The 488,479-nt window shown below is 49.3% G+C and overlaps 2 protein-coding genes, 1 long non-coding RNA gene and 1 pseudogene across 19 annotated transcripts; 2 read left to right on the top strand and 2 right to left on the bottom strand.

The window, feature by feature from the left end:
- Positions 1 to 5,771: 5,771 nt before the first annotated feature.
- Positions 5,772 to 329,059, bottom strand: CSGALNACT1 (chondroitin sulfate N-acetylgalactosaminyltransferase 1). Of its 13 annotated transcripts, XM_089302848.1 has the most exons (11): positions 328,988 to 329,034; positions 179,080 to 179,147; positions 98,300 to 98,429; positions 96,201 to 96,393; positions 90,831 to 91,657; positions 49,218 to 49,434; positions 39,062 to 39,163; positions 21,041 to 21,219; positions 20,153 to 20,247; positions 10,608 to 10,689; positions 5,772 to 7,309 (listed from the first exon to the last, which is right to left on the bottom strand). In XM_089302848.1, the coding sequence occupies exons 5-11, from the start codon at positions 91,393 to 91,395 to the stop codon at positions 7,020 to 7,022; spliced, it is 1,530 nt and encodes a 509-aa protein (XP_089158974.1). In that variant the 5' UTR covers positions 91,396 to 91,657; positions 96,201 to 96,393; positions 98,300 to 98,429; positions 179,080 to 179,147; positions 328,988 to 329,034; the 3' UTR covers positions 5,772 to 7,019. The 13 variants fall into 13 exon arrangements, with proteins under 13 accessions (XP_089158974.1, XP_089158973.1, XP_089158975.1 ...); XM_089302847.1 differs by lacking the exon at positions 96,201 to 96,393; XM_089302849.1 differs by lacking the exons at positions 96,201 to 96,393; positions 328,988 to 329,034 and adding an exon at positions 328,728 to 328,873.
- A 41,191-nt stretch (positions 329,060 to 370,250) lies between these two features.
- Positions 370,251 to 373,170, top strand: LOC149124961 (uncharacterized). 2 transcript variants are annotated; one of them, XR_016212257.1, is made up of 3 exons: positions 370,251 to 370,375; positions 370,598 to 370,743; positions 372,941 to 373,170. It is a non-coding gene; the product is annotated as an uncharacterized LOC149124961 (long non-coding RNA). The 2 variants fall into 2 exon arrangements; XR_016212258.1 differs by lacking the exon at positions 372,941 to 373,170 and adding an exon at positions 370,964 to 371,170.
- Positions 373,171 to 377,750: 4,580 nt separating this feature from the next.
- LOC138843466 (uncharacterized) lies at positions 377,751 to 381,186 on the bottom strand (annotated as a pseudogene).
- Positions 381,187 to 381,355: 169 nt separating this feature from the next.
- Positions 381,356 to 415,857, top strand: INTS10 (integrator complex subunit 10). 4 transcript variants are annotated; one of them, XM_008267262.5, is made up of 18 exons: positions 381,356 to 381,527; positions 381,750 to 381,817; positions 383,535 to 383,638; positions 384,282 to 384,421; positions 389,121 to 389,202; positions 390,025 to 390,165; positions 391,538 to 391,709; positions 392,452 to 392,621; positions 394,567 to 394,700; positions 398,868 to 399,021; positions 400,394 to 400,476; positions 401,027 to 401,179; positions 402,782 to 402,890; positions 406,390 to 406,469; positions 407,453 to 407,615; positions 410,473 to 410,566; positions 413,298 to 413,375; positions 415,487 to 415,857. In XM_008267262.5, the coding sequence occupies exons 1-18, from the start codon at positions 381,399 to 381,401 to the stop codon at positions 415,641 to 415,643; spliced, it is 2,211 nt and encodes a 736-aa protein (XP_008265484.2). In that variant the 5' UTR covers positions 381,356 to 381,398; the 3' UTR covers positions 415,644 to 415,857. The 4 variants fall into 4 exon arrangements, with proteins under 4 accessions (XP_008265484.2, XP_008265483.2, XP_002716908.3 ...); XM_008267261.5 differs by having other exon boundaries at positions 398,865 to 399,021; XM_002716862.6 differs by lacking the exon at positions 413,298 to 413,375.
- The last annotated feature ends 72,622 nt before the right edge of the window (positions 415,858 to 488,479 follow it).

Below are 488,479 nucleotides of genomic sequence, written 5' to 3'. Positions count from 1 at the left end.
GGAACCAGGGACTTCTTCCCGGTCTCCCACGTGGGTGCAGGGGCCCAAGCACGTGGGCCATCTTCTACTGTTTCCCAGGCCACAGCAGAGAGCTGGATTGGAAGAGGAGCAGCTGGGACTAGAACCAACGCCCATATGGGATGCCAGCGCCACAGGCGGAAGATTAACCTCCTGCGTCACAGCGCCAGCCCCAGTGGGAAAGCTTTTTTTTTTTTTTTTTTTTTTGACAGGCAGAGTGGACAGTGAGAGAGAGAGACAGACAGAAAGGTCTTCCTTTGCCATTGGTTCACCCTCCAATGGCCGCCGTGGCCGGCGCACTGCAGCTGGCGCACCGCGCTGATGCGAAGGCAGGAGCCAGATACTTATCCTGGTCTCCCATGGGGTGCAGGGCCCAAGCACTTGGGCCATCCTCCACTGCCTTCCCGGGCCACAGCAGAGAGCTGGCCTGGAAGAGGGGCAACCGGGACAGAATCCGGCGCCCCGACCAGGACTAGAACCCGGTGTGCGGGCGCCGCAGGCGGAGGATTAGCCTAGTGAGCCGCGGCGGCAGCCCCAGTGGGAAAGCTTTATACACCATTCCTTGAAATGTTCCGTGTGGTTTGTGGTGTTCCACTCTGCAGTCCTTACTTCGTCTGTGATTCTTCAGAAACTTTAGTTCCTGTCTCTTCCCTCTACTCGGGCAGTCCCCTTTAGCTCTCGGCCTTTGTTTTCACTCTAAAAAGAAGGTCATCTACTGGGGTGATCGGTATTCTTTTCACACAGCTGTGGAATCTGCTGGTTCTCTTACTGGCCCGGACAGAACATCAGCTGACGGTGCCAGCCTCGCCTTCGCCTGGTGACACCAGAGATGAGCACAGCCATGTCCAGACCCAACAACGCCAGGTGGCACCTGCTGGACAGGAAATGACCCAGCTAAATCAGCCTGCTGTGACAAGGGGAGCAGGGAGCAAACCTGAGTCCTGCCTGGTTTTGTCGGGTTGGGTCAGCTGCCGGTGTCGGAGGATGCCACGGCCAGGAGTGGTGCCGGACTTCTTAGGGAGGGCACCGTCGCCAGAACTGAGAAACTGATCGGGACCACGTGGGGCGGAAGAAGCCAGCTCTCCTGAAGTCTCCATCCTGCCTGCTGCCCTTAGAGGCCGAGGTGAGGGTGCCCTAACCCGCCCTGGGCCCTGTCCCACCTGCCCCAGGGGTCCTGGTCTGGGGTGCTGCCCCAAGCCACTGTCCAGGTTTCCAGTGCGAGAGATTCCGGCCTGCAGACTCTGCCCAGATGCCCCCCCCCCTGCCCGTGACTCCTGTCTCTCCCGCAGTCACCTCAGATGGTCTGGCTGCACCCAGCATTGCCAGACCCCCAGCCACCCTGCAGTCCCATCAGGGCACCCATGAGGCCCCTGGTTCTGGTACCCCGCCCCACTCCTGTGGGGTACAAGAAAGCGTTTGTCCTCCGTGTCACGGGCTGAGCACTGCCCGTGTCAGTTGGTGCAGACTGTATGCTAGGCGGGGAGAAAGCCCAGGGACAGTTCAGCAAAAAGGGTGAGGGAGCAAAGGTGGAGACGACGCACGGGCAGGTCGCCAGAAAGCCCGGGCGTTGGTGCCCACGCCGCCTGAGCCAGCGCCGTGCAGCTGACCCACTTTTCGTGTGACACACGTGCCAGCGCAGCACCAGCCCTGCCTTCAGGTGGAAGAAGGAGAAAACTCGCTTGAAGTTCTGCCGCTGTCACCTTCTACCAAGGTGGCTCTTCATATGCATGGATGTCACATTTCTTTTTTTTCTTTTTTTGTATGCGACTTTCCGTTGCACTTCCTCCTCCCTCTATGTGGATCCGAGGCTGAGCTGCTGCCTGTGATATCAGCATTCCACAGGAACACTGGGTTCAAGTCCCGGCGGCTCCACTTCCAATCCAGCTCCCTGCTAATGCACCTGGGAAAGCCGTGGAAGATGGCCCGAGTAGTTGGACCGCCGCCACCTATGTGGGAGACCCGGAAGAAGCTCTTGGCTCCTGGCTTTGGCCTGGCCATTGAGGTCATCTGGGGAGTGAACCAGCAGATGGAAGATTGTCTGTCTGTCTGTCTAACTCTGCCTTTCAAATAAGTAAATCTTCAACCAACCAACAATGAACTGGCGGCACGTTGGCCAGCTGCCCAGCACAGAAGTGGTCACTTAGTACAGACTCGAAGTGGGGTGTGTGTGTATGGGGGGGACTTTCTAATGTGTGATTTCAATGACCCCCAAGTTAGCATAACCAATTTTTACTCCCAAATCAGCCAATGACCCACTGCCTCAGTCACCCTGCGGTTCTCGCTTACAAGTCCCCAAGTCTCTGCTTCCAGTTTGGTCACGATGACAACGCCGGCTTCCTGCAGCATGGACCCTGCCTTCCAAGTGGGTCAGGCAGTGTCCAGGTGAAGCCAACCGTGGGGGAGGGGCAGCACCCCCACTCCCACCCCCAGCCCCGCTCAGGCTAAAGTCTTGGCTCTGGCTGACTGTGTTGCCACCACCCAAGTCACAGGCCTGGTGACCCCCAGAGCGCAGAGCCGCAGGGTTCCCGACACTGTGGGCTGTGCCCATTCAGCGAGCCCCTCCCCCCAAGTCCTCACACACACACTCTGCAGGTGCGATTTCTACACAGCTCTGACGCCCACAGCTGCAAGAGACCGGGGCCAGAAGCGCCGTACACTTGATCCTCAGCCTTTCTGGGAACATTTTGCTCTTTTTTCAGTTCTTGGGCTTTTCCAGTGGGACTGACACCCCCACAGGGCAGGTGGTGGGAATGCCGGAGCTGGGGAGTGGAGGGGACGTGGACTGGAGTTCAGCCCTTCTGAAGGAGAGGAAGGGGTGGGGGCGGGAGTGCCCTACGCTTTGCACGTGAATCCTCGCTCAGGAATTTGCAGGCAGCTGGGAGGCGCGAGGGCCGTGTCGTAAGGGGTGCAGCCCGGAGGCTTCTGCGCAGGACGCCAGCCTGCAAAGCCGGGGGGGCAGCTCCATGTTCCTTTCCCCGGGGCAGGCCACCGAAGCTCCGAGCCATAGAGACGCTGACCAGAGGCCCAGCAGGAAGACCTGTTCCAGAGCCCACACATCCGGGTCCCAGCCAGGGCCCGGCCCCAGTCCTGGGGCGAGTGCAGGGCCTGTGTTTGCGCCTCGGCTTCCCGATTTCCCTCTCTCTAGCTGCACCCGAGAAACCCCCTGGCAAGGGACGAGGACTGAACACAGGGCCTGTGATTGGTTACTCACTCACGCGGCCACCTGCAGCTCCGGGGGTCACGGCCAGCTGTGCCAGGGCGCCGGATCCAGCTCTCTCGCAGGAGTCTAAAGCATGCCACTCAGCGAGGGGGAGGGGGAGGGCAGGCGGGAATCCCGGCATGTAGAAAAGGACCTGGGGTTGTGTCTGAGGATCTGAGGATTGAGAATGACCTTGGGCGGTTCCCGGGGACCTGCAGTTCACATCAAACACCTGGCGGCTTCCTGCGATCTCTCTTCTGATTAGCTCCCTGTTTGAATTCAAAGCGGTTTCTCCTGCCAGGGCTCGGCCTTTGCTGTGCTTGCCAAAATCTGCGGGGCCTGCGCCAGCCCGCTGGGGCTGCGGGTGGGGTTTCTTCCAGCACGCAGAGCAAGTCCTTTCCTGTCCGCGGAGGTGCCTTTCAGAGGGTCTCCGTGTCCCCGTGCCTGGGAGCGCGGCCCCAGGAGTCCTCGCCCCGGGAAGGACACAGCCTGGGCAGGGGGCGCTTCTCCAGCGGGGAGAGGCTGGCTGTCCTCCCCCTACAGGGGTTCAGGGAGAGCCAGCCTCTGCCCAGGACCCCGCACGCAGCCCCCAGCCCGGCCTAGGCTGGACTCATCGACTGGAGAGCACCCACTGTGGCTCCAAGCGACAGCAGGTGGAGCTCAGCGGTTACTAGGGACGAGCTGGGCCAGCGAGGGAGGCAGGCGGCTCCGTTGCAGCAGTGTGTGTGCACGGCGGCTTTCCTCCTAGTCTCTAAGACAGGACCCGTGTGTGGCTTCCAGTTCCACCCAGAAAGCGCCGGGTACGCCGGAGGGTTTGACGGGCACCATCGTGAAACTCCTGCAAACTGGAATCCAGTGTTCGTGTTGAAACCCGTGTCCCCGTTGTTCCCAAACACACGTTTCGATGCACTGTTTGAAGATCCCTCAGACGCACGGATTTCAAAATGCTTGCACCGAACTTCCATTCTCCATGGACTTCAGGAAGCCAAATCGTACGGTTGTGAATGAGGCCTTGTGGGCTGAACACGAGTAACTGGATGAAAACCCTTGCTGTGCCCTTTTTTCTCAGTACTTCAGACACATGGACCCGCTTCATCTTAACAAGGACATCGCGACGTCGACTGCCTCACTGACGGACTGGGAAGAGGTGGCAGAGGATCTCTGATGCCTGCACAGAGGGAGCCCACAGCTCAGGAACGCAGGGGCTGCACTGTGGACAACTGGAAGGGAAGCTGAGCAGGGGCAGCCTGTGTGTCACCCGGAGGAGCGCCCCCTGGAGGCAGGGCGTGCTACAAAGTTACTGTTTGCCAATTGCCAGTGCCCCGTGCTGTAACTACTCCCAGCACGGCTGACTTCAAGCTACCAGGAGCTGCTCACGCCAGCGCCAGGCAGGGGGAGCCCCAGCCCAGGCAGGCGACAGGTGCAGCTCTGGACTTAGTCTGTGGACAGCGGGCACACAGAGCGGGTGCAGAGAGCCGGGGGGGGGCTTCAGATCACAGCTTCACCGCTGCTTCCCTTTATGTGCGAACCCCAGCCTCCTGATCCCAATGCTCCGTGAGGCTGCAGCTGCAGGCCGGGCAGCTCTGGGGCCGGATCCCCTCCGGCACGTGCTCTAAAGGGACCCGTGTCCTTTGCCAAAGAAATGGTTCAACCTGATGCCACACCCCCTCTTCTTCAGTGCCCTTGGGGACTTCAGACACTCTGTACTTATCCATCTTGCACATCGGCAATGAGCAACCGTGCACCCCAGGCAGCTGGTGAGCCGACAGAGCACAAGACACGGGCCCCATTCCAGAGCCCAAGTAGTTGATGGCCACTGGCAGCCGTCAGGGGAAGGCAGCCTCCAAGGCAGGGAGATGTCTCCACTGCCTATCCGAACAGTGTGGAGCCGGGCCAGACGCTCCAGGCTCGCCACAGTATGTGAAAAGACCAAGCGTGGAGTTAAAAGTGGCCTTGAACGTGATGTCTCCATTTTCCTAATTAAAAAAAATGCATAAATGGTTCAGGTGTTTTAGTATTTCTTTCCGTCTAGCCTAGTGGCTCTCAGCCAGGGCTGGGGACATCTGGCAGAGACAGGTGGCACTCTGGCATCAAGGCTGGGGTGGGGGAGGTGCCCCAGCATCGCATAGGCAGTGGCTGAATTAGTCCCCGGGGCACGGGACGACCCCCATCTCAGTGTAACACAGCCCCGAAGGTCGAGCAGTGCCACGGTGCAGTGAACCCTGGGTCATACACAAAACCCTGCTCCGAAGTCACACGCCACGGCATTCTTGCTGCAAGAAAGCAAATCCACAACTCATATTTTATTAGCTCTGCAATGCCACCTTGCACCCATGTCTTGGCTTTTAATGAAATCTTGTGAACTACCGGCACGAATCAATACAATGCCTTTCTCCCCCACCCATCCCCCACATCAACAGCTTGCATGTTCTCGAAGCTTTGAAACAGGGAGTTTTCTGTTAGCAAACAGAAGGCAAAGACGCGAGAGATAATTAGCTCATGCATCTGGTGCTGGCTAATAAATAAATAATTTTCACATGAATGTGGAAACCACTCAATGTTAACCGTATTTATTTTCAAAAATACTTTGAGACTGTAATAAAATGCAGTTATCTGAAGCGTCTTGGTGATTGAGTTGAAGGGCTTCATTTTTAAAAATAGGCAAAGTTACTTCCACCGAGCTCGGGGTGGGTGAACAGGTAGCGAAAACGCCCATCCGGCTGGCCTCTGGCAGGCGGATGGGTCTTCCACAAAATATATTTTTTCCTGCATTTCTTCTCGTGGAAGCCGGAAGCCAAGAAGAGCACCCTGCTTTGAAAAAAAGAGCTTGTTTGGTTCTCATAGTACACTTTGGTTTATTTAAGCAGTAAGAAACAGGTCCCCATCGCTCCTGGGGGAGAGCGTGTGTTTTCTGATTTCTCAAGATCAAAATGCGGCCGGGGTGAGGGCGTCTCCTTCTGTGTCTTCCACACCAGTGTCCCCGTGCGCCTCCTCTGAGATGCCCTTCTGATAAAGGGTCTGCCCCTCTCTCTCTCTCTCCCTCCCTCCCTACACCGAGCCTTCCACGCGCCCAGGGCTCTGACACCCAGGGGCACCTGTGGGGGCTCAGCTCCTGGCCCGTCCTTGGCTGTGGCGTCCATCTGATACTCCAAAACAGGAATCCTCGCACCGCACCCTCTTACGCGACATAGAACAGATGCTAACGGGTGCTCTCTTGGTTAGGGTCTGCAAATTGGCAATTAAATAAGCAGATATAACTCACAAGCGAAAAAGAAACAAAAAGTGCATTTTAAAATAAACGAAAGGAGGCGGTTAACAGCTGAGAAGAGGAGCTAGATGGCTTCGGGTTGGCTCATCTCGGCGTGGCAAGGACGCAATGCCCGTGGCCTCTTTCATGGTCCTCATGAGGACCGTGGCAAGGGCGTCTCCGTGGCTGCTTGTGACCTGGTAGGACCCCTGCAAACCCCGGCCCCGCTTGCCTTCTGTCCTCATGGGCCCTCTGCACAACTGGCCCTCCCCCCTGAGTATGCCAGCGACCACAGCAATCCGCTCTCTTGTCGCCAACGCCATCGCGACCCCCGCGTCATCCCGCAGTGTGCCTGGCAGGTGCCTGGCGGGTGGCATCTGGGCTCCTGGGGCCGGCAGGGCGGAGCTTCGGTTCCCTTCGCACGCAGCCCAGCAGGCACCGAGAAATCGGAGGCTCCCTCCTCCCAGCCTCTGTCGCCTCCGTGGAAGTCCCTTCCTGGCTGCAAGCCACGCCGGGAAGAATTCGCAGGAAGGAGAAAGCAGCAGGACACCTTGCTCATGTCTTCTTGCTGCCCGCCTTGTGTTTCTGCTTGCGCAGGTGGGCCTCGATCTCGTGCCTGAAGACCAGCATGCCCAGCTGCCCGTGGGACGCCTCGTTCATGGCCTTGGACTGCATGCACATCTTGTACTGCTCCGGGGTCAGCTCGTCCACGCAGCGCTTCTCGTGCCAGAGGTGGAAGAGCCCGCGCACGGGCGTCCGCACCACGATGAGGTTGCTGTGCAGGTACTTGCGGTACAGGTGCACGTCCTCGCCGCCCCAGCCCTTGATGTCCAGGTCGAAGCCACCTGTGGGGGAGACGGCACTGCTGAGGCGTTTGTGGGGTGGGGGGAGTGGGGGTGCCTCAGCGTCCCTCCAGGTCACCAGGGTGGGGCCAGAGGAGGCAGCACCAGCTCTTGGAGACCAAACACCTGCTATGGACTCCACACACCTGCCGGGCGCTCTTCACAGCGAAGGGACAGCCCTGGCTTCAGGACCGGAGCCACCACCTGGACACTTCTAAATGCAGATTCTTGGGTTTCTGTTTGGACATGGCTACTTTTTTTTTTTTTTTTTTTTTTTAAGATTTAGTTATTTATTTAACCTCTCTTGAATTTGAGCTTTTTTTTTTTAAAGACCTGCACATGAAGTAGGTGTCAGAACTGAAAGAGATAGTGATGTGAGGGGCTAGCACTGTGCCACAGTGGGCTAAGCTGCCGCCCGCAGTGCTGGCATCCCATATGGGCGCCGGTTTGAGTCCCAGCTCTCTCCTAGGGCCTGGGAAAGCAGTAGAAGATGGCCCAAGTGCTTGGGCCCCTGCATCCACGTGGGAGACCCTGAAGAAGCTCCTGGCTCCTGATCGGCGCAGCTCTAGCAGTTGTGGCCATTTGGAGAGTGAACCAGCGGATGGAAGACCTTTCTCTCTCTCTCTCTCTCTCATTCTCTCTCTGTGTAACTCTGACTTTCAAATACATAATTAAATGAAGTGATGCGAGGGGCAGTGCTCGGCTGGAAGTGGCCGGCTTGTTATCCTCGCCATCCTTGTAATTTACCGATTAAGCACAAGGTGCTCAAGTCAGACACTTGCAGATCAGGAAAAGATGGCAACAGATCGGGTCTAAATGGGACCCCCGGGCTCTCCCGGAGGCAGAACACCCTCTCCAGTCTGTAGGGCCCCCATATTTTGTTGTAGCTACACCCAAGGTCAGGAGACTCCCATGTAAATGCTATAAATCCAAATGGACACTTCTAAAATAAACACATCACAAAATAACCTTCCTCTGGGGAGGGTATTCAGCCTGGTGGTAAAGACACCTGTTAAAATGCCAGTGTCCCATGTTCAAAACCCAGCTCTGGCTCCCGACTCCAGTCTCCTGCTGATATGCGGGAGGCAGTAGTGATGGCTCAAGTCATTGGGTTCCTGTCACCCGCAGGGGGGACCTGGGTGCAGTTTCCAGCTCCTGGCTTTGGCCCGGCCTACTCCTGGCTGCTGTAACTGCTTGGGGAGAGAATTAGCAGACGGGAGCTCTCTGTCTCCCTTTCAAATGAAGAAATTAATAAAAATAAAACAATCTTTTTTGGGGCTGGTGTTGTGGCACAGCAAGTTAAGCTGCCCCTGTAACGCCGGGCCCCTGCACCCACATGAGCAACCATGGATAAAGCTCCTGGCTCTTGGCTTCAGCCTGGCCCAGCCCGATGAACCAGAGGATACAAGCTGACTCAACTTACACTCTCTCCCCTACTGTCTGTAACTCTTCCTTTCAAATACAATAAATTAGTTTTTTTGGGAAAAAAATTTAAAGATTTTCATTATTTATTTGAGGGGCAGAGTTACAGACAGAGAGAGGCAGAGACAGAGAGGCCTTCCATCTGCTGGTACTCTCCAAATAGCTGCAACGGCCAGAGCTGGGCCGAACCACAGCCAGGAGCCAAGAGCTTCTTCCAGGTCTCCCACCTGGGTGCAGGGGCCCAAGGACTTGGGCCATCTTCTACTGCTTTCCTAGGCCATAGCAGAGAGCTGGATCAGAAGTGGAGCAGCTGGGACTTGAACTGGTGCCCATATGGGATGCTGGCTCTGCAGGTAGAGGCTTAGCCCACTATGCCACAGCTTCGGCCCCTAAATAAATCTTTTTTAGAGAGCCTTTTCCTGAACAAAGAGCAAGGACACAGTTATTTTTCTGCATTGGAAATCTCTGACATTTCTGTTCTGGAAGTCTGACTGGCACTGCACTGTCTAGGAATGCTTCTCTTCACGGGTTGCTGGGTGTCTGCACAGCAGGCACCCCTCAGAGACTGGCCTGCAGGCCCTGACTTCAAGTGCTCGGTTTTTATTCTGAACCCAGTGACTTCTTGGAGGTCCTGTGGTGTCTGTGGTCTACCTCATCTCTGGACAAAAACAGCCTGCAGCTGCTCCCACTCCTGGTCTTACAGTAAGAAGCTCTGAGTGGGAATGACCATGTGGGGGCCCTCCCTGCTCCATTCTGGCTCTGGGTGCACTCTGACCCCTGAACCTGAGCTCAAGGTTCATTCTTACTCTAGTCGCGTGCAATCCAGAATTGCACTCTTCAGAGGTGCGTGAGGAAGGACCACCCCAGGGGATGGTGCAAGTCTCCCAAGGAGCTCGGAGCCCTCCGTTCTCCCCCCACTGCTGGGCCAGGGCCCTTTGCCTCTGGGAGCCTGGTATCTCCCCTGACACCTGAGAGCCTCCCTGCTCGGGCTCTGCAAACCCACTGGTGTGCACATGCAGGTGTACGTGGGTATGCATGATGGCGTGCATGGATAGATGACTGCATGTACACACATGTACATACACGTCTGTGCGCATGTACACACATGTGTGCACACCACGGCATGTGTGTGTGTGTGCACCTCTATGTGAATGTGCACATATCTGCATGCATGAGAGTGTGCATGCCTGCACGGCTCTGCATGTGCACATTTGTGAGTGTATGTGTCTGCGTGTGCATGTCTTACATGTATACTTGTACATGTGTACATGCACGCACACACATGTATGCATGACAGTGTGCGTGTGTATACATCACAGTGCATGTGCACATTTATGTGAGTGTGTGTCTCTGTGTGCATGTGTCTACCTGACAGCACATGAGCACATCTGTGTGCGTGTGCATGTGCACGCATGACAGCACACACGCACGTCTGTGTAAATAGGTGTGTGTATGTGTCCATCTGCATGTGCTGACAACTGCACGCTCCGGGCTTGAGGTGACAGCAGAGAGAAGCCTGGGTCTTGACTGGCGCCAGCTCCCTCGTGGCTGACCAGAGGCCCAGGACATCTGCAGCCTGGGCTTGCTGGAAGGAGGCGCCCCCGGACCCAGCAGAGAGCAGCCTTCTGGCCCTGGACCGTGTGCTCATCTGGGGTGGCAGAGCTGTTGGTGGGGATGGGGGCCAAGGCGCCGCCCCTCCCCCCTTCCCCCCACCCCTCTCAGTCCAGCCATGAGTCCATGTCACAGGAAGGACATTTATAGGGAGGCGGCACCTCCTCTGCCCTGGGGCTCCCAGGAGACCCCCAGGGATCCCCTCCACCCCTCCAGGCCGGGGCAGCCGTGGCCTCTGGGTGGCAGCAGAGGCGCAGGCCTGGCTTACCTATGTTGATGAAGTCTGAGCGGTACTGACAGGTCATCCCAAACCCGAAGTCTCTCCAAAATCCAGTCTCCTTTTTGATGACCTGCAAGGAAAGCACTGTCACTGGGGGGCGAGACGGGGTGGGCACACAGCGCACGGCACACGCCACGCGAGCATGGCTCATGGCGCAGCCTGTCCTAGGGCCGGCCAGCAGCCAGGCCCCGGGCGGGAGCACAGTACACTCACCAGTCCCCAGGCGGGGCCTTGTGATTCTTGGCTCCTGCAGCTGGAATGTTTCTAGGGTGTAGGCTTGCACACACACACGCGCACGTACACGCATGCATATGCACACGCACACACAATCAAAAGCAAACTGGGAGAGCAAGTTTCCCAGCAAAGCTATGGAAAAGCCACCTAGGTGTCTGGCCGGATCCTAGTGCCAGCGAGACGTCGAGGCCTGGGCCCCTCACCCAGGCCAAGGGAGCCAGCCAAGGGCTCACGAAGCGGAGAAAAGGAGAGGGAGCTACTCAGAATCCAGCGGCCCCGGCGTAGGCCACCGATGGGAGGCCCTGGGAAGGTTGCAGTGCGATTCCGGCTGCCCGGCTCCCGCTGGCCTGTGAACAGGGTAGGGCAGGGTTGGGAGAGCGCCTGGGCATCACCCTCGCACTGTGTGGAAACCAGGCTGCCCCTGCAGGCCTGCGCAGCTGTGCAGGGCTGCAAGAGGCCGTCCAAGCAGCCAGTGCCTCTGCAGGGGCAGGAGCCGGCCCAGTGCAGGCCCTCCCCATGCAGGTACGCGTTGGCACACACAGCGAGACGCTGCCAGAACTTCCTCTTTTTGGACCAAGGTAAACCTGGAAATGGTTTTAAGAATTTTTTTAAGGTTTAATTACTTATTTGAAAGGCAGAATGAGAGAGACAGAGAGGAGGAGACACAAATATTCCATCTGCCAGTTCACTCCCTAAATGGACACAACTGCTGGGCTGAGCCAAGCTCAAGGCAGGAGCCAGGAGCTCCATCTTGGGTCTCCCACGTGGGTGGCAGGGGCCCAAGCACTTGGGCTGTCCTTGGCTGCTTTCCCAGGCGCATTAGCAGGGAGCTGGATCAGAAGTGGAGCAGCCGGGGCTTCACCCAGCACTTTGGTTACAGGATGCCGGTATCACGAGTGATGGCTTCACCGGCTATGCGGCACTTCTGGCCTTGCTTTGGGGATCTTCGGGGCTATTCACGATTCGTTCTTGCCATTCACATGAGTGTGTAGATGAAGGGAAGTTGCCTGCCCAAGGGAAGGGACAGGTGTGTGGGGAAGTGGGGGGTGCAGCAGGTCCCATGTGCTTGGATGTCTGCATTTTCTGTCTGGGACACCTGGTTCTGCCCACCACTAATTAGAAACAGTACAGACCAGGAGTGCCCGAGGTCTGCCCCAAGCTGACCACGTGTGGCCTTTCTCCCCCTGGGCACTGCTTCCAGCTTCTCTCTCCTGTAAAATGAGGGGGCTGAGCTGAGTCACCCCTAGGTCTCTTGCAGCCCTAACATCCACATGTCTATCCCATCACCGTTACTGCACCCTCCCAAAGTCTCACCACAGCCTGTGTTCGATTTCACATAGCAGGAAGCTTCAGAAAATTCACCAAAAAAAAAAAAAAAGGAATTAAAAGATAAGTTTAGGTTGGTACAGAACCTCTTTTGAAATCCATGCACAAAATACTAGCTGATAGAATAAAAAAGGGAGAGAAGGATCCAACATGGGAAGCAGGATACACAGCAGACCCATAGAATGGCAGATGTCCTAAACAGCACTCTGGCCTCAGAATCAGCCCTTAAGGCACACGGATATGGCTGAAAAGCCCATGAGAGTATTACAGGCATGGAAAGCCAAAACACTCTGGCAAAAACAAACAAACAAACAAACAAAACCCTAAATGAAAGATCTCCGCAAGTGAGATCCCAGTGGAAAGAACAGGTCATCAAAGGAGGTACCTTTCTCTGAAGGGAGGAGAGAACTTCCACTCTGACTACGACCTACAACCTTGTCTAAATATGATCAGAATCAGTGAACTCAAAAGGCTTCCATAGCATTGGCAACTCATGACAAGAGCCTAGGGTGATTACTGATGCCATAAACAAGAGTGTCAAATTGTTAAGTCAACAACAGGAGTCACTGTGCACTTACTCCTCATGTAGGATCTCTGTCCTTAATGTGCTGTACATTGTGATTTAATGCTATAACTAGTACTCAAACAGTATTTTTCACTTTGTGTTTCTGTGTGGGAGCAAACTGTTGAAATCTTTACTTAATATATGCTAAACTGATCTTCTGTATATAAAAAGAATTGAAAATGAATCTTGATGTGAATGGAAGAGGGGAGGGAAAGGGAAAGGGGAGGGTTGCGGGTGGGAGGGAAGTTATGGGGGGGAAAGTCATTGTAATCCATAAACTGTACTTTGGAAATTTATATTCATTAAATAAAAGTTAAAAAAAAAAGAAATCCATGCACAGGTTTTCCCTAATGTGAATTTTCCATGAACTTTTTGAAGAATTCTCGTATGCATGGATTTCAACATTTTTTGCACCAACCTAAACTTACCTTGTAATTCCATTTTGCTCAAACAGCATGAACAGTCTACACAAGATTTGCAAAAGGGCTGACAAATCTTAAAATTCCTTTCTGCCGTAACCTGTGAGGCTATATTATTTTCATTCCGAACTCCACGGGGACGTCACCCACGTGGAGCTGTTGAGAGACAGAAAGCCCGCCCAAGGAAGACAAGGGCCCAGGTGCACAGGGTACATCCCCAGTATCTGCTTCCCGACACAGGGCTGTGGGACGGGAGCCCCAAAACGACGCTGCCATTCTGTTAGGGTCAACCAGCAGCCTCTGCAGCTACAAAAGCCAGAGAAATCTCCAGAGTCATTTTCCTAATTGGATTTTCCCACCCCCGCCTTACCAGGCCCACCAGTTCCGCTGCTGTTAATGGCACAGCGCCCCCTTGTGCTGGCCGGGACACACACCGGGCCTCTGGACAGGGACAGGGAGTCTAAGAGCAGGGGAGGATGCAAACTTGAGGTGCACGTGGCATGTGAGAGAGAAAGCTCCAGACGGGGAAGAGAACTCCTCAGGGCGTGGGAAGACAGACCAGGGGAATCGTAAGGCGAAGCCGTCCCAGGACGCTGAGCCGGGTGGAAGGGGGGCCTGATGAGGCTCAACACGGGGAAGCAGCCTCGCCCGGAAGTGGCCTGACCTGGGGAGCTGGTGACGGAAACGTTTACTGAAGTCTCATTTTGTTTGTTTTTAATTAATTAATTGAGAGCCAGATAGCGCCCATCCCATAATTTGCTCCCCAAATGCCCACAACAGTTAGGAGTAGGGCAGGCCAAAGCGTGGAGCTCGAAACTCAACCCAGCCTAGTGTCAGCAGGTGTGCACTAGCAGGAAGCTGGGACTGGGAGCCGAGCCAGAGCCGAGACAGGAGCCCAGGCACCGGCACTCCGACGGGGGATACAGTGTCTTAACTGCTAGGCTTGCCCCTAGGAAGGTGCTTCCAAAGTCGACAAGTCAGATCCAAAAGGCCACTCTGGGTTCTCTGCAGAAACGGATCGGGTGGCACAGCGCAGAACTGCGGGCCGGGGTGTGCTCGCCAGTGTGGGTTCTGCCCGCCCGGCGGTGCTGAGCCTAAGAAGGGATCCCACGTGAGCAGATGGCAAGTGAGCGCTCTCAGGCCTCCCTCCCATCAAGCATCGTTCCCACTGAAAACCCTGTCCCGGGGCCGGCGCTGTGGCGTAGCGGGTAAAGCCTCTGCCTATAGTGCCAGCATCCCACATGGGTGCCAGTTCGAGTTCCGGCTGCTCCACTTCTGATCCAGCTCTCTGCTATTGCCTGGGAAAGCAATGAAGGATGGCCCAAGTGCTTGGGCCCCTGCACCCGCATGGGAGACCCAGAAGAAGCTCCTGGCTCCTGGCTTTGGATCGGCGCAGCTCCGACCATTGCGGGCATCTGGGGAGCGAACCAGTGGATGGAAGACCTCTCTCTTTTTGCCTCTGCCTCTCTGTAACTCTTTCAAGTAAACAAATAAAATCATCAGAAAAAAAAAAAAAGGAGAAAAAGAAAATCCTGTCCCAGCCCCTGCCTCTCGTTCTCCCTGCAATTAACAACCCTGCTTCCTGCCCCCAAGTGCCCCTGGTTCCAGGCTGGGCTCCTGCGTTCCCTCCTGCCTGGCTCACCACCCAGCTCTGCTCCCACGTCCCCCTGCTCCCATGTGCCCCTGCCCCTCCCGATCGCCATGTGGCCTCGACATGGTCACCCTGGTTTCCATTCTCTGTGACACTCCTGATCTCTGAAATGACCTTGCTGGTGCACCTGCTGTTCTCGTTGCTGGCAGCCTCCACCCACCACCACCATCAGCTCAAGGCCTTGGATGCCTTCGCAGCTGTCACTCCCACACTCAGAACACTGCCCAGTATACAGAAGGTGCTCAGTAAGTGCTTCATTGATGCATGAGTGGGGAGCAGAGCGATTCCAGATCAGGGCTAAAAGCCCCACAGGTCCACTTCAGGGGGAGAACTTGTTCTTTGCAGCTGGCTCCCCATCTGAGCTCTCTGCAGAGCCCCACAGGGCACCTGCCGCTGTCAGGCCAGGCCAGCTCTCCTGCGGGATGTTTGCAGAGCCACGGCTCCGTGGGCCACGCACCTGACGGGGCAGGGGTGGGGTTGGTGGGTGTTTTTAGGACCAAAACACACTGCACAGACCGGCATCTCTCCCCAGAGATGAAGGCAGGCGGCTGCGTGCAGGTGCACGGGGAGCCGTGGAGGCGGCAGTGCCTGTCTGCTTTAATGGTGCCGACTTGGCCGGCTGCCCGAGAAGCAATCTGGAGTCTCCAATAAAATAACTAACAAATACTCCAGCAGAGTGCTTCCTCTACATCGAATGACGTCTCCCAGGACGGAGGCTGCATCCCACCCGCCTCGCCTTCTCCCAGAATGCCTGTGCCCCGGGGCCAGCTCAGGGGGCGCCACATTTAGAAGCCCCGTATGCTGCTGTTGCCACCCTGAAACCAACATGGCCTTGTGTCTTCATCTTGCACTGGGCCATGCAAATGCAGTAGCAGCTCCTGACACTCTGAGCCGCGGGGACCCCTGACCTGTGCTGCACCCACCCCTCTTAGCATGGGGGGGATGCTAAGGGCTTGGGAGCACACTGAAGGGCACCCCAGCAAGGTGGCATGTCCTATTCTGGGGGCCCCTTGCTACTGAGGGAGAATGACCTGCCCAAGACCGCCCCGCCAGTTGGAGGTGAGCCTAGCCCAACCTCAGCGGGGCTTCGACTGCTCCGTTCCCCCAGCAATGGATACTGGGGACAGAGCTGTCCAAGAATGTGCTAGGGCATGGGCTCAAACGCCATGTCCTCCCCGATCTGCATCAACTCACTTTGCAACAGGCTGACTCTCATCAAGATCTGCATAAAAAGAGTTGTGTCATAGGGCAGGCACCGTGGCATAGTGGGTGAAGCTGCCACCGCCTGTGGTGCCAGCATCCCATGTGGGCGCCAGTTCAAGTCCTGGCTGCTCTGCTGCCGATCCAGCTCCCTACTAGTGTGCCTGGGAAAGCAGCGGAAGATGGCCCAAGTGCTTGGGCCCCTGCACCAGCATGGGGGACCCAGAGGAAGCTCCTGGCTTCAGATTGGCCTCGTGCTGGGGAGTGAACCAGAGGATGGAAGACTCTGTGTCTGCCTCTGTCTCTCTGTAACTCTGCCTTTCAAATAAATAAATAAAATCTTCAAAGAGTTGTGTCTTCTGGGGCTGCCATACTGGACAAAGAAGCATCCGGGTTCTCTTGCCTCCAGAAACCTTGGATCCCAAACTTTGAAGCACCCTGGGCTGGGGGATGTGTCCCTGCCCGCACAGCCCTTGAGTTCCCGCCTCTGCTGCAGGGGGCTGAGCCAGCCACGCCCCTTCCTCACCTGTGGAGTGAGGACTACAGGAGGTGATGTGGGCACCATGCCAGGCTGGGGAAAGCCCCGTGAGTGGCCTCTGTGCATGTTAATTTTGGTTCCCAGTGCATTTGTGCTTCCTGAATCAATACACATGAACTTCAAGGAAACACAGGAAGTGATTTAAATGCATTTAAGCTGAAATGTGGGTCAGTGGTGTGGCACTTCCTCCAGGACGGCAGGGATGGAGGGGACAAAGCTGGCGTGCTCTGCCCACGTGCGCAGCGGGGCACAGCTGTCAGGGTGAAGACAGGCAGGGTCCCTGCACCCGATGCTGCCGGGGAACTGGGAGAAGGGGCCGATGCCCGCAGTGGGACCACAGCCCGGGAGACGCTCACCGCCAGCAAGGTGGGCAGGGGTGTGTGTGCAGCTGGTTTAGGGTTCACAGACATGCTCTTTAGAATCAATTTGTGGAGGAGGAGGAATCCCGAGAGAGAACCAGGGCTGGCAGCACTACATGTGAGTCAGCTGGGACCAGCTGCCGAGGCCCCATGCAACTCTCTTCCCCCGCCTGTGTTCTGTGACGTCACATGGTAGCCTACGCAGGCCCCCGTGGGAGGATCTAGACTGCAGAGACTGGCAAATACTACAGAGGGCTTTCTCCTTTCGGAGAGCCGCTGGCTTTGCGCCATGAGAGCCTTTTACCAGGTGGAAGTCACCTGTGTTTCAGAACCGCAGCTCTGGCTGGGGGAGAAGGGAAGGCTGCAGAGGGGTGGAGCCTAAAGACAGGTGGGAGGAGCCTCCTGCGGGGACTTGGCAAGGCCTGCGGGGGCTTGGGCCAGGTCCCCAGGATGGCTATTTGGTTTACAGTCATTCTTTTTTCTGTGAGCTGCGTCCACATTGAAGCAACGGCGACCATCATCTTGTGGCTTTCAACTTGAAAAAGTTAATCATCGGGATGAAACCTCTCACTTTCCCTCTTACTACTGGTCTGCAGCCAAAGGTGCAGAGACAAGCAGTCACAACAGACGCACCAAAGAACTCAGCTGGTTTCCTGCTCTCATCTGTAGGCCAATGTCGCCGGGTGATGGCGGCCATGGGCACCTGGGAAGTAGTAACTCGGACCCTGACTCACGAGGTCACATTTGCCCGGCTACTGAGAAAAGCTGCCTTTTGTTTGCATCGGTAACCTTTATTATGGCTGCATTGGGAGCTGTGTCCTCTCTTCACCTTAGCTACTGGCGTGTCCCAGGGAAGCCGGCCAAGGATTTATTTACATCTACATAACGTCTGAGCCAGACACAGCCTCCGTAGCACAGCTATCCTAATGTAGCCATCTCCAATCATCATTTGTATTTATTTATTTTTAATTCTTTACTTATGTGAGAGGCAGAGAGAGAGAGAGAGAGAGGTGGGGAGAAAGACTGTTCCCATTTGCTGGTTCACTCCTTAAATGCCTGCAATAGTGGGGACTCCAGGAACTCCATCCGGGTCTTTCTGATGGACAGCAGGGACTCAGCCACTGGAGCTGTCACTGCTTCCTCCCAGGGCCTGTGTTAGCAAGAAACTGGGGTCAGGAGCCGGAGGTGGGATTCGAACCTGGGGACTCCAGTGTGGAACACGGGCATCTTAACCACTGGGCTGACTGCTCGCATGTATTTTTACTTCACGTCTCAGCACCACACTTCCTGTCCCCATCATGTGATTTTCTGCAGTGCGATGGTCTGTCGGGAGCTTTGTCAGGCCATCTCTTTTATACGTCAGCTGTCACGCGCATCCTCAGCAAGTCTTTGCAATGTTCGAGAGGCAGGAAATCCTGGCTTGGGCCCCGGGGCGCTGGCACGAGCTGCCTGTGCTATGCGGGCGGAGTCGGGGTGTGTTGACAAACCAGGTCTGAGGAGCAGGTCTGAGGACACTGTGTCGGTGCTTCCGGCTCCTCCGTGAGCTCCTGGCCCGTGGCTCTGTCCGGTTAGCACACCTCCGAGGGACGGGGAACCCTCTGCCGTGTGCCCCAGACTGCATGAACCCAGCTCTCTCAAGCAGCTGACCGCGGGGCTCCAGGAGGAGTCCGGGGTGCAGAGGCCGCAGCCGTGGACTGGGGACTCTGACTGTGCCTTGACCTTGGTGGGCATCAGAATCCTGCTCCACTGCGTGTTCCCGGCCTTCCCTGGCACCTGCTTCTTGGCAGGAATAAGAACGAAAGGATCAAACTTCAGATCTGTGAAATGAAGAGGATTCCTTGCGAGCAAACCGGGTCTTGATGAGGCTGAAGCAGAGACATCCATCACGTTGGATGTCAGATGTAAAACAGGGCTGCATTTAAGCCACAGGGATTTCCTTCTGCCTAGCTGAAACACAGAGCCGGTATCCCATTTGCTTTTCAAATCCTATTAGCACATTCACAGCCTTAGGGAAAAGCAAACAAGGCGTTCTGTCCTGGTGGGTGGTGTGAGGGACAGTGCTCACAAGTGGATGAAAATCTCATCTGGTCGTTACCGTTACGTGCGATGCACAGACAGGCACCTGGTCCCTGCCTGCTGTAGTCTGTGCTACCGGGGCTGAGAGGCTCGCCAGGGCTGGGCAGGTGAAGGGACAGGGGAGGCGGCTGAAGGTTCTGTCACTTTTGGAAGCTTCAACACAGAAGCACCTCACAGAACGCGAGTTTTCTCCGAGGTGCAGCCTGCTCGCCCACTGCATAGACGCGTCCTCACCCAACCGATCTCCTTCCTCCAAGCCTGGGGGGCTTTGCCACCAATGATTCAGCCTGAGCTAGGACCCAGCTAACCTCCCTGCAGGGAAAGATCCCAGCTTAGGGGTCAGGGCCTCCCCGTCCATCCTGGCAACAATATCAGGAAATTGCATCTTGGGCCATGGTGCCAGGTAGACAGAGGGCCTCTTTCAGCTACACTCTAACTCTGCAGTGACACACGCAGCCTGGCCTGCAAGACCCTGGGGAGCTGTGTGCCTGCACCATCCATCCTCTATGCTATCAGAACCTGAGAAGGGTTTATTTATTTGAAAGTCAGAGTTACAGAGAGAGAGAGGGGAAGACACAGAGAAAGAGAGAGAGATCTTCCATCCACTGGTTCACTCCCCAGATGGCTAAAGCAGCCAGGAGCGTCTTGCTGCCCCCTACATGAGTGCAGGGGCCTAAGGCCTGAGCCATCTTCTGTTGCTGTCTCAGGAGCATTAGCAGGGAGCTGGATTGGAAGTGGAGCAGCCGGGACAGGAACCGGAGCCCAGATGGGATGCCAAGGTCACAGGTGGCGAATTAACCTACTACGCCACAGCGCCAGCCCCTCTGGTGAACCTTAGGACGTGCTCCCTCTGCAGGATTTTCCAATAATGGAGCAAATGTGCTTCCCTCATCAGTGCAGGAACACCAGCTTCCCCAAACCAGAGAAGAAAACCACGAAGGTGTCAAATTACCTTCCCGCAAGATCCTTTGCCCACTTATTTATTTCCTACTCTCAGTGAACAGGGCGCAGGGAGCGGAGGCCAGGAGGGCTGCCAGACTCCAGGACCAGGAAAACGCCCCAACAGAACCGACGCATGGATTTCCACTCCCCTCTGCTCACCATCAGGCGCCCCTGCAGGACAGACGGGAACAGCCGCCCGAAGGCAGCTGCGGGCACCACTCACCAGCTGCTGTTCCAAGGGAGGAACCGCGTCGTGATGGCCGTAGATGATGCCAGGGTTGTACTGGCTGAACAGGACCGGGTAAAACACCTTCTTGCCTGCAGACCAGAAGGCAGACACGCACTTAGAGCACCCAGTCCACTCTCAGACTTGCCCCCGAGCACGCACTGACACAGCCACGTCGCCTTGCTGCTCCTCCACACGGCTCGAGAAGAGACGGCACACGCCACGGGCAGACTCCCATGTCTCCGAGCGCCTGGTTGCAGGATCACTCAAAACACTCCCCACCAGAGGCCCGGCACTGGGCGTCACGTACTGGGAGTGGGTGTGAGAGCTCTGGGGCCTGGCCCTGGCCACATTAACCCTTCAGGCCCTGGTTCCTGGCAGTCTCGGGGTTTCCAGCGAGGCTGGGCTGGCTTGGGCAGCAGCAGTCCACTGAGAGCGCCCAGGGCGGCTGCTCTTAACCAATTTTACACTGAATTCCTGTGTTTTAGCACTGCCATGGCCCCGCCAGGATTGATCAGCTGGGGCCAGTACAGCCTGGGGCCAGGCTATGCCGATGACTTCTGGCTTGGGGTTGCTTCTGGCCACAGAGCCCGCTCCGCCTGCCTGCCTGTCCCTGCCCTGTCCCCTAGGGTTGTGTGTCCTGCCAGGGAGATTTCTCCTATAGATATTCACCAAAGCTGAACCTGGAACAGGAGCCAGGGACATGGACTCGGGAGAGGGGCCCTGGAAGCAAAGCAGAGCTAATGGGCTTTGGGGGAGGCAACAAAGAGGAAATCAAAGACACGATTTTTCTTTTCTCCGCTGTGGGGCTGAACTCAGGCCAGCTGCGACATGGGACATCGGAGTGAAGCCTGGCAGGTGGGGGCGGGGGGCAGGGCGCCGCACCTGGCTGCGTGTTCAGCCTGCACGTGTTGAGAAACTCCGACGTGAAGTAGATGTCGACGTCGCAGAAGAACAGCAGGACGTTGCTCCCCTTCCAGAAGCGGGCTCCCACGTCCAGGCCCTTGCCCCGGGAGAACTCCCCGTTCAGCTGGATGAAGGTGAAGTTCCTGAAGTTGGCAGCTCTAGGAAGAAAGACCAGGCAACCGTCACTTGTGGGTCCCCGCCTCCCAGGCCAGCAGGGTCCCGAGAAAGGCACTGCCAGGGCCCCCCGCCTCTGGCCGCATCTCTTCTCTGACCGGAGAGCACCCAGGCTGTTGCAGGAGAATCCACACTTGCGGCGAAAGGTCCCAGAAATGCATAGTGAAGTCCTGGCACCTGGCCATGTCCCCACGCTGCAGGCTGAGCTGTCTTCCAGCACTGGAGAAAGCCTGACCCGGCAAAGACCAGGAACACAATCCAGGAAGTCTCCAGGCTGCCTGAGCCAGAGACAGAAAATCACCCTGGAACGGGCCCACCCTTCAATCAAAACCAGGAGCCAGGCAAAACGCTCCTGAGGTCGACCTGTTGCCCAAGCAGACTGAGACTCGGATTCCCTGCCCACCCGCCAGGGAAGCAGTGAGCACAGCACAGCATAGCAGGAGAAGGCAAACGTGGCCTCACGGCTCTGGGACCTGGCCAAGTCCACTGGTGTCCATACACCTTCATCTGCAGAACAGAAAAGCACCCCCGCCCCCCCGCAGCTGTCTCACAGTCACTAGTGAACAGAGCACCGGCCAACGCGAGCAGGCCAGGATTCCCAGGGCAGCGTGGACAGCGCCGAGGGGTGAGTTCCGTGTGCTGTTCTGTCCCAGGAATCCCAGCATCCTGGGGGAGTGGGGCAGGTCTTGAGCCAAAGGTGGAAGAATTCACTCAGCACCCAGGGGACCGGGATGCTCTGCCACCAGCTGGGACCCCCTTTCCTGCCCATGCCGCCCCTCCTCTCCTCCCTCCACTCCCCAACTCCTGTTCCATCTTGACATCTCCCAGCGGGGCAGAAGCTTGTTTCCATGTTTAAAAGTCTGTACTGCAGGCGCTGTCTCGGGCAGAGGTCGACACAAACATAGCATCGTCAAGCCTCGAGCGCCAGGCTGTGTTCCTGTCTGGCAGCTTCGTCAGAGACACCAGCTCTGCTCCCCCAAGGTCACTGTCATCGCCCCACACTTGGCTTCTCACCCTGGGGATCTGCGGCCCCAACCCTGCCTGAGCCTGGTGCCAGGCTGGCCTCTCACAGTTGGATCAGGGTAGGCAGCCTCACTCCGGGGAGGGCACTGGGCTAGGAGCCTGCCTGTCCTGTCCCCACACAGGTGTTCAGCAGACATTGGAGGGCAAACATGTGAACCCACAGAGGACCAGGCCCCTTGCTCTGCCACTAGCCTATTCAGAATCAGTCACTTCCTTTAATTCAAATCCTTATAGAGTTCACTGCTCCCTTTTGGGCTACTGTTCAAATTTACTTCTTATATTTGAAATCTCAATGGTCCCTGGATTCGACTTTTCTGTGACTCTGCCTTGGCATCGACCCTACCTTCCACGAGGCAGAATTCTCTACCTCGTGCAGGACGTTGTCTGATCTTGTCTTTCAGGGTGTGGTGGCCCTGGTGTGGCATGGGGGGTGTGCTCCAGAACCTTCCAGCCCTACGTCTGCACCACTGCAGCACAGCGGCCCCTTCCTGGTCCCCGGGTTCCCAGGTGGTGCGAGGCCCGGCAGTCAGCTTCCTTAACCTCCCAGCCGCTGCGAGCCCGAGCAGCCCAGCTCTCCCCGCCCTGCTGGGCAGCTGCACCTGTGGGCGATGCCCGCGTTGTTACCTGCTCATCTCAGGTGTCTCCGGCAGGCCTCACAGGTGGCTTGCCTTGGGTTGAGAGCCAGAGGCTGGTCTCTCTTTTCAGTCATTGCAAAGCTTACCTTCTTTGGGGCCCTCTGTTCTCCCTCCCCACCCTGTCCCCCAGACTGCAGGGACAGCTGACTTCCCCAGGGACAGCTGACGACTGAGCCAGCTGATATCAGGCTCAAAATTCAGGAGCCTCTTCCAGGAGGATTTCCAGGATCTATCATCAGAGATTTTCAATATAAAAAAATCCGTCTGAACAGCAGCAAGCGTCCTTCTGCTAACAGAAGGGGGAATATAGTTCTGTAACCTGCGTGTTAAAGGAACCGCGACTCCAGGAATCCCCCCACCCCTACCCAAGAGCCCACAGTCCATCCGCTTAGATGTGCCAATCACTTATAGAAGTTAAGTCACGCCGTTATTGTTAAGTAAGAATGCCGGAAGGGTTAGAAACAGTGGAACGGTGTTCAGGACAGGACGAGTCTGTAGCTACGGTGGGAGCTGTGGGCAGAAGGTACCACATGTGAGAGGGCGCTGTGCACCCACTCAGCACCTAAGTGGAGCAGCCTGCTCTGCGCACAAAGCCCCTCCAAAGCTGGCCTGAGCTGCAGCGATTAAATTGCCAATCCTTGCCCTGCCCAGCTGAGGGCCTGCCTGTCACTCACCATCAACAGGGTGTGATGAGAACTGTGGGCACCTGTTGTCTCAGAGCGCCTTAATTCAGGGAACTTGAAAAACCCATTTCAAAATGCCCACCTCTACGCTGGGATGTGTTGCTCCCAAGAGAGACTTCAGGAGAACAGTCATGGGGGCCTCCCTGTGGCCCGAATGCAAGAGGCAGTTTGCTCCCCATCGTTTCTCCCGACCTGTCCATGAGGATGAGGCCACCCCCATTACATCTGTGGTGCGGCCCAATCCCACTTCAAGCCCACTCTAGTGTGTCTGCAGGCCATACAGGAAACGGCCCCAGCTCTGTCCAGACAACCATGTCCACAGGCGACCCCTGGGGCCTGTGCATGCCTGCCACCTGCAGCCTCTGCCTGCCCATCCCTCCCGAGCAACCCGAGTCAGTGGGGCCACACACGGTGACTGCTGGCCTGGCAGGCTGGACACACACCTGCTTCACTCTGATGCCCTGACAGCTCACCAGGCCCTGGACAGGGATCTGGGTGTGGGCGGTGTAGGGACAGCGACACCACTGCCTGGGCTGCACCTGTTCCAGTTCACAGTTTCCTTCATCATCCAACCACCCAGGGTGTGGCCGCCAGGTCCCTGTGCTCAGCTGTGAGTGCACCTGCTGATGGGCAAGGCACCACCTTCCCTGCTGATTCCTCAACTCCAGGCTCTCTGTGATCTGGGAGAACATCTCTTTCTCCACTCTTGCCACCAAGAAGGGCCCCTGACGCTGAACAAGCACTCCCTGCTGAGAAAGAGATACCAGCGTAGCATCCTTGCCTTCCCCCTTTTGCAAATGGGAGTAATCAGCACCGTCCAACCCTCTGCACTTGGCCATGGATGGCTCTCCGCCCACCCCCCAACTCAGCACCAGCCACATGGGCTCCAGGGCCCAGGACACAAAAGGATGCAGAGGGCCTGGCACCTGCGGGGCAGCAGGCCCCCACCCACCCGTGTATCGTCTTCATCTTCATCCTCACCCAATGTTCACTGCACACAGGTACTCAGGCCCCAGAGCACAGTGACCCCAACTCCACCGTGTAGGGGGCAGGGCCATGCCAAAGCGACAGACACAGTTCAGCACAAACGACTGACTCGCAACTCGTGAATTTCCCACTCAACCCCTTTCTTTTCTATCACTGACCGGGGGCACGGGGACTCCTCTGCCGTGCGTACTCGTTTTTCTGGGAGGGCACAGTGACCCAAGGAAGAGACTGTTCTACTGCAGATTCCATTTCCCTAACTGAGCTGCATTCCCAGAACTGCTGCATTAAAAAATGGTAAAAGACAGCGCTGTCCAATATGACTTACTCCAATACAGATGTTTTCAAACCATTGCAAGGAAATGGAATCCTTGTGTGATGCCTCCCACAATAGCCCTTTACTCAACACAATCTTGGAACACTTGCATAGAAACTAGCATTGTATCTAATGTATAATTTTTTTTATTTGACAGATAGAGTTAGACAGTGAGACAGACAGAGAGAAAGGTCTTCCTTTCATTGGTTCACTCCCCAAATGGCCACCACGGCTGGCAAGCTGCGCCAATCTGAAACCAGGAGCCAGGTGCTTTTCCTGGTCTCCCATGCGGGTGCAGGGCCCAAGCACTTGGGCCATCCTCCACTGCCCTCCCAGGCCACAGCAGAGAGCTGGACTGGAAGCAGAGCAACCGGGACAGAACCCGGCGCCCATATGGGATGCTGGCGCCACAGGTAGAGGATTAACCAAGTGAGCCATGGCGCCAGCCCTAATGTATAATTTTTTAAAATAAGGTTTATTTATTTTAAAGGCATAAAGACAGGGAGAGAGAGGGGTAGAGAAAGAGATCTTCCATCCACTGGCTCACTTCCCAAATGGCCGCAATGGTGCAGGCTGGGCCAGGCCAAAGCGAGGAACCCAGAACTCCATGTAGGCCTCCCATATGGGTGGCAGGGGCCTAAGTACTTGGGCCAACTTCTGTTGCCTTCCCAGGTACATTAGCAGGGAGCTGGATTGGAGGAGCTCATACAGGATGCCGGCTCTGCAAACAGTGGCTTAACCCACTGTGCAAACTCGGCCAGCCCCTTCAACGAACAATTTTCAGTTTTCATTATGTATCTAAATCATTTATGAACTGAAGACAGTGAGTAAACCCAGCAAGTTGCCATCCAGTATTCCATAGCAGGCACTTTAGAAGCTGAATTCTGAGTTTACAGAAGCCCACTTTAGCGAGTTTTTTAGGAACTCCCTTTGCTTCTCCAATGTTCCCTAACTTCACGTGGAAATCAGGTACCGGCCATCAAGAAAGCACACAGCACACAGTGGCTGCCGTGTGGACATCAGCTAAGGAGAGTTCACCAAGCTCCAGGCTCACCCAGGCTGCCTCTTCTTTTTCACTGCATGTGTGGACTTTTGTCTTGAATGAGCCCAAGCCAGCTTTGGCAGGAACCAAACAAACGTGCTGATGCACAGTTGCACAATGATGTCTGGCACGAGGCCTCCCCAGTGGAGTTTTTGCTGGAAAATGCATGGGTAAGGGGCGGGCGTTTGGCCTATCGTTTAAGATGCCAGTCAGAATGCCTGCATCCTAGATCCGAGTACCAGGGTTCGAGTCCCATCTCCTGCTCCTGACTCGTTCTCTGCTAGCGTGCATCCTAGGAAGCAGTAGTGATGGCTCCAGTAATTGATTCCTGCCACTCCCAAGGAGCACGTGGATTGAGCTCCCAGTGCCCAGCTTCACCCCTAGCCAGGGTGGGCCTCTGGGGAGTGGACCAGCAGTTGAGAGCTCTTTCTTTCCCACTCTGTCAAATATATAAATTTTTTTTTGACAGGCAGAGTGGACAGTGAGAGAGAGAGACAGAGAGAAAGGTCTTCCTTTGCCGTTGGTTCACCCTCCAATGGCCACCACGGCCAGCGCGCTGCAGCCGGCACACCGCGCTGATCTGAAGGCAGGAGCCAGGTACTTATCCTGGTCTCCCATGGGGTGCAGGACCCAAGCACTTGGGCCATCCTCCACTGCCTTCCCAGGCCACAGCAGAGAGCTGGCCTGGAAGAGGGCCAACCGGGACAGAATCCGGCGCCCTGACCGGGACTAGAACCCGGTGTGCCGGCGCCGCAAGGCGGAGGATTAGCCTAGTGAGCCGTGGCGCCGGCCTAACATATTTTTTTAAAAATGTAGGGTGCACTGCACGGGAGACCAGGAGGAAGCAGCTGGCTCCTGGTTTCGTATCGGTGCAGCGCGCCAGCCGTAGCGGCCATCTGGGAGGTGAACCGACAGAAAAGGAAGACCTTTCTCTCTGTCTCTCTCACTGTCTAACTCTGCCTGTCAAAAAAAAAAAATGTAGGGTGCAATGTGACCAGCCAGAAAGCCCCTCTGTGCCCGTGCTATGCAAGGTGCGGAGAGTGACTAAACAGGGCAACCCACGAAGGCGCTCCTCCACCCCTGCCCCACGCCAGCCTCACCCACCACAGGTGCAGGGCAGCAAACACAGAGCTGCGCGCCAGCCTCAGGCCACTGCCTCCAGAGGCCACAGTGCTTCACCTCTGCCTGCGGGTTCCCTTCAGCAGCTGCGGTCCCCAGGCTCAGCCCAGGCCCGTGCAGTGCCTCCTTGCCCTGCAGAGTCTGCACACGCAATTCCCAGCTCCTTTCTGGACTCCACCCTGAGGCACGCTTGCTTGTCCCTGCCCTTTCTTATCGTATACCAGCACTTGGGTCCTTCCTTCCAAGGGCTGCAGCGAGCCACCCGACACTGCTCCCGGCACACCGTGGGTGCTGGGCCCTTTCCTCTTGGTCCTCAATGAGCTACGACGCAGCCTTGCACTCATTCAGGTCCACAGTGTAAAAGCAAGCCCACCCTGGCGGGGTGCACAACGGCATACAAGACACTCCCTGGCTAGGGAAAAGTCCACCTAAAATAAGGCATCAGTGTGTGTGTTTGTACGCACATGTTTTTTGAGGTACAATTCACATAACATAAAAGTGACTATATTAAGTGTATAATTCAGTGGCTTTTACTGCATTTACAATGTCGTACATTCTGTTTCCAGAATGTTTCTGTCACTCCCCCTCTTCGTGGAGGAACGACACAGGACCCTGCGCTGTTCTTTTGTCTGCTCGGCCCTTCCCGGGTTTGCTGCTGGTTCTTCCCGGGTTGGCTACCGACCCTTCCACCTCCGTGGAAGGGCGGTTCCCCCTGGCCACTTTCCCCACTTCCGCGGGGGAGTGGCACACCGCCGGCCAGCTCTCTCGGGGGCTGCACAGGTGTTCCTTCAGATAGATGTTCCCGGTGCATGTTGTCTCCTCTATAGTCCTCTTCCACCAATCCCAACTCTGCTACCCACACGCCGAGTACGCTGCTCTCCTCCAATCAGGAGCAGGTCCTACAGTTTATTGGTTGAACTGGAGGCAGCTGTGTAGAAGCTGTTTCTCCCTTCTCAGCGCCATATTGTGGGAGAGCAGATGCATAGAATAAGTCTTAATTCCAGTAACAGTCTAGTCCGAGTTGCTCCCCACAGTTTCCATCACCCCCATAACTCAACAAGCAACTACTCCCCATTTCCCTATATGCCCAAACCCCACTGGCCACTGTGTTACTCTGTCACTATGCAATTGGCTCCTCTGATCTATAATGGAATCTAAATGGAATCATGTATCCCTGACCCTCTGTGTCCAACTTCATTCATTCAGCTTTAGCTGTTCATCCATATTATGGCACGTATCAGTACTTCACACTTTTGTTGTAGCTGAATAATATTTCATTGCATAGATACAGGAGCATTTTGTCAATCCATTTATGAGCTGATGGCCACGTGGGCTGTTTCTACCTTTAGGATACTGTGCAGACATGAACATTCAATGTTCAGTTATGTTCCAACAGCTGTTTTTACTTCTTTTGGGTACACACCCAGGAAAACAACGGCTAGCTAGGTCAGACAAAAAGTCTACGCTTAACCACTCGGGGAACTGCCAATGGGTTTACACACTGGCTGCACCATTTTCTGTTAACATCAGCAGTGGACAAGCGTTCCAATGTCTCCACATCTCATTGACGACTGACTGGCTGTGGACTGCAGCCATCCTGGTGCTGTGGGGTGCATTTGCATGCCCCCGAACACAGAAGATGTTGACCACCTTCTCTCGTGTTTATTGGCCGCTTGTATTTCATCCCTGGAGAGACATCCATTCAAATCTTCAGTCCTTTTATAAGTTGAGTGATGTGTCCTTCTACTTCTGAGTTACAAATGTTCCCTCTGTATTCTGCACACCGGGCTCTGACCAGGTTATCATTTGAAAATTCTGTCCCATCTTGTAGCTGTCTGCTCAGTGTCACTGTAGCATCAACGTTTGCAAGTCTGATGCAGTTCAATTTACCTACGTTTCTTCCGTTGCTTTGTGCTTTGAATGTCCTATAGAAGCAACCATTGTCTAACCCAAGGTTATAAAGATTCACATCTAAGAGTCTTATAGTCATAGCCCTCATGTTTAGGCCTTGAATTGAGTTCTATCCAAGCTTTGTATGTGGTGTCAAAAACACACCAAATTTAGAAGGCAACTTTTGCTTCTTTGGTGTGGATGTCCAGCCGCCCTATAACTTCCCTTGAACACATAATTCCTAGCCCCCACCCCCACCCCATGTAACTCACACTTGTTGGAAAAATCAATAAATGGATGAGTTTATTTCTGGCCTCTCAATTTTATCCCATTGATTTATATGTGGACTCTTGTGCCAGTGCCTTAGTTGTGATTACTGTAATTTTATACTAAGTTTTGAAATTGGGAACTAGGTCATCTCCAATTTCTGGACTGATTTGGCTATTTTGGGTCCCTTGCATTTCCATGTAAATCTGTCTATCATCCTATTCATTTCTATCAAAAAAGAAAAAAAACCCTAGTTTGGGTCGTTTACTTATTTATTTTTTATTTGAAAGCAGAAAGAGAGACAGAGACAGAGTTCTTCATCTACTGGTTCACTCTTTAAATGCTTGCAACAGCTGAAGCAGAAGCAGAAGACCTCAATCCAGGTCTCCCACATGGGTGGCCGGCACCCAGTGACTTGAGCCATCGCAGCTGCCTCTCGGGGTGCACACCAGCAGGAAACTGGAGTTGAAAGCAGAGCCAGGTGGGAACCCAGATACTCTCGGCTACAGGATGTGGGAGCCCAGGCGGTGTCTTAAACACTGCCTGGCCCTGGATTTTGGCAGGAATTGTGTTGAACTTTTCAATCAGTTGAATGAGCGTTACATCTAAACCATGAACCAGGTGCCTCCTTCATCTAGGCCTTCGTTAAATCCTTTCAATGATTTAAAGCATTACAGTTCTCAATGCAAAAGTCTTACACTCCTTTTGTTACATTTTTCCTACACATTTTATTCTTTTTGATGCTATTTCAATTAGAATGGTTTTCTTCATTTCATTTTCAGATTGTTCATTGCTAGCATATATAAACACAATTAATTAATGTTTTGTATATCAATCTTGTATCCCACAAGCTTGCTGGACTGTTAATTAGCCCTAATAGTGTTTTCTATTATTCCTTATAATTTTCTATATAGAAGACAATACTTCAGCCATGAACAGAGATGTTTTACTCCTGCCTTTTTTTTTTTTTTTTTTGACAGGCAGAGTGGACAGTGAGAGAGAGAGAGACAAAGGTCTTCCTTTGCCGTTGGTTCACCCTCCAATGGCCGCTGTGGCCGGCACACCGCGCTGATCCGATGGCAGGAGCCAGGTGCTTCTCCTGGTCTCCCATGGGGTGCAGGGCCCAAGCACTTGGGCCATCCTCCACTGCACTCCCTGGCCACAGCAGAGAGCTGGCCTGGAAGAGGGGCAACCGGGACAGAATCCGGCGCCCCGACCGGGACTAGAACCCGGTGTGCCGGCGCCACAAGGCGGAGGATTAGCCTAGTGAGCTGCGGCACCGGCCTACTTCTGCCTTTCTAATCTGGATGTCTTTTATTTCTTTTTCTCCCCCAACTTTCCTGGCTAGAACCTCCAGCTCAGTGTTGTATTCTTGACCTGAGCAAGTTGGGAAAATCAGCAATGAAGATGTTTGGGCCTGGCTTTTCTTTGCAGGAAGCATTTCTTTTCTTTTTAATTAAATCAGTTTACTTGATCTAAGTCTAGCCAGATTTTCTATTTTTTTTTCTCAAAGAAACATGTATTTTCACTTAATAAGAAAAATTGGTTCTGTTTTTTTCCCTCCTCCACGCTGTTATATTAAAAATTACATCTTTATGCATTGTGTCCATCAACACAGATTTATAGCTACTGTTTTATGCAATACATCATTTGAAAATTTTAAATAAACAGAAATAGAAGCACAAACAAAAAATATATTTATTGGGCCAGCATTGTGGCAAAGCAGATTAAGCTGCTGTCTGTGATAGTAGCACCCCATTTCAAAATGCCGATTTGAGTCCTGGCTGCTCCACTTCTGATCCAGCTCCCTGCTAATGTACCTGGGAGAGCAGTGGAAAATGGCCCAAGTACTGGGGACCCCTCCACCCACATGGGAGACCAGGATGGAGTTCCAGGCTCCTGGCTTCAGCCTGGCCCAGCCTAGGCTGTTCCAGCCTTTGGAGAGTGAACCAGCAGATGAAGACGTGTCTCTCTCTAACTTTGCCTTTCAAGTAAATAAAATAAATCTTAAGAAAACCAAAAACTACATTTGTATTGCCTTTTGTGTTACCTGTGTAGTTACTTTAATTTTTTTTTTAATTTAAAGACTTATTTTATTTTGAAAGTCAGAGTTACGGGGTGGGGGAGGAGAGAAAGGAGAGAAAGAGAGAGGGAAAGAGAAGAGGGGGAGAGAGAGGGAGAGAGAGGGAAAGGGGGAGAAAGAGAGAGGAGAGAGAGGGAAAGGGGGGGGAGAGAGAGAGAGAGAGGGAGGGGGTGGGTGAGAGAGAGAGGGAGAGAGAGAGAGTCTTCATCCATCGGTTTACTTCCTAGATGGCCGCAATGGCCAGGGCTGGGCCAGACCGAAGCCAGGAGCCAGGAGCTTCTTCCAGGTCATTTTAAATAATGTATTGTGCCAACCCCAGAAATCAGAATTGCCTTTCTCCCCTGGGTTTGCTCTTGTTCATTTGCTTGTTTAATGACTTTGCCAAACTAACCCTGTCAAGCCTGTACTCTGTTGGATGTGACCACTTAAGGGTCAGCTAATGACTGGACAGACATTTCCTTAAATGCCTGGAACCAGTAAGAATTTCTTTGCTAAGGGGCCCTGGGTGCATGTCAGGGCCAGCCTTCAGCACTCAGCCAGGCACTGGGAAACAGCTGTACCTTTAATCCCCCCCACCCCGTGCAGAGCCTCTGGGCAGCCACACCTGAGAGCTCAGGGCCCCCTCAGAGCTTTCCCAAGCAGCAGCACAGCCCTAGGCTGGTCGAGGCCTTCGGGTTCCCGGGGACACAGGAGCTTCTCACAGCTCGGTAGACATCGCCTTGCCTGGCTTCATCTTGCAGGCTTTCTCCTTAGTCTGTGTTTGTCCCAACTCGGCAGGCAGCCGCAGTGTTGAGCACCTGCTGTAATTACTGTTGACTGATGTCCTTGCCCCCAGAGGAAAGGAAAAGCTTCCTGCATTTGAAGAGCTGAATCAGGTCACGGAAAGGCCACCCCGGGGCAGAGCCTTCCAGGGAAACCCAGCCGGTTCGGAGAATGCCCATCCTCTGGTAGTGGCGCTCGGAAGGACTCCTGCTGGATAGATGTCTCCAGATTGGTGCAGCTTAATTTCCAGAATTCTGACCACTTTTACATCGGGGAATATTTGCCAAGGTCTTCACTCCCCTATTTTTTGCTTATTTCACCCTTCTTCTTTCTCCAAACTGCTGCATTCCACTGGATGAACTTAACATCACTTACATTTTGTCATAATAGTTCCACCCCCTCCTCAAATTTTTCCGTGGAGAAATTCTAAACCTTTGGCAAAGCTGTATGAATGGTGCAAGTATGCAATACACCCAGATTCATCAACTGCTATCATTTTGAGCTCTTTTCTCACACTCTCGTTCTGAACCACTGGACATCAGCCACAGGTGTCCTGACAATTTTAGCCTCAAAGAAATGTAACTCCCAGGCCCGGTGCTGGAGAGCAGTGGGTTAAGCTGCAGCTTTTGATGCCAGCATCCCATATGTGAGCACCAATCTGAATTCCTGGCTACTCCACTTTCTATCCAGCTTCCTGCTAATGTGCCTGGAGGGAGCAGGTGACGTCCCAAGTGCTCAGGTTTCTGCCAACCACGTGGCCGACCTGGATTAGAGCTCCTGGCTTCAGCCTGGCCCAGCCTGCATGGAATGAACCAGCGGGTGGAAGAACTTTCTCTCTCTCTCCCTGCCCTTTCTCTTTCCTTCCCTCCCCACCACCTCTGTCACTCTGCCTTTCAAATAAGTAAGTGTTGAAAAAAAAAAGAAACATAACTTTGAAGAAACAGAATGTGTTCCTTTACAGCATTATAAAAATACAACAGTCAAGGGGCCAGCGCTGTGGCTCAGTGGGTTAACGCCCTGGCCTGAAGCACTGGCATCCCCCATTCTAGTCTCGGCTGCTCCTCTTCTGATTCAGCTCTCTGATATGGCCTAGGAAAGCAGTAGAAGATGGCCCAAGTCCTTGGGCCTCTGCACCCAGAAGCTCCTGACTCCTGGCTTCGGATTGGCGCAACTCCGGCTGTTGTGGCCAATTAGGGAGTGAACCATTGGATGGAAGACCCCCTCTATCTCTCTGCCTCTCCTCTCTCTGTGTAACTCTGACTTTCAAATAAATAAATAAATCTTTAAAAAAAATACAATGGCTGATGCCATGGCTCACTTGGCTAATCCTCTGCCTGAGGTGCCGGCACCCCGGGTTCTAGTCCTGGTTGGGGTACCAGGTACTAGTCCCAGTTGCTCCTCTTCCAGTCCAGCTCTCTGCTGTGGCCTGGGAAGGCAGTGGAGGATGGCCCAAGTGCTTGGGTCCCTGCACTTGCATGGGAGAGCGGGAGGAAGTACCCGGCTCCTGGCTTCAGATTGGCACAGCACCGGCCGTAGCGGCCATTAGGGGAGTGAATCAACGGAAGGAAGACCTTTCTCTCTGTCTCTCTCTCTCTCTCTCACTGTGTAACTCTGCCTGGGAAACAAACAAACAAAAAAATACAACAGCAGTCACGCTATGGAGATCTAACAGGCACAGCCCTGTTCAAATCCCCCAAAGAACAATCCAGAATGCAGCTGGGACACCAGGCACAAGCAGGCTTGGCCCCATCTGTGGGCTGTGCTGGGTGACACGGCCACAGGCCTGGACTGCTTCACCTGGCCCTGCCTCAGGCTCCTGGAGTCTAAGACTCCTTATCTGCTGGGAGGGACTCCCTGGGCAGCTTATTCATTTTGGCGGATGAGATTCTTGTCAAAAATTTCCTTGAGAAAAAATAAAACAGAATATTGTCCAATTTCCAAGAAAAGAAAGAATGACCCAAACATTTAACAACCACCCACCCCTAATTTTCTTTTAGATAACCAGATGAACCGTTCCTGGGTGTGTCTATCAAACAAAATGCTGTCAACGAGGCACAACATGCTGACCAAGAGCTACGCAAGCTGGCCCCTGGGAACAGCAGCACCCCAGGCCCCTTCCCACCACACTCGGGGGTAGAGCAGTGTCTTGGTTCTAGAACCTCTTCTGAAAGGTGCCTCAGGGTCATCTTGACTTGAGGGTGAACTTGCCATGCAGTAGGTGCTAGCTCGTGCCAGTTCACCCGTCTTGGTCTTTTTGAAATGTCCCATGATGTAACCTGAAGCAAATATCTACTTGGCCAGTCTCTCCAAGTACAGTCCATGTACCACCCCATGGGTGTCTCACGGAGCCAAAGTGCTTTCTCCCAGGCCTCACCTCAGACCTGTGCACTCAGAACTTCTGGGGGTGGGTCCAAGGAATCTGCACTTTAAGAAGCATTCCAAATTATCCCAGAGTTGTGCTTCAACCTGAAATAAACTAATGCTTGGAAAAATACATATAACAGGAACAAGCTATTGAGAACTGATTTAGCGTGTGTTCTGCAAGATGTTACATGGCAAGACATGGCTTGCACACACATGAACACACACTGAAGTAAAATGTTCATGAGAGGCTATTCATCCTTACTGCATGTGACTCACTCTGACATTTTCGACTGGATTCTATTCCGATTTTTTTTTTGACAGGCAGAGTTAGACAGTGAGAGAGAGACAGAGTGAAAGGTCTTCATTCCATTGGTTCACCCCCCAAATGGCCACTACAGCCAGCGCTGTGCCGATCTGAAGCCAGGAGCCAGGTGCTTCTCCTGGTCTCCCATGGGGTGCAGGGCCCAAGCACTTGGGCCATCCTCCACTGCATTCCCAGGCCACAGCAGAGAGCTGGCCTGGAAGAGGAGCAACCGGGACAGAATCATGCACCCCAACCGGGACTAGAACCCGGTGTGCCGGTGCCGCAGCCGGAGGATTAGCCTATTGAGCCACGGTGCTGGCCTCTATTCCGATTTTTAAAACACTGGACACAACCCACTAAATGGATTTCACAACCCTCTAATGAATCACAAACTGGGGTTTCCAAAAATGCTGATCTATAGCAGTCGACCAAGATGGAAACATAGAACGGGAGCATCTAGAACACTGCTTGCTGGCCATGCAGCAAAATATTAAAATACTCCTACAACACATGTGCTCAGTTGGACTCAGAACAGTTAGTCATGGTACTGATCTCCAGGTGAGACTCATTCCATTGGGTTTGACTACAAATCTTACTACCAGGTGCCGGGTTTGAGTTCCAGCTGTTCCTCTTCCAATCCAGCTCTCTGCAATGGCCTGGGAAAGCAGAAGAGGATGGCTTGAGTGCTTGGGCCCCTGAACCCGCGTGGGAGACCTGAAGAAGCTCCTGGCTCCTGGCTCTGGATCAGCACAGCTCCAGCCGTTGTGGCCAATTGGGGAGTGAACCAGAGGATAGAAGACCTCTCTCTCTGTTTTTCTCTCTCTCTCCCTCTACCAGTCAAATAAATCAATCTTTAAAAAAAATCTTACTAGCAACACTGGGTTTTAAGAAGGGGCACACTGAGCTGTTAAGGTGGTCCTGGAACTTGAGAGATGAGGTTCAGTTTGTGGCTCTCCCATGCGCCAGGGATAAATCCATGCATTTTCCATGAACTATTTGAAGATCCCTTCACCTAAGTTCACATGCAGATTGCTATGTGTACGGGTCTGGCATCTGTTTTCTCTTGGTGAACAAACTTTGAACATTTCTGGTATAAAGTGCTGGGCTAACAGGTGAGTTACAAAGAGGCATGCAAGGCCGGCGCCGCGGCTCACTAGGCTAATCCTCTGCCTAGCGGCGCCAGCACACCGGGTTCTAGTCCCGGTCGGGGCGCCGGATTCTGTCCCGGTTGCCCCTCTTCCAGGCCAGCTCTCTGCTGTGGCCAGGGAGTGCAGTGGAGGATGGCCCAAGTGCTTGGGCCCTGCACCCCATGGGAGACCAGGAGGAAGCACCTGGCTCCTGGCTCCTGCCATCGGATCAGCTCAGTGCGCCGGCCGCGGCGGCCATTGGAGGGTGAACCAACGGCAAAGGAAGACCTTTCTCTCTGTCTCTCTCACTGTCCACTCTGCCTGTCAAAAAAAAAAAAAAAAAAAAAAGAGGCATGCAAGACAGTACCACCAACTGAGCAGGTTACAATCTAGGTGCAAAGCTAAGAGGGTGGAAAGAAGTGTAATTCACCAAACCGTGTGCCAACAGCCAAGTGTAAGAGGTTCTGCATGCGAGCACAGCTGGAGTTCAGACGGGAGAGGACTGGGAGTCGGCCAGGGAGCTCCAGACCAAGGGCCAGCTGTGCACCCAGTCTAGCTGGGGAGCTGGGACTTGTTGAGAAGAGCGAGCAGTCTGATCACCAGGCAAAGGCCTTGGTCATGCAGGAAGATCCAGCTGGAAGGTGGAGTGTGGACTGCAGGAGGGAGTCAATTCAGGTGGCCACAGAAGTCTGGGCATTCCCACGAGAGCTGTCCTGAGCCAGGCTGCATCACGGACACCGACACGGCAGATGGCAGCATCGGCAGCGTGAGGTCATGAGCAGTGACACCGACACGGCACTTATCACCGTCAGCAGAGAGAGGACACAGACACAGAGACACAGGTCAGACGACTTGTACAAAGCACCGCTAATTCAATCTCCAGCTCCAGGCTCTCCGCATGGGGTCGACTGACCTCTGGATGTTTCCACCGAAATGACTTTTATGTGTGTTCAGAATGTTTGCCCTATGGCTCACCAGCCAGCCTCCTGGGGGAGAAGTGTGCTTGCTGGGTGACCTGATATGCAGAAGAACGTGTGATAAAAGTGCTGAAATCCAGGGCTGGTGCTGTGGGACAGTGGGCTGGGCCTCCACCTGCGGTGCCGGCATCCCATGAGAGTGCCGGTTCTAGTCCCGGCTGCTCCCCTTCTGGCTCTCTGCCGGTAGGCTGAGAAAGCAGAAGACGGCCCAAGGGCTTGGGCCCCTGCACCCGTGTGGGAGACCCAGTGGAAACTCCTGGCTCCAGACTGGCCCTGCTCCAGCTGTTGCAGCCGTTTGAGGAGTGAACCAGCGGATGGAAGACTTTTCCTCTCTGCCTCTCCCTCTCTCTGTAACTCTACTTCTCAAATAAATAAAACTTTTAAAAATGTGCTTAATTTGTTACTGTCCCTAGAAACTTGCTTAAACTACCTTCTGCTTACCCATCACATTCGGTGACAGGTAACCATCAGCACACGTGGGTTCAGCCTGTGAGGTCCTGCACCGGTCCCAGGCCCCATAAAGCAGCACCTGTCAATCTCAGCTGTACCTTGGAATCACCTGGACAAGAATGAAAACACCCTAGAACCAGGGCAGAGGCTGCCGGGAAGGGAGCAGCCCCCGGGCAGACTGGCACCTCCTGGCACAGTGGCTCTCAATCCTGACTGAACATTGGGATCATTTGGAAACTCCGGAAGTTTCCTCCCAGGAATGGAGACCGGGCAGAGGTGTGAAAACATCTCCCCTGGACAGAGCACTTGAAGTCTAGTAACTCGAGCTCGCCATTCCTCAGCAGAGATGCATACTGCAACACTGAGGTTGAGGATATTCAATTATTTTATTCTACTCTTTGAGACACGGGTCACAGCTGTAAGGTAGCCCTAGTGTTCAGCTCCTAACTCATTATTGCTCAGGCAAACTTTTCCTGTAAAAGGCCTCGTAGCTAATCGTTCAGGCTCTAAAGCAGCCGTAAGTGCTACGTATACAAATGGGTGTGCCTGCACGGCAGTAAAACTTTTACAAAAATAGTAGCAGACATAATCTGTCCTCTGCTTTAGAATGTTTGGAAAATCACAGTTAGCATTCTGGCCTTGTGTCCATTAACACAAAAGCAGTCAGGACACATGAATGTACCTGCAGAATTGGCGGTGCACGGTTAGCTGAGCAGCGAAAGTGCCTGCACCTCACACCACGGTGCCCGGATTCGACCTGGCTCCGGCTCCTCACTCTGGCTTCCTGCTAATGCGCACTGCAGGAGGAAGTGGTGATGGTACAAGAGACTTGGGCCCTGCCACCCATGTGGGAGATCTGGATTGAGTTCCTGGCTCCCAGCTTTAGGTCCAGCCCTGCCCTGGGCGTTGTGGACATTTAGGGGACATGAAATAGAGGATGGGAGCTCTCTCTGTCTCTCGCTTTCTACCTCTCCAATAAATGTTAAAAATTAAAAAAAGTACAAAAGGTACACTCACTTTTGGACTCTCACCCTACAGCTCACTGTCACCCTATCATGATTTACTAGAAACTCAAAACAGCCCTGCTCATGTCTAAGACACATCAGCTAGCGAGACTACTTCTCCCCGAGAACAGCAGACCACTCCCAGGATGCGGCTTCTATGTAAAAGGCCCTCCTGACTTCTCCGCTGCTGCCCCAGGAGCCTCCATGGCAAACCACAGGGCGCATGGCCCCACCGCTCCGGCGGCCTCACTGGGAGAAGGCTGTTTATTTACTGTGATAGGAAAACAACCCGTCCATGCTGTTGGCATCCCTCAGCTGGGGATAAACATACAACACGGGTCTAAGGTTTTGCATTAAATAATTTGCATTATTATAGGTTTCCATTAAATAATTTCTGCTCAACTGAGTAAGTTCAATCCAGGATCCTGCCTCAGCCGTCACTTCTGGCTTCCCGTAACTCCTCAAAATGCCTAAGGGGTGGATGTCAACAGGGCAAGCCCCCCGGGAAGTGGCTGAGACCCAAGCCTGGATCTCACTCTCAGTTATTCAAGCTCTGGCTGACCCAGGGCACCCTCCCGGCACAGCCGTGGCCCCCTAACCCCCACTCTGCCACGTAAGGCCTCCACACCTGGGGAGCCAAGGGTTCACACGACACACAGCCAGCAGCCACTCAGGCTCCCGACCTGCCCACAGGGTTCAGGAAAATAAAGCCAGGCAGGAGTCCCCGCCCGAGTGGTGTTGTGAGCTCTGTGGCCGTGCCCATGGCTCCTCCTGACAGCTCCGAGGTTGCACTCACTTGGAAGTGTTCTCGAGTATTCCTTTGACTTCATCCATTTCCTCCTTCCCAAAGTAAACGACGGTGAGATGAATCCGCCCGTCCTGCTGAATGCACATCTCCCTGGAGAAGAAGACACACGGGGAGTCTGGTCAGCCAAGGTAGACACCACTTCCGGAACGCACCAGCGTGAACCGAGGCTGCTGGGGGCCCTTCACCACGGCTCATCGGGAAAACAAAGTTCCACGCGCAGCTCTGGAAGTCCAAAACTCAGACGCAAGGCCCCACAAGCCCCGGCTGCCCCAGGTCCGGCCCACCGAGGCCACACAGCCTGGAAAGAGCACTGGGTTCTCACCGCCATGAGAAGCTCATGGAACACAGAAGACACACATGCAGCTGCATATCAAGGTGGATGAAGGCTCAATTCTTCTACTGACTGAGTAGTGTGATCAGCGTTGAGACAAGACAGGCAAGCGTTTGGCGTAGGTAGAGGTTAAGCCCCTGCTTGGGGTGTCTGTGTGGCAGATCGGTGTGCCTGGGTTTGAGCCCCACCTCAGCTTCCTATAGGCTTCCTGCCAGTGTGCACCCCGAGAGGTATCAGGTGACGGCCCAAGTTCCCTAACACTCATGTGCAAAACCTGGACTGAGTTCCTGCTCATGGCTTGGGCCTGGCCCAACCCCAGCTGTTCCTGGCATTTGGGGAATGAACCGGGTCAGCAGAAGATTCTCCCTCCCTCCCTCCCTCCCTCCCTCCCTCCCTCCCTCCCTCCCTCTCTCTCTCTCTCTCTCTCCCTCCCTCCCTCCCTCCCTCCTTCCCTCTCTTCCTCTCTCTCTCAAATGTACTTTAACAAAGAAGAAATAAGAGTACATTCTGATTCTGGTTCAAGCAGCTGGGTTCTAGTTTCCAGACCACTCCATTTCTGAACAGAAAACAAGATCATTTTCCAGGGTGCTATTCTGACTCCTGGGGACTTGTTTCCATGTAACCTGTGACTCAACCGAAGGAAAAACCAACTTCTGCTAAACCTCAGCAGGGAACTTTTCTTCAAGTAGGGTGAATGACATGGACGACCATCTCTCAGAGGTACCAGCCAGGTGCAACGCTGCTGCCGGAATGGCGAAGTGGCCCAGGACAAGGCAGAGGGGCCTGGGGGAAAAGCGGGGAGGTCCTGACATACTCAACAGGTTGCTTTCCCTTTAGGGGCACAGAGACGACCAGGAATCTCTCTGTACCCAGCCCAGGCCTCAGTCACCTCTCCCAGCCTCATTGCAATATTCAAGGTTCATTTCAGTGACTCTATTCTCATTGCTTTAAAAATACTTTTTAAAAAAAAATGTGCAGGCGGCTGGCACTGCGGCGCAGTGGGTTAAAGCCCGAGCCTGCCACGTTGGCAACATTTATAGATGCCAATTCGAGTCCTGGCGGCTCTACTTCCGATCTAGCTCCCTGCTAATGCACCTAGGAAAGGTGAGTGACCCAGAAGAAGCTCCTGGCTCAGCTCCAGCCGCTGTAGCCATTGCGGGAGTGAACCAGCAGATGGAAGATCTCTCTCTCTGTCTCTACCTCTCTCTGTAACCTTGTGTTTCAAATAACTACAATGAATCTCTTTTAAAAAAGAAAAAAGTCCAGAATCCTCTTAATGGTTCTTGGGCAAAAAGGAATCAAAGAGAATCACTCAAGAAAACTCAAGTCTGAGATTCCCCAGATACTGTGTTAGCTGAGGCCAGAGTCAAAGGAGAAAGCAAGAGGATATTAAACCAAACAAGCAGGCACGTCCAAGGCAGGCCTAGCCGCTGGTTTTCGGTCCAGAGGCGAGCTGTCAAAATAAAAATCAAGCCAACTCGCAAGGAATTGAGAGAGTTTAGAAAAACCATGAAGAATATTTTCCATGAAAAATCCTCTAATCCTCCGCCCACCTCCCTCCGCCACTCCCCCTGCCCCAGGAGAGACCCAGAGATAAAGATTCAAAGCAAATTGATAGCTTTGTAATTGAGCGCCATCCAGCTCTCGCCAACACAGAACCATCAAAGAACAGATGCGCCTGAAAAGCGGGACCTTGGAAGCCACGAGAAAAGCAGCAGCCAGACACTGAATGTGAGGACAGTTTCCAAGGCAAAATGAGGGATGTGAAAGAAACACCCAGAAGACGAGCAGGCGGGTCTAAGCCAATACAGTGACGGACTGCAGAAGGTTCATGGAGAATGCAATGCACTTTATTCTGGTGCAAACAAAAACTGAAATCCATCCATACGAGGGTGTTCAACAAGTCCATGGAAGATGTGTGTTATGGAAAAAACTGTGTGGAATTCAAAAATTTTTATACCCAAATAAATGTATCTTTCAGTTCCATTTTCTGTGTAACTCTGAAGTCTCTGCTACACTGCTGGGTCAAAGGGCACCACCTACCAACCAGAACCAGGCTGGAGCATGGCCTTATGGGAGCTCCACCCCTTCCCAGCCACAGTGGAGTCCCCAGAGCACAAGAGAGGCCTATGGGACACTCAGGGGAGAGGAAATGTCATGTGAGCTCCCTGTGAGCTGGGACAGTGACAGCCAATGGTGCAGTGTGGTTTTTACCCTTCCTCAGGGAGACGACCATCAAACTCTAGCACCCCAATTCCTTGTAAATCCACGCATATCCACATCATTCATTTACTGTGCACTGCCTTCCAAAGCTCAAGCCAAATTGTGATTCCCAAGAGAACAGTGCTCTGCCCTCACACAGGGATTAACGTCACTCTCAGGGAACCAGGTTAACTCTCACGGGAGTGGGTGAAGTCTTGCCGTTGTGGGCTGGATCTGCTTTAGCCTGAGCAGGCTGTGACATAGCAAGGTCTCCCGTTTTGTCTTCTGTCTTTTGCAAGCTCCCATTTCGTGCTCTCCCACTTGTCTGTCACGTTGGGTGCACCATGGGGCCCTCCCAGGAGCTGTGCCGATGCCATCACCATGATCTTGAACTTCCCAGCCTGCAGAACCCCGGGGCCAAAGTCAGCTTTTCTTTATGAATCACCCAGTCTGTGCAACCTTGTTATGGCAACAGAGAACAGACCAAGACAGGGCCTTAGTGTCTAGAGTTAGGAAAAAGCTTGCTTTACCCAACAGCAAACAGGCTGCTTTCTCTAACATACTAACGGCTCAAGTGAGTTAACCATTGCTCTTCCCCAGTCTCCTTATCTACAGTGAAACTCAGAAGCCTAGCATTTCTGATGATTTTTCATCACTTCAGTTAGTTCCAGCTTCCAGGTACATCTGTCTAACTCTCCATATTGTCATTGAGTCCTTGTTCGTTGAGCTTTGCAAAAATGGATTTTCTGAATTTGCATTCTTCCATACACAAATGATTGTTGATATTTGCTGAGAAGACTACAAGGGTATGTCAAAAAGTTTGTGGAAAATGGAATTAAAAGATTATTTTGGTACAAGGCGTTTTGTCATGCACGCAAAGTTCTTTCATAACATGCATGTGCCATGAACTTGTTGAAGACTCCAGGTATGATAATAAACTGAGAAAAATAATAATGCTAACGAACACTCCAGTCCATGCTCTCCAGGCAGCCTGCAGTCACTTGTGTCCGCAGGGCCACCCAAGCCCAGTACTGGTGGACCACAAGTCGGTCTCTGTTGCTCCCAGCTGGCCCCCCCACCCGGCCATCACCGCAGTGAGCTGTTGGCAGCAGATGCTGCCTTCCCCAGGGCCACTGTCTGGTGCCCAGGTCTGCACTGTCTTGGGAACTCCCTGTTCAACGTCTATCCCTCCTGTCCTATGTCCTTGGGAACTCCCTGTGCAATGTCTATCCCTCTTGTCCTGTGTCCTAGTCATGGAGTCTTTTCTAGGTGAGTTCGTGACACACTGATGCTGGAGAGAAGGACCTATGACTCCCTGGACTCCCTGGAAAGTAGTCTTGCGTGGCATCTCAAGTTCCTGCAATACAGTCATTATAAAAACCTGAGTTTGGCCCCGACCACTCTCTCTGCTTCCTGGCTCGCTTCGTGATCCTCTGTACCCACTCAGTCTCACCCTGGGGCCTTCACTGGATCCTGCATCATACCACTGGGACTTTCTGTCTCCAAACTATATGCTAAATAAACCCCTCTTTCCTTCCTAAATAGCTTGTCTCTAGTATTCCATTGTAGTGACAAACAGCTGTTCGACATACAGAAACAGTGACAGCAGTACAAACAAGAGGCTAACAGGTGGAGAGGGCTGCCCGGGGGAGCCTTGGGAGGACCTCAGGATTCCTGTCTCTCATCCAGGATCGTGGTGCTGGCAGCAGACAGAGCTGCAGTGAGCATTCTGGTCTTTCCACATTGAAATCAAAGTGGGGGAGGAAGGCAGCTCTCTCCTAACTATGCTCTGAACTAAGCCCTGCAAAAAAAAGGAGATTTGATAGAAGCAAAGGAGAAAAAATCATCACATTTGGTAGAGATCCTTTGCCAGGAAAGGAAAAACAGAAGGGACGAGAAAATTGAGAGTAGGTGAAGTGTGTGTGCATGTGTGTGCATGCGTATGTAAAATCTATTTGAGAGGCAGAGAAACCAAGGGATACCGTCAGCTGGTTTATTCCATACATGCTGGCAACAAATGGGGGCAGGGTGTTGGGGCTGAAGCCAGGAGTTGCAACTCCATCCGGGTTTCCCACAAGGGCAGCAACAACCCAACCACTTGAGCCATCACTGGCTGCCTCCCAGGTGCACATTAGCAGGAAGTTAGAGTCAGGATCTGCGGCTGGGAGTTGAACCCAGGTACACCAATGTGGGAGCTGAGCGTTTTAACCGTTAGGCTGAATACCCACGTGGATAGAGTGGGCGTGGCATGGCTCAGTGCCACCCAGGACTCAGCAGAGCCACAGGAACCAAGGACTCCCAACAACGTGGCACAAAGCCCCTGCAGAGTTCTCTGCACCCCACCTCTCACCTCCCAGATCACAGGAACAGAATGTGTGCTGTCTTCACAATGCACCTAGGACCCCCCAACACTCCCCAATCAAGAGCCCAGGAAAATGCCCCCATAGGAGTGAGCTTGGGCAGCCCTCACCACACGGTGCAGAGAAAAGACGGGGAGAAGCAGCATGGCAACCATGCCCTGCAAAGGGCGGAGCCGAAGGAGCAGAGGGGCCAGCACGGCGGTGCAGCAGGTGTACCCTCAGCATCCCATATCAGGCCCCGTAACAGTCCCAGCTGCCCTGCTTCTGATCTAGCGTTTCTGCTAATGTGCCTGGGAAGGCAGCAGGTGACGGCCCAAGTGCCTGGGCCCCTGCCACCCATGTGGGAGACCCAGATGTTGTTCCTGTCTCCTGGCTTTGGCCAGATTGGGGTACACTAGCAGATGGAAGACCTCTCTCTCTCTCTCTCTTCTCCTCTTGCTCTCTCTTCTCCTCTCTCTCTGATGCCTTGCTTTCAAATCAATCATTCTTTTTTTTAGAAAACAGAGAGAAAAGGAAGAGAAAGGGAGATTCAAGCAAGTGGTGAAGTGACACCTGGACAGTAGGGGCTCCATTTTAGAGCACCTGAGACTCCATCGTGGAAAGCACCCTTGACCGTGAGGCTGAACTTCGACAACAGCGCGTTGCATCCCACTTGGCAGAACACAGAAACTCCCGAGCATGATCGCTCAAGCCTAGAACAGATAGGCTGCACCTGTAGTTGATACTGGCTTTGCATAGGCCTTAAGTCACCTTGACCCTAGCAACCACGTATTTCCCCTCCCCTCCTTGTGGGTTTTGCCTTTATAAACCCTGTTGCTTTGAGCTTTGGGGTCGAGAGTTCTTTAAGGCATGAGCCTGCTCTCCATCGCCGGCAGTAAAGGACCATCACATTTTATCAATGTGCGGAGCTCCTCTGTTTGCACTGGCTCAAGCAAAACAGTAGCAGCATTTGACACAAGTGAAAAACCCACTCTGGAATATATAACTCCAACAGAAGAATGTTCATGCAAATGTTTCACACTCCCTTAACAAAAACGTGGATTCAAAAACAATTTTTTTTTCCAAAGGGAAATGATAGAAACAACAGAATAAGATGAACAGGCACACTGTGTGCACAGGAACTAAACAGAAAGCCTAAACACACAGAGGTAGGGCACTGGAATTGGCAAGGCACAGGGTAGATGCGTTGGAAAAGAAATTACTGACAGAGGAATGGCTTAGGTGCGAGCAGATAGAAGACGAAGGTGTCAGAAGGCAGCATGCCCACGAAACACAGAACCCAACAGACGAAGCTGGGCCTGTGCTCCCACACAGACAGCACAGGAGCTCCCAGGAATGAAAGGACCCCACAGCACGAGAAAGGAAACCGTGTTCTAGGAAAATCAGATGGGGAGGAGCTCCGGGACAAGAGATGGGGACTCGGCAACTCCACCGTTAGTCAGCGAGGCAGGAAATCATCCCACCATTTCCTGGTCCCATCAGAGGCCAGAGCGCATCCCTAGAGCTGTCACTGAGCCACGCCACCCCTGCACACAGCAGGTGGAGACACCTGGCACTCATTCTAACCATGAAATACGGCCCAGGAAGAAGTCAGGGCTGGAGAGGCTATAGGGATAGGATGGCTGATGAACCTACTAGATCCCCGAAAGTATGTCTGTGTCTCCAGATCTGTAAGAACTGTAGGTACGAAGCAGAGTATGATGGATGCAAACCTCAACAAAGCAAACTTTACAGCTGACACAATGGGGAGGAGGGAGAAAGCTTATTGTGCCGGTTCTCTCTCTCTCTCTCAAGATTTATTTCTTTATTTGAAAGGCAGAGATACAGAGAGGTAACTGGTCGGAGGCATGCTGGTCAGAGTCCTCGCTGCTCCACTTCTGATCCAGCTCTCTATTAATGTGCCTAGGAAAGCAGTAGGAGATGGCCCAAGTACATCAGAGAGCCCAGTGAAGCTCCTGGTTCCTGGCTCCCAGCACCTGGCCCTGGCCTGGCCCAGTCCTGGCCCTTGTGGCCATTTGGGGAGTCAACCAGAGAATGGAAGACTTTTCTCTCTGCCTGTTCCTCCCTCCCTCTCTCTAACTCTGCCTTTCAAATAAATAACTCTTTAAAAGAAATAATGGTTAGTTATAGGAGGTGGGATATAGATTGAGTTTTATATAATTTATTCATATTGGTCCACAATGGTTGAACAGCTAATGACATTGTTTAAACAGCACAGTGTCACTTTTACAAACCACAAAGCGATGCTTAATTATGAAAGCCAAAAATAACCCAGCACTGAATTTTTAAACAAATGATGAATGTTTACAAAACAGAGATAGAGGAGGAAATAAAAAATCACGCATGATGTCAGCTTCAGCATCAAGTGTTCCAGCCTCATGCAAACCCTGCGATGGAAAAGACTTCATAAAGATAACATCAGGTACTTGATAAACAGCCCCTTCATTTTTTGCCCAGTAATTTTATGGTGGTATTAATTGCACTTAAACAGTTAATGGACTGAAGATAATTTGAGTTTGGGGTGTGAAATAAGAACTTGTTTGTCTTTTCTCTATTTTTTTTTTTTTTTGTCCTGCCATTTAATCATCAGCTCACAGCCAGAGCAAATGCCCTCACAGCCCATTCCTCCAGAAGCCGTGACGGCAGACTACACCACACCCACCCCTTCGGCCTCCCGAGCAGGGGCCGTCTGCTTGGCGCTGGGGTGGTGAGCGCGTGTGCGTGTCTGAGTGTCCCCTGGTTCCTGTCTGTGTCTTAGCCACAGCTTCTGGATCTGTGTTAGTGGACTGCACCATCACAAAGGTGAAGACAAAGTCTTTTTTTTTTTTTTTTTCATCTTATTTGAGAGAGGGAAAAAGGGAGAGGAAGAGAGGGAGAAAAATACAAGAGAGACTCAGACCAGATGGAGATGAGAGAGAGAGAGAGAGAGACTTCCATCTGCTTGTTTACTCCTAAAATGCCTACAACAGCTGGGGCTGGGCCAGGCTGAAGCCAGGAGCCAGAAGCTTCATCTGGGTCTCCCACATGGGTGGCAGGGACCCCAGCACTGGAGCCATTACCCACTGCCTCTCAGGGTGCATCCTGGCAGGAAGCTGGAGCCGGGAGCAGAGCGGGGACTGGAACGCAGACACTCTGCTATGGGATGTAGGCATCCTAACCACTGGAGCAGATGCCTGCCTCAGTTCTGTGTTGCTCCAGTTTGGGTGGAGTGTCTGGCACTCCACACCCACAACTGTCCCTGGAAACACCCCACCCGAGTGACACCATCCCTGCCCGCCCCCCACTGCCATGCAGCACAAACACCCGGCACTAACGGTGAAGGAAACGCCCTGAGTTTTTGGGATTTTTTTTAAGAAGAGATTTACCAGAAATACATTTCATTTCCGTATCTCCATTTGGGAGGCTGAAAAGCTACTAATTTAATTTTTGCAACAATTCCTCCCTTCTAGGTTTTTTTTTTTTTTTTTCCAGTTGTTACTACTGCTAAATGTTCATTTAACTTTAACGGGTTAACTACTTGCAGTCTTCATTCTATGGAAACACATGCATATATGCAGGGGACTCTAAAACATTTGCTGAAAAATGGATTTAAAAGATAAGTTTGAGGCTGGCACTGTGGCGTAGTGGGTAAAACCACCACCTGCAGTGCCGGCATCCCATATAGACACTGTTTCAAGTCCCGGCTGCTCCACTTCCGATCCAGCTCTCTGCTAATGTGCCTGGGAAGACGGGCCAAGTCTTTGGGCTCCTGCACCTGCATGAAAGACCCAGGGGAAGCTCCCGGCTCCTGGCTTCAGATTGGTGCAGCTCTGGGCATTGCAGTCATCTGGGGAGTGAACAAGCAGATGGAAGACCTCTCTCTTTTACAAATAAATATATCTTTAAGAAAATTTTTGAAAGATAAGTTTATTTTCATGCCTCAAATTTTTCAAATCCACCCAGTTTTTCCCTAATAGACATTTTCCATGAACTTTTTGAGGTTCCATGTATACCCAGGGAACCTGATAATCCAGGCCTCTGGGTCCCCCACCCAGGACACAGCCCTGCACCAAGCACCAAGCGTCAGCACCACCTTACCAAGCCCAGCCTGGCCAGGGGCTGGCCTACGTAGTGCAGCAAAGCACAGGGCCTCCACCCGGCCAGCTGCTGGCAGCTTCCCAGCCAGAGGCACAAGCGCCCATCTATGCCGAGACCCAGCACACCTGCTGCCCAGTGTCAGGGTGTGACCTGATGCCTAGTGCAAGCACAGAGTCAACAGTTCCCAGAGCAAGGCATCTCCCCGTCCAGTGGCGCTCTGTCATCCCAGAGAGAGCATGAAGACACAGCATAGCTAGGCTGGAGACACAAACAGTCGTATCTGTGCTGCAGCCACCAAGGAATGCAGGGACCGAGCACAAAGGGTATCGACAACCAGGCTGGGACAAACGCGGGGGCCTGCCCTACTTTGCACTGTACAAGGGGACTTCAAAAAGTTCATGGAAAAGAGAAGTAGGAGAGACAAGTCTGGGTGCAGCGAGTTAAGCAGCTGCCTATGATGCCAGCCAGCATCCCTTATGAGTGCCAGTTTGAATCCTGGCTGCTTTATTTCTGATCTAATTCCCTGCTAACGTGCCTGGTAAAGCAGCAGATGATGGCCTAAGTGCTTGGGCCCCTGCACCCATGTGGGGGTCCCGGATGGAGATCCAAGCTCCTGGCTTCAGCCTGGCCCAGCCCCAGGCATTGCGGCCATCTGGGGGATGAACCAGTGGATGCAAGGATGCAATCTCTCTTTCTTCTCTCTCTCTGTCTGTCTCGTTCTTTCTTTCACTCTTTCAAATGATGTTTTTTAAAAGAAAAACGTTTATTTTGGTGCAAGAAAAATCTGAAAATCACTCATGGTTTTTATCACTCATGTTTTTTTCATAACACAGACATTGCATTAACTTTGGGAAGACCCCCCATAGGCCTGGATTTCAAAAAGCTGTGCACCAAAATAAACTTACCTTCCCATTGCCTTTTCCCAGAAGTCCCCCCATATCACGACGTTAGCTTATGTGTTAGATCCTGACGAAAGCCCAAAGCTCCTAATTGCTACCTCTGGAGATGCATATGCTTATCCGGGTTTCCCGGTGGCTTGTAGGGAAAGGCAAACAGCAAGAGGAAACTCCACGTGGGACCAGCGCAGCTGCCCAGCAAGAAGCGACAGGAGCCTGCGTCCCTGGCGGGGAGGAGCAGAGGGGCACGCGGGGGCAGACGCACAGCCGACGCCCACCTGAAGTTCTGCATGAACTGCCGGAACTTGTCGGCCCTCCTCGCCAGCGGCACGATGACGTTGATGAGCGTGTGCGCCATGTCCAGTCTCTCCTTCTTCACCTTCAGGATGGGGCCGAAGGGGCGGAAGAGGACGAGGCGCCGGAACTCGTGCTGGTGGTGCCCTCTGAAGGTGAGCTCGTACAGCGTGCCTTTGTCCCGCTCTGTCCGGTAGATGCCTGCGGGCGAAGAACACGAGCAGGTGTGTCAAAACTCACCTTGCCTGCTGAGGGCTTTCCTACGAGGGGATCAGCGCCAAGGGCTTTTATTAAAAAGGTGAAGATGAAATCTCTGCACCCAACAACGATCAGAAAAGCCCAAGTGGTCCCCATTAATATCAAAAGTGGGGTTGGTGGGCTGGCACAGTCCTGCCAGCTCCCTGCTAATGTGCCAGGGTAGATGGTGGCCCAAGTACTTGGGGCGCTGCCACCCGCATGGGAGACCCAGATGGAGTTCCTGGGTCCTGGCTTTGGCCTGGCCCTGCCCTGGCTATTGTGGGGAGTGAACCAGCAGATCGAAGATCTGTGTGTGTGTGTGTGTGTTTGTGTGTGTGTGTGCGTGTGTGTGCAGGTGAGAAAGAGAGAGAGACTCTGCTTTTCAAATAAATAAAATCTTTTTTTAAAGATAAAATAGAAATAAAAATACCATTAATTTAAAAATCAGTCATGAAGGCTTCATCAAAACATGGGGAAAAATGGCTTATAAAGTTGGCTGCAAACTATTTCCCCTATTCACAGGTATCTGAACAAGGACTGTTAGGCAATATGCCAAAATAAAACTGGCAAAGGTGTGGAGTGGCATTTTGACTTTTTTCTGCTATTCTCCAAGGTTTCTTTAACATGATTAGAAAAATATTAAAATTATATTCATGACATGGGTGCTAAAGGGACAGGCTATAGCCATTTCAGATGAACTGGTCATAGTGACCTCTTCAGGGCCCCTGGGTGCAGCTCAGGCCAGTGGTCCTCTGGAGGTTTCTAGAAGCATCACGTGGTCGGCCTGGTGGCAGGCAAAGATCATACTGAGTCCACATTTCTTCCTGCTTGGAGTCCTGGCTCTCGGGCCAGATCACAGAGTTCTAATCCAGACTCTTAACGGTTAACTCTGGGACGTCCCCTGCCTCACCTTCCCAGCGGGTTGCTGCAAGATAGAAAAATGTACTTCAAGCATTTCCTGGCAAAATTGAATTAAAGGTAAGCTTACTTTGATGCAGGAAAAACTTAAACAACGGGCAGAGTTGCTTCATTACACACTTGTTCCATGAACTTTTTGAAGACTTATCATCACTTGGATTTCAAACAATTTGGGCAGCAAAATAAACTTCTCTTTCATTTTCCGTAAACGTTCTGAGGTGCCCTCATAGGCGTACAGAGATCAGAACGGTGCATACACACAGCAGGCCCTCGGTCAGTGTTGGCTAGCATCCCTGCCCCTTCTTCTGCCTCTACAGGGTAAGAGGAGTGAGGCAGACAGAGGATCCTGCTCCTGCACCCTACACACGGTGCTCCCTCACCAGGTGCAAAGGGTGAACTCAGCACTGGAGCTCAGCTCTCAGGAGGAGCCTCCTCTGTCTAAAGGGCAGATGACTTCCTGGGTTAATGGATGCATTGCCGACATTCAGGGGGAAAAAAATAGCAAAATTCAACTAATCACCAGATAAACAGCTTTCTTGTTCATCTGAGGGCAGAGAGAGAAAGAGAAGAATGTTATCTGTTAGTTCACTGCTCAAATGACTGCAACTGGTGGGGCTGAGCCAGGATAAAGTCAGGAGGCAAGAACTCCATCTGGGTCTCCTGGGTGGGTGGCAGGGACCCAGGAACGGCTGCCTCCCAGGGTGTGCATTAGCAGGAAGCTGTATAACAAGTGGAGCTGGTGTATGACAAGCGGAGCTGGGACCTGAGCCCAGGCATGCTAGTGTTCCAACTGATGGCCTAACTGCTATGACAAATGCCTACTCCTGTGAACTTCCGTCTTGCTTTATAACACATTTCTGTCTTCCTTTTAAAAAATTTATTTATTTATTGAAAGGCAGAGTTAGAGAAAGAGGCATATATTACATATGTGTGTGTGTGTGTGTGTGTGTGTGTGTGTATATATATATATAAAAAATATCTTTCATTCACGGGTTCACTCCCCAAATGGCTGCAATGGCCCACACTGGGCCAGGCCGAAGCCTGGAACCAGGAGCTTCCTCTGGGTCTCCCAAGTGGATACAGGGACTCTAGCACTTAGGCCATCCTCTGCTGCTTTCCCAGGTACCTTAGCAGGGAGTGTGATTGGAAGTGGAGCAGCTGGGATTTGAACTGGTACCCATATGGGATACCATATTGCAGGCAGCGGCTTAACCCACTGTACCACAGCACTGCCCCTTTTTAAAAAAGAGTTATTTATGTATTCATTTGAAAGGGAGAGTGACATGGAGAGAGAGAGAGAGAGACTGAATGAATGAATGAATGAATGAATATAAATGCTGGTTCACTCCCCAGATGTCTGCAACCAGGTAGGGCTGGGTCAGGCTGAAACTAGGAGCCAGGAGGTTCATCTGGGTCTAACACATGGGTGGCAGGGGCCCAAGTCCTTGGACCATTTTCTGCTGCCTTCCCAGATACGTTGCCAGGGCGCTGGATCTGGGACTTGAACTTGCACTGTGGCATGAGATTCTGGCATCCTAAGCTGGAGCTTAACTGGCTGGGTCCTAAATCACATTCTTTATCCCTACAGTGACTGACAGCATTACACGACGCCTCCCCAACCACGCCTCTTCTCTTCCTCATCTTTTCTTTTCCTCGGAGGGAATCACACAGCCTCCTCACAAACCCTGCCCCTCGCCTAACAGGAGTGCCCATCCTCCTGCCCGGTGACAGCCTCTTTGGTCTTGTTCTGGATCTGTGGTGGCCACAGGCGGAGTCTGGTGCCCTGTGCTTGCCACGCACTGTTCCCAGGTGCCCTCAGCCACCTGAAGATTCAGAATGCACAATCACCAGGGGCAGCGAGTATGGGTAAGCGGAGGACCTCTGCACAAAATGAGCAGGACTAGGTCCTCTTCTGCAGCCCTGGGGAAGCAAGAACACTGCCCGGACACCTCCAGGTCGGGGATGCAGGGAGAGCCGGGCTGAGCTCAGCTGCAGAAGACTCAGAATCCCAGCAGGGGCGGCCATGCAGGAAGGGAGACTTACCCCTGAAAAGCTCACAGGACTTCTTTTAATTCAAGACAGAGCCACAGAGAGCTTCCAGCCACCAGTTCCCTCCCCAGGTGCTGGAAGCTAGGAATCAATGTAGCTCTCCCACACCGGTGGCAGACAGGCACCCAAGCACTGGAGACATCACTGCTGCCTCCCAGGGTCTGCATTAGCAGGAAGCCAAGCTGGGACTCAAACCCAGACACTCCGATTTGAAGGCATCTTAACCTACAGGCCAAATGCTGGCCCCTTTAGGAAACTGTTTGAAAAAGTTCAATAGTTGCCCTCAAACTCTCCTAATTCTTTCAATTAGTCCTGCACTTGGAAAACAGGCTCTTTTCTTTTCCCTTTTTAAAAAATATTTATTTATTATTTGAGAGGCAGAGTGACAGAGAGGGAGAGATACAAAGAGATCTTCCATCCCCTGGTTCACTCCCTAAATGGCCACAATGACCGGAGGTGGGCCAGGCTTAAGCCAAGAGCTTCACCTGGGTCTCCCACGTGAGTGGCAGGAGTGCAAACACCTGGGTCACCCTCTGCTGCTTTTCCAGGTGCATTAGCAGGCAGCTGGGTCAGAAGTGGAGAAGCTGGGACTCCAACCTCTGCTCACATGGGATGCCAGCATTGCAGGCGGTGGCTTTATCTGCAGCACCACGATGCTGGCTCCAAAACAGACTCTTTTTATCCACAGCAGGTGGGTGACCCACAGAGTCCCAGGGTCTGATGGGGGCCGGCCTCAGGGATGCACCTGTGTTCAACCTGCAACAGGCAGCCCCGGGTGGGTGGCTGGATCTGCCATGCTCCCCATGCCTGACGCCTGGTGCTGGCAGCTGAACCTCTGTGCTCATGGCCGTGACGGCCGCTGGCAGGTTAACCTGAAGATAAAAATGTGCATGGATGGGGGGCCTGGTTTCAAATCAGTCATCTTTTTGCCCAGCACCATGATAAGCATCATGGACTTTCAAAAACCCAAATCCACCCAAATTTTCAAAAACGCAAACCCAAATCTGAAATGACAGAGTACAATACATGAGATGGATCTCTATTTATAAAGAACCTGGAAAATGCGGTGATTCTCCTTATTGGCAATACCTCTAACCATGGTGACACATGTACCCTCTGTGGTGCCCGTTGTCGTCAGCCCAACGCCACAGGGGTGCACACCACACAGGTGCGGTGGCGGGTGGCTCCCTGCACGAAGCTTAAACCATGGTTTAAGCAGTTTTCTCAAGGTCTTCCACATTCCATGCCTGGCTTAAACAGTCATTACATCAACATTCAGCAGGTTTCCCCACACTCTAATTATTTTAATTATGTCTTATAAATCTGATTTCTAGATCCCTTAATTTCACCTCTTATAAATTATTCAAAACTCTCTTGCAAGTGCATCCACACACACACACACACACACACACACACACACAGAGTCAAGTACCTTGGGGCTTTCTCCAACACAAAGGATAACACCTGAGGAATCCTCTCACCTTCTAGGAGCTTCAGTGGTGAAAACACAATAGAATGCAGAGAGGGGAGGGGCAGAAGCAGCTGAAACAGCAGGTGACTGCCATGTGAGGGGTAATCCAGCAGGTGGGTGCCTTCGTGGGAATACTTTTTATGATGGTACTGTTGTATGCACGACGCGCATTCAAGGTCAAGACAGGAACTTTGGAGCTGGCGGGGATCTGTTCAGACACCCAGCTCGCACCTCTTTTCCCCTCCTGGCCTCTACAGATGCTAACAGCTGGCTATGGTTTCGTTGTGTCAGCTCTCTGTGCAAGCATCCCAATCTAATGTGTCTCCCGACTCCAGGGGCCGGGCTCTAGGGCCCCTAACCCGTGTGGAGGGGGGCATCCGCAGGTATTCACAAACAGCTGTGTTGTCTGTGGCACAGTGTATTCCTTTGGTAGCCAATGGCTGGCCAAGAGCAGGTGCCTCTTCCCTCTCCACATCCTGTCCCCAGTGTCAGACCTGGGAAATCACGATTCTCCCATTCCCAATAGGTGGGCAACGCAGGAAGTGGCTCCTGTGCAGTGCTGACCCATGATGAAGCTCTCCTCAGACCCCCTCCCTGCAAGAAGCACTGTGTTCAATCTCGAGTCCCACTCATTCTCAGCTCTCCACATCATCCCTGTCTCTTTCAGCTTCCTGCACAAGCCCTGGTGCTGTCAATCATCTCCAATCCAGCCCCTGCCGCCACCCCAGTCCTGCTGGAAGTGCACCTCTCGTTCTGCTCTCCCCAGCACAGAAGTCCTGTGCTCCCGCATACCCGTGACCACTGTGAAGAAACTGGAGCCCTGTGTGCTGTTGCTGGGAATGCTGGGTGGCACAGCTAAAAACAACTTGGCAGTTCCTCAAAACGTGAACCATAAGGTTACCATACAACCCAGTCAATTCCACTCTCTACTTCTGGGCATGTGCCCGAGAGAATGGAATGGTGTCAACAGATACTTGTATCCTCAGGTTCACAGGATTGTTTACAACAGCCAAAAGAAGCAACAGCTATCTCCATCAACTGACACATGGACAAAGTATGGTGTATTATGGGGCCAGCACTGTGGGTTGTCACCACTAGCAACACTGGCATCCCACATGGGAGTGCTGGTTTAAGTCCGGGCAGCTCTGCTTCCAATCCGGCTCCTTGCTAGTGTGCCTGGGAAGAAAGCAGAAGATGGCCCAATCACTTGAGCTCCTGCCACCCATGTGGGAGCCTAGGGTGGACTTCCTCGAGTTTGGCCTGGCTCAGCCTTGGCTCTTGTGGCTGGCCATTTGGAGAGTTACCCAGTGGATGGAAGATTCTCTCCCTCTCTCTCTCTCTGAGTAGATGGAAGATCTCCCTACCCCATGTTACCCTGCCTTTCAAATTAACAAATCTTTTATATACATATAATGGACATTCTGACACGTGCAATGTGGAAGCACCTTGCAGACATTATATGAAGTAACATAAGTCAGAGAAAAATGTTGCAAATCTAAAATCTGAAATGCTTCGAAACCCAGAATTACCTCTGGAGCGTTCTAGATTTTGGGGTTAAGGGCACCCAAACAGTTAAAGTGGATGCAAATACTCCCAAATCTATAAAACCTGCAAGTCTTGAACACTTCTGGTCCCAAGCATTTTGGGTAAGTGACACGTAACGTGTACCACATGATTCTGCTTATATGAGGGACCCACCTCACATTCATAGAGACAGACGTGGAACACAGGTTACCAGGGCTTCTGGGAGCAGGGAGGGGGCATGCATGTCTACTGGGCTCAGGGTTTCTGTTTGGGGAGATAAACGTGTTTTGGAGACAGATGGTGGTGGTGACTGCACAGCATGTTGAATGTACCTGAGTCACTGAACCCAACTCTTAAAAATGGTTACGATGGTAAATTTGACGTTCTGTACGTTTTACCAGAATAACTGTTCTCTGAAAAAGTCTTGCATTTGCTCTTATTTATTTATTCACTTGTTGTTTATTTGAGAGGCACAGACAGACAAACAGAACTCCCTCCCTCCATTGACTCACTTCCCAAAGGCCCACAGATGCCAGGGCTGGGCCAAGTACAAGGCTGGGAGTCCAGAACTCAACCCAGATCTCCCAAAAAGGATCGGGAACCCGGTCACTGGAGACATCAAGGCTGCCTTCCAGGGTCTGCATTAGCAGGGAGCTGGTCAGAAGCCAGAGCCGGCTTTGCGCCCAGGAGCTGGAATGTGGAATGTGGAACTCGGGTCTTGGGCTCCCGGCCACACACGTCCACCCCACATCTTGCAGGGACATGCAGCCCCACCCATGTGTACCTTCCCCAATTCCCCACTTCCACCCTTGAATCTGACCCTGCTCCTCTGGGAACATTCCCACGATGTTCCACCCAGAGTGACTCCTTATACTCCCGACACAGCAGAGGCCCCTGAAGATCAGAGTCCCACCTTCTTTCCACACGAGCTCAGAAGCCAGGACCTGCACCACCTACCTCACCTTACAAGTGACTGACAGGGGCGGACCCCTGCTAAGGGCTCAGTGACTCCCTGGAGCCACTTTCCATAAGTGACTCTGAAAACTCAGCATGGAAGGAACCGGGCACAGGAGAAACAGAAGTCTCTGGAAGGACTCCAGAGAGCCCACTGAACTGCTGATTGGCCCACAGATGACCCACATTTACCCAGAGAGCACAGTTTTGACACTCCCATACCATTTTACCAGTTCTTAAATAAGTTACCCTAATACTTAATCTATAAACACAGAAAGTAGCAAACTTTGAAAGGCAGGATTTTAATGCAAAAAAAAGGCGATCTTTCCCCAAGGAAAAAGAACGATATTTGGGAAATGGAATTTTCTAACAGGCAGACACGCTGACAGGTACAGTGACAGGTGATCTCCTGACAGCAGGGGAGCGGGCAGAACTTTTTTATTTTTTAATTTTAAAAATTATAAACGCCACCTCGGATCCACTGCCTCTGAAAACCTCTGTGAGAGCCCCCGCCCGCTTCCTCTGTCCCAGTGTCAGGACGCCTGCTGCGGATTCTGCGCAGGAAGGGGAGCAGGTGAGCACCTAGAAGGCTTTCTTACCCAAGCACTCATCGCTTCACTATTTGGAACTCTGGCTTTCTAGAAACTTCTGCCTGGAGGGCGGCACTCACCCCCAGGCCTCGTGAGAGGAACAAGACGCGTGACAGTGCCGTGGCCAGCCCGCTCTGCTTTTGGAGGTCAAGTACTGCACGCATGGTGTCTGTGAAAGAGGTGCGGAAAGACTGCCGCGAGCCCCAGGTGCCTGGATGCAGGCAATGGCGCTTCCCAGAAAAGCGAATCAAATGCACACACTCGAAGGCGTTCCCTCTCCTGCTGGGCTCCCTAGTACGAGCGGTCAAATGTGTTTTCAGAGCCTTCTCCCACTCACAAACCTGCATTGTGCCCGTTACCTCTGGGTACCCAACAATGAGTGCAGGTGAAGGGAGAGGCCCCTGGCCAGGCGCCCTGGGCGTCACAAAAGTCACATTCAAATGACTCTTTCCTCCTTATTGGTTTGTCTCAGGGCTGCTCTGGACTAAAGCTGGTAGAAGAACTGTGCTTTGGAATCTAGAGGGGTGGGCAGGTGGATAAGCAAGACAGGAGTTCAGAACATGATGTGCCCCCAGCAGAGCCTGCCCACAGTGTGAACAGGAGGGCACCTCCGCCTGGCAGAGAAGCTGGGGCAGTCCGGAAGAACCGAGACAGAGACGAGGCCTGCCAGGACTAGAACATCAGGAAGGGCACAGTGAGTGAAGATCACAGCTCGAGCAAGGATGCTGGAAAATCAAATGAACACAGCTGTGTGTGTCCAACCTGAAGCAGTGTGTGGTGAGGCTGCAGTGCCCAGGGTGGGTGATGGAGCTGCAGAGGCAGGTAGGGCCACCCCACGGGGGCCCACGAGTTCCTCATTTCAGGTACACACTCTGGAGGAGCTGGGCTGGTCACAGGGGTGTGTTGGGCCAGTTAGGGCATCCATGTCCCATATCAGAGCACGGGGTTCAGCTCTGGCTCCACTTCGGACTCCAGCTTCCTGCTAACGCTGGCCACGGAGGCAGCACTGATGGCTCAGGTAGCTGGGGCCCTGCCACCCACATGGGCAGCCAGGATTGAGTTCTCAGCCCCCAGCTTCCCTCTGACCCATCCATGGCACTTGCCTGCATTTGGGCAGTGAAGCAGTGGAGGGAAGCTTGCTCCCTTGGTACACCTGTCTGTCTCTCTCACTCCCTGCCTCTCAAATTTAACAACAACAATAATGAAGAGTGGAGAGATGAGATTCTTTGGGGACTGTCACTCCACAGCACCATGGAGAGGATGAGATCACAGAACAACAAGAAGAAAGCACCATGGCTCAGCCAGAAGTGGGAAGGGTCAGAACCAGGGCACTGGCCGTGGAGATGATGGGAAGCAGAAAGATCTGGAAAGTCAGAGCGTGGGATGTGGTGAGGGGCGGGGCTCCCTGACCCCGGTTACTGGGGAGAAGGGGGTCACGGACTGTGATGCAGGTTTAGCTGCATGAGTAAATGCAATGTCCAGAAGACAGGACTTGTGTAGACAGGAATTCAGGCTTCCTCACCATGAGAGCTGAGGCTGGAGGTGTGGACAGGATGAGCTGGGAGGGTCTTAGGATCCGGAGAGGCAGCCAGTATGCCAGAGAGCTATGCACACCCCCAAGCTCACCGGGGCACTAGAACAGCGGTCTAGGCGTGGAAGCAACGTCGGTGTCCATCAGCAGATGAACGGGTAGAGACGTGGTGCACAGACACGTGTGACAGCACGGACAGAGCTGGAAGACGCTGTCTCAGGTGAACGCAGTCACGCACTGAAAGAAGAATCCTGCCAAGTCCCACTTCCAAGTGGGATCTAACACAGCAGGAGTCACAGAGCAGAGGACAGAAGGGTGGTTTCCGGGGCTGATGGGGAGAGGGAAGAAGCTGATCCAGTTCCAGTTAGGCAGGAAGAGTGACTGTGAGTGATCCACTGTGTCGCCCGCCTGGTGACCGGTCAAGAATAAAGCAACCTTATAACATTCCACTAGACCAAAGGGATTTTTAAATTGTTGAGGTGATGGATATATTAATTAACTTAATTGAATCTTTCTGTAATGTACTTTTGGATCAAGGCATCACATTATAACCTATAGATACAATGATTATTTGTCAGTTAAAATATAGAGATGGGGGCTGACTCTGTGGGGCAGGGGTTAAGCCACCACAACGTGATAGGAAGTCCTGCAGCTTTGGAGAACGCTGCCCTGGCAACGCTCCCCCTTCCCAGGTGCCTGCCTTGAAATCCCTGCTGTTCCCACCTCTGCCCTCACTGCCTGGCCCCAACACCACGCTGAGTGCAGGGAGGCGTCTTGACGGTGTCATTTCCCACCCCCAGTGTCTTACAGTAAGGTTTCGAAAACAGACAACTCTGCTGTTTCTCTATTTGGAAAAAAAAAAAAAAAAAGGCAACAGCAGAATTCTTGAAGGCGTGTGAGAGGTCTGTGCACTCCGGGTCCTGAGCACTTGGGGAGTGAACCAGCAATGGAAGACCTCTCTCTCCCTCTCTCTGCCTCTCTGCCTCTCTGCCTTTCAAATAAATAAATAAGTCTTTAGAAAAACTAAGCAGCTTTTCAAGGGATATCAGAAAAGTCAGTCTGGAGACTTACCTTTGAGAGTAAGATAATTTACTGATTGGTTCCCTGACATCAACTTCTTCAGGGTACAGATTAACATTAATACCCGTCTCCACATAGGGCTATTATGAAGATTAACTCAATTAACTCGTGTAGAACACTCACGCCTGGTGCACAGGAAGTACTTCATGATGTTAGGAATAATAATCACTATCATTACCATTATGATGATGTCACTACACTTTGCTCCATTAATCACTGAGTGTATTACTGCTCTTGGGCAAGCCGGTCAGGACTCCACGGTGAGCACTTGCATTTGCTGTACTGGCATTAATTAAACATGCTTAAAAACACAACCCAATGACTAATTTTCTGAAATTGCCGCTGTGGGCCCAGATGTCTGTAATGCTAGAAGTCAGGGTAATGCTTTTTAGCAATATTGGAATAAGATTTACTTTTTTAGATGCTACTTGAGAAATCCATTTCCAATGACCAACATCCACTGAAAACTTCAAATCCTTTGTCACAGCCCATGCCCTTCCATCTGGCTGTACTCCTCCCTCCTTGAACCACCCATTCTCATTAGTGAGACCGCACCACGTTGTACCCAAACCGCCACCGGCACTCACAACACAACAGAACTGAGCTCCTCAGACAGGCTTCTGGGGTTGGCCAACATCCACACCAGAGGCTCCTGGTCTAACCCTGGCTTCAGCCCTAACTGGGCAGCACCTTGAAGAAGGCTGTTCATGACTCCGGGTCCCTGTGTCCTGGTCATAAAAATGGGGTCACAGTGTATTTTCAAAGCATCTGGGAGCCTGACTGCTTTGTGTTTCAAGAGAAGTCATTAAGCTGCATCTCTAATAAACACTGATTTTCTTCGATGGGCGCATCTCATTAGTCAATGGTAGAAAGTCAACTTAGCTTGAGAGACAGGCTTTAAGATCGAATGAACTGGGTATCCGGGGGAAGACATATGTGTATTCCTGTGTAATTTATAAACTACAAGATAGACCACAGCAAGATGAAGGTGAAGGAAAGACTCATAAGCCCAGAAATGGCTCCCAGGAGGCTACCATAGTAGATATTACTTGGCCTAACTCCTCTGTGCCAATGGAAACTAAGGAAAATGGCTGCCCCTGGTAGCAGGTAGCTGCTCCACTCTGACCCAGCTCTCTGCTAATCCAGTGCCTGGAGAAGCAGCAGAAGGGGGTCCAAAGGTGTGGGCCCCTGCCACCTCACAGGAGACCCACGCGGAGTCCCTGGCTCCTGGCGTCAGCCTGGCCCAGCCCCAGCTGCTGTAGCCATTTGGGGAGCGAACCAGCACAGGGAAGAGCTCATCCTGTCTCTCCCCCTCTCTGTCTCTGTCACTCTGCTTTTCAAATAAATTAAATGAATCTTTAAAAAAAATACAGCACCTTGTGCCCCAACCAGACTTACTGAATTGGTGTCTGAAGATGAGCTTTTGGGAACTGCTGGCTGCCCACACTGATGCACAGAGAATCTTCAGTAAGTGTTGGTAAAGTGAAGACCCAGTTTGTGATGAATAATCATAACCATCCAGGCCAACAGAATTTCTGATGCAGGCTGAGTTGTGACCAAACACCCACAGCAGGGCCTACAACAAAGGCTACATCTGATATCTCTGTTGGTCCCACAGTGGGAGAGGTACAGATGACCCCACTGCTGTAGCAAATCAATTTGAGAAGCACACCGGGAGACTGCTTCCAACAGACCAGTCTAAAGAGATGGCAGTATTTTCAGTAACATCTGAGCGCCATACCACTTCTTGAAAATGTTCTAGGGCCACATAGGCAGCAGGTAAAGACACCTGACAGTGAGGGAAGGGTCTTCTGAGTCACTGTGGGCTTCAGTTCCTCTCCTTTTTCGTGGACACCATGGGACCTGAGCTTAGCTTGCATCAGAGATCCCACTGACTTGGATGGGTATGAGTATCTATTGTCAGGTCTGGGTCTTCATTCTGACTAACACTTACTGAACTCTTCTATCAGTGCACCGATGCAGGAAGTTCATCAGCCACTCCTCAATAACCCGTCCCACTTTAGGTAACGGGCCAGAATACGCAAAGATGGATAAACCACAGACCCACCCCAGAGAGCATGCACACATCTGCAGCACAGACACAGAAGGGGTGGCTGTATCCCTGTGATCTGGCAGACAGACTCCGAGCTCCGTCTGCTGGGTGCTGTGTAGGTGGGGATCCACCTACACCGGGGGTCATCTGAGTGGAGGAGGAGGGACTGTGCAGCAGACAGACTTAATATGGGATGGAAAGGAGGACTTTCCAGGCTGCCTGACCACAGTAAACAACAGTCCGGAGGGAAGAGAGAACATTCTGGAAGCCACAGAAGTTCAGCACAGCTCGGAGAGGCAGCAAGGGCACAACATGCTACGACATGAAGCGGAGGGCTTGGCAGCCCCGCACCATGGAAGGCCTGGAGGGGAGGGCTCCTGCTGATGGGGTCTCAGAGTCTGCCACCCGATGGGCTACTGTTTTGTTTGGATCTGGTCTGGGGTATTCTTTTCTTTTTGGACAATGCCACAGCTAAATCGCAGCCTGTAAGGATCTGCATTGTGAGCTGTAATATCAGTATGTTCTAATGACCATAAAGTTTTGAAGGGAGAACCCCAGAGATGAGCTTTCAATGAGAAGAATGAGTCTTGGACCACATTCTTGCACATCCCTAGAAACATGTCATGGACCAGACGCCTGGATACAAACCCCAGCTGAGTACCACGGGAAAATGTGGTGTGCACCGGAAAGTAAAAGGGGGATTCTTGTGGGGTAAAGGAAAACCCTAAATTCTGAACATGGGCAGCCTGCCAAGCCAGCAGAACCAATCAATAGACTCACCGGCTCAGGGTGCCGGCCTATGTCTGCATTTCTCCAAACCCCCGTGATGGAGAGCAAGTCATAAAGTGACACTGTAGACAACAGAGCTGGGGGTGCCCCCCAGAGCCAGCCTGGCACAGGAGCAACAAGACCTGCAATTTACTTCCGCTCCAGCATGAGGCTGCTTGTATGACCTTGGGCAAAGTCAGTCCCCAAAGCATCACACACAAGCCACCATGTACACGACAGCAATAAACCAAAGAAAGATCACCGCAATTTCAGGCTCGTGACAGGCAGTGCCCACACTGAAGGCCTACGGTAACTCAGGACCACTGAAGAATGAAGGCAGTTTGTATGATGTCATTGCAGCATGGCCTATTAAATGAGTTTAACAAAGGAGAAAAGTTTTTGAAACATACCAAGGGAAGGAAGCTACACCCCCACCCCTTGAGTCTGAGTGAGCGTGATGCAGCCTCCCCCTCGTCTGCCGGCACATTTTCTCCCGAACCCCAGAAGTGCAAGGAGGCGGTGAGGGTGCCAGGAGGCAGTTCCAATGCCAGGTTTGAGGGTGAGCAAGTCTGCAGATGATTCTGCCCCCACAGGCACCCCCAGCCTCCGAGCCTTCCCAAATGAGGGGCCGGACACACAGGAGCAGGGACAAGCCCTCAGAGCTGTGTCCTTTCTGACTTCTGGACCCACAGAATCTGTTCGCATAGGAAAGTGGTAGGATGAAGCCATCACATTCGGGGAAATTTGCAAGGCCGTGATAATAACTGGACTGTGAGTATCTGACGGTTGCTGGGGGGCAGAGGTTTTTATATTAGGTTCTCTGTCAAGTTCATGGCATGTAAATACACCAAGCGGCTCACCAAGAGAAGGAGCAAACAGCATTGTGCCCTTGGCTTGATTTCCTCTGATGACACACTCCACCTGTGCCAGGACACAAATCTACTCAGCTTCTACCCGGGGCTGGGGGACAAACGTTTCCAGGGTAGAGCTCAGATTTTCCTTGGAAACAAAAGTTCTGGGTTCACTACACACAAGGCCAGTGTGTGGATGAGGCCCCCCAAATCCTACACAATGGAGCATGGCTGCAATAAATTAAGCCTAGAAAAATTTTCAAGTGCATGCTACTAAACTCCTACGTCAGCCATTAAATCAAGCACATTAATGAAGATCTCTTGGTCAACTGCCCATTGATAGTTATTTTTAACTTACTCTCTTGGTGATGTCTACAGTAAGAACGTACTTTAGTTACATGATTACTCACCATGGGAGACAGAAACTCTAACATACCAATAATTATCTTAAGTCTAAGTGATTTTTTTTTTTTTTTGACAGGCAGAGTTAGAGAGAGAGAGAAAGATCTTCCTTTTCCATTGGTTCACCCCCCCAAAATGGCCACTACGGCTGGTGTGCTGCGGCCGGCGCATTGCACCAATTCAAAGCCAGGAGCCAGGTGCTTCCTCCTGGTCTCCCATGCGGGTGCCCGGCCCAAGCACTTGGGCCATCCTCCACTGCACTCCCTGGCCACAGCAGAGAGCTGGACTGGAAGACGAGCAATCGGGACTAGAACCGGCACCCCAACCAGGACTAGAACCCGGAGTACAGGCGCCGCAGGCAGAGGATTAGCCTAGTGAGCTGTGGCACCGGCCAAGTATAAGTGATCTAAATATACCAATTAAGGAAGAGAGGGGCAGAGTGGATCAAAAAATAAAAAACACTGTTTACAAGAAACTCAAGTTCAACAACATGGCCAGGTTGAAAGGGAAGGAGGAAAGATATATCTGTAACCATTAATTTTAAAAAGGAGTGGCTATATCATTACCAGGTGAAGTAGATTTTAGAAGAAAGAAAATTATGAGAGACAAACAGGGACATTATGAAATGATAAAAGTCAGTGACCCTGAATGCGAACATACCAAACAACAGGGCATCAAAATACAAAAAGCAAAAACTGAGAGCTCAAAGAGGAAACAGAGGATCTGAAGTCCCTCTCAGCAACAGACAGAGCCACTAGACGCAAGATAGAGAAGACCTGGGAGACCTGACAACACAACCAACAGGACAGGATCCGATCGACACACAGAGAAAGGCTCCACCCAAACAGCCACGTCTTTCAAGCAACCATGGAACAAAGTATGTTTGCCATAAAACAAACCAGCAATTTCAAAAGAACTGAGATTCCACAGAATTTGTCCTCTGACCATAGCAGAATCAGATCAGAAACCTGTAATAAAAAGTCAATGAGAAAAATATCTTGGCTGGCGCCGTAGCTCAATAGGCTAATCCTCCACCTTGCGGCGCCGGCACACCGGGTTCTAGTCCCGGTCGGGGCGCCGGATTCTGTCCCGGTTGCCCCTCTTCCAGGCCAGCTCTCTGCTATGGCCAGGGAGTGCAGTGGAGGATGGCCCAGGTGCTTGGGCCCTGCACCCCATGGGAGACCAGGAAAAGCACTTGGATCCTGGCTCCTGCCATCGGATCAGCACGGTGCGCCGGCTGCAGCGGCGGCCATTGGAGGGTGAACCAACGGCAAAGGAAGACCTTTCTCTCTCTGTCTCTCTCACTGTCCACTCTGCCTGTCAAAAAAAAAAAAAAAATATCTTAACCCTTACAAACTAACATACTGCTAGATTACCCACAGGTTAAAGGGAGTCTTAAAGAACACTTAGGGGCTGGTGCTGAGCCACAGTAGGCTAAGCCTGTGCACCAGCATCCCATATGGGCACCAGCTCGAGTCCCAGCTGCTCCTCTTCTGATCCAGCTCTCTGCTGTGGCCAGGGAAAGCAGGAGAAGATGGCCCAAGAGTTTGGGCCCCTACACCTGCATGGGAGACCTGGAAGAAGCTCCTGGCTTCAGATAGGCCCAGCTCCAACCGTGGCAGCCATTTGGGGAGTGAACCAGCAGATGGAAGACCTCTCTGTCTCTCCCTCTCTCTCTGTAACTCTACCTCTCAAATAAATAAATAAAATCTTAAAAAAAAAAGAAAGAAAATTTAAAGATACATACTGGCTCACAGCTATCTGGCAATACAGGGTTGTTCCATACAGATGAGCTGGTACTATGGACATTTACCAAACATAATGATTTTGAGACAATTTTAAATCACTTTTGAATGCTTTTTTGGGTATTTGCTTTTTAAAAAAGAATCCATTTGGGAGGCAGAGAGAGAGAGAGAAAGAGCGCTCCTATTTGCTGGATCATTCCCTAACTGCTCACAACGCCCCCATTTGGGGGCCAATGCGAGGGACTGAGAGCTCAATCCAGGTCTCCTGAACAGGGGTAGGAAATCAGCTACTCGGGCCATCATCACCTGATGCCTCCCAGGCTGTGCAACAGAAGGAAGCTGGAATAAGAAGTGGAGGCAGGGGGCCGGCGCCGTGGCGCAGCGGGCTAAAGTGCCAGCCTGCGGCGCCGGCATCCCATATGGGCATCGGTTCTAGTCCTGGCTGTTCCTCTTCTGATCCAGCTCTCTGCTATGGTCTGGTAAAGCAGTAGAAGGTGGACCAAGTGCTTGGGACCCTGCACCCATGTGGGAGATCTGAAAGAAGCTCCTGGTTCCTGACTTTGGATTGGCTCAGCTCTGGCCATTACCATTTGGGGAGTGAACCAGTAGATGGAAGACCTTTCTCTCCGTCTCTACCTCTCTCTGTAACTCTGTCTTTCAAATAAATAAAAATAAACCTTTAAGGAAAAAAAAAAAAAAAAGAAGTGGAGGCAGGGGGCCAGCGCTGTGGCGCAGCAGGTTAAGCTGGAACTTGCAATACTACATCCCATATTGGAGTGTTGGTTTGAGTCCGGACTCCTCCTATTCCTATCTAGCTCCCTGCTAATGCACCTGGGAAAGCAGCGGAGTATGGCCCAAGTGCTTGGGTCCCTGCTACCCATGTGGGAATTCAGTTGAAGTTCCAGGCTCCTGGCTTTGGCCTGGTTCAGACTTCGCTGTAGTGGCCATTTGGGGAGTGAACCAGTGGACAGAAGATCTCTGTGTCTGTGTGTGTGTGTCCCTGTCTGTCACTCTGCCTTTCAAATAAACAAATAAATCTTTTTTAAAAAAAGAATTAGAAGTGGATCCAGGACTTGAACTCAGGGACTCAGATGTAAGACACGGGTATGCCAAGCTGAGTCTTCAGTCTCAGGCCAGACATCTGCCCCCAACTCATTTTTCTGACAACAGTTACACAAGCCTGCTACCTGCTAAGCCACCTGTCACTCCTAACAACAAAAGCACGAGAGCACCTCCCAGCACCTTATAGATGCTCTGCAATTACCTGCTGACTTTCTCTTTGTGTGCACAAGGGAGGCAGGAGACAGGCACCACGGCCAGGCACTCGGTCCAAGTCCCAGCTGTGTAACCTTGGGCAAGGTACTTAACCCTTCTTTGCCTCTGTGTCCTTACTCCCAGAGTAAGAACGATTCTAATAAAACCGCGACCTCACAGAGGACGGTAGTATGTATGCAGCACCTAGAACAATATACAAAATACTTCCAGCACTTGGTAAGTGACAGCTGTCAGGCCACCTGGAGGACATGGAAGGAAGGCTTCCATTCTCCCCTAAATGGTCCGAGGTCAGGTACTAGGTAAAGAGAGAAGGTCAGGTATATTCCATGGCATCCCATGGAGAGAATCCCAGCTTCCTGAGCAGGGGGCTACTCCAGCTTACTCCTCAGAGTGGTGCCAGGAGCCAGGCAATGGCAAAAGAACACACCCTTTCTGTGCCACTGAATTCCTGCCCTGTGATTGCACTGGTAAGGGGCATTCATGTCACCCAGTGTAAGGCGACAGAAGCATGGATCCCTCGCAGGCCTAACCGTCAAGTGCAACACACAAGTGAGTGACACTGACTCTGGGGAGAGCTCCCCAACTTCTGCATTTGTTCTTCTCCTTGACAGGATCTCTGAGCGAATTCTCCATCCGTCCTTTGTGTGTGACAGCCACGTCCTCCAAGGCCCTGGCTTCCCCCGCCCATAAAATCCATGTCGTTTGAGGTCATTTGGGGTTGGATGGTGACATTTCTGAGAGAAGAGCATTTAGAGGAAATACTGGGAAAAGGAGGGAATCCAGATAGTGTAGAGCAGGGGTGGGGAACGCCCAGCCCGCGGGCCATACGGGGTCCATGAAATCACCCAGGCTGGCCCTGCAGAGGCAACGGCAGCAGGAACTCCAAATTCGGTCCATGGATAGCAAGCTCATTTTCCAGTTGATCATTTTTTATGGGCTGCAAATGATGTAGTAAATATTCAAAGGGCCCTTGGCAGCCGGCGCCATGGCTCACTTGGTTAATCTTCCACCTGCGGCACCGGCATCCCATATGGGCGCTGGGTTCTATTCCCAGTTGCTCTTCTTCCAGTCCAGCTCTCTGCTATGGCCCAGGAGTGCAGTGGAGGATGGCCCAAGTGCTTGGGCCCTGCACCCACATGGGGGACCAGGAGAAGCACCTGGCTCCTGGCTTTGGATGGGCGCAGCGCCGGCTGTGGCTGCCCTTTGGGGAGTGAACCAACGGAGGGAAGACCTTTCTCTCTGTCTCTCTCTCCCACTGTCTAACTCTACCTGTCAATTTTTTTTAAAAAAAAAAAGGGCCCTTGGCAGAAAACAAAAGGCCCCCAGCCCCGTTCCAGAGAATGACTTACTTGATGGAACGCAAAGTTAAATCTCCAAGGGTAAAGCGTTTCCTTAACGCCCGGTGCTGAGGCACAGTGTAAGCTGCTGCCTGTGATGCCAGCAGCCCATAGTGGAGCACTGTTTGGAGTTGCAGCTGCTCCGCTTCCAATCCAGCTTCCTGCTAATTCGCCTTGGGCCCCTGCCACCCACACGGGAGACCTGGATGGAGCCCCTGGCTCATGGCCCAGCCCTGGCTGTTGCAGCCATCTGGGGAGTGAACCAGTGGATGGAATCAATCTCTCTCTCCCTCCCTCCCTCCCTCCCATTCTTTCAAATAAATACAAAATCCTTTTTTTTTAAAATGACTATGATTATGATATGCAGACAGAACTGGAAGAGACATGAGAAAATATATTTCAGAGCAGGGATCTAACAGTACAACTTGCACAGAAGTTGTTCTATCTGCCCACATAAACCATGGACACAGGCTGAGGACACACAGCTGCATGGAGGAAACCTCGTGTCTGTCCCCTCCTCTGTGAGAGCCTGTCCTCGGGGTGGACCTCAGGGGCAGGTTTCCTAGAGACCAAACATTCAGTCCACGGTGAGAACCAGGTTCTCAGAGCGCCCAGCGCCCCCGCAGAAAGCCTGTGTCCCCCATTTGAGAGGCAGATGGGGTGAGAAAGCAACAGCCAGAAAGAGTTCCCATCTTCTGGTTCGCTTCCCAAATGCCCATAACGGCTGGGGCTGGGCCAGATCGAAGCAGGAAGCTGAGAACTCCATCCAGGTCTCCTGCAGAGGTGGGGGTGGGGGTCAGGAACCCGACTGCCTGAGCCATCACTGCCGCCTCTGAGAGCCTGCGTTATCGGGAAGCTGGAGTCGCGAGCCAGACCCAGATACAGGATGTGGGTGTCTCAGCCAGCGTCTTAGCTGCTAGGCTAAATACCAGCTCTTGGCCTGGAGTTGTCTAGGTGTGAATGCTTAGACACGACTGCTCCTGTTCTCTCTCGCTCCCTCCAGAAGCTGTGAGATTTAACAAGGAGCTGAAAGGAGGGCCTGTTCTTTGACTCAAGCAAAGGAAGGAGAGCTGTCAAGGAGTCACTGTCCTGCTTCCAAGGGACCACGTCGCCCTTACACTGGGAGTCTGCCGAAGGGCCAGGTGTGACATGCCCAGTGGGATGACGGGTCCCCCCTCAGAGGAGACAGACCCCAGGAGAATCCCTCTCAATCCTGGAAGCTCCTTCCGTAAGTCTGAAAGGTAAACAAGTACAGCAACACATAGTTCATCTTAAATGCTGAACAGGAAACAAGTTGTGTATTTTTTTACACAATCATAGCACAGAAATAAATACATAGGTTGGAGCATCCCTAAGACTTCCTAATTCTCTGAGGTCCAGTGATCCGCAGTCTCTCACTGGAAGTGAGCGTGAATTCATAGACAGCAGCCCGATTCTCTCTTTGTTTCACATCCCTGCCAGCAGTAAGATACCTCTGAAATCGGGAGACACATGGACAGCACCGGGAGCAAAGAGAAGGAAGCTTTATCACAAATAAGTGGTTTTCACCCAACGTCATCAACAAGGTCATCACACCAGACCCTGCTCTCTGCTGCTCCGGGTCTCCCATGCCAGCAATGGACTCTAGGTCCGCACACTTGCCAAGCTACACGTGTATCAGCCATGTGCCCACACAAGTGTCCAGAATGTTCTCCACTCCTGCAAACACCACATTCAAGTTCTTTCTCCTGGATTTGCAGACTAACATTCAGCAGGTGCTGGTTTCACACTGAGATTGATCCTCAAGCTTTGCAATCACACCCTCACCCCTGCCCCAGCTTGCTGGCCACCGCCCTGGCCCAGCGGGCTCCTCTCTGTTGACACCTCACCGTTCTGCTTCCATCTTTCTGTCTCATCTCCCCAACTACAGTATTTGATATTGAAAATTTTTATTTAGAAGTCTCTATTACACTCTAGTCCAATGGATGGGAGATTGTTTTCTGCCAAGGGCCATTTGGATGTTTATAACATCATCCAAAGGCCATTCAAAATTATCAGCTTAAAAATGAGCCTGCTACAGGTTAACTGAGTTTTTAGTACTGCCTCGGGTTGCCTTGGCAGGGCCAGACCAGAGACATCTCCCACCCCTGCCCTAGGCAGGCTCTTAGCAGGTGCACAATAAACACCTGTGGACAGGTGTGACCTCAAAGGCCTGCCAGGTAGCAATGTCATAAGGGTCACAGGTCTCTAGGTCTCTAGTCAACTATCCCTGCTGAAGCTCCTCACCAAAGGCAACACACACCTCCCCTTGATCCCTAAATCTCACCATAGGACATGCCCAGGTGGATGTTAGCATCACCCTGGGAAGCAGTCCAAAACCAGAAACAATAAGACATTCCTAAAAGAAAATGTTTTATTTTATTTATTCAAAAGGCGGGGAGGGGGAGGGGGAGGGGGAGGGGGCGGGAGAGGGGGAGGGGGAGGGAGAGGGAGAGGGAGAGGGAGAGGGAGAGGGAGAGGGAGAGGGAGAGGGAGAGATTTCATTCATTGATTCACTCCCAAATGCCCATAACAACTGGGACTCAGCTGGGCCTAAGCCAGGAGCCTGGAATTCAATCCAGGTTTTCCATGAGGATGGCAGGGATCCAGGCACGTGAACAATCACCTGCTGCTTCCTGGGGTGAGCATCAGCAGGAAGCTGGAATTGGGAGTAGAGTCAGGACCGGAATCCAGGCACTCAGATTCGGAACATGGGCATCCCCCGTGGGCATCTTAGCGGCTGTGTCAATGCCCGCCCCCAGGCAGACATTGGTAGAATCAAATGCTATAGTTAACAGTGTGTCCTCAGTACCCAGCACTGAGCACACACCACTGTGTGAGTCGACAAGGTCTCACATCACCAGACATTGACACCCCAGGAGTGATTCAGAGTTCAATTTAACAACCAAGGGCCTAGCTTATTTCATGTGACAAGCTGGAGATTACAGAGAAAACAGTATTGTGTCCTCCTAAGTCACTTCAGAACACACACACCTAGAAGGAATCAAAATCATTTCTAAGGGTTTAAAATGCTGGCAGGAGTGATCTTCCTGATGGGATCCAGGCAAACTGTGTGTGCATTCACAAGTGAACTCTTCCTATCACCTCTACATCTCTCAAGTCTCTCTCATAAAACACACACATCTACACCTGAATACACTCACAATCCAACCACCAAACACACACACACAATAAAACACACACACCCCACCCCAAATACATACACACAATACACACACACCTACCTGCAAACACATACAATAAAACACACACACCTACCCCATACACACACATACAGTAAAACACACATACACAATAAAATACACACACCTACCCGCAAACACACACACTATAAAATACACACACACCTACATCCAACACATACACACAATAAAACACACACACCCCACCCCCAAATACACACACAATACACACACACACCTACATGCAAACACATACAATAAAACACATACACAATAAAATATACACACATACCTACCCCATACACACATACTATAAAATAAACACACACCTACATCCAACACACACACACAAATACACACACACCTACCCCCAACACATACACAAATACACACACACCTACCCCCAACATACACACAAATCAAATACACACACACCTACATCTACCACATATACAGAATCAAATATACACACATACCTACCCACATACACACACACTATAAAATACACACACACCTACATCCAACACATACACACAAATACACGCACACCTACCCCCAACACACACAAATCAAATACACACACACTTACATCCACCACATATACACAATCAAATACACACACCTACCCCCAACACATACACAAATCAAATGCACACACTTACCCCCAACATATATGCACAATAAAATACACACATATGTATTTTACACATATGTAAAATACAGCCTACCCCTGAACACAATAAAATATGCACATACCTACATCCAAACACATACACACAATAAAACACGCACACCTACCCCAAAACACATACACACAAAACACACACACCTACCTACCCACACACATACACACAATAAAATACATACAACCTACCCCCAAACACACACACAATAAAATACACACACATACCTACCTGCAAACACATACACATAACAAAATACACAAACACACCTACCTCCAAACACATACACACAATAAAACACACACATCTACCCCCTAACACATACACACAATAAAATATATATACATACCTACCTCCAAACACATGCACACAAAACACACATATCTACCCCCAAACACATTCACACCTCAAGTGCACAAACATACCTACCTCCAAATATATACACACAATAAAATATACACACACCACCCATCCTCAAGTTTATACACATAATAAAATACACACACATACCTACCCCTGAACATATACACATAATAAAATACACACACATACCTACTCCCAAATACATACACACAATAAAATATACACACACCACCTAACCTCAAGTTTATACACATAATAAAATACATACACATACCTACCCCTGAACATATACACATAATAAAATACACACAAATACCTACTCCCAAATATATACACACAATAAAATATATACACTCCTACCCTTGAATATACACATAAAATACACAGACCCACACCAGCCCTGACTACACACACAAAACACCACAGGGCTACCCCTCCCCTCTCCTTCACACTGGGGGAGGCCACTTCATCTTCTTCCCTCTCTCGCCCCCACCTCCACTAAGGGCATCTTCCCCAGCCCGGGGCCTCAGCGCTAACTTCTTACCTCGCTCTACCTTGCCCCAGCATTTGCTGCTTGTGCCCGCTTGCTCTCTTTCCTTGGCTTTTTAGGTGCCCAGCTGCCCTGGCGTGCTGCCTCCCTCCCCAGAAAATCACACTGGTTTCATCTTCAAAATGTGCACAGAATCCAACCACTTCTAACCCTTCTGCTTCTACCACTGGTCACTCTCACCCTCCGTGTGTGAGGGCTGCCTAATGCGCTCGCTGCTTCTACCTGGCCTCACCTGAGTCCATTCTCAACACAGCATCCCTCTAACACAATCCCATGAAAACCAAGTCAGCTACCCTCCGCTGAACCCGGCCAGTCTTCCCACCTCTCTGAGGGTAGAGGCCAAGGTGCCACACTGGTCTACAAGGCCCACGGGGTGTGCCCCCCCCACTTCCCTGACTGCACCTGCTCCTGTCCCTGCCTCGGCCCTGCTGCAGCTCCTGGCCTCTCAGGGCAGGTGGGCTCCAGTGCACCTGCAGAGACAAGAATGGCTGAATTGCTTGGTCTTCGTGCTGCCTGGTGGGCCTTGTCCGTCTCCTTTAAGACTCAACTATCCTTCCAGCTCCCCACACCTCTCTTAAACGCATTTATTTTTCCTTAGTAAAGGGAATCTCCTTTTCTCGAACTGTGTGGTTTTCTTGTTTGGTTTACAGTTATTGTCTCTCAGCCTGGGCTTTCACTGCTAGATTCCCCGTGCCTGGCTGGGTGGTGCCCAGCACACAGAGTGCTGGACAACAGTTGTGAAATGAGCGCAAACTCTAGGCTGCCTCCCGCTCCACACCTGTGGGAGCCCAGACCTGGATCCCCTGCATTCCTCTGAGGCAGAGCAATCCTTCACCCGTTATTTTGGGGGAAGAGGGTCAGCCTCCACTCAGATGCCAGCTCTGCTTTCAGACAGCACTTGCCTTCTGAAGAATCACCTCAACTTTTTTTCAAACTGACAAGTCTAAAGAGCTTAAATTTTATTCCCCAGAGCTTTTGCTTTACATTTACTCATGTTCTGCCCCAGAGACTCATCCATCACGGTAATATCCTAAAACACAGCATCGCTTTAGAAAGACAAATAACTTCACTCCAGCCGACACCTCAGTAGAAGCAGTCCACCTCCCAACAGAAGAGACGGTGCCTGAAAATAAACGGGCGAGTTCCTGCTCCTGCTGCTCTTGCTTAGTCAAGCCAGACTCAGATCCAACAAGCACTGGCTGCCCAGCGTCCAGCACAGGGAGGTCCCAGGGTCACAGCCTAGGCTGGAACAAGGGCCTTCCCAGTACAGGGTGCTAGGGTGCAAAGCCCACAGTGAGGCCTGCACCAAGTGCAAGGGGTGAGACCGTGAGCTGAGCACAGAAAACTATAACCTCATGGCAATCATCATGATGAATGCCAAGTCAACAGGAACAATGGATAAAATGCCAGAGAAGAAATGCAACCAGGCTTTGACTGACGCAACTCCAGCTGAAGCCACAGCCCGGGCACGTCTGCCGTCAGCCACTGCTAAGGTGCTGACTTCATGTGCACTGTTCACAGGTGTGTTCGGCACTGAAGTGCCTTTCCTCGGGCCTACAGCCTGGCCTTCCTCCCCACATCACCCCACTATGACTTCCCATTAGTGAAATGCTACAGAGGTCCCAAATCACGGTGCTCTCTGATCAAAGGTGGCTTGAGGCTTTACAATGGGAACATGAGAAAGAATCACCTCCCAGGTCCAGGCAGCCAAACCAGGCATGAATGCAGATGGGCAATCATTCCAGGTCAACACGTCCCATGTCACACAGTTCCCAAGGGATGAGCTCTCACCCCAACACACTCTTTGTACAAAACCAGGATTAATATTCTATAGACATCTCAATATGACACTGGGAACCATATTATTAACATAGGGTGAGAACAGAACGTCAAACCTGTGAACAGAACTTCTGAAAACTTCTCCAGTGATTGGGCTGGTGTGGTGTGGCAGGTGAAGCCACTGCCTATGACACTGGCATCCCATATGGGTGCCAGTTCATGTCCTGGCTGCTCTGTTTCTGATCCAGGTCCCTGCTAATGGCCTGGGAAATGGAAAAGCAGCAGAAGATGGCTCAAATACTTGGGCCCCAGCCACCCACCTCGGAGACCCAGATGAAGCTCCTGGCTCCCGACTTCAGGCTGGCTCAGCCCCGGTGTAAATGATGTTTTGGAGACGATTCCAGCAAGGAGAATGAATCTACCATTAATCTAATGGTGCCTTAGAGAAAATCAAGGGTTTATGTGGGTGGATGTGAGCAGCCAGGGAAGGAAGGAGTCTTTAAATTCCTGTGGGGTGGGCATGGCGGTGCACTGGGTTAAGCTGCCTCTTGGGACACCATATCCCCTGTCAGAATGTCTGGTTCGAGTCCCAGCTACTACATGCTTCTGATCCAACTCCCTGCTGATGCACTGGGAAGCAGGGGGCGACAGCCCAAGTCCTTGGGTCCCTGCCACTCATAAGGGAAACCTGGCTGGAGCTCCTGGCTCCTGGGTTTGGCCTGGCCCAGCCCTGGCTGTTGCAGGCATCTGGGGAGTGAATAAGAGGATGGAAGACACAGCTCTCCATTGCTCTTTCAAATAAATTAAAATAAATGATAACCATTAAAAAAAATAGACATGGTACTACTAACGTGCATTTTTCCATGCATGCCATCATGGACATACATGTAGTGACTCCTACTTGAAACTGCTTACAACTTCACGAGGTAGGCATTAACGTCAAATTCACAGGGACAGAGACTGAGGATCTCAGAGGTAAAGCACTCTGTGTTCACGACACGTCAGCTACGTGGTCCAGCTGAGATTTAAGTGCAGAGATCTTCAGTACATATGCATGTACTTCAGACGTTTTCCATGAACATAAACGTATCCTGTGATCCCGTTTTCCACAAACTGTCTGAAGCAGCCTCATATTAGAAGAGAGCAGAGATGGGCTTGTCTAACAAATGTTCCCTGCCCCCCAGCCACAGTGAACCTGGAGACCTTTCTATACAGAGCAAGGACTCTTGAAAGTTAGTTCTATGCAGTAGCCATGGAGTACATAAAGGCTAGGAAGAAACCATGGCCCCCACGTGAATGACAGATGGTGTATTTCCTACAGGAAGATAAAGACCTGAGACATGGGAGACCAGCTCACTTAAGAAGGCCACCAGCAGGGGGCTGGTGTTGTGGCACAGTGTGTAACACCACTGCCTGCAATGCCAGCACTCCATGATGCCATCCCATATCTGAGTGCCCCTTGGAGTCCTGGCTGCTCAGCTTCCAATCCAGCTCCCAACTAATGCGCCTGGGAAGGCAGCAGAAGATGGCTCAAGTGCTTGGATCCCTGGATGCTTGTGGGAGACCAGGATGGAGTTCTTGGCTCCTTGCTTCAGCTTATCCCAGCCCCACTGCAGCCATTTGAGGAAGTGAACCAGCAGATGCAATCTCTCAATCTCATTCTCTCTCTCTCTCTCTCCCTCCCTCCCTCCCTCCCTCCTCTCCCCATCACTTGGCTTTTAGAATAAATATTTTAAAACAATATAAAGTCAATAGCAGAGAGAGACAGGCACAGGGCATCCTTGGAAGAGAGGAGATGGGATCTGAGCAAGTGGGAGAATCAGGACCACCACTAAGACAGCAACACCCACCCTTTAAAGTCACTCAGAATGCACAATGTCATCACTGTCAATCACTCATTGAACACCCACTTTCATAGGTTTAGAATTGAAATTCCTAGTCTCTGTCTCAAAACAAAATTTATCTCATCACTCTGTAGGGTCGTCCTTTCCTCCGGTTTCACACGAGACCTTCCTCTTCCTCTCCATGGCCGGCCCCTCTGCCTGCCCTCTTGCTCACACCTCCCCTTTGAGGTCAGGTATCCATTTAACTGAATTTATTTCATTAACATCCATATTCCTGGCATTCTGCAGGTGTGAGGCCTTCAGGGCGTTATCCTTGATCTCAGCCTAGTGGGGTTCCCAGGTAGCTTAATCAGCAATTACAGAGCACAGATGCTAGGGAAAGAGTGCAGGGGTGCACTGTGCTACCAGGCATCCCACCTTGCACCTTCACTGGCTCCCACTACAAGGGCATCTTCCTCCAGCCCTGTTAAACAGAGTCAAGTGTCTCCAATGTGAAACTAAAAACAGAAACCTCCCCTTCAACCTCTTATTTGGACAGCCAAGCTGGGCTGAGGATATCTATCAGCTGTGATAACACAGTTACACATAGCTTCTAGCCCTGTGCCTTCTGACCACAGTGTCTTTCCAGGCCTGGAATGGTATCCACAGCCTCAGAACGGACCAACTGTCTCTGTGGTCTGATCGCCATGTGGGCCAGCTGCCTTCCGTGACCATCTGTTCTCCTGATGTCCACAAAACACCCCCAACTTCTGGGATTCTCGGCTACGAGCCAGCCCCAGTCCTCGTCAATAGCCCTGTTCTCTCAGCTGATTTTCTAGTTCCCCTTTCGGCTGCAGGTAGAACACTGCTGATTTTGGCGTTCTAAATATACGGCAGAGCACACAAACCTGGCTACAGATGGAAGCCACGGACGGGGGGCCATGGCAGCTCACACTGGTTTCACACACCGACTTCATGACATGTTTTGGGGGAAGGAAGGGAACAGGGAGAGACAGGCTAAAAATATAAAATTCGCTGTTGATGGTAGGGTTTTTTTTTTTTTTTTGGAGGGGAAGGAAGCAGTATTCTGACCTCTTTCTTCTTGTTTCAAGATCTGCATCACTTAAAGGCACGTGGGAGGGCTAAAACAGTTAGGAAGGTGCCACAAGGAAGGGGAGTATGGCTGGCAACACCACGACAGCTGGGTCTGCCAGGTGGGGACCACAAAGACAGAGCCCTGGCGTCTTCTGCAGAGCCCACTGGAAGCCTGCACCTGCTCAGGGATTTATGCTCAGTGGATCTCTCCAGCACAGGTATCTGCAAATCACCCCGACCAAGGCAGACGTGGGGCTCAGGCTCCAGGAAGCTCTGCTCAGAGGTGTCCAAAACACTGATGGTCAGCTTCCTAACACAGCCCCACCAAGCAGGCTGCCTCCTCCAGCAGGGGTATAAGGTAGACACTGGCCAAGGCTGAGCCATGACCTGTAATTTTATTTGTCCCTTCTGGGTCCTCCTGGTGGAGTGGGCAGCTGGAAGGATGCCCTGACACCACCACCTTGAATCCTGCGCCCATGTCAATCACGTCATTTTACTGCAAGGTGTAACAGTAACGGATGTTCAAAGCAGAATGTCTGGAATATGCAATCACCAATAATTCCTTCACTCAGAAAAAAAGAACTTAAAATGTTTTCATGTAGCGTTACTATCTCTCAATCTTTTCCCTCTGTGTAGACCTAAACTTTGTCATTATTCCCACAATTAAAATGATAGCTTTGCTCATAGAAACACTTTGCCCCATTTTATTTAGCATTTATCAAATGATTCCAGTTGTCACATATTAAGTAGACACTACAGAATTTTCTAGTCTCTTATTGTTAGACATTTGGGTGTTTCTAACTTTTCAGTATTACAAATACTTCTGGGATGAATATTCTGGATATAAATAGTCATGGAAATTTCCGAGAATAAGCTTTAAGTGAAACTCCTAGAGAAGACACACTTGGAAGGCTTTTGTTACAAACTACCTTAGAGAATGGCTCTATCATTTTATACTCGCATGACTAGGTGTAAATTTTCATCTCGTCCATCTTCACCGACATCATATCTCAGCTTTGATAACTGTGGCAGCTTAATATTCAACTTTGTTTTCACTTTCTCTATTCCTCAGGTAGAAAACCTGAACACCTTTCAGACAGCAGTGCCTGTTCATTTGTGATCTGTTCATTTTTGCCCATTTTTCATGATGTCTGAGAACTTGCATGTTTCTGTGTAGCTTTAAAACGTTTTTTATTAAAAGTGGGCAAATGATTTATATTTTTATAAAAAAAGACGTATTTATTTGTTTTAAAGGCAGAGATACAGAGATGTAGAGAGAGTGACAACAGAGATATCTTCTATCTGCTGGTTCACTCCCCCAAATGGCTGCAATGGCTGGGGCTGGGCCAAGCTGAAGCCAGGAGCTTCTTCCAAGTCTCCCACGTGGGTGGCAGGGGCCCAAGTGCTTGGGCCATCTTCTACTGCTTTCCCAGGCATATCAGCAGAGAGCTGGATAGGAAGTGGAGATGTTGGGACTTGAACTAGTGCCCGTGTGGGATGCCAACACTGCAGGCAGTGGCTTAACCTTCTACACAACAGTGCCAGCCCCAAACTTTTTCTTTTTAACTGATACAAACTAATTGTGCATATTCATGGGGCACCGTGGTAATTCAACACTTACCTGAACAATGTGTCATGACCAAATCAGGGCAATCAGCTTTCCTACCTCTGTGCATATTTTTTGGGGGGGTCTGGAGCCTTCCAACTCCTCTTCCAATTCTTATAAACTACATAATAGTTGGCAAACTGTTTTCTACCTTTGTCAAACCAATGGTTAAGAATGCTAAACTACTATGATTTTAATGACTTGTGATTACTTTAAAACTTACTGCATGAGGTTAGACAGTCATCTTTCCATCTGATTATCTTTTTTTTTTTTTTTTTGACAGGCAGAGTGGGCAGTGAGAGAGAGAGGGAGAGAAAAAGGTCTTCCTTTACCGTTAGTTCACCCTCCAATGGCCGCTGCGGCCGGCGCACCGCACTGATCCGAAGCCAGGAGCCAGGTGCTGATTACCATTTAAAGCTCTTGCCAGTATTCCTGCTGAACTAGAGTCCTTTTACTTTATATTTGTTGAACTCTGTATTTGGTGGATTGTTAAGCCCTAGATTATAACGTAAATTAAGAATATGTTATCTCAAAAACTAGAGAGAGAAAGGAAGGAAGGAAAAAGGAGAGAGGGAGGGAGGAAGGGACCATCATTGTGTTTTCTGAATTGTACTTATGAACTGTATTGCATCTGTTAAAAAACTAAAACCAAAAAATACGTAACAGACTGATGTAAACTGGAGTCCTCTACTGCACATGGCACGCTGGCTCCAACCCTGCTCTTTCTCAGCCTTCCCAGCCTGTACACTCTTGTTCTTCAGGGTCTACTTCCAAGGCTTGCACATGTGAGAACTGGTGTTCCTGCATCCTGGCATAGTTCATGGGATATCAAGTTCTCCAGCTGGTGAATGCCAATCAAAACCACAGCGAGAGGTCTTATCACCCCATGGAGAATGGCTATTATCCAAAAAGAACAAAAATGCTGGTAGGGATGTGGAGAAAAGGGAGCCCTGGCAGACTGTTGGTGAGAATGCAAATTAGTACAGCCGTTATGAGAACTATGCAAGTGCTCAGAAACACTAGAAATAGAGCTACCGTGTGGCCCATGTACCCTCCACAGGGGACAGAGCCAAAGCAAATGGCATCAGCCTTTTTATTCGGCAGTATTTACAACAACCAGGATATACAATCAAGGGAGGCCTTCATTTGCAGATGAATTCATAAAGGAAACACAAAACACACAATGAAATATCGTTCGGTCATGCTCTTTTTACGTGTCACTCTTGGCGTGTCATACGTGTCTGTGCTGTCCACTAGTTTATGGAGGACATGACTGATTCTGAATACACTCGTGGCATTGACTGAAGGGCACTGAGACACACTTTTATATTCCATCAGCTTTGTACGAGGCCATGGAGTCTGCAATTTTTCATGAATTCCAGGGCAATTTAGTTTGTGGGCAGAGGTTACAGAGATTAATGATTTCATTAAACATGGAGGGAAGGCCAAAGCACCCTCCGTACCATTAATAAACTTTACTTATTGACCATAAACATATTCATAATTCAAAGAGGTTTGGCCGTGAACTTGAAAATGAATAATGTGTTTACACTGTAGCCTTACAGGGATATTGGTAACCAGTAAGAATTCTTTAGAAAATGTCGAGAAATTTACAGGACTTGAGTAACAAAACACAAACTACATGAGCATTAAGGAAGCACCTGTTCAGAGAAGCACATAGCTTGGGTCAGAGCACAGCCCTGGTCCTGAGATCAACCAATGCCCCCTGAGCTAGTCCTGTGTCTCTAGACCCAGGGTAACCCAAGTGAACAGTTACCCAAGGTGGTGAATTCCCTGTCTGCTCAGCTTCCAGCACACTCCTCTGGTCTCCTCACTCAGAATGCACCTGCTGCTTGTTTCCTGGGGTCTAATGTGAACCCTAAAGCTCCATCCAGGTCCAGCCCCTTGAACTGGGCCATGCACCCTCCTGGGGCCAGCCTGCTGACAGGTGGCCAGCTTCGCCTGAGCCCAGCCTGACACTCTCATCTGACTTGGCTTTGCCCTGAAGGATTTCTGGATGTGGCATAGTCCACCACCATGCAGCTGGAGCCCCAGCTGTGTTCATGCTGTAGCTGTTCCCTCCTGCCAACTCAGTGCCCCAGCCTTTGCCACCAGCTGAGCAATGGCACACGATGCTTTGGGCTAACACGCTGGAATGTTTAGCCTCAATCTAGCGATAGCATCTTTGGAAAATTATTTCCAAGTTCGAAGGTCATCGTTCTGGCAGTCACTTGGTTTCAACAGAAAACAATGTGAACAGATGTTTTCTGCAATGCTGGTCGGTTGAATTAACTTCATGGTGAATGTACGACTCGGGTCTTCCTTCTTTTAGCTGCTACCCCACTGCCCTGCCCTGCCCAGTGTGTACTCACCGAGAAGGTTTTGGTTTGGCATGGAAGTAGTGGGAAGAACTTTACAGAAATAGAGAGTGTAGCTGTCTTAAATTCCTTCTCAACAAAGCTGTCATATAAAGAACAGCACAGGTGCCCCTTCATGCACTGCCCGTGAGGACTGGCTGGGGAAAGCCTGGAACGCGGGTGCTGCGGGAAGGAGCAAAGCACCCTGCACACGCGAGTCCATCCTCCCCATCCATCTCACCACAACGCCCTCAGCTCAGAACCCAGCCATCACTCACCTATTATTAAAACCCTGTAAAGACTTTCTGAGCTTCTCCACCCTTTTACCAACTTTTTTGGACAGAGATTTTTATCCTAGTCAGTTAAATTACTTGCTTGTTTGAGACATAATTTGCATACAACACAATTTATCATTTAAAATGCACAAGTCAAGAATTCTTAGGATGTTTACAGAGTTGTGCAACCAATTTGCAATTAATATAATGAGAGGATGAGAATATGGTACAAGTTAGAGGGGGTTTTTGTGTTTTTATTTGTGTATTTATTTGAAAGAGAGAGAGAGAACACAAGAGCGCTTCCATCTGCTGGTTCACATTCTAAATGGCTGCAATGGCAGGGCAAAACCAGACCTAAGGCAGGAGCCAGGAGCATCTTCTGGGTCTCCCATGTAGGCACAGGGGCAAGGACTTGGGTCATCTTCTGCTCCTTTCCCAGGTGCATTAGCAGGGACTGGATCAGAAGCAGAGTAGTTGGGCCTCGAACTGGCGCCCATATAGGATGCTGGTGTTGCACGCAGCAACTTTACCTGCTACACCACAATGCCAGCCCCATAAGTTACAGTTTTATAAAAACAACACGTTCTGGGGCTAACGCTGTGGCACAGTGGGCTAAGCCTCCACTTGCAATGCTGGCATCCCATATGGGTGCCGGTTCTCAACTCAGCTGCTCCTCTTCAGATCCAGCTCTCTGCAATGGCCTGGGAAAGCAGTGGAAGATGGCCCAAGTGCTTGGGCCCCTGCACCTGCATTGGAGACCCAGAAGAAGCTCCTGGCTCCTGGCTTTGGCCCAGCCCCAGCCATTGTGGCCATTTGGGGAGTGAACCAGTGGATGGAAGACCTTTCTCTCTCTCTCTCCCACTCTTTGTCTGTAACTCTACCTCTCAAATAAATAAAACCTTAAAAAACCCAACAACATATGTTTGATTCATGGCCATAGAACACAGAACACAGGATTTGAGGTTTTCAAAGTAACTCTTCTAGTAATGGACTTCCTGATGAGCGGCATTGCCACAACACCCCCACTTATGAGATCAACACAGTTCTGTTCTTTTAAACTGCTGGAAAGTGCATGGCAGCCAACTCTAGGTTCTGAAGTTATGAGAAGAGGTTATTGATTTGCAGAACAGCATAAATAGACAAAGTAATCAATAGGTTTTAAATTATAATTGCACAAAGCAGCTTTGGACTTCTGCACCTGCTCCAGGATATAATAAACTGGACTGAGTAAGTACCTCTCACAACAAAAGGAGACTTCAAGTGCAAAACTTGTTTTCCATCTTAGTGCAGAGCGAAGTCCACAAAGCAAACGGCTGGCCCCAAATCTAAGCAAAGATGAATCCTCGCTCAGCAGGCAAATGCACCTGGCCACAGCAGTCAGACTCCAAGCAGCTGGTGTGGGCCCAGTGTGGGCCGGCCAGGCATGCAGCTGCATGGGCTGCAGAACATGCAAAAGTGTGCACGCTGCCGCAGGCTCTTTCCCCTGAACCCCACTAGTTTTTCACAGAAAAGGTCAGAAGGAACCTTAAGAAAGTCTCAACTCCATGTAGACCTGGGGGGCGGTGCAGTGAGCAAGAAGCCCCCACTGGATCCTTCTCCCCCGTCTCCCTGCAGTGGAAGCAAAGCCTAATGGGCGTGGGGGGGTTAGCAAACATTCTCAGTCTTGGAGAACTGGTGATGCTCACAGCAGCTTGGGAGAGGGGATAAGAAAGCCCCTCCTCTCCCCTGAGCGGGACAGGAGAATGTTCCATGACCAGTGACAAAGAGCCTGCTCAGAGAAGCTCAGAGGCAGCCCCACTGCCCTGCATAGCTAACAGCTTGAACAGCAAAGTAACTGAGAACAGTGCTGGGAGCCATGCAGGAGAGGCATGTCTGAGGGAGAGGTACACGGCAAAGCTCAGAGCAAACAACAGCCTGCAGGAATTTAGATACCGGGGTGCACCGAGGGTAACCACAGCAACCACAAACCTCAAGCCCAGCCCAGCTCCTAATGGCACAGTGTCTTGACTTGGGATGCTTCAACTTACTCAGGATGCTGCAAAAAAAACCACCCACACCACTACTGCTTTCTTAACAATTTATTGTTTCACCGACTTGAAAGACACAGCAAGAGAGAGAGACAGAAAGAGAGACAAGCGAGCGAGAGCGAGAGAGAAACATGAGTGCATACACACCCATCCACTGGTTCACTCTCCAAATGGCCACCACAGCAAGGGCAGGGCCAGATTGGCCCAGGAGCCCGGAACTCCATCCTGGTCTCCCAAATGGGTGGCCCGGGCTCAAGCACTTGGGCTGTCTACCACTGTTTTCCACGTACATTAGCAGGGAGTTGGATCACAAGCAGAGCAGCTGCAAGCGTCAGCTTATCCAGGAGCACCACTAAACTGGCCTCAACTCTTGCTTTTTAATTTCTTTCTGGTAGTCAGTAAGTTACACAAGATAGCCAACACTTACCATAAATAGGCTTGGAGTGAATGATTTTGCCTGGAAACAGGCTGGGGTAAATGTTCTAAGCACAGGTAAGGGAGGCTGGGCTCAGCTAGGCCGTTCATAGGTTATAAAATACATCAGCGACACTGACATTTTCAAACCAACTGGGCACAACCTATGGTAATTCAAGGAGTGTGTGCAGGTGAGCTGCTTCCTTTGCTCTCGCCCTCACTGACACATGCACACACATACATACACACATGTATACACACACACACTACACCTAAGGCCTAGAAGAAGGAAAAGCCATTTCCAGGTATGAATACCATTTACCTTGGTGTCTACTCAGAACACAAGGTGTCTGGTTTTCAACAAAAAGAGGTATAAGAAAGAAAAAAAAAATCCAAGACACAAAAGCATTGTCAGAACCAGACTCAGACTTAACAGATGCTGGGCCATCTACCCAGGAACGGACAATCCCTGAGCATCCAGCAGTCACCCAGCCGCCAGTGCTGAAGCCCTCATGGAACCCTCAACCACTCAGAGTCCTGCCTCCCCACGTGGGCAGGCGGCAGGTGCTTCAGGCCTGCCCCAGATTTCTCCTCCATTCGCAGCCCCTCCAGAGCTGGGACACACTGCACACACACGTCAGTTCTCCACACACGCAGGCTGACCGAGGCCTTCAGCCACACCGGAACTGAGGAAAAGCTGGTGGCCTGGTTGAAACAACAGCTCCTTCCCAACGGACACCATGTCCCAGTGTGGCAGAGCAGGCTGGAGTCTGAGCAGCCGTGCCTGCCGCCCCATCCGGTTGTGCCATTCCTGCAGCTGAGTCCTAATGGCCTCCTCCCCCTGGTGCACCCTGTTGGGCACACGTCCTCTAGTGTGTGCGAGACCCTGGCCAGGCACCTCCTCCACGAAGCACTGCCCGACCACTCCTGCAAAAGCCAGTTTCCTCCATCCTGGACACCCCTGGCATCCTGCATGCTCTCTGACAACACATTCTGTATGTGAAACCGATGCCAGGTGGAACAGGTGCAGCTCCATTGGAAAAATATCCCCTAGGGTCTATAGCCATACCACCCCTGAATTTTCCTAAGCAGGGTCGGGCCTGGTTAGTACCTGGATGGGAGAAAAACATCCCCTAGGACCTACATTGCTTTCTGTAAGGATGGAGAAACTCCCAACAGTCAGAGCTGCCAGCTTCTGCAGTCTTGGGACAAAACACCCCATGCACAGGTCCCGCCAGTCGGCCACAGCCCACCGAAGGTCAACAGGGCTCACCCTCGCCAGAGGGGCCCAGACCACATGGCCAAGAGTCCCACTCCACCTCTCTTCCCCTTTGCCTTTCCCTCCCATCCTTTCAACCTTGGAGGCAGGCCTGGCCGCACAGTCTGCAGGGCCCAGAGGACAATGAAAATGAAGAGCCTCTTTATTGCAAAATCATTGAGCAAGCCAAAGTCTCCCGTAACAGCAGTCATTGATTCCAGCATGGGCATTTCTGGTTGCAGGGCCCCGATGGAGAGCCCAGGGGCTGGATTCCCCTGCCCTGGGCCGCCTTCTCCCTCACCAACACCAGGAAGATTTTGCACTACAAAACGGAGTCTCAAACCCCTTCTAGCTCTATTTTTGAATGGAAAGTATTTTTCCCTCCTTGTAGGAACACAGAGCATCAGCAACACAAATGAGACAGATTGAGAGGGGAAGGGATGGAGGGGATGGGCCAGGGACCATCACCTGCTCAGGGCTTACTAATTAGCCACAGAGGCCGTTCCAGAAGACAGTGCCGAGGGCAGCCACCGCTGCTTCCCTTGCAGACGAAGGCTGAGAACGGCTTTTGTTTTTTTAAAGATCTATTTTATTTATTTAAAAGGCAGAGTTACAGAGCCAGAGAGAGAGAGAGAGAGAGAGAGAGAGGGAGGGAGGGATAAGGAGAGGGAGGGAGGGGGAGGAGGGAGGGGGAAGAGAGAGGGAGGGAGAGGGAGGGAGATGGAGGGAGAGGGAGGGAGAGGGAGGGAGAGGGAGGGAGAGGGAGGGAGAGGGAGGGAGAGGGAGGGAGAGGGAGGGAGAGAGAGGGAGAGAGAGGGAGAGAGAGGGAGAGAGAGGGAGAGAGAGGGAGAGAGAGGGAGAGAGAGGGAGAGAGAGGGAGAGAGAGAGATCTTCCATCTGCTGTTTTACTCCCCATAGGGCCGCAATGACCAGGGCTGAGCCAGACGGAAGTCAGGAGCTGGGAACTCCAACCAGGTCTCCCACGTGGGTGCCAGGACCCAAACACCCGGGCCATCTTCCACTGCTTTCCCAGGTGCATTAGATGGGAGATGGATTGGAACCGGAGCAGCTGCAACTTCAACTGGCACAGTGACACGGATGTCAGCAGCTTAACCTGCTGGGGCATAGTGCCGGCCCCAAGGCCAAGCATCCTTACGCTGTCAGAAAGTCTGCTCCTGCCACCTCACCCCCACCCCAAACACAGATGAGGCCACCCACTTGCAGAATTCCACGCTTCCTTATTTCTGCACCAATGTCCCTGGTTGTCCCCCAAATGCCCAGAAGTGCACCTGAATGCCTGTCATACCATCTTTCCCCCAAGTCACTAAGATGGTTATAAAGCGACATCTCAGTGATATGCCTGTGAAAGAAATCAATAGAAATAAGTAGGTGAGGGGCTGGCACTGTGGTGCAGCAGGTTAAACTACCACCTGTGTTGCTGGCATCCCATATGAGTTGGAGTCCTGGGTACTCCACTTCAGAACTAGCTCCCTGCTAATGAAGACGGGGACACAGAAGATGGACTGATGTACAGGCCCCTTCCATCCATGTGGGAGACCCAGATGGAATTTTAGGCTCCTGGCTTCAGGCTGGACCAGCCCTGGCCATTGCAGCCATTCAGTGAGAGAATCAGCAGATGGAAGATCTTTCTCTGTCTCTCCCCCTCTTTCTGTAACTCTGCTTTTCAAACCAATCACTCAATCTTTCAAATAAATATATAGAAAAGAAGAAATGATTGCTTAGCAAAGCAATCAAGAAAAGGAGGGGAAGAGTACCTTGTGTACTGCAGATAAGACAGGCTTGGAGGCTGGGGGTGGGAGAGCTGTGAGGAGCCTGAGTTCACATCTCTTGTTGACAGATGGGGAAACTGAGGCTCAAGGGGTATAAAGACACCAGGGAAAGTCGGAAGCCCCCTGTGCTGTGTCAGAGTGCCTCTAGTCACACAGTGGCTTTATGATGGACACAGAAACTATCCCCTGGAAGCTTCCATACACATTATTGTCTCTTTAAACACAGGGCATCCGCCTGCCTTTTTGTATTCAGGGTTCTGCAGGTGCACTGCCCTCTCTTAGAACTCTGGGGTTGTGGAACTCCCCCATTTCCAACCTGAACCCTTTCTCTGGGTTGGCACTAAACTGTTTCAACTCTCTACCAGCTGAAACCAGAAGCACAAAATCCCTCTCTCTAGGGTCATGCTCAGAAACTCAAATAAGCTATCGGAAAGACGCCCTTCACTGTCAAGAGGTCCCAGCACGTGCCAACCCATTATAGAAGGCAGATCTCAAGCCAGACCTTTCCCACTCTTTCTTTCTCCTTAACTAGGTACAGATGAAGGACTGCGAACCAGGACTGAAAATGTTCTCAATAGCCATTCACTCCAACCACCTCTCTGAAGCTAGAATCGGGATGTGTAACCGCAGGCCAAGGGTCATCCAGTTGATGATAGAATTCTTCAAGTGCCAGGGATCCCGCTTTGTTCTCAAACATCACTATTGTCAAAGCGACTCCTTTTATTAATTCTGCCTCCCCACTGCTTCCCTGACTTGTACAGTCTTCCACAGTGTCTCACTTCCCATGACTTAAGATTCCCCATAATCGTGTTACAGATAAGACCCAAAGAAATGAAATAAGCCACGCTGTTGATGACAGCCACGTCCGTATAAATACACGTGAAAGGTTTGTGTTTATGTGCTCTTGGCAAGAACAGTTCTGGAGACTGCCACCACGTCTGGAAGACACGCTGGATTACCTGCCTCGGGGCCCCAGCTGTGTGCCACGCCTCAGACAGCACAGGTAGCTGCTGTGAGAAAGTGCCTCAGCAGAAAGTCGGGCACCTGTCACAGAAACCACTCAGGAACAAGAGGCTGGTGCCAGCATGGAGAAACACAGGGCTGTGTATTCAGATACTGGACAGAGAGAAGCAAGCAGATTTCAAATACGAATGCAGACTGAAGGCCACAAGGCAAGCGCTCCCCACAGAGGCAGGCTCTGCATGTGGGCAGCTCTAGGCTGCAAACTTCAGGGACGGTGGCAACTTTTTTTTTTTAATTACATGCAGTGATCCTCCCTGAGGGTCAGCTAGCAAGGTAACCTATGTGGAACTGCTTCACAAACTATAAAGCACTATCAAAAGTTACTTGGCATCATCATCACCGTCATCTTTTCAACTCTGCCCAGTGCTCACCATGTGTCTTCCCAGGTACAGGCAGGACTGTTACATGGCATTTTCAGTATCTCATACAAATGGGTGAAAATATGCACAAAGTTTAATCTTGTAAAAGATCTTTTCAAGATTTCTTTCATTGGTGCCAGCGCTGTGGCTCAAGTAGGTTAATCCTCTGCCTGCAGTGCCAGCATCTCATATGGGCACTGGTTCAAGACCCAGCTGCTCCTCTTCTAGTCCAGCTCTCTGCTGTGGCCTAGGAAAGCAGTGGACAACAGCCCAAGTGCTTGGGCCCCTGCACCTGAGTGGGAGACCCGGAAGAGGAAGCTCCCAGCTCCTGGCTTCGGATCAGTGCAGCTCCATCCGTTGCAGCTATCTGGGGAGTGAACCAGCGGATGGAAGACTTTCTCTTTGTCTCTCCCTCTGTCTATAACTCTATCTCTTAAATAAATAAATAATAATAATAAAAGATTTATTTCTTTATTTGAAATGCAGAGTGACAGAGAGAGGGAGACACAGAGACAGAAATATCTTCCAGCCGCTGCTTCACTCCCCAGATGGAAGCAATGGCTGGGCTGGGCCAGGCACGTGGGTGGCCGGGGCCAATGTGTCTTTAACTGGTTCAACTGCATGAACTTACAGTTCACAGATTAAGCAAAAAAATCTTAAGACAGGAAAGAACCCAAAGAGAAGAGGCATGAATGGCAGGGAGAGGAGGGGTTCTGATGTGACCACCTTGTCTGTGGACTTGGGAGACAGTGGTCTCATAACCAACACAGGAGTCGGGTGAGGTGGGCACAGCTGTATTACTGGGAGAGCTGAAGTAGATTCTGTTCAGAAACAGGGGGGAAATAACCAGATCTCTGGGACCAGCATTGTGGTGCAGCAGATTTGGCCTCCACTTCTGATGCTGGCATCCCATATTAGAGCATCAGTTCTAGTCCTGGCAGCTCTGATTCTGATCCAGCTTCCTGCTAACACACCTGGGAAAGCAGCAGAAGACGGCCCAAGTACCTGGGCCCCTGCACCCAGATGGGAGACTCGGATGGAGTTCCTGGCTCCTTGGCTCCAGCCCTGTCCAGACCTAGCTACTAATAGGCATTTTGGGGGGATAAACCAGCAGATGGGAGATCCCTCTCTCTCTCTCTCCCTCTCCCTCTTCCTCTGAATCTGTTTATCTCTTCCTCTCTGTTGTTTTACCCATCAGATTAAAAAAATCTTAAAAATAAAAAAATAGAATTAGACACAAAGACCAGTTACTACCAGGCTATCTGGTTCCATGAAGCAAGCAGAACTGTTCATCTAGTTTCCATGTGCCCCGACTCGCGGACAATTCAATGTGGTCTTCATAGACTGGGACCCTGGAGCCGGAAGTCCCAGGTTCAAACCCTGGCTCTGCCACTGGCTAGCTGAGCCACTGGCGGTACTCACTTCATCCATCTACACCTCCCTCTCCTCAAACCCCCACAAGGCCACTATAAGGAAAAGTAAGTAAGAATAACTTGTCCACACAGGGCAGGCTTGTTCCTGGCCCATTCTGAGAAGTGGCCATGAGAAAGGACACAATTAAAAATGCTTGTCACACTCTACTTGGATTTCAAGGTTACACACACACACACACACACACACACACATATATATTTTTTTCTCCCCTTGAAAAGAAGAAAAACGATCCAGCTTCTACTGCCAAGGAACAATGAAATCATCCACTCAGCACTGTGGTTTCCATGATAACAAGGGCAGGTGTTTGGCTTAACGGTTAAGCCACAGGCCGACACCTGCATCCCCTAGCCCAGAGCCGGGCTCTGAGTTTGGCTCTGTTCCCAATTCCAGCTTCCTGCCAATGTGCACCCTGGGAGGCAGCCACGATGGCTCAAGCACTTGGGTCCCTGCCACCCACATGGGAGACCTGGATTGAGGCCCTGGCCCTGGCCCTTGGCAGCACTGGAGGAGTGAACTAGTGGACTGGAGCTCTGTCTGACTCCCAAATAAAACACAGTGTCAACAGATGCTTTTGAAAAATTAAAAAAAAAAAAAATCTGCTCAATGCCTTTGGCCACGTCACATGACCAGCCACGCCACAGCCTGTTTGTTCGCAGCCTCGGGCAGCCGCATCCTGAGTGGTGTGAGGACCCCAGCCGCCTTCCCCTGCTCCCCCTGCTCCCCCTGCTCCCAGACCCCTACCCAAACTCGCCCACCTTCCACGAAGTCCTGGGCCGTGTAGGCACGCTGGCCGGGGCCGCTCTCGGCGGGGCTGTTGAGGGCCTCCACGGCCGCCTCTATAGCTTCCACCAGCTCGTCCCGCTTGTCCTTGCGCACGGGCTTCTCCTCGGGGTGGCGCGTCAGGCCGGTCTCCAGCTGGTACACCTTCTGCAGGGTGAAGCTGTCGAAAGGCACGGCGGCATACTCGGTGGCCAGCTTGACGCCCGCATGCACCTCGGCCCTGTCCACCTGTGCGCGCAGGAAAGCCAGCAGGTCCGGGCGCGGCGGCTCTGCGGCACGGCCCTGCAGCTCCTCCTTGAGCTGGGCAATCTGCCGCTTGAGGCTGCTCACATAATCACGGTGCTGCTCCTCCCACTCCTGCAGGGCCGCATGGTAGCCCTCCTTGCCGGTGGGGCCATTGGCCCTGGGCAGCCCCCGCTGCGCGTCGTCAGCCTTCGGGGTGCAGGCCAGCATGTAGAGCACGGACAGGGCGCAGCTCAGCAGCACCAGGAGCAGCACCACCCGGGACACCCACGCCAGCAGCCCCCTGCGGACCATCATCACTCAGGAGGCATCCCCGCCCGCTGCAGGCCCGCCGGCGCTAGGCCTTGGGGAGCGGGTGCTGGAGCTGCCCTGCGCGGCCTCCATCCATGTCCTTCGGGAACGGGCTCTGGGCCTTGCAGTGAACCACGCCACAGGACAGCTGTCTCCCTTCGGAAGGATGCTCCTCCAGGTGGCGGCGGCGGCAGCGTAATAAATGAAGCCTGCACCTGCACACCTGCATTCCCCGCCCAGTCCTGACGAGCAGCAGACAGGGGAGCACCTGGGAACAGACACAAAGCGCTCAGTGAAGAGGGTGACACCACAACCGACATTCGGGTCCCAGACGATAGTCAGCAGACCCCCACCCCCTCCCGGGAAGGCTCTGGGAGGTGTTCATGGCAGAAGTCCAGAACACAGAACAGTGTGTGCAGGGGTGGGCAATGCACACACAGGAACAACGGCCACAGAGGAAAAAAAAGGCGAACAGGGCAAGGCTTGAACGGCAGCTCTCTTTGGGCAGCAGGAAGGAGACTGATTACTCTGCTGCCCTGTATCTTACACATGTTGTAAAATCTGCACCACGGCCACATTTGGGGAGGCTCAAAGGCAGAGAACTTCAGTGACATTGCAATGGCAGGAAGCTGGTGCCCAACAGCAATGCAGCAGGTCTGTGAGCTTGCACCTGCAGGTGTTCACCTGTGTGCCCCCCTCCAGGACAGACCTGAAAGGGGCTCAGGTGAATTCTAGGATTTCTGATGAGGAGGCAGGGACACAGCTGGAGGCAGACATGTGCAACACCTAAATGTGGAGGGACAAAGTGAGAAGTGATCAGGGGACAGATGCGCCAGCTAAGTCCCCCAGTTCTGTGTGCACAGAAGATGAGGTCATTATGGTGGGGGTGGGGGTGGGGGTGGAGGCGGGGGGCGCAGGTGAAGCTGGGAGAAGTCCAGAGACCAGAAACACTGCCATGCTGGGACTCCCACCCCAGGCAGCTGCTGCTCCAGTTTCTGTGCCCTCCTGTCTGCTCCTCAGAAATTCTCAGACGGGGCTGGCACTGTGGCACAGCAGGTTAAGCCGCCTCCTGCAATGCTGGCATCCCATATGGGCCCCAGTTCGAGTCCCAGCTGCTCCATGTCCCATCCAGCTCCCTGTTGATGTGACTAGGAAAGCATCAGAAGATGGTCCTAGTTCTTGGGCCCCTGCACTCATGCAGGAGACCCAGATGAAGCTCTAGGCTCCTGGATTCAGCCTGGCCCACCCCTGGCCATTGCAGCCATTTGGGAAGTGAACCAGCAGATGTGAGAAATGTTTCTCTCTGTCTCCCCCTCTTTTTCTCTGTAACTCTTTCAAATAAGCAAACAAATATTAAAAAAAAATTCCCAGGCACATCCCAGGGCCTTTCACAGACTGCTTCTGAGAGTCATATGCATATGCCATTTTTTAAAAAAAGATTTATCTATTTGAAAGTAAGAGGGGCTGGCGCTGTGGCATAATGGGTAAAGCCACCGCCTTCAGTGCTGGCATCCCATATAGGCACCGGTTCGAGTCCTAGCTGCTCCACTTGCAATCCAGCTCTCTGCTATGGCCTGAGAAAGCAGTGGAAGATGGCTCAAGTCCTTGAGCCCTGTACCTGCATGGGAGACCTGGAGGAAGCTCCTGGCTCCTGGCTTAGGATTGGCACAGCTCCAATTGTTGTAGCCAATTGGGGAGTGAACCAGCAGATGGACGACCTCTCTCTCTCCCTCTCCTTCTCTCTCTGTGTAACTCTGACTTTCAAGTAAATAAATAAATCTTAAAAAAAAAAGAGAGTTACAGAGAGAAAGGGAGAGACAGATAGATATTCCATCTACTGGTTCACTCCCCAAAAGACCGCAATGGCCAGGCTAGCCAGATCAAAGCCTGGAGCTGAGAGTTTCTTCTAGTCTCCCACTTGCAAGCAGGGACCCAAGCACTTGGGCCGTCTTCCACTGCTTTCCCAGGTGCATTAGCAGGGAGCTGGATTGGAGGTGGAGCAGCTGGGACTCGAACAAGCACCCATATGGGATGCCAGCATTACAGGTGTAGCTTTACCTGCTATGCCACAATGCCAGCCCCTCCTTCTGCCACTGTAAAGAACTCATATTTAATCATTGTCGTGATAATTCAGTTCTTTGTATACTTTTCACCTAACCCAAAATCTAGATGCTGGGCCAAAAAGTCATCTCATTTGCTGGTGGGCTTACTAACAGGAAGAGAGAGCCAGACCAATTAGCAACTTGGACCCCTGGGGAAGTGAGAGAGGGGTTCCCCTGTCATTCTGCCTATGTGGTAGGCACAGGGGGTAGTAACAGGCTCCTGGACTTTATCTGCATTTCCACCTGCTGTGTGTTCCCATTCTAAGACCCAGCAGATACACCTCTTACAAAGACCACTGCACCACCAAAATGGTTCATTGCTCAATTTCCCGTACAAATCCAATACATAAGATCTCCTCTCCAGTATTTCCTGTGGCCTGAGGATTCTCTCTACTATAATTTAAAACAATACACAATTATTAGTGCTAAGTTTAAAGCGCATGTTTTAGCCCTGGAAGCCTTTTCTGTGACTGATGAAAATCTTGGGATTTGTATAATTACTATAATTCTGTGATTAAAAACATCTCAGCTTCGGTGTTCAGGCACCTTGCTATTTTTAATGAAATCTCTCAGATGCACTCCCTATATCCAAATATTAAATTACCAGTGAAGACATGTCACCACATTATTCTGCCATCTTAAAGACTTTTACTTTAAATAGGTTTTCATTAAAGGCAAAAAAAATAAGCAAATGAAAAAAAAAAAACAAATAGGGAACATTCAACTCTATTTGTGTAGTGGAAACTAAAAAGTGTGCAGACTTCCTAATAGATTTTTAAGTGGAATAACATATTTGCAGAATATATTGAAATCATTGGTTAACTGAAGCTGTAGCTGAAGACTACAGTTAATGAAATGATTAGAGAATTTTTTGTTCTGATCCATGAGTCTCTTTCAAATCTAGGTTTGCAGATTCACTAGTAGAAATTTCATGGGCATTTGGTAGTCTCCTCATTGGAGAAGAGGAGGAGAAATCACAGGTTTTTAGGAAAACGGCCTTTTAAAAAGAAATAACATAAAAGCTATAAAAGTTGCTGCCAAAGAAGCAGGGGTGAATTTTTCCTTTTAGAAGCACTTAACTTGGGCCAGAAGCAAAACTCCACCCCATTCACAAACTGTTTCCTAACAATTCCAGACGTCTCATCTGCAATCAGAAACGCTGATGGCTGGCTGCCTGCAGAGGCCTGAACGCCCTGCTTGCTGGCGCCAGGGGAGGCTACTCCTCTGCATCCCGGCCTCCACGGACACCGTGGGTTTTCAGCCTGGCAGCACAGAAGTGACTGTCACTTTCCCAGCTTGGCCACCGCCCAGAAGGACTATCTTGATGCAGGGAAACCAGCCCAAGATAGAACTAAGCCCCCAAGGCCCTGTGTGCTGGGAGAACTCCTAAGTCAGCAGGTAGGAAGTGTTCAGGATGGGCTGATGGGACACACCACAAAATTACCAAGCACCACCACAAGCGAGGGGGGGCAGTAAAGACACAGCTTACGCCATCCCTGCAGCATGGCACTACTATTTTGAAAACTTAGGCAGTTACGTTTTTTAAAAAAATTTTAAGAGAGAGGCAGAGAGAAAGAGGGAGCTCCCATCCACCGGTTCAGTTCCCAGTGCCTGCAACACCTGGGCTGGGCTGGGCTGAAGCCAGGTGCAAGGGGCTCAGTCTAGGTCTCCCCTGTGGGAGGCAGGAACCTGATTACTCGAGCCATCACTGCCGCCTCCCAGGGTCTGCACTGGCAAGAACCAGAGCCAGTTATGGATGCTGCGTCCTCCAACATGGTGTGCAGGTGCCTTAACTACTAGGCTGAGTGCCCCTAGCTCAATATCAGGGGTTAGGCTTGCTGCTTGCCATGCCAGCACCCCATAGCCGGGCGCCTTGCCTCCTGGCTGCTCTGCTCCCAATCCAGCTCCCTGCTGATGCACCTGGGAAAGCAGCAGCAGGTGGTCCAAGTGCTTGAGCCCCTGCCAACCATGCAGGAGACCTGGATAAAGCTTCTAGCTTTGGCCTGGCCTAGCCCTAGCCACTGCGGCCATTTAGGGAGTGAATACAGTAATGGAGGACCCCTCTGTCTCTCTCTGTAACTCTGATTTTCAACTAAATAAATAAAACTTGTTACAAATAGATACAAAATATTTTTTAAATAGGCATAAAATATTAAAGCTACATTCCCATCAGCTAAGTGTATGGATGGTGGATGGGGAAGGGAGAGTGCTCAGGATTCAAACGTAAATTTTAATACAACAGAAGTTGAAGATAAGGTTATTGATGAGGATTTGCTCAGCTATGCAAGTGGCTACAGGTACTGTCCACTTCATATTCAAGTGGAAGCTCTCCGGAGGGGAAAGCCAGGCAGGCTGCAGAGTTGCAGACTCACTCGAAACACCCTCACAATTCCTAGGACAGAGGGGCTGTTGGGATGGGAGCCAGCACCTCACACAACAGATCCTGGGGACAGTCCTGTCACAAAGCTCACGCGTGCCATCACAGAGAGCTCCCAAGACCCGTGTATATCAGTGTCCACAAGAAGCTCCTGAGTGGCCATCAGGGTCAGTGGCTTCCCTGCGGCTAGGAAGTGCTAGTGCACTGGGCAATGTCGGGCCTTGTGAGTGATCGTGGGCAGTGTTCAAGGAGTGGCAGCAAATTCCACCTGACATCCCCACCCTGCGAGTGGAAGCAAAGCAACAACGGTGTCTGCGGAGTACGGTCATTACCATGCCACCGCGTGTGGGTCTCCCTGGCGCCGGCGGTCGGCTCTGGGACAGCACAGGCACGCACGCCCTCCATCCAGGGATTAGCAGTACCGCAGGACACACACGGCGGCCCCACCTCTCGGGTAAACGCAGCAGCGCCCTGCGCTTGCTTGTGTGTGGAAAAGGCAGCATGCGAGGACTCTTACCCAAAGACCTGCTTTCACAAACAGATATAAAGCGAACACTGTACACTTTATTTGAACATATGGCTTCATTTAGGAGTCCCTCTAGCTCGGTTTCAGAATTCCTGTGCGCAGACTGTGGTGGCCAGCCTCCGAGGTGGCCCCCACGGACCTGCCTCCCGGTGTTCACACCTTGGCATGGGTGGTAGAAGTGACCCACAGCCCACGGCAGGAGTGGAGAGATCAAGCTATGAAAGACTTGCCTTGGGTGCCTCCTCCTCTCTCTCTGCAAGCTTGCATGGCAATCAGCTGAAGCCTCCAGCCAACAGCCAGCAGGGGGAAACTGAGGCAGGCCTGCCAACGACCCCCCAGGTGAGCCTCGCAGTGGATTCTGTGGCCACAGACAAAGCCACGGATGGCTGAAGTGTGCCAGATTGGTTGCGCCCTGGTGATCGTAGCCTGGCTACGCTGCCCTTGGGGTTCCTGGATCTGAGACCCCAAGATATGATAAATGCCTGCTGTGTTCAGCTGTTTAAGTTTTGGGATAATTTGTTATGTAACTAGTATGTAGGATCACAGACTTTAAATTCACATAAAATGCCACCTTCCAACCTCACAGGTTGTAAAAAGATTTATTTATTTGAAAGGCAGTTAGAGAGAGAAGGGAGAGAAGGAAGAGAAGGGGGGGAGAGGGGGGAGGGGGGTAGAGAGGGGGAGAGGGGGGGAGAGGGGGGGAGAGGGGGGAGAGGGGGAGATTCCATCCACTAGTTCACTCCCCAAATGGCTGTAATAGCCAGGGCTGGAGTGGGCTAAAGCCAGGAGCCTGGACCTCCATTTGGGGCTCCCATGTGGATGACAAGGGCACAAGTACTTAGGCCATCTTCTATTACTTTCCCAGGCCATTAGCAGGGAGGTGGATCAGAAGTGGAGCAGCCGGGACTCAAACCAGTGCCCATATGGGATGCTGGCACTGCAGGCAGTGGCTTAACCCACAGCACCACAATGCTGGCTCCTGTAAAATGTGCTAATATGCATTATCTCCTGCAAGGCCCAGAGAGGCTGTGTGACTTATCTAAAGCCCCACAGCCTGCCCGCAGTGGAATCAGGACTCAAAGCCCTCTCTTATCAAAGCCCAATATGCTTCCTGCCATAGCGCATGGCCCAAGCCCCCAAGGTTTTACTCTTGAGCAATGCTTATTATTCCAAATGCTTTTCCTTTCTTTCTGTTAATGTCAAAGACTTTGGGAAACCAGTCCAGTAAAAATCAAAGTCAAAATTTAACATGTTTAAGGGGAAACCTTAAGATAAGACTGGAATTGACCACACAGCGCCATCTAGAAGGAGCTGACACCTGGGCCACGTCCGGGAAGGACAGCAGAAGCCAGGTCTGCCTCTCCTCCCACAGTCGACCACGCTGCTCAAGTGAGAAGCCCGACACTGTTCCCAGACCTCCCCTCTCCATCATCTTCTACACAGCTCCACTTCCAAGCTCCTGGCTCTGCCTCGACCACCCCAGACGAGGCCCCACCGCCAATTCCCTGGGAGGGGATGCACTCACCACTGAACATGGGAGGGGAGGGGGCCAGGGCCGGACAGCAGAAGCCACCAAAGGTCTGGACACCAGAGGAGGACACTAGAAATCCAGCAGAAAGCAGAAGAAAGCCCTAACAAAGCCTGAAAGACCCGAACGCTTGCAGATCCTGCTCTCAGGACCTGCTTTTCACAGCTTTCCCGTAACTTTATACGAGGATGCTGCCTGCCTTCTCTCACAGGAAACAAACCCAAGCCAGCCAGTCCCTGCCCCTGCTGTCTGTTTCTCTCCCCCCACCCACCCCGTGTGTCTCATACACAATTGCTTCAGGGCCGAGGTACTTTCAAAGAACTAAATGATCTGAAAATGAACATAATAGCTCATAATCTGCCCCAAACCACATCCACCTGGAAGCCTTCGCGCTTTCTCAGATGTCACAGCTCTTTCTGGATCTTTCTGGAATGCAGGTTGGTTTTGTGCACCGAGTCCTCGGTCAGCATCCGCGCACCTGCCAAGTGCTTATCCTCAGGTGTGTTTCTGAGAACAAGAGAAGAAGCTAAGGCAAGGAGAGAAGCAGGTGAGGGTTCCTGTGCACAGATTCCAAGGTGCGGAAGTCAGATCCTGGTGAGAGAACAGCGCTTCCAGGGTCAGCCAACAATCAACACCAGAGTCTCGGGCCCCTGTGCAGGAGTCTGGAGCAGTGTCCCCTGACCTCCCTCAGCCCTGACACCTGCTGTCCAGCACAGCCCGCGAGCTCAGTGCACAAAGAAGGCCCCCACCCCACATGGTCTGCCATCTTGTTCATTCCAGAAGGTTTTTTTTCCATTTCCCCTCTGACTTCGGCTCACAAGGTCAACTGTCTCATTGGAGTGCCTGGGTTCGAGTCACAAGGTCAACTGTCTCACTGGAGTGCCTGGGTTCGAGTCCAGGCTCTGCTCTCCATCCCAGCTTCCTGCACAGCCCTGGGAGAGAAAAGCGATGGCCCACATGGTTGGGTGCCTACCCCCCCTATAGGAGGCCAGGATGGAGTCCCAGCTTCCAGCTTGGGCCCTGACCAGCCCTGGCTGTGGTGGGCATCTGGGGAGTGGATCAGTGGATGGCTTCTGTCTCTCTCAGTAAAAATAATTTTTTTAAAAGGGGCATTGCATTGTGGTATAGAAGGTAAAGCCACCAGGTGGGACACAGGCATCCAGTAGAGCAGTGCCAGTTCAAGTCCCTGATGTTCTGCTTCCAATCCAGCTTCTTGCTAAGGGACCTAAGAAGGCAGTGGATGAAGGCTTGGCCCCTGCCACCCCTGTGGGTGACTTGATGGAGTACTCGGCTCCAGGCTGTGGCCTGGCCCAGCCCTGGCTATTGCAGTTATTTGGAAAGTGCACCAGCAGATCAAAGATCGATTCTCTCTCTCTCTGTCTCTCTCTCTTCCTTTCTGTGGCTCTGCCTTTCAAATAAATAAATCTTTAAAAAAATTTTAGAAACACCAGCTGTCTTCAAACTTATTAAATATAAATAGCACATTCCAGGCAGTGATAAGTTTTGAACAGGTACTATATATGCTATATACGCAAACACATTAATTTACAAAATACATACAAATTTTGCAATGCTAGTGCCTTATGTATTTACAAACAATACTCCTAAGCAATGAAGAGGAAATACTTTGAGACTGATGTGCTACCTACTGTGCTAATGAGGCCCCTGAGGAAATACTTTAAAGTCATGTCTCCTCACCGTGATGGAATATGGTGGGTATCCCCCAGGCACTTACCACTAGTCCCCTGCAAACACCCACAAAATCCCACCCCAACGGACTCCAGACCCCAGCACGAGGCCCCTGCCTTGCTCCCCCCTGTCCCTGGGGGACGTCTGTACCTTCGAACCCCAGTGTCTCCATCCCAGGTCCCCAATACCTGCTGCCTCTCCCAGAACCCACTTCCCCTCCTCCCAAACTGGGAGGACTTGCACTTGGCTACCAAGAAGCCTGGCCAGGGTCTGCTCTGGGAAGCCTCACTACACGCAGGCTCCAGGAGCTTCTTCTCCAGCACAGACCGGCCCCTGGGAGCGGCTGACCCATTGCCTTTCAGCCAGGAATTCACAGGGGTCTGTTAAAGGAGCTGTTCTGATTCCACATGCCCCAGGTGGAAGTAGGAAAGGGAAATTAGCAACTGCTAATCAGAGAATGAAATCCCAGAGATAAATCACAGCCACACACACACGCACACACACGCACACACGCGCACCCACACGCACGCACACGCCAGGAAACTGGCCCAAGCCCAGGGCGCTCTGCTCTTCTGTTCTCATTGAGGCTGTTAGTTTGCTGATGAACTTGGTGGAGTAGACCTGGTAGAGAGAGCTTCCTCGCTGTGCACAGATCTCCCATTTCCTGCCGTCACCCCCAACCCCTGCTCCAGGAAGCCCTGGGCCAGCTGTCGCAGAGGTGGCAGCCGGGGTGTGGAGGGTGCAGGGAGACGGGTGCTGGCTGGGGAGGCATGGCTCAGGCACCCGGGCAGAGTCGGAGCCTGCGCAGCAAAGAAGGCTCAGGCATGCACATCCCGAAAGCCTACAGGGGGACTTTCTCGTCTCCATTCCTCCCCCAGGCCCAGGGCCCCTGGGGGCTGATGGGACCAACCTGCCCCACTCAGTGAGAACCCCATAAAGCCAGGCTTCCAACACCCTCCCGCTGCTCATAGTCAAAACCCTTAGTGAGCACTGACAACCTACTAAGCACGTGACAAACTCATCCCATTCAATCCTCAAAACAGTCCCAGGAGCCAAGTCTTATTATCCCATTTAAGATAAGAAAGCTGAGGCTTAAAATAGTGAAGGGACATTTGGATAAGGTGCATAGCTAGCCAGCAGCCAGGCCCAGGTTCCCAGCTGGCCCTAATTCTTTTTTTTCCCCCAAAGATTTTATCTATTTATTTGAAAGGCAGAGTTACAGAGAGGCAGAGGCAGAGAGAGCAAGCGAGAGCGAGGTCTTCCATCCGCTGGCTCACTCCCCAAATGGCCGCAACAGCCAGAGCTGGGCCGATCCAACGCCAGGAGCCAGGAGCCAGGAGCGTCCTCCTGGTCTTCCACAGGAGTGCAGGGACTTTCTCAGGCTACAGTAGGGAGCTGGATTGGAAGTGGAGCAGCCGGGACTCAAACCAGCATCCACATGGGATGCCTGCACTGCAGGCGGCAGCTTTACCTGCTACTCCACTTCGCCAGCCCCATCCCATCTAATTCTAAGCCTGCTCTTGTCCACTGGGCCATACTGTTCCCAAGCTTCCCACTGAGACCCGCTCCTCACTCCTCACCCACAGGTCCAATGTGCCATGTTTCTGAGTCCATGGCGAGTCTGGCCGCTCACCAGTTTGCCTGGCCGCTCACATGTAGGGCTTCTCCAGCAATTAGGGTTTGCCTCCCCATAGAGCTGCACTCTGCAAGTCCACCTTCCTCCCCAGAGATGCAAACTCCCACGGTGCTGATCAGTAAGGCCCACCCCAGCCATGCTCGCACAACTGAAGTCAGCACGGCAGGATTTCTCTGCGGTGTTCCAGTGCCTCTAGCAGCCATCAGGAGCTTGTACCCATATAACTGAAAAGCACCCCAGGAGGCGGGATTCCTAATCAACACAGGGATGGTCTTTGAAAGAAGGAAACATGGAAACATGTCCGGATTGGTTAAGATGTTGGCTGGCAAGAGGCCGGCATTGTGATACAGCGAGTTCAGCTGCTGCCTGCAATGCCAGCATCTCATATCGGAACACTGGTTTCAGTCCTGGCTACTCCACTTCTGATCCAGCTCCCTGCTAATGCACCTGGAAAAGCAGTGGAGGATGGCCCCAGTACGTGGGCCCCTGCAACCACATGGGAGACCTGGAAGAAGCTCCTGGCTATGGCCTGGCCCTGCCCCAGTCATTGTAGCATTTGGGGAGTGACCAGCAAGTGGAAGATTCCTATTCTTTCTCTCTCTGGTTTTCAAATAGAAATAATAATAAAAAAAATTGCATGATGGCTGGTCTCACTAGGGAATTCTCTCCTACCACACACACTGTGAGGACTGAGACTTCTTTCTCTCAGAGCACTGCAAAGCAGACATCCAGGCGAGGGCCATGCTGCCAGGGAGATGCACACTACATTAACAAGGAGGGGACTCATTAAAAGTGGGTGAGGCTCTGCAGCCCAGGGCCTTCTAGCTACACAGTACGTGTGGGGCCCTGAGCAGGCTGCAGGCAGAGCTGTGAGCGACAAGCCCCAGCAACAGGGTGAGGTCAGAAGTGGAAACCACATTACACCAAGCTGGGATGGCTGGGGAGGCTCCACAAGAAACAGGCTCCACTCTATATGGGGCAGAGAGAGGCAGAGAGAGGCAGAGAGAGAGGGAGGGAGAGGGAGGGGGGAGGGAGAAGGATCAGAGCTCTCTGCTTCCTGATAAAATGCTCCTGTGCCTTATCAGCAGATAGGACATGAGAATGGAGGATGAGACATACTCTTTACCTCCACCACGCCCCAGCCAACGGCCTTAGACACAGATGTCCTAGAACCAAGCATTAAGGAAAGCTCCAGATAAAGGCGGCCATCAGAGGCATGAGCACGGACCCAGTGCCCTTTCAGCAGCCCCGTGGCTGCACCTCAACCTCAAGGCAATTATTATTATTTTTTAAATATTTATTTGAGAGGCAGAGAGAGAGAGAGAGCGCGAGCCCATCCACTAGTTCACTCTCCAAATGCTTGCTGGTGCCGGGCCAGGATAAAGCTGGGAGCTCAATCCAGGTCTCCCATGTGAGTGGCAGGTATTGGAGCCATTGCCATTGCCACCCAGGGTGCGCATGAGCAGGAAGTGGAATCAGGAGGGAGAGCCAGGACTCAAACCCAAGGGCTCCAAGGTGGGATGCAGGCATTTTAACCCAGGTAATTCGGATGCTGAGTCGCCAGTCTCCATTCTCCCAGACTAGAAAGCTGGGGTGACTTGCCACACAGCCAGCAGCCCCCACATCCTAAGCCAGGGTCACCATGCTGATCGGCTTCCATCAGCCACTCATTGAAGAAGACAGAGCTGCCCAGCATAGACACAGCAAATGGGGAGGTGGGGAGGCGAGGACCGGGCAGGGCAGGAGAGGAACACTGGGGCAGGGCCAGGCTGGAAACGGGGTGCATCATACCTCGACCTGAATGAAGGCCACAGCTGGAGAGCTGCCTGCCACACTCTCCCGGCTCCGGCTCCGGCTCCGGCTCCGGCTCCACCGTGCTTTGCTACCCACAGTGGCAGGGGAACTTGCAAAACCTGTGTTCCCTGGCTCTGGCTGGCCTGAGGGGGTTAAGAAGGAGACTGCTACTTTTAGCCAAGACAAAATAAACAGCTTAACTCCTCTCAGCTGTCCTCTGCCTTCCCACCTGCAGGGAAGACACCCCCACACAAATGAGGGGCTTTCTTTTGGAAAGTGGTTATTATATAACAGGACTAGAGAAAGCCCGCATTGTGCCGAATTATTTTAGAAACTCGAATTTGAGCGAGATCAACACAGCTTCTCTCCTTGCGCCACATCCTGAGTTGTAAAACCAGAAATAAGGAAAGAAGGCACGTGAGAGGTGTCGTTCTTTTTGACGAATACCAAACCCGGAGATTGCTGATATCGCGAGAGCATTTTTAAGGCACTGGCTCCAGCCTACCACGCCCACGAGTGCCTCTCCTGGCGTCCTCATCCCCATACCCAACACCCTCGCAGTCAACTATCCTCACTCAGGGGTGATGAGTTACTAAGGTACCAGCCAAAAACATCTCAAGATATTACACCTGCAAAGTAAGCCATTTGCAAGAGAGCTTGTCCTGTCGCTACACACAGAGCACAAAGGACACTTATTGATTCCAAGTTTATTCTGCGTTTTAATACGACTCAGTATTCCACTTATAAAAGTGCTTCAGAAAGTAAATGGAATTCACATAAGCCTATTTCAGTACAGAAAATTTTGAAATCCATGCAGTTTTTTTTTTCAATCGTTTTCTATGAATTCTCTAAAGACCCCTTGTTAGCTTTTGCTGCATCACTCCTAAAACATTCGTGCTCTCTGTAAACTCTGACCCTCCCACTTCTCTGATGTCTCCTGTGACGCAGACTATGTTAAGATCAGACCCACTGCGTAGATAAAGACACTGACACAGGTTAATTATTTGCCCAAATGACCCAGCAACTACGTGGCAAAACTTTTTTTTTTTTTAGGAATTATTTATTTATTGAAAAGGCAGAGTTACAGAGAGAGGGAGAGACAGAGAAAGATCATCTATCTTCTGTTAACTCCCCACATGGTTGCAATGGCCACAGGTGGGCCAGGCTGAACCCAGGAGCCTGAAACTCCATCCCACGTGGCACTAGGGCCATCATTTACTGCTTTCCCAGGTGCATCAGCTGGGAGCTGGATCAGGAGTGGACTTGATCTGGTGCTCATATGGGATGCCAGTGTTGCAGGCACCAAGCTTAACAAACACCCCCCCAAAAACGGGATTTCTGTCTACCACCTGCTATGTGCTTCAAAAGAGATGTGTGTTAGGAAGGAACAGCAGGGCATCTTCTACTGCTTTCCCAGGCCACAGCAGAGAGCTGGATCGGAAGTGGAGCAGCTGGGTCTTGAACCAGCGCCCATATAGGATGCCAGCACTTCAGGCCAGGGTGTTAACCCACTGCACCACAGCACTGGCCTCATACAATAACTCATTTTCTTATATTCCAAAATCCTAGTGTTTTTTTTTTTTTTTAATAAAAGGGCAATAAGATAAAACTGTAGTGAGTCTGAAAGGCTCTCCCCAAACTGCTGCTTCAACAGAGCAGTATGAGCTCAGCAGGGTCATTGGGGCAGTGGAAAAGTCAATGGAAGTCTCAGCCACCAGCCACATGGAGGAGGGCTGTGCTGGGTCCCAGGGTGAATGTCACGGCTGGAGACGTGACACCAGAAGCAGCAGCCACGTCGCTGCTGCACCCCAGGACTCGTCAGAGGAACCCAGGGCACCACGCAGCCGAGTTCTGAACTGCAAATTCGCTATCTACAGGGCAGTGGAGAATCTCAAAGCTGCCTAAGACATATTTTTTAAGCTCCAACTTTCTGCCAGTTCCCATGTACTAATTTCAGAGACTGGTACTAAACACATTCCTGGGGTGCCAATGTTTTTAAACAACAAAGACATTTCCTCAGATACACTTCAAGCTGCCCCTGGTGAGAGAGGCCCCAGCAGCTCCATATTCTGGTAGAGAGCAGGTCTTCTTCAGATCTGCCCAGGGTAGGCATGGAACACTTCCATCTGGAGAAGAAACTGGACTAGGATCCTTCAGACAACACACGGGAAGCTCTAGCGAGTGCCGCTATTACTACAGCTGCTCCGTAAGAATCTCCAAGGAGCAAAACAATCGAAGAATTCTTTCCCGTGCCACAGTGACCTGCAAGGCACCTGTGGAAGCCAAGCCGGGGTTCTGAGAAGACCCCGTGCTCACTGCACAGCTGCTCCACTTTCCCGGACAGGCAACCTGCCGGAAAACGGCCGCACAGCCACAGCGCTGAAACACGGGGAGCAATCGTCCACAGCCAGCACGGATTCTGTTCAGTGAATCATCAAATATGTAGTAAACGCTTCCTGCGTGGAAGCGCATGTCGGCTGTCACAGGGGATCAAGACCAGGGCAGCTGGGGTCCCCGCGCTCACACAGGTAATGAGCAGTGGGAGCGACAGCTCCAGCAGAGACATCAATGTGAGGAGAAGGGGACCCGCCGCTAGCGAGGGGAGAGAAAAGCTGCCGTGCTTCCAAGGAGAGAAAGGCGGTTTCTGGCCGGGAATCAGGAGGCTGCAGCTGAGCCTTTCCCACACAGTGGTGTTCCTCACTAGGTAGATGGGGGACCTGGGAGAACACCTTCAAGGTGCTGCAGGTAGAACGCGCAGATCTAATTAGGGCTCTTCCATTCCCAGCCCAGTTCCACCATTCTTTATTTGATAAACAAACAGTGATCTGCCACACCCAGGCCTGAATCAGCCAAAGGCAGATGCTGGGAGCCCAAGCCTGGTCTCCCAAGTAAGAGGCAGGGACCCAAATACTTACGCCCTGACCTGCTGCCTCCCAGCGTCTGCATTGAAGGAGGCTGGATCAAACCGAGGGACTCAGATGTAGGTAGGAAGTCTAGCCAGTCTAGCCAGTATCTTAACTGCTATGCCAAACAGCTGTTCGCAATTTCACTATTAAATACGCATTGTGTCTGCGCCAATGGGTTAATCAGCCACCTGCAATGTCGGCATCCCACGTGACCTCTGGTTGAGTCCTGGCCGCTCGGCTTCCAATCCAGCTCCCTGCTGATGCGTCTGGGAAAGCAGAAGATGTCCCAAGTCCTTGGGACCTGCCCCTCACGTGGGATACTTGGATGGAGTTCCAGGCTCCTGGCTTTGGCCTGGCCCAGCCCCAGTTGCTGTAGCCATTTGGGGAGTGAGCCAGCGATGAAAGATCTCTCTGTGTCTTTCCTTCTCTCTCTATAACTCTGCCTTTCAGATAAATAAATAAATCTTTTTTTAAAGAAAAGAATATTGTTTAAATTAAAGAGAGAAATAAGAACTGTAAAAACTCAGTATTTTATCAACCATGTATAATATTTTTATACATTTTTTCTACCCTGACTGTATTCCTTACTTTCTAAAGCTTTTTCTTTTCTTTTTAAAAAAGATTTATTTATGTGTTTGAGAGGCAGAGTTACATATAGGGAAAGACATAGAGAAAGGTCTTCCATCTGCTGGTTCACTTCCCAAATGGCTGCAACAGCCAGAGCTGGGCCGATCCGAAGTCAGGAGTCCAGAGCTTCTTCCAGGTCTCCCACATGGGTGCAGGGGCCCAAGCACTTGGGCCATCTTCTACTTTCCCAGGCCATTAGCAGGGAACTGGACTGGAAGAGGAGCGGCTGAGACTCAAACCAGGGCCCATATGGGATGCTGGTGCCACAGGCAGAGGCTTAACCTACTATGCCAACTTTCAAACCTTTTTGATAAATCCAAGAGCAAGGTGAAAATACAACGGGCCTATCGCACTCCTTCTTTACTGGTTTTCAAATGCTGATTCCTTTGATGAAGCCAGAAGAGCTGGATTCTATTTTTCTTGAAACCCAGCTACTAATGGTGTCAAGGTTGATAGAAATGCAATTACCCTGGGGAGCAGTGTCTCTGAGGAGGGCTCAGCTTTTGATGAACACTGCTTTGTCTCTATGAAAAGCCTTCAATGAGACGGGGTTTTAAGGCGCTTCCTTAGCCATAGAGGGCTAACACTGGTGTTTGCCAGAACTCCTCAGATGTTTATTTCTAGCTTGGCTCAATGATAGGACTGAAAAGCAAAACAATATAACAACAAAGCACAGCTTTAGCAAACCCCCCACAGCCTCAACTGGAGAAGCAGACAAAAGATGAAGAACTGAAAAAGACAAGACCACCTGCACTGCACACACCCCGAGAGCAGCACAGGAGCTGAGAAGTGACCAAGGAAATCCTGAAACAGTGGACAACCTGCACAACCGACCACATGAGCAGGCCTCACCAGAGCACAGACCAGACTGCTTTGCCGTCTTTCTCTGCAGCAGTTCAGAACAGCAAGCACGCTCCTTCAGTGTGGGCTACGTTCCTGACGGATCGATTTCCCAGGCCAGCACCTCTTGTGGGGCACACAGTGCTGGCTGCGAGGTTGGCAACAACGTAGTGTCAAGTAAAGAAACGTGGACACGCTTTTGCAAACAGAGTTCAAACTAAAGCACTCACTCTGGGTGGCACCAGGATTGCTTTTATCGGTGTTGTGACTGACACTGGGAACCTGGAGAAACTTCAAAGGGCTACAACTTGAGAAAAACAAATTGGGAGGTGATAATTTGGAGGGGGAAAAAAAAAAACTCCTTATTTACACAGGAATTGCAGTCCACGCCCTGGTCTGTTCTCAGGTCAAAGGGAACCTGCCTCTCCCTCCCAGCCCCCTTCTCCTGCCGCGTGTTCTCTGAGCAGCACCCAATGCACCCAACACACGCTGCCTGCCCTGCACCTGCAGGCCAAGGTGGATTCTGAGGACCTCCCTGCCTGTGACCTTGCACGGGGGTCTGCCTGCTGCCTGTGCAGGGGTCATGGCTGTGCCCAACAATGTGCTCACCCCCATCTCCTGAAACATCTGTTATTTCTTTGTGCTGGGAGCCTCTCACCTTTCTCCCGGTGTTATAAAATACAAAGGACCTGCAAAAAGCCCATGGAAAAGGCTCATCATCTTTTAATTCCAATTTCGCAGGCCTTCTCAAGGCACGTGTGAGTGTGATGCATTGTTGAGGATGGCAGTCACCCCAGGCACTGCATAGCACTGGAGCCACCCTCGCATCTCCCTGCGTTCACACCTGTGACCCGCCCTCCTCTGGCCCTCACCTGTCTCAGCCTCTGGCAACCACTATTCCACTCTCTTCTGTGAGATGGGCTCATCAGTACACCCCGTATATATATATCGTGCTCCATAAATGTGTATAGCTATCATGTGCCAATATTTTTCCTTTTAGGAAGTGCCTCTGTTGCTTACATCTGATATATCCACAATACAGTATCAAACCCAGGAACTGAGAAGGGGCCGGCATTGTGGCACAGTGGGTTAAGCTGCCACCTGGCCAGCATCCCATATGAGTGTCAGTTAGGTTCCTGGCTGTTCCACTTCCCATCCAGTTCCCTGCTAATGCACCTGGGAAAGCAGTGGAGGACAGTCCAAGTACTTGGACCCCTGCATCCATGTGGGAGACCTAGATGGAGTTCCAGGCTCCTGACTTCAGCATGGCAACTGGAGAATGAACCAGCAGAAGCAAGATCTCTCTCTCTCTCTCTCTCTCTCTCTCTCTCTCTCTCCCTCCCTCCCTCCCCTCATCCCTCCAACTCCATACAGACCTGCATATCTGCATCTATACCTCTATAAAGAGGATTCAACAACTTTATGAAAAAATGGAATGAAAAAGTGATACAGGTTTTCCATTAACTTCTTAAGTTGTATGTATGTATTTATTTTCATTTTATTTGAAAGGCAGAGAGACTGACAGAGAGGTTTTCCATCTGCTGGTTCACTCCCCAAATGCACACAACAGCCAGGGCTGGGCCAGGCTGAAGTCAGGAGCCAGGAGCTCCATCCAGGTCTTCCACATGAGTGGCAGGGACCCAAGGACTTGAGCCACTATCTGCTGCCCCCAGGCTGTGCATTAGCAAGAAGCTGGATCTGATATGGAGTAGCCAGGACTTGAACCAGGTACTCTGGTGTGGGACACAGGTGTTCTAGCAGTGACGTACCTGCTGCACTCCATGCCTGTTGCTCGATGAACTTTCTGATGCATCCTTGTATACCCATGTGGATATCATGAAGAAACAGATAGGCACAGGTAGACAGAAAGATCTACAGATGAGTAAGACAGAGTTCCCGAGGTCCAGGAGTTTAATGTATAGTGGAGAGGACAGGCCTCTGAAGGGAGAAGTCATCACCAATGAGGAACAAAAGGGATGAAGGTTCAAGGAGGGGCATTCAACCTGACCTAGAGCGTTCCAAAAAGATCACCACACTGGAGACCATGCTGTCAACCTCGGGGGCACATGCTCAAGCCATATGCAGACCACAGAAGGGTCCCAACATCAAATGGCAGGAAAAGGAGATAAACCTGCAAAGGAAACGGAGATAGGGAAAGCACTTGCAAAGAGGCAGTGCACCACCGTGAACTTGGAGGTTAGAGCTAGGCATTTCCAGTGCTGTCCCTGACCCAGCAGGGAAGTCTGTCTAACTCTGGCTTCATTGTCAGGAAGCCCACTTTTGCCTCAGCCCCAAGTCCTGCTAATCAGCCGACATTTGCGCCTCCGTCTGCCTGAATAAAGTTTGTCTGCTTGCTTGGAATTCATAGAGAGAATGTGATCAGGATAAGCTGGCCTGACACTCTAGCAAGGTCATGTGACTCTGATAGATTTATACCATCTCAAAGCAAACCAGCCTCAGACAAGGTCACTCTGACCTCACGATAAAAAGAGATGAAAGACGTCTGCTTCATAATTATGAGTAAACACAGACAAAAGCAGTCGGTATGTCACCCACAAAACACTCAGCACCTTCTCTCTTGGTCAACACGACTGACAGCTACTCCTTGAATACTCACAATGTTAGGAGCATTTTGGCCCCCTCCCCCATAGATAAGGTCCACTGAGGAAGCAGAACAGAGAATCACCCCTGCCTTCCGATGCCTGCTCTCCTTCCTTAGCCCTGCCCCAAGTCACCCAGTGAAAGCCAAACCCCCGTGAGGCTCCTCCAGCGCCGTGTGACCCAGGCACCCCAGAGTCCCCACACGCCTGCTCTCTGTCTCGGCAACAAGCCAGAAGCCCAGCACAGGGTGCTTCCAATGGGCTTTGGAAGGAGCCAATCAACAGAACTCAGACACAGGCCCAAAATCACGCTCCCAATATTCCCAGACACCAGGGTTAGGACAGTAGCGACCTCTTGGGAAGGGAGGATGACACGTGACAAGAGTAAGACATAGAGACTCTGGAAGCTCCAGAGGGACCTTTGTAGATCTCATGTCTTTAAATTCTTTTAAAATTTATTTATTTGGAAGGCAGAGTGACAGAGAATACGAGATTATCTATCTATCTATCTATCTATCTATCTATCTATCTATCGCCAGTGGCTACTGGGTGAAGCTGCCACTTCCTATTCAATGGGAACACGGCAATGACAAATTCATCAAGTGTGAACCTTAGCCCGTGTCCAGGGTGCTCCAAACTTCACAGACAAGATGACTCACGGCAAAGGTGGGCGTTCAGCCTCCTGGTTAAGATGCCTGCATCCCATATCGGAGAGCCTGGGTTCAAGTTCCAACTCTGCTCCTGATCACATGATCACAGCTTCCTGTTGGTGCACATCACGCCCTGGATGGCAGCAGGTGATGGCTCAGTACTTGGGTCCCTGACACTCATGTGGAGCACCCGGATGAGTTCGCAGCTCCTAGCTCCAGCCTGGGCCCAGTCCCAGCAATTGTGGACATATGCAGAACGAATCAGAAGGTGACAGGATGCTCTCTTGCTCTCTCTCTCTCTCTTTAATAAACAAAGCCAAAATCATCTTTAAAACAAAATCCTCAGGACATTCTACTAACGGAGGTTGATAACCATCATATTTACTTTAGAGATGGAAAAATATAAACCCCCAAAGCACTAGCTTTCTAGACTCATGGAAAGTAATTAACTAGTTTAGGGGCTGGTGCTATGGTGTACTGGGTAAAGCCTCTGCATGCAGTGCTGGCACCCCATAAGCATCGGTTCAAGTCTTGGCTGCTCCACTTCTGATCCAGCTCTCTGCTTATGGCCTGGGAAAGCAGTGGAATATGGGCCAAGTGCTTGGGCCCCTGCCACTCATGTCAGAGAACTGTAAGGAGATCCTGGCTTCAGATCATCTCAGCTCCAGCCATTGCAGCCATTTGGGGGGTGAACCAGAGGATGGAAGACCTCCCTCTATCCCTCCCTTTCTGTATCTGTAACTCTGCCTCTCAAATAAATAAGTATTTTTTAAAGATTTTTGTATTATTTATTTATTTGAAAGACAGAGTTACAGACAGGTAGAGGCAGAGAGTGAGAGAAAGAGAAAGAGAAGTCTTCCATCTGCTGGTTCATTCCCTAAATGACCACAACAGCCGGAGCTGGGCTGATCTGAAGCCAGGAGTTTCTTCCAGGTCTCCCATGTGGGTGCAGGGGACCAAGGTCTTGGGCCATCTTCCACTGCTTTCCCGGGCCACAGCAGAGAGCTGGATGGGAAGTGGAGCAGCCAGGACTCAAACTGGTACCCATATTGGATGCTGGCACTGCAGATAGTGGTTTTACCCTCTAGACCACAGCACCGACCCCAAATCTTATTTTAAAATAAATTAATTAACTAGTCTGCCAGAATTTTTATCCACATGTATAAATAATTTAGAAAGGAAATGTAGGTCACACAGAACAGGTGTGAGTTTTGCCATGCAGGTCAGACTTATCCCAGCCTGGGGAGGAAGCTCCCAGGCAGAGGGAGCAGTCTCCAAGGGCTCCCCGCTCCAAGGGGATCCCTGCATATCCTCAGGCTCCCTCACTAGGAAAAGCACAATCAAAACATGCAATTCATCGGCACCTCTGCATCCTGCTTGCCGCTTGCCCACTCACTGGTCTTCTTGGGGTCTAAGTTTCCTAGGGTAGGTCAAGTTGGTCCAGGCTGAAGTCAAGAGCCAGAAACTCCACCTGGGTCTCCCACATGGGTGGCAGGGGCCCACGCCCTTGGGCCATTTGCTGCTGCCTTCCCAGGAACATGAACAGGAAGCTGGATTGGAACAAGAGCAGCCAGGACTTTAACTGGGGCTTGGATACGGGACACCATTACAGCCAGCTCCTTAACCAGCTATGTCCCAATGCTATCCCCTCATTCTCTATTTTTAACACATCCTTTTTCCAAATTCTACTCCTTCCTCAAGACTTATCTTTAATATCAAATTGTTCATGGAGCTTATTCTTCACTACTTAATGAGAGGACTTCAAAAGACACATGGCAAATGGAACTAAAAGATAAGTTTATTTGATGCAAAATGAGTTTGAAGTCCATGAACAGACTCCTTCACTCGCGTTCCCATGAATGTTTTCAAGATTCATTTGCACGGATTTCACACTTTTCTTGCACCAAAATAAGTATCTTTTAATTCCATTTTCCACAAACTTTAAATACATGTTTGTTTATTTATTTTCATGTACCTGAAGGGCAGAGTGACAGAGAGAGAGAGAGAGAGAGAGCGAGAGCGCTCTTCCATCCAATAGTTCACTACCCAAATACTTCCTTCCTGGGTCAGGCAGGAATCCAGGAACCTGAGTCTCCCGTGTGGGTACAGGGGTCTAAGCACTTAGGCCATCTTCTGCTGCATTCCCAGGTGCATTAGCAGGGAGCTGGACCAGACGTGGAGCTGCCAGGACTGGAAATGGCACTCCTGCATGGGATGTGGGTGTCTCCACTGGTGGCCTCACCAGCTGTACCCCCACCCCACCCCCATTTGCCACAACCTTTTGAAATGCCCCGGTACATAGTCTATCCTGCTTAGTCTTTGTGCAATTCAGCTTTATCTTTCCCTGGATGTTACCATCTGTTTTCCATCACACATTTTCACGCGTTTCTTCCCCTCCTAGCAGGCCATAAGCTGTTGGAGAGCAAGGATTGGATCTAGCTCGTTTTTCACATCCACAGCATTGATGTGTTAACTCCCAACGCTTGGCTTCAGCAATTCTCACTGTGAGAGGACAGAAGAAATTTTCAAAAATCCCTTTCTTCAAGGAATATGCAATCTAACTGGGGAGGAGGCATGAGATACACGACAAAGCTCAGAGAGAACTTCTTAAAAGGGCCAAAGTGATAAGATGTTAAAAACTGTTAGGGGAATAAACAAATCATCAATATTATATGAAAATACAGCCTGAAATTTTCAAATCCCTGTCACCCCCAACACACACACACACACACACACACACAAACTGCTTTGAGGTCTCAATTGCAGCATTTGGTCTCCTTCCTTTCAAAGGCTGAAATTTACAGTGTGTCCCCATCCCATATCAGAATCCTGGTTCAAGTCCCCACGACTGATTCAGCCTCTTGCTGATGCAACTGGGGAGCAGCAAACTGACAGCTCAAGTAACTGGGTCCCTGCCACCCATCTGGGAGACCTGGATGGAGCTCCTGGCTCCTGGCTGTGGCTGTGGCCTGGATGTTGCAGCCATGTGGGGAATGAACCAGAGGATGAAAGATCTCTCTCTCTCTCTCTCTCCCTCCTCCTCCCCTCTCTCCATCCTACCCTGACACAGCCTTTCAAGTAAATAAATCAATTTAAAAAAAAAATAAGTCTAACATTGAAACTACATCATATCAAGTGATGTGTAAAAAACAAAGTTTGAAAAAAACACTTGACCTTAGCCAGCTCATGGTTGGATGTAATACTAAGCAACATTAGAGCTATTACATAATAAAGAAGCAAATTCCTGAGAAAGCTAATGCCCCTCCCTGGGTTGCTGCAGACTGTGGTATGCACAGGGGAGGACTCAGCACTTCTGACCCATTAAGCCAGGGGCCAGAGAGGATGAAATGAAATCCACCAAGAACTATTTCTTGGCAAGACTAAAAGCAGAAGGGGTAGAAAATTGAATCAGAAATGGAAAATCCCCAGGTGACCTCAGCTTTCTCATAGGCATCTACAATGTGCAGTTTAAAGAGGAATGCCTGGAAGAAACCAAGTTAATAGCCACGAGCGGTTTCTTGGGACTAATCTTGCATCTGGCAGTATTTTGTCCTCTTCACTCCTTTGTATCTACCCCTTGCACGGCACAGTGCTTCCTCCCAGAAGCAGTATTCCTGAGGGATGCCAAGATATACATGATGGGTGACATGGCCAAAGACACTGCCAAGTTCAAGCACACAGGGCTCGGGGCTGGCAGTGAGGAAGAACACACCTAGGACTCCACACCACCCCTGCAGGGGCGGGGGGTGTAGGGGAATGATGGGTACTGTGACAGGTTTTTCACAGACTTCAGCATGTTTAACCTATTTCTGACTGATCAGCCCTGTGTCTGTTACTCATAGGTGCACCATAACCCAAAGAATTAGGAAAGAAACATTGTCTCCTAGATTTAATTTTACAGACTAATTATTGAAGGTTTTCAGCTCCCTGAAATCCTGCAAAAAAAAAAAAAAAAATACAGGTGTTCTTCTAGCACCTCAAAGAAGAATTAATCATCCAAGACACTCCTTAGACTAATTCCAAAACTAATGGCCCGGGATAACTTAGTAATTTACAACTTCTGTTCCAATGGAGGCAGTAAAAAATGGGATAAAGATTGATTCGTCTTTAAACTGTAGCTCTCTGTAATGGGTGATTCATCAACTGAACTCTCCTGATTAGAAGATGTAGAAAAAAACTGTGCATTTTTACGCTCATGCTCAAAATCACAAGTGCAATTAAATGTCCATTAATAATAGCAATAAAGTTTTAAACATTAAAAGTCATTTAAGCCAGGATTAATGGACCAGGTTAACAACTGAAAAGACCTTTTTATTTATAACCGAGGCAAATATAATACTCCAAATAATTTTTTGTAAATTTAAAAAGTAAACGTAACTCCAACTCCAAAATGGTGAAAACTAACCCGTACATTCAACATACTGCAATGCACTGTGTTAGCAGGCTACAAAGAAAAAAAGTGTGATCTTATCAATTAACACAAAGGAGCACTTGGCAAAATTCATGATTAAAAGCACTCAGAAAACTAAAAACAGAATTTCTTCAAGTTGATACAGAGTATCTACAAATAATCTACAATTAACATTATACTAAATGGCAAAAAACTAAAGACTTTCCCTATAAGACTAGGAACAAAGCAAAGATGTCCACTTTCACAACTTTTATTAGATTCAACACTGCAAATTCTAACCAGTGCAATAGTTAGGAAAAGGAAATAAAAGATCCATGGACTAGAAATGAAGAAATAACGCTGTCCATACTTATAGATGACAGGATTATCTATGTGGACAATCCCAAGTAATCTATGAAATACTCCTAGAAAAATAAGTGAGATCAGCAAGGTTAAAGGATGCAAAATCAATATCCAAAAATCAATTGCATAATGTAAACTATGGATCGTGACTGATAGCAATATGTCAGTGAAGGTTCCTCAGCTGTAACCAATGCACCACTCAGAAAGAGGACACTGACCATGGGAGGAGGCTGGGCATGTGGGGGTAGGGGCACATGGGAAATCTCTGTAATGTCTTGATTTTGCTGTTGATCTAAAATTTCTCTAAAACCAATTGCATTCCTATCTACTATCAATGGAACCCATGGGCAGTGAAATTAAAAACATAACAGCATTCACACTCACTCAAAAAATTGAAATGGTAGGTATAAATCTAATAAAATATGTAATGACTTATTGCTGAAAACTACAAAACTGAGGTGAAAGAATTCAAAGATCTAAATCAATGGATTCATGAATTGGAAAACGGATTCATGGATTAAAAGGCTCCAGACAAGGAATATATAATTCTCCCCAAATCAATACACAGATTTAACACATCACCTACAAAAATCCCAGCAAGACTGTTCTATATGTATAGACAAGGTTATTCTAAAATTTATTGGAGACAGCAAAGAAACTGTAACAATTTGAAACAACATAAAGTGAGAGGAATCAGTCTGTATTTCAAGACTTATTAGACACAGCCAGCAATCAAGACTTTGTGTGGCACTGGAAGGAAGGACAGGCACACGGGTCAATGAAGCAACAGAGACCCCAGAGGCCAGCGCTGTGGCACAGCGGGTTAAGCAGCTGCTTGAGACACTGGCATCCCACGTGAGCACTGGTTCAAGTCCCGGCTGCCCTGCTCCCACTCAGCTCCCAGCTGATGCACCTGAGAAAGCAACAGAACATGGCCAAGTGCTTGGGCCCCTGGCACCCACATGGGAGACCTGGATGGAGTTTCTGGCTCTGGGCTTCCACCTGGGCCAGCCCTAGCTGTTGCCGCTATTTGGGGAGTGAACCAGCTTATGGAAGAGGGCTGTCTCTCTCTGTCTCTCTCCCATATCTCTCTGAATCTCCACTTCTGAAACAAGTAAATAAACCCCAGAAATGGACCTGATGGATTTTCAGAGAGGTGCAGAAGAAATTCAATGCAGGTGGACAGTTTTTCAACGCTGGGCAACTGAACTTCTCAGGCATAAGCAAAACAAAACAAACTCCACCTGAGTCTATTCCTTACACAAAAGTTAACTGAAAATGGATCACAGATTCAATATAAGATGTTTAAACATAAAAAACTTTTACCAAAAAAAAAAAAAAAAAGAAAAGAAAAGGAGAGGAAAAGGAGAGACTTATTGGGATATTCAAGAGTTCTTTTTTGTTGGTGGTGGTTTTTTTTTTTTTTTTTTGAAAGGCAGAGTTAGACAGTGAGAGAGAGAGAGAGAGAAAGGTCTTCCTTTCGTTGGTTCACCCTCCAAATGGCAACTAAGCCCAGCGCGCTGCAGGTAGCGCATCTCGCTGATCCGAAGCCAGGTGCTTCTCCTGGTCTCCCATGGGGTGCAGGGCCCAAGCACTTGGGCCATCCTCCACTGCCTTCCCAGGCCACAGCAGAGAGCTGGACTGGAAGAGGAGCAACCGGGACAGAATCTGGCGCCCCAACCAGGACTAGGACCCAGTGTGCCGGCACCGCAGATGGAAGATTAGCCTAGTGAGCTGCGGCGCTGGCCTCAGGAGTTCTTTGACCTGGCACCGAAAGCATGATCAATAAAACGAAAAGTTGACAGATAGGACCTCATCAAAATTAGAATCTTTTGCTCTGCCAAAGACTAACAAACAGCATAAAAAGATAAGTTATGGACTGGGAAAATGTTTGTAATGCACAGCAGACTCACATCTGGAATACATAAGGAGTCCTCCAAACTCAACAGTAAAACAAACAATCCAGGCACAAGACATTTCACCGTGGTGAAAAAATCGGCCAGGAGGCCAAGCTGAGATGCTGGCAGAAGTTGGGGGCTCTGAAGGAGGACGGCCATGGTTGTGGAGAGCAGTGAGTGGACCTGGGCTTTCTGGGATGCAGGGCTGGAGGGCTGGGAGGGAGAAGTGGGGAGAAGCGAGGCTGGAAGGTTAGGTGTATTGTCCTGGAGGAGGACAGGCCAGTGGGGAATGCACAGGCAGGGTGAGCCAGACTTGACTGTGAGAAGATGGGTGGACGTGGCCGAGTCTGCCTCCCTCCCCCTGCGCCAGGGCCAGGGCCCACGGCAGCTCAGCTGCGCTGCTCCCCTTGCTGCCTGGATGTCCCCACGTGGTCTCGCTGTCTTCTCTGGGCCTTTGAAGCTCACTGTGGCCTACAGACTCCTGTGTGTCTCCTCTCCCTGCCTGGAGCACTCCTGTGATCTCGACTTTCCCAGCTCCTACACCCATCTGCTGACAGCTGAGACACTCTGTCCTTACAGACCCTGTCGTGAGCTGGTCAGAAACTAGGGCTTGACCACCAGTCACTACCACACTCTGCTCATTTTCTTAATTTTTTTCATCAGATACACTGAACATTCACCATGTTTTTGTGTGATCACAACAGTCAAGCTTAAATGAACACACTTTACATGGTGACCGGGTCTGTGTGTGTGGTGAGAGCACCCAAAATCAGTGTTTGCACCTGCTCAGTATACAACAGTATCAGCTATCATCCTCACACTCAGTAAACCCTAGACTGCCTGAGCCTACATACCTGCCAGTTTATACACTTTGACCTTCAGAGAAAACTACCTGAAAGTACATTATTAATTTTCTTTTTTTAAAAAAAGATTTATTTTATTTATTTGAAAGACAGAGTTAAAGAGAGAGGTAGAGACAGGTCTTCCATCTACTGATTCACTCCCCAGATGGCAGCAATGGCCAGAGCTGAACCAATCCAAAGCCAGGAGCCTGGAGCTTCTCCTGGGTCTCCCACTTGGGTGCAGGGGTCCAAGCACTTGGGCCATCCTCCACTGCATTCCCAGGCACATTAGCAGGGAGCTGGATTGGAGGTGGAGCATCTGGGACTTGAACCAGTGCCCATATGGGATGCCAGTGCTGCAGGCTGGGGCTTTAACTCAATGCACCACAGCACCAGCCCCTATTAATTTTCTTATGCATCATCTACCTTCCACTTCTTTCCAGAAAGTTGAGTCCACAGGAACAGGGATCACCTGGCTCTCTGCAGTAGCATGTCATGGCATACAGAAGGTGCTGAATGAGCGATTTCTGATGGGAAGGGAGGGAGGGAATTTCAACCAAGGGTTCTGAAAGTTCACGAACAGCGAAGTTAAGCAGAAAAACGTCCTCGGAGAAAGGCCAAGGGATGAATGCATTGCAATCAAGCCTTTCCTGGCAAACAAGTGGAGGTGGGCGTCTTAGCACATCAGGAGGACGCACAGCGACCTGTGGTGGCAACACAGTGTGCTCCTTCTGAAGAAAACATGGAACAGACAAGCACAGGAGTCACGGAGTCAGCCGTGACCAATGCGGCTCCTCCAGAACCCTTGCAGGGGGACCGTGTCCTCCACACTCCTGCTGAGGGGATGTCCTGGGCCACCACGAGGGGGAAGGTGGGGGGGACCCTCACCAGGGAGGGGTCTGAGAGGAGGCTGGTGAGCAGCTGGACCACCTGACTCTCAAATGAATTCAGGACTCTCGAGAGAATCCATCAACAGGTTGGTGGAAGTGACAGACACACCATGGGTGGCAGGACAGCCCAACTGTGGATTAAAGATCCCAAGTTGCGGATGCTAAATGCCATCTCCACAGCTGTCCCAGACCCTGACAAATGACCGTTCCTGGTCCCCAAGAGATTCCCAAGTCCTCATGTGACTTGCAAGTTGACTCCTGGCTAACAGAAAGGTCCCATGACTTAAGAATGGAGCCAGAAAACTATGTCCTACCCAGCTAATTATGTGTCTTCTATCTGTTGGATTAACACATAGGTGCTTTTAGCAAACACTATGTGGCAACACGGGAAACAGTATTTATGCTGCAATGTTAGCCATATCTTCCCACTCCCTCCCCTTACAGCCTACACTCCTGCCACACTGGCTCACTGTGCAGAGATACAAAATGACTAAATGTGAGGTCACAGACTGTGCGCTTTGTATGTGATTAAAAGTACTGGCTTCCAAGCAGTGTTTGCACTGATTACAACACCGCCCCCTACACAAGGAAATAACCTAGCTTTGACTCAACCCTCATTGGGAATATCCAGGTGTCCTGCAGCTGACTCGTGCCATCAGCAAACCTCAAGTCCCCACCTGAACTTCACCTCTTGCTGTACAAAGTCCTGCTGCCCTTCACCACGGGGCTTAAATCTCTGCCCCCAACCAAACATGGGATAGTTCTAGTGTATGTAACTCAGGGGGCACACGCACCTGTCCCTTCTGAGTATGCATAACCCTTCCCCAAATTTCCCTAGATCTGAGTATGTATACCTTCTCCAGAAGCAAGCTCTGAGAAATGTGTAACTCCTACTCCTTGGGGAGTCTGCTCTCATTCACTAGAGCACCTCTCTCCCAGTTTGCACAGGGCAGTAAATCCTTACTGTGTGCAGCTCAGCCATCCCTCCCCATGTAGGACTCGAACCAGGACCTGGGATATAGGATGCTAGCATTGCAGGTGGCGACTTAAATTGCTGCAACCGTAAGGTTGGCCCCAAGAAGTTATACTGCTAGTTTGGCTCTTGTACATTTTCAATGTTTATTTTAATAAATACTTATTGCATAATAAAATATTAACTCTTGACAGCTTTCATTTCCCTATTCCTTAAAGTATGTGTCTGCAGTAGCAGAAGGAGGGCCCATCTTAACGCAGCCCCTCCAGGCTCGTGTCAAGCGTTGCTTTGGGTGGTCCTGCCGTGACTCTCACAGCGATGTGTGATAGAAAAGGTCTTACATGATCAACCAGCCATGGACTGGAGAGGAGACAAGAGAGGTGGCGGCCACGGTATGGGCAGAGCTTACTGGGGAAAAGCTTCCCTCTCTAGGAGGTTGCCTGGTTTCTGATGAAAGAAAAGGAGGGTTTAATGATAAGGCACTCTGCTGGGAGCTGCTTCATTTCCACAGGAATTTCAATACAAGTACCCAAGAAAGAAGCAAGCAAGCTGAAAGAATACACACACACACACACACACACACACACACACAGTTACGTGTACTGATGCCTACTAGGGAAGCCGGAAGGGACACATTTAAATTCCCTATAAAGACAACACTGTCAGTCAAACACAGCTGTGTCACTGAAGCCATCGCAAGCAGGGAGGAACGCTCATTTTGCAGCCGGCTGCAAACTGTGTTGGTGTCAAAGCGCTCGCTAAATGTTTCAGACCACCAACTCCTGGTGACAGCCTCCGGGGAACAAGGCTCTGCAATGGGGTCTCTGCCCTTCTCTGCGGATGTGTCCGCCCTGAGTCTTAGCCGCCCCCAACGCCTGGCTCTGAGTGACACCCTGCGAAGTCCTTACAGAGTTACAGAGATGACGACCAGTGAGTACGGCAGAGTCTAAAGGATCCATGCGGAGGAGCACAACACATATCTGTCGGGACAAACGCAGAGGGGCAGCCTCTTCTGCAAGGCACCGTTTCACCCTGCTATGGATTTCCTTTCTTTACAATCCAGTGCATTCCTCAGTGCACTAGAGTTTTGAGAGTTGTTAGGATTCAAAATGAGACAACGATGTACTTTCTAAATTGTTTGCATCGCCTAAAGGACTCCCCAAAGGGTTGATTTTGTGCAAGTCACAAGGTAAGCACTGCCATTAGCCCTTCTCCAGAGTCTGGTTCTGGTGCCTGAGAGATGCAGTTTGGTATCCACACAGCAGTAAGGAGAGGCCCACGGCAGAAGTCTCTCCTGGGCCTGTTTACCCACAGGTGCAGAGAGCACTGGCAACCAGGCCCAGGCTAAACTGCCTAACACCAGAGGCTGAGAATGGTGGAAGCCATCACCTGCATGTGTGAAATGTAGCCCAGATGATACCTGGATTGTAACTCAAGAGTATTTGGCTCATGGAGCTTAAAAAAGTAAGAATACAGGGGCCAGCACTATGGCATGGAAGATTAAGCCTCTGCCTGCCGTGCCAGCATCCCATATGGGCACTGGTTACAGTGCCAGCTGCTCCACTTCCAACCCAGATCCCTACTAACGAGCCTGGGAAAGCAGCAGAGGATAGCCCAAGTGTTTGGGCCCCTGTACCCATGTGGGAGACCTGGAAGAAGCTCCTGGCTCCTGGCTCCCGGCTTCAGCCTAGCCCAGCTCCAGCCATGTGGCCACTTGGGGAGTGAACCAGCAGATGTAAGATTTCTCTTCTTTTCTCTTTCTGAGTATGCATAACCCTTCCCCAAATTTCCCTAAAAAATAAGAGTACATAGGGCCAGCACCATAGCGCAGTAGGTTGATCCTCTGCCTGCGGCGCCAGCATTCCATATGGACACCTGTTCTAGTCCCAGCTGCTCCTCTTCCAATCCAGCTCTCTGCTATGGTCTGGGAAAGCAGTAGAAGATGGCCCAAGTGCTTGGGCCCCTGTGCCTACATGGGAGACCAGGAAGAAGCTCCTGGCTCTTGGCTTCAGATCAGCGCAGCTCCGGCCGTTGTGGCCACTGAGGAGTGAACCAACGGAAGGAAGCCCTTTCTCTCTGTCTCTCCCTCTCACTGTCTGTAACTCTACCTCTCAAATAAATAAATAAAATCTAAAAAAAAAATAAGAGTACAGTGTCTTTATTCAATGAGGATACCTCAAAAAGCTTATTCAAATGGAGTTGAAAGTTGATTTTGGTGTAAAGCATTTTGAAATCCACAGAAAATGCATATCACAAGAAAATGAAGCATAGATTTCAAAATTTGGATACCAAAATAAACATCTTTTAATTCCATTCTGCATGAGCTATCTGAAGCATCCCCAGAGAATTCTCAAATGCTCTCATCTTTGGCTCCTGGCACCTGTAGGACACGCAACAGTCTGATGGCTGACAACGAGCCAGAGAAGCCGTCACACCACCGAGCTCCATCAATACCACTCCAGCCTCGGTGTGTTCTGCAAACTGTTTACAAAAGTGAAGGGCAGGCCTGAGCAGGAAATGTCAGCACGGCCTGCTTGCCTGGCGCCTGGGAGCCCACACAAAGAGTCCCTAACTGATAAGGGTGTTTGCAGTGCCTCGGCCGTTTCTATCAACAATGTGATTTATAGTGCACCTGCTTTCTCCCTGCCAGTCTGGCATTTGCAGGAGCTGCTAGGCAGAGAATGCCTACGAGACCCTGTCCCTAAGGAGCAGCCTAACTGCTCTGTCTCAAGTGGGCTTCCCTGGAGAGAAACCGTGCACAAGTGCAGCCACACTTTGGCAGCAGGACGAGATGCGACCTTCCCAGCACAGACAGCTGCCCATGGGCACCTCCCGACTCCCCCTGCGCCTTTTCCACTCACTGCCTGGAGTCTCAGCTGCAAGGGTGAACATAGACTCAACTACATCCTTCCAGCCCATTGCTGACCCTGTGCATGGTCTTGGGGGGGGGGTCCCCCAATCCAGGCCTAAGATGAAATGCTTATTTACTCTTCTGGGCTAAACAGCTTATGCTTATTAATTTCTCTAAGGGGGAGACCAGAGTGGCAACATCAAATCCTGCCTCACTGAGATGGAGTGGCGGGAGAGAGAGACTCGAAGATGTTTGTTCTCCTCTCTCAAACTTCATCAAAACCTAAGGCTGCTCTGGAGTAGGTTCCCAGCTCAGAGACAGCAGCGCTAACTTTTTTACAGGTTGTTTTGTTGCTATTTAGTTTATGGAAAAAGAATCATTGGGTGACCACAAGGACATGGCTGTCAAACTCTCAATTTAGACAGCGATCGAATAATAAATCCTTGCCCGAGGCAGTGAAACAAAGCAGAGCCGGCAGCTGAAGTGTGTGCAGCCGCCACGGAGACTGGGAGCTCACTTCTCTCATCCCATCTTGGGAAAATAGGATTTAATAGAGCTCATCTCCTTTAAAAGATATGGGCCACGAATTGTCATTGAGCAACTTTTATCACTGAAATAACAAACATATTAAACACGAGAACTCAGATGGACATGAAATTTAAACATTTTTCTCTCCAAAGGAGATGGAAAAACCTACATAGCTTCCTGGTAGCTCTGGAAGAGTAGAGTTCTGTTCATTTTCTCTTTTATTCATTTAAAAATACAGGAAGCTAAACCAAAGCCAAGTCCAGACAGACAAGCACCTGTCTGAATGACCGCCGTGCTTGTTTAATCTCTCAGATGTTAAATGTCCTAGGAGGAGCTGAAACAACTGACCCACATCTTGGTTATGTTGCTCAGGCCTTGGAGAACCTGGCCCATTGGCAGACTGTGGATGACCCTCTGCAGCTGAAAGCTCCAATGAGTCTCACACAGAGCTGTGACCATGGGACAGGTCCATCTCCACCACCCTGCTGGACAGCCAGTGACAGGCAACCCCACCTTCCACACAAGGACTGTGGATGCAAGAAATACAACAAGCCAGCAGCAAGGCAACCGCAGAGAAACAGACAGGAGTCACAGCAGAGCTTTCAAAGACACACTCAGGGGCCTGGGAGAAGCCGTCCACCCTTAAGGCATTTCCCACTGACACTCAGCTCCAAGGTGAGGGTGACCCACAGGACACAGGGCTCCTGGGAGCAGCCCTACAGCACAGGGAAGCCACGCCCACATCACCTGGGAGGCTGGACACAGGCTCTTCTCTAGTGTGACTGCCACGCTCCTATTTCTGGACTGGACTGAGATCCACCTGTCCCCAAGGGGAGGCCTGTGGACAGCAGTTAAGTGGCCAGCACGCTGTGGTGGGAAGGAAGAGGTGATATGAATGAATTTCCAGAAATAGGACTGCTCTATAGAATAATTCACAGACATTTTCTATAGAAAAAATAAACCAATAATCTCACAGAATAATTCTAATGCTATTTAATGGAAGGTGTGCTCTATGGACTCATTCACAGACTATTTCTACAGAATCATTGGACCAATCCTATAGAATAACTCTACAGAATGGTTCCTATTTAATGTAGGCTTGTTGGTTGGTTTATTTATTTGAATTGGAGAGAGAGAGAGAGAGAGATGTTTCGAGGTCTTCCACCTCCTGGTTTATTCCCCAACATTGGGGCTGGGCCAGGCTAAAGTCTGGAGCCTGGAACTCCATCTAGTTCTTCCACATGGGTGGCAAGAAGCCAAGTACCTGAGCCATCGCCTGCTGCCTCCCAAGGTGCACACGATCAGGAAGCGGGATGGGGAGTGAAGGCAGGACCGGAGCCCAGGCACTCTGCTATACGATGCAGGCATCCCAAGTGGTGAGGTACCTGCTGCGCCCCAATGCCTGCCCATGACTGAAGATTTAAATTCACAGATAAGCCTTTTGTGGAAAATGAAGCGGAGGGCATTTCTTCACAGCCTCATCTTGGGAATCCAGCCCCTGGCTGTGCGGTTTCTCTTTGATAGTAACCAAGGCTGGGAAAGCATAAAAGCTTAACTGATTCTGCCAGCAGAGTCACTGGAGGGTGAGCCTCCTAAGCACCGGACTCCATCCTGTATTTTACGACTGCTCGATGCCTCAAGCAGTCTCCAAACCTAACAGGCACGCAGAGAATGTTCTGGATGAATGAAGCAAGGATATTAAAGCTACAAGGTATCTCACGAGCATCCTACCTCTCCAGGTTCATCCAAGCCATCCGAGGTGACTGTAATAAATAACTCACTGTGTTCAGATACTCCAAAATTGCTGCAAGATTTTAGATGTTTTAGCTCAAAAACTGCTTAAGGATGTAAGGTGATGGATTTGTTCTCTTGTCTGACGTGATCATTCCGCACCATAAACATATTCATATTTACCACATACCCTATGAAGATACACAATTGTTACTTGTCAAGTAAAAATAAAATTTAAAAAACAATCAATTTAAAAAAAATCTTAATTGGGGGAAAAACGTAGTAAGACAAGAAAGAAGAAAACCTTTTGAAGGAAATGAGTCACAGTATCAGACTGAAACACAGTGCATTTCCTCCCACTGTGTTCAGAGGAGCTGGTAAGGACAGGATCCGGTAACTGCTATTTCTCTAAGACAGCAAAACAAGACAGGCAAGGAAGCAAACAGAGCCAGCACCCAGCCTGCGGACTGCAAGGAGAGGTAGTGGGTGTGACGGTGTTCAAAGCCCAAACAGCCCAGAAAAACTCAGGACACGAAGGTGCCATAGGATTGGTCACATTGGCACAGTGCTTTTAAGACAGGAAAAGGTTGTAGGAGGACAGGCTCTATGTATTTCACATGTTTCATTGTGGGGAGCAACTCGGACTATACTGTTACTGGAATTAAGACTTATTCTATGCATCTGCTCTCCCACAATATGGCGCTGGGAGAGAAGAAAACAGCTTCTACACAGCTGCCTCCAGTTCAGCCAATAAACTGTAGGACTTGCTCCTGATTGGAGGAGAGCAGCGTGCTCGGCGTGTGGGCAGCCGAGTTGGGATTGGCGGAGGAGGACTATAAAGGAGGAGAGAGACGGCATGCACCAGGAACATCTAAGGGAACACCTGTGCAGCCCCCGAGAGAGCCGGCCGGCGGTGTGCCGCTTCCCTGCGGAAGTGGGGAATGTGGCAGGGGGAACCGCCCTTCCACGGAGGTGGAAGGGACAGTAGCCAACCCGGGAAGAACCAGCAGCAAACCCGGGGAGGGCCGAGCAGACGAAAGAACAGCGCAGGGTCCTGTGTCGTTCCTCCACGAAGAGGGGGAGCGACATTTCATTCGGTCACACGAGTAGATACATTCAGTAGATTTGCTTTCAGCATGTTTTACCAATTTCAACTTTCACCGATCGTCATGTATCAAATACATCAATACAGAAAAAGTATTTCTTTAATGACACTTTGGTAATGCCTGGAGCGTTGCACTTCAGTATGAGAATTTTCACCTTTCCCTTCTCAAACACAAAGAGCCTACACATCCAAGCCACTCCCACAGTGGCGATCCACTTCTGCGGCTGGACTGGCCACACGTTACCAGGCACCATCCTTCCCAGCCTGGGCGTCTGTGCAGTGTCGGGGGATTTGTGAACAGGAACCTGATAGAGGCGTGAGGATAACACCCCTCACTGAGTGGGAAAGTCCAGGTAAGAATCAAGAATGCACCCTCAAGCCAACGCACATTTCCTGTAGCAGTCACAGAATCAGATCATCCAGAACATGAGTACGCGGGACAGCCTCTGACCGTTCACGGGTCAACTGCGTCTGCCCTGCCTGATCACCCTTGGGGGTATCGGAGCTGTAGAACCAGAGCTCCCTGTGTTTCCCAAACCGGATCTGCGGATGTTCTCCGTGGACCCTCACCAGCCGGGGTTTGGGCTGTGGTTATAGCACCAGTGGAGGACCACCCAGAAACAACCAGTCACATGAGGTGAGTGATGTCTGAGCCTGGCTTCCTGCTCAAACCTTAAACGTGTGGCCACCAGGAAATGGAAGAAATAACTGTTTGTTTTGGGGATGGTCTCTTCTCTGCCCGACGACGCCATCCTGATTCTCAGAGTCACGCTCTCCTTGGGGAACACAGTTAATTCTCTCTCAGGAAGTCCTCCAAGCATCTCTCACCATGCAGTCCTTTTGGACCAGGTCAACTCCTGATTGATGGCTAACAGAAGGCAAGTACAATTCCTTTATCCTTTATGCTGTGATGTAAGAACCCTGGAGAATATTCAGAAACAGGCCCTCCTGGACTCAACTAGACACGTGCATACAGCCAGAAGGTAGGAACAACCCAAAAGGTGACCAGCAGATGGATGGATAAACAAAACGTGGTGCACACACACACACTGGAATATTACTCAGCCATTACAAGGAAGGAACCTGTGACTCATGCTTCAACATGCATGAACTTGGAGGACTTTATGCTAATGCAGTAAGCCATACACAAAAAGAAAAATACTGTACAATTTTATTTATCTGAAAGCACCTAAAGTGGTCAAATTCATAGACATAAAAATGGCAGGTCTAGAGAGAGAAGGGGGGTAGGGAATTGTTGTTTAATGGATATGGAGATTCAGTTTTGCAAGAGGAAAGGAGTTCCAGAGATGCATGAAGATGATGGTTGCAGAACAACTGAATGGTACACTTAAAAATCGGTGAGACAGGCCGTAGCTGTGGCACAGTGCGTTAATCCTCCGCCTGCAGCACTGGCATCCCATATGGGCACTGGTTCTAGTCTTGGCTGCTCCTCTTCCAATCCAGCTCTCTGCTGGAAAAAGCAGTAGAAGATGGCCCAAGTGCTTGGGCCCCTGTACCCCATGGGAGATTGGAAAGAAGCTCCTGGCTCCTGGCTTCTGATCAGCACAGCTCCTGCTATTGCAGCCATCTGGGGAGTGAACCAGCAGATGGAAGACTTTTCTCTCTGTTTTTCCTTCTCACTGTCTGTAACTCTACCTCTCAAATAAATGAATAAAATCTTTTTTTTTTTTTTAAAAAGGGTAAGATCATGTGTTCTATGCATTACATTTTTTTAATTTTAATTAAAATCTTTATTTTAAATGACAGTGTCTGTTGTACATATTTTACAATTTATGAAACAATGTAATGTACCAAAACTACTGAATTTACACATGAAATGGGCAATTTATACAGTTGGTGAATTGATATCTCAATAAAGTTGCTTTTAAGACAGAAGCGACAAATTCTCATTAAATTCAATTAACTGACAAAAGAAGTCTCCCACAGAGATAAGGCCATACTTAATGATGTGACACCCACAAGAAGGGAGCCCACGACAGAAGACTAGAATCAGACTGGCCACATAGCTCCTCTCCACGTGGCCCCCCATCCACTCCTAGTTCTACAGGCGATTATTTATACTAGACTGCTAGTTCATTAGTGTCTTACGGTATTACCACCTTGAATCTCTACCCAAGTTCAAGCGGAAACCACAGAGCCAATGCAAGTGACCCAGGATGCTGTTCTCTGCACAGAACTTTGAATCTCGATCAAGCTGAGATCTTGCCATTGTCACTGAGGTCTCCAGATCATTGTCACAAAGGTTGTGGGTGCAGGAAGCTCCCGGGGCCACAGCATGTCAATCAACCACGAAGCTGCTCTTCCCAGCGGGAACTGGCAGGAGCGGAATCATCAGGCGTCCATCTCCTCCCTGGAAACACCTGTTGGGCTTCTCTGGCATCCTCTTCCGAGAACTTCCCAGTGCCACAAGTCTGTCTTCCAGTATTTCCACACCCAAGTATATAACAGACACAATGATACCCTAAATCTCACTGGATAGGAAAGTGGCCAGGAGATGAAGGCTCCATGACACCACAGGAAAATGCAAGAGTAAAATAAGGTTGTGTTCAAAGTCAACTCATCACCTGCTGGCCTTGGGGCCCAGCCTAGCACCTACCCCAGTACGGGACAGGAGTCGGACCTCTACCTCCTTGTCCACGGTCCAGCCCTGAAATGCATGGAAGTATCTGTCTGTGGAATACAGTAGTGTGAATTCTATGGACTTGCACTTAGGTCGAAAGAATAATGACAGCATCCCTGGAAAAGGGAAACTGGATCCCTGATTTGCAAAATAAATTTCTGGCTGGCAGACATGATTGAGAAGAGAAGGAAAGAATACAACTTGCACACAGGACTGTGAGGACATGGCAGCCACTGCCAGGCACTGGGACACTTGGATGTGCTGCCAGGGGGTGGTGGTGACAGTAGGGGGACAAGGAGAGCAGTGGCCACTTCACTAAGTTCCTACTACACTGCAGGCACCAATCGAGAAATGTGTCCACATGAGGTCTGGGAGGTGGCAAGTCTGGAAGTGTCCAAAGCTGGTGTGAATCATTATAGGATGAAGAGTTAAATATTTTGAGTAAACATTGTATGTGGGTTCTATTTCAGCCAAACACTAATCAATACCAATCATTAAAATGACAAGAGGCAACTTGCCCACTTCTTTACAACTGGGATTTTCCTCAAGGGGGGCAGATTTGAATTTCAAGAATACTGGCACCGATTTCTCATGCCTAGCAAATATTAAAGAATAGGTTAGACACTACATATGTGAATGATAAAACTACATTCTCACAAATTCCAATGTCAAACTTCAACCCAACCATGACTCCAAAACCATGATCCATGCTAGACTAAAAGATACACCACCTCTTCCATGTAGTCCAAAAACTTGTCATTGTTACTGTTCTTCAAATTAACACTAATTTTTAAAGATATTTTGTGAAACACATGAAAATTTCACATGTGCAACTAGACTTTATATAAATGAATTTATTTTACTTTTAGCAACAAAGTCTTTGTGCCTAATTTTAAAATCAAACCATACCACAAGGATGACCATCAAAACCAGCCTTCCCTCCTCCCAATCTGGAGTCCCCGTGACTAAAGATAATCATTTCCAACTTTTTCAAATGTTTCTTTCAGTATTTATTGTCATATTTTACCATTCTTCATTACTTTTATCCACTTAAAATATCTGGCATTTTCTAACCTTCTATACATCCCCAATACCATATACACAAAAATTGTCATAGTTTGGGATTATAATGATACTTAGTATTTATATTAGTATTTATATTATATTACCTATCTAAATAGTGTTCATGAACTGAGCTCACTAGTACAGTACAGTTATGTCTTTTCTTGTACATCCTTTTTGTTTTCCTTGTTGCTGTTTCGTGTGCTTGATTTCTTTGTGTATAGCACTAATTTTCTCCATATTCTAATATAGAACTAGAAAACTCATGTCATCACAGCTAAACACAAGCAGGTGATCTTCTTGAGTCACTGCTTTGCCCTTTCCTTAGATCCTCGTCTCTTCTCCAGGCTCCCGTCCCATCCAGCAAGGTTGTTGACACCCATGTGTCACCTTCAAAGTTCTTTTCCTTCCTGCGATATTTAATCTCAGGTATCAACCTTACTGGACAATGAGAGGACCAGGTAGCTGGCACAGCACTATTTCTGGGTGTGTCTGTGTGAATGATTCTGGAAGAAACTCGCATTTGAATGAATCAGTGACCTGAGCAAGGAAAATTTGCCTTCACCCATGAGAAAAGCGCCTTCCAACCAGCCGAGGACCTGGACAGACCACAAAGGCAGAGGAAGGAAGAGTTCTTCTCTCCGCCCCCCGCCGTCCCCCTCTCTTTCTCTCTCTCTTGAGCTGGGCTACCCTGTTTCCCCTGCCTGTGGACATCAGAATATTCCAGGCTCTCAGGCTTCAGATGCCAGGACCTGCAGCAGCCGCCTCCCACTCCCCAGGCCTTTGGATCTGGACTACACCACCATCCAGGGTTCTCAGACCCTTCAGGGAACGTCCTCTCTGTCCCCTATTGCCTGCATGTGTGCTTGGCTTATTCTCTCATTCTGGCCAGTTTTTGAAACCTTACAGATCTGCCTGAAAATACCCTAAGTCCATCAACGTCCCCTTAGTTGCCAAGGTGCAAGGACTTCCCCAGGCACAGCTCTATTTCTCCCAGGCTTCACTGTGCTGTCGGGAAGTCAGAGACGCCACTCTTGAGCCTTTGCAAGTGACCTACTTACGTTCTCTCTTAAAAGTTTAGGAAAAATCCATTTTGATGCACAGACTGCATCAGCTGTGTCTTGAGTTGCTCTTGTTTGCACTGACTGTGCTATGCCCTTTCCGTCCCGCCCTTTATTCTAGAAACGTCTTCTGTAACATCCTTCTGCCATTTTCTCCCTGCAATTTCTCTGTTCTCTTTCTGAACTGCTTACTGATCAGGTCTTGGCCTTTCATCTCCCCCTCTCCCACTCATGTTTTCCCTTTCTACCTTTTCAGTCTATTTTGGGGATAATTTCATCAACATTCCACTCTTCCATGAATTATTTTAAGATTTGTTCATTCATCTGAAAGAGAGAGAGCAAGCAAGGGAGTGTGAGAGAGAGAGAATCTTCAACCTGCTGGCTCACTCTTCAAATGTCTGCAACAGCCAGGGCTGGGCCAGATCACAGCCTGGAGACAGACACTCCATCTGGGTCTCCCATGTGGGTGCTGGGGCCCAAGTACTTGGGCCACCTTCTGCTGCTTTTCCAGCTGCACTAGCAGGAAGCTGGATCGAACACAGAGCAGGGCCATCACTGTGGCACAGTAGGTTAAAGCCCTGGCCTGAAGCACTGGCATCCCATGTGGGTGCCGGTTCTAGTCCCGGCTGCTCCACTTTTGATCCAGTTCTCTGCTATGGCCTGGGAAAGCAGTGGAAAATAGCCTAAATCCTTGGGCCTCTGCACCCTCGTGGGAGACCCGGAAGAAGCTCCTGGCTCCTGGCTGTAGCAGCCATTTGGGGAGTGAACCAGCAGATGAAAGACTCTCTGTCTCTACCTCTTTCTATAACTCTTTCAAATAAATAAAATTAAAAATTAAAAAGTGTCGCACCCCCTCTTCGTGGAGGAACGACACAGGACTCTGCGCTGTTCTTTTGTCTGCTCGGCCCTCCCCGGGTTTGCTGCTGGTTCTTCCCGGGTTGGCTACCGACCCTTCCACCTCCGTGGAAGGGCGGTTCCCCCTGGCCACTTTCCCCACTTCCGCAGGGGAGCGGCACTCCGCCGGCCGGCTCTCTCGGGGGCTGCACAGGTGTTCCTCAGGTGGATGTTCCCCTTAGATGTTCCTGGTGCATGCCGTCTCTCTCCTCCTTTATAGTCCTCTTCCACCAATCCCAACTCTGCTACCCACACGCCGAGTACGCTGCTCTCCTCCAATCAGGAGCAGGTCCCACAGTTTATTGGTTGAACTGGAGGCAGCTGTGTAGAAGCTGTTTCCCTTCTCAGCGCCATATTGTGGGAAAGCAGATGCATAGAATAAGTCTTAATTCCAGTAACTTAGTCTAGTCCGAGTTGCTCCCAGTTGCTCCCCACAAAAAGAAAAAAAGAAAGCAGAGTAGCCAGGACTTGAACCGGCATTTAGTGAATTTTCAGTTTCTACTGTCAGGTTTTAGTTTCCAGTCCCTCTCTCATGGATGCAACATCATCTCTAATCTCTCAAAGATATCAATGAGAGGTTCCTGAATGATTCTTCCTCCCTGACATTTCCCACTCTCTCTGACATTCCTTTCCTTCGTATTTGCTCTGGGCTCATTTATCCATGCTGGAGACAGTCTTTAATTGTGTGATACTGTGAGATCTACACGAGTGAGCTCATGTGGCAGGATTGGGTGGGGGCCCAGCCATTTAACAAGAGGCCTTCCAATATCTCTCTGAATGCCCAGCTTCCCAGCAAAGAATCCTCCCATTGTGCAAATCCTCTCTGGTCCCATTTCTCTCTAGAAAACAGCCCAGCCACTTGGGGTGGAATGGGTCTGAGGACTCCTCGCTTGGACTCCCCCTCACCCCCATCACCAGCCTTCAGCCTCACCCTGAGTACCTGTGTTCTGGCACAACTGCGATTCCAGGTCTGCAGCACAAGCTCAACCCCTCAGGTTGGCGCCCTCCCCTGTGTGCACCTGACTCTCAGAGGCCACGCCCCTGCCCACGCACTTCCACTTGCCCACTCCCTTCCGATCTCAAAACACTGCTGATGTCCCGCACCCATCAAGCTTCGTATCTCTTCTCCTTTGTCCAAACAGAGTTGTGTATTTTAATTTCTCTATTTTTATCATGCAGAGCAGTATCAGGAGGAAGCAGAGATCTACAACTGTATTCAAATTAGCATACACAACCATCACTTCAAATATATGTTTATCATGGAGACACATGAGGTTAGCAGTCTTAGTCAGACAACTCTGTAGGACAGAGGGGCACCCTGGTGGGTTAAGCTAGCATCTGGGCATGCCCTGTAGAGGTCAGGATGCTCGATTTTTGAGTCTGTAATTCAGATGGGATACAAGGCAGTCATTGGGACTTGGAGACTGGCTTATGAGAAAGAGCTAAGCAAACATATTCACTTATACAATGGGGCAAAGGCAGAGAGAGTATTTAACAACAGCCATGAGGCAGGGGAAGAGATGGTGCAACCAGCCCCTCCGTTTCCACTTCAAACGGAATAAGAAAACGGACTTAAGACACAGCATAAGGAAGACTTGGCTGCCAGTGAGGGACATTAAATATTAGCAGGAGAGGGGGCAGTTTTCTCCTCTGGAATTACAGCGAAAGTGACGAGGACATGGGCTGCTCTTCAAGGAGAATGCTGTACAATGGCACCCCAAAGCCCTGCTGGCTGTGTTTCTCTGCCAGCAGTCCTGCGTACAGAAACCACCCCTATGCCAAGCTGCTTTGTCTTTTTGCTAATAGCACCATTCTTCTACCAGTAAGAAACATTATTCTGACAGTGAATTCAGTTCAATTTGAACATTCATACTTGCACATTCGAGTTAACTTTTCAAGGAAATGAAAGGTGGGCTTTCTATCCAGTAAAAGGGGGGGCTGCATTCAAAATGCTGATGGCCCTTCAATCCTGAGCCCAAACAGCATGACTGAGGTTTTACATGTCTCTCTGCAACGAGCTGCACTTTAAAGAAGTTTGCCTTTCTCATGTGAGAAGTCTCGTGAAAATAAAGTCATACTACAGCCAAGCACTGCTGTAAGATCAGAAAGCAATGTTTTTCCTCTCTCTCCTGCCTTCCTTAGTGAGCTGCAAACAGCTACGGCTTCCTTGAGCATGCAGGATCAAGGGCAGGGGGTGTGGGGCTGACCAGGGGCCCCTGGGAGGGATGAAGCTGGGGAGCATAATGCACTTGGGGCAGACAGAGGAAGCACACAGCCAGGATGCTATGGAAGCTCAAGCACATGGGGCCCGACTCTGGCCGCACGCTTGCTGTTTGTGTCGTGGTTAAACAAACCCAGATTTATGTCTATTTGTTTTCAGTACAGAAATTTGAGGCTGACCTCATACCACATGCAAGAATCAATTCCAGGTAGGCTACAGACTGAATGTGTGAGACAGAAAGAGGGCTTTGGTGGGGGGAGGGGAGGGGTAGATAGGTAAGGTACTATCTTGATCTCAGGCTAGGAAAAGATTCCTTAAACAAGACTGCAAAAGCGCTGGCCCCAAACACCGACCTACTGGACTCTTGTTTTTAAAAGATGTCCTCAGGGAAGTGAAAGGCCAGTTGGAAGGACAGAAGCCTCCCCTCCCTGCCATGTGGGTGCCCCTCACAGGGAAAGGCATGAGGGCGCCCCCTCCCCTGCCCTGCCAGGCTCCCCTCCAGCAAAAGCAAAGCTCGGCCATCTGAAAGCCCCAGCCGCTCACTCACTGCCTGACAGCTTTTCCACTGCTCCTCCATTATGCGTGAGCAGACACCCACGGATGGCTAACGCAGCAGCACAAAACAGCAAAATCAAGACAACTAAATGGGACCTCAATAGTAATCCACAGTTCAGGGAAAATTAGAAAGGAAGCTTTAAAAATGTAATTATTATTCTCAAAAGCTAAGAAAATATTGTATTCATAAAATAATCACAAAGGGTTATGGGGGGTGAAATCATAGAACAAGAAAGAAAAATGGAACATACGCACAGATGCGAGTACAAACACACTCAAGAATTTAAAATCAAGAAAGCTTAAAAAAATAAAGCAGAAGAAATCTTCCAGAGTACAGAAAAAGAAAACACAGTCCTCTAGAACGTCATTTCCAGTTCAGCCACTGCCCAGTATCTAAAAGGAGCCACAGAAAGATGTGAAAAGAGAGAATGATAAAATAGTAATGGTAAGAGAATGAGGGGAAATAAAAGGAACACTATGGAACTCAGCAGGAGGAAATTCTAACCAGTGAGAGAGAGGATCCTACAGGTTTCCAATCAGTGAGCAAGAATCACCTGGCAAGGAAGGAGAGACTCACCATCAGCCACACCAGATGCTAACAGAGTGGACAATGTCTTCAAGGCTGCTGAGATAAAACACCCTGATGGATGTGTCAGGTAAACCTTACCGGTGTTGGTGACTGGACAGAGCAGATCGGGGCTGTGGGAGAGATGTTTGAGAGGGAAGAGTCAAGATACTCCCCCTGGAAGCCAAGAGTGCAGCGAGGCTGTCTGTGGGTAACGGTGCAAGATGTAAAACACAACTGTACTATTTACTTACGTTGCCGAAATAGGGGAACTAAAAATTACACAACCATGTTGGGTAAAGGTGGAAGGAGTGATGGAAGAGTGCAGCAGGAAACCTGCGGACACTGCTTGAAATCGACAGGTCAAGAAATAAAGAGTGCAAACACAGGACTCAGAGACAGGATGATGACTCACAGAGAAAGCAGTTACAGGAGTTAAACGTGGTTCCCCCTGGCAGGAAGGAATGGGGGTAGGGCAGGGTGAGACACAGAAAATACCACTTGTCATTACACGCTGTTCTGCACTCTTTAACTTATTAACCATGGGCATGAGTTACCTGCACAAAATATTGGAAATGAACTTTCTTATACAACACGTTTAAATCAAGGACTGCTCCTTGATTTGCCGCTGCACAACTCAAAAGCTTAAGGGAGGGGTCTGGGCAGGAGATGACAATCGCATAGTGAGAACCAGGACTGAGGGTGAGACTGCCTAGGAAGAGACCTGGGGGGTGAAAGGAGGGAGCCACGGACGAGAAGCTAGGAAGCGTCAGTGCTGAAGGGAAGGTGAGGGGCCAGCACTGTGGCATAACAGGTAAAGCCACTGCCTGCAGCGCAAGCATCCCATATGGGCACCAGTTCAAGTCCCGGCTGCTCCACTTCTGATCCAGCTCTCTGCTATGGCCTGGGAAAGCAGTAGAAGATGGCCCAAGTGCTTGGGCCCCTGCACCCGCGGGGGAGACCCAGAAGAAGCTCCTGGCTCCTGGCTTCGGATAGGCACAGCTTAGGATACTGCAGCCAATTGGGGAGTGAACCAGGGGATGAAAGACCTCTCTCTCTGCCTCTGCCTCTCTGTAACTCTGCCTTTCAAATAAATAATCTTTTTTTTCTAAGGGGAAGGTGAGTCCTGTGAAAGGGAAGGAGGCATGCTGGCTGTCACTGAAGCTATTGGAGTCGAGTCTGAAAAAGCAAAGAAACTATACTCTTGGATGCCACAGGCAGGCTCTCGGAAGCCCCAACTTTTCACAATTTCATGCTGCCGTGAAACTATCTGTCCCAAGCATTTGGAATCTATCCAACACCCTGAAGCACAATCCCCAACACAGCTAATAATAATAATAATAATAATAAAGTCAAGACCTTGACAGTGGCCCAACTGGAAACACCTGTGACTATTCAAATACATCTCTGTGTTGCCAACATTTAGGGCTCCCAACTATTACATAGAGCCCTCAGGAAGTTCAAAGAGGATGTGTGTGAGGAAGAAACAAAAATGCATGGATTTCGAAACTTTTTTTTGCATCAAAATAAATATATCTTTTAATTGCATTTTCCAGTTTTTGAGGTCTCCTTGTACAGTGTTAGACCTGACTGAGCAGATTGCAAGGAGGCCAAACTGCAAAGGAACTAGGAAGCTTTGCCTCTACCATATTCACTGACAAAATGAAATCCCCATATTCCTCGCAGGCACTGCCTAAGAACATGGGATGTCGGTTTGCTGGGAAGCATTCAACCTGGCGCATAAGCTACTAAAAATGCAACTCTGCAGAAACACACCAACTCTGCACATTCATCCCCTAGGTAACGCAGCAGTGGGGAGAGTCACAGAGAAGGAAGTTAAAAAAAAATGCGTCTTCCTTTTGCCTCCAGGGTCTCATTTTACAAACAGCCATCTGGAATGCATATTCCCTGGTGTGTTCCCCCCACCCCCACCCCGCAAAGATTAGCACAACAACAACTCATAACATCCTACATGAACACAGGGCATGTTCACAGCTCTTGTTCCTGAATAAGACCCTAGTTTAATGTGCGACTGCTTTGTTTTAGAGAGGAGAAAGATGAACGACAATCAGAACCAAGGAAGGCCAATGGACTTGCCTTTGGCATCAATGCAGAGTCAATATCCATTGTCACAGCACCCCAGCAACAGCGAATGCCGACCAATGGTGGTGTTCCGGAGTCGATTTCAGGAGCTGGCACAATCAGAACTCAGCATTGTTAGGACTGTTCTGTATGCAAGCTTCTAGCTGCTGCAAGCAGACACAAGCTCATAGATTCTCTCTCTCTCTCTGTCTCTGTCTTTTCTCCCCAGGATAATTTCTTTAGGGCCAACACCAGAGCTATCATAGCCATATCAATGTATCACCTTGAAGCAAATCTGAAGTCAAAAAGATTTAGCGATTTTCAGGTCAAGGCAGAGATTAAAGGAAAACATTGGGAAGTTCCCAGATGCAAGCTAAAATTGAACCATCTGCAGACACTGAAAGTAAATTAGATACAAAGTTAGTGACACCACACCTGAGGGCAGGTGCGCTGTAAACAAGCCACACCTGCAGGCGGAAGGCTCCCCTGCCGAGCCAATGGTCTTAAACCTGGACTTGAACAGCCTTCTGAGAGGAAAAGCGAAATTAAATCCTGGCAAACTAGTCTCACACGGGGTGCTGAGGGGGAAGGGAACAGTGTAACTGCTGGGGTGCCTGGAGTTCCCCTCAAGCCTCACACCTGATTCCCCTGCAAACCCTGCTGCTCCTGCCTTTCCCACACACAAGAGGCTTTCAACACATTCACGGGAAATGTGTCCTCGGAAAAGCCCATGCATGGATCTCAAGATGTTTTTTCACTGAAACAGACTTATCTTTTAATTCTATTTTTCCATGAACTTTTTGAAGTAACCTTGTATTTTACATTGTTTACATCATTATTTTACCAAATTTTTACTTAAAACACTTGTCTTTCGCTTCCAAGAGTGAAAACTATTTTTGGAAAATACACTGCTCAATATGACTGACTCACCACTCACAGTGTTAATGCCATGGGTTATCCAAAATAAGAAACATTTTTTTTCCACAGTGACATTTAATTTAGAGGCTGAAATGGAATACTGAACAAATTTTTAATCTGGTTATCTTAAAAACTGTTTCACCAACAGTCTTAGGAAGATATTTTGGAAAAAAGAATCTTTTTTCCATGAAACAATTTATATAAAGGAATTCTCAGTGTTAGCAAAACTGAAAACATTCTAAACGTGATTTGAATTTCTTTAAAGGAAGATAGTTTCCAAATATTTAATATTTCCTGGACTGCATGCCTGGATAAATCATTCTATTTCAAAGCTTAAGTTTAACTTAATTTTTATTCCTCAGAGAGCTGCAGAATGAAGTGAAATATTTCAACGCCTAATTTAACAACAAAGATGGCATGAGAAAGGAAAATTGCAAACCAATTTCGCTCATGAACACAGATACAGAAGAACCCTCCCCGAAACTCTGGCAACCAGAATCCGGATACCATCATCATGACCACAACGATGCTCTCAGATACTGAGTTGGTTTGAACATGTCAAAAGCAGGCATTTCTCACACACACAGTCTACATCAGGAAAATCATATACTCATCTCAACAAATGTAGAAAGCACATTTGCGAAAATGAAATACTCAGGATATGAAATCCTTAGAAAAGTAGGGATAGAAGGTCACTTCTTTCCCTGCTATTAGCTTAACCACTAAAACTAACAAAAATACACAACAGCAAAGCATCCTGCATGGTTAAATGCTGAAAATTTCCCTTGCAAATCAGAAGCAAGAGAAAGATGCTCACTGGTCACCATCAGTCAAGTCCATTCAGTGTGAGCCCGGTGCCTGACCAGAGACTGAGGCACAAGAACCTGGGTAACATGCAGCACTACTCACAGCAAGATGACTGTACTCACAGAATATGCAAGCTACTCACAGATGAGGCTGTTAGAACAGGAGAGTCTGGCAATGTAGAAAAATCACTTAGCAAAGTGATTTAGCAACCAACTGAATAACAAACAGAAAATTAAATCCTAAAAATAATACCATTGGCAACAGGATCTAAAAATAGGAAGTGCCGAGCAAGAAATCTCACAAAAGATATGCAAAGTCTCTGGGGGAGGGGGAATAAACAAAAATTGCACTAAGACATTTAAAAGGGCTTAAATGAAGAGACTCAGTGTTGTGAAGAAGTCAGTTCTCTCATACAGAGATGCACTTACAGATACAATGCAATCCCAATCAAAATTCCAGAAGTTTATTTGGGGGGTGCAGAACTTACCTAAGTCACATCTCACTGGATGAACAAGAACGTCGGATACTAAGATTCATTAAAAAAGACACAGCTAACTAAGCATGGAACAGACCAGAACCCTCAGAAGCAGACCCACGCGTATAAGAACACGTGATGACGGGCCAGTCTTCAATAACTGGAGCTGGGATCACAGCCAGACACAAGAAAATTAATTCAGCGTTTTCCCTCATATCACACAAGAATTAATTTTGGATGGACTTTACACCTAGATATCATTAAAGGCTAAACTCTAAGCCAAGGGGATTTAAATAGGAGACATCATTATATCATCAGGATAGCCATGTATTACTTATAGAATGCACAAAAAAGCACCCCCTCCCCTTAAAGAAAAAGGTGGGTAAATGTAACTCCATCAAAGTTAATACTTTTCCTGTTCATGAAGAGGCACCACGGGAGAGTTAAGGAGGCAAAGCCACAGAGGGAGACACACTCAGCTGACAGGAGAGCAGGATCCAGGATGCCTGAGAATTCTGCAAAGGACGAAAGTGAAAGACAACACAACAGCATGCGAGACCACTTCACACAGCAGGAAAGCCACACAGAAAAGCGGCCAGCCACCCAGCAAACAGAAACGCCAAAGAAATCACAGACAGGTAAGAATCTCTACACAGCAGACAGGTAACAATCTCTACACAGCAGAGACACACTGGGTGCTGGTAAGGACTTCCGACTGCTTTGGAACACAGTGGTGGTGAAGAGATGCATGCCGTGAGAGTCAGAAACCGCCCCTGCAGGCTCAGAGACCTGCACTCCGGTGTGCTGTGGACACGGGCCTGAGAGATGCTCCTGCATCATTTCAATGCTGTGAACGATTAACCCTAAGGTGGATACACACATGTCATATTCTCACTCAATGGGAGACCAAAAGACAGCAAAATCTAACATTCTACTCACTGTAGAATGAAGAAAAGAGACACAAGAGAACACATATAGTCTGACTGCACTATTCTACAGTCCGCACCACTTGGTGTTTGGATGTTTCAGTCAACAATGGACCACATATACAACAGTGCTCCCATAAAATTCTAGGATGGACCTGAAAAGTCTCTATCAGCTAGCAATGCCACACGCTGTCATAATGCTGTAGTGTGATGCGTTACTCACCTGTTTGTGATGTAAACACACTTACTGCATTGCCACTTACACAAAAGCGTAACCGTACAATTACATACAGTACATAGTATTTGGTAATAATGGACAACCATATTAGTGCTTTATATATTTACTGTACTTTTAATTGTCCATCTACTCATTTAAAAAAGTGAGAGAGCAGACTTTTAGCCTAGCAGTTCCGTAGTCCCTGTGCCGTGTCCCGGCTCCATCTCCTGACTCCAGCTTCCTGCTAACATAGGCTTTGGGAGGCAGAGGTGAAGCCTCAAGTTCTTGGGATCCTGCCACCCTCGTGGGAGGCCTGGGTTGTTCCCTGCTCCATCCACGCCCCGTCTCTGCCTCTATGGGCACATGCATCTGGGAAAGGAACCAGCAGCTGGGAGCTGTGGTCTGTCTCTCTCAGCCTCTCAAATAACAACTGTTAAACAAAACTGACTGTAATATGCAGTATGCAGCAATGTGCAGTGTTGTATTAGCCCCTGCCTCACGCATCTCCGTTGCCACATCTCTTGGCTGTATCTAGAAGCCGTGCCAGGCGACTGACCTACATCACCTAGGTCTGGGTGATTCACTGTAGGGGGTCCCACAGCAATGCAATCATCTAATGCCACATTTCTCAATGTGCATCCCAACTGCGGGTGATGTGCGACTGTAATTCTAAACCAAACAAACCTGAGTGGTATTAGATATTCAAGGGTGGTGAGATTCCTTTTAAAGCAGACACCTGGGCTCCTGGGAAGTAGAGGTGTGGTTGTCTGCAGGAGAGGGGGGGAGCGTGGCCAACAGGGACAGCTGCACAGCCCAGCAACATCTGGCCACGTTCTGGATTGTAAAGGTGCCTGCTTTCTAATTACCCACTTACAGTTTCTGGGCTGTCTTGTACTTATGCGGTATTTTCTAATAATAACGACAAAACAGAGGTGCAAACTTCAGAGCTTGACTTGACACTATTAGATAAATGCTTCATTCCCATAAACAAGCCCAGTAATGTAAGAGCATGAGAAACAGACTGAAAAATAACAGCAGAGGCCACTCCCTATGTACCAGCGGATTTCAAAAAGTTTGTGGAAAATGAAATTAAAAGATTATTTTGCTGCAGAGGCATTTTGAAACCCACTCCCAGTGTTTTCATCACGTGTATTCCAGCTTGAACTTCTGGAAGATCCCCGAGGGATTCCCACTCAGCCTCCACCCCATCCCAGAGCGGAAGCACTGAAAGTTCCAGCCTGAGGGCAGCCGTAATTGGCGGAAGAAACGCTCCCATCGGCGGCGCTGCAGACGGTCTACGGCTTCGGGAGTTTGCCTAAACCTCACCTTCCTTCTCAGGGCAGAGCCATCACCAAGGGACCAGGGAGCGTGAAGGGAAGGCTCTGCACCCCCTGGCCTCCTACGGGAGACATGGGGGGGGGGGGGCAAATGCAAAAGGAGCCCGCAGTGAAGCTGTGTCTCCACCGTGAGCCAGGGAGGCTGGTGCAGGCAGAGGCTGCAGAGAAGGGACCAGAGGCCCAGAGCAGAGGTGGGGCGGGGCCCAGCAGGATGGGATGGGGGAGCCCCCAGTCCAGCATGGCAAATGACATGATTAATTTAGTGATCCTCAGAAGAGGACAGGATGGGCTCTCTGGACCCTAGGAGCAGTCCCAGGTGAGGCAGGAGGGCAGGAAGCCACGTGACCACAGAGACAGAGACTGCTGTAATGTGGCCTGCACTGCCAGAAGCGAGGACTGGACCCTCTCCTAGAGCAGACAGGGTGCTGGCACCTTGAATCTGGATCTGCAGCCTCCAGAAGCAGCACAGAGCAAGTGTCTGTTGTTTCAAGTCTTTCCGGTTATGGTCATTGTCACAACAGCCACAGGAAACTGATGTCCACTGGACAGGTTACTTCTTGCATGCTAGATACTGTGAAAAACATAGCACAGAAGGCTTTAAAGCTATCAAAAATGGTTTGATTTCAGAGAAAAAAAATGTCCTGAATATTTACATTCTAAGTGCTGGCCTACTGACATAGTATGTTAAGCCTCTGCCTGAGGCACCAGCAACCCATATGGGCGCCGGTTCAAGTCCCAGCTGCTCCACTTCGGATCCAGCTCTCTGCTGTGGCCTGGGAAAGCAGTGGAAGATGACCCAGTCCTTGGGCCCCTGCACCCACGTGGGAGTGAACCAGCAGAGGGAAGATCTCTCTTTGTGTCTTTCCCTCTCTCTGTCTGCAACTCTGCCTCTCAAATAAACAATCTTTTTAAAAAATTACATTCTAGGCTGGCGCAGTGGCTCACTAGGCTAATCCTCTGGCTGTGGTGCTGGCATGCCGAGTTCTAGTCCCAGTCAGGGCGCCGGATTCTGTCCCGGTTGCCCCTCTTCCAGGCCAGCTCTCTGCTGTGGCCTGGGAGGGCAGTGGAGGATGGTCCAGGTGCTTGGGTCCTGCACCCCATGGGAGACCAGGAGAAGCACCTGGCTCCTGGCTTCGGATCAGCGTGGTGCACCCGCCACAGTGCGCTGGCCGCAGCAGCCACTGCGGAGTGAACCAACGGCAAAGGAAGACCTTTCTCTCAGTCTCTCTCTCTCTCACTGTCCACTCTGCCTGTCAAAAAAAAAAAAAAAAAATTACATTCTAAATAAGTACTTACCAAGTCCCAGAAATGAACTTAATGGGAGATGAGCAAAAGCTATACTAGAAAAATAATACAAATTTATTGATTTTTTTTAAATGATAGTATCTATTTGAGAGCCAGAAAAAGAGACAGGCAGACAGAGATCCCCAAATGTCCTCAATAACTGAGGCTTGGCTAGAGCCAGAGTTAGGAGCTTCTAACACAATCCAGGTTGTGGGGAGCAACTCGGACTAGACTAAGTTACTGGAATTAAGACTTATTCTATGCATCTGCTCTCCCACAATATGGCGCTGGGAGAGGAGTAAACAACTTCTACACAGCTGCCTCCAGTTCGACCAATAACCTCCAGGAGCTGATCCTGCTCCTGATTGGAGGAGAGCAGCGTACTCGGTGTGTGGGTAGCAGAGTTGAGATTGGTGGAAGAGGACTATAAAGGAGGAGAGAGACACCACGCACCAGGAACATCCGGATAACATCTGAGCAACCCCCGAGAGAGCCGGCTGGAGGTGTGCCACTCCCCCGTGGAAGTGGGGAAAGTGGCAGGGGGAGCCGCCCTTCCACGGAGGTGGAAGGGATCGACAGCAAACCCGGGAAGGGCCGAGCAGACAAAAGAACAGTACAGGGTCTAGTGTCGTTCCTCCGTGAAGAGGGGGAGCGACACAGGTCTCCCACATGGATGGCAGGAACCCAATTACTTGAGCCATCACCACTGCCTCCCAGGGCCTGCACTAGCAGTAGGCTGGAGTAAGGAGTTATAGCAGGGTATTGAATCCAGGCACTTCTTAAAAAAAAAGGATGTATTTATTTAATTGGAAGGCAGAGTTACAGAGAGGCAGAAGCAGGGAGAGAAGGAGAGGGAGAGGGACAGGGAGAGAGAGAGAGGGAGAGAGAGAGAGATCTCCTATCCGCTGGTTCACTCTCTATATTGCCACAATGGCCAGAGCTGTGTCGATCTGAAGCCAGCAGCCAGGAGCTTCCTCCAGGTCTCTCACGTGGGTGCAAGGGCCCAAGGACTTGGACCATCTTCCACTGCTTTCCCAGGACATAGCAGAGAGTTGGATGGGAAGTGGAGCAACCAGGACTTGAGCCAGAGCCCATATGGAATGCCGGCACTGCAGGTGGTGGCTTACCCACTATGCCACAGCGCTGGCCCCCAATTGAATCCAGGCACTTTGATGCAGCCATTTTAAGTACACCTTTATTGAGTTTTTGAAGGTAATTCAGGTGTGTGTGTGTCTTAACAAATCACAGAAAAACTACATTACTTATCCTATCAACATCTATTCTCACTCAAACATCAGTTTTGTCCTGGAGGTATACTGATGTGTTCCCTGGGAACTCTGAGCTGGTAGAACAATGGTGATTCTGATTCTGGACTAGAATTCACATTATTATCTCATTTTTTAAGTAGGCATTGAAGAAACATTTGTATTTCCATACCAAGCACTACATTAACTGTGAAAAACAAAAATACTGAACATCTTCTAATTTTATAAAAGGATCCAGAAAAAGTGTGTTGGAATATAAGACCTAACGTAGCAGAACATAGAAAACTGCAATACATGTGAGATCATTCAGCCAACCCATCCAGACATACATCACTATCAGTCCATCCTTACACTGGCATGATTGGAAATTTCTGCCTTTTTTGCTGTTCCTCTATTATACACCTTTAAATGTAGGTGAACTAACAGCTCTTTTCATGATGGTATTTATTAAGACTTCTCAAAATTGCCCATAAGCCTGAAAACATCAAAAATGCAATCATCAATGGTGAACCCATTTGAACAAAGTCACTATGTCTCTTGGAATCCATTACTGAAAATAGTTCTGGGAGGAGGTAGCACAAATGATCCATCATCCCATTTTAACACAACTTAAATTGGCTGGGAGATCCATGCCGATACTGTAGAGGGGAGAGGTGGAGGTGGAAAACTTTCTTTTTAAAGGATTATTTATTTATTTATTTATTTATTTATTTATTTATTTATTTATTTTTGAGAGGTAGAGTTACAGACAGTGAGGGAGAGATGGAGAGAGAGGTCTTCCATCTACTGGTTCACTCCCCAAATGGCCGCAATGGCCAGAGCTGAGCCAGGAGCTTCTTCTGGGTCTCCCACGCGAGTGCAGGGGCCCAAGCACTTGGGCCATCTTCCACTGCTTTCCCAGGCCACAGCAGAGAGCTGGATCAGAAGAGGAGCAGCAGGGACTAGAACTGGTGCCTATATGGGATGCTGACACTGCAGGCAGAGGATTAACCCACTGTACCACAGTGCCGGCCCCAGAAAACTTTCAAGAAGACGGATTTGGGGTACACAGTGCTACAGTGAGCAGATGGACTGGCACAGTGAGGCAGCCTGGAAGGTCCTATGTTCACGACATGGCAGTGAGAAAGGAAGCGTGAAGAGACACAGGGGACTGGCATAATGCACAGCACAGCTTAGCCCAGGGCATGCAGAGCACGTCTCAGAAGATGTTTATCACGTCCTCACTCACACTGTGATGGCCCGTTCCCTATGACACCTTTCATGCCGTATGATTAAACTCACCGAAGCAGATGTTATGCTTTGTTCTGTGATAGAGCCCAGGGCACAACACAGCACTTTGAACCCAATGGGCATTCAATAATACCACTTGATGAATTAAAGATTCATTTAAAATCTAAGTAATGGAGCTCTTGAGGCTACAAAGACTATTTTAAAATTAGAACTAGCATTTTTTTTTTTTTGGCGCTAAAAGATGGTTGTTGATAATACCAAGTATTGCCAAGGATGTGGAGCAACTGTAACTACCATAAGTTGCTGACAGTCTAAACTGATACAACCAGTTTGCAACACTGTTTATCAGTGTGTTCTACAGATAAACACAGCCCTATTCCATGAACCAGTAATTCAAGAACAGAGGTATGGACCTGAAAACATGACCAAGGATATTCAAAGGAGCTTTATTTACAATAGCCAAAAACTTGAAAAACAAAAGTAGTATGAATACTTAAATTGCAGTTTATCCATGCAATAAAATACTGCCCAGCAGCAAAAAAAGCACTACCCTTATAGGCAGCCACCTAGATCCACCTCCCAGACACCAAGAAAGCAGCCAGACACTGTTAAGTACATGCCCTCTGAATGAAGTCCACGACTTACCTCTGGGTTATCTCTAAGGGAGGGGTTAACATTCGAGGGAGGGGTGAAGAGGGAGCCTCCTTTGGTGCTAGACAGAACACATCTTGAGCCATGTGGTGAATGCAGGGGTAGATCCACACCTAAAGTTCCCTGAGCTATGCACGTAAGGTTTGTGTGCTTCACATAAATTAGACTCATTAAAAAGGCAAATAAAATACTCGCTCTTCTGCAGTGCTTAATATTTTTAACCACTTTAATTATGGGAAACCCATTTCCAGCAACATATTTTTGCTACGGGCTATGATTTGAATGTCTGAACACTTGAAAGGAGCCTGTAGCCATTCAAACACAGAATCCCACTCTACCGTTCAACACACACACAAGTCATGCTAAGTCTCCACCGTTTCTCATCAACGTTTACAAGAGGGCCCAACCAAACTGCAAACAGAAGTAGAGAGCAAGAGGCAATGCAAACATGGAAATCAGTGGCACGTCCAAGCCCACGCATTATCCCTGAGGGTTCCAGACATACAGAGACGCCCCAGACGCTGGAAGCTGCACAGGTGCTATGTGGAAGACACTCACCTGTCCTAAAGGAGCCAGCCCCTCGCTAGAGAGCTGCTGTCGGGCAGTCACAGCAGTCTAGCCCGTGAGGACCACCACTGGCCCACTGGTGTCTATATAGGCAAAGTGTAAAATAAAAGACCACTGAGGGGCCAGTGCTGTGGCACAGCGGGTAAAGCCGCCGCCTGCAGTGCCAGCATCCCATATGGGTGCTGGCTCAAGTCCTGGCTGCTCCACTTTCGATTCGGCTCTCTGCTATGGCCTGGGAAGGCAGTGGAGGATGGCCCACGAGCTTGGGCCCCTGCACCTGCGAGGGAGACCCAGAAGAAGCTCCTGGCTCCTGGCTTCGGATCAGCGCAGCTCCGGCCATTGCAGCCAATTGGGGAGTGAACCATCAGACAGAAGACCTCTCTCTCTATCTCTGCCTCTCCTTCTTTCTCTGTGTAACTCTGACTTTCAAATAAAGAAATCTTAAAACAAAACAAAACAAAACACCGAGCAGCTAAAACTCAGAGCCAGGGCGTCACAGTCAGCAGCCACCTCTTTCTCCAGGAACCAAGATCTAAGATGCCATCTGCATTAAAATGGTACTAAATGTCTTTGCAGTTATTTCAAGTATTTCAAGCAGAAAGGAGTCTTGTTGAAAGTAATTCTGGATGAAAATGACCAATATTTGAAAAAATTCTATTGCAGAAACCCAAATCGGCCTCAGCTATTCTAGCTGCTGACTTTTCAGAGATGTTTAAAGCAAATCTACAGCCCATCAGCAGAATGGGAAGAGACCCTTACCCTTCCTGCTACCTGACCTTGGCTACCTGAAGAGTTCACTATGACACACCTGTGTGTCTTAAAAGGAGATTCTGTAAGTTTTCCATGGCACCTGTATAGGTAGGTTGCATTCATTTCAAAATATTTGGATTAACAATGCCTACCTCATTTTCACCAACAACTTCAGCAACCATTATTTGGGGGGACTTTTCATTGATTTCCCAGATGAATGGGGACACACACATGGCTCATCCTAACTTCCTAGTTTAAATGACAAGACATTATCTTCCGTCAAGGGGTTTTCTCATACTGCAAACAGTAAATCAACCAGAGAGGCCAGTGCTGTGGCGCAGCTGGTTAAAGCCATGGCCTGAAGCACCGGCATCCCATATGGGCACCAATTCGAGACACAACTGCTCCACTTCTGATCCAGCTCTCTGCTGTGGCCTGGGAACGCAGTAGAAGATGGCCCACATCCTGGGACTCCTGCACCTGCGTGGGAGACCCAGAAGAAGCTCCTGTCTTCAGATCCATGTATCTCCGGCCGTTGAGGCCAATTGGGGAGTGAAACAGCGGATGGAAGACCCCTCTCTCTCTCCCTCTGCCTCTCTGTGTATAACTCTGACTTTCAAATAAATAAAAATAAATCTTTAAAAAAAAAAAACAGTAAATCAACCAGAAAAATATGGCAATGACAAAAAATTTTAAATACTTTCCCTTAAAATAATAATGTTTTCAGTGTAGCCATTTGACAAGGCAGTAAAGGTGCTGCTCGGGAGACCCATATCCAGTGTTAGACTGCCTGGTTCAAGTCCCAGCTCCTCTGCTTCCTACTAATGCACACTCAGGGAGGCAGCAGATGATGGCTTGGGTCCCTGTCACCCATGTGAGAGGCCTGGACTGAGTTCCTGATTCCTGGTTTTGGCCTGGCTCCTGGGTAGGGTGTTGCAAATATTTAGGCAGTGACCAGTGTATGGAGCACCCCTCTCTGTCTGTGTGTCTCTGTCTCTCTGCCTTTCAAATAAAAAGTGAAAATAAAATTTAAAGTAATAATAATGGTTTCCTATGCTTTGGTAACTTCAGCACTCCATCCCCATCCCATAGCACTGTAGAGCCACTTCCCTGGAAGGCCTGCGTGTGTACCTGCCTGCAAAAGTCATCTCTCCAGATGTCAGGGGGAAACACCTCAAAACTCACACCTCTCTCTCTCTCCCGTCATTCTTCACGGATACGAAGCAGTGGGAGAAAAATCATTATCACAGACTTAACACTAATTCTACAAGGGAAACCACAGTAATTTTCAGAACAGCTTACGGGAGGAAAGCAAAAAGCAACATGATACGAAAATATCTCCTGGGGGCCTCTGGCACCAGCATCCCATAGGGGCGCTGGGTTTGAGACCGCTGTTCCACTTCTGATCCAGCTCCCTGCTAATGTGCCTGGGAAAGTAGGAGAAGATGGCCCAACTGCTTGGGCCCCTGCACCCATGTGGAAGACCCAGAAGAACCTCCTGGCTCCTGGCTTCAGCCTGGCCCAACGCTGGCCATTGTGGCCATCTGGGGAGTAAGCCAGCAGATCAAAGATATCTCTCTCTCTTTCTCTCTCTCTGCCTTTTAAATAAATAAATAAATCTTTTTTAAAAAGGGAGAGAGACTCTCTCTCCTGGGAAACTAACTTGATGAAGATTAAGGCACAAATATCAGTGAACAGCCAAAGGCTTGTTTGGACAGCATAAGAATCACTTTCTGTGTACACACTATCCTACACTACTCACACTGGATAACAAGCTTTAATCAGCACAGACCATAAATTATTCCAGTGTTTCAAATTGATTCTACTTACTAAAATATAAATAAAATTATTTATTACTTTACCCTTTGGGTAGATAATGTCACAAGGCATCCTTCCTATGCAAAAAAAAAAAAAAATAAGGAAACTGGGTAGCAAATGCTTGCATTGGCATTTTGTAAGGACTAATAAATGTTTTTTTTTTTTATCTTTTATTTAATGAATATAAATTTCCAAAGTACGTCTCATGGGTTACAATGGCTTTCCCCCCCATACCGTCCCTCCCACCCACCACCCTCCCCTTTCCCACTCCCTCTCCCCTTCCATTCACATCAAGATTCATTTTCGATTATCTTAGTATACAGAAGATCAGCTTAGTATACCTTAAGTAAGGATTTCAACAGTTTGTTCCCACACAGAAACATAAAGTGAAAAATAATAGATGATTTTTTTTAAATGATGATGAAATCAGATCAGACCTATTGTCGTGTTTAATCCCAGTGAGAGTCAAGTTGGGAATTGATAATTTCTTTTTTTTTTTTTTTTTTTTTTAACAGAAGATCAGTTTAGTGTACATTAAGTAAAGATTTCAACAGTTTGCACCCCCATAGAAACACAAAGTGAAATATACTGTTTGAGTACTCGTTATAGCATTAAGCCTCAGTGTACAGCACATTAAGGACAGAGATCCTACATGAGGAGTAAGTGCACAGTGACTCCTGTTGTTGACTTTACAAATTGACACTCCTGTTTATGGCATCAGTAATCTCCCTATGCACCAGTCATGAGTTTCCAAGGCTATGGAAGCCCCTTGAGTTCTCCGACTCTTATCTTGTTTAGACAAGGTCATAGGACTAATAAATGTTTATACACTTCACCCTTCATTATGCAGGATTTTATGATAATTCACACTCAAGTTTTCCATAGAAGTCCATAAACACAAAAGGCAATTCTTTTTCATTCTGTCACAGAGAAGATAAATACTCCCTAATGAGATCTGAGGGTACTTTGAAAAGCTTGAGGAAAAATGGAATTAAAAGATCAGTTTATTTCAGGACAAAAAAAGTATTTAAGCCCATGCAGTTATTTTCCCTTTTTTAAGATTTATATATTTATTTCAAAGTCAGAGTTACACAGAGAGAGAGAGAAAGAGAGGCACAGAGAGAGAGAGAGACAGAGAGACAGAGAGAGGTCTTCCATCTGCTGGTTTACTCCCCAACTGGCTGCAATGTCCAGAGCTGCGCTGATCCCAAGCCAGGATCTAAAAGCTTCTTCCAGGTCGCCCACATGGGTGCAGGGGTCCAAGCACTTGGGCCATCTTCCACTGCTTTCCCAGGCCATAGCAGAGAGCTGGATCAGAAGCGGAATAGCCGGGACTTGAACTGGTGCACATATGGGATGCTGGCACTGCAGGCGGTGGCTTTACCTGCTACACCACAGCACCGGCCCCTTCCATGCAGTTATTTTCATAACACATACTTCCATGAACTTCTTAAAACTCCTCTTATATGCATGGCTTTCAGATTTTTCTCATGAAAATAAACTTACTTTCTAATTCCATTTTCTGTGAACACTTTGAACTACCCTCTTAGAATTGAGTACTTTCTCTGGAAAACTGCCAGGGTCCTAAAAATCATATTTCAAAAGCAAGAAGATCAGACAAGGGATTCAGAATCAAAATTTTACTTGTGACCACTGGCAGGAATCATGCTAAATGACACATGCATGGGGACAAAGCATGACACGAACCAACAGCAACTTCTGTACCTCCCACCAGCGGGTCGTTCACCCCCTGGCTGCACCATTCTGAGGTTTCACTTTGATTTCAAGACATGAAAAAGATGAAGTAGACCTGGCGCATGGTGTCCTCACCCGGAAAACTTGCTCCTACCCATTTCCTCATTCAAACATCCACTGACTGGCTGAGTAACCACAGTGCTGAACAAACACAGCTATTGGAATGGGATCAGACATAATCTCTTCTTCTCTCTCTGCTCTCTGAAAAGTCCATCAGTGGGCGTGGCCTCCCCCCCTACTCTGGATGGAAACTGGCAGGTGCCACAGTCTCTCTGAAAAACCCATCAGTGGGCGTGGCCTCCCCCCTACTCTGGATGGAAACTGGCAGGTGCCACAGTCTCTCTGTTCATGCTTAGGTCATCAAGCGCTCCAAGGCCTTCAACACGCCATACCCCACATGTGGCTGGTGTCAGCCTGAGTCGTGGGGCTGGGGGTGTGTCAGGCTTCCCTCTTTATCACTGCCAGAAACTCAGGTGTTAGCGTGCACTGGGGGAGGAGGGAGAGAGAGGCAGAGGGCTCTTCCCAGACGCCACCACCATAAACCAGCAGCACGTGCTCTGGGTCTGGCAGATTTTTTTTTTTTTTTTTTTTTTGGACAGGCAGAGTGGACAGTGAGAGAGAGACAGAGAGAAAGGTCTTCCTTTGCCATTGGTTCACCCCCCAGTGGCCACCACGGCTGGCCTGCTGCGGCAGGCACATCGCGCTGATCCGAAGCCAGGAGCCAGGTGCTTCTCCTGGTCTCCCGTGGGGTACAGGGCCCAAGCACCTGGGCCATCCTCCATTCTGGCAGATGTTTAAACCTCATTCTTCCCATATGAGCTGCTCTCCTGCCACCAAGGATGCTTCTCTGTCACGGAAGGTGCCCTTGACATGGGCAAATGCCCCTCAGTGCGCTGGCAACAGTGTGTTCCCAGCCAACAACTCCCACAGGCCCTGGGAACCAGCATCCGTTTCCAGCCTCCTGCACCTGTGGTCCCTCGTGAGGTCCAACTTCATCTGACAGGCCCAAGAAAACAGGCTGTTCTCTCATGTGCAGTGACAGCCACCTTGTCAGCCTCAACAAACACCGGCAGAGCAGGAGGATTGTAACAGAACACACCGCCTTGCCCCCACCTGGCACCAATGCTACAGCGAGTCCATCTCTCTCTGCCTGAAGTTAAGGAGTCCAGTCTGCATGGCGCTTGTGCACAAGGAGCATGGAATTGTGCCCTGAGAATCCAGCTGCCATCTCACAAGGTTCAAGGGGCCAGCACTGTGGCATACTGGGTAAAGATGCCACCTGCAGTGCCGGCATCCATGTGGGCGCCAGCTCGAGTCCCGGCTGCTCCACTTCCAATCCAGCTCTCTGCTATGGCCTGGGAAAGCAGTAGAAGATGGCCCAAGTCCTTGGGCCCCTGCACCCACGTGGGAGACCCAGAGGAAGCTCCCGGATCCTGGATCGGCACAGCTCTGGCCATTGCATCCATCTGGAGAGTGAACCAGTGGATGGAAAACCTCTCTCTCTCTCTCTCTCTCTCTCTCTTGCTCTCTTTCTCCATCTGCCTCTCTGCAACTCCACCTTTCAAATAAATAAATCTTAAAAAAAAAAAAAAAAAACCAAGGTAAAGGGGCATTCTGTATCCAAAGTCTGCTCTCAAAAATCTCTGCTATCCACAGTTTGGCTGTTTTAGAGCCATGAACTGGTTTTCAAAACGGCCCTGCCTGCCAACTCACACATCTCCTGGAGGTGGATCCCCACCGGGAATGCAATTGGAAAATCCCATTACCACCATTCTCTCCAACCAGAGACGGCTGAGGAGGTGCTGCTTACGGAGGCAGACACGGTGGTTTTACTTTCCCAGTAACTGTTCTCGTGAGCTGCACTCTGTGTGTCCCCTGGGAAGTCAGCAACCTTAGTTCTCACCCATCTCAAAACACTTCAGTGATTTTTGGTTACTAAAATAGTTCAGGATGGGGCCCATGTTATGCAGCAGGTTAGGGGGCCACTTGAAACACTGGCATTCCATATCAGAGCTTTGGTTCAAGTCCCAACAGCTCCACTTCCAATCCAGCTCCCTGCTAATGTGCCCAGGAAAAGCAGCAGAAGATGGCCCAACTGCTTGGGCCCCTGCCACCCACGTGGAAGACCTGGATGAAGCTCCAGGCTCCTGGCCCTGACCTGGCCCAGCTCTGGCTGTTGCAGCCATCTAAACCAGCAGATGGAAGATATTCTCTCTCCCTCTCTTTCTCTGTAACTCTGACTTTCAAATAAATAAATAAATCCTTAAAAAAAAAAAAAGCATTGAACCTGAATGCAATTGAGTTTCCAACTCTACCCCCCAGCTTGCAGGCAATGCCAGGGATACAGAAATAGGTTACAGGACACGATTAGGCAGCCACAATATAAAAGGTAACATTTTTCGGTAGAACAAACGGATCTACTTCTCCATCAAGCCCACGTCAGGATGGAAAAGAGAAATAAGGCTCAACCACAAAATACAGGAGACAATGCACAGTAGCCAAGTGTGAAATGCACACTTGCTTTATACAGGCAGCCCTCCATACGCCAGGGCTCTGCACCTGCTGTTCAGCTGACCATGGACGCTGTGAAGCTCAGGAAGTCTTATGTCATCTGAATGCATACAGGCTTTTCCCTTTGCTGTTATTCCCTAAACAATACAATAACAACTATGTCCATAGCACTTACACTGCATTAGATACAAGTAAGCTTGACGTGACTTAAAGTGTACAGGGGGATGTACCTACACAAACCTAGGCCATCCTATATAAGTGACTTGAACATCGCAGACCGTGGTATCCATGGGAGGTCCTGGAACCACTCCTCTCTGGACACTGAAGAACAACTGCAGACCAACTTGAAAAGCAGCTATAAAAAGGCTGTGACAAGATACACTCTAGGGGCACAGACATCTGGCACAGTGATCAGGAAGCCAGCCAGGATGCCTGCAACCCACGTTCAAGTCCCAGCTCTGCTCCCAATTCCGTTCCCTGCTAATGTGCACCCTGGGAGGAAGCAGGGGATGGCTCCAGCAGTTGAGCCCCTGCTGCCCACATGGGCAACCTGGATTGAGTTCTTGGTTCCTAGCTTGGCCTGTTGCAGACATCTGGGGAGTAAACCAGTGAGTGGGAGAACCCACCCCTGCCCCTTAAATTAAAATAAGGAAAACGTTTTAAACAATGAAGGAAATGTGAATATGGAGTGGGTATTATATGGCATTAATAAAGTAACAATTTGGGGCCGGCTCTGTGGCACAGCTGGTTAAGCCACTGCCTGCAATGCTGGTACCCTATATGGATGCTGGTTTGAGTCCCAGCGGTTCCACTTATGATCCAGCTCCCTGCTAATGTGCCTGAGAAAGCAGCAGAAGATGGCCCCAGTACTTGGGCTCCTACACCCATGATACCCACATGAAGCTCCTGGCTCCTGGTCCAGGCCTTTGTGGACATTTGGGAATGAAACAGCAGATGGAAGGTCTATTTCTTTCTTTCTTTCTCTTTCTCTGTCTCTCCTCTTTCTGTAATTCTGGATTTCATAAAAATATTTTTTAAAAAAGAAAGCAATAGTTTTGTTAGGAACAATATTGGTATAATACTTTTGCAAGCAACATGTGTTGGAAACACACAAAACTATATGTGAAACAGCATAATGGCTGGGATTTACTTTAATACAGTCCCACAAAAATTGTTCTTGAAAAATAAAATAAAAGCTGAGGAAGGAGTGATGAAGTGGGATTGGCAAAACATTGATGGCTGTTGAAATGGGGTGATGGGTGCAGGAAAGGTCACTGTTTTCTACTTTCCTGGCTATTTAGAGATATTAATAACAAAAGGACTTTGTAAAAAGGTACCATTTCAATGAAAGGCTCAGGCTGGTGGCACAAAGCAGGCAGGGAAGGAGCTGGGAGGGCAGAGAGAGGAAGGCATGTTGCCTGCTGCCTGGTGCTGGTTCCTCTGAGGAAGAGCAGGGAGCTGTCCCTTGGCATCTGGAAGTCGCTTTCTCGGCTGGGGCTCTGCTCTTGGACCACCTGCTGCAGGTGAAGTGATCATGGATGCCTCTTGGTTGGTCCCTGCAGCTGATACAGATGGAGGCCCCAGCAACGTCTGACAGCACGGATCTCACCCCCAGCAGCCCTCTGGGCTCTGCAAGTACTGGGGCCGTTATCCACTGTTTCCCAGGTGCATCAGCAGGGAGCTGGATCAGAAGTGGAGCAGCCAGGACTTGAACCACAGCTATGATATGGGATGCCTGTTTTGCAGACAATAAGTTATCCCACTGTGCCACCACACCTGCTCCATTAGGGTTTCTTGACATCCCTTCCTGCCCCTCGTAATAGCCTGGGCTAGTATGACATTTGTGGGCCAGGAACAACACCTGCACTGCTCATGGGTACAACCCTCTTCGCATATCCCTAACAGACTACCAGCTGGAGGGGCTGTCTCTTCCCTTCACCTGGTCTTGCCGCCACCCTTCCCATTACCAAGTCCTCCCTGCTGTCCATCAGCGCTGGGCAGGCCAGCAATGCAATCACTCAGCAGGCTTCCAGAGTGATGGCACTCAGCCATCTCTGCTTCTTGCTGACTGTGAAGTCCTCTTGGCCAGCCCACATCAGCTCAGCATTGTGTTAACCAACCCCACCCTCCTTGGCTTCTACGCTCACCATCAGGAAGAGAGGGGTAATAGCTTTTACTCATAGAGCCCACACCTCCTTCTCTCTCCCAGGTCTCTGAGCCATCACTAGTGAACGTCTGACAACTTTGCTTCTTCTTGCTCCTGCAAATGGACTAGGAGTTGTAAGGAAAAGCAGCTGACCTTGGAGAACTTCACAATTTCATTTCCCACAGGATACTAGTGCTGCTGTTGGCATTGGCAGGGGTGGGAGGGTGGAGGGAGGAACTGGCATCAAGACCTCAACTTGCAACTCCCAACACCTGCTGCATTTAGAGGTAAGAGGTTACCAGGCCACGCCAGGAAAACACAACACTGAGGAAGTCCCATTCCTGCTGGATGAGAATGAACAAGGCATGGGCTGGCGTTGAGGACCTGCCACCGAGCAGCTGTCTGACCCCAGCAAGAAGCTGGAGCAGACCTTGGCGTTGAGACTCGATGTCTCTAACTGTGAAACCAGAGAGGTGGCTGGAGCACATGGCCAATGACGGAACGAAGCCACAGCCACTAGCTCACAAGAGACTGGAGTTCAGCCTCTGGCTCATTCCAGAGGAAAAGAGTCAGCTGGCAGGCAAAATAAGTGGATGCTGCAGGTGTGGCTGTGCTGAACTGAGCAGTGGAAACAGAAGGCCACAGTGGAGTCTGCCTTCAGTCAGACCACCTGCAGACTTCCAGGTCAGCCACAAGGGCCAGAGGCACCACACAGCATGTGGGCTGCAGACGTCACCACAACCTTCTAGCCCTTTAGCTAGTCTCATGCCACTTGCATGTATCAGAGTTCAGGAGTTGGGTTTGTTGTAACTGTTAAACATCTAACAATGGGGGTTAAGTAAGTGGAAGTTGGATCAATGTGTCTGACACCCAAAATGGAATTTCCCCAACTTAGGGTAATGAAGAGGGTGTGAGCCAACCGTGAAAGTAGAGAGAGTTGCCTGGGAGATGAGACAAGGAGAGGCAGGAGGCTTTGGGAATCCCTGAGAGCTTTCTGTTAGAGGAGACTAAGACAGCAGCCTGCGGTACACAGGGGTCCCCAGCGCATGTGGCATCATGGATGCCAGGGAGCAGTATTGTGGGAGGCAGGAGGGAGTGACTGCAGTGTTGACCCCATCTTGGGATCAGGTAAGACAAGGCCTCATAAAGTCCATTGGGACCCGGCAGTGTGACCATCAGGGCGGCCTTAGGCAGGACACACAGGGATGTCAGCCCATAGGGAGATGGAGTGGGCAGGACCTGCACAGCTGCTGTGTGGGAAAGCACAGCTCAAGTCCCCCGGAAATACACTGGCTTCAGTTCAAGGTTAGTTCCCCTCCCCGCCTCCCACTGGAAGTCCTGGGTGCTTCACTGTCAATGCCAGGAGACTGGGAATGGACATGGTTCCTCCGAGGGGCAGGGTCATCCATGCTGTGTACCTGTGTGCAGGAAGGGTACACACAAAGTCCCAGAGCATGACAGGTGCCGTCTGCTGCAGGCTGTCCCACGGGCTGCTCTCTGTGGGCTGTAAGCTGGCCTGGCGTACAGGGGAGGGCTGGGCTTCGGAGAGAGAGGATGGAAGCACTTATGATTCATTACCCTAAGTTGGGGAAACTCCATTTTGGGTGTCAGACACATTGATCCAACCTCCACTTGCTTAACCCCCATTGTCAGATGTTTAACAGTTACAACAAACCCAACTCCTGAACTCCTGATACCCTGCCAATCCGGTCCCTTCCTAATCATCACAGTACATGGTACCCATTCCCACCAGAACACAAGGCATCATCCTTGATACGTACTCTCTCTCGCCCCCTCTTTATTCTAACTCCGGACTCTGCCCACCTGCTCCATCTCTGTCATCACCCAGTCCTATCCACCACCATCCTTGTGGGACTATCAGAATAGCTGCTCACCTTGCCCTCCTCCCACGCTTCTGATCTCTAATCCTTCATCCACACTGCAGTTACAGTGAGCACCTTAAACCATGGAGCTATCCTAACCCAAAACCCTGCATTTGGGAGAAACTCAATGCCCCTTGGTGCAGTTCCAAGGCCAGCATGTCCTGGCCCCAGCTCCAAACTCATCTCACAACCCTGTCTATTCCGGAAAGTCACAAAGACATTCTGTCAGTTTCTTGGCACTTAGGGTCTGCACGTGTGCTTCTCCAGGGGCTGGCACTGTGGAGTAGCAGGTAAAGCCGCCACCTGCAATGCCAGCCTCCCATATGAGTACCTGTTCAAATCCCAGCTGTTCCACTTCTGATCCAGCTGCCTGCTCATGTGCCTGTGAAAGCAGCTGAAGATGGCCCAAGTCCTTGGGCTGCTGCACCTACACGGGAGACCTGGAAGAGGCTTCAGATCAGCCCAGCTCCCGCCATTTTAGCCATTTGGGGAGTGAACCAACAGATGGAAGATCTCTCTGTCTCTCTCCCTCTCTCTGTAATTCTGCCTCTCAAATAAATATTTAAAAAAGCAAGCAAGCAAGCAAGCTAGCTAGCTTTTCTCCTTCTCTTTGGTGAATTCCTTTTCAGTCTGCAGGTCCTGGCCAACACTTCCAAAACCCTTTCCTTCCAAGTTCCTCTTTTATTCTCTTTCCTGAATTGTATGACTTTTGCTTGGAAGCACTTACAATAATATGTAATTCAACACACACACAGATAACAGATTCTGACAGAGGTAACAAGACAGACATATAGATACCTACGTCTACGGCTGTACTGTAAGATCCCCAAGGGCATGGGTTACACCTATTAGTTCAAATCAATGTCCTCAGCTTCTAAAATGCTCCATAATGAAATCAAAAAATGTTAATGGAAGAACATAAATGATATATATTATTATTTTAGCCTCAAAATAACTGCAACATTTGTCATACTCTCTTTTTCTGAAACAAAAACTATTGACACATAGTTGATATGAGGGAATGTCAAATATTCACAGAAAGTAGAATTAAAAGATAATTTTGCTGCAAAATTTTTTTGAGATCCATGTATATGAGGGGCCTTCAAAAGAGTCTTCAAAAATGCATATTATGAAAAATTATGCATGGTTTTCAATTTTTGGTACCTAAAATTGATTTTTAATCCACTTCCCACACGCTTTGTAATTTTGCTTATTTGAGAAACAGAGACAGAGAGGGACAGACCTCATCTACTAGTTCACTCCCCAAATGCCCTCAGTGGCCAGGCCTGGGCCAGGTCAGAGCTGGGAGCCAGGAACACAATCCAGGTCTCCCATGTGGCTGGCAGGAACTCAGTCACGGAGTCATCATGGCAGCTCCCAGGTCCTCCTAGTCCTCCTAGTGGGAAGCTGGGTCAGGAGCTGGAGGGAGGAATCAATCCCTGGTACTTTGATCTGGGACACAGGCATGTTCATCAGCATCTTCACTGCTAGGCCAAGCGCCCACCTCTCCAAACTGCCTGAACTATCTTCTCATGGACCTGCAGTTGCTTTCCTGGAATTGGCTTTTATTTTCGGTACATATTTAGTGTCCTTTTCTCTACCCAAGTAATGTCACTGTAATTATTTTATTTATTTAAAGATTTATTTTATTTATTTGAAAGTCAGAGTTACAGAGAGAGAAGGAAAGGCAGAGAGAGAGAGAGAGAGAGAGATCGATCCTCCATTCGCTGGTTCACTGCCCAGTTGGCCATAAAAGCCGGAGCTGTGCCGATCTGAAGCCAGGAGCCAGGAGCTTCTTCAGGTCTCCCATGTGGGTGCAGGGGCCCAAGCACCCAAGCCATCCTCTTCTGCTTTCCCAGGCCATAGCAGAGAGCTGGATTGGAAGAGGAACAGCTGGGACTCGAACTGGTGTTCATATGGGATGCCAGCATCACAGGCAGTGGCTTAGCCTGCTGCACCACAGTACCAGCCCCAACTTGTTTGTTTTAGAAACTTGTCTCTATAAAGTGACAGACTTTTTATGAAGTCTGATGCTGCTCTAAAATAAACAAGGAAAATACATCAGATATTGAAAATCAACAACATGCTAAGACACATTTATAATTTCACTTTCTAGGACCCCAAGGTGCATATGTAGAGAACAAAAGTGAATTATTATACTGGCGTGATTAGGGTGGGTGCTTCTCATGCAGATAGAAACTGCTTTTGTAGATATTTATGAATGGTGAAATCATCACAGGGATTCAGAAGCCCATTCTGATTTTCCAAGTTAGAACCTTATTCATCTTAGTTAACAGGAAAAGAATTCCCATGCAAATGCATACAGACAATTTTCTCTACTGATAATAATTCACCAGCCTAAGCTCTATTTGAGCTCTCTCATAACCAAGCCAGCCCTGGAAATCCTGGGACATGAGAAAATGCAGACTTGAAAGCAACCATGTCCTGTGACCTGGGTATTTCTGGTGGGCACTCAACGCTGCAAGTGACTACACATGTGGCCCCATCTACTGACCACGAAAATGAGAGCACACTGCAAGAATAGGACTGAGGTGTTCCCACGATGGAGGGGATCCAATCAAGCCCCCTGGACACGTGCCTGGTTTAGAGGTGGACATGTGACCTGGTCACAGACAATAACAGTCCATCTTGGGCCATGCTGGGAAGACAGAGAGAGGCATGCCCACTCTGCAGCTGGACTTAAGCCTAGAGATGCCAGAACCACTTTCCACTACAGGTGCCTAGAAACAAAACCAATAAGAGCAGAGCCAAGACAAGTGAGTGCCTGGATTCAGCCAGTTACCCCCATATCTGTCTATAAACCAGTGTGTTCACTTTTTCTCTTGAGGCACCATAGCTCAGCTGTCTGCCACTTGTAGTAAAAACGAGTCCCAGTGTGCTCACTCTGGAGAGGGGCAGGCACCGGAGCAGGTCCCACTGTGAGGTGCCTCAATGACGTCCCTGCTGGAAGTCATGGGTGGGGGACACGGTCGGCAGCCAGGTTATACCCAGAGGGCTCTCACTGAGGAGACACATGCTTTGAAACAAACAAACAAATCAGAGCCGTTCTGATCCAATGCAAAACCAGGGCCGACATGTGGTATCAGACCAGCTCCAGCATTAAAATCAAGGGAGGTCACTGATTGCATTCTAAGTGATCCTTTCTCTAAACCTGTCAGTCTACAACACTTCTCAGCCCTTCCTGATAATAAGCAGTAGTGTCATGCAGAGCAACAGAAAGCAGAGAGCTACATTCAGTTTTGTTTCTAATTTATTTGACAGGTAGAGTTATAGACAGAGAGACAGAGAGAAAGGTCTTCCTTCTGTTGGTTCACTCCCCAAATGGCCACTACGGCTGGCGCTGCACCAATCCAAAGCCAGGAGCCAGGTGCTTCCTCCTGGTCTCCCATGCAGGTGCAGGGCCCAAGCACTTGGGCCATCCTCCACCGCCTTCCCAGGCCACAGCAGAGAGCTGGACTGGAAGAGGAGCAACCGAGACTAGAACCCAGTGCTCATATGGGATGCCGGCGCCACAGGCGGAGGATTAACCAAGTGAGCCACAGCGCTGCCCCCTACATTCAGGTTTTTTTTTTTTTTTTTTTTTTTTGACAGGCAGAGTGGACAGTGAGAGAGAGAGACAGAGAGAAAGGTCTTCCTTTTGCCGTTGGTTCACCCTCCAATTGCACGCTGCGGCCGGCGCACCGCGCTGATCCGATGGCAGAAGCCAGGAGCCAGATGCTTCTCCTGGTCTCCCATGGGGTGCAGGGCCCAAGCACCTGGGCCATCCTCCACTGCTTTCCCTGGCCACAGCAGAGAGCTGGCCTGGAAGAGGGACAACCGGGACAGAATCCGGTGCCCCAACCAGGACTAGAACCCGGTGTGCCGGCACCGCAAGGCGGAGGATTAGCCTAGTGAGCTGCGGCGCCGGGCTACATTCAGTTTTAATTAAAATTATCAACTGCTATAAATCCAACGACTCTGATAGTAGGCCTTGTTTGGGGCTGTGCTCATTTGCAGGCCTACATTTCAGCCCCCTGAACCCTTGCACTTGCCTGCTACCTCGTACAATCCACAAAGCCTCCACATTTGGCTGGGAGCTGCCAACAACAAACTGAGGGTTGCTTGGCGGTAACTGAGCAACAGGAATGGTATTCCAAAGGCTTCCAAAAGCTCTTGGCAACCTGCTCTTCCTCAGGGTGTGAGAGGATGCAGACTAACGAGGCTGGACATGGACAGCTGCCCCTTGGCGCAGCCTGCAGCTTCGAGGTTGACCTTGCTGGGCTGTGATTAAGCGACACAGAAGCCGCACGGACCCGGCCACGCCTAGGAGCGTGCAACACGAATAGACTTGGTGAGCATCGTTCTTAAAAAGACTGCAACTCACAGCAGCCCTACCTACAGTGACAGAACAGGAAGTAAAGAAGCCAGGTCTGTCATCACCAGCCTCACGACCCCTCTCTGCAGTTGTCTTCATCTGCAGAACCTAACTATAGAACTAAGCGATCCCTTCCCAGCACTCGTGTTGAGAAGTTTTGTGATGCTTGGACCCGGAGGCTTAGAGTCTCCAGCCTCCCAGGTAACGTGCTTCAGTGTTCTGTATTAATAATAAATGAGCTGGGGCCTGCGGGTAAAGCCGCCACCTGCAGTGCTGGCATCCCATATGGCTGCCAGTTCAAGTCCTGGCTGCTCCACCTCCAACCTAGCTCTCTGCTATGGCCTGGGAAAGCAGCAGAAGATGGCCCAAGTCTTGGGCCCCTGCACCCGCGCGGGAGACCTAGAAGAGGCTCCCGGCTCCTGGCTTCGGATCGGCAGAGCTCCAGCTGTTGCGGCCAGTTGGGGAATGAACCAGAGGATGGAAGACCTCTTTCTTTGCCTCTGCTTCTCCTTCTTTCTCTGTGTAACTCTTTCAAATAAATAAATAAATCTTAATAATAGATGAGCTAATAAATATCACTCAAGACAGCACTTCTGCGAGTCTGTGGTGATCTTCATGTGAAAATGTCAAACTGAAAAACAGTATTTTTTTTAACCAGAGTAAGGCTCAGATTGGAATTTGAATTAAGAGAAAGCTTAGGCTAATGCTTACCTTTGGATTAATATTTATTTTGCTAATGTTGGCTTTATATCACATGGTGATATTCTATTTCCTCTAGGGAATTATTTATGCCATTATAAAAGTGTAGCTAACAGCACTAAATTCTAGATATAAGACACACTGCTAATGAAGATCATTAATTGCCTACTCAAAAAGCAGGAGGGGAAAAATCTTAAAAAATGAATAATCTAAGCAGGCTCAGTGGTGACAATGGATGTGTCCTCTGGTTTGCTGCTATGCTCTGTCCCTCCACACGTAGCCCAGGAAGCAGCCACCAATTCAGGGCTGCTGGGGGTGTGTCACGAGCACCAGGGCACCCATCACACAGCCTCTGTCCACGTTCTTGTTCCCCCAGGGGTGACAGCTTGCTGTGCAGCTCCACTGTAGGCAGGGTATTCTGGAGCCAGCGTGACGGCAAGCCTGACATGGGCACCACTGAGACAACAGGACGGGACCAGAGGTGGATTTGGGGACTGATTTCATTTTGAATCCTGGCTCTCCAGCAGTATCTTTGCACAAGTAATGTAAGTCCTTGAGTCTCAGTGTCTCATCATTATTTAAAGACCTAATAAGAAGTACGACCTAAGGCTGTGGAAGAGAATAAATGAGGGAATTCTACAAGTATATGCAAAATAGATTAGCACTTAGAACCCTCTACAGAAATCGGCTCCCTCTCCTCCCCCTCACAAAGAATGCGACCAGAAACCACAAGCGAACCGGAAGGGGCTGTCTTTGCTTTGAGCTGACACTCTCTAGGAAGTACTGGCAGAATTTCTGTGGCAAGGCCCGCGTCTTACTCCATTCTCTGTAGCAGTAACAAAATACCCGAGACTGGATGATTCACACAGAAAGAAGCAACCTGCCTGGTGATTCTGGAGTTCGGGGCAGTCAAGGGCATGGCAAGGGCACCTGTTCGGCATGGACTAAGGGTCTCCTTGCTGCACTGTCACACAGCATTCATTGTCACAGGGCGAGGTAGAGCGAGCAGGATGGCAGGGGTCACTCCTCCTACTGAGGGACGCCAGGATGGGCGCCCACACCCCCAGCCACCACTGAACACGCGACTCTAGGGATCAAGTTTCCCACACACGCTGAAACCATGCAGCCAGCAAGCACGTGTGACTGCAAAAGGAAAGACCCGGTGGCCCTCATGCAACACCACCTTGCCTGGCTGCCTGGGCACTCCTGGTTAAACACTCAGGGAGTTGGCAGTTTTCACCACCTCTGCGACACAGGTGTTTTTCTCAGCATCCTGCATTCCCACCTGGGTGGGTCCTTTCTACTGGGGAAGCCAGGGGCTGTCCCACACCAGTTGACCATGCCTGTAGTATTCCCCAAGTGGAAATTACAAAAACCCACCAATCTTACTGAGTCTGGTTGGCACCACGCCAGGGAACAAGACTGTTGGAGGGCAGTGACCCTGAGGTAGGAGAGAGGAAGAACCTGCAACCAAGAACATCTCCCAGTGAGAGCTTCCCGTCCCCAGGTACCGGCCGAATGGACAAAGCAGAGACCCCAGCATCAGCAGTCCCCGCACTGAGGAGCTAGGAAAGCCCCTTACCCGTGACACCCCCCAACGCCACCTTCTAATCCCCTGCCAGCAGCCTGCAAGGCAGACCCACCACAGGATGGGCCTGAGCTGGGCTCACAGCAGCAAGAGAGGCCCCAGTGGCCAAGCACCCTGGAGTCCTACTGCACCTCGGCTTTCCTTTGACACCAAACCAGTCCCGGTTCGGAAGCGTGCTTGTGTTGTAAACCAGGGAACAGCTACTGCAGCCTTGCAGAAAAGGGAATATAGGAAACTCTTCCAGATACTGTGGCTCTCCACATCTAGAACAAATAACACCTGCAGAATCTATCAAAGAGGCAGCGACCGGCACCCCCTTACCACACAGGCTCAGAGACCCCGAGGTGGACTTGGGCACCTGTGTCTTGGTGAAATCCTAGACCCGAGGGAGAGATTGTGATTACCAGTGAGCTACAAGTCCAAGCTGGAATCAAGGTTTGCCCAAAGTGCCTCTGGGCAGTGCTTCTCAAAGTCCCCTGCCCCTCAGAGAGAAACACATCATACAGTATTTTCCAAATGTATCTGAAGTACAGCCTTTTGCTCCAGTGATCTCTGGGACATACTGGTTTAAAGGAACAGTCCTTTATCCTCTCTCCTGGTTCCTTCCAGGACAGGATGGTGAAAGTATTCGCTGAAATACGTTTGCAGGGTGGGCATTTCTCACAGTGATACAGACACCACTTGGGATGCCCGGATCTTGCCTCCAAATGCCTGGTTCAGTCCCAGCTCTGGCTCCCAATTCCCGCTTCCTGCTCATGTGCACCCTGGGAGGTGGCAGGTGATGGCTCAAGTACTTGGGTCCCTACCACTCGCACGAGAGGCTAAGATGGAATCCCCAGCTCCTTGTTCTAGCCTGGACCAGCCAGGGCATTTGCAGAGTAAACCAGTATCTCTGCCTTTTAAATAAATGCAAGACATAAATAAGAAATTAAAACGTGCTTGTGTTCCTGCACTCAGGGCTTCCCTGAACAAACACTACAGCATTGTTGGATCTGAGCACAAGGAAGAGCGACCAGGGAAGCCGGCTCCACTTCCAAGCCAGCTCAGAATCAGGTGGGGAGGATCCTGGTTTCCACATCTCCCTTGGAGGCACTTTTCTCCTTGGTCCCCATAGACATAAACCTAAGTAACAAATAAGCAACAGCAACCAAGCTATGAAGGAAAACGAAACTGCACACATCACTGACCTTCCTGGAATAGAGCTGTCAGACATAATCATGGCCTGGGGAACACTGCACAGCCACAGGCAGCTCCCCCGACCAGACAGCGTCACAGGAGCCTACAGGCTATTATTCTACTCAGTGGCAAGGGCACGGATCCCCTGTGTTGAAAGATAGCACCTTAAATGACAGTGCCTCCCAACCCGGACCCTACACTGCCCCAGGGATCAATGGCCAAAGCTTTCTTTTCACTTTCTTTAAGATTTTTATTTATTTGAGACCCAGAGAGATAAGAGAGACAGAGAGAGACCTCCCAACCATTAGTTCACTCCTCCAATGCCTGCGACAGCCAGGGCTGGGCCAGGCTGAAGCCAAGAAACGTGAACTCAATCCAGGCCTCCCCATTGGGTGGCTGACAAGACCCGAGTCCTGGAGCCATCACCCGCTGCCCCCCAAGGTGCACATTAGTAGGAACCTGGAATCATGAGTGGCAGGCATTCTGATACGGGATACGGGAGTCCTAACTAGCTCTGATCAGATTCGGCACATGGTCAGGATCAGAGCTACACCACACCAAATGCCCTAGGTAGTCGTCTAGCTGGTGATGACGAAACTTTACTATCCCAAAGGAGGGCATTTCCAAATGTTTGTTCATGAAAACAATAGAACTGAAAGACAAATTTATTTACTGCAAAAATAATTCTGAGACCCACGCACAGTTTTTCCTAATAGGCATTTCCCACAAACTCTTCTCAGGATCACTTGCTAGCCAGAGAGACAGTGGGAAGAACTCACTGCAGACACCACTTCTGTAGATTATTACTGGATTGTGAGTAATTTATGAAGTCAACGCCATCTAAGCAAACTCAGCAAGAATACGGTAACCCACACACTCCCAGATCACTGGCTGCCCAAGGCGACAGATCCCACCCACTCACACAGGGCCCATGCACTCAACACAAACAACCCCTGTGCGTCTCCTGCATGCCAGGCAGTGTCCCAGGAGTGGGAAACACGGCAGAGAACAACATGAAAACCCTGCTCTCGTGGAACTTTTTTCTAAATCTAGGACTCCAGACGCCTAGTAAGTTACGTGGGTTTTTGCCACTGCAAATTCTTTGCAAGATTTCCTCACTTCTCTCCCTTTGATCACTAAATTCTTGCTTTAGAGCTGAAAGGACTGACCTAATTGCTTCAACTCTGTGCTCTCCGCATAACCTGAGCTCCAGGTTTGGGGGGGAGGGGTGTGCATCCTGACTGTACTTGGAAGATGATGATACCTTTATGTCTCTAAGTCTCGGTGTACTCATCTGTTAACAAGGTCTAACAAGCACTGACGGGTGTTTGGAAGTGTATAGGCCAGGAGGGCATTCTGGTTGGCACAGTAAGAGAGTGGGCCAGGAAGGCTGTATGTCCCACCTGTCACAGCACAAGCCTGTGCCAGGGTCAGACAGCTTGTGCGTACTGAGCTCTGCCCACTTTCAGACACCCTGTCCACTCTTCCACAGGTACCTGGAGTCTCAAGCTCCCTGACTTTGGTTCATCTGGAATGAGCCAGGTTAGGCGGCAGAGGTGCCTCTGGTGGGAAAGCCACCTGCCAAGATGCTCTCTTCTGCAGCTTCACAGTGCATAAACCAGGCAGCTCCTAGTCACCATTCCAAAGCCACCCAAATGTCCAACGTACCCGATTCCTAGCAGCAATTAAAAAAAAATTAAAAGCATCAGGTCAACTAGAGCTAATTTCTACTAGCATGGAACTCATCTGCACAGCCACTGCCCTCTTGTTACAAAAAGACACAAACCGTTTTGCAACCCTGGCTTCTGGAAGACTTACAGCATCCTTCTAGAGTGGCAAGTGGACAATGCGGAGATGTTCACAAACAAGGCAGTCATCAGGGATAAACAGGCAACTGGTGGGGAGAAGGATGCATGAACCAAACCAAAAAAGGTTACAGGAGAAACTCCTATTACAGCAGCAATGGAGTAAAACATTGATTCTTCCCTTCCCTGGTCAGAGCATGGAATGCAACAGTGTCCAAAGGATTACCTCCAGCCTCTGCAGTTGAGACATATCATACATGAAAGAAGGGCTTTTCATCTTCTTTTTTTAAAGATTCATTTTTATTTATGTGACAGAAAGAGAGAGAGAGGAGAGAGAGATCTTCCATCCACTGGTTCACTCCCTTGAATGGACACAACAGCCAGGGCTGGGCCAGACCAAAGCCAGGAACCTGGAACTGCATCAGAGTCTCCCGTGTGGGCAGTGCTCCGATCTGGGATGAAGGTGTTGCAGGTGGCAGCTTGACCTGCTGTGCCACAAGGCCTGTCCCTAGGGCTTCTCATTTTGTGCCCATTAGGTTGAGATGTCACAGCTCTGCCTCCTGCCCAGGTGGGGTGACATTATCATCTTTCTCTTTCCATTGATTTATCTTCCACACACGCTCTGAAGACCTCTATGTGGGTGGCTGCAAACTAAGGCAGAATTACGAAATCTCCCCAGAAAGATTCTTCTGCCTAAATTGATGGTTCCCAGACCCTGGCTCTGAGAAATTCCAAAGAGAATGCTGGCTGCCCCAGGATATTTTAAATTTTCCTGCAAGCCTGGAGATACCAGACATCTGCTGAATATCATGCAAATGACTAGCTCAAGGTGATTCGCACTTTCAACACTAGAAAGATCTATGCTCCTTTTGAAGACATCCTATCCTTGCAAAGCTGTCTTTCCAGGGGTCGCTGTCATGAAACACAACTGCTATGCAAAATTAGGTAGGCACATTCTTCTGAATTGAGATTTTGTGTCATGCCTGGGAGATGCAAATATCCCATTACTAAGTATTGTGGTTCTTTTTCAAGGCTTATTTATTTACTTATTTATTTGAAAGGCAGAGCGACAGAAAGAGAAAGAGACAAAGAGGGATCTTCCATCCTCTGGCTCACTCCTCAAATGCCTGCAACAGCCAGGTCTGGATCAGGCATAAGTCAGGAGCCAGGAAATCCATCCAGGTCTCCCATATGGATGGCAGGGGCCCCAGCACTTGGGCCACCTTTCACTGCTGCCTTCCCAGATGCATTAGCAGAGAGCTGGATGAGATCAGAAGCAGAGCAGCTGGGACTTGGACCAGCAAGCACTCCGATGTGGGACACTGGTACCCCAACCAGTGACCGAACCCGCTACACCAGAACACCAATCCCAGTAATGTGGTTCTTTAAGGAGGAGATAAAACTATTTTTTTCTTCTTTATATTGTATCCATTTTCAAACTGTTACTAAGTTGTTAGCTTTAAAAGACTCATAACTAATAAACGTAACTCCTTGATTTTTAACAAAACTGTTATGGGCAGCCATTTGGTCTAGCAGTTAAGACAGCCATGACCCACATCAGGTGCCTGAGTTTGATTCTTGGCTCTGCTCTGGGCTCCAGTTTCCGCTAATGCAGACCCTGGGAGGCAGCAGCAATGGCTCAAGTAATTGGGCTCCTGCCACCCACATGGGAGACAGGGACTGAGTTCCAAGTTCCCTCTTCAACCCTGACTCAGCCTGCATATTGCAGGCACAGCTAGATCTCTCTCTCTCTGTCTCTCTCTTTTCCTTCATATACACACTAGCTCTCTAATAAATGAATCAATATGTATTTTTAAAAATTATTACACATTTGAGTTGAGCGATGCTGGAAAAATTAATGAGATGCTCTTGGCACCACGAACCAAGAACCTCTTGCCTAAGTCTCTTGGCCAGTCTCCAAAACAGGGCAGAGAACAGGAAGGTTTCCTTTTCAAAGAGCAGATATTTGGAAAAAGGGATTAGGCCCTGGACCACCTGCTCACAAAGCCGCAGCTACTGCAACAGCTGCAGTGGTCCCACACCAGCAGAAGGGTCAGCAGCACCCAACCATCACCTCCCCACCATGGATGGCCACTGTCATCTCTGTTTCTGGAAGGTTCAAGGATGGCAGGGAAGAAGGAAGAAAATGTACCCTACAGGTACTTTTACATTATGAATGTTAAGAAGTATTCACCCAGATGCCAATGCAAGCATTCTCTGAAAAATCAGACAGCACTTTAGCTCCCTTTCAGGCCCTGGGCCCATGCATTCACTTTCACTTTATCAGCTGGTGCTCTGGCCATACAATAAAGACAGGTGTGAGCTTCAGCCACAATCCAAGAAAAGCAGGCTTCGTGAATCTGCGCGAACACTAACTTCACTGTGAGCTGATGGCTGAGTGACGGGCCTCGGGCAAGTGGTCAAAAGTAGCCTACTTCTTAGTAGTTGTAGAGAGGAAAATAATGATGGGCCATCATGTGGGCCAGCTTAGACAGATGTGCCTGCAGAGGTGGCCCTCCCGGAAGAACACACCCTCACCTGTGCATGATTCCTGCTGGAATGTGTAAGCCTGAAACACAGGAGACTGCTGAGGCTCCACACATGGCCGTGAGGCCAGCCTCACTCACTCCTGCGGGCAGAACCACATGGGGCTCATGGGTGACTCTGCTCGGAGGGTCTGGACTGGACCCTGGGGACCCTGGCATCCTCAAGGGCCCCGGAAGATGTGGCAGATGGCCTGGGACCACATGGCGGGCTGCAGGTTGCCCTACTGAGAAGCCGCAGTCCCCAGTGCCCCGCTTAAAGGACGATGGCTTGCTCTTTTCAAGGAGTCTGACAATGTACACAAAGGATGGTTTTCATCTCAAATCCTGGAGGCCCAGCACAGAATGAAGGTTGCTGGAGTCCAGGGACGGCTGCTCCTCTGAGCCTGCCCAGCTGACCCCTCCACGTCTCCTTGGAACTCGGCTCAAGCCTCACTTTTGGGGCTCCTTTCTTCCAGGCTACTCCACTCCCGATCCAGCTCCCTACTCATGCAGTAGGGAAAGCAGCAGAAGGCGGCCCAAGGGCTTGAGCTCCTGCCACTCACCCAGTGCAGACTCTGACACGGTGGCTCCATATTTGTGTGCTTGCTCCTCAAACGGAAGGAGACCATGTAGGTATAGGAAACCAGAAGTGCACTAAACAGGACCTTCCTATGGGAGAGCGGGAGTCCCTTCTCACTTCTCATTCACACTCACCGGATACTCAACTTATTCCCTGCACACCTGCTGAGCACTAACTAGGTGCCAGGCACTGGGCATGTCAAGTTGTATCCAACAGCGTTCAGCACCCTCATGAAATCACAGACATCTGGGGCAGCAGTTAAGACACTGCTTGGGGTATCTGCATCCTGTACAAGCGAGCCTGGTTGGAGAGACAGCTCCACTCCTGATTCCAGCTTCCTGCACCCTGGGAAGCAGCAGGTCATGACTCAAGTATTTGGGTCCCTGCCACCCATATGGGAGATCCAGATGGAGTTCCCAGATCCTGGCTTTGGTCTAGCTCAGTCCTGGCTATTACAGACATTTGGAGAGTAAACTAGTAGATGGAAGATCTCTTTCTCTATCTCTCTGCACTTCAGATAAATATGTTTTAATTACAGGCTAACAGTAAAGAAGGGCGAGAAAATGCAATGGTGCTAATATCACTTGCTGATCAGCATAGAACGGGGGAGCCAGCCCAGGGGAAATGGGCAGGAAGAAGGGGCTGCCTGAGCCACATCCATCCGAAAATGAACAAGGAAGGGCAAGCCAGGGAGAGGAAAGCAGAGGTACTGCTTGGGGAGAGCGGAGCAGGGCCAGGGACCTGTGTGGGCTTGGGTGTGGCTGGCACAGCAGAGCACTGGACATGGTGCAGGAGAGGCCAAAGAGGTCACCCTGGAGGTCCTGGGATGTCATATGGCAGACACCAAGGGCCAAGATGCATCGCAAAGACCCCTGCAGTGGCAGGAGGACAAGCTTAGGAGATCCCAGCAAGAGTCTAAGTAAAGGCCGGACAGAGCGACCGTGGTGATGGTGAAAAAGATTGGGGCTCTTAGACAGGAAGGGATGGTGAGCAGTGAGGGAGGGGAGGGGGGTGAGGGTTTCCGGCTTGGGTCACTGGGTGGAAGCAGGAGGTGACAGGTGAGAGAGTGTCACAGCTCAGATGGGGACACAGCGAGTTGAGAGGGTGCTGCTAGGACATGCAGCAGAGATGGCCCAAGTGGGTGTGTAGCTCAGGACAGCAGCAGGCGCTGGGGCACGAATCCGGAATCAGGAGTAAAAGGAGGAAAGTCCACCCCTTAGACAAGATGGAAGAGCGAGAGGAACAGAACTATGGGAAGCTGGGACCATCACTTCCTTCCGGCTGGTCAGGGACAGTATGCAGGACAGCCGGAGCAGCATGAAAACCACATGGCCATGTGATACACACAAGCCAAGGGGAGAATTCCAGGGACGGTCTATGCTAGGGAAGGCGGGAGAATCTAACCTGTACAGCCTGCACTGATTTCTAAAATGAAGAGTTAAGAAGCCATGCATCAAATAACAACACAATGAACAATCTCATCAGACCTGACACACACCAATGGGCTTTGGAGGAAGAAAAGGTGGGCGACCACACAGCATATAAACAACTCCGGCAGCCCGCATGCCCAGGGACCAGAGCCCTCATCCAACTCCAGGTCCAGACTTAAGACACAATTTTCCAGGGCTGTAGTAAGAGTTTCAGTTCCCTGGGCTGCAAAATAAATTATCCCGAGAGGCAGATGCTATGAGTCATGTGACGGGATTTAATTTAAGCTTCAAGCTCTTTCTCTTCCCCATCAGAAGCTCTATGCCCTGGCAGGGAGGCGGGGACAAGGTTGGAAAACACATTCGAGGGTGCGAGGAGTCTTGGCCGCAAGCTCTCAGCTGAGATGTCCGGCGCCAGCCTTCCCACTGACCCAGTGGAACGTTCTTCCAGGAGCTCCCCCTCCTGCTGAAGGTAGTCTAACAGAGTTCCGCTTTTTGAAACCAAAAATCCAATATTCTAAATCTGCCAGTATGTGAAATTTTTAAAAATTAACCATCAGTGATTTTAATTAACCACCCTTAAAAGAAACAATATTTAAATTTTAATAACTAAGACAAAAGGCAAGAGCCTCAAAGATTATTCCGTTAAAGTGAATATTTGTGGGGCCAGTGCTGTGGCACAGCAGGTTAAGCTACACCTCAGACACTGGGGTCCTCTGTGAGTGCCAGCTGGTATCCTTGCTGCTTCACTGCCAACCCAGCTCTCTGCTAATGCCCTAGGGAGGGCGGCAGAAGATGGACCAAGTGCTTGGGCCCCTGCCACCCATGTACGAGACCCGGATGGAGTTCTTAGCTTCTGGCTTCAGCCTGGCCCAGCTCTAGTCATTGTAGCCATTTGGGAATGAACCAGCAGATGCAAGATCTCTCTCTCTTTCTCTCTTTCTCTCTCTTTCTCTCCCTCCCTCCCTTCCTCCCTCCCTCCCTCCCTCTTTCTCTGTAACTCAACATTTCAATAAATGAATCTTTTTTAAAAAATGAGTATTTGCTGTTACAATCCAATGTCCTATTTTCCCATTTCTCTGCACAAGACAAACCCATACAGAGCCTCAATTCCTATCCAAGAATCAGCGCTCAGGACCACAGAGTGCATTTGAAGCCTAATACACAGTAAGTCTCAGTATGTTTGTTAAGTGGAAAATACACAACTCTTCATTAGAACATTCACTGTAGGCATTGACTAAGATTTCTAATTATCATACTAATTTTTTAAACTTTAGGAAAGAATCTGAAGCAGCCACTTGGATTAGAAGCTTGTCATGGCCAGCGCCGCGGCTCAGTAGGCTAATCCTCTGCCTTGTGGCGCCGGCACACTGGGTTCTAGTCCCAGTCGGGGCACTGGATTCTGTCCCGGTTGCCTCTCTTCCAGGCCAGCTCTCTGCTGTGGCCAGGGAGTGCAGTGGAGGATGGCCCAAGTGCTTGGGCCCTGCACCCCATGGGAGACCAGGAGAAAAGCACCTGGCTCCTGCCTTCAGATCAGCACGGTGCACCGGCCGCAGCGCGCCGGCCGTGGCGGCCATTTGAAGGTGAACCAACGGCAAAGGAAGACCTTTCTCTCTGTCTCTCTCTCTCTCTCTCTCACTGTCCACTCTGCCTGTCAAAAAAAAAAAAAAAGAAGAAGCAGCAGCAGCAGCAGCAGCAGCAGCAGCTTGTCCAGGAGAAGAGGTGGGTTTTATTTTTTCCAGGGCAGGACTGTATGACTATGTTCATACTTGGGCTGTACATTTCTAGAAGCTTCTAACTGTCTTTTGCCCACCCCATCCCCACTCTAATTTTCATGCCCAGTGCCTTTAGACACAAGTACACCAGCTCCTCACCTCCCCCGCTCAGCTAACACAGGCCTCTGGCTGCTGCGATTCCACAGTCACCTGAAATTCTTCAGGGAGGATATTACACCGTGGGTCAGACCCTTTGGGTAAGAGAGCCACTGCTGCCCAGGTGCCTGCGGAACACAGTCCAGTCGTGCCCCTTCACACACCAGGGTGTCATCTGCAATTTCAGAGCCATGATTTTCCACCCGACAGGTTCATGAGTGTGCCGGGACTGGGAGCAGGGAGCTGGCCTCTTAGAAGCCATCAGGTCAGACGAGGGGGCTGCCATGCCCTCTGCCTGTGGTGGAACAAGTATATCTGCTCCTAATCATAAAAGCAATTTTCTTCACACAACTGTTTCTGGATGAGCAATAAGATCCTATCATTTCTGCTAAAGAAAACAAGTGAGGAGTGAGTAATGTTGGATCTGATTTTAACTGCAAATATAGGCAGCAGCCGAAAAAAAGGATAACAAGGTCTGGAATTAAATTCCAAAGATCTTGCCGGTGCAAATATGATTTGTTTTTATACATAATGCATTTTTTAACTGTCAAGGAATACAAACACTCAAAATTAAAGAAATTCTTTTCCATCTTTTTTTTTACATTTTAAAAGCTAATTATCTTTTTGCTATTGTTGAAATTCAAAAAACTGTATTTAAATTGAAATATTATTCTTAAAACTGTATTTAGATTTAAGACCCTTTTGTTATAAAAATCATGAGGGGGCAGGTGCTTCGGGGGATAAAGACAACGCCTACAGTGCTGGCATCCCTGTGCGCTGGTTCGAATCCTGGCTGCTCCACTTGCAATCCAGCTCTCTTCTATGGCCTGAGAAAGCAGTGAAAGATGGCCCAAGTCCTTGGGCCCCTGCACCCACATGAGAGACCTGGAAGAAGCACCTGGCTCCTGGCTTCAGATTGGCTCAGCTCCGACTGTTGTGGCCAGTTGGGGAGTAAACCAGTGGATGGAAGACCTCTCTCTCTGCCTCTCCTTCTCTCTGTGTGTAACTCTAACTTTTAAATAAATAAACAAATCTTTAAAAAAAATTGAATATTTCTAAGTAAGGCAGAAGCATTCCTAGGTTAATAAGACCAGATATAACTGTGGACTTTATTCTTTAAACAAACTGTAGAAAAGGGAGGGAAATAGATTATTTACAGAAAACAATAAAATGAGTGCACCTGTTGAAGAAATGTGAAGCCACCTAGACAAACCACCCAGCTTAAAATCTAGCTCTGTGTGAACTCGGGCAAGTTACCCAATGAAAAGTTAATTATCTTTGCAAATGAAAGCACTTTGACTTACTTTTACGTTTACTTGCAGTAAAATACTGCTAACATGGAACTTACCATCTGAGTCACTGTCAAGTTCAACATTGCTCAGCACATGCATTGCTTTGCAGCCGATCTGCACAACGTTCTCATGCTGCAAACTGAAACTCTGTACTCACTACAGCAGTCCCCACTCTGTCCACCTGCCACCCACTGGCCACACCATCTGCTTTCTGTCTACGATTCCTACTGCTCCAGGGATCGCATGTGAGTGGAATCGTAAAGTAGTTGTCTTGTCATGACAGGCTTCTTCTGCTTACCATAAAGTCCTCAAGGTTCATCCAAGCTGCAGCCCCTGTCAGAATTCTCTTCCTTTTTAAGGCTGTGCACCATTGCACTGTATGGACAGGCCACACTCCATTTTCCCATTCATCTGTCAACACCGGGGTTGCTTCTACCTGCTTTTGATCTTTTAAACAGTTTATTTCAACAGGCTTGGTTGCTGGGGTCAGACTGCCATAGCAGTACAGAGTAGAGGGAAGACAGGTACACATGGAACAAAAACACTGACGTTGCTAGGTCCTGAGGAGGATCTTTAGATGCCAGAAATTCATCCAAACATTTGTGCATGGGAATACGAACAGGCATGCGGCAGATGCTAAAGATGCAGAGACTACCAGTTCTTGGAGGACAGTTATGACCGAAGGACAAACACCTAGCAGGCAAACAATCATTAACACCGGGAGGCACAATGGCCCAGCTTCATGCAAGCTGAGGCTCGGGAAAGGCTCCCCGCCACCCTCCAGCCCACGCCACCAGGAGATTCCACGAAGAATTATTATTTACTGATGATTTACCGCTTCATCCCAAGAAAGACGGAGTGAGCTATCTTTTTCTGTGACTTGGCTGTCATGTCTTTGGACACCACAGCATTGCAAAGGATCTAAAATAGGTGAGTAGAGTGCTCCTTTCCACCGAGGGCCTTTTGACTATTTCTAACATCATTTGCAGACCATACAAAACTATCAGCTTAAAAATCCACCTGCTAGAGGCTTATCAAACGTTGAGTCCCCCCTGTGGTTGCCTTGGCAATATCAGATAAATTTCACAGGCCTTATACAGCCCACGAGCCAGATGTTCCCCACACTGCTGTGCAAGTCTCCGGTGTACAGACAAGTTTTTCCTCCTCATACACAACAAGGAGGCTGGACCAACAAATTGAGGAGGGAGGGGTGGTTTGTGCCCTGCTCCGGGGTGAGACCAAGGTGCAAAGGTAATGACAATGCAACAGCAGGAAACAACACAGAAGAACCAGGAAGACCAAAAGGGGCACATTCAGGGACCAGGCATCCCACTCATTCATTCTTCTACTTGGTGGCTCAGGGCAGCTAGGCACTGGTTCTCAGCCCTACAGGTGTCTACATGGGAAAGCTTCCCTGGACAGATCACTTGTGTCCAGGCGAGCTTTGAAGAATGGGCTCAAGTTCCCTGCAGGGTGTGGGAGAAGAAAGCATTCCAGGCACGTGGAGACCAACATGGCCTCAGAGTAGCCACCGTGAGTGTGAGTAGGTGATGAGCAGGCACGAGAGGGCCACAAGGCGAGGACACAGAGCAGGTGGCTCCAAGGGCACAGAGGGGCACTGGTTTGTCTTCCCTTTGTCATCAGGGATGGAACAAGGATGTGGGATGGTGGCTACCTCTCAAGGCAAGGAGAGCAGGAAACTCATCAATGAGTCAGGACAAGAAACGGGCAGGGCAGTAGCATGGAGGGCAGTCACTCACGGAGAAGGAAACATAGCGGGACGGCTCCGTGAAGGGCACGCTCAGGATGTCCCTGCTGCAAAGCTTTGATGCCTGATGCTATTAACTGAACAAAGCAGTGAACCTCCCCTGCTGGAAGCCCCTCAGCCCCCAGCACAAGGGCTGGATGATGCCTCTGCCTATGGCAGCAGGAAACAACCCAGTCCCTTGGCTTTCCTGCAGACCTCACAAAGGTCCAGTGTTGATGGATGTTCCAGCCCTGTGAGTATAAAAGCATGCAGAAGTCCCTGGAAAACACTGGCTCTCCCCATCTAGAACTCCCCTGGGGGTGAGGGGTGGGCAAGGGCCTCTCTGCTCCCTGGCAGCAGCCCCTGACTCTGTCCTGAGATTCCGCAGCATGGCGACCAGCACCCAAACCCAGCCAGTGCTGTACAGCCCGGCCCTGTTGCCCCCCACCCCCCATTCCCCTGTCTTGCTATTGTCACAGCTTAATTCAGAGCGCAGGCATCCTGTAACATGCTTCATCAGCTTCCCAGTGCATCTCTGTTTGGTGACATCTCCTGCCGTGATCTCAGGGTCTTAATCATTATGGTCTGCATGATGTTCTCGTGCCCTGTTCTCTTCAGTACCACTCAGGTGAGTCTCATAATACCCGAGACTGAAACAACCCCGCGGCTCCCTCGCCGCGATCTGACCTCTTTCTGCCGGGTGGAGGATTTGTGGACACCTACTCTTCAGTTATTTTTCGCTTGTATCATACACTTTTTGCTGAGGTTGTTTTTATTTATTCGATTCTGAGTAACTCATAGGCAGTCCCTTTAAAAAGCCCACACACTGTATCATTTTAACAGAAAGCAATTAATTAAGGCAGAACAAGTCACACAAGTGCTTTGACTTCTGCCCCTTTCATCTAAAACAGTGTCACAAAAGTGAAAACAAGAAAATCATGACCAAAATCTCCATGTAAATGTGTTAAACGGCAGGAGAGGGCAATGGGTTCCTTTTGAAATTACATATGAGGGTTGTCAGAAAGTCTGTGGATAACGTAGATTAGTAACAAAATATTCACAGATTCCAAGTTTTTGCACCAACATACACTCTTATTAATTCCATTTTCTATGAACTTCTTGAAGCCCTTTGTACACACAGAGCCCCACTTACATATTTTAATTTTTGCTTCAACTGAATCATTTCCAGAGACAAGTTTAAAAAAACGAAACGGATTGCTGTGCTGAGGGGAACCACACGTACAGGTTCCCACTTCATCCTGTTGGTTCCAATGTTTTCTTTGGGGGTGCTTTATTGTTAAAGTTTAGTCTTGCCAGATGTCCAAAAATATCTGATTGCAAAGAAACTCCAAATTCTGGTTATCAGGGCAGAACTAAGATTTAATCCATCCCGAGACTAAAACCAACCATGTAATCAATTGGGGTACTATTCTCTGGGAAAGTTCTAGAAAGTATGCCCAGAAGATGTGCTAAGTTGGCCAAGAAAGGGCATTCTTCAATTCCCTCGATTGCTTTATTGAAATAATTATCTCACGGCATGGACCAACTGATGGTATCCATCTGATCACAGGGCGAGTATTTTAGAAAGTTTAATGTTGGCCCGACTTCCAGGGGGAGAACAAATGTTCCCATTTAAGTGAACATTTTAAGCAAAGAATCCTGTTGCGCTTGTGGCTGATATTATTGGTTTACGTCACGACTCACTCTGAGGAGAGATAAATTCTGAACGGCCAGGAGAGTGAAGCGGCGGGTGGCAGAGGTGACGCAAGCACGCCAGGCAGGCAGCGAGGTAAACGCGTTATTTGGAAAAGCAACCGACATCTTGAAATAATTACTCGTTATTAAACTTCTGACTGATGGATGGAAATCTGCACATTTCCAACATACCCCGAGCACTGACTACAACTCAGACCCCAACCGTTTGCCGGAACATCCGTGGATAATGTAGATTAGTAACAAACTATTCATGGATTTCATGTTTTTGCACCGACATACACTCCTGTTAATTCCATTTTCCATGAACTTCTTGAAGCCCTTTGTACATTGCGTATTTGAATTTTTGCTTCTATTGCATCATTTGCAGAGACAAGTTACAGGACTGCTCTTCTGAGGGGAGCCGCAGGTACAGCCTCACTTACCTGGAAGCACTAGAAAGAGGGGAGAGACTGGAGCTCCTCCACAGCAGCCCCTGGGCTGGGAACGGAATCTGCAAGGCAACAAGAAAGAAGTAAGGAAATGAAGACAGGAGGTGGCCCTGCTTAGCCCCGGCCATTCCCAGGTCGGTTCACAAAGCACCCACAGCGTCAAACCACCAAACGAAGTCACCTGGAAGTACTGTCTTGATGTGGTCTTGCCCCTCCCTATTTCAAGGGATAAAATGCAGAGCCAGAGAAAACCCAGGTGGGGAGCAGCCACAGTCACACGGAAGACTGCGTGGAGGCGGAGATTTTGCGCCAGCAAAGCTGCCCTGGCCGGCGCTCCCCTCAGCAGACTCGCTTAAAAAAAAAAAAATCTGGCTCCTGGGGCTGAGGTGCTCCAAGACGGAAAATTCTCACGGAGTTCTCCAGGCCAGGCGCAGTCACAGGCTTAGGAAGGCTTGTGAGAGGCGGAGAGACGTGCCCTGGAGGGAGACTCGTGCCCGCCCTGCACCCCGCGCCAATGCTGCTCCCAGAGGCCACAGCCACCCACCAGGGAGGCAGGGCTGCGTCCCACCAGCAGGGCTGTGTCACCACCACCAAGTGCCCCTGCCAGCTTGGACCCGCACATGTTGCGGGCAGGGGGTGCGGCGTGGGCCCCAAGCAGTCCCGGCTCTTCAGATTTCACTGGAGGGTGTAGAGGTCTGGGCATAGGTACAGGGCTCTGGAAGGCAAGGCCAGTGAGGAATGTTGTGCAGGGCACAGAGCCCTCCCTGTGCAAGGAGTGTTCCTGATCCGGAGCCCATCTGTCTTTATAGTTCAACTTACAGCAGTCATCGTCATCATCGTCATCATCATCATCATATAATTGTTCTTGTATCCCATGCAGAGTGGGTACCAAGGCCACAGGAAGGACCCACAGGCACCCAAGTCTCAAAACCCTTAACATTCTGGCCCAACTTCCAGTGGGAGAACAAATGTTCCCGTAGAGAAAACACTTAGTTCCCCAGGTGCTCCAGGGGCAAAATGTCCTGAAGATAGCACTGGAAGGCTGTTTTCTGACTCACTGACCTCTTCAGTGTAGACAAGTAAACATTACTGCAGTGTGTAGAAGTGTGCATTACTATGGTATACCATAGTATAGAAGTATACATTACTATGGCATACCACAGTATAGAAATATACATTGCTGTAGTGTGTAAAAATGCACATTACTATAGTATACCACAGCATAGTACATATTACTGCAGTGTGTAGAAGTGTACATCACTATAGTATAGCACAGTATAGAAGTACACATTACTGCAGTGTATAGAAGTATACATTACTGTAATATAGCACAGTGTAGAAGTATACATTACTGCAGTGTGTAGAAGTGCACATTACTATAGTATACCACAGCATAGAATATTACTGCATATTACTGCAGTGTGTAGAAATATACATTACTATAGTATAGCATGGTATAGAAGTATACATTGCTGCAGTGTGTAGAAGTATATATTACTATTCTGGAAGTTTTAGCCAGAGCTATTAGGCAAGAAAAAGAAATTAAAGGGATACAAATTGGGAAGGAAGAACTCAAACTATCCCTCTTTGCAGATGATATGATTCTTTATTTAGGGGACCCAAAGAACTCTACTAAAAGACTATTAGAACTCATAGAAGAGTTTGGCAAAGTAGCAGGATATAAAATCAATGCACAAAAATCAACAGCCTTTGTATACACAGGCAATGCCATGGCTAAGGAAGAACTTCTAAGATCAATCCCATTCACAATAGCTACAAAAACAATCAAATACCTTTGAATAAACTTAACCAAGGACGTTCAAGATCTCTACGATGAAAATTACAAAACCTTAAAGAAAGAAATAGAAAAGGATACCAAAGAATGGAAAAATCTTCCATTCTCATGGATTGGAAGAATCAATATCATCAAAATTTCCATTCTCCCAAAAGCATTTATACATTCAATGCAATACCAATCAAGATACTGAAGACCTTCTTCTCAGATCTAGAAAAAATGATGCTGAAATTCATATGGAGACACAGGAGACCTCGAATAGCTAAAGCAATCTTGTACAACAAAAACAAAGCCGGAGGCATCACAATACCAGATTTCAGGACATACTACAGGGAAGTTGTTATCAAAACAGCATGGTACTGGTACAGAAACAGATGGATAGACCAATGAAACAGAATTGAAACACCAGAAATCAATCCAAACATCTACAGCCAACTTATATTTGATCAAGGATCCAAAACCAATCCCTGGAGTAAGGACAGTCTATTCAATAAATGGTGCTGGGAAAATTGGATTTCCACATGCAGAATCATGAAGCAAGACCCCTACCTTTCACCTTACACAAAAATTCACTCAACATGGATTAAAGACTTAAATCTATGACCCGACACCATCAAATTATTAGCACTGGAGAAACCTTGCAAGATATAGGTACTGGCAAAGACTTCTTGGAAAAGACCCAGAAGCACAGGCAGTCAAAGCCAAAATTAACATTTGGGATTGCATCAAATTGAGAAGTTTCTGTACTTCAAAAGATACAGTCAGGAAAGTGAAGAGGCAACCGACAGAATGGGAAAAAATATTTGCAAACTATGCAACAGATAAAGGGTTGAAAACCAGAATCTACAAAGAAATCAAGAAACTCCACAACATCAAAACAAACAACCCACTTAAGAGATGGGCTAAGAACCTCAATAGACATTTTTCAAAAGAGGAAATCCAAATGGCCAACAGACACATGAAAAACTGTTCAAGATCACTAGCAATCAGGGAAATGCAAATCAAAACCACAATGAGGTTTCACCTCACCCTGATGAAAATGGCTCACATTCAGAAATCTACCAACAATAGATGCTAGAGAGGATGTAGGGAAAAAGGGACACTAACTCACTGTTGGTGGGAATGCAAACTAGTTAAGCCACTATGGAATTCAATCTGGAGATTCCTCAGAAACCTGAATATAACCCTACCATACAGCCCAGCCATCCCACTCCTTGGAATTTACCCAAAGGAAATTAAATTGGCAAACAAAAAAGCTGTCTGCACATTAATGCTTATTGCAGCACAATTCACAATAGCTAAGACCTGGAACCAACCCAAATGCCCATCAACAGTAGACTGGATAAAGAAATTATGGGACATGTACTCTATAGAATACTATAAAGCAGTCAAAAACATGAAATCCGGTCATTTGCAACAAGATGGAGGAATCTGGAAAACATTATGCTGAGTGAATTAAGCCAGTCCCAAAGGGACAGATTTCATATGTTCTCCCTGATCGGCGACAACTAACCGAGCACCAAAGGGGAAACCTGTTCAAGTGAAATGGACACTATGAGAAACAGTGACTTGATCAGCTCTTGTCCTGACTGTTGATGTACAATGTAATACTTTATCCATTTTAGTATTTTTTTGTTCTAGTATTAGTGGTTGAACTCTGTAATTAACACACAATTATTCTTAGGTGTTTAAATTTTAACTGAAAAGTGATCCCTGTTAAATACGAGAGTGGGAATAAGAGAGGGAGGATATGTACAATTTGGGAAATGCTCAATCAGACTTGCCCCAAATGGTGGAGTTAGAAACGTGCCAGGGGATTCCAGTACAATCCCATCAAGGTGGCATGTACCAATGCCATCTCACTAGTCCAAGTGATCAATTTCAGTTCACAATTGATCACACTGATAGGTCTAAGAGTTAAAGGGATCACATAAACAAAACTAGTGTCTGCAAATACTAACTGATGGAATAAAAAAGGGAAAGAATGATCCATCATGGGAAGCAGGATACACAGCAGACTCATAGAATGGCAGATGTCCTAAATAGCACTCTGGCCTCAGAATCAGCCCTTAAGGCATTCAGATATGGCTGAAGAGCCCATGAAAGTATTTTAGGCATGGAAAGCCAAGACACTCTGGGAAAAAAAAAAAAAAGAAAAAAAGAAGACCTAAATGAAAGATCTCTGCGAGTGAGATCCCAGTGGAAGGAACGGGGCCATCAAAGAAGGAGGTACCTTTCTCTGAAGGAAGGAGAGAACTTCCACTTTGACTATGACCCTGTCGGAATAAGATTGAAGTTGGCGAACTCAAAAGGCTTCCATAGCCTTGGCAACTCATGACTAGAGCCTAGGGAGATTACTGATACCATAAACAAAAGTGTCAAATTGTTAAGTGAACAACAGGAGTTACTGTGTACTTACTTCTCATGTGGGATCTGTCCTTAATGTGTTGTCCAATGTGAAGTAATGCTATAACTAGTACTGAAACAGTATTTTTACACTTTGTGTTTCTGTGTGGGTGCAAACTGATGAAATCTTTACTTAATATACACTGAATTGATCTTCTGTATATAAAGATAATTGAAAATGAATCTTGATGTGAATGGAATGGGAGAGGGAGCGGGAGATGGGAGGGGTGCGAGTGGGAGGGAAATTATGGGGGGGAAGCCAATGTAATCCATAAACTGTACTTTGGAAATTTATATTTACTAAAGAAAAAAAGAAAAAAAAATCAGCTCCTTAAAAAAAAGTATATATTACTATAGTATTTCACAGTATAGAAGTATACATTACTACAGTGTGTAGAAGTGCACATTACTATGGCATACCACAGTATAGAAATATATATTACTGCAGTGTGTAGAGTGTACATTACTGCAGTGTATAGAAGTATACATTAATTACTATGGTATACTACATTATAGAAGTATATATTAATGCAGTGAGTAGGAGGGTTTATCACTTCAGTGTAGAAGTGTACAGTGTATAGAAGTGCACATTACTGCAGTATGTAGAAGTGCACATTACTATAGTATGCCACAGCATATTACATATTACTGCAGTGTGTAGAAGTGTACATCACTATAGTATACCACAGTATAGAAGTACACATTACTGAAGTGTGTAGAAGTGCACATTACTGTAGTATACCACAGTATAGAAGTATACATTACTGCAGTGTGTACAGTGTACATTGCTGCAGTGTAGAGAAGTATACATTAATTACTATGGTATACCACAGTATGGAAGTACACATTACTGAAGTGTGTAGAAGTGCACATTACCATTGTATACCACAGTATAGAAGTACATCTTACTGCAGAGTGTAGAAAGGAACATCACTGCAGAGTGTAGAAGTGTACAGTGTATAGAAATGTACATTACTGCGGTGTGTAGAAGTGTACAGTGTATAGAAGTGTATAGTACTGCAGTGTGTAGAAGTATACATTACTGCAGTGTACAAATGTACATTAGTGTATAGAAGGGTACATTACTACAGTGTAGAAGTCTATGTTACTTCAGTGTGTAGAGGTGTAAGGTACATTGCTGCAGTGTGTAGAGGTATAGGTATATTACTGTAGCATGTAGAAGTATACATTACTGCAGTGTGTAAAGGTATAAGGTATACTACTCCAGTGTGCAGAAGTATACATCACTGCAGTATGTAGAGGTATAAGGTACATTACTGCAGTGTAGAGAGGTATAAGGTACATTACTGCAGTGTGTAGAGGTATAAGATACATTACTGCAGTGTGTAGAAGTATACGTTAGTGCAGTATGTAGAGGTATAAGGTTCATTATTTCATTGTGTAGAAGCATACATTACTGCAGTGTATAGAGGTATAAGCTATATTACTGTAGTATGTAGAAGTGTACATTACTTTACTGTATATAGATATAAGGTATATTACTGTAGCTTGTAGAAGTGTACTTTATGCACTGTGTAGAGGTATAAGGTGTATTACTGCAGTGTGTGGTAGTATATATTACTGCAGTGTGCAGAAGTATAAGGTATATTACTATAGTGTGCAGAATTATAAGGCACACTGCTACAGTGTGTATAAGGTATATTGCCACAGTGTGTGAAAGTATGTATTACCGCAGTATGTAGAATGCATACTACTGCAGTGTGTGGTAGTGTACATTACTGCAGTGTGCAGAGGTATATTACTATAGTGTGCAGAAGTATAAGGTATATTGCCACAGTGTGTGAAATATGTATTACCGCAGTATGTAGAAGCGTATACTACTGCAGTGTGTGGTAGTGTACATTACTGCAGTGTGCAGAGGTATAAGGTATATTACTATAGTGTGCAGAAGTATTAGGTACACTGCTACAGTGTATATAAGGTATATTGCTATAGTGTGTGAAATATGTATTACCGCAGTATGTAGAAGCGTATACTATTGCAGTGTGTGGTAGTGTACATTACTGCAGTGTGCAGAGGTATAAGGTATATTACTATAGTGTCAGAAGTATAAGGTATATTGCCACAGTATGTGAAGTATGTATTACCGCAGTATGTAGAAGTGTATACTACTGCAGTGTGTGGTAGTGTACATTACTGCAGTGTGCAGAGGTATAAGGTATATTACTATAGTGTGCAGAAGTATAAGGTATATGCCACAGTGTGTGAAGTATGTATTACCGCAGTATGTAGAATGTATACTACTGCAGTGGATGTGTTCATCACTACATATGTGGAAGTATAAGGAATATTCCTGTAGGCCTTTGGGTTCTGTTTCACACCCACTCGCTTTCACCCAGCTACCCGTGGGTTCAGTGTTGGAGTGGGCTGCCATGCACCTGGGCCCCTGCTCAGGACCTCCTCTGCCTCCTGGCTCTGCTCTCGCAGTCCACTTCCGTCTCTCCTGGGCTAATTAGTCTGTGTCTAAATGGAATTGTAGTTGGCAGACCGGCAGCAGTGTCAACGTGGAATAATCACTCGAACCTGAATCTGAGTTGTTTTCCATCTTTGACAACAAATAATGTGACTTTGGCGCCCGCAGGCCAGAGTTGAAATGAGTTTATAATTTGCCTTCCAATCGCTCTCACACTCTCCTTCACAACCACTTACATTCCTGTTCTGTCTCTTAGCATGCAGGGGACGGCCTCGGAGGCTGAGTCACCGGCCCGGTCTGTATTGATATCCTTAATGAATACTCCCTTCAGCTCAGGATAAACAGGGGAAAATCTACATAATACAGAACCACACTTGTTTTCATAATGAAAACATATGGACTGTCAGCTCGCCCTGCCACATGATGGTGAGTAGTCTAATTTGCATTTCTCACACCGGCACCCTGCTCAGAAACCTGCAGCAGTTTCTCAGCGACACACAGTGATCTGCCTTCCGCAGCCTTGGAGTGTGACTGACACCAGCAAGGCCCAGGGGCACAGTCAGAGGTACAGAGGCTCTGCTCCTCAGCTCCAGGAAGCACTGGGCTCCTTCCAGTTCCAAGCCCCAACTTCCTCCAGAGGGAACGCTCGCCTCCAGCTAATAAGGAGAAGGCAGAGGGTGGCGGAACCACTGACAAGACCCTCTTTGAGATCAGTGCAGAAGGGGAAGAGTGTCATGGAAAACAGCAGGTGCACCACAGGTATGCTGAGAAGTGGGCATATTCAGCGGGACACAGCACCCCAACAATGGGCCACACACCTGCCAGCCATTTACACGTAAACCCATTCAGTCCCCACGATTCTTCAGACATGGGCATCAATATTCCCTCCTCATAAATGGGGAAAGAGAGGTTAAAAGATGTTTAAGAAGCCGGCGCCGCGGCTCACTAGGCTAATCCTCCGCTTTGTGGCACTGGCATACTGGGTTCTAGTCCCAGTCGGGGCATCAGATTCTGTCCCAGTTGCCCCTCTTCCAGGTCAGCTCTCTGCTATGGCCCGGGAGTGCAATGGAGGATGGCCCAAGTACTTGGGCCCTGCACCCCATGGGAGACCAGGATAAGCACCTGGCTCCTGCCATCGGATCAGCGCGGTGCGCCGGCCGCAGCGCGCCAGCCGCGGTAGCCATTGGAGGGTGAACCAACGGCAAAGGAAGACCTTTCTCTTTGTCTCTCTCTTTCACTGTCCACTCTGCCTGTCAAAAAAAAAAAAAAAAAAAGATGTTAAGAAACCTGCCCAGGGGCCAGTGTTGTGGCATAGCGGGTAAAGCCATCACCTGTGACACCAACGTCCCCTACAGGTGCTAGTTCATGTCCCAGCTGCTCCACTTCTGATCCAGCTCCCTGCTAATGGCCTAGGAAAAGTAGCCGAAGATAGCTACACGTGTGGGCTCCTGCTAGCCACATGGGAGACCTGCAGGAAGCTCCTGCCTTCTGGCTTCAACCTAGCTCAGCCCCAGCCATTGTAGCCATCTGGGGAGTGAACCAGCAGATGGAAGATATCTCTCTCTCTCTCTCTCTCTCTATCTCTATCTCTATCTCTATCTCTATCTCTCCCTCTTTCTAACTCTTTCAGATAAATAAATAAATCCTTAATAAGAAGAAGCCTGCCCAGCCAGTAAGTGATAGAGCCAGGATGCTTCTGACTTCCAAATCCAACACTCTAAAAAGAAAATGGAAAGAAAACCTTTGCTCCTTCCACAGTGCAAGTACTGGTCTTCATGCTTGGTTCTTCAATGGGGAGTTTATGGAACCTGTAGGTGGTAGCTCCTTGCATTCATGGGACACAACCTTGCCAATGCCCTGCTCATCCTCCACAGCGAATTACAGTGACAAAACATATCCTTGGGAGCCAGTGTTCTGGCACAGGGGATGAAGCCACTGCCTGCAAATGGGTACCCCATATGAGTGCCAGTTCTAGTCCCAGCTGCTCAGCTTCTGATCCAGCTGCCTGCTAATGCAGAAAATCAATGGAAGATGGCACGAGTGCCTGGGCCCCTGCTGCCCACATGGGAGACCCTGATGGAGTTCCAGGTTCCCGGCTTTAGCCTGGCCCAGTCCTGGCCATTGTGGCCATTTAGGGAGTGAACCAGCAGATAGAGGATCTCTTTCTCTCTGTGTCTCTCCTCTCTGTCACTCTGCTTTTCAAATACATCTTTTAAAAAAGAAAAAAAAATGTGGGTAACAATTAAATACACACCACACACACATACTTGGACAAATCTTTTGTGTGTCAAGGAAAAAGACATTAGAAATGTGCTAAAAATTTAGAAACTAAATCCAGGAGAGCCACTTCAGAGCCACACGGTAGACACAGATTCTTGCCTTATGCAATACAGAAAGTAACACTGACATCCTCGGTCTAAACACTATGACCTGGTCTTCTGAGTTCCCGCAGCGCAATGTCCAGTGTCGTCTCCACAAGCTGGCACCAAAGGGGGATTATGGAGGAGCTAGGATGTGCATGGGGGCGGCTAGGAGGACGCCTGTAGAAAACTCACCTACTTACTAGTGTCCTGGTTGGCAGTCTGGCCCACCTCATCCCTACAGCGACTGAGTTCGCCATGCATTCTAATGAGTGGTCCTCCAGAAAAGAGTATTCGAAACTACTGAAAAGGGGTACAATCAGATCACACAAGTCTTCCTCTTGGAACCCATTCTGCACAACGTTCACTTTAAAAACTGAACATTCCAGCAGGCGAATTTCAAAAAGCTTCACAAAACACAATCAGCGCACAGTATGTGAATGTACACATTCAGCTTCCTTCAGTTCCAAGGCATCCTCACTCCCGTACATGTGAATCCTTAACATCTCTAGTCCATCTACACCGTGTGTGTGTGTCGGACACACATGGGTTTCTGACATGTGAAGAAGGGAAGGTGAGAAAGCCTCTCCATCATCCATATGCCTAAAACAACACATGAGACACACCAAGAGCCTGCCAACCCTCTCTTCCCCGGGGAGTTATTTTATGGATATGTGAACACTAACAGAGATTTTAAACTCTTGAGAGTAACTTTTTTATTATTTGTATGAATCACTGGACTCCTCTGGAAGACAGAGCAGGGTTAGGGTCAAGAACAGAGCAGACAACATCTAAAATTATCTTTTTCCAGAATATGTTTCAGAAGAGCCAATGCCCTTGGGTGCCATTCATGACAAATCCCATGTCACGATGCTCTTAACACATTCCTTCCACGTTCACTAATTTTACAGCAAATGGTATTTTTTTACGGGACAACTGACTACAAGAGTCATGAGATCTTCCCCCAAAAGGTTACTCTTCCATTACTCTGAGAAATGGAAAACAGTGTGTCTGCATCCCTGTCTAGAATGTTCCGACACAAACTGTTTCTTGCTAATACATCCGCTGATAGACCTATGTTCTCCATGTCAACTTGTTTCTCTCTGATAAATGGAGATGATCTCAGATAACGAAATTCTGTTATTAAATTAGCTGAAGTCTCGTTTTAAATGCAGAGGTCTATTATGGCCTCCAAAGTTATCAAATGTCTCCCAAGCTGGGCACAGAGTTCCACTCACCACCTGAGCTATCTCCGTGCCGTTGACAGGTGAACTGCTAACACAAGGCAGAAGTAATTCATATCCCACACTAACAAGAGATACAATCACATACTGTAGAACAAAAAGGCAAACTGACTTAGTCTGGGGGATGATAACAAGTCTACTGGAAAGAAACTACATGCTTCTGTTTACTACTGGGTGTGAGACCAATAATACAATCTGTCTCCTAAATCAGCTAAGATGCAGACAGATGTGGCTGTGCCTCCATCTGAGCCTGCAATGCTGTAGTTCCACTCACACGCAAACGTGTACTGCATCAGACACCTCCTTCAAACAAGGCCTTGTGGGTCAGCCATGCCCCTCTTAGATCCTGCTGCTGCCCAGCCGTGCTGGACACCACCACACACGCTGATGAAGCACGGACAGTGCATCGGGGACACCTGTCACACTTAGTCATGTCCAGAAGAAGAGATTCGGCTTTTCATCTCAAACGGGTTACTGAAGACAAGCGCTCCCCTTCTATAAGTCTCTGTTTCTAGATCCACAAAATACAGAAGTTGGACTCAATCAGTTAGTGAGGGAGAATGACCATTGTCTTCATGTTCCCACTGTCTTGCGTATAAGAAGGCAGGTCACAGATGGAACAAGCTACAGACAAATGATGATGACTCGGGAGAGCATTTCAACTCAAGAACACATGGAAAAGGCACTTAAATAGGGAGTAAGCTCTTTTAACACTTAAAGTTACAGCCTCCCTGAGTACAGAGATTTTACCAAACTCACTGATAAAGAATCATGGCTTTGTCCATTAACCAAATGTCACTTTTCATCAGGGTCTTTCTGTCACATAGCTGACTGGTAGAGTTGGGCAAGCGCAGTCGTTTGTTCCAAAAGGACCAATTACACACATTCCAACACCTTACTGCCACAACAAGAAGCAGCAGGTTCATGGTCAGAAACACAAGGTCTACAGGAGACAGAGGTGACGGCTCGAGTAGTTGGGCCTCTGCCACCCAGAGGGAGACCCAGATTGAATTCTTGGCTCCTGGCCTCAACCTGACTCAGTCCTAGCTGTTGTGGACATCTAGAGAATGAGCTAGCGGATGGAAGAGATCTCTCTCTCTCTCTCTCTCTCTCTCTCATACACACACACGAAGAATTCCCAAGACCAGCCCCAGTTCTGTCATTAAGTCATTGTGTGACCTTGGGCAAGTCACCTGCAAAATAAAAGTTTGGAACACATCAACTCCAAGTTACCTTCCCGAAGAGAAAGTGCATTTACTTTCTAAATGTTCTACATAAAAATCTATGTGCTACTGGAATCCTTGTAGAATCTTTAAGGTCAGTGTATACATCTTCATTACTGGCTTGGCTTTTAAATTACCGCCTTCCCTGGCTCCTCGGGCAAAGAGAACACCAGGACAGCTGCCCAGAACACAAGGCTGAGCTGCAGAATGTGGGCAGTGTGTTTTCTTTGGTTTCTTTACGATTCCCGCTGGCTCAATTCTACCTCCCCACTGCCAAGTCTCCGTACTTCTGGCCGTGAGAGCTGATCTGTAATGTTTGTGGGACTGGTGACATGGTGATAGATGAAGAAATTAAATCTTTCACCAAACTCGGGCAGGCATTTTGAATGATAGTTTTTATCTTTTCCCTTCACGAATGCGAGAATCGTCAATGGTTGAGAGATACTATGATGATGGCGAAAATCATTGCAAAAATGGACTTGCCTCCCAAATGGTCTCTTACTACCTTGCAAATGTACTGCTTTTGCTGCATCCATTTTTTAATTTGTTTCATGTTATGCTGCAAGTGCAAGGGAATTGAGAACATATTGTCCACATTTTCAAAAGAAGACTGTAACATTAACAGAATAAATATTTCACCATGAAACTGAAAACTCTGTGTAAACATTTATATAATTGAATTTACTCAATCAATCTATTGGGTTGGGCCAATGGGAAGGATGCTTTTCTTTTTTTTCATTTTTATATGGAGAGCTCAAGAGATGCAAGAAATTTTAGTCTCAAAGTTCCAATAAACAAGTAGTAGTCACGCGTCTAGACCCCATCTACAAGAGCCTGTGTGCGCAGAACGTAAATGAGCACTGCCCTCAAGGAGTCGCCAGTGGCTGCTACCAGATAATAATGAAATTAAAAATAACACATCGCATAGTCAGTAAATATTTTTAAATCATTAAATTATGTTTTCATTCCACACCAGGACCAGGTAAGCAAGACAGGGTTAAAAAAAATAAAAAATTATTGGAGTACTACAATAAAGAGGAATGAAACATTGGTACCTGTAGCAACATGGATGAGAATTACGTTGTCAAAGAATGGTATTCAAACAAACTGAATGCACACCTATAGGATTCCCCTTGTGTAACATTCTAGAAGACAGCGTTTGGCTGGGGATGGGGGTTGAGACATAGGAGGGGTCATGAGGGACTTGGAAGGGGGAGAGGGTAAGATTACCCATCAGGGCATGTGGAAAGTTTTCTGGTAATGTATATGTTCATTATCTTGATTTGGTGATGGTTTTCTGGGTATCTATATATGCCAAAATTAATCAAATTGTAGGATTTAAATATGTGAGTTTATTGTCTGTCAATTATATCACAATAAGGCTATAAAAATTACTGAGTAAAGGCATAAAGTAGAGTAGAAAGATCAGAAGTCAAGGAGTAGTGAAACTTGTGAGTAATTAAGACAGCTATTGAATGAAAAGCTACAGACAAAATCAATCACATCAAACATGTACGAGACTGTGGGAGAAAAATCTCTGAGGCAGGCAGCTTGGAAGGTTTTACAATCCCAGAAAAGTCTTTCTGAGCATCGACACTGTGCTTGGACAACACCCATCCCCCTGACATCCAGTTCTCATCCCTTCAAGTTTCTGGCAGAAGCAGTTCTACCTACCTTCACCGTAGTGCTAACAATGGCTGGCTAGCATCCTTTGAGTGCTTGCTCTAAGTCAGGCCTCCATCTAATGGATTATTCCATTTAATCCTCATCTAAAGAATCTCAGAGTTGGGGATGATGACGATACTCCACTTTAGAGGAGAGCTCAAGGTTCGCGAGGTTAAGTGACTTGTTCAATGTCAGCACCAGCCCCCTCCCAGGTCTGATACCAGACCTGAGCTCTTAATATGAAACATCCTGCTGTCTGCCTGGCAAACAGGACTGGTGAGACTCTGTGCTACGGCTCACACCTCTGACGACGCATTTCTGAAGGGCAGGTCTTTGCACGGTGACAGTAGAACAGGTCGGTAGTGGAGTGACGGTGGAAGGCAGGGGCAGCCCCAGCAAGGCGCAGCTGGGAGCGGAAAGCTGGGGGTGAACAGAATTGCTTTTGGCCATGTCCCCACTGATGACAGGGTCAAACCATTTCTCTTCTTTAGAACTGCATCCCCTTTGGTAAAATTAAGTGTTTGGACTACTTGATGTCTATAATTCTTCAATTTTACATATTTGGGGGTACATTATGATATAATTTGATACTTGCATTCAGTGTACCATGATCAAACCATTAGCACTTCCATCCCCTTAAACATGATAAAGATGTTGGCTAACATCCAATTTTACATACTTAACCAATGTAAATATTTATTATATTTATGGGGTACAGGATGAGAATCTGATACATATATTCAATTTAATCAATGATCAAGCCAGGTTGGCTAGCATTTCCATCACCTTAAACATTTAAACAATATTTTGATTCATACTGATTAATCACACAGATTTCATGGGACACAATGTGTACCAGTCTAATCAGGTCATGAACAGAAGTTTCCTTCTTGTCATCACCGTCTGTCTGGGGGCTTTGAGCACCTCTATTCTATTCACTCATGAAACAGATGATAGGTTATAGCAGAATAGGTGAACTGTGGACTAAAATTTAGTTTTATTTAGTTGAAGGGCAGAATGATGGGGCAGAGAGAGACTCATCTGCTGGTTCATTCCCCAAATGGCTACAATGGCTGCAGCCGATCCAGGTGGAAGCCAGGAGCTCCATCTGGGTCTCCTGTGGGTGCAGGGGCCCAGGCACCTCTGCTGCTTTCTGAGGGGCATCAGCAGGAGCTGGATCTGAAGCAGCGCAACAGGGACTCAAACCAGTGCTCTGATATGGGATGCTGGCATCAGAGGCAGCGGCTTTGCCCTCTGGCACCACAGCGCTGGCCCAGAACTAGTTGATCTCTGAAGATTTCCTTCCAGTACTATGCCTCTGCCAGTTCTCTCTCCTGTCTCTTTTCAGGGATATAGGCCTGCATTTTGTAAGTTGGGTCACAAATCAAGAGGCAGGTACATTTCAGATGCAAAGTTTCCTTCATCTGCTCAAACCCCTGAGCCCTCCCACACCTGACCAGGCTCCCCGTTTCCTTCCCAGGGAAGTCTGTTCACAGGGACACCCCCAAAGGAAGCCCGAAGGGAAAGAAGAGGGTTCCTGACCTGGTAACTGCTGTGTTCCCGTGTGCACTCCAACATCACCCTTCTCACATCAAAACCACTGAGCTGACCCAGGCTCTGGGGATGACAAGGACGCAGCCCCCACCCTGCAGCTTCTGACCTGCAGTGATGCAAGGGCTCCAAGCTTTGGGACTACAGCTGCCATATTTCATTCATCCCCACCGATGCTCTCAAGTGGCCGTTCTCTCTTTGCACTAAAAACGTGTCCTTTTCTCTTTTGAAATGGATAGATGGTGTGACCCCTTGGGGAGACATAAAAAGTTACAGCAAAGAAATAAAGTGATTTGAAACCACTTCCACATCTACCAAACCTTGTAAAAGGAGGAAAGAAAGCTGAGGGAAAAAAAATTGCACAGCTGACAGAGGTCTTAGTATCTCTGAGAACAACTTCTCTCATGAATTTTCATCTCGGTATTTTGAGATTTTAGCTGAAAAGCATTTCTCAAATGGGATAGCAACTTCCCAAGGCATTAACGAGGCAAACTTCAAAATTACAAGGAATACAACGTCTGTTTTTCTACCTATATATCTGTTCTACATTTTTATTCTACTTTTTCTCCGCTCTATTTTCATAAACACCCTGTTCTCAGATCATATAATTTCTATTTTTTACTTTGTTTTATTGATGCATTTACCAATCATTATACTACAATAAAGCCAAAAATGGAAATATAGATCACCCCATCCCACATAAAACCAGCCATTTGCAAAGTTCACTTCTCACATTATCACCACACAGACGTAGTGGGTTTTATGGGGTTTCCTAATTTTTAGCTTGACTTCTTCATAGATCTACTTAGTCCCCATATCTGTCACTTTTAAATGGAGCAATATTCTACTGTTGTGCTAAGACACAGTTTAATTAGCCACCTCTCAGCTAGCAGTTTCCACACATTATTGTAACCTAGTCAAGCATTTTTTATATAAATGCATTTTGCTTTTCCTCTCTGAGCCATTTCCTCGAGCTATCATTGGAAAAAGGGGGATTAACAGTTTAAAGACTGTCATCAGCTCTGAGCTTTTGTTACTGGCTGCTAGGTGTCGCTAACTTGCAATGACACCAGTGACACAGGAGCTCAGCTTTTTCTCCGTCACCTCTTTAGCACTGGGATTCCTGGGTTTCATCTGGGAGTGATGAGAAGTCGTTGTTTGGTCACAAATTTTATGTAATGCTCTTCCGGCTCCTTTTTGGGTAAAAATGTGCACTGATCACTTCCTGCATGCCAGGTGCTGCCCAAGCCTTGGAATGCATGTGATACCCCCGACTGCCTCCTATGGCAAACGTCACAAATCTCACTTCTGCCATGGAAACTGAGCCTCAAAAGGTTAAAGGTGGTGCCCAGGATCCCCAGGTCACTGAGCAACATTGCCAGGATTCGAATTCACTACCTACTTCTTATGGCTCCTCCCCGCCACCAGTTCCTTGACTTCTCTTTTTAACAGAGTTGTTGAGTTTTCCGACCTATTGGGGTATAAGTACATAAATGAGTAAGGAGTGCTCACCTTAAGAACAATACAACCACTTTGTACAAATGCATACGCTTGTGTGGCTATCCCTATCTTATCAGCTGAATGGTTCACCTCTTCTTTTTGTTAAATATATCTATTTATTTGCAAGTCAAGAGTTAGAGTGAGGGATATTCCATCCACTGATTCATTCCCCGGATGGTCACAATAGCCAGAACTGGTCAAAGCCAGGAGCCAGGAGCTTCTAGCTCTCCCACGTAGGTAGTAAGGGCCCAAGCACTTGGGCCATTGTCTGCTGCCTTCTGAGGTGCATTAGCACGGAGCTAGACCAGAAGCGGAGCAGCCGAGACACGAACTGGCACCCCTATGAGATGCTGGCACTACAGGCAGCAGCTTTACCCTCTGCACTACAATGCTGGCTCCCCTCGTCTCTTCTTTTAAAACATGGACTGGTTTTGTGCTTCTCACGCTCCATCAGGTCTGATACTGAAGGTATTCAAACAGGTGCATAATAAGCTCTGTCTGATCACAGAAGATCTGAAAGGAGACACATCAGAAATTGTACGAGGGGCAGGCGTTGTGGGGCAGCAGCTGGAAGTCAGCACTTGGGACAGCACACCCCACACTGGAGAGCCAGCTGCAGTCCTTGCTGCTCTGTTTCCCACCCTGCTTCTTATTAACGCCTCCCCGGGAGGGAGCAGACGACGGGCTTTAAGTGCCTGGGCCCCTGCCACTCACATAGGATACCTGAATGGAGTTACCTGCCCCTGACTCCACCCAGGAATACAGGTCATTCACCCTCTTCTTTATTCTGTGTTATCCAAATAAATATACGTTACTTCATAAGCAGTGTGTCAAAGCAATAAATAAAACATTAATACAGCTTGATTACCCACTTTATTCACAAAAGCGTCCTACAGAGACACAGATTTGCCCAAATTAGAAAAAAGAATGTGCTAAATCCTCCAGGGTAATTCTGAACAAGCGGCTCCAAAAATACTTCAAGCCAAGGCAGTCTCACAAGAATAACTTCCCGAAGATTTACAATTGAATTATTTTGCTTTTCCTTTTGATTTACATGCTCTGACATATTAGGATAACCAAAAATAAAACTGTACTTATTTATGTTAACATGTCCTTTATTTAATATCTTAAAGGGAGAATAATGAACAAGCTTTTAAAAGAGACTCTTTAATTGAAAATGAATCTTGATGTGAATGGAATGGGAGAGGAAGCGGGAGATGGGAGGGGTGCAAATGGGAGGGAAATTATGGGGGGGGGCATTGTAATCCATAAACTGTACTTTGGAAATTTATATTTACTAAATAAAAGTTAAAAAAGAGAGACTCTTAAATATCATATCCCTGTATGCTTAAAATGAAATTTCAACTTTTTTTTAAAGATTCATTTATTTACATGAAAGGCAGAGTTATAGAAGGAGAGGAGAGACAGAAAGATCTTCCATCCACTGGTTCACTCTCCAAATGGCTGAAATGGCCTAGGCTGGGCCAGGTCAAAGTCAGGACCAGGAGCTTCTTCTGGGTCTCCTCCATGGCTGCAGGGCCCCAAGCACTTGGGCCAGCCTCCACTGCTTTCACAGGAGTATCAGCAGGGAGCTGGATCAGCAGTGAAGCGATACGCAGGCATTGCAGGCGGTGGCTTAACCTAATAGACCACAAGGCCAGCCCCCAAACTTGCTTGGCTTTTTGTTTTCTTAATATTTATTTATCAATTTGAAAGGCAGAGTTACAGAAATAGAAAGAGAAAGAGAAAGGTCTTCTATCTCCTGGTTCATTCCCCAAATGGCCACAGTGGCCAGAGCTGAAGCCAGGATCCTGGAACTCCATTCAGGTCACCCACCCGGATGTCAGGGGCCCCAAAACAGGAGGGATCCTCAGCTGCCTTCCCAGGTGCATGAACAGGGAGCTGGATTAGAAGTGGAGCAGCGAGGACTTGACCCAGTGTGTGGGCAGCAGGGTCTGTCTCCTGCAACATGGCGGGGCGCCCGGGAGACAAATAAGTACTGAGACTGTGGACTGAAACTAACTCTATGCGTCTGATCTCCCACCATATGGCGCTGAGAGAGAGTAAACAAATCTTACATAGCTGCTTCGTTAATTAGCTGATTCCTGATCCAACCTCTGATTGGAAGAAAGTGGCATGCTCAGCACGCGGGCAGCGGAGCACGGATTGGTGGGAGAGGACTATAAAAGGAGGAGAGAGACAACATGCGGAGCCGGCCCCCTGAGAGAGCCGGTCGGAGAGCTCGCTGGTGCCGCTCCTCCAGCGGCAGCAAATCCGGGAAGGGCCGGGGAAAGCAAACAGCATCCAGTGTCATTCCTCCGCGAGTGGGGGAGCGACACAGTGCTCACGTGGTATGCGGGCACTGCACAAGGTGGCTTAACCTGCTACACAGTGCTGGCCCCTAAACTTGTTAACATAAGGAAATAATCAGATCTTTTAAGAAGTTTTATATCTCAGGGCCCACACTGTGGCACAGTGGGTTAAAGCCCTGGCCTGAAGCACCGGCATCCCATATGGGTGCCAGTTCATGTCCTGGCTGCTCCTCTTCCAATCCAGCTCTCTGCTGTGGCCTGGGAAAGCAGTAGAAGATGGCCCGAGTCCTTGGGCCCCTGGACCCACATGGGAAACCCAGAAGAAGCTCCTGGTTCCTGGCTCCTGGCTTCGGATTGGCGCAGCTCCGGCCACTGTGGCCATCTGGGGAGTGAACCAACGGATGGAAGACACCTCTTTCTCTCTCTCTCTCTCTCTCTCTCTCTCTCTTTCTATCTATCTCTAGCTCTGCCTCTCCTCTCTCTGTGTAACTCTGACTTTCAATAAATAAATATTTTTAAAAAGAAGTTTTATATCTCTACAAGATATGTTCCCTGAAGTTATCATGCAGAGCACTGTGAACTGTGGCTGTAAGGTCTGCGTTACTAGAAGGAAATACCTGAGGCACCTAATTGCTAAAGAGAAAATGTGTATTTAGCTCTCCATTTTGGAAGCTGGAAGTCCACAGAGCATGACACAGGCTCCACTGAAAGCCCCCTGGCAGATGGCAGGGTGTGTGGCTGGAGTGGGGATCACCTGGCAAGCTGAGAAAGAGAGGCTGGGCCCACTCTCAGGCTTACATCAACCCTCCACAAGAACTCAAGAAGTCACAGGAGCACCACCTTCCACAGGCCCAGCCCCCTTGGCCAAGGACCTCCCACCAGGCCCCACCTCCTTCCTATTGGTTCCAGCACCTTCCAATAGCACCAACCTGTGGAACAAGCTTTGGGCCTTTGGGGAACACTCAACCTAACATTCACACCATAGCACAGGCCTAGAAGAACCTTAGCAATCATGGTGTCCAACTTACCATCTGCCTAGGAGCCATAGTGCAGAGATCAGAAATGACTCTCATAACCTCTTAGCTCCTGACACAGTCACATCTATTTTTTTTAAAGATTTATTCATTTACTTGAAAGTCAGATCTGCAGACCCTGTGCAGATCTGGCCTTATCCCCAGAGAGAGAAGGAGAGGCAGAGAGAGAGAGAGAGAAGTCTTCCATCTGCTGGTTCACTCCCCAATTGGCCACAACGGCCGGAGATGCACCAATCAGAAGCCAGGAGTCAGGAGATTCTTCCAGGTCTCCCACACAATTGCAGGGGCCCTGTCGCTCCCCCTCTTCATGGAGGAACGACACTAAACCCTGCCTAGGTTTCATATCCAAGTCATGGCACCTTTATGTCGCTCCCCCTCTTCGCGGAGGAACGAAACTAAACCCTGCGTAGGTTTCCTATCCGAGTCACGGCACCATTATGTCGCTCCCCCTCTTCATGGAGGAACAACACAGGACCCTGCGCTGTTCTTTTGTCTGCTCGGCCCTTCCCGGGTTTGCTGCTGGTTCTTCCCGGGTTGGCTACCGTCCCTCCCACCTCCGTGGAAGGGCGGTTCCCCCTGCCACTTTCCCCACTTCCGCGGGGGAGCGGCACACCGCCGGCCGGCTCTCTCAGGGGGCTGCACAGGTGTTCCTTCAGATAGATGTTCCTGGTGCATGTTGTCTCTCTCCTCCTTTATAGTCCTCTTCCACCAATCCTAACTCTGCTACCCACACGCCAAGTACGCTGCTCTCCTCCAATCAGGAGCAGGTCCTACAGTTTATTGGTTGAACTGGAGGCAGCTGTGTAGAAGCTGTTTCCTCCTCTCCCAGCGCCATATTGTGGGAGAGCAGATGCATAGATTAAGTCTTAATTCGAGTAACAGTCTAGTCCGAGTTGCTCCCCACAGGGCCCAAGGACTTGGGCCATCTTCTACTGCTTTCCCAGACCACAGCAGAGAGCTGGATCAGAAGTGGAGCAGCTAGGGCTCAAACAGGCACCCACATGGGCTACTGGCACTGCAGGCAGTGGCTTTACCTGCTACGCCACAGTGCCAGCCCCAGTCACATCTTTTAACCTCCTTCTAAATTTCTCCTTCCCACCAGATCACGTAACTAGCACCACCACCCATTTTCTTCTCTTTACCTGCATGGAGAAGAGAAATGTGCCATGGGGTGGCCCAGCAAATCGCTCTTCCCTCATTCGCCCCACAGAAATGCATCAAGAGCAAGGATGAGGCGCACAGAGTCCATCTCCACCGCTTATGATGTGCCCACGGCTATGAGATGGGCACGGGCTATGAGAGGCACACACAGAGGGAGCGTGCACTCAGCCAGACTCACACCTGCCACGAAAGGCATGGGAGTGCAGATGACAAGACAAACAGGAGCTGAGGAAGGAGCCTTCCCGGCAACGAGAGATGTGGGGAAAAAAGCAACCACGGGACAGCACTGCAGAGCCCCGGACAGGCAAAGAGCCCCGCCTGGCTGGAATTTCCGGCAAACCTCTGGGACAGAAGACCTTGTCTGAAAGGCAAAGGAGCCCCTACAGGAACTCAAGTGAGAAGCAGACACAGTCACTCTGTGCCGGATCTTTAAACGCTTATTCTGGGTCCATGACGAGGCTGGGCGGCACAGGTGACGGCTGAAGGTGTGTAACCAACTAGAAGGCTCCAGCCGTTACCCTGCAGAGAAGGAGGGGTGTGTGAAGAAGGGGGCTGATGCCAGACATGCTGGGCATGGACTCAGCATTTGGTGAATTTTTGCATGTGGCGTGAAGAAGAAGGAGCCAAAGGGGGCCGGTGCTGTTGCGTAGCAGGTAAAGCCACCGCCTGCAGTGCCAGCAACCCATATGGAGGCCAGTTCAAGTTCTGGCTGCTCCACTTCCAATACAGCTCTCTGCGATGGCCTGGGAAAGCAGTAGAAGTCCTTGGGCCCCTGCACCCCTGTGGGAGACCCAGAAGAAGCTCCTGGCTCCTGGCTTCAGATCAGCACAGCTCCGGCCACTGCGGCCACCGGGGGCATGAACCAGCGGATGGAAGATCTCTCCCTCCCTCTCTCCCTCTCTCCCTCTCCCTCTCTCTGTCTCCCCTTCTCTCTCTGTGTAACTCTTTCAAATAAATAAATAAAGCTTTTTTTTAAAAAAAGGAGCCAATGGATGTTTGTCAAAGTTTACCTTTCTTCTGATTCATGATTTTTTAATTTACTTATTTGAGATGGAGGTGGATGGGGGGAGGGAATTCCCATCTGTTGGTTCATTCCCCAATCCCCACAATGACCAGGGCTATATCAGGAGCAAGGAATCAGTCCTGGTCTCCCACACGGGTGGCAGGAGCCTGCTACCTGAGCCACCCCCTCCCAGCTCCCAGGGTGCACATTCATAGAAAGCAGGAATCATCAGCCGGAGCTGGGATTCGAACCCAGGCACTGTGATGTAGGATGTTGATGTCCTAACTGGTAACTCAACCACAAGGCCAAATGTCCGCCCCACTTCCTTTTAAAAAGAAAACAGCATTTTGAATCATTTAGTCAATTCATGTCACAAAGTGACAAAGTGGCCCTGTCCCCAGATTTTAAGTTTCAACGGAAGCTGACTCAACACTGATAACAAAAAGGGAAGCAGAGGCCAGTGAGGTCAGAGACAGGGGCAGTCCCAGCACGGTCACGGCGCCAGATGAGTGTGAGTGCTAATCCTAGCCTGGCCACTTGAGACCATGGGCAAGTTCCCCTCTGTCATTTCAGCTCTGTCCTTTCTAAACCTAGGGGAGCAGTGGACAGCCACAGGGTCTAGGCAGGAGGTGGCTACAAGGAGAAGATACAAAACAGTGTCTGAAGGAGGTACCTTTCTCTGAAGGGAGGAGAGAACTTCCACTTTGACTACGACCTTGTCTAAATATGATCAGAGTCGGTGAACTCAAAAGGCTTCCATAGCCTTGGCAACTCATGACAAGAACCTAGGGTGATTACTGATGCCATAAACAAGAGTGTCAATTTGTTAAGTCAACAACAGGAGTCACTGTGCACTTACTCCTCATGCAGGATCTCTGTCCTTAATGTGCTGTACATTGTGATTTAATGCTATAACTAGTACTCAAACAGTATTTTTCACTTTGTGTTTCTATGTGGGTGCAAACTGTTGAAATCTTTACTTAATATATGCTAAACTGATCTTCTGTATATAAAGAGAATTGAAAATGAATCTTGATGTGAATGGAAGGGGAGAGGGAGCGGGAAAGGGGAGGGTTGCGGGTGGGAGGGAAGTTATGGGCGGGGAGCCATTGTAATCCATAAGCTGTACTTTGGAAATTTATATTCATTAAATAAAAGTTAAAAAAAAAAAAAACAGTGTCTGAGCAAACGGAACACTCATTAAGTGATGACTAGCATCACACGGTTGGGAGGATTTCCCAGGGCTACGAAAGAATCAGTCTTTTTAAAGTTTAAAGCAGTTGGGGCAGGCATTTGGTCGAGCAGTTAACATGCCTTCATCCCGCAGAGAGTACCTGGGCTCACGTCCCAGCTCTGCTCCCAATTCCTGCTAATGCACACCCTGGGAGGCCGCAGGCGATGGCTCAAGTGACTGGATCCCTACCACCCCTGTGGGAGGCAGGACTGAGTTCCCTCCTCCCAGCTTCAGGCTCAGCCCAGTCCTGGCTGCCCCAGGCACTGGGGGAGTTAACCAGTGGATGGGAGTGTTCTCTCTCTCTCTCTCTCTCTGAAATAAAGTTTTGAAAAATTTTAATGGTTGCTTTTCTTTATAAGACATCCTGAATCCTGGGTATTGGACCAGAGAGAGCAACAGGCCCCTGGAGGATGGCAAGTGACCTGCAGCCCCCATGGGACGCCCCCGCTCAGCTCCACCCAGGCCCATGGGGGCAGAGGCCCTCCTCTGGGGAGTGGGACACTCAGACACCCAAAGGCTGACGGAACCCAGGGCCAGAAAAGCTTATGTAGAGATGCCACAGGAACACAAAAATCTTCCAGGCAACAGGAAAGGAACCACCTATTTTGTATTCCAAACAGACAAGCAGAGATGTGATAATTTAAAAAGGTCGTAAGGGGTGGGTGTTGTGCACAACAGGTCAAGCCATCCCTGGGAATTCCTGCACCCCACATCGGAGCACTGGTTCAAGTCTCAGCTCCTCCGCTTCTGATCCAGCTCCCTACTAATGTGCCTGGGAAGCAGCAACTGATGCCCCAAGTACTTGGGTCTCTGCCACCCATGTGGGAGACCCTGCAGGCCCTGTGCAGTTCCTCTTGGCCTCCTGTGGGCACTTGGGGAGTGAACCAACAGGTGGAAGATCGAGCTGTCTCTCTCTCTCTCTTCTGTTACTTGACCTTTCAAATAAACAGATAAATCTTTTTTTTTTAAAGTTATAAGTTCACTTTGGTGCAAAAACATTTGAAATCCATGCGTATGAAGTTTTCAAAAAGGTCACAGAAGATGCTTATAATGAAAAAACTATGCAAGGATTTCAGAATGTTTCACACCAAAATATACTCTTCAATTCCATTTTCCGCAAACCTTTCAAAGTTCCCTCATATAATTACTATGTGTCAATCAAAAATAAAATAGAACTAAAAATGTTTATCATGCAATCACACATTTGGGTGTTTATCCTTGAGAAATGGCAATACACTCACACAAAGCTGTGCACGAATTTTCAAAGCAGCTTTATTTGTAATTGCCAAAAGAATTCACAACCCCCCAAATGTCTTTCAATCAATCAGTGGCTAAACAGACCGCGGCACCTGCAAACGATGGAATGCCTGCCAGCAATAAGAAGGAGCAGCAGCAGGCTTTACGGTGCAGCAGCTTATGTTGCTACCTTGCATGCCCACATCCCCTACTGGAGCTCCTGGTTTGAAATCTGGCCACTCTGCTTCTAACCCAGCTTCCTGCCAATGCACTTCAGAGGCAGATAACAGCCATGGCACTTGACTTTCTGCCACCCATGTGAGAGACCAGGATGGAGCTCCTGGCTCCTGGCTTCAGCCTGGCCCACCCCTGGCTGTTATGGGCATTTGGAGAGTAACCCATGGGATAAAAGATATCTCTCTGTCTGTCTCTGTCTCTCTACCTTTCAAAAATGAAATGAAATAATCTTTAAAAACAAATAAAAAGGAACAAAACAACTCCAACAAGAACAACTTAGCCGGACCTCAAGGTCATTACACTGAATTGAAAATTATCCACCTCCAGAGATAGGATTCCATTTACATGATGTTCTTTTTTTCTTTTATTTTTACTTATTTGAAAGAGTTGGCCGGCGCTGCGGCTCAATAGGCTAATCCTCCACCTAGCGGTGCCGGCACACCGGGTTCTAGTCCCGGCTGGGGCACCGGATTCTTTCCCGGTTGCCCCTCTTCCAGGCCAGCTCTCTGCTGTGGCCAGGGAGTACAGTGGAGGATGGCCCAAGTGCTAGGGCCCTGCACCCCATGGGAGACCAGGAGAAGCACCTGGCTCCTGCCTTCAGATCAGCGCGGTGCGCCAGCCGTGGCGGCCATTGGAGGGTGAACCAACGGCAAAAAGGAAGACCTTTCTCTCTGTCTCTCTCTCTCTCACTATCCACTCTGCCTGTCCAAAAAAAAGAAAAATAAATAAATAAAAAGAAAGAGTTACAGAGAGAGGTAGAGCCAGACAGAGAGAGAGGTCTTCCATCTGCTAGTTCACTCCCCAGATGACCACAATGGCCAGAGCTGTGTCAATCTGAAGCCAGGAGCCAGTGCTTCTTCCGGGTCTCCCACAGGGATGCAGGGGCCCAAGGGCTTGGGTGACTTCTGCTTTCCCAGGCCATAGCAGAGAGCTGGAGCAGCCAGGACTTAAAAGTGGAGCCCACAGGGATGTAAGCACTGCAGGCCAGGGCTTTAACCCACTGTGCCACAGCGCCAGCCCCTACGTGATGTTCTCAGAAAGTCATGGCAAACATATTAGTGGTTTCCAGGGACTGGGACAGTGGAGCGATGTGACTTTAAAGCGAGCACATACATGAGTTCTTTTGTGCAAATGGGACAATTTCATATCTTGACTGTGGTGGTGGTTACACAAATCTAGACATGTCATAAAATTTATAGAACTACACAGACACACATACACACACAATAAAGCATTAAAAAAAAGAGTGAAATCTGAATTAGGTCTGTACTGCAGTTAATAGCACTGCACCATGTCAGTGTCCTGGATTTGATAAAGTACTATAATATGGAAGATGTTACCACTGGACGAAAGTACCTGGAACTTTCTGTAATGTGTTTCCAATTTCTTGTGAGTTGAAATGACTTCAAGAGAAAAAGATAAGAAATACCTGGTATTAGCTCTCTGCTGTGGCCTGGGAAAGCAGTAGAAGATGGCCCAAGTCCTTGGGCCCCTGCACCCACATGGGAGACCTGGAAGAAGCTCCTGGCTCCTGGCTTCAGATTGGCTCAGCTCCAGCTGTTGCAGCCAACTGGGGAGTGACCAGCAGATGGGAAGACCTCTCTCTCTCTCTCTCTCTCTCTCTCCCTCTGCCTCTCTTTCTCTCTCTGTGTAACTGACTTTCAAATAAATAAATAAATCTTATGAAGAAAAAAAAGAAATACCTGCTATTTACCAAGGACTTTCTAGGAGCACACACTGTTCCTAGAGTTTCCCACAAACCACATAATAAATCCTAGATCTTTGCAGTGGATCCTGTGATCAACCCATTTTACAGACAAGGGAACAGAGTCTCAGAATAGTCAGTAATTTGGGCAAGAAGAACACAGTGGCTGAGTAATAGTGGTAACAATCAAATCAAGGGACTCCAGCCCTGGAGCCCTCAATCTTAACCAAGAATCGATATTTTGGGGGAAAAAAATCAAGACAAAAAAAAAGAAGCCAGAATAGGAGGCAACAATATAAAGGAAAGAAAAGGAGCAGAAAAGATGGAGTGAATTGAACAGAGCTATGAGAGCCTGGGAAGTGACCCTTCTGGTACACTCTGATCAGTCCCACCGGAAGCAGCACAATGCATCTTTTCTTTTCTTTTTTTCTTGTATTTTTTTAAGGAAATTTTTTTTTGACAGGCAGAGTTAGACAGTGAGAGAGAGACAGAGAGAGTTATAGACAGTGAGAGAGAGAGACAGAGAGAAAGGTCTTCCTTCTGTTGGTTCACTCCTCTAATGGCCACCACAGCTGCGATCTGAAGCCGATCTGAAGCCAGGAGCCAGGTACTTCCTCCCGGTCTCCCACGCGGGTGCAGGAACCCAAACACTTGGGCCATCCTCCACTGCAACTCCCGGCCACAGCAGAGAGCTGGACTGGAAGAGGAGCAACTGGGACTAGTACCCGGCACCCAACCGGGACTAGAACCCGGGGTACCGGTGCCGCAGGCAGAGGATTAGCCAAGTAAGCACGGCCCCGGCCCTTACACAATGCGTCTTAAAAATAAGAGAGCAAGTCCAATCTTCCAACTGTTGGTTGGAGGCAGTACTTATTATTTAAAAATAATAATTTTAAAAATTCTTGAGAGGGAGAAAGAAAGAGAAAGAGACAACAAACTCCCATCTAGTAAATGTACTCCCCAAATTCTTGCATCTGTCCAGGTGGGGCCAGGCAGAAGCCAGGAACCGGGAACTCCATCCAAGTCTCCCACATGGCTGGAAGGGACCCAGCTATCTGAGCCATAGCCAGAGCGGGGCATTGAAGGCAGGCACTCCAGTATGGGATGTGGGCATCTTCCCAGTGGCTTACCACTAGGCCAAACACCAACCCCTGCTGCATCCTCATCTGTACATTGCAAAGATGGAGGGGACTCCAGGGAAAGTTGAGGCACATTCTAGTTCCAAGAAAGATTAAACAGCTCCTGCCTGTATGGGGCAGAGGAATCAGGGTTATTGAATCAAGAGACAGGTGAGATGGTGTTTTAACTGCCACCACCCATGCAGGCTTTTGAGAGCACCACCAGAGGACACAGGACCAAGGAAAGAGACTGATGTTGGAAAAAAGCGACAGTCGGACATAAAAATGGTTTCCTGACCATCTGAGGGGGGTGAACCAGGACAGACTGGACTCTGGTCTGAGACACCTGAGAAGGAAAGAGTGAAGTTGGCTGTTCTTTCTCCCCAAGATGCAACATGTGCAGCCTACAACCCATCAGAGACTCCACACATGTTCTCTGTTTTAGTCCACGGAGCTAAATATAGAGGAGCTGTGGCCACTGATTTCACAGGTGAGGAAACTAAGCTTCTAAGAGGCAGAGCCCCTGCCCAAGGCCACGCAGCTGCAGAGAGGAGGAAATGAAAGATTCAAACCCAGGGCCCTCTGCCTTCACAGTCCAGACCTTACACCGCATCATGTCCATGGTCAAACTCAGAGACCTAGAGACCTGGAGCGTCTCCTGCCTACTGGCATAAAACTGGATCAGCAATCAGCTGCAAACATATCCTTGTGTCAGCGTCACCTCCGCCCCTCTCTACCAAGTCTCTGGGAACTCCACTGATCTTGTGAGTTAACCTAGGTTCCCAATGTGTCATCAGCCTAAAGCATCCCCAGGGAGGATGGCATAAGGAATTAGAGAAGCCGCACGGAGAGAATAAGGACACGCCTCTGGTTCTACACATGAGAAAATCTGGGCTGAACAGGAAGCTGGGCACAGAGTACAAATCGCGCATGAGTGAAAAGACATGCAGGGAGCTGGGGAGCCCAACTCCCGCAAGATTCAAAGCAGCATCACTAACATCGCAGTGAAAGACACAATACAGGAAGGCCAGGGTCTGTCCAGGCCAGGAAGGCCCCCAGGGTCACCAGCATAAAGTACAGGCAGTGCCTATACATTCCCAACTGTCCTGCTCAGGCTCTCCCATTATTAGCGTCTTGCATTAGAGATGCACATCTGTTACGATGGATGCACCAATACCGGTGCGCTGTGACCAGATAAAGTCAGCAGCTGACCTACAGCTCACCTGGTTTGGAAAACTGTAAAACGGCATGCATGCACTGTGAGTGTATTTCTGTCTTTTTTTTTTTTTTAAGATTTTATTATTTATTTATTTGAGAGGTAGAGACACAGACAGTGAGAGGGAGAGACAGAGAGAAAGGTCTTCCTTCTGTTGGTTCACTCCCCAAACGGCCCCTTGACCGGAGCTGCACTGATCTGAAGCCAGGAGCCAGGTGCTTCTCCTGGTCTCCCATGCGGGTGCAGGGGCCCAAGGACTTGGGCTATCCTCCACTGCTTTCCCAGGCCACAGCAGAGAGCTGGACTGGAAGTGGAGCAGCCAGGACTAGAACCGGCTCCCATATGGGATGCTGGCGCCGCAGGCGGAGGATTAACCCACTGCACCACGGCACCGGCCCTGGCGTATTTCTATCACCGAGTAACAGCCCTTTGTATGGACACACCAGCGTTTGTTCATCCATTCACCGACTTAAGGGTATTTTGTTTGCTTCCCAATTTTGGCAGTTATAAATAAAACTGCCATAAATATTCATGAGTAAGCTTCTGTGAGAACCTAAGTTTTCCGCTTAACTTGGGTAAACACCAAGGAGTGCAATTGCAGCTTGAATGCCAAGACTGTTCAACCTTGTAAGGAAAAGCCAATCTTCCGAAGTGGCTGCAGCATTCTGCCTGCCCCCAGCGGCGGAGGAGAGTTCCTGTTATTCCACAGCCTCGCTCGGCAGCGTTTGCCATTGTCCGTGTTTCAGATCTCAGCCCTTCTAATGGGTTTGCACGGCTGGTGTCTTGTTGTTTTAAGCCAAGTGCACTGTCCAAAGAGTTTAAAATCAGTCCTCAATCAACTGCCAGGATTCAACTGTCCTTCTCAGAATCTGTCCAAACAGAAGGGCACAAAATTCTTTAAAACAGCTAAATCCTATTGCTGAAGGCAGGGCTGGAATTATCAGGTGCGATTCAGCTTGGGGGGAAAAAAGTCAAATAAAAAATGTCCCTTCAGCCGTAACACAGTAAGATGAACTTTCAAAGGGATGTGGACACCTGAAGTGTACAGATAAAAAACTGTCTTCGTCTCATGCAGGCATTCTCTTTGACATTGCTGGGTTTGACTCCATCTTCCAAAGCTCAAACTTGAATAAATGCTGGGCAGTCCTAAACTACTCTACACTATTTTTAAGACATGAAAAGGTGTGGAGCAGGGCAGGGGTTGGGTTTGTGCTCCTTCTGCGGCTTATCCAGATGTTCACTGCCTGTTGCAAGCTGAGCAGCAGAATCAAGGGAGGAAAGTTGTGCTGAAGATTATTACACCTGCTACGGCTTACATTTTCAGACCAGGAAGGACATTTTCTGGCTCTCTTTATTCCAATGCTACGTCCCTTACCTGAAAATTTGCATAATGCTTTGGCTGCTCATCCACTCTGGCACTGAAGTGCAAACAAAAATTGAGAAGAAAGGGTATTCAATTTCATAGTTTTTTTTTTTTTTTTTTTTTTTTGCAAACGTGAACTTTCAATAGTTATGACTTCATGATTGTGAAAGTTGGCAAATCAAAAGTCACATAACGCATCCACCTTGAAACACTGGCAAGAATCCTAAATGTTAAACAGCCCATTTTATGTGCCCATTCTTAAAAGCCAGATTAAACCACCCCTGCACCCCCCCCACACACACACACAGAGAACAGAGAGAAAAATGCTTTCCCTCAACTGTTGTTCCCTCCCTGTTGTTTATTTGTGGCAAGTTCCCAGAACCCTTGGAAGTTGTCCATAATTAGGTAACAAAGGTGCCTGAAGACTTTTCCAAACCAAATGGCAAAGCATTTAAGAGAAGTATCAAGGTAGCACTTGCCAGGATTCAGCACAGCTCTTGCAATACCTGTTCTTCATCTGCATCACTGTATTTTCTGGGAAAATTCAGTTTCTTCTGTATTCCCCACTGGATACAAACAGGACTCCAACCCAGGCACTCCTGTATGTTACCTTCTCTAGTGTAAGAAACTACAAGTAAAACGATACAACATCCACACGTCAGCAGTGCTAAGACACTCTCCTGTTATTTTCAGTCCACCCACACACAGTGACGCTGCACTCTGCTGAGAGCCTTCTGAAAGGGGCCTGGAGCTGTAAAAGGAAAAGGCAGCATAACTTTGTAAGGTTTCCCACTGCAAGCCCTCCAGTCTGCTGGACACTTAAGTAACACTGCTACACTGAAGGCGTCTTCACCAGTTCAACTAAATATCTTCGACAAAGTTTCAATCTTTATTTATTGTATTTTTTTTATTTTAATTTATCTTTTGGGGTCCGCACCGTGGCACAGCAGATAAAGCCGCTGCCTGCAGTGCCAGCATCCCATATGGGCACCAGTTCAAGTCCCAGCTGTTCCACTTCCAATCCAGCTCTCTGCTCTGGCCTGGGGAAGCAGTAGAAGATGGCCCAAGTCCTTGGGCCCCTGTACCCACGTGGGAGACCTGGAAGAAGTTCCTGGCTCCTGGCTTTGAATCGGTGCAGCTCTGGCCATTGGGGCCATCTGGGGAGTGAATCGGTAGGTGGAAGATCTCTCACTCTGTCTCTGCTTCTCTGTAATTCTGCCTTTCGAATAAAATAAATAAATCTTTTTTAAAAATGCTGTTTAGGCTGGCGCCGTGGCTCAATAGGCTAATCCTCCGCCTGTGGCGCCAGCACACCAGGTTCTAGTCCCGGTCGGGGCGCCGGATTCTGTCCCGGTTGCCCCTCTTCCAGGCCAACTCTCTGCTGTGGACTGGGAGTGCAGTGGAGGATGGCCCACGTCCTTGGGCCCTAAACCCACATGGGAGACCAGAAGAAGCACCTGGCTCCTGGCTTCGGATCAGCGCAGTGTGCCGGACGCAGCACACTGGCCATAGCGGCCATTGAGGGTGAACCAACGGCAAAAGGAAGACCTTTCTCTCTGTCTCTCTCTCTCACTGTCCACTCTGCCTGTCAAAAAAAAAATGCTGTTTATTTATTTGAAAGGCAGAATTACAGAGAAGCAGAGACTGGGGGAGGGGGATCTTCCATCTGTTGGTTCACTCCCCAAATGGCCACAACAGCTGGAGTTGTGCCAATCCAAAGCCAGGAGCCTGGAGCTTCTTTTAGGTCTCCTACATGGGTGCAGGGACCCAAGAACTTGGCCACCTTCTACTGCTTTCCCAGGCCACAGCAGAGAGCTGGATCGGAAGAGGAGCAGCTGGGACCTGAACCAGTGCCCATATGGGATGCTGGCACCGCAGGCGGTGGCTTTACCCACTATGCCACAGCGCCGGCCCCAGTTTTATTTTTTGGAAGACTGGGATCTTCCATCGGCTGGTTCACTCCCCAAAGGGCCCATGACAACTGGGACAGGGCCAGGTCAAAGCCCAGAGCCTAAAACTCAATTTGAGTCTCCCATGTGGATGGCAGGGACCCAAATACTTGACACGTCACCTGCTACTTCCAGGGTGTGTATTCCTAGGAAATTGGATCAGAAGCAGAGTATCGAGGACTCAAACCAGGCACTGCAATGTGGGTGGGACGCAGACATCCCAAGTGGTATTTTAACTGCTGTGTCCAATGTCCACCCTTCATTAACTGATTTCACTGTGGAATATCAAGGCAGCTGCAAGTCTCTAACACAGAACAGAAACCAGATGATTTTTGTCATCTTTTCTTTCCCCATCTTACTATCCTGCTATTTCCATCCACACTAAAGATATCAAACTTTCAGGGCCGGCACTGTAGCATAGCTGGTAGAGCTGCTGCCTGAAGTGCCAACATCCCTTGTGGGTGCCAGTTTGAGTCCCGGCTGCTCCACTTCCAATCCAGCTCTCTGCTACAGCCTGGGAAAGCAGTAGAAGATGGCCCAAGTCCTTGGGCCCCTGCACCCATGTAGGAGACCTGGAAGAGGCTCCTGGCTCCTGGCTTCAGATCAGCGCAGCTCCAGCCATTGCAGCCAACTGGGGAGTGAACTAGCAGATAGAGGACCTCTCTGTCTGTCTCTCTGCCTCTCCTTCTCTCTGTATAACTCTTTCAAAAAATAAATAAATCTTTAAAAAAATATATATCAAACTTTCTAGCACAGTGTTATGGGCTGAATGATATCCCCTCCAAAAAAAAATGCTGAAGTGCTAGCCCCCAATACTTCAGAATGTGGCCATATTGTAAACAGGGTCATTTCAGATGTAATCAATTAAGACGAGACACCCCCCCCCACTGGACTAGACTGGGCCCTAATCCCGGGGGGCTGATGTCCTCCTAGGCAGAGGATGTGAACACACAACAATAGCCACAGAGACAGTAGAGACGCAGCCACAAGCAAGGCCATGCCAAGAATCCACAGCCCTGGCCAGGGCTCACAGGCAAGAAGCACAGAAGGGCACTGCCCGTGGGTCTCAGAAGAAACACGGCCCAGTCGACACCTTCCAGACAGGGAGATTCCAGGCTCCAGAACTTGGAATCTCCCCCCAGTGTGGCCATCTATGCTGGCAGACCTGGAAAACCAGGCCACATAGCTGGTGGAAAATGGGTTCAGGAGCCAGAGGTTCACGCCACGGCCTGGGACAACTCTGTTGGGTCTGAAGCATCCCCAGCAGCCCAGGCTGCTGCAGACCCCTCTCCTGGGAGCCAGAATCCCACCTGGACCCAGGGGCTGTGCCCTGCTGCTTGGCCCTGCCTGCCTAACAGTCCAGGAGCAGGACCCATGGGGACCCCCCTCCAAGGACTTGGATGATTTTTAGTAAAAACCAAATAACCTAGAAAAATCATAATTTCACCTTAAAATCAGGATATATCACTTAGGATAATTGACACTCTTGAATCCTAACAGTATTTATTTTTGTTTTTATGCATATAATATAGTTTTGGCTTAAAAGTTACTACTGTGGACTGAATGGTATCCTCTTCCCACCCCCCAGCCAAGATTCACAGGTCGACGCCTGACACCATCCTGGTATTTGGGAGGTGGCTGGGTTTGAATGAGGCCAGGGTGGGTGTATGCTCATGATGGGAGTGGTGCCCTTGGACAATAGACACAGAGACTCCGTGAGGCCACCATGCACAAGCCGGGAACTGAGAGCCCTCAGGGAGAACTGAATGGCCCACACCGTGACCTTGGACCTCCCCGCTGTGAGACACAGCATCTGTTCTTGGAGCACCCTCCCACCTTTCACCCGTCTGCCTGCAGTATTTTTGTTCAGGCAGCCCCAGCAACCGAGACAAGGATGCAGGCTAACAAAACGACGGGAACATCTTCAACACCACAGTTGTTGGGGATCGTCTGGGTCAGAAATCTGACTACAAACAAGATCATGTTTAAGTTCCTCTGCTCCTTTACTGTCGATCATAAGTAAGAAAGCTCTGTCTACCTCGTGCTTCCCAGCAGGGCCCTGTGCCCTGAGCTTGGTTGGCAGGGCTGCACAGGACACAGCAGGAGGGGATGGAGTGAGAAGGACTGCCCTGCTCTCTCGCCAGCTCACCCTGGTGGGAAAGACTCTGGCCTGTGGCTGGGTGCCTGCCTGCACCACAGGGTCAGTGACAGTGGCAGGCCCAGGCTGCTTCTCCGCCCACTCCTGCTGTGGCATTGCCTGAAGTCACCCCTGGGGAAAAGGGTGCATCTGAAGTGGCCACTCTGGGTTCCTATCCTCAGGAGTGACATCTGCCTGCTGGAGCTGGGAGCTGGGGTGAGTTTGGGCCACGCCTGTGTCCAGAGTCCTGCTGCCTCCTCCTTGTCCATGGTATACTCCTCCCCTCACAACCCAACGCATCTTCCACTTCCCACCTCGTCTTTTCATTCTTTCTAGGAGGTGCTGTGGATAGAACAGAACATGGCCTCCAAGCACGTGCAGACGGGGGAAATGCAGGGCTTTGATCTGATTATGGCATCTGACAGTGTGTCTGGGGGCAGATCTTTGCAAAGGCCACTCGGAGGCTGGCCATTCATGCCCAGCCAGGGGCTGTCTTCTCGGTCTCTGGTCCCCGGCTCCCCATGCACCAGCTCCACCAGATGCCAGACTGAGGGGGCTACCCAATCTGGAACCTTGAACCTCAAAAGTGGAAGGGAAATAAACCTTTCCCTTCCCAGGATGCTCCTCTCAGATGTTTTAGCAGCACAGAAGGCACAGTCTCTCAGATGTCATGGCAGGATTCCCATTAAGTATATCCACCAACGGTGCTCAAAATCCCAAAGAAAAGAGTGCGTCTGAAATCAGCATCGCTTTCGCATCCTGGGGGCCATTTCATGGGGAAGGTTGATGCATTTTTATATTGTTTCCCTGTCCCACAAAGACACGTCTGTATTATTATTTTTCACACACCTGGACAGTGCCCCCCACACAGACACACACAGAGCCAAGAGCAGCTGCCGGTCCCGAGAGGATCTTGCTAACATCCTTTTTGAATTCTCTATTCAGTAGGAAAAACTCAAGAGTCTTCTTTCGCAGCTGTTGTTTTTAAGTTTACTTATTTATCTGGAAAGCAGAGAGACACAAAGTCATAAGGAGATCTCCCATTTGCTGGTTCACTCCCCAGAAGCACACAGCAGCCTGGGCTAGGCTGGGACAAAGCCAGGAGTCAGGAACTCCATCTGGGGCTCCCATGTGGGTGGCAGGGATTCAAGTCACATGAGCCCCCCAGGCAGTGCCTTAGCAGCACAGCTGGAATGAGAAGCGAGGCTGGGACTTGAGCGCACAGGCCCTCTGGGATGAGATGCTGGCCTCCCAAGCAACCCCGCTGCTAAGTGCCCACCACCCGGGGTTTTTATGATATTCCTCACAGGATTGTGGAAGGACCATTTTACACCACGGGAAGAGGGATGCTTTCCCACGCACATCAGAATCCTGAAGACAATGGCGTCATTCATTCAGAGAGCACTGACCAGGCAGGTGCTGTAGCTCAGCCTGCAGTGCCATCATCCCACACGGGCACGGGTTTGAGTTCCGGCTGCTCCTCTTGGGATCCAGTTCTCTGCTAACATTGCCTGGGAAGGCAGCAGAAGATGGCCCACGTGCTTGGGCACCTGCCAATGTAGGAGATGCAGATGGAGTTTGTGGCTCCTGGCTCCTGGCTCCTGGCTCCTAGCTTGGGTCTTACCCAGTCCTGGCTATTGTGGCCATTTGGGGAATGAACCAGCAGATTGAGGATGTCTGTCTGTCTGTCTGTCTGTATCTATCTACCTACCTACCTACCTACCTACCTATAATTCCGCCTTTCAAATAAAGAAATCTAAAAAGGCAAGTAAGCACTGATTTAGGTCAGGCCCGTATTTTCATTACAACATCTTACGGAATTTTTCTGCCCTAAACACTGCCCCCTTTCCCAGGGGATGGAAACCCAAACCGTCCCCTCCTTTTCCATGAAAAAAATCTCATTGCTCAATATAGAATTGTGATTTTAGTATTTAGTAACAGCAGCAATCACTCATTTTTATTTACCATATGCATTGGTGAGATCTGCATTTTACTGTTTCTCGTAGCAGTTTAGGGTAATGTTCTCTTTTTGTCTGATAAAATCATAAGCCTGGTTTTCCCTTCTGCTAGGCCTTGATTATTCCCCCTACAGGCTGATGTTTAAAATAAAAGCATTTAAAGCCTAATGTGAGCAGAACGGTTACACGGTGACGCGCGTGCATCCAGGAGAAACAAGCCTGCAGACATCGTTGATAGTATTCCATGCAAATCATGTCTAACGCAGCACATCTGGGAAACAGCTTCCCTTCAGGGCTGGGCTACTTGGAAAGAGCCTCGATTTTCAAAAGGTCCTAACAGGAAGGAGAAGGCAAATAATTAGGGGTCAGCTGTCCCCGGACAGAGGACCATTTGCACGTGACATGGAAAATCACAACCTAAGCACTACACCCAATGAGTCTCATCTAAACTAGCCTGATCAGGGCTTGCTGCTATGATTACGCTTATCAAATACAGCAGGACTGGGTGCCTGGTGCCAATGTGAGCTGGGGTAGGCTGCAGCGAGGTTCAGTGGCTCTCTTCAAGGCCACACGCAGCCAGACTGCAGGTTCATACAGACGCCGGTTAAACCCCAGCAGGTGAGTGGGTCACAGGAAGTGGCAGGGGCCACATCCAGGGGCTTTTTGCCAACTGGTAAGAGGAAAATGTGGATGAAGGCACGGCAGAGCCCTCACCAATGGGGGACTGTCCGGGTGAGAGTCGCCTCTGGCTGCCCAGACCGGGCACATGCCGCACCACTCTCTGTGTCTGGAATTCCCTTCCTGCCTCTCCACACAGCCACATGTGCCCAACCCTTCAGGCCTCAGCTCAGAGGTCAGCTCCCAGGAGAGGCCCCCTGCCCCTGCTCTGTCCACTACTGCAGAAGGCAGGGCAGAGACTGAAAATCAGACCAGGACAGACTGAGAGGAAGAAGAGGGCAGGAGCCATGCTCTGTCCGTACCCACTTGACTTTGCGCTCAACCTCAGCCTGGCCCTGCCCTGCAGGGGTCTTCATCTCCTCTGGCTCCCAGCTGCATAAAAATGTTAGCCTAGAGTGAGGTCAAAGAAAATAGAGGAACTGGAAAGGAAACAATAGGAAGAAAGAACAAGAAGGGGGTATTTGAAATACATTATAAATGGATGAAATCTGAATGTGCGACAGGCTGATTCATCTGGGATTCCAAGAGTTTCAGGAGGTCTCTGTAAGACTGCATTGCATAAGCTCACTGAAAAGAGCAGGGGTAGAAAGTGGAGGCCCTGAGTGGTGACTGTGCCAAGCCAAGCCCGGTCTCCAACTCCCTGCTCTGCACAACGAAAGAGCTGAACTAGGCCCCTGGGCAGATATTTCGTCAATCCATCATCGTCGCTTTTACAGACCACATTTTGATAGAAACACATCCAGATACCTGTGTAACTTCCAAGGCCAGTTTAAAGCCACCACACACACAGCTTGCCAAGGGATCTGACTTCACACCATCGGCGCTGATCTCTGCGTTGTTCTTCTTGTGTCCTCATGGCCCACCCCCAGAGGTGTGTCATTACCGACAAATCAGCCCTGTCTCTTCAGGATTCAGAGAAGGGACAATTGGTAGCGAATGGAAAAATCTAAAAGCACAAAAGGAAAGAGGCCTGCTACCCTAGAATAATTCTCTACTTAATCAGAATCCCATTTTCAAGGGACCCAACCCCAGCACAATCAACAATAACAAGCTCTATGTCCACACAGGCAGTGAGGCCCAGGGCACAGCAGCCTTGCCCTTGGTGACGAAGGGTTAGTTTTCAACAAAGACGGAGAAGCATGACACCGAGAAAACACGCTGGCTATTTGTTAATGGGAATTTTGCTCCCAAATTTCTACAGAAAGCCTTTTTCTTTTCTAACCGTGTTGTTCACTGTACTAGAACTCACTGGCAGGAAGAAGTCAGTGGGTTGTGGCACGCTACGTCATGTCGGCAGCAGTATGGAGGTGGGAGCAGCACACAGTCGGGGCACCCGCGGTAAGCACGGATCCTGCCTGGAGAGAGGGGATGCACCCCAGACCCTGAGCCCAGGAGCGGTGCGAAACAGGAGAAAAATACTGAGAACCACAGCATCACACCACGTTAGCAAGACGGGAAGCTGGGACTACAACTGAACATTTGACCTATTTGCTAGCTCACTCCCTTAATGCCTACAACTGGGGCTGATGTGGGGAAGCCAAGAACTCAATCCAGATCTCCCACAGGGGTGGCACCTAAGTACCTGAGCCATCACCACTGCCTCCCGGGGTCTGCAACAGCAGGAAGCTGGAGTCAGGAGCCACAGCCAGGAATCGAACCAGGCACACTGATGAGGGACACCAGCGCTGTCACGGCTCCTAAAACACCTGCTCCTAATGTAACTAATTTGACAAAAAAAATTTCATCTCCTCCCCACAGGAGAAGAGGGCTACTTTCCTTAATTAGGTCACAGACAACATATAAAGGCTTTGATCCACTCCCCAACACCATAAGCAAACAGCAAAAAAAAAAAAAAAAATCAAAGGCTTTTCTGGATTTATAGTAATATTTCCATTGGCATTAACTGGATACACTCTTTGGGACACTCACTTTTAAAAACAGTCTTTTTTTTTAATGATAAAAAGAAGAAACAGAAGGAAAAAGCTAACCATCAAACCTTAACATCATCTCAGTCTAATGAAATACCTGAAAAGATCACACCAAATACGGGCTGGCGCTGTGGTGCAGTAGGTTAATCCTCCACCTGCAGTGCCGGCATCCCATATGGATGCCAGTTCAAGTCCTGGCTGCTCCTCTTCCAATTCAGCTCTCTGCTGTGGCTTGGGAAAGCAGTAGAAGATGGCCCAGGTGCTTGGGCCCCTGCACCCATGTGGGAGACCCAGAAGAAGCTCCTGGCTCCTGGCTTTGGATGGGCTCAGGTCCAGCTGTTGCGACCATCTGAGGAGTGAACCAGCAGATACAAGACCTTTCTTTCTGTCTTTCCCTCTCACTGTCTGTAATTCTACCTCTCAAATAAACAAAAATCTTTAAAAAGAGATTACACCAAATGCATTGTACTTTTTTTTTTTTTTTTTGACAGGCAGAGTGGATAGTGAGAGAGAGAGACAGAGAGAAAGGTCTTCCTTTTGCCGTTGGTTCACCCTCCAATGGCCGCCGCCGCCGGCGTGCTGCGGCCGGCGCACCGTGCTGATCCGAAGCCAGGAGCCAGGTGCTTCTCCTGGTCTCCCATGGGGTGCAGGGCCCTAGCACTTGGGCCATCCTTCACTGCACTCCCTGGCCACAGCAGAGAGCTGGCCTGGAAGAGGGGCAACCGGGACAGAATCCGGCGCTCCGACCAGGACTAGAACCTGGTGTGCCGGCGCCACTAGGTGGAAGATTAGCCTATTGAGCCGCAGCGCCGGCTGTACTTTTTAATACAAGGACATCACCTAAATGTCCCAAGATAATTTAAAGGCTTTACTTGTTACTGGAGAAGAAATTTTCTAGTATGAATCTTGACACTTCTCATATGTGAAAAACTTGCACAGACCAATTCAGGAAGTGGGTGTGGGCAGTAACACCTGCTCATCTGCGTGCCTCTCGAGGTGCTATTCCGTGCAACAATTTATGTCATCAGCACAGTCAGCAGTGTTCCCAGCTGAGGAAATCAGCCCAGAGGGGCGGCTCAACACGGTCAGGTGAACCAGTAATGGAAGCAGTCCCAGAAACCAGGTTTCCAGGGCTGTGTGTGGTGCAGTGGGTCAAGCTGCCACTTGGGACGCTGGCATCCCATATGAGTGCTGGCATCCCATATGAGTGCTGGTATCCCATAAGAGTGCTGCTTCAAGCCCCAGCTGCTCTTCTTGTGATCCAGCTCCCTGCTAATGCCCCTTGAACACAATGGAAGCTGGCCCTGGGTACTTGGACCCCTGCCACCCATGTGGTTGACCAGGACAGAGTTCCAGGCTCCTGGCTTCCATATGGCCCAGCCTCCATTATTCTGCCCACTTAGGGAGCAAACCAGTGGATGGAAGGTCCCCCCATTCTGCATTTCAAACAAATATTAAAAAACAGTTTCCCAAATTCCTACTTCAACACTTTTATTGCTCTCCCTATCATTAAGGTCAAATTTTCTTAAGAAGATAATGAGTTTCCTTAAGAAAGGTGCTAGCACATGATGGTTAAGAGCACGGGCTTTGAAAACAGAGAAATCTAAGTTCCAGACCTCTCTTTGTCAAACATTGGCTAAATAACTTTGGACAAGTAGCCAATCCTCTCTGAGACTCCATGTTGTCATCTGTAAAATGGGACAAGTGTACATAGATCTATAATAGCTGTTATTATCACCACACAGCAACGCTTGGTTTTCTTCCTCTCTCACAGAAGATGTGGCAGGTAGCAGGTATGTCTGGTTCTGATCAAGGAAATGCAAGCAGATGGGAGCTGTTGCTTCCAGGTCTGGAAGCCCCCTCCCCTGCTGGCCCTGGGTGGAGATGATGAGGTCACTGCTGCAGACTGACGCAGCCAGGCTCTCCTACAGTCACCTTACCCAGGCTACTGTGGACTTGGCACTGCTGCTGGAAGCCCCTGAACCTGGGGGGCTGTGACCACAGCATCACTGAGTGTATCTGCTGTGAAGACTGAAACACACTTATAGAAAAGAAGTTCTTGAACAGGATCTTGCATGATTACCAACTAAAAAAAATGTCAGTGCCAATAAGATTGTGCAGAGGCAAAGTCTGGGAACTAAGAATCTCAGGATACGAAACTTCAGCCCGTTCATTCCCTCAACAAATGTTGACTGAATCGCTATGACGTGCGAGGCGCCGTCCTGGGTGCTGAATATATAAAGATGGAGAGGCGCAGCGGCTCCTATGGCCCCAAAACATACAAGGTATCTTTACTTTTTTTTAAATTTTTAAAGATTGTTTATTTATTTATTTATCTGAAAGTCAGAGATATATATAAAGCGAAGAAGAGGCAGAGAGACAGAGAGGTCTTCCATCTGCTGGTTCACTTCCCAGATGCCCAGGAGCCAGGAGCTTCTTCCAGGTCTCTCACACAGGTACAGGGGCCCAAGCACCTGGGCCATCTTCTACTGCTTTCCCAGGCCACAGCAGAGAGCTGGATTGGAAGAGGAGCAGCCAGGACATGAACCAGAGCCCATATGGGATGCCAACACTTTAGGCAGCGGCTTTACCCGCTACGCCACAGCGCCAGCCCCAAGGCATCTTTAAAGATTGGCTAGGGGCAGGCATTTAGCCTGGTGGTTAAGAAACACACATCCTACATTGGAGTGCTTGGGTCTGATACCCATCTCCAGCTCCCAATCCCATGTTCCTGCTAAAGCAGACCCTGGGAGGCAGCAGTGATGGTTCAAGGAATTGGGTTCCTGCTTCCACCACGAGAGACTTGGACTGAGGATTGTGTACCTGGCCTGGCCTCAGCCTGACCCAAGCCTAGACACTGTGAGCATTTGAGGGGTGAACCGGCCTATGGGAGCCTCTCTCTGTCAATCTGTCTCCCTGCTTCTAAACAAATGTATAATTGTCAAGATGTCCCCTTCTGAGAGTTTGGTTACTGCCCTTCATGATTGTGTAGTGAGATGCTCTGGTGACTAGGGAAAGCAGGAAATCCTGACCTGGCAGGGGTCTCAGGAGCCACAGCACCATCTGTGGGGCCCCTAAGGCCTCAACGCTGCCCACGTAAGGGCTAGGGAATCCCCTGAGCTGTCAATGAGAGCTTTAAATGTTCAGTGCACCCGTGTGGAAATAATACAGACACACAGTATCTTAATCCCCACCAATCATACTTTAGTATTCACGTCTCTCACAGCAAGCTACTGCGTTTGTCAGCCACGGCAAGTGTGTGGAAAATGACCAGAGATGAAAAAAATTCAAAGCACATGTTCCCACACCTGTAAGTCTCCCAATTTTTGAATCTTATTGTTTTGTCATTGACTCTGATAGAAATTATACTCTCCTTTTTAGAAAAGGAGAGAGCGAGAGAGAGAGCGAGTGAGCTTCCATCTCCTGATTTTATTGCCCAAATGCGTGTAATGTCTGGGGCCAGACCAGGCTGAAGCCAAGACTGGGAATCCAATCTGGGTTTCCCACTTGGGTGGCAGGGATTTAATCACTTGGGCCATCACCTGCCACCAGCAGGAAACTGGAATCCGTAGCCAGAACTGGGCATAAGCCCAAGCATTCCAATACAAGATCCCGCATCTCAACCAGCATCGTGACCACACTAGCCCAAACACACACTGCAACTATTATCCTTCCTGGGCAGGGAACTCTCCAAAGACACCTTAGAGTTCAGCCGCTAGAATATTCCTGACAGCATCCAACTGCTGTCTGACACACTCTCAGTGTGACAGTCATAGCTCCACTGCCTTAGATAAAACTAACACACTTGGCCTCGAAACTCAAAGCCAGTCCCCACCCCCCATCAGCAAGACAAGAGCATTCACTCTAAGAAGATTCCTACAGCATTAACAGTGGGGCATCATGGGATTTCACGGTAGCTGATCTGTCACCCTCCAATCTCATTTAAATTGCCAATAATTATGCTTAAGATGTTTTGCCATGAAATCCAGTCTTTGCCTGACTTGCCTGCTGTCAATTCAATGAATTCACCACCTCTGCAAGGCCCTTCACGCATCCTGAATAATTCTACACTCGGAAAGAAAAGAGATTCTAGGAAACCACTAGCAAACGCCTTCTATGTGTCACAGAGTAAACTCACAAGACTTACACGCTGGTCAGCCTTCCCTTTCCAACAACTCAACCCTGCACAGCCGTATCTTCCAAGACCAGGAGAGAAGCCCTGAGGAGGCCCACTGGAGTTTGCACCCTGCCAGGAGGTGCAGGCTGCTGACTCATGAGGCAGTACCGCTCTCTTGCTCTTTCTTCAAGCCACTCCCGCCACGGGGTTCTCAGGTCTCCCAGAGATATGGGATCCACCTGGAGTCCTGTGGTGCCTTTCTGTCTCTCTCTGACCCTCTCTGCAGGCTTCTCTCCTCCCAGCAGGACGCTGCCGACGTCTTCCAGCTCCTCTAGGACACGCAGATGCTGCCCTCACCCAGCTCCGAGACACCCACGCCTGGGGTCTCGTCCCTGTGGTTCCAGGCTGTCTCCAGTGAGAATGGATGGAAGGCTAGGGCATGACAGGACCAAGGCTCAAGGGCTTCACACCACGCCTGTTTCTGGTTAAGTAGATGTCTACAAGGAAACACTGCCACTGAGATGGGGAGTGCCAGGCTCTCCGGGAGGCGTCCATGTGGGCAGCCAGTGCCTTCCCCAGCACCCTGGGCCCAGAAAAGGCCATTAGCACAGGATGTCCCCGGGGTGGACATGACCCTCCCAAAAGAAGGACGAAGGTCAAACAGTGGCACAACACACACCCAAGGCCCTTTAAAAAGTTATGTTTAAAAAAATGTTATGAAAACATACTTTGAAATATGAGGGAGGAAATAAAATGTAGAAAGAAACAAAGCCTGCAGACATTTATGCACATCCTCACATTGGGTGATTTTAAATGTGTGATGTACGCACATGCGTGCACACACACACACATGTGCACACACATTCGTGCTACAGAGGTAGAGAGTAATGACAGCAATGGCTACAGTCAGCCCCAGTGCTGCAATGCCTCCTGCTGTGTGCCCCAAGAGTGGCTACACAGTGCCCTCAGCGAGGGTCCTCTCAAAAGGGCCAAGAACTTAAATACTTGGAGCTTTAAGGACTGCAGATGGTTTCTGTCCCAGTTTATTTTCTTAAAGATTTATTTTATTTATTTGAAAGACAGAGTTACAAAGAGAGGTAGAGCTACAGAGAAAGGTCTTCTATCCACTGGTTCACTCCCCAGATGGCCACAACAGCCGGAGCTACGCCGATCCAAAGCCAGGAGCCAGGAGCTTCTTCCTGGTCTCGCATGCGGATGCAAGGGCCCAAGGACTTGGGCCATCTTCTACTGCTTTCCCAGGTCATAGCAGAGAGCTGGATCAGAAGAGGAGCAGCTGGGACTAGAACTAGTGCCTGTATGGGATGCCAGCACTCCAGGCCAGGGCTTTAACCTGCTACACCATAGTGCCAACCCCATGTCCCAGTTTATTTTATACCTTTTTAAAAGTGTCAAGCCATTCCTAGCTGGAGGGCCACTGGCTGGCAGGAATGGGCTCCCAGGTGGCCAACCGCCCACCTCTGAGTCAGAATATCTTGGGGCAGCAGAAGCAAGGCACCTGGGACCAGTTACACAAAACGCAGAAAACCATGAGGCTCCCGTTCAAAAACGAAGTGCCTTATAGGTAAGCGCTGAAACAGGATGCACTTCTACCTTAATCAGTTTATTTGTTTTACACAATTCCAACAGAAATCCCAGCGATAATGGCAGGTTGGGTTTGTTTTATTTTGGGGGATTTTTAAAGAAGATTTATTATTTTGAAAGTCAAAATGAGAGAGGGAGAGAGGGAGAGAGAGAGAGAGAGAGAAAGTTAGTTTCTATCTGCTGGCTCACTCCCCAGATGTTTCCAATGGCCAGAGCTGGGCCAGGTCAAAGTCAGGAGCCAGGAGCTTCATCCAGGTCTCCCAAGTGGGGTGCAGGGGCCCAAGGACTTGGGTCATCCTCCACTGCTTTCCCAGGCCATAGCAGAGAGGTGGATCAGAAGTAGAGCAGTCGGGACCCAAACCAGTGCCTGTATGGGATGCCAGCATCACAGGTGGCAGCTTTACCCGCCACGCCACAATGCTGGCCCCCTTTTTTGGTTTTTAAGTATTTGTTTGTGCTTTAGGACAGGAGGGGAAAGGTCAGGAGAAACAGAGAACAAGGAACATGAGGGAAAGATGCTGATTCATACCGAGTAAAAAGACTAAAACGAGCTATGGGAAATAATTCTAAGAAGGAGAAATACAAACTCAAATAACTAAAACATCATAAAAGCACAATAATGAACAGTGCAATCCCAGGGCCAACCAGAAACATCTCAGTAAAACAGAACGGCATAGAAACAGAGCCAACATACAGAAGACATCAATTCACCACGACTTGCTGCCAAACGCCTGGGCCACACAAAGGCCGACTTCACAAAAAACTGCCAGGTCAACTGATGCTGCACGGCAGGAAAATCAAGTTAGAGTGTTTTCATCTCAAAATATACCCCACAGTAAATTCCATGAAATCATAGAGTTAAACTTGAAAAATCCCATTAGAGGAGCTAGAAGAAGATACAGTTAAATATTTATCGTTTTTCTGTGTGGGCTTTAAAACTACAGCACAAATCATACACACGAAAAAAGATAAACTGCACTACTTAAAATTGGAGTTACTAAGTGATTTTTATACAGTTGAATATGTATTATACAGTATATTACATAGTATATAGTAAATTAACAGGAAAAAATGGCAAATATCAAAAACCAGAAAAAAAGCCAATAACAACTAAGTAGGAAATACTTTCCTTTTTTTAAGATTTATTTATTTGAGACATAGAGTTATTGGGAGAAAGAAAGGGAGAAAGGTCTTCCATCTGCTGGTTCACTCCCCAAGTGGACCAATGGCTGGAGTTAGGCAGATTCGAAGTCAGGAGCCAGGAGCTTCTTCCAGGCCCCCCATGCAGGTACAAGGGCCCAAGCACTTGGGCCATCCTCCACTGCCCTCCTAGGCTATAAGCAGAGAGCTGGATAGGAAGAGGAGCAGCTAGGACACGAACCGATGCCCATATGGGAGGCTGGCACCTCAGGCAGAGGCTTAGCCTACTATGTACACCATAGCCAGCCCCAAATAGGAAATATTTTCAACAAAATAGAGAAAAGCATTGGTGTCCTTGACATCTAAAGATCCCACACAAGCTTTAAAAACACACACTAGACTGCGATAGATAAAAAGTAGAGAGGTTTTTTTAAGGAGTAAAAATATTTACAGATAAAAATGTACTTTCTCTATCTCCCTGCCTTTCAAATAGATAAAAACAATTTTCTAAAAAATGGGGCGGACGGTCAGTGCTGTGATTAAGATGCCCCTTAGGATGCACACATCCCACACTGCAGTGCCTGGGTTCAAGCCCTGGGCCTGCTTCTGATTCCACCTTCCTCCTCCGGCTTCCTGGGAAGCAGCAGATAACGGACCAAGCACCTGGGTCCCTTTCACCCACATGGGAGACCCAGACTGAGTTCCAGGCTCCTGGTGTCAGCCTGGCCCAACCCCAGCTGTTGCAGGCATTTGGAGAGTGAATCAGTGGATGGGAGTCCTCTGTCTCTCTCTCTATGACTCTCTGCCTTCCAAATGAAGGATGATGTGAAAAGATGCAGCAGAGAGCTCTCTTCCTCTCTTAAAAAACCAGCTGACTTCACTGGTAATCAAAGGAGGGCAAATAGAAACAGCAGCATTTGCTTTTGGCTGGCCCACTCAGCCACTCCGGCACCCAGGCCCGCTGGGGGAGTCCTGGCTTCCACCAGGGCCGGCTGGCACGGGAAACTGGCTCAGTCACCCTGCTGAGGGACGTGGCATTGCAGATCAGGACTCTTCCCTCTCACCTTTGACCTGGGAATTTTACTTCAAGGAATCAGCTAAGTCATCACACACACGAACAAAGACGCAGGGCACCGAGACGTACGTGGGAGTGTTATTCATAAAGTTGGAAGCAACTTAACCGTGTAACACTGGGGCGTGGCTGATGACTAAATTATGTCTTATACATATCATGAAATGTGATTCTATCGCCATTAAAATGATGCTTATGGAGAGTCACTAATAATGGGGAATTAATTATACTTAACATTAACACATCACATCATACACTGGTAGTAATGGGTGCTCTTTGTGTTGGGATCTGAGGTATGCAGAAACAATGCACACGACTGCTTCCACTCGGACTGAAAGGAAGGAATGTACTTCAAAATCTGAGCAGGATAGTGGGATTCAAAGATCAGTCTGGTGCAAAAAAAAAAAAGGTTCTGAAATTATGCAGTGTTTTTGGAAAACACACTTCCCATGAATTTCCTGATGACACCTCAATGGCAAAAAGGTTATTAGCGATCATTTGTGTGTGTGTGTGTGTGTGTACAATTCATTGGATTTTATTATATTTAGTGTTGTACAATCAACAACATAATCTTTTTTTTATTTAATAAATGTGAATTCACAAAGTCAACTTTTGTATTGTTGTGGCTCCCCCCCACAGCCCTCCCCTCCCCCACTCCCTCTCCCACCCCGCCCTTCATAGAGTTTCATTTTCAATTACCTTCACATACAGAAGATCAACTTGGTATATACTAAGCAAGGATTTCAACAGGCTGCACTCACACAACCGCACAAGGTATAGGGTATTGTTTGACTAGTAGTGTTGTCTTTATTTCATAGTAAAACATATTAGTGGTCATTACTATGACCACACTAGAAGGTAGAATGGCAATGACTATTATTGTTTATGTACTTTTATATTTTCTGCATTTTTCACAACTTGTATATATTAATGTAGGGAGTAAACCAGCAGATGGAAGATCAATTGGCCCTTCTCTGTCACCCTGCCTTTCAAACAAATATTTTAAAACATTTTTTTAATCAGAAAAAATAACCCTGAAAGACAGCCCCAGACTCAATGCAAGGCAGTAAGAGATGAAATGCAGATACTGAAGCTGATTCTCATCCCAAATTACAATGGAAAACAACCTCAGGCTCCTAAACTAAGACTCTGTATCGCAGATTAGAAATCACCGTGGGCCTGCACTGTGGCGTAGTGGGAAAAGCCGCCGCCTGCAGTGCCGGCATTCCCTATGGGCGCTGGTTCAAGTCCCAGCTGCTCCACTTCCGATCTGGCTGCTGTGGCCTGGGAAAGCAGTAGAAGATGGCCCAGGTGCTTGGGCCCCTGCACCCATGTGGGAAACCTGGAAGAAGCTCCTGGCTCCTGGCTCCGGCTGTTGCTGCCACTTGGAGAATGAACCAGTGGATAGAAGATCTCTCTCTCTCTCTCTCTCTCTCTCTCTTTCTGCCTCTGTCTCTCTGCACTCTGCCTTTCTAATAAATACATCTTTAAAAAGAAAAACGAAATCATTGTAAGCTTCTATGACACTGAGACACAACCTAAACATATCCAGCTCTGACCCCAATTTGCAGTCAGCCGGAATTCCTGGTGTTCCTGGGAAACATGGGCAGAACACTGTGTACAGGCAAGACACGGTTTACATGGAAAGGCCCAGTCTGAGGACAATAGGGGATCTGTCAGCAGCCACGTTTAACTCATCCAAGGAAACAAGATCGATGGCCTTTGACATTACGAAGTGGTCAGCGCCAAGCATGACAGTCGTGCCAGGCCTAGCCTCCCTGTGGCAGGAGAGGTCTGGGTCCTAACACAATGAACAAAGGAGGACCACCCACAGGAAAAACGAGTGACCCCAGGAGCATGACGGGAGGGCGAGCACACAGCAGCCACAGCGGCACCAAAGACGCCCTCTGTGCAGAAGCTGGAGGACCTCACCCAACTGAAGACATCGAAGGGTGCAAGAAATAGTCGAGTCCCAGTTTCCTTTTGGCAGAGATGCAGGTGCAAGAGTGGGCAGGAGGCAGGGTCTGCAGTCCCACGGGCGGGCTCGGCCCCGAGTCAGCTGCTGGCAGCTGCGCATTCCTTGGCAAAGTGCTTCGCGGTGTCCCCATGTGAGGTGTGAGACAGTAGACAGCACTATGCTCCCCTGCTTGGCTGACTTATACACCCATGGGGGCTGGGGTGCTGCCAGGAGAATGAGCCAGGCAGGGTGGGAAAGATACAGGAGCAACCTGAAGGGTGATGCCCACAGCCCCTGCTGGTCCCCCACCTCTCCTCCACCACCATCACTAACAGTAGTGCTGGCCTAGGCTCTGCCCACCAGGCCCTAAATGTGGGTTCCACACAGCCTGGAACAGACCTGGGGATGCAAGGGGCAAGGAAACAGCACCAGAAAGCCCACCGCACACGGGAGGGTCAGGACAGCGGGGGCCAGTCATAGAAAATACAATAAACCTCGTAAGTAAAAGAGAAATAACTCAAAATAAATTAAAAGTGAGAAACCCGCAAATCTACAATGAGCCTATCGAACAACACTTTAAAAGAGATGTTGGACACAAAGGGTGAGGAAAATCGGTGGTGATGGAAAGAATTAATGAAGACAGAAATCAATTTCACTCTGGAGAAAGACAAGAGCTAACACTAGAGATCCAAGATAAGTGTGCGGAAAATAGGAACGCTGCCTGGCATGCGCCAGGGTCCTAAGGGAATCAGACAATGACCTTGGTGAGCAAGAGACCAGCAGGTAACGCCCCACCATCACCTGCAGCCGAGGAGAGATCCTGGTGACATCGCCAATCCGTCCATAAATGAAGCCTCGGCATTTAGAGAAGTGACAAGAGAATTTAAAGAGACACTGCAAAGCATCAGCAATATTAACACTGGACGTGATTACATTAAGGGGAGTTGAACTAGGAGTGACAATGGGTCCTTATGGAGAAGAAACGGCTGAGTCACAGAGAACAGAACAGCTTAGTGCATGAGGAAGCATGAGGCCATCAGCGAGAGAGAGACTCTGGCGTGGGTGTCTTACTAGCCTGCACATGTTAAGCAAAACCTCTAGTGCTCGAGTTCATCTATGAGAAGGTACACAAATACCCACCGGACTGATGCTTGTGCGGATGAATTCATAAAAAGACCGAGCACAAACTAAAGTCCTTATAAAGTTCATAGAAAATCAAAAGATGCTTATCTCAGTGTAAAATAAAAGATTTATAAATTTATTTATTTGAAAGAGAAAAAGACATACACACACAGAGTGAGAGTGACAGAGCGAGCGAGCGAGCGAGAGATCCTCCTCTATCCACTGGTTCACTCCCCCGAAATAACCACATAGCCAGGGCTAGGAGCCAGGAACTCCAGCCAGGTCTCCTAAGTGGGTGGCAGGGACCCAAGCACTTGGGCCATCTTCCACTGCCTTTCCAGGTGCATTAGCAGGGAGCTGGACTGAAGGCAGAGCCACTAGGACCTGAACTGGTGCTCCCAGTATGGGATGCTGGTGTCACAAGCCGCGGCTTCACCTGCTGTACCACAATACCCGGCCCGAGTGCAAACATGCTGAGATCCACAAACAACGTTTTCATCACACGCATTTTCTATGAATTTTCTAAAGCTCTCTATATGCATGATTTGAATGTTTTTGCATCTAACTACACTTTATCTTTTCATTTCATTTTCTGTGAATGTCCTGAAGAATGCTGGTGGAAGGAGATACCTCAGTGGTACCCACTGTGAGCCTTACTGGCATCGTTTATACTGAGCTAGATTCTAAAGAGGGGAAAATACGCACTTCCTCAGGGTTTGCCAAGATGTGGCCAAGTCTCTGGGAAGGAAGGAATCCACTGTGTTGATAAACCCTGCGTGGTGCTCAGATCCCCACAGCAGGCTGCATGAGTCCTTTGGTCCTTGAACATGGGAAGCATTAGATGCTGAGACCCCCTTCCTGTCTATCGGTCCCCTAAAGAAGCATCCCAGGATCCTGGGACGAGAACCAACCCATGGTGGGCCTCACAAACCCCGCAGCAGCCAACTGCAGCATCCCAGCCACCCTGCAGGGCAGTTCCTGGTGTCCAGGAGCAGCTGGGGCACTCTCGCCAGGCTGGGAGAGGTCCACTGACCACCTCTGCTCTTTACCTTGACAAAGACCGTGTTCAAAACACCTGAGACCCAAGGAGTGTCTCCTGGTTGAGCTGGCAACTGAAAGAGGCCGTGTGTTCAGCTGCCTCGTCAATGTTATCTTTGTTTCTTCTCTTGCCATTGCTGAGCCCATCTGTGTGTTTAGAAAGAGCTTACTGACTAACTGCCAAAGGCATTAAACATGTGTCCCTTGGGCATCTGGTTAGCTGGGTGGTTGAGACACTAGTTAGGATGCCTGCATCCCACATCACAGTGCCTGGGTTCGATGCTCAGCTCTGTATGCTGACTCATGGGCAGACCCTGGGAGGCAGTGGTGATGGCTCAAGCAACTGGGTTCCTGCCACCCACAGAAATCTGGACTGAAGTCCCAGCCCCCAGCTTTGGTCCAGCTTTGGTCCAGTCGTTGATGGTGCTTGGGGAGTGAGGCAGCGGATGGGACCTCTCTCTTGTTCACTCTCTCTCAATCTAAACTAAATAAATGAGTACGTTTTTAAAATAAATAAAAATAAAAATGTGGATCTAGGGGTCCATCCTAATTCTCATCACAGACTAGAGTTAGGTTTCCAGAGAGCAGTATATTACGAACGCTGTAAAATTCAATGTCTGAATTATTTATAAAATATGAAATATACAAGAAAGGGATGGCAAATATTTCAGATTGCCCAAAATTTTCTAAACAAAGATGATATGGTACAAGATGCTAGTACAAGCTTTAGGGCTTATTTACTTTGGGGATTACATGAATATTTGAAAGTATTTAGGAGAAACTGTTTCGCCCACATCCTAAACAAGAGCTGTATGGTCAGCTCTGCTGGCAGCAAGAATCTGTACAAGGAGTCGTTTGAGTAGAAGAAAGAGGCTCTCTGTGTTGCGCCAACCTCTGCAACTGACGCAGCAGCCAGCTCGGCCAAGCCCAGACACTCCCAGGAGCATCGGAGGGGCCAGGCCCTCATGCAATCCAAAACCAAATACTCTATGCTCCCAGTTTTTCCCAAACTCTCTGTTCTGTTTCAGTATCGGAAGGGTTAGGAATTACTAAACATAAGGACAACTTGCTGCATACTACGCAGTTTCTCTTTGTAAAAATAGCTCACAATTCCACTTGATTGTTCCTTTTAACTCCTACAAATCGTGTTACTTTCCCAACCCAGGACCCGAAAATCTAGAAACTTGAATCCAATTTCCAAATACATCTGCTTTTCCTATTCCTTACCGTGGTTTTATTATTGCTGAACAAAACTGCAGCTTTAAAAAATGAAGCTATAATTGACCCCAAGGCAGGCAGTCTCACTCTCAGCAGTAGGAATGTATCACTCTCTAGTCATACCTGAGCACATCAAGGTTCCATTTCTAGAAATGTCCCCTGCAGGCTCACCACCACACACACACACACACTCCCCTCTGCCAAGGCTTAGTGTAGCAATGCAAGAATGGAAACAACCCAGGTGGCCATCCACGGCAGGAAGAAGAAATAAGTGACATCCGGAAAATAGAACTCAAAAGAACATGGCAGCTGTATCCATAATGAAACAGAGCAATCTCCACACTGTTCAATGAAAACTGCAACTTAAAAAGCAAGATACTTAAATACACAGGATGCTGCTATTTATGTAGAGAAAAGACAAAGACATGAAGACATGTGCGCATAGAACACTAACAGTTAACGCTCTGACTGCACCCTGCGTGCCAAGAACTGTGCTTAGCCCTGTACGTGACTTTTTTTGTTTGTTCCTCTCAGCAATTCTGAGCATTCCCATTCTGCAGAGCAGAAAAGTGAGGCACAATGAGATCTAGTAACTTGTCCCAGCTCACAAAGCGGATGGCCAGGGCGCAAACCGTCTGTCCAGACAGTCCACTTTCTTAGCTGTGATGACGCCGAAACTCCTCGTGTACCTGTCTCTGGCAGAGTCTCTGAGAAGCTGATCTGAACAGGGAGCCCCAAGGGGACCTGCAGGGCCAGAAGGGGGACAGGAAGAGTCATCCACCCCTGAACCTTCAGGATTCTGGGCATGAGCACAACCTGTCCACAAAGCAATAAATCCAGTAACTCTTCACTCTGCCTGCATGGGTTACTTGGCAGGAAGTACAACAGGAATCGTGCAATGTGTACATTATGTATTTTAAAGAAATACAGCTTTATTCTATATTTTCTTTATTCTATATATATTCTATAACTTGCATAATTAAGTTTTTTTCAAGGGCTCAAAGTGGGAAATATAACTTCATTCCATACAGAAAACACAGTTATGAGGGGATATAGACAGACACACACACACTTACACACACACACACACTCACACACAGTATTCGGCCCACTGCCACTGTCGAGGTTTGAGGTTGCTCACTTACTACACAGAACTCTCAGCAAACACATAGAAGTTTCAGATTTTATTTCTGCATAAGGGAGAAATTTAACACACTCCGGGGAGCAAAGCAAATAAAAGCATACTTGCTCTGACTCTTAATTGTGATGTCTCCCAACAATAACAGAACATTCTTCGTCATCAACTATAAAGCCATTACCATCACGTTAGCTAAAGCATATGGAAGGTCTGTGAGGTGGAGCCCCATTTCTGTGTGCTTTTCCTAAACACGAGGTCAGTAGCCCACAGGTCTTGTTAAAATGCAGATTCCAGTTCCGTGCATCCGGGGTGCGACCCAGGACTGCATTTCTAACAAGTCCACGCGATGAGACACAGAGGATGGCAGCTCATATTTTGAGTATGAAAGTTTTAGACAAAACACAGAACTAGAAACAACCCTAATCCGATAAATCAAGTTGTAGGACTAAACTGCAACTGTTAAAATCTCAGCCCATTCTGCAGCCTTTCAAAACCAGGCAGAGAAACCCATGTGACCAGATGTGCACTTTCTCTTGAGAACTGTAAGCAGTGTGAAAAAAAAAAAGGGAGAAAACATGCCTGCAAATACTTCGCTTTTCAGCTGGGTCAGTAATCCAAATGGCTTACGAAAGGTTCAGGAGGGGGTGGCTGGTGAAGGGGTAGGAAGTAGCCCACCGTGTTAAACCCAAGTGAGCGATTTTGAAGCACTTAAGTTTGTTCAACTTAATCCAAATTGATGAGGTGAGTGCCAGCAACCTGCTAAGCAACTGTGGAACAAAGACTTCTGGGGACGGGATCAACATGTCCTCCAATGGCTGTCCCTTCCACACAACACAGCCTGGACTGGCAGACAGCAAGCTTGAGCCCTGTCACCATGCTTACAGGAGACAGGCAACATGACCAAGGGCCTGCATGGCACTGGCAACAGCTCACCGAGGTGTGAGGAAATTCAAAGCAAAGACCCAACCCACTGGGCTGAGAAGGAAGGGACACGGGTGGGGTTTTGTCAGTTATCTCATGATGTCAGTCTTGAGTACTCACTACTCACGTAAGGTAACAGAAAGCAATGCAAGACCGATGGGTTAAGCACAGCACTTCTCCTGGAGGGCGGGTTAAGCACAGGGAGAGAGCAGGATGTGGGTACAGCCACGGGCTGCTCCCTGTCCCCAACACCCACTCTCCAGCAAGCGCTGGGACCAAGTTACACGTCGAAGCTGGGGCCAGGATGAACTGAACTTGAGCCCATTTACAACTGGAGCTGTACAACGGCCAGGGCAATTTTCTGGAAAGGGGTCACGTGCACCTGGCTGACAGAATGCAGTCATAGTTCCTGGGCCAGCAAACTTTATTTATAAAATGGTGAATCTGGGCTGGCACCATGGCTCACTTGGCTAATCCTCCGCCTGCAGTGCCAGCACCCCAGGTTCTAGTCCCAGATGGAGCGCCGGGTACTAGTCTCGGTTGCTCCTCTTCCAGTCCAGCTCTCTGCTGTGGCCCGGGAAGGCAGTGGAAGATGGCCCAAGTGCTTGGGCACCTGCACCCACATGGGAGACCGGGAGGATGCACCCTGCTCCTGACTTCGGATCGGCGCAGCGCCGGCCATAGCGGCCATTTGGGGAGTGAACCAACGGAAGGAAAACCTTTCTCTCTGTCTCTATCTCACTGACTATAACTCTACCTGTCAAATAAAAAAAAAAAAAAATGGTGAATCTGGTTGATGTCCCTGAATTACAAGATGGGGGTGACAATCTCTTTCCTGACGTTAGGCATTTCTGAGTCAACATCAAGAAGGGGGACTTGATGTAACTGACATGTCACCTTGTCTGGCAGCTCAGCTATTCATTCTTCCACCGGGATGAACCATCGACGGACACTGACACAGGTGCACCCCACCTCTCACTACCTCCAACCACACTGATCTCCGGGATGGAACCTCTCTCTTCCCGCCCACTCCCACCTCCCACCGCTCTGGGGCCTGACTCCACACATGTTCTTCTCTCCAGCATCCCCAGCCTCACCCCCTCTCTGGTCTCCATGAGCACTCAAACAGCACAGAAGTGATAACCACCTTTTCCAGATCACCTCCTTCCCCCACTCCTCCACTCACAATGAACTGAACAAAGCAGCAGAATGTCTTAGCTTTCTGCTCCTCCTCGCCCTTTCACTCAAAATCCCTGTGTTAATTGCATTTTGACCCTACCACTCTTCTGGAATAGTCTTTGCCAGAATCAATACACACTTCTCGGTTGTTAACTCACTCAACTCCTCTCTAGCAATGGAAAGCACAGACTTTCTAACACTCATCTCACAGGGTTTACCAGATGACCCACTGCCTCTTGGCCCTTCTGGCTTCCTTTGGATGCTATTCTTGTCTTCTTCCACCCTCAAATCTTTCCCTTAACTATGTTGTTGCTTGACTCTCCTTTCCATACATGTCACAATCCACGTAACATAGGCTGGAAAGTCCCAAGTTTGACATTTTCCTGAACACCTTGGAAATAAACTATGAACTGAGGAAAACCAAACCCTAGCCCGTCTTCAGACCGGTTCCACCCTCCCACACCCACCATTCCCTTCCAATGGAACCGGCATCCACCAAGTCACCCCCACCAAAGCTTCTGTTCTCCTCCACTCTGGTCCTCCTCCCACGGCAGGTCCAGTTGGTGGTCATTTCCCATCCATGCGAGCCTCCCCACAGTTGTCATCTTCCTGCTAGTGAGTCCAGCAAGCAGCTTCCAGTTACTCTGGCCTGAGCTCCCAGCAGCGCTGACATGGCAGCTGCCCCTCCCTCCTCTGAGTGTTGGAGGCCCATGTTCCTGCCTCTTTGGACACCTGTTCCCAGTGTCCCCAGCAGTCTCCTCTTTTATAACCTGTTGTGTGCCTCAGGGCCCTACCCTGGACCCTCATTCAACCCCATGACTTAAGGAACACATATCCCTCCAGAGTGTCAGACCCTCTGTCCAACCGCCTACTCAACCCATTTAGTTATCTGGATGCAATGAGCGAGCCCGGAGCCCCTCCGCAGTCTGCAACAAACTCCCCTCCTCATGAGGAAGCCATTCTAGAAGGTTCACCCACAGAGACGCCACTGAGCCCACGTCAGGCCAGCCAGAGTCCGGCAAGCCCGGGTGTGCCCAGGGCCCAGAACACATACCCCTGACTGCTTCCGAGGGCTTGAGGGCCTCCCCACTGTGACATAAACGTGAGTCATTAGGTCAGAAACAGTCACGAACCTAATATTTTCCAGCAGTCTCTCCAAATGCAAAATAAACAACGGAAACTGGAAACGCTCAATCACTTTCCTAGGACCTCGCGTCCTGTGAACAGAATAATGGGCTTTGGACTTCCAATGGGAAGGGAAGGAGCTGAAGCAGTCGACACTCAGCATTTACATCCACCAAAGCCGATGCACATGTGAGGTCTTGGGGAAACAGCACAGCTCTGCAGGCAAGGGACCCTAACCCTGGACCACGATGGGCCCACCCATTAACGGCAGAGTGAACAAGACAACTGATTTTTGCCTCAGTTTGCCTAAAAGTAAAATGGGAATTTTGTTGGCTCATTAAAAATTTAAGTCAGGGGGCCGGTGCCGTGGCTTACTTGGTTAATCCTCCACCTACAGTGCCGGCATCCCATATGGGCGCCGGGTTCTAGTCCCAGCTGCTCCTCTTCCAGTCCAGCTCTCTACTGTGGCCCGGCAAGGCAGTGGAGGATGGCCCAAGTGCTTGGGCCCTGCACCCGCATGGGAGACCAGGAGAAGCACATGGCTCCTGGCTTCGGATCAGCGCAGTGCCGGCCATAGCAGCCATTTGGGGGGTGGTCCAACGGAAAGAAGACCTTTCTCTCTGTCTCTCTCTCTCTCTCTCTCTAACTCTATCTGTCAAATAAAAAAAAAAAAGATTTAAGTCAGATCATTTATTTAAAAGAAAAAACATCACTACCAAGTACATTTTCCATATGAATCAAATAAATCAAAATGTTACCCAACTCAAAATCTAAAGGAAAAGGAAAACATTTCTCCAGTTTTATGAAAGAAAATTCTAACCACCTGAGGATGGAAAAGAACTGGAAAGAAAATGGATAGGAAATCACGGCATGCATTCATTCATTTAACAAGCTGAGTAAAATATATTGAGTAATAAAAAAAATGTTAGGGCAATTTTTTTTAATTTTGTTTTGCCACTCACTTTTTTTTTTTTTTTTTTTGATAGAGTTATAGACAGTGAGAGAGAGAGACAGAGAGAAAGGTCTTCCCTCCATTGGTTCACTCCCCAAATGGTCACTATGGCCGGCACTGCGCTGATCCGAAGCCAGGAGCCAGGTGCTTCACCTGGTCTCCCATGCGGGTGCAGGGCCCAAGTACTTGGGCCATCCTTCACTGCCTTCCTGGACCACAGCAGAGAGCTGACTGGAAGAGGAGCAACCGGGACTAGAACCCGGCGCCCATATGGGATGCCGACACCATAGGCAGAGGATTAACCAAGTAAGCCACGGCGCTGGCCCCTTAGGGCAATTTTTAAAAAAATTATTTGAAAGAAAAACAGAGAAAGACATGCATAAACACACACACACACACACACACTTGGGGGTGGGGGTGGGGGGTCCTCCATCTGCTGATTCACCCCCTAAATGCCTACAGCAGCTGGGGCCAGGTCAGGCTGAGGCTGAACCAGGCCATAGCTGGGAGCCAGCAACTCTATATGGTCCTCTAAGTGGGCAGCAAGGACCCAACTGCTTGAGCCATCATCTGCTGCCTCCCAGGGTCTGCATTAGCAGGAAGCTGGAATCGGGAGCAGGGATGGGGCTCCAACCTAGGTACTCTCCTATGGGATCCAGGCATCTCCACCAGGACATTAACCTCCAGGCCAAACACTCGCACCAGGGCAATGGCTTCCACAAAACAGCGAGGCCTAAACTGTCTTTGAAGAAGCCGTGATTGGTAGAAACCACTTTCCTGGAGTGAGTCTCTAGGGGAGTTTTCTCTGCCAAGTTTGTCCAAGGCCCTCATGAGAGGACAGAAGACCACCAGATGGCTCTGCAGAAAGTCTGAGCCCTTCTGATACAGCGCACTGTCACGCAGAGGGAGCCATCACCCTCGGACGGGCCCCCCTGTGTGAGATGGAAGGACGTTCACACACCATCCTAATCACCAGTCTTTCTTAGTAGACTCACATTCTGCTGTTCAATTACGTTATTTCACTGTGGAACCAAAATATTTCCAATTGTCACTTTAAGGCTTTGGAACATAGACACAGGAATAAAGCACACAGTTTTCAGCCTGGTCACAGAAATGAGACAAAGCAAGAATAACTACAACAGCAATAAATGTGTGTCCTGTGGCCACTGTGCTGAGGGGAGGGGGTGCCACTGGGCAAGAGTTGGGGGGCTCAGGGGTGCCCTCTCAGGGGACGGGATATTTGAGATTGGCTTTGAGGGCTGGGCAGGGGGTGTCAGGCAGAATGGAGGGGCTAGATCTGAAGCAGAAGTGAGGGCACTTTGTGCATCACACTTGAAGGATGCCTTGCATTTCACAGTCACCTTGGATTTTCATGTTAGCATGAACAGTCTCTGGTCATTATCAGTAAGTCCTGGAGACAGGAGTGCTTGTCTCTCATGGTCTGCAAGAAAATCTTATCAGCTCCAATCTTGGAAATAAGCAGAGGGAGAAAAATATCCCTTAGAATTCTGTAATCAAAATCTAGGGGCCGGCATTTTAGAATAGGAAGCTAAGGTGGTTCAAGTCCCACCTGTTCCACTTCCGATCCAGCTCCCGGCTAATGCACCTGGGAAAGCAGCAGAAGATGGCCCAAGTGGTCGGGCCCCTGCTACCAACATGGGAGAGCTGGACGGAGTTCCTGGCTCCTGACTTCAGCTTGACACAACCCTGGCTGTTTCAGCCATATGGGGAGTGAACCAGCAGGTGTAAGATGTCTTTCTGTTTCTGTCTCTCCCTATAACTCTGCCTTTAAAAAAATTAAAACAAATATTTGTTTTAAAAAATCTTGCCCTCACACAGTCCAATTCCAAGTGCCAGGGAAGCCTAAAAACCTCAAGACAAAACTTGGTTTTGAAGTGTTCCACACGGCTAGTGCCCCAAGAAATCTGGTGGGAGCAAACCCAAATTCTCTACAGAGGAACCCTCCTTCAGGCTACACCTCAAGGAACCCCAAAGATACACATCCAAGAAACTGAACTCACACTTAACAGACACATAATACGGATGACCAAGAAGCAGCAGATCTTAAACAGACAAAGATCAGTAGAGAGTTCAGATATGAGTCAGCAAACATAAAATATAAAAACAATTACACTAAAAACCAGAATTACTAAAAACAAGCATATTTTTAAATTTATTTTATTTGAAAGGCAGAGAGAGAGAGAGAAAGAAAGACAAACACATGGAGATCTTCCATCCACTGGTTTACTCCCCAAATGCCTGCAACAGTTAGGGATGGGACAGGCCAAAGCCAGGAGCCCAGACATCCATCTGGGTCTCCCACGCGCCTGGCAGGACCCCAGGGACTTGAATCATCACCTTTTCTGCTTCCCAGGATGCACTAGCAGGATACGGGGAGCTGGATCAGAAGCAGAGCCTGTATTCACACCAGATCTGATACAAGAAACATCTTAACTGCTGTGCCAGCAAGCATATTTTTAACATAATTAAACTATTACAAATAAAATATGTACAATAAGTAAAATTTGAAACAAACAGAATTTTTAGCAGTTAAAAAGACAACTTGTGAATTTAAAGACAGGACTGCAGAAACTGTCCAGAATAAAGCAGGGAACGTCACAGATGGGAAACTTAATGAGAGAAATTAAGAGATACAATGATTCTGAAAATATCCAACAGCTCCAACTGGATTTCCACAAGAAAAAGAAAATAGGCCAACATCTGAAGACATACTGGCTGAGAGTTTTCTAGAGCTGATTAGGCACCAATCTAAAATTACAGAAACCCTCATAAAGTCCACACCTAATATACCATAGAGACACTACAGAGCACCAGAGACAAATCTATGGCACAGAACACTCAGGCATCAGCTGTGTGGTCTAACCAGCTGCTCATTAAGGCTCTTTCCACTTAGAAACCCTTATTCAGGAAGAACAGTGACAGAAGTGTGCTTACTTGTTGTTCCTAACCGAGTATCTGCCTCCACCAGCAAAATAAATAAACAAATAAATAAATAAATAAATATTAAAAAAAATTAAAAGAATTCCTATGTTGAAGCCCTAACTCCCATGGGATGGTGTCTGGAGATGGGGTCTTTGGGAGGGGGTTAGTGTTAGATGAGGGCAGGCCCTTATAACACAACTTACAAGTGTAGGCACCGCTGAGACACAGGAAGGAAGCCCTGTGAACACACAGACAGAAGGCGGCCATCTGGAGGTTCTCACCAGGAACTGATGGCTCAGCACCTTGAGCGTGGGCTTCCCGGCCAGCAAATGGTAAGAACCAAAACTTCCGTTGTGGAAGACAGTCTAGGGCATCTCACTGCAGCAGTCTGAGCTGACCAACCCGATGCTATTCTACCAACCACAATCTACGAGCCAGGTTTCAAGATAGTCACTGCCAAGAAAAGTCAAGGAGGGAGACTGAAACACCACAAGAGAGCTACACATCACCAGATTTCCACCAACTGTGGCAGGCTGGAAGCTACAGCTGCTTCAAGGCCATGTATAGGTCTTCAAATATGCATGTGTAAAACTTTTAGATGAATAGGTCCTTGAGATGGAATATTCCACAGTTAGTTTCTCCTTTCTTCTTTCTATTATTAAGATTTGTTTACTTATTTGTAAGGCAGTTACAGAGAGAGAAGAACACACACACACACACACACACACACACACACAGCTTAAATCCTCGTTTTCTGCCTTCCGTGATAAGAGAGGAGACGTACCTCCTGTTAGTCTCCACCTAGGTGGTTGGCTACAGGCCGGTGGGTCACCCAGCTCTTCCTGTTGTTGGTATTTTAAGGGCACCTACCTAATACACCGCTTACAGCACTGTCTGCCCCAACTGTGACTATCAAAACCCATAACCCTCCAGAGACACACCTCCCCAGGGAGCAGGCTGCCACCTATTTTCTTCCATGACTTTGGCAGCAAATTATGACAAAACTAATAACAGTCCACATCAATTGAACGCTTATCACACGCTGGACTCTGTCCTGTTTTCCATGTGGCATCTGTTTACTATTCTAACTGCTATTGTCCCTGTCTTACAACTGGGGAAACCGAGTCACGGGGCTCGGTCAGTTGTTCAGTCTCATGACTGGGCCATGACTTAGGCCTGGTCACTCTTACAGGCTCTGGAGTTCATGTTCTTATCCACAGTTGCATACACACATCTTTAAAGGGCTTACGGTGCTATCCCATAATCCCACCATGAGATCAGAAAGAAAATGTTCTACAAAAAAGCAAACAAACAAACAAGGTTGAGAGGGTGTATCAGATTTAAGAGTGCAGTCGGGCTCCAGACAGGCTCGAGGCACAGCCCAGCCCTTTCAACTGCACAACCCCAGGCAAATTACCTAGTCCTGCCAAGCCTCAATTTCTTCATCTGTAAATTGGGGTAATTACACCTTTCATGACGACTGGTGAGGGCAGAGGCAGGCCTCAACCCCATCATCTTCCCGTAACGCTGAGCTGCCACATCCTGCGTGAGATTAGGGGCTTTCAGATATGGGGGCAACTGGACCCCAAGCAGAGCGTCCTGCTCCCACTGCACCTAAAATGCCTGGTGTTCAGAGCTAAGGGGTGGGCCATCAGCAGGACACACCCCACAGCAGAGGCAGGCCCACAGCACCGGAAGCAAGAACCACCAGTCCCCAGACCCCGCCAGCTGCTTTGTCCCTTCTACACCTAGGGTGGGCAGTCCCCAAAGCTCCCAGAATGATCTCATTCTACAGACAGGGCCATTCCACTCCACCATCCTGGAGCTACAGCTCAGTCAGGGCCTCATCCATCAGCCCTGCTAGCCCCACTCAGTCTGAGTCACTGGGTGTGAGGTGCCTCCTGCTGTCACCCCACCCAGGTCCTCAGTGGAAGCCTGCAAAGTCCTTCTCTGCACTCACCATGCTGCATGGAGGAAAACCAGTTTACACAGTGAAGGTAAAGGCCAAAATGAAGAAAGCCCCTAGGCTCTAAGGACAGCAGCAAACCACCAGTGTTGGTGTGAGGGTCTGGAATCGTGGCCCATACTGCCAGGCAGAGTTTGCTGCACAGAGTTTTGTAAGTAACACAGGCAGCAGGTGGCCTGGACTGCAGGAGACACAGGGATCTTCTCAGATCTACCTGCATGACCATCTGTGCTATGCTCCCTAGAATGATAATGGGACAGATCATTCTGTTCACATGCAGGAAACTAAAAAAGTCAGGGGCATCCCTACTTCCTCTAGAAGTTGCTGATGGAGCTGCCACTCACACACGAAGTCTCACAGCCCTCTTGCCTTGCCATGTAAGCTGCTCCAGCTTTGGGGCTTCAGTGTGAACACTGTCTCTTCTTATACAACCTGAACTTGACCACAGAGAGAGACTGCCCCTTCATCCTAACATTTCGAGATTTGGTACACAGGCCTATATTCCACACCAGTCATTCCCCTGTCTGGGTTTCACTATTCCAATACATATTATGAGGTTAGATGGCTTCAGATTGCCCCCATCAGCATCAAGTACTTTCCCGCCAGCATTTGAAGTTCTCTCTCCACATTTTCTCCAGTCCCAGTTCCTTTTTCAGATTCAGTAGCCCCAACCATTGCAATTTATTTCTGTTCTCAATGCTCCTACTGACTTAAAAACCACACTTAAAGCTAAAATGTTAAGAGTCGGGGCTGATGCTGTGGCGTAGCAGGTAAAGCCACTGCCTGCAATCCCATATGAGCACCGGTTCATGTCTGGTTGCTCCACTCCCAATCCAACTCCCTGCTAATGGCATGGGAAAAGCAGCAGAGGGTTGGCCCAAGTGTTGGGGCCCCTGCTACCCATGTGGGAGACCCAGATAGAGCTCCTGGCTCCCAGCTTTGGACTGGCCCAGCCCTGGCCATTGCAGCCATCTGGGGAGTGAACCAGTGGATGGAACATCCATCTCTCTCTCTCTCTCTCTCTCTCTCTCTCTCTCTCTCTCTCTCTCTCCTCTACCTTTAAGTAAATAAATAAATACATAAATCTTTAAAAAAAAAAGTGAGAGGCTGAATAGAAGCAACCTGAATAGTTAACCACTGTGAGTGACAGAATTCCCCTTCACAGGGACACCTCCTATTATTCCATGACCTCCTCTTTCCTGCAGGGGAACAGCTGTGTCTGTGGCACTAACCTCAGGTGTGTGCAGCTAACATACCTGAGGGCGATGCCTGCTTAGTTCCCAGCATCAGAGGCCAGCACCTCTCATCCTCATTTTGCTCTGTCACTGCCATCCACTGTGATGGCAAGGAGACAGGTGCTGTCTGCCCTGGCATTAGCTGACCTGCCACGTTCTCCCGCCACACCTCCAGCCTCCTGAGCCTTGAACCACTCCCGGGAGAGAAATGTGGCTATCCCCAAAGCAGACTCAAGCATCGGCCGACACGGCTAAGAGTATCTGCAATGACAAGAGGAAAAGAGAAAGAAAGAAACTGTGCCAGCGCCGCAAATGCCTGGGAGGTATGCAGAGACTGGAGCAGAAAGCTCTCTGTGTACCTATTGTGTTTCTCATTAATCACAACCGCTCTGCCCGGCAGCGCCACACAGCCCCCAGACACTCGGCTAAGCATCCCAGCGGAATAGCATCAGCGCGTTGAAAAGGAAACCAGAGATCTAAGCCAGACTCTTCATCTTCTGTGACTAGGATCACACCTGCAATCTCTGGACCTAAGCTTAAAAAAAAAGAGGATTTATTTATTGGAAACAGTTATAGAGAGGGTGAGACAGGGAACAAGACAGAGAGAGAGAGACAGAGAGAGACAGAGAATCTTTCATCCACCGGTTCACTCCCCAAGATGGCTGTGACAGCCTAGCAGGAAGAAGCCAGGAACCTGGACTTCCTCCCAGGTCTCCCACGTGGGTGGCAGGATTACAAGGGCTTGGGCCATCCTCCTGCCGCTTTCCCAGGTGCACTGGCAAGAGCTGGATCAGAAGTGGAACAGCCGGGACGCAAACTGTGGCCTTCTGAGAAGCCAGCATAGCAGGTGCTGGCATAATCCACTGCACCACAACACCAGCCCCCATATGTAAGCTTTTTATCTCCTACTACAGTTTAAAAACAAAGTACTAGGAAAACTCTATTTTCTTTGGGTAATTATTTTTTAATTCCTCCTCTTCGCAAAATCCAAAACCAAAACTCATCGAAAAAAATCACTACAAATATTGAGGACAAATCTGAGATTTAAGGTAGTGACCTAACATCCCCATATTCCTTCCCCTCTGGGGTGAGGGCCTCCTATGACGGGCTCCCCTCCAAGTGCCACAGCATTCATGATTTCACAGGCTAGGAACGAAGAACCTTAAAAATCAAACCAAGATGGAGTGACCTAAGCCAATACCATTAAAAACAAGAAGTCACCTTTGCCCCAAATAAAAATTAAAGTTTAAAATTACAGCCCTAAACTTTTTCCCCCAAAGCTAAAATTAGGTGCAGCTATAAAATAAGGGACCCTATGCTTAGCTAGCTGCAACACTTGTGCCTGGCTGTGCTAAGACCTAACCCAGTTTGTATACCTCCTAATACTCAGATAACGGTGTGGGAAGCGGGTCACTGCTCTCCCTCCAGGGGAACAAAGGGAGCGAGACGTCGCCCCCCTCAGGGTGAACAAGATGGCGCTGGCAGGGAAAGGAACTACTAAAGAAGTAAACAACAAAATGGCGACAAGGTGCATGCCTCCCGTGTGATCCCGTAGCTGACTGGATAGAAGACGCATGCCCTTCACATGATCAGCTCGCGGATTGGACTGCTATGTGCATGGACTCTATAGTGCTTTTGATTGGTTGCTGCGGGTATATAAACCGTGTGGCTTGTACTGGGGGCGTTCTCCGGACTCCCGAGTTCAGGAGGCCTGTTTGCACAGACACCGAATAAATCCTCTTGCTTTTGCATCAGCTGGTCTGGAGTCTGAGTCTCTGGGGTGTGCCTCTCAACACGTTAGCATCCTCACTCCGAGGGTCTAACAGGAAGAGACCGCTCTGGCCACTCCAGGGGCCAAGTCTGCAAGGCCAAGGACAGCAGCATCTCCTAAATGTCAGTAACTCAAGTCCTGAATGGAATGGAGTGAGCAGAGACTACAGGAAAATGTACGCACCTAACACTTAAAGAGATCACCATGTTATTATCTTAAGCAACTTGGTGGAAATGCAGTTGTTGGGCCTGGCAGCTGGCACACAGATTGGACAGCCGGATCCCCTGTTGGCATGGTCTGGGTTTGTCTCCTGGCCCTGTCTCTAGATTCCAGCTTCCTGCTGCGGAAGATCCTAGAAGGCAGCAGGTAGGTAACGGCCACCCAAGTGGGAGACGTGGAGTGAGTTCCAGGGCCCAGCTTCAGCCTCAGGGCCCAGCCTCAGCTCCAGCAGGCATTTGGAGAGGGAATCAGCAGGTGGGAGCTCTGATGTCTCACTCTATTTCTCTGTTTCTCACTCATCTGTTTCTCTTATGAGGATGATGATGATACTAATAATGAGGTTTCAACCCACCAAGAAGGAGTCTTACATATGAAGACTGATCAGAGTCAGCAGACAACCCAGCCCTCTCCTCAGCACTTCAATTCTCCGCTCTTAACATTTGAAAGGTGCTTTGAAACAGCATACACAGCAGGTTAAGCTGCAGCTTGCAATGCCAGCATCCCATATTGGAGCAGCCAGTTTGAGACCCAGGTGCTCTGTTTCCAATCCAGTTCCCTGCTAATGTGCCTGGGAAGGCAGGAGAAGATGGCTCAAGTACTTGGAGCCCTGTGACCCAGTGTGGCATCCTGGCTCCTGGCATTGACCGGGCCCAGCCCCAGCGGTTGAAGCCATTTGGGGAGTGAACTGATGGATGAAAGGCGGATTCCTCTCTCATCCTCTCTCCCTGTGTGTGTGTCTGCCTACTGAATAAATAAACAATATACAAATGTCACTTCTTACATGACACCATAGCTAAGACTCTATGGGTTGCCAGCAGAGGGGCTGACTTCCTGCTGGTGAGGGCCAGGTCACGTCCCCACCCTCTGAGGGACACCCTCGGAGCCCCTGCCCCACACTCTGTGCCCACACCACGGCTGGCGTGCGGTCCTAGGAAAGGATTCCCTTGTTCCCACTCCCTCTGACACTGACACGTTCCCCACATGCTGCCTGGACTCCCATTTATATTCAACAATTTTTTTGAAAGCTGTAAATCTAGAAGTTGAATGAAGATATTACTGGCTTTACAGGATAGCAAGGGAAAGAAATGATGCTTTTACTTAGCCTCAGACTATTCTGATAAATATAAGGATTTCTACAATTCAGTAGTGAATTGTGGTCGATGTCACAGCTCCTTCAGGCTGTTTACATAGTGTTTTCCAGAGTGACAAAAGGTACATTATGCATCAGGCTGTCTCCTAATGATAGGGGACAAACAGGCAGGAAGTTAGTTAGGGTCTGCTGAGTTGGAAGTCACAAGCCCCCATATATGAGATTCTATGGTCCTACTTGTCAATCAAAATTCCTCCCTTTCCCAGGATGCATCTGTTTCAGCCAGAACCTAAAGGTGGGGACACCAAGAAGATATGGAGATTAAGCTCCCTGTGGAACTTGTGGAGGTGCCATAAACTCCCAGGGGGCTTCACCCCTAGAGAGGCACAGGCCCCCAACTCATAAAAGGGGTCAAGACCTGGGAGGGGCGCAGACTTTGGCTGGAGAAGCCGCACATGTGCAACCCCCCTCCTCCTCCCCAGCCCACTCACTTCCCGCTCTCCTCTGGCCCACTGCCGGCTCCTGATGGGTACTTCTCCACGGGGGCAATCTGCACCTTATCCGTGCCTGCACTTAGAATGCTGTCTTCATGCGAGACAAGGACCTGGAGCAAAAAGTAAGGACCTGTGCCTACATCAGAAGGGAATGCAGGAGAAGGAAGAAGAGAAAGCAACGGCCCCAAAGGCACTCGGGCTGTGAGAGAAGTGTGTGTGTGTGTGTGTGTGTGTGTGTGTGTGGTGTGTGTGATGTATTGTATTTATTTGAAAGGCAGAGTTACAGAGAGGGAAAGGGATCTTGCATCCACTCCCCAAACAGCCACAACAGCTGGAGCTGGGGCTGGGCCAGGCTGAAGCCAGGAGCCAAGAACTTCTTCCAGGTCTCCCACGTGGGTGCAGGGACCCCAAGGACTTGGGCCATCCTCTGCTGCTTTTCCAAGCCATAGCAGGGAGATGGATTGGAAATCGAGCAGCCGGGACTCAAACAGGTGCCTATATAGGATGCCGGTGCTGCAGGCAGTGGTTCAACCCCTTACACCACAATGCCAGCTCTGAGAAGTGTTACCAGTTGCGGAGGGGAAGGCGGTTGCCAGAGCGAGTCTCGTGGGTTCTTCTCCTCAGCTTAGTATAGAAATAAAAAGCCAGGAAACAATTTGCAAAGAGGCAGAAACTTTTATCAGACAGAAAAGAAACTTTTATATGACTGGCAAGCAACAGAGAAAGCATCTGGCCCGAGAGGAGAGCGGGCAGAGTGCCCGAGCGCAACACTGGATTTAGGAAGGGTCCCGGGTTTTTAAGGCATTACAGTTTTTTCCATTGGGTCATTCTGTGGGGCGCCCACTGGACAGGGGGTTTCACATATGTACGCTGATCGGCTTGGGGCTCATGGAAATAGCAGGGGTCTCCTAGAGACTGTCTTCTTAGGGGCTCAGCCCACCCCTCTCCCCTGCTAGCTCTGGGTAAAAGACTGCACCCACCCTGACGGTGTGATTTAAGACTGCCAGGTCACCCATGCAGCACAAGAAGCTAGTAGTGGAGGAGATGCCAGTTGGCCTGGAGATGGGCTTTCCAGCCACAGCTGGCAGCTTGCTTGTGAAAGACATTCTACCTACGTCTGCAGGGGCCCACAGACTCCCAGCCCCACTGGCCAGCCTCAAAAAGGATGCCCTTTATGCCCCCAGGGCTGGAACCAGAGCCTCCTGGTTCAAGACGGTGCACCACACCTCTTCCCACCAGCACGAAGCGGGCACCACGTGCCCTCCATCAATGTCACCACCGACCTGCAACCCTGGAGCAAGCCCCAGTCCACCTGGCCTGGGGCCTGGCTGTGCCATCAGAACGGAGGCTGGACTCAGCGCTGAGGTCCTCTCTCTGGTAAGACCACCTGGGCCATGCATTTCTTCCCCCAGGATTCTGTCTCAGCACATTACGGAAGGGCGCGGGTCAGTTACCTTTGGACAAAGGACAACCAAAACTCTCTACCCCAGGGGGAAAACGGCACGTGGTCCACTCGGGTGCATTTCACATGTCGATGCCTCTCGGTGTCACCCCCAGGACAAGCTCCAGGGACGCACACCCACCCACCCTCATCCTTAACCCTCCCCAGCTTTCACCTTTCCAAAGACTCCTCATCTTTGCAGATTTTCATGGCAGCCCAGATTCGAGTGATTTTCGATTCCCTGGGGAGGTGTTTCAAACAGTCAGTACAACTTCAATCCAGGCAGGCTTCCAGACGCGCGTGCCTTTGTTCCTGTGAAACAAGGCGGGTGCTGCAGGCCCCCGAGGCTCATGGAGCCCAGCTCTGCGTGCAGGGAGAAGGAGAACAGGGGACGCTGCCAGCACTCCACACCCTCCCATGCTCAGGGCCGTATCCTTGGACTCGAGCAGTCAGACCCCAGAGGACCAGTTGTCACGTGACAGCTAGTGGAGGCACAGCCAAGAGATGTTCAGCAACTTGTCCCCTTTGGGAAAGCAGCATAAGATGGCCCAAGTGCTTGGGCCCCTGCACCCATATGGGAGACCTGGACGGAGTTCCAGGCTCCTGGCTTCAGCCTGGCCCAGCCCCGGCCATTGTGGCCATTTGGGGAGTGAACCAGCAGGTACAAGATCAATCGATCTCTCTCTCTCTCTCTGGCCCCCCTCTGTCTCTCTCTCTCTCTCTCTTTCTACTTCTGCCTTTCAAATAAATAAATCTTTAAAAAACAGGTGTAATTTCTTTCCTACCTTAGTATTTAAAGTGTGAAGTGAGTCAACTGCCCTCCCCTCCCAACACGCAGTGACAGTGAGAGGCTCAGTCCTGTTCCCCCTCTTGGAGGAAGAGGTAAAGTCCTCCGCGCAAGACGACAGAGAGGAGATGGATCCGACAGGGCCTGACGCCGAGGGGCACCTGCAAAGGGCTGCGAAGTCGTCCGTCGCTCCCTGAGACAAGGCCGTAGATCATCACAGCTCGGTACCATGGAGAATGGCACGTAAGATTAAACCGTCCACATATTTTCATCGCAAGAGCATTCGATATTGGTAAGAATTCAAAAATGTGATGCAGCATGTGAAAAAAGCATTAAGCTCCGTGAGTGATCATGGAATTTCCTCCAACTAAATATTTTAAGAGGCAATATAATTAAAGCAGAGATCACAGTTTCTCTGAAAATGAGGAGAGGAAAACTGAACTGAAGGCACTGTAAAAAAATTTCAAATATTAGGAGAAGGAGCTGCAAATGTCTTCACAGTGTAAAACTCAGGCCAGCAGATCTTGCAGCCTTTTACTTTTCTGGGGCGGAGTGGGGAAGGACTGGTTTTAAAATGTGAAACAAAGGGGCAGGTACTGTGGCACAGCAAGTTGGGCCACTTGCTGACACCAGCGTCGCACACAGGTGTGCCAGTTCCAGCCCCGACTCTTCCACTTTTGATCCAGGTCCCTGCTAACACTCCTGGGAAAGCAGCAGAAGGTGGTCTAAGTGCTTGGGCCCCTGCCACCCCTGTGGGAGACCCAGATGGAGCTCCAGACTCCAAGCTTCAGCCTGGCCCAGCTGTGGCCATTGTGGACCCTTGTGGACTGAACCAGTAGATGGAAAAGCAATCAATCTCTCTCCTCTGCCTGCCAAATAAATAAGTAAATAAATCCTTTTAAAAAAAATGTAAAAGCAATCTACACTGTGAAAAATGGTCTTGACAAGTATTTGTGTCTACTGCTTATTCCAAAAAAAGGCAAAAATAGGAAAGGTAAAGTCACACACAATCTCATCTCTTCTTTTTTAACGTTTTCAAAGTATAGAGGTGACCACCCTTCCTCCGTTCCTTCAATCTCACCCCTCCCTTGTGGTCCCCCAAGGGAGCAGCTGGGGCAGGACCCCCTGGTTGTTTCTCCATGCACACAGCCCCGACTCAGACACACACACACACAGATACATATGCACACACTCACACTAATACACACCCACACACAGCCTGACTCACACACATACACTCACACGAATACCCATACACACTCACACAGCCCCGACTCAGACACACTCACACAGATATATATCCACACTCACACTAATACACACCCACACACAGCTCAACTCAGACACACACACTAACACTAACACCCATACACACTCACACAGCCCCGACTCAGACACACACACACAGATATATATCCACACTCACACTAATACACAGCCACACACAGCCTAACTCACACACAACTCACACTAATACTCATAAATACACAACCCTGACTCACACACATACCACACAGATACATATGCACACACTCACACTAATACACAGCCACACACAGCCCGACTCAGACACACACACATCCACACACACACAAGCCCCAACTCATACACACACACAGACACAGATACATATACACACACTCACACTAATGCCCATACACACACAGCCCCGACTCAGATACATATATACACACACTCACACTAATACACACCTACAAACAGCCCAACTCAGACACACACACATCCACACACACACAAGCCCCAACTCATACACACACACACACAGCCCCAACTCAGATACACGCACACAGATAATACATATGCACAGTCACACTAATACACACCTACACATAGACTGACTCACACACAAATCCATATACACACACAGATACACACACACACTCACACTAATACACAGCCCGACTCACACACACATCCACAACTCATACACACACACTTAAATACCCATACACACTCACACAGCCCCAACTCAGATAAACACACACACAGATACATACACACAACTCACACTAATATATACCCACATACAGCCCCGTTCACACAGATACATACACACTCAAATACACACCCACACATAGCCCTAACTCAGATACACACATTCACACACACACCCAATACTCGCACACACACTCCCACACAGCTGTGTCTCAGGTACACACACTTACACATACTCACACTCACAGACTCACACAGTCCCCACTTAGACACACAGATGCTACTCCAAGGTAGCTGATAACTTGCTAAATGGCTTTGAGAAAACAACTGAACCAGTAAAATCTCTGCATTTATTTCCCCAATAATGCACTCCACCGGAGTAGATCAGCAAACGCAGGCCCCAGTCCAACTGTGATGCGCGCACAAGAGGAGGGAACAACAACAACTGCGGGTGTAGAAACAAACAACCTTCTCCCTGATCTCTGGGCCTCTGCTGGGCAGTCATAAACGGCACAAGCCTCACAGCATGCGGTTGCTCCTCATTTGTCAAACTAAATGAAAACCACAGCCCCTACCATCGAAAGCAAAGTCCACTGCTGCGGGACCCTGGTGGGCCCATCAGAAGGCTGCACACACGGCTTGCTCTTCCAGCAGAGGCCTCCACGTGCTGCTCCATCTGCCCGCTCTCTTCATCTCCCACACCCTTACCTGTGTGTTCCCTGCAGCCCCGCCCACAAAGAGCACAGGTCCCCAGGGGCCTCCTCTCCCCGTGCAGCCCTCTGCTGCTCCCGCGCCTGGCCTCTCCCATCTGCTTACACACATAATGCTGTGCTCAGTGCAGGCCCACCTGTCCCAGGACCATACGCAACTGCCTTCTTTAAACTCCTAGCGATACCAGGGTACTTCCAAAAGTGCACAGAGAAGTGGAATTAAAATACAAGTTTATTTTGGTGCAAAAAGTTGTAAGATTCACGCACAGTGCTCTCGAAGCATGCGCTTCTGTGAGCTTTTCTGAACGCCCTTTGTATGTTCGGGTTTCAGAAATGTCTGTACCGATACAAACAGCGTTCGGCTCTGCTTTCTCGCAACCCTCTGAAGTACCCTCGTGTGTCCTTGCTGCTCCTTGCTCTGTCAGCCCCGCATCTGGGAGCTCGTGAACTATTCTTAGCTGACCTCTACAGCCCCCTCAGTGCCTACTGCAGCACCTGATGAACAGCAGAATCTCTGTGAGCATTTACTGGATTGAATAATCTCTTACATAAAATCCCACTGCCTAAAAAATCAATCTGTATGCCTTAAAAAAAAAAAGTGTGCAATTTAACAGCAGAAGGTTACTGCAGCCAAGTTATATCCTGCACATTTCACCTTGGTTTATTAGCTCCTTAAATATTAATAAGAAAATGCCATTAAATATATATGTGCATACATATAAAGTGCCTTCCAAGGCACTTAAATCACTGGCCCGGTATTCTTCTTATGCCATCTCCAAAGGGTCAGAAATGACATTTATTGTACATATGAGAAACCACGGATCACCCCACCAACAAGCCTGCAATATCAACTTGAAGATCAGAACTGCCTATGTACTACTGAAGACCGGGGAAGTAGAAAATAGAAAGCTTTTCTCAAGCAGCTTGTCATTTACTTGCAGAAGATAGCACATGCGACACGAGAGCATATGTGCTTCACGTATTTCTATGGTTTCCGTCCTAAAATAGAGTAAGCCAGATCCCACTTGGCTCCAGCAGCAGGGGCTCTGGCCGCTTGGCTACACCCTCAGCAGACCTGGCTTCCTGCAGCCTACCGCATGTGTAGACCCTGCACCAGGGCCACGCCTGTTGAGCCAACAAGGACATGGCCAGAGGGGTCACAGAGAAGACTGCTCGAAGTGAGCAGGACGCAGGAGCCTTTTACGGAAACAGGATTTGCAATGATGACCAGGAAAAACACAGTATAGGAAGGAGGAAGCAGAAGCAAGGCTTAGAGACACTCCTTTGTTGTGGTTAGCGTGGAGTGCGGAAGAGGTGACCTAGAGACCGGCGGGACACTGGGGCCCAGGACAGAACAGCTGACAGGAAACAGTAGCCAAGGAAATCAGGAAGCTCAGATCCCAGACCCACTCACGGTCTTCAGACAAGCCTCAGGGGACACACGCGATGTACAACTGGGAGATTTTGATTCTGCCCTTGAAGGCCGCCCATCCAGCCACTTCTCATAGACAAACTCATTAGGTCTTTATTAGGAATTCATAAGCAACCATGTCTTTTGAAAGATTATTTCTCTACCAAGGTGATCCACGGTTCTTACAAATACAGAAAATTCAAAAAAAGTAAAAAAACTAAAAAGAATCCTAATGTCCCTGTAGATTGTGACCCAACCACACTTTCTTCATTTATTTACTTAACATGCGTAGTATTTATTAGGATCTGCTATACACCAGACACAGTTCTGGGCTTTGGGGACACCTCGGTGAACAAAACAGACAGAAATCCCCACAACTCACATTCTGCTAGTAGAAGAGAAAAAAGCAATGATGCAATACACACATATGTTTTTGCAAGATGTTGGAAGGAGGGAGGTAGCATGGGAGGAGAACAGCCCCGGGGAGCGGGAGGCAAGGAGAGGGAGGGGTGCCTGCAAATTTCATTAATGCAGTCAAGGTGGGCCACATTGGGAAAGCAGAATTAGCAGGTTGAGGTCATACTGTTTTACAGCCTTCTTTCCCACTTATTAGATGATAAGCATATCCCCAAGCCATTAAATATTTTGCAATATGATCTTTAATGATGGCAAGGAATTGCATCCCATGAATATACCATAGTAGTTAAACTACTCTGCTCCTTTTAAAAAATAATGCTCCTTAGGGTGACTGTAGATTATGTAATGTACAAATGCATTTTATAAAAAAACGCTAGACAGGGGACCGGCATGTGGCACCGGCATTGTGGCACAGTGGCATCCCATATGAGCTGTGGTTTTAGACCTCAAGACCTGGCTGCTCCACTTCCAATCCAGCTCCCTGCTAATGCACCTGGGAAAGCAGCAGAAGATGGCCTAAGTGCTTGGGCCCCTGCACCCACGTGGGAGACCAGGATCGAGTTCCAGCCCCAGCCATTGCAGCCATTTTAGGAAAGAACCAGCAGATGGGAGATCTCAATCTCGATCTCGATCTCTCTCTCTCTCTCTCTCTCTCTCTCTCTCTGCCTCTTTTTCTATGTAACTCTGCCTTTCAAATAAATAAATAAATAAATACATCTTGCAAACAAAAAGCCAGAAGGCAGAATTTTGAATTTCCCACCACGAAGAACTGCTATGCTTGATCCTGACTTGAAGACGGCACAATGTATGCACGTACCCCAACAGCATCTGGTGCCCCATTCCCATGTACAATTTTTTATGGGTCAGTTAATAACAGAACTAAATAATTAAACAGGGGAAGAGAGGGCAGTCAGGAGGCACGGCACAGAATGGGGCACACAGAACGTACACTGCGCGGGCAGAACATCTTCGCACGCTCTCTCCCTTCCTGCCAAGGCTCTCACCCCCACCCACCACAACCTCTTCAGCAGGCTCCCGGGGCTGCTCTGGCTTCCCCTCCACCACCCCAGCAGCTGCCCTGCATATCAGAAATACTCTGTCTGTCCAAGAGGAACCCTTTCCCCCTCACCCACACAGCACAGCAACTGGGACAGAGCACAGCATGCAAGAAATACCCTCGGGATTAATAAATGAACAAAAAAAACCTGAACGAGGAGTCAGAAAGCACCCCGGCGTTCACACAGCCAGGGAGACGACTGGGAAATGTTCCTCCCACAGAGGCTTCCTGCCACCCAGAGGTGTGAGTCACATCGCACACACACTCAGCGTCTCATCACCGGCTGCAAACTCTTCCCCTTGCCGTCTTCAGAATGCTGGCAACCTCCCAGGGAACCTGGACAGGACGCCGTCAACCATCTGAAGTCAGGCTAAGCAGCACACGGAGATGGTGCAGAAGCCATGCCTGTTACCTCTCCTCTTTCTAAGTCACTCATAGAGCTGAGGATTACCTAACGCCTGACTCTTGAAGCATCGAAGAGAATCTGCAATGCAAGAGCCCATAAACGACTCCTCCCTCGATTTCCAACCACAGCATCATCAAACTGCTGCTCCCATCAAAAGAAACCACGTCTTCATACCATCAGGTAAAGAGAGAGCAGCATGAAGATGACTTGTACAAGCCTCGGCAAACTAGAAAGCACCACGCTCCAATAACAACAGGAAAAGGACAACCGCATGTGGCAGTTATTATCTCTGAGGTGTTCCACTCCAGGGAGCTGTCAGCAGACAGCCCACCGCTTCTAAAACACTCAAAATCCTCCTTCCCAATCAATGTCCACTTGAAGTAAAATCAGAACGCCGTCTCAGGGCCCGCTGTTTGGCCCAAGCAGTAAGACGCCCATGTCCGTGTCCAAGGGGCACGGTCTGATTCCATGGCTCCAGCTCCTCACTGTCCTGTAGCAATGGGAGACAGTGGTGACGGTTCGAGCAACTGGGCTCCTGCCACCTATGTGGGAGACCTGGTTGGAGTACTTCTCACCTTCTACCCCAATCCCAGAACCACTGCTAAGGGCTTTTGGGATTGCTGCTTTCTCTCTGTGTTAACTTTTAACAAAGGAAAGTGATCCCAAAAGATTGCCCGGTTTCCAACATACGTTTAGAAAGCACAAGAGGCAGGTGTGCCCCTACACTCACCAGCGGTGAGAGTTCACTCCCAGCAGCGTCCTCAGCTGCCATCCACTGCACTGAGAAGGAGCTGCCTGCGATGAGCAAGGGTGGTAGGGATTCGAGTCCTCCCTGGGCTTCTGGGGACCCCGGCTTCTTTACCCACACCAGGCTGTGCTTCAGAGGCACCAGAAATAGAGAAGGTGAGGACTATAGCCACAGCCATCGTTGCTCCAAGTTGCTCACCTTCAAGGAGGCGGGTGTGCACAACTTCCTTTCACGACCACAGGATCTGGTCACCACGGAACAGGAAGGCAGGGACAATGAAGCCAAAGTTTCTGGGAACAACGTGGACGTGCTGGCTCCCACACTGCCACACCCACCTCCCAGCTATCTTTACGATGCACCATAGTGGGTCAGATGGTGCAGTGGCTTCTGCTGCCTCTCGGGACACCCACATCCCATATCAGAGCACCAGTTCAACTGCTCCACTTCCTATCCAGCACCTTGCTAATGCACCTGGGAAGCTGCAGGGACGGCTCAAGTGCTCGGGTCCCTGCCCTGTGGGTCTGCGTGCTGGAGATCTGATTTTCAGCAGCCTTTTCAGCAAGCATGTGTTGGGGAGGCAGGGTGCTCAGTGAGGGTCTCTGACCCAACAGTAGCTTGGTAGCTTGGTGTCGGTTGATAGCAGTAATCGCTACATCCCCATTGGCAGTGAGAACAGGCAGAGCAAGTTCACCCTGAATGCAGCTTTTTTTTTTTTTTTTTTTTTTTTGACAGGCAGAGTGGATAGTGAGAGACAGAGACAGAGAGAAAGGTCTTCCTTTGCCGTTGGTTCACCCTCCAATGGCCGCTGCGGCCGGTGCACTGTGGCCGGCGCACCGCACTGATCCGAAGGCAGGAGCCAGGTGCTTCTCCTGGTCTCCCATGGGGTGCAGGGCCCAAGCACCTGGGCCATCCTCCACTGCACTCCCTGGCCACAGCAGAGAGCTGGCCTGGAAGAGGGGCAACCGGGACAGAATCCGGCACCCCGACCAGGACTAGAACCCGGTGTGCCGGCGCCGCAAGGTGGAGGATTAGCCTAGTGAGCCGTGGCGCCAGTTTTTTTTGTTTGTTTGTTTTTTGTTTGTTTTTTTTTGTTTGTTTGTTTGTTTTTTTCCTGAATGCAGCTTTCCTGTGAATGCCCCTGGGGACCATGCTCTGTCCTTGTCAGGCAGGATGGACAGGATGCACCCTCCCACTCCTGGCAGTGTTTTATCAAAATGTCACTCATCAACCACTCCAAAAATGGGTTCCAGGGGTGGCACTGTGGCGCAGCAGGTTAAAGCCCTGGCCTGGAGCGCCGGCATCCCATATGAACACCGGTTCTAGTCCCAGCTGCTCCACTTCTGACCCAGTTCTTTGCTATGGACTAGGAAAGCAGTAGAAGATGGCCCAAGGCCTTGGGACCCTGCACCCACGTGGGAGACCCGGAAGAAGCTCCTGGCTCCTGGCTTCAGATCCACCCAGTTCCAGCCGTTGCAGCCATCTGGGGAGTGAACCAGCAGATGGAAGACCTCTCTTTCTCTGTCTCTACCTCTCTCTGTAACTCTGTCTTTCAAATAAATAAAATAAATCTTAAAAAAAAAATGGGTTCCAAAAAGTAGACACAAGGAAGAGAGACCTGACAACTGAAAAACCATTGTAATTACTAGGCTATTAGTAGGCCTTCAAGTCTTTAAAAACAGCCTTTGTACACACCAACAACAGTCAGAAGAGATTATGGGAGAGGTATGTAAGAACGCTTTTATAACAACAATACAAAATAACTAGAATTGAACACAAAAACTCCCCCAAAAAGACGAAAAAAAGCACATGAAAGGAAAAGCACATGTATTTCTAGAAAACAAAATTAAATACTATGTAGATTTTATGTCTTCAGAAAGTAATCTAAAATGAATACTAATTCAATTAAATTCCATGGATTTTTTTTTCCTGCTAGGAGTTTAGCAAAATGATTCTTAAGATCCCCTGCAGTCATAACCATGTGAGAAGTTACGAGAGTTTTTAAAGGAGAAGGAATTGAGAAGAGAGAGAAAGACGCTGTCCTACCAGATATAACTACATAATAAAGCCCATGATTCAGCCAGGACGTCCCATGGACTGTCCTGCCCTTCTAACACAAAGTACAGAGACAGACCGTGTAAACCATCATCCAATACATGGTTGACATGGCATTTCCAAGCAATGAGGAACTGCAAATTACTTGAATAACACTGAAGCAACTGGATGAGATTTGGAAAAAATAACAGATTTCCTCCTCTAAAAATGTACCAAACGGAACTGTAGCCCTGACAAAGGCTAAACACGAAACGACAAAATTATAAAAAAAAAGAAAGAAAATGCCAGTAAACATTGGTAATTATCTTGGAGTGGGACGAGATGGTTTTGCTCCTGTTGGGGTGACCCTACACACCCCAGGGCCTTCCCCCAGCAGGTGTCCAGATACACGGAGGCTTCGTAGTCCCTGGTGGCTCGGGGCTTTTCTGATCAGCTGCCCACAAAGTGCCCAGAACGAAAAGAGGCACCTGACTCTCTGTTCAGTAACTGTTGAGATTTCTTTCCTCATACTAAGAAACTACTCACTTTTGTGCCTGATTTTGCATTCACAATTTTAAACTTTTTTTAAAGAAAGGGAGGGAGGGAGCGAGGGAGCGAGGGAGGAAACCAAGAGTGCTTAAGCCTCAGGCTGCACCAAGCAGGACCCACTGCTGCCTGCACCCACAGGCTCTGCACAGAGTGCACCTCTGGAGGAAGTGCTCAGTAGGTGTTAACTAAACAAAGATACCTGGATAACAAGTGCATTCACAGCGACAGGCAAGAGCACAGCTTTGGAAATGCAAAGTTGGAAAAACTTGATGCGAAGACGTGGGTAAAAATGCCGTGGTAGTAAAAACCTACAGGAAGATGATCTGGAAAAGCAGAGGTGAAAGTCATTATTCCCGGGTGGCAATATAATGAGGGGTCCTCCCCCTCTCACCCCCATGTCTTCCTGTTTATTTGTATTCTCTAATTTATCGGCATGAGTACCTAATATTTGAGGGGAAAGAAAAGTTACTTAGGAATGATCCTCTGTAGTATTAACTAGCTCTTTTTTTTTTTTTTTTTTTTTTTGGACAGAGTGGATAGTGAGAGAGACAGAGAGAAAGGCCTTCCTTTTGCCGTTGGTTCACCCTCCAATGGCTGCCACGGCTAGCACGCTGTGGCCAGCGTACCGCGCTGATCCGAAGGCAGGAGCCAGGTGCTTCTCCTGGTCTCCCATGGGGTGCAGGGCCCAAGCACTTGGGCCATCCTCCACTGCCTTCCCAGGCCACAGCAGAGAGCTGGACTGGAAGAGGAGCAACTGGGACAGAATCCGGCGCCCTGACCGGGACTAGAACCCGGTGTGCCGGCGTCGCAAGGTGGAGGATTAGCCTATTGAGCCGCGGTGCCGGCCACTAGCTCTTAAATTAGTGTTAATGGCTCTCTAGGCACTGTGGAAAGGCAGTCTCTGAAGCACTTTGGGAGCAGCCCAGGATTTTACACTCCAAGTCCTGCCCATACCCTGGTAACTTCACAGGTGGTCCCCCCCCCCCCAAGGAAAGCTCTCCAGGGGAATCCTCTCTGGCCCGTTCCAAATGGGCTCCCCAGTCTGATAACACTGGGTAATAAAACCTTCACAGCCTCCCCCCAAGGAAGGCCCCCTAGGGGACTGGCCTCCCACCTGGGTGCCAGGCGGGCTCCCCAGTCTGATAACGCTGGGTAATACAGCCTTGGGAGGAATTCCACCTAATTCACACTCGGCAAACCCTTTGTCCAGAAAGAGGAGAGGGGAGTAAAAAAGGCAGGAGGAACTGGACCCCATTCCCTTATAAACCCCAGTCTAATTGTAAACCAGACAGTCTCTCCAATTCCATCTGGAGAGGTGTCCATGCACTCTGACAGACGCCCTACTCCACTAAACCTTGCTACCTTGCTTATCACTGCTGTCTGTCTCACGTCTGAATTCTTTCTTGCAGGAAGACAAGCACCTATTCCACCCATCTCCACTAACACTATGATTTGGAGGGCTGAGCTCTCATGTTGGACTGAGGGAGCTGCAGGTGGATTCTGACTCAATGGAAGGATCTCCCCGGCCTCCACCAGGTGGGCAGATCCTCCTCACTTCTGAAGGGGCTGCATCCTGGCAGACTCCCTGTATACACATCAGAGGCGTCCATCCTCCCAAGCATCCTAATGCAGCGTCACAACCCACTAGAGGGCGTCCCCTGTTGCCATGGTGATCACAGGGCCCAACATCCCCACTGAGGAGGGACCACACAGCACCAGCCCAGGAAAGGACCAGAATTCACAGTGAGGAGTATGCTTCACACATCGTAAACTCAAGAAATCCTAAGTGAGGCCAGCGTAAGCTGGGGATCATCTGTAGGTGCTTCTTGGTCATGGTCATTTGAGAGCCCAGGTGAGAGACAAAGGCTGTCCCAGGTTTTAGCCTTGATCTTCCTGGGTAGTGGCACTGAGCAGGGAGCTCCAGCCAGGTCCACGTGACGCCCCACCCTGGCTGTTAACTACCCTGGTTCAAATGTTCCTCGTTGGCAATTCTTGGTCCTGGAGACCCTGAGCCAGGCAGGTGCGGCATTTCAACAAAAGCCACTTCACTGCGTTTACTTTGCCCCACCAATCAAAGGGGTAGGAACACACAGTCCTGGACTCAGGCGGTCTGGGTTGAAGTTCAACTTCTGATAAGGAAGCCAGACCTTGGGACGACCACTTGTGTCCTCTGAGGCTCTCTGGTCACCTGTAAAACCAGTGACCCTCAGAGGTCAAATAAGCAGGTGCAAACATGCCCTTCATGAATAGTGCCGCATCACACACTGTCTACACAACAGGGGTGCCCGCACAGTCAACCTGCACTGATGCCCCAAAAAGAGAGGACCAAAAGGACAGTCAGGAACAGTGGGTGACACAGGGGCTGTCCTGGAGGCCTCCCTGTCCATCAGGACTTTGGGGACAAGGGGTGGGACTAACACTTGGAAGCTTAAGAACGAATTTAAAGAACAGCAAAAGATCACAGCCCTTTGATCCACAGGAGGCGGCACTGGGGGTCAAGGACACCTACCCCAGTCACAGCACTGCTGCCGCCGCCCCTGCCAGCACAAACAAGTCCTAACCACCTTTCCTGCCTGCGCTGCTCCTGGGACAGTCAAGGCTCCAGGACGACGCACCCAACCTTGTGTCTGTGGAGGCAGGTCCAGCTGGCCACACTGAGCACCTGCCTCCCCCACCCAGGAGTACACGTACAAGGGAAGAAGCTGAGAAACACAGATGACGGCAACCTCACGGCAGATCTGTGGTCTGACTGCCACGCATGGGTCACGGGGAGACAGTGGCCAGGCAGAACTTACTGCGACCTGGGCTTTTCAGCACCTCTCCTGCCTGCCCTACATAGAATCAAACTGGACATGCTGGCAAGTACAAGAACGTTCAGGAGCACAGCAACCCCAGAGAGGAATGACATCAACCCAGCAACCCCCTAGATGACAACAGGGGCTATCACAGGAGTCACTGTGGCTGATGGACAAGAAATGGGACCCGGGGGAGGCCACGCCACCTGCCCTTCTCTGACTCCAGGTCTAACTCACTCACATAATGTCTGCATCTCAGCTCCATCAGAGACAAATAGCACAGCACACAGAAACACATACACTAAGAAACACAAGCCATAAAGAGTTGATTGTCAAATGCCCCCTATGTCATTTTTGTCATTTTCATGGTCTTGGGGCCTCTGCTTGCATTCAGAACTGTAAGGCATGCAGTAGGACAGCACTGGTGACTCCCACTCCTCCACGGTACAGTCAACATCATGAGACTCAAAATGACCAACGAGGGGCCGGCATGTGGCACAGCAGGTAAGGCCGGCAGCAGCACACCACGTCAGAGCCCTTGTGACCCAGCTTCCTTCTGGTGCACCTGGGGAGACGGCAGATAACGGCCCAAGTCCTTGGGCCCCTGCCACCCACGCGGGAGGCCCAGATGCAATTCCTGGCTCCTAACTTCAGTCTGGCTCAGCCCCAACTGTTGTACATTTGGGGAGTGAACAAGTGGATCCAAAATCTCCCTCTTTGTTCTCTCTCTCTCTCTCTGTATATATATGTGTGTCTGTGTGTGTGTGTGTGTGTATCTCAATGTCTTTGTCACTCTGCCCTTCAAACAAATATAACAAATCTTTTAAAAAAAAAATCACTGATGAGGGGCTGGCACTGTGCCATGGTGGGATAAGCCTCTGACTGTGGCGCTGGCATCCCATGCGGGCACAGTTCATGTCCTGGCGGCTCCTCTTCCGATCCAGCTCTCTGCTACAGCCTAAGAAAGCAGTAGAATATGGTCCAAGTGCGTGGGCCCCTGCACCCATGTGGGAGACCCAAAAGAAGCTCCTGGCTCTTGGCTTTGGCCTGGCCCAGCTCCATCCATTGCAGCCATTTGTGGAGTGAACCAGCAGATGGAAGACCTTCCTCTCTGTCTCTCCCTCTATCTGTAACTCTACTCTCAATAAATAAGTAAAATCTTTTAAAAAATTACCAATGAGCCTTTCTCTAGTTGGACATCCTGAACAATCCCTCACTTAATTCCTCAGCAAAACACTAAAGCATCAATCTCTAATTTATTTTTTAAAGATTGTATTTTATTTTTAAGGCAGAGTTATAGACCACACACGGGGGGGGGGCAGGGGGGAGAGAGAGAATCTTCTATCCACTGGTTCATTCCCCAGATCGCCACAACCGCCAAGGCTGGGCCAGGCCAAAAGCAAACAGCCAGGAGCTTCACCCAGGTCTTCCACAAGGATGGCACGGGCCCAAACACTTGGGCCATTTTCTGCTGCTTTTCCAGGCCATTAGCAGGGGGCTGATTTGGAAGTGGAGCAGCCAGACACGAACCAGCACCCGTATGGGGTGCCAGTGTTGCAGACAGTAGCTTTACCTACTATGTCACAATGCAGGTCCCTCCATCTCTCGTTTAAACACACACACACATCCTCTCCTCAGCAGAAAAACTTAGGAAACAAATGCACAGTTCGTGTCTCTTCTGTAAGTTTTGCTTTAGGAGACAGAGTACTTGTTCTGAAAGAGAAATGCCTTACCAGAAAATAGATAAATGCAAAGCACAATAAGAATCTAGACAGAGTGTTATGCAGATGTGGTGCACATTACTGAAATAAAATTACTTAAGGCTGAAGCCCTTTTCATATAGCAGTGAATTAGCACATGCTATAAGCTAGAACACAGTGCTCCCTCTGTGTTGTATGCCCCAGATTGTCACTACACTAACACGAATAATTCCTGAAACACTCTCAGTCATTTCTCATGTGTCAGAGAAAAATCTGGCTTCCAAAGACGCTCAGTTCCAGAGATAAAACTCCACTCTCTCTGTTTAAGTCAGCGGGTTTTACTCCACAGTAAGAAGACGACTACAGAAAAAGAAGGTTGTGGTTACTGTATCTATTACTACTGTAGATCATGAAGCAAAAACTTATTGCAATTTTTCAATTGCTGACGCTTCCAGGCCACTTTCGTATATGAGCCAAAAAATAGAGATGTGGCTGAGGCAAATGTTATATGACCCTCGGAGAAAAAAAAACAATCAGGTTTTGGATAAAGCATAAATACCCACACTAGCCTAAGGGACTACCAACAACCAGCTCCTTCCTCTTGTATGGTGTTTTGCAGGATACAATTTTTACAATTATTTATTTCAGAGGCAGAGAGACAGAGACAGAGAGAGAGAGAGAAAGAGAGTTCTCCCCTCCGCTGGTTCATTCCCCAAATGCCTGCAACAGCCAGTGCTGAGCTGGGCCAGAGCTGGGGTTTGGGAGCTCACCCAGGTTTCTCACACGGCAGGAGCCTGATTTCTGTCGGCATCACTGCATGAGCTGGAAACTTGCATCCAGGCCAGAGGCAGGCATGGAACCCAGGCATGCAACACGGATGCGGGTGTCTTAACTGGCATCTGCTAAGCTCAATGCTCACTTCCAGTTTCCACACTTTACCAAGAGGGAGCTATGTCACAGCCCTCATCTCACAACATCCCTCCAAACTGTAGACAACCAGTTGCCGCCAGGAGAGAAAATTACAGTAACTATATCAGTGTTGGTCCCTGGGGCCACCCATGGCGTCCTCAGGATTCTTCATGGGTGATTTGAGAAAGAACTTGGTGCTCAGGTCTTTGGGCTCCGGTGAAGAGAAGATTCAGTGTATGGAAGTCACAGGGGGTGCACAGCACCCAGCAACGGGAGGAATGAAAAGCCTCTTTGGTCTACTGTTGTGGGGAGCAATCCGGACTAGACTAAGTTACTCGAATTAGGACTTATTCTATGCATCTGCTCTCCCACAATATGGCGCTGGGAGAGAAGTAAACAGCTTCCGCACAGCTGCCTCCAGTTCAACCAATTAACTGTAGGACTTGCTCCTGATTGGAGAGCAGCGTACTCAGCCGAGTTGGGATTGGCGGAGGAGGACTATAAAGGAGGAGAGAGACGGCATGCACCGGGAACATCTATGGGGAACATCTAAGGGAACCCGTGCAGCCCCCGAGAGAACCGGCCGGCGGTGTGCCGCTCCCCTGCGGAAGTGGGGAATGCGGCCAGGGGGAACTGCCCTTCCACGGAGGTGGAAGGGATAGTAGCCAACCCGGGAAGAACCAGCAGCAAACCCGGGGAGGGCCGAGCAGACGAAAGAACAGCGCAGGGTTCAGTGTCGTTCCCCCACGAAGAGGGGGAGCGACATAATGGTGCCGTGACTCGGATAGCAAACTTAGGAGGGAAGAAACGGGAAGAATTGGGAAAATATCGGAGAGAGAGACTAGCAAACAGCCTAGGGAAAATACCGGAGAGAGAGACTAGCAAACAGCCTAGGGAAAAGCCGGACGAAAAGGGTGCCGGAAGAAGCTATTGAAAGCCTAGGCATAGACTCGGATACGGACTACGGGGGGAAGCTGGGAGAAATCTCTAAGGTCGAAAGCGAAAGTGAAAGCTAGAACAAACAGATTCGGACGCGGACTGTGGGGAGAGGCCAGGAGAAATGAGGGAGGAATATCGTTGGAGGAAAGCTTGGGGAAATATACCGGGTAGAGAAAACTGTTAGGGAAATTGAAGCCGTGGGGGGCAGGCCGAGGCGGAAACGAAAGCCACTTTGGGGTTCTCAAGTTAGCCCGGGAATAGGGGGCGAAAAGTTGAAACCAGAAGCTGAGACGTAAGCCAGATTGGGATCCGTCTGATTAGCCCGGGGAGCAAAGGACGGGAAGCCAAATCGTGGGGCGGAGACGTACGCTGGGTTGAATTCGCCAGGCTAGCCCGGGGAACTTAGATTGAATCCTAGTGGTGGAGACGCAAGCTACGCTGTGTTACTCGCGGAAGCCGCCGCGTGCAGAGAGAGCACGGGGCGTGAATAGATAGGGAACGCTGGCGTAGGCCGTGGTTCAGACGCGAAAGGGTTAAGCGTGGAGACCGCGGAGCGCGCAAAGCCGAGCCGCGCAAAGCCGGGAAGCTGCGCAGATGAGAGAGGCGCGCGGGCTGAAGCGGCGAGGTGCCGGGAAGCTGCGGGGATAAGAGAAACAGAAGTTTTAGAAGTAAAAGAGAAATAGGAATGTTGGCAGACAGAAGTAAAATGGGAGAAATAGAAATGCCCGGAGATAGAGAAATAGAGAAAAATAAGGCCTCCCCTCAACATGCCAATTAGAAGGCTTGGATTCGGTCTGCCCGATTAGTGAGGCGATGAGTACCTGGGTGGCTAGCCGCAGGTCACCGAAGACAGGCACGAATTAACATCAGTAAAGCTTCCCCACAATGCAACAATATTAAGCTTGGATTCGGTCTGCCTGAATTAAGGCGGTAAGCGCCAGCAAAGCTCGACCAGAGTATGAGCTGCAGGTCACCGAAGATAGGCACGAACCAACACTAATAAGTCTCCCCCACAATACGGCAATGAGAAGGCTTGGATTCGGTTTGCCTGATAGGTTTTGTAAACACCTGCAGGCAGTTCTAGCAGAGCAGAGCATGCGCTGCAGGGCACCGAACACAGGCATGCATCAGCGCCTAAAAACCTCCTCACAATGGCGAAGAGAGGACCCGGATTCGGTTTTCCTGATTGATAGGACTTGTAAGAGCCTGTGGCAACTCTAGCAAGTAGAGCAGAGTGTGTTCCGCGGGACACCGAAGACAGGCGCGTATCAACGCTAAAAAATAAAAAGAAAGGGGGATCTGTGGGGAGCAATCCGGACTAGACTAAGTTACTCGAATTAGGACTTATTCTATGCATCTGCTCTCCCACAATATGGCGCTGGGAGAGAAGTAAACAGCTTCCGCACAGCTGCCTCCAGTTCAACCAATTAACTGTAGGACTTGCTCCTGATTGGAGAGCAGCGTACTCAGCCGAGTTGGGATTGGCGGAGGAGGACTATAAAGGAGGAGAGAGACGGCATGCACCGGGAACATCTATGGGGAACATCTAAGGGAACCCGTGCAGCCCCCGAGAGAACCGGCCGGCGGTGTGCCGCTCCCCTGCGGAAGTGGGGAATGCGGCCAGGGGGAACTGCCCTTCCACGGAGGTGGAAGGGATAGTAGCCAACCCGGGAAGAACCAGCAGCAAACCCGGGGAGGGCCGAGCAGACGAAAGAACAGCGCAGGGTTCAGTGTCGTTCCCCCACGAAGAGGGGGAGCGACAACTGTGAACAAAGTGGCAGGCAAAGGACCACACCCTGAAGGGGAAATAAAGAAGTCACCATGGACGATGGGGGTCCCATGAGCCATGCTGCTCTACACAGCTGGAATCCCTCATCCCACAGCAAATGTTCATCCAGGGGCCGTTGTGTGTGGCCCTGGACCAGGATCCTCACATGTGAGCAAATGGAGAAGAGAAATTGTCACGCAAGTGGATAGGACACCACCTTACACTCCTTTTAAAAATGATTTTTTTTTCACTGAAGAGAGAGAGAGAGAGAATCTTCTATCCACTGATTCACTCCCCAAATGGCTGCAACAGCCCAGGACCAGGAGCCTGGAACTGATCCAGGTCTCCCACGTGGGTGGGAGGCAGGTGTCCAAGCATTTGGGCTATCTTAGGCTGCCTTCCCAGACACATTAGCAGTGAGCTGGATCAGAAGTGGAGCAGCCAAGAATCAAGCCAGCATTCATATGGGATGCTGGCATCACAGACTGCAGCTGGACCTAGGGCAGCACAACGCCAGCCCCCACCACCTTACACTGTGTATTGGCTCCTTCCCTCCAACCTATACATTCTCCTATCCTTACAAAACAGAAATGATGGAAAAGGTGTTCTCCTGGCCATGGTTCCCTCTTGTTACTGCCCTTTCTCTTTCTGCCTAGTCTCAGCAGAGCATACTGAAGGCACCATCAGTCCCTGCTCTGTCCATGCTGTCCTGCAGTTGTCCATGGCAGGCCAGAAGTGGGACTTCCATGCCCATCAGGCCCACACAACCGCACTCACCAAGCTCTCCCAAGCCCACGGCTGGCAAATCTGCTGACTACTGCTCAGCACTTAACTGAGCCAAGATTCAGTGCAATCAGCCCACGTAATTATGGATAACAGAGCAGCCTCACTCTACCCACAACTGATCAAGGGCTTTCATTCAGAAGCCCCAGTTTGGCTCGGTTAAATGTTAATCAGAGGCTGCTAGCGGGGTGTGGTAGTTTTACAACATGTCTCCAGGTTCCCTAACATTCCTCTCAAACTGTCATATATTGTGTGCCCTCCGCTTCAGTCTAGGCTGCCCAGTGGAGCACAGCAGAATCGATGCCGTGCGCCTTCCAAAATTAAATCATAAAAGAGACTCAGTGCTGATCCTCTCAGGAAAACCACTCTTAGAACCCTGCTCCCAAGGCATAAGAAAGCCACGGGGGGTCTTAAATGAAGAAGCCCCTGCCCTCTCCTGAGCTAGGCTCAGCCTACAGCCAGCACCCACTGGGCGGCCATGTGAGTCGCCCCCGGGGAAGTGGACCCTCCAGTCCCCTGTGGCACCATCCCAGCTGATGGTGCATGGAACACCAACTTTGCACTCCAAGCTGTGCCCTAGGCACCTCTTCCTGAACTCACAAAATGACTATTGTCGTCCTGAGCCACTGTTTGGGAGAGGTTCGCTATGCAGCAAAAAAATGTAACTGATATACAAGCTTACATAAGACTCTGGCTTCTACTTAAAAATCCTAAAAGAGAGATGGTGTGCATTGCTGTTAAATAAGATGTATAGGGAATGTGATCCTGTCATTTGCAGCAAGATGGACAAGCCTGGAGGACATTATGTTAAGTGCAGTAAGTCAGGCACACAAAGACAAATACCGCATGTTCTCACATCGAGAAGCTAAGGTGAACCTGCTCAGACAGGGAATGCAATGGTAGTTATCAGAGTGAGAAGTGAAGAAGGAGGGGTGGAGAGAGGACTGGCAATGGGTTCAGGGGTGCCGTCGGACAGGAGTCACCTCTCACGAATTGTACATTCCAACATAACTGGAAGAGGGTAGTGTGGACACTCCCCACACAAAGGAACAATACATGTTTCACAGCATGGATTTTACAGTCCTTGATCTGATCACTGCACACTATACATGGATGGACACGCCCCATAAATAATTACAAAATTAGTGTTAATTAAAGGAAGTGTTAACTAAGGAAAGAGTTGAGGCAGGTCACTGATGCGGACTGAGCTCCCGCACTCGGTCTCAAACGACCAAACTAAGACAGGCCACTCATGTTCAAGGTCCAAACCAAACGAAGCTGCTCACCTGCCCTTCCGGCGGATCTCGAGAAAAACGAGAGCCAAGTCTCCAAGCAGGCCAGTCTGCGCTGACCGAGAGGAAGTACCCTCTGCTGTCACCCTGGCAAGGGAACCTTTTACCACACCACGTCTGCATTGTTCTGTCTCCCTGTTCCTGCCCAAGCTACCTTACAAAACCCACAGCTCTGCCAGCGTTTGGGAGGGCCCGCTCCAGCTCTTTAGATGAGATGCTACCCAGTCCAGGAGTCACCCATAAAAGCCAATTCAGTCTTTCAATTTGTGGAAATCATGTTTTCCATGAAACCCCTATAGAGGGGACGGCATCCTGCTTAGTGTTAAGACACCTGCTGGCCATTTCGGAGTTCTTGGGTTGATATCCGCTCTGGTTCCTGACGCTAGCTTCCTGCTAACACAGGCCCTAGGAAACATTAGCAATAGCTCAAGTGACTGAGTTCCAGCCACCCCACGTGGGAGACCTGGATAGAGTTCTTGGCTCCTGGCTTTCGTCCCACACTGGAGCTCCTGTAGGCATTCAGGGAGTGAGCCACTGGGTGGGAGCTCCTTCTGTCTCTCAGTCTCTTCTCTCTCTCTCCATATACAACAAAATTTTTAAGTTTCAAAAATAAATAAAACCCATACATGAAACACAATACTATGTTTCATTTACAACTGGAAAACTTCAAGAATAAATTCACCAGAATCTGAATAAAACTGTGCTTTGAAAAATGGGTTGCAAGCAATTATTTTCTAATACACTTCCTGGTATTGATTGGATAATAAATAGATGAGTACTTTTGGAATCAATATCTAACATAACAGACAATATAACTGCGTCTCTTTTCCTTCCAGAAGGCATTTATAGCCAAGTAAAGCTGTTTTTAAACCTTTATCATCCAGATTAATTAGCTATATTATAATACATTCATCGATTTTTTTAGGGCTAATCAAGGTCCTAGGACATAGATTTCTCCACTTGGCGTCTTAAGTCTTTGTTTCTGCAAAGTGAACATGACAGATGCTGCTATGATGTGTGCGATGAATCGAACTATTAAACAGCCAAAGGTCTCACATTCCCCCACTCTCAGAATTTGGCAGTCATTTGCCAAAATGAAAACACAGAAACCACGTAAGAAACAGATTTCTCCTCCATATAAGCAAAGCCCAATTGTAATGAACCACGTGAGACAACTGTGTCACCGGGATCATGACAGAGCTGTTTAAAAATGCATGGCTGGGATTCTGCAGTTTGCAGATGGAACAATAAAGATGCTCGGAAAAAATAATTAAAATGCGCTTTAAAGCTGGTAGGGAAGGAGAAGGTATGTGGCGCACACCCACCCATCCTTTCTATCCTCCAAGACCCAGGTCTTCCTAGGGGCTTTTGTTCCTGAGTAATGGGGGCATCACGTGGAATTTGTTTGTAAGATGTCTGAGACTAGACTGAGGACAGGCAGAGTTAGAGAGAGAGAGAGAGAGGGAGGGAGGGAGGGAGGGAGGGAGGGATCTTCCATCACTGGTTCACTCCCCAAATGGCCGTAATGGCCAGGGCTGGGCCAGACTGAAGCCAGGACCCAGGAGCTTCTTCCAGGCTTTCCACATGGGTTCAGGGACCCAAGGACTTGCGCTTTCCCAGGTGCATTAGCAGGGAGCTGGATGGAAAATGGAGCAGCTTAGAATCGAACCAGCTCCCATTTAACTACAGGCAGCCATTTAACCCAATGCACCACAGTGCCGGCCCAACACCCCGAAGGGAAAGCAAACAGGTCTGACAGTGCAGCACATGCCTGCCCTGTGCAGGCACTCAGCCTCAGTGTGCAGCCAGGCCCCTGGCCAGGGCTCCACATGGCCACCACTGAGGAAGATCCCACTGCCTCACACACCCCCACCAGCCCCAGCCAGTGGACACACTTGTACCAAAAAGTGACAGACCATAGTCAACCAGGGCACAGTTCCCTAGTATACGTTGCCCATCACTCTGTGTTCACCGCAGGACAAAATCTGAGAGACCTCCCCCTTCCCGAGGCTGTTGGGCCAGACTATAAATTCCACAGGTGTTCAGTGGCCTGGGCCCCCCCCTCACTGACCGCCCCCTACCGATTCCCAGCTGCGTGCCCTCTGGAAGCCTCGGCTCCTCTGCTGGGGGACAGAGCCAATGGCACAGGCCAAGAACACAGGAGGGCCGGTGGGAAGCCTGACGGGGCAGCATCTTGACCATCTAGGAACCGGGGAGGAAACGCAAAGCCCCAGGAGGGAGGATTTTGGGGGAGCAAGAGGGGAACTGCACTTTCCAGGCCCCCTGAGTGATCACCCTCAAAGTAAGAACCATGGAGCTACTGTCTCAGGGCAGTGACCGTGACAGACAGCCACGCTCGACGACCTCGCCCTCACTGTAACACAAGGAACACTGTCGGACCTGCAGCCAACGTCTGTGATCATGGCGACCGTCAGAATGAAAATGGCAGCATCGGGGCAGTGTTGTGGTGCAGCAAATTGACCTGTCACCTGCGGCATGGCATCCCGTATCCCAGCTGCTCCACTTCGGATCTGGCTCCTTGACAACATGCCTGGGAAAGCACAGGAAGATGGCCCAAGTCCTTGGGCCCCTGCCACCCACGTGGGAGACCCAGAAGCAGCTCCTGGCTCCTGGCTGCAGCCAGCCCCAGACGTTGCAGCCAGTTGGTACGTGAACCAATAGATGGAAGAGCTCTTTCTGTCTCTCCTCCCTACCACCATCACTCTGACTTTCAAATAAATAAGTAAATCCTAAAATGTAAAGCCATAAAAAAAAAAAAAAGAAAACGACATTGTCCGGAAGGGGGGACGTGACTGACAGCCTATGTGACTACCTCAGAGTGTGACTTCTGCAGACATCCAGGACACAGAGGCCCAGCAGGAGCTTTTTAAATGCAGGACTTTTCCTTGTTTCAGTTTCACTGCAATGGAATTTTCCATCATTCACCCAGGGAGCTTCAGTCACTGAGAGAACTTTTTTTAATTAATTATTTTTTTTTTTTTGAGTCCCAGTAAAGAGTCCAGCGGCTAAGGTGTTAGGGGATCTAACAAGGAGTGCCTGGATCCCCCCGAATCTGGCTGAGCTCCCCACAGAATAAACAGTTGCCTGATACCAGCTGGGCTCCTGGACAGCTAAGGGCACCAGCAGATGAGCTCCTTCTCACTTCCTGGAGCCTTGCTCTGCTGCCCCAGTAGGATCCATCAGGCCGCTGCTTCCTATCAGCACACATGCCAGCAGTCCTCTCTCTCACCTTGACCCCACCTGGAGCCTGTGTGCCTGCTGCCTGTCCGCCTGCCCGTCTGCCCTTTAGCGAGTCCCCGCTCCTCACTGCACACCGGACTCACTCGCCTCCTGGCCAGAAGGCTGGAGGGAGACAGCAGAAACCAGCCAGGCTATCCTCTCCCCCTTCCCCTCTCGGCCTTGGATGCTCTCTGCAACAGTGGTGCTATGGTTTCCAAAGTGTTCCTCCAAGTTCATTGTTGGAAACTTCATCTCCAGTGCAGCAGTGCTGGGAGGCAGACTGCTGAGAGCTGACTAGCTCACGAGGCCTCTGCCCTCACGTGTGGATCAATGCTGCCACCACAGAAGTGGGCTCCTAATAAAGGATGGGCTTAGCACCCTTCTCCCTCCCTCCCCCTCGTTGGCTCTCCCAATGCCCGCAGCTAGGAGATGATACAGCAAGAAGGCCTCCAGGTGCTGGTTCCTGGTCTTGGACTTCCCAGCTGCCAGAACTACAAGCCAGGTAAATTTCTGTTCACTACAAACTCCACTCCAGCAGCACAAAACCAAGAAGAGTGGCTCCATCTCCTCCACGGTTCCAGTTCCCACCAAGGTCCCACATGTCCCTGGGAGCCCTGCTCTGTAGCTCTTGGCCTCTGCCCCTCCCCCCCCACCCCCACACCAGCCTTTATGACATCAGTGGATCCCTGCTGTTGTTAATCCCTAGGTGACCTCATCACCCCCCCACCCCCGCTTGGCTTTCCAGATCTTCCCAAGGTGTCCCTAACGAAGTCTTTACCCTATCGTTCTATCTGATTGACTCCTGCAGCCTGCTCTCAGGTTTGCAGTCTTGACCTTGCCTACCCACTGTCTCTGCTCCTGTCTGCTGCCTGTGCTTGTCTTTCCCTACAGGGAGCCACTGTTAACATCTAGCTCTTTCATTCTCGCCTGCTGGTGACCGGGTCAGCTGCCATCCACACCAGTGCCCTAATGCCACCCCAAGCCCTGACACCCAGATGTGACACCCTCCCCAGCCAACCAGTCCCTACTCATATCTGTCACCTGTCCCTCCACAAAATCAGTCCTAGGTTAAAACACACACCAGGTTCTTAATATTTTACCTTTAAATGGGTTTTTTTCCAGTAGCAACTACACGCCATTATGCCACTAAGTTTAATCCAGCAAAAGGAAATTTCTGTCTTGAAATAATTGGCCCCAAACTCACCTGATATTTTCACAACTTCCCACTTCCTTTTGGCTGCAAAGATACAACAGATGTACGAACTGGAGTCAGAACACAGTGTTCCAGAAAATTATTATGCTTTTGGCAACTCCCCACTTAAGTGCAGTCGGTACAGTAAGAATCCTGGTCCTCCCAGCACTGCTTGTTCTGTGGAGAGATGTGCCCCTGTTGAAATCCTGGAATTATCCTTAACAACCGGCCTTAGAAAGTTCTAGGCTCATAATTAACGTCTCTGAAAGTTAAAAAGTTACGAAAACAAAAACAGAGACAACTGCATACAACGGAGACCATGGTGTTGCTGACTTGGGGTTGGCGCCGGGACTGGCAGACGCAATACCTTTCCCGAGCACACAAGCGCTGTATTTACCCGTATTGCTCACTGCTCCACAGCTTTTGGAAATAGTCAGTGCCCGTGAGATCTTCCAGAACAGGCAAGGGCACGGGTTTCCTTAAATGTTAAATAAACTGCCAGAGTGATCCGCTTCCTTAATATGGGCTTCTTGAGCGTCTTCACTTGCTCAGCCAGTCCCCGCCTGCCCTTAGGGGGAAGCCGGCAGCTGTCTTAAGGAAAAGCACCTGTACAAAAGGAAAGAAGACCAACAGCTGGGATTGCAGGTTATTTTCTGAAACGATCCACTGGGTCTCCAAGGTACACAGGCAGCAAGAATGAGCCACAGAGGTGCTGTGTCCGCAAAGCAGCCAAGATCCTCCCAACCAAGGAGCCCCCAGGATGGAGCTGAGGTCCCCCTGGCCCTCGCATCCAACAAGACTCCAAGACAGGACTGAGGTCCCCCGGCTCCCCAATCCAATAAGATGAGACCCCAAGACGGGGTACTGCTCATTCCTCCATTCCTCTTCCTCCATTCCCATTTTATTTGGCTGTTGAGGGATTACAGTACTTTCATGGCACCTAACGTTGATCACAGGGTGTAAAGTCTGGTCATTCTATCTAAAACATCAGCATGGGGTCTGCACTATGACGCAGAAGGTTAGGCCTCTGCCTGCAATGCCAGCATCCCATAGGGCTGCCAGTTCAAGACCCGGCTGCTTCACTTCTGATCCAGCTCCCTGCTGATGCACCTAGAAAAGCAGCAAAAGATGGCCCAAGTACTTGGGCCTCTGCACCCACATAGGAGACCTGAAAAAAAGCTCCTGCCTCCTGGCCTCGGCCTGGCCACGTCCCAGCCATTGAGGCCATCTGGGGAGTGAACCAGCAGATGGAAGACCTCTGTCTCTCTCCTCTTTCTGTAACTCTGCCTTTCAAATAAAGAAAAAAACTTTTAAAAAAATTTTTAAATGCACATCAGCGTGGAATTCAGTGCATTTTCAAAGTATACTATCACTTCCCTAACAATCTCAGTTTTCTTACAAGAATTGGAAAAATTCTGAATCATAATACCTTAATCATAAATACAGAAACTTGGACTTCTTTGATTTCTTCCCATGCAAGGTTCTGGATGGCTTCATCTCTGCGACCCTTGCAAGGGGAAATTAACCAGCAAATGTGGGCCTCTGAGTCTCACCCCAGCTCCTGGCTCTGCCCTGCCACCGGCTTCTCACGTAGCCACAGTGAATCCCACAGACTCTCCCTCCTGGCCTCAGCTTCTTTATCACAAAGGAGGTGGCTGCTCTCAAGAACATCCTCTTCTGGGTCTGCGGTGCTACTCTGACCCCGGCTAACAGCTGAAGAACCACATCAAGGTCAAGGTAAAATTAACACATGATGAACTGGGAACACAGACTTCAGGGCCGGTCATTATTTTGGGGCCACCCAAACAGCAATGTCAAGACAAAAGAATGCAGGAGATTTAGAGTAGCCTCTGATAGGGCAAAGACGAAAGCCTTAGATCCATATGGACCTCTCACCTACATGCTGCAAGCAGGCCCCCCATTCCTCCTCCATGCTAATACAGCTCCACCCTGCCTGCACTGCTGCACACACCACTATCTGAGGAATCCAGCTATCAGCAGCCTGAGCTCTCCCCCCGGCTCAGCAGCTGTCCAGCCTCAGCCTCGGCCCAACCCCTCCCAGCTCACACCGTGGTCTCTCAGGACCTTTAGAACGAGCCCAAGCTCTCCCTCTATCTGGGCAGCCCAGGTTTAGCTCAGACCCCCAGGCCCCTGGTCTGGCTTTGGCTTTGTACTCTGCCTCTTCTTTCCTGACAGCCTCCAAAAGCCGTGATGGTTTCTGCGTGACGCAATGCACACCGTGTTTTTGTTGTTGTTTGTTTTTTACTTGGAGTCAAAAGCTTTCTCCTCCAGTGAGGAAGCCTTTGTGATATATGTAAATGGTGTCGCCTGACAGCATTTGAAGAAGAAAAACAATGAAGCATTACACTTCATGCCACTTCACCCTGTCAGAACGCCATCACAGAGAGTGACAAACGATGCCATTGCTAAGCTTTATGCATAGTGTCTTCCTAATAAAATGAAAGATGAACACGAAAGCACTCTAAATATAAATTTTTAAAGACTCTAAAATCCAAGATCAGGAGCAAAAATGTAGACGCGTAGCACGAGTATGCAGATGCAGGCCCACAAGGAGTGGCTTTTTTTTTTTTTTTTCATATTGTAGGAAGAATTGCTATGGCTACTGCTGAGTTCTGCCTTTTTCCACGGCCTCAGGAAGAAGGAGAGATCCTGTCGGCCGAGGTCACGGTCATCAGGAACTTGGGAAGCCAGCTGTGAGAAAGATTCGACCCCCCAAGCCCACTTACATCCTACATGTTCTCTGCTGAACGCCGCTCACTACCCCAGGAGGACGCACTACAGCAAGACACTTCCTGCCATGTTATTAAGTCACCTCCCCCGCAAGCAACCAGTGATTCATTCCAGTACCTTAGGTCCAGGAACAGGAAAGAGGACAATGGCATTGTGAGTGCTTACTGGGCTCAAGGCTTCACGAAATTTATCTCGTTGAATTAAACAAGTACGTCTATAGCATGTGCATTTTGTGAATACCTCATCTTGTCACAACATGAGATGGCAATGACAGCACTGCTGTTACTAAAAGCACCTTAGAGTTACACCTTAGAGGAGCAGCCAGCCAACTCTTCTAGTAAAAGGCTAGAGAGGGGCCGGCGCTGTGGCATAGCAGGTAAAACCACCGCCTGCAGTGCCGGCATCCCATATGAGCACCTGTTCAAGTCCTAGCAGCTCCAGTTCCAATCCAGCTCTCTGCTGTGGCCTGGGAAAGCAGTAGAAGATGGCCCAAGTTCTTGGGCCCCAGCATCCACGTGGGAGACCTGGAAGAAGCTCCTGGCTCCTAGCTTTGGATCAGTGTGACTCTGGCCATTGCAGCCATCCGGGAAGTGAACCAGCAAATGGAAGACCTCTCTCTCTGGCGCTCTCTCTCTCTCTCTCTGCCTCTCTGTAACTCTGCCTTTCAAATAAAATAAATATTAAAAAAAAGGCTAGAGAGCAAACAGGTTAAGCTTTGAGGACTAAAAAGCAATAATCAAGACATAACAAAAGCACTGATGTAACAAGAGCATAAATAATATCCTCAAATTATTGATGAAACTCAAAATACAGTAACAACTCAGGGGAATGCTTTATAGCACACGTCTACTAATGAGAAAGAATGGAATTCCTCTGGGAGGCTTAATATTTCACTTGGGACCCTGCTACCCACATGGGAGACCGGGATGGAGTCCCTGGCTCCCGGCTTTGGCTTGGCCCAGCCCCAGACATTGTGCCCATCTGGGGTATGAACCAGCGGATGGAAGATTTCTCTTTCTCTCTCTCTCTCTCTCTCTCTCTCTCTCTCTCTGTGTGTGTGTGTGTGTGTGTGTATGTGTGTGTGTGTCTATATACATATATAAACTGCCTTTCAAATAAATAAATATTTTTAAAAATTTTCGTAAAAAAACAAAAACTCAATCTGTGCTGAAAGTTATACAATTTGCCCCCGAGAAGGCTGTGACTCTGGGAGTCGTTCTCTTAGATAAATCTCTTTGAAGGCCTTGCAGTAACGTCTACCGTGGCAGTATCACCACAAACCCACACCTCATCCACGCTCCCCTTGCACAGGACAGCATATCCACAGGGAGGACATTTGGCCAGCAGGTAAGACACCCACGGCCTCTGCTGGAGTGCTTGGATTTGAATCCCGCCTCTGGCTCCCACTCCAGCTTCCTGCTGATGCACTCACTGGAGGACAGCAGGTGATGGCCCAAGTACTTGGGTCCCTGCACCCACACAGGTGACTCAGATGGAGTCTCTCACTGTTGCAGGCATCTGAAGAGCAAGCCAGAGCTGGTGCTGTGGAATGGTGGATGAAGCTCCCACCTGCAGCACCGGCATCCCATATGGGCACCGATTCGAGTCCTGGCTGCTCCACTTCCGATCCAGCTCTCTGCTGAGGCCTGGAAAAGCAGTGGAAGATGGCCCAAGTCATTGGGCCCCTGAGCCTGTATGGGAGACCCAGAAAAAGCTCCTGGCTCCTGGTTTCAGATCTGCCCAGCTCCAGCCATGGCAGCCATCTAGGAAGTGAACCAGCAGATGTAAGACCTCTCTCTCTCTCTCTCTGCCTCTGCCTCTACCTCTCTGTAACTCTGCCTTTCAAATAAATAAATCCTTAAAAAAAGAAAAGTGAGCCAGTGGATAGGAGACCAGTCCTTCTCCCTCTCTCCCCTCTCCATTACCCCCTCCCCTTCTCCCTCTCCCACTCCCCTCCCCCATATAAATAAACTTTAGGGGAGGTTTTGTGGTACAGCAGGTTAAGCCACAGCTTGTGATGTGTGTATGCCATATCAGAATTCCAGTTAGAGTCCAGTGCTCTGCTTCCAATCCAGCTTCCTGGTTATGCACCTGACAAGCAGCAGATGATAGCCCAAGCACTTGAATCCCTGCCACCCACATGGGAGACCCAGATGGAGTTTCTAGCTCCTGACTTCAACCTGGCGCAGCCCCAGCTGTTGTAACCACTTGAGGAGTAAACCAGAGCATGAAAGATCTCTCTCTCTCTCTCTCTCTCTCTCACTTTCAATCTGTGCCATTCAAATAAATAAATCTTTTTTAAAAAGTTAAAAAGTTTTTTAAACATATTCTTTTTAAAATTTAATTTGTTTATTGGAAAGGAAGAGTTACAAGACAAATGGAGAAAGAGAGAGGTCTTCCATTTGCTGTTTCACTCCCCAAATTGCTGCAACAAGCAGGACTGGACCAGACCAAAGCCAGGAGCCAGGAACTCCATCCAGGTTTCCCACATGGGTGCAGGGGCCCGAGCACTTGGGCCATCTTCTGCTGCTTTCCCAGGTGCATTAGCAGGGAACTAGACTGGAAGTGGAGCAGCCAGGATGGGAATCAGAGCCCAGATGGGATGTCAGTGTCACAGTCAGTGGCTTACCCTGCTGTGCCCCAACACAGGCCCCCAAAAGCAACATATTCTAAAGCAAGTCATGCACACCACCGAAACCTAGAGCTAATCAGGGTGACTGACGCTAGTTCTCCCCAGGGAGGGACCTCCTCCCCGTGAGCTTTAGCTTTTCTCCCCTCGACTCACACCCAGCTCTCACACGTGTGTGCAGGACTATCCCACTGTCCTAGCTTCCCTAACAGCTAACAGCACGGAGGGCAGCATCAGCACCTGACTGGGCTTCCCAGCTCTCAGTAAGACCAACACAACATGCTGCACACAGATTTTCTAAGTCTTGAATGAATGGATTAGGATAACTGTGAATTAACCATGTGAATTAACCATGTTGAATAGGCAACCGAGTTCATCAGTCACACCCTCTCCTCTCCTCCCAAACCCCAATCCCTAGAAAATCAAGGCAGGAGCCGCAGCACTCCCGAGAGGCGAGCCCAAAGGCAAGAGAGCACCTGACTCACTCCCCCTCGGGGTCCCTGTCGTATGGAGGGGAAACCTTGGATTTTCCCAGAGTACCTCTAACACTGGCATTTTTTTTAATGTAAAAATAGATTTCTTGCAAATCAAAACCACAATGAGGTACCATTGCACACCTGTTCACACGGCTGTTACCAAAAAAAATGAAAAAAGATGACAGGTGTTGTTGAGGACTTTAAGGAAAGGGAATCCTTGTACAGTGTCGGCAGGAGTCCAAATCGGAGCAGCCATTATGCAGAACAGTATGGAGGTTCCTCCACAAATCAAAAATAGAACCACCATATGATCCAGCCATCTCACTTCTGGGTGCACAGCCAAAGGAAAATGAATCACTTTTTAAAGCAATGACTGTGGTCCCACGTCCCCAGCAGCATTTTTGGCAATAGGTAAAACACAGAGTCAACCCAAGTGTCCACGGACGGATGAATGGGGAAGGGATACATGTGATGCACCTGCAATGGACAGGAAAACAGAGCAGAAGGTGAAGAGGAGGACATCCTGCCTTTCGTGACAACATGGATGGAGTGGAGGACACTACGCTGACAGAAATAAGCCAGACGTAGACAAAGTTCTGGGAAAAAGTGGATTAGGGGAAAAACGCACGTTTTAAAAAGTTTTTGCACCAAAAAACAAAATAATTTTATCCCATTTTTTCCCATGAACCTACGATGTCTGATCTCATATGTGGAATCTAAAACAGTATAATTCAAAGACATGGAGCAGCAGGGTGATTGCCTGGGGGAGAGAAACCTTCAGGTAAAGACAAATGCGTTCTGGACACGGAGAGCATGGTGACCGATGCTCACCATACGGTACCCTGCATTTGAAACCGGCCAGGAGAGTACAGCTGAAGTACCCTCACCACCAAAAAAGATATAACCTGAGCTGACGGATGTAATAATTGCCTTATGCTAATCATTTCCCAATTTATAAAAATGTCAGAAGATCACATTGCACACTTAAATGAATACATTCTTAATTTTCCAATTATATCTCAATAAAGCTAGAGAGAAAACAAATGGGCAAATATTTAACTCACTAATTATACTTCTTGGAATCTATTTTGAGGATAACTTAACTACACAAAGATTTGTGCAAGAACCCTATTGATTGAAGGGAGATTCAAAATGTATTGTTCAATATTTACTTTATAATGCATTTGCATACACCCATTCTATGACATGTATTTGGAGAGTTATAGAAACGCAACATTTGTAAGTTAAATAAAAAATCTAATGGGGCTAGCAGTGTGGTGTAGCAGATAAAGCTGCCACCTGCGACACCGGCATCCCATTATGGGTGCTGGTTTGAGTCCCGGCTGCTCCACTTCCCATCCAGCCCCCTGCTAATGCGTCTGGGAAAGCACCAGAAGATGGCCCAAGTCCTTAGGCCCCTGCACCCACGTGGGAGACCCGAATGAAGCTGCTGCTGCCTGGCTTCGGTCCAAGTCTGGCCGTTGTGGGCATCTGGGGAGTGAAACAGCAGCTGGAACATCTGTCGCCTATCTCTGTAAACCCTGCCTTTCAAATGAATAGATCTGTTTTTAAAATCTAAGGTAACACTTCAGCTCCAAACTTTCAAAAATGATGCATTATGTATTATAGTTATACATTTAATACATAAATATGACGATGAACCACAGGAAACATTCCAAAGTGTTAACAGTCGCTGCTGACTGACAGGTGATTTTTATCTTCTTCCCCTTCCTAAACTGTCTTCAACTGCCTCGTGTGACTTAAAATACCTCCATCCCAGAACCTCCCCCACAACATGAGCACAAAGGCAAGACAGCCTGAGGCTGCAGTAGCTGTAACCAATGTCAGGCATGGAAAAATAACTCTAAAATCAAATTAAACAAAAGTGCAAATCGATTTCTGCACCCCCAAGTGCACAGGGCCCTTCAGAGCTGGCAGGGCACCGTGCACAGCCCTCTCTCTGGGCCCACATTAACACTCAATTCACTTCCATTAGGACTGATTCTGCTTCTTCCTGCAAACAACAGAGTCCCCGCCCCTGGGGTGTGAAGCCCGGCTAAATCCGTATCTTTGCAGTCACCAACAGAATTTCCTCCACATCCTCAAAGGAAGTGCGACTTCCTACAAGGAAAACTGCAGTGCAGGCTGTGACCTGGGGGAGCACTCGGCCACCTAGAAGCTGAAAACACACAGCCCCTAGAGTCGCAAGCTGCCCAGACCCCGAATCAAGTTCCCTGGGGGCCTCTTCCTAGCCCCAAGTCCACAAAACAGCCAGAGCCAAAACAGCTCTTAGGCCTCCAACCGCAGGCAAGGAGAATCTGCTTAAAGCGGGAAGAGCAAACAGCAGCAACCAACATGGGCAGTGGGACGCAGGAGGTCAGGGTCCTAGGGGAGACCGTGCAGCCAGGAGCACCAGGCATTGTGTGGCCTGCCCAAGCCCTCCTACCCTCCCTCACATCATCTCTGATGGAAATCCACCCCCAGGACACTTCCCAAGCCAAAAAAACACTTCACAAGAGGAAAACTTGTAAGCCTAAGGACACCCGCCCAGGGGTTCATGGCTGTGAGGCTTCCTCCCTTCTGATCCATTGACAAAATAATCCAAGGTGGGGGAGCGGTGGGAGTGGGGGGATGCAGAAGACAGCCTAAAGAGAAGCAGTGGGAGGTCAGACAGGATCTGCGAGTACCAACAGTGCCAATGGAAACCCAGGTGCGAAAGCCGGGAATTCTCGGCTGGTGGCCGGATCAAGTAGCTCCGTGTCCAAATACACAGCACAATGAAGCCTAACAAGCCACAACTTTTAAATCCCAGTTACCAGCTTGCTGAACTACGGAATCCAATCGAACCACAGGAGCCGATCCATTTCTGATTATTTCCCTTAAAGTCGCCCAATTTAAGATAATGACCTGTGGGACCAGAGCTGTGGTGCAAAGGGTTAGGCTGCCGCCCGCATCGCCAGCATTCCATGTGGAAGTCCTGGCTGCTCTGGCTTCCCATCCAGCGCTCTGTAATGCACCTCAGAGGGCCCCTCCCACCCACATGGGAGACCTGGATGGAGTCCAGGGCTCCTGGCTTCAGCCTGGTCCAGCCCCAGCTGTTGCAGCCATTTGGGGAAATCAACCAGTGGATGGAAGATCTCTCTCTTGCTCTTCAAACAAGGAAGGAAGGAAGAAGGCAGGCAGGAAGGAAAAGTTCTGGGGTAGGCATTTACCCTAGCAGTTAAGTCACTGTTTATGACTGTGTCCCATATCCAGGTACCCAGCTTGGCTCTTGTCTCCAGCTTCCTGCTAACACAGACCTGAGAGGCACCAGTGATAGCTTAAGTAATTGAGTACCTGTCACCTTCATGGAGACCTGGATGGAATTCCTGGCCCTGGCTCCTGGCTTTGGCCCCAGCCACAGCCGTCTTAGGCATGTGGGAAGTGAACCAGCAGATGGGAACTCTCCCTCTAATAACAAATTTAAAAAAAAAATTTTTTTAAAGCATGCTAGGGAAGCCTGCCCTTAAGGGGTTTATATGGCAGGGAGGGGAGGAGACAATTAGACAGCAAACAAATAGACCATCCCAGAGGACTCTAGTGCCTGCCTCATAGTATGTGCTCTGGGCAGCAACCAGACCCAACAAAGAGTCAGCAGGCCCAAGGCAGGTGCACAGGAGGCACAAGTGACTAATGACTTCTCTTCACAGACTGGAAGGAAGCAAAACAATGTGTGCAAAATATTTACTCCAGCAGATTTCATTTTTCATCCCTAAGGAATACTTCTAGGAAAATATTGCAAGCAAACTAGCTCACCCTATATTCCTGGAAGATATTAGTGACTTCTGATTTCAAGTGTCTAAAAAAAAAATCCATAAATTAATTCTAATTATTCCTGCCATCCCATAAACTGCATAATTAAAAATTAACACAGCATGACTCTAGCAAGGGAGTGCACAGGGCTTATCATCCACACAGCAGGAAGTCCCTGGCAGCGGGAGACAGCTCAGCGAGGTTGCCCCAGTCATCCACGCACTGTACAGCCCTTGTCACAGAGACGCACACCGTCTGTGAGCAGGACGGCAGCTCCTGGAAAGGAAGCGGATCAGCCCCACCACCCTGTGCTCGGCAAATTCAGGCAGTGGTTCCTTCCCAGGACAGAGAGGAGGGCAGAGGAATTATTCTGTGCGTTCCACTTGAAACAATCTGAACCAGACACGACATCAGGTTAATATCCACCGATTCCAGGGACTGGGATGATGCCAGTCTTTACTGTGTTATTCTCTGTATGTCTGAGAGAGAGAGAGAGAGAGATACTTGAAGGACAAAAGCGATGCCTTGAACACTTCTTGCATAATGTGTTAAATTGGGCAGAAACCCTGTAATTACTTCTCCCCACTGCTGGGTGCCAGTTTCAGAGGCGCTGCTCTTGAATCCATCGTTAGCCTTTCTGTTCCTGCTGTATTTATAGCAGAGGGCCCAGGAGGGTACTGTGTTAATTTTTTTTTCCTTAAGATGTACTTATTTATTTGAAAGGCAGAGTGACAGAGACAGAAAGATGCTCCACCCACTTGTTCACTGCCCAAATGGCTGCACTGGTCCAAGCCACAGGCAGGAGCCAGGGACTCTATCCCGGTTTCCCACGTGGATGGCAGGGGCCCAGATACTTGGGTCATCCTCTGCTGCTTTCCCAGGCACATTAGCAGGGAGCTGGATGGGAAGTGGAGCAGCCTGGACTCAAACCAGTGCTCTGATAGGGGTGCTGTTGACTCAAACCGGTGCTCTGATAGCCCTGGGGGTGCCGTTGAGTCTCAAGACTGCCTGTCGTGGGGCCAGCACCATGGCTCACTTGGTTAATCCTCTGCCTGCAGTGCCGGCATCCCACCTGGGCGTCGGTTCTAGTCCCGGTTGCTCCTCCTCTAGTACAGCTCGCTGCTGTGGCCCACGAGGGCAGTGGAGGATGGCCCAAGTGCTTGGGCCCCTGTACCCGCATAGGAGACCAGGAGGAAGCACCTGGCTCCTGGCTTCAGATCGGCGCAGCGCTGGCTGCAGCAGTAATTTGGGGAGTGAACCAACGGAAGGACGACCTTTCTCTCTCTCTCACTGTCTATAACTCTACCTGTCCAAAAAAAAAAAAAAAAAAAAAAGACTGCCTGTGGTGCCTGCTCCTCCCTAATTCAGCTGCATGGAGACCTTGAGCTCCTCTCCAAACTGTTGCCTACAATTCCGCCAGGATTAATAAGACAGTCTCCATATGCCTCAAGCAAGACTAGCCCTGTGGTTCCCAGCCCCGCCAGAGCCCTGCTGTTGGTTCAGAAATGCTTGCTCAATCGTTGTACACTCTTTTCTTAATTTATGCTTTCAGTATAAATATAGTTCAGAGGGCAGTGTAACTCCGGCTCTTCTCCGCCCTTCCAGGATAATTCACAGCCCTCGTTCTGAGTCAAGCCCACTGCAGAGCTGAGCTGTGATGGGGGAAGAAGGTGGAAGCCACAGCTTTACAGCTGATATTTTATCCTGAGCTGTTTATCCATCAGTTTTACAGCGGGAGCAAGCGTTTCTCTGCTGCGGGGGAGACGAAAGGAGAGATACGGAGGAAGAGGTACAGTAAACTGTGGGACAGTTCACTGCAGTGTGACAATCCGGCACTCATGCCCTGGGGACCGAGTGGCGGGAAGTCACAGATTTCAACACCATGGCTGGCGCCCACTTCCAGGAACACCACAAATGAAACAGACGCTCGCTTGGAGGCCGTACGTCAGCATTATTATCACATACAAGCATTCCTGTCTTCCAGAAGCTTCACTGTCATGTGTTGAAAGAACAAACATGGAGAACAAAGCCCAACCCCATGCTGATGCCAGGTTGCAGAACGGAAGCCGAGCAGAGCCACTGCCCACAGGGGTCACTTCTATTGCAGGATGGCGGGTGACACGCCCTCAGGAGGCCACTGCACCCTCTGTATCCTACTGTCCCACATTCGTCAAAGCTGTGTAAAGGGGTGGGCGCTGAGCCTACTGGTTAGGAGGCTCTCACCGTAGCACCTGGCTTTGATTCTCAGCTCTGGCTCCTGACCCCAGAGTCCCACTAATGCACACTCTGGGAGGCACAAGCAGCTGTGTCCCTTCCACTCCTAAGCAATGACCTGGGTTGAGTTTCTGATTCCTAGCGTCAGCCCAGCCCAGTCCTAGCTGTTGCTGGTACTGGGGAAGTGAACAATGGATTGGAGCTCTCCACTTACTTACTTTCTCTCTCTCTCTCTCTCTCTCTCTCTCTCTCTCTCTCTCTGCCTTTGAAGGAGATGAAAATAAATAAACATGTGAAAACAAGACAACTTCGTGAACAACTTCTGTTACCTTGGTAAGGCCAGGCGACCTCTCGCTGAGGTCCTGTGTGCATTGGTAACAGAGATGGAACAGCCAAAACCATGCAGACAGCCATGCAGGTGAGAAGCATCCATGGCATCAACAGAAGCCACCAACTCAATAACCTCAGCTGACCGATGTCGCGGCTCTGGAGAACCGTAGGCAGAACACTCAGAAAACAGCGCAGTAAGGAAGCTAGAAACAAGACACATGGAAGTCCTAACGTCTAGGACCCCAGAATGAGACAAATACCAGTAACAGCACTACAAACGTAGCTAGTTACGCAGAGTTGGCGCTGGAAGACAGACCTGTAACCCAGCAGGTGTGGCGTCCTTGTAAGACGATGACCATGTGGTGCGGCACAGTGGGTTAAGTCACCACTTGTGACACTGGCTTCCTATCTCACAGTGCCAGTCTGAGTCCTGGCGTCTCTGCTTCTGGTGCAGCTAGCTCCCTGCTAATGCGCCTGGGAAAGCAGAAGATGGTACAAGTGCTTGGGCCCCTGCCATCCACATGGGAGACCAGGATGGAGTTCCAGGCTCCTGGCTTCAGCCTGGTCCAGCCCTGGTCATTGGGGCCATTTGGGGAGTGAGCCAGCAGATGGTAGACCTCTCTCTCTCTCCCTCTCTCTGTCACACTGCCTTTAAAACAAATATATAAATAATAATAATAAAAAAGACGAGGATCATGTGAAGAGAGACACAGGGAGAACACCATGTGGTGACAGAGGCAGAGACTGGATGGCTGCTCCCACCAGCCAGGCAGCACAGACTGCTGGCCAATCAGCGCCCACTTGGAAGTAGCAAAAGATGCTTTCAGAGCAGGCGGGGCCGGGCCACCTTGACCGCAGCAGCCTCCTGGCCTCCTGGCCTGCTGAAATGCACAATCCATCTCTGTTGGGTTAAGCCGCACAGTCTGTGGTGCTCCGCTGTGGCAGCCCTAAGAAACTAACCGAGTCAGGAATTAGAAGAGAGAGAAAAACCAAAAAGATGTGGTCAAAAGAAGCCACAGAACATCTCAGAAAATGCCTTCTGCTGTGTCCCATGGCATTTTTTTCCTGCTGTGTCTCCTTAGGCAAGACACTGAGAATCGGCTTCCCAGAGCAGCCTCCGCTCTGCCTCCAGAGGTCCTGTAGCCCCCTTCCCCTTGCTTTCTATCCTGTCCTGGTTCTTTTTTTTTTAGTTTTTTATTTATTTCCACGTTTTGCTTAAAAGGCAAAGAGATAAAAGAGAAAAAGAGGCAGAGAAATAGAAAGAGAGAGAGAGAGAGACAGAGACAGAGATTGGATCTTCCACCAGCTGGTTTACTCCCCAGATGCCCACAGAGGCTGAGGCTGGACCACACTTAAGTCTGGGGCCCAGAATCGAATCTATGTCTCCCACGTAGTAACAGGGATGCAAATATGTCTGCCATCCACGGCTGCATCAGCAAAAAGCTGGAGAAGCAGCAGATCCAGGACTTCACCCAGGTATTCCCACGTGGTATGTGAGCGCCCTAAGCAAGATCTTAACCACCAGGCCAAATGCCCGCCCCATAGCCTATCTTCGGAAAAAAATGACCTGTTGTCTTCTCAAAGGCTAACTCCGCCCCCACTTCCAATATCTTGCTGCAACAATCTTAAACCACGGACATGTCCCCCAAGTTTGCTTCCACCTCCCCACATGCAGCCCTCCTGCCTTTTTCTTCTGAAAGCAGCCAATGCTGGATGCAGCCCTCCAGTTACAACTCAACCCTTTGTGAAAGGACCTCTCCCGACTGCCGGAACTGCTATGGAGGGTGCCGACTGCACAGCCTGATAGTGGACATGTGCACACTTGCGCTGTCAGCCCCATGGTTTCCCTGCACTGCACACACAAACACACCCCTCCTCCTGGGCGTGCTCTCGTCCTCCACTCTTGGAAGAATGCACTCCCCTAACTCCTGCCCAGATCTCTGCTCCTCCTCTTCTCTCCTCCTTTCCTTGGCTCAAGATGACACAGGTGTTCCTCACCTGCTTCCACTGTGCTTTGTACACACCTGTGTTTCAGCAGCTATTCTTAGTATCTGCCCTGGGGTTTATGATATACATCTCGAGCTAATCAGGGCTTACCTTTGAATAATATGGTAAGGATCTTACAACACTATAAGCTGGACTGTATACATAAGGCTAGTGGAAAATCAAGTTAAAAGACAAGTTAATTGTGGTGCAAAAACATTTTTGAAGATTTATTTGAAAGGCAGAGTTACAAACAGAGAGAGAGAGAGAGAGAGAGAGAGAGAGAGGTCTTACATCTGCTGGTTCACTTCCCAAATAGCTGTAATGGCCAGAGCTGTGCCGATCTGAGGCCAGGAGCCAGGAGCTTCTTCCAGGTCTCCCACACGGGTGCAGGGGCCCAAGGGCTTGGGCCATCATCCACTGCTTTCTCAGGCCATAGCAGAGAGCTGGATTGGAAGAGGGGCAGCCAGGACTTGAACTGGTACCCATATGGGATGCCTGCACCACAGGTGGTGGCTTCACCTGCCACACCACAGCACTGGCTCCATGCCAAAACATTTTGAAATCCATAAATATGAAGGAACTTCACAAAGTTCGTGAAAATGTGTATCATAAAAAAATGTCTGCATGAATTTCAAAACGGTTTTGCACTAAAATAAACTTAGCTTTTAATTCCACATTCCACAAACTTTGTGAAGTACCTCATTCTCATTATTTGCATTATTGGTATATATTTCACTTTTACACAGGTTAGAGAAATACCCAATATAATGCAGCACTTGGCTTTGGACAATGACCTCTTTTAGAGTGATTAAAAAGTGGAAAATTGGCCAGCACCGTGGCTCACTAGGCTAATTCTCCACCTGCGGCGCCAGTACTCTGGGTTCTAGTCCTAGCTGGGGTGCTGGTTCTGTCCTGGTTGCTCCTCTTCTAATCCAGCTCTCTGCTGTGGCCCGGGAAGGCAGTGGAGGATGGCCCAGGTGTTTGGGCCCTGCACCTGCATTGGAGACCAGGAGGAAGCGCACCTGGCTCCTGGCTTCGGATCGGTGCAGCATGCTGGCCGTAGCACCTATTTGGGGGTGAACCAACGGAAGGAAGACCTTTCTCTCTCTCTCTCTCACTGTCTAACTCTTTCTGTCAAAAAAAAAAGTGGAAAAATTGGATTTTCATGTTGCCTTCATTTATTCCATTTCTAGTGCTCGTCATTTCTTCATAGAGATCCAAGATTCTATCTGACATACTAATCCTGCATAAAGAACTTCCCTTTAGGGGTTAAAGTTGTGGGATCAGTGAGTTAAGCCACCACTTGCACCACTGGTATCCCATAGGAACACCAGTTCAAGTCCCAGCTGCTTATTTCTGATCCAGCTCCCTGCTAATGTGCCTGGGAAGGCAGCAGAAGATGGCCTGTGTACTTGGGCCTCTGCCACACACACAGGGAACCCAAATGGAGTTCCAGGCTCCTGGATTCCTTGTGACTGTTTGGGGAGAGAACTAGTATACAGAAGATCTCTTTCTCTCTCTGTCTCTCTTTCTGCCACTCTGCCTTTCAAATAAATAAATCTCTAAAAAAATTTTAAAACACAGAAAAAAAATCCTTTTAACATTTCACATAAAGTAAGTCTGCTAGAAACGATCTCACCATTCTGTCCACCTGAGAAAATCTTCATTTAGCCCTCATTTTTACAGATTTTTCATTGCAGACAGAATTCTGGCTTGGCAGCACTTTTGTTTTAGAACCTTTGACAATGGCACCCCATCGTATTCTAACTAGCATAGTGTCCACAGAGAGGTCTGCTGTAACTTTTTTTTTTTTTTTTTTTTTTTTGACAGGCAGAGTCACAGACAGTGATAGAGAGAGACAGACAGAAAGGTCTTCCTTTTTCTGTTGGTTCAACCCCCAAGTGGCTGCTACGGCCGGCACGTTGCGCCAATCCAAAGCCAGGAGGCAGGTGCTTCCTCCTGGTCTCCCATGCAGGTGCAGGGCCCGAACACCTGGGCCATCCTCCACTACCTTCCCAGGCCACAGCAGAGAGCTGGACTGGAAGAGGAGCAACCAGGACAGAACCGGCACCCCAACTAGGACTAGAACCCAGAGTACCGGCACCACAGGTGGAGGATTAGTCTAGTGAGCCGCAGCACCGGCCTGCTGTAACTCTAGTTTTGCTTTGCTGTGATGTCTTTTGTCTCTTTAAGATTATCTCTTGGGCTGCTGCTGCAGTGCCAGCATCCCATACAGCTGCCGGTTCAAGTCCCAGCTTCTCACTTCTGATCCACCTCTCTGTTGAGGTTTGGGAAAGCAGCAGAAGATGGCCCAAGTCCTTGGGCCCCTGCACCCATGTGGGAGACCTGGAAGAAGCTCCTGGCTCCTGGCTTCAGATTGGCTCAGCTCCGGCTGTTGCAGCCATCTGAACCAGCAGAAAGAAGCTCTCTCTCTCTCTCTCTCCCCCTCTCCCTCTCCCTCTCCCTCTCCTTCTCTCTCCCTCCTTCTCTGTCTGTGTAACTCTTTCAAAATAAATAAATCTTTAAAAAAAAAAAAATCTCTTGGGGCCGGCGCTGTGGCGTGGCAGTTAACGCCCTGGCCTAAAGCACCAGCATCTCATATGGGCACTGGTTCACATCCTGGCTGCTTCTCTTCCAATCCAGCTCTCTGCTATGGCCTGGGATAGCAGAAGAAGATGGCCCAAGTCCTTGGGCCCCCTCACCCATGTGGGAGACCCGGAGGAAGCTCCTGGCTCCTGGCTTCGGATCAGCACAGCTCCGGCCATTGCGGCCATGTGGGGAGGGAACCCGTGGGTAGACGACCTCCCTCTCTGTCTCTACCTCTCTCTGTAACTCTTTCAAATAAATAAAATAAAATCTTTAAAAAATATCTCTTTGCCTTTTCTTTATAATGGTTTGAATATGATATACATAGGTGTGTTTTGTTGTCTTTATCCTGCCTGGTATTCTTGGCCACTTGGGTTAGTAAACTGGTGTCTGTCATTAATCTGGGGAATTTCTCAATCATTATCTCTTTAAATATTTTCACCCTCATTCCCTCTCTCTTTTGTCTCCTTATGGCTTTCTAATAAAGGGTATTTTGGATCGTTTCCCATCTGCTGGTTCTCCCCCCACATGTAGGAACTGGGCCAGGCTGAAGTGACAAGACAATAACTCAATCCAGGTCTCCCATGTGGGTGAAAGGAACCCGATTACTTGAGCCATCACCACTGCCTGCCAGGTCCACATCAGCAGAAAGCTGGGATCAGGCGTCAGAGCCAGGTATCAAACCCAGGCACCCCAAGGCTCAACACCTGCTCCAGATGTTCCACCGTGTCCTTGTGCTTCCTGTACTAGTCCTCTTGGTGCTTCCATGTAGATAAGCGCTCTTGGCCCCGTGTTCTTGCACACTGCCCATGTATCTGTGACAGTCATACTTCTGTTAAATCACATTGATTGTAAACTCCCTATCAGACAGTGCCAACATCTGTGATGTATCCGAGTCTGGTCCTAATGATTGCTTTGTCTCCTGGGGGTGATTCTTTTCTTTCCTTTTCATACACCTAGCCATTTTTATCAAGGGTTCAGGAGAGGTAAGACTGGGGCAAATTTTTTTTTAATGTTTGCAAACAGGTCTTGCCTTCTGCTGGGCCATCAGTGTGATGACATGAGTTCATCAATCAGGAGCCAGGCTGGCTTGGAGATTTGTTGATTACTCTAATGATCCCCTGTGTTCAGGGCAGGGCACTCTCGGCTTCACTTGAGTCTGATAACACAAGGGGTGATATTCAGGGATAGAGACACAGCAAGGTGAAGGGGGTTGGTCCCTGCAGACACAGCCTATACAGCAGTGGCTATTTGTTCCCTATCAGAACTACAGGCAGCAACTTCTGCAGGGTTTCAGAGACACTGGCCACCCACAGAGGTTACTGGGTGACCCCCTAGGCTGTGAGCCCACTGCAAGACTTCCAGAGTGTGCCCACAGCTGCAGCACGGGTTCCAAAAGAGGCAGCAAGGAAGCCCATGGGTCCACCACCACATGCCATAAAGAACAGTTCCAAAGAGGAAAAACCTCCATCCTGCAGCCCCTCGGGGTAGTCTGGGAATCAGGATAGCACGCAACAGCCAACATGCTCAATTCAGGGCCCCCATGCCCAGGACCTGGCTGCCTGAGCTCCTGGGGTGGACAGAGCTTAGCAACACTCAGCTGCTGGCACTGTGAGCCCCACTCTAGTTCTGCAGGCTCTCTGCTTCAAGGCTGGAGGCAGTCTCTGGCTTCCTGCACTTCCAGCCTGCTCTAGTCTAGCCTTGCACACGGCTGTACAGCAAGAAGCAGGCATCCCTGCGGCCAAGAAGCCCTGCTCTGTTCCCCTGTGTCCCCTTGTGCCAGTACAAACCTAAGCATGCACCACAGGGCTGCAGGATGAATACCTAGTGGCCCTGCCCTGGGCCACCATGTGCCAGCACACTGCAGGGCCTTGGCGTGATGGGCAGGGCTGTGGGCGGGGCCTCAGCTGTGGGCGGGGCCTAGGCATTGTTTCCACACGGTAGGTGTGGCATCTGCGTGATGGGCGGGGGCTCAGCATGATGGGTGAGACCACAGCAGACAGGTCTCATCCCAGAGTTGGGCAGATGGGTACTGGCCTTGAGTGCCTCATCCATTTTCCCATTTCCCAAGCAGAAGCCACAGACTCCACGATGCCTGTTCTGCATCAACAAAACACTTGGTCACAGGACGTGCACCTGCGCTCTGCACCTTCTCTTTCCTTGGTGCTTGTCATCAGTGCGCTATTTTGTAAGAACCGATAATTACTGCCTGTAAGGTTTCCATGTTGTGAGCACTTAGTAATTTTCAAAATCACTGCTCTGATTGGGTCACTTTCCTGACCCCAAACATTTCAGTTTGCTGCTGTTTACCTGATAAGGTCCAAACCACTGAGCCATCCCTAAATTCATCCCAAGGGCCTCCCACAGCTCCATCACACAAATCCCTGCTCCAGACGAACAAGACTTATTTCTGCCCCTTCTGCAAGTGTCACCACCCCTGGGAGGCCCCGTCAGACCACCCCAAGCAGGGATAAACTTGCTCCCTCACCTATAACCCAAACTCCACCTCATCCTCAGCTGTCTTGATGTATGAGGGTACCTCAACAAGTTCCTGGGAAAATGGGGTGAAGATTATGGTGCAAAAAAGATTTTGAAATCCATGCAGGATTTTTTCACAATAAATGTTTTCCATGAACTTTCTAAAGATCCCTCATATGCATGGATTTCAAAATTCTTCTGTGCCCCCTCTGCTGTGGCCAGGGAGTGCAGTGGAGGATGGCCCAGGTGCTTGGGCCCTGCACCCCATGGGAGACCAGGAGAAGCACCTGGCTCCTGGCTCCTGCCATCGGATCAGCGTGGTGCGCCGGCCGCATCGCGCTGGCCGCGGCGGCCATTGGAGGGTGAACCAACGGCAAAGGAAGACCTTTCTCTCTGTCTCTCTCTCACTGTCCACTCTGCCTGTCAAAAAAAAAAAAAAATTATTCTGTGCCAAAACACACTTACATTTTAATGCCTTGTTCCATGAGCTTCCTGCATGAAGCACCCTGCACTGTGGACATTGACTGGGCTCCTCTCTGCCCTCTAAGGTCACTCAGGGCTGAGAAAGGCTGAGCTTCTGCCAGTAGCCATCCATCTTGGTCTTCTTGATGCCATGAGCTGGGCGGCCCTGATTCTTCTCTCGATCTGCTGACTGCTAGAAGCTCAGGGCCACCAGGACATACAGGACCTCAGGCACACACTTTGTATGCTAGCTTCAACTTCAGCCCTGCCTCAAATCACAGCACCCTGCCTTCTCTTTGATTCCTTTGGCATTCTGATTATGATATATTTGTCTTGCTGTGTGCATGCATGTTTTGGGAGGGAGGGAGGGAAGACAGTGAGAGCAGGCTAGACCCCTTGCTGACCATGCGTGCACAGACACCTTAGGGATGCAGAGTTGGCCAGGGAGGTCTTTGCAGGCTGCTGTCATTTGTCAACACACACAGAGGTGCCAGGAAATAAGCACCAGGTCCTCCATTTGCCGCTGTCACAGCCAACCAAAACTCACCAGTCCCTACTGCTGGGTGCACTCAACAGTCCTGAAACCCTGATCAAGAAATTTCCCATGCCTTTAGGATCATTTCAGAAAAAAAAAATGCAAGACCATAAGTGCCGGGAGCTGAACACTGAAAATGGCTGTGTGATGAAGGTGGGAGGAACATCCAGTAACATGCTGTGCTGCTGCTGAAATCCAGACATGATCTTTCCTCTCACGACAGTGTCCTGTGCACTGTCACAGCCACTCACTCTGCAGGTGCTGCCTGGAGCCAGGCCCACGCCACACAACACCAGCTGCTTGGATTCCCCTCTCTTTACCAGGAGAACCCATGTGTGCTCCACACAGCAGTGGCTCCTCCTTAAGCCACCACCACCACCACCAACAACAACAATAGCTCATGGTCCCCCCTCCCCTGCAAATAAGTACTGTTGCACAATGTACTTCCAGCCAGCAGGACGGGAGCAAAAGCCTACTGTTAGGCCTTACAGGAAAGCTATCAAGTTTCTCAAACAGGTTGAACACTCCTAATCCCAAAATGCATAATCTAAAATCTAAAATTTTCTCTTTTTTTAAAAGATTTATTTATTTGAAAGGCAGAGTTTACAGAGAGAGAGAGAGAGAGCAATGTTCCATCCACTGGTTGACTCCCCAGATGGCCACAATGGCCAGGGCTGGACCAGTCCAAAGCCAGGAGCTTCTTCTGGGTCTCTCTTATGGGGCCCAAGGAATGGGGCCATCTTCCACTGCTTTCCCAGGAGCATTAGCAAGGAGCTGGATCGGGAGTGGAGCAGCTGGGTCTTGAACTGGTGCTCATATGGGATGCCTGCGGTGGCTTTACCCACTACGCCACAGTGCTGGCCCCAAGATCCAAAACTTTATGAGCACCAATGTCGCAAGTGGAAAAATCCACACATGACCTCAGGTGACCCATACCAGTCAAAACACAGGCATACGACATAGAGTTCAGTCAGCATCCGCAGGGAAAAGAAGACCTTCCAGTACCCTAAAGCTTTATGCAACTTTCCCAAGCCCACTCTGATTCTCCCACACACGCACGCTCATAGGGGAAACACAATGACACAGATGCAGGCTGATGCAGCAGCAGCAGCCAGGTCCCCCCACACCCCAAGATGCCCCACAGGGGGCCAAGATCTACGTCCATCACTCACCATGATTTTTTGCTTCCTTTCTGTGGCATAAATATATTGTTGAAAAACATCAAAATATGCATTACTCCCAAACACGGAAAAACCTGAAGCATTCTGAATAAGGGACCCTCAGTCTGCAATAAGGGGAGCTGTGTGTGCAGCCGGCCCGTATCTTTGGCCCTCACTGTTCTCCCTTCTTATGGCATGGCAGGTGGCTGTGATGACACAGGTACAAGAGCCACTCTGTCAACCTGAGAATAAGACAAGCAGAGCAGAGAGCTAAAGGGGCCCAGGACACTGAGGAGCTGCTGCACTATTCAGCACCCATCCCCCTGCACCCTGGCTGCATGAGAGAAACAAACTCCTGAATGTCAAGCCAGTGTCGTAGGCTCTCCATTATACGTGGCCAAGCTCAGTCCCTAGAGATGCAGGGAGTTTAATAATAAGAAAGGTGGGGTAGGCCTTGGCATCCCATATGAGCACCAGTTCGAGGCCCGGCTGCTCCACTTCTGATGCAGCTTCCTGCTAATGCACCTGGGAAAGCAGCATAGGATGGCCCAAGTGCTTGGGCCCCTGCACCCACATGGGAGACCCAGATGGAGTCCCGGCTTAGGCCTGGCCCAGACCTAGCTGTTGTGGCCATTTGGGGAATGAACTAACAAATCAAAGATCTCTCTCTCTCTCTCTCTCTCTCTCTCTCTCTCTCTGCCTTTCAAATAAATTAATAAAAATCTCTTTAACAAAAAGAAAACCTTAGCACCAGAGGGACTACAAGAAGTGCAGAAGCTACAGCTGGGGGCTGCAGACAGTGCAAAGAAGAAGCAGATGGCTGCCAGCCAGCCACACCAGCACACCACCTGCATTCCTGCTCTGTCCGGATGGACTGCTGACCTCCTGGGGAGGCTTGAGCTGCTGCTCGCCTTCTCTGGGCCCCGCTGGGCCAGGCATGGGCATGGGAATGTGTCTCGGAGTCTCTGTCCACGCTCCCTTCTCCCTTCCAACCCCTCTCATAGCATCAAACACATTCCTGCCTCCCCCTATGGACACTGCTGCTGCTACTGCTGTTGCTGTCATTGGCTCACACCCAGAACACTCCGCAGGGCAGCACCTGGCACAGTTCACACCATCACAGCCAAGCACCTGCCCAAAAGGTGACGGTCACTGTGTGCAGAGCCTCAGGCCCCATCTGCTGCAGGAGCGAGAAAACATACATGGAAATGAGACCTGCAGCAGACCCTGCTGCCAGCCCTTCTCTGCCCACCGCAACTCCACCCGGCCACCTTGCAATGGTCCCTGTTGGGTTTTCAGGTCGAGGCTGGCACCTGAGGACCACGGGGGCCATCTGCCCTGTTGTCCTCTCGAGCCATAGTCCTGCCACACCAGCGATCTCCACTCCTACAGTCCTGGCTACACCTCTGCCAGGCTGCTCTGCCCTCTTTATCCTTCTGTGCATCCAGGATTTCTGCACAGGTCCATTCAGCTTCACGTGCAGTGGGGCCAGGCTCATGGTGGGGAGGGGGACATGTAGCAGGTGTGAATCCCACACTACCCTTCCTGCCAAGGTCAAAAACCCCTGCTGAGAGCCCTGGGCCCACCTTCTTTCTCCAAAGGCCCCATGGCCCTCCTTGTGAACACAAGATGGATCTTCTAGACACACCCAGCAAGACTGAGATCTGAGGAAAACCCCCAAGCCGTCAGCCAGCCCCACCCCACACATTCACAAGGATTCTGACAGCAAAGCATGGAAACCATTGAGCTCAGAAGGAAGTCAGCAACTGCAGAAGTGTCTGACTTACGAAGTAGAGGATGCTAACAAGTCAACCAGAATTCCGTGTTTGTCGTCTCAAAGGCAACCACGTCTTCTCATCACACGGTCACAAAATAGCACGCGCTACTCTGAAAACACATTGATGTCTAATGAGCTGGACCTCGTGTGCAAACAAATACATGCCAATTGGCCTTGGCTGTTTCTTTTACATAAAGTCAATATTTCTATGCGTCATTAAATATATCCCTTAGCATATTACTAAAGTTGATGGCTGTAGGCACAAATTTCCTGGTGCAGCCAACAGCAAGATCCCACTCTACAGTGCTGCTTTAGTAAATTGCCCTAACAAGCCAGCTTCCGATAACTACTAAGCCTTCAACTCTAGCAAAAATGGAAGTTTTGTTGTTGCGGGGCGGGGGGGGTGGGTGGGGGTGCTGTAATTTAAAGCTCAAGCCATTCTGGTTTCATGTCAGTTCAGCGTGAATGCTTTGCTTGAGTTTCAAATTGGCTTAAAATAAGTAATTTTCTATAGTTTCTTTTCCTAATTGGACGAGAAAGGAACGTAAAAGAGCAAGAAGGAACAAGAGCAATCCGGCCTGGAGACCACACTGCCTGTGCTATTGACTGCTCTCTCCGCAGGAACTCATGCTGCATAGGGTCTGCCACTTGCAGGCCTTCATCAATATTTTTGCACAGATTAGTGAATTAACCACTGAATTAGCTATTTGCAGCGTCATATGATATCTTTAGTTAATTAAAATAATAGCTAACATTTCTTACATGCTTATTTTGTGCCAGGTACCCTAAAATGGAAATGTTCTTTACTGACAAATAAGGACAGCAAAGGCAAGGAATGTGCCAAGGTCAAGTAGGTATTAGGGGCTGGCGCCGCAGCTCACTAGGCTAATCCTCTGCCTGCGGTGCTGGCACACCAGGTTCCAGTCCCAGTTGGGGTGCCAGATTCTGTCCCAGTTGCTCTTCTTCCAGTCCAGCTCTCCGCTGTGGCCTGGGAAGGCAGTGGAGGATGGCCCAAGTGCTTGGGCCCTACACCCGCATGGGAGACCAGGAGGAGGCACCTGGCTCCTGGCTTCGGATTGGCACAGCGAGCTGGCCATAGCAGCCATTAGGGGGGTGAACCAACGGAAGGAAGACCTTTCTCTCTGTCTCTCTCTCACTAACTCTGCCTGTCAAAAAAAAAAAAAAAAATAGGTATTAGGCGCTGGAGCCAAGACACAAAGGCAGGTCTGGCCAGAGAACCCCCCAACACACCTGTACATTCCCCATTCATTTCCCATCCCAGGACCTGTGGACAGCTGCTGTAGGGGGCGCACATGGGGGCCTGGCCTATCACACACCATCTGGCTGGCTACCCTGCCACCGACCCCACGGCCCTGGTCAATTCACCACTGGCCGTACATCCAGCAAGTGCAGGGTCATCACTCAGAGACACAAGGCTGAGCCAAACGTGCAGTGCCAGGCCTGACAGGAGCAGTCACAGGAAACGATATCACAGCGGCCAGCACTTTCTCAAGCCAACACTGGACCATCGCTGGGGAAACCAGAACTAGGGCAGGTGCAGTCACTTCCCAAGTGGCTTGGCAGCACTTGGAGTATTTGGGTTTTATTGCTGGTCACCATCTGCTACCAGTCTCCACTCTGGGGACAAGGCTGAGATGCACCACTCCGGTCTGTCGCAAGGCCGTCCCTTCTCAGTCACCTCTCCTTTGGAGCAAGCTCCTCTGCCTGCACATCTGAACTCCTCAGGCCCACGTCTCTTAACTCTTCATCTCCAAAGACACACAATACTGCAGGCTCTGACCCAAACAATAAAGACCACTCTTAGTTCTCTGATTTTCAAACCCGTATGTTTAGGCATAAACCCGAAGCACTGAAATCAGTGTTGTTTGTGTGTTTTTCCTATTTTAAAAGGATCATGAAAGAAAAATGGGACAATTACGAAAACCTAACGGGGTGAATCATTGGCAAAGTTTCACTCTCACTGGCATCGCTGAGAAGGTCCTGTCATTTTCATGCTATTCAAATGCAAGACCCTTTTCTGGAAAAACAGGAGGAATAAACATATGTTTGCCTCAAGAGCGGCTAACCTCATTAGCTCTCAGGTTAGCAAGGGCAGAAAAGGGTATCAGAATGTCTCAGCCCATCCACTGCTGAACGGCTGCTGCCAGGGTGAGGAGAGGGGAGACAGTTGTGGGGAGGAACATGAGCCAATAGGTTTGCTATCTGGCTCAAGGCCACAGAGGTCATGGGTCACAGTCAGCTTCTCACACATGGTGACTTTCTTTCTGGAAAAAGTGCCTCTTTCAAGAAGCTTATAATTAAGTCTAATGATACACTTGCACCATATAATGGTTCTATGCATGAGAAATTTCTAAAAAAAAAGAAAAAAGAAACACACACACAGAGACATATTGGAAAATTCAAGTAGTTAATAATATGAACTGTAAACAGCCCTGGTCCCAAGTTCAAGTGAAAATGTAAACAGTTGGTTTGCAATGCAGCTCTGACCTGGAGCTCCCTTCTCAACCCAAGAGTCTGTCTTTGGAGAACAGGAGACTTGCTGGGAACAGGAGCACGGACACTTTACTGTTCCTCCCATTTCTAAGGCCCTAGGATTGCCTGACTCTGGTACGTTTGTGCCTCAAGTCTCCCCAAAGAGAGGGTATTCCAGAAACCTTCACACCGTTTCCCACTTTCCAAACACCTGAGCCGGGTTCTCCAGGAGAGCCAGCCCCCCTGTCTTGCCACTGCCTGTGTGAGCTTCCCACTGCGGCAGTGGCCCATCCCCACATACCTGGAAGCTTGTAGCAACACAGTTATCCCATTTTAAAAAAAGATTTATTTGTATTTATCTGAAAGAGTTACAGAGAAAGAGAGAGAGGTTTTCCATCTGCTGGTTCAGTCCCCAAGCAGCTGCAACAGCCAAGGCTGGACCAGGCCAAAACCAGGAGCCAAGGGCTTCATCCGGGTCTCCCACGAGGGTGGCAGGGATCCAAGCCCTTGAGCCATCTTCCATTGCTTTTTCCCAGGCCATTAGCAGTGAGCTGGATTGCAAGTGGAGCAGCCAGGACTCGAACTGGCACTCCTAAGGGATGCTGGTGTCACAGGAGGCCACTATGCCACAACACCAGCCCAGGACACGTTTGTTCTCACACTGGACTCAGAAAGGGGCCTCCCTGGGCTGAAATCCTGGAGTCCACTGAGCTCACTCCTCCTGGAGACACTAGGAGTGCAGTCATTTCTTTGCCTTCTCCAGTTGCCAAGGCAACCTGCACCTGTAGCTGGTGGTCCCCCTGGCCCACTCCAAAGCCAGGCACAGAAGGTGAGCAAGAGTACTGTACCCACAGCTGGGCTGGGGGCCTCAGGCCAGAGGTGTGCCACCTCCCACTCATTCCTCTCCCCGAGGGGTAGGCCCTGGAGCACAGCCCCCAGCCAGCTCCTGTAATGGAGATGACCACTGTTCCCCAAAGACGGTTGGAAGCAGTGACTGGGGCAGCCCCAGAGCCCTTGAAACACTCTGCGCAGCCAGATTCCTCTCTTTTGCAACCAGGGAACAAGCCCACACTTCCTTGCGCCACTAAAATGATGGTGGATCACTCTGCAGTGACACCCTGGCCTCGTCTTCAGGACTGAAGGGAATTCATCTACCTGTGTGAACAGAACGGTGACTGGCACAAAAGCAGCATTCTTGCAACGTCCGTGTCATTTCAGGAGAAGCCGACTCACTGTTGGCCATCGTGGTCCCCCCATCTGAACTGGAAGCAATACATCTACAGGTCAGTCTTGAAAACAGAAAGGGGAGGGCCGGCGTTATGGTGGAGGGGGAAAGCCACCACCTGCAATGCCGGCATCCCATGTGAGTGCCAGCTGAGTCCCAGCTGCCCCACTTCTGAGCCAGCTCCCTGCTAATGCACCTGGGAAAGCAGCAGAAGATGGCCCAACTCGGGGGAAGAGAAGGAGGAGGAGGAGGAGATGGAGGAGGGGTGGGAGGGTGGGTATGGTAGGAAGAATCACTGTATTCCTAAAGTTGTACTTAAAAATGCATTAGGATCTCTGTCATTAATGTGCTGTGCATTGAGATTTAATGCTATAACGAGTACTCAAATAATATATTTCACTTTGTGTTTCTATGGGGGTGCAAACTGTTGAAATCTTTACTTAATGCATACTAAACTGATCCTCTGTAAAAAAAAAAAAAAAAAAGAAAAGAAAAGAATAGAAACTATCAACTCCCAACTTGACTCTCACTGGGATTAAACATGACAATAGGTCTGATCTGATTTCATCATCATTAAAAAAAATCATCTATTATTTTTCACTTTATGTTTCTGTGTGGGAGCAAACTGTTGAAATCCTTACTTAATGTATACTAAGCTGATCTTCTGTATATTAAGATAATCGAAAATGAATCTTGATGTGAATGGAAGGGGAGAGGGAGTGGGAAAGGGGAGGGTTGTGGGTGGGAGGGACGGTATGGGGGGGAAGCCATAGTAATCCATTATTCGTACTTTGGAAACGTATATTCATTAAATAAAAGTTAAAAAAAAATGCATTAAGTCTTTATTCCTTAAATAAAAGGCTTCTTTGGGGGCAGGAGGGGGAGAAGATGGTACAAGTGCTTGGGCCCCTGCTCCCACATGGGAGAGCCGGATGCAATTCCTGGCTCCTGGCTTCAGCCTGGCCCAGCCCTGGTCATTGTGGCCATTTGGGGAGTGAACCAGCAGATGGAAGATCTCTCTTTCTGTGTCTCTCCCTCTCCTTTTCTCTCTGTAACTCTTTCAAAAAATAAATTTAAAAATAAAATAAAAACAGACAATGAACAAGAGTGAATGCTAAGGTATCAAGCAGTCTTTGTTTCTTCAGGAGCCATAGTAAGAATGATCTGTTTGAGAGACCTGGTGGGAGCCACAGCCAGCTTGTGTGCTCAGCTCTTGTGCGCCAGGGTTCTGTGCGTCTGGGTCAGACTTCTCGTCTCATTGGCAGACTTGTGCTAATCTGAGTGCGCACACACACATCCCTCATTGGTGTCGAGCCCACACGCTCGTGCTACCTTTCAGCCCACGATTTATGCCGACGTGGAACACAGTGCTATTCATTCAGTGAAGCGGCTGGTTGCTACTGCACACAAAGGTGGCCTGTTAATTCATTTCTCGAGTTGTAGTGCTTTCTTACAGTTTCTACCAAAAATTCTGGAATGGTTTTAGGTGTGTATGACTCCACTGTGGGAAACTAAAAAGTAACCCTTTTCTCAACCCCCTGAAGACTTAGCTCAGCTATCTTTAGCCTGGCCCTTCCGAGAAGGTGAACTAAATGAGAATTAAAACAACGTCGTCTTTCAATAAGCAGCCTGGGTTTCTAAGGAGGTATCAGTAAGAATAAGTTAGCTACTACACAAGTTCACAAATGAAAACTCTTCTGTTCTCTTTTCTGAAGCTGATATATTTCCCCAAGGCAATTAACACCAATTTCCTCTGATTTCTTCTCACAAAATGAATATTTGCATGACATGGCTATTTCCATAACAATATAAACCAGGTAAACAGGACCTACTGGATACACCTAAGCGTGCAGCGAAATGCAAGCAAGGCAGTGATGCCCTTGAAAAGCACTGCATCTGCTCAGGAACCCATGAGCACACAGACGAAGGAGGCAGCACGCGGCGCTGAGACAGGCTCTCTGCTCACTCTCGTATGCATTTATTCATTTATTGGCTGGCTTGTTCTGTGACTACATGCATGTTTGCATACAACACTCATGCACAAAAGGGTATCCATTGCTATTCACTGTTCCCCGTTCCTCCCAGGGGCAGAATTTAACACCAACAGGTGGGAGCTGCAGAAAACACAGAACACTTCCAAGCCGAGCCATCCAGATAAGCATGAACTGCCGTGGGAGGTCAACACCTGCTGTCCCCAGAAGTATTCGAGCACAGAGCAGACAACGCAGGTGCTGCAGGAAGGCCCCAAGTGTCAGGGGTCAGCTGGACGAGGTGTAGGTTCTTTTCAACTTGGACGGCCCAGGACTTCACCCAAAAGGCTTGCATTCATCTCACCTCCACCTAACGCTGTTTTCTCCTGAACAGCCTAGCCCAGTAACAGCACAGGAGGTGTGGCAGACAGACCACAAGTGTAAGTGGGACACACTGCAGACTCCCCCTTCCTTGCACTCTGCCTTGACCACACAGAGAAGGCTGACCCCATGCCTGAAGGGACCCCTGGGCTCCCCGTCACAGAAGTGTGAGCAGAAATGGCCCCCCACGAAACGGTTCCCAGTCTGGTTCACCAGGCATCCTCTCCCATTTGCCCACAACCTTCTGTTTCCGGCAGAGAAATAAGGACAGGAACAGGATTGGGGGTGATTCAGAGAAGGGGTTCCAGCAGCTCCCACCAGGCTGGAGACCTCCCCGGTGAGCTTCTGAGAGCTGCGGGGAGCCCACATGGGGCAGGACCATCCCCATCCCCGAGCACAGCTCTCCTATGGTTACAGCAGAGTAGAAAGCTCGCTCCTGGGAAACGCAGGGTCGAAATCACAGAAGTTGTCACATTCCCTCCTTCGGGCTCTTACTGAGATGGGATAAGTAGGCAGGAAGTTAGTCGAGGCGAGCTGGAACTCTTGTATCCCCGCATAATGACACCGTCTCTGCCGACTGGACAGCCCCCCTTCCCGGATGCACCTGTCACACCCAGGACCAGAGCTCTCGCTAAGACCCCATCTCGCTAAGACCCTGCCCATCTGCATGTCCTACTGGGGAACCACACCTTCCTTATAAAAGAAGCAGAAGGGGGATGGAGCCGGCACGGTGGCATAGCGGGTAAAACCGCCGCTTGCGGTGCTGGCATCCCATATGGGCGCAGGTTCGAGTCCTGGCTGCTCCACTTCCAATCCAGCTCTCTGCTATGGCCTGGGAAAGCAGTAGAAGCTGGCTCAACCTGCATGGGAGACCTGGAAGAAGCTCCTGGCTCCTGGCTTCGGATCGGCACAGCTCCGGTCATTGCGGCCAACTGGGGAGTGAACCAGCAGATGAAGACCTCTCTGTCTCTACCTCTCCTTCTCTCTGTGTGAAACTCTGACTTTCAAGTAAATAAATAAACCTTTAAAATAAACAAAAATAAAAAAGAGGCAGAGGGGGAAGAGCCCTCGTTTCCACCGTGGACCTGGCTTCAGGGTGCTGCTCCTGTTCTCTCTCTCCGCAGCGGAGCTCCAGCCCTTCCAGTCACAGGTACCGTTGTTGGGTTTACCTTTCTCTCTCCTTTACAGGCACTTCCTCGGCCCAAGCATGCTGGGTATTTCTCAATGCACATGAATCTGCATTTACTCCTTCATGGCCAAATAAACCCTGTTCCTATCTGCACGCAACACTAGTCTCTGCTTAGCAGCTCTGCCTCTGCGGGAGGCGAGAACCCGTACCAGAAATTACTTATATTCATGGCCCACATCCTTACCAGCACCACTCCTGAACCCGAGCGCTCTCAGCCAAACAAGCAGGATGAAGGTCATGGGGAATGATGACTGGACAAGGTGACACATGGCAATGACACATGGCTCCCCACACAGCCCCTCGTGCAACTGGTTTCCCATCAAACTGCCTGTGGAGGAACCGCTTCTGCCAAGTGTCTGAAAATGCTATGCCTTAATAAAATTGCATTATGGCCGGCGCCGTGGCTCAATAGGCTAATCCTCCGCCTAGCGGCGCCGGCACACCGGGTTCTAGTCCCGGTCGGGGCGCCGGATTCTGTCCCGGTTGCCCCTCTTCCAGGCCAGCCCTCTGCTGTGGCCAGGGAGTGCAGTGGAGGATGGCCCAGGTGCTTGGGACCTGCACCCCATGGGAGACCAGGAAAAGCACCTGGCTCCTGGCTCCTGCCATCGGATCAGCACGGTGCGCCGGCCGCAGCGCGCTGGCCGCGGCGGCCATTGGAGGGTGAACCAACGGCAAAGGAAGACCTTTCTCTCTGTCTCTCTCTCTCACTGTCCACTCTGCCTGTCAAAAAAAAAAATAAAAAAATAAAAAAAATAAAAAATAAAAAATAAAATTGCATTATGCGGGGCCAGCGCTGTGGCACACAGGTTAAGCCTCCAGTTGCAAAGCTAGCATCCCACATGGGCACTGGTTCGAGTCCTGACTGCTCCACTTCCAATCCAGCTCCCTGCTAATGTGCCTGGGGAAGCAGAAGATGGCCCAGGTTCTTGGGTCCTGCACCCACACAGGAGACTGGAGGAAGCTCCTGGCTCCTGGCTTTGGCCTGGCCCAGCCCTGGCCATTGCAGCCATTTGGGGAGTGAAATAGAAATGAAATACATTCATTCTCTCTCTCTCTCTCTCTCTCTCTCTCTCTCTTTCTCTTTCTCTTTCTCTTTCTCTTTCTCTCTCTCTTCCTCCCTCACTCCTTCCCTCCCTCCCTCCTTCTGTCTGTAACTCTGCCTTTCAAATACATAAATCTTTTTTTAAAAATTGCATTATGTGTATGCAGAGTTCGAATGATGATGTTTGAGTGGGAAGATCTACTGAATGGATTTAAAAAAAAAAAAAGCAGTTCAAAGATGAGCAAAAAAGGAAAATGTCTAAGATGCAGCCAGAGGAAGGAATAAGTAGGTCATTGCTCCCAGCTCACTGCTGTCTGCCCTTGTGTGCAGAAATGGGGAAGCAGCAACCACCTGGCCACTGTACCTCCCAGATCCATGCAGGGACTCCTGATCGGCCCCAACTGTATGCATTACCTATGTATGTGCTTGACATGCAAGGCGATGGAGAGACAGGGCCTCTGACTGCATTCCCAGGGCACGGTGTCCCGGGTTGGTGGCTGCTGTTTGTCAGCCACGCTGAAGTCCTCCTCCGTGTTCCACCTGCACACCACGCTACAGTGGTGCTGAGCAGAGCTTCTTCACTAACCTTGGCCCCGCGATCCACAGCCAGTGTGAATCCAGCACTCACTGCCCTGCCTCCTCCATCAGGGCGACTGGCAAACACCCCGGCCAGAGGGGAAGGGAATGGTGACCAGAGAAAGGGGACCACGGCAAAGGCGGGTGTCCTGTGACCTGTCCTCTGGGAACCCCAAGACCTGAGAAATGTGCAATGCCATCTGTCCACAAAGAAATGTTCCCAGGGTAGCCAGGACACAGCGCCTCCAAATAACTGGCAGGAAAGGGGACTCCCCAAAGGGTGCTGTGGACACATGGTAGGGAGAGCTACACAACAATGTGCAATGGCCCGAATGCCACCAACTGTATCCTCCAAAATGGTCCAGGCACGAGTTCTAGGCTATGTGCATGCGGGCAATTCAGAAAGTCCCTGGAGGTGCAGGCATTTGGCCCAACGGGTCTCAAGACACCAGGAGAGACGCCTGAGTCTCACGCTGGAGGACCTGCGCCCATTTCTTGGTTCCAGCTCCTGACCCCCAGCTTCCTGCCAACGCAGACCCTGGGAGCCAGCAGTGATGGCTCAAGTGACTGGGGTCCTGCCACCCATGTGGGAGACCTGGATTGAGTTCTGGCTTCTGCCTTTGGTCCCAGCACTCAGCTCTGAGCAGTGAGGGTGTTTGGGGAGATCTCTCTGCCTCTTTAATAACATTTTTAAAATATTTATTCATTTATTTATTTATTTCAAATGCAGAGAGAGAGAAAAGAAATCTTCCATACACTGGCTCACTCCCCAAAGTGGTCACAATGGCTGAAACCGAGCCAGGCTTAGGCCAGGAGCCAGGAACTCCATACGGGCCTCCCACATGGGTGGCAGGGGCACAAGCACTTGGCCCATCTTCTGCTGCCTTCCCAGGCACATTAGCAGGGAGCTGGGTCAGAAGTGGAGCAGCCAGGACTCAAACCAGCACTCATATGGGATGCCAGCATCATAGGCAGCACCTTAACCTGCTGCACCACAGTGCTGGCCCCAACCTCTTGAATTAACTTTTTGTGGAAAATGTAATTGAAATGTTTATTTTGGTGCAGAAAGTTCTGAAATCCATTCATACAAGGGAGTTTTCAAAAAGTTCATGGAGGGGCAGGCGTTGTGCCACAGCTGGCTGAGCCACTGCCTGCAACACCAGCATCTCATGTGGATGCCAGTTTGAGTTCCAGCTGCCTCCACTTCCAATCCGGCTCCCTGATGAGGCACCTGGGAAGGCACCATAAGACCCAAGTGCTTGGGCCCCTGTACCTATGTGGGAGATCCACATGGAGTTCCAGGGACCTGGCCCAGCCCCAGCCATTGAGGCCATCTGAGAAGTGAACCAGATGATGCTATATCTCCCTCTCCCTCTCCCTCTCTCTCTCTCTCTCTCTCTGTCACTCTATCTTTCAAAGAAATAAAATTAATCTTTAAAAATAAAGTTCATGGGGGCTGGCACTGTGGTGTAGCGGGTAAAGCCGCCACCTGCAGTGCTGGCAACCCATATGGTGCCATTTCGAGTCCCAGCGCTCCATTTCCAATCCAGCTCTCTGCTATGGCCTGGGAAAGCAGTAGAAGATGGCCAAAGTCCTTGAGCCCCTGCACCCACGAGGCAGACTCGGCAGAAGCTCCTGGCTCCTGGCTTCAGATCGGCGCAGCTCCAGCCATTGCAGCCATTTGGGGAGTGAACCACCACATGGAAGACTTGTCTCTCCCTCCCTCTCTCTCTCTGCCTCTGCCTCTCTGTAACTCTGCCTTTCAAATAAATAAATTTTTAAAATATCTTTAAAAAGAAAATTTCATGAAAATGTATATTGAGCAAAAAAATTAAGCATGGATTTCAAAAACTGTCTGCAGCAAAATAAAGTTGCCCTTTAATTCCTTTTCCCAAAGTTTTTTATGTCCTCTGTGCCTTATCACAGTCAGAATTTTGTAAAAAGGTCCTGCTTGGGCTTTAATTCTTAATCAACAAACAGCAGATAGTTCCTTGTCAGCACCCTCTACATTTTCATATCGAGAACTTTTTTAAGCTCTACCATGGTTAATAATTTAGAAGATAAATTAAAATGTTGAATCAAAAAATAACCAAGTTGTCAGACCACACTGCAGCTCTACCTCCGGCACTGAAATTAGGCCTTGCGTTAGGAGTCTGATCTCTGTGGCCGGCATTGTGGTATACCAGGTTAAGCCACCGCCTGCAATTCTGGCATCCTATATGGGTGCTGGTTCAAGTCCTGGATGCTCCACTTCCGATCCAGTTCCTGTTAACGTTCCTGGCAAAGTAGCAGAGGATGGCCCAAATACCTGGACCCCGCACCCACATTGGAGACCTAGATGAAGCTCCTGGCTCCTGGCTTCTGCCTGGCCCAGCCCCGGCCATTGCGGACACCTGGAGAGCGAACCAGCAGATGGGCAATCTCTCTCTATCTCTCCCTTTCTCTCTGCAACTTTCAAATAAATAAAATAAAACTTAAAAAACAATGATCTCCATAATGGGTTGAAACGCCTCCTTGCATCTGTTCTAAATCTTCCAAGTTAAGGGGTTAGGTAACGTGCACCAGTGCTGCAGATTCTGAGTCGATCCAGCTTGGGTCAGCTCTCCCCTTTTCCAGAAACGAGCGTGTGAAAGGGGCTTGCCTCCGTGGACACTCACACAACGGCACACTGTATTCCTCCCGCTGTCTTTGATGCACACAAACTAATGAGAAAAACCTGCTCTCAGAAACACTGTTTTTAATGGTCTGAGACACAGACATTAGAGAGTTTCTAGCGGTATTTCTGCAAGTGCAAAAGACATCCATGGAAAACCAATGACTGTCTACTGCGGTTCATGTTATTTATCAGCTGCCATAAAACAAAACAAGTGCTGGAACGAGCTGCTGTGTTCGAGGACCCGCTCTTGAAAACAATACGAAAACAAATTCTGACTCCCCAGGAGCTGACCTTCCACTTCATAACGAAATTAGAATAAAGAGCAGCTGTGTCGTGGAATCTGCCCGCAGCACATGGGGGTGGCTCACTGAATGTGTTACAAGAATAAACAGGTGCAAGGGTATCCGGATGCATGAGTTCACAAAACCTGTGCAGACCAAGCAGGGCGAAGTATCACAGGCGCTTTGCTTTGGGCAATAAGTCAGATCGTGAAAAGATGCAAATGCAGGTCTCTCTACTCTAAATCACTTGCATAACCCTTGCTCTATGACCTGCCACCTGTATTACCTCACGCCACCACAGCCCCAAGGCCTGGGGAAGTTTGGCTTTTTTTTTTTTTTTCTTTCAGAAAGTGAGTCATTTCCTAACTTGTCTACTCAGTAATTTCGATAACTGGCTATGTTGTTGCTATTTGTGGTTGATTTGTTCTTTTCAAAAGCAGACCATGTAGATAACTCAAGTTCATCATGGAATACAGAAGGGACCAAATATAAACAACAAGAAAACAAAACCCCTGTACCGTCCAATGATCACACTACTTAACCGCCCCCTTGTACAGGTATGGGGGTGGGAGGGCGGCGTCACACTGAGAGGGTACTTCTGAGGATTTGATAAAGAACTTGAGGCCAGTGCTGTGGTGTAGCAGGTTAAGCCACCGCCTGTGGCACCGGCATCTCATGGGGGCACTGGTTTGAGTCCTGGCTGCTCCACTTCTGATCCAGCTCCCTGCAAATGGCCTGGGAAAGCAGCAGTAGATGGTCCAAGTGCTTGGGCCCTTGCACTCACATGGGAGACCTACAAGAAGCTCCCAGTTCCTGGTTTGGCCTGGCCCTGCCCAGGCAATTACAGCCATTTGGGTAGTGAACCAGAGGATGGTAGACCTACCTCAGTGTGACCCACATTCCCGCACATTCTGAGACAGAATCATCACTAGGGCTAGGACCAGCAGTGCCTCACGCACTCTGCATGCTGGGCAGGCATAGCCTCTGCCAACAGTCATACCCTGTGCTAAAATGAGATGCTCACTCCACACCTGCAACTCACTCCACACCTGCATGGGCACTGACCTCGGAGCAAGAGACGCGAAAGAAGGATTGCATATACTGCTTCCTTTTTTACAATTTATATAAAAGGCAGACTTAGAGGGAGAAAGAGAGTGAGATTGATATCTTGCACCCATCAGTTCACTTCCCAAATGGCTCCAACAGCTGGGCTGGACCAGGCCAAAGCCAAGAGCTTAGAACTCCATCCAGGTTTCCCATGCGGGTGTCAGGGGTCCAAGTACTCGGCTCATCTTCTGCTACATTCCCAGGTGCACTAGCAGGGAGCTGGATAGGAAGTGGAGCAGTCAGAACTCAAACCAGGGCTCAAATGGGATGCTGGCATTGTAGGCAGTGGCTTAACCCACTGTACCACAAGGCTGGCCCCTCTATGTGTTGCTGCAAGGACCAGGCTTTATTTGTCGTCACTAATGACCATCTCTTTTTTTTTTTTAAAGATTTATTTATTTTTTTGAAAGTCAGAGTTTCACAGAAAGGAGAGAGAGTAGAAGAGAGAAGAGAGAAGAGAGAGAGAGAGAGAAAGGTCTTCCATCTGCTGGTTCACTCCCCAATTGGCCACAAAGGTCAGAGCTGGGCCGATCTGAAGCCAGGAGCCAGGAGCCAGGAGCTTCTTCCCGGTCTCCCACATGGGTGCAGGGGCCCAAGGACTTGGGCCATCTTCTACTGCTTTCCCAGGCTACAGCAGAGAGCTGGATCAGAAGTGGAGCAGCCGGGACTGGCAGCTTTACCCTCTATACCACCAGTGCCGGCTCCCGACCATCTCTTTTTTGTTCCTGTAGATATAAGTAGACATAAGGAAGCTCTGTACCCCACCCACCATTCCCCTCCCTCCAACCCCACCCTCCATCCCAGACATGGGAAAGCAAACAACAGCTTATCTGCAGGCTGATTTCAGCCAGAGCAGAATCCACGGCCAAACCCGGGTGTGCAAAGCCAGCCACAGAGAGCATCAGTGTGCACACGAGGGGGTCAGGGCTCTCTGTGCACCCACACGTCACCTTGGGACCCCTCACTGAGGGTCGGCGCAGGACCAGGAACACAGAACCTAAACAGCTCTTCTCCATCTCACTGCTGAGTCAGAGACAGAAAAGTTCAGAGTGGCAGCTCCGGGTTTCCCCCACCACCACAAGCCTACACCTCGCACCAAGTGTTCAATTAAAAGTGGCCCAAAGCTGCCTCTGTACTTGGAACTTCCTCAAGGTAAACTGAGTAGATTAAAAAAACCAAACACGTAGGACAGCAGCCTGACTTCACAGCACATGCTTGTCACAAACTCAGAAAATCACGGCAGCCCAGCATAGGCAGATCAGGAGCAGATCAAGCCCAGATACCAGGCAGATGCCCAGCCCTGCGCACACGGGCTGCCCTGCCCACCCAGCCTGCCAGGCGCCGCTCTCTGAGCCTCTACCCCCAACCAGGGTGCTGCTCAGCTCATGAATCATTCTTTGCTCACATAAACTCCACTCACTTGAATCTGAAGTTTTTCTTTTAACCCCAGAGAGAGAAGACTTAGAAAAAACTCCTCCCTTCCACTATTACTGTTTACTGTTGCCAGAGTAATTATTTTTTTAATTTTTACTTATTTGAGAGAATATATAAGGTCTTATTTCTGGCTTCTTTTATTTTTGTAGATTTATTTATTTATCTATTTGAAAGGCAAAGCAACTGCTATGTATTTTCTATGAACTTTTTGACAATCCAATGTCTGGGATTTCAAAAAACCATTTTGCACCAAAATAGACTTGAATTCTACTTTCTAGAAACTTTTTGAGGTACCCTTGGGTGTGGGGAGCAATTCGGACTAGACTAAGTTACTAGAATTAAGACTTATTCTATGCATCTGCTCTCCCACAATATGGCGCTGGGAGAGAAGTAAACAGCTTCCGCACAGCTGCCTCCAGTTCAACCAATTAACTGTAGGACTTGCTCCTGATTGGAGAGCAGCGTACTCGGCGTGTGGGCAGCCGAGTTGGGATTGGCGGAGGAGGACTATAAAGGAGGAGAGAGACGGCATGCACCAGGAACATCTATGGGGAACATCTAAGGGAACCCGTGCAGCCCCCGAGAAGAGCCGGCCGGCGGTGTGCCGCTCCCCTGCGGAAGTGGGGAAAGCGGCCAGGGGGAACCGCCCTTCCACGGAGGTGGAAGGGACAGTAGCCAACCCGGGAAGAACCAGCAGCAAACCCGGGGAGGGCCGAGCAGATGAAAGAACAGCGCAGGGTCCTGTGTTGCTCCTCCACGAAGAGGGGGAGCGACACTTGGGTATGTGTGTACATAGGTATGTATGCACATGTATATGTATGCATACATATGTTATAAACATATACCTGAATGTATGGGTACATGACAAGCAAACAAAGGAAATCAATTGCCTGCAAGTGACAGCAAAGCATGAACCCAAAGAAGAAAGACCAGGTTTGCCCTTGGGATGTGTCCATCTGGAGCCCTGGAAACCAACTTTAGTGGGCTACTCAGAGGTGACAAGACAGAAAGTCTAGGGCATATACAGGGCCCAGAGACTGCAGAAGGGATCCAATGCATAGCCCTGAGATCCTCAAAATACAACAGCCTTGGGAAGTAAACTAGGAAAATATTAGCCAGCAAAGAAAGTGGAGGCCCTTGCCTACCTCAGCCTTGGCTCTGGCTGGAAAGGGGGACAGAGGCTGCCCTGAGAATGCCTAGCAACAAGGCCTCCCACACAGCGGGAGGTGTGCACCAGCGGGGGGCTGCAGTCGGGACCAGAACCAGGACTCTGATGTGGGATGCTGATGCCCCAAGCAGCGTCGTAATACTCAGCTAAACGCCTGCCCCACATTTCTCTTTCCACATGCTTTTTGAAGTCTCCTCATATATTACATCTCAATGAAAGACATTCAGTCTTCTCAGGTATAATATATATAACAACTGGGGCCAGTGCTGTGGCAATAGTGGGTAAAGCTACTGCCTGCAGTGCCGGCATCCCATATGGGCTCTGATTCTAGTCCCAGCTGCTCCACTTCTGATCCAGCTCTCTACTCTGGCCTGGGAAAGCAGTGGAAGATGGCCCAAGTCCTTGCGGGCCCCTGCACCCACATGGGAGACTGAGAGGAAGTTCCTGGCTCCTGGCTTTGGATCGGCGCAGCTCTGGCCGTTGCAGCCATCTGGGGAGTGAACCAGAGATGGAGGATTCTCTCCCTCTCTCTCTCTCTCTCTCTCTCTCTCTCCTTCTCTCTCTGTGTAACTCTGACTTTCAAATAAATAAATAAATAAATCTTTAATAAATAAATAATTATTATGATATATACCAACTGAACAATGGACAGTTTGATACCTATACACAATTTGAAAGAGAATATACTATAAAAGTAACACAAATAGATAAAGTGCAATGCAAGAAGGGTTTATTGAACTAATTTATCTTCTTTTTGTACTATTTATCAATTTTCAATGCTTGGGAGACTTACAGGTTTCAGCCCCCAATCTACACATAAAAATAACATTGAGACCCAGGAAAGCATCTCCAGGCAAAATTCAAATGCTCCAAAACTTGTGGAAACAGTACCATCATAGTGGGGTAAAGAGCTGTACAAGAGCGCTCTCTCTCACCAGCGCTGTATACAAAGCAAATGTTTTGATTCATCCAAACAAGGAGCAGAATTCAAACGTCCATGGCAGAGGTCAGATAACTCCAGCCTACCTGCTTTTGTTAGAATTCAGCTATGCTCGTTCCTCTACATATTATCTCTGGGTGCTTGTTCACTAAGAAGACATGGGTAGCTGTGGAATACAAGGAATGGCCCGCGAAGCCTGAAATCTTTGCCATCTGCACCTTTTCCAAAAAAGTTTCAATAGCACCCGCTCTCCCTAGGAGCAACTATGCTAAGGAAACATGACCATCTTTCCCTGAAATCCCGTCAAAATACCACTTCCTGCAGGGTTTTGTTTCATGTATTTAGAGGGGGACTGGAAACCTCATGAGGTCCCAGGAGATGAGAAGGAGCCAGAAAGTGGCACTGCTTTTCAAAAAGCACCTGACTGGACAGTTCTCATGCACGGTGAGTCTGTAAACTGAAGTTAGAAATGTCCAGGAAGGTCTGAACATAGTGCTGGACATGGTCAAAAAGAGAATCTGTGGAACAGAAGACGTTTCTGCAGAAATTACCCAAGAAGACAGAACACAAAACAGCACAAGGAGCAGAGAGGACACCTGCCATGCAGCTCCCTGGCAGCCCAGAGGGGGCCGTCGGCAAACGTGGCAGAGAACTGCCCAGCACTGAGGACGAAAGACAGCCATCCTCAGCTTCAGGAAGCCCACAGAATCTACAACAGGATCAATGGGAGGAAAAGCCCTCACTCAGATACCCCCAGAAAACCATCAAACAGGAGGGGGTGAAGGGAGGAAAGACAGAACACCGGAAGCAGGCAGACACATGTTTCTACAAGAAATAGCAATAAGATTTAAAACTGACTTAGCAATGCCAGTGCAATCCTACACTTAAAACTGAAAGTTAGTATCTCTTAACCTAGCATTCTCTACCTAAGGAAACTATGTTTCAAAAATGAGAATAAAGTCACTGTCAGAAAACAAAACTAAGAGAGCTGACTTCCACCAGATTCTCACTGTAAGAATAACTTCTGGGGCTGGTGTTGTGGCATAGCAGGTTAAGACTGTCTGCAACACCAGCAGCCCACATGGGAGCTGGTTTGAGATCTAGCTGCTCTACTTTCTGATCTAGCTCCCTGCTAAAGCACTTGGGAAAGCAGTAGAAGATGGCCCAAGTCCTTGGGCCCCTGCACCCATGTGGGAGACTGAGAAGCAGCTCCTGGCTCCTGGCTTCAGCCTGGCCCAGCTCCAGCCATTGCAGCCATTTGAGGTATGAACCAGCAGAGAGAAGATCTGTTTCTTTCTTTTCTTTTCTCTCTCTCTCTCTCTCTCTCTCTCTCTCTCTCTCTCTTTCTTTCTTTCTCTCTCTCTCTCTCTCCCTTCCTCCCTCCCTCCCTCCCTCCCTCCCTCTCTGTCATTCCTCCTCTCTCTGTAACTCTGCCTTTCAAATAAATAAAAAATAAATCTTAAAATTAAAAGAATAACTTCTAAATAATGTGTCTTTGGAAGTGTGTGTGTATATATATATCCTAGGAAGACAGTCTGCAATGCAGAACACTAAGAAAGCACACTAGGGAACAGCACTGTGGCAAAGCAGGTAAAGCCACCGCCTGCAGTGCCAACGTCCCATGTGGGCGCCTGTTCCAGTCCTGGTTGCTCCACTTCCAATCCAGCTCTCTGCTATGGCCTGGGAAAGCAGTAGAAGATGGCCCAAGTCCTTCCTTGGGCCCCTGCACCCACATGGGAGTCCTGTGGCTTCAGATCGGCACAGCTCTAGCCACTGTAGCCAGTTGGGGAGTGAACCAGCGGATTGAGGACCTCTTTCTCTCTCTGCCTCTCCTTCTCTATGTGTAACTCTTTCAAATAAATAAATAAATCTTAAATTAAAAAAAATATGTAGGCCGGCGCCGTGGCTCAATAGGCTAATCCTCCGCCTGCGGTACTGGCACACCGGGTTCTAGTCCCTGTCGGGGCGCCGGATTCTGTCCCGGTTGCCCCTCTTCCTCTCCAGCTCTCTGCTGTGGCCAGGGAGTGCAGTGGAGGATGGCCCAAGTGCTTGGGCCCTACACCCCATGGGAGACCAGGATAAGCACCTGGCTCCTGCCATCGGATCAGCGCGGTGTGCCGGCCACAGCGCGCCGGCCACGGCGGCCATTGGAGGGTGAACCAACGGCAAAAGGAAGACCTTTCTGTCTCTTTCTCTCACTGTCCACTCTGCCTGTCAAAAAATAAATAAAAAATATGTAAAAAATTCTCAGCAAACAACTAGAGGAAAAACAGAAGAATTTATAACTTCCCAAACTGGTAAAAGAAATAAAATTGGAAAGAGGAAGATAAAAGAAAGAGAAGGAGGAGAGAAAAACATAAAAGAAGTAGATTAAGTAAGACACAGAAGGCAGTAGACACACATTAATAATCACAATAAATGTAAATGGACTAAGGTACTAATGTAAAGGCCAAGATTGTCAAACAGATCTCTAAAAATCTAGCCAAATGCTGTTTTCATATCAAAATAAAAGGATATGCAAAATATTATTATTCTACTATTATTATATGCAAAAATATTATTATTCTACTCCCACAAAGTATTGAGCATAGTCAAAATCAGAAAGTAGGGTGGTGGCTGCAAAGGGCTGGGTGCAGAAGGAATGGGGAGTTACTGTTTAACTGGTGTGGAATTTCAGCTTGGGAAAGTGAGGAATCCCGCAGATGGCTGGTGGTGATGGTCACACACAGTGTGAATGTCTGAATGCCACCAATGCCAGAAGGTGCGTTCCCAGCAGGCTCTCCATTCCTGTGTGGGCCACATCTGATCTGGTCCACAGGAAGTACCTGCTGGCCACACCCACAAAGCTCCCCAAAGAACGTGGCAGAGGGAGGCCCAGCCCCCAGCAGAGCCTCTGACCAGACACAGATGCCAGCCTCCTGCAGCCGCAGCCCAAGGCACCCAGACACTGTCACTCCACCTCCAGGTGTGGCGAGAGGGGTCACACCCCCACCTCACCCAGTCCCCAGGAAAGAGAATGGACTCACAGGGTGCCTAAGGAGCCCTTTACAAACCCTGCATCATGTACCCTATGCCTCCAGGGCTGGGAGGGGCATCAGGAGCTGTGCCTGCCACAGAAAAAAGGAAGTTACTCTGGCAAAACTCAAAAGCAAAGCCAGGAAAGAGTTAACAGCCTTTGGGAGAGCAGCAGGGCCCCAGGGTGGGGAGGGAGAGGAAGGAAGGAAGCGTGGCCACACAGTACAGAGATTTCAAAGGGAATGTTCTGGACGCTAATGGGTAGTTATTATTATTATAAGTCAGAATGTAGTCACACATGGGGACCAGCATGTGGCTCAGCAGATTATGCCACCACCTGCTATGCACCATCCTATATGGGTGCCAGTTCGAGTCCCAGCTGCTCCACTTCTGATCCAGCTCCCTGCTAATGGCCTGGGAAAGCAGCAGAAGACAGCCCAAGTACATGGACCCTTGCACCCACATGGAAGACCCAGATAAAGCTGTTGGCTCCTGGCTTCAGCAGCCATCTGGGGAGTGAACCAGTAGATGGAAGATCTCTCTCTCCTCTCTCTTTTCTCTCTCTCTCTTCTCTCTCTTTTCTCTCTCTCTCTTCCTCTCTACCTCTTTCAAACAAATAAATTTTTTTAAAAAATGATATAAACACACATTACATATAATATAGTCACAGTTTATGAATTTAAAAGGAAGCAACAGAACAGACACGGAGTGGCATCTAAATGGCACAGCCAAACACTGTCAGAATTTGGCTATGAGTGCAACCAAGTGCAGGAAGCTGCTCCAGCACTGACCTTAAGAAGTACACTGAGGTCTTCCTCAGAGGACGGGGCTACTATGCTAAGGAACTTACGCAGTGATGGCTTGTTCTGTGGCATGGACAGTGCCCCAAGAGTATCTAACCCACCTCATCACCTGGATGACACAAATCATGGCACTAACAGCCACCACCTAGAGTCCCCTGCAGCAGGGCAGGTGTGCAGGCCCTCATGCTGAAAAGGGGACTTGGCCACTAGGCCTAGGTGAGCTGCTGGACTCTGTCATGGCAACACCCAGGGTATGGGAGCCACAGGACATTGGATGAAGTCTTCTGAATTTCTCTTGCATTGCTTTTGCAATTGCCAGAGCAACTTTCTGATTATAACCTGAGCTTATGGACAGAAAAGCTGATTGTGCCAACCTGTGACGCGTCCTGGCTGCTCAGCCCATCTGATCCTTACTGTGGCCCTCACCCATTGAGAGCTGGAAGGGAACGGCTACAGAGCCATGAGTTCTGCAGATCCCAATCCCAGCTCAACCCCTCGTTGCCTGGGGTCCTAAACAAGACGCCAACCCTCGCTGGGCTCAGCTTCCTGTCCCATGGGGGACAAGGTAGCATCTGGCTCATAGGGTTGTCATGGGGAATAAATAAGTTAAGGTTTCCCCAGATGAGACAGCACCTGACACACAGCAGGCACAGTACACACTTACTATCATTCCCATTTTACAGACAAAACCACTGAGGCTCGGAGCACTCCAGTAATTTGCCTAAGTTCCACAGCTGGGAGACGGTCACTGTTCTAATTCAGTTCTGTTAGACTTCAGACCCTAAGGGTTGAACCATGGTGCTGGATAAACCAAACATTCAAGTTCTAACCCACCCAGGCCAAGACACACCACACTTGTGAGGCGCCTGGGACCCGGACCATCATCCGCCAAGGCCTGCACGGGGTGGAACGAGCGGAGCCCCACTTTCATCTCTGCCAGCAACACGCAGGTGAATGTCCGAACGTCTGACATTCAGGCTGTGCGTCTCTGAGCTTCAGCGTCCCCCCTGGCGGAGCAGAAAACTCAGGCTAGCCGAGCTACACATTCCCTTCCAGGCTTTGACGCTGAAAGGCAGTGTAACTCACAGCAAAAATCCCATTTTGATCTGATCCCATTCATCAACAACTCCAACTAGAGTCTCACTTTTGGGAGATACACACACAGATTAACATACAGCATAACGGAAGGCAAAGCTGCTGCCGTGGGCAATCGTGAAGGGATCCAGGCACTCCAGGACCACTGAGGCGGGAAGACCCCTTCAGCCTGGGAGCCACACATCACGTGACACTGAGGGCTTTAAAAGCATTCCTCGCAGAAAACCAGGCACAAGTGACTGGGCCTGCCCCTGCTCTGGCTCATGGAATCAGCCTCAGGCTGCACGTGTGTGTGTGTGTGTGTGTGTATGCGTGCTCACAGCTGGTTCAGAAACCTAGATAATGAATGAGAAAGGGCTGTGAACACCTCCAAGAAAGGACATTCGTTACGGTGACAATCGCAGAACGATGTAAGATAACTTATTCAAGGCTGCAGTGACTCATAACCTTACTTTGGGCCCTGTGCTGATAAAACACTTGCTGCTAAACCAGTGATGCAAATGTTTGAGTTACACTGCACGGAGCAGATAAAGTTGAACAAGTAGGTCAGGGACCACCACACAGACTTTGAGGCAAAAGCGATTGGATCATCCAAAAATATTCTTTTTATTAGCAGTATGTATAAAATGCAACAGACTGTCAGCTTTTTCTTCTTCCAAACCAAATTGTAATTTGTAATTTTACCCATCAAAACTATCTTTAGGATGCCTTAATCTGGAAAAATTAGTATCATCAAAGAACAAATGTGCCTATCTGTTCAGAAGACTGATTCATGAAAAACCCAAAACACAAATAACATATTGCTCCATGCGTTTTGTAAAGGGTTTCATAATCCTGATGGTGTGGTTCTTCTTCCTGACCCAGTGGTACTGCAGACTTCCTCAAACTTGGATGCGGTTCACCAGGTCCCCATGCAGGGAGGGAACAGGACAGGACATCCCCCAGGAAGCTGAGGTCTGTCGCAGGTCATGACCAGACCCTTGCTCTGAATGATAAAGCCAGGCTTGCTGTGAGCACGTGGCCTAATCATGCTTCATACCTGCGGATGGGGGGACTGCTCTAATATTCAACAAGAATAATCATGTGATCAATGTCCACAAATCAGGGCTGTCCACTCATGAACGCAGTTTCTTACTTAACCCTGCCGACTGTAAAATCGCTGCACTCATTCACGCCACACCGAATTCTCGACAATCTCCTGAATCTGTGCTGTGCTTGCTATTCCCTCTGGCTGGCATCCTGGGCACCCTGTGTTCCAGGGTCTATCCTGTGCTCCCAGCATGACGTAAAAGCAAATGAAATACCCACCCCTGTGCGGGCGCCACAGAGTCTCAGGAGCACGACAGAGGCCTGTGCAAACACTGGCCCTGCCCTTCAGTGACCACACCCATCGAGACATGTTCTCTCTCCGAACCACAGTTCATCAAGCAGTGCTGTGTGTGCTCAAAAATGAAATGCTTCAAATAGTGTTCAGTGCACAGCAGATTTCTTCCTAACCTTCAGCTGTATCCCAAAAGCAAAAAAAAAAGCTTCATTTGAACCAAAAACCAATTCTTTAACTCCTGGTGCGCTGCAGGGACACACACCTGCACTTCTCTCTTTGGGAACCCACTTGTACAATCCCAGCAGCCCTGCCTCATGGCCCAAACTCCTCAGAACTAAGCTCACCAAGGGTCTCCAGAAAGACCATGGGTCAGAAACACCAAGAACAAAGGAGCTCACATTCAAAACCATGGGCTGGATTGGCACAGATGAAAACCAAGACCGTTGGAGTCGATTTAATTCATGAAGCCTTTGCCACTCTTTCCATCCCTGATGTAAAACCAACAGCAAAATAAACACAAATGCCGTGGCCTTGAAGGAGGCAATGCCAGTTTCCCAATCCCAGAGAAGGTGTCCCATGTGTCATTAAGCCCAAGCATGATAACATGTTCATTTATTTTCTTAAAATTCTTTTAAAAGATTACCTGAGATTCAGAGAGATCCTCCATCCTCTAAGTCACAACACACAGACATGGGCCAGGCCAACGCCAGGAGACAAGAACTCCTTCCAGGTCTTCCACACTGGGTGGCAGGGACCAACCTGAGCCATCACCACTCCAAGGTTCTCTCTTAGCAGGAGGCTGGAGTCAGGAACTGAACCCAGGTACTCCCATGTGGGACCCCACGGTACTAACCAGTGGCTTAACTGCGAGGACAAACACCTGCCCCCAATAGAGTCTGTTCTTTGTATTTCATCCACCTGTGAGCTCCTGAGGTCAGAATTTCCCACCTGCCCATCCACATGTGTGCGTCACCAAGCAGACAGCTGGAAGCCTTTCACCAAATTCTGAGCAACGTGAGAGCAGACAGTTGGTGTTGGTGGCGTCACTGAGTGGCCACCTACAATAGCCTGCCCGGGTTCCATTCCTAACCAAGTTGCTCTGCTAAGTGGCTGGGTCATTTCTCCTCTTGGCTCATCTGCAAAGCAAGGGACAGTCCAGAGCATTTCAATTGTGCAATTACTGCTGCAAAATAAATGACATCAGAGATGCATCATTTCTGTGGTTAGTTTCTTGTGAACAGTCCTCTCCTCCTTCTGACTCCACCGGGCTACTGGCAAGATTAGTAAACCCAGTCTCAAAGTCCTCCAGGAGTGAAATCTCTCTCCAATGCACAATTTGGCACTTGCCAGATGTCTAGGTCATCTAGATCAATGAATTGATCATGACCAGCTCTACACAAAGCTCCTCCACTCATTCCCTGGCCCCTGCCCTGGAAGGAGGAGCAGCAGCAAAGCCAGCCCTCTTACCCTAGCACGTCTCATACCCTGAGAATGAGCCGGCTGTCACTCTGGAGCCGGGGGCCAGAGGTCTAACAAGCTGGTGCCACACCGGCGCCGCAGCCCACTAGGCTAATCCTCTGCCTGCGGCGCCGGCACACCGGGTTCTAGTCCCGGTTGGGGCACCGGATTCTGTCCCGGTTACTCCTCTTCCAGTCCAGCTCTCTGCTGTGGCCCAGGAGTGCAGTGGAGGATGGCCCAAGTCCTTGGGCCCTGCACCCGTGTGGGAGACCAGGAGAAACACCTGGCTCTTGGCTTCAGATCAGCATGGTGCATTGGCCGCAGCGTGCTGGCTGCAGTGGCCATTGTGGGGTGAACCAACGGAAAAGGAAGGCCTTTCTCTCTGTCTCTCTCTCTCACTGTCCACTCTGCCTGTCAAAAAAAAAAAAAAAAGAAAAAAAAAGAAGCTGGTGCCCCACGTGCCTGCATCCTGGGACAGACTAGTGCTACAGGCCAGAGAAGCAACTGCTCCAGCTCTCAGGCCACTGCACCGCTTCCCAAAGGACCCACCCACACCCCCTAGCTGTCCCTCGCTGGTGAAAAGTGCAAATATACAACAGTGATCCCAAGGCCACCATCATCTTGAAAAGATGGGGAGAAAGTCCACAGTGAGCAACCAATTTCTTTAGTTGGTTCACGAGGCCAGTGTCAGCAGTCCGAGAGAAACCAGAAAACACGCTCCCCACGTCTCCTACCTCCTTTCCAACCAAACAGCGAGCGTGAAGACACCAGGTCCACAAAAAGAGCATCAGGAGGCGTGCGTTCCCCAAGGCCTCCGTGTCTACAGTGACAATAATCACACCCAGGACTGCTCCTGACTCAGCCTTGGAGGCGGCAAAAGACTAATGCAGTGAAGCTGGATAAATCTCCCTGGATACCCAAGGATATCAGTGGGAAAACCCTCAGGATTTTTAACCTGAAGACTGATTTATTTGGGGCAGACGCTGTGGCGCAGTGAGTTAATGCCCTGGCCCGAAGTGCCAGCATCCCATATGGGCGCCAGTTCTAGTCCTGGCTGCTCCACTTCCAATCCAGCTCTCTGCTGTGACCTGGGAAAGCAGTAGAAGATGGCCCAAGTCCTTGGGCCCCTGCACCCACGTGGGAGACCCAGAAGAAGCTCCTGACTCCTGGCTTCAGATCAGCACAGCTCCAGCCGTTGTGGAGTGAACCAGCGGATAAAAGACTTTCTCTCTCTCTCTCTCTCTCCTTTTCTCTCTCTCTCTCTCTAACTCTGTATTTCAAATAAATAAAATAAATCTTAAAAAAAAAAACAACTGGCCCAGGTCCCATCCTGGAGTGCCTGGGTTCTGTGCCCAGGTCCCACATTGGAGTGTCTGATTCCAGCTTCCTGTGAATGCGTGCCCCAAGAAGCAGAGTACTGGATCAAAGGACTGGGTTTCTGTCTCTCCTGTAGGAGTCTTGAATTGAGTTCCTGGCTCCAGGTTTTGGCCTCAGCCAAGCCCTGGCTGGCACATTCATTTGGGGAGAAAGCCAATAGATGATGGTATTTGTATCTGTCTCTCCCCCAAATTTCAATACACACACACACACACACACACACACACACATTTTAACTATCCAAGAGTAGAATTAGGAATGCAAGGCTCAGAACAAATGCACTGCACACTCCACATCTTCCAAATTTCTTTTATAAAAAAAAGTTAAAGATGTATTTATTTACTTGAAAGTCATAGTTATAGAGAGAGAGGGAGAGACACAGAGCAAGAAAGAGAGATCTTCCATCTGTTGGTTCACTCCCCTGCTGGCAGCAATGACTGGGGCTGGGCCAGGATTCAGGTCAAGGCCAGGAGTTTGATCAGAGTCTCCCAGGTGGATAGCAGGGGTGCTTGTCCCAGGCCCTTAGCAGGGAACTGGATCAGAAGAGGAGCAACCCATATGGGATGCCGGCTCTACCCACCACACCACAACCCTGATCCCCCAAATTCCTAGATACTTGCTTTCTCTTCCCTCCTGTCCCTTACACAGTAAAATAAGAGCCAACCCATCTTTGGTCTTTGCCATGTGCTTCCTAACTTACATGCATCATCTCAGCTTATCAGCAAACCACCGGATAAGATAAGTGTAACTGCCCCCAGTTTATAGACGAGAAAACGGGATCCAAAGAGTTAGGTGACTTCACCCAAGATCACACAGCTAAGAAGGGTAGGGCTGGACCCTCTGTGGGCGACTCTGACTCATGGGCCATGCACTGAGTCCCCTGGGGGCCCCCGTTCTCTCCCTCACTGGAGTGCTCTGCACACTTCCACCACACCAGTCCCCAGCATCCATGGAACCAACTCGCATCTCATTGCCAGGACTCCTCCCCTTCTCACAAAGCTCTCCTCTGTTGTTCTTTTAAAGTGTGCTTGCTTATTTGACTTTGATACACTCTATTAATTCTATAAAATAGGCTTCTGAAAATTACAGTAACAAACTGTGCTCCAAGTCAATACTGTTTTTAAGTTTGCTGCATTTAAAAAAAAAAAAAGTGAACTGAGTTTCTCTTGCACCTGGGCAGGTCCCATCTGTTTATTCCAAGAAGAGCTGGTTTATGCCTGTGTGCCATCACATAATAAATAATGACTTCTTTGGCTGAGGGAGATGTTCCTGAACTGGAACGATTTGGTAAAACCCACATTCCCTCCCTACCACACACAGCAGCTACCCAACAAAGCAGCTCATTATCACAAAACCACCAGCAACATCTCTGAAAACCCTCAAGGGTGCACAACACAGGCTCCCGTACAGAACAGCCATTGGGACCCCACCCAGAGGCCCCTGGGGACCTGGCTCCCTGCCTCACAGCAAAAACAGACCTGGATGTCTTTCCCCAAATCCCCAACTGGGTTGGGGAGCTATTTCTCCTGGGACACCAGCTACCCTCTGAGACCTGGGAGGGAACTGGCAGACAACTAGGAATTCTGCCTGAGCTGCTTGTGGGCAGCACGCAGGCCTCTGGTGAAACGCTGCAGTGGGAGCCCAGGGAGCCAGGCGTATACAACAGGCAATGCAGCAGTGCGGGGCTGCGAGAGGCAGCAGCCGGGCTCCAAGCCCTCAGCACAGCCGGTCCAGCCTCACGCTGCAGGGCTGAGCCACTGGCTCAAGTTCATGGTCACTTACAGTACACTGGATGACAAAACAGAGGAGAGGAGCTTGCAGGCCAGAAACGTAAAGTGACAAACAACAAGGGGAAGGGAACATTAGTTACCACGATTCAATCTATACGCTGTCTATGTTTATTGAACTAGAACACTCTATCTGATAAATATGGACAATTAGTAAGCGTTAATCAAAACTTGTTTTAAATGTCTAACAAGATGGAAATGCTAATTAACCTGATGGGATCAGCATCAACTGAATTCATGTACTGAACACACTCTACCCTATAAATAGGTACAATTAAAATAACAAAATAAAATAAAAGCCATAAAAAAGCTGCTAAGACCCCTACCTTGTTCTCCCCCTAAGATTCCAAATCCCTGCCACTCAGCCCAATTCAAGCTCCATCTCCCATGAGACCTCTTGGCTGCCCCCATCCCTGAGCCCCTGGACTCAGCCCTTATTCTACACCATGGGCACCTGTCAGGTGCGGTCATCCCCATTAAGCTCATGAGAAACCGCCTATGTGATGTGCAGGCCCCTTATCCTGCACACAGCAAAGCTGGGGGTTCAAACCCCAGAACTGCCCGGCTCAAAGGCCCAACTGTGTTCCGCGCTCTGGCTCTATCCCCACACCTCTCTATTCCCTGTGACATCTGGCAGAGGCCCTCAAAGCAAGGCACTTCAAAAGGCTCATGGAAAACAGAATCAGAAGTTATATTTTTATTTGGGTGCAAAAAAAAAAATCCTGAAATCCAGGCATCATTTTTTTTTCCACAAAAAGCATTCCCCATGGACTCTTCAAAGACCCCCTGGTTGCATGGATTTTCAAAAACTTCTGCCCTAATATAAGCGTACCCTTCCCTTCTGCTTGTCACAAATCTCGACGTCCCCTCATACAGTAGGGGCACCAGAAGTGCTGGTTCCGGGAACACAGGAACGGCTGTCTCCAGCAGCGACCCCTTCAGAGGCTGCAGTGCACACACTAAAGTCACTCATGTTTTCTGCCTACACACGCCTACAAAGCACCTTGACCCTAAGTTCAGTGTTGTACAGGGGTACCGTTCGGCACTGGATTTTGAGCTCCTGGGAGACGTTGCCTTTATGAACCTATAAATGAAAAGTGCTGAAACAGACCCAGTGATAAACCTTCATTCACTGTCTTGCTCCGTCCTGCCCAGAAAAAGGACGTAAACACAACAACCTGAGGAAAATCCATGTTTTTGTGTTTTTCTTAAGCCTCAGAACTCTTGAGAAATTTTCCGGGCTCTGAATTCAAGTATTCATGCTGGGAAAGAAGGCAGAGGGGTTACAAGCTGAAGTGCTGGAGCTGGACAGGCGTCAACCTTGGGCAGGTGGGCTGCCTCCAACACCACACCTTTCTCATTTGCAAAACACAGATAACAGCAGTGCACACTTGCTAAGGGGGCTGGGACAGTTCCAGGAATAACTCCCGCACCACACTTAGAACACCTGTCATGAGGCTAGATGCCCACAAACACCAGAAGAATTGCAATGAAGTGCATACAGCAAGGGGCCTTGGGTAAGCGACCTGCCTTAGCAAACTGTATTCTAAGTACTCGCTTCATCCGTCTCCTCTGCTCCGGGTCTGTCATGATTCACCCTGAAAACAATGCAGTCAATAATAACAATAATAATAACAACGACCACCACTAGTAGTGTGTGCATGTGGGTACACATGATTTCCCAAGTGCCAGGCACTGATGTAACCACTTGTACAGACAAGAGCAGGACACACAGCTGAGTGGACTGTGCCATGCTTGGACTGCCCATGTGGAAGGGAGTGCAGCTTGGCGCCCTGGCATGGGACAGTGCCCCATCGTGGCAGGGCCGCCTAGCGCTCACTTTCATGGCACATGAACCAATCCACTAACCTTGGTGCATGTCTACAACACGGGAGACAGAAGGGAAAGCCACTTTGCGAGAGCACCGTGGACCTAAGTCAAAAGCCACCATTTCACGAATTTACTATCAGTGGACAAGCACAGCAGGCGCTCACCAGTGAGCAATTCCTAGCACCAAAAGCTGGGTGACCTGTGCCCGTGTGCCTTGGGAACCCAAAATTAAGGCTGGCCCCGGCACTTGGGACAAACAGCTTCACTTTCCACCATTCCAATGTCAAGGACAACTCCAATGTCCTTTCTGTGTGAAAAGGAAATGAGGTGGCAGACTGTGTAGGACCCAGGAGGACCCAATGTTATGGTCTGCACTGCCTCAATACACAATGAAACAGACCTGGGCTGTTATTTTACTAAGTCAGTCGTAGGTTCAAACGTTTCACCAAAAATCCTAGCAAACGGTTGCCAGATGCACACTAAAAATGACCCCCCAGGGGAAAAGACATGCAGGCATCCACAGTCTCTGTCAGCTCACAGCTGAGCTAAACCACCCCATCCTGCCCAAGGCTCTGTACCCACCATTCTGGGCTTAGGCTCGGCTCCCAGCCAGGAAGAGGAGAGAGAGGGAGCCGGATGTTCTGGTTGCTGCTGCTGGCTGGTGTTTTGGGGAGAAAGCAGTGGGATTCCTTTGTGCACATGGATCCACATCACTTTCGGGGTGCACTGACTCTTGAAGGAATCCAAAACATTTCATCAGCGGGAAATAGTAACAAAAACTATAGACAACCTTCACACACAAGTTACTCCTCCCCTTGCCCTGTTCCCTAGGCAGTACTGACCTAGACCTGGATGGGAAAACTGCAAAAATCAGAAGGCCTGGTTGTAAAATCCCACCTCTGGGATTCGATGTCTGAATTTTCTGAATCCAGAGACGTGGTGCCAAAGAGGAAGCCCGCAGGTAAGATTTAGGGTGTATAAGGCGCTGAATTTCTTTTAACTGTGGCTAATTTTTACTTCACAGATTAAATGTGTTTTGTTTGTCACTGTAATTAAATTTCACTGGCAACCTGAAACTATGATGTTCACCTACGCATCCGCAAACAAGATGGCGGCATGTTGGGTAATCATGTTTGCTTGCATACCTTGTTGGCGTTCTTCCACCAACTAGAAAATTATACCTGAAAAATAAAAGCACCTTCACTGTCTTCAATAATCTCAAGGCTGATAACTTCATTCAAATTAGAAATAAGAGGTCTTTTCAAAACCTCACACAGAAGCAAGATGCCTTTCACAGCCCACACCCCGTGGACTGTGAGGAAAGATGTTTTAAAGGTGGAAGGCAGGGGCAGGCATCATGCACAGCAGGTTAGGTCACCACTGGAGACGCCCTGCACGCCACCCTGGAGTGCCTGCTTTGAGTCCTGACCACTCAGCTTCCTGCTAATGCATCCTGGGAAGCAACAGACAACGGCTCAAGTGATTGCGTCCCTGCCACCCTTGTGAGAGACCCGGATGAAGTTCCTGGCTACCGGCTTTGGCCTGGCCCAGCCCTGGCTGCTGTAGGCGTTAGGTAAGTACATCAGTGATAGAAGAGCTTTCTCGGTCTTTACCTCCCTCTGTTCTGCCTTTCAAGGAAATTAAAATAAATAATAAAAGTTTTAAGTGAAGGTGGCTCCATTTAAAAGAGGATTCCTTGAGAAACAACTACCTATTTATGAAATACACGAATTTTAAACCGATGAAAGAAAAAAATAAGCTCCAGTAAAGACACACGCAAAAAATGTTTAAAATACTACATCAAAACCATACATTTGAGGGTTTAAAAGCTTTAAAAGGGGCCGGCGCTGTGGCATACTGGGTAAAGCCACTGCCTGCAGTGCTAGCATCCCATGTGTGTGCTAGTTTGAGTCCCAGCTGCTCAACATCCTATCCCGCTTTCTGTTATGGCCTGGGAAAGCAGCAGAAGATGGTCCAAGTTCTTGGGCCTCTGCACTTGAATGGGAGATCCAGAGAAACTCTTGGCTCCCAGCTTTGGATTGGCACAGCTCTGGCCATTGCAGGCATCTGGGGAGTGAACCAGTGGATGGAAGACTTCTCTCTGCCTCTGCCTCTCCGTAACTCTGCCTTGCAAACAAATAAATCTTAAAAAAAAAAAAAAGCTTTGAAAAATCATATATTTGAGCATCAAGATAGACAACACAATGACCCTAATTCTTAAAGTTCCTATAAATGCTTAACTCTGAAGTTACTGAAGAGCAGTTCCGGCTCCATCATTTAAGGCTGTTTTCACGTATTTTCAGGCCCGCAGTAACGTTTTTCCACACAACAGTGCTCCTTTCCGTTCAAGTCTTCCCCGTTGAGAGCTCAGGAAGTGAAATTTCTGCCCCCATAAGGACGGAACCACGGTCAAAGACTGCCAGCCAGGATCCGCTATGCAGAGGAGGCCCCTAGTGGTGAGGCCGCCGCTCACCCAGGCTCCATGCCTCACAGCCCACTCCACCAGGGCAAAATCGACCGGTAATAAAGTCTACCTGAGCGTTGCCGCTTTAATAACCTCCATTAGCTCCAATATATGGTAGGGCCATCATTCGAAATCCCAAGGTCCTTCCATCGGGGATATAAAAAGAAGACAGGAGCTAAAGAACAACCTCATCACAGGCTGTATTTCAAATCCACAACCAGGTACTGGGCCCTTAGCCCCGCCAGGTGTGGGGAGCCAGGGGAAATAAACAGCAGAGGTGACCACACTCCCGACACAATGACACCACACAGAGGACACAGCCGGGAGCAGCCAGAGCCTGGAAGGCACAGCGCACCATCACAGGACCACCAGAAAAACCCTCCAACATTGTCTGCCCCAACCCCAAGGTCTCAGCTCAGGACCATCCAAGGCCTCTACAGAGCAGCGTCTGTCACTTCCCAGCCAATGATGCATGGGTGGGTGAACAGAAAGCAAGACTGTACAGAGAGTACGTATTTATTTGTTAATGTCGAAACGCCAAAAACAAGAGACGTCCATTATCTCATTCTCCCAAATGGCTCTACAAGGCGGAGAGAACTGCTGGCATTTTACAATTAGGGGCACCAGGGCCAGTGCTGTGGCATAGCAGGTACAGCTGCCACCTGAGACCCAGCATCCCACATGGGCACCAGTTCTTGTCCCGGCTGCTCCACTTCTGATCCAGCTCCCTGCTAATGCGACTGGGAAAAGCAGCAGAAGACGGCCCAAGTGGTTGGGCCCCTGCCACCCACGTGGGAGACCTGGAAGAAACTCCTGGCTCCTGGCTTCAGCCTGGCCCAGCCACAGCCATTGCAGCTATCTGAAGAATGAACCAGCAGGTGGAAGATCTCTCTTTCTTCCCCCTCTCTCTAACTCTTTCAAATAAATAAACTTTAATAATAACAATAATAGTAAAGAATTAGGACAAGAATTAGGAGAAGGGCGGGTGACTTGCCCCTGGTGGGAGACACTGCTCAGAGCCCAAGCCGCAGGGACAGCAGAGCCCAACTCATTTCATAACACACCAGGGAGACTCCCAGAGCTCTGAACCCCATTAACAGGGCTGACAAAGAGACAGAGTAGACTGCAAACACAAACAGAAAGCATTTCAATCTGTGTTTCGGAAGTGCAGACCGTGTGACAGCTCAATGCAGTGCAAATGTTACCCGTTTATGGGGTCCCTGCAGCAGGACATTCCCCAGGGACGCAAAGCACGCCCCTCGCTCACATTTTGCACAACTGCTCAAGTCACCTGCCATGCTCATCTTCCCTTTCTGCTTCTATTTTCGAGTCCTTCTAGGACTTTTCTCCTCCCGATTAGCAACACACATTTCTAGTCTTAACACGTGACATCGCCGTTCTTTATGACATAGGCCTAGCTAACGACGCGGCAGCAAACACCGGGCCAAGGCTTTGACACCAGAAGAAAAGCGGAGTTTGGGAAACACACGCACCTCGGGACTTGTTAGGACTTCACGTGTTCGCCACTGCCCAGGGCTCGCTGTCCCGGCACGCGCAGTGCTCTCGCCCTCGCCTGCTCGCCCACTATTCTTTCCCTGCCCATGGAAGAAGAGGGAACTTCGAAAACACCGACGGGGGCGCAGGTGCAGGAAACGCGGCAGAAACATAGGAGTTTGCCGTGGCTGGATGCAGCTCCCCTCCTGCTCCCGCCGCCACCCCCAGCCTGGGACCGTGCCCTGGAGCAGCCCCCGACCCTGGAAGCACCGGGCCCCGGCCCCGAGCATCCCCGCGAGCTGCGCCCCTCGGACGCTCCCGCCGGACCCTGGCCCCAGGCAGGGCACGGCGCCCGCGCGCCGCCCTCTCCACTGCAAAGTCGCCGCGTGGGCTCGCGCAAAGGCCACTTTTCCGTGGATCTGCAGAAAAGTCACGGAACAGCGAAAGGTCGGGGGAGCCCCGCGGAACCCGGGTCCCTACCCGGCCACCTCGCCCGCGTCGCCGCGCGTGCGTCCACCTGAAGGCGCCGCGCCCTCGGCGGGCCCGCGCCGCCCGGCGCCCTCCACCTCCGCGGGCAGCGAGCGAGTGAGCGAGGCCGGGCGCGGCACCGACCTCCCCAGTGCGGAGCCGGCCCGCGGACGCCGCGCGGGGCTGCGCTGAGGCGGCGAGCGGCCCCGACGCCCCCGCGCGCGTGCACTGCGCGCCACACCCGCCGGCCCCGGGAAGGGACCCGCACTCACCCCGAGGCGCCCCGCGGGCTGCCCGCTCGGCGCCCGCCGCCGCCGCTGCTGCTGCCGCTGCTGCTGCCGCCGCCGCCGAACTTTCCCTCCTGCGCGGCTGCCGCGGGCTCGGCTCCACCTCCCGCTCCGGCAGCCGCGGAGCCTCCAGGGGCCCGGGGGGCGGGGAGCGGCGGCTCGGGCGGGCGGGCTGAACCGCGGCCAAGCCCCAGCGCCCGCCGCCCGCCGCGTGTGGGAGCCGCGGGGGCCGCGAGCGCGCGCGGCGACGGCGGCGGCGGCGGCCGGGTGGGGTCGCGCCGGGCGGCGCCTCAGGTTCCCCCGGCTCGCTTTCTGAGGCGCGTCCCCCGCGCCGTCGGAACGGGGCTGCCCGGCGAAGCCTGGCCCTCAGCGGGGCTGCGCTCCGGGGGCGGGGCAGCTCCGCGCGTGACCGGGGCCAGGGGGTCCCTGCGCTGGGGAGAAGTTGAGGGAAGGGCGTGGGACGGCGCGTGGCCAGCAGAGGGGGCGAGGTTGGCCGGCCGCCCGTGCCGCCGGCGTGGACGCCTTGCCTTCAGGACCCCGCGCCCCGGCCCTGTGTTTCCTGTTCGCTCGCTGGGCTGCGCACCCTTTCGTGGGCCTGCTGATTTTCCCCAAACTTTGTCAATGGCTCTGTGGAGCCCTAATGCTGCAGCGGCTGCGTTGGCAGCTGGAGCGCTCGTATTCACAGGGAGGTCGGCAACCAGGGTAGCTCCCGGGAGCCCCCGACTACGGGTGAGCGGCGGCTGCAGGGACCCCTGGCGGCCGCTGGGCGGCCTTGGCGAGAGGGGGAGAGTGGAAGAACGGAAAGAGCCGAGAGCCCGGACACGCAGGCTCCCCTCCCCCGGTTGCTGGGAAGTCTGTGGGGGTGGGAGTAGGGGGTCCAAGAGCCCGAGAGTCTCGGAATAACTGGAGGAGGCTGGACGAGGTCGGCGTCGACCTCAGATGCAGCGAAGCAACTGGCAGAGGCCCCATGACCAAGCCATGGCACAACCAGAGCTGGATCCCAGTCCCGTAATCCCTGACGCGGGTTGCCTTCCACTGCTGGACCACCAGGAGTGTCCGCAGGCCCCTCCGGGGGACTTGAGGGCACCACACTTTATGTGGGCACCAGACAGTAGGAGTGGAGCAATGGGGACAGTCTCGAAGCAGCTGGCTTTCCGTTGAACGCCCTTTTATGCAGACAGCAAGCCTTGCCTCCTCTCGCCAGGACTGGCCAGGAGGCTGGGTTCCCGCCCCCACACTCCCACTGAGTTGCCCACCCCAGTGTCGTAAGGGCCCCACAGCAATTGAGATCTGGGGAAGAAGACAAAAAGCAGGTGTCTTCCAGATGAATGGAAATGTGCAATGCGGATTCTGCTACGGCCCCAAAGGCTCATGGGAACAGAGGCTATGAGGAGTTGACACCGAATGCCTATGGCCATAGGCAGTGCGAGTCCTCAGCGGCAGATCAAATGACAATCCCCCTTTGCCGGTGGCGGGCATCACATGGAGGTGGGCATAAGTTAAGAGTTGCATAAAGTTCAGGCCAGGACACCACACGCCTCCATGGGGTTGCTAAAGTGTTGGTTTTCTTTCTTCTGCGGAAGCGTCTCCCTTCTCCACCCACTGATGTCTCCAGAATTGTGTCCTAGGGGCTAAGCCTGGGTTGTGGTTTGCAGCCAGGCTGGTAAACTGGAGTACAGGCTGTGGTGGTCCAGCGTTGATGGGCACTGTCAGACTCAGAGCCTGGATTATGTTCACCACCTCCAAAAGGTGGCGGAGGTGGAGGGAGATCACTTCAGGCCTGATTACATTTCCCATAGGGGCTTTGAACACACGTTTGAAGGTGCCTGAAGGGGCCAGCGCTGTGGCACAGGGGGTTAAAGTCTCAGCCTGCAGCTCTGGCAGTCCATTTGGGCGCCAGTTCGAGTCCTGGCTGCTCCTCTTCTGATCCAGCTCTCTGCGATGGCCTGGGAAAGCAGTAGAAGATGACCCAAGTCTTTGGGCCCCTACACCCACGTGGGAGATCAGGAAGGAGCTCCTGGCTCCTGGCTGCGGACCAGCACAACTCCGGCAGTTGCAGCCATCTGGAGAGTGAACCAGCAGATGGAAGACCTCTCTCTCTCTCTCTCTCTCCCTCTCTCCCCCCCCCACCTCTCCTTTCTGTGTAACTCTTTTGAATAAATAAAATAAATCTTTTTTTTTTTTTTAAAAGGTGCCTGAAGACACCACTTCCACCTTTTCCCATGTGGACGATGACATCGCAGCATCACAGTGTGCCTGTCAATATGTGCAGATCAATGTATACCAAGGCCCATGCAGCCAATTCTAGCTGACGGTTTGGCGTCCTTCAGCATGTTTGACAACCATTAATAATGTGGAAAAATAAGGAAGTCAAAAAAATGGTCATATACAACTGAAACTAGATGACGTCATACTGTAAGAAAAGGTAGATTTTTCTGGATGAGCTAACCGGCAAGATAACGTAATGCTCTTTGGATTATCTGAGGGGAGCCACCCTTTGCAAGCAGTGCCAGGGGCTTGCTCAGTCTCTGGCATCAGGACCAGTAGCAGAACGTGAGGGCAAAGAGCTGCCAGCCGGCCTTAGAGATGCCTGGCACGGCAGAGACAGCATAGCCAGCAGATGGCTGGGCCCCCTGGGAACCCCAGAGACCCCAGGACCAGAATACCAAGGTTGAACACCAAACTCAGACGTAAAAACTACTTTTTAAGACTTAGTCAACCCCCCCCCAAAAAAAAAGAACCAGAAGATTTCCTACATAGATTTTAGCTGTTAACTACAGTATTCTTAGATAGTTAAACACATAATTATGCACATGGTGATTTAGGATTCAAATATGTTATTTCAGTCTCAGGACATAATAGATACATTCATATGGTGCTGGAAATGTAGTAACAGTAAGGAAATATATAGAAAGTTCTGGAAATACATAAAGTCTTGATGCCGGAAATGACTTTATCCTCTTGAGAGGGAAGGAAGTCCCTAGAAAAATATATTTTAGAACAATACATCAAGTGGCAACTTCTATCTGTGAAATTTCTTTAGTGACTTGTTTCAAACATTTACTACCTATTAAGCTTTAAGTGTGGAAGAATTTCGTAGAGCTCAAGATCTTCCGGAGATTTCTCAGCCTCCCCGGGATCCTTGAGAGCCTTGACCCAGAGCCACCCAGGAGCTGAAACAGCAGTTGTGAAATGCATTCATTAAAAGTGAATTGCCTTACTTTCTGAGAGACACACTCTGCTTTCAATACAGTTCTAACCACCCGGGTTATCTGATTGCTTAGATCACAGCAAATCTGCTGTGAAGTCAGAGATAGCTCGTTAGATTAACAAGATTCCCTATACTCGAGTCACGATGACAACCAGACAGTGTTTCCGTGGGTGGTGAGTCACTGAGATAGGATCTCACTGCATTGCATATAGAGTACTTAGGGAACCCTGAAAATGCAAAGTGTACTTCCAAATGAGGTTTCATCTCACAGCAGCAACATAGGTAAAGTTTGACCCCAAGAGGTAAAGTGGTTTATTCTAGAAAAAAAAAAAAGTCACCCATGTTCAAGACCTCATTCCAAATACATGAGCAGTTCAATTAACAATTGCTCCCGCTCGTGGTGCCTGCAGCCAATGTTGGAGCACCGGTTGGAGTCCCAGCTGCTCTACTGACAATCCAGCAATGGAGACGACTCAGGTGCTTGGACCCCTGCCAGCCCTGTGAGAGACCCAGATGGGGTTCCTGGCTCCTGGCTTCGGCCTGGCCTAGACCTGGCTGTTGTGGGCATTTGGGGAGTGAACCAGAGGATGGAACCCCCCCCCCCTTTCTCTCTCTCTCTCTCTCTCTCTCTCTCTCTTCTTTGTCTCTCCCTCTCTCTTTGTCACTCTGCCTTACTAAATTAGGATATTCAAAATATGTGTTTGTTGACTAAGGAAGGGATGCATTTAATGTCTGGATGTTCTGCCTCAACAACTTGAAATATACTACTTGAAATAAATTAGCTGTTCCGGACTGTTATTAAATGTACACTCTCCATCATTCAAGCTCTCTCTCTGTTAGGTTAGTTTTTGGAGAACTAAGAGGAGGAAATGGGCCCCTCTCATTGCACAAGGCCAGCTCTCTCCTGCAAGTGACAGGTGATGGGCCAGTACTCTGCTGCTCTACTGTTAACAGGCCAAGTGAGAGCTCACATATCAGCCAAGCATTTCACAGGTTAACCTTCCCGTCCTCCCTCGGTGCTTTGCTCATCTCCACTGCCCCATCTGGGAAGAAGCAAAAGAGTTAGAGAGGGAGCCACAGAGATACGGGAGGAGTGAGGTAGCAGGAACTCAGCCTGCCCCGACATAGAATCCAGATACCTGGACACAGATCTGCTTGAAACAGTCTTTTATGTGTACAGAAGGACTGGTGTGTGGGTCTGGCTGTCCCAGGTCTCTATTTGTAATGACCATACTGACTTTCAAATATCTTCACTTTTATAATGCAAGACTTTATAGTTGAGAAAAGGAGTCCTTTTTCATTTTTAATTTTTAAATTCTGCTGCATAGTCTATTTTATTTAGTTGTGTTTTTTTTTTTTTACTATTATTAGTATTATTCGTTGGAGAGATAGAACAAGACAAAGGGAGAAAGAGAGATACCACCCACTCACTGGTTCACTCCCCAAATTCCCCCACAGTGGTTGAGGCTGTGTTGGGCTGAAATTAGAGCAAACTCAGTCTGGGTCTCCCACATGGGTGGGAGGAATCCAACCCCTTGAACCATCACCTGCTGCCTCCCAGGCTCCGTGTTGGCGGGAAGCTGGAATCAGGAACAGAGCCAAATATCAAACCCAGACTTTCCGATGTCCAGACAGGCACCCCAACCACCAGCTTCACTGCTAGGCAAAACGCCCACCCTGAGGCTATTTTAAATTATTATTATCTTTCCGAGCATTGTTAACAATTTTAAAAAATATTCATTAATTTGAAAGGCAGAGTGACAGAGAGAGGGAGAGACACAGAGAGAAAGATGTTTACCATCCACTGGTTCACTTCCCAAATGGCTACCAAGGTCAAAGCTGGGCCAGGCTACAGCCAGGAGCTCCATCTGGGCCTCTCATGTGGGTGCAGGGGCCCAAGTACTTGGGCCATCTTCTGCTGCCTTCCCGGGTGCATTAGCAGGGGGCTGGATTGGGAGTGGAACAGCCAGCACTCATATGGGGTGATGGCATCACAGGCAGCAGTTTAACCCGCTGAACCACAAGGCCAGTGCCCTTATTAGCATCTTTTAAAAATAGCTTATGTGTTATTTAAGTCAATGTCTGCAAAACTGTGCCACTTTCAGAACTCCCTCTCTGCCCTTTCACAGCTATAAATACACACCATGGTAAGTTCAACATTAATGAAACAGTATGTTTGAACAACACACCTTATTCTAAAATTTTCATCATGGATAGTAGAAATTGGATGCATAGGGGCTGGCACTGTGGCATGGAGGGTTAACGCCCTGGCCTGAAGTACTGGCATCCCATATGGATGCCGGTTTGAGACCCGGCTGCTCCACTTCCGATCCAGCTCTCTGCTATGGCCTGGGAAAACAGTAGAAGATGGCCCAAGTACTTGGGCCCCTGCACCAGTGTGGAAGACCAGGAGGAGGCTCCTGGCTCCTGGCTCCTGGCTTCAGATCAGCGCAGCTCCAGCTGTTGCGGCCAACTGGGGAGTGAACCATCGGATGGAAGATCTCTCTCTCTCTCTCTCTCTCTCTGCCTCTCCTCTCGGTGTAACTGACTTGCAAATAAATAATTTTTTTTAAAAGAAATTGAATGCATAAAGGTGCACTCAAGGGACACTCAAGTGGGGTAAAGCCACTGCCTGCAGCACTGACATCCTCTGTTAAGTTCTGGTTCAAGTCCTGGATGCTCCAGTTCTGATCCAGCTCCCTATTAACATGCCTAAGAAAGCAGTGGAGGATAGCCCAAGTACTTGGGCTCCTGCCATCCATGTGGGAGACCCGGATAAAGTTCCAGTCTCCCAGTTTCAGCCTGGCCAAGCACCAGCCATTGTGGCCAGTTGGGGAGTGAGCCAGAGGATGGAAGCTCTCTCTCTCTTCTCTCTCTCTCTCTCTCTCTCTCGGCCTCTCATGTAATTTTATTTAAAAAATTTGAAATTATGATGCAAAAAACAAGGGTTCTCCATTGCAGAAACAGGAGGCTTTCTTATGTTCCTGTGTATCTGACCCCTGTGCACAGCGGAGACCCACTGGGGACGGCTGCACATGTGCAGCTGGGGAGAGGTCTGTTCCCCAACCCAATGGCGCCAGCCTTGCTTCTCGTGCTGTGTGACCCGGGCCCGGCTTCTCTGCAAACACAGCCAGAACATGTTTTAGTCAAATCATTACTCACCCAGCAACAGTACGTTAGGCACTTACTCTGCGCCAGGCACCGTGGGGACTTCTGAAATGACTAAGGAACCTGATATCTAGTAGGAAAGATGGAATGCAGGATCTATAGGAATCCAAAGGAGCCAAGTGAAATGTCTGCAAGCCACTTCACGGTAGAAGTGTCTTTAGGGGCATATGCCTGGCCTACTGGTTAAGACACTGATTAAGGCCCACCTGACCCACACAAGAGCACCTGGCTTCAATTCCAGCCTCTGACTCCTGACTTTAGCTTCCTATTATGGCACACCCTGGGAGGCATGACTCAAGTACCTGGGTCCTTGCCATCCATGTGGGAGACCTGGATTGAGTTTCCAGCTCCCAGCTTCATCCTGACCCAGCCCAGCCATGGCAGGCATTTGGAGGGCCAACAAGAGGATGGGATGTATCTCCATCCCTCTCTCTCTCTCTCTGCTTTTCTGCCTCTCAAATAAATGATTTTCTAAATTTTAGAATTAAAAAATAAATTATATTTTTTAAACTAGACAAAGAACTTTATTAACCTTTGTTTTAACCTTTGTTTCCAGGCTTCATTAGTTGCAAAGAATGAATTGTATCTATGCAAAAACTGAAAAGAGCTGTAGTGTCTGAGGGTCTTGCGCTTAAAAATATTAAAGATCGGGCAGGCACTGTGGCATAGAGAGTTGAGCCGTCACCTGCAGTGCCAGCATCCTATATGGGTGCCGGTTTAAGTCCTGGCTGCTCGACTTCTGATCCAGCTCCCTACTAATATGCCTGGGAAAGCAGTAGAAGATGGCCCAAGTGCTCGGGTCTCTGCACCCACATGGGAGACCCAGAAGAAGCTCCTGGCTCCTGGCTTCGGTCTGACCCAGCTCTGGCCATTGCAGCCATTTGCAGGGGCAAACCAGCAGGTGGAAAATCTTTCTCTCTCTCCCTCTCTCTCTCTCTCTCCCAACTCTGCCTTTCAAATAAGATAAATAAATCTTTTAAAATATATTAAAAATCTAGATTGGATCAGATCCATAATCAAAACAACTTCGGAAAGCAGTCACAAGGTAAAACAGCAACTCCAAAAACCTTTTCCAAGATTTACCTTCTTCAGAGGATGTTGCCGTTCCGCTTGCCTCCATTCTTGGAAGCCTCTCCCCAATGCTCTAGAAGATCTGGAACTATATCATCACCTCCCCAGGAGTAAGGGGTGCCTCCCATGCACAGATCGTGTGGTGGCCTTCTAGTGGTCTGCACCAAACTGGCATGGGGGGCATGGCAGCGTTGCTCTCCGCTGCTCTGTCTCTGCAGGCCCTGTAATGGGGGGATTGTTTGCTGCCCGAGAAGGCTGAACTCTGGGCTTGCTTTGTAATTGTATTTCCCTCCTCAACGCCAGAGACCTTGTTGACCCCTAGCTCCTTTAAGGAGACTGAAGGGCCGCCACCTGCAACACCGCATCCCATGTGGGCCCTGGTTCAAGTCCCGGCTGCTCCACTTCCGATCCAGCTCCCTGCTAATGCACCTGGGAAAGCAGCGGAAGACGGCCAAGTGCTTGGGTCCCTGCACCCATATGGCAGACTTGGATAGAGTTTCTGGCCTCTGGCTTCCCCCAACCCAGCCCCCTTGAGGCCATCTGGGGAGTGAACCAAAGCAGATGGAAGATCTCTGTCTCTCCCTCTCTCTCTGTAACTCTGCCTTTCAAATAAAGAAAGAAAAATGTTTACCAGAAAAAAGAAAAAGAAAAAAGGAGATGACCTTTTTTTTAATTATCTGCTGTAGCTGTCCTGGGAACTACCTTCTTCCTGCTGCAAGCAATTCACTTGCTCCCATGCACCCTTGTGCCTGCAGCTTGTTAAGATTTTCCTAGTCCCAGGGGAAACGGGACCACGCAGGGGTCTGGGACTGGTGCTCAGCAGATTCTGGGCAAAGAGATCTTGAAAAGGAAGTAGGACTTTGATGGGCAGAAAAAAATAGAGGGAGTGGCATTCAGAAAGCAAGGCATGACCAGAGAAGCAGAGATGGGGAAGTCGCACGTCCCGAAAACGCTGAGCCGAAGTGAGCGGAACCTCGGCCATGTAAGCGCCTGTGAGTGGCCTGGGTCTGGCTCACGGGGAAATGAGGAGGAATTCAGCACACGAGCTGGCGGAGCAGGAGCTGGTGCCGGTGAGCCGACACCGTTGGTCCAGCAAGCAGCCATGCTTTCCTCCGTGCACAGACGCGGTTATCTCAGCAGTGAGAACGCGAAGGCTGAGTGAGAAGAGGGAATGCGGGCCGTGAGAGGGCGGCGCTGAGAGCCCATCCAGGGGAACCTCCGGTTCTGGAGACAGGCGCAGAGGATTTCGTAAAGGCGAGGCAGGAAGGCGTGGTGCGAACTGGGGAACTGTGACGAGGGGGTGGGATTCAGGCGAGAACCGGGCTCAGGAAACAGCTGAGTCACTGGAACTGGTTTTCAGAGGCTGTTTCGGGAAAGCTCATCCTGCAACGTGGCGCTCCGAAGGGGCCAGAGTGGACGAGGAAGGCTGCAAGACACCACGGGTGAGCAGATAGAGTACGAAGTCAGGATGTACGAAAAGCAAAATGTGCTTGTGTCTTACGTTTGTGTTATTAGCTCCCTGCTAATGCGCCTGGGAAACCAGCAGCAGATGGCCCACGCCTTTGAGCCCCTGCAGCCATGTGGGAGACCTGGATGGAGCTCCTAGCTCCTGTGTGGCCATTTAGGGAGTGAACTACTGGAAGGAAGATTTCTCTCTCTGTCTCTCCCTGTCTCTCTGTAACTCTGCCTTTCACATAAATAAAATTAAAAAAAGAAAGAAAGAAAAAAGAAAAGAAAAATAGGATTGAAAAATAAGTTGGGGCCAGTATTGGTTAAGCTGCCACTTTCAAAGCCAGCATCCCATATTGGAATGCTGGTTCAAGTCCCAGCTGCTGCCCTACTTCCCATCCAACTAACGAGCCTGGGAAGGCAGCAGAAGATGGCTCAAGTCCTTGGTCCCCTGCCACCCACACGAGAGACCACGATGGAGTTCTTGGCTGGTGGCTTCAGCCTGGCCCAGACCTGGCCAATGTGGCCATTTGGGGAGTGAACCAGCAGATGGAAGATCTCTCTCCTGCTGTCTCTGCCTTTCAAATATAAATAAGCAAATTCTTAGAAACAGTTAAAAAGGAAAAGAAGTATTTTGGTGCAAAAAATCTCTTATGTCCATGCACAGTATTTTTCATAATCCATATTTCTGTGAATTTTTGAAGACCCCCTCAATAATAGCATACCTCATCTTAGCCCTTAGACTCTCTTCACAGGGACTGCACAGAGCCAGATCATTGAAACACCAGCCAGGCAGCTTCTGAGAGTGACAGTCTACAAGAGGAAACAACAAGAGGAGACTAACACATCCCTGAAATAAATTGGAAGTAGAGCCCCAGCTAGCCAGAGTACAATGTAATTTGTCTCACTACTCTAGAAATAGACATTTGTGAAATAGACATTCTGGAGTTAGCAAGCAAACAACACACACACACACACACACACACACCCCTATCTGTGCCCATTATTTTGGCAATGTATCTGTGCCCAACAGTAATTTGTTGTCTTCTAGAAAAATTCTGAAATCAAATGATATGGGGCCTGGTGCTTGCTGAAGTGAATGAATTTTTTACTCTCCAGTATTTTAAATCCTTTGATATACCTCTAATATGTCGTGCAGTCCAGAAAATCACAATAGAAAAGAAGAGCACAAGCATGAACCGCAGAATAATGGGAAGCAAATCCATCAGCAGCCAATGAAGCGAATTAAGTGACTGTATGCAACACTCATGGCCACAAATTAGTTCCATCCCACTCCCACCAACTACCTGCAGAGCAATTATTAAACAGCGCCATGCGGGTGGAGTTGTGCTACCAGCTTGCTTGGAGTACTCACACGACAAACACCGGAACCACTCCAACGTCCTTATTACCAAAAACAAGGAAAACACCTTGGCAGTTAAGCACGAGCAGGCATCTGGCCTAGTGGTTGAGGCCCATATCCCACATCAGAGTGTCTGGGTTTGAGTCCCAGTTCTGGTCCCAACTCCAGCTTCCTGCTAATTGGATCCTGGGAGGCAGCAGGTGCTGGCTCAAGTTCTTGGGTCCCTGACACCCATGATGAAGACCTGGCTTGAGTTCCTGGCTGCCAGCTCCAGCCTCTGCACCCAGCCCCAGGTGTGGCAGGCATTTGGGGAGTGGACCCGTAGAGTTGAGCTCTGTCTTTCAGACTCTCTCTCTCGCTCTCTCTCTCTCTCTCTGTAACTCTGTCTTTCAAATGAATAAATAAATCTTTAAAAATGAATAAATCTAATGGACTCTTAAAGAATGCTTTTGTTAGTTTGTGCCAAACTCTTGTTATCTACAGCCAACCAGTGATTGCAGTGGATGAGCCAATGTAGCTCCAACATGAGTGTTGGTTAATAATTTCATTTATATTAATGAAGGAAAAAAGGACACATCTTTGATTAGTCACACCTCAGTCATAAGTGGCAACAGACATTTCTTGATTGAATTTGACGATATTTTTTGTATATTGGGGGAATATTTATTCAATTTTATACTACCCATAATGGAATACCTATGGGCCTGACATACTTTAATCTACATTGTTAGCATTCTTGCCATCACTGTCTAGATGAACAAAGCAGTAAACCAAGACTGGGCCGTTTTTGTCAATTTTCTTGGTGCCAATAGCCCACTTGGAAACGGTCAAGCTACCCCTGCTGAGAGCTGGGAAGAGGTGCACCAGTATATACTGTTTCCACCATACAGACAACACTCACAGTTTCAACAGCATAGATAACAATAAAGTGTAGTAAACTTAATGGAAAGTGGAGACTTTTGAATATTTATTACTTTTGTTTTTAACATAATGTATGTAATTTGATACTGACACAATCGACTTTGCATGCTTTTTAGTAATTGGCTCCTAAAATTCCTTGAAATCTAGCAGTGGGCTCTTAGGAACCAACATAAATCATTGCCAACACAGCTGCTGGCTCTATTCAGGCGGTAAGGAATTAGGCTTTCTGGTGTTAGGGGTCGGGCATCTGCATTTTTAACACCTCCTGAAATGACTCCTCTGTAAGACACTAGCAGAGACTCTCATTACGATTCCACTTCTTTTTAGCTAGTGTTTGTGTCCCCTCAAAAAGCCATGTGCTAGAACACAGTCCCAGAGTGATGGTGCTAGGAAAAAGGAGATTAAGAGGGGCTTTGTGGGGTGAGTAGACAGGAGGTGGAGTCCTCATAGACAGGACTGATGCCCTTGCGGATGAGACCTGGGAGAGCCCCAGGACGCAGCTAGAAACTGCCACCTACTGGAGCCAGCACTGTAGTGCAGCAGGTGAACCCACTGCCTGCAATCCTGCCATCCCATGTAGGCACAGGTTCGAGTCCCGGCTGCTCTACTTCCAATCCAGCTCTCTGATAATGTGCCTTGGGAAAGCAGCAGAAGATGGCCCACGTACTTGGACCCCTGCACCCACATGGGAGATATGGATGGAGTTTCAGACTCTTGGCCTAAGCCACTTGGCCCAACCCTGGCTGTTGCAGCCATTTGGGGGAATGAACCAGTGATCGATTCTCTCTCTCTCTCTCTCTCTAACTCTGCTTTTCAAATAAATAAAATTAATCTTTCAAAAAGGAAAAAGAAATCACCACCTGTTGACCAGACCCTGAAGGTTCTGGCATTTTCACTTTGGACTTCTCAGCCTCCGGCGCTGGGAGAAATATATTCTTGTTTATAATCCACCAGGTTATGACATTTTGTTACAGCAGCCTGAGGGAGCTAAGACAGCCGGTACACAGGTGATATTCAGAGGCAACGTGTTCCAGGGAAAGACTACATACAGGATCAAGTGCTGGCTCTCCCTGGAGTTCTGCCACTTCATCCCATGGCCCTGGGCAAATCACTAACCCTAATCTGATCAGCAGGGTGTAGGACTAAGAAAGGATTAGTCAATGTGATTCTAAAAAGATTTCCTTACATACTGAAGTCTGTATGGGTCTAAGGACCTGCAGTTTGTGATTCCCTTTCAAATGCTTTAGGAAACAGAAGACAGAAAGGGTTGGGCTGAGAGTTGAGTGTAACAAGATTGGCAAGATGTGTTGGTGAGGAGAACATGAGAGTTTGCTCTACTATGCCCTCTACTTTTTGAGTATGTTTGAAATTTCCCATAGCAACGACAACAACAACTTCTCAGAAAGTCACCAATAAATGCAAGCTGAGAGGTGAGAAAGAGAGTGCAAATGGGAACATTGACTTGGGTCTCCCACGTCCAGCTTCTCAATGTACTCAGAATACATCCTACTTCTAGTTATGTCAAAAGTAGGGGCATGAACGATGACTAAGCCAGCATACGTGATTCTAAACCAACTCTGGGCCACTGAGAAACAGCCTGTGTCAGTTCCATTTCTACCCAACACTGCAGAGGGGGAATGGGCAAGGGTGACGTGGCACAGTCGACAGGGAGCTGGATGCCACGAGGTGGGCACCTGCAAAACACCCAATAAATGCATTTGCCCCAATCCAGGTAACCTTCATATTTTCAGCTGCGCATCCAATAAATGCCTTTTGAGGGCCTGTCATATGCTAAGCCAAGTTTAGAACTTTGATACAGTGGTTTCATTTGTTTTTGAGATTTCTAATAATTTTTTCTAAAGTATTCCATTGGTAATGCTACTACAATTTTCAGTTTGCAAATTCTTGAGCCCCTCCTAAATACATTTCATAAAATAAAATTAACTCTACTAGCATCAATTAAAAGACAAATTGGTAGATTATAATGACAAAAAACCTTATATGCTACCTACAAGAAACCTAAAGATCCAAAGTACTTAAGGGCCAAGCAGCAGCTAAACCGTTGCTTGCAATATCAGCATCCTATATGGGAGCATTGGTTGGGGTCCTGACTGCTCTGCTTCTGATCCAGCTCCCTGCTAGTACTCCTAGGAAGACAGCAGGTGACCCAGGTACATGAGCCCCTGCTACCCAAGTCAGAGACTAGGATGGGGCTCCTGGCTCCTGGCTTCAGCTTGGTCCAGACCTGCTATTGTGGCTGTTTGGGGAAGTGAGCCAGAGGATGGAAGGTTTCTCGTTTGCACTCTCTTTCTCTTTCTGTTTTCTCTCTCTCTCTTTACCTCTGCCTTTCAAATACATATTTAAAGAGTTTAAAAGTAAAAAGGTAGACAACTGCAAACTGTCATGAAAAGTCAGTTGGGGGGGGTCAGCATTGTGACACAGTGGGCTAAAGCAGTGCCAGCATCCCATATGGGTGCCGGTTCAAGTCCCGGCTGATCCACTTCTGATCCAGCTCTCTGCTATGGCCTGGGAAAGCAGTAGAAGATGGCCCAAGTCCTTGGGGCCCTGCACCTGTGTGGGAGACCCAGAAGAAGATCCTGGCTCCTGGTTTTGGATCAGCTCAGCTCTGGCTGTTGCAGTCATTTGGGGAGTGAACCAGCAGATGGATGAACTCTCTCTCTCTCTCTCTCTCTCTCTCACTCCAACTCTCTTTGTAACTCTGTCTTTCAAATAAATAAAATAAAAAAGAGAGAGAGTTGGAGTGGCTACACTAACATCAGACAAAGTAGACTTAAGAGCGAGGATTTCACCAAGGATGAAGGAGGGCTTTACATCATGATTACAAGAGTCAGTTCACCAAGATGTTAGAATCCTAAACATGCATGTGCTGCCCCACTTCTGATCCAGCTCTCTGCTGTGGCCTGGGAAAGCAGTAGAAGATGACCCAAGTCCTTGGGCCCCTGCACTGGCATGGAAGACCCAGAAGAAGCTCTTGACTCCTAGCTTCAGATCGGCCCAGCTCCAGTCACTGAAGCCAATTGGGTAGTGAGCCAGTAGATGGAAGACCTCTCTCTTTCTCTTTCTCTCCGTGCCCCCGCCGCCTTTCCTCTTTCTGTGTAACTCTTTCATTTAAATAATAAAATAAATATTTTTAAAAATGCAGTCAGTTGGGACTAAAGGGTCAATAGCTGTGTAAAAGGGCAGAGTAGATGTAGCTGAAGAGAGAATGGGTACATTTTAGCACAGAGTGGGACAGCACAGGGTGCTACAAGGAAAGACAGGACAGTAAAGAATGTGCCACGTCCCGAGTCCCCAACAGCATCTGTCAGAATACATCTAGTTTGAGACACTCGTTTGTGAAATGGAAGAACTTGAAACAGATAAATGATCTTTTTTTAAAAAAAGATTTATTTATTTACTTGAAAGTCAGAGTTACACAGAAAGGAGAGACAGAGAGAGAGAGAGAGGTCCTCCATCTGCTGGTTCACTCCCCAGATGGCCGCAATGGCCGGAGCTGTGCCGATCCGAAGCCAGGAGCCAGGAGCTTCTTCTGGGTCTCCCATGCAGGTGCAGTGGCCCAAAGACTTGGGCCCTCTTCCACTGCTTTCCCAGGCCGTAGCAGAGAAGCTGGATTGGAAGTGGAGCAGCTGGGACTAGAACCAGGGCCCACATGGGATGCCGGCATTTCAGACCAGGGCTTTAACCCCCTGTGCCACAGCGCCGGCCCCGATAAATGATCGTCAATGCTAAGGTAACCATGTTACTTATTTTCCAGACTGAGACAGTTTCTTGGGGTCAAAGAGCATTCTTCATCATTATCAGAGGACAGCATACTTAAAATGGCTGCCTTGGGCTAAGGAGGTGGCAGGGCATCTGGTGCCAGGAGGCAGTGGGAACAGGAGATCACACACGCAGGATGGCCACTGGGCCACCAGAACAGCAGACGCCAGAGAACTGTCACGTGATACTGAAAATTGATGGGAGCCAGAGGCAGCGCGTGGTACAGTGAGTAAAGCTGCTGCCTGCAGTGTGGCATCCCATATGGGCCCCGGTTCCTGTCCCAGCTGCTGCACTTCCAATCCAGCTCTCTGCTGTGGCCTGGGAAAGCAGTGGAAGATGGCCCAAGTCCTTGGGCTCCTGCACCCTTGTGGGAGACCTGGAATAAGCTCCTGGCTCCTGGCTTCAGATCGGTATAGCTCTGGCTGTTGCAGCCATCTGGGGAGTGAATCAGCAGGTGGAAGACATCTCTCTGCCTCTCCTCTCTCTGTGTAACTCTGACTTCCAAGTAAAATAAATAAATCTTTTTAAAAAATGCTGAGAGCAGTCATGTCACCTTGGACTATAAATTCAGAAGAACTATATTTCGAGGATAAAGCAGAAATAAACACATTTTCAGGTAAAAGCAAGGTTTATCTCCAGTGCATCACTACTAAGGGAAATTCTACAAGAGAAGGTTTTCAGAAAGGGAGCAGGAAGGAAGAGGACCTGCTTGTCTTTATCCATTTTCTGTTATTAGAACTGAGTGCCTGAGATTGGCTAAAGTACAAAGAAGATAATTTGTTTATGTCAATTCTGGGGCTCTGGAAGTGCAAGTGCCAGGCGCAGCATCTGGTGAGGGCCTTCTGGCTGCGTCAGGGCACGCTAGAGGGCATCTCAGAAAGACAGAGAGAGCCAGGCCTCTCCCCCTGACCTAACAAAGCCACCTCATGATCTCACCTAGTCCTAGTCACCTCAAAATCCATTAACGTCTGACTCTGGGGTTATGTTTCCCACACATGGGCTTTTGTAAGACGCATTCAAACCACAGCATGGCTACAGGAGCAGAGTGTGAAATCTGAGAAGGAGTGAATGAAGAAACAGAGAAATCCGCAAGTATGTGTATACCTAAAGCAGTTATTATCCTGTGAAATAAGTAATAATGTCCAATTTGATGAGCTTTTACAAAGGAGAGAGTGCTAGACAATGCTGGCTGAAGTTAGGAAAGAGGAACAATAAGCATTCGTTCTAAAGCTCTTCTGTGGTTCTGGGAGGTGCGAATTCACTTTAGATTAAAGATATGTGGAAAGTTTCATAGTGGGTTAAGCAGCTGCTTATGGTACCAGCATCCGGTACTGGAGCACTGGTTCTAGTCCTGGCTGCTCCACTTCCATCCAGCTCCCTGCTAATGTACCTGGGAAAGCAGCAGATGTACCTGGGCCCCTGGCACCTACATGGGAGACCTGAATGGAGCTTCAGGATCCTGGTTTCAGCCTGGCCCAGCCCTGCTTCCCTTTGGGAAGTGAACCAGTGGATGGAAGATTTCTGCTTCCATCTTTCCATCTCTGTCTGTTGCTCTTTCAAATAAATAAATAAATCTTAAAATTGTGTATATATGGCAAAATACTAAGAAGAGCCACTAAAATAAAAAGAAATATTGTATATAACTTTCAAACCAGGGGTCAGTGCTGTGTCATAGCAGTTAAGCTGCTGCCTGCAGTGCTGGCATCCCATATGGGTGCCGGTTCCTGTCCCGGCTGCTCGACTTCCTATCCAGCTCTCTGCTATGGCCTGGGAAAGCAGTAGAAGATGGCCCAAGTGCTTGGGCCTCTGCACCCACATGGGAGACCTAGAAGAAGCTCCTGGCTCCTGGCTTCAGCTTGGCCCAGCTCTGGCCATTGCAGCCACATGGGGAGTGAGCCAGCAGATGGAAGACTTCTCTTTCTCTGTCTCTGCCACTCCCTCTCTGTAACTCTGCCCTTCAAATAACTCAATAAGTTGTTGTTTTTTTGTTTTTGTTTTTTTTTTACAGGCAGAGTGGACAGTGAGAGAGAGAGACAGAGAAAAAGGTCTTCCTTTGCCGTTGGTTCACCCTCCAATGGCCGCCGCAGCCGGCGTGCTGCGGCCGGTGCACCGCGCTGCTCCGAAGGCAGGAGCCAGGTGCTTCTCCTGGTCTCCCATGGGGTGCAGGGCCCAAACCTCCACTGCACTCCCGGGCCACAGCAGAGAGCTGGCCTGGAAGAGGGGCAACCGGGACAGAATCCGGCGCCCCGACCGGGACTAGAACCCGGTGTGCCGGCGCCGCAAGGCGGAGGATTAGCCTAGTGAGCCGCGGCGCCGGCCAAATAACTCAATAAGTTTTTTAAAACAAAACAACACTTTCTCTCTGTCTCTCTGTCTCTCTCACTGTCTAACTCTGCAAAAAAAAAAAAAAAAAAAACAGTGGACACAGTAAGAAGGGCTAGGAAGAAAATTCGTTAGGGGGAAAAAGCACAAACAACAACAATTAAGAAGTCTGGCAGAATCGAGCCTTATTCAGACTGCAGAGTTAAGGGAAATGTATGGATGCTTTGGAAAACTCTTTGGCATTGTCTCAGCATAGTGAAACATGCATACGCTACAACTCTGCAGTCCTTCTCCAGCACATATGGGGGGAGCCTCACGTACATATGTATAGAAACTAAACTGTTTTTAGCAGCATAACATGAAAAACTGAAAGCAACCCTGTAGTCGCCTGCTAGAGAGCGCATAAGAAGATCCCACTGACTGCGAGTTTACACAGCACACACGTGTTTTCTCACAGTTTGGGAGGGTAGAAGTCCCAGGCCGAGGCCTCTCTCCATGGCTTGCAGGTGGCGCTCTTGTCCTTGCAGGGTCCTTGTTCCACGCGTGTGTATCCCAGTGTGTCTGTGTGCCTCGATTTCCTGCCGTTTCACAAGGACACCAGCCAGCACAGGTCGGTGTCCGCCCTCACAGCCTCATTTTGGACTGATCTGAAGACCCTATCCGCACAGACAGACACATTAGGAGATCCTGAGTGTTGGGCTTTCTAGTTATGAATTTGCAGGGAATGTAGCTCAGCCTGTAATATAGCCAAATGGACATAAACTAGGCACAGGGCACATGTGATATAGGAGTACACGAGGGATTTTTGGAGTAATTACTCAAAGGAAATACGATACAGCAGTAACCTGAATGGGTTGCGTATGGTAAGATGGAGATTGTTGAGTGAGAAAAGCAAGTAACTGTAGCCAACACCGTGGCACAATGGTTAAACCACCACTTGCAACCCCAGCGTCCCGTTCATATCTGAGCTCCAGTTCAGTCCCTGGCTACTCTACTTTCTTATGCCTAGGAAAGCCACAGTAGATGACCCAAAGTCTCGGGCCCATGCCACCCATGTAGGAGACCCCAGATGGAGATCTGGGCTCCTGGCTGTGGTCTAGACCAGTTCCGGCCATTGTACCAGGTGAGGGATGAACCAGTAGATGGAAGATCTGTGTGTGTGTGTGTGTGTGCTCTCTCTCTCTCTCTCTCGCACTCTGCCTTCCAAATAAATAAATAAATCTTTTTCCAAAAAGTCAATAACTAAAGACCACCTCCATCAAAATACCATTTTTATACAGGAACAGGAAACAACTAAAAAGCGTGTAACGTAGGGATACACCCCTATGAGATCACTATTTCTAAGAGGCAAGACAGTGATAAACTAAGACTCAAGACAAAGTAAGTATCCTGGGGAGAAGCAGGAGGTTGAAACTTGGAAGGGGCCATAGGATTGGTAACGTGCTATTCTATTTGTAAATTTGGTGGTGGGCTTATGGGTATTCATTTACTTCTTCTGCTCATATCGTCATATGCATAACATTCATATGTAACACACGAATTTATCTTATTTGGTATGTATCAACAGTATTAGGTATTAAAGGTACCTCTTCTAGCGGGCGCCATGGCTCACTAGGCTAATCCTCCGCCTGCGGCACCGGCACACTGGGTTCTAGTCCCGGTCGGGGCGCCGGATTCTGTCCCGGTTGCTCCTCTTCCAGTCCAGCTCTCTGCTGTGGCCCGGGAGTGCAGTGGAGGATGGCCCAAGTGCTTGGGCCCTGCACCTGCATGAGAGACCAGGAGAAGAACCTGGCGTGGTGCGCCGGCCTGCCATAGCGGCTATTTGGGGGGTGAACCAACGGAAAAAGGAAGACCTTTCTCTCTCTCTGTGTCTCTCTCTCTCTCTCACTAACTCTGCCTGTCAAAAAAAAAAAAAAAAAAAAAAAAGTACCTCTTCTGGGGGTGAACACAGGAAGATGCTGGTGAAAGAGCACGAGGTTCCAGGTAGAGGTTGAGTAAGCTCTGGAACTCCATTCTACAACGTGATGACGATAGGTAATAGCTAAGACGTTAGGTCTTTTTTTTGCAGAGTGGACAGTGAGAGAGTGAGACAGAGAGAAAGGTCTTCCTTTGCCGTTGGTTCCCCCTCCAATGGCCAGAGCAGCCGGTGCGCTGCAGCCGGCGCACCACGCTGATCCGAAGGCAGGAGCCAGGTGCTTCTCCTGGTCTCCCATGGGGTGCAGGGCCCAAGCACTTGGGCCATCCTCCACTGCACTCCCGGGCCACAGCAGAGAGCTGACCTGGAAGAGGGGCAACCGGGACAGAATCCGGCGCCCCGACCGGGACTAGAACCCGGTGTGCCGGCGCCGCAAGGCGGAGGATTATCCTGCTGAGCCGCAGCGTCGGTGACGTTAGGTCTTAAAGGTTCTCACCACGAAAGATGATAAGCACGTGAGGGAAGGGATGTGTTTATTAGTGTGATTTAATCATTTCACAGTGCATACCATAAATCAAAGCATCACATTGTGCACTATCAGATATATTCAGGTTTTATTTAGCAACTATATTTTAATAGTGCTAGGCGGGAATACCTGACTCTTTGGCTCCTAATCCTTTGATGTGGGTCCTACAGCACCCGGGAGCTTCCAGTAGATGGCAGTAGCACACCCTACTCCCTCTCCCCAATCAAAAAATGTCTCCATTATTCCAGGTGGCCACTGTCCCTTGGAATGGGATCATCCCAGTGGGACATTGCTTTAGAACATTCCTGGTAAGAATGACATGCAGCTACTCTGCACTGCAATTACTTTTCATTTATCATTCCATCTTGCTATCTTGCAGAATAAATCCCTGCTTTGTTCCTTAATGAAAGATCATGGTTTACCACCAAAACTCTTGGCCAGGTTAACTCCATTGAAGCGCTAATAACAAACAAATCTGGCTTTCGTCTTCTCTTTCTCTTCACAAAAGAGCTGTGGACATGGAATGAAAAACAAGGTACCTGATAACAAGCTCTTTGCCGTATTGATAACAAGCTCTGATCTTCTACGGCTGTGGACAAATCCATGCTTTCTTTTGAACTCTCCCAGTCGTGTCCTGGGACTATAAAATACTATACAGAAAGTGTTATTTCATTTTTCTCATTTAAAACTCCTTAGCTATTTAAGAGTTTTCCTTAGAATGGATCATCAAAATTAAAATTATTGACCCAAGTTTAGAATATATTGCCCAGTTTCTTTGTCAAAAGGTTTTACCAATTCACACCATTGTCTCTGGTTTGAAATGACATTGACTCTCTGAACTATCCTAAAATAATAAGATTTTTCCTACCACCTCGAGCATCCTGACTTTTAGTTCTTTGGACTGCTTTCCAATTTCGAGAAACCATCCTCACTATGATCAAAAGTACACCTAGCAGATTAAGCTGCTGCTTGGGGCTGTCTTGACCCACATCAGAGTGCCTGTTCCAAGTCCTGGCTACTCCACTTTCAATCCAGCTTCCTGCTAATTTACATCCTGAGAGGCAGCAAGTGATGGCTCAAGTAACACTCATGTGAGCGACCTGGATGGAGCTCCTGGCTTCTGGCTGCAGCTTGGTCCAGCCCAGGCTGTTGCAGCCAGCTGGAGGAGTGAACCAGCAGACAGAAGCTTTCTCTCTCTGTCTCTGTCTCTCTCTCTGTATCTCTCGCTGTGTCATTCTGCCTTTCAAATAAATAAATAGATAATCAAACAAATCTGAAGGTTAAAAATTCTGAGGGTTTTCCCACTAATATCTTTGGGTGTCCAGGGAGATTTATCCAATTTCACTGAATTAGTGGATGGAAGCTATCTCTCCCTCTCTCTCTCTCTCTCTCTCTCTCTCTCTCTGCTTCTTCCTCCCTGTCTGTAACCCTGCATCTCAAAAAGTGCATAACTCTTTTTTAAAAATAGGAAGTTTAATTTCAATAGTTGCCCCAATTCAATTTATTTTGTTCTCATATCATAGTTTTATATGATGATAAGAGATAAAATAAATAAATATTAGTACTGATTTTCAGAGAAAAAACCATTGTAAGAGAATGCCATCAATAATTAGAAGCCAAAATAAGTTGAACAAGCTAGATGAAATGGATAAATTCTTCTAAGCACACAAACTATAAAAACTGAGTTATGAAGGAAATATAAATAGACCTTTAACTAGTAGGGAGATTGAGTTAGTAACCAAAAATATTCACAGAGGGAAGTGTAGAACGTAAGCTTCATTGGTAAATTCTACAAAACACCAAGAAGGGTTAACGCCAACCTTTTTCTAACTCTTCTAAATACTGAAGCAGAGGAAACATTCCTGTGATGAGGCTGGGAGTACTCCCATACCAAAGCCAGACATAGACACTGTAAGAAAACTGTGGCGTAATATCCCCTGTAGGGCAGGCATTCGCTCCAGACCCCACTTCCAGCTTCCTGAGCAGGTGATGGCTCAAGTGTACCTGTCACCACATGATCCCTGGATTGGGTGCCTGGTTACTGGTTCTGGCCCCAGTGGGCCATTTTGGCTATTGGGAGAGTGATGCAACAAATGAGGTATCTATCTCTCTTTGTCCCTCTACCTCTCAAAAAAAAAAATCCTTATGAATATACACAAATTAACTCAAAATGGATCAAACATTTTAACCTAAGTGCTAAATTAAAAAAACTCTTAAAATATGGTAAAAGTTTTTATGACTTAGGGTTTGGTCATGATTTTTTGAAATTGCCAGTAGTAAATAAAAATCCTCAACAAAATACTAGCAAATCAAATTCAGTAGCATATTAAAAGGTATATAAACTATGTGCAAGGGAGACTTATCCCAAGTAGGCAAGAATATTTTAGCATATGAAAATCAATGAATGAAATAACCATACTGATAGAACAAAGTGGAGAATCCCACACAATCATCTCAGTTCATGTAGAAAGAGCATTTGGCAAAATTCAGCACCCACTCATGACAAAAACACTCAACAAACTAGGAATGGAAGAAAATTTTGTCAGTGTGAGAAAGGCAATATACAAAACACCAAGAGCTGGGACCAGCGTTGTGGTGTAGTGACCCCGGTATCCCACGAGTGCCAGCTCAGGTTCTGGCTGCTCTGCCTCTGATCCAGCTCCTGCTAACAGGACGTCGAAGGCAGCAGAAGACATTCCAAATGCCTGGGACCGCACCACCCATGTAAGAGACCCAGATGGAGTTCCGGGCTCCTGGCTTCAGGATATTTTGGGGAATGAAAATTCTCTCTCTCTCTACCTTTCAGAGAATTAAATTGTATATTGGTGTCATGATAATTGAAAACTTTTTCATCAATCAGTAACAAGACAAGGGTACTTACTTTTCCCATTTCTGTTCAACATAGCACTGGAAGTTTTAGCCAAGGTGATCAGGCAAGAAAAGAAAAGGTATTTAAATTAGAAAGGGAAAAGCAAAATTGTATGCTCTTATATATAAAAACCTTTGAAGATTTGACACACGCACACAAAGCTGTTAGAATTCAATAAGGGGTCAGTGGTTAGGGCACAGCAGGTCAAGCGGAGGCTTACAACATCCATATTCCATTATAAAAGTGGAAGGTCCAGCCCTGGTTACTCTGTTTCCAATCCAGTTCCCAGACAATGCACCTGGGAAGTAGCTGGTGATGGATTTAGTACTTGGGCTCCTGCCACCCATGTGGAAGACACAGATGGTGTTCCCGGTTCCTGGCTTTAGCCTTGTCCAGTCCCAGCTATTGCAGCCATCTGGGAATGAACCAGTGGATGGAAGATTTTTGATTCTCTCTCCCTCTCTGTCTGTCACTCTGCCTTTCAAATAAATAGCAAATCTTTAGAAAAAAAAAAAGAATTAAACAAAGTTGGGCCAGCGCCATGGCTCAGTGGGCTGATCCTCCGCCTTGCAGCACCGGCACACCGGGTTCTAGCCCCGGTCGGGGGGCTGGATTCTGTCCCAGTTGCCCCTCTTCCAGGCCAGCTCTCTGCTGTGGCCAGGGAGTGCAGTGGAGGATGGCCCAAGTGCTTGGGCCTTTGCACCTCATGGGAAACCAGGAGAAGCACCTGGCTCTTGCCTTCGGATCAGCGCGGTGTGCCAGCCGCAGCGCGCCGGCCGTGGCAGCCATTGGAGGGTGAACCTACAGCAAGGGAGGACCTTTCTCTCTGTCTCTGTCTCTCTCTCTCACTGTCCACTCTGCCTGTCCAAAAAAAAAAAAAAGTTGAAGACAACAAAATCAACACACAAATATCAGTTCACTTCTATACACCAGCAATGAACCTGCCAGAAAGGAAATTAAGGGAATATTTCCATTTTCGTTAGCACCAATCAGAATAAATACTTGGGAATAAATTCGAAGACAAAAGATCTGTGTACTGTATCTACAAAATATTGCTGAAAGAAATTAAAGAACACATAAATAAATGGAAAGACATGCCATGTCCAGGGACTGGAAAATCATACTATCCAAAGTGATTGACAGAGTAAATGGAATTCCTATCAAACTTCTAAATCAATAGAAAAATCCAACTTAAAATCTATATGTATTGAGGCTGGCGCCGCGGCTCACTAGGCTAATCCTCCGCCTAGCGGCGCCGGCACACCGGGTTCTAGTCCCGGTCGGGGCGCCGGATTCTGTCCCAGTTGCCCCTCTTCCAGGCCAGCTCTCTGCTGTGGCCAGGGAGTGCAGTGGAGGATGGCCCAAGTGCTTGGGCCCTGCACCCCATGGGAGACCAGGATAAGTACCTGGCTCCTGTGAAAAAAAAAAATCTATATGTATTGAAATGTCAAGGGGCCCCCAAATAGCCAAAGAAATCTGGGGAAGAAAAACAAATTTGGAGTTCTCACAATTCCAGATTTCAAAATGTACTACAAAACTTTAGTAATTACAATGGAACGCTACTGGCATAAGCACACACATACAAGCCAATGGAACAGAATGTACAGCCTATGAATACTCTCACAAATATATTCAGTTGATTTCTGACAAGAGTGCCAAGGCCATTCAACAACGAAAGATTTATCTTCCCAACAAGTGGGGCTGGAAAAACTGGATATCAACACACAAAAACTGAAGTTGGAATCTTTATTTACACAAAATACACAAATCAATGCAAAATGGATCAAAGATGTAAAGCTAAGAATAAAATTATAAAACACGTATAAGAAAAATAAATAAAATTTTTGTGACTTTGGATTTGGTGATGATTTCTTGGATATGACAACAAAATCAAAGATAATGAATAAAAATAACAGTAAAGTGGACTTCATCAAAGTTGGAAACTTTTGTGCATCAAAGGACACTACCAAAAGAGTTTAAAAATTGGATAAAATAATTGCAAATCATCTATATGAAAAGGAACTATATCTAGGATGTTTAAAGAATTGTTACAACCAACAACAAACAATCCAGTCCACAAATGGGCAAAGAACGTGAACAGACATTATCCCAAGGAAGTTACACTATGGCTGATCAAGATGCTCAACAACATTAGTCGTTAAGGAAAAGCAACTCAAAATTATAGCAAGATACCATTTCACACCTGTTAGCATGGATATTATATAAAAATGGAAAATAACAGGTGCTGGCTAGAATACAGAGAAATTGGAACTCTGGTGCATAGCTGGTGGGAATAAAAAAATGATGTAGCTGCTGCACAAAATATTTTAGTGCTTTCTCGAAAACTTAAACAAGAGCAAGCATGTTGGCACAGCAACAAAAGCTGCAGACTGTAATGCCAGCCTCCCAAATGAGTGCTGGTTCAAGTCCCAGCTGCTCCACTTCCCATCCAGCTCCCTGCTAATACACCTGGGAAAGCAGCAGAAGATGGCCCAAGTACTTGGGCCCCTGCCACCTATGTGAGAGACCTGGCTGCAGTTCCAGGCTCCTGACTTCAATCTGGCTCAACCCTGGTCATTGTGGCCTTTGGATAAGTGAACCAGCAGATGGAAGCCCTCTTACTCTCTCTCTCTCTGTAACTCTTCCTTTCAAATCAACAAATAAAATAAATGTTAAAAAATTTAAATGGAATTCCAATATGATCAAGCAATTCCACTCCTAGGAGTCTATCTAAAGAAAGCAAAGATATTTGCACACCAATGCTAACATTATTTATAGCAGCCATAAGCTGGAGAAAACTTTAGTGAAAAGTCAGGCACTCTGAGATGGGATGCAGGCATCAAAACTCTGTGGCACTTTTAGTTTTTTGTTTGTTTGTTTGTTTGTTTTTTGGTTAGACAAATTCTGAAAGAGGAAAAAGAAACTTTTCCTATGGTGGAAAAATTTCTATTTTCTATGAAGGGAAATCTACTCTTACTGAAGTATAGCATCTATTTCATTTTTAAAAAGTGACATTAAGTGATGCCCAAATGGAGAAACAAAACACACTGGAAAGAAACCCTCTTAAGCCGGCGCCGTGGCTCAATAGGCTAATCCTCCACCTTGCGGCGCCGGCACACCGGGTTCTAGTCCCGGTTGGGGCGCCGGATTCTGTCCCGGTTGCCCCTCTTCCAGGCCAGCTCTCTGCTATGGCCAGGGAGTGCAGTGGAGGATGGCCCAGGTGCTTGGGCCCTGCACCCCATGGGAGACCAGGAAAAGCACCTGGCTCCTGGCTCCTGCCAGGATCAGCGCGGTGCGCCGGCTGCAGCGGCGGCCATTGGAGGGTGAACCAACGGCAAAGGAAGACCTTTCTCTCTCTGTCTCTCTCTCTCACTGTCCACTCTGCCTGTCAAAAAAAAAAAAAAAAAAAAAAAAAAGAAACCCTCTTAGACCCAGAGCTTAAAACCCAGTGACCAGGCACTGCAAGATGGGGGTGATGCAGTGCACGCTCTGGGCATACCTGCTTGCAATTTGGAGGAGAATGCTTTTTAATGATTCTTCTACAATATACCCCAACTTAAGCTGGTAAAAAACAGAACTTAATATTTAGTGAGCCTTTGAAAAAGGCCTTGTCTAAGCTAAGAAGAATTTATTTTAAAAGGAAAAGATGATCTGATTTGACTGCGAGAGCAGCAACTGAACAGGGATAAGCTCTTCCCTGTGTTTCTAGCAGGTACAAAAGACAAATGTGATTATAAGCGTGATAAATAACTTATATCAAAACCACCCACCTCCACCACCACCACCAAAAGGAAAAGAGACTGAACTCCTGATCTTAGAGCAAAAGAGCACACCCACCCGCTCCTGGGAGTGACCTGTGACTCCTGGCTCAGAAACAATGCTGCTGGGGAAAGAACACAGCGTTGGAAGAGAGAAACACTCGTGGCTGAAGGGAATGACTCTAGCAACCACGGGTAAGCCACTAAAGCCAGGTGTGTTCAGACAGACACTACATCCCCATTGCCACATTGCTGCTGTTGACTTTGAAAGACAGGGAACACAGCATCCAGGGTGGTCGCACTGATGATGGTGACATGTGGTGGAATGAGAAGGCTGTGCTGAGATGGCTGCTGGCAAGCGAATGTCAGTTACTCAGGAATGGCTTTGGAACCCACCTGGCAACGGAGCCTGCCTGGCAACAGGCAGTGATTGGTTAGGGCATAAACCGTCCCTTGACCAGATTGGCTGCCTCGGCTACATAAGCTGCCACACCAACTGAAATAAATGAGTCTACAGGCTGCTCGCCTCTGGCCCACTTTCACCCAGCTCCCGGTGTCTGTGTGGTGATTCCACACCTCTTGCCCTCACCACACTCCTCCTCTCAGAATGAATCCACAGCAACATCTGGTACCAACGTGACTGAGAGAGAGACAGCGAGTCAGACTTGGCGAAGTCCCCCCTTGATTACGGCAAGTAGGCCCCTCAGTGTTTTGTGTGCTGTTTGGTTCTGTGAGGGTGAGCACAGAACCCTCTCCTACGCCCCTTTCCTTGTCCTTGTCCTCGGTCTAAGTGACCCCAGGTTAGGCACACACTGCCCAGAAGCATACGCTGCTTCTTGGCTCCTCCTTTTACTCTCGGTTCGCCCTGCAAATTCATATAAGGGACTGATCATCCCAGAATTTGGAACCAAGTCATCTTCCCTCACTTGAGAGAGGTGATGCTCCAGAGACACTGTGTGGGCATACGGCCTTGACCTAACGAGTCAAGGAAGTTCCCCACTAAGCACAGGACATACTTACAATCTGATACACCACTGTTCGTCTAACATAGGGAACCCCATGCATAATGCCATCAGCCGCTGAGGTGCTAGGAATTGGTTTTGTTATGGCAGCAGTGCTGTGCGTGTCTTTCCTTTGGCTAGAGTTGGCATGGCACGCTGCTCTTAAGTGCTCAAACTTGGGAAACATACCCCCCTTTCAGAATCCCACGCAGATTACCAAACATAGTGAATCTGTGAGTGATAAGAGCCTGACACTCCAAGTCCTTGTCTCACAGACAACAGTTGATGACTTAGGGAGAGAGAGAGCTCTGATGGTGAAATGACATGATAGCAGACAACGCAGCAATGCCTGGTCAGCCACCCCCCAAATATCCGTAGGATGATCTTAGATAACCTCGAGGCGATAACCATGCGAGGTCATCCCATCCACACCCAGTGAGGATCCCCATGTTTGTGGCAGTCCCCGGGTACCCCAGGCTCTCAGGACAGCCGCTAGACCCCATCCCACCTGCATGTTTGCCATTAATATCGGAGTGAATGCAGAATTCAGGACCTGGATTCCAACGCCTGTAAAAAGGCTTCTGCTAACCAAGGGCCGAGGATATGCTTGTGTCTTTCCAGAGAATGCGGGAAAGCCATCTGGGCACCAGCCAGAAACATCAAGCCTGCAACTGCCAGCCAACCAGAACCAGCTGAACAAGACTGAGAGTCCGCCTTGTTAGTGGATGCACCTGCTACCGATTGTCAAGCACCTGCCTATCACCCTGTCCTGAGGAACTGCCCACAGCCACATCAGACACTGCTTTATACTCCACTTAGCTCTGGTCAATCACTCAGATGGCCCACAGCCTCTGTGCGGTCACGCCATTCCTGATTACCATTATTCCTCATTCCTACCCTTATTTGAGCAAGCACTCCTATGGTCTCCAATTTTGAGGGCTGGTTAGTCAACGACGGGTAAGATCCCTTGGGGGACAACCTAACACAGGCACAGCTGCATATGGAGACCACATGGAAACAGGGTCAACAGTGGTATGGCCAAGGATCATGCCTCCCATTGCTCAAAAATAAATGAAAAGGGACAAATGTGGTGGAATGAGAAGGCCGTGCCAAGATGGTGCTGGTGAGCCAGCGTTACTCAGGAAATGGTGGCGGAACCCACCTGGCAAAGGTGCCGGCCTAGCAACAGGCAGCGATTGGTTATGGCATAAACTGCCCCTTGACCAGATTGGCTGCCTCGGCTATATAAGCTGCTGCACCAACTGAAATAAAGGACTCTGCCAGCTGCTCGCCTCTAGCCCACTTTCCCCCGACTCCCGCTGTGTGTGTCATGACTCCGCGCCTCTTGTCCCCACCAAGCTTCTCCTCTCTGAACAAATCCACAGCAACACTGACAGTGTGGGCTGGTGCAGCCTGTGGCCAGGCCAGCATCTTCAAGAGCTGTCAGACTGTTCATAACCTGGATGAGCACTTTTGATAAATCCACTGGAAGAAATCAACAACCCTACTGTGTAAAGGAATATACAGTAGGCATATAAAGGTTGTATAAATCATATCATGCAGTCACTGAAATGTCCATCAATTAACAAAACTTCAAAAGTACTCTGTTAATGTACTATTAAAAACCAAAAAATATAACACATCAAAGATTCTTAGGAAAAAAAATCAAAGTTCAAAATTGAATATATAGTGCAACCGTAGCTATATACTTTGTAAACTGCCTATACACTATATGTTTTAAAAACTGATATTAAAACCAATGTGCCAAATGTTACCCCCAAAATAATTCTCACTAGGGCTGGCACTCAGGCAGTGTTGAATAACTAGTTCTGGGTATTTTTTTAATTTATTGGACAGGTAGAGTTACAGACAGTGAGAAAGAGAGAGAGAAAGGTCCTCCCTCCGTTGGTTCACTCCCCAGTGGCCTCCATGGCCGGCGCTGCGCTGATCCAAAGCCAGGAGCCAGGAGCCAGGAGCCTCTTTCGTGGTCTCCCATGTGGGCGCAGGTGCCCAAGCACCTGGGCCATCCTCCACTGCCTTCCCGGGCCACAGCAGAGAGCTGGACTGGAAGAGGAGCAACCAGGACCAGAACCCGGCGCCCACGTGGGATGCCGGTGCCACAGGTGGAGGATCAACTCAGTGCGCCACCGCGCCCTAGTTCTGGTTTTATCTTTATTTACAGCACTAAGTATGTATTCCATGTTTTTATATTTTTTTATTTAAAGAAGGTATACCACTTTAAAATAAAAACTAATCATTTGAGGCCGACACGGCGGCTCAATAGGCTAATCCTCCGCCTTGCGGCGCCGGCACACCGGGTTCTAGTCCCGATTGGGGCGCCGGATTCTGTCCCGGTTGCCCCTCTTCCAGGCCAGCTCTCTGCTGTGGACTGGGAGTGCAGTGGAGGATGGCCAAAGTGCTTGGGCCCTGCATCCGTGTGGGAGACCAGGGGAAGCACCTGGCTCCTGGCTTCAGATCAGTGCGGTGCACCGGCCGCAGCCAGCAGCAGCGGCCTTTGGGGGGTGAACCAACGGCAAAGGAAGACCTTTTTCTCTCTCTCTCTCTCTCACTGTCCACTTTGCCTGTCAAAAATAAATAAATAAATAAAACTAATCATTTGAAAAGCTGAATATTAATGGTGGTTGGTTACTTTTGGGCATTAGAATTATGGGTGATACATTCTTTTTTTTTAAAGATTTTTATTTATTTATTTGAGAGGTAGAGTTACAGACAGTGAGAGGGAGAAACAGAGAGAAAGGTCTTTTGTCCACTGGTTCACTCCCCAATGGCTGCAACAGCTAGAGCTGAACTGATCTGAAGCCAGGAGCCAGGTGCTTTTTTCCAGTCCCCCATGCAGGTGCACGGGCCCAAGGACTTGGACCTTCCTTTTACTGCCTTCCCAGGCCACAGCAGAGAGCTGGACCAGAAGAGGAGCAGCTGGGACTAGAACCAGTGCCCATATGTGATGTTGGCACTGCAGGCAGAGGATTAACCTACTGTACCAGGTTGCTGACCCCGATACATTCTTTTTATGATCTTTTTTTTCTGAATTTCATACAAGAATGCTAATATAAATTTTAAAGAGCTCTCATGCTTTTTCATTTTTAGCATATGCATTTTGGGCTGGTATTGTGGTGCAGCAGGTTAAGCCACTGCCTGCTATGCCAGCAAACTGTACTGGAGTGTTGGTGTGAGTCCTGGGTACTCTGCTTCTGATTCAGCTCTACTAACGTACCTGGGAAAGCAGTGGAAGATGGCCAAGTGTTTGAGTCCCTGCACTCACTTGAGAGACCCGGATGGAGAACCCTGGCTTCAGCATGTCATAGCCCCGGCCATTGCAGCCATTTGGGGAGTGAACCAGCAGATGGAAGATAGCTCTCTCTCTCTCTCTCTTTTACCCTGTCTCTTCCTCTCTTGTCATTCTGCCTTTGAAATTAATTTTTAAGAACACATGTATTAATATATTCAGTTTTTTACTGGTCTGAATACATTGCTCCTTTTAAATTCACCCTGACTTAATTCCCTAAAATCATCTTCCCTTCGACAGGTTGATATGGGTCAACAGATTGACCCATTGATCCTAGAAAGCAACACCTATCATTTTTATTTGATATAATTCTGCAGTTTCAAATTCTTATATTGAACACAGATAAATTTATTACCTGTATAATGTTTAAAAGAATTTAAAAGAAAGCGCGAGGCAAAAACAACAACTGCTTTGTTGTCAGACTGTTAATTCGGGTATATAACACCCTTGCTGCAAACCAATAAAGTGATGGCAATAGTCAAGGTAAACTAGTTGTCCCAACCAGATGCAGAGCTTCTGGGGCCAAGATAATGGAATGTTGAAGGTAGTTGAGAAAGAGAGAAGAAAGCCAAGCAGCCAGTTATTTCTTGGTTTTGTTGTCTTGGTAACCACGGCAGCTGTGTGAACTGTTTCCTATTATTTTCCAACTCTGTCAGAGAGAAAAATTTCAAATGGGAAAGCAGATGTGCCGGGGGTATAATTAATCTCCCAGAAAATGGACCATTAGAGTAATGTCAGTGGACATAAGGAGGGGAAAAAATCCAAACAAAAGAGCTAGGAAAGAAACCTGAAGCCAAAGGGTGCTGCACACGCTACACAGTCTCCGGGAAGTTTGTGCAACCAGCCCCGAGTCTCTGCGGCCAGAATGGAAGGAGGCCAGGCTAGGGTGGGAAAATGCTTCCTGGGGCCAGATCACGAGTACAGAGGGAGACACTTCACAGCCAAAGCCCCAAAGAGGAGGGGGTCTGATCTGACGTCATGGGGTCTGTTTGCAACAGCTGTGGGGGAAAATGTGAAATTAACTATCACCAGGAGCCCAATCAAGAAAAGCACATCTGGAGCCACTGCATGCAGCCCACCTGGCAAACGTCGTGTTAGTGCTGCAGCTGCCACGCAGCCTTGGCCCGCACTCCCGCGCAGCTTTCTGCAGCAGGCTGGTGACGCTCAGTCACACGCACGCCCCAGTCCCGGACTCTCTTAGCTGAGTTCCGTTACAAGGCTGGTTTCACGCTTGCTGGACTTGATGTCTTGGAAATGCTCACAAGCCTTTTATTAGGCTTCAGGGGCGTAAGAGGGGTTAGGGGGTCTCTTTTCTACTCCCCGCCTCGTCACTGCCCAGCACAGATGAATCTGTTTTCTGTGAGACAATCAATGAACCAGCTAGGAAAACGGCAGAGATACCTTCTAGATCCTCACGTTCGAGCAATGAACAGTGAGAGCAAGTTGTAATATTTCCTGGATGTGTTAGAAAAAAAAATTTAAAGATTGTATTTATTTATTTGAAAGGCAGAGTTATAGAGAGAGAGAGAGAGAGGGAGGGAGAAAGAGAGAGAGATCCTGAGGCTGGGAATGTGGGTAAAGTTGCCTCCTGCAATGCCGCATCCCATATGGGTGCTGGTTTGTGTCCTGGCTGCTCCACTTCTGATCCAGCTCCCTGCTAATGGCCTGGGGAAAGCAGCAGAGGGTGGCCTAGGTGCTTGAGCCCCTGCCACCAACATGGGAGACCGGAAAGAAGCTCCTGGCTCCTGGCTTTGGCTGGCCCAGCGCTGGCTGTGGCAGCCATCTGGGGAGTGAACCAGCAGATGGAAGATTCTCTCTCTCTCTGTAATTTTGACTTTCAAAATAAATAAATGAATATTTTAAAAAGAGAGATCTTCCATCCACTGGTTCATTCCCCAAATGACCTCAACAGCCAGGGCCAGGCCAGGCTGAAGCCAGAAGCTTCATCCGGGCCTTGCACATGGGTGCAGGGGCCCAAGCACTTAGGCCACCTTCCACTGTTTTCCCAGGCTATCAGGGAGCTGGATCAGAAGAGGCACAGCTGGGACTCAAACTGGCAGTCATATGGGATGCTGGCATTGCAGGTGGCTGCTTAACCCACTGTGCCACAGTGCTGGCCCCAGAAAAGCAAACTTTTAAGATAAAAGAAAAACTCAGGTTATACTAAAATCGATACTCTTTGTTAGACCCTCTACACGGGGGGCGGGGAAGGGGAGTGAGTTTAATTATAGATCTTGTTTTTTATCTTTCAAAATAACATTTCTAGCTATTTTTCTGATGACAAAAATGAATTGTGCTCAGTGGCCTCACCCCATAAAGAAGGAAGAGGAGGAAGACAAAGGGAAGGAGAAGGGAAAAGAAAAGACGGCAGAAAAGCAGGAGAGCACAGGCCCATCCCCCAGTGAGTGCATGCGGAGACCTTGGCCTTGGCCAAGGTCTTGATTCTGCATGTACAGAATTCCCCCAAATGTCTGCAACAGCGGGGGCTGGGCCAGTCTGAAGCCAGGAGCCAGAGCTCCATTTGTGTCTCCCATGTGGGCGACAAGGACCCAAGTAGTTGGGCCATTGCCTGCTGCCTTCCAGGAGCTTCAGCAAGAAGCTAGATTGGAAGGTCAGGGCCTGACTTGATCCTGAGCACTCAGGTGGGATGCGGACAACCGGTGGCTTAACCCACAGCACCACAACACTTGCTCCAGCAACTTAGCTTAAAACGAGGAAAGCAGGGATGGGAGTTGTGCCATAGTGGTCAAGCTGCTACTTAGAACACCGTATCCCATGTCCAAGTGCTGGGTTTGAGTCCTGCTCATGCTTCTGGTTCAGGTTCCTGCTAATGCATATTCTGGGGAAGCTCAAGTACTTGGGTCCCTGTTGTCCATGTGGGAGACTTGGCTGGAGTTCCTGGCTCCTGGCTTTGCCCTGGCCCAGCCCCGGCTATTGAAGGCAGTTGGCACAGCTCTGGCCATTGTGCACATTTGGGGAGTAAACTAGCAGATGGAAGACCTAGGAAAAATATTTCTGGAGTTTGATATACAGAGAGATCTTCCATCTGCTAGTTCACTCCCTGCCATAACCAGGTTTGGGCTGAAGCCCAGGATCTTTGAACTCCTTCCGGATCTCCCATGTGGGTTTCAGGAGACCAAGTACCTAAGTCTTTCCCAGGTGCTTTAAGGAGGAAACCTGGCTGGGAAGCAGAGCAGCCAGGACTCCAACTGGTGCTGTGGTATGGAATGCTGGCATCCTAAGTGGCTGCTTAACCCACTGCTCCGCTGCACCACCGCCATGTGGTCGTATTAGTTGCTTGTCACTGCTGTCTGTTGGAAGGGGAAGGCTTTTCCGAACGGTTGCATGTATATATCACGATTTTCCTATTCATTCTACTCTTGGAATGCATTTGGTTTTGTTTGGGGCTTCTGGGAATAATGCCACTGTGAATACTCTCCTAAATGCACTTTGCACAGAGGCACACAACTCTGTGAGTAAATATTAAAAGCAGAAACGCTGGATGAGGTGCCATGTGGATCCTCATCTCTAACGGACGAGGTCAAACACTTGTCCAAGTGCTGATCACTATTTGTCGCCATTGTCACTCATACGAAATTTCCCATGGTTTCACATCTTAGTAATACTGGAGATACTTTTTGTTGTTGTTGTTAAGATTTATTTTATTTAAAAGGCAGAAGGTGGGGGGGAATCTTCCATCTACTCATTCATTTCCCAAATGGCTGCAACTACCAGGCCTGGGCCAGGCCAAAGCCAGGAGCCTGGAACTCCATCTGGGTCTCCTATGTGGGTGCCAGGTTCCCAGGTACTTAGGCCATTTTCCATTGCTTTAGCACTGGGTACATTAGAGGGGAGCTGGATTTGAAGTGGAGCAGCCAGGACTCAAACCAGTACTCCTGGGGCCGGTGCAGTGGCGTGGTGGGTAAAGCTGCTGCCTGCAGTGCCAGTATCCCATACGGGTGCTGGTTCGAGTCCTGGCTGCTCCACTTCTGACCCAGCTCTCTGCAATCTGCCTGGGAAAGTAGTAGAAGATGGCCCAAGTCCTTAGGTCCCTGCACCCACCCGAAAGACCCAGAAGAAACTCCTAGCTCTTGGCTTCGGATCTGCTCAGCTCCGGCCATTGTGGCCATTTGAGGAGTGAACCAGTGGGTGGAAGACCTCTCTCTCTTTCTCTCTCTCTCTCTCTGCCTCTGCCTTTCAAATACAAAAATAAATCTTTAAAAACAAACAAACAAAAAATACACCAGTACTCGTTTGGGATGCTTGCATTGCAGGCAGTGGCTTAACCCACTGAACCACAAACATTGGCCCCAATGTGAGTCTTCTAAAAGTTTATTAGTTGTGTGGTTATGCAGTACCTTCTTGTTGAGATTTTAATTTGAATTTCCCTTATTTGGAATAGATGTCTTGACCATGTAGACAGTCTTCAATGAAGTGCTATTTAAATGTCTTGTCATTTTTCCTATTGTCTTTTTCTTTTTTTTTATTTTTTTATTTTTTTTATTTTTGACAGGCAGAGTGGACAGTGAGAGAGAGACAGAGAGAAAGGTCTTCCTTTTGCCGTTGGTTCACTCTCCAATGGCTGCCGCGGCCGGCGCGTTGCGGCCGGGATCCGATGGCAGGAGCCAGGAGCCAGGTGCTTTTCCTGGTCTCCCATGGGGTGCAGGGCCCAAGCACCTGGGCCATCCTCCACTGCACTCCCTGGCCACAGCATAGAGCTGGCCTGGAAGAGGGGCAACCGGGACAGAATCCGGCGCCCCGACCGGGACTAGAACCCGGTGTGCCGGCGCCGCTAGGCGGAGGATTAGCCTAGTGAGCCGCGGCACCGGCCCCCTATTGTCTTTTTCTTTAAAAGTTTAGGCTATAAGTGGAAACAAGATTTAAAGAAAAAAAGACTGAACACTCTGTAATGCTAACAATGTACATTTCTGAATGATGGCATTATGAGTGATTTATATTTTCTTCCTTGTGCTTTTCCACACTTTTCTATTTTCCTATATTGATTATATTTTATTTTCAGAAACTTAATTGTTGCACAATTCTAATGAACAAAAGCAATGGGTTTTTGTAAAATATACTGTCTAGGGAATAAAGTTTGAATGCTGAACTGTTAAATTTATGGGATATCTGGATGATTTATGATAGTGATTTTCAAATGATTACAAGGTATTCTACAGCTAAAATTGAATAATAGTGCCCTTTTCCAATTTACAATGGCTTCATTTATTATGTTTCATGCCTTAGAACCAAATTTAAAACACCAACCTATATGCATGTCGGTAAAGTATTAATATGCCAAAGAGGATTCCGTGGAAACAAAAATCATGTGAGATGTTTAAGCCCTAGCGAGGACAATCACTCTCCTGTGTGAAGAAGAGTTTCAGCTTTTACTCCCAGCAGGAGTCCAAATAATGCAGCAGATTCTAAAAGAGAAAGATTTCCAGGGAGAGCATTGGCACAGCAGGAAGAACCCTGCCTGGCACACCTACAGCCGTGTTGGAGAGCTGGGTTTGGGTCCCAGCTCTGCTTCCCACCCAGCTTCCTGCCAATGCAAACCCTGCCAGGCAGCAGTGGCGGCTCAAGTACTTGGGTTCTGCTATCCATATGGGAGATCAAATTCCTGGCTCCAGAGTTCAGCCTGGCTGTTTTTGGACATTTGAGGAGTGAACCAACGGATGGAAGGCTTTTGTGTGTCTATCTAAAACAGATTCCCAGCTAGGGCGGCAGACAGGGACCAGGGAGGTCCCTCCCCACCATCTGGAGATGAGTCTCAGAGGACCAGGGAGAAGTCAAATGAGAGGATTCTGAGCAAGGCTCCTGTGATTGGTCACTTACCTTTCACTCAGTTAACCAACCAAAATGATCACTTCTCAACCCCTTATTTATATCTGTCTCAGGAACCAATAAAAACAGTCCATTTTACTTTCTTTTTTTTTTTAAGCATTATTTTAAATAGACAAAATGCAGAGACAACTCAAGTGCATATCAACTGATGGATAAACAAAGCCTAGTATCTACATAAAGCGGAACATTAGTCACACAAGGAAGAGAATTCTGATTCATGCTACGACACACGGAGATCCATCCAGAGTGAAATAAACCAGACACAAAAGTACAAATACTCTGAGTGCACTGTGAGAAGTCGCTGGAACAGGAAGACTCACAGAGACAGGACGGAAATGAGAGGCCTCCAGAGGCTCGGGAGACAAATGAGGGAGTTGCTGCTCCATAGCCATAGAGCTTCTGCTGGAGATGTTGAAAAGCTGTGGAAGTGGAGTGGACTGTACGACACCGTGAATGTACTTAATGCTACTGCCTGATAAACACAGCAGTTTTTAAAAGAGGTAAAAGGGCTTATAACAACGCTGAATCAAGCACCAACTAGGTAAATGGAAGTCCCGAGTCCGTGGGTTGGGGCCCTTCAAGTTCTGGCTGAGCGAGGTCCTCGGGGAACCCTGGATTCCCCAGCGAAGACTCCAAGGCTTGTCCAGAGCATGCAGATCTGGCCGGAGCTAGTCTCAGAACCAGGTCAGGAGGAGACGGGGCTCCACGTTCAGGACAAGTTTTCACTGAACTTGCTGTTTCCTTGGGGTGCCGCTAACAACTTAAACCATGTAACCGTGTCTGGCGTTTCCTGTTAGGAAAATGGCGCAGTCTTATCTATGGTGCGATCTACACCCTGACACCATCCTAGGCTCTAGCCCCCACCCTGCCTTTGCTGGAAGCCAGGTGGCTACATGGCCCGACCACCAGTGTCAAGCTCCACCCCCATCCTAATGGGATTGGCGGCTCCTGTTTCCCTGCCCGCCCTACAGCAAGGTTTTAAAAGGCCCTGTTCCTGGACACGTGGCTCTCTCTCACTCTCTCGCTCTCTCTCCTTCTCTCCGTCTCCTGATCTCTCTCTCTCTCTTGATCTCTCTTAGGCTCTCCTTCGCCCTCTTTTCTCCTTCCTCACCCTTCCCTCCAGTCTGCTGGGTTTTCTCCAATACACCATTTCCCTTACTCCGGTGTCTGGTGTGTTTTGTAGTGGCCTTACATTTCCCAGGTGCAGAGACCTCTGCCTTCCCCTTTCCAGGAAACACATGGGCAGGCTGCCTCCAGGGCAGATGGGGAGGTGTGGTCAGCTCCCTCTCCAAAGCTGGTGCCGGGGCTCTCGGCTGCTGGGGTCCTGAGTTGTGCATGTCCACACCCTCCATGTAGGTCCACAGTGTCCCTCTAATTTGCGTGGAGTTTCCCCTGCAGTTCTCTCCCTAACTCTTCCCTGAGAGTGCACTCTCTCCACTTTTTTAACTATCTTCTTCTAGATTAGAGCAACAAGCTCTCTCCCTATTCCGCCATCTTGGAGTCTCCAAAACAGCACGTTTTACGTACCTCATTCACATACCCCCTCACCAGTCAGGGAAATCCTCCCCGTTGAAAAACATAAAAACCCCTAGACCCCACCTCTTTTTTGGCCAGTGCTCTGGGAACCCACTAGGCATTTCTGCGAGCTTCCTCTCTCCTGCTTTGTCTATTGCTTGATAAACTTTCCCTTCTGCTCACGTGCTCCATTGTCTGTGTGGCTCACTCACTCTTCATGTCTGCGAGACAAAGAACCCAGCAGAAAGAGCTGTAACATTTCTAAAACTCGGTAGGAAGGAAAACTTGAGCATTTCTGCCTTTCAAATAAAATGAAAATAAGTAAATATATATACATATATATGTATAAATATGTACATATATATATATTGAAAGAGAGAGAGAGAGCGTGCCTTCCTTGGGGTCAGCATTGTGGTGCAGAGGATTAAGCTGCTGCCTGTGACCCTGCCACCCCATTTTGGAGTGCCTGTTGGAGTCCTGGCTCCACTTCCAATCCAGCTTCCTGCCAACATGCCTGGAGAGGCAACGGAAGATGGTCCAAGTGTTGGGGCCCCTGCCACCCATGTGGGAGACACAGATGGAGTTCCAGGCCCCTGGTTTTGGTCAGGCCAGTCCTGGCCATCGTGACCATTTGGGGAGTCAACCAGCAGATGGGAGATCTCTCTCTGTCTCTCCCTTTCTCTGTAACTCTGCATTTTTTTTAAATAAAGAATTTTTTTGAATGTGTGTTTCCTTATTTTTATCATAGTGGCAATTCAGTGTTTTTAGGGTGGTCTCCAAGCTGCCACTCCCTGGGCCCCCTCCTTTTTCTTCTGGTGTGTTCTGATCTGCATCTTATTGATACTCACAAACAAGCCCTCATTTGCCCTTGCATAATCTGGAATTCAACACGAAGAAACCCTTAAGGTGTTATCAAAAATTAATTTCCAGGTACAACTCTCAGTCATTCTAAATTCCACACAGCAAGTGGCAGTCAGTTTTCATAAATGTTACATTAGAATTTTGACACCGCAAATTTAAAATGAGCGGGACCAGAACGGAGGACTAACGGAGCGTGGAAAGTCGGGGGCGATGGCAGAGGGAGAAGCTCCAGGAATCTGCTCTCCATGGGAACCACAACCGCACTGGCAGAAGCCGACTGATGGAGCTATTTTGGAATTCTGGGCGCTATGCAAAAGTTTGCAGCTCCCGAGGGAAGGTGCGGCCAGTACATTGTGGTTAGTTCGGGTCCACTGCAGCCTCGTGTGGCAGCAACTACACATCGTCCCACTCCCAGCCCCGTGACAGGCAGCCAGACTGTGTTCCCAGAGTGGACGATAAGGGTTTTGTCTTCCCGATGCCACGGGTCTGTGTTCTGATCATGGACTTGTGCTTCTGACCCCGCAGGAGCAGACAGAGAAGCACCGTCGCTGTTTAACACCTCTCCAGCAGGTAGCAGGCCACTAAAGAAGGGTCCAAAATATATATATATATATACACACACACACGCACACACATATATATATGCATACATACATGATGGAGACAGGCAGTGAAGAAGCTGATGAGACACCTGCCTCCCACAACAGAAGACCACGGATTCACAGCAGGTGCCAGCCCCTGATTCCAGCTTCCTGCCAAGGCAGACCCCAGGAAGCAGTGCTGAATCAAGTGATTGGGTCCTGTCTCCCATATGAGAGGCCAGGATTGGTTCCCAGTTCCTGGTTTCAGCTGTTGCAGGCATTTAAGGAGTGAACCAGTAGATGGGAGTGTTCTGGGCCAGACTGGGTCTAAATTCATTTTCCAGGCTCTTGCCTTTTACTCAGAGAAGAATTCTAAACACAGGCCCAAACACGGGCATGCAGTGTGATAACTTTATTTACAAAGTAAGCAAAATATACAGGTTCATTAGGGCTTTGTTTCGGGAAAGCGGGCCAAAGAAAAGGAATTACCATACCCTGCTCTGCTTGTCCTGAGTCCACGAGGAGGAGAGAGCTCCCACTCTTCGTTACGAGCTTTAGAGAAACAGAAGCATTGGGGCCAGTGCTGTGGCGCAGCGGGTTAACACCCTGGCCTGCAGTGCTGGCATCCCATATGGGCGCTGGTTCAAGACCCACCTGATCCTCTTCCGATCCAGCTCGCTGCTGTGGTCTGGGAAAGCAGTGGAGGATGACCCAAGTCCTTGGGCCCCTGCACCCTGCACCCTTGTGGGAGACCTGAAAGAAGCTCCTGGCTCCCAGCTTCGGATCAGCGCAGATCTGGCTGCTACAGCCAATTGGGGAGTGAACCATCTGTTAGAAGACCTCTCTGCCTCTCCTCTCTCTGTGTAACTCTGACTTTCAAATAAATAAATAAATCATAAAAGAAAAACAGAAGTGTTTACGTGGTCCCACCCCCATATCCCTGGTAAGAGGAAGTACTTCCTGGGGAGGGGGTCCCCTGATTGACAGGTGGGTGAACATGGCAACACAGAGTGAAGGATGTGCAACTTCAAGATCCTGTACTTAAAATTATCTATCTAGGGCTGGCGCTGTGGCTTAGCGGGTAAAGCAGCCGCCTGTAGTGCCGGCTGGTTCAAGTCCCTGCTGCTCCTCTTCCAATCCAGCTCTCTGCTATGGCCTGGGAAAGCAGTAGAAGATGGCCCAAGTCCTTGGGCTCCTGCACCCACACAGGAGACCTGGAAGAAGCTCCTGGCTCTTGGCTTTGGATTGGCACAGCTCTAGCTGTTGTGGCCATTTGGGGAGTGAACCAACGGATGGAAGACCTCTCTCTCTCTGCCTCTCCTTCTCTCTCTGTGCAACCCTGACTTTCAAATAAATAAGTAAATCTTTAAAATTATTTATCTAAGCTTTTCCACATCAGAAGCTCTCTCTTTCTCTCCTTCAACTCAAATAAATAAAACATTAAAAATGAAACAAATTGCAGCAGTATTGGTTTGATGATCTAATTGGCTTTTTATTGGTTATTCTACACTGGGGCAGCATTTCAGTCCATAAAATAGAATGAATGCTCTGAGGAGCTGAGCAGAGGCAGCTGGTCCACAGAAAAGGTGGAAGGAAGCAGAAACAGAACAAGCAGGTTGGCCATGTCCAGGAACTTGCTCATCATGCTTGCTTAGGTAGGTGGGCGCTGTTGCTGGAATTTCCTGGGTTTGGGGGAAATGGCCTTTTAATTTGAGGAAAGTCAAAGTACACCCTTCCTCCCTCCCTCCCTCCCTCCCTTCTTCCCTCCCTTCCTTCCTTCCTTCCTCCCTCCCTCCCTCCCTTCCTTTCTTAACACAGTCTGCCACAGGGAAGCTTTTGAACCCAAGCCTAACTTGCTGGGGCTTTCTCAGAGCCTACCTGATCCTGTGTAAGATAAACAGACAAGGCCAGGTAGGTCTTGCTTTTCTCTAGAGAGAAAGCAAACGCCCTCTGGCCACGTTGTTCCACTAAGGGAGAGAAAAGGGAGGGGGGAGAGGGTCCCCAGGTCCCAGGTGAGGGGACATCCTGGGCAAGGAGTCATCCGACTGACAGCTGAGCAGATAGGATTACATGAGGGGGTGTGGCTTCCATCTTGTGGCCCTAAGCTATTTCCCTGCCTTATCTCATATCAAGATACCAGACCACGGATCCAGGAAGCTCTGAAACATGAAACAAGATAAGTGCCCCCTCCAAAAAGAACCTCTATCTGAAGCACATTTATTTTGAAATGATAGAAAGTCGAAGGTAAAGGAAAAATTTTGGGAAGAAGTGGAGAAAAGGTAAGAATTACATGTAATGTCCCAGAAACTGTGTGCAAGTTATTCAGTGCTGAGAGAGGAAAGGAACCCACGTATGTTCTGCACCCAGGGACACTACCCTTAATAAGAGAAAGGGGGGGGGGGGTCAGCGCCGTGGCGCAGGAGGTTAATCCTCCATCTGCAGCGCCTGCTTCCTATATGGGCGCCGGTTCTAGTCCCAGCTGCTCCTCTCCCAATCCAGCTCTCTGTTGTGGCCTGGGAAAGCAGTAGAAGATGGCCCAGGCCCCTTGGGCCCCTGCACCCACGTGGGAGACCTGGAAGAAGCCCCTGGCTCCTGGTTTTGGATCGGCGCAGCTCTGGCCATTGTGGCCATTTGGAGAGTGAACCAATGGATGGAAGCTCGCTCTCTCTTTCTCCCTCTCTCTGCCTCTCCTTCTCTCTCTCTGTGTAACTCTTCCAAATAAATAAATAAATCTTAAAATAAAAAAAGGAGAAGGTGGGCATTTGGCCTACTGGGTAAGACGTGGATTTCCATGTCCTACATCGGAACCTTAGTTCATGTTAGCCTGTGTGTGTGGGAGAGGCCAGAGGGAAAAAATGCATGTGGGAAGCAAGGTAGCAGCCTTAGAAGCGTGCTTTGGAAGCAGCCTAGCATTTGCACAGGAAAGTTCTGTCCCCATCCTGATGACTGCCTGGGTGCCCCCCTCCCCACCTGGGGACATCCCAGGAGACCCTTCCTGGCCCTGCACCATGGGGGGTACTCTGGGGCTATTCCGTTTGATAACACTGGGTAATAAAACCTTGGGAGGAATTTCACTAATTTCACACCCTTTGCCCAGCAATATGCCAAGAGGAGAGGGGGGGGGAAGGAGATGCAGCACAAGGGTGGAGCTGACCCCCCCATAAGCGCCAGTCTGACAGTAGACTGGGCACTCTCACTTGCTTCTGGAACTGAGTTCCACTTGGCCTGTCAGAGGCACTGCCTCGTTAAACTTTGGGAGGCAGAGGTGATGGCTTGCTCCTAGCTTGAGCCCAGCCAAGGGGCCATGTGAGAACCTGGGGATTAACCAATAGATGGGAGCATTCCCTGCCTGTCATCTCTCTCTCTCTATGCCTCTTAAAAAGGTGTAGGATAAAGGTTTTCTAAGGCAAACAACATTGAGAAAATGTGTTTCCACAAGGTCTACCTGGCAAGAATTGTTAAAAAAAAAAAAAAAAAAAAAAAACACACGTTACTTAGGGGCCGGTGCTGTGGTGTAGTAGGGTAAGCCTCTGCCTGCATTGCCGGCACCCCATATAGATTCTGGTTCAAGTCCCTGTTGCTCCTCTACCAATCCAGCTCCCTGCTAATGGGGCTGGGAAAGCAGCAGAAGATGGCCCAAGTGCTTGAGCCACTGTACCGGTGTGGGAGACCCGGCAGAAGCTCCTGGCTCCTGGCTTTGGATCAGCCCAGCCCTGGGCATTGCAGCCATTTGGGGAGTGAACCAGTGGATGGAAGACCCCTCTCTCTCTCTCTTTGTCTCTCTCTCTCTAACTCTGCCTCTCAAATAAATAAATAAATATTTTTTAAAAATAAGTTACTTAGAGCGAAGGAACATAACATAGCTTAGAAACTCAAGTTTTTATAAAGAAAAGCATCAAAGAAAGAATAAATGAAGGTAACATTTTACTTTTCTATTCTTAACTGATCTAAGAGACAATAATTTGCTAAAAATGATAACATGTATTCAATTACTTATGCATATATATCATAAATACATGCTAATATAGAATTTAAATGAGTGACAGCAAGGACACAAGGAGTGGAAGGAACAAATTAGGATTATCACTATTTTAAGGCACTTAAGGTGTTAGGTAGGAAGCCAGATATGAGCTTATGTGTGTGTGACAGGCCTAAAGAGAAGACATCTATGTCCAGCATATGCATCTGCATCTCAAAGTCATTCCGAAGCCCAGTATTCGCATCCTGCCCTGCCCCCTCCTACCCCATAACCTCCAGGTGGGGGTCCCGCCCCTTCTGCCTGATAACCTTCCAGATGCAGCCCAGTATCTGCATATCGAACACTCTGCTCGGGATCTCCATTCTCCAGGGGGTCTTGCTCACCCTTCCTCTAAACTCAGGACGGTGCCAGCTAGGCTTCCTCCTGTCTGATACCTTTAGGGGAAAACTCAGATAGCAGCTTCTTAATATCTACATCCATAAAGTTCTTTGTTTCAGGAGGAGATGTGTGAAGACAAAGACCCATCTCCTTAAAAACCCCTGGCCTCCACTGGACTGCGCACTCAGCCCTCTGCCTCTCTGCTGAGCCGCCCGCCTGGCCTGCCCAGGTGTAGTCTCTCCAGTCAACCCTGTAACCTCACTCCCCCCAACCCAAGTCCGAGCGACTGGGCACTCTCCCTCAGGCTCTGTCTGGAGAGGTGCCCATCCGTCCAGATGTCGCTTCCCTAATAAACCTTGCTATTTTACCTCCCACTACTCTCTGTCTTATGCCTGAATTCTTTCTTGCACAAGACAAGAACCCTACCATTCTCTGATAACAAAGGTATCCATGGAGCTATAGTGTAATTTTGTTTTTTTGTATTTTTTTTGAAAGATTTATTTATTTTATTTGAAAGTCAGAGTTACACAGAGAGAGAAGGAGAGGCAGAGAGAGAGAGGGGTCTTCCATCCGCTAGTTCACTACCCAAATGGCCACAACAGCTGGAGCTGTGATGATCTGAAGCCAGGAGCCAGGAGCTTCTTCCAGGTCTCCCACGTGGGTGCAGGGGCCCAAGGATTTGGGCCATCCTCCCCTGCTTTCCCAGGCCATAGCAGAGAGCCGGATCGGAAGTGGAGCAGCCAGGTCTCGAACCGGCAACCATAGAGGATGCCAGCACTGCAGGTGGTGGCTTCACCTGCCATGTCACAGCACTGGCCCCCTATTGTGTAATTTTGAAAGTGGATTTTCATGTGAGAGACTCAGAAGAAACTCCTGACTCCTGGATTTGGATCACCTCAGCTCCTGGCATTGCAGTCATTTGGGGAACAAACCAGCAGATGGAAGACCTCTCTCTCTGTGTCTCTCTGTCTCCCTCTTTCTCTCTGTAACTCTGCCTCTCAAATAAATAAATCAATCTTAAAAAAATAAATAAAGCAACCCCCCCAAAAAAGAAAGTGGGTTTGGATAGTTGTAAATTAATGTTAATATTAGTTGTAATATTAATATCTAGTAACTGCAAAGAGAAAGAATGAATGAATGAAATAAGAAAGAAAGAAAAAGAAAGAAAGGGCAAGCTGCTATGGCTTTAATGTGAATCCTGAAGTTCACGTGTTGGAAACTTGATCTTGGACTTCCCAGCATCCAGAACTGTAAGACAGAAATCTTTATGCATTACCCACTCTCAGATCTTCCATTCAAGCAGCGGGCGGAGACAGAAGGATAAGTGATTGCTAAGAAAGGAGAGCTGAAGCCACACAAAGCAGAAAGGGAGTGGGAGAAAAAACAGGAACGCAAGGGCAACAAGTAGAAAAACAGCAGTCACAACTGTATATGAAGATGTTCCTGTGTAACAGAACTGATGCTCACTTTCTGTTTGGTTTTCAGCAGAGAAAATAAAAGGGGTTGCACCTCCAAAAAAAGTGAAACAATTAATTATAGAATGACTATAATTATATCAACAGTGACTTTGTCAATAGCCTAAATACACCAACGAAAGGACAGAAATTGTCATAGTGGAACAGAAGTCAAGACCCATTCTATGTGACCTATAAGAACCCACCATAATTATAAAGACACATAGAGATTAAAACTAAATGGATGGGGATGGGTATTTGGCCTAGTGCTTAAGATACTGCTTGGGGGCCGGCGTTGCGGCTCACTAGGCTAATCCTCCGCCTGTGGCGCCAGCACCCCGGGTTCTAGTCCCGGTTGCTCCTCTTCCAGGCCAGCTCTCTGCTGTGGCCCGAGAGGGCAGTGGAGGATGGCCCAAGTGCGTGGGCCCTGCACCCGCATGGGAGACCAGGAGGAAGCACCTGGCTCCTGGCTTCGGATCAGCGCAGCGCACCGGCCATAGCAGCTATTTGGGGGGTGAACCAACAGAATGAAGACCTTTCACTCTGTCTCTCTCTCTCTCACTGTCTAACTCTGCCTGTCAAAAAAAAAAAAAAAAAAAGATACTGCTTAGGGATGCCTGCATCCCACCTGGGGCATCTGGGTTCATCTCTGCTCCTTGCTGCTGTGCATGCTGGGAGGCAGCAGGTAGTCAAACCCTCCTCATGAGAGACGGGAATTCAGTTCTTGACACCCAGGTGTTTGGAGAGTGAACCATCAGATGGAAGGTCTCCCTTAAATAAATAAATCAATGTTTTTAAAAAGTAAGTGGATAGATAAAATCATGCTAACTAATCTAAAGAAAGTGCTGGGGGGGGGCTGGCACTGTGGCATAGCAGGTAAAGCTGACACCTGAGGTGCCAGCATCCTATTTGGGTGCCAGTCTGAGTCTTGGCTGCTCTGCTTCCAACCCAGCTTCCTGCTAATGGCCTGGGAGAGCAGCAGAAGATGGCTCAAGTGCTCCCACGTGGGAGACCCAGAAAAAGTTCCCGTCTCCTGCCTTCAGACTGGCCCAACTCCAGCTGTTGTGGCCATTTGGAGAGTGAACCAGCAAATGGAAGATTTCTCTCTCTCCCTCTCTCTGTCTCTCTCTCTCTATATATATAGTTTTCTTATTCTTGTATATATATGCATATATATCTGTCTCTTTGCTCTCAAATAAAATTTTTAAAATATGAGGCAAAAATAGAACTGGAGGGAAACAGATGAACCCATTACTATCCTTTTTTTCCAATTTGTAACCTTTATAATTAACAATTGTAAAAACTTACAAATAATTGGATTGTTTCACTACAATTACTATCATTTTAAACCACTTTACACACTCAATGAGATGAAGCCATCCTTCTGTATATAGCATCTTGTAATTTTTATAAAAGCTTTTTAAACTTATTTTTCAATCAATCTTGATAACTGTGTTTTCATAATATTAGTAGCAAAAGACAAACCCTTCAAAACCCAGTACTCTGTGTTTTTCTCCCAATACCTGACAACTATTTAAACAAAATTATTTCTTTTTGAGTGGGCCAAATTACTACATTAGTGTGGGGAGCAACTCGGACTAGACTAAGTTACTGGAATTAAGACTTATTCTATGCATCTGCTCTCCCACAATATGGCGCTGAGAAGGGAGTAAACAACTTCTACGCAGCTGCCTCTCGCCAACTTGAGTGATGACCTGCAGGAGCTGATCCTGCTCCTGATTGGAGGAGAGCAGCATGCTCGGCGTGTGGGTAGCAGAGCACGGATTGGTGGAAGAGGACTATAAAGGAGGAGAGAGACAACATGCACCAGGAACATCTAAGGGGAACATCCGTATAACATCTGAACAGCCCCCGAGAGAGCCGGCCGGTGGTGTGCCACTCCTCCGCGGAAGTGGGGAAAGTGGCAGGGGGGCCTGCCCCTCCACGGAGGTGGAGGGAAGGCAGCCAACCCGGGAAGAACCAGCAGCAAACCCGGGAAGGGCCGAGCAGACAAAAGAACAGTGCAGGGTCCTGTGTCATTCCTCCACGAAGAGGGGGAGCGACACATTAGGTTATGGAAAAGCTGGGAGTATCAGAGCTTCAATGGTTGCAGTGCTAGAAAAGAAACGAAGATGCAGTTCTCACACAGGCGAACGTATGCTAAGAGAAATGATGAAGCTTCCCAAATTTGCCAGAGGGTATGCCAGGTGAAGGAAGAGCCTGTAAACCTTCCAGCCAGTGAGGTTGAGAGTGCTTACCTGATTTCACATCAAAAATTCACCTATAGCCATGTCTAAGGGTTAATGATTTTAAAATGTGTAAGTGTACTACAACGAGGTATTTGCAATCTTTGGTGCTGTGCCATGAAAATTGGTAGACTGTTGATGCTGCTACAACATGGTAAGTATTTAAGTTCCTGGGCATAAGGGATAACCAATTAATACGCAAAATAAGTGACACTGATCATTGTCAAATTAAAAATTTAAGAATCATTTATATCTACTAGTATGTCGCTCCCCCTCTTCATGGAGGAACGACACTAAACCCTGCCTAGGCTTCATATCCGAGTCACGGCACCATTATGTCGCTCCCCCTCTTCATGGAGGAACGACACAGGACCCTGCGCTGTTCTTTCGTCTTCTCGGCCCTCCCCGGGTTTGCTGCTGGTTCTTCCCGGGTTGGCTACTGTCCCTTCCACCTCCGTGGAAGGGCGGTTCCCCCTGGCCACTTTCCCCACTTCCGCAGGGGAGTGGCACACCGCCGGCCGGCTCTCTCGGGGGCTGCACAGGTGTTCGCCTTAGATGTTCCCCTTAGATGTTCCTGGTGCATGCCGTCTCTCTCCTCCTTTATAGTCCTCCTCTGCCAATCCCAACTCGGCTGCCCACACGCCGAGTACGCTGCTCTCCTCCAATCAGGAGCAAGTCCTACAGTTTATTGGCTGAACTGGAGGCAGCTGTGTAGAAGCTGTTTTCTCCTCTCCCAGCGCCATATTGTGGGAGAGCAGATGCATAGAATAAGTCTTAATTCCAGTAACTCAGTCCAGTCCGGGTTGCTCCCCACACTAGTAGGTGTTTCAAAATGCTTACCCATATAAATTCCCATTGTTATATAAAGGCTTTCATGATAAAACTCCCTGGCTCTTGAATTTTAAAAAGTATAGAATAAAATGTTTAATTCTAACTCTTTGTTGCTGCTGCTGAGACATCACTGAAGTAAAAGAGGGAAACATCCTCAGTGTGAAATTTGCTTCGAAACTACAAATTATTTCAGACAAAATAAACATATATGTTCACATTTACAAACATTTTCCTCATTACTCCTAGAAACAAGATTAATAAAGTTTACATATTACATACAATAAAAATCAGTTGTAAGGAAGATTTTGTTTTCTTCCTAAATAAAATTTCTGTGTTTGAGATATCTCTTTAAGACATGCCAATATGGCACACTGGCAAAATAACCCAGGAGTCTACCTGAAAAATCCTGACCAACACACATCAGCTCTGTGAGACTTACTAGTGGGCTGGACTAGACTAGTTTCTTTAAACAGGAAGGAAGATCTTAACTGTTACAAAACAAAGGAGGCACAAAATAGAAACTGCATTTCATAAAAGAACAAAATTTTGTTGTAAAAGTTTTCATGATGATCTTCTTGCCCACACTGTTCATTTAAAAAGTCCTAGTCAAAACCAAAAAAGCCTAGAGATTTAAAAACAGCAGTGAAGAATTTCACTCTTTGTACATTACATTATAGCGTATAAAGCTATTAAATATTTTCAGCGTCAAGAGCAAAGCATTAACCCCTACCTAGCTTTTTCACTGGAAGATGGACACTTGATTCATTAACTGCCAGGTGGATTACCCGTGCTGACTGTAATAAAGCCATTTCACAATCGACTTAAGATGTAATAACACTAGTCAAACACACGGAGACACAAATACCATAAGTGATGTGTTTTGTATGTATAAATACCTATGCTTAGGGCATGGCTATCAAGTATCAAGACTGATTTAATGCTTTATAGTCATAGTACTTGAAAAACATACTGTCAGGAGGCTAATCATCCCACATATGAAAACTATCTACACGGGGAAGGCCATGATTTACTACAAAGCAAATTCTAAGGAAGGACAAGTAACTTTGAAGAACAAAATTTTAAATGTAATGTGTAGGCCAAAGTCTCAAGTCACTTTTCGGAGAATTCAGAACTATTCAGAGTCGAAAAATGCTTTTCCTTTTTTCTCTTCTTTTTTTTTTCCTTTTTTGTGATGTTTCCCTTTTTTATTTATTCCTTTTTTCTTTTCTTTCTTCTGATATTTTTGTTCTTCTGTTTTGATGTGTTCTCTTCAGCAGAACTGGATGGTGAGACCTTTTCTTTTTCTTTCAATTTGATTTTCTCTTTGCTTTTTTCTCTTGTCTTCTCCTCTTCTTCATTTATTCTTTTTTCCTGTAATGCCTGCAACTTATTTAGCTCTTCATTCTCTTTATCACTATCTTCACTGCTTATACTACTGACATCCAAAACGATGTCCCTTTTAGGGTCTACTCGGAGAAAATTGTGGCATTCAAAAGTCAGGTGAGCAGGGTAACCACATCTATACAGCCTGCTCGGACACTGTCCTTGTTGCAACCTGGGACTGCCGTGATGCTGGTATAAAGGGTCGCTGGAGCCCTTAGCTGTCGAGAACATGTCTGCTCCCCACCCGCTGCGGGGACAAAGCTCAGCCAAAGCAGCCTCCTCCCACCTGCACCATGGCGCCTTCGCGACAGGCAGGGAAGGCCCTGTCCCATTAGTATCCTGTCCCTCATTTATGATCACACCATAAAATTGGGGGGGTGTAGCAGCTTTGTATTATTTAATAAAAATACAACACCTAAGAAAGGGTCTGAGCAGGCCCAAAAGTCACAAGCAAATTTCCCAAGCATGGCTCAGAACCCATGTCGCTACATCTTGTCTCTGAACTCACAGCCATGGCCTCACAGCTGATGCACAGGGGGTGTGCCCCTGGGAGTGGTCCCCCACTGCACGACAGCCGTGCTCAGAGGCAGCCCTCGGACACAGTGAAAGGAATCACTGTGTAGGGAGAACTTTGGGCAGCTCCCCGGAATGGCCCATTCTGGGAAGACAGCTTGAGGCATGGGTGTCATGGGCATGGCAACGGCTTCAAGACGGTCTGACAAGTCAGGGACTTGGGAAGAATAAAATCAGAAAATCGGTGACAAAGGGGTTCAGGAGAGCAGTGCGTAGAACCCCAAAATGGGCAGGAAGTATGATTCCCATAGGAAATCCACAGCGAAGAAGATCTCTGTCCCCAGCCATTTGGTATTTGTTCACTGGACCCGTGAGAAAGTGACCATGGTGGCAGAGATACCATGGGTGCCTGAACAGTCTACAGCAGAAGCCAGAACAAGACCCCCCAGTATGACACCATTCCTCAATAGTACTAGACAGGCACTTGGCTGGGAGTTGATCATGTTGGACCTTTTCCATCACGGAGAAGGGAGCGAGGAGTCCTCATGGAAATTCACGCCACTGTGGTCTCAGATCTGCCGCCATCAACTGTGCCTGTCTCACATTCATGTGCTTATGGAATAGCTTGTTCATTATCATTGTATCCTGTGTAATATCACTCCAGAACTCATTTTGTGGTACAAGAAACACGACGGAAGGAGCAGATCCAAGGCACTCATGGGCTTGCCTACGCCCCCAGAGGTTGCTGGCCTGAAACAATGGTTGGATATGGTCTACAAGGGGCGTATGGTGTCAGCTGAGTGACATCCTGTGAGGTTGCAGTCCGTCCTACACGACAAGCATGGACTTTCAATCAACCAAAGAGGGAGGGAAGCTGTAGCCGCTCACAATATACCTAACAACCCACTAGTGAGATCTTTGCTAATCTTGTGCCCTGAGAACTGGAAGTCCTATTTCCCAAGGAAGAAGGCAAACAGGCCAGGAGAAAAATGCAGGTGGCAAGGGCATAAAGCCAGTGAGAAGAGGGCGGGAAATGCCAAAACAAACAAAAACAAAAGTCTACCACCAACACAAAAAAAAAAACGAGGACGGCAAGTTGAGAGGGCCTGTTAGGGGACTTAGGGTTTTAAGATTTTGGAGTAAAAGAGGAAAAGCAACACAGAGTTTAATACCAACCACAGAACTGAGCTCAAGGGATTGGAGGCTTGGTCCCACACGCCTCTGAAGGTGTGCTGATTCTAAGGGAGACCTCCAGGCCACAGCAAACAGGCCGGAAGCCGCAAACACACTTGGGGCGAGGATGCCCTTCTGAGATTGGGAGCCATCAAGGCCAGGAGGCTGGCCTGGGTGCGGTCACGTGGTGCGTAGTTCAGCTGCGGCTCTGGATGCCTGCATCCCACCTCGGAGTCCCCAGGCTGGAGCACCGGCCCCACTGCGCGTCCCTGCCTGGCCAGAAGGCAGCAGGTAGTGGCTCCAGGGCCTGGGTCCCTGCTGCCCACCTGGGAGACTGACACCCAACCCCTACATCCCAGGACTGGCGACCAAGGCTGCGCCGGCCCCTAGCCCCTCGGCTTTAAAGGGAAGGTATTGCTGGCCACACCAGTCCTGGTGAGAACGCTGATGAGCTATGCGGGCTCCCTGTGCCCCTCATTCCTTCTGCCAGTTAAATAAACACTGGTGTCTCCCGCTGAGACAGTGAGACAGCGCTGGTTTGGTTCCCTTCCCTGAAAAATACGACGAAGCCCGAGTCTGGGTGAAGGGCAGCGTGCAGCCACGCTCCTGCCAGCCCAGCCCAGGGTCCCGGGCGCACCAGGGCCCCGCCGGCCCCGCACCTCGCAGGGCGAAGCGCGTGAGGTAGCCTAGCGACGCCCGGCCCGCCGCGCATGCTCCGGGACTCGGCCCGGGATCGCGCCGGCACCGCAATCCAGCTCTCCACATCTTGCCGGTGCCCTGAGAAAGAAACCGCGGGGTCTCTCAGCCGCGGGAAGGACCTGGCGCGGACGCACCGCCGACGGGCGGGCGCTGCCCGCAAAACCCGGCGAGCGTCCGGAGCGCACTCCGCGTGCGCGCGCCTGCGGACATGCGCAGTGGCCCTCGCGCCGGCGCCGGCGGCGGCGGCGGCCCCAGAGCCGGAAGCGGCGCGTTGGGTCATGTCGGCCCAAGGCGACTGCGAGTTTCTGGTGCAGCGAGCCCGGGAGCTGGTGCCCCATGACCTGTGGGCAGCCAAGGCGTGGCTGATCACGGCCCGCAGCCTTTACCCGGCCGACTTTAACATCCAGGTGAGGCGCGGCGGCAGCGGCCCCCCGCGGCTCAGCCCCGCACCCCGGTTCCCCCGGCGGCCCCGGGGAAGGGGCGGGTGGGCGCGGGCGGGTCTGGAAGCGGGGCCCCGCCGCCTGGGTGGGGAGAAGCGGTCGGGGCGGCGCCCTCGGGCCTGGGGGCCTGAGGCCGGGGTCACGCGTGTCCGCGGGGCAGCGCGGTGACCCGAGTCCGCCTCGTTGCAGTATGAGATGTACACGATCGAGCGGAACGCGGAGCGCACGGCCACCGCGGGGAGGCTGCTCTACGACATGTGAGTGGCGGGAGAGACGCGGGGCCGGGTGGCCTGGGGGTCCAGGGTCCCGGGGCGGGGGCTGGGGGCACGGCCTCGGGTGCACCTGCCCCTGAGGGGCGCGTCTGGTTTACCAGCGGCACAGAGCGCATTGGTTCCCCACCCCCACCCCTTGTATCCGTTAGTTTGCTCCTCGCGAAGGTTCGGACCCTAGTAAGTTACAGGTCTGCAAGGCCCTCCTGAACGAGTTTTGAGCACCTGTGTCTGTATTAGTCTCCATAAAGTACTATCTCCGTTGATATTTCCACGAATGGTGTGTAAGAAGAGGGGCGGTTTTCCCACACCGTTGCCAACATTGAAGATTTTCAGTCTCTTTAATTTTTGCCCGAATGGTAAGAGACGTGGGGTCTTGCTATTTTTCTAAGGTGCCACTTGCTACTACTTAACTATGAGACTGAATATCATTTCAGCTCTGCTCTTTTTGTATGATTTTCCTTTGCTCCTTTTTTCTTTCACACAGTTTATTATTAGTTTTTAGGACTTCTTTATTATATGTATATATTTTAAAGATTTTTGTTTTACTTGAAAGAGTTACCGAGAGGTGCAGAGAGAGAGAGAGAGGTCTTCCATCTGATGGCTCACTCCCCAGATGACTGCAATGGCTGGAGCTGTGCCGACTTGAAGCCAGGAGCCTCTTCCTGGTCTCCCACACAGGTGCAGGGGCCCAAGGACTTGGGTCATCTTCCACTGCTTTTCGAGGCCATAGCAGAGAGCTAGATTGCCGGACTCGAACCGGCATCCATATGGGATGCCAGCACTGCAGGTGGCGGTTTTACCCACTACACCACAGTGCCCACTACACTTCTTTATATATTAGTAGTTGTGTTTTCACTTGTAGAAACCTCTAAAGACTGGTGAGTGTAGTAGGCACCCCCATCCTTGGTTCACTTTCTGCATTTTCAGTTAGTTGTGGTCAGCCGTGGTCCAAAAATACTGAATGGAAAATCCAGGACTACACACTTCACGCGTGTTAGATTACACGCTCTTCTAAGGGTTGCTTGTGCACAAGAACTGCAGCGTTGCCAAGCTGAGCCGATAGCCAGCATGGCCACTGAGGGAGTAACAGGCAGGCAGTGTACACAGAGTAGAAACGCTGCCCAGACGGATGGCTCCCTGCCCCTGCAGGAGGAGACAGGCACTGCCTACGATTTCCTCAGATAGCTTCCTGGGGAGAAGGTCAGTAGCAGCTTTTAATGTCACAGTGCCCCAGAGGGTCCCCTCATGTCATCTGATCCCGTGTGCATGGTGTCTTCTCACAGAGTCATGAGAAGGGTGAGCACAGGAGAAGGCACCCTGTGAGAGAGACCACGTCCTCAACTTTTATTATAGCACATTGTTAGGGTTTATTATGAGTTATTGGTGATCTCTTGCAGTGCCTGATTCCTCTGTTAAACTATCATAGCCGTATATTTACAAAAAGAGGCATGGTGTACATCAGGTTGGACTCTATCCGTCCCAGCAAGGTATCCATGGGGTTGTTAGGATGTGCACCTGTGGCTAAGGAGAAGACTATTGTACTTATTTTTCTAAACTAACCAGCTTTGTATCTTTATTTTAGAATATCCAAGCACTCACTTGGAATACAGAAAGCTGTCTTTCCTAAATGCTAACGTACTTCTTGTTTTGGATTCTGAACAGAATCTGACATTTTCTTTCAATGCATTCGTTTTAAAAACAGGTTTGTGAATTTCCCAGACCAGCCGGTGGTGTGGCGAGAAATCAGCATTATTACATCAGCGCTAAGGAATGACTCACAGGATAAACAGACCCAATTTTTAAGAAGTAAGAATGGATTAATAACTTGACGATGTATAATAAATTACCGTTTCTAGGATATCCAACCATATATGGTGAATTCTCAAGTCACACCTGTGCTGTTGGTACCCATATGTGCGTTTTATTCTTGGCCACTGAAGTCTGTAGTAATGTCACCTGAGCCCGTTGAGCTTCCTTAAAGGATGTGGATTTGTCAGTGAGACCGAGGAATGGAATGTATTTTTTACAGGGTTTACAGTAACCAGTAAGCTTCTGTAGATTCGCTAAGTCTAAATCTCTGTAAACGGGAGAGAAACTTAGTCATTTGTGACGCTTTTCCTTTCCATTTTCCCTGTGTTGGTTGTTGTGAGTGGTCAGAGATTTCAGACTTAAATAAAAGAGCAAGTAGATGGTGTAGGTCGTTTTAGCATAACCAAGCACGTGCTGTGTATCTCACGTATGTCATTGTTTGGATGCAGCCGGGCATCCGCATGCTGTATGCTTGCCCAGCACAAGTCTAGTGCTATGTGCGGTCAGACCTGGGGCCTGCCGGGCGCAGGTGAAACCTGACCACTGGGGGATTCATGTATCTGAAAATGCCTTGCTTGGCACTTATGCTGCAGTGTTTTCTGTCGGAAAGAAATTTCAAGGTGAAATGTGTTCTGCGCAGGTTTATTTGAAACTCTTCCGGGTCGAGTCCAGTGTGAAATGTTACTGAAGGTCACGGAGCAATGCTTCAACACACTGGAGCGATCAGAGATGCTGCTGCTGCTCCTGAGGCGCTTCCCTGAAACTGTGGTGCAACATGGGGTAAGGTTTATTTATCTGAAAGGCAGAGTTACACAGAGAGAGGAGAGGCAGAGAGAGAGAGAGAGAGAGAGAGAGAGGGAGGGAGGTCTTCCATCCTCTGGTTCACTCCCCATTTGGCCACAATGGCTGGAGCTGCACCGATCTGAAGCCAGGAGCCAGGAGCTTCTTCCAGGTCTCCCACGCAGGTGCAGGGGCCCAAGCACTTGGGCCATCTACTGCTTTCCCAGGTCACAGCAGAGAGCTGTATTGGAAGAGGACCAGCTGGGACTTGAACCAGCGTCCATATGGGACACCAGCACTGCAGGGAGTGGTTTTACCTGGTACACCACAGCGCTGGCCCCGATTCTTTGGTTTTTAAGAGAAGGTGAATTCCATCTTGAGATTGGTCAGTGCTCTCAGGAGCCACAGTGTGTGAGGCACTGAAGCAGGGATGCAGGGATCCCTGGTTATGGTGAAGCTACAAGGACGTCGCTGTTAGCAACCGTGCATTCCAGAAGTCTCCTCAGTGAGGAAGCAGTCACCCAGCTCTGACAGTGCAGCACACAAGCACCCTTTCCCTCGTGTTCAACGGCGTGTATGGATTGAAATGAGAGCTGTTTTATATTCTTCCTCTTAGGAATTTCAAAGTGTAGCGTGAACATACATGAAAATAGAATGTTCCCTTACTTCAAAGTACGAATTTCAATAACAATTACACTTCAGTAATGCCAGCTGCCTAACAGTAAAGCATTTATGTTGGGGCATTTTCAGACAACTTGTAATAGTATGAAAAACCAAAAAATTAGAATCAGTAAAAAGATAAAAATCGCATTTCCATGTTGTGTGGCCTCTGGATTCCCTCTCAGCAGAGGACAGAAAGGCTGATTGTCAAACAGATTCCTGGATCGTCCCAGGAGTGGGTCTCTAGGCTTCTCTAGTGGGTGTTGTGTCTGAACGGTCTTTCCTTCCGGGCTCATCTGTTAACATCATCGGGCCGGCGCCGCGGCTCACTAGGCTAATCCTCTGCCTGCGGCGCCGGCACACCGGGTTCTAGTCCCGGTCAGGGCACCGGTTCTGTCCCTGTTGCTCCTCTTCCAGTCCAGCTCTCTGCTGTGGCCCAGGAAGGCAGTGGAGGCCCAGATTCCCTGCATGGGAGACCAGGAGGAAGCGCCTGGCTCCTGGCTTTGGATCGGCGCAGTGTGCCAGCCGTAGCGGCCATTTGGGAGGTGAACCAATGGAAGGAAGACCTTTCACTCTCTCTCTCTCTCTCACTGTCTAACTAAAAGTTAACATCATCGTCAGGCCTAAGTGAAGCCAGTACTGGAATCTGAGAACTAGAATTCTTGGTGTGTTCTTGGGCGTAGGCAGGCATCCCTATCCTTGTTGAGCTCTCACTAGTGTGAGACGGGATAAGAGGGATGCAGTCCAGGGACCTCCGCCAACTCCTTCCCCGCCAGGTCACTGAGGTGGTCCCAGCACTGAGGGCTGATGGGGTGCCCACGTGTTCCCCATCGGGAGCTGAGAGTGTGGCCGCTACACCAGGACAGCACCTGCGCACTTGCAGACTCATCTCGGAATTGAGCGTCGCGTGGTGCATGTGCAGTAGACACTTGTACTTCAGAGATGCTTCTTGTTGCCGTGGCGATGGCACGCGTGCGTGGTACCGCAGGCTCTGTAGAAGGCGAGTAGAGCTGGCAGGCGTAGACCGCGTCAGTGGGTCCCCGAGGGGTCGCACCACACCAGGATCAAACGGGTTTTGATGTAATGCTAAGTCAGTGTCGGGGCTCCGGCGGCGGCTCCCCCGTCAGAAGGCTGACTTACGTGTTAAGTGTTAAGGTCCAGCCTCCCCTCTGGAGAGGCATTTGTTTAGCTTTGCAGGTGTCCTCAGGCTAGCTGGCTCTGATGCTGAACTGTGTATCCGTGTCGCTACTGTTTTGCCCTCAGCGGTTCTCTGCCTTGGAGCTGAGCGCTTATCCGGAAGGGCCTGTCTTGCTGCTCCCTGGCTCGCCGTACAGTCTGTCTGTCTGTGTCCGTCAGTGGGAAGCAGTTGTCGGTCTCTTCCTAGGCGTTTGCGCAACACCTTTCCTTCCTGCTGCAGTGCAGGATGGCTCAGTGCGTGTGCGGTCCCGCTGCCGGCGTTCCTGAGCGCCGTGAAGGTCTTCATTTGTTTTAGCTGATGATCTGGAACCTTCCGGTTTCATTCTTCCTTAGTCCCCCCTGTGTTTCCCACTCCCACCTCAACTTTTCCTAGCTGCTTCCGTTCTCTGCCAAGCTCTGGACATGCTGCCGCCTGGAGTGTGCGTGTCTCACCATCCCCGTCTTCACGCTGTGAGTGGGGCGTTCTGCTGAACCATGTCCTGCTGTCCTGTTTATCAGTCATAACTGATCTGTCCTCTGTTTTCATGGTGGGTTTCTAGTTTGTTGCAACTTTTTTTCTCTGTGAAGCCAGCTGTGGACCCCTACAAAGTACAGGGCAGACGTGGCTCCAGCCTTGTGCTCTGCCACTCCTGGGTCTTTGCGTCTGAATCCACCAAGCAGTGGTCCGAGGAAGGCAGCTGTTAGTGCCTGCTGCTGCCGATCTATGCGTCTTACCTGCAGCAGTGAGGTGGGCACCTGCTAAGCATACTCAGAGCCTTGAGGTGTTGCGAGTGGTGTCAGCTTTGACAGACGTTAGCTTCCCGTGTTGACCGGAGAATCCCGGGTGGTGCTGGCAGAGACCTTCCTCGCCCTTTCCCTGGGAATGCCAGACTGGCATCATCTGGATTCCCGTTGGCTGTCTGCCGCGCCTCTTGCTTCTTACTGTGTCTTGGGGCTTGTCTGGTGGGCCGCACAGCCTCCTCGTCTTGTCCTGGGCTTGTGGGCGGGGTCACCTAGCCCTCTGCTGGGGTCTCCTGGCCCTCACCGAGTGGTTCTGGTTCAGGTGCACACTGTTCGGTGCGGTCTGACTCGTGAAGCTCTTCTAAAGGAACTGGGCTTTTGGCAGCGGCAGAAGCCCCCTTGCTTTCTTCCATTGAGTCCGCTCGAGTTTGGGCACCAGACTGTCCCTTCCTGATTAGACTTTCCAGTTGTGGTGGTTCAAGGGCATGGTTCCAGCATCCACTCTGTTCCGGTGAGGGTCCTCGGCCGTGGCACATCTGTGGTGGACGGCAGTGACGGGAGCAGGTGTAGCCAGGGCACCCTCGTGTATATTTCTCAAAGCTGCGTTCATCATGTGCTTCTGTCCAGTGAAACAGTTCTGTCCCCGCCACTTCCCTGTGCCTGTAATGCCTGCTGGGTGCCTGCTCTGTCTCCCCAGGTCCCCTAGACTGAGCAGCGTCTTCCTCTGCAGATGAGGGGCCCGAGTCTTAAGCGTTTCTGTAACTTGCCCTGGCCAGTAAGCAGGCAGGGCCAGACCATGGATTCTGACCACGTACCCTCTAACGCCGCTGCTTTGGCTTCCGGCCCTGGTTACCTTTCCCACACCTCACCGTGTTCCTCTGCTAGGTCTGCTGCCACACTAGGTAGCTTAAAGCAACAGAAGCTGTCCCCAATCCGGGCAGCTGGAAGTCCGAAGGCAGGATGTGGGCGAGACCGTGTGCCCTTTCCAGACTTTAGGGGAGTGTCCCCCTCTAGCTGGTGCCTGGCGGTGCCTAGGAGTGGTTGTCAGTCCAAGGCTGGCAGTGTCCTCACTCCAGTTTATGCTTCTGTCGTCATGTGGCCTTGTAAGGACCCCCGTCACTAGGTGCAGGGCCCAGCTCCTCTAGTGTGATGTCTTCGTAACTAAGGACATGTGAGGTCGTATTCTGAGGTTCTGAGTGGAGATGAGTGGTGGGGGCAGGGTGCTCCCAGGTCGTGACTGACTTGTAACCTGTTGCATGGTTCCACCCTGACCATGGAGGGTCCCTGTATGGTTGCTTCAAGGAAGGTAACACAGACGCCTTGGCGGGCTGTGATAAGGCCTTTGTGCTGTGCCAGGACAGCCGTGTTGGAGAGGGGGCTTCACGTGCGTGGCCTAACCCAGACAGGGTGTCCAGCTCTTGAGAACTGACGAGAGACAAATGTGTCTGCTTAATCCATCCTGAAGTAATATCATTAGTATCTGCATTTCTTAGAAAAAAATCTCTATTTATGGTTTCATTCCATCTCTAGTTCTGATACTGCGCTTAAGTTTCTGGAGACCTTTTGTTAGCATTTTAGTTTTGTTCAGCAAATCCCTGAAGCAGAGAGGTCAGGTGAATTTAGCTTTCCGGGCTGCCTGGTCCTGGTGTGTTCTCTTGTGTTCTGGTCGTTGAAGTATGATGCTTTGTCTCAGGGAAGTTTGAATGTACACGTAACAGGAGACAAATGTAAACACCGTGTTTCTTCAGGTAACTCTGATGTCTTCATTTTTTTTTTTTTTTTAGAGTATTTATTTTATTTAAAAGAGTAACAGAGAGTGAGAGAGAGCACTTCCATTCACTGGTTCACTCCCCAAGTGACTGCAGTGGCCATAGCTGGGCCAGACCTAAGCCAGGATCCAGGAGCTGCTTTTGGGTCTTTCGTTGTGGGTAACAGGGGCCCAAGCACTTGGGCTATCCTCTACCGCTTTCCCAGGTGCATGAGCAGAAGTTAAATGGGAAGTGGAGCAGCCAGCACTCAGACCTGTGCCCATATGTGTTGCTGGCACTACAGGCTGCAGTTTAACCCACTGTGCCCCGTGCTGGCCCCGATGTCTTCATTTAAATGGTTCTTTTCTGAATAGGTCGGCCTAGGGGAGGCACTCCTGGAGGCGGAAACCATTGAAGAGCAAGAATCTCCGGTTAATTGCTTTAGAAAGTTATTTGGTAAGGTACTTTGTATCTCACACCACCTTCTTAGTGAAAGCAGCATGTGCTGGGGTGCTGGGGTGTTGGGGTCCGTGTGCTGTCAGCAATGAGGTTGTCGTGGAAAGCACTGGAGCTCCTCCTGTTATGGGATGTCGTTTATCTTGCCATCAGTCCAGACGGCGTTTTAAATGACCTCTACGTGTTTATGATGGAATATTTGTTATCTCTGAAAGAATGTATGTAGCCACCTGTGTACGGAGGAAGCATAATAAATAGTAGGTGGCTGAGCTGGCTGCTACTGTGAGAACCACACCCTTCCCTGACAGAGGGCTGGCCTCGGGGGCTCCTTGCTGACCCCATCTGCTGGTGTTCCCTCGCACTTGGAAAATAAAATGATCTTTTTCGCCCATATAGTTAATTTTTATTTTTTTTAAATTTTAATCAGAGAGAGAGAAAGTGTGTGCACACAAGTGACCCCACCTGCTGGTTTGCTCCCCAGAGGCCTGCACCAGTGGAGACTGGGTCTGGGTGAAACCAGGGCCCAGGACCTCAACCCAGGTTTCCTCCTTGGGTGGTGGGGCCCACCTCTGTGAACCATCACCTGCTGCCTCCCAGGGTCTGCGTTAGTTGGAAGCCAGAATGTGGAGTAAAGCTGGGAGCTGAACTCAGGCGTTCTGATCTGGGATGTGGGTATCTTAGTCACTGGGTTGAAAGCCTGCCCTGTCCCCTGCTATGCATTTTAGGTGCTACCTGAAATGAACTCAGAAATAAATGTGGTCTTTGCCAGACCCCTAGGGTGGACAACCTCACCGGCTTTTTCTTCTCTTTCCCCTTGAACAGTTTGTGATGTCCTTCCTCTCATAATCAACAACCACGATGTTCGATTGCCTGCCAATTTGTTATATAAGTACTTGAACAAGGCAGCTGAGTTTTATATCAATTACGTCACTCGGTCTACTCAGGTAGAAAGTCAGCATCAAGGTAAGTGGGTGTCTCCTGCAGCTTCCCTCAGAAAGGCTTTAAAGTGAAACTGCAGATTCTCCTCCCTGGGGTGCAGCCAACTCGACAGTCCTTCCAAAGGGCGGTGTCTAGACGACACTGTTCTGGGAGCCGTTCCGCCCCTCGGTCCGCACCGTCTGCTCCCTGAGCTTGGGCTGCTCATGTGCCACAGTTCACAGCTCACTTCCTGCTGAGGCCTGTGGCCATGGGTGGGTCCTTGAGTGAAGTACACACACCCCTTAGTGACAGTGCCACTTTGGAGACGTGCGTTGTTAGGGGATTTTGTTGCGTTGGCATCAAAGTGTGTACTTCCACAAACCTTGGTGGTGTAGGCCAAAGAGCGTAGCCTGTGGCTCCTGCGCCACGATACTGTACAGCCTGTTGGTTGTACTGCATGCTGCAAGCAGCTGTAACACCATCCTCTGTATCTGTACGTATCTAAACGTAGAAAAACCTGGAAGATGGAAAATGGGACCTCTCAGGGGGCGTTCCCATCATGAAAGGTGCAGGACTGGAAGTGGTGAGTGACTGAGGGCCCACCACCGTGTCCTGTACACACACTGGACTCTTAAGCTGCGTGACACAGAGACGTTGTTTTTTCTTTCTTCCATAATAAATTAGCCTTAGCTTACTGTAACATTTTTACTTTGTAAACTTGAAATTTTTAAAATTCTTCTAAAATATAAACACATAGTTGGACAGAAATGTTTCACTTCTTTATGTCCTTATTCTGTAAATTGTCTTCTATTAAATTTGTGGGTTTTTTTCTTTTTTAAAAAACACTGAGACACAGAGACACGAGCCTAGAGCCGCACAGGGTCAGGGTCACCGTCACAGTCTCCCGTCTCCATGTCCCGTGCACTACGAGGTCTTCAGGGACTGGCGTCTCCTTTGACATGTGTCCATACATGCATCCATAGTGCTGTGTGTGCTGTGTGTCCTTCTTTCCACCACGGGTTTGCTTGGAGGCAGATAGTGCACCGTGAACCTTCTTTATTAAGGAAAACCACTTGGCGCTGGGCTCCAGGGTCTTCAGACTTTTTAAGGAGCTGGTTGAGGTCTGCCGAAGCTTCTGCTAAACCCTTTGCTGGGAACTTTTCTTAAATTTTATTTTCCTTTTTCTCCTTCTGCAGTTCCTTTTCTCTTGCTGCTTCTTCAGCTTTGTGTCCACAGGGTTGCGGGGACCTTCCAGATATTACAGCGTTAGGGGACCCCCGTGGTATGTGCAGTCCGTCACTGACCAGGCGCGTGACGGTCATGTGCCGGGGTTCCGGGCCCTTGTGTGTATTTCAGGCACCGCGCTGTGTGGTAAGTACTCACACGATTGTCCTGCTGCCATTTTCTCACACCCCAGGTGCCCAAGATGCATCTGACTTGGTGTCACCCAGCAAACGGAGCTCTCAGAAGTACGTCATAGAAGGGCTGACCGAAAAGTCATCCCAGATCGTGGACCCCTGGGAGAGGTTGTTTAAGATTCTGAATGTCGTCGGAGTGAGATGCGAGTGGCAGATGGACAAAGGAAGACGGTAATAAACGATTGATTTTGAAATTGCCAATCAAATCATTTATTCCCATAATCTCAGGATCCTTGTGAGCAACAAAGAACACTTTTTAAAAACTGTGTAATTAGTGCATAGGCACACTTCTCTTAGGGCAAATTTCATTTCATTTATTTATTTAAGAGGTAGAGTTACAGAAAGAGAGAGAGATACTCCATCCACTGGTTCACTCTCCAGATGGCCACAACGGCCGGATCTTTGTGGGTCCAAAGCCAGGAGCCAGGAGCTTCTTCCAGGTCTCCCATGCAGGTACAGGGGCCCAAGCACTTGGGCCATCTTCTGCTGCTTTCCCAGGGCATAGCAGAGAGCTGGATCAGAGGCGGAGCAGCTGGGACTTGACCCGATGCCCATGTGGGATGTTGGTGCCGCAGGCAACAGGCTTGCACATATTCTAACACTCTAAATAAGTGAAAGAGAGCAGGTTTTTCTCTTGGTCAAGAGATTCCTGGTGGAAGTATGAACCCTGCAGGTGACTTGAAGGTGAAGCACTCCTCGGTGGTTCAGGGCAGAGATGCTTCTTGGCACATCAGTGTCCTGAGAGCTTGGTGTGCTCTGACTCAGAAGGGGAGATGTGTCACCGGCATGGGGACAGTGAAGAGTCGCTGTGCTTGCGCAGAGCTGCATTTGGTGATGGTTCTGCGAGAGCTGTCCTTGACCCTTGCCCTGACAACGTCCAGGGTACGTGACTTTGCCATCCTTTGTCTTTCAGAAGCTATAGTGATATCCTGCATAGGATGAAGGATCTCTGCAGATACATGAATAACTTTGATAACGAAGCGCACGCAAAATACAAAAACCAAGTAGTCTATTCCACCATGCTGGTCTTCTTCAGGAACGCATTCCAGTATGTCAACAGCATCCAGCCGTCTCTCTTCCAAGGTTGGTGCGTGCTTCAGAGGCTGAACCACTGGTTTGTTAGGGGTGGTGAGAGGGACAGAAACATTTCCTTTTTTCTTTTAAGATTTATCTATTCATTTGAAAGGCAGAGTTAGAGAGAAAGAGACACAGATCTTCCTCTGCTGGTTCACTCCGTAAATGACTGCAATGGCCAGGGCTGGACCAGGACAAAGGCAGGAGCCAGGAGCTTCATCCAGGGCTCCTAGGTGGGTGCAGGGGCCCAAGTACTTGGGCCATCTTCCACTGCTTTCCCAGGCACATTAGCAGGGAGCTGGATCAGAAAGGGAGCACCTGCAAGCCGGCGCTGCAGCTCACTAGGCTAATCCTCCGCCTTGCGGCGCCGGCACACCGGGTTCTAGTCCCGGTCGGGGCGCCGGATTCTGTCCCGGTTGCCCCTCTTCCAGGCCAGCTCTCTGCTATGGCCCGGGAGTGCAGTGAGGATGGCCCAAGTGCTTGGGCCCTGCACCCCACAGGAGACCAGGAGAAGCACCTGGCTCCTGCCTTCGGATCAGCGCAGTGCGCCGGCTGCAGTGTGCCAGCCGCGGCGGCCATTGGAGGGTGAACCAATGGCAAAGGAAGACCTTTCTCTCTGTCTCTCTCTCTCTCACTGTCCACTCTGCCTGTCAAAAAAAAAAAAAAGGGAGCAGCTGGGACTCGAACTGGCGCCCTTAGGGGATGCTGGTGCTGCAGGCTGTGGTTTAACCTGCTATGCCACAGCAGTGGTCCCTAGAAATGTTTTCTTTGACCTTTGCTGTTGTGCCCAGATAACTGCAGGGTGGTAGTTATGGTTGGTTTAGTTTGGCTTAGTTGGTAGTTTCTAATGTAGGTACGTTTTCTCTAAAAGTGTCTGTGCAAAAGGTACTCTGAAATGAGATGAAAGCATTGCATGCCTTTATTTTGAGAAAACAGCAGGTAAAGCTAAGCACTGAGGTAGATTTCACCAAGATATCACAATGGGCAAAGATTTTCCAAGTATGATGAGTCATATATATGTATGTACATTTGTGTACGGTGTGCACATATGTTCTAGAAAGTTTGAGAACTAGAAATAAGAGGATGAGACCACCCACGATCCTCCAGCCATAACACAGCTTTCATTTTTATGTTTTGCCTTACAGTTTTCCGTGGACTCTGATTTTGTTTGGAATTTGTAATTATGGTGCAGGTGTAGTTTTATAGTGATTGTATGATGGGTTCACAATTCTTGATTAGAGCAAATGCAAAGAAGAAACTGTCACTTGTGCCCCCCCCCCCCCCGAGGGAGCTGTTTGGTGTATCTGTACAGTGCTTTTTTGTAAACCTGTGAATTTGTTCATTTCCCTGTACTCATATGGGACGTATTTTAAATGACCTTTGTTTTTACACGCAGTTGGAGTCGGCATCCTTCTGGAGTTAGGTATTCTTCCCCTTGCCACATTTGTCTATTTTTTTTTTCCTTTTGGTTTCCAAGTTTTATTCAAGCACTCATACAGAGTATTCCAGATAAATGAGTTTTAGTTGTCGTCTTCGTCCTCTTCTTGGTTCTGGTTCATCTGGAAGTATCGCAGTTCATCACTCTCTTTGCTGTCAGCAACGGCGCACAACCAGTCACCTAGGTGGTTCCTCGTCAGATACTGTTTGGTGCCGAGTTTCAAATACCTTTTGGAAAAAGGCACCCCGGAAGTCACGGTGCTCTTGCTGCTTCTGGCGGGTCCAACCCTGCACCGCGACGCCAGCTTTCCCCCTCAGATTGCTTCTCTCTGCTCACATGGGCGGCACCGCTGTTCTTCTCCTGCAGGGTGGGTGCCGTCGAGCGTGACCTTCGGAAGTTGGTTCTGTTTGTTTTTGCCCGGCTTCACCACCAGTGTCTTTAGGGGGCCTGGCGGCAGCGGAGACAAAAAACCTCCCTGCTGTGTTTCTGAGTGTTGCTGTTTTCGGCCATCTGTAGGTCCTAACGCCCCAAGCCAGGTCCCACTGGTTCTTCTCGAAGATGTCTCTAATGTCTACGGCGACGTGGAGGTTGACCGCAGTAAACACATACACAAGAAGAGGAAGCTAGCCGAGGGCCGAGAGAAAACCATGGTAAGCCTTCCACATGGGATTGGTATCAGGTAGATGTTTGTGGTTCGCTGGACGTGAATCTTTGCAAAATGCAGCTTTCTGTAAAGCTTGGGCTTTAAAATTACAGAATGCAGCTGCTGTGTACATTAGTGGTTCTCATCTCAATAAGAGGTGACTCCCCCCCCCCAACCCCGCCCCACAAGGAGACATTTGGCCATTTCTGATGACATCTAATTGTCAAGGCTTCATAGGGTAGGGTGGGTATTGTCAGCATCGAGTGGGTGCTGGTGACCATCCCACAGGGCACAGGACAGCCCACAAGGTCGGCAGTGATGGGGCTGGGAGACCCCCTCCCCCCCATAACTGTTTTCTGCATCTTTGAACTGACGACGTTGGTTAGGTAAATGTAAGCCAGAATGAGAACCGCGCTGCCGTCCGGCTGGAGCTGGGGACTGTGGTGGTTCTGGGCTCAGGATGCAGAGCCGCGGGTATTCAGAGCCCAGGCAGCCCGAGGAGAAAGGCAGGAGAGGTTCTGGCGTTTTTCGGTTGAAGTTGGGAGGTAGGTTTTATGGAGCTGCAAGAGGCCGGAGAAGGAGGAGGTTCGGCCGTCCCCCGGCTGTGCCCCGTGGCCGGCTGGTCCGGGCCGGTGATTCCCAAGCTTCGTGTAAATTAAATCTTTGATGGCGGCCCCAGGTGTAAGAGGAAAATGGAAATGGCCTTGTCTGGCACCGTGGTGGCACGTTTCTCCTAAGTGGCTGGGCGATAAGTGTCCTCCACTTTGCAGGCCACGGGGTCCCTGTCCTAGCGGCTCGGGGCTGCTGTCATAGGGCAGAGATGTCTGCAGGCACCGCGGGAACAAGTGACAGCGTGGCTTCCAAAGACGTGTGGAGGGCAAGACCCAAGGGAGCCAGGGGCCACACCCTCTCACCCCTACCAGCCTTCATCCTCTTCGTCCTCAAGGAATGTTCTGGGTGCTGGGCGGGAAGGGGGCCGTCTGTGTGGACCCTGACAGTGTGGAGGAGGAATCGACCTGGGAAGGCACCTGCTGTTCCGAGTGCTTGGAAGGTTATGAACCCATCTGATAAGTGCTCGTTTGAGTTGCTTCTTCCACTGACTGGCAGATGCACGCATGCACAGTTGTGCTGGTGATCGCCTTATGGCTGAGAACCCTGCCTGGCCGGCTCTCCCAGGTGTCCCGGTCCACTCTTTCCTCCTCGCCTGACCGTCCCAGGTTGGGTAAACCTCAGAGCTCCCTTCTGGGCCTTCCAGGTCCTCCTCCCAAGGCCCACAGTCGTCTCTGCTTCCAGGTGGATGCACAGCTTGTGTATTTCCAGTTTCAACTGACAGTCGTGACGTGTTCCCCCAAGACTCAGGACATGTAACGTGGCCCCAGCCCCTGCCTGCTTCAAGCTGTCCTCTCCTTCCTGGAAGAGTCAGGTTGCCTCCCCACTGTCCTCCTTGGGCCCCGTGGACTCTTCTCCACCCAGACCCGAGCTGGATGTCACTCCCCTGCTTCACCACCTCTGATGGCGTCCACCCTGCTTAGACCAGGCCTGGACCCTGCAGAGCACTTCCCGGCAGGCCCACCCGTGCCTCTCGGAGGCCCCCCAGACACCCACCTCCATGGTTTTCAGTTTTCTGCATTGCCACCACCGGTGTCCCTCGGCTGGCTCACTGTGTGTCCCTTCACCAAGTGCAGGCTCCATGTGACCGAGGACTGTCAGTGTTGCCCCCACCACTGTCCCAGTGACTTGTGTACCTGCAGTTGCCTAGCAACCAGGTGAGTCCTGCAGGCCATCGTAACCTGGCACCACGGCCTTGGGGTGCCTGCTCTTCCTCCGTGTCTTGGCTGTCATGTGCCTGCCCTGCAGCGCTGTTCCGGAACTCTGGCTGCGATCTGCACCCATTTCTGTTCTCGCTTTCTTAACCGAGCCCAGGCTGCTTGTCACTCCACCCCACAGCCTGCCCCCATCTGGCTCAGCTCACTACTGCCTGTGCTGTCAACTGCAGAGGGTGTGCCGGGCGACCCTGAGCTCAGCCCTCAGCCGTATCCTGCTTTGCTCTCAGTGCTCTCAGAATAAGCTAGCATTTCTTGTGGCCAGTAGGGTTTCTGTCGTCACCAGAGTATGTGTCATCACTGGGCCCTGATGGTGGCCCTTGCTGGTGCTCGCATCAGGTAGAGCCCTGTCCTCCTCTGTCCCCAGGACGAGGTGTGCCAGGTGGCATCCTCTCTGGGCTGTGTGTCCAGCTGGTGCACGCAGTGCGTGTGCCCTGCAGGTAGGAGTCTCCCCTCAGAGCATGGCCCCAGAGCGTGCTCTTGTATTTCAGAATTGGCTCTCTGAATTCCACAAAGGGTATGGAGTTCCACAGCTCTCCCACCACCCCGAGGGTCCTTTCATAGATTACTGGTCTCATTTTGAGGCAACCCTCAGGTGAGGCTGTGATGAGGGTGTGCCACTGGTGTCAGGCGACAGGGCCTGCTGACACAGGGTGCCCGGCAGGTAGGTTTTGATTGTGAGAGGCCTTGTGTTGCTGCTGAGAGGGAGAAGAGGGGATCTGGGCGCTGGGGGGACAGCAGGAGGATGCTGAGCTCTGGTGGGGATGGGGGAAGGCGGCGGGTCGTGGCAGGAGAAGGGACTGAAGACCTGTGCCCATCCTGGCTGGGATGAGCTGGGTGAATGGAGCTTTTAGCTAAAGTATTTGGGCATTTGTTGTTGTTGTTGTTTGTTGGTTGGTTGGGTTTTGTTTGTTTGTTTTTATTCACGAGCCAGACAGAGACAGCCAGCCAGCTTCCATCCTCTAGTTCATATTCCGGATGCTGAGAACAGCTGGGGCTTAGCTAGGGCTGGAGCAGGAACTAGGCATTCAACCCCGGTCTCCTGCGTACTTGGTCGCCTGCTGCCTCCCAGGGGTTGATGCAGGAAGCTGGAGCCAAGTCAGACGTGGGAACTTAACCCAGACACCTAGCTGAGATCCTCACTGCTAGACCAAACACCGACCATTGAACGTACTTAAGAATTGTACTAGTGACATTACAAATAAAAATGCTACAGGAAGAATTTCAGTTGAATCATTGAAATTATAAAATGAAGTGGAATGAAAGATTCAGGAAATTCTCAGCAAAATTTTTTACCCTTTTTACCCTTTCTGGTTTTGACCAGATGTCCCACCAGACCTGGTGGCATTCACAGTTGTCATTTCTCAGCAACCCTCTCTTTTCTCTGGCTTTTTAAAAGTTCATTTATTTTTTATTTGAAAGGCACAGTTAGAGAGAGAGAGATATTCCATCCTCTGGGTCATCCCTAAGTGTCTGGGGCTAGAGCAAGCCAGAGCCAGGAGCTTCATCTGGGTCTCCCATGTGGGTGGGAAGGGTTCAGGTCCTTTGGATTCTCTTCGGCTTTCCCGGGGCCGTTAGCAGGGAGCTGAATGGAAAGTGGCGCAGCCAGGACTTGAACCAGCGCCATTATGAGATGCTGGCATTGCAGGCAGCGGCCTAACCTGCTGCACCACAACGCTGGCCCCTTCTCTGGCTTTGTGTTACTTAAAGATACGCAGCAAGAAAAGTGCAAATCTTTCCTGTTGATACACAGGGCATCGCCCGGACGCCTGCACTGGGGGAGCAGGTGCCTGCAGTAGCTGGGGCTGGGCCAGTGGGGAGGCATGTGTGCCACGGGCAGAAGGCCAGTGCCAGCCATTTCCCTGCCACTGGCCTGCAGGGACCCAGCTTTGCTGTCATGCCACTACATGACAAGCCATTATCGGGAAGCCAATTAAGTAGTGGCCTACGTTGGGAGGAAAAATGCAAAACTGTTGAACAGGTGCCACCATGGCCATCTCTCAGTGTAAAAATCTAATTTGGGGCTTTATGAAATTGATGTTTGAAATGATCACAAAATCTGTCTGTGTTATCCCTGCCCTAAAGCCAGCGTGAGAAGTCAGCATCAGAGAAAAAGAACCTGAATTGTAAAAGGGAAAACTGAACGCGAGTACAAAGATGAAAGACTTAGACTAATTTGTGGAGCTGAGTTGTTAAGTCCAAAGAAATTGTCCAGCATTCATGTTGTGTCCTGAGCTGTGCCTTCCGTGTGGTGGGCGGAGCTGGCGGTGGGAAGAGGCTCAGAGTGCCAGTCAGTGTCTGAGCGGGCCTGTGACTTGGAGTTAACTGTGCCGTTTGTGTTCCTGAAGCAGAGTTCAGACGATGAGGACTGTTCCAGCAAAGGAAGGAACCGCCACATTGTCGTCAACAAGGCCGAGCTTGCCAACTCTGTGGAAGTGCTGGAGAGCTTTAAGCTGGCCAGGGAGAGCTGGGAGCTGCTCTACTCCCTGGAGTTCCTTGACAAAGGTGAGGATGTGCCTGCCGTACTTGTGCTGTTTTATTTTAAATTTTATTTACTTATTTATTTGCAAGTATGACACAGAAAGAGAGAGAGATCTTGCCATCTGCTGGTTCACTTGCCAGATGCCTACAATAGCTGGGGTTGGACCAGGCTAACACCAGGAGGCAGGAACTCCATCCAGGTCTCCCACAGAGGGGCAGGGGCCCAGTACTTGGGCCGTCCTGTGCTGCCTCCCAAGTGCGTTCACAGGAACCTGGGCGGGAAGCAGAGGCAGGACTCTATTCCAGGCACTCCTGTAGGGGATACAGGTGGCGGGGGCGGGGGGCGGGGGCGGCTTCACCAGCTGCACCATGATATCCTTCCATCGTGCTGTTTAATTTTTTAAATAGAGTCGTTATGCTACCAAAAAAAATCATGCTACTTGAGACGTCCAGTCACCTGTGGCTAGTGAAGTTGGTCACAGAGCACACGTTTTCTTGAACAGTCAGTGACACTCAAGTCCCATTCTCCCCTTAGCCTGACGTGCAGTCTTCTAGCACTGGGCCTGGGCGGAGTTCCAGGGAGACTTTTTGATCCGTCCTGGAGACACTTTTATTGCCGGCCTCGTGTTTCTTGGAGGGTTTGTTTGTTTCATGCTTTGAGTTGCCCTCTCGCACTGCTTTGAGACAGGGATTCAAAAGGGACTGCTGTTTTATCTGCACCAACTGCCTTGCACCGAGTCCGACAGCCCTGGAAAGCCTGTTTTCCTCTGAGCTTAGACAGAAAACCAGAGGGGGTTTTACCACGTGGCATGGAAGCTGTCATCCCAGCACCACTCAGACAGTGCTGCACTTTGTGGAGGCAGAGCCTGTTGCTGTGCAGGTGGCCGTGGACACTCCTCCCCCGGCCCCTGTCACAGGCCGGGCCGAGTGCTGGGGCAGTGAGTCCTGTGGTCTTTGCCGAGTACAGACAGCATCATTCAGCGTCTGTCTCCTGTTACTGTGAACACGTGTGTGGCTTTCTGTTGAGGAGGGAAGAGTTTTCTGTAGCTGTGAATTGACGTTTAATGAATAAGTAAAGCCTTTTAGTGTCATTGTGTGTACATGATCGTAACTGGGCAGACACCCAGTGGGACCTCTGTAGGAAAAGTGGAGCTGTGTAAAAGATACATGAAGTGACCCGTGAAAAGCGCGTGCACGGCCCCTGGCGTGTGGTGGTGCCTAGTGAGTGGCAGTGCCTCTAAGTGGTGCACACTGACCGGAGCACAGTGCTGGAAATCCGCTTGCAGTTCCTGTCCAGTCATTGGTCCCTCGTCTCCATTGCACTCTGGCTGGGTGTGCTAGCTTTGTCTTATTTCTGTGGTGCATAGTTTTGACGGATTTGCTTTTGAATTCTCAGAATTCACAAGAATTTGCTTGGCCTGGAAGACAGACACTTGGCTTTGGCTGAGAATCTTCCTCACCGACATGACCATCTACCAGGTAACATCGCGTGTGTCTCGGGCCCCGGCAGCTGCTGCTCCTGTGGGCCGCTGTGCTGTTTCTCCCTGACAGCTGTTCTGTCCGTAGGGGCTGGTTCACCCCAGTGCCAGAGCCGTACCTTCTGTGTCACTGCCGGCACCACCAGCACTCCCCTCTGCCCAGTGCGGCTCTTAGTTCTCTCCCCAGCCGTCTCCTCTGGTGCAGTCCTGTCTCTGCCCCTGCAAACTCACAGTGAGGTCACTACTTCCACTTGTCACCAGGGAGTCGTGGTGTTAGTAGCCTAACATTTCTGTGGAAGTGCTATATGCAAACTGTGCTGTGTCAGCCGGCCATGTATTTTGTGTAGTCCGCAGAGGGGAGACCAGAAAGAGAAGTCTGTAAGGAATTTCCCTAGCTTTAAGTCAGTTTGAGCCCGTGGCTGTCTCTTTTGGCCTCCGCATACAGTCGGGGGAGGTGCCTTATTCCCCATGGTCATGGCTTCGTTTAGCCCAGGAGGTTTTTGGCTCTCTCTGACCGCCCCTTCTTTTCCCTCCTTGCCGTTCTTCCTAAGGGTCAGTATAAAAAGGCCATCGCCAGCCTGCACCACTTAGCGGCTCTCCAGGGATCACTTTCGCAGCCCCAGATCTCGGGCCAGGGCACCTTGGAACATCAGAGGGCGCTCATCCAGCTGGCCACCTGCCACTTTGCCCTGGGGGAGTGCAGGGTAAGTGCCCCTGCGGGGTTTGCATTCATCCACCGTGGCTGCACCTGGATCTTGCTGCTGGTGAACCATGATGTGTTACTGAATTGTCTCTTCCTTTCAGACTGCCTGCTTACTGTTTCATTGTGTGGGAGGGTTGTTTTTTTTATATGCTTTCTTTGAATCCCTTTAAGATGTAGTTAGTTCTGCTGTCGACAGGAAGAAGAGGCTGTGTTAAGTGGGCCCTGGGGGACTTGATTTCGCCTGTCCGAAGTTCAAATTCTCTGTGTGGTGCTGACCGCTGATTTATACACGGTCAGTTTCCTCTGAGATTGTGAGCCCCTCCCACTAGAGGTGGGGACCTTCTCTCACAGCACCTGCCACAGTGGCTTGCATAATGTAATGCACGGTAAATGTATGAATTCAGCAGGAATAAGGGTGGTTTTTTGTGTACATAGGTCGTGTTGAAATTCAAGGCCACAGGTGTTGGTTTCTTCATACCTGTGTGTTAAGTTGATGCTTTCTAATCTGTTTTCATGGTTTGCCATGATGATTTTTGGAAAGGCATTTGGCGAGAGTATGTGGAATATGTCTGTTTACAACTGAAAATGTTTCTCTGCCACCATTCATGGAATTACAAGGCAGCTAGTCCTGAATTTCAGGAAATGCCCTTTTGAGGATTGAAAGGAGAGCGTCTTGTGTTTACCCAGGCCTATGTCCCGTGTGTGGTGGGCTGGGCAGGGCCTGGCTGTCCTGCACTCTGGTGGGGACTATGAGGTAAACTGGCAGATTGCATTAAAGGAGGGCTTCCCGTCCCACCTCTGAGCCGGTGACTGTCAGGCCTGGTGTCCAGTGGAAGCTCTATGGTTGCTGAGACCCCGACTGCCAGCTCTGAGCAGCCACGCGCACATTCTTTTCTGGCCTGGCCAAGACGTGAGAAAGCTTGGGAAGTGCGGGCGTGAAGCCCACTCCGCTGTGCCTGGGGCAGCAGCGGCTCTGCAGCTGGAATCCGGCGTGGTCACTGAATTAGTGTAGACAGACAGTGATCTAGAGCGTGGCCTGCACCGTGTCGCTCAGCCGCCACACCTGCTGTCCCCTGCACGTGGGTCACCTATACCTGGGCGCAGCCCTTCCCATGCCCTTCTCTCAGCCTTGTTGCAGCTCCTGCCTGCTTTAGGGCCTCAGTGGAGGAGGCTGGCTCAGCCTGAGTGAGTCTCACCAGGGTTCAGGTGGCACTCCACACTGTGGAATCCCCTCGTGTGCATCTCTCTTGTTAGTTTTCCATTCACAGAGTGAGCAGCCGACTTCAGGTCAGGCAGGGGCGTCCTTGAGCGGGCCACTGTGCTCCAACACCTGGGTGTTACTACCTGATTGCTTTCTACGTCGTGTTCGCTTGGTCTTTTTAACAGCCACGGCTGGGTTATTGTTCCCTGCGTGTGGTGTGTGGATTTAATCTTCTGTGACTTTCTGTGTGTTCACCGTCAAGTGGACAGGAAGGAGCCCTGGGAAGGGGGCACAGTGCAGGCAGAGTCAGAGGACCATGTGCTGCAGGTGCCGTGCTGTCCGTTCGCTCGGTTTCAGTGCAGAAAGCCTCAGATTAGCGCCCTGTGGTCTTCTCATCTTCAGATGACGTGTGAGAAAGTGCTGGATTTGATGTGCTACATGGTGCTCCCCATCCAGGACGGAGGCAAGCCGCAGGAGGAGCCCTCAAAAGTGAAGCCCAAGTTCAGAAAAGGTACAGCGGCCACTGTATTGTTATTTTTTTTATTTGAAAGTCAGAGTTACACAGAGAGCGAAGGAGAGGCAAAGAGAGAGAGAAGGAGAGACAGAGAGAAAAGTCTTCCATCCGTTGGTTCACTCCCCAGTTGGCCGCAAAGGCTGGAGCTGCACTGATCCGAAGCCAGGAGCCAGGAGCTTCTTCCAGATCTCCCACATGGGTGTAGGGGCCCAAGCACTTGGGCCATCCTCTACTGCTTTCCCAGGCCATAGCAGAGAGCTGGATTGGAAGTAGAACAGCCAGGGCTTGAACTGGTGTCCATATCGGATGTGGTGCAGGCTTTACCCACTGCACCACAGCGCCGGCCCCTTGTTGTTTTGCTAAGGATGGCTGGCGACCCTAGGCGGAGGGCTCATGCTCAGGCCCGATGATGTGGTGCTGCGCAGGCTATGTGAACAGTGCTTCGCTCTCCAGATCGGAGTCCTTGGCTCTGACTGCCTGAGCACCTGTGAGTCTCTGTCTCTCCCTAAGCCCTCTTCACTCCTGAATGTGTTACCTCTTTGAAGAATGGCAGGGAGCTCTTTGCAGTCCTTAGCAATTCTGGGAAAACTTCCAATTGAATCATTAGGAAAGATCTAGCGTATCCCTCTAGCACCATTTTGAGCTCCCTCAAGTTTCATCTGGCTTTGCCAAACTAAACTGCTGGCTAATGTAAGTTTCCACCTTAAAAGTTGGAAAAAGCTAATAAGTTAAGCTTGAAAGAAGTAGAAAGCAAGAAATAATAATACCAGATTAATGAAATAGAAAATGAGTAAAGTCAGGTTGTTTTTTGAAACAAATTTATGGAACTGGTAAACTCCTAAGGAGAAGAGTGAAAGAGGTAGTGTCACCACAGATCCTGCTGACAGGGGAAAGTTCCTTGAAAAACCCATCAAATCTGACTGGAAAATCTGAATGTCCTTTTTCTGTTAAAGCAATTAAATTTATTGTCAGAAACCTTCCCAAGGCCGGCATTGTTGCGTAGGGGGTTGAACTGCTGCCTGTGACACTGACATCCCATATGGCACCGGTTAGAGTCCCATCTGCTCCACTTCTGACCCAGCTCCCTGCTAATGCACCTGGGAAAACGGCGGAGGATGGCCCAAGAGCTTGGGCCCTTACCCCTACATGGGAGACCTGGTTGAAGCTCCAGGCTGCTGGCTTTGGCCTAACCCAGTCCCAGCAGTTGCAGCCATTTGGGGAATGAACCAACTCATGGAAGATCTCTCTCTCCATAACTGCCTTTCAAATAAATAAATAAATCTTTAGGGGGAAAAAAAAAACCTTTCTGGAAAGAAAACTCCAGATCCGGATGGCTTCACGGTGAATTCTGTCTAGAATTGGAGAGGTGGCAGCACTGGCCCTACACCGGCTCTGAGAAAGAGGAGTAGTCCAGTTCTTTTTTAAGACCAATATAAGGCCAGCGCCGTGGCTCAATAAGCTAATCCTCCGCCTGCAGCGCCAGCACACCAGGTTCTAGTCCCGGTCGGGGCACCGGATTCTGTCCCGGTTGCCCCTCTTCCAGGCCAGCTCTCTGCTGTGGCCTGGGAGTGCGGTGGAGGATGGCCCAGGTCCTTGGGCCCTGCACCCCATGGGAGACCAGGAGAAGCACCTGACTCCTGGCTTCGGATCAGCGCAGTGCACCGGCCGCAGCGTCTGGGCCGCGGTGGCCATTGGAGGATGAACCAATGGCAAAGGAAGACCTCTCTCTCTCTCACTGTCCCCCCCCCCCCAAAAAAAAAAAAAAACAATATAAGAACCCCGATAGCAAAACCAGGCAGGAGCATTCATTGCAAGGAAAGAGCAGTGAGGACCGGTACCCACTGTGAACCTGTGAACACAAGTGCTTGTAATATTTGCTAGTGAATATATAAGGATTACTTATGACCAACTATACCAGGTGGTTTAACACGAAAAGCAGTGTAATTTGCCACAATAGCAGACGAAAGGAGAAGACTCTGGGTTATTTTGAGAGACGCCCACAGAATTCAATGCGTGAGGTGGATGCTGTGGCCCAGTATTAGAGTGTTAGTTCACGTACTGGCTGCTCTGTTTCCAACGCAACTTCCTGCCAGTGAATTCCAGGTAGCTGCAGTGATGGCTCAAGTACTCCAGCCTGGCCTGTGCCAGCCACAGACAATACCTAGATGGATTTCCCAGCTCTGTCACGGGATGCCAGTGTACAGGTGGCAGCTTAACCCACTGTGCCACAACACTGGCCTCTCAGCATTGTTTATACAAGTGAGGAATTGGAGCTCTCTGTATCTGCCATAAAGAGACTGGATTGGCCAATTGTGGTGTACATAAACAACAGGTCACGCTCTGGGGTGCTTCAGAAAGTGTGTGAAAAATACAAATTATTGGCCGGCGCCGCAGCTCCCTAGGCTAATCCTCCGCCTGCTGCACCAGCACCCCGGGTTCTAGTCCCAGTTGGGGCGCCAGTTCTGTCCCAGTTTTCCTCTTCCAGTCCAGCTCTCTGCCGTGGCCCGGGAAGGCAGTGGAGGATGCCCCAGGTCCTTGGGCCCCTGTACCGGCATGGGAGACCAGGAGGAAGCACCTGGCTCCTGGCTTCGGATCAGCGCAGCGTGCCAGCCATAGCGGCCATTTGGGGGGTGAACCAATGGAAGGAAGACCTTTCTCTCTGGCTCGCTCTCTCTCTCACTAACTCTTCCTGTCAAAAAGAAAAAAGAAAAATACAAATTATGAAAAAGGCTATGCATGCATTTCAAGGTTTTTTTGTACCAAAAACTTTTTTAAAAAGGGATTCTTATTTATTTATTTGAAAGGCAGAGTGACAGAGAGAGAAGGAGAGACAGAGATCTTCCACCCGCTGGCTGGTTCACTCCCCAAATGACCACAAACAGCTGGGACTGGACCAGGCTGAAGCCAGGAGGCAGGAGCTCCATCCTGGTCTCCCACATGGTTTGCAGGGGCCCAAGGTCTTGGGCCCTCCGTCTTCCTCTGCTTCCCAGGCACATAAGCCAGGAGCTGGATCGAAAACACAGCACCCAGGACTCCAACTGGCACTCACATGGTAATACCACTGTTGTAGGCAGTGGCTTAACCCTCTGTGCCACGATGCCAGCCCCCAAAATAAGCTTTTTATTTTTTTATCTTTTATTTGGAAAGCAGAGTTAGAGAGAGGGGAAAGATAGAAATCTTCTGTCTTCTGGTTCACTCCCCAAATGGGTGGGCCAGGCCAAAGCCAGGAGCCAGAAGTGTCTTCCAAGTTTCCCACGTGGGTGCCAGGGCCTACGCTTGTGGGCCATCCTCCACTGTTTTCTCAGGTACATTAGCAGGGAGCTGGATCTCAAGTGGAGTGGCCAGGACATGAACTGATGCCCGTGTGGAATGCCGGCACCACAGGCAGTGGCTTTACCTGCTGCGCCACAGCACTGGCCCCAAACACTTTCTTTTCAAAGCTTTTTTCTTTGGTAACGACGTGCCTTAACATTAATACATTGTGGGCTTTTGTTAGGTTCGGATCTGAAGCTCCTGCCTTGTACCAGTAAAGCCATTATGCCGTACTGCCTGCACTTGATGTTAGCCTGTTTTAAGGTAAGCCTAAGGTTGCTTAGCCTGAGGAGAGTTTAATGTGGAGTACCTGTCCCGATGACCTGGAATGACTTGAATGAGAGTCCTGTTAATGGTAGTTTAGTCTAGGCTGGTACAGTGGGACAAGCACCGGGGCTGGGAATCGGCAGATAGGTATCTACTTAATAACAGCGGAGCAAAGATGAGCCGGAAGCGAGCCCCTTCAGAGTTTCCAAATGGTAGTGGGAGTGTTCAGGAAGTCTTTTATGTGATAATATGCTTGCCAGGGCACATGAGCTATGGAAGAGGCCTGCAGATGCCCCCTGGGCTCTGAGGGGGCTTCTGAGGGTGTCCTCAGGGAGACCTGGCGGGTGGAGGCATTTCGGGCATGAGGGTCCCCACCAGCCAAGCCCACAGCGTTGGGAGAGTTCGAGGACTGCTGAGAGATGAGAGCCCTAGAGTGGAGCATCTCAGTAGCTTCCAGAAGGCAAGAGGGTGGCCATATGGAGTCTTGACTTGGCGTGGTGGTTGCCGGAGGTAACCAGGCGTCCCGGCCACACGGGGTAGTGGACACACTGTGAAGTGTGATTGCTGCGTGGCTGGTTGTTGAAGACAGAAGGTCCCTTGGCTGCTTCTTGGGTCTCACTGCTGGTTCCTTCCCTGTTGCCTGGTCCCCTGTTCCCCTCAAACGCTTCTCACCTCGGGGGCCCTTTGCCCACCTGCTATCCCCAGAAGAAATCTGCAAAATCTCTCTCAGTTGAGCAGGGCAGGTTGGCTTTCTGTGGCCCTCCTTCCCAAATTCAGAAGCTTCGGGCCCACCTGTGCCTGTCCCGCCCACAGCCTGCACGCTGTGGCCAGGCTCCCCCCCCCCCTCGCCCCCCGCCCTCCTCCTGGGGCAGTTCTGGCATGGGCTGCGCTGGGTGCCCTTCCTTTGCTGACACGCACATTTCCTCTGCCCCTGCGGTTTCCTTCCCCTCCAGTGGCTCACCTCAATCTCTGTCTTGCAGCTTCGAGCGTTCACGGACAGTAGGGACGACATGGCGCTGGGCCACGTGGTGGTCCTGCTTCAGCAGGAGTGGCCGCGGGGCGAGAGCCTCTTTCTGAAAGCCGTCAACAAGATCTGCCAGCAGGGGAACTTCCAGTACGAGAACTTCTTCAATTACGTCACAAGTATCCTTTTCCCAGTGTAGGCCCACCAAGTCCCAATTTTGCAGGACGGATACGTGATATAAAAAGAAATGACCCTTTGTGGATCCAAATACTCATTGTGATGCTTCTTACTGTTTTAGTGGGGAGAAAGAAACAGAATGGTGATTAAATCGTGGCTGTGGGGCAGGCACTGCGAGTTAAGCCACTACCTGGGATGCCTGCACCCCCTTGCGGAGTGCCTGGCACTGTGTCCTGCCTCTCCCTCCAGTCCTGCTCCCTGCTGAAACACCTGGGAGGCAGTGGAGGATGGCCCAAGTACCTGGATCCCTGCCACCCACGTGGGAGACCCGGGTGGAGCTCCTTGCTCCTGCTTCAGCCTGGCCCACCCCCAGCTGTTGCAGGCATTTGGGGAGTGAACCAGAAAATAAAAGATAAACTGACTCTCTCCTTCCCTCCCTCTCTCCTTCTCTTTCCCCCTCTTCCTGTTCCTGTCTCTCTCTCCCCCTCTCTCTCTCCCTCTCTCTCCTTCCCTCTCCCCCCTCCCTCTCTCCCCTCCCCTTCCATTCTTCTCCCCCTCCTCCTTCTTATCTCCCCACCCCCGCCATTTGCCTCCCTCTCTGTCACTTTTTCTTAAATCTTTAAAAATGGAGCTGTGGCAGTTGGTTTGGGGAAAGTTGTAAAAGGCTTCAAAGATGCAATTCATGGAGCCAGTGTTCTGGTGTAGTGGGTAAAGCCGCCACCTGCGGCACCAGCATCCCATAGGGGTTCTGGTTCGTGTCCCGGCTGCTCCACTTCTGATCCAGCTCCCTGCTAATGTTCTTGGGAATGCAGCAGAAGATGACCCCAAGTGCTTGGGCTCCTGCACCCATGTGGGCAACCTGGATGAAGCCCCTGACTCCTGGCTTCAGCATGGCCAAACCCCTACTGTTGAGGCCACCTGGAGAGTGAACCAGCGGATAGAAGATCTCTCTCTGTCTCTGTAACTCTGACTATCAAATCTTTAAACAAACAAAATGATTGCATTTTCCACTGCAAGCTGACTTCTAAGAATACCCTGCAGATTGCTTGTCTTACCTCCTCTCCCCCGCCCCTCCCCCCTTTCTTTCTACTTACTTATTTGAAAGGTAAAGAGACAGGGAAAGAGAGATCTTCAGTCGGCTGGTTCACTCCTCAAATGGCTGCAGTGGCCAGGCCAGGAGACTGTGTAACTGCATCAGGTGTCCATGTGGGTGGCAGGGACCCAGACACTTGGGCCATCATCGGCTGCCTTCCCAGATCCTTTAGCAGGGAGCTTGATCGGAGGCACAGGGCCAGGACACAAACCCGTGCTCTGTTACAGGATGCTGGTGTTGTTAACCTGCTGTGCCAAATGCTGGTCCCAGCCCGCAGGCTCTTGACAGGCCCAGAGTGGCTCGTTTAGCTGGGAAAGGTAGAGTTCCATGGCCTTCATCCAGCGAGAGGGCCTCCTAGGGCCTCTCCGGGGACACTGGCTGTCCCCTGGACTGTTAATCGAGCACTGTGCCCCAGCTGTCACTGCGACCAGGGAGTCCCACCGACACTGCTGCCCAGCAGTAGCCGCCCCTGGTGATGAGGTCGTGCTTTACCTCACACTGTATTAGGGAAAGACCTTGTTTGAATTAGAGGCCATGCATTATTTGGGGTGTTTTTACTCCATAGCTTATCTTACTAATGTATTACTTCTGAGTTACAAAGAGTAAGATGTCCTTGTCCAAGTGCCCAGAGCACACATTTTAAACCTTTTTTTGGGACAGGCACCTTTTTAAGATCTGATGAAAGTTTTGTAATTTTTAAACAGAGACGTGTATGTGACCAGTTCATGAAATCTGGGAGTTGGGAGATTCACAGAAGCTTCCCTCCCAAAGCATCTGAAAACGCTCCTACCCTGGCTCTGAAGAAATAAGCACTTGATTTTCGTGAATTTCATGTATTTGCAAGGCAGAGTTACAGAGAGGTAGAGCGATCTCTTACCTGCAGGTTCACTCCTCAAATGGCCCTCCCAGTCAGGACAGGGTCAGGCTGCAGCCAGGAGCCTGGAACTCCATCTGGATCTCCCATGTAGATGGCCGGGGCCATTCTCTGCAGCTTTCCCAGGCCATTAGCAGGGAGCTGGACTGGAAGTGGAGCAGCCAGGACAAAACTGCCCATATGGATGCCGGCATTGAGTGCTATTACTGAACCCACTGTGCCACAATGCCGGCCCTGAGTTTTGTTTTTTTTTTTTAAAGATTTATTTATTTATTTGAAAGTCAGAGTTACACAGAGAGAGGAGAGGCAGAGAGAGAGAGAGGTCTTCCATCCGATGGTTCACTTCCCAATTGGCTGCAATGGCCGGAGCTACGCCAATCTGAAGCCAGGAGCCAGGAGCTTCTTCCAGGTCTCTCATGCGGGCACAGGAGTCCAAGGACTTAGGCCACATTCTACTGCTTCCCCAGGCCACAGCAGAGAGCTAGACCGGAAGTGGAGCAGCTGGGTCACGAACTGGCACTTCAGGCCAGGGCATCAACCCGCTGTGCCGCAGCGCTGGCCCCCGGCCCTGAGTTTCGTGCTCTGTTGTTTACAAACCTCCCTTTTCGTACTGCCGCTTGCATTTCATATTGGGAAAAGCAAACATTTTGCTTTTATGGCCATATGTAGTCTGTTCAGTTATCTTCGTGAAAACATGTTGTCCCCACGCCCTCCAGCCTGGTGCACCAGTGCTCAGAGCTGCCTGTAAGGTGGTTGTTTGGAATCCTGTAGTAGACCTGGGTTCATGTCCTCCCTCCACCACAGCCAGTGGGGTTGGAGATGGTGGCTGTGTGCTCACTCAGAGAACGGGTCATGCAGTTTCACGCACGCTTTCCCTGAGCCTGGCCTGCAGATATTGACATGCTGGAGGAGTTTGCCTACCTGCGGACTCAGGAAGGCGGGAAGATTCACCTGGAATTGCTGCCCAACCAAGGCATGCTCATCAAGTAAGCTGCTGATGCCCGCTGAGTGCTGGGGTGGGATGTTGGAACATGGGGGTTGTTTGCTGGAGTTTTAAGAGAGAGGAACCCAAACCTGCTGTATGTCTTTGAGTCTGTTTGATTCCGGGCATCTTTGGAAAGAGTTGCTTCCCCTCACATTTCTGAAAAGCATGGTTTCAATTGGCCTAATTCTGCCGCTTTGGAAACTTGTTCTCTGGACAAAAGTCTCCTAGATGATAACTTTTCCTTTCTAAAATTTATAGACTGGTTCTATGATTAGACAGAATGCTTTGAAGTAAGAATAGCCATGTTCAATTACATAGTTGTACTGGCTTGGGAACACCTAACTAGGAGTTGACGCATAAGCCAGAGTTGAAGCCCTCCTAAGCAGGCCTCACTGTGCAAACCAGCCAGCTGTGCTGCCTCTGGGAACGTGCCTGCCCCGAGAGTGACGGGCCTGCTCGGCCCAGGCCGTCCCCCTGTCCCCACGGGGTGTTCCTAGTGACCATTTATGATTTTTAAATAGCTCGTGAACCTGCTTCTCCCTTCAGTCTGCCTTGTGGTTTGGGTGACGAGCCCCCCTGCTGTAAGTGCCCGTGTAGTTGAACTTCATACTTCCTCCCCCGCTTCCTGCTTTCTCAGTGTGTCTGTCAGTCAGTGTCAGGGCTCCTGCCAGAGGCTGCACCCCACGGGGGAAGAGAGCGTTGCCGAGGCTGAGGCTGGTTTTTTCTTTTTCCCTCACCTGCGGGACGAACGAATGAGTTCTCATAGGGTCCCGGCAGTCGCAGAGGTGTTGAGGGCGGGGAGAGAGACGCTCACCCTAGGTTTCTGCAACCTCAGTGGTTTGGTGCACAGCACACGTGGCTGTTAGTGTCCTAACAAGAATGTAGGGCCCTGTGGAGTCCAAACTGAAGAATGGGACGGATAAGTGGTCATCTCTCCCCGCCCCCAATCTTGTAAATGTTACTAGATAGCCTAAACATTGAAAATAAAAGAACAAAATGCTTTTTTTTTTTTAAACCATAAAACCCTTTATATATATTAGACTCCTTAGATGACATTAGCTAAGACCTGCTCATCTTCTGATCTCCATGGTGACTCAAAACTGTGGGGAGAGTAACTGCATGGCTCAAAATATTCTTAGGAGCAGTTGGGAGTGAAGGTTGCTCTTTGATATGGGAGTCCAGGTAACCCCTTTTGTGTGAACGATTTCTGTTTTGAAACTGGATGTGGACACACAGCTTCAGTGGGTTCCCCGCAGTCGGGATCCTGCGAGAGAAGTCCTGGTGATGCAGACAGCCCTGGAGGCCACACCCTTGACTGCGTGCCGCCTGACTGTCGGCGGAGCTGGAGAGGATGGGTTGGCAGGCAGGCAGCAGCTGAACCTTCCTTCCCTGGTCCTGGGCGAGCCGGGTAGTGACTTGAGCACACACAGACAATCCCGGGGACAAGGAGTTCCAGCAGCGAGCGTTGGCTGCCCTGCTGGTCCCCTGGACTTGGGTTTGTTTGCATAAGGAATGCCCTCGCATTTCCAGGCTCTGGAGGGACAACTCCAAGCTCTGCGCCTTGACTGGTGTAACCCCCGCTTCTTCTCCCCTGCTGTAGAAGCCGAGCCTGTTAGAGAACCCACTGGCTCCTGGGTTGGAAGCAGGAATAGGAATTGAGAACCCGGTGAACCCACTGGTAGGAATTCGCCTGCTCTTAGTAATTTGAAGCCTGTGTTTCAAATTACTTAAGGACAACACTACCACAGTAGAGGCCACGGGCAGAAGACAGAGAGCTCTGAGTAGAATCTGGACTGAAACTGTCTATATTCCTTTTCCTTTGGGCTCCCAACCAATGCTCTGAAGCCATTGCAGACCTTTGGGGGTGGCCCCTGCAGCTGAGTGGCAGAGGTGTTGTGAGCAGTGTGCAGTTCCTCCCCCGGGTAAGGTTGTGAGTCCGCCCTAGCTGTGGCACCACGATGCCAGCAGGTCCAGTACACACGCAGCGAGGGTGCCCAGCGCCTGACCCAAGGAGGGACAGGCTCTTCATCTGTGATGCGGGCACAGGCTCTCAGAGTCAGGAACTGTCTGAGCTAATGCTTGCAGTGTCTTGGTTGCCTCAGGCTGCATTAAGACAGGAAGTGATGTCCATGTGTGGTGCGATGGGGTGGGTACTGACGTACTGCGTCTTTGCCATTAGAGAGTCCAGCCAGAATGTGCCTCCCAGCCTGTTGTCCCGTCCGTCCCTTGCCTCGATTCCTTTGTGACATTCAAATTCACCCTGTCCTTACCAAAAGCAGTGCCATGCCCCTGGTCCTCTTGGAAGGGTCTCTCCAGTCTGGGGCTGCAGTTCCTCAAAGATGGTCACCGGAGTCCCCAGGTTCATTCCCAGGACTGGCACAGGCACGCCAAGAGTGGCGGGTGACAAAGGCCGGATCCGAACTCGCACCCTCCCAAGCGTTAACCCCCTCCCCACTGCCACCCACTCGCATCTCATTGTCCTCTTCCTCACTGGCTGCTTTTCCTACTGGAACTTGAGTGGACTGAGCCCTGGGACCAGGAGCCACGAGACCTCTGGCTGCGCCCCCGTGGCGGGTGCAGTGGGGCTCACCAGCCTGTCCCAGGTGGCCTTAACAGCCGCGGCCGGGGACTGCGTGTGCTGCCAGCCTCGGGCGTTCGCTCTGAGGGTTGTTGGGCAGTGCCCGGTGCGTTGGTGCGGGTGTTTGAATGCTGCTGTCTGCTGTTTCTTAAAGGCCTTCTAGCCCTCCTGTGGGGTTACTGCAGCAGGAATTCTTACCTGTGCTTCCGCCCAGCATACAGACTGCTGACAGGTACCACGTGGAAACAACACCTGCTCATAGTGTGCTGTTTTGTCGACATGTTTTACTGCCCATGGTGTTCAGCTCTCTGTTCCTCGGTGCCCTTTCTCATGCTTTCTTTTCCTTTTTTTTTTTTTTTTTTTTTTTTGATTTGTTCTGCATTCCTTGGCAAACCATCTGGTTGTAATATTGTAACATTTCTTATTGTTTCTCCATAAGTTGCTGGTGTGTTTGTGTTGGATTTAAAAATCATTATGGATCTAGAGGGAAAAAAATGAAAGTGATATAAAATGGGATCAGGTCCAGTGCACGATAGGTGGGGTGCAGAGCTATGGTTCTTTGATAAAGCCCAGATACCGCAGGGCACTTACGTTGATCCTAAATTAATTTGTTACTCATTTTGTGGACTTTCACAGTGGTGACTGGTCTTGTTTTTGGTCTAATAAGTAGGCAGTAGCACAGCCGGTTTTCCTGCTACTGATACTAGTTTTTTCAGACCTTTAACCTTTCTGAACTCAAAATATTTGATAGGCAAAAATGCCACATTTACCTGCTGGTTTATCTTGTTCTTAAACTGTAAAAACTGGCTGCAGTCACGTGCTGCCTAACACCAGAACTCGTATTCTGAGAAACGCACTGGTAGCCACACCATCATAGCATGTCCCCGCAGAAGCCTGGGTGACAGCCGCTGCACACCTCAGCCTGTGTCTGTGCTGTGGCCGTGCGTGTGGCTCTCTGCCGACGGCAGCATTGCTGTGTGGCGCCTGTCAGTCTCACTTTGACCCCTGCTGTTAGAAAAGTAGAGGGTCTCCTAGAGTATGATGGGGTTGTGCTGCTCTCTGTACATGAAAGCGCGCACCACGGGGCTGCAGTAGTTCATTACTGTTCAGTAGAGTGGAGGCGAGAGCTCCCAGACACCAGGGCTTCTTGGTCACAGGCTAGGTTCCAGTTTGTGGCTGCAGCCTGGGACCCAGAACAGGAGCTCAGGACACCGTAGCAGGGTCTGTGTCGGCTCCCAGTGGGACCTGCAGCCTCCAGCCCACCGACGCTACGAGATGACCAGGTTGACCCACTAGAAATGTTCAGCAGGAGCTGTGCGAAGTGTTTGCTCGTGGGCACCGTAGAGGGCCCTGGCCACGGCTCTCCTGAGCTCACGGTGCCCGGCTGTCTGTTGGGTGACTCCCGCTGGGCTGATTGGATACGATCATTCCTGCAAGTTTTACAAACAGGAACGTCTTGGAGTTCATTTCGGCAGTTTAATCTGATTCTAAATCCTCTTTAGCTTGTCTGAGGGGAGGCAGGCAGGCGGGGCAGAGGGGGTGGCTCCGGATGGCCGAAATCTACATTGCTGACCAGGAGTTAAAACTCCTTGCCTTTCCTCGGAGCCCCCAGGTCTGCCAGGCTTCTCCTTTTCCTTTCTTGCTTTTGGGTTGGTCTCCAGTGTCCTGGAATTGCCTGTTCTGAGGCACAGCTTCACTTCTGCCCCAGCCAGCCCTGTCCAGTGTCCCTGCAGTAGGACTCGGCAGGCGCTGGCCCGGGGCATCAGTGACTCTGCCTCCGTCCCCCGGCTGGGCCAGATTCCTGTCTTAGGAGCCCGGTGCTCCCTGCTTTTTCTCCAGCCCATGGCAGTCCACATGGGCACAGCATTTAGAGTCTGGAGTCCCACAGGGAGGCGTGTTCATGGTCTCCGTGGCCAGGCAGAGCCCCCAGCCTTTCTGAGTCTCGGGGACCATGGTGGGACTCTCCTTGGGAATTGGCTCACTCTGGTCCCCTTCTAGCTGCTGGCCTGGCTGGGTGTGAGTGTGCTGATGCCAGTGTGGGCCAAGCCCCAGGAACTGAACTGTGTGCGGGGCCGCAGTCGGATCCCAGCCTGAGGAGTTCAGAACCCAGCAGGCGGCGTGTGTGACCCAGCCTTGTGCAGAGTGGGAACTGGCCCTAGCGTTAGGTCCTTCTGACGGGGCGTGGGCAAAGGCAGGCCAGTGGGTTGGGGGCGTTTCTTTTTCAAAAACGTTCTGCCTGTCGCTACTTAGATGGAGGCGGGCGTGCCTCCTGCCTAAGTACCTCTGCTCGGGGTGCGTGTGCTGACCCCAGCTCTTGGTCTGTTTCCCTGTCGCTGACCGCAGGCACCACACGGTCACTCGAGGCATCACCAAAGGCGTGAAGGAGGATTTCCGGCTGGCCATGGAGCGCCAGGTCTCCCGCTGTGGGGAGAACTTGATGGTGGTGCTGCACAGGTTCTGCATCAACGAGAAGATCCTGCTCCTGCAGACTCTGAGCTGACCGGAGGCCTGCCCACCACCCAGCCCGCCGCCGCTCAGCGGTGAGATTCGCTGCTGCCACTCTTGAAAAAAAGAACATCCGGGTTCTCTCTGGTGGCTTCAGAGTAGTTCCCACGAGTCTGAGACGCTATTTCTATTTTTAAGAGTTATTTTTTTGTAATTTTTGTAAAGCAAAAGAATCGACCTGTTTTGTAAATAAAACCACTGTGCTAAAATTCGAGGTTTTGAAATGTCTGATTCTTAGGTGTTTCTGAAGAGTGGTGCATCTCGCGCCTCCTTTTCCAAGCACACAGCAGAGGAACAGTTCCAGCGCCGTGGAATTGAGTGAGGAACGTTACGGGTGCGGATCCTTGAAGAGACACGTGCCTCCAGGGGTCCCTGGCTGCTGTTTCCCACAGTGTAGGGCTGCTTCAGATCGAAAGAGCGAAGTAGTTCAGTTACTTTGCATAGTCTTAGCAAGTTTTCTAACTCAGATCCCTTTTATAAGAATATTAAAGTCAGACTAGTTTAAGTCCATAATAGGCTTCTGATCACAAAAATACCTTTGTACTAGCTTTTTTTTCTCTTTTAATATTTATTTTATTTGAAAGGCTGGTGCAGTCCCCAAATAACCACAACAGCCAGGGCTGCTCCAGGCTGAAACCAGGAGCCAGGAACTCCAACCTGGGTGCAGGGGCAGGCTCTCGCTGCCTTCCCAGGTGTATTAGCAGGGAGCTGGATCAGAAGTGGAGCAGCTGGGACTCAGGCTCTCGGATGCGTGATGCTGGTGCTGGAAGTAGCAGCTTCCCCCGCTGTACCACCCCACCAACCCCAACAGGCTCCCTGTAAAGCATCTGCCAAGGTAAGGAGTTGTCCCCAAACAGCCTTTAAAGTAAGCAGTTCTCTTTTGGTTTCCCAGCACCTCCCTCAGACCAGTGTTTGGGGCAGTGCACATGAAGACAGGGCAAGCACCAGGTTAAACTTAGTTAAAAAATCCATTTGTGCCACTTGAGTGTGACAGCGTTCCAGGTGAGCACAGTGGAGACTCAGGTCGAGCTTGCTGGCCAGGAATGGTGGAGGGTACACTCCAGCCCAACCCCTGCCCTCAGCCTTGGCCAGGCAGGCCAGGCAGAATCTCCATGCCGCCAAGAGCTGCTGTCTGTCCCAGCCAGAGCCTGGTGGTCGGCAGACGGGCCCTTGGGAAACCCTCTGCGCCTGGAGGTGGTGTCTCCTCCCAAGACTGTCCCCCGGCACCAGAGGACAAGACCCCCGGGGAGCAGGGAGCCCGCAGTCCCAGCACAGTCCCTGGAGCAGGAAGGAAGCTGTGATTGGCTGTCAGATATTCTTCGAGGCAAGAACAGTGCACCTGCAGCTGATTGGTTTAATGCTGTTGACTCGTACAGCAAGAAGCTGCCATTTATGTCCGGCTTATATTTAGGGATCTCTTGTGAAGGGAGATTCAAATGATGCCAGTTTTGATTACCGGGCCATGATAGGTAGCTGGCCTCGGGGTGTCTGAACTGTGGCCTCCACGTTCGTTTTTTTATTTATTTTTTTAATGTTACTGTGCATTCCCCCAATATTCCTTATTGCTATTTTTATAACTGAGATCACTTGTGTAGATTTAATTTACAACCAACATTCAGATTTTAGTGCTTTAGTTCCAAGATTTTCTCATTCTATTAAAATTCTGCACATAAGCAGGTGGATTTCGCCTGGTTTCCTTATCACCGCCCTTGATCTTGTCTGTTCTCTTCCTGTTATCTTTAGGGCCTCATGATTCTTTGTTCTTGTGCTTTTTTTTTTTTTTTTTTGGATTGAAATAATATTTATTGATTGTTGACTCTATCCAAAGCAGTATATGTATTCAGCACAGTCTCTTATCAAAATCCCAATGGTATTCTTCACAGAAATGGAAAAAAATTCTAAAATTCATATGAAGCTACAAAAGACTTTGAACACCCAAAGCAATTTGGAGGAAAAAAAGTTGAAGGAATCACATTTCCTGATTTGAAATTATATTAACAAATCTCTATAATCAAAAGAGTCTGGCACTGACATAGAAACAGACACACAGACCAGCAGGACAAAATACATAGCCTAGAAACAAATATAAACACAAGTAGTAAATTTTTAAAAATATTTATTTTAAAAAATATTTATTTAACAGAGTTAGAGTCACAGAGAGAGGGACAGAGAGCGAGGTCTTCCATCCACTGGTTCACTCCCTAAATGGCTGCAACAGCCAGAGCTGAACCAATCCAAGGGGGCAGGAGTTTCTTCTGGATCTCCCACGTGGATACGGGGGCCCAAGCACTGCTTTCCCAGGCCATTAGCAGGGAGCTGGTCGGAAGTGCAGCAGCCGGGACTCAAACTGGTGCCCATTTGGGATGCTGGCGCCACAGGTGGAGGCTTAACCTACCACACCACAGCGCCAGCCCCATCAGTTAGTTTTCATCAAGGATATTAAGAGGACACAATGGGGAAAGGATAGTCTCATCAATGAATGGTGTTGAGAATACTAGACTTCCACATGCAAAAGAATGAAATTGAACTCTTATACCATACACAAAAAGCCACTCAAACTCTATCATAAAGACCTAACATCCTACCTGAAGCCATAAAATTTCTAGAGGAAAACAGAAAAACCCTCCTTGACATTAGCCTTGGCAATGATTTTTTTGGATTTCATGCCAAAAACTCAAAAAGCAAAAATAGATGGGAATACAAACTAAAAAGCTCTGCACAGCAAAATAAACAGTCAACAAGTTAAAAGATAGTCTGCAGACTGGGAGCAAGCCATTTATCTGATAAATGGTTAATATCCAAAATAAAGTTGTACAACTCAAGAGCAAGGAAAAACACCCCAGTTTTAAAATGGAGGCAAAAATCTGAACAGTTAAAAAAAAAAAAAAAAAAAAACATAAAAATGACCAGTATGGGGAAGGCATTTGGTACAGCAGTCAGTGTACTGCTTGGGACACTAGATAGGAATGCCTTGCTTCAAGTCCTGATGCTTTTTTGTTTTTCCCCCGACAAACCTTTTGTTTAAGGAATACAAACTTCATGCATTTCATAAATACAACTTTAGGAACACTGATTCTTCCCACCATGCCCGCCCTCCCACCCACTCTGCCTCCCTTCTGCCTCCTCCCTCTGCTTATTCCCATTCTTATTTTTAACTAAGATCTATTTTCAATGCACTTTATACACAGAAGATTAGCTCTATACTAAGCTAAGAGTTCAACAAATAGTATTTAAAAAAAAAAAAAAAAGCTGTTCCTCGGCAGTATTTTGGTTTCTTCTATGACCCACTGTTCATTCAGGAGCATGCTGTTCAGTCTCCATGTGTTTGTGTATGCTCTAGGGATTCCTGAGTTGCTGATTTCCAGCTCATTCCATTGTGGTCTGAGAAGATGTGTGGTAAGATTTAGTTTTTTTTTTAATTTGCTGATTCTTGCTTTATGGCCTAGTATGTGATCAATCCTAGAGAAAGTTCCATGCACTGCTGAGAAGAATGTGTATTCTGCAACTGTAGGATGAAATGTTCTGTAGATATCTGTTAGGTCCATGTCGTCTATAGTGTCAGTTAAATCTCTATTTCCTTGCTGATTTTCTGTCTGGTTGATGTGTCCATTACTGAAAGTGGAGTATTGAAGTCCCCAATACTGTTGTATTGGAGTCTAAGTCTCCCTTTAAGTCCCTTAACATATCTTTTAAATAGCCAGATGCCCTGTAATTAAGCACATATACATTTATAATAGTTACATCTTCCTGTGGAATTGATCCCTTAATCATTACAGAATGCCCTTTTTTGTCTCTTTTAACAATTTTTGTGTTAAAGTCTATTTTGTCTGTTATTAGGATGGCTATACCAGCTCTTTTTTGGTTTCTGTTGGCATGGAATATCTTCTTCTATCCTTTCACTTTCCGTCTGCATGATTCTTTGTGAGATATGTTCTTGTAGGCAGCAAATAGATTTTCTGCCTTTGCCTTCTTTCATAGTGATGACCATGTTTCTGTGTCTCTGTGTGCAGCACATCCTTAAGCATCTTCTACAAGGCAGGATGAGTGGTGACAAATTCTTTCAATTTCTGTTTGTCATGGAAGATCTTTATTTTACCTTCATTCATAAATAAGAGCCTTGCAGGGTACAGTATTCTGGGATGATAGTTTTTTTGTTTTGTTTTGTTTTGTTTTCTTAAGACTTGAAATATTTCTCGGCATTCTCTCCTAGCCTGCAGGGTTTCTGATGAGAAGTCAGCTGTGAGTCTAATTGGAGAGCCTTGGTAATCTGGAGTTTCTCTCCTGCACATTTTAGAATCTTTTCTTTATGTTCTGCTGTGGAGAGTCTGACTACAATGTGATGTGGTGAGGATCTTTTCTGGTCATGTTTATTAGGAGGTCTATGTGCTTCCTGTACTTGGACGTCCCTTTTGGTAGCTTTGGGATCTGGAAGGAGGGAAGGCCTACACTTCCGGGAATGGAGAGGCCTACTTCTGGGGAAGAAAGTCCTTGTCAAGGTCCCTGCGGGTGCCTAAAGGTCAACCAATGAGGATCAGACCCGCCTCAACCTTTAACCCCCATGCCCTGAATCTATAAAAGGAGCTCTCCCAATCTCTGATGCGCGACTTCCCTGGCCCCCGCCCTGTTGCTCTGCTGGGACCAGGGAACCTCGCCCAGGAGCGGAACCTCAATAAAAGCCTGTGAATTAACTGATTCGTCTGCCTGGGAAGATTTGTTAAACGCTAGACACCTTACACCTTTCATTCTCCAAATTAGGGACGTTTTCTGTAATTGCTTCACTAAAAAGGCCTTCTAATCCATTCTCTCTTTCTACGCCTTCAGGAACTCCTAAGACCTGTATGTTGGGTTGTTTGATAGAATCCTGTAGATCTCCAATACTTTTTTAGTTTTCTAATTTCTTTTTTTTTTTTTTTTGGTCTGACTGTAAAATTTCCAGAGATTTGTCTTCTAACTTGAATATTCTTTCTTCTGCCTCACCGAGTCTATTATTAAGGCTTTCCACCACATTTTTCATTTGATCTATTGAATTCTTCATTTCCAAGATTTCATTTTGATTTCTCTTTAAAATCTCAATTTGATGGAAAAAATATTCATTCCTGTCATATATGGATTTAATTCATGGATTTGCTTCTGATTATTTCTACATAATCCTACGATCAATTTTTTGAATTCTGTTTCAGGCATTTCTTCAATCTCTTTATCTTCACATTCTAGTATTGAAGTGTTGTTGTGCTCCTTTGGGGACATCCTGTTGTCTTCATTATTCTTGTTACTTGAATTGCTGCATTTATTTTTAGGTATCTGTGTTGATACTTGTGGTTTTTTTTTTTTTTTTCTCTCTGATGAATTTATCTTTGGTCTATGCCTCTGTGGCTTAGTGGAGTGTCTGTTCTCCCAGTGCATACCCAAAGGCCTGTGCTGGGTGTGGTTGGGGAGCTCTGTTCAGTGCTCCAGGGTGAGGGGAGGGTACAAAGTGACACCCAAGTTGGGTGTGGTAGATCTCTTTTTTTTATCAGAGGGGAGAATTAATCTGCTCTGTTGGTATAGTCTCACCCTCATCTCCTGTCCAAGGAGACCAATGCCTGGGCACTAGCCCCAGTGGGTACAATATTTGTGCTGCCACAAGAACCACACCAAAGATCCGTGCAGTCCTCAGTGTGAGCGCAGATCCCTCAGCAATGACCCTCACCAGGGAATCAGGGAACCCCAAGTGTGTGGAGCTGCCCACAGTGACGGCTCAAAGACCCAGCCACCCTCTCATGCAGCCACAGTTTTTTTTTTTTTTTTTTTTTTTAAGATTTATTTATTTACTTGAAAGGCAGAGTTTCACACAGAGAGAAGGAGAGGCAGAGAGAAGCAGAAAGAGAGAGAGGTCTTCCATCCACTGGTTCACTCCCCAATTGGCCACAATGGCCAGAGCTGTGCTGGTCCGAAGCCAGGAGCCAGGAGCTTCTTCTGGGTCTTCTACATGGGTGCAGGGGCCCAAGGACTTGGGTCATCTTCTACTGCTTTCCCAGGCCATAGCAGAGGGCTGGATCAGAAGTGGAGCAGCCAGGACTAGAACCGGTGCCCATATGGGATGCTGATGCTACAGGCAGCTTTACCCCCTACGCCATGGTGCCGGCCCCACAGCCACAGTGTTTCCACGGTCCCAGCACACAAGGCTCCCACAGTCATGAGCGCCCAGCCCCATGACAGTTCTCCCAGCCAGACTCAGGCCTCTCCTCTTGGTGGTTGCCTAGGGTGTGGACAGGAGCCACTGCGGCTGTTGCCTATGTCCAAAATAGCACCCACCCGCTCTCAGCTAGTTACAGGATGCCAGTGCTGGGTGATTGGGAAGAGAAATGTGCCCCCCTTCTTTTTTCCTTCTAGGTTGGCAGGTACACTGTCTGTGGGGAGCAACTCGGACTAGACTAAGTTACTGGAATTAAGACTTATTCTATGCATCTGCTCTCCCACAATATGGCGCTGGGAGAGGAGGAAACAGCTTCTACACAGCTGCCTCCAGTTCAACCAATAAACTGTAGGACCTGCTCCTGATTGGAGGAGAGCAGCGTGCTCGGCGTGTGGGTAGCAGAGTTGGGATTGGTGGAAGAGGACTATAAAGGAGGAGAGAGACAACATGCACCGGGAACATCTATCTGAAGGAACACCTGAGCAGCCCCCGAGAGAGCCGGCCGGCGGTGTGCCGCTCCCCCGCGGAAGTGGGGAAAGTGGCAGGGGGAACCGCCCTTCCACGGAGGTGGAAGGGACGGTAGCCAACCCGGGAAGAACCAGCAGCAAACCCGGGGAGGGCCGAGCAGACAAAAGAACAGCGCAGGGTCCTGTGTCGTTCCTCCACGAAGAGTGGGAGCGACAACTGTCCACACAGGGCTCCAATCCAGACTCACACCAGACTCTCCCTGCAGCTTCTCCACCAGTGGGTTGGGCTGCTGCAGGCTGGTCTCACTTCACTCTCCAATGCTGGTGCTGAGGCTCTCAGCCACTGGGGTCCCGAGTTGTGCGCATCTACATCCCCCATATGGGTCCACAGTGGCAATCTCTAGGCATAGAAATACTTTAAAAAGTTTGGAGAAAATGGAACTAAAGGATTTTTTTTTCTTTAAATGGAACATTAGCCAGAAACTGGATAGGAAGTGGAGCAACCAGGACTGGAATTGGTGCTCATATGGGATGCTGGCGTCACGGCAATGGCTTAACCATCTGTGCCACAATACTGGCCTCTTGGTTAGTTTTTCCAAAGTATGCATTTTTTATGATCTTTATGAAGTCCTCCAATATGCATGAATTAATTTTTTCTCTATTTATTGATTTGAAAGAATTACAGAGAGAGAGGGAAGGATGGAGAAAGAGAGCGAGCGAGATCTTCCATCTGCTGGTTCACTCCTCAAATGGCCACTTTGGCCAGGTTGGGCCCCGCCAAAGCCAGGAGTCTGGAGCTTTATATGGGTCTCCCATGTGGATGCAGGGGCCCAAGAACGTGGACCATCTTCTGCTGCTTTCCCAGGCCATTAATAGGCAACTGGATCAGAAGTGGGGCAGCTGGGACATGCACTGGCACCCACATGGCATGCCAGCATCTCAGGCAGCAGCTTTACCAGTGGCACAGGGCCAGCCCCTATAAGGTGCTTAGTTTCTTTAAACAAAAAACACATCATCAGCCTGTAGGCTTCTGGTGTATCTGCTTAAGATATGTCACCTATGAAGGCTTTGTGAAGGTTACTGATCTTTGTAAAAGACCAGTTATTCACCGGATGCTTGTTAGAAGTGGTGGGCAGATTTTATTCAAGACTGTTGTAATAGGGGAGAGAGATTGATTTCAAGAAGTGGAGAATTAGCCAGTGGGCAGGTGGATGGGCAGATGGGCGATCCCTAACAGGAACTCTGGCTGGAGGGGGAAGAAGAAACAGATTATGTACCAAAGGCAGATGAAAGAGAGAAGGTTGACTGGATATGGGCACGGTGGGGGTTGGGGGGGGCAGAAGTCTTGATAAAGTGGTTTAGCAAGAGTGTGTGTGTGTCTCTGTGTGTGTACGCTAATGTTGGACTCAGCAGGCCATGTGGGAGTCCTCACTGAGAAGAGGGCTCAGGAGCCCAGCTGGAGTTGCCAGGGGGAGCGTCTGTCGGCTTACACGAGAAAGCATCCCTAACGCTGCTCCCAAGACTTCTCAGTGAGCTGGGTCCTGCGGTGCCTTTGCACGGTATACTAGGAGTCTTCGAAAAGGTCTTGGGACAGGCACGGTGATGGGCTTTTGGGGTGTCAGGCAAGAGTACCCACACCCAGCCTTCTGGTTCCTTGGCTAGGCAGCCCCTGCAGAACAGGTCTGGTTCTGGCTCGGCTCCCTACTGACTAGGAGTGTGGGAGGCACCCTCCCTTCTCCCTCCTCCTGGTCGGACTCCTGGTTGCTCAGGGTTAAAGTGAATGATTTGCATTGGTGGTTTTCATTGTTTTTTGTTTGGTTGGTTGGTTATTTTTACTGTAGAACTTTTTTTTTTCCTAAACACAATAAATATTGCAGAGCTGTTCAGATTAACAGGAGGCAAGAGGCCAGAACTTGTCCACTGAGCCATATCTGAAACCACTCGCCCCCACACATGCATCAGCACCAAGGCTGATGGACAGAGCTTGGAAACAACTGGACCAACTAGTCATTAAGACCATGGTGTGGGGTGGGGGAAATGGCGCTGTGGCGTAGCTGGTAAAGCCGCCACCTGCAGTGCTGGCATCCCATATAGGCACTGGTTTGAGTCCTGGCTGCTCCGCTTTCGATTCAGCTCTCTGCTGTGTCCTGGGAAAGCAATAGAAAATGGCCCAAGTCCTTGGGCCTCTGCACCCATGTGGGAGACCTGGAGGAAGCCCCTGGCTTCAGATCAGCACAGCTCAGGCCGTTGCGGCCAACTGGGGAATGAACCAGTGGCTAGAAGATCTCTTTCTCTCTCTCTGCCTCTCCTTCTCTCTCTGTGTAAGTATGACTTTCAAATAAATACATCTTTGGAAAAAAATAAAAGACCACTCCCAGTTCAAAGGTTCTAGTAGCAGATCTTTTCTTTTAAATATTTTCAAGAGGGATGGAGGCAGAGAGAGAGAGAGAGAGAGAGTTCCCATCTGCTGGTTGACTCTCCAAGTGCTCACAACAGCCAGGACTGGGACAAGTTGAAATCAAGAGCCAGAAACTCAATCCAGATCTCCCACATGGGTAGCAGGACTCCAATGCTTGAGCCCTCAATTGCTGCCTCCTAGTGCGTGCGTTAGCAGGAAGCAGGATTCAGGAGGCAGAGGTGGGATCCGGGTGGGATCTGGGCATGTTAACCACCAAGCCAAACCCCTTCCCTTACTAGCAGATCTCAAAAGAGAGTGGCCTTGGATGAAGCCGGAGAGGCAGGCAAGGAGAGGGCTCTAGGCCAACTAAAGGCAACACCACTAACAGGTTAATTCTGTAGATGACATAAGCTGACTTTGTTTTAAGAAACAGTCCTGATTGCACATGGTGGTGGACCCATGCATTCATCTGTAATCACTGATCTGCCGGAAAATGGCAAAGAATAGCTGGGTCTTGGGCCTGGTGTTGTGGCCCAGCAGGTTGTACCACTGCTTGCAACACTGGCTTCTTGTATCTGAGCACTGGCTCAGGCTCCAACTGCTCTGCTTCCGACCCAGCTTTCTCTAAGGTGCTTGGGAAAGCAGCGGAACGAGGCCCAAGTACTTGGGCCCTGCCACCTATGTGGGAGGCCTGGGTGGAGTTCCTGCTCCTGGCTTCCGCCTGACTCAGCCCTGGCTGTTGTGGGTGTTTGGGGGAATGAACCAACACATGGGAGATCTCTTTTCTCTTTGTATCTCCCTTTCTCTCTGTCACTCTGCCTTTCAAGTAAATAAATAAATCTCTTTTAAAAAGGATAGATCTAGTGATAGAGGCACATAGAGAAGGAGAGAGAATATCCCCAAAGTGCACAGGTGAATGGAGAGACTGCTGAGCAGTGCACAGGAGGTGTCCTGGGTAGACTACAGATAGACACGGATAGGAACTTGGGGAGAACTGACGGAGGTGAGCAGAAGGGCTCCAGCTGAAGTATGCATGCATGGGAATCTGGAGAGCCATGCGTTTCTGTGCTTTGCAGACCCATAAAGAGCTCAAGACTCGGAGAGCCAGGTACTAGGGAGACTGGGAGGCCCTGCCTAGAAATGCAGGATGGAGTGGAGGCTTCTTTCTGAACAGATGCCAGGCCTTGCACACGCCAGCTCCACCAGCAAGACAGGGAGATGTCAGCTAGAGGGGCTCCCACCTGGGGAAGACCAGACACAGTGAGGGGAAAGGCAGGGCAGCGAGCCCCAGGCAGTGGGAGCCGTCGTACTGCACGGGAGAGACCCCCACTTTGTTGTCCTGCCCCAGGAGTGACAGGTGCCTGCAGGTGTCTCACAGGACGGTGAGGAGAAAGGACAGACATTCACATCTAGGTGTTCTCCGATGAAATTGCCTCTCACTGAGCTTCAAGTGTAACCCAGAAACAAACCAGCCCAACCAGTGCAGAGAACACCCCGGAGAACACCCCCAGACCCCACCATGGTAGCCTCAAAGGAGCCTCAGGGGGTGTGCCTCTCTCAGCCGTGAGCAGCATGTGGTGGGGAGAGGAGCTGGGGGAGGGTAAACAGAACTCTTGGAAAGAACATGAGAGTCTCCCCAAAAGTGGCACCCAAATAAACCTATCATTCAATCCCATCTCCCCCACAAGCTTTTGTAGTTACCATCGAATATGAGTGAAAGTTAAAAAGTGAAAGTAGAAGAATTGAAAGATAGAGGCATGGAACATTCCCAGAAAAACCACAGGATAAAGAAATGGAAAATGGGACAAAGAAGAAAACGTGAGGATCGGTGTAGGAGGCCAAACATCCGTCCATGGGGAGGTCCAAAGAGAAAGGCAAGGAGAGCGTGGGAGCAAGTGAACACAGAAGAACGGAAGGAGGAGCATTTCCTGGAATGGAAGGGCAGGGGAGCTCACCAAGCACTCGGCACAGTCACAGAGGACTCACGGAAATCAAGCCGACCTCGCAGGGCGTGGGAGCAGAGGCGCTAAGAACAACCAGAGAGGGAAAAGCATCCGCTTCGAAGGAACAGAAAACAGAAGCACATTGAAGACGGTACTGTGGGAGGAAGAGAGTGGTGCAAGCCCTTCCAAGTCCTGGAGGGACTTTAGTCACCCGGTGTGGGGAGCAACTGGGAGCAACTCGGACTAGACTAAGTTACTGGAATTAAGACTTATTCTATGCATCTGCTCTCCCACAATATGGCGTTGGGAGAGGAGGAAACAGCTTCTACACAGCTGCCTCCAGTTCAACCAATAAACAGCAGGACCTGCTCCTGATTGGAGGAGAGCAGCGTACTCGGCGTGTGGGTAGCAGAGTTGGGATTGGTGGAAGAGGACTATAAAGGAGGAGAGAGACACCATGCACCAGGAACATCTAAAGGGAACACCTAAGGAACACCTGTGCAGCCCCCGAGAGAGCCGGCCGGCGGTGTGCCGCTCCCCCGCGGAAGTGGGGAAAGTGGCTAGGGGGAACCACCCTTCCACGGAGGTGGAAGGGACGGTAGCCAACCCGGGAAGAACCAGCAGCAAACCCGGGGAGGGCCGAGCAGACAAAAGAACAGCGCAGGGTCCTGTGTCCTTCCTCCACTAAGACGGGGAGCGACAACCCGGTCATTGTGCGGCAACAAAATATCAATCTAGTGTGCTGGTGGATTAGGGCTGTATCCGTTCTTACAAGGACTCAAAGACTTTGCATCTCGTGCCCCCTTTATCGAGAAGTTGTTGGAGGATGTGCTCCAGAGAGGGGATGGAGATGTGGCTCAAGAGGAATGACGGATACTGAGCGGGTCCAGGAGCTGCAGACCAGGGAGCTGTCCGGGAAAGGACGGAGTTGGTGGATTACCTGACACAGGTGGGCACTAGAGATACATTGGGAAAGAGGGTGCAATAGGAAGCATCCACATGCCATTAAAAGAAAATTCTAGAAATGAAAACAGAGAGCAAAGCACGCAAGACAGGTCATAAAATTGGGAGACTCAGAGGGAGGAAGCACCGTAAATCACTGCCTCATGAAAAGGAAAAAGGCAAACCCTGGCCTGATGGGAACAGAAATGAAGAGATGAGGAGTGTATTTCCTGCAGCAGGTGCAGGCGAGAGGAAACAGTGAAGGGTCACTTGTAATAACACAGCACCTACAGATGTGCCTCAAGCAGACAGATGGAAAGCAGCAGCCCAAGACTGTATGCAGATAAACGCAGGAGGACATGGGCGGCGGTGGGGAAGGGGGTTAAGCCCTGGGGAGCAGGTGCACAAAGCAGCAGGAAAGAGGGAGGCTGCACACAGTGGTGTTTTGCTATGTGCTATTGAATTATGCTTGATTTTAAAAGCACGCTCCATATTTTCTCTTTGAAAAATTTCCAAGCGGGGATGACTGACACTGTGGGTAGGACACAGCATCCAATTTTGGCATTCCTGGGTTCGAGTCCTGGCTCCTCTCTGGATTCCAGTGTCCTGCTAATGCAGGCCCCGGGAAGCAGTGGTGACTGTTCAAGTAGTTGGATCCCTGCTGCCCATGTGGGAGACCAGAATTGAGCTTCCCCAGGGCTCTTGGCTCCCGTCTGGCCCAGCATCTAGCTGTTGCAGGCATTTGGTGAATAAATCAGCAGCTGGAAGATCTCTCTGTCTCTGTTTTTCATATAAATTCATTCAACATTTAAAAGAGTGAATTAAAAAGTTTGTTTAGAAAAATGCTTTTGAAAGAAAACGAAGTGTTAGCTGACTACCAGCAGGTGGCACTGTTCTCTCTCTTCAGAGAGGACTGCTAAATCCCACCACCTGTTCTTTCCAGACTCTTGATCCACTGAGCTGTGTAGCATTTCCCTGTAAGAGAAGCAGATACTGATTGATCATTGCTGAGATGGTGGTTTGTTTCTAACAGATTTCAGGTGATCAAAACCACTTCCACAGTGGCTACACTAAGCTGAAATGGTCAAAAGTTGTCTAGTCCTGATACGTTTTCTTTAGCAAAGCAGAGATGATTCACTGAGCTCTTCTGTCTTTCATCAGTGGTTCCGATCAAGGAGGCAGCCTATTTATGGAGCTGCTTAACCTGATAGGTCGCTAGAGAGGATCACATTTTCAAAGTATAAACGCTGTTAGTTATAGCAGCGCATTTTGGAGTCTAAATACATGTTGATCAATGCCAGGGAAAATACGCACTTGCTGGTTCCTGAGTGCCACCCACCTGTGCTCCTGAATTAACGCCCACTCCATCCAGCGCATGCCATTTGCTCTCTCACCCACCCTGTTCTCCCCCTCAGCTTCCCCCGCCTCCCCTCCCCCACCCTGATGGCTGCCTCTCATTGCCCCCTCCCCAACTTCCCACATCACTCTCCTTGCCTCCCCCACCTCACCTCCACTGTAGCCAACAGTGTTTTCCCCAACATTCTTTTTTTTTTTTTTTTTAAGATTTCATTTATTTGAGAGGCAGAGACAGAGGTCTTCCTTCCGTTGGTTCACTCCCCAGATGGCCACAACGGCCGGAGCTGCGCTGATCCAAAGCCAGGAGCCAGGTGCTTCTTCCCAGTCTCCCATGCAGGTGCAGGGGCCCAAGGATGTGAGCCATGTTCTACTGCTTTCCCAGGCCTCAGCAGAGAGCTGGACAGGAAGAGGGGCAGCCGGGACTAGAACCGGCGCCCATATGGGATGCCGGCTCCCAGGATTAACCTGCTGCGTCACAGAGCCGGCCCCTCCCCAACATTCTATAGTCCTGCTGGAACTCACCTGCTGGTCTTCCTTCTGGTCCGTTTACTCTCTAGGTTGGGAACCATGTGTCCTGGTCTCCCCCCAGCGGGCGAGTGTCTCCCAGCTTCCCTTCCTCGGCGTACCCTCCAGACCCCACTGTGTGTTGCCCTTCACTCCCAGAATATTCCTGTGGGTTCAGGGACAACTTTCAGCCCCCTCAAAAAGAGAGTTTGTTACGGAAACAGCAGGCGAACCTGGAGAAGGGGTGGGGAAATGAAAACCATCACAGCGCTCTCCCACGCGAGTGCAGGGGCCCAAGCTCTGGGCCATCTGCTGCTGCTTTCCCAGGCGCATCAGCAGGGAGCTGCATGGGAAGTGGAGCAGCCGGGACTCGAACCTGCGTCCATATGGGATGTGGGCACTGCAGGCAGTTACAGAGCGAGACAGAAGGAGACACAGGGAAAGACCTTTGTTCTTTCTGGCAGTGAATAGCTACATCTAGGCCGAGGGCAGAGGGGCTTTTTCTGGCTCCGTTTCAACGGAGCGTATGACTGATGAGACCTGTGCTGGAAGTGAATCAGTGGGGACCGGGCTAGAAAGAATAGGGCAGCACAAGACCTGGGCTCCGCGATGTGTGGCGGGAAGCAGGTCCCTTCCAGCCTCGCTGTCTGTAAAAGGCTCCAGGCAACACCAAGGCATAAAGCCACGGGGCCTGAGCCAGAGTGAATGCTGATGTCTGGTCTGGTCTGTAGCATTTTGCTCCTGCAAGTCCCTGAGCTGGCACGCAAAGAACTTCAGGAAAGGAAAGGATGCAATGGTGTATTTACGTGGTGTTTAACGCAGAGCTAGATGCACGGCACCCTGCGTGCCCACCGAGGAGACTGGGGGAACTCGGCCCCTGGCCCGTGACTGGGGGAACTCGGCCCCTGGCCTGTGATGGAGCAAAAGGCCTCGGCACTTCCCCAGGTGGAGACCCTGCCGCTGCCTCGGGTCTGGGGAAGACTCGCCTGCTTCTCTCTGCAGGGCTGTTGGGAACTCCAATTCATTCCAGCTAAAAAAACCATTTGCTCTTAGGATGTTTGCTCCCGTCTGACAATTTCTTGGGACAGAAAGCAGGGGGAGGAGCTCCAGAGACTCACCTTGAGTTGGAGCCTTGCAAATTGGGGGTGGGGGGGAGGAGGGAGGAGCAGTCCTGGGTTTGTTTCCTCCGCAACATCTAACATGGCACCGCTGCCACACCTGCTAGTCTGCTCCACTAGGGTTGCCTCCTTTTGGTTTCTTTGGCTCAACAAAACTCAATATTGAAAAAAAAAAAAAAAAAAAAAAAAACAAGCCATTGTCTTGATAGTAACGTTTTATCTTGTGCGAGTAGAACATGGAGGTGGCTGTTTGGTTGGGTTTCAGTGCTGGCTCTGGTCCCAGTTCTGACTTGGGGTGGCAGGCGATGGCTCAGTGACTTGGGTCCCTGCCACCCAAGTGGGAGACCTGGATTGAGATCCGAGTGCCTGGCTTTGGTCTGGCCCAGCCCAGCTGTTGAATAGTTGAGGAGGGAGCCAGCAGGTGGAAGATCTGTCTCGGTCTCTGCCGTACACAGTGAAAAGAAAGCAAAATTAGAAGACAAAGTGGACATGTATTCTTCTCGGTACTGAGCATCTGCTGTGGGCCGGTTAGGGTTCCGAGTGGCGAGGACGCAGAGGTGAACAGCTGTTACAGTGAGGTGAGACGACCCACCTATCAACCGGTAAATAAAGCAATTAACAAATAATAAGAATTTAAGGGACCCAGTGTTGTGGCGTGGTGGCTTAAGCCACTGCCTATGATGCCAGCATCCCATCTGGGTGCAGATTGAAGTCCTGGCTGCTGTACTTCCAATCCAGCTCCCTGCTAATATGCCTGGGAAAGTAGTGGAGGGTGGCCCAAGTGCTTGGGAGACCAGGAAGAAGCTCTTAGCTCCTGGCTCCTCACTTTGGCCTGGCCCAGCTCTGGCCATTGTGGCCATTTGGGAAATGAACCAGATGATGAATGATATCTCTCTCTCTCTCTCTCTCTCTCTCTCTCTCTCTCTCCCTCTCTTCCTCTCTCTCTGTAACTCTGCCTTTCAAATAAATTAATTAATTTTAATAATAATAAGAGTGCAGATGTATGAAGATATGTCAAAAAGCTAATAGAAAATTGCAATTAGAAGAGAAGGTTATGGGGCCTGCATTGTGGTGCAGCAGGTTAAGCCATGGCCTATGACATCAGCATCCCATATGAGCACTAGTTCAAGTTGCAATTGCTCTGCTTCCAAGCCAACTCCCCACAAATGCACCTGGGAAAGCAGTGGAAGATAGCCCGAGTGCTTGGGGAGTGAACCAGCAGAAGGACGATCTCTCTCTCTCTCTCTCTCTCTCTCTCTCCATTGCTCTGTAACACTGTCTTTCAAATAGATAAATACATTTTAAAAAAAAGTTTATTTTGGTGTCCCAAAGTTAAAGCCTGTGTGATTTTTTTGTGTGCATGGCATGTACTTTGCACGAACCTGGTGTAGACAGCGCCTTTCTATGTTTAGGAGGAGGCTCGAGGCTGAGGTCTGAGTGACGGGCAGGAGGGTGACTGATGAGTTTGCAGCATCTGAGTGAAGATCCATGTGCTGTGACGAGCCACCAACCCAGAACCTCAGGCAGGCCGGGGCAGAGGGCACAAGCCCATGGAAGGAGACGGTGGTGGGAGAACGGGGGTGGGCTGGCAGGGGTCTGGGGAGAACCAGGCTGTGGTAAGCCGCCCTGCCCTGCAGGTTGCCATGTCGGCCTATTGGCTGTGCGAACAAAAGCAGGTGCATCACAATGTTCCAAGACACATCTCGATTTCAAAGTTGTTGAAACATAAATGAAAGAGGTATATCGGGGTCTGTGCTTGGTACAGCGGTTACGACACACGGATTGGGATGCCTGCCTCCCTTCTCTGTGGGCCTGGGTTTGAATCCTGGGTCTGCTTCCCGCTAATGGGTAGTCTGGAAAGCAGCAGGTGATGGCTGTAGTGCCTGAGCCCCTGCCACCCAGGTGCGAGACCCACTGGGTTCCAGGCGCCTGGCTTCAGCCTGACTCAGCTCTAGCTGTTGCCGGCATGCATTTGGGGGAGTGAAACATCAGATGGACGATCTGTCTCTCTCTCCTTCTCTCTCTCCCTTTGCCTTTCAAATAAAATGAGATTACTTTTGAAAATTTACTTTAAAGAGGTTTGCCTTGGAGTTTAAAAACAAACTACCATGCTTTAGACACGCTGGAGAAGGTTCTTTGTAAATAGAACGAATTCTCTGAGTCGTTTGAGGTTTAAGCTGTCTGCTCCATCTTTCGTGACTCAAGTATCACTCCCTTGTTTTCCTTTGTTATAAATCCAGGTTCGTAGATGGACGTCAAATATAAGGAGAATGTTTGCTCAGCCTGGTGAATGAAATCGTCAGAGCACCCGGAGCACCTAGGAAACCAAGTCTAGGTTGTTGACACTGAGGCTGAAGTCAGATGAGCTGCTCAGAAAAACTTGGACTTCGCTCCTGTTAGGGCGCAAACCTAAGAGCAGTGAGTGTCAAGGCTGTATCCATTGATCAAGATGTCTGTATTTAGTATTAGCAGAAAAAATAGACTTACGGCTTTCAAAACTTGCTGTACCTTATGAAGAATGCTGGCTTCCACAAGGAGCAAGTCTTTTTTTTTTTTTAAAGGTTTATTTATTTAATTGAAAGGCAGACTTACAGAGAGGCAGAGATAGAGAGAGACAGACAGAGAAGTCTTGCATCCGTTGGTTCACTCCCCAGATGGCTGCAACGGCTGGAGCTGCACCAATCCGAAGCCAGGAGCCAGGAGCTTCTTCTGGGTCTCCCACGTGGGTGCAGGGGCCCAAGGACTTGGACCATCTTCTACTGCTTTCCCAGGCCACAGCAGAGAGTTGGATCAGAAGTGGAGCAGCCAGGACTTGAACCAGTGCCCATCTGGGATGCCAGCACTGCAGGCAGTGGCTTTGCCCATTACACCACAGTGCCTGTCCCTAGGAGCAAGGCTTTTTAGCAAGAAGCTTGGGATCCTAGCTTCACACTGATTCTAGATGCCAGAGTGAAAAAAAGAATATGCCACAACTCACAAGATGAAAACTTCAAGATGACTCAAAAGGAATCATAGAACATTGGGAAACTTGAAATCACCTGTCAACTCAGTATCAACTTTTCCTGGTTGCCATGGTATTGAATTCTTTGCAAGCAACATGAAGCTAGGAAGCCTGATTTTGTTCCATCATGGCCCTGTAACACTGAAATGTAAATGAACTTGGAGGCTAGAAGTCACTTTTTAGTCTCCTTTGCTGACCACCGGGCGGGGAGGGATTCCGGGCTGCATGAGCTCAACCCTGCCTCTCCTGTAGGCCCAAAGGTCTGGGGTGGTGGGCGCCGCTGGGCACTTCTTAGAGTGACACTCTTTCTTCTCCCTGGGCCTCATGAGATGCTAGGATTTCTGATTTAGAATTTATTATTTCATAAATACACTTTACATACCCCTCCCATAGGACTTTGGCCAGCTTCTGCCTGAAGACGGTTTTCTAGAACATTCTGCATCAGGGCTGATTCATTTTGCATGGCCGGCTGCCCGACACAGAGCTGGTGTTGTTCCTGCCCTTGGCTGCAGGATCTCCCAGCTCTTCTCTGGACGCTCCCGCATGCTTCAGGCACAGCTCAGAGGGAGGTGTAGGGCAATTAAGATCCCTTAACTATGGAGGACGGGAGGCTGAGCCAGCCTGAGCCAGCAGGCAGGTGCTGTGGTCCTGGGGACAGACAGAGGTTAGCTAAGCGACACCAACATGCAGTTAGATGGGAGGGAATCTTTTTGGGGTTCTGTAGCACGATAAGGTAACCAGACTCCACAGCAACGGGTGGTTTAGTTCAGAATAACTGGAAGAGTCCGAAAGTTCCCAGCACATAGGAACGGTCCAGGTGTGCAGAGATGCACCTGCTAACTGTCCCAACTGCACCACCACAGGCCGTGTACATGGGTTGAATTATCAAATATTGTATATGTCATTTAAAAACCAATGCATTGGCCGGCGCCGCGGCTCACTAGGCTAATCCTCCGCCTTGCGGCGCCAGCACACCGGGTTCTAGTCCCAGTCGGGGTGCCGGATTCTGTCCTGGCTGCCCCTCTTCCAGGCCAGCTCTCTGCTGTGGCCCGGGAGTGCAGTGGAGGATGGCCCAAGTGCTTGGGCCCTGCACCCCATGGGAGACCAGGAGAAGTACCTGGCTCCTGCCATTGGATCAGTGCGGTGTGCCGGCCGCAGCGTGCTGGCTGCGGCGGCCATTGGAGGGTGAACCAACGGCAAAGGAAGACCTTTCTCTCTCTCTCTCTCTCTCACTGTCCACTCTGCCTGTCAGAAAAAAATTAAAAATAATAATAATAAAATAAAATAAAAACCAATGCATTGAAAACCCAGATGGCTGATGCTGCACGGCGTTCTGTGCACCTCTGGAGAGACGCAGGATCCCAGCCACCCCCTCCCCCGTCCTTCTGTCCACCCTCCTCCAGCATGCCACCTTCTGCCATCACCTCCTGTCTTCGAGTGGCACTGCCGCGTCACACATGGTCACGTGAGTCTCACCTGCGGCTCTGTGTCACCTGTTTTGGAGGCCAGCGGTCTGGGCGACGGGGCTGGGGACTGAGTTCTCTGCTTTGGATCTCTCAGCTGAAATCAAGCTGTGAGCCAGGCTGGGCGCGTATACGGAGACTTCCAGAAAGACTCTGCTTCCAAGCTCCTGGCACAGCTGCAGGGTGGGTCCAGCTGCCTGGTTCTGAGCCCCTGGAGCCTGCTCCAGGCACTGCCTCCTGGCCCCTCCATGGCCAGGGTCCGGGACCACCACTCCTTCTCGTGTTTCTGGATCTCTCTCTGACTTCCTCCTCTGCGCCTTGCTGCTTTGCAGAGGCTCACATGATTCCATTAGTCCCGCCTTTGTCTCAGGCTCTGCGCTCAGGCCTAAGGCAGGATATCCCGTGATTGACAAATCACTTGCTGGTACCCTATAACCCAGCGCTGATTCGAGTCCTGGCTGCTCTGCTTCTCATCCAGCTCCCTGCTAATGCACCTGGAAAGTCAGTAGAAGATGTCCCAAGTCCTTGGGCCCCTGCCACTCACATGGGAGTCCCCGATGGAGCTCCTGGCTCCTGGCTTCAGCCTGGCCTAACGTTGGCTGTTGCAGCCATTTGGGGAGCAAACCAGTGGATGGAAGATATCTGTGTGTGGGGTGGGGAGGGGATATATCCCTGTCTCTGTTACTCTGTTTTTCAAATAAATAAATGAATAGTAAATCTTAAAGATAAAATTCTAGTTGAGCTTTCTATTATTTCAACCGAATTTCCGATTTTAAAGAAATCTTTTAATTTAGTGGAAGCTTGTAAAAGAAATAAGTGTAATAAGACAATGTCTTCCCTAAGTATGTTTCAGGGTGCCGGCACTGTGGCTCAGTGGGTTAACGTCCTGCCCTGCAGTGTTGGCATCCCATATGGGCGCCAGTTCAAGTCCCAGCTGCTCCACTTCTAATCCAGCTCTCTGCTGTGGCCTGGGAAAGCAGTGCATTATGGCCCAAGTCCTTGGGCCCCTGCACCCATATGGGAGACCCAGAAGAAGCTCCTGGCTCCTGGCTTCAGATCAGCACAGCTCTGGGCTTTGCAGCCAACTGGGAAGTGAACCAGCAGATGGGAGGTCTCTATCTCTCCCCATCAGTGTCTGTAACTCTACCTCTCAAACAAATAAATAAAATATTTTTTAAAACATTTATTTATTTATTTGAAAGTCAGAGTTACACAGAAAAAGAAAAGGCAAAGAGAGAGAGAGAGAGAGAGAGAGAGAGAGAGAAGTCTTCCATCCTATGGTTCACTCCCCAATTGGCCACAATGGCCAGAGCTGCGCTGATCCGAAGCCAGGAGCCAGGAACTTCCTCCGGATCTCCCACACAGGTGCAGGGGCCCGAGGACTTGGGTCATCTTCTACTGCTTTCCCAGGCCACAGCAGAGAGCTGGATCAGAAGCAGGACAGCCAGGATACAAACTGGCCCCCATATGGGATGCCAGCACTCAGGCCAGGGCGTTAACCCTCTGTGCCACAGCATTGGCCCCATAAATAAAAATATTAAAAAAGAAAAAAACTTGTGGTAGTGGCAGGGGATTGGCCTAGAGATTAAGATGTTCCTGTCCCATATCATAGTGCCTGGGTCCTTGTTTTTGTTTTTGAAGATGTACATATTTATTTGAAAGGCAGAGTTACACAGAGAGGGAGAGGGAGAGCCCCTCCCCCTTCTATTTTCTGGTTCACTCTCTAGAAAGCCAGGGATGAGCCAAGCCGAAGCCAGGAGCCAGGAGCTGTCGCTCCCCCATTCGCAGAGGAACGACACCAAACCCTGCGCTGTTCTTTTATCTACTCGGCTCTTCCCGGGTTAGCTGCTGGTCCTTCCCGGGTTGGCTGCCGACCCCTCCACCTCCATGGAGGGGCGGCACCCCCCGCCGCTTTCCCCGCTTCCGCGGAGGAGCGGCACACCGCCTGCCGGCTTTCTTGGGGGCTGCTCAGATGTTATCCGGATGTTCCTGGTGCACGTTGTCTCTCTCCTCCTTTATAGTCCTCTTCCACCAATCCATGCTCTGCTACCCACACGCCGAGCACGCTGCTCTCCTCCAATCAGGAGCAGGATCAGCTCCTGCAGCTCATCAAACTGATGAGGCAGCTGCGTAGTTGTTTGCTCCTCCCCAGCGCCATATTGTGGGAGAGCAGATGCATAGAATTAGACCTAGTTCCAGTAATTTAGTCTAGTCTCAGTTGCTCCCCACAAGGAGCTTCATGTGGGTCTCCCCCATGGGTGCAGGAGCCCAAGCACCTGGGCCATCTGCTGCTGCTTTCCCAGGCCATAGCAGGGAGCTGGATCCGAAGTGGAGCAGCCGGGATTTAAACCAGTGCTCACACGGGATGCCAGTATCACAGACAGCCGCTTAAACCATTGCACCAGGACACCAGCCTCAGAGTGCCCGGGTTCTCTGTCTCTAGCTTCCCGTCAGTGCAGACCCTGGGAGGCAGCGGCAGTGGCTCAAAGTGGTCCAAGTGGAGGAGTCAAAGTGGCCAAGGTATCTGGCAGAAAGGTAGCGCTCTGCCCCGGCTGCCCGGGTGGCCTGCAGGCGTGGACCTGCCTCGGAACACACATGGCTGCCTTCGCCTGTGTGTGGGCGCCAGAGATGGAATCTGATCAACACTGGTGAAGTGGGTCCCACATGTCATGTGACCCCGAATAACTCACAGCTTTGGCCTCCCCCTTGCAATCCAGGTGAGTAAGCCCAGAGGCTGAGTTGTAAGGTACCCTGAAGTGAAAAAAATCAACATCAACAGCGTGCACGGGCGTTGGTGGGCTTTCCACGTTAGCCCTCACTGCTGCGTGGCAGTTTGTTTCCAGGAGATTTGATATCTGACTTCTCAGCCATAACACATCAGTGAGGAAGGAAGGCTTGTTAGAGAAGAGTGCACTGTGACCGGTACTTGGGATGGAAGATGAGATAAAAAGTTAGAAATCCTACACACACACACACACACACACACACACCAGTAGGAGCAGGTTGAACTATTTTGTGGAGGGGAAAAGATGCATCCCTATGTAGTCATTTTTTTTAAGATTTATGTATTTATTTGAAAGGCAAAGTTACAGAAAGGCAGAGGCGGCGGGGAGGGGTCTTCCATCCGCTGGTTCACTCCCCATCTGGCCACAATGGCCAGAGCTGCGCCTATCTGAAGCCAGGAACCAGGAGCTCCCTCCGGGTCTCCCACATGGGTGCAGGGGCCCAAGGACCTAGGCCATGTTCTACTGCTTTCCCAGGCCATAGCAGAGAGCTGGATTGGAAGTGGAGCAGCCAGGACTCGAACCGGTGCTCATATGGGATGCAGGCACTGCAGGCAGTGGCTTTACCCACTACACCACAGTGCCGGCCCTGACCAATGCAATATGGTGGCTCTGAGAGCATTACTGCATCACAGCTGAATGTCCCAATTCATAGTCAAGCCCAAAACATGTAATCTCCAGAAAACAAAGGGACGAGCAAAAAAGACAGGCAAGCACACGTCATGATTTAATCTAAAGACACTCTAGCATAGATGTAATCAAATTTCTGTTAAAATAGCGATCATTTTGATGAGCTTGTTAAAGGATTCTGACTAGAGTTAAACAGTATCTTTGTACCACTTTTTTTTTTTTTTTTGACAGGCAGAGTGGACAGTGAGAGAGAGAGACAGAGAGAAAGGTCTTCCTTTTGCCGTTGGTTCACCCTCCCAATGGCCGCTGCAGCCGGTGCACCACGCTGATCCAATGGCAGGAGCCAGGTACTTCTCCTGGTCTCCCATGGGGTGCAGGGCCCAAGCACTTGGGCCATCCTCCACTGCACTCCCTGGCCACAGCAGAGAGCTGGAGAGGAAGAGGGGCAACCGGGACAGAATCCGGCGCCCTGACCAGGACTAGAACCCAGTGTGCCGGCGCCTCAGGCAGAGGATTAGCCTATTGAGCTGCGGCACCAGCCAGTGTATCACTTTTTAAAAAGGTTTTTTTTTTTTTAAAGTTTGTTTTATGTATTTGTTTGAAAGGCAGAATTATAGAGGGAGGGAGAAGCAGAGATCTTTAATTTGCGGGTTTGGTCCTCATGTGGCTGAAACAGGCAGATCTGAGCCAGGCCAAAGCCAGGAGCCTGCAATGCCATCTGGGTCTCCCACGCAGGTCCCAAGCACTTGGTCCATATTCTGCTGTTTTTCCAGGCATATTAGCAGGGAGCTGTCTCTGAAGTGGAGCAGCCAGATCTTAAACTGGCACTCAGATAGGATGCTAGCATTGCATCATATACACACACACACACACACACACACACATACACACACACATGTATATACATAAATATGAGAGAATACATATATGTACATATAAATGTATATATACATACACACATATACATGAGAGAGAGAGACTCTTCTATGCTGTAGTGCAACCCCCAAATGCCCACAACAGCCAGGGCTGGGCCACCATCTGGGTGTCCCAGATTCTTGGCAGGGGCCTCAGAACTTGAGCCATCATCTGCCGTCATCCAGGGTGCATCGTCAGGAAGCTGGATTGGACCTGGGACTCAGGCTTGTGTTTTGATATGGAATGCGGGCAACCCAGGCAGCAGCGTAACCCACGTGCCACAGGGCCTGGCCCTCAATGAACTTTAAGGCGGAAGGTGGGCATCGTCTCCATGGGCTCAGAGTGGTTCCTGGGACTCTCTCTGAAATGACAAATGCAACGTTTTGCAGTGAGTTAGGGGTCTCAGAGAAGCAGAGACAGTAGGATGTGTGTAGAGAAGGAGAGGTCTTTCGATGGGCAAGCGTGAGATCAAGGGGACCAGCGAGCCCCAGCGTCTGTAGCGGGGGTAGGCAGGCTGCAGCACCAGGAGAGCAGACAGCCTTCCAGTCTGAGTGCTGAGGCCCTGGGAGACGGAGCAGAGGGTGCTGGTTGTGCCTGAGGGGCCGCAGGCCCAGGAGCCGGGAGAAGGGATGATTGAGTTGAGCTCCAGCCCGAAGGCAGGACAAGCACTGGTAGCCAGGCGGGAGGGTTCTCCCTTTCTCAGACGGGGTCAGCTTTTTGTTCTCTGCAAGCCTTCAACAGACTGGAACATGGGCTCCCCTGGGGCTTGGGCTCCCCTGAGACTTGGGCTCCCCTGGGACTTGGTCTAAACATCGGTCTCACAAAACACTCTCAGAATCGGCATGGAGTTGGGAACCACTCACTCTGGTATAAAATTGCCCATCATGTGGAGGCCAGAGGGAAGGAACACGTGTTTATAGTCTTACCGTTCAGGCCAGCAGCTTAGCCAGTACTTGGTCCAACTGCCCTCACGATGCTCAGGTCCTTTTACAACACCTCTGATAAGTGAGTCTCCAACCAGGATTCAAACAGCTGGGGAGGCAGTGGGACAATCACCAGTCCCACCTTCCACTTTGGAGCAGCCCCATCTGAGCATCACTTTCTCTACTGAGTCGCACTCTACCCATAATACCTAGTGCTGTGGTCTCAGTGTGTCCCCTAAACGGTCATGCACTGGAAAAGTCCATTGGCAAAGGCTTTCACCGGTGGGTCTTGAGCAGGGCCCTTGAGAGGCAGTTGGAACTGGACAGGGTCAGGAGGTGGGGTCCGTACAATGGCGCTAATGACTACATAAGAGGAGGAAGAGAAATCTGAGCCAGGACCCTTGCTCTGTGCTGCCACACGACACCCCCTGCAGATGTGACACAGCAGGAAGACCCTCACCCAGACCAGGGCCTTGCTCTCACCCTGCCCAGACTCCAGAGCTAGGTAAGTACTCTGCAGCGAGGTAAGTACTCTAGAGTAAGTAAGGGTTCCAGAGCTAAGTAAGTACTCCAGAGCAAAGTGTTCTAAAGCTAAGTAAATGTTCCAGAGCTAAGTATGTGTTCTAGAGCTAAGTGCTCCAGAGCTAAGTAAGTGCCCCAGAGCTAAGAAAGTACTCCAGAGCTAAGGGATTCACAGCTAAGTAAGTGCTCTAGAGCTAAGTACTCCAGAGCTAAGAAAGTACTCCAGAGCTGCGTTCTACAGCTAAGTGCTCTAGAGCTAAGTGCTCCAGAGCTAAGAAAGTACTCAAGAGCTAAGTACTCCAGAGCTAAGTAAGTACTCAAGAGCTAAGTGTTCTAGAGCTAAGTGCTCTAGGGTTAAGTAAATGCTACAGAGCTAAGTACGTGTTCCAAAACTAAGTACTCCAGAGCTAAGTAAGTGCTCTAGAGCTAAGTGCTCTAGAGCTAAGTAAGTTCTCTGGAGCTAAGTGCTCCACAGCTAAGTGCTCCAGAGCTAAGTGCCCCAGAGCTAAGCAAGTGCTTAGAGCTAAGTAAATAACGTTAGAGCTCAGTCAGCTCCTATTCTTTGCCAGTTACCCAGCCTGTGGTATCCAGTTTTAAAAACAGAAAATGGACAAATACACCTTTTGTATTTGTATTTGTTTTGGCCTTCTTTTGTAGGGAAAAAACTCAGGAATAGCACTAAGGAGAGGTGAAGGTGGTTTTTCTTAACCTTTCAAGATGCATTACTCTTTATTTTAAAGATTTATTTATTTGAAAGTTGTAGTTACAGAGAAAGAGAGAGAGATTAAAAAGAGAAAGAGACAGAGAGATACTATAAGTAGTGTTGTGATAAATGAGAAAATCAACTTGTCTAAAGATTAAGAATACTGTTTTGGGGCCTGTTGTGGTGGCATAGCGGGTAAAGCCACTGCCTGCAGTGCCTGCATCCCATACGGGTGCCAGTTCCTGGCTGCTCCACTTCCAATCCAGCTCTGCTGTGGCCTGGGAAAGCAGTGGAGGATGGCCCAAGTCCCTGGGCCCCTGCACCTGCATGGGAGACCTGGAAGAAGCTCCTGGCTCCTGGCTTCGGATAGGCTCAGCTCCAGCTGTTGCAGCCACCTAGGGAGTGAACCAGCAGATGGAAGACCTCTCTCTCTCTCTCTCTCTCTCTCTCTCTCTCTGTGTGTGTAACTCTGACTTTCAAATAAATAAATAAATCTTTAAAATAAAAAAAGATTAAGCATACTGTTTTCAGTGGTGGGCATTTGATGCAGCGTTTGAGACACCACCGGGGATGCCTGCATCTCTCATTGGTGTCCCAGCTCGACTCCTGATTCCAGCTTCCTGCTGATCCACAGCCAGGGGGGCTGATGGTTAAAGTAGCTGAATCCCCTGCCACCCATGTAGGAGACCTGGACTGAGTTCCAGGCTCCTGGCTTTGGCCTGGTCCAGCCCCAGCCATTGCAAGCATTTGGGGAGGGAACCAGCAGATGGAGGATCTCACTCTGTCTTGTCTGTCTCTCTGCCTTTCAAGTACAGTTTTTTAAAAAAGGACCCTGTCTTCAAATTGGACTACAAAGAGAGGGTATGGGAGAATTCTTTGGGGGGTAGAACTGTTCTTCTTTATCTTGGTAGTGCTCCTGTGGCTGAGTACATGTCCCAAAACTTGCACTAAACAGAGTAGATTTTACATCCTAAACTCCATCTCAACAGACCTGACTTAAAAAATCTCGCCTTCGATCACACAGCTAGCTGGTGCTCTGGTGTGTGTTTGGACATTTGCAATTTTGGATTCGGGGGTTATTTAATTCTTGCCCAAGATCCACAGCTTGGGTCAAGTGCCACACTTGCAACAGAGCTGCACAGCCAAGGCCTGTAGGTTCTTTGTGGGCGGAACTCGTGGGGTCACATTGTCTTGTAGCTGGCTCTGTATCCATTGTTGCTTTATTCATGGGTTCCATACTGCCACCACTAGGAACAACTCAAAAACAGAGCCATTTTCTTTATTCTAACTGTCTCTATAATTATGATCTCTGCACCTCTAGCATTCTTTAGGGTGCCAGACTGAGCCACAGTGATTTTTTTCCTTAACAAACAGCACTAGGAAAACTGAGATTTGGAATCTGGCTTAAAGCAGCGTGTCAGATGGTCACCGCCGCTCGGCCGCGGAGCAGGTGCCCATTAGAGCAAGGGTGGCTTACAGCAGAGAACAAAGTGTTTCTAAACTCACCTTTCCCTGAATTTGCCAATGTTCCCAAGTAAAAATGCCCAACGGATTCTCCAAAGGCATGGGGAAAGTTGACTCAGCAGATCCACTAATCACGTGATGAGAGCTGCAAGAGCCGCCCAGGGTTGGTCTGCTCATCTCCCCTTCTGCCTCCCCTGCTCTGTGTAGACACGGCCATCCTGACCTAGGGCAAGTCCAGGGCAACTGTGTTGAAACGGCACTGGGAGTGATTGATTCTAGAAAGGATGGATGAGTTTATAACTAACCCGTCTGAAGATGTTTTCCAAGTCTTTTGTGTTCTGGCCACTGGGCGCTGCTCTGAGTGAAAGCAGTCTAAAAGGACGTTGGCAGGAAACGCACCCAAGTGGTCAGACGTTGACAAAGCAAGGAGCAGAGCTCCTATGTTTGTTGAGTGGATTTTCCCAGGTCCACGATGGCAGTCTCCAGTCGCTTCCAAATTTCATGTGACAGACTGACCCAGAGCACGAATGCAGGATGCTGAAAATGCCAGGTGCCGAAGGCCCTGTATTTAGGAGAGGCAATGAGTGGATTCACACTCAGGATGGGGACCTACAGAACTGGGGGATCTGAAACCCCCTCTGGATGACAACCAGACAGTTGGTGGCTGAGGGACAGCCAGGAAGGGGCTCTGGGGTCCTCTTCCCATCAGAGCGCGTGACCTTAAAACCAGGGCGTGCCTGGCTTTCTATCTTAGCAGCAACATGAGATGGATGAGACTGCTGGAACAGACTTCAGGTCAAACCCGGTATCATCTCAAGAGCTAACGGGTTGAACGCTTCAGATCCACTTTTGCTCTGACATCGGAAGTCTGGAAATTTCCTAGCTTCCAGTAGCTTCACGGGGTTGGGGTGTCAGGCTGCTGTAAACAGCTCCTTCCCAGCCATCCGACGTCTGGCCAGCCAGGCGGACAGCAGCCCATGCGGGTTGAGTAAGAGAGAGCCACATTTTAAAATAGAAAGATCTTGCCCCATAGAACTTGTGTCATGGCAAAGACTGGGAAATCTCTGAGGATAATTTCTTATCATTGCTCAATAGTGGAAGAAAAGGTTAAATGCAAGGAACAAATTGCCCAATGCGTGCTCCCCTCCGCAACACCAACGTGACAGTCACACGAGGTGAGTGTCCACCATCAGGAAGTCCCAACATGAAAAAGCCAATGTCAAGTGCTGTAGAGCACGCCATGCGCACAGCGGATTCTACGGGAAACGAGGTGGGAGCTTTGCCTAGACCAGCATGTGGCAAGGTTTGAGAACACACATTGATCACACTGTGAACACAATGGGAGCCCCAGGTGAACTAACCTCACAAGGTAGGTAGGATTCTATGGTTCATAAAGCGCTTTCGCACAAGCTGTCTTAGCAAAAACTCTGAGCTAGAGTAGCGTAGCTTATTTGGACACCTGTTCCTACAATGGGAATGAGCCACGTAAGTCAAAGAGAAGACCTGGAGGTCACGTGACCCTGTGTGCACGGTGAGAGCCGCCCATGGCTGCCCCTTCCGCTTCCTGTCCTGACCCTGGGACAAAGCAATGTGTTTGGAGCGCTGTCAATTGTAGATGGAGAAACAGTTTCTTTTCTCACATGGCCTGCAGTCCTAAGCTGGGCCTGTGCAGGCACAGAACTCTCGGAGATAGTTCAACCCTAAGGAAAGTATAATACTGCCTCTGAGGGTTGCACTAAGAACTGCATCTGTCGATTTGTTCGGGGTTTACTAAGCTTCAACCGTGTGTGGGGCCAGCGCAGGCGCCACAGCTGTGGTTGTAAAGAGAAGAGGATGTTCCTTACCCAGAACTTGTAGCCTGGAAGGGGAGAGGGGCAAAGATCTCATCTCCTTATTTAACAGAGACGGCAGGCCTGGTTCAGGTGTCAAAAGCGAGCAACAAGTTTGCAAGTTTGGTGTGGGTCCCTGGCTCTGCTTCCCGCTGTTCTGGCCCCTGGAGTCCCAACTCGGATTTTTATGTGCAAGGCGGTGCAGAATTGGGTTCGTGATGATAAACATGTTACGTAAGAGGTTATTATATAAGTGCAGCCGGGATGTTTCAATATTTTGGTCACATGAACTCTGGGGCAAGGCCCTCTGTGACTCAAGCCCAGCTCCTCTGCACCTGCAGTGCAAGCTTCAGCTCTCCACACAGGGACGGTGGAGACGCAAACAGGGGAATCCGAACACTCGCTGAAGCTGGGACCTGCGCACACGCGGCCAACTCCAGCACGCCAAAGTTCTCCCAGCATTCACCACGCACAATCAGACTTCGGAGAGGAGGAGTAGGGCTGGGGGTGTGGAGCTGGCCATCTGCTGGGAGCAGACAAACCAGTGAAAGCAGACAAAGGAGCTGGACCGCCGGCTCCCTTCTTACATCCAGGACGGGCAGCCCCGCATCCCAGGCCAGACCTCGGAATACAAGTCGCTGCTTTCCTTGGTCCGGGTGCCTGTCGGGTTCCTTTGCGGCTGCCGTGGCATGGTAGGGAAGGTAGCAGGGTAAGAACCAGGAGACCTGACTGTTAGCAGAATGCAGCCGCTACCTGGGCAGGTACACACTGACACAGCCTCCGTTTCCAGATGAGCAAAGCCCTGGAGTGAAGTGTGCTAAGTCAGGGTGCTGGGGCAGACAGAGCTCGGGAATGCCTGGGCCTGACAAGTCAGGACTGCGTCACACAGACACCTGTCACCAGGCAGCCCCGCGTCAGCACTCCCTACTTGTGTGTGACTTTGGACAAGTTGCTCAACTCCCCTGAGCCCTGGTTCCCTCAGCGGGTAGAATGCCGTTGCTGGCTGCCTTCGTGTGTGGGGAGGCTCAGGTCCAGCCTTCTCTTCCCTGGGTGTTCTGCTGCTGTCCACTCAGCCAAACTGCAGACTGGAAACATTTAAAGACAAATTGCTACAGAACCAAACATGTGCAGATCCTCTTCTCTTGCACTGTTCCCTAAGCAACACAGCATAACGACTATCTGTGTAGCAGGTACATTTGGGCTAGGCGTTAGGAGTCAGCTGGAGATGATTTAAAGTCCATGGGAGACCCGGATGGAGTTCGGGGCTCCCAGCTTCAGCCTGGCCCAGCCCCTGGCTGCTGTGGTCATTTAGGAAGTGACCCAGTGGATGGAAGTTTCTCTCTCCTCTTTCTCTTTCTCTAACTCTGCCTCTCAAATAAATAAACACAAGTATCTTTCAAGAAAGAGGACACATGTAGAATGCATGGTGCGCTCCAACAGGCAAACGCCGGTGTGGGAAGGCAGGGCTGAGAATGTGCAGGGCCATATGGCCTCCTGCTCCTACTGGGCCATGGCTGTGATACGGCTGTGGGTCATCAGGCCCAGGCAGACCAGGGCTCAGAGTTCAGATGCCCTTCCAATCCACTTAAGCACTTGGGTGTGGAGTTTTGCCTTTTTACGCTGCTGCGCACATGAGACCCTGGAGCAGGCATGCTCTCTCGCAGTGTTAGCTGTGGGGAAGCTACATCTCCAGTCTTCCCGCGGCCCAGGCAAGCAGGCGAGTTAAGCGTGGATGTCGTTCCTTCCCATCTGTAACACACCATGCACGTATGAATAGATGCTCTCTTGTTTTCACATTTTAACTTTATTCCACTTTTTAATTTTTTTATGTTTATTTATTACTTATTTGAAAGACAGGGAGAGAGAGAGAGAGAGAGAGAGAGATAGACCCCTGTTGGCTGGTTCACTCCCCAAATGCCAAGAATAACTAAATGGTACTGGAGCTTGGAACCCAATCCAGGTCTCCCACGTGGGTGCTGGGAATCCAACTACCTGAGCCATCGCCGCTGCCTCCCAGGGTACACATTAGCAAGAAGCTGCAACGAGGAGCCAGAGCTACATACAAAATCCAGTTACTGCAATATGGGATGTAGGCATCTCACCACTAGACTACATGCCCACCCTGTATGTTCAGACCATTTAATATGGTTATTATAGAAAGCAGGAGGTACATATGAGGGCATTCCAAAAAGTCCATGGAGGGGCCGGTGCTGTGGTATAGCAGATAAAGCCACCTGCAGTGCCGGCATCCCATATGGGTGCCGGTTTGAGACCCAGCTGCTCCACTTCCGATCCAGCTCTGCTATGGCCTGGGAAAGCAGAAGATGGCCCAAGTCCTTGGGTCCCAGCACCCATGTGGGGGACCCGGAAGAAGCTCCAGGCTCCTGGCTTCAGATCGGCTCAGCTCCAGCTGTTGCGGCCATCTAGGTAGTGAACCAGCAGATGGAAGACTTCTCTCTCTCTCTCTCTCTCTCTCTTTCCCTCCTTCCCTCCCTCCCTCCCTCCCTCCCTCTGTAACTCTGCATTTCAAATAACTAAATATTTTTTAAAAGTCTGTGGAAAGTGGAACTAAAGATCCATTTATTTTGGTGCCATCAATTGTGAATTTCTTCTCTCTCTCTCTCTCTCTCTCTCTCTTTATAAAATGCATCTCCAGGAACTTTTGGAAGACCTCTCCTACTTCTAACTACACAAAAAAGAAGATTCCTTTATATTATGTGAGTCCTATGATTCCCTGCCTTTCTGAGAGACAGCCTGACTCCACTCCCAACACAACAAGCCTCTCCTAAGACAGACCCCAAAAAGGGTCCCGCGTGTGTGCCTCCCTGAGGGCCACCCTTCTTCTCCCATCCTTTAATTTTCCTCACCAGTCTCGGCTGCATGGTTCCCCAGCTGTGTGCCAACGTGTTCCCTCTGCATGGCCCCTGGAGAAAGTGACTCAGCCACCCCTCAATGACTGATCACAAAATAACTAAACCGGGATTTAGAGGAAGGCACAGCTTGTGGGAAAATGCAAAGGGTGCCACATCCCATATTTCCATCGTTAGCCCAAACTTCTCATTTCCTGGAGGTACCAAAACTTTCAGCCAGGCAGTGAGGCTGTAGACGGATGATGGCTCAAGGCTTTGCAAACCTTCAGAACCTGGTGGCTGGCTCGACACTTGTTTTCTTAGTCACCTTGGGCAGGAAATTAAGTCCCTGGTGAGGTCATCAGGTCTCTGGGATGGGACAAAGAGAACCACTCAGAAAAGCGACCTCGGAGTGTAGGCAGAATTGATTCATTGACCAGGCTGCCTTCTGGTTATTCGGACACTTCTTCCACGTATATATCTACATCTCAGTGGCCGTCATTATCTACTGGTGACGTGAACCATAGCAGTGCGTATAAGGAAAATATAGCGGTTGGGTGGCAGCCATGCAGAATTAGAGGTGTATGATGACATGTGTGTGTGGTGTCATGGCTGCTCCACACGTAGCTCGCTCCTTACATGGGGTTCAGACACAGTGCTACAGGCCCACACTGATGGCCAAGGTCAAGGCCATCAGGTGGCGTGTGGATATCAGGTGTTTGGTGCCAGGTAGACGGGAGCTTACCTGAATGCCACCTTTAGTCTTGATGTGATGGCCAACTAGAAATGCTAGGTTTTTGGATGAAACATTTCAGCTGTTAAAAAACAATCAGTTTAAGTTTGTAGCGTTTTGGAAATATGATGCCTGTTTGATTGGCTCTCACGTTGAAATATTTCAAAGCACAGAATCCTTCTTCAACCACAGCAAAAGCAGCAACCCAATCGGGAGAAATCTAAAGAGCAGAACCCAAGGCCAAGATCTACAACCAAAGCTCCTGACTGCCCTGCTGGTCACATCTAGGAATCTGCATTCCATACCAGCTCTGCTCTGTCAACACAGAACACAAGTGATTCGAGGGTGCGTCATTTCCCCCTCACACCCGCATTCTTGACTTCCTAAGGGTGATTCCAGGAGGGAGGAACCAATAACATGGGCAAGCAACCCTTTCTTTCCAACTAATGAGATCTAAAGACAAGCAGCTCGCTCTCTCTTGTTCTAGGCATTTGAGATGGTAGGTGATAGGCAGGTACCCAACAAGAATCCGTGAGGTTGAGAAATGGAATGATAGGCGTGACAACAGAGTGTGCATCCGCTCTCAAGGGAAAAACCTCTTAGCTCTGTGCTCCGAGCTGAGATCATTCCAGAAAATTATGGTTCGTTGTTTATATTCACTGGTGGGTTTGCAAGGCAGAGGCAAAGGATGGGTGGTCCAGCGTCCAGCCCAGGCTCCTGGCCTCGGAGTCAGTCCAGAGAATGCCACCTCTCACCACGAGGCAGACTGCTGGGCGGTCAAAGTGGAGCTGTCAGCAGAACAAAGGGACACAGGTCAGGGGGTGCTGACCAGCCGACCAGCCGACCAGCCGGCGAGCCCCTCCCAACCTCCCTTTTCGGATGCCACCCCCCACAGGGATGCCTCTAGAGCATCTTATAGGAAAGTGAATAGGCTTAGGCTCCCAGGACTCTCCCACAATGGCATAAAAGTTAGCACAGCACCAGCGCAATGGTGCCCTGTGTAACCGTGGGACCCACTGTGCCTGCAGCCAGCCACTCGGGTGGCAGCTAGGGCCATGCAGACCGCGGGACACAAGGGGCACGCCACGTGGCAGGGAAGTGGCTCCCGGGGCCTCGGCGTCTGAGCTGTCTCCTGGTGCCCTCCGAGGACTGGGGCGAAATTCTGAGCAAGAGTAGAGCGCTGACCTGTCGCCAGGGCAGGAGCCGAGCCAGGGGCAGTTCGGAGCGTCCTGGCCTCGCATTTTGACGTCAGCACGGTTTCGGAAACGGTTTCGGAAATGCTATGAGGCGGGGTAAACACCACGTGCAATGGCTTTTGCTGTCATTCTTTGAGATCACCGGCTTTGGAAGGTTGGCTTTGGGGGAAGCAAGGCGCTGCTTGAGAATAAAATCGTATTACAGAAGCATCAGGGAAAAGTCCTCAATCGTCTCCCAACGCCAGCGTGCCTGTCTCCCTGATCACTGCACACATTCCGTTTGATTGCAAAATTCCCTTGTGCTGCTGGCGGGACAGATGTTCTTATCTCTTTGCTGCAGATGAAGAAACTGACCGGCTCAGATGGCTCAGGCCTGCCATGAGTAGAAAAACAGGGACTTCCATCCTCCCCTGTGGGTGGCGTTGAATAGTAATTGTTCCCTATGTCCCGGTTTCCCTTAAACAATAGCAACAATGGCCTTGTCCCCTCACCTCCCGTAACTTTCCTTCCAGATCTCACAAAACACAACAGTGTAGACCAGATTGTACTGTTTTCCTTACTTCTCATTCACATATTGCTAAGAAAAAAATATATATTTATATATTAGCCAGTATCTATTGAAAGACTGATCTGATCTTTCCCTGGATTGTTAAGTGCTTAAGACAATGAGCTGAAAAGTTACATTTCATTGACAATAGCACTTAATAGTCACAGACCAGGGAACTTAAAAATGCTCGTGGGAAATGGAACCAAGGAAAAGTTTATTTTGGTGCAAAATAGTTTTTGAAATCCATGCATATGAGAGACCTTTAAAAAGTTCACGGAACACATATATTATGGAAAAACCATGCATGGATTTCAATATTTGCTGCACCCCAAATCAACATCTTTTAATTCTTTTAATGCACTTTGAAGTGCCCTATTATATCAAACTGGGCAGAATGCATTTATATGCATCAAAATCTTTCAGTGAAATAAATATGTGGCTTCATTTTTCACTTTTTAAATGTTTATTGGTATTTATTTGTTTGAAAGGCAGAGCGAGAGAGAGAGAGAGAGAGAGCGCGCGCTCTCCCATCTCTGGTTCATGCATAAATGCCTGGAACAGCCAGGAAAGGACCAGACTAAAGCCAGGAACCAGGAGCTCCATCTGGGTCTCACACACGGGTAGCAGGGACCCACGTACTTGAGGCGTCACCTGCTCTCTCCCAGGGTGCACATGAGAGGGAAGCTAGAAGCAGAGGGCAGAGTCTATCCCAGGCTCTCCTGTGTGAGATGCGGGCATGCCAAGTGGCAGCTTCAGCCGCTGGGCTACAACGCCATCAATGCCTTTTCTGCCTTTTATCTAGATATTTTGGCCTCCCCCCTCAAAAGATCAAAGACCCAAGGGACAACATGTGGTGCTCTGAATTCTCTGCTCTTCCACTGGAAGATGTACTGGTGGAGGAGTGGTGGGCTTGCAGGCAGGAGACGCCGACTGAAGCACCAGATTCGCCCCAGGGAAGGTTTTCAGAAATGCCCTTGGCTCCTCACCCTCCAAAGCAGGGAGCTGTAGTAATGCATCTTAGCCAGGTGGCAGCTGGGCTCGCTGATCAAAGGGAGAGATTGAAATGAGCTAAGTTGTTGGGGGCTGGCACTGTGGCAGAGTGGGCTAAGCCTCTACCTGCAGCGCCAGCATCCCATATGGGTACTAGTTCGAGTCCCAGCTGCTCCACTTCCGATCCAGCTCTCTGCTGTGGTCTGGGAAAGCAGTGGAGGATGGCCCAAGTCCTTGGGCCCTTGCACCCGCATGGGAGACAGGGAAGCAGCTCCTGGCTCCTGGCTTCGGATTGGCGCAGCTCCAGCTGTTGTGACCATTTGGAGAGTGAACCAATGGAAGGAAGACCTTTCTCTCTGTCCCTCCCTCTCTCTGTCTGTAACTCTACCTTTCAAATATATAAATGAAATCTTTAAAAAAATTGTGAGAATTCAACTTGCAGACAGATGGACTTAGTGATAAAAAAATTAAATATTAAGTAGGTCTAGAAAACACCCCACCTAAAACAATAGCAACAGAAATGTCCTGAGTGCTGGTCCCAGGGGGTGCACAGGGTCTTACTGGTGTCTATGTCCATCCACAAGCCGCCAGCTTCCATGGAAGAGCACATTCTTCAATGTTGAGACCGTGTAGGTCCACATGAGCTGGCTGCCTGTGCTAAGAGGAAGGTTTCAGCCCTGTGCAGCCATGCTGCTTCCTCTCCAGTGCACACACACACACAGACATGCATACATACACATGTGCACACATGTGTGCAATGCACACACACATGTAGGTACACACATGACATAGGTACATATGCACACATGTGCACACATACGCACATATACACATATATACACATCTGTGCACACATGTACACACGCAATACCCAACCGTGTGAGTAAGATCAACATAGGATGGCTGTATTGGGATTTGCTGTCTAACAAAGGGACTCATGTGACACACACACTGTGTACTGACCGACAGTGCTACACAGATTCCCAGCCCTGGTGCCAGAGGGAATTCCTTGGGGTCTGGTTACCCCTCTGGTGCTGCTGGAAGCTCTCTGTTTTTTTCTTTTGTCTCTGAACAGCTTCATTGAGATACAACTGCCAGCGCTGCGGCTCACTAGGCTAATCCTCCACCTTGCGGCGCCGGCACCCTGGGTTCTAGTCCTGGTCGGGTGCCGGATTCTGTCCCGGTTGCCCCTCTTCCAGGCCAGCTCTCTGCTGTGGCCCGGGAGTGCAGTGGAGGATGGCCCAGGTGCTTGGGCCCTGCACCCGCATGGGAGGAGTAGTGGGCTTACAGGCAGGAGCGGCCATTGGAGGGTGAACCAATGGCAAAAGGAAGACCTTTCTGTCTGTCTCTTGTCTCTCTCACTCTCCACTCTGCCTGTAGAAAAAAAAAAAAAAAGAAAGTCAGTGGCCTGGCATAAGGAACATTTTCTAACCTGGACCACATAGTAGGCAACAAGTCAAGTCTCAGCAAATTTAAAAAGATTGAAATCACACCCTGTATCTTCTCAGACAACAAAGGAACAAAACTAGAAGCCAACAATGAGAAAAACAATAGAACACTCATGAATACTTGGAAATTAAACAACATGCTACTGAGTGATTGGTGCATCACTGAAGAAATTAAAAAGGAAATAAAAAACCTTCTTAAAGTAAGTAAAAATGAAAATACAACATAACAACCATTGTGGGATACAGGAAATGCAGTATTAAGAGGATAATTTATAGCATTAAATGCTTACCTTAAAAAAGAGAAATGTCTCAAATTAAAGATCTAATGATGTGGCCGGCGCCGTGTCTCACTAGGCTAATCCTCTGCCTTGCGGCGCCCGCACACCAGGTTCTAGTCCCGGTCGGGGCGCCGGGTTCTGTCCCGGTTGCTCCTCTTCCAGTCCAGCTCTCTGCTGTGGCCCGGGAGTGCAGTGGAGGATGGCCCAAGTCCTTGGGCGCTGCACCCCATGGGAGACCAGGATAAGCACCTGGCTCCTGGCTTTGGATCGCGCGATGCACCGGCCGCGGCGCGCCAGCCGCGGCGGCCATTGGAGGGTGAACCAGCAGCAAAGGAAGACCTTTCTCTCTGTCTCTCTCTCTCGCTGTCCACTCTGCCTGTCAAAAATTAAAAAAATAAAAAAAAGATCTAATGATGCATCTTGAAACCTTAGAAAGACAAGAACAGACCAAATCCCAAATCAGCAGGAGGCAAGAAATAATAAGGATCAGAGCAGAGATACATCAAATTGAAATTATAAAAATACACAGGATCAACAAAAAAAAAGTTGTGTTTTTTTTTGAGAAGATAAACCAAATAGATAAACTTCTAGCCAGACTAACAAAGAAAAAAGAGAAAAACTCAAATAAATAAAATTAGGGAATGAAAAAGGAGACATTACTATCGACACCACTGAAATACAAAGAATCATAAGAAACTACTGTGAAGAACTATATGATGATAAACTGGAAAACCTTGAAGAAGTGGGTTCTATAACCTACAGAGATAAATCAAGAAGATATAACTTAATAGACCCATAACAAGCAATGAGATCGAAACAGTTATCAAATCTTCCATCAAGGAATAGTCCAGCACCTGGTGGCTTTACCACTGAACTCTATAAAACATACAAAGAAGAAGTAAATCCAATACTTTTCAAAATATTGAACCGGTTGGAACTCTGCCAATCTTTTTATGAGGCTAGCATCACTTTGATACCGAAACCAAAGATGTGACCCAAAAGAAAACCGCAGATCTGTATCCTTAATGAACACAGATGCAAAGATTCTCAACAAAATACTGGCAAATCAAATCCAGAACCACATCAAAAACATCATACCTCCAGATTTATTCCAGAAATGCAAGGGTGGTTCAGCATTTACAAATCAATAATTGTCATAAATCACTTCAAAAGAATGAAGAACAAAAGCCATATGGTCATCTCAACAGATGCAGAGAAAGTATTTGGTAAGATTCAATGCCTCTTCATGATAAACCCTCCACCAATTAGGTATAAAAGGAACATTTCTTAAAATTATAAAGGCTATATATGACAAGCCAACAGCCTGTATACGGAATGGGGACACTGAGAGCATTTCCCCTCAGATCCGGAACAAGACAAAGATGTCCACTCTCACCACTCTTTTTTTTTAATTTGACAGAGTTATAGACAGTCAGAGAGAGAGACAGAAAAGTCTTCCTTCCATTGGTTCACTCCCCAAATGGCCACCACGGCTGGCACTGCGCCAATCCAAAGCCAGGAGCCAGGTGCTTCTTCCTGGTCTCCCACGCGGGTACAGGGCCCAAGCACCTGGGCCATCCTCCACTGCTTTCCTGGGCCACAGCAGAGAGCTGGCCTGGAAGAGGAGCAACCGGGACTAGAACCAGCACCCATATGGGATGCCGGCGCCACAGGCGGAGGATTAACCAAGTGAGCCACAAAGCGCTGGCCCCTGTAATGTAAATTTAAAATGTTATCTCAGAAACTGAAAGGGGGCTGGCACTGTGGCGTAGCAGGTAAAGCTGCCACTTGCAATGCTGGCATCCTATATGGGTGCTGGTTCTAGTCCCGGCTGCTCCACTTCCCATCCAGCTCTCTGCTGTGGCCTGGGAAAGCAGTAGAAGATGGCCCAACTCCTTGGGCCCCTGCACGCACGAGGGAGACCCGGAAGAAGCTCCTGGCTTCTGGCTTTATATCAGCACAGCTTCGGCTATTGCGGCCAATTGGGGAGTGAAACGGCATCGAAGGCCTCTCTCTCTCTCTCTCTCTCTCTGCCTCTCCTTCTCTCTCTGTGTAACTCTTTCAAATAAATAAATAAATAAATCTTTTTAAAAAACTGAAAGGAAGGAAGATGAGAGGGAGAGAGGCAGAGAGAGGAAGGAAGGGAGGGAAGAAGGGACTAGCATGATGGTCTTAGAATTCTATCTACAAACCACACTGAAATCTGTTAAAGACTACTTCAGCATTAAAAAAAAAAAAAAAAAAAAAAAAAAGAAAGAAAGAAAGAAAGAAAGAAGTGGCCAGGTTGGATGGGTTTAACTGTGGGCACTTAGTTCCATCCCACCACCCTATATGACTGTCCTTGTACAGCACCACACTGGCCTTGATTATTACTGCGTTGTAATCAGTTTTGAGTCGGGAGGAATGAGCCCACCCCTATTGTATTCTTTTCCGAGACACTTTGGCCATTCTGGTATGTTGTCTTTCCATATGGATTTTAGTCTCACGGGAATTGTATTGAATCTATAGGTTGGTTTAGGAAAAAATATCAAGTCAAACCTAATGTTAACCTTCTTTTATTTAAAAAAAAAAGATTTATTTATTTGGAAGGAAGAATGATGAGAGGAGAGAGAGAGAGAGGGAGACAGAGAGAGATTGAGAATTTCCACTGTTGGTTCACTCCCTAAATTTCCACACAAGTAGTCTAGGGCAGGCTGAAGCCAGGCATCAGAAACCCCATCCTGTTCTCCCATGTGGGTTACTTGGGTCATTTTCTGCGCCTTCCCTAGTGCATCAGCAGGGAGCTGGACCAGAAGCCAAGTAGCTGGGATTTGAACTGGCGCTCTGATATGGGATGAAGACTTTGCAAGTGCTGGCTAAATCCACTGCACCACAATGGTGGCCCCAAATCATGTTAAGTTGTCCTGATTCGTGAACATGGATATTTTTCAATTTTTTACATCTTCCTTAATTTATTTCAGCAGTATCTTGTAATTTTCAGAGCCCAACTTTCGTACTTGCTTTGATAAATTTATTCCCGATTGTTCTACTATGTTTGATGCTATTGTAAGTGGGATTTTCATAATTTCATTTCCAGACTGTCTGTTGCAAGTTTACAGAAACACAAGTCATTCTGCTCATTGATCCTGTCCTCTGCAAACTCGTTGAAATCGTTCAAGAGTTCCAAAGTCCTTTGGTGTGCTCATTAGAATGTTCCTCAAATGAGATTCTATGTCATCTGCAAAAAGAGATAGTTTTAAGTTTTCCTGTCCAATATAAATACCTTTTTGTTGCTCTCCCTTATCCAGTGCCATCCTCAGATATATCAGAGCAGACATTGGAAGCAATCGCCTTCCAGGGGCTGCGGAAGTTTAACTGCCAGCCTCCCTCTGCTGCCAACACCAAGGAGCCAGGGATTAGGTGCCAAGGGACAGAACAGGCTGTCGGCCACCAAACCCCACTAGCAGCCCTTAGCTCTACTTCCATTCGGGAGGCACCTACCAACAATTTTCAATACCTAGTTGTATTTCAATTGAAAAATATTTGACATCATCTCAAATTTATGGAAAAATCTGTGGGAGAGAGTTTATGGAAGTGAATCTGGCTCTGATTTGCATCTTGTCAACTGGTGCACAATGTTGATCTTTCCCAATACATAAGCAGCCACTTAATTAAGCTTGTGTATGCCAACTTTTCCACTCTAACCTTACTCTTTTTTTCTTCTTGTAATTAAAAGGTGTTTTGTGGAAAACTACTTTAAAGTTCTAAATGTCCCTTTCTCATCAAACTTAATTTGCTCATTTATTTATGGCAGTTTGGACCCACACTTCTGACTTTATTCATTTATAATGATAGCTACTTATTCCGTTTGCACTCAAGTTGTCCAGACTTGGCCAGTGAGAGCCCCTTCCTGCTGGATTCGGTGTCCACTTAACTTATCCTTATCATTCTCCAAACCCTTCCTTATTGTCTGGCATAAGAAATTATTCCAGGATAACTTTGTATGCTCTTTCCTGAAGACCTAAAATAATCAGCCACTGATCCTGAAGCTGCTTTATTCGTTTTAGTAGAAAATGATATTTAGAACCCATAATGTGAGTGCTAGGTGCCCAGATTGTATTGTGATTATCTATCACTAAACCCTGGTAGGGTTAGAATACACACACACACACACACACACACAACTTCAAAAAGTGTATTTAAAAAAAGGAATTACAGGATAACTTTATTTTGGAGCCAAAAAAATTGAAATCTACTCATTGTGTTTTCCTAATACACATTTCCATGAACCTTTTAAAAACAGACTAGGTAGGGGCCTGCACTGTGGCGTAATGGGTAAAGCCACCACCTGCAGTGCTGGCATCCCATATTCAAGCTGGTTCGAGTTCCGGCTGCTCCACTTCCGATCCAGCTCTCTGCTATGGCCTGGGAAGGCAGTAGAAGACGATCCAAGTGCTTAGGCTCCTGCATACACGTGGGAGACCTAGAAGAAGCTCCTGGCTCCTGGCTTCAGATCGGTGCGGCTCCAACTGTTGCAGCCATTGTGGGGGAGTGAACCACCTGATGGAAAGACCTCTCTCTCTCTCTTTCTGCCTGTCCTCTCTCTGTGTAACTCTGACTTTCAAATAAATAAATAAATTTTTTATAAATAAAAATAGATGAGGTTTAATAAGTTTTTAAGAATTTCTTGTTTGTTTATTTATTTGAGAGGCGGAGAAACTGAAAGGGAGAGAAAGAGAGAGAGAGAAAGAGAGAGAGAGAGAATCCATATCCATATTTCATATGTAGTTATTTCTAAATCTGTCTATGGTGAAAAGAGTGAACTCAAACAGGTACCTGAGGACCCACCCAGCCCCTGGGTTCTTTTTCCAGATTTGTCTTCCCTTCTCCGACATCTGCTGATGTGTGCGATCAGTCCCCTGAACATAACCAGGTGGCTCCTCCAGCCACCTTTCTGTGGAGGCCTCCCCACCCAGCCCTGCCCCCACAGTCCCCCTCCATGCTGGAGTTCTGAACACCTGTCTCAGGCTTCCCTCCTACAGGGTCTCCCTCCTCCCTCTGCTGGAGGCCACCGTGGCTCCTATTATCCAGACCTACCATGCTCAGCCCCACTGGATGTCTTCGGACAATTTTACTCCCTAAATCTAGATTGCATTCTTAGGATTACCCCAACCCCATCCCAACCTAATAGCCTTTAGTCCCTTTGCCATTCTTCTTATCTTGCCTTGCATTCAAAATCAGAGGACTAGGTTTAATTTGCCCTTTGCCCCAGGAAGCACTTCAGTATATTTCCACTTCATGGCAGGAGATGCCTGTTACCATGGTCTGTGGAATGCCTTTGGGTATCGACTCCTTCTAGGGCCATTTTATATTGGTCTCTTTTAATGCTGCCTCCAGTGTCTTTGCTACCATCAGAGTTAGACAGATTTTGGCTTTTCTAGCCTAGCAATAAGAAAGAACCATGTTGATTTTTTTTTAAGAATTGTTTTAATTATTTGGAAGTCAGAGTTACACAGAGAGAGAAGTAGAGGCAGAGAGAGAGAGAGAAAGAGAGAGAGAGAGAGGTCTTCCATTCCACTGGTTCACTCCCCAAATGACTGCAATGGCCAGAGCTGAGCTGATCTGAAGCCAGGAGCCAAGAGCTTCTTTCAGGTCTCCCACGTGGGTGCAGGGGCCCAAGGAGTTGGACCATCTTCTACTGCTTTACCAGGCCATAGCAGAGAGCTGGATCAGAAGAGGAGCAGCTGGGACTCGAACCGGCACCCATAAGGGATGCCAGTGCCGCAGGCTGGGACTTTAATCTGCTGCGCCACAACACCAGTCCCCCATGTTGAATGGTTGAACCCAAGTAGCCAGTACTTCTCTTAACAGAGATGCTCTCGCGTCACCTCTCCTTCCCTCCGTAGCCTGCTTTCAACTGTCCTTTGCTTTCATTGCATAAATTTCCTAAGAGGTGCAACAAGCATCCAACATACTGATGTCTGCTTTAAGAGTCTAGACTTGCTAGGAGTAAGTCTGTGTTCAAGAGACAGAGGCAGTAGTTTAAACAACTGCCCTCCCATCCTTTGCTAAAAATGCCACATTTGCAGCTCAAGATGCAGGGATCCATAATCACTCCCCCTTGCATCACTTTTGTTCAGCACAGTCTGCCTTGCAGATCTCATCGTTTGCAAGTCTCCACCTCCAAGACTAAGGCAGTCAAGCTCCCAGAGTGCAAGGGACAGAACCCAGCAGGAAGCTGCTTCAGGACAGAATGGAGGTGAGTGACTTGCAGAGTTGATGCCTCCTCGGCCAGACCCTGGCTTTGGGACTTGGGTCCCCGTCACCTGCTGGTTGGTTTCCCTCTGTGTGGTTCTGTTCAGCCTCTTCTCTTTCTCAGGGGTTCTCCCCTGGGGTCACTGCTGGCTTTGATGTCTCAAGTCCTGGAAATCACACATGGGTTGAGGGATTAGCAGGACATCGATTCCATGCCCACTCCTAGATCCAGAAGTGGAGGCTGAACCTAACCCCAAACATAGAGCTCTTTTGGGGTGGGGGTGAAAACTGGGGTGCTTATATCAGAAGTGGGGTGTCTGGTTGGTCGAAAATGAATACATCAGGGGCTGGTCCTTTGTATTTAACTTCATAAAACGACTCCTGTGAATCTGCCCCGGCAGTGTTCCACTGTTCTTCAACCACACCTACTGCTCGGGCCTGTGGCTATAGCTGAGGTTCAGGGTGGTCACTGCTGGCCTTGCACCTTAATCCTGAACCCCCTTACTCCCTTCCATCTCTCTCTGGAGGCTGCAATCAATAGCATTGTAAAAAAATCATCTGCTTCAGTTGAATCTACACTTGAACTGGAATAAATCTGTTTATATTGGGTATCAGCCAACAGGCATGCTTTCTCTTTTTGGAAGAGATGTATTTATTTATTTATTTGGCAGAGTTACAGAGGGGAAAGAGAGAGAGAAAGAGAGATCTTCCATCCACTGGTTCACTCCCCAAATGGCTGCTGTGTCAGGGGCTGGGCCAATCCAAAGCCAGGAGCCAGGAGCTTCTTCCAGGTCTCCCATGTGGGTGGCAGGGGCCCAAGGACTTGAGCCATCTTCTCTTGCTTTCCCAGGCACATTAGCAGGGAGGTGGATCAGGAGAGGAGCAGTTGGGGCTTGAACCAGCGCTCATACGATTGCAGCACTGCAAGTGGTGTCTTAACCTGCTGAGCTACAACGCCGACCCCAAACACTTCATCTTATGTGTGTGTATTCAGTAAAAAATATTGTTCCAAATACCAGTATATTGGGATTAAATAGTGCTTCATCTCATACAAAAGCACAAAGCACTTCACTCTGGAGGCAGTACACAGATATGAAGCCTCTCCCAATGCTTTTTCATAACCTCCGTGGGTCAGAGGGTGATTCAGACGCTTTGCACAATTTCTAATAGTGGATATCTAGGAATGGGGAACCTGAAAACCACACAGTCTCGCCTCCTAGTTTGCTGAAAGAACAAAAAACTGAACCTTGGGGCCGGCGCCATAGCTCACTTGGTTAATCCTCCACCTGCGGTGCCGGCATCCCACATGGGCGCGGGGTTCTAGTCCTGGTTGCCCCTCTTCCAGTCCAGCTCTCTGCTGTGGCCCAGGAAGGCAGTGGAGGATGGCCCAAGTGCTTGGGCCCCTGCACCCGCATGGGAAACCAGGAGGAGGCACCTGGCTCCTGGCTTTGGATCGGCGCAGTGCCAGCTGTAGCGGCCATTTGGAGGGTGAATGGAAGAAAGACCTTTCTCTCTGTCTCTGTCTCTCCCTAACTCTGCCTGTCAAATAAAAAAAAGAAAGAAAAAACTGTGAAGCTCATTCGTCCTGGGTTCTGATTTTTAAACAAATTCCCTGATGATTTCATCTGGGTCTCCTGGAAACCAATGCTTGAAGAAAAAAGTGTGGGTGCCCTGAGCATTTCTTTCATGTGTTTGGGGGTGCATTCCCAGGAAATAAGAACGGGCGAGGGGGAGAGAGGAAGTGAGGCAGGAGGAGGGAAAGCAAACACGAGGAGTGTGCACAGAGCTGGCCCAGCTGGCTGCTTGGCCTGGCAGGATGTCCCCGGGCTGGAACCGCATCCAGTGTGCTCTGAGGAGGCGGGGGCTGCACAGGTGACCCCCTCCTCTGCCCGTTCCTGCCCGTCACCGTCCCGGTGGTCAAGCTTACCCAACACTGCCTGGGTCCCGCGTGTCCCCCCCAAGCATCTGCTGGTGTTTCCAGCTACCCCGTGGGTCTGGGCCAACCAGAGCCCAGGGTGGTGGTCTCTGCTCCTCAGTGGTCTTATAGAAGCAGCATGAGTCCTTTCCAGGACTGCTCGAGCCAGCAGCACAGGCAAATAGAGGGAACCAGAAACACAGGAAGGGTAAGACGAACGGGTGTGAAGCACGGCGAGGCACGCGCAGCGGCCGTCACCTGCTACCTTCCCAGGCACCAGAGCAAGAAGACGGATTGGAAGCAGAGCAGCTGGGACTCCAACTCACACTCCAATAGGCAACGCTGGCACCGCAAGTGGTGGCTAACAGCCCCTGCCCCTCGCCTTCTTAAATCAGTACTTTGCCATTTCTTGAACCATGTACTATTTTTCTGTTCTTTCTTTCTTTTTTTTTTTTTTTTATTGTTACAGGAGCTATCTCCAAAAGATGTTACAGTTGTTTAGAGAAGTCGTTGTGTATTTTTTCCTATGGACTCCGTTTATCTGTTTGCACTTCCTGTTGGTCTTTATCTACTCTTGCAGGGCTGTGCTTCCGTTCAAGGTCATTTGCCTGCAGCCTGAAGTCTTTCCCTTGATATCTTCTGTAGCATGAGTCTGCTGATGGAAATCCTCCGAGCTTTTGCTTGTTTGAAAATATCTGCAGTCTATCCTCTTTTTGCTAGGTAGACAATCCCAGGATGTGGGTTCATTCTTCTGGGATGGGCGGACAGCGGCCTGGAGAAGGCGGGGAGTGTGGGCTGTACACAAAGGCATCCTTATCTGACCCTGGGATAACTAGGATGGGTGGACTGTGCCTGGGGTGTGGGAGTCTGATGGAGGAGGTGTGGGGGGTTGGGGCCTGCCCTGGTTGGTATGCACATGACAGGCGTCCTCACAGGGCGAGTCCTTTCCTAGCTCTTAGGAATGGGCCTGGGAGGGGCAGTCCCTCCAGGGCCAGCAGCCTCTAGATGCCAAAACATCCAAATACAGAAAACAAAAGGTAGGCTTGACGAGCACCTATGGGTTGAGCTTTTTTTTTTTTTTTTTTTTTTTTTTTGACAGGCAGAGTGGACAGTGAGAGAAACAGAGAGAAAGGTCTTCCTTTGCCGTTGGTTCACCCTCCAATGGCCGCCGCGGCCGGCGCGCTGCGGCCGGCGCATTGCGCTGATCCGATGGCAGGAGCCAGGAGCCAGGTGCTTTTCCTGGTCTCCCATGGGGTGCAGGGCCCAAGCACCTGGGCCATCCTCCACTGCACTCCCTGGCCACAGCAGAGAGCTGGCCTGGAAGAGGGGCAACCGGGACAGAATCCGGTGCCCCGACCAGGACTAGAACCCCGTGTGCCGGCGCCGCTAGGCGGAGGATTAGCCTAGTGAGCCGCGGCGCCGGCCTGGGTTGAGCTCTTGATAGCCATTGTCTGTTTATCACTTGGGACCACCTTCTCCTGTTCTCAGAACTGCAATTACAAGTTCGCTATCCACTTTTAAAACAACTCTTTAAGACTACAAAAACCACACTCTGCTTACCAGGCTGTACCAGATCTTGTCTGTTGTGTCTGCTTTGTTGTTGTTGTTATTACTATTCCAGGATTCAGCTTGCACATTTTCTATTGTCCTGTGTCCAACATCATTAATTCTGCCATCTGCTATACCGGATGTGCTGGTAAATCCTCCAATGAGCTCTCAATTTCATACATGAGAGGACTCCAAGAAGTTCATAAAGGGGGCTGGCATTATGGCACAGTGGGTAAAGTCTCTGCCTGCAACACCTGCATCCCATATGGACAACGATTTGTGTTCTGGCTGCTCCACTTCTGATCTGGCTTCCTGCTAATGCATCTGGGGAAGCAGCAGCAGATGGCCCACGTGCTTGGGTCCCTGCCACCCACGTGGGAGACTCAGATGAATGAAGCTCCTGGCTCCTGGCTTCAGCTTGTTTCAGCTCTGGCCATTGCAGTAACTTGAGGAATGAACCAGTGGATGGAAGATCTCTCCTCCTCTCTCTCTTTATGTAACTCTGCCTTTCAAATAAAGAAGTAAGTCTTTTAAAAAAGAAAGAAGCCACCCATCTTCCCCTCTATTTTACCCATCTCTTCCCACTCATTTGTTTGATGTATTTATAGTGAATACTGTCAAGTCTTTATCTGCTAACACCAATTTCTGCATGATCTGTGACTGTGTACTTTTCTAGGATGTTTTGTCTCTTGACTGCAGGTCTCACTGCTGCCTCTTGGGTTTCTCATGCACTTGCATAACGCCCAGAAGAGTCACAGAAACTGCAGACAATAAGCATTCTCTTGAGGCTTGCCCCTCCTTCTGTGGAACACGTCCCAGTCAAAACTGCTTTAGGGTAGAGCAGGGTACAGTTGCAGCTAAACCTAGGTGTGGGCACGTTTGAGGGGCTGTTGGTGTGGTGCAGGAGGATAAGCTATCACTAACTGGCATCCCATATGAGCACCAGTTCCAGTCCCAGTAGGACTGGAACAAGACAAGAAATTGCCTTCAAAGCCCCCGGGCCTTGGTGGCTCCCGCTGCCTTCCTGGAGCCCAGCCTTCCCATGTGTGAGCGAGAGTCTGACGGTTGACACCTTTTAGGTCTCCCTCCCAGTTTCGCATGGCTCAGCTCCAAAGGCCCACAGCCTGGCAAAAATCTCAAGAGGGAAAACTCCTCACGCAGCTGCTGAGAGCTTTGGTCTCCTAAGCCCTAGGCACCCAGGACTCAGCCAATGTCCCAGCTCAGGGAGAGGCCCTGAGTTTTTTGAGGCTGTTTGAGAACCTGGCCCTGTTGCACCTGCCCACTCTGCCCCCACAGAAGGTCCTGCTCACTTCTGTGTCCCTTAGGAGAGGCCCCTGCCTCTGCCAGCCCCCACATGCAATCCCTAGCCAGGAAACGGTCTGACCATCACCAGTCCACCAAAGACGAGTAGCAGCTGCTACTCTTCGTTGGCTGGGCTGTTCAAGGGCTTTAAAAACATGTTTTTGGAAATTGACTTTTTTTTTCCTAGCGCGCAGTAGGGGTTGCAACTTTCCACACCCAGAAGAAGCCACTGCTGCAACTGAAAAGCATTTTTGCAGTTTTGTAGCCTGTGCAACTCCAGGAGGACGTGGAGGAGGACAATGGCTCCCTGGCACGAAGATGCAGCCCGAGCACCTGGGTCCTCTGTACGTCTCTCATTTCCAGTCCAGGATGACACAAGCGGATAGCCAGGCTCCTGACAGATGGTGGAGGGTGAGAGCCAAGACCATGAGTTCCTAACTTGAGCCCTTCCCTTCCTCAGGGGGCAATGATTGGGTTTTGTAATAGGAGTGAAAAAAATCCAGGTATTATATATATTTTTTTTTAAAAAAAGATCTACTTATTTATCTGAAAGACAGAGTTAGGAAGAGAGAGACAGATTGATTTACCATCTGATGGTTCACTCCCCAAATGGCTGCAACAGCCAGTGTTGGGCCAGGAGGAAGCCAGGAGCCAGGCGCTTCATCTGGGTCTCCCACATGGGTAGAAGGGCCCCAAGTACTTGGGTCATTATCTGCTGCCTTCACAAGTGCTTTAGCACAGAGTTGGATTGGAAATGGAGGAGCCGGGACTCGAACTGGCACTCATAGGCAATGTTAGCTTTGCAGGCAGTGGCTTCGGGGGCTTAACCCTCTGTGCCCCAATGCCAGCTCCCACATATAATACTTTTGTGTAACCACAGTGTACAAACAGCAATACATCATATTTGTGGTATTAAAATGTCATGGGTTGGGGACTATGAACGAAAAAAAAATACAAAATGTCCATAAAAAAGACTCATGGAAAATAGTAAAAAAAAAAAAAAAAAAAGCCCTCCCCCAAACATCTGGATGAGCCTGAGAATAGCAGGTGTGAATTGGGGGTTCCTTGTGTTTGTTTGGGGGGAGGGGTAGAGAAAATAGAGGAAGGTGATTTTCCAGTTAACCCATTACTGGTGAGGAACAAGGGAAGGAGACACAAACAAGGAAGCGACTAATGAAGGAACGTATGTACATTTTTCAGAACTGGCATCGCTTCAAATATCCAAAATTAAATCATCATAGAAAAGTAGACATGGAGTACTGAGGAGTCACGTCCCCCAAGCACCCATAGCTTTTCATAAATTCCTCCCCCTGTCGTTTAAAAACTAATCTGCAAGTTAAGGATAATTTGATCATTTTTCCACTTGTTACTACATTTCATGGACTCCTGTTTATTTAAAAGCAAATTCACAGCACTCAGGGTAGTGAAGACCAGGGCTGGAAGGCAGTGCATGGCAGTCTTGGTTAGGTAAGCACCCTTCGTCCACACAGGAGTTAAGTGTGAATTCCCTTCCCTCTTCTCCCTTGCCAGACTGAAATTGAGGCATTGTGTAATTCCCGAGACTGAGCTTCTTGGAAATTTACTGCAAAGAAAGCACAGTCAATTTGCAATGGGCAAATTCTTGTTGAACAAGGAACCCAGTTTGTGCTGGTCAGGAGCCAAGAAATGCTAGGAGGATTCCAATTTGAAAGGCATGTTTGTTACTCAAAACTTAAATAAATGTACAATGGTGAAGTAGGTATAGCCAATGTAGAAGCAGAAATCAATTTATTCTTAGAGAGTCACAGTCCGATTCAGGCCACATGGTTACAGGCAGAGAGGAAGCAGTGTAAATCTGTATTTAGCAAACCTGGCATCACGTGGAGAATCTGCAGTGCTGGAAAGTTCTGGAAAGACCTCTGAGAGCTGGAGGTGCCAAGGATAATTCCTGGAGATAAGAGTGACCGAGGCAGGCCTGGAGAGTCCTACAGAGACTCCGGGTCAGCCGTGGAAGTTCTCACGGGGGGCTACTCAGTGTGCAGAAGCCCTGTCTGGGCCCCACGAGGGTGACCACGAAAGCCAACATTTTCCCAGCACTCAAGTGTGGGGACCCAAAGCCCTCTAGGACCAAACAATGGGACACTTCAAAATACTGCTTTCGGGTGTTGCGAAAATAAATGCTGTACTCACTGAGTAAAACATTCTCTCTAGGTCTTTGCTTTTTAAAGAAAAAGTAAAATAATATCACCAAGGATCTGGATCTGATCTGGTTGTAACCAAACAACGCTAAAGAATCACTTTAATGGTGAACTACCTTGTGATTTTTTAGCACGTAACTAGGACGGAATTCCGAGAACTGAATTACATTAGTACACGAATTTCCCCCATTTCTATCTATTTACACGAAATAGGATTCCCAGTGCGTACACATATAAAATTAAGACAAGGATAAAGCAGATGCTGAGCCCTGCGTTGTGGGTAAGGGGTTCTCCGCCCCCACACTCGGTTATTCCAAGTTCTTGCTCACCGGAGGGAAGGCTTCCAAGCAGAGGAAGACAGGTGCGGGAAGGGAAGGAGGGGGATCCATTCAGAGACAGAGACACTCAGACGGGAGCGGCGGCCTCTCCCCACGCGGGAGAGGGAGGGCAGCGCCCTCACCGCAGCTGGGGTTGTCCTGTACAGCTGGAGGCAGGGCGCCCTGATTCATCTACAGAGACGTCGGGGATTGGGTGGGGCTCCAGCACATGGGGTGGTGTGCGGGAGAGTGTCATGGCGGTTCTACATGGGACTGCAGCACACACATGGGCACCACAGTGCCTGGAGCATCATGGGAAATGAGGTTGGGGGCATGATGGGAAATGAAGTTGGGGGCATGATGGGAAGTGAGGTTGGGGGGAACCGGGGTGCAGAGCCGGTAGCCATGGGAGGGGGCAGCGCTGGGCAGTGTGTGACTACAGCAGAGAGACTGCGGGCCACCTGTTCCTCTTTGCTCAGTAGCTGGCTGGCCGCCTGCCCACACCACCTGGATCATTCAGCAATGACTAACGTTTGACCCAGGCACAGATGAGCTAAATTTAAAAAATTCCATCCTTCTCACTGAAGGTTGATTTTACAAGTGTACTTCTTACATTCACTACTTATTAATATTGTGACCTATGTGATAAGGTATATAATTATGTTTATATCTTAATCCAAAATACATTTGAGTGCTTATTTTCCAGGTAGTAAGTAGTATCAAAAATGAAGACCAAGTCAACATCATTGTACAGATTCTTAAAAAAAAAAAAAAAGATTGATTTATTTATTTGAAAGACTTACATAGACAGACAAGGAGAGGCAGAGAAAGAGAGAGGTCCTCAATCCACTGGTTCACTCCCCAGCTGGCTTCAACAGCTGGAGCTGAGCTGATCTGAAGCCACAGGACTCCCACACGAGTGCAGAGGCCCAAGGACCTGGGCCATCTTCTACTGCTTTCCCAGGCCGTAGCAGAGAGCTGGATTGGAAGTGGAGCAGCCAGGACTAGAACTGGTGCCCATATGGGATGCCAACATTGCAGGCAGCGGCTTTTCCAGCTATGCCACAGCACCAGCCCCCGTTTTACATAGTCTTTTGCCAAGTAAAATGTAATGAGATTGATTTGCACATGAATCCTCTTCAATTCGTTGCTCACTTCTGACCTGCACATGCATGGGTCAAGGCTCCCCGGAACCATAGAAGAGATGACAGATGGTCAGCATACAAGAACCAAGCAAAATGCACAGCTTGGTGACCCCGAGGGTGGAATTAGTGGACACTGTTTTTTTTTGTTTGTTTGTTTGTTTTTTGACAGGCAGAGTTAGACAGTGAGAGAGAGAGACAGAGAGAAAGGTCTTCCTTCCGTTGGTTCACCCCCAAAATGGCCGCCACGGCGGGCATGCTGTGTCAATCCAAAGCCAGGAGCCAGGCGCTGCCTCCTGGTCTCCCACGTAGGTGCAGGGCCCAAGCACTTGGGCCATCCTCCACTGCACTCCCGGGCCACCGCAGAGAGCTGGACTGGAAAAGGAGCAACCGGGACAGAATCCGGCGCCCCAACCGGGACTAGAACCCGGGGTGCTGGTGCTGCAGGCGGAGGATTAGCCAAGTGAGCCGCAGCGCCGGCCGGACACTGGTTTTTAAACAACCACGAATACAAGTTGAAAATCTACAGAGATGGATGGATGAGTACAGGAGAAAAAGGAGTACCAGGGAGGTTGGGTTGTTATAATAAAGAACCAAAGGACGGCCAGTGCTGTGGTTAATCCTCCGCCTGCAGTGCCAGCATCTCATATGGGTGCCTGGTTCTAGTCCCGGTTGCCCCTCTTCCAGGCCAGCTCTCTGCTGTGGCCCAGGAGTGCAGTGGAGGATGGCCCAAGTGCTTGGGCCCTGCACCCCATAAGAGACCAGGAGAAGCACCTGGCTCCTGGCTTCGGATTGGTGCAGCGCTGGCCGTAGTGGCCATTTGGGGGGGTTGAACCAAAGGAAGGAAGACCTTTCTCTTTGTCTCTCTCTCTCACTGTCTAACTCTATCTGTCAAATAAATTAAAAAAAAAAAAACCAAAGAATTTTAGAGGATATCTTTAATTAAAAAGAGAAATCACATGATGTTAACAGCAAATGTTGTTGAAGGAAAGAATGAATGAATGGGAAAATGGATCAATTTATATCTAAAGTTCCAGGAGAAAAGTGATTTAAAACCTTCAAAAGGACCCGCTGGTAGAATCAAGCAGACGGAAGGTAAGTGTAGGTGCGTCCCAGAAGCAAAGGTAGGCGGGAATGTGGCAGAGAAAGCCTTTGGGTCTGAATCTAATTTGTTCCTGAAGTTGATCAGTGGCAGGTGTTGTTAAGGGCACATGGGTTAAGCTGCTGCTTGGGACACCTGTATCCTGCGATGCAGCTATATTTGGGGTTCCTGAGTTGGAGTTTCGGCTCTGCTCCCTAGTCCAGTTCCCTGTAATCCAGACTCTGGGGAAGTGGGGGGGGTGCAGAGATGATGGTTCAGGTACTGGATTGAGTTCAGGTAGTGGCAGGCTGGATTGAGTGTCAAGTTTCTGACTTCGGCCTGGCCCAGCCCTGGCTATTGCAGGCATTAGGGGAGTAAAGTAGTGGATGGGAGATTCTCTCTCTCTTTCTCTCTCTCCCTCCCTCTCTCTGGCTTTCAAATAAATAAATACATAGATGGATAAATAAATAAATTGTAAAATTCACCATACCAAAAGCTGAGAGGAGAGATAGCCACTCTAAGTCCTGTTCACACTTGGAGAGGACAAAATGTGGCAGAGCCATTTGTGTGTGTGTGTGTGTGTGTTTTTAAGATTTATTTATTTATTTGAAAGTCAGAATTACACAGAGAGAAGAGAGGCAGAAAAAGAGAGAGAGAGAGAGGTCTTCCATTCGATGGTTCACTCCCCAGATGGCTGCAACGGAGGAGCTGCGCTGATCTGAAGCCAGGAGCCAGGAGCTTCTTCCTGGTCTCCTACACGGGTGCAGGGGCCCAAGGACTTGGACCATCTTCTACTGCTTTCCCAGGCCATAGCAGAGAGCTGGATCGGAAGTGGAGTAGCCGGGTCTCAAACCGGCGCCCATATGGGATGCCGGCGCTTCAGGACAGGGTGTCAACCTGGTGCGCCACAGGGCCGGCCCCGGTAGAGCCGTTTGGAAAACAGTTTGGTGTTTCCTTATGATGCTAAGCATGCGCTCACACGTGACCCCGCCATCTCTTCCCTTCGCATTTACTCAAGTGAGACAAGCACATCCGACCATTTTAAAAAGCCACATGCAAATGCAGGGTCAGTTTTATCCATCAGCGTCAAAGCTGGAAACAACTAACACATCTTTCAAGTGCTCCATGGACCAGCAAGCGGATACATGATTCTGTGAAAGGAATATTACTCAGGAAAGAAAACAATTCCAGTGATACATGCACCAGTGGAGATAAATCTCAAATTTCACACTGAAGCCAGATTCCGAAGGCTGCAGGCTGGATTCTTCTCTTTATATGACAAGTTGGTAAATGGAGACACAAGGCTGACACAGAAGGCCAGTCAGTGGCTTCCTGGAGTTTGCAACAGGCAACCAATTGACCACAAAGAGGCACGAGTGAACTTCAGGGCCATGGAAATGTCCTCAACCTGCCTATGGTCGGGCTTACGTGGCTGTAAAGGCCAAGGATTAAACTCAGAATGATATACGGGGAAGGATCAATTTTGCTGTATGTAAGCTATACCCCCCCCCCAAAAAAAAGAAAAAAAAACAACCTGACTTCAAAAGGAGGTCCACGTGCAAACCCTAATCATTGCAAAGACAGAACTGTTGTGTTACTACCAAAGTGGAATTCAAGACACAGAGTGTTACCAATGATTAGCAGGGTCATTTCTTAATGATCAAAAGGTTAACATAGGAAAAGAGGCCAGAATCCTCTCTCTCTCTCTCTCTCTTTCTCTCTCTCTCTCTCTCTCTCACACACACACACACACACACACACATACACAATAAGCATCTAAAGCAGAGCTTCAAGCTAAAGGAAGTAAAAATTAGCAGAAAATGAGATAGCCACAGCCATATTTTGTAATTTTTTTTTTTGACAGGCAGAGTGGACAGTGAGAGAGAGAGACAGAGAGAAAGGTCTTCCTTTGCCGTTGGTTCACCCTCCAATGGCCGCCGCGGCGGGCGCGCTGCGGCCGGCGCACCGCGCTGATCTGAAGGCAGGAGCCAGGTGCTTCTCCTGGTCTCCCATGGGGTGCAGGGCACAAGCACTTGGGCCATCCTCCATTGCACTCCCTGGCCACAGCAGAGAGCTGGCCTGGAAGAGGGGCAACCGGGACAGAATCCGGCGCCCCGACCGGGACTAGAACCCGGTGTGCCGGCGCCGCAAGGCGGAAGATTAGCCTAGTGAGCCACGGCACCGGCCTCCATTTGCTCTTGCAACATCCACTGAGAGGAAATATAGTGGGTGGCCCATGAAGCAATTTTGTGCAATGCGAAAGATAGAAGTAATACAGAACATGTTCATGACCGTAATAGAACTAAGTTAAAGATGAAAAAGATACAATATTTAGAAAATCCACAAGTGTTTGGAAATGAAACAACACATTTCTAAGAAAACTGGTGAATCCAAGAAAGTAAATCTGTATATATGAAACACATGAAACTTGTATAACTTAAATAAAAATATATAATATTATATGATATATAAATATATTATAATGAAAATATGATACATCAAAAGTTGTGAGACAGAGGGCCACACTGTGGCAGAGTAGGTTAAGCTTCCACCTGCGGTACTGGCATCCCATATGGGCGCTGGTTCAAGTCCTAGCTGCTCCACTTCCGATCTAGCTCTCTGCTATGGCCTGGGAAAGCAATAGAAGATGGCAGAAGTCCTTGGGCCCCTGCACCCATGTGGGAGACCCAGAGGAAGCTCCTGGCTCCTGGCTTTGGATAGGCTCAGCACCAGCCATTGCAGCCATTTGGGGAGTGATTCACGAAATGGAAGACCTCTCTCTGTGTCTCTCACTCTCTCTCTCTTTCTGTGTAACTCTACTTCTCAAATAAACAAATCTTTTTTAAAAAGTCATGAGATCCAGCAGAAGTAATGCTTAGAAAAAATATATAGCTTAGATGTTATATTGTAGGAGAATTTGGTACTTTGAAAAGACTCATTAAACTGATAAAATCCTACAGAGATAGTAGTAGGGAAACAACATAAGATATCGGAAATGATAGGGGGTCATCACTATAGACCGTTCAGATATTAGAAAGATACTACTGAGTTAAAACAGCAATATTGTGCTTATATGTCTGACAACCCAAGAATTAAACTCCTTAAAATACAAACTTAGCAAAAGGAGCACAAGATAAAACTGAAAATCGGAATACCTTTATGTCTCCTAAAGAAACTTAATTCCTAAGTAAAATCTGCCCCAGAGAAAGCTCCGGGCCCAGATGCCCTCACTCTGGAATTCTGTCAACCAGGTGAGAAAGAAATAATACTCATCTGCACAAACCCTTTCAGAACATGGAGAAAGGAACACTTTGCAGCTCCTTCTATAAGGCACGAAGTACCCTGAAGCAACATCTGAGGAAAAAAATTACAAGGAAGTAAAATTACAGGTCAGCTTTACTCATAAACAAAAATACTAAAAGCCCTTGAAATGAAAGCTAGCAAGATGTACAAATATTGTATCATGAATAAGTAAAGTTTATCCCACAGATGCAAAGTTACTTCACATCTGAGAATCAGTCTGTGTAATTCACCACAAAAGGAGACTGATTTTTGATTATTTCAGTAGACACAGAGAAAGCATTTGACAAAATTTACATCAATTCATGATATTAACATACCAGGAACGGAATAAAACACACTTGATATGATAAAAGACATCTGTGAAAGACCGACTGCCAAAATTAACTTAATTATTATCAAATACTTTCTTTCTAAGATTGGCAACAACAAAAAGATGCTCATTTTCACTGCTTCTAGTCAACATTTTACTGGAGGTCCCAGTAACTAGAAACAAAAGGTATAAAGATATAAAGGAAAAAGTGTAATTGTCTTTAATGCAAAATGTCTTATTTATTTGCATGGAAAATCTTAAAAGAAACTTCAAGGGTTTAACAAAATTGTAGTTTAGAGGGGCAATCTATTTCCCCCCAAATCATTAATTTCTACATAACAGTGACAATGAAAATTTTAAATATCATTTATCATACCATCAATTAAAATGGCTAGAATATATTTAAGAATTTTAAGACTTGTACATGAAAATTACACAATGTACTGAGATAATTAAAAGATACAACCTAAATAAATGCAAAGATATAACATGCCCATGGGTTAGAAGACCCAGTACTAAGATGTCACCTCACCTGAGTTTGGTCAGTGTATTCAATGCCATCCAAACAGAACTACCATGGGCACCTTTGAAGAAATCCACAAGGTAATTCTAGAATTTAAAAATGATTGGAAAGGGCCAAGAGAAGTCAAAACAATTTTGTAAATGATAACCAAAATTAGAAGTCTAAAACTACCCAATTTCCAGACCTAATACAAAATTAAAAAAAAAAAAAAGACAGAGTCATATTGGCCTAGGATACACAAATAGATTTAAGAAACCCCGTGGAATAAAGAAAATGCTGTCAGATCTGAAATGAGACTTGACAGCAATTCGATAATAAGAAACTTCAATATCACACTTGCAATGACAGATGGAACACCCAGACAGAAAATCAAATCTCAAAAGCTGACTTGAAAGATAGGATAGACCAATGGACCTACCAGACAAGCCCTGATCTTTCTACACGGCCTCAGCAGAATACACATGGTTCCCGGGCACACAGAGAACACTCCACAGGATAGATCACATGTTAGGGCACAGAGCAAGTCTTAAAGCAAGTGGAAGATTGAAATCATACCAAGAATATTTTCTGACTACGGTGGAATAAAACTAGAAATGAGTAACAGGAGGAAACAGGAAAATTCAGATACGTGGAAACTAACCAACATACTCTTGAATAATCACTGAGCCAAGGAGGAAGTCAGAGAGGTTTAAACAGTATCTTGAGACCATCAGAATGAAATGGGACACAGTAAAAAAATTGGGAAAGTTTATAGCAACAAATTCCTACCTTAAAACAAGATGAAAGATTGCCAATGAACAATTTCATTTTACAGCTCAAGGAACGAGACAAAGAACTACAAACTAAGCTTGAAGTTAGCAGAAGGAGGAAGTAAAGATTTAAGCAGAACAAAAAACAAACAGAATAGAAAGACAGGAGGAAAAAACAAAAAGATAAGATCAACTAACCTGTGGCTAGACTAAGAGAAAAGGGAGGAAGATGAAAATAAACTCAGAAAAGCAAGAGGAGACGTTACAATGGATGCCTCAGAAATAGACTCCCAAGGGATTATCATAAACAATCACATGGCAACAAGTAGCAGGTCCTAGAAGAAATGGATGAATTCCTAGTAATACGCACTGAACTACAGATGAATCAAGAAGTAGAAGGTTTGAACAGACTGTGAATCTTAAGAATATTGAATCAGCTGGCAAAACCTCCCAACAAAGGTCAGCTCAGGACCACACATTCATAGAATTGACACCAACAGTCTTACGTTCTTCCTTAAAATAGAAGAGGGAAAGCTTCCAAGGCATTTTGAGGCCAACATCACCCTGATAACAGAACCAGGCAAAGACGTCATAAGAAAAAAGACCTACATTCCTAATGTATATAGACGCCAAAATCCTCCATAAAATACTATCAGACTGGACCCAACAGCACACTGATTACAAAGCAGTCGTACTCCAGAATAGTATGGGCCTGGCATACAAGCAAATACACACATCAGTGCAACAGTCAACCATCTGCAACAGGGCGCCAAGAATACACAACGGGGAACTTTCTGTAGTACCCTCACGTACGGATGGCGTAAAAACTAGAAGAGTTTCGAGCTTTAAAAAGAAGGGAGGTGAGCATTTGGCACAGTGGTTAGGATGCTGTTGGGGACACACATCCCATGTCAGAATGCCTAACTCTAGTTTCCATGTGTATCCTGGGTAAAAACAGCTCATGGCCCAAGTAGTTGGATCCCTGCCACCCATGAGGGAGATGTGGATTCAATTCCCAGCTTGGTTTTGGCCTGGCCCAGCAGGCATTTGGAGACCTCTCTCTCTCTCTCTCTCTCAAATAAAATAAAAGTTTTTAAAAATGTGTGACAACGTGGATATCCCTAGGGCACACGATGCTAATTGAAAAGGATGAGATGCACTCACACGGCGTGATCTCATTTGTCCGTGGAATCTAAGATCACTGAGCTCATAGAAGCACAGAGTGGAATGATGGTTGCTGGGCGTAGAGGAAATGGGGAGATGTTGGTCAAAGGGTGCAAAGCTTCAGTTGTATAAGGTGAGTGAGATCTAGAGATTTAAATTAGAGCATTCGACTACAGTTAGCAATGCTGTATACTTGCTGTTTGCTAAGGTGGGAGATCTTCAGTGCCACACACACACACACACACACACACACAACAGAGAACGAGAGAGAGAGAGGGAGGGAGGGAGAAGATGAGACAGGTAAGTTATTTAGCTTGATTATGGTGATATTTCACAAGGTACGCATATATCCCAACATCAAGTGGTACATCTTAAATACACTATCAATCAAGTGTACATGGATAAACCTTAATTTTTTTTAAAAAAAATCAAAAAAAAAAAGTCAGACTGCAAGAAATGAAACTCACGTTTGATGGGGGAAATGTACTGCTTCCGATTTTTCGATGAATGTGTGACTATGACATCATCATTCCTATGCCACACTAGTTTCCAACATTTCCTAGAATTCTTGCTACTCTACATCGTAGTGGCTTTGAGAAGCCACTGTGAGCCTGCTTCACTGAGCTATGTGGCTGATAGCCGGCACTGCAGTCCTAACAGGATGTGGCCGTGTCTGTGGGGGAACACGTGATTTGGAGAGTTTTGAGAACCAAGTGTCCAGCCATGTGAGAGGACCCATGGATGGTTATTTTTATGTTTTTTGACAGGCAGAGTAGACAGTGAGAGAGAGAGACAGAGAAAGGTCTTCCTTTTCCGCTGGTTCACCCCCCAATGGCTGCTGCGGCCAGCGCACTACACTGATCTGAAGCCAGGAGCCAGGTGCTTCCTCCTGGTCTCCCATGCGGGTGCAGGGCCCAAGCACTTGGACCATCCTCCACTGCACTCCCTGGCCACAGCAGAGAGCTGGCCTGGAAGAGGAGCAACCGGGACAGAATCCGGCGCCCTGACCAGGACTAGAACCCGGTGTGCCGGCGCCGCAGGCAGAGTATTAGCCTATTGAGCCAGGGCACTGGCCCCCATGCATGGTTATTAAGTTAGGAGTGGATGTAAAGCTATCCATTTTGTGAAACTAGATGTGTGTGCATGGAGAACAAGACTGGAAGGAAATACAGCCAGGTGTTATTAATATTATGCTTACTAGATTAGTCTTCGTGTTTTCCTGCTTTTCCAAGTGACATACATAGGCCTAAGTACAATAATAATAATAGTAATAATAATAATAATAATCAATCATAATAATAAATAATGTAGTGCTAAGAAGGAAAGAAAGACATCAGATCAACTGATTTTCTTTTTTTTAACAGTTTCTTTCTTTTTTTTTTTTAAGATTTATTTATTTACTTGAAAGTCAGAGTTACACAGAGAGAGGAGAGGCAGAGAGAGAGAGAGAGAGAGAGGTCTTCTATCCGATGGTTCACTCCCCAATTGGCCACAACGGCTGGAGCTGCGCCGATCCAAAGCCAGGAGCCAGGAGCTTTTTCTGGGTCTCCCACGTGGGTGCAGGGGCCCAAGGACTTGGGCCATCTTCTACTGCTATCCCAGGCCATAGCAGAGAGTTGGATTGGAAGTGGAGCAGCCGGGTCTCGAATCAGCTCCCATACGGGATGCAGGTGCTTCAGGCCAGAGTGTTAACCTGCTGTGCCACAGCACTGGCCCCAGATAAACTGATTTTCAACAGAGATACCAAAGCATTTTAATGGAGAAAGTATGGTCATTTTAACAAAAAATACCAAAACAACTTAATATGCACATGTAAAATAATAAAACTTGGTTCTTATCTTGCCAAAATTACAAATCTTGAATGCTAATGAAAATATGAAAGCTATAAACTTCTAGGGGAATACGCCGTAGAATATCTTTTTAAGCCTGAAGTTGACAAAGGATTCTTTAAGAGAAAACAACCACAAATGGAAATGAGATAAGGATAAATAGGGCGTCACAAATATTAAAAATTCTGCTCCTCAAAAAGCACTGTGGGCCGGCACTGTGGCGTAGCGGGTCGTGCCGCCGCCTGTAGTGCCAGCATCCCATATTGGTACCGGTTCAAGTCCCAGCTGCTCCACTTCCAATCCAGCTCTCTGCTATGGCCTGGGAAAGCAGTGGAAGGTGGCCCAAGTCCTTGGGCCCCTGCACCCATGTGGGAGACCCAGGGGAAGCTCCTGGCTCCTGGCTTTGGATCGGCACAGCTACGGCTGTTGCAGCCATCTGGGGAGTTAACCAGAAGATAGAAGTCCTCTCTCTCTCTCTGCCACTGCCTCTACCTATCTGTAACTCTGCCTTTCAAATAAATAAAAATAAATCTTAAAAAATAAAACACTGTGATAGAAATGCTACAATCAGGATGCCCCACAGCGTTCTTGTGTTGAAACCAAATTCCCACTCTGGTGGGGCCTCTGGGGAGAGAGTAACTCATTGGGGAGCAGAGAGAGCAGCCTCTGCCAGACACCAAAACTGCCAGCACCTTGGTCGGAGATGGCCCAGCCTTCAGAGCTGCAGACGTAAACGCCTGTTCTTTATGTTTCCTGGTCTGTGACATTCTGTTGAAGCAGTGCGGATGGACTACGGCAGGGAGTGAGAGGCATGGCACAGACTGGGCATATATGACTACAAACTCCCCCAGCAGCTGGCAAGGCAGTGGAGAGAAAGCCTGCTCAGACCCGTCTGAGGAGTGTCCAGCGCACCTACTAATCTGCCCACTGGATCAGTTTGACGTGGCTGATGGGCACATGGGGTCAGTTTCATCTTCGCCTTCTGGAACAATCCTGCACATTCTTTTGTTCTTTATTTATCCGTTCCTTATCTAGTCTCAGGAATGTTCTTTCCGAACTAATCAGTAGCCTCTTTTCAAAGATAACGCTTGTAACCAATCAGGTTCTAAAGAAAGCAATGTGCAACCTGTGGGAAACTCGCCCCTGCTTACTGAAAGCTTAACATTTTGGGCCAAGCCAGTGTATGTCCACTGCATACTGAGAAGTTACTCTCCTGAATACATAAATTTCTCTCTTTTTTGACAGGCAGAGTTAGTGAGAGAGAGAGACAAAGAGAAAGGTCTTCCTTCCATTGGTTCACCCCCAAAATGGCTGCTACGGCTGGCGCGCTGCACCAATCCAATACAGGAGCCAGGTGCTTCTTCCTGGTCTCCCATGCAGGTGCAGGGCCCAAGCACTTGGGCCATCCTCCACTGCACTCCCAGGCCACAGCAGAGAGCTGGACTGGAAGAGGAGCAACCGGGACAGAACCTGGCACCCCAACCGGGACTAGAACCCGGGATGCCAGCACTGCAGGCAGAGGATTAGCCTAGTGAGCCACAGCACTGGCCAAAATACATAAATTTCAACTAGAATTTGTCCCACTGTGGACTACTTCCCAAGACTCATCCAAGGTCATATGGCTTGTGTCTCCTGGCCTTGTCACTCAGATTTTTCTTTGAATAAACCTTATATTGACATTTGTTAAGAGTCTGCTTTGTTTTCGTTGATACAACACACCCATCATCAGCCTGAAGCCAGAGGGAGATAGCTATGGTGCTGAGAAAAGAAGCATCAAGCCCCAGGGTGTCCAGTCCAAGCCATGTATTCCATGGACTTACATAACGAATGCTGTAGCTTGCAACAGAAATCAAAGAAGTGCTCTACCTAGGTGTCTCTGTAATGGAAGGGTTGGGTTATGGAGGGCATATGAGGGTGTCAGGAATTTAGCACAGGAAAAGGGCGATTTTTCACATGTTGAGCAACATGTTTGGTCTTTCAGTGTTTTAGGCAATTCTTAAGAATGTATTCTATGAGGCTAGCATTACCTTAATAGCAGAGCCAGACAAGGACACAACAAAAACAACAACAGAAGAAAACTACTGGCCAATAATTTGATGAATATACGTGCAAAAGTTCTCAAGAAACAAGAAGAAGATTCTTCACTACGATTAGTGGTATTCACCCTAGGAATGCAAAGATGGTTCTACATATGCAAATCAATAAATGTGATATGTCACATCGGTAGAATGAAGGACAAAAGCCATGTGATCGGCTCAATTGAAGTCGAAAATCCATTTAATAAAATTCAGCATCCCTTCATGATAAAAACTCTGACCATATAAGGATCACACCTCAACTTAGTAAAGGCCATCTACCAGAAGCCAACAGCTAATAGTGTATCGAATGGGGAAAAGCTGAAGTCTTAGTCTAGGTGATGTGGAACAAGACTGGATGTCCATTTCCATCACTTTCACTCAATACTGGAAACCCTAGTCAGATCCATTAGGCAAGAGCAAGAAACAAAGGGCACTCACATTGGAAAAGAGGAAGTCAAGTTGGCCCTGTTTGCAGATGACATGATTCTATATACAGAAAACCCAACAAAATATTCTACCAAAAAGCTGTTAGGACTAATGAACTAATTCAGCAAAATTGCAGGGTACAAAGTCAGTGTACAAAATGCACAAAAATTAGTAGCATTGTCATGCATCAATAATGAATCATGTGTAGATTCATTAAGAAATCAAGAAACCCATCCTATTCCCAATAGCTACAAAACATAAAAATATCTGGGAATAAATTTAACCCAAGGGTGAAAGATCTATACAAAGAAAACTATTCATCCTGATGAAAGTACCTGGAGAAGACACAAAGAAATGGGAAGACATGTCACGTTCACGGACTGGAAGGATAGCTGTGGTTTGAATTACATACTATCCAAAATTAAATTACAAATTCAATACAATCACTACCAAAATCCAATGACATTTTTCAGAACTAAAAAAAAAAAAAAAAAAAAAAAAAAAAACTACTAAAATTTGTATGAACCCATGAAAGACCCTGAATGGTCAAAGCTGTCTTGAGCAAAAAGAACAAAGCAGGAGGCATTAATTATCTGACTTTAAAGTATATGACAAAGCAACAGTAATGAGAGCACCATGATACTTGTGTAAAAACAGATCTACAGGTAAATGGGACGGATCACATAATCTAGAAGTAAGCCCACACATCTCCAGCCATCTGATCTTTGACAAAGGTGCTAAGAACATATATTGGAAGAAGACAGTCTTTTTAACAAATAGTCCTGGGAAAACTGAATCTCCACGTGCAGAAGGAGACTAGATCCATACCTCTCACCATTTACAAAAGCCAACTTTAAATGGAGTGAAGACCTTAATATGAGACCTGAATCTTTGCATTTTTAAAAGATTTATTTTTATTGGAAAGGCAGAATGAGAAAGAGAGAGAGAAAGGGAGAGAGAGAGAGGGAGAGAAAGAGAGAGGGAGAGAGAGAGAGGGAGAGAGAGAGAGAAAGGTGGGGGAGAGGGAGAGAGAAAGAGAGAGAGAATCTTCCATGTGCTGGCACCTTCCCAAATTCCTGCAAAAGCTAGGTCAGGTCCAGGCTGAAACCAGGAACCAAGATTCAGAAACTCCACCCAGGTCTCCTGTGTGGGACACAAGTACTTGGGCTAGCATCTGCTGTTTTCCTAGACACATTAGCAGAAAGCTGGGTCAGAAGTGGAACAGGCTGGGGCTTGAGCTGGCACTCTGATATGGGATGCCAGTGCCACAAGCAGTGGCTTAGCCTGCTGTGCTATAGTGCCGGCCCCAAGACACAAAGGTTTGAAACTTTTAGAAGAAAACATGGAAAAAACATTCAGGACATTAGAATGGACAAGAATTTCTTAATCTGACTCCCTAAGCACAGGAAATAATGGTAAAAATAGACAAATGGGATTTCATTAAGCTAAAGAGCTTTTGCACAGCAAAGGAGACCATCAAAAGAGTGAAGAGACGCCGGCGCCGCGGCTCACTAGGCTAATCCTCCACCTAGCGGCGCCGGCACACCAGATTCTGTCCCGGTTGCCCCTCTTCCAGGCCAGCTCTCTGCTGTGGCCAGGGAGTGCAGTGGAGGATGGCCCAAGTGCTTGGGCCCTGCACCCACATGGGAGACCAGGAAAAGCACCTGGCTCCTGCCTTCGGATCAGCGCAATGCGCCGGCCGCAGCGCACTGGCGGCGGAGGCCATTGGAGGGTGAACCAATGGCAAAGGAAGACCTTACTCTCTGTCTCTCTCTCTCTCACTGTCCACTCTGCCTGTCAAATTAATTAATTAATTAATTAATTAAAAAAAAAGAGTGAAGAGACAACCCACAGAATGGGAGAGGATATCTGTGACCTGTACATTTGACAGGGGTTAATATCCAGAATATCTAAGGAACTCAAGTAATCCAACAGCGCAAGAACACATAATCCAATTTAAAATTGATCAGTGATCTAAACAGCCATTTCTCGAAGGAAGACGTACAATTGGACAACATGCTCGGCATCACTAATCATGAGGGAAATGCAAATCAAAACCACGAGGACATAGCACCTCGCTCCCCAGTAAGACTGCTTATTACCAGAAAGATGAAAGGTGACAAGTACTGGAAATGATGTGGAGAAAAAGGAACCTCTGCACACTGTTGATAGGAAGGTAAAGCCATTGTGCAACAAAAAAATACACAAATAACTCTTAAAACTCAAGAATAAAAAACGAACAACTTTATTAAAAATAAGCAAAAGGTTTGAACAAGTACCTCACCGAGAAGGCTATACAGATGGAAAGTATGCATATAAAAAGATGCACCACATCATGTCGTAGGAAAATGTAAACTAAAACAGCAAAGACATATTACGCGCCTATTAGAGTGACCAAAATTCAAAACACTGACAGTGCCAACCTCTGGGGAGGGTGTGGAGCAGAATTCTCATTCGATCTTGTTGGTGGGGGGGGATCCAAAATAGTACAGTCTGCTTTGGAAAATTAGCTGGTGGTTTCCTACGAAACTGAACATACTCCTTCTATACAATTCAGCAATTTTATTTTGATTTTATCTGCTTTTATCTGAATCTGGTTTTATCTGAATGTACTGAAAATTACGTCAACATACAAATCAGTACACAGCTAAATAATATAATATAATATAATATAATATAATATAAATATAGCAACTTTATTCATAAGGCCAAATTTTTTTTTTTTTTTTTGACAGGCAGAGTGGACAGTGAGAGAGAGAGACAGAGAGAAAGGTCTTCCTTTGCCGTTGGTTCACCCTCCAATGGCCGCCGCGGCCGGCGCACCGCGCTGATCCGATGGCAGGAGCCAGGAGCCAGGTGCTTTTCCTGGTTTCCCATGGGGTGCAGGGCCCAAGCACTTGGGCCATCCTCCACTGCACTCCCTGGCCACAGCAGAGAGCTGGCCTGGAAGAGGGGCAACCGGGACAGAATCCGGCGCCCCGAGTGGGACTAGAACCCGGTGTGCCGGCGCCGCTAGGCGGAGGATTAGCCTAGTGAGCCGCGGCGCCGGCCCCATAAGGCCAAAATTTGAGTGTAACTAAAATGTCTTTCAGCAGGTCAATGGATAAAAAAGCTGGTAGAAGTGTCCTTGAACAAGTTTGTGAAAATATAGGTAAAAGATAAGTTAATTGGGGAGGGTGTTTGGTGCAGCAATTAAGATATCACTTGGTATATTCACGTTCTAAATCACAGTGCCTACACTCTAGTCCAAGCTCCACTTCCAACTCCAGTTTCTTGCTAATATGTACCCTGGGAGGCAACGGTGATTGCTCAAGTACTTTGGTCCCTGTTACTCGTGTAGGAGACCCGGATTGAGTTCTGGGATCCAGACTTTGGATTATCCCAGAGTGTTCTCTCTCTCTCTCTCTGCCTTTCAAGTAAATAAATGAAATCTTATAAACAAAGAATGGCATATAAAAATGATATTTGTGTTTTGGTGCAAAGATTTTGGAAATCTACTTGAACTTTGTTGGTAATGTCCATTTTCCGTGAACTCTGAAGTCTGCCGCATTAGACCACCTGATGGAATACTTTGCAGTGCTAAAAAAAAATGAGCATCCAGCCATGAAAAAGCATTAAGGAACCCGACCCAAAGCAGCTGATCTGATCCCAGCGGCCATTCTGGACAAAGCACAACCACGAAGACAGGAAACACCAATGGCTGACAAGGATTACAGGGAAGGGACAGATGAATGACGGATAGGGAAACTCTTCTGTCTTCTACAACAGTGGGTGTGTGTCATTGTACATCCATCCAAATGCATAGAAAATGTAATACCAGGACTTAAAACACAGCTTGGAAAACACTATATTTGCAGCAAAACTGAAATACTAGACATTTTTCTTTGATTTTTTAAAAATTTCTTTAAAAATGTTTTAACAGTATTTATCTTACTATGTTTGGCTTATTTCACTTAGCATGATGTCTTCCAGATGCATCTATTTTGATGCAAATGACAGAATTTCATGTCTTTTTTTTTTAAAGATTATTTTATTTGAAAGGCAGAGTTACAGAGAGGCAGAGAGAGAGAGAGAAAGAGAGGAAGAGAGAGAGAGAGAGAAAAAGTCTTCCATCCACTGGTTCACTTCCCAGGTGGCCACAACAGCCGAAGCTGCATGGATCCAAAGTTGTGAGCCAGGAGCTTCTTGCGGGTCTCCCACATGGGTACAGGAGCCCAAGGACTTGAGCCATCTCTACTGCTTTCCCAGGCCATAGCAGAGAGCTGGATCAGAAGAGGAGCAGCCGGGACTAGAACTGGTGCCCAAATGGGATGCCGGCACTGCAGGCAGCAGCTTTACCCACTACACCACAGTGCCAGCCCCTCATTTCTTTTTATACCCAAATAATATTCCATTCCACACACACACACACACACACACACACACTCTACCTCCCACATTTTCTTGATCCATTCGATGAGAGACACCTTGGTTGATTCCATATTTTGGCTATTGTGAATGGTACTGTTATAAACATGATGGTGCAGGTATCTCTCTGATACGATGTGTATTTTGGGTGTATACCTACTAATGTGCGCTATATCACATAACTTCTATTTCTATTTTTTAAGAAATCTCCATACTGTCTTCTACAATATACTACATAAGTTTTAATGATCTGTAACTAATGTAAAATTTACTTTATATGAGTGAAGTTGAATGTCTTTTCACTTGATTATTATTGACAGTTCTTGCCTATATTCCCGCTAACCTCTGATCTTTTTATTTTTTATTTGTTGAACTCCTTATTTTTAAGATTTATTTTATTTATTTATTTGAAAGTCAGAGTTACACAGAGAGAAGGAGAGGCAGAGAGAGGGGAGAGAGGTCTTCCATCTGCTGGTTCACTCCCCAATTGGCCACAAAGGCCGGAGCTGCACTGATGCGAAGCCAGGATCCAGGAGCTTTCTCTGGGCCTCCCATATGGGTGCAGGGGCCCAAGGACTTGGGCCATCTTCTACTGCTTTCCCAGGCCATAGCAGAGAGCTGGATCAGAAGTGGAGTAGCCAGGACTTGAACCGGCCCCCATATGGGATGCCAGCACTGCAGGCAGCGGCTTTACCCACTATGCCACCGTGCCAGCCCCTTGTTGAACTCTTTAGTGGAGCATTAAACCCTGACTGTAATGTAAATTAAAAATGTTATTTCAAAAATTTAAAAAAAGGAGAATAAAAGATCGAACTCTATGGTAAGCTACTTAACATTGGTGACAATGTTATGTTAACATAGATTTGTCTGTTTTAGCATATGTATCACTGTTTTGAAGGAATTCCCATAGCAGGAAAGTCGTGCATGTGTAGGGATAGTGTGTATTTAGAAATTTCCTGTTCATTGCACTAAATTTTACAGTAAAACTAAAATTGCTCTAACAATAAAATAAAAATCAATTTAAAAAATTTTAGCTTTCAAAATTGACTCATACAAGGCAATTCATAAAAAAAAATCTGTGTGTGACAGGTGAATGGGTAGGGAGAATATGTCTTGTGTACACAATGGAATATTATTCAGCCATGAAAATTAGTGAAACCCTGGTATGAGTAATCTGGAGGACATGGTGCCATGTGAAATAAACCAGGCACAGACAAATAAACACCGCATATTCTCACCCACATGTGAAAGCTGAAAAGTTGCTTTCATACCAATAGAGAGCAGAACAGTGGTTCCAAGTGGCTGGGGAGGTTGGGGTTAGAAGTGGGGTGCAGACAGGGTAACTGATGGATACAGGGATGCAGCTGATAGGATGGGTAACTTCTAATGTTTTACAGTACTATCTGGTAATTATGGTTGACAACACTGTGAATTTCAAAATAGCTGGTAGAGAACATTTCTCATGGTTTCAATTGCGATGTGATAAGGACTTTTGCTTCGCATCCATGTCCTGACTCATGCCTCTCTTAGCCGTTATCATTTCTCAGGTGGCCAGAGTGAGGTTGGGGTGTGCCAGATGCCAGAAGCAGAGTCCTCTCCGACCTTCTGCCCTGCTCCCACCCCTTTCTCTCCCCCCAAGGCAGGCCACGGGGACTACACTTTCCCTACCCCAAGGCAGGTCATTGGAACAGAAAATGCACTCTAACCTTCCCGGGCTTGGAGCTGCAGGCCATGCAGAAATTCTCTGGCCTCTCGTCTGACAGAGGCACACGGAGGCCCACTTCAGAAGGGTCCTGCCTTGCACGTGGGGGAAGGAAAGCTGCACAGACAGGCCAAGGAGAAGGCAGACAGGCCAAGGAGAAGGCAGACAGGCCAAGGAGAAGGCGGGCAGGCAGGCTCTGCTGCATCAGCTCATAGCCTTGGAATCCAACCACGTTTCTATGCCATGAAGTCTTCCTAAAACCCCACAAGGACAGGGTTTGGAGAGCTTCTGGCTAGCCGGGCACATGGAAGTTGCTGGAAGGAGGTACACAGAGGGACCCCTTCCTACTCCATAACCTGTCCTGTCACCTCTTCATTGGTATCCTTTGGAATATTCTTTAGGACAAACTAGTTAAACGTGTTTCCTGGGTTCTGAGAGTTCCTGGAGCAAATTAATGCAGCCCGAGGGGGAAGGTTCCGGGAGCCCTGATGCACAGCTGGTGCTCAGAAGCGTTGTGCATGCAACCCGGGGCTGGTGACTGGCATCTGAAGTGTGGGTGAGGGGCGAATCTTGGGGAGTGAGCCCTCCTCCTGTGGCTTCCGAAGCTATCTCCCGGTGGGGAGTGAGGACTGAACTAAAATAGAGAACCCCCCGCTGGTGTGCGGGGCATAACCCACAGCTTGCTCCGTGAGCAGGCAATTCACTCTGCTACTGGTACTGCAAGTGATCTGTGTAGTGACGACAGTGGGAGACACCAAGTCCGATTTTCCCTCTATATCTACTCACCAAAACAAAGAAGTTTGAGGTTTTAGATATGCTTGCTTCCTGATACAATCATTATATGCTGTGTGTATCTATTGAACGGTCTCACTGCATCCCATAGATACACACAGTTAGTATGGGTTCATTAAAATGTATGCTTTTTTGTTTCAGTAAAAAGTTTTTTGTGTAATAGCAAAATGCAACAAACTACTCCAATGTCTATCAGGAAGTGAATAGGTAAGCAAATTGTGTTAAAATATGCAATGAGATGCTCGTATTGCTTAGCAGTAGAAAGCACAAGCTACTGATGTACAAAACAACATGAAAGAATCTCAGAAATACTAGGAGCTCTGGGAACGTGGGCAAAGCTCGAATTCTTTCTAAGCCTCGTGGCTGGACCTGGGACATTGACTGCTTTCTCTGGAACTCCTGGTTCTCAAGTTCAGACCTGTGCTGGACTCTACATAATTGTCTCTCCTGGATAAAATAAATAAATAAACGAACAGATAAAAGCAAAACAGAAAAACGTGAAATTCAGATACACACGACATGAAGATGGACCTTGGAAAAATTGTGTCAAATGGAATAAGCCAAACACAAAATACAAACATTGTAGGATTCTGTTTATGGGCGGGACCCAACATAGTCAAATTGCAGGAAAAGGAAGTAGAATCATAACAACCAAGGACTGAGTGGTAAGGAGTTAGGGAGCTATAGTTGAATGGTGTAGAGTTTTGCTTTGGGATGATGAAAATGTCCTGGGGTTACAGAGAGGTGATAATTTCACAGAGGGGTGAATGTACTATCACTGAGGTATGCACTTAAAAATCACTAAAATGGTAAATTTCATTTTGGGTGTCTTCTATGACAATAAAGATGCTCATAGAACTACAAAGTTAACATTTGTTTTCTGTAAATTAAAATTTAATTTTTATAATCTTCATTTAAAAATTCAAGACTTTAACCATTAGACTTGCCAATGAAACATTCACTCAAGGGAAAAATAATTCAAATTCACTCAAGGGAAATAATAAAGTACAAAATAACAAAGCCTTCAAACTAGATGCCCGGTCCAAAGCACTTCATTCTGAGCATGTTCTGTGCTTTCTTTTGTTTGTAAAATTCACTCATTTCAGGATGAAATGCTTACAGATGCGGAGGTAGCAATATACACTGTTGGGTTCAGTTTCTCTCCTTGTTAGCCTCCCTTCCTCTGCTGTTTGGCCTCTGGATGCCGCCTGACCTAGTGCTGTCTGGGACCAGGCTTCATCCTCTTTCTGGATAATGCCAACCTCTTTCCCTATTTTACCCATTTGGGGCTGAGAGACACAGGTTGCTATGATTCTCAAAAAATTAAAAGCAAAAGGTGTGTGTGATAAACTCTATCATAACCATGAAGAAAATAACTCAAAAAAGTAAAAAAAAATCACTAAATAATTTGCATAGCACACTAGAAAATAATTCAGTTAATGAAGAAGAAAATAGTAAAGAATGATGGAGAAGCAGATGAGATTTGACACACACTGAACAGAAAGCAAAATGACAGATACAAGTCCAACTGCATCAATAATAACATTAAATGTGAATGGATTAAATAATGCAACCAAAATGAAGAGATTGTTGATTGACTTTTGAAAACAGATTCCAGCTATTTGCTGTGTATAGGATATACTTTCCATTTTTAAAGATTTATTATTTATTTATTTATTTGAAAGGCAGAGTTACAGAGAGTTACAGAAAAAGAGAGGCAGAGAGAGATCTTCCATCCACTGGTTGACTCCCCACAATGGCCACATGGTCCAGCCCCAGCTAGGCAGAGGCCAGGAGCTTCTCCCACATGGGAACAGGAGCCCAAGCATTTGACCCATCATCTGCTGTTCTCCCAGGAGTATCAGCAGGCAGATGGATTGGAAGTGGAACAGCCAGGGTTCAAACCAGCACTCATCAGGGATGCCAGCATTGCAGGTGGTGGCACAACCAGCTGCACCACAACACTGGCCCAGGATGCACTTTAGGTTTCAAATAGGTTGAAAGTGAAATGCTAGAACAAGATACATGATGCAAACAGCAACCATAGGAAAGCTGGAGAGACAGAAAAATATTATACAAGGTAGAGTTTAAAACAGACAAATGCAATTACTAGAGATAGAGAAAAATTTTTAACAACAGAGAGTTCAACGTACTGGAAAGATTTGGCAGTTATAAATATGTGTGCACCTAGCAATGCAGCCCAAAATACATGAGAAAAAAATTGACAGAATTGAAGGGAGAATTAGTTAACAGAGAGCTGCTAAACATCTGCCCAGCAATGGCTGAATATTCATTCTCTCCAGTGCACATGGAATACGCTACAGGATACAGCACACGCTGGATCATACAGCAAGCTTCAGTGAGTTTAAAGGACTTGAAGTTATGCAATGTATGTTCTCAGACCACAAGAAAATGAAATTAGAAATTGATAGCATATGGATATTCAGGGCCCTGAAACAGCCAAAACAATGTCAAAAAAAGAATAGGGGTGGAGGGCATGCATTTCCTGATTTCAAACTTCCCACAAACCACAGCAATCAAGACACTGTGGCCTAGGCAAGAAGTCAGAGACAGAACCAATGGACCAAATTGAGGGTCCAGAAATAAACTTTCACATGTATGGTCAATTGATTTCTGAAGAGGGTACAGAAAGGA

Source organism: Oryctolagus cuniculus, chromosome 8 (assembly GCF_051225735.1).
Source record: "Oryctolagus cuniculus isolate XC-2025 breed Fujian yellow rabbit chromosome 8, ASM5122573v1, whole genome shotgun sequence".
In the NCBI taxonomy this organism is placed as follows: domain Eukaryota; kingdom Metazoa; phylum Chordata; class Mammalia; order Lagomorpha; family Leporidae; genus Oryctolagus; species Oryctolagus cuniculus.
The sequence above is the reverse complement of the archived record's forward strand: the minus strand, read 5'-3'. Positions and strand labels throughout refer to the sequence as shown.

What these genes read in the sequence shown, in the direction of transcription:
- CSGALNACT1 (XM_089302843.1), bottom strand. Translation starts at nt 91,395, where the DNA reads ATGATGGTCCGCAGGGGGCTGCTGGCGTGGGTGTCCCGGGTGGTGCTG. An exon ending in GGCCCAGGACTTCGTGGAAG is followed by an intron (nt 49,435 to 90,830) that starts GTGGGCGAGTTT and finishes CTTCGCCCGCAG; the next exon opens with GCATCTACCGGACAGAGCGG. An exon ending in CAGTTCATGCAGAACTTCAG is followed by an intron (nt 39,164 to 49,217) that starts GTGGGCGTCGGC and finishes CTTCTTCTCCAG; the next exon opens with GGAGATGTGCATTCAGCAGG.
- INTS10 (XM_008267261.5), top strand. Translation starts at nt 381,399, where the DNA reads ATGTCGGCCCAAGGCGACTGCGAGTTTCTGGTGCAGCGAGCCCGGGAG. An exon ending in CCTGGAGTTCCTTGACAAAG is followed by an intron (nt 399,022 to 400,393) that starts GTGAGGATGTGC and finishes TTGAATTCTCAG; the next exon opens with AATTCACAAGAATTTGCTTG. An exon ending in CTTCTTCAATTACGTCACAA is followed by an intron (nt 407,616 to 410,472) that starts GTATCCTTTTCC and finishes CCTGGCCTGCAG; the next exon opens with ATATTGACATGCTGGAGGAG.